At 32.8% G+C, this 552,502-nt stretch overlaps 14 protein-coding genes, 6 long non-coding RNA genes and 1 pseudogene across 52 annotated transcripts; 13 read left to right on the top strand and 8 right to left on the bottom strand.

Moving 5' to 3' along the window:
* Positions 1-9,682: 9,682 nt before the first annotated feature.
* Positions 9,683-22,939, top strand: LOC127737371 (uncharacterized). Its single transcript, XR_007999446.1, has 3 exons — positions 9,683-9,803; positions 19,694-19,780; positions 22,040-22,939. It is a non-coding gene; the product is annotated as an uncharacterized LOC127737371 (long non-coding RNA).
* Positions 22,940-30,427: 7,488 nt separating this feature from the next.
* On the bottom strand, positions 30,428-63,269 carry LOC127699079 (thrombospondin type-1 domain-containing protein 7A-like). Its single transcript, XM_052202817.1, has 20 exons — positions 63,092-63,269; positions 58,618-58,758; positions 56,915-57,055; positions 54,757-54,918; positions 53,353-53,493; positions 50,683-50,823; positions 49,875-50,036; positions 47,577-47,717; positions 46,502-46,642; positions 45,049-45,189; positions 44,144-44,284; positions 43,542-43,682; positions 43,053-43,193; positions 41,102-41,242; positions 40,051-40,191; positions 36,542-36,682; positions 36,047-36,187; positions 33,863-34,006; positions 32,180-32,563; positions 30,428-30,852 (listed from the first exon to the last, which is right to left on the bottom strand). The coding sequence occupies exons 1-20, from the start codon at positions 63,267-63,269 to the stop codon at positions 30,536-30,538; spliced, it is 3,321 nt and encodes a 1,106-aa protein (XP_052058777.1). The 3' UTR covers positions 30,428-30,535.
* An 11,762-nt stretch (positions 63,270-75,031) lies between these two features.
* Positions 75,032-107,877, top strand: LOC127737368 (sortilin-related receptor-like). Its single transcript, XM_052247981.1, has 11 exons — positions 75,032-75,121; positions 79,247-79,384; positions 80,833-80,955; positions 82,507-82,620; positions 87,410-87,523; positions 88,572-88,685; positions 100,166-100,279; positions 100,812-100,925; positions 103,663-103,773; positions 105,047-105,289; positions 105,508-107,877. The coding sequence occupies exons 1-11, from the start codon at positions 75,052-75,054 to the stop codon at positions 106,167-106,169; spliced, it is 1,917 nt and encodes a 638-aa protein (XP_052103941.1). The 5' UTR covers positions 75,032-75,051; the 3' UTR covers positions 106,170-107,877.
* A 92-nt stretch (positions 107,878-107,969) lies between these two features.
* Positions 107,970-111,880, bottom strand: LOC127737369 (calmodulin-A-like). Its single transcript, XM_052247982.1, has 5 exons — positions 111,770-111,880; positions 110,642-110,672; positions 110,317-110,460; positions 108,989-109,234; positions 107,970-108,162 (listed from the first exon to the last, which is right to left on the bottom strand). Exons 1-5 carry the CDS (start codon positions 111,770-111,772, stop codon positions 108,134-108,136), a joined length of 453 nt encoding a protein of 150 aa, XP_052103942.1. The 5' UTR covers positions 111,773-111,880; the 3' UTR covers positions 107,970-108,133.
* A 2,928-nt stretch (positions 111,881-114,808) lies between these two features.
* On the top strand, positions 114,809-120,964 carry LOC127737357 (calmodulin-alpha-like). The gene is made up of 5 exons (XM_052247978.1): positions 114,809-114,932; positions 116,473-116,503; positions 118,917-119,060; positions 119,428-119,670; positions 120,794-120,964. Exons 1-5 carry the CDS (start codon positions 114,930-114,932, stop codon positions 120,817-120,819), a joined length of 447 nt encoding a protein of 148 aa, XP_052103938.1. The 5' UTR covers positions 114,809-114,929; the 3' UTR covers positions 120,820-120,964.
* A 4,464-nt stretch (positions 120,965-125,428) lies between these two features.
* On the top strand, positions 125,429-156,048 carry LOC127699078 (calmodulin-like). Its single transcript, XM_052202816.1, has 9 exons — positions 125,429-125,544; positions 130,718-130,748; positions 132,214-132,357; positions 133,691-133,933; positions 134,592-134,611; positions 152,735-152,765; positions 153,853-153,996; positions 155,076-155,318; positions 155,872-156,048. Exons 1-9 carry the CDS (start codon positions 125,542-125,544, stop codon positions 155,898-155,900), a joined length of 888 nt encoding a protein of 295 aa, XP_052058776.1. The 5' UTR covers positions 125,429-125,541; the 3' UTR covers positions 155,901-156,048.
* Positions 156,049-159,743: 3,695 nt separating this feature from the next.
* On the top strand, positions 159,744-198,990 carry LOC127699077 (uncharacterized). Its single transcript, XM_052202815.1, has 10 exons — positions 159,744-159,853; positions 168,355-168,385; positions 173,579-173,722; positions 175,832-176,074; positions 179,800-179,817; positions 180,217-180,281; positions 191,147-191,174; positions 193,049-193,192; positions 197,970-198,212; positions 198,720-198,990. The coding sequence occupies exons 1-10, from the start codon at positions 159,833-159,835 to the stop codon at positions 198,746-198,748; spliced, it is 966 nt and encodes a 321-aa protein (XP_052058775.1). The 5' UTR covers positions 159,744-159,832; the 3' UTR covers positions 198,749-198,990.
* Positions 198,991-203,733: 4,743 nt separating this feature from the next.
* Positions 203,734-208,153, top strand: LOC127737355 (uncharacterized). The gene is made up of 5 exons (XM_052247976.1): positions 203,734-203,860; positions 204,400-204,430; positions 205,125-205,268; positions 206,090-206,347; positions 207,862-208,153. The coding sequence occupies exons 1-5, from the start codon at positions 203,858-203,860 to the stop codon at positions 207,888-207,890; spliced, it is 465 nt and encodes a 154-aa protein (XP_052103936.1). The 5' UTR covers positions 203,734-203,857; the 3' UTR covers positions 207,891-208,153.
* Positions 208,154-213,329: 5,176 nt separating this feature from the next.
* Positions 213,330-225,089, top strand: LOC127737352 (calmodulin-A-like). Of its 2 annotated transcripts, XM_052247973.1 has the most exons (5): positions 213,330-213,526; positions 221,293-221,326; positions 221,786-221,929; positions 223,458-223,700; positions 223,957-225,089. In XM_052247973.1, the coding sequence occupies exons 1-5, from the start codon at positions 213,524-213,526 to the stop codon at positions 224,007-224,009; spliced, it is 477 nt and encodes a 158-aa protein (XP_052103933.1). In that variant the 5' UTR covers positions 213,330-213,523; the 3' UTR covers positions 224,010-225,089. The 2 variants fall into 2 exon arrangements, with proteins under 2 accessions (XP_052103933.1, XP_052103932.1); XM_052247972.1 differs by lacking the exon at positions 213,330-213,526 and having other exon boundaries at positions 221,245-221,326.
* Positions 225,090-232,096: 7,007 nt separating this feature from the next.
* On the top strand, positions 232,097-256,691 carry LOC127737356 (calmodulin-A-like). Its single transcript, XM_052247977.1, has 5 exons — positions 232,097-232,307; positions 234,485-234,515; positions 250,707-250,850; positions 252,881-253,123; positions 256,531-256,691. Exons 1-5 carry the CDS (start codon positions 232,305-232,307, stop codon positions 256,563-256,565), a joined length of 456 nt encoding a protein of 151 aa, XP_052103937.1. The 5' UTR covers positions 232,097-232,304; the 3' UTR covers positions 256,566-256,691.
* Positions 256,692-258,005: 1,314 nt separating this feature from the next.
* On the bottom strand, positions 258,006-272,012 carry LOC127737367 (uncharacterized). Its single transcript, XR_007999445.1, has 4 exons — positions 271,916-272,012; positions 261,378-261,527; positions 260,870-260,938; positions 258,006-258,623 (listed from the first exon to the last, which is right to left on the bottom strand). It is a non-coding gene; the product is annotated as an uncharacterized LOC127737367 (long non-coding RNA).
* Positions 270,513-285,873, top strand: LOC127737338 (UNC5C-like protein). 2 transcript variants are annotated; one of them, XM_052247946.1, is made up of 5 exons: positions 270,513-270,654; positions 273,235-274,398; positions 279,893-280,030; positions 280,905-281,078; positions 284,180-285,873. In XM_052247946.1, exons 2-5 carry the CDS (start codon positions 273,718-273,720, stop codon positions 284,483-284,485), a joined length of 1,299 nt encoding a protein of 432 aa, XP_052103906.1. In that variant the 5' UTR covers positions 270,513-270,654; positions 273,235-273,717; the 3' UTR covers positions 284,486-285,873. The 2 variants fall into 2 exon arrangements, with proteins under 2 accessions (XP_052103906.1, XP_052103905.1); XM_052247945.1 differs by lacking the exon at positions 270,513-270,654 and adding an exon at positions 270,787-270,948.
* A 4,538-nt stretch (positions 285,874-290,411) lies between these two features.
* LOC127737339 (netrin receptor UNC5B-a-like) lies at positions 290,412-302,310 on the top strand. Its single transcript, XM_052247947.1, has 5 exons — positions 290,412-290,558; positions 293,538-294,713; positions 297,396-297,539; positions 299,856-300,017; positions 301,794-302,310. The coding sequence occupies exons 1-5, from the start codon at positions 290,550-290,552 to the stop codon at positions 302,085-302,087; spliced, it is 1,785 nt and encodes a 594-aa protein (XP_052103907.1). The 5' UTR covers positions 290,412-290,549; the 3' UTR covers positions 302,088-302,310.
* An 8,405-nt stretch (positions 302,311-310,715) lies between these two features.
* LOC127737340 (netrin receptor UNC5C-like) lies at positions 310,716-322,415 on the top strand. The gene is made up of 5 exons (XM_052247948.1): positions 310,716-310,843; positions 315,546-316,697; positions 317,920-318,063; positions 319,220-319,378; positions 321,866-322,415. Exons 1-5 carry the CDS (start codon positions 310,835-310,837, stop codon positions 322,163-322,165), a joined length of 1,764 nt encoding a protein of 587 aa, XP_052103908.1. The 5' UTR covers positions 310,716-310,834; the 3' UTR covers positions 322,166-322,415.
* Positions 322,416-341,608: 19,193 nt separating this feature from the next.
* On the bottom strand, positions 341,609-346,700 carry LOC127737363 (uncharacterized). The gene is made up of 2 exons (XR_007999441.1): positions 346,100-346,700; positions 341,609-342,721 (listed from the first exon to the last, which is right to left on the bottom strand). It is a non-coding gene; the product is annotated as an uncharacterized LOC127737363 (long non-coding RNA).
* A 6,544-nt stretch (positions 346,701-353,244) lies between these two features.
* On the bottom strand, positions 353,245-355,839 carry LOC127737358 (uncharacterized). 30 transcript variants are annotated; one of them, XR_007999410.1, is made up of 7 exons: positions 355,425-355,839; positions 355,167-355,381; positions 354,909-355,037; positions 354,737-354,822; positions 354,565-354,693; positions 354,246-354,521; positions 353,245-354,159 (listed from the first exon to the last, which is right to left on the bottom strand). It is a non-coding gene; the product is annotated as an uncharacterized LOC127737358 (long non-coding RNA). The 30 variants fall into 30 exon arrangements; XR_007999419.1 differs by having other exon boundaries at positions 355,468-355,839; XR_007999417.1 differs by having other exon boundaries at positions 355,167-355,338; positions 355,468-355,839.
* Positions 355,840-397,850: 42,011 nt separating this feature from the next.
* LOC127699076 (sodium- and chloride-dependent neutral and basic amino acid transporter B(0+)-like) lies at positions 397,851-413,961 on the bottom strand (annotated as a pseudogene).
* A 45,452-nt stretch (positions 413,962-459,413) lies between these two features.
* On the top strand, positions 459,414-462,459 carry LOC127737364 (uncharacterized). The gene is made up of 3 exons (XR_007999442.1): positions 459,414-460,162; positions 461,357-461,448; positions 462,156-462,459. It is a non-coding gene; the product is annotated as an uncharacterized LOC127737364 (long non-coding RNA).
* Positions 462,460-493,000: 30,541 nt separating this feature from the next.
* On the bottom strand, positions 493,001-538,217 carry LOC127737334 (symplekin-like). Its single transcript, XM_052247936.1, has 31 exons — positions 538,024-538,217; positions 531,625-531,693; positions 529,151-529,204; positions 528,127-528,200; positions 527,485-527,721; positions 526,606-526,669; positions 525,134-525,291; positions 524,437-524,534; positions 523,077-523,231; positions 522,470-522,556; positions 521,397-521,726; positions 520,723-520,807; positions 520,245-520,309; positions 519,033-519,150; positions 517,901-517,987; positions 517,237-517,435; positions 516,607-516,688; positions 515,880-515,993; positions 514,603-514,671; positions 513,652-513,730; positions 513,248-513,341; positions 512,103-512,172; positions 506,356-506,464; positions 503,392-503,492; positions 502,636-502,720; positions 499,811-499,909; positions 498,839-499,026; positions 497,532-497,708; positions 495,851-496,231; positions 494,816-494,908; positions 493,001-493,182 (listed from the first exon to the last, which is right to left on the bottom strand). Exons 1-31 carry the CDS (start codon positions 538,111-538,113, stop codon positions 493,141-493,143), a joined length of 3,753 nt encoding a protein of 1,250 aa, XP_052103896.1. The 5' UTR covers positions 538,114-538,217; the 3' UTR covers positions 493,001-493,140.
* LOC127737366 (uncharacterized) lies at positions 523,477-524,385 on the bottom strand. Its single transcript, XR_007999444.1, has 3 exons — positions 524,344-524,385; positions 524,158-524,250; positions 523,477-524,126 (listed from the first exon to the last, which is right to left on the bottom strand). It is a non-coding gene; the product is annotated as an uncharacterized LOC127737366 (long non-coding RNA).
* Positions 538,218-545,593: 7,376 nt separating the features above from the next.
* Positions 545,594-550,154, top strand: LOC127737354 (neo-calmodulin-like). Of its 2 annotated transcripts, none has more exons than XM_052247974.1 (5): positions 545,594-545,825; positions 546,862-546,898; positions 547,326-547,469; positions 547,805-548,047; positions 549,978-550,154. In XM_052247974.1, the coding sequence occupies exons 1-5, from the start codon at positions 545,796-545,798 to the stop codon at positions 550,004-550,006; spliced, it is 483 nt and encodes a 160-aa protein (XP_052103934.1). In that variant the 5' UTR covers positions 545,594-545,795; the 3' UTR covers positions 550,007-550,154. The 2 variants fall into 2 exon arrangements, with proteins under 2 accessions (XP_052103934.1, XP_052103935.1); XM_052247975.1 differs by lacking the exon at positions 545,594-545,825 and adding an exon at positions 545,923-546,069.
* Positions 550,155-552,502: the final 2,348 nt, after the last annotated feature.

Raw genomic sequence — 552,502 nt, 5'->3', positions numbered from 1 at the left:
GTGACTTACCGAATTAGACTATTTACAGGATTTGTAATAACATAAGCAACACGACGGGTGCCACATGTGGAGCAGGATCTGCTTACCCTTCCGGAGCACCTGAGATCACCCCCAGTTTTTGGTGGGGTTCGTGTTGCTTAGTCTTTAGTTTTCTATGTTGTGTCATCTGTACTATTATTTGTCTGTTTGTCTTTTTAGTTTTAGCCATGGCGTTGTCAGTTTGTTTTCGATCTATGAGTTTGACTGTCCCTCTGGTATCTTTCGTCCCTCTTTTATAGGATATTAAAAAATAATCATTTATATCAACGTGTTGCTTTTAACTCTATGTTTAAATTCGGATGACATATGGCTTTTCTTGACAATTGCATTCGTAATATTAAGCGGTGAACAGTTATACAAATTACTTAAATAATTGCATCAAATAAAACATACACCATTTCTCCACACTGGTTCTTGAAACAAAATATTTGAAAGCATAAGTTGAATCTTTTTTTTTGAAATTCAAATACAATTTTTTTCTAATATCCTGTTACAATTACCTTAGTAGCCCAGGAGAGCATAATTATGGTCCCTTTGTTACATTCTCGCTCCTGTCTAGAGGAAAAAGGCGAGACAAATGTCCACTTTTGTTTTTATAAAATTACATATTGTTGTAATCTTATATCAAATTAACACAATCAGTGTATGTGCTTTGCTCTTTTTTCATTAACATACAATGCAAAAGTAATAATCACCATTTTGTCTAATTGAATGTATCGATACGTTAACTTAAAAATGTAAAAGTACACAATTGGATCTAGTTATTACATATCTGATCTAATAAGTGTACCAGGTCATTATTGATATCTGGTTCTTTATTTTGTAAATGATTTAGACGTAAAACGATATTTTCTTTTAGTTCACAATAAAATTGTATAATAATTCTATTATTATTGCAAGCTATGTTTTCGAACTTTCCATGTTGTCCATTTGGCTATGCATATGATGATTTTGCCAATATGATTTCCTTTAAAGGCCTGTCATAAATACCTAGGATCATATTTCTCTCTTGTAGAATTAATTCATGTGTCAAGCGTACTTATGTGAATATGGTCTTTAATTCTAATATTAATGGCTAGATAAAGGCAACAGTAGTATATCGCTGTTCAATAGTCATAATTCGATTAAGCAGAAATAAATTCGGGTAACAAACTAAAACCGAGGGAAACACATCAACTATAAGAGGAAAACAAAGGAACAACACAGAAACACTGAACTACAACAAAAGCAAACACAAACATACATTTACATGTAAACGGATTAGCTGCCATATTCCTGACTGTGTACAGGCCATTTTGAGAAAAAAATGGTGGGTTGAACCTGGTTTTATTGCTAGCCAAACCTCCCGTTAATATGGCAATGTTAAAAATACCGCTAAAATAACAACACTGCGTGACAGGAACACAGTACAAACAAACGCAAGAACACTCAGCACAGATAAATACATAAATAAATAATATAATAGTACATTAAAACATGTAAACTGCAGAATAACAACGAACACCTCCCATGAATTTACGACAGCACACCAGAACACCACAAACGAAATATAAACTGCACATCACATGAATGGATCAACGTCACACAAAGTGACATATTTCATGTACATCTTTTCACAGTTATAAAAAAGATGATTTTGTGTTTAAAAGTGATTTTTGCAAAAATGGCAGTTACCTTGAACCAAAGAAAGCTCAAATCGATGTAGTCTAGATTCGGTGTAAGTAATTATGTGAATAGACTTCCAACGGAATTCACAGATTGTTAATTTTATACAGAGATTTCTTAAATTATCCCAAACCGAGTTCCAGTCAATACTTATAGCAGACTCAGTTTCCCATTGTAATTGTACCTTAGGTATGGTATTTTGATTAAGTACGTGTTGAATATATTTCGGTTTTAAATTTATGAGAGTTATTTTAATACATGAAATTGTATACAGGTCTAAGTTGTCTAATTTAATTAACAAATTGACCTGCTGACTCGGTAAACTGTTTATACCCCTTAGTATATCTATGTTCATTTTAGGAATAGCATTTCTCATTTTTGAATATTCGGCTATGCATTTTTTTTTATCAATAAGTCGGTTATAGATAGAATTAAAGTTTTTGGAAAGTATTCGTTTCAAGATTCCTTATGTTAATAATAGTTGTTATTTTACTCTTGATGAACGATTTAAAATATAGATATTTTCTTTTAAATTTAATATCATAGTTACAAAAAAGTCGAGTTTTCAGTATTTCTTCCTTCATATTAGAAGTATATATTTTTCTTAGTTCTGATAAAGAGTTCAGGGCATTTATATAGAACGGTGAAATTGATGATAGACTAAAATTAGATAGATCTGTGTATCTACATAATAAATACTCTTCATCAATTATTACATCAAATTTTTTTACCAGTTTTTATCCAAACTATCCCAAGTTTCTTCATCTGAGTGAATGATCTTATTTGTCTACTCTTTACAAAAAAAAAAAAAAATGTTAATCATACCAATCCCTACCTTTTTAGTGTCTAAGCAACAAACATCCCTATCTATTTGGTTAACTTTATTTTTCCAAATAAACGACCAAATTAGTTTGTTTATTTCGTTTAAATATTGGTTTGGAATTCCACGACTGTCAATTTCAAACCCTATTAAGGACAAAATCGTACTTTTTACAATGAGAGTTTTGCCGGTGAAGGGTCAGATTTCTGGTTTGCCAGACCTCCAGACAACTTTTCATTTTATTAATTTTATCACTCCAAATCATATTATCGTCTATTTTATATCCATGATGGACCCCTAGAGTTTTAACATTTTTTTCACCCATTTAATTTTAGTACACCTAGGTTGTTTGCATTTTAACCTCCCTATAAACAGACCTTTCGTTTTATCGTAGTTAATTCCAGCCCAGAAGCAAATTCGTATATTATTAAAATTTCAAATGACTTTTCAACTGATTTTTCGTTTTTATTCAATAATTGAGTGTCTTCAACAAAGAGACTGATTTTTGTATCATGAGTATATGTATTAGCAGGTAACTTAATGCCTTCAATGTCTTTATTAGCCCTAGTTGCACAAGCCATTGGCTCAGCTTGAATAACTTAAAGCAGAGGTGCTATTGGACAGCCTTACCGTGCTGATCGTGAAATTGGAACATATTTAGAAACAAATCCGTTTGTTTTAATGCATGTTTTTGATTCTTTTTAATAACATGTTTATCCACATACAAAATATCGGTTCAAAATTCAATTTTTGCAAACAAGCTAGGACCCATCCACATTCTATTCGATCGAAATCTATTTGCTGATCTAACAAAACAATAACCGCTCTTCGTCTTCTACATCAATGTAGTGTATTATATCTTGGATCAAACTGTTTGCTTCACTGATATTTCTACCCTTTACGAAACCTTTTTGGTCTGGATGTATTAAATTGTGTAAGACATCTTTTAATCTGAATGATAAGGTTTTAGCTATTATTTTATAGTCACAATTAAATACAGTTAATGGTCTCCAATTTTTTAAAGTTCTCTCGTTTGCCCCCTTTAAAAAATGGGGATATCATCCCTCTACTTTGTGATTGATAAAGCGAACCACGTTTAAATAATTTTCGTAAAATTTGAGCTGTTCATCTAAAATAGAATCGATATCAGATATAAAGGTACCATCTTCACATTTTATCCTATTCCATAATTTACTTTGCCCGTTGGAGTTTTCTAATTGAAAGAAATATCTCGAAGATTTTTTCCCTTTTTCAAACCATTTACATTTAGATCTTATCTTAACAGCTTCAGCTTTCTATTCGTAAATTTCTTTAATGTTTTTTTTTTCAAGTTCAATAGTCTTTGATAATTTTTTATTAACAGTGTCAGACTTGAGATGCTCAAGTTCGTTTTCCATTTGTTTTAGTTTTTATCATTTACATTTAATTTGTCCAATACTTCCATACATTACGCCCGTATATAGTGCTTGGTAACGTCTAACCAATTTCTTATATTTTTGTAATGACTAATTTTTTATTTACGATCTTCCCACATTGTGAGAAAGGCGTTTTTGAATTCTTTGGTCTTGTTAGTATTTTTATTCACAAATAAAGGCAACAGTAGTATACCGGTGTTCAAAAGTCATAAATCGATTGAGAGAAAACACAACCGAGGGAAACACGTTAACTATAAGAGGAAAACAAAGGAACAACAGGAACACCGAAGCGAAACAAAAACGAACGCCAACACATAACCCGTAATTCTGGTCCCCTGTCTATCTCATTCAAACTTATAGGTTGAATCTTATATTTTGAAGATTATAAATTCAAAAAGGTGCCAAATCAGTTTACATCAGAAATCGAGAGGATGATACTATAATTTTTTACTAAAGTATAGCCGGACACTTTCATCTTTTTATGTTAATACAATACCCACTACCGTATATCGGGAGTTTTTGCGTCGATTTGTTTCGCATTTTGATGGGCAGGATAAATTTTCACTGTGTATAATTTTCGCTGAATGGGAAAATACCCACAAAACAATCCCAGCCAAACCCCTTAAACTTTGAGGAATGAAAATACTTTTCACCCCTACTTGCTAGTACTAGCTCTTACCTAAATAGTTTCATTCCATCCACTATAAGACTTTGGAATAGTTAATTTAATTTTAGTACCAGAATCTATGACAAACGAGACGATATTAATTTTGAAATTATCAATTTCCCCCACCTTAGTAGCAATATACCAACTTCACCTGCATATGGGATATCCATTTCCCAAATCATTTGGTATTCAAGAGCTTGTAGCTGCTACTCAGATTTTGTAAAACGTCACCAGTGTCTGAGCAGAAAGTTGATGAACCAAGGGTTATGTCAAAGAACGTCTCGTCCTTTTTCTAAAAAAGTTCATCGGAAGATACCAAGACCTTGTTGATAAATATTCCGTATCAACTTCATAAATAATACACATCTTAATTATGTGTTATAGTGTTTTCTTTTATTTGTCTTTGTAAATTATTACATTTACTGTTTAGTCTATTTTTTGTAATATTCATTTGACGTGGCTAGGTACTTATACATCCCGTCATTGTCTTATGTGTTATGGTAATTTTTTGTATTCTTGTCTTTCGTTTTTGCTTGTGTGCTTTGTCTATATGCCTTTTTGATTTTCTTTGTTGACATATTTGTTTACTTTTATAATTATTATTAAGATAATAACACAATGTTGACTGCTGTACCCCTATTTTTGACATTTCCCCCTATTATGTCTGTTTGTTTTGTTCACACATTGTTGTCAATATAATGGAATTTAATGCGAATGTCATACAAGTGAAATGTTTAGCGAGCTATAAAACCAGGTTTAATCCACCATTTTCTACATTTCAAGAAAATGCCTGTACCAAGTCAGGAATATGGCAGTTGTTATCCATTCGTTTGATGTGTTTGAGCTTTTGATTTTGCCATTTGATTAGGGACTTTCCGTTTTGAATTTTCCTCGAGTTCGGTATTTTTTTGTTATTACACTTTTTTTCCTCTAAGTATACAAAAATCCTCAAATTTATGTATATTTAAAGGTAGACTGGACATATTATATAGAACTGATGAAATATATAAATATTTCAATTATGGGATAAGGAAACATAATATTAGTCATTGTCAACTCAGAAATAATGTTAGCAACCTAAAATCTAATTTATTTAATCAGTTCTTATTAGAGAACACTATTTGTGCAAACTGTAATCACCCTGTTGAGGATAGCCAGCATTTCTTTTTTATTTGCCCATAGTACAATGATGTATGACAGATCTTACTTGATTTCATTTACTCAATTGTTGATAATGTTGACATAGATATTGACTTATTACTTTTTGGAAACAGATTATTATCGTATGATATGAATGTTGCAATTTTTAAATCTGTTCAGAAATATATCAGTGACACTCACCGTTTTGTTTGAAATTTTCTTAATTTTTGTTTTCTTAATTGTTGCTTTGTATTGTTTTTCATTTCATTTCAATCCTTTTTTTTATTCCACTAAGTAAGGTTAGTGTATCATCCAAACCTTATATATATATATTTTATTACTTATTAATGATATTTACATGTCTTAAGGTACTTCAATAAATGATGATTTATTGCCTATTTACTTAAATATAGTATACATTTAGTAATTAACACTGAAAATATATATTTGCTTGTGTGTGCTCATAAGTAGCATGCATTTTACACTATATTATATTATTTTAAATACAGTTGTTAATATTTGATTTATATCTTGTACATGTAATATGGAGAGAGCTTTTATAGGCTGTGCCTGTTGCTAAATCCTATTCTTATCTTAATGAATAAAATATGTTTAAAATCAAGACCAGATCAATGACGTTGAAGTTCAAACAATTGACGAATTTGATCAGACTGACATATACATTGCAAAACAGCTAGAATTACAAAGGCTGAGACAATTTAACACTTTTACAAGGAGAGAAATTAGATCGTAATGTCCATATGAAACCTTAGGTTGACAGTCATACATCAAAAGGATTCATTTGGAAACTAAAACACGGATTGTATGGACTAAAGGATGGAGCTAGGCAGTTTTATATAACTATTAAATTTAGGATGTAGAAAATCAAAACTCAATCCTGCTTTGTTTATCCTGACAGTTAAGGGATCTCTCCAAGGTTTTTTTTTTTGTAGTCATGTAGATGAATTTCTCCATGCAGGAAATGAAGAATTTGAGAAACTGATAGAAAAATTACGGAGGAGGTTTATAACAGGAAACATTGAAGAATAGGATTTTTGTTGTATTGGTTTCATCATAAAGCAAAACAATGAAGGTATATAACTCGATCATTCAATATACATGGAAAAAAGCAATCACCAACACATAGAGCTATAGTATGTATTTCAAAAATTGAAACAGCTTACCCAAGAAGAGTAGGACGAATATCGCAGAATGGTTGGGCAATTGAACTGGGCAGTGCAAGGATCAAGACCAGATTTAGCCTTTGAACTTGTTGATTTAAGAACTAAAATGAAAAGTGCATAAGTATGTGATCTTCTACGTGATATTAAAACATTGGAATGTCAAAGTACATACGGCCTATTCGGCTTTTCCCATCATTAAAAGGAAATGTAACAGAAGACTTGTAAATTTTTGTTTTTAGTGATACAGCATTAGGATGTATTAATATAAATAATGGTAAAGGGAGTACAGGAGCTCCCATTGTTTGGATAAAAGATCGAATGGGAAATTGTTGTCCAATTTCATGGCAAGCCAACAAGATTAAAAAGGTAGTTCGTATAAATATAGCGACGGAAGATTTACGTTTACAAGATGGATTGGTAACGGCTTTATATTTTCGAAAAATCACTGAAGACATTTGTGGAGTTGGGCAACGAACTATCTCTATTACAGCTTTTATTAACTACAGAAGTGTTACTGACGCACTAAAATCAGCCAAATTGGTATAGACAAAAGGTTAAGAATAGATATTGCAGCTATATGTGAATGAAAAAAACTGTGTTGAGGAAAATGGTATATAGAGAAAGTTCAGCTTGCAAATTCTACGACCAAAAGATAAGCCTCTGGAATTGAACTTTTGAATCTGCTGCTGAAAGGACAAATGTCTAAAGAATTTGTGTGAAACAATAATACAATTGTATTTTTACATTTTTACTTCTTTGTTTTCGGAAAAAGGGGCAGAATAATCCCTGTGATCTGAGAACTTTCTAATCCAATGACGGTCACTTCAAAATTATTTTATTATTCTATCTTGTTCATTCAGCCTGAGAACTGTGTAATTTAATTTCATTATGACTGATTCCTGTTACAAAAGAAGACAATTTGATTAATGATGATGACCAAATCAATGTATCAAGAAAGATAACTCTAGTTACTTTGTAAATAACTGTTTTGTTTTAAAGATATCTTTTTGGATAAATAAAATAGTGTGATTAACATTTGTTTAACAATAACCCGATATAAACATAAATATAAATATAAATAGATAGCGAGCACCTATAATTCGATTTTTCTAGGTCTATTTGATTTCATGTTAAAGGTTAAAAAAATATGTTTTTACCTGTGTATGAATGATTTTTTGTGGATCAAATCAGTCAAAAAAATGGTTTACCCTTGTTTCACTTTCAATGTTGACATTCTTTCCTTTTAATAGCTGAGCACGACTAGTACATGGGTAATATATCCCCAGATAGGTTAAATTGAAGGTCACATGAAAACGGATGCAATTGAGGTTAAATTATTGACTTGCAAGTCAATAATACATCAGGAACGTTTTTGAGCTTATGTAGACATTTTTGAAAGAAAAAGACAGCTTATAACGAATACTATTTCAAAATGTCGCTTTATTAATACTTGAAGCAAAAAGAATCGAATTTTATTTTTTGGTCTAAATCGTAGCTAATGACCCTTTAAACAACTGTTATAGAATAACCAATGGTTTACAAAGTTTTCAGCTTAAAATTTGAAAAACGTACAGATTACACACATTTTAAACAGGTAAATTTACTCTTTCCTCTTGCTCTTCATATCAATGAAAATGTATGTCCGTCCTAAGGGAAACAACTTATGCAAATGTATCTCTAATTATAGGATCAGTTATGGAATATTAGTATATAGACAATGTTTTATAAGAAAATTTTGACGGAGATACTCGTTACTTCTTTGTAACAAATGACAATGAGGGTCGGTTGAAAACAAAACTTTACAACAAAAGAGATAATTTCAACTTCCCAATTGTGAACTTTCCATTTCTATGTAGCAACATTCCAGCAGCGCCTTCATACGGAGTATATATATATCTCCCAGTTGATACGATATTCCAGGGCTTGTATTTCCTTGATAGAGGGTTGCTGCTCACAAGGAAGCTATTAAACCAAATCACCTTCCGTAAATTTTACGGACGCCATCACGAGTTGGTTGACCGTTATGGAATATCCGTTTCACAAATGATAGCGGATATCTTCCAAATGCCGTAATTACAATCCCGTCCCCTTTTCCCCGAATGTGACCTACCGATTTAGACTTATTACCGGGTTTGTAATAACATGAGCAACACGACGGATGCCACATGTGGAGCAGGATCTGCCTACCCTTTCGGAGCACCTGAGATCACCCCCAGTTTTTGGTTGGGTTCGTGTTGCTCAGTGTTTAGTTTTCTGTACTAGTACTGTTATTTGTTGGTATTTTTTTCTTTTTTGGTCATAGGGTTGTCAGTTTATTTTCGACTTATGAGTCTGAATGTCCCTAAGGTATCTTTCGCCTCTCTTTTATGATGCTTTGTGATTTCAACCATCTTAACCGGACATTATGGGCTACTGCCCATGCAAAGCATGCTTAGTTGAATGTCATATATAGGAGTTGTAACAAAATTTTATTGAATAATAACCATGGGTTCACAAACTTTTCAATTTTAAAGATTTATTCAGTGTGACTGAATGAAAAAAAAACCAACTAAAAAAGACAATTTTAAAATCACATTAAGAATGATTTACTTATATGATATCAACGATAGATAACGTCTTCAAACAAGGTATTTTTCAACTATGCTATTTATTATCAGTAATACTCCTATAAAACGACATCAATAATGTTGACATAAATATTTAAGGCATTTTCAGAAAATGCTTGGTCCAGATACACACCAAGGGAGATAATTGAAAAAATACAATATAAAAGATATTATGACAAAGTAATATTAAATCGAGCATGCGTACAGCGCCTTTCCAAAGTAAAGTCGGTTTATAATATATTTTGGCTTATTTCGTCTTAATATTACGTAAGTTTGATTTGTTATATTAAAAGTATTCACATGGGAAACATTACGTTGGGACTCACCTAGGAATTTTATAGGGCTATCTGCATGACTCACGAATATTAGGACATAAAATAGTGTTTCTAAATGCTTACGTGGCATTGAATTAAAGTTCCTTTGTAATATGAGTAGTTTAAACATATTTTATTGTCGAAATAATACAATAAAAAAGGATTGCACACGCCAACCAATTGAAGTCTACAATTATACACAAATCTAATTACTTTTTACATACAATTAATAAAGATTTTTTTATATATACAAACAAAGAAGTAAAACCCTGACATGAAGCTTAAGTGTATATGATCGCACTGCCCCCACTACACTAAAAACCAGGAAAAGTATGAAATGAGCAGTATTTGTACTCGACTGTATTGATTCTTGCTCGACTATTCTAAACAAGTCTGAATTTTCGCCAGAAACAACCCGATAAAAGGTCTGAACCATACTCGACCAGGTCATTTCTATTTGATCAATCTTGAGTGTGCACGTCTTACTATTAAGTTAACATAAGATTTGATAAGAATACAGCAGGCAAATTTTGAATAACGCCTAGTTTAAAAGGAACCATTCAGACTGTAATAAACGATGACACTGAAATAAAATTAAAGAATTTTAAACAGGTAATTATATATAAAATTTCCTAACCTTTAATCACTATAAAAAGAAGCTATTTTCTATTTCTGTGATAACTCAAAATTAATCTTAAAATTTATTTGACATGCATCTTTATATGGGACTCCGGAACTTTTATATTTTATATTCAAGCTTAATAGTCACATGTTATATGTCGATTCGTTTCATTTAACAAAACTAACTTATTGTTTACTTTATTGCTTTAATTTTGTTTTTATTATTATTATTTGGTTTTTCCACGTATCAGTGGAAAGACCTTTAGGATTTGTTCTGATTATTTTTTGTTTTCTTCTTCCGCCACATTATTTTCTTGCAGTGTTTTTTTTTGTTTCGCTACATGTCGATTAGATATTTTGCATATGATATCGAACAGTTATTGCACTTTTTATTTTCACACTGTTTGAGGGAACACTTTTCTTTATAAGGGTTTTTCAATTCAATTCAAATTTTTATTTACAGTCGATATTCAATAAACTACATAGTGAGCTTTTCAAATCTCCCCGAACACTGTTTTTCTTGTTATTACTACCCCTTCGCAACCGTAAAAGAAACCGACAAATTTATTTTTCCAAATTGCGCGTTATATCCTCAAGATGTTCTGTTATCATTTGTCCCAAGCGATACGGAGACTCCTTATGAGACTCATTTCCCCTTCTGTATTTGATATAAGTGAAATGTATTTGTTACTGGCAAACCATAAGTGATAGAGACCTAGGATCTTTTGATTTGAGGTCCTTGGTCAACCAAAAAGAAAATAAGGTCAAGGTCAAAGGTCAATGTCATTTTCTTAATTTTGATTTTGGCTTACTATTGATTCTCCTCAGAAACTGTATAAGATACCGACACAATATTTTTACTAAATTGTTAGTTGCGACATGTTGTAACACATATATTTTTTTAAAAGGGTACTTTGACATGTAATAGTTTTCTCCCTTCTTACATTTTAAATTAGCTGTATGGTGATATAACGCATTAACCTTATGTTGTAGAGACCTAGGGTCTTTTGATTTGAGATCCTTGCTGTATTACCTTGAAATTGAGGTCAAGGTCAAAGTTAAATTTAATGTTCTGGATTTTGACCTTTGCTGTTACTTCTTATTACCGTCTCCTCGGAGACGGTCTTAAGAGTTGAATGATGCACAGTCTGCGGGATGAAAGCTTCTTACTATCTGATTGGAAGATAATTAATGACTCTATAATAATGAAGTTCGTTGATTGGTTGGGACAATCATAACCTAGTAAATTTAATCCCGTAGAGTGTCGGATTTGAACTCTTTATTTTAGCAATTAGATTTTGCCTGGTTACAAATCATGCATATAGGTACACAGGTAACACTTATCTATAAATAGCGGAGACTCCTAAAAATTTTGTTAACACACGCGTGATTATTTCACATTCAATCCAGTCGCTCACTGCCAAGTTACGTACATTTTATACATGAAAACATAGGAAAACACCGCGGATGCTTTTTTCTTAAGTTATAGATATTAATTCTTAGTAAGGTAATCAAAAGGCAAAAAAAAAACATTGAAAACGGAGATATCCAAATCATTTATTTTCAATTAATATTAATTTACAATAGAATCTTTATCTCATATCAGGGGGCGGCGGCACTTCGACCTTTTTATGCGGGTAGGGGTGACTAGCTGAGACACCCAATATCCTACCCTTTTCATATATCTTGAATAACAAAAGAATATACCCTAGCTATCATAATTTTTTACAATAATTATATCTACATATAGCTATCATTGTTACGCTTAGTCCGAGATTACTCTGACGTCCAACGGCTGTTTTGCCAGACAAGCTGGGGCCGTAGGACGTCAGAGCTCATCCCATATCAAAAAGTGGATATTTGCCCGTCCAAAATAGATGCGCTGCTTCGTCGCTTCTGGTGCCAACGGACGGCCTTGGAATTATATAAATCGGGTATCAATTTGTTCATTTTTCATTTTTCTCTTCATTTATGTAAGTTTCACCTACATGCCACCTTTTATTTTCTCATATTTTGACAGTTTTCACAGTGACCCACCGATTCTGGCATTTTAACTTTCATTTTGAAAGATTGTCATGTGATCACGAGAAAAAAGTAAGGCACAATGGACTATGGGAAATGATGTATGCATATGACCCTAGGTCAATATAATATATAATCTAACACCTCGCTCATTCACGATGCAAGCAATGTAAATATCCGAGAGCTTCCGAATGTTATCGTGGTTGGCACTAAATGCTTAATACCGATCACCTGTAAAGGAGGTGAAAAATCGTGGTTGGCTACTATATGTTAAATATCGATCTCCTATAAAGGAGGTGTAAAAAGTATAAATATTTGCATATTTGAGTCTCGAGGTCGCGAAATCTCTCGTAACTTGACGTCTATTTGAAAATAAAAGTAAAAATGTCTGAATCGATGGGTCACTGTGAAAACTGTCTAAATATGAGAAAATAAAGGGTGGCAGGTAGGTGAAACTTACATAAATGAAGAGAAAAATAAAAAAAATGAACAAATTGATACCCGATTTATATAATTCCAAGGCCGTCCGTTGGCACCAGAAGCGACGAAGCAGCGCATCTATTTTGGACGGGCAAATATCCACTTTTTGATATGGGACGAACTCTGACGTCCCACGGCCCCAGCTTGTCTGGCAAAACAGCCGTTGGACGTCAGAGTAATCTCGGACTATGTTACGCTATTTCAACGGGAGATGCATAGTTTTGGCAAATGTCTTAAGCATTTACGACATTTAATTGCATGTGTAAAAAAATATCGACATCTGATTGGTTTCAGATTCACAATCATCCACCTTGTAATATATTTCACCTAAATTTCTCGACCAGTGGCTCATCCCTTCCACTCATTATAATAAGTGCCCCCCCCCCTTTCCACACACCCAAGATCTTTAGGGGATCCGGGTGTGGGCTTAATTGGAAGTTGTCTAGCTCTCCCCAGCTCTTCCTATCAACATAGCAGACGTTGAAGAACAGAAGACTAAACAAAAAGTCCAAAGGGGAATATAAGAAGAATAAAACAAAACTACTCTCAGACAATAAAAGCAATTATACATGTATGCTAGCATATTCTAAGCAATATTTGATATTTATGCATGATTTAAAAAGGACATATGAAGTATACATAATGTATTTCGAAAGCATCCCAATTAAACAACAAACACAACAATTTACGTCTAAAGTTCAACATACGGTCTTTTACAATGGACATGTCATTGCAATATTTTAAGATCTTTATCCTTCCAAGTCTAGCTATAATATGTAGCATAGTTGTGAATACATGCAAAACAATATCTTAATAGAAAAAAAATTCGTAAGGGTTCCACGAAACCCTGTGTCTCGTCTGCGATTGCTGCTATCAGTGTAAAGTGTAATGTTGACTTAAAAAGTAAGTCCATTTATCAGTATAAAGATTTAAAAAAAAAATTCAAACTTTTTCTTTAGATGCTTTTTCCTGGTCTTGAAAATTAGCTTGTCCAAGTTTCATAACAATCCATGAAGGTTTAAAAATGTCAAAAAAAGTTTAATACCAGACTGTCTGTAAATGTTAACTGTAAAAAACTAAGTCTATCTATCAGAAAAAAAAATGAAAATGAAAAAATAATTTTTTTTCAAAAGTTTACTACAAACGCAGATGATTAAGACATTATCCCTCCGTTTATAGTGTTATTTCTTACCCCCCAAAAAGATATTGGTAGATCTAAAAAATTGTATAAGCCTTTTATAAGTTGTGGAATCCACTACAATTTATATATACAAGGCTATTCTGAATGAATTAAACTACAAAGCGAAAACATTTTCCACTTTCATCAGCTAAAGACGGCTAGCTTTTTAGAAAAGATATTACTTGTTGGTACATGATAAAGTCAATGGGTCTTTTACATTGGGTTGCAGACATATGACCTTGAAGAAGGTAAACCGGAAGTGACCTTTTGTCAATCGGAAGAAGCCATGTTTGCATTATATTCATTTAAAAAGTACTAGAACTTGATTTTTTTTTAATCAGTGTTAAGTCAGGTTCAAATGAAACCCGAAGTGAAATTTTATAAACCGGAAGTACCTAATTATCTACCTTATTTTTACCAAAAGTAAATAGAAATCGTTTTTTTTTTTGGATTCAGCGTAAATAATTCTATTATCTGAATCAAGAACTGACATTCTAAACCTGAAGTGAATATTTTCATATCAAAACATGTGTATTTCGGGTGGAAAGACTTTCAGTTTTATCTTTATATCTTTTTGATACATCCATTCCAACTAAATAATATATAGATATCATTTAATAATGTTGATACTAAAAACAGTTATGAGATTTATAAAGTGTACATTAATATTATTTTCAAAAAAGTATTTTTTATTTCCTGTATCATTGATTTATCATATTCAAAGGTCACCTGTGTAACAGAAATTTATCCTAAATATGAAACATCAATAAGTTTTTGACGTAACCACAATAACATCCTCTTTTCTCAAATATGATATCATTAAATGAGACTTATCACCGAATGTGTATTTATTTTACATGAGCAACACGACTTATGCCGCATGTGGAGCAGTCTCTGCATACCCTTCAGGAGAAATTGAGATCACTCCCGGTATTTCTTGCGGTTCGTGTTGCGCAGTCTTGAATTTTCCTTGTAGTATTTTGTGGACTCTTCTTTATCTTTTTCTTCGTTTTTGTCTCGCCATGACGGAGTCAAAAAGCGAGACATAGGTATGCTGTTTCTGGCGGCGGCGGCGTCAACAGTGTAATTGTTTGTCATTAGGTCAGTTTAAGGGGAACCACTTGTGGAAGGTTAATGATATTAGGCATGTAGTTGCATTAGCATTGGCACATTTCATTTCCATGGAGATTATTTGGCCTTTAACCTTTTGTTATGGTTCATTGACTTTGAATATTTTGACTAACTTACATGTTAAAGTATTGCTATTAAAATTTCAACATTTGCATTTTACTATCAAATAGGAAAAAGGCGAGACATATCTCTGTTTTAACAGTTTATTATTTTTTTTGTTGGCTTGTTTTTAATTTGGCAAATTGGATTTATAACTTTAAGAATTCATGCACGTTTTAGCGCCTTGGAAAGGACTTTTGGTGAATTTCCGTTTTAATTATATAAGATATATAAAGTTAAAACGGAGTCAAAGGATTATTTAATTATTTTTTTTTCAGTAAAAATCTTTTAATGTGTATTAGTTAAGGGGAAAGGTGTTGATAAAAAAACACATTCACATACTTTTGGCACATTTTCAAACTTTCATACATATAAATTAATTTAGACATTAACATGCAAGTCATTGCGAGCTTTAATGACTGAGGTCAGATATTTTTTGTCCATTTCATCAACTTTTTTTTCGATATCATCACCGAACAAAAAGGCTATGTCGCCGATGATTAATTGAAGTTTATTAAAGTGAGGCAACTCTGAGAGAAACACGCCGGTTCCTGCATTGAGAAGAAAATCGTGCAAATCAGAAAAGAAACGTTCTCGAATATCATTATACGTCTGGCATTCCAACAATACATGCAAAACAGATTCTTTAATACAATATGTTTGACATGTATCACTATCTTTCAATTTCATACGGAATAATTAGTTATCAAAGGTACCAGGATTATAATTTAATACGTCAGACGCGCGTTTCGTCTACATAAGACTCATCAGTGACGCTCAGATCAAACAAGTACAAAGTTGAAGTGCATTGAGTACCCAAAATTCCAAAAGGTTGTGCCAAATACGGCCAAGGTAATCTATTTCTGGGATAAGAAAATCCTTAGTTTTTCGAAAAATTCAAAGTTTTGTAACAGGAAATTTATAAAAATGACCAAAAAATTGATATTCATGTCAACACCGAAGTGCTGACTACTGGGCTGGTGATACCCTCGGGGACGAAACGTCCACCAGCAGTGGCATCGACCCAGTGGTGTAATAACACAGCATTCAATGGAAGACAGTTTGTTCTAGCCAGAAACTTAAGACGAGGGACCCAAAAATCATCTACTTTTGTTAAGCAGGATCGTGCTTATGTAACAAAAAATGAACGGTAATCATCGAGGCTTCTCTTTTCAAGGATTTCGGATTTAAGCTTATTACAAGCTTCTATACCAAAAAACGTATTAAACGTCTTTATATTAATGTTTCCATGTATATAATGGTCTAGTCCAGTGGACTGGAGAATGCCGTTAATATGATTAAAATATTTTTTTTTTGATAATTTAAATTCGTTAAAAATCATTTTGCAATATCTTGTACCAGGTAAAGAATCTAACCTAGCAAAATATGTTATCCTTTGACGGTCCATATAATTTGTTAAAGATTCCCATCCTAACTTCGATAAAACAGAGCATTTTGGACAGTTCATTTTAGAGTTAATTATAACTTTTGCGACTTTGCACTACCAGCTATCTAGCATTTCGTTTCCGGATTTTGACGTGGGGTACCATACGCCACAAGCATGAGCAATGGATGGACGTATAACCAAAATCCACAAAGCACAGCCAAATTTAAACCGATTAGAATCACCGTATTCTAATAATATAGTAAAGTTTTCCCTTATGTATTTCTCGATATGATTAAATTTTAACGTTCTTGAGAAATAAACTCCCAGAAACATGTAGAACCATTTTATTCTTTACATGTGCAGATCATTATTAAAAAAAACTCTGGTTGACAAAACCCAAAGAAAAGGAACAGAAAACTGCTGTTCTTCATCTCAAAGTCACAGTGAGGCCTTTAATACTCTCACTGCAATGCAAGTTTAAGACGGAATTTTTCCTGGATGTCGATAACGAGACTCTGTTATGGGTTTTTGATTACATGATTACCAGGGAAGTTTGAGGCTAATTATTTGATCACAATGTCTAATTTTTAATGATTAATTGGTTACATTATTTCATTCATTTTTATATTCGTTTACTTCATCATTTAAAATATCACCTAGAAACCAGTTATTATTTGCGTTAAGTCTTTTTCCTACCACTAGAACTTTTGATTTTTTGTCATTAAACTTTAGGTTCCATTTTGAAACAAATTCACTGGCAACAATCAACAGGGTTCGTAACTCTTCTTTGGTTTTCCCTAGTAAAACGATATCGTTTGCGAAGAGTAGACTACTTATAACATATGTCGCTACATTAATACCGAGATTCTTTTCTTTTATCACTGAGACCAGATCAGACATTAGAATAGAAAATAGAAAATTAGAGATAAAATACATCATTGTTTTAGACCAAATCATTGATCAAACCAGTCTGATTCGTAATATCCAAAATTGACCTTGTTACTTACGTTTTTATAAAGAGAACGTAGTAGTTTATGGCATTTTCCTTAAATACCATTTTGCCAAAGAAGATAAAAAAGACCATATCTCCAGACTTTATCAAAAGCAGAGGATAGATCTAAGAAAGCTAGAAAAGTTTTTTCCTTTTATGTTTTTCTTAACGAGTCCATGAAGGGTCAAAACATGATCTTCAACTCTTCTGTCTTTTCTCGAGGCGCCTTGCGTTTCACCTTATAAGTTCTTATCTTCAATATATATAAACCTTATATACATTGGAATTCAAAGTTATGCCCATGTAATTAGCCAAATCGTGAACCGAGCCTCCTTTATGAATTAACTATATTATACCTTTGTGCCATTCAACTGGAACACATTCTAAGTCGGTTATCTTAGTGAACGTTTTATTTTGTGCGAAGGTGCGTAAAACATATTTCAGTAGTTTTCTTCAAAATATTACGGATTTTAAGGGCTGTTAATCATTCTTATATAAAACAATAACAAATAAATCCTTTCTTCAACATCTATGTTTTCGAAACTTCATATTTCGCAAGGCTGTTACAGTATTGTTTCAATCAATGAATCAAACAATTTGTAAACGGACTTAAGTAGTAAAATGCAAAATGGATACTTAAATTTCAAAATTTTCTGTAAGGGGACGACCATTTGATATTCGGGCGGCGGGGTACGAATTGATTATTTATTTTCATCTGTTTGCTGCGCAAGCTTATTTTCTTCCAGCGCGAAAACTTTTTTTAACTTTTGAACACATTTGTATCTCCAAATTTTCTAAATCCTTCTGACGCCCCCCCATCCCCCCGAAAATCAAATGGTTGTCCCACAAGAGAGCACACACTGCCTTTTTTGTCTTGGTATCTGTAAATTTACCGTTACAATAAAACAGTTACCACAGATGAAAATAAGAATCTACAATTTCTTAATCTGGACCATATAATTTGATATCATGTAAATGGTTTCTTCTGCTTTTTCATTTTGAGAAAATCATAACCTAGGTGTTCACAGTTAGTACCATTGTGTACAATACCAATGAAACATATCTAATGTATTCTGCATATCATCGGCATAAAACAGAACGAAAATTTGTAAATAAATTCCATTATGTTCTAGACAATGCGTTGATACTAGTTCATGGCCGTTAATGTTGTTTGACATAAAAACTCTTTCAGATCCTAGAGACAAATAGAATGAAAATCATAAATTTTTTCCTTGACCTACCCCGAATTCGCATGAGAAAAAGTCAGAATTATCATTTTCCTTTTAGACACAAGATTTGATATTAGTAAACATGTCAAATATCTCTCTCAAAATCTTTCCAGTAATTTGAATTATTAACCAATTCTTGCTATACCTTCAAACGGTATTGACAAACGTACAATACTTTAACTTTAGTAACCACTCCAATAATTCGGCATATTTTTGAAGACTACCATTCAAAACGGCAGTGATTAATTTCCCTATGGAAGACACAAATGTAATTGCTCTATATGAGTCAGAATTTAGAGGATCCCCCTTTTTGATTTTTATTTCCCTAAGAACAAACTCAAAAGAGTTTAAATTAATTTTAGAAACTGTTTGAAACGATGTTTATAATGAATGCAACGCCTCTAGATTCCCGTTCAATGGGTCTTTACAGATGTGTAATGCCGACGTTTGTGACTCAATACAGGAAGTTCATGAACACATACATGTAATGCGCTATATGTAAGTGCTGATAGAATGAAGCCAAAAATAATTGAGAAGTTTATCTTTTATGATTTAAATGATCAATATAAAATCGCACAAGTAGGTTTAACGAACGGTGTGATTTGATATGTGGCGCAACATTCCTTTTATGCATCATCTCTAACATTTTGCTGCTTAAGATTAGAAATTCCAGCTTACAAGCATAAATTTTTTCTATTTTCAGTTTTAACGGACATAGTTGTATACTGTCATGGAAAATACAATCTGATAGCTATGATACTCATTGGTCTCATGGTAGTAAAAACTGAAGGTATAACATTTTATTTCATTGGTCTCATGGTAATAAAAACTGAAAGTATAACATTTTATTACATTGGTCTCATGGTAGTAAAAACTGAAAGTATAACATTTTATTACATTGGTCTCATGGTAATAAAAACTGAAAGTATAACATTTTATTACATTGGTCTCATGGTAGTAAAACTGAAGGTATAACATTTTATTACATTGGTCTCATGGTAATAAAAACTGAAAGTATAACATTTTATTACATTGGTCTCATGGTAGTAAAAACTGAAGGTATAACATTTTATTACATTGGTCTCATGGTAGTAAAAACTGAAGGTATAACATTTTATTACATTGGTCTCATGGTAGTAAAAACTGAAAGTATAAAATTTTATTACATTGGTCTCATGGTAATAAAAACTGAAAGTATAACATTTTATTACATTGGTCTCATGGTAATAAAAACTGAAAGTATAACGTTTTATTACAATGGTCTCATGGTAATAAAAACTGAAAGTATAACATTTTATTACATTGGTCTCATGGTAGTAAAAACTGAAGGTATAACATTTTATTACATTGGTCTCATGGCAGTAAAAAATGAAAGTATAACATTTTATTATATAAATTGTACAGAAGAGTATTTTCGTTTGATGTTATTGAAAATCTGGATGTATGTAGTTCCTTATTATTTGTTTGAATGTCGATTCACTTAGATTTCGGCAACTTTCAGCTTTATCATAAGGTAGAGTCCATTGGGGAACTGTTGAAGCTTTAAACGTTTTCACATATGGGTGAAAATCAGGTATACTTCTTTAATTATTCAACATAGTAGGTGTGGTGTTACAAAATTTAAATTGTAGATTATTATATATCGGAATATAGAGTTGTTAACAAATTATTACGAATGACTAATGCATTTTCTAGTATCGGACGATAACACAATTTCAGGTATACTTGTTACAACTGGCTTTATTATTATCAGCGAATATCATGTTAAATTTATTGCAGTAATGAGATATCAGTTGCTTATTTAGTACAAGTTGTAAATAAGTAAAATACTAAACGAAATTATAATTATCATAACGACATCGTTATACACTCGCGCACCAGGTCACACTCAAAATTTGATAATAAATGTAATACTGAAGTTTTCTCTAACTCGTTCTTTACACATAACCCTAATTATTTTTTCTTCTTCGTTTATTCAAAACAATCTACTATCATTGATACATACATTTTTTATTACAAAACCAGTATTGTGCAGATTTATCTTAGCTTTTTTCTTTCTTAAGCCTAATTCCATTTCGTAGCTGGACCCATTTCATTTTAATGAACATTATGTGATTTCTAATGTCAGTTACCTTTCAGATGACAACATGATAATTTTCATATTTTATAAGTTTATATTTTAGCCAATTTTGGATTCTCTTTTCAAAATAAAATCGGGCAAGACTAAAACAACCTAATTTTATCCGCATATTATATTAGTATGAAAATGATTGTTCAGGTGAAATTGAAATTAGTCAATTATACTGCAACTATCATGTTGTTCCCTTTTTGGTCCGTTTTGCAAAAATTAGTGTTGCAAGCATCAACCAAAACCGACTTTATTTCAATTTATCCATACGAACTTTGTTTCGAATTATGAAAAGGATCGACAATGAGAAACTTAAAAGTTAACAGGCAAACTTGCAACGTCAGACGATGACGCAGACGACAGACTCAGACAACAGTGTGAAAACTGACTTACGTGCAGTGGTAAACAAATGTGCTGTATGTTTCACTGATTTTTAAGACATGGTTGTGGCTAATCCTTTGGGAGGGGGCACTTGCTATGTGATGTGTGATAGGAATGAGCCGCTGCAAAAGGTCACCTTTTCGAGCCTCATGATATATACGGTAGAGAAATTGGGATGAAATATATGACAAGGTTGCTGACTGAGTCATAAGTATCTGAAACTAATCAGATGTTTTTTTTTTGACAGATGCGATTAAAACATGAAACAACGTAAGCATGATAGCTATAGATATATTTTTGTCCACAAATATATGATAGAATATGTATTCTTGTTATTCAAATATATGAAAAGGGTGGAGTACTCAATGTCTCGGCTGTTCATCACTACCACAAAAAGGTAGAAGTGCCCCCCACCGATGATTAATCCTTTTGTTGATCACGCCATACTAATGTTGCCTGGATTTTTTCCCTTATTTTATGTTATTCATTAAAACTGTTCAAGTGTTTGATAAAGGTTTATATACTCAATGTACGTTTTAGGTAGCATCGTGTGTTACGCATCATGTTTTGCTGCATTTGCTACGGCAGGTCATTATGGTGGACCAGTGGGACTTGCTGTGCTCGGATTTACCACCACTGGTATAGCACCTGGATCATGGGCGGCTTGGTGGATGTCCTTATATGGAGGAAAGGTTGCGAAAGGAAGGTTGTTAAGCACGTTACAAAGCATTGCTGCCAAGGGAGGAATGAAAGGGAAGGGAATATTTTTCATTAATGATGTATGCATCTACCTATGCTATGACTAATAATCGACAGTTTCTACAGTGTAACGTCAAAAGCGTTCCACCTATCCCAAATTCCCAAATTTTTATATTGTTATTAATCAATATTTTTATGACATGTCATTACAGAGAAACAATTATTAATTGAAATTAAGTGTCAATTTTTTCCTATATAGCCATATGATTTTTATTAAAAATATGTTTTTATATGAAATAATAAGGGAATATCCGATAGACGAAACAAAGTTGACATAAGCATGTATGTTTATAAGTTACCAAGCACTATTTTAGTCATCTATATATTACTGTTATGTTTGCAATTGATTTGACAAATTATTCCTTAGATAATTATAACATTGTCTGAGAAATTTAATTGGTAAGTGATGTTTCTGTCTCATTTACATACTATACATTTTTTCATGCTGAAATTTTATAGTTAAATATTTTATAATCAAAATTGAGTTTGACTGTTAATTTTTGTTCTATTTGCTCTATTTTATATGTTTGGTCTTATTTATTATTTTCATGTTTTTCCTGCCGCTTGCTTGAACTTTCCCAAATAATCCTCATCGTCCTGGTGGAACTTGTTTAAATCGAATGTTGCCATTATCAATTTTGTGTCATAATTTTCAATCATGTTTTTAGATCTTCACAACAATAGTCTTTGTCATAAGGATTGATAATTTCCAAAAATACAAATGCTCAATAAGAGCTGAATTATAATTTAAAAACAGGTTGCTTTCTTAAAAAAGTCTATAATATATGAGAACATACGATATTATTTTTATACCGCTTCCACAGTTATTGTTTTACTAAAAGGTTTATCAAATGATACATAAGCAGTTGTACATATTCTGTCTATATGTGATCTGTTTTGTGATTCCCGGCGATATAGTGCGTATGCCAAAAAATATGTTTGATGACGAGACACATAAAACATTTTTTGCAAATACAGTAGAAAAGAACATCAATGTAAGCTATCACTACAAACCAGTAAAAGTCTGAAATGGCCTATATTTGTACTCGACTGAACTGATTTTTACTCGACCAGTCTGAATTGGTCTGAAATTTACTTGATATTACTCGACTGTAGTCTGAACCATACTAAACAGTCTGAACTTGTACTTGACCAGTACTTAACCATTTTATACGAGTCTGAACCATACTCGACATAGTCTTAACCATTCTCGACCAAGTCTGAACCATGCTCGACCTAGTCTGAACCATACTCGACCTAGTCTGAACCATACTCGACCAAGTCTTAACCAACCTAGACCTATTTTTTGTATCTATCTATATTATTTTTTCATTAATTTAGGAACTGTTATTCATATATATATATATATATAAAATGTATATCACATTTAAAATTAAAATAAAACAAGGTGATCAAATTTCTGGTTGGATTAAAAAAATATCATGTAATAAATTAAGTTCGTTAAATGAATTTTCATATACATGATATCATGTTCACATTGATTTATGCATCAAAAATACTATAACTTTCAACCATTATTCAAATATCTTAAATGTTATTCAATTTTTTTTTTATCAAAATATATATAAAATAGTATATAAAGCAACTTAATAAATGTTAGAATTGACACCTTTGTTTTGTAAAATCAAAAATTTAATATAATAATAATAATAAAACTTTCATCTTTTTATCCTTGATAACCTTTTAAAAAAGGAAATGTATTCCAAAGTTGCAGTAGAAATTTATTTTAATTAAATTTAAATACGTTTTGTCAAAATTAAAGACATGGCATACAAGAAGCAGTTTAATAAGGTTTAATGGTTTAATTACCTCAGTACAGGTGTTTTACAGGTAAAAAGAAAACCATATTTTTCTTAAACTCGTGTATTACTTATCTAGTGAATTCAAAGGCCTTGTTATTTAAGTTTTACAGGATGTTGTAATTTTCAATGGATGTTATTTAAAATTTATTACTCTCTGACCAGGTGTGATCTTTTTAATCAGTGTGTGTCAAGCAGGATATATTACTTTATAGTTTACCCCTAATCAGAAGAAAAATTTTATTCATTTCTTGAATTTTTTATCCCTTTTAAAATATATATATATCCCAAATTATGAATAGGAATAGATATATTTCTGATATAAGGTTAAACAATGTCAGTGATTTTGTTGGCTGTTGTTACCTCATGAAAAAGATAGTTATATAACTATTGTATATAACCATGAAACCTAAGTACAGAAAGTCACAGGACAAAAAGTCACAGGACAGAAAGTCACAAATTTGATAGGACAAAAAGTCACAAATAATTTGTATACAATTGATTGAATATTTATGAGAAAGATCTTGAAATGTTTACTTTTTATGACACATATTCATTTTACAGTTTAGGAAATTGTTCATAAGACTTAATTTGATAAATAAAGATTTATAAAATATTAATCATGCAAAGGATATATTTCTTGGCACCATGAAGCCATTTAAGTACCAAGACATTGTAACATTTTGTTTTCTTAACAATTATTTGATCATTATTGATATTGTTTCAAGAAAAATACAAAAATGTTTTTTTAAAAATAAGTGTTCTATTGTTCAAAGAAAAATAACCTCAAAACTGAATTGTGACTTTTTGTCCTGTGACTTTCTGTCCTACATTCGTTTTTATTTAGGAATTTAGGAAAATCAAGTTTTGTTTAAAAAAAAAACACATGCCAAACAAAAAGCACCTTATTTTTAATAAGGTTTCATTACCCTCAGTATAGGTGTGGTTTTCAGGTAAAAAAAGTCTTTTATTTAACAAGACTCAGACTTTAAAATAAGATAATTTAACTATCTTGATTTGCCAAATCTAAGAGAATCATGTATTATTAAAGAATGTAAAAAATGTTTTTATATATATCTTTATTTAATTGTGGCTGTTGTCATATAAGTTAAAGAGAAAGTTATTTAAACAATCAAAATTATAAAGAAGAGGTTATTTGGTCAAGTATGGTTCAGACTGGTCGAGTAATGTTCAGACCTTTGGTCGAGTATGGTTCAGACTGAAAAAATAGGTCGAGAGCTGGTCGAGTACTGGTCCAGACTGGGTTAAGACTGTTTCAGACTGGTCGAGTAATAGTTTAGACTATTTTCAATAGCAAAGATAAGGGTCAAGTACTAATCAGTACAGTCGAGTATGGTTAAGACTGGGTCGAGTAATATTAAGTAAAATTCAGACCAATTCAGACTGGTCGAGTAAAAATCAGTACAGTCGAGTACAGATATAGGCCATTTCAGACTTTTACTGGTTTGTAGTGTATAGCTATGTCTCATTTCTTTAATACTAAATGAGAAGACTTGTCTTTATGTGTCGCTTCATCGTCTTCATGATCAAATCAAGCTACATGGCTATCTGCCCTAACAATATATTATACACATGTAGCATTTCTCTCAATTTGAATTTCGTCGTATACTTTCCGAAGTTTTAGAGCCTTTTTATTCGTTAATTATAAACAAATATTGTACTTGGTTCGTTTTATCCAGTTAATTTGATGTTTTAAAATTTTATCTTCCCCTAATGCAAATAAAATTCCCGTAACGAATTTCTGCTAACCAGCGTATATACAGCACTTATACTACATGTGTACATGTATAGACAATTTTCATACAATTAACCAAACAGAGAGAAGAAAGAATCATTAAATTATTTAAAGTTGAATAGTGTTTTTCAAATTACATTTTTTGCCAAGGATGAAAGGGATGTTTAAAACATAGATTTTGTAAGTAAAAAAGGAAGCAAGTACTTATAGAGAACATTCTATGTTATTTGTGATCTAACAGGGCACTGGCAGGCAATATGAGCCCATATAACCCGTGAAGCCCGAATAACAATTATTTGATATACTGAGATATTTCACTCCAGTATAACATTAAAATATATCAAACTCTAGTGAAATATCAATTTCTTTAATTAGGGGAATAATTTGTAACTTCCAGTTTATAGAAGGTAATTTGTGGTCATATGGTAGGTTAATGTATGCCAATTTAAAAATATATATATATGGTTCTATGCACTTTCTAATTCCTTGAAATATGTACAAAAAATGGATGTTAACAGTTTACATAAAGTCTCTTCAGGTTGGCCTGTCCCAAGGTTATCTACTTCCAAATAACCGAAATATTTTTAACTATTTCTGTTTTATTCGTCTTTTATAGTTTCAGTGAAATAAAATAACAAAAATACTGAACTCCAAGGAAAATTCAAAAAAGGAATGTTCCTTAACAAACGGCAAAAACAAAAGCTCAAACACATGAAGATGCACTCACAGGCAAAGGTTAGAATTGAGGACATGACATTGACCTCAGTTTTTAAGTTGGAAGGTTTTTAGGGTCTAAGAGTGCAATAAACAGTTTTTTCTATGACATCATATTTTGAGGGACCGTGCACAAGTGACCCTTAGTGGGTGTATTGTTAATAAAAATACTTGTATAAAACTAGATATCACTGGAATCAGAATTTCTAGTTTAAAATGAAGTAAAAATGAAGTGTAATTTTAACATTATAAAAAAGTTCTATCCAGAGAAGAAGAGAAAATGAAACAAAAAATGCCCAATTTCAACATGAACAACCTGAAATCAGGTCATGTGCACTACCATGTAGGAATAATGCAGGCACATTTCAGATAAACAAAACTGTATGAATTTCATAGATTTTTACCTGGTCTTTTAAAAAATTCTCACTTCAGGGTACGTTCGCAAGCTTCGGAAAGAGCTACAGTAGCTACAAATAAGTTTTCAATTTTCACTACCATAACACAGGAAGTTTACAGTATTGTCTCGCATTAAAACATGTATATTTAATCTAATTTCAAAAATATAATTTGATCATTCAACCTGTTTTAATTGAAAGCTATCTAACATTCTTTACCATCAAATACAAAAAAGATGATACTTTTTGACCAACTATGTAAATAAAAAGGGATTTCCCTCCATGGTTATTTTTAGTCAGGGAATAACCCCTAGTTTTTTTTATACGAAACTGTTTATAGCACCCTAAATATCTCATTCTAAAGACTAGATTATAAGGCTTACTGTTTATGAGATACACCAACATCCTGCCTAGTACACTAGTGAAGGGAAGATAAATGATATAAGATACCACCAGGTCCAATTTGGCCGTAGCTTACTGAGGTTAAAACAATCAATAATTTAGAGATATCTTTTATTGTTATGGAGGAATTGGGCTCACAAGGAAAAAAGTGTTCGAAAAAAAACAGTGGAAGAAGAAAGAAATACAAACCAATTGTTCAGATTCCTACACCGATTCCAAAAATACATACATTAGGTACTTTTTCAGCTAAAAAAATTAACACATTATTCGTAGGATTAGCCAGCAATACTGAAAAACAATTTTTTTTTAAATCTTTAACGGCTGTAGAAGAAAAGTAATCACAAGAAAACAGTGTTTTGGGAGATAACTCTTATAAAAACAAGTTGGTGCCAGTTCTATAACATATACCAAATATATAAGAAATAATTTGCGAAACAACAAACAAAATTATATTTCTAAGCGGCATCAATCATTTCAAAATATTTGATCGGCACTGATTTTCAAACTCATCCGAGACATTGCTGACATAAACCTACAATACAAATTTCATAAAAAATCTGGCAAGAATTGTACACATGGAAGCGCTAACGATGCAATTTTCTATATAATTAATTTTCATAGGGGCATAATTCTTTTAGAAATAGTTGATCGGCATTGATTTTCAAACTCGTCCGAGACATTGCTGATATAAACCTACAATATAAGTTTCATAAAAATCTGGCAAGAATTGTACACATGAGAGCACTAACAATGCAATTTTCCATATAATTAATGTTTCCAAGGGCCATAACTCTTTTAAAAATAGTTGATCGGCACTGCTTTTCGAACTTGTCCGAGACATTGCTGATATAAACCTATGATATCAGTATTATAAAAATCTTGCAATAATTGTACGGGGACAATAAAAGTGGAATTTGGAAATGATATTTCGTTATAAGCAGTCAGTTTGGCCTACATTATCAAACATAAACCCCAAAACATCGCTGATGTATTATAGACTTGCAAGTCAATAATTTAACCTCATTGAATATGAATTCATGTGACCTACAATTTAACCCCATACCTGGAGATAAGTTTCGATTGTGTTCAGTTATTAAAAGAAAAAAAATTGTCACCATTGAAAGTGAAACAAGATGAACCATTCTTATACAGGTGAAAACGATGATAGACATACTCTTTTAACCTATAGTATGAAATCAAACAGAAATAGAAAAATCCAATTGCACGTGGTCGTTATCTATTCATATTCATATCGGGTGGCATGACCGTCGGCCGTCTTCGGCAATTTTTGTGGCGTTAATCCATTCATGTGACGCGCAGTTTGTGGTGTCATGTGCTGTCGTTAATGGGAGATGTCCTTGTTATTCTTCGGTTTACATGTTGTAATGTACTATTATATTTTTTTTATGTATTTCTCTGTGCTGAGTGTTCTTGCGTCTGGTTTGAACTGTATTCCTGTCACGTAGTGTTGTCATTTTAGCGGTATTTTTTAACATTGCAATATAAGCGTGAGGTTTGGCTAGCCATAAAACCAGGTTCAACCCACCATTTTTTCTTGAAATGTCCTGTAGCAAGTCAGGAATATGGCAGTTGTTATCAAATAGTCTGTTTCTATGTATGATGGCGTTTGTTTTTGTTGCAGTTCAGTGTTTCTGTTGTTCCGTTATTTTCCTCTTGTAGTTAATGTGTTTCCCTCGGTTATAGTTTGTAACCCGGCTTTGTTTACTCTTAATAGATTTATGACTTTTGAACAGCGGTATACTACTGTTGCCTTTATTTTTCTAGGTATATATTAAAATCAAGCAATCAGAGACCTATCTATTGGTGAAGTCTGCATGTTAATATTTAATTTTCTTTCCGTTATTCATATGTACATATTTCTTGGTTACTTCCTCATCAGCAGATGAACCACATCTCTTTCTATTTATCTATTAATATGTTAGACTTACTTCAAAATATAAATACTAACACTTGACAGTGACGGAATAATGTCTTGTGAACATCTGAAGTTATTGGATTGAATAATACAACTGACATTGTTGTCAATATAATGGAATTGTATGCGACTGTCATACAAGTGAGGGGTTTAGCTAGCTATAAAACCAGGTTGAATTCACCATTTTCTACATAAGAAAATACCAAGTCAGGAATATGACAGTTGTTTTCCATTCGTTTGATGTGTTTGAGATTTTCATTTTGCCATTTGATAAGGGACCTTCTGTTTTGAATTTTCCTTGGAGTTCGGTATTTTTGTTATTTTATTTTTTTCTAAACCGTCTCCTTTGAAATAAAACTGTGAAACCGGTTGATGTTTTAAGATCTTTGTCTATATACTTGATGCACACCGACAAAGGCAATTACTACTGATTCGTCATTTGGATGTTTATCGGATGTAACTATATGAAAAATGTGATAAAACTTGATTTATAATGTTTCATATGATGAAAAAATGGCACGAGCAAAACTTTCAGTTTTTGTTTCGTTTTGTAGTCAGAAAATCATGGAACAGCAAGTTAATATCCTGAAATGAAATATTTAGCCTGACACTTTCTTGTGTAATTCACTTTTTTTACAAGGATGACTTTGAGGGAATCCAATGTAATGCTATTGGACAAAGGTTTCGAATGTTTTGGGTTATCAATCGATCTTCTGAATTGTACTTTTAAAATACTGTATTGCGTAAATGATCTGACGTTATCGAGTGAAAGTACCATTTTCATCTCTTCATATATATTCATATTATCAATGAAATATCATGAAAAACTTTTTAAAGACTATTTCTTTGTAATATCAACATGTTTTGTCGTGATAAAGGTACATCAGTAAAAATCATGAATATCTGTGTGCGCGGAGAATCTCTGATTTATACCAGTCAAAGGTTAACTTGGGGGCTGAGAAACATGGGTACCTACATAACCCGAAAACAGTCGAAACAACCTCTAGTTTCATTGCTCATCTTCGTGTGACTAATGTGTACTGAAATTCCAAAATATATATAATTTTCAGTATGAACACCTTTATTAGTGTCAGTTTATTTAAACTATGAAACTGTCGACTCTATGGATATAAAAAAGTCGGGCTTTTTCTTCAAATAATATCATAATAAAATATGTCTCGTTATTACTCCAGTATATTTTTATTTCTAAAAAGCTGTTATGATAGTCAGTAAATGCATTTTTACGCTAAAACTTTAGTTGGGTAATGGACCTTTAAAAGGAACGCAATTTAATTTTCCATCGCGTATGAGGTCTTTTAAGTGCTTGATTAACTTAGAAAACTGTCCCAAATCATCAACTGCAAACAAATGATCCCTTTGCGGTTCTGATACAAGTCTAGATAACTTTTTTCGCCCATCATCTGTTGATATACCAATCATCATTCCATAAACATCCGCCACATTCTTTAACGACTGCGCTGCAGATAGTACTACATTATCGCCGTCACAATTGTACAAACCGTCTGTTAGTAATAAAACTTCCTTTTTCACAGATTTGCTCTGTCTCATTCCTGTAGAAATATACAAAACAATTAATGCCATTTAGCTTGTATGTCTTACCAAAATAACTAAAAATCGACTAGAGTTGAGATATTATGAATGCCAATAGAATTTCTATCGAACTTTCAGGACTTTTAAAGTGCATAGGTGATTAAGTCACACGTCTCATATTCCTTATTGCAAGAAATTCTGTTTTGGTAGCAGTTTTTATTGGTCTTTTCGTGTGTTGCTTTGTTACCATGTTTTGTTGTTATATAGCAAAGTATAATGTTTCCAGTTGGTGTATTATCTTCTGTATTTTGATCTAATGGTTCCTGTTTTACCCTAGATGAACCACTACCTTCACTTGAATGTTATTTGTTTTTACCTTTGATGGTGAAGTACCACAGCCTGTTATTCAAAGATCAGGTAAACTTCAATATGAATTCAGAGGCGGATTTAAGGCCCCCTTTTTGTGGGAAAAAATTGGTTGAATATATAGGGAATCACTGAAGCATGACTGGAGCGGGCCCCCTCTTAGGCAATCAGTAAGCCCCCACTCATAAATATTTCTGGATCTGCCACAGGAATTCCACCGAATAATAAAAGGCACCAAGATGTCAAGTAAACAAGCTAAATACACATAACAAAGGTGTATGCAAAAGAAACAAAATCAATACTACGTAAATACTACTACTACAAAAAAACCAAGCTAAAAACGTCGAAATTTTCAATTTTTATACAGATATTCTCTATTCTATCTTCAGATTTAAGAATGCATAATCGGTGGGTGCCTGATGAGGAGCAGGATCTGCTTACCCTTCCGGAGCACCTGAGATCGCCCTCAGATTTTGGTGGGATTCGTGTTGCTCAGTCTTTAGTTTTCTTTATTGTGTTTGTGTACTGTTGTTTGTGTGTTGGTCGTATTCTGTTTTACCCATGGCGTTGGCATGTTATTTTTGACTTATTTGTTCGAATGTCCCTTAGGTATCTTCGCCTCTCTCTTAACAATTCTAATCTATAAAAAGCATGCGAATATTTCATATGATATTACTCAGTCACAATGGTTAAGTGGTTTGATTTGTAGTCACTATATAGAGGTAATATCAAATCAATTATGTATCACACACAGAATTTTCTTTGCACTGTTTGCTCTTCCTGTTTGTCCTTTTGTACTTTTAGGCCATTGTGGTTTTACTCAATTTGGTAGACATGAATATGCCATTTAAATTCCCTTAAAATTGATTCATTTTTTTTATTAACTTATTATGTATGAAAGATCTTACTATTTTACTGACACTATAGTATTTTTAATTTAGAAACGAATTATAGTAACACCTAAAACCATAGTGTACATACCATTTGAAACGGTAAACATTGTTTCTCCTAACATTAATGCCTTTTCTGTACATGTAGTACCAGGATTATAATGAATTGCCTTGATTGCATTCTGTGCCTGTTTTACGCTATGATATTTATTGAATTTAAAAACAAGTTCTGAGTCAGTTGAAAACAAGATAGCAGATAGTTGAATATAATTCCCGGGGTTCTTTTTAGGGTCCAATGGATCACTTAGCGGACAGAACATTCCAATTAATTCTGAGAGATCTTCCAACGTTTTTGCAAAAGGCTCATCACCTATGCTTCCAGAGCCATCAATTAGAAGAACTAAGTCACGTGGTTGTATAAGTGGGCGAACAAACTTCACTCCAAAATTTTCTGATGTTGTGGTCGTTGTGATAGCTATATAAAATATTTTGTAAGTTGTAAAAAAATATAAATACCATTAGTCACAAATTTTCAACATAAATTGCCTTCAATTCAACATATTCCATAACATGTTTCTTAAATTTATAATCGTGTGTTAAGATCAAAACAAACAATGTATCACCCATTGCACATATCCTTTCGCTTCAAAAACGAAAAAAATTCTAAATTATCAAAATTGTCGCATCGGAAGATCTTTTATGGATGAGTTGGTGTTTGAAAGTAACTTATGTATTGCAACATAAACTTAGATGGAGAATGATGGCCAATGAGACATAGATCCACACAAAAAAACAAATACAAGAGTGTAAACAACTACAGGAGACCGTTTGCAATGAGCAAAAACCCTATACCGTGAAGTTGGAAGCCATAAAGATGACAATTATAAAAAAGGACCAATTTAATCTAATAATATTAAACGAAAAACAATTGATGAAAAACAACAAACAACGACAGCAACCGGACTACAGGCTTAGAACAGTCATACAAAAAATAAGTTGGGTAATAGTATTTTGACATGTATTAACTATTATTGAATTCAAGAAATATAGATTTAATTGTCTATAACAACGTTATTTATTTATTTATTACTCTTTCTGCACTTTTTATCTGTAAAACTCTTCATATTCCTTACAATAGACAGTAAACTACTAACGATATTTATATTTAGATTATCAATGTCTCCGAATTTATGAATTCTATCACTAGTTTTATCTTTGTTTTAAATTAGAGGTTTTGACATATCTGCTCGAGTTTCTTGAGGTACATGTAATTCTTATTTTTAGCTATAATCTTAAACAGAAAGATACTAAATTGAAATAACAATTGATATAGGTAGATGATTACTACGTATTGATGTGATGCCGTTAAAACTAAGAACAGTAAACCTGCCAAAAATTGTGTTAATTGAACTCAATATTCGAAGGTACGGACATTTTACTTTTCAATTTGAATCAAGATAGCATAAAAGTCATATAAAAATCATAAAACCTGTTATCACAACTTGTAATACACACATTAATAAAAACTAAACCGAAATAGACACTAGTAACATATGACATCGTTTGTTTGAATTTTTTCACAGCATCTTCACCAACTTTTAAGTACCATACAATTTCCCCGTCTTTGGAATAAATTTGACCATTAATTAAAGTTTGAGTCATAGAAACAATTGCAAACATTGCGCCATTTTTATTAGCTCCCTTTAGTACGTAAACTATTTTAGCATTATGCCAAATTAAACCAGAGCAAATTTTCGGAGTTAGATATACATACGTGCATTTTTTGTTTCTCTTTCAACTGGACAAGGTGCTCCTCCTCCAAATGCTTCTTTTTTAATCTGTTTAATTCTTTCAATAGTTCCAAATCCAAAAGGTTTAGTCCATTGACCCCATTCACCAAGTACACAATCTCTTTTCACTATTACAAAAACATCAATATGTTGATGATCTATTTTCAGATTTATTTTGAAAAAAAATACAGAGCACTGTATTATTGGATTTCCTTGCACCTTTATTAACAACTAGGCAATTTCTATTGGTCATCTAACGGCTTTGTCAAACAGACGATGTAATGTTGACCCGAGAATTATAAGTTTGACCTTGTTATTGTTATAGTCGAATTAAGTAAATTTAATTTAACCAACGAATACTGAAAGCTATACATATAAAATCTGATAAATTGACTACTTTCCTATTTTTCTTTTACAGATACATGTATTGCAAAATATTAACTGCCAAATAAAGGCAACAGTAGTATACCGCTGTTCGAAACTCATAAATCGATAGAGATAAAAATAAATCCGGGTTACAAACTAAAACTGAGGGAAACGCATCAAATATAAGAGGAGAACAACGACACAACAAAAACACAACATTAAAATGTAACACACACAGAAACGAACTATAATATAACAAAGGCCATTTTCCTGACTTGGTACAGGACATTTTAAGAAAAATATGGTGGGTTGAACCTGGTTTCGTGGCATGCCAAACCTCCCGCTTTTATGGCAACGTCAAACACAACACCAAAACGACAACATCACATGACAGGACCACAATACAAATAAATGGGAGAACACATAGGACAAAGAAACACACGAATAATAGCTAACAAAAGGTATACGTACTAGGCTTGAAATTCAATACGCCAGACGTGCAGACAACTTATATTTACTACACTTTGTTTACGTGATATAGCTGAAATACTGCTCATTTGACGTTAAACACCATATACACACATAAACCCGCAAATATACGTATTGAAGATCTTCCACATTGGCAAACTCATGGATTGATTGATTGTTGGTTGCTTACCGTCCAGTGGCAAATATTTCATGCATATTCAGGACGAGAACAAATAAACAATAAATACAATAGGTAGGTTCTGTAATAGGGGCGTCCGGGATTAAGGTCGGAGAAATCTAGACTGCCACGGGAAATGAGGGTATATTGGATAGGGACAGACATTTAGCCTTGTAACAGGTCACCTACGGACCCCTCATAGAGTTGTTGCAAGGGTTCTTAACGTGCAAAGAGCGTGGCACTTTCTTTACACGAGGCACTCTCTTTACGCAAACTGTCAATATATGACTTACAAGTACAACTGTAAATTTAAAATATAACAGTTTAAAACATGATTTTTAGTGCTTTCGAGCCATGGAATTGATAAAACATAAAAAGCAGCAGATAACGCAACATAAAAAGCAATGCAATACCGGAAGTAATATTTAAGAGCAAAAAAACAAAAAGTTATCGCATCACAGTCACTTAAAAGTGATGACGCCATGACGCAAAAATGTCTTTGTAATAGCAATCTAAGCTAAGCGAAGAAATTCTGTTAGGTATACCTCCTAATATTACAAGTATTAGTTGCATTAGTCTCTTACAGGACAAAAAGTCTGAACATCAGTTTTAAAAGACAAATGTTCTCCTGAAATCGACACTACATACGGTGTACGGTCACCATCACGAATTGGTTGACTGGTACGATGCGTTGGTGTCTCAAATCACTAGCGACATGTTTTCCAGGCTTATTCCTCAATATACCAATATAAATCTGTAACTCTATCGATTGCGTCATATTCCAGTTTGTGACATTTTTTACCGAGTGTGGATTCGCATTGATATATGCATACCATGGGACGCTTACCCTGTTGACGATTCCGGTCTCACCCCCTTTAGGATTCGTGCGATACCCTCATGTTTTGTTTGTTACCTTGATCTGTCTCTTTCTAATCAATTTACGGCATTAGCACATCGGTAAACTATTGATGTCTTACTTTACTAAAAAAAGGGAGCGGTGTAATCGTTAATGAAACAAGTAATCCAAGAGACCACAAAAACAAAAACAAATATCTTTAAAAAAAATCTTACTAAATTATCGTACGCTAAAATTTGTAATGAACATAATAAACATTATCTTATTAAGAAGTTTGTATTTTTAGAATAGAAAAATTACCTGATTTAGTCTCTGTTGTTGGAGGACAAGGTTTACCAGTACTAACAGGTTTAACAAGAATTTTTCTTGTTCTGGTACATGTACCCTGGTCATCTGGATGACTCCATTCAGCCCAGGCATCAACCATGCATGGAATTGAAACTATAAACATGTGTTATTAAAATAAACGTAGAAAATTGTATCATTTGTACTTTTATATCGAAGCATTATTTATATGCATGTGTAACGTAATTGATAAATATGTAACAAGATATATACATGGATCAACTGGGGGAAAAATCATATTGATATTTAATATATTTTCGACATTTTTATCATATTCATTTTTCAATTTTAAAGTTTTTTTAGTCCATCCTATTGTAATCAAGGCCAATAAATTATTCTTTTTCTTCAATTATAATCGTTAAAGAATCAGGTTATCAAAAAGACGACAAAAAGAATATAAATATGCCTGAATCATCAATATTAAATTTGTAAGAGTATCTAAAATTTTACCACGTTTAGTTTCTGTAGTGTAAGGACACGGTGTACCACTGTTTACTGAGTGTCTAAGAATTTTTCTAGTTCTGGTACATAAACCATGGGCATCTGGGTGATTCCATGTTGTCCAGTCACTAACAATGCATGATAATGCAACTACAAATGAACAACATGTATTATATTATATAAACATCTTGAATTATACAAATGATACGTATATGTATAGGCTATGTGTAACGTATATACTATAGCGGTATACTACTGTTGCCTTTATTTATATTGATGAAAACTCTCGTAAATGAAAATAACACTTAATTCATTTGGTTGTTCTGAGGCGTTTTTTTTTCCGGATTTACCGACATCTTCAATGCGCAAATAAAAAAATGAGAAGGTTATTGTTAAACAATTGAATTGTGTAATTGATCAGCTATATGTTTTACCTTGACTTCAATTAGTAAAAGTGTAATAACATTTATAGAGAAGATAAATTTCCACCAAACGGCAGAATCGTTGAATTCCTCACCTGGAAAACTATACTTGTATTTTCATTTTCGTAAATTAAATTGTATTTTATTCTTCTTCAGATTTAGAAAAAAATAGACACCTTTTAGTCCTTCCATGTTATATCATGGCCAATATATGACTTTTTATTCATTAGGTCGATAGTTCCTTTAGTAAAAATACCATATATCTACAAATGTTTTAAAGGCCACCTCGCCAAATAAAGTGTCTGTCCAAACTGTCATCACGATTCAACCGACACTTGTTTTTGTTTTGCTATTTACATTTTAAATATTCATTTATCTAATTATTCTTTGACACAGACGTGTGATCCATTTTATGGATACACGTCTGGTGGATTCCATCAATAGAAAAAAAGTTATCTTATCATTGTTAATATGCAAAGCTATATAGTAATTCATCAAATATTACTGGCTTATATCATAGTATTCCGGACGTTTAATTTGTCTGCATAAACTGCATAGATATGTCTCACCTGTCGCCAGAAAATTAAAAAAAAACCCAATCTGATGGATAGCATCATTGCTAATTAATTCAAAGTCGCTAGACCATGACCTAGGGGACAGGGCCTCAAAATAGAAATCATTCTGATATGTGCTGGTGTTAACGCAACTTTATACAAAGTATCATTGATCTATCACAAGTAGTTCCTATCAAATTAACTTAAGCAGAACCTTGACATTGAAAAATGCTAATAAATTTAAAGTCACTGGATCATGACCTAGAGGACAGGGCCTCGCAACAGTCGTCAAACTGAAGTGTACTGATAGTTATGCAACTTTATAGAAAATATCATAACATGATATTGACAAAGTTATCGGTTCTAAAAAGGCATCAACGACATAAGACTTATTATTTAAGGTCTTTTTACATCTTTGGCTTTCAAATAATCGGCTTTGAGTGTTCCTGATGAAGTTAAATCCAGAAAAGCGCTTCGGACGCATGAAATTTATTACGTGTTGTTTTCATTTTTAAGTAAGCAAGAAGCGTGCTTCGTATACACAAGACTCATCAATCATGTCAATAGCACTCGAAAGAAAGCAATAAAAGATCAAATGAATAACGTAATGATTCGAAAGGAAAATTGAAAATTCGAAAAACTCCTCCCAAATCTTGATCGTCCTGGTCTTAAAAATCTTAATGTTTCGATAGACTTAAGTATTTGTATAAACAGTAAATAAACAGAAGAAGACCGAATCAATGATATCTTATTTCAGCAAACGAGTGCTAACCACTGGGTTCTTTATTTGTTTATTGGTAACTTTAAGCATTTTACGACATAAAGATGTAGAATTTGTTCAATTACTACGCGATGGTATAGAAATGGAACCAGAATATTATCTCAAATTTAGGCAACGATAATTTACCGATGTTCAAATCTCATCAAGCAAATCAAGGTATCAAACAAACATTGTGGAAATCGCATGAACTCTTAAAGGAGGGTAAAGTAAGTTATGATTTCACATACAGACAAAACAGTTATATTGGCAGATTCACATACAACTTACTAAAACAGTTTGATTCTTTTTATGTCTATTGTTAAATTTAGAAACTAAAGGTTTACAAAACAATTTAGTCATTTTTTATGTGATACAATTATCCATAAAGACAATTTAATTTTTCCTAGTTTGTCCATTTAAGCTATCGATATCTTTTTCATGATTTGTTACGCTATTCATATCACTTCATCTAGTTTAGTTAATGTCCTCAATTAAACTGTGAAATTAAGGAATGTAAAAATAAGGATATATTGTACGATTTCCAATGATACACTTAACATTTTTATCAACTGATTTGTTCTTTCAATGAGTTTAGATATATGTTCATCTGATACAATTGGCGATATCGACGACGTCGAGTTGAAATCGGCAAATTATTCTCCAGATGTTCATATGCTACAAATGTCCATATAGACAACTTAGTTTCTCCTTGTTATTCTGCTTAAGATGCCAATATCGACGAAAAATGTTCTTCTTGATGTTTACTCTACTAATTTTATTTAGTTTAGTTTATATTTCTTGATTAAATTGTATGAAATTTAATAATGTTAAAATAAGAAAAGGTTCTACGATGAGCCAACTAACCGCAACACACAAAAAAGACGAGGATGTAAACAAATATGGTTCACCGTACAGTCGCCACAATGAGCAACACTTATATCGACATGACAAGATGTCAAATTTTCAAATAGGAAAACGAACATCCTGAGTAACACGATAGATGAAAAACAAATATGGCAGACATCAATTGATGACAACCTCTGAATTAAAGAACTCAAGATTAGGAACATACATATTGAGGATATGGCAAGGATGAACATATTTATGACCGCTAAACCCTTCCTTTATATATGTGACAGTGGCGTAGCATCAAACCAACGATACAAAATGTAAGACTTATTTGGAAAGAGGTTGACTCATCATATCGGCACGAAGCACAACAACACAACGTACCTATCTAAAAACACAAAATACCTATCTAAACCACAAAGTATCTATCTAAAAACAACACAACGTACCTATCTAAACACAAAGTACCTATCTAAAAACACAAAGTACCTATCTAAAAACAACACAACGTACCTATCTAAAAACACAAAGTACCGATCTAAAAACACAGAGTACCTATATAAAGTACTCGCAACTATTAAAATCAAGTTAAAATATATTTTCAACCAATAGTTAAATCATATTTTTCCAGTTTCAAATATGCACAGTTCACATTCCATTTATTAAAACATTGCATTGTTACCATGTTTCAGTTGTTTTCATATTCATTACCTCAAGTACCATGTCAACGTGATACAACCAAATGAGTTTTTAAGCATACAGTAATTTTGGAAAGTGACCACACGACCGCCGATCTTTATTGTTTACATCTTTGTTCTTTTGGTATTTCCAGGATAATTGTTTCTATGGCACGCATTCATTATCTCCATATTTACATACATCATTATCAGTTCCTTTTAAAATAAAGCTATTTCATTGAAATCACATATTTACCTTTATCCTTATCAGTCAAAGTAGGACAACTGTTACCACCATTTAGAGGAGGCTGTGATATATGTCTACTTCTAAGTCTGTTTCCTCCTTCATCTGGAGTTGTCCATTGGGTCCACTGTGTAACCTCACAATTCACGGAAACTGAAATGTCATCTTATTTCAAAATATGTGTGGCATTTTTTTTTATTTTTTTATTTTTTTTTTATTTTTTAGTATAAATGTACACAAATTGTGCTATTCTTTTACTCTTAATTTAGTCCGTGTTCATAATTGAATATTTACATTGTTGTCTTTCAAGGCGGTCTCGAGCGTAACTGGTGATTCCAGACAAGTTCGAGCGTATTTGGTAATTATAGACAAGACCCGGGCGTACCTGGTGATTCCTGACCAGTCCCGAACGTACCTGGTGATCCCAGACAACCCTCGAGCGTACCTGGTGAATCCAGACCAGTCTCGAGCGTAACTGGTGATCCCAGACAACGCTCGAGCGTACCTGGTGATCCCAGACCAGTCTCAAGCGTACCCGGTAATACCAGACAACTCTCGAGCGTACCTGGTGATTCCAGACAACTTTTGAGCGTACCTGGTGATTCCAGACCAGTCTCGAGCGTACCTGGTGATCCCAGACAACTCTCGAGCGTACCTGGTGATTCCAGATCAGTCCCGAGCGTTCCTGGTGATCCCAGACAACTCTCGAGCGTATCTGGTGAACCCAGACCAGTCTCGAGCGTACCTCGTGATCCCAGACAACTCTCGAGCATACCTGGTGATTCCAGACCAGTCCCGAGTGTACCTGGTGATTCCAAACAACTCTCGAGCGTACCTTGGTCATCCCAGACCAGTCTCGAGCGTATCTGGTGATTCCAAACCAGTCCCGAGCGTACCACGTGATCCGAGACAACTCTCGAGCGTATCTGGGGATTCCAGAAACTAGTGTCTTGCGCACTGAAATCATTATTATTTTTTTCTTTTGTTTATCATTTTCTTTCCTGTCTAACATATTCGGTAAAACATCTGCAATCCCATCTTAATAGCACTTTTAAATACTTACTCAGCTGTGTTTGTTCAAGTTGTGGACATTTTTTCCCGCCATTCAAAGCATGTCTTTTAACATCACGTGTCCTTGTTATTTTTCCATCTTTGTCCTGTTTACTCCATTTTGTCCATTCACCAACCAAGCAATCCATTTGTACTAGTACATTAAAAGATATCACATTATCAAATCATAAAATGAATACTACACAATTAAATAATCAAGTCAGTTGGACAAGATGCTAAGAAAATTTAATATATACATTTTTCTTTTCAGATTCCTTTATTCTTATTTAGATTGTAAAGATTCAAGAAGAGGGAAGTGCATATAAACTGACAACATCAAAAGTTAGACTTTATCAACCAACGGGACGAATGGAAAACAACTGTCATATTCCTGACTTAGTACAGGCATTTTCCGAAGAAAATGGTTGGAAAACCTGGTTTTATAGCGAGCACTTGTATGACAGTTGTTTATAGTTCTCTTATAGTGACAAAGTTGGGTGAGCAACCCAGACAGACATAATACTAGTAGGTTATGTGACAATAATTGGGATCCAGCAGCCAAAATGTGTAAAAATATATTATAGCTTACTAACAAATTCAAACAAAAATACAAATAACTCTGACAATGACGCCAACAAAACAGTTTTTGTAGTTGATAGTACATACAGTATATAGTATACATTTTCTCTCTAAAAATTACAAATTAAGTAAAATATAAAGACAAGGGGTAAACAAAATTTAAACACTGTAAATGCACCTCTCGACCCACCTGCACCAAGATATACAAATTTTAAATAAACATGAGCAAAATTGTCAGTCGACTCCTTATAGGAATCATCGCCCTTAAAACCCCATACTTACCAATCTTTTCGTTTTAGGCAAAACCAGCAATAGATAGGGAGAAAATAGTTAGAACAAAAATTGGTTTGCAAAATAAAATCTAAACAAATAGATCAACGTAACTGAAAAGAAATACTTCACCCAATTCTGTGTTTTTGGCTACTTTTGTGAAAACTATAATAGCTGAAGATATACTGTTTACAACAAAAATTATTAGCACAGCATGATTTACAAACAAGTCAAGACTAGCTGAAGTGCTAATCAAACTCCTGACAGGAGTTATTGCAATTAAATGACGATTCATCCATATCAGCTTCAAATCAAAAATTTTATACGTTTTTTGCATATATGATTTTGCAATATAATTCAAACGGCAAAAATGTATTAACATGTCTTCCATTTCTTTTCTGTTTAACCTTTTTTCGGGTTTTTTCAATTATCTCGAGGTTAAATAGATAGTGGGAAATAAAAACAGCGAAAATTTATAGTTTATAAAAAAGGCCAAGATCTACAAATATGTCAATATTTCCGAAATTGTTAATCGACTTATTATAGAAATTATTGCTTAAAATGATTTTTTTTTCAGTTTTGAATGTTTGTGGTTATTATCTTGAGAATTTTTATTGAAAATTGAAAAAAAACTATATCAGTTCAATTTTCTAGCAAGAGGAGATCTACAAATAGGTAAACTTAACTGAATTTGAGGATATGCATCTTATAGGACTTACTGCCCCTAAACGATATCTTTTTGAATTTTTCTAAGTTATAAATCTTACAAACCTGTAATCAAAAGAAATATACTGTTAACAACAAACATGTTCTATTGAGATACATGTATTACTCACGTTTACCTTCATTCCTATCAAGTTGATACTTTAAATTTTACCGTACATTTTGTAACAAATAGATTTATTGACAACTTGATGTTTCAACACCGATCGATACTTATAACATAGTGCCAAAGGATAGTGGCAGACCGAAATAAATTTCTTAACATTAAATAATAGATATAAGAAGATGTGGTATGAGTGCCAATTAGACAACTCTCCATCCAAGTCACAATTTGTGAAAGTATTTTCATTTAGAACATAAACCAACAGTTCTATTGAAATAGTTTATTTTACCTTTATCGTTATCCGTCAAAGGAGGACATCTTTTCCCACCATTTAGAGGAGGATCTAATATAACTCTACTTCTTCGTCTGTTCCCTCCCTCATCAGGTACTGTCCACTGCGTCCACTCTGTAACCTCACAATTCACAGAAACTGAAAAGTGATCCAATTAAGTTAACAATTTACAATTTGTTTTATTTCAATAAAATGTTACTCAACTGTTGCCTTGATATTTTCATTTCATTTCGCCACTGATTGACTGTTTTGAATGTTTTAAGCCGTAGTATGTTATCTTGCTTTCTTTCAAACATACTATTTTTGTTTACTCTCCAAAGTTTAATCTCAAGCCTGTAGAATAGGGTGATTAAAGAAACATGCATCGTTCTTTGTTCGTATTGTTTTCTCCCCTTTCATACATATTTGGTCAAACAGCTGCAGTAAAATGATTATTTAGCAGAAATTGATTCAATGATACATTATTTTTAACAACAAAATGCATACCCAGCTGTGTTTGTTCTAGTGTTGGACACTTTTTCCCGCCATTCAGGTTATATCTTGTAACATCACGTGTCCTTGTTATTTTTCCATATTTGTCCTTTTTACCCCATTTTGTCCATTCACCAACCAAGCAATCCAAAGGTACTAGTAATTCAAAATATATTTTGCATTGGTTTATCATAAAATGAATCTAACAAATTCAAATATATCTACATTAAGGATATTTTTAAGAAACTTAAAAAAAAAAAAAACATTTTACTTCCTGGATTTACTTTCTAAGGTCTATGGTTTTGTTTGGTTATGATATATTCACTGATTTTAATTAGCCTTTAGGATACTCCAACAACATGTACTATCTCGTAAAAATTCTTTCGTTAAACTTTCAGATGTCCTAATACCAGTAATATATTTTTTTAATGAAAATGACAAAAATGTAATTAATGTACAGTAAAGTAGTTATGTATTCCATAAGATCAAATGAAAACAACTTTATATTTTAGAGAAAAAAAATTGTACAATATAAGGCAATATATATTAATGAAACATGAAATGGAAATTTGAATAAAAACTAGCATTTTTATTGAAAGTCGATTAACTTATTTTACCTTTATCGTTATCAGTCAAAGGTGGACAACTGTTACCACCATTCAGAGGAGGCTGTGATATAACTCTACTTCTTAGTCTGTTTCCTCCTTCATCTGGAGTTGTCCATTGGGTCCACTGTGTAACCTCACAATTCACGGAAACTGAAATGTTCTCCTATTCAAAACTTGTATGCCGGTTTTTAATTTATATTTCTTTCAATGTTAAAATTATGGCTGAATGCATTGAGGCTGTTTCATCGTCTGCCTCTGCAGATTAACATTTTGGCAACTGTTACCTTAGATGGTTTTGAGTGTACTGTGTAAGCCGTTTTCGTTTTTTATGCTTTAAACGTAAACATTTCTTGCCGCAAACAATGTTGGTCTTGATTGTATCCGATGAAAGCTTTTTGATGAATATGTGTCATTCACATTGAAATCGTATCATATATTCATTTTGTTATGTCACCCAGAAAAGGGGGTGACATATTGTTATTGGAATCGTCGTTTATTATTATTTTTTAACGCTTCAGGTCCGGCTTATTTCGTGGAGATTACTTGGCAAATATTGATCGATCTTTACCGTAATCTTTAATCGTAAAGTATTTCAAACCTTCCAGAAATTTAAACCCGCCATTTGCAGATGTGCAATCTGCTTCGGAATATTCAAAATAGATACTGTTGTCATGGATATAGCAAAAAAGGGAACAATTCTTGTTTTAATGAACTTTTTCAGCTCTGCGTATGTGTGTGGTGTGTGATAGTGTGTGATAGTGTTTGAAATGTTCAAATGACATGGAAACCAAGTTTTGAGTGATCCGCTATTGCTTGCAATTAGAATTATAGTACTCCTATTTTGTCAAACAACAGCATAATTGTGTTGTATAAAGTGATTGAATGATACTTATTGAGACTATTAGAATGCATACTCAGCTGTGTTTGTTCTAGTGTAGGACACTTTTTCCCGCCATTCAGGTTATATCTTAGAACATCACGTCTCCTGGTAATTTTACCGTCTTTGTCTCTCTCACTCCATTTTGTCCATTCACCGACCAAACAATCCAAAGGCACTAGTACATGAAAAATAATGTAACAATATTAAAAGTACGAATTTTCCTAAACCAGATATGTCGACAATATATGTATCTCCAGTGATGCTCGAGGCCAAATTATTTGAAAATCCCAAACTAATTACAAACGCTGATGAGCTGATAAAACCAATAGGACTGAAAGTAAAATCAAACCATTACAAACGCTGAGGAGCTGATAAAACCAATAGGACTAAAAGTAAAGTCAAACCATTACAAACGCTGAGGAGCTGATAAAACCAATAGGACTGAAAGTAAAGTCAAACCATTACAAACGCTGAGGAGCTGATAAAACCAATAGGACTGAAAGTAAAGTCAAACCAATACAAGGAATCAGAACTTTGCTGGCAGAGGGAGATACAGTCCTGAATTTAAAATGATTTCGAAATTTATTACGGCAAATTTGAATAAAACCATATCCGTATATTCTTTTTACTTTAAAGTAAATTCAAATAAGAAATTAAATACCAATTACAAAATTATATCAATATTTATTCAATTATCTATAAATACACGCTAGCACATAAGTATCTAAAGAACAGTACAAAATCCAGTTAACCTGATTGTTGTACATGTGCACCCGAACTAGTTAAGTCGTCTTTACGTTTGTTTTTTCTATTCATTGCTGTAACGTTGGCGTGTCCGTACCCCCGTTTGAAGCCCAAGAATATTTTTCTGCATGTCAATCACATTCAATAAACCTGCTTCTCAAGATTATTGGTGTTGGTTGTTTACAAAATTTACTCCATCCCACTTACATTATTTCACATCTTTAGACTCTGACAATTTAGATTTTGAAATATAGACATTAATCTGTTGTTGAAGATAACAATTCGACCTGTACCATTTTGACTAGAGCGTTACGGATGAGTCATGTAGACGACACACGAGTCTCGCGTACAAAATTAAGAGCCTGATATCTTTAATGGGTTTTTACCATACGTTTCTTTGTTACTTGATTCAACAGATGAACCCCTCGTTATCTTGACGCGAATGTACATGTAAATGTAAATTCTTACACATGTAAAAAAAACAACATCGAGATTATAAACCGCAAAGAGTGCAATAAATAAACTTTACGCGTGTTGAAATATACAATTTAAAAACAATAAAAAGGTAAACTTCTGTGAATACGTATAACTTTAACTTTAACAAAACTGTAAATTTCAATTTCATTACTCGAGTCTCATTTATTGATTTGTGATGGAATTTTTTCCTATAAATGTATCGTACACACTTCTGGTCATATTCATAACCATGATGACTGAATAAAAGTAAAATAAACCAAAATCACCTTTCTTCTTTTGCCACAAATCTGGGCACTTCATTCCATTATTCAATGGTTTTACGCGGATTGTACGGAATGATTCAACATTACCACCTTCATCTGGTTGAGTCCAGGCACTCCATTCACTCACTACACAATCTATTGGTACTGAAACAATAAATAACTATTTAATATGGATAAACATAGGCACCCGACCTACTCACTATCAATATTATTGGTACTAAAATATTGAATAAAATGTAAACTGGCAGCTATATGGCATTCAATTAACATTATTACATATGAAATGATTTTATGTAAATATGGATTCGATATGTATATAGATGTTCCAAGCAACTGTAAGTCTCTAACGAATCTGATGACGGTAGTTCTAGAATCACTGAAACTTTGGTATCATGCGTTTATATTGAAATATGAATGACGAAGGTCAAGCAAACGAAGGAGAAATTGGACTAGAAGGCGGGGAGGGGACAATTCAAATCATTATTAAAAGAAAAACAGATGACAACGGTACCATGCATAAAAAAACGACGAATAGACAAATAAACAAACTACAATACACTAGACACAAAAGCCAAGACTGAGCAAAATAAATCATACTAAAATTCAGAGGTAGGTGATAGTGAGTGCGGTGGAAGAGTAAACTAATCCAGTTCCACTAGGGACATCTGTCCTGCTGCTCATGGCAAGTAACAATTTGGTGTTAAGTTCAATGTTACGATCAAGGAAAACAAGGAAAGGAGGACAGGAGTGTGGCTTCAACAATTTGATCATATCCGCTGTCATCTGCATGTGATACATATCTTCTATAACGATCAACCAAATCATGGTGGCGTCTGTAAAATAAGAAGCCTTTGTCCAATAGATCACTTGTAAATATGTAGAGAAAAGATGATGCAATCCCTTTAAAAAGGTTAAAAACATAGAACATCATATCTGTTCATACCATTTTAGGGAATTCAAGTAACAAGCGAAAAGAGAATAAATAATGAGCAAACGCAGAGTATGATAAAATAAAATAGTATACTGGACAGGTAGCTGATCCTAGTCTTTTTGTTCCATTATAACAAATGTCTCTTACCATATTTAGTATCTCTGAGCTTAGGACATTCTTTCCCACCATTCAGATTTTCCTGAATAACATAACGCTCTCTGTATGTGAATCCTGTATTGTCGTGTGGTTTCCATGTACTCCACAGACTGACTATACAATCAACTGGTACTGTTTGAAATATAATTCATCAATTAATTTAGAAGCTTAAGTGGATTAATAACACATCTACTATTACAGTGTTATATCAACTTCATCAATTCATGTGGATGTACCAAAGAATGAAGAACCAATAAACAGGTAGTACGAAACACCATTTAATAGATACAATGTAGTCTGAAAAATTATCATGTCAAACTTTTGAGCAAACTAATCCACTTTCTGGTTTGAAAGAAGATCAATAATTTTTATTCAAAACACAAAAAGGTTTCCATCAAAACTAAAACAAAAACAAAAATTACGGAAAACACTAACAAGGGTAGAGATGCGTTTTGTGAACATTGCATTTATCTTAACTGGTTGATTGATTGATGCTTGCAAACGTCCAGTGGAAAAAAAACACATGTATTTTCAGGACGAGAATTATCAATTAGCAATTACAATAGCTAGTATCTGCATGATAAGGATGAATGGCTTGAAATTTGAACTGCCAAGTTAAAAATAAGATAATGTTGGTTTGGGGCAGAAATTGTGCATACACAAGGTCATCTATATGGACACCAAAATGGTTGTTACGATGTTCTTTAACGTACAGAGAGAGATAGAACCTTGTATTCTCCCTACACGAGGCAACGCATTTCACATCCCCATTCCGATCAGCTTATCTATACATCACGCAAAGCCTAGCATACATACTCACTGGTTTAGTGAGGGGTTTTAATGGACGTTAAAAGTTTCGTGGTGACCATTTTTTTATACCTAAATCAAACCTTGGGGTTGTGGGATTTATATATCAAATGATATTTTGGATACAGCCTGTGTAAATACGTGTTAAAATACATGTATTGGAAATTTACAAATAATGACCATACAGGTTTCTGTTTTCTTTGTTAGGGTAAGACATTATCAGACCAATATATTTCACGTATCAAGAAAAATAGAAGGAAAAAGGCACACAATTATTATTTGTCTAATGTCTGAAATTCCTAGATTTTATATAACTACTAACTTGTACAATATAAACTGATGGCAAAAAATGCTTTGCGTTATTTTTAAAAAATCGTCTTTTCATTTTCTTTGATTGAAACAATGGTTTAGTTACAAATATATAGATAGTGTTTTTTTTCTGCATGTTGTTCTTACTATACTCGTCTGAGATGCTTTTTTGTGTGTGATTATCTTAATGTGGTCGTACTTTTAAAGAAGACTACATTTAGTTACAAAAATATCGCAGTACAGACTCGTGTTTTTCATTTCATCAAAAGTAGATATCATATTCAAAACTGTGTACTAGCTGTTGTTTTTATTTCAGGATCATTTCGTTATGATATTTCATCAGTTTTTTTTATGTATATAACAATCACTTAAACTATTTATAAAGTTTCTTTAGAGTCAGATGTAACGAGTTGCGTGAAATTATAATGTTTAGACAATTATTGAAATTATAATATTAAGACAATTATTGAGTCAACGCATGTAAATTTACTAAACTGTATGTTTGATATTTTAAATTAATTACGAATCCATAATAAATAATCCACAAAAAAAATATGTCATTCAGTGAAAAGTTTACCTACTAATTAACTTTCGTGATTAATTGCGGAAGTTTACCAAACGTGACCTTAAAAAACAATCAACATAGAATCATGGAGCACGTGGAAAGTAAGTGATATACATGCAATAGAGCGATGTATATATTTTTTTATATTGTTCATACTTTTCTATTTTTTTTTATTAAACCTTGTCATACCAGTTGTTAAATGGTTTGCTGTTTTATTTGGGTTTTTTTCACAATCAATTAGCACTATCTACTTTCCACATTTGTTTAACCTTTTCTTTCATCACACTTTTTCCCTCGCACTTGTACTGTGTGGTTGCCGATGTATTGATGAGAGGTTCGTCGTTAAGGACACTTCAAACGGAAAAACTATCGGTGCATTTGAGTACACGAAAAAAATAATTTAATAACAGTACGATTCTGAAGATTTTGATAAGATAAAGGACTTCCTTTGAAAAAAAGTCCATGTACACGTGTTTAATAGTAAAAATTAAGCATACAAGTAAATAAAACATATTTAACGTTTTTATTAAATTTGAAGTATCATATGACTTTAGAATAAATTTTAGATAATAATGAATGACTGTTGACAGACTTTGATTCACTGTTACTTCCTATGAGAAAATACATGCCGTTTTTCGAATCTTTTAATACAGGACATATCTTTCCACCATTTAAAGGCTTCACAATAATTGTTCTTTCTCTTCTGCTAATACCACTATCATCCAATGGACCCCATTCACTCCATACCGTTACTTTACAGTTAATGGGTACTGAAAAAAAAAAGGTTATCAAAGAATATTTCATAGAAATTTGCACATTTATCAAACAATCTAAAATAATTGTCGTATGTATTAATTGGCTAAGAGCTTATAGAAATATAATGGATGCATTGTACTTTTTAATATGTCTAATAAGTTCGACAAAGGTTTATGCGATTTTTTTAAATATCACGAGTATTTATTGTATAGTAATGATTTGATACTACTAATCAGCTGCCATTTAAAAATTTATCAACTCAATTTTCAAACAGTGACAGCCTTCCGTAGAGATTTTTTCAACACGAAATAGTTTAACAGATGTATTTATATTCATTTGCATAAGGTTGATTTCTATCCGACGCAGCTCAATTATATTTACATAAGTTTCACATTTTTTTATTATGTTGTATTGTAACTTAAATGCGTGGTGAGTTTGTTAAAAAAAACTTATAAGACTATTATTTCAGTTCACCAAAAGTCACAAGAAAGCAACAAATCGTATCCGATTGACAGTATCAAATTGCTCAACAGGAAATGTTTTAACTTTATTTATTTTATTACAAACCAAATACATAAAATACTGGATATAATGCCTAAGTACACCAAATGTTTTTTAGTTCCATTTCAGATGTATGTACTTTTAAGAAATAAAACGTACCTGCTTTTGTTTCCTCTAAAGGTGGACATGGATCACCTTTATTCAAGGGAGCTGTGACAATAGTTCTAAAGCGTCTAGCAATGCCTTTGGAATTGATTGGACCCCATGTATTCCAAGCACTGACTTGACAATTTATATTCACTAAAACATAATAAACACAAACATGGAACGTGAGTGGTGTAATAAGGTTGTGGTTGCTTCAAATGACAGTTATTGATACTGTGCATCTCATATTGCTGTAAACTCTGACATGTTGTGCTAAATAAAAAGAAGTTTTACTTGTGATGGTATTTTTTGTCATTTAGGATAAATTTACAGGCATATGAAATGGAAAACGTAGAGTTGATACCAAGGTGTAATCAATACTCATAAGTCGAAAATAAACATACATGCGTATGGCCACAAACAACAAAAGAAAACTTCACAAAAAATTAGGGAACGACCATTTAACTTCAAGGGGGGTATGGGTTTTTCCTGAAAAAAAATATTCTGATCCCCAATTTGATGTAAACAAATATTGTGGTCAAGCAGATGACAAAAATATAATCCTTTGTAGTTAAACGTTTAAAGATATGAGATATGTAGTGAAGTGAAGAAATCAGCAAAAGAATATCTGTCATTTTCAGACCTCCATTTAGAAAATCCTTACTTAGGTTTGATCGTTTCGCTTTTTTTGTTTAATATTCCATGTAATAATGTACATAAGTGTTTTTAAAGTCTTTAATATAGTTCTATGGTAGGCAAACAACTGATGTTAAGGATGATAGATTGTGTAAAATAAGAGACTATAAAACTATGATAAGTAACAACTGTAATTCGACCTCCCATTGTGAAATTCCCTTTTCCTTTCTTTTCAAATATGTACTGTGTCCCATCTGTCTCTATTGAACTTAAAAAAGAAACCAAACCTTTTATCGGTTTTCTATTTTTTCTTAAAAACCATGGAGTCTAACTAACCAAATACCATCAGTTCAACATGTATTGCGTTTTAAAGTCGAAAGTGTTCCAAATATTTCTATTGGATTTAATGCCAAACTAATTTAGTGTTTTTAAATTTTAGAAAAAGAGATGTGTCGTCGAACAATATGTAAATTGAAACTGTGAGTTTTATCTTTGTGTTTAAATCGAAAACCTTTGAATCTAGATCTTGTCTGACTCTGCAGGCCAGGGTTTCGACAACTTAAACAACAATTCTTTAAGGTTTCTGTGGAACCTAGAAAGTATCATTTTTGCCGTTGGTGTAAAAGTGTATAATTCCATACAGGTTTGACAAAGTTATTGGTGTCTAAAAAAATTTTAACCTCAGGCCTGAGTCTAAGAGTTAACTCCGCCGAAGACGGCAAAGATGCCGGAATGTAGGATTGCTATGTATCGCTTTCGTGATAATTTGCAGGCTCGATAAAAATGAGAGTACTTAAAGGGCATTTCTGTGTTATCGAAATACCGACATAGCTAGATAATACAATTAATTATCTAATTACTAACACAATTTTATATTAATTAGTATTGTAATTTTCATTGTTATTAAATACATGTGATATCAGTATTACAAACCTAATCTTGAACTCTATCCTATTTTTTGGAGTTTTTTAGAAATTTACCTGTGACGTCACTTTTGTGCGTCGATCTATTCGGCTGACATACAATGCGTTGTTCGGCTGTGCTGTTTTATGTGCTGATCTAGGTTGTTTTGCGTATTCGTTTTTATTCTGTAGTTAGTCACCACTTCGGTGTTAACATGAATATCAATTATATGGTCGTTTTTATATTTTATAAATTTACTGTTTGCAAAAATATGAATTATTCTAAATACTAAATATTTTCTTATCCCAGGCAGATAACCTAACCGTATTTGGCACAACTTTTTGGAATTTTGGGCCATCAATGCTATTCATCTTTAGGCCTTGCACCTTTAATAACTGTAAGCTTGTCGTAATGTTCTATTGTATTGTTCATTTGTGTGTTTTTCTGTCCTGTATGTTCTTCCATTTATTTGTATTGTAGTTCTGTCATGTAATGTTGTCATTTTAGTGTTATATTTAAACATTGCCATTAAAGCGGGAGGTTTGCCTAGCCACAAAACCAGGTTCAACCCACCATTTTTTCTTAAAATGTCCTGTACCAAGTCAGGAAAACTGTTATTGTTATCTTATAGTTCGTTTCTGTGTGTGTTGCATTTTAGTGTTTCTGTTGTGTCTTTGTTCTCCTCTTATATTTGATGTGTTTCCCACAGTTTTATTTTGTAACCCGGATTTGTTTTTATCTCAATCGATTTATGAATTTCGAACAGCTGTATACTACTGTTGCCTTTGTTTATCCAACGGTGGCGGCTGTAGGTTTCAGATATCTAGCTGTTGTTTCAAATGCAGCCTTTGGTATCATTTTGAATTATAAATATCATAAACTGTTTACCAATTTTGTGAAAGAGTGCTTTATTTCAAATTTTAGTGAAGATTCATACAGAAAAGGCAATTCCAAAGAATTAAAGGCTTTAGAAAATCAATATACAGTTAATCTTCATGTATATCGAATCTTTCTGAGTAATCATATATATATATATATTGTCTCAAATTTATGATTGTTAAGACCTATGTTAACTATGATAGGGACACCTTTGTCATAGACCTGAATCTGCATGTTTAGGCAACTATCTGGACATTTTGTACGTACCTAATCTCGTTTCGATAAGATGTTCACACTTTTTCCCTCCATTTAAAGGTCGCTGTGTTACAAATCTCTCTCTTCGCGAAACCCCTTGGCTATCATGTGGACTCCAAACACTCCAAACAGTGACAAGACAGTTAACTGGCACTACAATAACAGACACAATTAGCCGTGGTAATGTAATCAATTACAAAAAAAAAACAGAAGGAAAAAGGCACACACTTATTATTTGTTTAATGTCTGAAATTCCTAGATTATATATATAGCTACTAACTTGTACAATATAAACTGATGGCAAAAAAGGCTTTGCGTTATTTTAAAAAATCGTCATTTCATTTTCTTTGATTGAAACAATGGTTTAGTTACAAATATATAGATAGTGTTTTTTCTGAATGTTGTTCTAATCATACTCTTCTGACATACTAGCTTTTTTTGTGTGGTTATCTTAATAAGGTCGTACTTTTAAAGAAGACTAAATTAAGTTACAAAAAAATCGAAATACAGACTCGTGTTTTTCATTTCATCAAAAGTAGATATCATATTCAAACCTGTGTACTAACTGTTGTTTTCTTTTCAGGATCATTTTGTTTTGATATTTCATAAGTTTTTTTTTATGTAATTAACAATCACTCAAAACGATTTATAAAGTTTCTTTAGAGTCAGATGTAACGAGTTTCTTGAAATAATAATGTTAAGACAATTATTGAAATTATAATATTAAGATAACTATTGAGCCAACGCATGTAAATATACTAAACTAAATTCTCTATGCACGATATTTTAGAATTTATTACGAATCTAAAACATATAATCCACAAAAAAAAAATGTCATTCAGTGAAAAGTTTACCTGCTAATTAACTTTTGTGATTTATTGCGGAGGTTTACCAAACGTGACTTTAATAAACAATCAACATAGAATCATGGAGCACGTGAAAAGTAAGTGATATACATGCTTTTCTATTTTTTTTTTATTAAATCTTGTCATACCAGTTGTCAAATGATTTGCTGTATTATTTTTGATTTCTCTCAGAATCAATTAACACTATCTACCTTCCACGTTTGTTTAACCTTTTCTTTCATCACGCTTTTCCCCTCGCACTTGTACTGTATGGTTGCCGAAGTACTGATGAAAGGTTTGTTGTTAAGGGCACTTCAAACGGAAAAGCTATCGGTGAATTTGAGTGCACGAACAAAATAATTCAATAACAGTACATTTCTGAAGATGTTGATATGAGAAAGGACTTCCTTTTAAAAAAGTCCATGTACACGTGTTTAATAGTAAAAATTAGGCATCCAAGTATATAAAACTATTCAATGTTTTTTTTTATTAAATTTGAAGTATCATATGACTTTAGAATACATTTTAGATAATGATGAATGACTGTTGACAGACTTTGATTCACTGTTACTGCCTATGATAAAATACATGCCGTTTTTCGAATCTTTTAATACAGGACATATCTTTCCACCATTTAAAGGCTTCACAATAATTGTTCTTTCTCTTCTGCTAATACCACTATCATCCAATGGACCCCATTCACTCCAAACCGTTACTTTACAGTTAATTGGTACTGAAAAAAAATTATTAAAGAATATTTCATAGACATTTGTCACATTTTTCTAACAATCTAAAATAATTGTCGTAAGTATTAATTGGCTACTAATTCATCGAAATATAATGGATGCATGGTACTTTTTATACAAAAGATTGCAAAACAAATTTCTTGTTAGAGAGGTCTAAATACAGCACAAACAACATTTTCCAAAAGACCAAAAAAGGGAAAAAGTATATTTTAACAAAACGCATTTGACTAACAGGTCGAACAACAAATGTTCTTAAACCCTGTTGACTGCCATTGGCGATTGCCAAATAAACGGATCACCGATGTAAAAATGGATCTTAATTATAAATTTAATACTAAACAGAAAACAAAAAACTTGTGGAAAAAGTGGTATACTGCAAACAAAAGGTGCAAAGTTTTTTTATACACCATATCCGGATTTCGACAATTATTGTCTCTTCAGTGATGTTAGGAATCGAAATGGTATTTGGAAAGCCATATAAACCCGAAGGCAAATACAATACAAGCCCAAACAAAAAAATATAAACAAGTCTAAATTGAAAACAACGTTCAAACCTATGATTGCGTTGTATAAAACCGCAATTTTTATACGTGTGCATGCAAAACAAATTTCTTGTTAGAGGGGTCTAAATACAGCACATTTTCCAAAAGACCAAAAAAGGTGGAAAAGTATATTTAAAAAAAACTTAGTTGACTATATATATATATATATATATATGTCTGCCTATGTGTAGTGACTGCATATTATACTTTGTCCATCGGATTTCTTATGATTAAGAAATACCAGGCGTTAGAATATGTAAAAGTGCCTTGAAATCAACCTAGAGTAGATCTGTTTCTTTACTTCCTCCCCGAGCGGGGCTGAAACCTGTACTAACAGCACATGCAATGAATATGTACAGACAAGTATCAACAGTAGTTAGAGGAGGGGATAAGGTGTCTGCGCAATGCTATATATATATTAAAAAACTACCCCTTGGCAACGGGGGCGCTTGCAGACAAATCAACAAATGCGTCTAACAGCATATGCAATGAATATATACAGACAAGTAAAATATTCATAAAATAAGATGGCTCACATAAAAGAAATAACACATTATGTACAACATCAAAAATAGAAATTAAGCCAAGAGCATTAAATGTATGCAAACATTATTTCTAAGATGAGAGGTAAATAAAAAGATGATCGCCACCAAAGACATAATTGAGCTGCGTCGGATAGAAATCGACCTTATGCAAGTGCACGTATTCATGTACATGTATAAGACTTTGATTGATTTTGGAACATTCAAATATGTAATATAAGAGCAATTTTGGTCTGTTTTGTAGGGTTCTTATACGAGGGTCTAAATGGGATGTACAGAATAGAGAATAATTGCAAAAAAAAAGCAGAATAAAGGACAAAGAAAATACAGATTACAGAAAAATAGGCCAAGAAAATAAAGAAAAGAGAATAACATGGTGCTGAAATATGAAGAATAGGGTATAATGGTCCAAAAAATAAAGAATAGAGAAAAATTGCCTAAACATTTAAAGAATATACAGAAATAAAAGACCCCCATCCAGACCTTCTTATACCAACTCAATTTTCAAACAGTTACAGACCTTCCGTAGAGATTTTTTTCAACACGAAATAGGTTAACAGATGTATTGATATTCATTTGCATAAGGTTGATTTCTATCCGACGCAGCTCAATTATATTAACATAAGTTTTACATTTTTATTATATTGTATCGTAACTAAAATGCATGGTGGGTTTATCAAAAAAAAACTTATTCAACTATTATTTCAGTTCACCAAAAGTCACAAGAAAGCAACAAATCGTATCCGATTGACAGTATCAAATTGTTCAATAGGAAATATTTTAACTTTATTTATTTTATTACAAACCTAATACATGAAAAACTGGATATAATGGCTTAGTACACCAATTGGTTTTAAGTTCCATTTGAGATATATGTACTTTTTAGAAATAAAACGTACCTGCTTTTGTTTCCTCTAAAGGCGGACATGGATCACCTTTATTCAAGGGAGCTGTGACAATAGTTCTAAAGCGTCTAGCAATGCCTTTGGAATTGATTGGACCCCATGTATTCCAAGCACTGACTTGACAATTTATATTCACTGAAACAAAGTAAACACAAACATGGAACATCATTTAGCATACATTTTATGAATTGGAAAACGTAGAGTTGATACCAAGGGGTAATCAATACCCATAAGTCGAAAATAAACATACATGCGTATGGCCACAAACAACAAAAGAAAACAGTTCACAAAACATTAAGAAACGATCATTTAACTTCAAAGGGGGAGGGGGGGGTATGGTTTTTTCCTAAAAAAAATATTCTGATCCCCAATTTGATGAAAAAAAATATTGTGGTCAAGCAGATGACAAAAAAAATATTCTGAATCCAGATTTTCCCCATACGTTATGTTGTTAAATTTTGAAAAAAATAATTTGATTGATATCGTCGAAAAAACATTTCTGACCAGACATAAAACCATGTGTCGTCAGCAAATATGTAAATTTTGATACAGTGAGTTTTATCTTTGTTTTTAAATCGAAAACCTTTGAATTTAGGTCTTGTTTTGCTCTGCAGGCCAGAGCTTCAACTAAAACAACAATCCTTTAGGGGTTCTGTGGAACCTAGAAAGTATCGGGTTTTTTTTTGCTGTCAGTGTTAAAGTGGAATGTTGAAAAGCTAATTCCATGTATCAGTAAAATATGAAAAAAAAACACATAAAATAGGTTTAACGAACTTCTTTCTTCAGATGCTATTTCGTGATCTTGAATAAGCTTCTGTCCAAATTTAGTAATATTTTATGAAAGTTGGACAAAGCAATTGTAGTAAAAAAACTTTAAACCTAGACTGAATCTTAATGTTTACTGTAATAATAATAAATCCTTTCATCAGTAAAATACAAAAAAATGAAAAAAAAATACAAAATTTCGCTCTGGATACTGTATTTTGATCATAAAAAAGCTGTCAAAGTTTTGTAAAGGTTTGATTAAGTTATTTGTGTCTAAAAAACTTTAACCTCAGAATTGAACCTAAGAGTTAACTCGGCCAACGCAGAGTAGGATTGCTATGTATCGTTTTTGCGACATTTTTCAGTCTCGACAAAAATGGGAGTACTTAACAGACATCTCTGTTTTATCCAACGTTGACGGCTGTAGGTTTCGGATATCTAGCTGTTGTTTCAAATGCAGACTTTGGTATCATTTTGAGTTATTAATGTTATAAACTTTTTCGGATTTTATGAAAAAGTGCTGTATTTCAGTGGAGCACCATACAATAAAGGCCATTCCAAAGAATTAAACGCTTTAGAAAAATCAAAAAACAATAAAGCTTCATATATATATATCGATTTTTTTCTGAATAATCGTATATAATGTCTCAAACTTACGATTATTAAAACCTATGTAAACTATGCCCTTTTATAGCTTGCTGTTCAGTGTGAGCCAAGGCTCCGTGTTGAAGGCCGTACTTTGACCTATAATGGTTTACTTTTACAAATTGTGACTTGGATGGAGAGTTGTCTCATTTGCACTCATACCACATCTTCTTATATCTATGAAAGGGACACTTTTGTCATATACCTGATATTGTTTGGATAAGAAATGAAATGTTTTCCTATTAAATCTGCATGTTTAGGAGACAAACTGGACATATAGTACGTACCTAATCTTGTTTCGATAAGATGTTCACATTTTTCCCCTCCATTTAATGGTCGCTGTGTTACAAATCGCTCTCTTCGCGAAACCCCTTGGCTATCATGAGGACTCCAAACACTCCAAACCGTGACAAGACAGTTAACTGGCACTACAATTACAGATACAATTAGCCATGGTAATGTAAGCAATTGCAAGAGGAAATAGTGTTTTCTCTCTCTCAACAAAACGCTCACTTATTGGCATATCATACCTTATTTAGTTTGTTCTCATGGTGAAATACCATACCTGCTTTAGTTTGTTGTAATGATGGAATGTCATACCTGGTCTAGTTTGTTCTTATGGTGGAATATCACACCTGCTCTAGTTTGTTCTTCTGGTGGATTGTCAAGCTTCCTTTAATTTGTTCTCATGGAGGAATTTCATATCTGTTCTAGTTTGTTCACATGATGGAATATCATACCTGCTTTAGTTTGTTCTCATGGTGGAATATCATACCAGCTCTAGTTTGTTCTTATGGTGGAACGTCCCACCTGGTGTAGTTTACTCTTATGGTGGAATATCATACCTGCTTTAGTTTGTTTTTATGGTGGAATGTCATATCTGCTTTAGTTTGTTTTCGTGGTGGAACGTCACACCTGGTTTAGTTTACTCTTATGGTGGAATATCATACCTGCTTTAGTTTGTTTTCATGGTGGAATGTCATACCTGCTCTAGTTTGTTCGTATGGTGGAATGTCATGCCTGCTTTAGTTTGTTTTCATGGTGGCATGTTATACCTGCTCTAGTTTGTTCTTATGTTGGAATGTCGTACCTGCTCTAGTTTTTCTTATGGTTGAATGTCATGCCTGTTTTAATTTGTTTTCATAGTGGAGTATCATACCAGCTCTAGTTTGTTCGTATGGTGGAATGTGACACCTGGTCTAGTTTACTCTTATGGTGGAATATCGTACCTGCTCTAGTTTGTTCACATGGTGGAATTTCATATCTGTTCTAGTTTGTTCACATGATGGAATATCATACCTGCTTTAGTTTGTTCTTATAGTCGAATATCATACCAGCTCTTGTTTGTTCTTATGGTGGAATGTCATACCTGGTCTAGTTTGTTCTTATGGTGGAATGTCATACCTGGTCTAGTTTGTTTTCATGGTGGAATGTCATACCTGCTTTAGTTTGTTCTTATGGTGGAATTTCATGCCTGCTTTAGTTTGTTTTCGTGGTGGAATGTCATACCTGCTCTAGTTTGTTCTTATGGTGGAATGTCATACCTGCTCTAGTTTATTCTTATGGTGAATGTCATGTCTGCCTTAGTTTGTTTTCATGGTGGAATGTCATACCTGCTCTAGTTTGTTCTTATGGTGGAATATCATACCTGTTCTAGTTTGTTCTTATGGTGGAATGTCATACCTGCTCTAGTTTGTTCTCATGGTGGAGTGTCATACCTGCTCTAGATTGTTTACATGATGGATTATCATACCTGGTTTAGTTTGTTTTCATGGTGGAATGTAATGCCTCCTCTAGTTTATTCTTATGGTGGAATAGCATACCTTCCCTAGTTTGTTCTTCTGATGGAATGTCATGCCCGCTTTAGTTTGTTCTCATGGTGGAATATCGTACCTGCTCTAGTTTGTTCACATGGTGGAATATCGTACCTGCTCTAGTTTGTTCACATGGTGGAATTTCATATCTGCTCTAGTTTGTTCACATGATGGAATATCATACCTGCTTTAGTTTGTTCTTATAGTCGAATATCATACCAGCTCTTGTTTGTTCTTATGGTGGAATATCATACCTGGTCTAGTTTGTTCTTATGGTGGAATGTCATACTTGCTCTAGTTTGTTCTTATCATGGAATGTCATACCTGGTTTAGTTTGTTCTTATGGTGGAATTTCATACCTGCTTTAGTTTGTTGTAATGGTTGAATGTCATACCTGCTTTAGCTTGTTCTCATGGTGGAATGGCATACCTGCTTTAGTTTGTTGTAATGGTGGACATGGATCACCGTTGTTTAGAGGAGTTGTAACAATTGTTCTGAATCTTGTAGATATACCTTCGGCATTCAATGGACCCCATTCGTTCCAAGCACTTACTTGACAGTCTATGTGTACTAAAATATAATTAAACATGACTCATAGAAAACAAACCTTTAATACAGTATAGTGTGTTTGGTGTTAAATTATATATAAGTGATTGTAAGATTCAGACAAATTCAATAGTTCCTAACAAAGCCAACAAACTTTTCATCGCTATGTCTTCACCTCGTGTAATCACACACTATAAGGTATAAAACGGACAACAACAGGAGAGGAAAAAAAAACCTTGATTACTGCGAGTATGCGTAAGACAGTATGTAAATAACACATAGCTGAGAGGGTGATAGAACAGATTGTTACCCCGAGAAAACACTGTCAACTGAGGCGAAGCAATCTGCTCTATCACCCTTTCAGATATGTGTTATTTAATTTATTATACTGAATTTTCTGTTATTACTGTCTAATAATTACATTACATGTATGTTTCATTATAATACGTTATTTTGATTGGCTAACATCAATCTCGCGTTATTTTGAAATTAAATTTCATTTCAAAATGAAATGTAACATTCATGATGACACGAGCTTCCACAATAAAGTGCACAGGTAAATAAAAGAAAAACTTGATAGAAATTGTGTTTTCATGATCTAGCAAAAAAATGTAATTATAAGTATTGAATGCTTCTTTTAGTAATTTTATAGGGTTGTAAACGCGTTTCATACAAAATGTACTTCGGTCAAAGCTTTTACAACCCAATAAATTTAATTAAATTTCAAATTCAAAGTAATAAACTATGTCGTCTTATACATAACAATCATCCGTATTTATCAAAGCGCACACTTGAGCAAGCGTCTCCGTGAAGGGTAATAGAGTATTAGCCATTGGATAGCGTCAATTTTCTCCGTCGTATTAACCAATCAAAATCTGGCATTTTGACATGAAGTACAACAAGTAACAGCTTTTCGAAAAAAAGCTAGCCGTCTCTTAGCTGATGAAAGTGGAAAATGTTCTCGCTTTGTAGATTAATTCATTCAGAAAAGCCTTTAATGTCAATCAACAAATTTTACCACAAACGTTATGAAGCAGTATATATCGTTTAATGTTATGTATCAAATAAGGTCCAACGGAATAATCCTTCAAATCATGGTTGTAAATGCTTTACATATTTGCCAAAATATTTTTCTCTCGTCATTAAATATTATAACCATTTTCGTGTATAAAATGTGCGTAACAGTGAGCGACTGGATTGAATGTGAAACAATCATATGTGTGTTGATGATGATGAAAGTGTTTAACGACCTTGACTGGCCTTTGTGTGTGTTTACAGGAGATTCGGCTATTTATAGATAAAAGTTACTGAGAGGGTGAGAGGGCAGATTGTTACCCCGAGAAACATTGTCAACTGAGGCGAAGTCAAGGTTGACAATGTTTTTTCGAGGGGTACCAATCTGCTCTATCACCCTGTCAGCTATGTGTTATTTTATTTATCATACTGATGTCCCATCATTATTGACTTATACTGTTGAATATAAAATTTAAAGTATTTTACTATGACGTCACGTACATAAAAACGTTACAGGTATTAGAAAAATCAACAAAAGTGAAGCAAGATTTTTTTATTTTATTATTTTGGCAGTCTATGAAAAGGTTCTGAGCCAAAACGTACAAATTGAGTATTGTCCTTAATTATTTGATGTAAATTCGATTCATTGTCCTTTACATGATCGATTTTTGATTGGTCTGCACGAGAGGGTGACATTCAAAAAATTGTCTCCCGCTCAGCCATGGGATAGAGTAAATCATCTCCCTGGTATTAGCCAATCATAATCTGAAGTATAATAAAACAATATAACAGAACTTTGATTTTCATATTGATTGTTCTACCGAAATGAAGACCGACTTTTGTCCTCTGTATAATAAATAACAAAAGTACAGGTCAAACAAGACAATAATAAACAAAACCATACCAGATAATACTCGAAGTTACTATAAGCTAGTTAATGTATTTGATTTGTTAGACTGGTACCCGGCCGTTATTGAAATTCTTGACAATACCGAAGGCATACTGAATATTTTACGGAGGGAACCAACCTATTGATTTGTTGACATCTTCGCATGCAGTCTTACATTCAAATATCGGTGGTTATACGTCAGAGTACATTTGTTAAGGTAACGTCGTAAACGGTACAAGAAGACACGATCATGTGCAATGTCAATAACAAACAGAATTTCAATGTTGAAAAAATCGGAATAAGTGAATTTATGTTCATCCAAAAAATACCAGACGCAATGATTGAACAACAACAGTATTATTATTACATTTGTCAACTAGTCCATTAGCCAAAAAATACCAGACGCAATGATTGAACAACAACAGTTTTATTATTACATTTGTCAACTAGTCCATTAGCCAACAAATATTACGGGTCATATCTTTTAATAAAAAATACCTAATTTAGTCTGATACGTAACTGGACATTCTGCTCCTCCATTCAAAGCCGGTTGGGTTACATATCGTTCTCTGTGTGAGTTTCCGTTGTTGTCATGGGGACTCCAATCGCTCCACTTTGTAACCACACAATCGATTGGAACTTGTAAATGTAAGAAAATCATAAGATTATCTGTCATTCAAAATAAATGTTCATGGTCATCCATATGCTCATAAATTGAAGAGATTGTTTGAAAGTCTTTGTCTTCTTATGTATTACATTACTCTTATGATTTACAAACTAGTGTTATTTAAAAAAAAAAGTTTATTAAACTTTATGCATTGGTCATTAAAATATGCCTATTTTAATTTTAAACAATTGTAAAAAAGCAACCATGATCCAGAATTAATAAATATTTAAAAAGCGTTATGTTTCTGTGTCTATGTGGTCAGATATTATTAGTTACATAGTGTGCTAGTGACCTAATACGGTATATATGGGGTCAGTAAATTCCATATGGGGTGAGAGCGAAGCTCGAATCCCCATATGGAATTTACTGACCCCATATATACCGTATTACGTCACTAGCACACTATGTAACGAATTTATCTTACCGACTATCTTAACGTGTGATATTTAGACTAGTAACCTATCAAAATGAGCAAGTCTTCAATACCGTTAGCATTACGAAACTACTTCCATTGATCATACAAAAACAGATGTCAACAATAACAAATTGTTAGCTTTAAATGTGTTTTATGAATTTATTTCAATCTTAATCATCAATTTCTTCGTTTGTTGAAACCTTTAAGATGTTTTCTCAGTACCGTTTTGTTTTTATAAAGGGACGTAACACCACTACTAACCGTGTATTGAAATAAGCCCCGCCTCCCTACTAACCTAATATGGAATATACACGGTCTCCACGCGGACGCTTTTAACCAATCATATTCCTAGAAATGTATAGGAGGTAAGATAATTAAATTTATCCTACAATCGACCTTTCTACTATACAAATACAGGTTGACAGATAAAATGAAGCGATAGACGTATAGTAGAAGTTTATAGTCTACTGGTATACTGCTTCTGTTGTGAGCAAACGGTTACATGTATATTCAAATTACTGTTTACCTCACAGTTCAATTTGGGCTCCTCATTGCGGTACGCGTTTAAGTGGTGTTGATTTCATTCAAAAACAAATGCAGCTGTTGGGAAGTAAAATACTATACTTTTAAACGTAAATGTTAAATTGCAGGATGTCATTTGTACGAGCTTAAGAAACAGAGAGAAAAACGAGGCTCGCAGAGCTTTTCTCCTGTTTCGTAGCGAGTAGAAATACATTTTATACTTTCCTACAATGTACGGATATTGTCTATCACCATGATTTTAGTTAGATAACAGTCAGACCTGGAGTAGAACATCAAAGAAATTCAACGATTATATCTAAATACCACAAAATAAATAATATGTTTCAAAATTACAAAGAATATTAAAGATATAAAATGATTGGACATTTGAACCTGCTTTGGATTCGTCTGTCGCTCCACATTCTTTCCCGCCGTTTTTCTGTTCTCTGACTATTTCTCGTTCCCTGAAACTAATTCCTTTCTTATTAGGTACTGTCCATTCTGACCAAACAGTCATAATGCAATCAAGTGGAACTGAAACAAAATATCAGTATCTATTCATTTTTTAAAATAAATTTTGAAATAAACAAGTTAAAAATTGATATATCACACAGAAAAAATCTTCTACTACCTTCAACACTATCCATCAAAGTTTCGGATACATTTATTTTTTTTAAATCTTGTGGCGCAACTACAAACATGGTATGTATATTCGTTAGTCCATATTTACCTTTTAACTCTTCTATAAGAGGTGGACATTGCTGTCCTCCATTTAAAGGTTTCTGTTTTCTAACTCGTGCTCGTGTTTTTATTCCCTCGTTGTCGACTGGTCCCCATGGACCCCAATCTCCAACAATGCAATCAACTGGAACTACAAGTACAGCGTTGTAAATCAATAAATATCTTGATCCGTATATTGAAAGGAAGCAATTCTTGCTAGCGGTTATATATGGCATATTGAAATGTCATGAAATAGAAGTTGTTTCATAATATTAGTTCCAAATGGAATAATTATCTGGAATTTTATTTCCATTGGAACAAACATTGCAGTATGTTTTCCAAACGGAATAAAGGGTAATGCACATTTGTTTCAACAAGAACAGATATTACGGCATTGTTTATGACACAGTTTCCAGAAAAACAAATTCAAGTGTTTGCCGTGTTATTTCTGGCTACCTTCCCTTACACAGTTTTAAGCTTGCTTGACGTAAGAAAGCTTGATAACGTCTACTTCCGGGGGAAATGTTATCGGAAGTATATGTACAGTGGATAATTACAATAATTACTCTCGCTCTTTATGTGCATGAAATGTTTGCCACTGAACGTGGTGACAACAAATATCAATCAATAAAGTTTACCTTCAAAGTGGTTCATTTCAAAACATTTTTGAGTACAGTTTTTTTAATCATTTAAAAAAAATTCTTACATTAACGACAATAAATTCAAGACTGGTATATGTTCCTTTTGGTGAAAGGATCGGGTGAATCTGAAGGCCAAGTGCAATGTCTGTACATTTGATAATTTCATAGCTCTTAATTCAAAAGCTGTGTAAAAACTTGAGAATTAGATAAACTTGCAGGAAAATCTGAAAAGAATTATTACTTAATGTGGACTGTGTAAAGAAAATATCTGGGTTAATCCAGATATTAACACCGACTCCAATTTTTTGCTTCCGTACAGTTCAGCAAATATGTAATAACATGGTCATGATATGTCTGCAGTACTTAACAGGTATTTTCTAATTGTATTCTTCATTATGAAAATCTAAGAAAAAGGAAGCCATGTAAAACACACACCGACACACACTGGTATGTTGATATACAAGTAAACCAATACGGCATAGTTTTAGTATAAACAACAAAATAATAAAACGCGCGTTTGAACTACATTTGTTTTAACCGTAATATATGTTTGAATGAGGTAATTTCATACATTCAGTATTGTAAATCAACACTTCCATTCAAAGTTCACAAAAGCAAGCTACAGTTGAACGGATTAAAGAGTACCTGGACTTTGGTCAGAAAAAAGAAAAAAATCTGTATCCGTATGAGTAATTTATTAACATATCAAATGAGCAGCATAATCCGTTTAACTCATCTACGAGTATATAAATATACATAACCAGAATAATTACCTGCTTTAGTTTCGATCGTATGTGGACATTCTTTACCCCCATGCATCGGTGTAACTACGACAAATCTCTGTCTATGAACTATTCCGTCTTTATCGTGCTTACTCCACTCGCTCCAAGCTGATACAACACAGTCAACAGATACTGTAGATAAGAAAAATACCGTGCCAAAAAGATGTTTGAATATTTGAAAATTATAATTTTTTGAAATTTAAACTATACAATGTATTGGAATAAAATATCATAATACAAAAGTATATATAAATAGATATAGAAAGAAAGAAAGAAAATTATATCAAGAAAAAAACAAACAAAAAAATACCAGGGAAGCAATATGAATTTTTTTTTAAATTCAACAACGCAATTGCAATAAAATCACTACACAGAAAGTTAAGCCAAAAAAGGAAAAATGACACTTTATAAATTAATTCCTCTGAAAGGCTTTTCTGAATTAACGTTTACCAGGAACGCTCAAAGCCAAAACAAATTAATTCCTCTGACAGGCTTTTCTGAATTAACGTTTACCAGGAACTCTCAAAGCCAAAACAAATTAATTCCTCTGACAGGCTTTTCTGAATTAACGTTTACCAGGAACGCTCAAAGCCAAAACAAATTAATTCCTCTGAAAGGCTTTTCTGAATTAACGTTTACCAGGAACGCTCAAAGCCAAAACAAATTAATTCCTCTGAAAGGCTTTTCTGAAATAACGTTTACCAGGAACGCTCAAAGCCAAAACAAATTAATTCCTCTGAAAGGCTTTTCTGAATTAACGTTTACCAGGAACGCTCAAAGCCAAAACAAATTAATTCCTCTGAAAGGCTTTTCTGAAATAACGTTTACCAGGAACGCTCAAAGCCAAAACAAATTAATTCCTCTGACAGGCTTTTCTCAATTAACGTTTACCAGGAACGCTCAAAGCCAAAACAAATTAATTCCTCTGAAAGGCTTTTCTGAATTAACGTTTACCAGGAACTCTCAAAGCCAAAACAAATTAATTCCTCTGAAAGGCTTTTCTGAATTAACGTTTATCAGGAACTCTCAATACCAAAACAAATTAATTCCTCTGAAAGGTTTTTCTGAATTAACGTTCACCAGGAACTCTCAAAGCCAAAACAAATTAATTCCTCTGAAAGGCTTTTCTGAATTAACGTTTACCAGAAACGCTAAAAGCCAAAACAAATTAATTCCTCTGAAAGGCTTTTCTGAATTAACGTTTACCAGGAACGCTCAAAGCCAAAACAAATTAATTCCTCTGAAAGGCTTTTCTGAATTAACGTTTACCAGGAACGCTCAAAGCCAAAACAAATTAATTCCTCTGACAGGCTTTTCTGAATTAACGTTTACCAGGAACGCTCAAAACCAAAACAAATGAATTCCTCTGAAAGGCTTGTCTGAATTAACGTTTACCAGGAACGCTCAAAGCCAAAACAAATTAATTCCTCTGAAAGGCTTGTCTGAATTAACGTTTACCAGGAACTCTCAAAGCCAAAGCAAATTAATTCCTCTGAAAGGCTTTTCTGAATTAACGTTTACCAGGAACTCTCAAAGCCAAAACAAATTAATTCCTCTGAATTAACGTTTACCAGGAACTCTCAAAGCCAAAACAAATTAATTCCTCTGAATTAACGTTTACCAGGAACTCTCAAAGCCAAAACAAATTAATTCCTCTGAAAGGCTTTTCTGAAGTAACGTTTACCAGGAACTCTCAAAGCCAAAACAAATTAATTCCTCTGAAAGGCTTTTCTGAATTAACGTTTACCAGGAACTCTCAAAGCCAAAGCAAATTAATTCCTCTGAAAGGCTTTTCTGGATTAACGTTCACCAGGAACGCTCAAAGCCAAAACAAATTAATTCCTCTGAAAGGCTTTTCTGAATTAACGTTTTCCAGGAACTCTCAAAGCCAAAGCAAATTAATTCCTCTGAAAGGCTTTTCTGAATTAACGTTTACCAGGAACTCTCAAAGCCAAAACAAATTAATTCCTCTGAAAGGCTTTTCTGAATTAACGTTTACCAGGAACTCTCAAAGCCAAAACAAATTAATTCCTCTGAAAGGCTTTTCTGAAATAACGTTTACCAGGAACTCTCAAAGCCAAAACAAATTAATTCCTCTGAAAGGCTTTTCTGAATTAACGTTTACCAGGAACTCTCAAAGCCAAAGCAAATTATTTCCTCTGAAAGGCTTTTCTGAATTAACGTTTACCAGGAACTCTCAAAGCCAAAACAAATTAATTCCTCTGAAAGGCTTTTCTGAATTAACGTTTACCAGGAACTCTCAAAGCCAAAACAAATTAATTCCTCTGAAAGGCTTTTCTGAATTAACGTTTACCAGGAACGCTCAAAGCCAAAACAAATTAATTCCTATGCTATATAAGTACCGAAACACGTGACGACATATGCCCAAAGGGGCCTAAAACAAAAGCCAAATCCATCTAATATCATCTTTGTCTGATAGAGTTGGAACCTGAGCATTTTGCAACGCGAACCCGACCTATGTCACTGGATACCGCAGATGCTACAGAAGGGTAAGCCGTTACCTATACACCAGTGACAGTAGTCTTGTTATTCGTATTAAAACTTAAAATAGATAGTGCATGAAAATCATAATCAGTTTTGTGTTCAAATATCACAGCAGATTTGTGAATTATTGTCGTCTAACTTTCCAACATTATTTGATTTATAAATCATCGGTACAGCAGCGTACATGCAATTTTGACCGCCCTGTTGTAGATTGATAAGCAAATTCAAACATATATTAATATAATTTTTTGCAAGGCCATAACCAATCGAAACAGACAAAATTAAACTCTAATAGCAACATTGTCTAAAAAAAAAAAAAAAATAAAACCGGTGGAAATCGAGTATCTTGTATAGAAAAGTAATTGCTTCTCCACTAGGTCACCCATCTAGCTAAGTTGCTGATGATATGTAAATATGTTGATCGTGATTTTTGAGGATACGTGATGTGGAGATGAATGGAGGGCGGATAGGTGACTACGATACATTAGACATGTACGGGGTATCTGTAACAAACTTCTTCAGTAACAAACTTGATGGCAGGTGTAAAATGTTCAAAATGATATTAACTTCAACTTTACAAAGTTTTGGAACAGTAACTTTCGCATCAAATGATAGGAATATGTTGATACTCCCTCTGATGTGCTGATTGAACTATGTTACATAAAATTGTAAAATTCAAAGAACTGCAAGAATGCGTTTAAAACCAATCATACCTGTATCTTTGGTATACTTTCATTTTCATTTGGATACATTCCATGAACAAAGTCACCAAATATTGAAGAATAAGATAAACATACATCCTTCATATAGCGGACTTGGACTGTGCGGTATGGGTTTTGCTCATTGTTGAAGGCCGTACGGTGACCCATAGTTGTTAATTTCTGTGTCATTTGGTCTCTTGTGGAGAGTTGTCTCATTTGGCAATCATACCACATCTTCTTTTTTTATATTGGAGTAAAGGAATGATGCAACCGACCTTTTAATATTCTAGGAAGACTAGACTTGTGAATGGCAATAGATGCAGAGGTTGATAATCATACTAAATATGTTACAAACTATATCAATATACATAAAGCTGTGATAATGAATTACTATATATTTACAGTTTCATCAGTTTTACTTTTTTAAAGTTATTTTGTTATTTTTATAAGAGTTTATGATGTTTGACACTGAAAGGTTTTAAAAAATCAATCCGAACCCTTGCTTGGCGACAATATGAATGCAGTGCTCGTGTCGACACGAACTGATAGCTAATACCCATTCAACGGTTTTCATTTGAAAAGATAGTTCATAATTTAAATAATATCTACATTAAAATAGCAGTTACCTCTCATTGTTTCAACCAATGGTGGACATGGTCTGCCGCCAGCACATGGTCGCTGTAAAATAATTCTGGTCCGTTGCCGAAACCCCTGTGAATCCACTTGACTCCATAATGACCACAGACTTACCACACAGTTTTTTGCAACTAAAAGAATTAACAAGAAACTTATGAATCAATAATCGAAGTTTAACGTCGAACGGTAACTCTTTATCGGTAAATTTAACTTTGCAGCAGCCTAAAAACAAATACAGTAAAACGTAAAACGATATTTTCTATAATTTTCATATGATTTGCATATTTATTATTTATTGAATGAGATTGGTACGTTAGATTATTTTCCCTTGGTTTACACTTTGAAAGACCAAATTGCCAAAACAGTGTTTGAAACCTATTTAAACACTATATATATATATGTCAATGTTACTGTACTCTATTAATGCTTGATACACCGATACACACACATTGTAACAGATATGTACTTGTATCAATAAAAACAAAATACCTTTTTTAGTCTGGTACACTATTGGACATGGCCTTCCTCCATATGATGGTCGTTTTAATACGTTTCTCTTCCTAAAACTAACACCCGACAGATTCGGAACACTCCATGACGTCCAATGTCCAACCTCACAATTACAAGGCGCTGTTTATGGTATATATGAAATATATTAAAACGTGTTTTCATCATAAGAAATACGAATGACGAGAAATTTGGATCGTAGACGATTACACATTCAGAAAATTTGATAAAAAACATGAACTAATACAGCTTATTTAAAAATTAACTGTTTTTCTCTGACTGTTAATGACGTCTTATAATAAATCCATTGGATGTTGGATGTGAACTGATCGATATTTTAGTCTAAGATACATGATACATGATTTTTTTTGGGGTTATTTTTTTTATGTTTTTGGCTTTGAACTTACAGTAACTGGAGAGTACTCTCAGATCTGTACTTAGTGTCCTTTTTGTTGTTAGAGATGAGGGATGGATAAATACCCTGTCACGTCCGGTCTGTGTTTATGTTGATGTTTTTATGCTTTGAATCGATCTGATGAGTTAAGCCTTTTTCCACTGATTTTTATAGTTTGTTCTTATGTTGTGTTGTTACACCACTGTCCCAGGGAGGGTTGAGCGCTCACAAACATATTTAACCCCGCCACATTCTTTATGTGCCTGTCCCCAGTCAGGAGCCTGTAGTTCAGTGGTTGTTGTCATATTTGTTTTTCGTAAATTGTTTTGTTATAAGTTAGACCGTTAGTTTTCTCACTTGAATTGTTTCATATTTTTCATGTCGGGGCCTTTTATAGCCGACTATACGATATGGTTTTTTCTCATTGTTGAAGGCCGTACAGTTACTTATAATTGCTTACATCGGCTACTTCATCTGCAAATTGGTGGATAGTTGTCTCATTGGCAATCACACTACATCTCCTTATTTTTATATGAATCAATTTGTATCGTAAAGGAAACTGCATATAGGTTTTACTCCGGACAGAATTTTGGGTTTTATTTAAAATGTCAATCCTTGTTATTTGAGGTGAAGAATGCTCCAAATTAGTCATTGCCTACTAGTATAAAATTACATTTTTGAATACTTTATAAATGTGTTTCATTTGAAAAAAGCCAAGAAAAATGGCTTAATGTTTTCAGTGCCTTCAGCCACATACGTGAAGTTATAAGCCTTTCTCTAAAACAAATCAAACCATGATTTCTTAAATGACACGGTTTTTTATATAAAGATTGCAATATGAAGTACAAATTTAAGAATATCAAAGGTTGAGGAAGATGATGAAGAGGATGATGAGAGGGATATTTTTACCTGTTCTTGTTTCGGTCAAATAAGGACAAATTCCCCCGCTATGTGTAGGATGTCTTATTATCCATCTGTATCTTCTTTGGATTCCAAAATAGTCCGTCTGTCCCCATGTGGCCCATTGCGAGACTATACACGGAGCCGGTGGTCTGTAACCACCATATCCACTATTCCTTGGATAGTAACTATTACACCGTGCAATGTAGATCAAACATGTAAAGATTATAACACGAATCAACATTTTATCATTACGATGTTAGGATTCCTCGTGTATCACTGAGTACTGTATATCAGTAGAAATTGTTTTGAGGGAATGAATTATTTCTACTCTTACAAAAGAATGATAAATCAGATTACTACAATAAACTATATTTTATGGTTGGTCACAGGTCATAATTATAAGCTGTTTAACGTGATCATTGGTTAAATTGTTTATTTTTGTAATATATGTCAATCAAGAATTATCTTAACTTTTAATGTTTTATTACTTAAATTCACCTAATGTTCTTTTTATTCCTAATTTATATTATATTTAGTGGTATTCAAGGAATTTGTTTTCCTACGTCAGTTTAAAAAGTACAAATGTTACAACCAACAAACTGAAATACTACCATGAAATTGGATAATGGCGATTGGAAACACATTTACTTCTTATTTAATCATATTTGTACTTAATTCAATCAGAAGTACTGCACACCATATTACCTTTATATAGGCCAAAAGCAACATGTTGAAGATTCTATAATGAGTCCGTGTCGCATGAACCAACGTGGAAAATGTTCAACTCAAGAACTGTAATAAATTATTAGATAGGGCTTTGCTAAAATAAAACAGCTAATCTCAAACCAGTGCCAAGTCAAATGCAATGGAAAAGGATAAAAGAAAAACACTGATTTTTCCATTCTCTCAAAAGATATAACCAAATAATCTAATATTCACAATATCCGCATAACATGAGATAGGACAATGAATACTGTAAAATCAAAGACACCATTGAAAAAAATAAATGACAAATAAACAAATAATTATCTTTCACGTTTACTATTCTATCTAACAGTAGGCTCCTTTTGTTGTGTTTTTATTTTTCTGAACTTCTGACCTTCAGTATACCCTTTTTAGTTTACAAAGAAACAGGTCGTACAGAACAAAATTGTCGTCGTTTATTTATTTCAATTAAATACACAAATACAACATTGATGTGGCACAAAAGTTCCATTGATGTTCCAAACATCTGTGACGACTTACAATATACTAGCTGCAATAATCTCTAGTTTTTTTTCCAAATATTGTAAATCATTTTTATCTCAGTGAAGCTTAAAACAAAAATGTTAAATACTATAGTGTCAATCTCATTTTACTGCAAGCAGGTGATGCAGTTAAAATTATATACATTTCAAAAATACTGATATCTATCATAATAATTGTTTGACTTGATGTTTAGATATATTGGAATACATTGGATTGCTAACTTTTGTCGAAATACTGGCAACGCTGTTATTTTTGTGTTGTTGTTTTTGTTTTTGACTTCAATCGAGCCGTTGCCATTCATATTTGTTTACCCGGGGATATACGTAATTGATGTTTGCCCATTGTTGAAGGATGTTTTGTGACCTGCGGTGTTTACACTTTTGTCCTTTGGTCTGTGTCGTTTGGAATGATATCACATCTTTTTATTTTAGTATTTACCTTTATACAGGAAAAGACTTCCTCTGAACACCCTCTGTTGACCGAACAAGTATAAACATACATGACACGGGGTTTAAAAGGAAGTCTTGCCCATCAAATTCTAGGAAGTAAAACTCGTATTAAGGTTTTTTCGTGATATGGGTTTTATACACTGTAACTTTTACAATTTCCGCAAAGTAAATGGTTGCGCACTTGTTAATATCTCTATTACACTCAAAATAATAAATATCCTCTAAAAAAACAAAAGAAAGGTACATTTAGATGTTTCGAATGTCTTTAATGACCGACAATCATGTACTTTTAAATTGAGTGATTAACAAAAAAGAACTTAAATTGTATGCCGTTGTTGTGTATAAAAAAAAGAGATGTGCCATATGCGTGAATGACGTAGCAACCTAAAACAGAAAAGCAAAAACACATCTAGAAACACATACGGTTGACAACAACAGGCTTCTATACAAATTGTCAAGCTCTTAATCGGCCAGAGTTTATAAACATTTTAAAAACAGAGACTATCAACTCGTTTCTTTTACTGTTTTAACTGCACTAAGTATGTCGCAGTAGAAATATATTACGCTTTATTTTGATTTAACCTTTCGTTTATATATACCCAATGTTTTAAGTTTTAAATGAATTCGAATATTTGTCATCTTTATAGTTATATGAGAACTGGTCAACCGATGAAACAAACATATATAAACGTATGCAATATGTTAGTGACTCAGCGGTTACAAAACAAGGTAAGGTGTTGCAATGTTTCTTGAGCTTATACAGGTCTCTTTCTTAGGTGTTTACTATTATTTAAACTATCAACATGCACGTTGAATATGCAAGATTAATTTACTAGTATGCAACTTACAGATGCATGCCAATCTGAATGTTCTAATTGTGTATACGACTGAAGCAAAACCGCTTTCCATAGAATTGAAGGAATTATGTCGCCCTTTGTTTGGACGGTTTTGTTTTGATAAACTTGAGAAAGAATGGATATATGTAATTAGTATGCAATGGACTACATCCCAAACCTATAATAAGTGATAAAGTAATTACTTTCTACGGATTTACAAAGTAAATAATTCATGCAGGATATATTACATAATTAGTATTAAGCAAAAATTGTTCTAAACGTTTTAAAATTAGCCAAGAAATGTTAGAGTGACGAGTTCACCCAATTGTTATTTTTTTATAGCTACACGTAGTGTTCATGATTCTAGTAGCAGAGCTTGCAAAATAATGCCCAAACAATACAAAATGGACATATATCAAGCTGTAGGGAAAATCAACTCTAAATAAGATGAATCTTGTTAACTACTTAATCTGTCGGGCTTTTAGTTAGCAAACTTCTTTTTTTCCAGGACTAGCTTCTTAAACTGTGCGATATGTGTTTGAAGAATGTGTCGCTTCTGTTGTTTGTGTGTCTTGTTTTCAGAATTTCTGGCATCATAGCAGGTACTATTTAATCATATTTTATTCAGTGGAGTTAATAATAATAAAGAATTACTGTGGTTATAAGGTTTTGAAATACAATTGAATCTTTCCAAATTATCTTGTTAAATGCATCTAAATTTTGTTTCCATAATTGAAAATGTAATAATATTTAGTTGCATGCAAACAATACCCTCTTCCATTGTGATTATATTAATTTATACACAATAATAACAAAATTGTATCAGTTAAAGGATAAAATTAGTTTTTACATAAGTATATATGACGACTGCCATAAGTTTTAATCTCTACAAAGTTCCTTCCATAATCCAACTAGTATAAAATTTATTCATAAAAGAAAGAAACAAATATGATATTTTTGTGAAAGGTATTTCACAACAGACACATATTCACGGCTGTCATTCGGTATATCGAGAAAATTGATCGTGAAAGAATACCTAACGGTGGTCAAGCATTGCGATCGGATCGTGAAAGATATGGTATCGGATCGTGAGTGTTATTAATTGTAATTCTACTTCAAAATCTGTGAAAAATCTGCTGTATTTTCAAAACGCGGAACAAATTCGAAAAAAAATTATGTCTGTCAAAATGCTTCAACTTTATAATAACAATAAGATAAAGAAAATATGCAGTACTTTATGAGAAAACAGAAAAGGCGCAACACTAGTCTATGGGATTCATTTAAAAAACAACACGTTTTGTACCTGTAATGGTCACATTGTAATATATATTGATATATTTGAAACTGAATCTTTGGTGTGTCAGATTGTACAGTAAAATAAAAGGGGTTTTCTTTTAAAATCGTTCGTTTTGTTTTTGAAAACATTGAATTTTGTTTATTTTTCATCATAATTGATCGTGAAAGATCGGACAACGCATTATCTTGGTAGTGAAAGACAAGGCGTGACCAGACGGACGCAGGACGTTTGTGCTTTTTAACCTGTAACACTAAAGGACATTGGCGCTTCAAAGACTACGGACATTTGCGCTTTTAACTTTGATACACCTGAACATTTGCGCTTTTTACCTACAATAGTTATATAGATATAAGAAGATGTGGTATGAGTGCCAATAAGACAACTCTCCATCCAAGTCAAAATTTATAAAAGTTAACCATTATAGGTCAAAGTACGGTCTTCAACACGGAGCCTTGGCTCACACCGAACAGCAAGCTATAAAGGGCCCCAAAAATTACTAGTGTAAAACCATTCAAACGGGAAATCCAACAGTCTAATCTATATAAAAAACGAGAAACGAGAAACACTTATGAACCACATCAACAAACGACAACTACTGAACATCAGATTCCTGACTTACGACAGGTGCAAACAATTGCAGCGGGTTTAAACGTTTTAATGGTACCAAACCTTCACCCTTATCTGAAAGAATAGTGTAACATCACAACATAGAAAAACACACACATACCTGTTATCTTTAGAAAATTTACCAAAGTCATGGAAAAATGTTGACATATTCTTTGAAAGGAATAAATTATTCGGGTAAACCAGACATATTATAAAAAATATAGCATACGTTTCTGGGTAAACGATAGAGAAAACGAAACTTTTATGGATGGAACATTTAAATTTTGACCGAAATTCTTCAATTAGCTTTCTTATTAATTAGTGGATTAAAATTGGAAACGGTTATTCTTTTGTATGAATAGTCCGAAGAACTGCATTATCATAGTTTATCTAAGATTGTTTCAGTTTGTGAAGACCGAAATTTTATTTTTAAACCACCTGCTGTACCTGTTGACTTTTAGAAAGAGTCATGGTTGTTATAAGGAATTTACTCCAATCCACCCTCTTGGATCTTGTCGTTTTCATCTGACACAAGCATAATGGGCAAAGGTTGATGCTTTTAGATGTATATAAATGTATGAATGTTTTGTGTTTTTTATATTAAATGATTTTTTATGTTCTGTTGAAAAAATCGCAAATGTCCTAAAAAGTTAAGCGCAAATGTTCATTAAAAAAAGTACAAAATGGAAGAAACAGTACAATGAAATCATGGAAATGCTTGCAAAGCCATTATTAGGTTGTTTAATCCTACGTTCTATAATAATGATAGGCCGCTTTGACATTTCTTCATGTGTTTTTCCCAAAATACCACGGCAATACAATTCCTCTAGAAAAACATAAACTTAGAAATTTCCCTCAACATTCTCTATTACCTTAGTTACCAGTCTTTCAAACCTCCAATGGTAAAAATTGTCATACCACTTTAAATTGTAATAGTCTATAGTTGCCTTATTTTCTGATTTTGAAAGTTTAATCTTGCCAAATGATCATTGTACTTTTGCCTTGGGTACATGATCTTTGTTTTCCCTGATATTCCGCTAACAATCCAGATTAAGAAGTGAAAAGACAAGAAGGGTATTTAGGAAAATTTACATATCCAATAAAACAGATGAAACGATGATGTGACTGGCAAAATTTTATATTTTTGACCAGCTTAAAGCGGCTCGACCATTGAAGAGCAATAACACCAAAAATACGAGTAAGTTCTGTTTTGAATACGAAAAAAATGCTAAAAATTAAAGATCTTTTAAATCAGTTTATATTATTTTTTGGACTATAATTTTCTAAATATTATTAATGAAAAATATTTCACCTAATTAACATGTATATGGACGATAAACAAAAATCCCAAAATTATCTTATTGCCTGAAATGATGTTTGGCAATAGGTTGAATAATCATCATCAGATTTCAAGAAATAAGCTTAATGCCTGGAAATTTCAGGCAATAACTTGATGCCTAGGCGTTAGCTTATTGCCTAGTATTTAAGCTCGATGCCCAATTTCACTTATTGCCGCTAACATATGCATGTGTACGCATTTTCTTGTGTTTGTAAGTGTTGTTACCTTTGGTTGTGAGGAGTGTCGTTAGTGCTAACATCGTATGACAAATTTAGCAAATTTATTGTTTATTTCGTGGCTGCGCTGACATAAACTAAAATAACGTTATTTTCACTCGATTGTTTGATCAGTCTGTTCACAATACATGTAGCTAGCTATACCGTCATTATACCAGCTTAGTGGAGAAATTACCAATCAACGTACCTCGAGATCGATTGTGCATGATGCCCAGCTTGAACTGTAGTCGATTAGGTTCTATTCTCAATCTTAAAAATTTGTATAAGAAATCAAAACTTATGAAGGATGGACAAAAAGACTGATATTGCTATAAAGCACATAGTTGGTGTGGTATTATAAGATGATCATATCCAATGGCATTGGACGATTATAGCCCAATTTACCAACAAAAGAGAACCGGAATGAGTCGTGCAAATCCAATATTTGCTATACCAATTAAAAATATAAATTATCATATAATTGAATAATGATTTGAACGTTTTCGTAGCATCAATTCTTTCACGATCCTTTTCACGATATTCAAAAAGCGGTACGCTATCTTTCACGATCCAAAAAATCAATTTTTTGTAAATATTTCAATTTTTGCAAAATTTCTGACGATGCTAACACAAAATAACTTTAAGAACCATTTGAATCATTAAGTGGAATGAATATTTTCAAAGAAAAGTTATTTATTCATACGAATTATGAAAAAAATCTTGTTTGTTTACATATTTAATGTCATTGAAATGTCGAAGAGCAATCTGCCTTTTGTAGTTTTGTAAAAACGGACTACTTTTAAACCTTGATTTTTCTCAGATACTGATCATAATGTTGAACCATTTTGACAGACAGATATATGTTTTTTTGTAAATTTGTCCGTATAATTCATTTAATTAAATCAGTAATTGACCTTGCATATGTCTTCTCCATAAGATTTTCTTCACGATCCTATACCAGAGCTTTCACGATCCAATCGCAATACTTGACCACCGTTATGTATTCTTTCATGATCTTTTTACTCGATATACCGAATGACATTACTTTATCTGAGATGTACACAAATGCATATGTGTTAGTCCAAAAGTTCCTCCTCGAATATACTTAGACTAACCATAATGATTACCACCAGTCCAAAAAATCAAATGTCTCAAAATTTCTTGACGCTAGAGGAGTAAAAATACAGGACTTATTTCAAAATTCGAAATATGATTTTTTTATTTGACTTTATTACAAAAGATTTACTTGTACATCATTATACCGTTGTAGATGTAGATGCCGATGATTGTTATGATAACGAGAGATTCTGTTCGGCTGACGGCAAGTGTATACCGGCGACATGGTGGTGTGATGCTTATTCATCAGGTCCAGACTGTTCTGACGGTGCTGACGAAACACAGTGTTCAGGTAAGATACCAGAACAATATTCTAAATTATTCCGCTCTTTTTGCCCTTATTTTGTAACGATGGTGTGGAGCTTATTATTTATGTATGTATGGTGTTGCACCTATTGTGTATGTATGGTGTTGCGCCTATTGTTTATGTATGGTGTTGCGCCTATTGTGTATGTATGGTGTTGCACCTATTGTGTATGTATAGTGTTGCACATATTGTGTATGTATGGTGTGGCAATTATTGTGAATGTATTTGTGTTATTATATACATGTATATATATATATATTGTGACACTTATTGTGTTAGTATGGTGTGGCACTTATTAAGTATATAAAATAGTGTTGCATTGTAATTTCGGGGCCTTTTATAGCTGACTGTGTGGTATGGGCTTTGCTCATTGTTGAAGGCCGTACGGCGACCTATAGTTGTTAATTTTTGTGTCATTTGGTCTCTTGTGGAGAGTTGTCTCATTGGCAACATCTTCTTTTTTATATTGCACTTTATATTGTGAATGTATGGCGTGTCACTTATCGTGTATGTATGGTTTAAAACTTACAAACATGTTAAACCCCGACACAATCTTATGTGTCCATGCCAGGAGTCTGAAGTTCAGTGGTTGTCGTTGGTTCATGTCTGTCATATTTGTTCCGGTTTTGTAAATTGTTTTGTTATAAATTAGCGTTTTCTTAATTGAGTTGTTTCACATGTTTCATGTTGGGGCCTTTTATAGACAACTATAAAGTATGAGTTTTTCTCATTGTTGAAGACCGTACGGTTGCCTACAAATGCTTACATCCACTTCATTTGAACTTTGGTTGATAGATATCTGATTAACAGTCATACCACATCTCCTTATTTTATTAATGTAATGAGGGGGGGGGGCTGGGAGGGGGGTATTTATCGTGTACGTATAGTATGGAACTTATTGTGTAATTATGGTGTGGCACTTATAATGTACATATATGTATTTGTGCGACATTTTTGTGTATGTATTGTGTGTCAGTTACTGTGTAAGTATGATGTGACACTTTTTGTGTATATATGGTTGGCGCCCATTGTGAATGTATGGTGTGACACATATTGTATAAGTATGGTGTGTAAATTCTTGTGTATATATGTTGTGCCACTTATTATGAATGAAAAGAAGAATTGACAGTGTCATAGTTAAAAGGACAAACGACAAAAATACAAACAACTGTAACAGTCTACAAAGCATTACGATGACACTAAAGACTGAGTAGTCAGATGCCCCGGAAGGGTAAGCAGATTCTACTGCAACAGTGGTACACATCATGTTGCTCGTGGCTAGCTTGTATTTGTCTATTCGTGGTTAGTTTTCTTTTGGCCATGGTGACTACCTTTCGTATAATTTTGGTTTTTTATTCTCTTGTTGGAGTAGTCTTAGTTTTTTTGACATTTCAAGAATTCTGATTATTCAACCAAGCTTATTCATTTTTCAGCTTCTGACTGTGCTGCAACTTATACGTTCCATTGTGGTAAAAGTATGACGTGTACACCTCTTCACAGCAGATGTGATGGCGTGAGTAATTGCCCAGATAATGAAGACGAGGCAAATTGCAAAGGTAACAAATTGAATACTTCATAAAGTTAGTAACACAAGTTAACTGTGTATATTTTGTGTTTTTTAAAGGCCAGGACTAAAACAAATTATCATACTTCCTGTAAGAATGTCCTTCTATAGTAAAATTGCTCTATTTTTGCATAGTTTTTGAAAGAAATATATAGCGTTAACTGCACTATGCGAATATAGTATGCCTTGCTGTTGCAACAGACTATTGATTTTCACGTCAATCATTTTCAATTTCACGTGCAAAGGCGGAGCTTAGTTGCTTTGACAGACAAGTGGGTTGGATTTATTAGCCTGACAGTTAATTAACTATTACAATTGAACAATAAGGGGAAAAAAGTAGTTATCATTTAAATTTTTCTTACATTTTAAGAGACTTTAATACACTGAAGTTTCTGTTAGAACGTTTTTGTTCTTTGTTTACTTCTGCTTACTGCCGTTGAAGCCAAAATTGTTTCAATACTTTATAAGTCATTTGTTAGAGATAAATAGTTATTATCACATCACTGGTTTTTTTTGTAAGTTATTAAGTACTATGGAAAATGTTAATGAGAATGAAATGGAAGGGGTATGGAGTAAACCTTGTTTAGACAATATCCAAAATATTACCGGGCAATCAAAGCAATGACACGATGTCTTTTTGGTACTTTTTCATCTTGAAGTCAACATGAGTTCATGCCTTCAAAATTGAGCAAAATATAGGTACCTCATAACAAGTTTAAGACGACCTCTAGCACCAGCTTAAGCAGAATTCTACTTGTTTAACTACTCAATAATGATTTATATTCAGAAAGAGTTAAAATCAATCATTTCACCTCAAAACACATACTTTTGAATCTATTTATTTGTAACTCTTTCTAACAGTCAAGTAGACAAAATCAACTTTCTTTAAGACAGCATATCTATATATGCAGAGTTACATAAAGGGCTTCTTTTCATACTATAAAGATTTTTTTTTTACATAGAAATACACAATTAGCACTATTTGAAATAATAAACAGTCTGTATAATAATGATATTAATGTTGTGTTTAACATTGACTATGGAAAATAGTAGCCAGGGTGAGACACAATAGTGCACTACCCTTCCTTCGGGTCGTGCACTATTGTGTCTCACCCTGGCTACTATTTTCCATAGTCAATGTTAAACACAACATTATTATATAAATATGAATGGTACTCACGCATGATAATGAATCTATAGTATCCTTTATACCTATTTTTAGAATTTGTTATGATGGAAGTAACGAATTTTCTTCTATAGGCGATACGAAAATATGAAATATGTGTTCATGATTATAAAATTTGCAGATACGGATCTTAAAATCCTTATTTCGAATTCAAATTCCCGATAACTGATTGATAAAATTTATGACACCGAATTTAGATTGGTTATGCATTCAGTTTTATTATTGCATCAAAGCTAATTAAAAAGTGTATGATTTATAATCTTAAAAAGGTATTAAAAAATTGGATTAGATGCTTGACTTCAGAAATAGTTTTAAAATATAATTTCAATTATTATAGATATTGAAAAATATTTACAGAATATAAATGTTTGGACGGAACTGTTAAATGTAAAGACGACACATGCGCACAGGGAGATATATGTGATGGAACAGAAAACTGTTCGGATGGAGAGGATGAAGAAAACTGTGAAGGTACAACACCATAAATGTCCACTTTAACTATTTCAACTCTTAAGCATTGAGCAGTTCAATTTTAATGTTAAACCATAAATATCCACTTTAACTATTTCAACTCATAAGCATTGAGCAGTTCGATTTTAATGTTAATCTTTATACTAATATCTTTTTTACGCAGCTGTGTGTCCCTCATGCATGTTTCCATGTTTTGATATTGTTAATCTGCTGAAAAAAAAATAGGCTAAATCATCAACCGAGGAGCCAACTATTAAATGTTGTATTTTCAAGCAAATATACTAATTGAAGTTAACAATCATTTTACTTAAGAAGGCTTTTCATATATTCATAGTTTTGCTTTTATTTTATTTACCTTCTTGATCGTCTTTGTATTTATTTGATATACAAAATTCAATTGCCTTAAGAAGTATATGATATCACCATTTCAATTGATAGTATAAAAATCTTTTGGCTAAATGTACAAATGTTAAATGTCCTTTAGGTGTAATTGTGTTAATGTTTAATAGAGAATCTTTAACGCCCTGTCTTTATCTTCATCTGAACGTATCAGTTCAAAGAATATGTCAAATACACACAAACAAACTGCATATCTTTATCTTTTTGATATGAATAAATAATACATAAATAATATAACAAAAATATTTCATAGACCGTACTAACCATCAACATCCGACTCTTCCTAGAAAAAAGACAACGATATAATAACGCATGCTCCTAAAAAACTTGATTGGAACTGACACACTATATGATGAGGTTCCTAAACAATTTATATCAAGCGCACCCCACCTCCTATTCCCTTTTCGACTATCTTGGCCATATGTCGTACAAGTAGACACACAATGAAGAAAAATCGGATGGCAAACATGAGATGAGTTATTCTGTGTATACCTCATATACAGTTTATTATGTAATACATCTAAGTTTTCCATGTGATCACACTATTTCTTTTAGTAAACTAATTTTTGAAAGTTATCAATTTAACATTGTAATACGATCTTTGAGTGTTGTCGTTATCAATTCTAACATTGTAATACGATCTTTGAGTGTTGTCGTTATCAATTCTTACATTGTAATACGATCTTTGAGTGTTGTCGTTATCAATTCTTACATTGTAATACGATCTTTGAGTGTTGTCGTTATCATTTTAACATTGTAATACGATTTTTGAGTGTTGTCGTTATCAATTTAACATTGTAATACGATCTTTGAGTGTTGTCGTTATCAATTCTTACATTGTAATACGATTTTTGAGTGTTGTCGTTATCAATTTAACATTGTAATACGATTTTTGAGTGTTGTCGTTATCAATTTAACATTGTAATACGATCTTTGAGTGTTGTCGTTATCAGTTCTTACATTGTAATACGATTTTTGAGTGTTGTCGTTATCAATTTAACATTGTAATACGATTTTTGAGTGTTGTCTTTATCAATTCTAACATTGTAATACGATCTTTGAGTGTTGTCGTTATCAATTTAACATTGTAAATCAGTTTAACATTGTAATATGATCTTTCAGTGTTGTCGTTATCAATTTAACATTGTAATACGATCTTTGAGTGTTGTCGTTTTCAATTCTAAGATTGTCTTTTTATCTTTTTGTGCTTTGTACCGATTTGATTAGTCAACCTTTTCAAAAAATGTTTACAGTATGTTCTTAAGTTGTGTAACACCATTGTCCTAGGTTAGGGGAGGGTTGAGCGCTCAAAAACAGGTAAATGACTATACTGTTATTATGAATCACATTTTATAGCCAAACTCGGTAAAAAAACTTTTAAATTCCATTTAATTGATGAATTGAACAACACTTACTGTTATCTTGATGATACTTTTTCGTTAAATAATCAAAAATTCTCTAAATATACTGCTGAAATTTACCCAAAGGAACTCACTTTAAATAAATCTAATATGAACAGCAATAACTGTCCTTTCCTAGATTTAGATATTTCAGTTTTACACCAGAAACTCTACACAAAAATTTACGACAATAGGGGTGATTTTTCTCTCCCTATTGTCAATTTTCCTTTTTTGGATGGTGATTTTCCTTTGGCATCGTCTTAAGGTGTTAATGTATCCCAACTCGTTCGCTATGCCCGTATCTGTAGTGACGTTAAAATGGATTTTAATGAGCGTAATCTATGTATTACTAGTAAATTATGAAGTCAGGGATTTCGTTACCACAAATTACCTAAAACCTTTACTAATTTTTTCCATAGATACCGAGATTTGATTTTCAAGTTTGGCTGTACATGTAGACAACTTATTTCAAACGGAAAAGCACATCCTAAATTTTAAGGTGATGTTGTTTACCGAGCCCGTGAATTTAAATACGATCCGGGTAAACTTATCAATCTTTTAAATGAACTTATTCTAAAATGATACACATTTAACACAGTAATTAAATCTTTGAATATTATTTTTATTGGTATAAATATTGATTTTGTTATCAGTAAATTAAAACCATACTAAATATTATTGTTATATACAAATGCACTTTCACGGTACTACAATCTGTCGATACCTGTTTTTTGGCATTGCATAAGGTCATGTTTTTCTCTGACTGTTAATGACGTCTTTACAGCTAAATCCATTGGATGTTGGATGTGTACTGATTGATAGTTTAGTCTAAGATACATGATTTTTTTATAAGTTGTTATTGACTTTGAACTAGCTGTCAGTAACTGCGAGTACTCTCAGATCTGTACTTAGTCTCTTTTTTGTTGTTATGGATTCTTTTTTCTGCTTTGTATCGATCTGATGAGTTAAGCCTTTTTCAACTGATATTTATAGTTTGTTCTTATGTTGTCCTGTTACACTACTGTCCCAGTTTAGGGGGATGATTGAGCACTCACAAATATATTTAACCCCGCCACATTCTTTATGTGCCTGTCCCAATTCAGGAGCCTGTAGTTTTCTCAATCGAATTGTTTTATATTTTTTATGTCGGGGCCTTTTATATCCGACTGTACGGCATGGGTTTTTAAAGCAATTGCTTTCATGCTATGGCGTATAGACATCTTTGTGACCCAGATCAGACTCTGCCCAGATCAAGCCAAAGGTTTTTCTAGCAGATTCCTGGTCTGTCATTCTAAAACATCTATGTATGTTTTCTAATCAGTCTAATGGAGCTGTTTTTTCTTGGTCGTGAAATGACGATTTAATTTCATGTTTGTGCGTGATACCCCCTTTTTCGAAATTATATGACGATGGCACGTACATATTGTATGCTTAAAAAATAATGTTTGGACTTATATTTAAGAAATGTTGACAAAGTAGCATTACAAAATTATTGTTAGTAAGTTGAAATTTATATTTATTTTTTTTATTTTTTTTTCCCCGACCGACCGACCAGACTTTTTCATGTGGAAAATCCGTAAACCAACAAATTAAAAAAAACCTCTGGCCTTAGTGATGAAAGGGGTAACGCGTAAGCCAGTTCACAGGTTAATTGACAGTTAACATGCATTTCATGAAAATTTCAGAAGCTGGTTTTATCTTCAAAATCTTTAATCGGTATGTATGAATGAATGATTCTTAATATGAAACAAAAACTGTAGTTCGGTAGAATATTTGTGTCACGAAAGTTGAAATCATCAACTGAATGGTTAGATTTAAACCAACTATGATATATTTAAAATTAAAGCAATAAAAATAATGAAGCATGGAAGGTGCATGGATTGTCATGTAAATTATTGGCCAGATATAAACACTCTACCAGGGGATAGTCTATTATGATTTCTTCGTAAGTTATATGTTTCCGCACATGTATTTGCCTCAACCGTTAACCTAGTAAATGTGTCGTCCTCCTGGGAAATGTAAAGCATTGTAAAAATGACTTTCTGCTGGATAAGTCTTTTATTGATATAAAGATAAAATACCCTTACTTCCCACTAGACAAGAATCCTGTCAGGTTTTATTCTTTTACATGTGGATGAAAAATAAAAGTCACAAAAACATTAACTTGGCAGCAATTGCTTTAACAGCCTTTAAGGCTTTGATTCTCATTGTTGAAGGCCGTATGATTGCTTTTAATGCTTACATCCACTTCATTTGAACTTTTGTGGTAGTTGTCTCATTGGCAATCATACCACATCTTCTTATTTTTATATAAACTCTTCCGCATTTGTTAATCATTATGTTCCAAGCCACTAACCTGTAATCCTATTGTTGTCATTTGTTGCTGTCTGTCATACTTGTTGTTCGTTCGTTGTAAAACGTGCCGTTGTTTTTTCTTTCTTTTGAATTGTTATAAATTTCATCGTCTCGTGGCCTTTTATAGTTTACAATGCGTTTTGGGTTTGTTCATTGTTGGAAGCCGATCATTGACATCTATTTGGTCACAGCTTTTTCCATTTGTCTTTATAGACAGTTGTCTCATTGTAATAGGGGGATTCATGGAATATTCTATGTTTTTAGTTTTGTTTTATTTAAGTAAATACAATTTTCAAGATTGGTGTCGAGATGAAATGTATGAACACTTTTACCTGTAGATATCTTGTGTTAGAGAGATATGGAAGATACCAAAGAGACATACAAACTCATTAGTCGAAGTTAAACTGACAAAAGGAAAACGCCATGGCATAAAATCAAAAAGCAACTAAAAGATAAACAACATTATGCGAAACACAACATAGAAAACTAAAGATCGAGCAACACGAGCCCGACCAGAAACTGGAGGGGATCTCATGTGCTCATGAAGGGTAAGCAGACCTTGTGTGTGATGCAATGAATGAATAATTTATACATTGATTTGTGTGTTTTACTTTTTTTCTGTATATATCTTTAAGAATATAAGTGTCCATCGGGAAAAATTAAATGCGAGGACCATTCTTGTGTTTGGGGCGAACAATGCAATGGATGGGCAGAGTGCGATGATGGATCAGATGAAAACAATTGTCAAGGTAAGATCACTTGTTTCAGAATACTTAGATCTACGGTAGGCCGATGGTGTGTCAACGTTAGACCAGTGGTGACAGTCAACGTTAGACCGATGGTGACTATCTACGTAAGACCGATGGTGACAAGGCTATTGTTAATATTATGCTCTTTGAAATTGACACTTAACACTTCAAACTAAATATTTTACACTTCAACTTTAACATGCATCAGTTCCAAGTTGACATTTCTGACAACCAAAGAAATTTCAAATTCGAACTGGGATATTTTGACTTGGAAATAAAAAAAAATGTTAACTCAAAATGTCAAGTTTGAAATGGAAATGGAAATGTGATTTTTATTAAACTAGTTAGAACTTAGAAATGTCAAGGTAGAAAACAAACTCATTATAGATATCAGGATTAAAACTGTGTACGCTAGACGCGTTTAGTCTACAAAAGACGTCATCAGTGACGCTTGAATGAAAAATATAAAAGGCCAAATAAAGTACGAAGTTGAAGACCATTGAGGACCCCAAATTCTAAAAGGTTGTGAAGTGATGATGGAACTAAGAAATACGAACAAAAAATAATAATAAGATGTGGCATGATTGCAATGAGACAAATTTTCACCAGAGACCAAATGATATTTTAAACATGAAATCTCAAATTAGAACTGAGAAATGTTAACATGGAGATGAGAAGTTTTAACTTTTCCATGTCTCCACTCCGTCTTTCGTTTTGATTGTATCACGTATATAGGTTGCACATTGTTTTTTGAAGTAAAGTTTTATAGACTATTATAATGTTGCTTTGATAAATAGTTGGCCCTAAAAATGCAATTCAAAGTTACTTTCCGATCGACAGTTTGTCTTTAATCTGGTTTATTGTTGCATCAGTTTTGTTTATAATCTTTAATTATTTTCAAACACCTTTTGATTGTTATAATGAACTGATATTATATATGAAGTTATAAATTGATGCCGTATGCATGTTTATTTTGAGAGAAATATAATTATTATAGTCATGAAATATAGACTGAACTGTTACAATTCTCCCTCATTCATTCTTTTAGAATATGAATGTCCTACGCAAAAAATAAAATGCAATGATCATATATGTTTCTGGGGTGAACAATGTAACGGATGGTTGGATTGTAAAGACGGATCAGATGAAGACAATTGTGAAGGTAAGTATCACATGATCATAGATATGCCTTGGGTAAACGATTCAACGGTTGGATGGATTGTAAAGACGGATCAGATGAAGAAAATTGTGAAGGTAAGCATCATATGATTATAGATATGCCCGGATGAACGATGTAACGGTTGGATGGATTTTTAATACTGATCAGATAAAGACATAAAGACAATTATGAAGGTAAGAATCGCGTGATTATACATGTTTCAGGGTGAACGATTCAACGGTTGGGTGGATTGTAAAGACGGATCAGATGAAGACATTTGTTCAGATAAGAATCACGTGTCTGGGTGAACAATATAACGGTTGGATGGATTGTTAAGACGGACCAGATGAAGAAAATTGTGAAGGTAAGAATTACGTGATTATAGATGTGTCTGGAGTGAACGATGTAACGGTTGGATGGATTGCACAGACGGTCCAGATGAAGAAAATTATGAAGGTTTTAAGTCACAGGTGTGTCTGGAGTGAACGATGCAACGGTTGGACAGATTGTAAAGAGGTAAAAATCACGAGATCAAACATGCGTCCGGAGGGAACGATTCGAAGGTTGAAAGGATTGTAAGTACAGATCAGATGAAGAAAATTGTGAAGATAAGAATCGCGTGATCATATATGTTTCTAGGGTGAACGATTCAAGGTTGGGTTGATTGTAAAGACGGATCAGATGAAGACAATTGTAAAGGTAAGAATCACGTTATCATACATTTGTCTTGAATGAATGATGCAACGGTTGGGTTGATTGTAAAGAGGAATCAAATGAAGATGTGATAGGGTCTTATAAGGGCTTTTAATTATAGACTCCAACTGGTTCAAATACTTTATTATATACCAGGAAAATGTAACTCTGCAAAATAATAGCAAATATCATAAGCAATTTTACAAATGTTACATAGCATTATTAAACACAAGCAATATTAAACACTAGTATGATTAAACACAATCATGATTAACTTGTGTCACAATTACAAATAGCTAATTTAAAAGTACATATCAAAGTTTCGGATTGCATTGCAATCTACACAACCGTGCTTCATTTTAGAAAGCGCCAATACGCTTTACAGTTTCAATGTAGAATTATTAAAATGTGCCGAAAGAGAAATAGAATAAAATACAATTTCGTTGCCAATTTGGCTGTGAAAGCAACTATTACAAAATGAACAATCTATAAAGAATAAGGAATTAATCCTTACCAATATGTGGGATTGAGTTATCAAAATCCACTGCCATAAACACTAATACAATTATTCCAGGACACTATATGGTATGTTCTGAAAATAATATACGATTATAAATACCCATGTTCAAAATGAACATTCAAAATACTGTGACAAAGTCTATTCAATTTCAGGCCAATTAAAAATATATAAATTAAGTGTTATGTCATCTTGACAAGACAATAAATTAAATTCAACGATTTCAAAAGATACAATAGAATAGCTATATTTACAATAGATGAAATCGTAATAATTCTAAGCTTGTAAATTATGAGATGTACTCTTAAACACTTAGTTACAAAAATGTGAGAATTATTCTAATCAAAATATAGTTCAAAATATATGATCGGAAAGAGCACTACTTTACAAAATGTATAAAACTTACTGTCAAAAATGTCCAAAAAGGTCCAGAATAATAGTCAGGTACAAATAACATCTAACTTCAAAGAAAGTTCCAAATAATATAAACCTCACAATGAAAACCGTGAGTGAAATAGCAAGACAGAGCCAATAGAAAATAATGTACAAATTACCCAATGAATACCATCGAAAAGTCCAATGCGGCAGAACTTAAATGTACTCACTGTACTAACCAATAGTACATGAAAACGTCATACCTGCACTGCAGTACTAACTGTATGGGGTTCAATACAGGATAATCATATGCTTCAATGGTCAATTATTCATTACACCATAGCAGGGACTAAATTTGGAAAACGGAAAGCTATAGCGTAATGAGTTCAGAAAATGTCTTCAAAATATTTTAACAACTTTAGATCAAATTAAATATTTTTATAGTTTATTGAAATAATTCGCTGAAATGGAAAATTGGTTAAGTTATAAAATACAAAGTAAAATATAAAAAGAATACTATAAATCGCTGCCACATTCTCCCCCGCATTGGAGAATGCGTCCTCGCAGTCTCAACAGTCAAAAACATCGCCATGTCCTCCCCTCCATGAAAGGGTGACGTCTCTGTCAGTAAAGCATCGTACGTTACTACTGGTCTGTAACAATCTTCAAGATGGCATTGGTTACAACTTGCTCCATTCCTTGAAAAAGACCTGACGATACAGCTTGAGACAGGAAGTTGGCTCTTTCTAACCAATCTGATGGCTTGGAATTGGTTGACTGTTGCATCATAAAACCATCGTATTTCTTTGGAAGTTTCCCTCTAGTTGTCCTTGCTGGCAGTGAACGTCTACCAGGTCTTGGCGTTGGTTCATCACTGCTATCTGATTCCTCATCGATGTTTTGGTTTACCGGAATTTCATCTGAAGTATCATCTTCAAGTTCTACTGCATTTGCATCATCATCAAGACGAACAGGATCATCTATATCTTCATCTACAGACAGAGAAGCGTCCTCCTCAGTTCCTGTGTCTTGTAATCCCTCAACTGGTTGTCGATCGTCATCGGTCCGGCCGGGGATTAAACTGTCATCTACAGGCTGGTCCACAGTGAGATCAACAGGTGCTAAATTGTTGCTATCTGTGACTTCTGTAGGTATGAAATACTCATAATCATCATCATGGTCGTCGCTGTCCTTATGGTCAATAACTGTTGGGTTATTTCCTGGTTCAGAACGCTCATGTTTTGTTGGTGTATCCGGAGTAGATCTGTGTTGGTCATTTCCTAAATATTTATCCAAAAATCCAATTGGCAGTAGTAAATTCCGGTGTAAAGTTCTTGTCCGGCCTTGCCCACTTTCTTTCTGTACTACAAATACTGGTGTTTCTGTGTTGGGTTGCTCTTTAACGATGTATGGTTCTGTTTCCCACTTATCTGAGATCTTATGCTTACCATCAAATGCTACGATGCGAACAAGTACACGGTCTCCTACTTCAAGAACTGCTCCTCTTATCTTTTTATCATAGTTGTCTTTTTGTCTACCTTGTGCTGTTTCAACTGATTTCCTTGCTTGCTCATATGCAATTTTTAGTCGTTCTTTCAGTGTTTTTGCATATTTCGTTGTTGGTTCTTTGCATGTATTTGTCTCCAGTCCAAATGCGACATCTATCGGTAGCCGTGGGTTTCTGCCGAACATTAAGTAATACGGCGCAAATCCTGTACTAGCTTGTCTGGTGCAGTTAAACGCATGTACTAATCCGGTGATATGGGATTTCCAGTCATGTTTTTTATTCGGATCCAATGTTCCTAGCATGTTTAGTAGTGTACGGTTGAATCTTTCTGTTAAACCGTTGCCCATTGGATGATAGCTAGTAGTTCGTGATTTCTCCATTCCTGTAATTGTGCATAATTCCTTGATGATTTTACTTTCGAAATTTGGCCCTTGATCTGCATGAATTCGTTTTGGTAGACCATAATGCAAGATGAAATGATTCAGGAATGCTTCAGCTGTTGTTCGAGCAGTTTGATTTTTCGTTGGTATGGCTACAGCATAACGAGTGAAATGATCAGTGATAACAAGGATGTTTTCAAAACCACCTTTCGATTTTTCCAGGGTTAAGAAGTCCATACATACAAGTTCCATCGGTTGCTTGGTTTCGATGCTGATGAGTGGTGCACGGTGGTTAAGTGGCTGTTTTCGTCTGATGCATCTCCCGCAGTTGCTTACCCAGTCTTCAACATCTTTACTCATCCCTTGCCATATAAAACGATCTTTGACTAACGACAAAGTTCTGTCTCTGCCTTGATGTCCCATATCGTTGTGTAATTGGGTAAGTACGGTTTCGACACAGGATTTAGGTAGTACAAGTTGTGTCAACGGTTTACCATCGCTAATTATCTCTCTGTATAAAATTCCTTGTATGAATTTTAGTTTGTCGAAATTGTTGAAGATGAAGAGATGTTGAGGTGATTTTACTACTTCGGCTCTTCTTGGACGTCGTCTTTGTTGAATGCTGGTAAACCAAGATTTCAATACTGGGTCGCTGCGTTGTTCTTTTCGTATGTCAATATTACAGTAAGAGTTCAGTTCTGTGGCTTCTGGTTCTTTCTCAGGTGTTCCAGATAAGCAGTTGATGTATGGTACAGGTTGAATAGCATCGCAAATGGCTTTAATTGATTCGCTTTTTATTGACATTTTTTGTTGTGTTGATTCTGGTAGTCGTGAAAGTGCATCTGCATCAGTGTTTTGTTTACCACTTCTGTAAATTATGTCGAAATCAAATGTAGCTATAGCTGCAACCCATCTATGCCCTGTAGCGTCTAGTTTTGCTGTTGATAGTACATAAGTTAGTGGGTTATTATCGGTGACGACTGTAAAACGGCTTCCATACAAGTAATCCTTAAACTTTTCAGTAACTGCCCATTTGAGTGCCAAAAATTCAAGTTTGTGTGCTGGATAATTTCGTTCAGATTTTGATAGTCCTCTGCTGGCATATGATATAACGTGTTTCTTTCCATTCTGTTCTTGGTAAAGTATGGCTCCTAGTCCTGTGCCACACGCGTCGGTATGTATTTCAAACGGTTTTGAATAATCAGGATATCCTAGAACTGGTGGTGTAGATAGTCGTTGTTTCAATTCTTGGAAAGCATGTTCCTCTTTGTCACCCCAGTGCCATGATGATGGTGCTCCTTGACGCTTAGTTTTCCTTTTTGACATTTGTGGTGCTGGCATAATGTCCGTTAACGGTCTTGCAATCTTGGAAAAATCATGTATGAATTTGCGATAGTACCCGGCAAAACCAAGGAATTTGCGAACGTCTTCCGGTGTTGTGGGGCGTGGCCAATTTTCTATCTTTTCAATCTTGTCAGGATCGGGTTCTATACCGTCTTCAGAAATAATGTGTCCGACGTATTTGACTCTGGTTCGGAAAAGTTGACATTTCTTCGGAGACAATTTCAATCCTGATTCCCGTAGTCTTTGAAAAATAAGTTCTAATCTTTCTAAATGTTCCTCATACGACTTTGCAAAGATAATAAGATCATCCAGATATATGAAACATATTTTCAGATGCAAATCTCCTAGTATTTCTTCCATTAAGCGCTGGTATGTTGCAGGACTATTAGCTAGTCCAAAAGGCATTCTGATGTATTCATAAAACCCCAATGGGCCAACGGTAAATGCAGTCCTCTCTTTGTGTGATTCCTCAATCTCGATTTGGTGATACCCTGATTTCATATCTAAACATGTATAATACTTATTTCCGCCCAGTGCGTCTAAGATTTCCTCTATTCTCGGAAGTGCGTATGCGTCTTTAATTGTCTTTTCATTTAAAGTACGATAGTCCACGCACATGCGCAGTGAGCCTTCTTTCTTCCGGACTAGAACAACGTTTGATGAAAATGGAGAGTGGGACTTTCGAATAACTCCAGCTGCAAGTAACTGTTGTAGATGGTCTTTCACTTCATCGAACATAGATGGCGGTATGCGGCGGTGACGCTGTTTAAAAGATGTATCGTCGACTAAATCAATGCGATGTCGTACTATCGATGTGTAGCCTATATCGGTATCGCCCTTTGAAAAAATATCTTCGTATGCAGTAATAAGTTGTTTGACTTTATTCAGTTCAACTTCTGATAACTCAGTTGGCATTTCTAATTTGTCATAAAGGTCTGCACTGCTATCAGTTACATCCACTTCCGGTTTAACGTCAGCTATGGTTACTGGTTGCAGTTCGCATACGATTGCCCTGGGTTGTATATTAACAGTTCTGGTCGTAACATTAGTTATGTGTACTGGTATGGTATCTCTGTATTCATGTCTGTAATTGACTAAGCCTGGTGTGATATCTAAATCTGCAGGTAAATCAGACCCCTTCGTGTGTTGCAATAGAGCACAAGTCGGTTTGTACGGTATCTGCTTGTCCATGTACCCCTGTAATACGACTGATCCGTTAGGTTGTATCATAACAGTTGTATGCTCTGCTGATTTAACGATGCATAAACGATTGCCATTCTTCTGAAGTTCTCTCTCTCGAAGTGTCATTGTCCTAAATGTCATATACCATTCAGTATGAAGATTAGCTGTCTGCAGAAATCTATCTCCGTGAGTATGACGGATATCCTCTAATACAATTGACAAAACGTTGGTTCCAATTAAAACGGGTACTTTATAGTTGTATGTACTATCAGGAACGACAAGAAATAGTCCTTGATATTGGTTTCCGTTGACATCTTTAATTTTAATGGTTGCTTCAATAAATCCTAAGTACGGAAGTGATTGTCCATCGGCGCACTCTATATGTAGAAAGCTTGTCAATGGTTCCAGTGGAACTGACTGTAGATTTAAACGGTAAAATGATTCAGAGATCGTCGAGACTGTTGAACCGGTATCCAAAAGTGTTTGTGATTCAATGCCGTTAATAAAAATTGTTGTTTCGTTTGAGGATCCTACCAATTCAATATTCTGTTGCCTTTTGGGACATTGTTGTTCCGAGCCTAATGTCCGTCCCTTGACATAGACCTGTTGTCGTTTAAAGAACGTAAATGATCGGTCCTAACTGCGCATCCATACGCAAAGTGTCCTTCTTGTCCACATTTATAGCAAATAATGGGGTCGGTGTTTCTACGTCGTGTTTGTTGTTGGGTTTCTGCCGCTTGTAATGGTGTGTTTTGTGTATTGTCCCAGTACGGTCTGTAGTTTCTATTTCCTTGTCCACGTCCACGGTGTCCCCGACCTCGGTACTGTGTATTCCAGTTGTTATGTGTACTTTGCTGATATTGGCCTTCGGTACGAGTTTCATCTTGTCGTTGTGATTGTTCTTGGGTGTGTCTCTTCAACTCACCAATATCTTTATTCATTTGTTGCATCATAGACTTTAGCTCTGTATATTCGCCTTCAGATTGTGCCATCTTAATGTGTGCGGTCTTTTTATTGTTCGGTAGCTGGTCTTGCTCTATTTCCCTCATCACTACTCTAAGCTGATCAAAATCGGTTATATTATCAAACTTATATCCACTTATGTCTTTAAGTTCCTTGCGAAGCCCGTACCAGAAACGGGTGCGAAGTTTTTCTTCTGATTCTTGCGGTGTTATTCCTTTCTTATGTACTACCTTACTCAACATATCTTCGAGTCTACATCCCCAAGCGGAAACATCTTCGCCCTCCTCTTGACGTGCACTGTGAAATTTAGCCAAAAGTTGTTCTCCGTGATCTACTGTGCCAAATATACTTTCCATCTTTTCCATGATATCTTTTACAGATGCTTTGGATCCTAGGCGCATCGCAACTTTTCCTGCCTCGCCTTTAAACGATCTTCGCATGCTTTGTAGTATAACATCTTCGTCGTATTTTTCCTGTTGCAAACATTCTATTTCATACTTCCATAGGTCGTAAGATTCATCTTTGTCACTGCCTGAGAACGGAACTATTCGTGGAATGTATCGGCTCTGGTACCCTTTTGATTGGGTTTCAATTGATGCTGCTGCTTTAGGTGGGAATGGTTCGGTCTTAATTGGTTGTTTGAGAGTTCCTTGGAACCAATGCTTGAAATCGGAAGCGCTGTCCGCTTTTGGTTTGACTCCCATCTCCTTAAAAGCTGCAGCGATGTGTTCTAGTTCTTCGACGGATAATTCTATATCAGATTCCTTGCCTTCCGTGGCCATGATACAAATAAGCTGGAAAAAAAACTAACTAGGCCAAATAATTGGCTAATATACTATATACTAATCAGCGATTAGTTAATCAAATAAAGATTAATCGATAATTAAAATCGATAGAACTCTATATGCAGTCCGTTAATTCATTGCAAGTTGCAAGCGCATCTTTGCATAAAAAAAAACGGTCCGCTGTATAAAATTCGAATCGCAAAAATCGGCAAAATCTCGATGTACGGTTCACGGATATAAAGTCAAATCTATATAGTACAAATATAAACTACATGTAAATAAATCTTTTACCTGATATATCAATAGTATAGCTATCTACTATCTATATAAAGGAGCAATATGTATCTAATATAATGTATGCACCTGCTATATAAAGCTCACTCTGTATAGTTTTTAGTATCTGTATACTCTTTCCGGGCACCTTTTATGTATAAACGAACGAGTACTAGGTGTAGTTACTCTACGTCTATGATCTATAATATGCTATCCTACCCTATAATGTATATGTGAATCAAATAACGAGATCCTATATGCACTATGAACTATCCGTCAAGTCAAACGCACCTGAACTAGCAATACGTAATACTCCAAACTAGATACCTTGAAATCAACACCTGATCAAAGATAAATCAATAAACCAATACACTACGCCTACGCACTGACCTATATAACGACAATACCTATAGCTAGTCAACCGTAAACGATATGGTCTAAAAAAATCAAATCAGGTCGATGAAATGCTCTGAACAAATGTGAAAAAAATAATTATATACAATGTCTTATATATGTACAACTATTACGCTTCGTAAATCATGCGTAATTATTTCCAAATATTCAAGTAAAAAAATATTTTCTTTATACACCGCTATTCCCTGTGACAGTTCTCAAGTATCAATATAATCAATGTAATTAATGTCTATATATAACCTTAGGTTTCATAAAATTGTATATATCTGTTTCTATACACAAATTCTACCTTAAATGTATACGTAAGTATATCAAAATAGGGGAAAAAATCCCTATACTATTACTATCAACTGTAGATAACAGCAAGAAAACTTTGACTTTTTGACGAACTTACTATGTATTGGATACTAAATTACTCCATAATATAGGGTACCGGAAGATGAAGAACAGCTCAGCTGTATGACGCTCAGAAAGTGTATGTAACTACATGAATTGAAATGCAAAGATTTTGGTTAGCGTCTCAAAAGCAAACAGTTGTTTTTTCTAAATATGTTAAAGACATCGATACCCCTTGATGTAGTAAGCCAAAGCTGGGTCAGTTTTCATTGTGTATAAACAGGTAAGCTAATTAAATACAGTTGATAATAAAGAAATGGCCTACCTTAAATCTTCGTGTACTGCACATTTTCCAGAGAATTATTTCACACACATTAAATAAATTCACACAAAAGTTCATTCAATACAATTATAATAAGATTCACTGCATAAAGTTTGTTCTTCATCTGTACGAGATCCAACGGATAAACGATATAATTGAGTGCACTCGGTTACGGAAAGTGTAGATGAATGGTTTCCGGAATCTTCCAATTCACTATGGTAAGTGTTAGATGGATCGATCTGCCATTTGCTGAATTCGTAAGTTGTCGCTTCTGTCGCCAAGCCTGGTCCCTACGTGGGCGCCATTTGTGATAGGGTCTTATAAGGGCTTTTAATTATAGACTCCAACTGGTTCAGATACTTTATTATATACCAGGAAAATGTAACTCTGCAAAATAATAGCAAATATCATAAGCAATTTTACAAATGTTACATAGCATTATTAAACACAAGCAATATTAAACACTAGTATGATTAAACACAATCATGATTAACTTGTGTCACAATTACAAATAGCTAATTTAAAAGTACATATCAAAGTTTCGGATTGCATTGCAATCTACACAACCGTGCTTCATTTTAGAAAGCGCCAATACGCTTTACAGTTTCAATGTAGAATTATTAAAATGTGCCGAAAGAGAAATAGAATAAAATACAATTTCGTTGCCAATTTGGCTGTGAAAGCAACTATTACAAAATGAACAATCTATAAAGAATAAGGAATTAATCCTTACCAATATGTGGGATTGAGTTATCAAAATCCACTGCCATAAACACTAATACAATTATTCCAGGACACTATATGGTATGTTCTGAAAATAATATACGATTATAAATACCCATGTTCAAAATGAACATTCAAAATACTGTGACAAAGTCTATTCAATTTCAGGCCAATTAAAAATATATAAATTAAGTGTTATGTCATCTTGACAAGACAATAAATTAAATTCAACGATTTCAAAAGATACAATAGAATAGCTATATTTACAATAGATGAAATCGTAATAATTCTAAGCTTGTAAATTATGAGATGTACTCTTAAACACTTAGTTACAAAAATGTGAGAATTATTCTAACCAAAATATAGTTCAAAATATATGATCGGAAAGAGCACTACTTTACAAAATGTATAAAACTTACTGTCAAAAATGTCCAAAAAGGTCCAGAATAATAGTCAGGTACAAATAACATCTAACTTCAAAGAAAGTTCCAAATAATATAAACCTCACAATGAAAACCGTGAGTGAAATAGCAAGACAGAGCCAATAGAAAATAATGTACAAATTACCCAATGAATACCATCGAAAAGTCCAATGCGGCAGAACTTAAATGTACTCACTGTACTAACCAATAGTACATGAAAACGTCATACCTGCACTGCAGTACTAACTGTATGGGGTTCAATACAGGATAATCATATGCTTCAATGGTCAATTATTCATTACACCATAGCAGGGACTAAATTTGGAAAACGGAAAGCTATAGCGTAATGAGTTCAGAAAATGTCTTCAAAATATTTTAACAACTTTAGATCAAATTAAATATTTTTATAGTTTATTGAAATAATTCGCTGAAATGGAAAATTGGTTAAGTTATAAAAATACAAAGTAAAATATAAAAAGAATACTATAAATCGCTGCCACAAAGACAATTGTGAAGGTAAGAATCACGTGAACATACGTACGTCTAAAGTGAACACAGCAAATTATAGAAAGTATTTTATATTAAATAAGCTCAACTGAATCGTTTATCAAACATATTTTGGAATTAAGCTATGTAACTGTTGAAATAGCAATGCAAAAAATATTTAAAATTTTGTTTTGCGTTTTCCACAAAATGCTGTTAATTTTACAAACAAAAAGTGGGATATTTTTATGTAGTACCTTTAAGGGGTTATTCAAGAGAATATGGGTTGATGAACTACGTGGTGTTCGTCGAGGCGCCCTATGATGCCTAACCAATCTAATTTGTTTTCATTGACCCAAAGTATTACGCTCAACTCGCTGGAAGTTAATGACTTCATTTCCGGAATATCTGAGGTTTTTTTTTATGGAATTGTTTATGTCTGTCTTTTGTTTCTGTGTAGAGGTTAGACATGAAATTATCTTTCGTCGCTTTTTTTAATTGGTCCTTGACATCTTTTCCTTTTAGTAAATAGTATATTGCGTATTCATATCGTAAAGAAACGTAATTTCATGATTCGACGTAAATACGACCATAAGCCAACAACAAACAACCGTTTTATTTTTGCTGAGTAGCTAACAATAATAATCTGAAAAATCAAGAACTGAAGACTTCACAGCAATATTCAATATTCAGTACATTTGGCAATGGTTTTTAGAGCATGAAATCAGTAAACTTGGAGTTTATTACTGGTTTATTTGCTTTAGATTATGAGTGCCCAACTGGTACCATTAAATGTGCCGACCATACCTGTACAAACGGAGCAGTATGTGATGGATGGGATGACTGTAAAGATAAATCAGACGAAAAAGACTGCATTGGTAAGAAATGGTTGTTATGACAAAATGAATACAGTATTTTAGTTATTAGATAAATGTGAACTGTTGATTTTGCATGGAAATTTGGTGTTCAATGAAATAATGATTAAGTTAATTAAAAAAACACCATGCATGGAGAAAACAATAAGACGAAAGGCAGTCTACAAACATTACACATACACTGGAGATTGACAAACATGAACCAAACCACATTCGGGATCGAACTCACTTATTATTGAAGAGGAAGCTTTTAAAAGACATTTTTGACCATTTATTCGCTACTTTTAATGTCTCGGGATAAGCGAGTCAGGGGTTGACATATTGAACAAACACTTGTCTACTGTAGAAAACTGTAAGTCGTCCTCTTAATGACATCTGAATGTGTTGCTTACTTTTGTCGTTGATCTGTTGTCTCACATCTCTTTTTTTTTTTTTTTTTGGAAAACGCAAATTATATCGTTTTTTTTTCTTTTTGTCGATTCTTGTAGTCACATTAAATTTTCTTAAATGTCTGCTTGCTTTTATTATTTTGCAGACTTTGAATGTGCAGAGGGTCAGATAACATGTGCAGATAGTCGCTGTGCCTGGGGTGATCGATGTGATGGCAATGAAAATTGCCGAGACAAATCAGACGAAGAAAACTGCAACGGTACATTTGAATAGCACGCTAAAATAACGCCATCTACAAAACCAAGGTCCCCTCAAAGAAAGCATTATTTTCTCAACGAATACTTTGCTTTGGCCTCATGTGCGGAACTATTTATTCGTTTTAGTAGAATAATAGCAAAAAGTGGCATTTAAACTCTAGAAATTTAATGTCACCTGCTTACCATTCCAAGGCACATGGGGTCGCCCCTTATTTTCATGTTGCTCTTGATTTAGCTTTCAGTGTTGTACATTGTGGTTTTTAATTTTTTTTATGTTGGTTTGTTTCAATAACAATCTGGTAAATCCTTTGTCCTAAAAATATGTGTTTCAATATCAAAATTTTGAATTCGGTTAAGTCTTAGAATTACAAAATTCGTTTGCACCTGTCCTAAGTCAGGAACCTGATGTTCAGTGGTTGTCGTTTGTTGATGTGGTTCATAAGTATTTCTCGTTTCTCGTTTTTAATATAGATTAGACCGTTGGTTTTCCTGTTTGAATGGTTTTACACTAGTCATTTTTGGGGCCCTTTATAGCTTGCTATTCGGTGTGAGCCAAGGCTCCGTGTTGAAGGCCGTACTTTGACCTATAATGGTTTACTTTTACATATTGTGACTTGGATGGAGAGTTGTCTCATTGGCACTCATACCACATCTTCTTATATATAATGACAGATGGTTTACGAATTTGACAATGACTTGGGGTTAGATAAGAGCTACCAATCCGCTTTTGCGTGATGCCTAGCCTAACTTGTATGAATACTAATAATGCACTTAAAAAGCAAGTCTTGGCTTATATTAAAACGTTATCATTCATTTAATGATGATGACGATGACGATGACGACTCGACGATTGATTTTACTTAATGAACTGCAAAGTCCAAACTATTTGTATTTACACCAAGATGTCGTTAAATGAAATCGGATACCCTGTATTAATCATGCTTTTCTGTTGAACTAACTTTAAATCAAGCTAATACTAACAATGAACACTACCCTTACCTGGATCTTGATATCTATATCATTAACGGGAAGCTTAATACCAAAATTTATGATAAAAGAGATGATTTTTCATTTCCTATTGTTAATTATCCATTCCTTGTCACCATATTATGGTGTTTATATATCTCAACGTGTACGATTTGCTCGTGTATGTAACAACGTATTAGATTTTAGCGAAAGAAATCTATGTATTACTGAAAAATTATTACACCAGGGTTTTCGATATCACAAACTAGTCAAAACATTTACTAAATATTATCATCGGTACAAGGACATCATTCGTAAATATAAATCAACATGCAGACATCTTATACGTTCAGGTATTTCACATCCAATCTTTTATGGTAATATTCTTTACAAAGCACAAAAATGTCGGCACTCACCTCTAAAGCTAACAAAACCTTTAAACAGACTTATTAAGAAGGGATGTAGTTACGATACTGTTGTCAGGTCATTAAAGATGGCATATTTTGGCTTTAATATTGATTCACTTAAAGGGTCTTTGCATCGGAAATAAACACATTTATTCTAAAACCAGTTGTTGGCATGATACGGGTTATGTTCTTCTCATATATTTTATATATAATGGTATGATACTAAACCCCTAACGGGAGGGATTGTGTTTGATATTCATATGATGAAGACATAATCATTCAATCAGTTTAATTGAGGTTTGGAGCTGGCATGTCAGTAACTGCTAGTAGTCCTTTGTTAATTTATGTATCATTGTCATTTTGTTCAGTTTCTTTTGTTACGTTTCTGACATCGGACTCGGGCTTCTTTTAAACTGAGTTTTACTGTGCGTATTGCTGTGTGTTTGTTTTTTTTTTCTACATTTGCTAGAGGTATAGGGGGAGAGTTGAGATCTCAAAAAACATGTTTAACCACGCCGCATTTTGCGCCTGTTCCCAGTCAGGAGCCTCTGGCCTTTGTTAGTCTTGTATGATTTTTAATTTTAGTTTCTTTTATATATTTCGGAGTTTAGTATGACGTCCATTATTACTGAACTAGTACATATTTTTGTTTAGGGGGCAGCTAAAGCACGCCTCCGGGTGCGGGATTTTCTCGCTGTATTGAAGACACATGGAAGGCCTTCGGCTGTTTTCTGCTCTTTGATCGGGTTGTTGTCTCTTTGACACATTCCCCATTTCCATTCTCGATTTTATTTTCAATAATAAAATTATATGGTCAAATTGCTGAGGACCCCCTTTCTAAATTAATGAAAACTAACATTCTGCATTGACATCAATATCTTGGTGTAAATTAGATACATCCATTCGGGTTAAAACCAATAAACAATCAACTTTAATATCTTTGTAAACTTAAGGACACCAGAAAGTTGAATTAAAAGACAAATGGAGGCTACCTAGAAGAATATATATTTTCATTACAAGAGTAACGTATAGGCAGTTGGAAAGTAATGAAAAAAATAGCATCCTAAAATTAAGACGTCTAAAAGATAAATCTTTCTGTCTACCTGCTATGAAACAACATTCTATAATATTCAGCTGGAAGATCAATACTGCAAACATATGCTTTATCTTCCCTGCACCCAGGTAATGATCTTTGCCAGCGCCAAGATCGATCTCATAGCATTGCAAATCACCTCGATGATATGTTTTATGCTTTGAAATGTCCCTCGGTATAAGTTGCTGTTTGTAAATCCTATCGTAACTTATTAGGATTAAATCGTTCATTTCAATACTGACCTGTGATTGCTAAATGTTGGTTTATTTTCAGAATGTAAGAGTGGTTCTTTCCTATGTATAAAGGATGAGAAGTGCATTCCAGATTCCTATAAATGTGATTCTTGGCCGGATTGTAGTGATGCTTCCGATGACGTCGGCTGTGGTACGTAAGAAAAAACGTTTCATAATTGTTATCGATGTCTATAATATGAAGATTAATAGATATAAATAGATACCGATGACATTCTTTAAACAATATAGTTGTATAGTAGTTAACAACATTACTTCTACTGGTACATTTTCTTCGGATAAATGGATGACAAAATATTTCTTTCTGGCTTTTGGTTACATGTGTTTTAATTCGTAGAAATATGAATATGTAACGTTGTGATAAATAGAATTTTTATCAAATTCGAATAGAAGTGTGTCAGCATCTAATACTAGGGTTGTGGTTACATGCAAGTTTAAAAGGTAGGCAATATATATACAATATATCTGCCAACGAAATTGAATGATAGTTGATAGTATGAATATAAATAGAACAAATGTGAAACGTACCTGAATGCCATCCAAAAAAAGTGACTGGAAACCAGCAGTTGTACATTTACCCATCAGGGGATAATATCAAAACATATTATTTCAGTTTGCGTGCTTTTTGTGTACGTTCAAGACGAAAAGTTTTGAATATTTAATATAAAACAAGCAGCTTAATACATTCAACGGATCTTCTTAAAAACATTAAGAAAAGACATCAAAGGGTAATAAAAATCATCAGTCTAATAATAACAAACACCATCATAATAAAAGATAAACGACGAAAAGACAAACAACGATCACAATATATTACACAGGCAACCAAAGATTGAAGAACAAGAACTGAGGGAAATATCGCGTAATAATAATGATGATAATAGTAATAATAATATATTTATTCAAAGAGAGTAACTCATTTGGATTATTTCAATTAAAGGTATTCCGGAAGGGTTAGCAGTTCCTGCTCTACATCTGGCACCGTCGTATTGCTGGTGAAAGTAAAACATTTTTATGCCATGATAGTTTTTACACCAAATACATTTTGATACATAAAGAGGATAACAGGAATTACTACATGTATTTAACATTAAAACCAAACACCCGACTTCCCCAGATTTAAACATAGAAGAACGTAGATTTCTATACATGTCTTCTGTTGGTTTTGTTAGGTTAATTTAATTTGATACGAAAGAGAAATAAGCCTTTGTTATATGCAAATGTGAACTACGCGAAAAGAGTACATCGATAGCATACACAGATTTTAGCTCGGTTCTTTAGATAAACTACATAATATATTCAACGCAGTTCACTGTGATAATCCTTGTAGCACTATATTTAACTAGAAATAGTCAATGCCAAAAACAACCTAGTAGGAAACATGAAGTTTTAGTGTCTTTTTCTAGGCGGTTGTGACGATGATCGATTTAGATGTGGAAACTCACATTGTGTTGATGTTGATAAATTGTGTGATGGACAGGATGATTGCGGCGATTTGTCAGATGAGAGATGCAACGCTTCATCAGTTATACCTATACCTATAGATCTGCCAGGACTGCCAGATACAGGGCCACATGTGGGACCTCCTTTAATATTACCAACAGCACCATCTGAAGATCATATACAATTGCCTGGTATGCCATTGGAAGGTAAAAAAAGAACAATTCCTTTCTGTGAAAAAAAACGAACAGTTTTTCAAATATGATATTTTTTATTTTATAAAATACGCTTTTTAAAAAAATTAATAGTTATAGCCAAGTTGTTCATAATTTCTTAGTTGAAACACCCCATTATCTTTGCATTCTGTAGAATTTGTTCCATTTATAGATATCAGCAGATTACTATGTCTAAGAATCTTATTTTACAGATTGGTTAGGGCCTTCCATACCTTGGGAAATAAGCAGTAAAAGAGTGTCAAACATTGGATACAACAAACAGCTTATGAGACAACGGCTTTCTAGCAGTAACACACGACGACATGATTACAGACAGCTTGTGGGAGAACATGTTCATAGTCGAACAGGACATGATTACAGACAGCTTGTGGGAGAACCTGTTCATAGTAGAACAGGATATGATTACAGACAGAAATCATTATCTCTACATGAAGATCTTCGTCGAACAAAGGTCCACGATAATAGATTATCAAAGGGAACGGCAAGATTGAATGCTTATCGAAGACTTCAAATGGCAAAATCAAATGCTCGGTCTCTAGCTGTAAAAAGGAATAGATTTGCTGCACAGATGGAGAGGAAAGAATCAATTCGTCACTCATTAGCCGGACAAAAGATTAAGCACACTTTAGCCGGACACAAGATAAAACACACTGCACAGGTGGAAGAGGTTGTTCGTCAGCTAAAAGAACTGACAGCTTTAAAAGACAGTAATGAAAATGAAAAAGTCCAAGGCCGTGGCGAAATAAACTCAAATGATATCAGACGCCATATGTTAACTCATGGCCTGATCAAAGAACATTTTACTGCACGCCAATTGTATGATGCAATGAAGTACCTTAGACAGAACGAATAAGTCGAATATATTTAATTACATTACCAATACTCCTGCGAATCCAGTTTTATAGTATTTGTCATTAATTTACTGATTTGTATCTGAATAACTTTTTAGTCCATGAAAAGTTTTAGTGATTTATCTTTAAGAAAATTTTGTAAATATCTAAGATTTAGAATTAGAATTAGTCAAATTCATATTACTGTATTACTGAAGACAACGCTAATAAATTTAAATTTCACTTTTTTATTGTTACGCTTTCCTTTTTAAGTCAGTGAATGTCTTTAACGATATCTTAATGTTTATGGTTTTCAAATGAATTTGCTCTTTCTCTTTAAATTAATACACAACAGATACTTTTCTTTACTTAGAACTTGAAAATGAAAATAACACATTATATACGTATATACGTTTTCTGAATTAACCTTCATCAGGACTTCTCAAACTTTAACGCTTGAAATCAAAAGGTGTGTAAAATGTAGAAATGCTAGAAGCTATATAGTCAAAAGGGACATAATTTTTTATAGTTTGTTCTTATGTTGTACTGTTACACCACTGTCACGGGTTAGGGGAGGGTTGGCGCCTTCAAACTAGTTTAACCTCGCCTCATTATGTATGTGCCTGTCCAAAGTCAGGAGCCTGTAATTTAGTGGTTGTCGTTTGTTGCTGTATATCATATTTGTTTTTCGTTCATTATTTTGTACATAAATCAGGCCGTTAAATTTCCCGTTTGAATTGTTTAACATTTGTCATTTCGGGGCCTTTTATAGCTGACTATGCGGTATGGGTTTTGCTCATGGTTGAAGACCGTACGGTGACCTATAGTTGTTAACTTCTATGTCATTTGGTCTGGTGGAGAGATGTCTCATTGGCAATTATACCACATCTTATTATTTTTATAAAAGAAATTGCTAAATTTATCTAAGGTAATTTAAAACTTTGCCTGGGGGTTTGAACCATATTTTCCAAATAATTGTTATACTTATCAACGGTATATTTAAGAACAATGTGTTATAAAACATATTAGTTTAGAATGTCTGACCCCTGAGCTGAAGATCGAGGACTAACAGTCCACCAGCAGAGGTATCGATCCAGTGCTACGAAATGAAAAATAAAACTTTATAAATATCGTGTGTCCTTTTCTGGATTTACCTTCATCAGGAATGCTCGAACTTAAACATCTAAAATGTTCTATAAAATAATTTTAACCGGCACAAATTTGACTTCACATGATGCGCATTTTGACATGTTTTTTCGGTGAAGTACGAGGAAAAAAATATTTGTAAATCTAAAACAAAATATAAACACCGAAGAGCTGATAAAACCGAAACAGACCAACATTATAGCCAAACCCGGACCCAATCATGTAGGAGATACGGCAATTAGTTTCGAGTGATACTTTCTTATGTTTCAACCCTACAATTTCACAAAAAGAATCATACATTGTGTTGAATATTTGTTTTAGTTGTCCTTTTTGTCATCTGCAGCTGTTTACACCACATGTTCGCATTATCCTTTTACTTACAAAAAATGTATATTCACAAAATCAAATTCTTAACAAACGTACATTATTTTAAATTCTGAATCAATAAAATTGGAACTTATATAGAATGGAGATACATATCTCTCTCTCTCTCTCTCTCTCTCTCTCTCTCTCTCTCTCTCTCTCTCTCGTATATATGTAAACTCTCGTTTATATTCTCTATATATTCTCATATATATATAAACTCTCTCTCATATATATGTAAACTCTCGTTTATATTCTCTATATATTCTCATATATATATAATGATTATTCTGGCAATCAGCAACAAAAAGAGATTTCTGAAGTCGATACTTTAATCTCGTTTTTTCGGTTTTTGCAATTCATACAAAACGGAAAGTAGCTCAAACATGTAGTATTTGTTTGTGAACATGTTCCATCTTTTTATCGATAGATCTCAATTTTACTCTTCAGTTTTTTGAGTTTATATATCAATCTGCTTCTACTTTGAAATCATCATTGTGACAAATTCTACAATATAAAAATATAAATCATTAGATTGTACACACTGGTACCATTTGCAGGCAATCCAATTCCCTTGTCAAATTTAATCATCAATTTTAAACTATATTATATAAGTGATCAGATATAGACATGTTTTCCTTTCGCCTTGATTCACATTTATATTTCTTAAGAATGGAATGAACCGCCGATTTTTATTCAGTTTTATTTGACTTTTATAAAATAAAAATTATTGGTATAATTAAATTTTGTATTGGCCCAGGGGAAGTTTTCGATGTTCGATTCTATCTGACTGGTTTTTGTTCTTTCTTATTCTTGCTTTGTCTCAGTTGTATCCTTTATTTCAACTTATTGCAGCTCGTTAGAATTTTAGTTGATATTAACTCATCAATATTTCCACTTGGTCTCTTTGTATCTAATAATTTACTCGATGTTACATTCGTAGTACAGTATTAACAGTTATGTGTTGATGTTACATTCGTAGTACAGTATTAACAGTTATGCGTTGATGTTACATTCGTAGTACAGTATTAACAGTTATGTGTTGATGTTACATTCGTAGTACAGTATTAACAGTTATGTGTTGATGTTACATTCGTAGTACAGTATTAACAGTTATGTGTTGATGTTACATTCGTAGTACAGTATTAACAGTTATGTGTTGATGTTACATTCGTAGTACAGTATTAACAGTTATGTGTTGATTTTACATTCGTAGTACAGTATTAACAGTTATGTGTTCTTATAAGCGTTGTTTCCTGTCATTGACTGTAAATTTTTGAACATATTTTGTCAACCATTCACTTTGCTGCTCTTTTAAATTGTGGTGACTTACCTTCATAATTTACCTGACCATCTCCATCAATATCGGCTTCTCGTATCATCTCGTCAACTTCCTCGTCAGTTAGCTTTTCTCCGAGATTTGTCATCACGTGACGTAATTCAGCTGCACTTATAAATCCATTACCGTCTTTATCAAAAACTCTAAAAGCCTCTCTGAGTTCTTCTTCAGATTCACCGCCATCTTTGATTTTTTTTGCCATCATTGTTAAAAATTCTGGAAATTCTATTGACCCATTGCCTGATAATATAAGATTTTTTCAAATAAGTCGGTTTTGTATGGAATTTTGTAATTCCATTATGGTGTTGGCAATAATTTTTAATGTTTTCTACTTTGTATCTTTTTCTAATTTTTATCTTTCGTTTGAAATTAAAGTACAAATTAATTCTATCAAAACGCGTTTAATAATTAACAAGATCTAAAACAATAGTAAACATTACCATCTCAAAATAGCCAGCTCAGAGTACTTTACAGCCTTCTATGAAATCAAGCGTCCTACACTCAAATATTGGGGACTAAACTTCAGAAAAGAGTTCAACTGTGCAGAAAGACACTATCGTCTTCATGCCAGAAAACATTTGTTCAGAATTTCGATGCAGAAGAAGATTGATTGATTTATTATTTTTTATGTTAATTCCACTTTCAGCACTCTTGGTTATATCAAGGGTGGGTCAGTTATTTTTCATCGACGGAGGAAGCCGGGTGACCGGAGAGAACCACCGATCACAGAAGAAGAAGTGTTTTAGTCTTGCTTCAAAATATAACTTTGGAATTGTTAGTTCTCCCCAAAATAATAAATACAATGGTTGAAAAACAACAGTATGATTGCAACTTTTATCAATAAGTCTATCAAGCTTAAAGACAGATTCAAAGGACAATTTGTAAACCTGTAAGCTTTTATAAATGATATTACCGTCCGACACTGGGTTTAAAATAAATTCCTGAAATTAGAAGAATACTTTCACAATAAAATTATTTGTTCGTGATAAAATGTATCAAAAGTTTTGATAAATTCATGACGACATCAATAGCTCTGTCAAAATAAAGTAAAGTAATGAAAATATTATCTGTGACGTCACTGTAAACACGTGCTAATATAGAAAGATTACAATGAATTGGTTTTTAAATCAAGATCTGAAAAGGGGCAATGGTGACCATTTTCGTTGAATTTCACATATAAGTACAGTAAATACACAAGTGCAAACAAATATTTGTCTATGAAATAAAATGGTAACCACGTGCACAATTTTACACGTACACGTTTTATTCCGTACGGTTTTTTTTTCAATTGAAGAGTTGATAAAGCTTAAAGTGTGTCCTACCGTCTGTATCCACATCATTGATCATATCCTGTAATTCTGCCTCTGTCGGATTCTGACCGAGTGATCTCATTACTGTTCCTAGCTCCCTACAGGAAATTGTACCATCTCCATCTTTGTCAAACAAACTAAACGCTTCTTTAAATTCTGTGTGATAGACAATTTTAAAATATTTATTCATTTGTTACTTTTACTATATACAGTCATGCTTATATGAGAAATACATATTATGAAAGTTTACAAAACAGAGCAAAATGTGCTTTCTATTCTTTATATAGTAATCCTAAATATATGTTAAAAGCTTTAGGGTGATTTGTTTCAACTTTACCTGCTATTTGTTCCTCTGTCAATGATTCTGCCTGTAAAAAACAAAAATTATAAAAGTAATAACTTTCATCAATATACAATAAAACACATCTAATTTGGTTTGGTGTTGATCGCACACCTTAAAGTTTGATCATTTCTGTTTAATTTATTTACATTTTTAGACTCGGTCGCTGAAGACTAAACACATGTCTGTTGCTGATAATTGTATGTTGACCACTAAATATATTCAAGTTGTTTGTGTCGTTGGGTTACTGCCTCATATGATTTATTTCAGCTATGTGTTGGTCTTTTTGAATTCAGAATAGATTTTGTTTATATTATATATGTTGATGACTTCGTCTTAGCATAAAGATTAGTTATAATCAAAAGCCTTAAGAACTGTACCATTGCTGGTGGACTTTGTTTGCCCAGTGGAGTGGAATTTGTTTATCCAGTGGAATCAGCTCATCTACCTGTTAGGAAGTGTTTCGGTACTGAATCATTAGACGGTGTTGTATGAGTTTTTCACGTCCTTTTTGTTTTCATGATTTAATAGGATTTCTATTTTTGACTTTTCAACTTTTTGGTCTTCCTGACCTCTGTAAACCTGATGCAGGTAAATCAACCATGGACACGGAACTGGTTATAATACTTATTATTATCAATTTGTTCATGCCAAGTTATAGTTAAAAGGAAATTTAAATGAAAATATGAGCAATCATGTATTACCAACAAAAAGACATTTGATTTTCATTTAAACATTAGAATATACTAGTAGATCTGGTCATTCATCGTCTTTCGTCAAGTAATTAATATTCTTTTCGCTTTCGATCTTTTGGCATCACCAGCTTGGCATACGAAGCTATTTTGCTCAAAAGTCAATGAAAAAAGACAGAAATCTTGATATATATTGTAAGTAAGTAACAACTCCCTCGCTGGTATATTGGTATGATAAGTCACTAGTAACGATAGACATGATGGCAACATATATCCTTTTAAAGTGAAGGGTAATATAAGGAGTCAATGAATGCATTTCTTAGGCTTTACATTACGTTCAAAATAAAAATGAAAATAATAAAAGAGTAATTTGACTACCTGTGAAATTTACATATAATTTAATTATTCATAGTAAATAAGCTGAGATACTCACCATTCTGAAGTGTGTGCTGTATTTAATTTATATACAATATTAGCTATATGAACCTAATAAGATCAGAATAAATATTTACTTGTAAAGAGTTACTGAATGTATCTGATGATAATAATCTCTGGTGTAATATTTCACAAAATAACAATCTTTACCGCAATGGGACAAGCACACAATTTAAATATACTGAATATCTTAAAAAAAACTACACCATGTGTTTCTCTCAAGCAAATGTGACTTTAAAATGATATTTGGTAGGCTATGTTTTGATTAAAAGCATATCAGAACAATAACAACATTATGTGTGCGGAAAGCCTTCCTCTTTTTTTCATTTTCATTTTCATACGTTACTCTCAATTAACTTATTTGTTAGATAGAAACATAAACGTTTTGAAGATTAGCTGATACACAAATTCTTACATAGGCGAGTGAAAGGTGATAGGTCAACGCGGGGAATGGGACCTACTCTTAAATTTGGGATGAAAAACTACGTCCCCCTTTTTAAGCCGAAATTTTCTAAAATATTGGTGAAATGACTAAAGGCATTAAAACCTAGTAAGTTAACACTATTGATATTGTTTTGAACCTTCTTTTAAGTATTGGTTACATTTCATCGGAACATATTTTCAAATATGGGATTTTTTTTTTATATTCTTGTTCTTGACGTTCTTTAACATTAAATTTCAAACGACGTTGGCTTTTTTAATATGTTTGTGTTGGAAAGATAATTACGCTTTGTATATTTAATTATAAATCTATTTATACTACATGGTCTATTGTTTAAGATGAATGTGAGTAATCAGATTTAATTAACTATGCCTTTGCCTTTAACAGATTATGAACTAACTGCCGCAATGCGACAGAAATTGGCCAATTGGAATACTGCACCCTCACAAAAGTATAGCATGACTTGTTTATCAATCGTTTCAAATGAAGGAGTGTATATTTCGTGTCGTTGATTTAATATGTTGTTCCAACGATTGCGTTTCTATCATTTTACTTCAAAGTCATTTTATTTCATTAATATTTTAAACTTTACCCAATTTTTGCTTTAATTCAATCTTAAGCTCAAGTGTGCTTATCTTATCTAAAAATTATATTTGCTAGCATTTGTATGCTCATGTGTAGTTACTTGTCTTAGTTGAAGAAACCGTGTTGTATTGTGATGTTTTGTATTTATGCTATAGTCGTTTGAAAGGGCTTTCTTTGCTTTTTCACTTTTTGATTCGAGCGTCGCTGATGATTCTTTTGTAGACGAAATGCGCGTCTGACGTACAAAATTTTAATCCTTGTATCTATGATTAGTTTATTGTTGATTGTACATATGTGCCGACTCTAAATAAAATTTACTTATTTACTTACCATGTAACGAATTTGTTACATCTTTATTGTTTCATAATTGTTTGCTTTTATTATAAATCCCTGCTTAGTACAGACATTTCCTTATTTTTACAAGCTTCAAGTTCCAACAGTTGTCTTTCTTTTTATTAGGAGACTTTATATTTGTATAATTCGGAAGGAAATTCATATATTTTCTATTCTAATGATTGATACATGTTTGGCTTTTTGTTGCTTTGATTTTTCAATACGCTTTATGACGTTTTTGCATTCTTGTTTGAATTGAAAATCCGGTAACTTATATGCTTTGCTGGCTTAAATACGGTTGGCTTAACCAGAGACATATACTTAGACATATTACTTTTTTCCCCTTTAGATGTGCCTTCAATATTATCATTGTACTGCAAGTATTGATTGTTTTCTGTGATTACTGGTCCTTCACTCTGGAACGATTTGCCTGAAAACCAACATAATAATAATAATATGTATCTTTAAAGGCGTTAATTGATGTGCATAAACTCTTACTCACAATCTGAAATTAAACTCGACCGACTCACCAAGAAACTGAATAAAGTCCGAAGGTAGCTAGTCTCTATGGTACCTAACATTGTATGAGAATTTAGTTTCAATTGGTTGAAGTATTTCTTTAGTTATCACGAGACGTCCTCAAATGGACGGACAGACTGATAATACGTCTGAATTTGAATTGGGATATAAAACTATAGTTCAGAAACATTCAATGACAATCAATCGTGAACTGGAAGCTCCAAGAAGCCTGTCGCTTATCTTGTAAATCTATACATAATAGAAAGCTTCAAGAAACTTGTTGCTTATCTGGCATACCTGCACACAATAGGAAGCTCAAAGAAGCCTGTCGCTTATCTGGTATATCTGTTCATAACATAAAGTTCCAAGAAGCCTGTCTCTTACCTGGAATACCTGTTCATAACATAAAGTTCCAAGAAGCCTGTCTCTTACCTGGAATATCTGTTCATAACATAAAGTTCCAATAAGCCTGTCTCTTACCTGGTATACCTGTACATAATAGAGAGATCCATGAAGCCTGTCGCTTATCTGGAATATCTGTACATAGTAGGAAGCTCAAAGAAGCCTGTCGTTTATATGGTATATCTGTTCATAATAGGACGCTCCTTGACTAGCTGCTTACATATACGTAGAATTGTCGTGTTCCTAAGAAGTATACAGCCAGTAAAAAAAAGAATCGGAGTTGGTACGTGAGAAATTTATTCCCATAGCAACATTCCCAAATAATTGTTAACATAATGCCTATAGTCTGCTGTCCTTATCGTTTATCTTATAATAAATGAGGAATAATAATATCATAAAACGATTCTGTTGTTTTTTTTATTTTCAAGAACATTTTCTGTTGAACTTAATATAATCAGCAGCTTTCTCACGAAGAACGCGCAAAGTGTTGATGAGTTCTCAAGTGGTTGTCACGGAGGTTATTTTTTTGTCATTACCTTCCCCAATAACCACTTCACCCAAATAAAAGTATCAATCTTTCATTTTTTTATGTATGGTCAGAAAAGTGGCATAAAAGAGTAGAGAAGGTATTATTCTGAATTACCGGAAGGCCAAGCTATTTTCCGACCGGGAAAATAACAATTTTTTGCTATTTTCTGTATTGACCAGAAGAATAGCCACTGCCATAAAAATAGCATGAATAAACATAAACAAATATGAGACATAAAACAATATCTTCGTCATATTATATCACCAGTTAAAAGATAGAATTGATTTAAAATGGTTTAAATCTTGAACAAGAGATTAATTGCCATACAGACAAAATATTTATACAGACATGGTAAGTAAACTTTATAAGGTCTTTAAAAGTAAACGTGAGTAAACTGATTCTAAGATGTTTCGTATTACGGTACACATTGTATTAACATAGAAATCATTTTTCTTGTATAATTGTAGCAATGTATTTACAGTCAAATTGTTTTGTTTTGTTTTGTTTTTTTCTTTTTTTGGATGATTGTAGCAATATCATGATTCATAAAACTTTAAGTGCTGTTCTATTATAGTCATTTTGGTTTATTTCAATGCTATCTTTTATTTCATTCGTACACTTAGTCTAGTTGACAAATGGAACCAACGTTAGTAGGGGCGTTTTTAACAAACATTTCATACTAAATTCTTTAACACGGTTGTGAAGGTTAAAGTCCGATTTAAAATTAGTAAATTATTATTACAATCAAATATTTATTTAGTTATGGCATTGGATTTACACAATAAATATCATTTAAGATTTGTATTTAGCTGCTGTTGAAATTATGGTAGGTGTAATTAGCGTTATCGCTCAAGGTAAACAGATATATTGTGTACTATTCAGAATGAAGACCATAACAATATTAATATACATATATATATACAATGTATTTCAAATTAAGAGAAGTTCGGGTTTCAGTTTGGAAACCCTCGTTCATTTTGTCTGTAATGGAAAATGTAACCCCATGTTCTAAAATCGATATGCGATCAGTCAAATAGTATGAGCAACAATTATTCATTTCAATTAAATGCCTAAATAAAGATTAAATCTCCTTTAACATTTGCATAAGATAATCCTAATTAACATCTTTATTAAAGTTGACCCTGGTTTACGGTTCACATGTACACTGATCAAGAGATGTATAAATAATAAATAGTATCGACATTTTAAAATCTTGTCTTCGCTATTTTAATTCAAGTAACGTGGAAAAAACGATAGTACACACACTGTCATAATTCTAAAGAGAAGTTTTTTTTTGTTTTCAGCGTTTGAAAAAAACTTCTTGGTTGTTCGGGCATTGTCCTTTGGAATCATTGTCTTTTGGAAATTTATTTCAGTTAGAATATTTGTTTTTTCTTGATTATCTTTTCGTTTTTGTAGTCTCTTCAGTATCATGTTTCTCTGTATTTAAATCAAAGAACCACCCTGTAATTGCATAAATACGTAAAAATGGACACAAAAGAAAATGGAAAAGTTAGGGAGCAACTATTTAACTTTAAGTGTGTGTGGGGGGGGGGGGGGTATGTTTTTTTTTCTGAGTCAGAACATTTTTATTTACTTTTTCGACGCTATCAATCAAATTATTTTTTTTCCAAATTTAACACTATAAGGTATGGGGAAAATCTGGATTCAGAATATTTTTTTTTATCATCTGCTTGACCAGAATATTTTTATTTTTTTCATCAAATTGGGGATCAGAATATTTTATTTTTTTTAGGAAAAACAATAACCCCCCCCCCCCCCCCCCTCCTTCCCCCCTTGAAGTTAAATGGTCGTTCCCTTAGAGTTTTAAATAAAGAATTTAATTCAAATTGGAAAAGTAAGGTTTTAATGCACTGCTCCTTCGTTCCAGGCTGATCAGCTTACAGAAGAACAGATACACGGTAATGGTGTTTGACCTATTGTCATTTGGATCAAGCATCTAACGTATATTAACATTTATTTAAGTATTCTTTATCAAATGATGGAAACTATTACTGTACAATTCATGTATGTTTTTATAAAACAATTAAAAAAATATGGGAATCAAAGCTAACCTGAAGACGTGATAATAAAATAATTACTCCCATAAATTTTATACAAATACTTTTTTTGTGTCTTCTTGCAAGGATTTGTATAGTAAGATTCAGAAATTCAATTATATTGCAGTAATCGATCATCAACAAACAGTTTGGTTTTTTTTAAATAATTTGAAGTAATATTTTTATATATCATTTAAAGTAATGAATTGTTCTATTGTTTTAGTCTCTTGTGGTCATATAGATCTCATACATCCTTGGCTTTCAAATGATTAGGTTTGAGCGTTTCTGATGGAGGTTAATCCAGAAAAGCGCTTCAGACGCTCACAATTGATAACGTGTTATCTTCATTAGCTTAAAGGGTTAGACCTTACCAGAGTTAGATGAGAGACACACGCATGCATACGTTTAAGAACCCTGAAATTGCCAAATAAACCAAAGAGAAGACTAATAGAGTAATAAAAGTGTTAGAGTACACACATACATGTTATGAGATACCTGAAGCGTTACTTTATAATATTGAAAAAAGAATACTGATAAATAAATATAAGAAGATGTGGTATGAGTGCCAATGAGACAACTCTTCATCCAAGTCACAATTTGTAAAAGTAAACCATTATAGGTCAAAGTACGGCCTTTAACACGGAGCCTTGGCTCACACCGAACAGAAAGCTATAAAGGGCCCCAAAAATGACTAGTGTAAAACCATTCAAACAGGAAAACCAACGGTCTAATCTATATAAAAAACGAGAAACGAGAAACGAGAAACACTTATGAACCACATCAACAAACCACAACCACTGAACATCAGGTTTCTGACTTGGGACAGGTGAAAACAAATGCAGCGGGTTTAAACGTTTTAATAGGCGCCAACATTCACCCTACCTGAAACAATAGTGTAACATCAAAACATAGAAAGACACACTATAAAATATCAATTGAAATGGCTTAACTCAATTTAGAAAGACAACCATAACCTTGAACAAAATGCCGCCAAATTAAATAACGTACACAAGTAAATAAAAATATTTTTGTTGTGAGGTATACATGAAGTACGGAAATAATTTTTACAAAAATAAATAATTTTGTTGTTCCTAGTCCGAAAACAAAAGTGAAAATTTATCGTCATACTAAACACTTATCAAAGGTGGTATATATTAAAAATAGTGAGACTAGATATAACACTGAATAAGTAAACATTAAATAACAAAAATACATTACAAATTGTATCAATAGGTCAAATTAACACGAAAGTACGATTTGAGAGTACTCGCAGTTACTGAAAGCTAGTTAAAAGCCAAAAACAATTAATAATAAAAAAATCATGCATCAGAGACTAAAATCAACTAAAACCACATCCCAGGGATTTAGTGTTTTAACGTCATGGACAGTCAAAGAAGACATGACTTGTGCAATGCCAAAATAAAAGTATCGACAGGCAGTAGGATAGTTAGGAGTTAACCTGTTAATAAATATAATGTAATATATAGATAGAGTAATCTCTATATAGAAAATGAACGTGGATGTGTATTTATACATCCCAAAAAACGTTTAAAAGAATATAAAATCTGCTGATGACAAAATCGATATTTGTGCCAATGTAAACTATATTCAAAGATCTAATTACAACATTGGTAAGATAACCTTTACTATAATAAGTGTGTTTAAAAGTTCGATGAGTTTATAGGATTACATAGTGATTTCAACGATTTTAGTACAATATTACCGTAAAATTTAGGATGTGAAATACCGTTTTTTATAAGTTTTCTACAGGTACAGCCAAATTTATTAAATCCCTGAATTAATAATTTACCAGTGATGCATTGATTACGTTCCACTACACACCCTATTATCAGTAAGGCAGATACCATAGGTAAGACAGTTCCTTATATGCTGTACACGATCCCAAAATCCATTGCGTTGCAATGACAATCGAAAACGCAGACAAAATTCTATTTATACAAACACGATGGATGCAGTTCGAGGCTTCATTCAAGTCAATCTAATTGAAATAAAGATCTCTGATTTCGTTATTCTGATATATACGCCCATCGAGTTAGATCTAAATTTTAATCAGATTGCTTTCAAGTTAGAATTAAACCAACTTCTCGAATATTTTATTATGTTATCTATTCAACTCCTGGAGGATTTGGACCTATTTTGGGCATATCTACATTGATACCCTCTTTCCACTGATTAAGACAAGACTTTTCTTCCTTGGTTTGTTCTGTTTATCAGTTATTCCTTTGACCTGTTTTCTCAATCAATAAAATTTCAGAATTTAAAGAGGCTTTCAGTTTATTTGACCAAGATGGAAGTGGAACAATCACATCTAAAGAATTGGGAACAGCAATGAGATCACTAGGCATGAACCCAACCGAAGCAGATCTAGCAGACATGATAAATGAAATTGATGCTGATGGTAAGGCATTCTATAATTATGAAGAATAAACCATTGCATTTTTTGTTATTATTTACATTATTTTCAATAAACATTTGTGTGAGCTTTCCGTTCATACCCGGCACCTGCGTGTGGTAAACTTCGGATTTCTGTTGACGCCTAAGCATGTAACATTACATGTAAAAACAAAGTTTTTTGCTGTCTTGTAAAACAATTACACTAAGCATTAAATTGAAAAAATGTCTGACTTTAGTTAGAATAGATCCAAGGATGCTAAAATACTAATGCTTAACTGCTATTAATTCAAAGAGTCGTCTGCACTTTCCCTGAATTCCATAAGTTTACTTGTCTACAAAATTTATATTATCGTCATATGATTTACAATCAGGAAACGGCCAGGTTGACTTCCCAGAATTCCTAACGCTTATGGCAAAGAAAATGAAAGATGGTGACGCTGAGGAGGAAATAAAAGAGGCCTTCCGATTATTCGACAAAGAAGGCAATGGCTTTATTAGTGGGGCAGAGCTTCGACACATCATGACAGCAATTGGTGAAAAATTGACAGATCTGGAAGTTGACGATATGTTACACGAGGCAGACCTCGATGGAGACGGAATGATAAATTATCAAGGTAAAACGAAATGATTTCAGTGAAACGTTTATTTAGTTGCATTTCTACATTAAAAAAAGTAACTAATCAAAAGTAAAACAAAAATAGAGATCGTAAAATATGTCTGTTGCGTTAATTGCTGAAGACCTAACCAAAAACTGTAAAGATAAAAGGATGATACAATCAATTGATCTGGTTATTTCTAATTAGGTATGAGATATTCTTGTCTCATATGAACCGACCATATGTCCCTCTTTTCTTGTTTAGAATAATAGGTTTCCGTACCAACGATAGTTTATAACGAAAGTCGGTTAAACAAATCTAAGGTAAACAATAGACTGGAAAAAAAATCAGTCGCAGATACAATTAAAAGACTCTGAGAATGTCGAGATAGAACAAAGGGTCTGTAAATAAAGTAGATATTTGGTGTAATTTATAATAAAATATATCCACCATAGACTAAAGGAAAAGAATGTACATAGCTATAGATGACAATTTTATTAAAACTCATACACAATGCTAAGAACCGAAACTGGCAGACAGGGTTCGAATTTGGGCAGTGAGTTACTTGCTGTCCTAGAGTTATGTCTCTTTATAACTTGGAAAATTGCAAGTTTTTTCGTTTCCTCGGTCTTAATTAAGTTTGCTTCATGCAAATTTTATGAAACTCATACACAATGCTTAAATTCAAAACTGTCAGACAGAGATCGAATTTGGGCAGTGAGTCACTTACCGTTCTAGAATTATGCCCTTTTATAACTTGCCAAATATTGCAATTTTTTTCGTTCCGCACTCTAACGCAAGTTTGCTTCATGCAAATTTTATGAAACTCATACACAATCATAAGAACAAAACCAGCAAGCTTGAGTGGGAGCATTCGTGTCCTCAGACACATTCTTCTTTTATTTATTATGGTTATTCAAATTTTTTCCACTTTTCTATTTTGCAAAACTTGAGATAAACACCACAGATAAATTATCCTTCATAATGGAATAAATCATAACCTATACATTGCATTAGCATCAAATTTGTCGTTTGTGTAACATCACTGTTTATCAAATCTAATGCTTGCTACATTATACACAAGCTATGTCGGGGCACCTTTGTACAGTTTAATAAAATAACATTTATTTTTTTATTTCAGAGTTTGTTGCCCTGATGTTGAAATAGTAAATTCAGAAGACAAAGCGTACACTCTTTTACATTACAACATACTTTTTGTCATTTACTTATCCAATGTATTTGTTTTAAATGTCCATATCACATTTAAATGTGGATTATCATCAATGTATATAATAAATTAAAACCAAGCTCCTGTTATGCTTATAAAAGTTGAAAAGGCAGGCATTAGATTTAATTTCCGCGGTACTACAGATGCATGGTGGCTCATCACGTTTTGTTTTGTATAACTACAGTATTTCGATTTAGAAATAAGGCAACCGTAAGAATTTTATCTAAAGTTTGGTCAATGAGTGAAGATATTTCACTTGAATATACATATGTTGAGCCAATCTTATTGAATTGTTGGGTCATGGGCTTTCATTGTGTAAACGAGAACATGAACGCTTGTATGATTCTAAGTCCAAGTGAATAAATGAACAATTTAACATGAAATTTAAACTACTTCATGTAATTCGAAGCGGATTCAGTGCATTGCATCTAAGTGTTGTAATATTACAATTACATCTATTTGATTAGTACCAGAATCTGCATTTGCATGTGTGTGTGTATGTGTTTATATATATGTGTCGCTACTCTAGATTTGACCTCTCAACGAAAAGGTCATCACGCGGTATCAACTGTTGTCCAGTTATCACGTTTCGATCACACTGCACATGCATACATGTAGGTCATATTTAACATCACTTCCAACTGGTAACGAAATATATTACTGTAAGGTTTCTGCGTGTTTTCAAAGGCTTTAAATGGATTGTTCAATGCAGACACAGCTAGGGATGTTATTAGATGACTTGACAGCTTATTTAACAGTGGTATAGTGTAAACCAGCATAATGTATTATATCATGCCAGTACCACAGCTAAACAGTCGAAATTAATATTATGCTTTATCTACACAACGTAGAGCTGTATATCACTTGTAATCAAACATTCTTAATCCGGATACATTATAAGGGTAATACAACCAGGAAGATCAAAAGCAATTTCTGTGAATGACAGTCTTTTGTAATACACATTGGTCTTGTCGAAGGCTAATTATAATCTTTCGTCTAAGAAATCGACTGTACATATAATTAACCCTCAGTACCTATTTTAAGTAAATTGCTGTCAATATGTTATGCAAATAAATGTAAATGTAATATCAACTCTAATCCTGTAAGTTTCGAGTAATACATTTCTTCCGTAGCCTATATCTCCGAGTTGTTAAGGTTTGGACAAATGAATGTATACTGGTATTTTATTTCATTTGTAATGAAAATAACACATTATTAATCAGACTGACTTGTTAATTACAAATGTAATATATGAGCTGCGTCGGATAGAAATCGACTTTATGCAAATGAATATCAATACATCTGTTAACCTTTTTCAGGTTGAAAAAATCTCTACGGAAAGTCTGTAACTGTTTGAAAATTGATTTGTTATAAGAACCCTACAAAACAGACCAAAATTCATCTTTTATTTCGTATTTGAATGTTCCAAAATAAAAAAAAGTCTTATACATGAACATATATATGTGTACTTGCACAAGGTCGATTTCTATCCGACTCAGCTCATATGATGTGGGTCTACCTATAAGAGTTGGTCACAGAAATACAGAAAATTAAAGAGTTGTTCCAAGAGTTCTTTAACGTGCAAAGGAGTAACCCTCTCACTAATAAAGGCATAGGATTCACGTCTCTATTCCAACCAGACGTAGAGCTCTGCGCATTTATTAAACATTCTGCACAGCAGACGGATCCCTACTCAGCATGGGTCTGACCTAGTCCAGTTGGATCCAGGTCAAACTTTTAGGTTTTGATGTTTGGTTTGAGTTTAACATAAATGAAAACAGACACAATCTTCACAAAAAACAAAAAACCGGGAGGGGGGATATCGGGTGTTATGTTACGTAGCGTTTGCATGTTTTATTGATCTCTGCACGGCGATTTCAAGTTGTCGTAACCGGTGACGATACAAAGCTCCGTGGTATTACACTTGTCAATCATTGATGATTGGGGTTCTGACCTTGAGACGTCTTTCAGATATTTTATATTGGTGTCTCATTACTTGTAATTTAAATCTTCTCTTATATATAAATATGAACTATAGATAGACTGACTCTAATTTGTATTGTTCTTCATACATATAGACCCACATGCATGCAGCAGATTGAAATCATTGTAATCAAAGCTCTACACCAATCACTATGTAACTTAAAAAACATGTGTTAATTAAAAAGCTTTCGTGACATGCACATTTAAGATAACACAACACTAGAGAAACATCCTCTTATGAGGATCGGATCTGTTTTATTGGTTAGCACCTCTACCTTTCCTTGTTTGTTGATAGAATTTTACTGCTTACAAGGAAGTTATTGTAACAAGGGTTCCGTCAAACGTTTTATGGACGCCATCATGATTTGGTTCAACGTTTTGTAACACTTTGTCCCAGATGATCATAGATTTGTTACTCTTGTCATATCCACAATGTTATATCTACTTTACATCGAATTTGTACCACGTGATTTGTACGTATCATTAATAACGGGTGTCAGTAATTGAGTATGAACTGATAACCCATTCGGAGTATCTGAGTTAACCACGGTTTTTAGTGGGTACGTGTTGCTCAATCTTTGGTTTTCTGTGTATTGTTTTGAGGACTATTGTTTGTCTTTTCGATGTTGTTTTTCTTAGTCATGGTATTGTCTCACTCTGGTTTTTTATTGTCCTTTTTAATATTTTCCCTTTCTATAAAAAAGAGGTAATATTGATATAGACCAACGCTGTAATCAATCTTTTGTTTTATTTCTTGCATGCTCTGTTTAATCGTGAGTCCGAAAATTAAATGAAACCAAACAAGCATTATATATTTGTACGAAAATCGTTATAAAAATTCTACTTGTATTGTGGACTTGTTTGTCTTTTAGTGGTTTTTCGTGTTATTTTTCTACGGCTTTGTCAATTTCTCATCAACTTATGAGTTTTAAATGTCTCCTTAGTTTCTACCGCCCCTTTTTTGTGACGTCGATGAGGAAACTACCATTTGTTTCATTAATGAAATTCTATAATTTTAAGGTAAAATGTTAGTTGAAGGTTAGCCAAAACAAGTCTCATTTCATCATATCCCTACTTTTTCATCTAGGATAGCCATCTGCTGGTGGCAACGATTTGTAATTTGTTGTTTACCCAACCATGTGTAGTCTATTTTATCTATAGCTGTTGCTTGATCAAATGGTCAGGATAAGTTATTTTTGAATGTTGGTACCGTATGCTGATTATAACTAGTTCGGGACAAAATTTTCCCGTTTATTTGTTGTAGTTTAACTTCCATAAAGAGGATGACCAATTGATGTCAAAAACTTACATTGGCTTTTTTCGATGTGTTTTGGGGGATTTGATATATTAATAGATTGTTTTAATCTTTTAACCTTTGAACTTTTTTCTAATCTTATTTTTTCTCCATTCATAAACTAAGTAGATTAAGAACTAATTAAAACATCAACCATGCATCGTACAACGTTATATTCAACTGTAAATCTCAATATATATAATTTGATATTTTCTATACTCAATTTTAAAACATTTTCCACTATTTCATTTGTATGTTCATGTTTGCTTTTATACTTAAGATTTCTAAAACGGGTAAATATTTTACGGGATGTAAATATAAACAAACATTTCAAAATAATCTATTTGAGAGTTTAAATATTGACATGAAAACTTTCCTTTTTTATGAAATCCTCGTATAATTATACCAAGAGAGTATCTAAAAATACATTGTATGCACCTGATTTTAGAGAATACTTCAATTAATGTTTGCAAGTGATTCATTTTCACGACTTTGTCGAGGAAAAAAATAACGCGAATCTGTCTTAATTTGACAATCCAGATATTAAAACGTGAAAAAAAACGTTAGCAAAATTGCGAAAAATGAATTTCCGAAGTCTTCTAGAAAGAGCAAAACGATTGCTGTGTTTGTCATTGTGTCAAATAAAACACTTGGTTTTAAGCAACATTTGAAAAATATTCCGATTCAATCATGAATGTTGATGTTCAACGTCTTATTATTACTGTATTATATTATTATTTTCATCAGTATATTTATTTGTTTTTCAATAATTAGATTTATGTACTTTTTTGTTTGTTGTTTCATGTTTCTATGGAACGTTTTCCATTGTGCATGTTAATTGTTTTAATAGCATAAACAATTCTTGGTAGCGATAACAATTTAATCTTTTCTATACACGTATTCCATCAACAGTTATATGATATGACTCAAGTTTCTTAACAAACGACCGAACTAATATCTGCAAGCAGCAACTTTTATCAGTACATGTAGATGGCACATATTTTGGTTTATACCAGTATGTTCGACTTCCCAGAATTCAAACCTATATGAATAAAAGCTAAAATAAATAGTTTCTAATCAATTCTGAAACATATTTGAATTACACAACACTAATTTCAAAATAGATTAGTATCTTATTATATTTTAATCAGTTTATACTGGGAACAATTATTTTCTGATCTTTTTTTTCGCAGATTGCTTTATGCAGATATAGATTAATTGTTTTTGACCAATGAAGATTCATATGAAATACCTGAGATTTTATTGATATAACTTTAAATTATTTATTTAAATATCCAATGTTACAATACGTTTTTAAGTGTAACGGTAAATTTTAGATATATTTCATGTAAATAGACTCTGTTAAGGATTTCTCTCATTGAAAATGGTAAGTTTGCATAAATTGAATGTCATTTTAAATTTGACTAATTCCTAGGTATCGCCAATGAAGTTATTTAGAGAGTATAAAATCTGAATCATTTTACACTTTTTGTTTTTAGTTTAAATTATGAATTAAAACAACCATGTTTTTATAAAGATCTACTCTTATAAATCATATACTGTAATGTAACACTTCTTGAATTTCACAGCCCTTCTGAAACAATAGAGTCTACTGCATTAATATGCTCTTTTCAAGGGTTCAATCTGCAACCAGAGGGAAATCAGTTTTAATGAAACAGTTCTTGTACATACCGGAACAATATGATAATATAAGTCAATACAACAATTTTTAAATGTTTTGCATTGCTATGATGGTCAGGATGTTTGCATTGCTATGATGGTCAGGATGCTTTGCATTGCTATGATGGTCAGGATGTTTTGCATTGCTATGATGGTCAGGATGTTTTGCATTGCTATGATGGTCAGAATGTTTTGCATTGCTATGATGGTCAGAATGTTTGCATTTCTATGATGGTCAGGATGTCTTGCATTGCTATGATGGTCAGGATGTTTTGCATTGCTATGATGGTCAGGATGTTTTGCATTGCTATGATGGTCAGAATGTTTTGCATTGCTATGATGGTCAGAATGTTTGCATTTCTATGATGGTCAGGATGTCGTGCATTGCTATGATGGTCAGGATGTTTTGCATTGCTATTATGGTCAGGATGTTTTGCATTGCTATGATGGTCAGAATGTTTTGCATTGCTATGATGGTCAGAATGTTTGCATTTCTATGATGGTCAGGATGTCTTGCATTGCTATGATGGTCAGGATGTTTTGCATTGCTATGATGGTCAGGATGTTTGCATTGCTATAATGGTCAGGATGTTTTGCATTGCTATGATGGTCAGGATGTTTTGCATTGCTATGATGGTCAGGATGTTTTGCATTGCTATGATGGTCAGGATGTTTTGCATTGCTATGATGGTCAGGATGTTTTGCATTGCTATGATGGTCAGGATGTCTTGCATTGCTATGATGGTCAGGATGTTTTGCATTGCTATTATGGTCAGGATGCTCAGAATATAAAGATGAGGAGGTATGATAGCTAATGAGACGACAATCCACTAGAGACTTGAGGAATAGGACGTAAACAACTATAGGGCACAGTACGGCCTTCAACAATGATCAAACCTAATACCGTGCAATAAGCTACAAAAGCCCCGGCATGGCAAAAACAAAACAATTAAAAAAAAAATTTTACAGCTTACATACTAAATGTACCCTTTTCACACTCTGTTTACTGGGGTGAATCTCCAACAAATATTAAGGCATACAAACTTGATGTACGTTTACACACTCTGTTCACTGGGGACTGAATCTTCAACAAATATTACAGCATACAAACTCAATGAACGTTTACACACTCTGTTCACTGGGGACCGAATCTTCAACAAATATTACAGCATACAAACTCAATGAACGTTTTCACACTCTATTCACTGGGGATGAATCTTCAACAAATATTACAGCATACAAACTCAATGAACGTTTTCACATTCTGTTCACTAGGGACTGAATCTTCAACAAATATTACAGCATACAAACTCAATGAACGTTTTCACATTCTGTTCACTGGGGGATGAATCTTCAACAAATATTACAGCATACAAACTTAATGAACGTTTTCACTTTCTGTTCACTGGGGGCTGAATCTTCAACAAATATTACAGCATACAAACTCAATGAACGTTTTCACATTCTGTTCACTGGGGGATGAATCTTCAACAAATATTACAGCATACAAACTCAATGAACGTTTTCACATTCTGTTCACTGGGGACTGAATCTTCAACAAATATTACAGCATTCAAAATCAATGAACGTTTTCACATTCTGCTTACTGGGGGCTGAATCTTCAACAAATATTACAGCATACAAACTCAATGAACGTTTTCACATTCTGTTCACTGGGGGGTGAATCTTCAACAAATATTACAGCATACAAACTCAATGAACGTTTTCATATTCTGTTCACTGGGGGCTGAATCTTCAACAAACATTACAGTATACAAACTCAATGAACGTTTTCACATTCTGTTCACAAGGGGATGAATCTTCAACAAATATTACAGCATACAAACTCAATGAACGTTTTCACATTCTATTCACTGGCGGATGATTTTCCAACAAATATTACAGCATACAAACTCAATGAACGTTTTCACATTCTGTTCACTGGGGGCTGATTTTCCAACAAATATTACAGCATACAAACTTAATATACGCTTTCACACTCTGGTCACTGGGGGCTGATACTCTACCAAATATTACAGTTTACAAGCTTAATGCATGATTTCACACTCTGTTCACTGGGGGGGCTGATTCTCCATCAGTATTACAGTATACAATCTTAATATACCTTTTCATACTTTTTTCACTGGGGGCTGATTCTCGGCAAAAAAAACCTTCTTATTTAGGGTTTAGAGTACAGACAGGTGTCACTAAAAAAAGATGCATTTTAAATTTATTTATCTAGTTCAAAATTTATATACACGAAACTTCAATTTTTCTCAGTTGCCTTTACAACATAACTTTAAAAAAAAAAATCAGTTAATTGAACACATAAAAATAAATATGAATATGAACAATTTTTGTTGACATTCTGCATTAAAGATGGTTAAAAATTCGATCAACCATACCAGGCTTAGGCTTGTAATTGTGTACGTCAGCCGCGCGTTTCGTCTACATAAGACTCTTCAGTGGCGCTCGAATCAAAATAGTAATACATGTACCAAATTCAATTGAAAGTCGATAGCGAAAGATAAATTTTAAACGTACATATGATTAAAAATAAGAATGGTTTACAAAAGAAGTTATAAATAAAGTATAGAAGATATTGTATATATCATTTACTCAATATGTTTTTGTCGGTAAAATAATGGTTGCGATTATTGAATAGATAATCTAGAATTTGTGGGTTTAATTACAAATGTCAAACATCATTAAAATTGGACGATTGTTTATTAACACGTGACCTATATCTAAGGTAGTCTTTTATTATACTGTGAACCTTTTATTATGTTAAATCCCTATGATTAATTAGAAACTTCAAAAGAATATCTAGACAAAAGTAAAGAAAAGAAAATAGTTTGACTAATTAAAGGGAACGTGTATTATTGTTCTGTTCTACATTGTTATATTGTACCTTTTTACTCTGAGATAAAGATTTGTAAGACTGTTATCTTTTGAAATAAATTGTTTTTAATTTAAACATTTCTTTTAAAAAAAAAGCAGATTATTCTTTAATATTATTTATATCATTCATTGTAAACCCGTACACATATGTATATAGATATGATATGTAATGAACTACTTTAGTTTGTATATATTACGTGAGGAATCTCAGGAAAATAAGTTATGAAGTATGAGTTCAACCTCTTATGGACAATTTGTAAAAAAAACGTATATGGTGCGTTTGACACGTGTGTCTGAAAGTACCGTCAATCTTTAAACGTTTTCATGTATGTATTTTCTTTAGAATGAGTCAGAACAACCGAAACCGTCTAACGTCACTGTTGCTTCGGAAATTCGCAACACTTATTTTTTTATACAATTACATATTTTATGAACTGGAATTTAGAAAATGTATTATTCAAGCTATATAAAAGAGAGGCGAAAGATACCAAAGGGACATTCAAACTCATAAGTCGAAAATAAACTGACAACGCCATTGCTAAAAAAGAAAAAAACCAACAGACAAACAATAGTACACAAAACACAACATAGAAAACCAAAGACTGGGCAACACGAACCCCACCAACAACTGGGGGTGATCTCAGGTGCTCCGGAAGGGTAAGCAGATCCTGCTCCACATGTGGCACCCGCCGTGTTGCTCATGTTAGTACAAACCCGGTAATAAGTCTAATTCGGTAGGTCACATTCGGGGAAAAGGGGAAGAGATTGTAGTTACGACAATTGGAACATATCCGCTATCATCTGTGAAACGGATATTCCATAACGGTCAACCAACTTGTGATGGCGTCCGTAAAATTTACGAAGGGATGATTTCAACTTCACCACTTGGAACTCTTGGTTTAATAGCTTCCTTGTGAGCAGCAACCCTCTATCAAGGAAATCATTATAGGAAATATAAACCCTGGAATATCGTATCAACTGGGAGATATATACTCCGTATGCAGGTGCTGCTGGAATGTTGCTACATAGAAATGGAAAGTTCACAATTGGGAGTCTGAAATCATCTCTTTTGTCGTAAAGTTTTGTTTTCAACCGACCCTCATTGTCAATTTCTAGATGTAAGTCAAGATATCTATATCAGTAGTGAAGTTAGCGATTATCAGATCTATATTTTTTAATGATTGGTGTCACTAGTAGAGGAAGAGGTATGGACCTTTCTGGGGCATCTGATCATGAGTTGATTAACACTTCGTGTTGCTCAATCTTCAATGTTTAGACTAGTGCTTTGTGAACTGTTCTCAGTGTGTTCGTCTTTTTCCTTGAGCAATGACACGGTCTGTTTTTCTTTTATTTTTGTGTTTTGATTGTCCTAGTAATGATTTACGTGCGCACAATACATGTTTCTGAAATTACCGTCCTTCCATTCGCTAGACGGACAAGATGTTTGGAGGCCAAAACAATAAAACGTATATTATATCATGCCTTTGAGATAAATGTATCAATGAATACATTTCTTATAAATTTATGATAACATCATTTTGCATATGAGACCTGATATTTATATCAGAAACCTCTGGATGATACTGAAAAGAAAATAATTATGTGTAAAAATTTATAAAATTTATTTTGTTATAATTGATACATACCATTTAAAAATTCGACAAACAATAAAATAAGTGGGACAATAAAGCGTGTGTCAGAGGGTTATTGGGGTCAAATTAATGCTTTATATTGTGTATTGAGAAGTAAAAAAAATGATCGATATTTAAATGTAATTTGTTGGCGTTTATTCTCGTGTCTGCAGAATTCATTACAAGTTTGTCTAGACTCAGGGGCAAATTGTTTTGAGCTTTTGTTAATTATCAAAATCCAATGTTTATTTTTGGTCCTCTTGTGGTGATTGTTCCTTATAACTGTTTACTTTTTACATCTCCATTACTTATATGTTAAAAACACAATAAAGGTACTTTGTTTTACAGGCAACTGAACTAGCAGAAGATCAGGTCGCAGGTAGGCGTAGTAATTTTTACTTCTTATTCTACCTGCAGAGCATTAAAAAAAGTTCGAGAATATTATCGTGGTCTTGTATCGTGAAATTCCTCATTTTAGTTTAGTTTTTTTTTAATTTTATTTATAAAGCTATCAAATTATGAATTTGAGAAGATACATTGTGACACAAACTCGTCTTTAAGAGTTTTGAAATTTCTCCAACCAAAAAAAAGAGAAGAATTGAAATAGACATCCATTGGTTGCATGTCTTTTTTAATAGTTGCTTTTTGCTTTGAACTAGCTTTCAGTAACTGCGAGTACTTTTAGGTCGGTACCTTAGTGTTTTTGTTTGTTGTTTTTGTGCTTTGTATCGATCTGATGATTCAAGCGTTTCAACTGATTTTTATAATTTGTTCTTATGTTGTACTGTTACACCACTGTCCCAGGTTAGAGGAGGATTGAGCGCCTACAAACATGTTTAACCCCGCCACTTTATTTATGTGCCTGTTCAAAGTCAGGAGCCTGTAATTTAGTGGTTGTCGTTTTTTCATTTGTTCATAAATCAGGCTGTTGGTTTTCTCATTGGAATTGATTTACATTTTGTCACGTCGAGTCCTTTTATAGCTTGTTATGCGGTATGGGTTTTGCTCATTGTTGAGAGACTTACGGTGACCTATAGTTGCTAAAATCTACGTCATTTGGACTGTAGTGGAGTTGTCTCATTGGCAACACTGAAACTAAGCAGATGGAAGTGAGAAGGGGAATGGGGTGTTTGAGTAGGGTGACATTTGGAACCTCTAAACCATACCATCACGCATCAATTTTTTACAGTACACCTTGAAATAATGAATCCAAATAAAACAGGAAGCAAAACAAGAAAAATCAATAAGTTATATAACAATCATTTTTCCCAAAATCATTTATTTGGTAAGAACTTTTGTGTTTTCACTCCCCTGAATTTAAAAAGCTTTGCTACATTTGACGTTAATAAGAACATTGTTTATACGGGCCAGGCCAAGTAAGGTTTAACTTTTTTAAGTTGAACGTCATGTCTCAAAAGTACAAGAATACATCGCCGGGATTCTAATTTTAAATTAAACATTCCCCATGTTTAACAGGATTTTGTACTAAATGCTTTTTCGCTGTGTAATATTGTATATTTAACACTGCTTTGTTTTATATGTATGCATAGAAATGAAGGTACATATTTATTTGTTTTAATAGGTAAACAACACCCAAAATCAGATAATATTTTGTTACGTCGTTATATTGAAGATAGATAATAGTACTATGGTATAAGGGAGCAACCATTTAACTTCAAGGGGGGGGGGGGAATATTTTTTTGTCATCTGCTTGACCACAATATTTTTTTTCATCAAATTGGGGATCAGAATATTTTTTTAGGAAAAAGCCATAACCCCACCCCTCCCTGAAGTTAAATGGTGACAGGTCGTTCCCTAAATAAAACTTATTGACAATGTTGTAGAGTTCAAAGAAGCGTTTAACTTGTTTGACAAGGATGGAGATGGAACAATATCATGTACTGAGTTAGGAACTGTAATGAGATCGTTGGGTTGTAACCCTACAGAAGAGGAACTTAGAGATATGATAAAAGAAGTTGATGCTGATGGTAAGTTGTAACGAGTTTTGCCTAAATTTTTCATATCATTCTAGCGAACCTCCTTTAATAAGTTGAGAAAGAAGATGAAATCAGAATTTAAAAATGAATACAAACTGTGGATATCGTGAATAATATACATGAACATGTTATAGGCATATATTGTCGATTTTTTATTCACGGTTTGACAATGATACTTATCTGATCTAAAATCTCGAAACAGAAAATCAAGTTTGTTAAGACTACATGTAACAGTCAATTACATGTAAATGACAAACGTTTTCTTGAGATAACAAACTATTAGACTTTTCCTTTATACATGCATCTATTTCTGTACAATTCAGTCACAAAGTTTGTATTGATGTCTATGTGGACTGCAAGCGTAGCGCTAAGATAGTATAAACAACTAAATTTATCATCACCCTATAGGTTTTATAACGGCTTCTCGTTATAGTCTGTTATTAATTGATATTACCCAGACTTCACATGTGTAGCTTTATCGACATTTAGCAGCAAAACATACCTCGGGGACGCCATGAACTTTCATCCTTAGTGTGTTTATCAACCACGTGCAGGGAATTTGTGTCATGAATTATTATACCCTACCTTTTTTCCTATTCAATAAATAAGCTCATCATACCGGCCTTAACATTTTGTACGCCAGTCGACGTGCGTTTCAGAACAGTTTACAACTTAGTTGAGGTTATATATAAAGATTGCAAGTTCAATCAATTAGAAATAAGCTACTTTGAGTCTCAGTCCTTAATCCGTGTAAAATAATGCAAAGAAAATACATGAAGTTAAAAATATTGCATTTTGATCAATTTTATACTAAAACATATTCGATTGCTTCCTTTAAGCTTTCTTCTTGGAAAAGTGTTGAAAATGATTTTTATCTTTCTTGTAAACCTTCAACATTTTAACCTGAAATTAACTTCAAATTAAAAGAGGAAAAAGTATCAAGGGAGAAATGAAAAACCACAAGTCAAATAGAAACAGGCGACACAAATGCAAAAAATGCAAACGACGATAACAACAGTCCAAAAAGCACCTTAAGGTTGAGGTTGAGTAACAAGAACCCAATAAAAAATCAGGGTTGATCTCAGGTGCTCCAGAAGTGCCAGTAGTTCCTTCTCCACATATCACACCCACCGTGGTACTCTTGTTGAAATACCTTGATGAGCCATACTCAGTGAATATGTTTAAGCTCTTCTCTAACAAATTAAACAACCCCATCGGTGCATGTAAATTCTCTAACCCTCAAGTTTACCGTATGTGAAAGTAAGAAATGAAGGGTTTTACAAGGACAATTCATTTATTAATTCATGAATTATTATTTGCATAGGAAGTGGTTGTATTGACTTTCCCGAATTTTTGGAAATGATGGCTAAACGTTTACAAGACGTAGATGAAGAAGCGGAACTGCGGGAAGCTTTTAAAGTTTTTGATAAAGATGGCAGTGGAAGCATAAGTAAGGCAGAATTAAAACTTGTAATGGAAAATCTTGGAGAAAAGTTAACTGGGGAGGAAATTGACGAAATGATGGATGAAGCAGATAAGGATGGCAATGGAGAGATCGATTATGAAGGTAATTAGATTTATGCCTTTACCTAAATGGAAAAAAAATCGTAGTCCGAAATTAAATTATACAAGATTTGTAGAAGTTTAATAAAATGCGATTATTATGGTTTTGTTAAATTATAAACTGAAAACTCAAGAAAACATAAATATCTTGCTGACCTTTACTGTTGTTTGTTTTATTATTTTTTTTTTTTTTTTGCCATAGCGTTGTCAGTTTTTCTTCGATTTACGAATATCCCTTTGGTATCTTTCGTCTTTTATACCTTTTCCTCTTTTCTTTGTCGAATGTTAATCTTGCTTGCATAATTATGTACGTGTGATTGTCACACTTATATGCTTAATGTCGAAAAAAATTTTTATTATTAAGCAAGATAATAATACTATTGTCGTAGATTGATTTTCAACTAAAGAAAACAAAATCAAAACAATTTTTGGAACAAATCAAACAAAAACAAAAAACGAAACAAAACAAACAAAACTATAGATGTATAATAACAAAAACACAAAACAAAACAAAAAAAAAAGGCCTAAACAGATCAAGCAAATCAGACTCGGGTATATATTTAATCTGTTGGTTTTTTTTTTATATAATCTGTTTAGGCGTCACTGTATGCAAAAAATATAAAGTAAGCTTATTGGTACAATATTCCTTCTTTATTTTTCAGAATTTGTTGAAATGATGATGGCAAAATAAGGACTTTATTACCTTTCAATGTGATCTGCAATAATCAAACGACATTGTTAACGTTAAACATGATTGTACATATTTAAATAGTCGTTAATTAAAATACGACTTTAATATTTTCATCCATCGTTTTAATTATGTTTGTTAAATACTTGTGCTACTATACAACCAGAATTAGTTCGAACAGAGTTCATTTTGAATTGAATGGTTTTTGTAAATAAAATGACAGTGAAGTAGTACCTATATATGTATTTAATATTAATGTAACAAATAATGCCACTCTTCAGATGAACCAATTTGATTGCTCATTATACCATTCGATGACACCATTCATATTTACAAATATGAAAGAAGCTTTAAGTTTACAAATAAACATTATTTGTTTGGCATGTATCTAGAGGTAACTTCTTGGCATGTATGGGCAATTATTAACAATTGCAACAAAGAAACATCCATGAATGTCTAAAGGAAAACACATACTTGACTTCAAATCTTAATATGATTCACTGTAATACATTTCATTGGTTTTGTCTTTAACGGTAGATGACTATATAGTGAGTCCTCTCAGAGCGTTTAAACATTTAATTTATGTCATTTTGGTAACGGGTTATTTTATTCATCGTATAGAAAATGGAAACGGAAAATGTGTCAAAGAGCAGAAAACAGCACAAGACCACCAATGGGTCTTCAACACAGGCCCCTAAACAATAATGTATACTCTATCAGCGAAATGGACTCCACACTTAAGGGCATACAATACAGTTATAGGGGAGGTACATTTTGTAATGACGTTGCTAACGTAAATTATTATACTTCACGTAAAAATGCCATATTTTGATTGGCTCATACGAGGGTGTTAATTTACTCTATCACATGGCTGAGCGGGTGACAATTTTTTTGAATGTCACCCTCTCGTCCAGACCAATCAAAAATTGACAATTTAAAGGACAATGAATTGAAATTACATCAATTTATTAAAGAATGCTTAAGTTCTACGTTTTGGCTCAGATTCTATTATTTGACTGTCAAAATAAAAAAATTAAACATCTTGCTTCACTTCTAATCCCCGTAACGTTGTTATGTATGTGACGTCATAGAAAATACTTATGAATAAAATTCATCTGTAAAAGACAATAATGATAGGACATTCAGTATAATAAATTAAATAACACATAGCTGAGAGGGTGATAGAGCAGATTGTTACCCCTCGAAAAGACATTGTCAACCTTGGCTTCGCCGCGGTTGACAATGTTTTCTCGGGTACCAATCTGCTCTATTACCCTCTCAGCTATGTGTTATTTATATAATGTTATTTTTCGCGTCTTCAAACTGACAGATGCCCTTTTCTTGTGATTTTAATCATTAGCTTGAAAACGAGTACATGGACACCTCTTTTTTAAAATGGCGTTTGGCTTTATTATGTATGAAGATTATTTGTTCCAATTTTTATGAAGGAATCACCGATGATTTTTTTTTTTGATTAGAAAAATGCCGGTATTTTATAAAATTATGACATTATGAATTATTTCCATAGAATTTTAATACAAATTTAAAGCATACTTTTGTAAAGAAGATATTCCAAATATTTTACAAAAATCCGCATGTGTTTATCTTATGAAACAAAAAAGGTTCAGTATGTCTGTCCAAAGGAAAGAAATGTCCAGGAAACCGAAATTTTGAGTAAATGTCTAAAATTAGACCCCATTTATCTCGAAATGTAGCACATGACGGTATATATGTTATTACATATTTGAATTGACTAGGTGAAAAATAGCTTGTATGTAAAGTTTTGTTAAAAAATCACCGTGGGATCGAAACTGTATCGTACGCACTTAATTCTAAAACATACAAATGAACCAAAATGTAATAAAAACACACAAGACTTACAAAGGCTAAGGATTCCTGACTTGGAACAGGCGCAAAAATGTGGCGGGGTTAGATATGTTTTGTGAGATATCAACCCTCCCCCTATACCTCTAGACAATGTGGAATAAAAAAACACACAGCAATACGCATAATATATGATACATTGCATAATATATGGGAACGATATAAAATAAGGAGATGTGGTATGGTATGATCAACAATGAGACAACCATCCACTAGAGTTCAAATGAATCCAACACAAACTCATTAAAATTAATTGTTTTTGACACAAACCCATTTCTCCAATTTTGGGGTGGGTAAGAAATTGACTCTATATTTTGCTACAGAAAATCCCAAAACATAATCAATACCATGGAGAGAGAATATTTTAAAAATATTAAAACAATCAATATCTATGAAAATAAAATAATTTCTCGTACCAAATGCAATCACAACCGATCTTTTCACTTACAATAATCAATCAAACGTGAAAGTAGGAAGTAAATGTATGTTTAAATTATTAATGGGAAGCTATGTAAATACATTTAACTGGAATGTGGTTAAAATTGAGCCCTGTGTTCGAAGAAATGTCTACTATGGAAAATCCATGGAGATCTACCATGTTAGTATAGTGATTGCGAAACAGAAACTTAAAGGAATTGACAGAAGGGCACCACCAGAAGTGGAACTTGGCATGCGGCTTAATCAACAGTAACCTACTCCTCCGAGAATAAAAGTCATACAAGGACAGTAACAACGAACAATAAATTTTCAAGATAACCTGAATTTGTACATGTGTATAGTTACGAAATGTGGTTGGTTTAAACCCTCCGTTTTGCCTATACAAAAAAACTCCCTGATGACGTAACGTAAAATACACAATAAAATACCTGTCATGTCAAGTAACAGGATGTCATGTCAAGTAACAGGATGACATACATGTATAACTTGCATATCAATTCTGTTTTCGTTACTTATCGTTTGAAATACAATGAACTTGTATAAATTGTCACATTCTAGGCTAGCTCAGTTATATTAAAGTGAAAATTAATCTTAATGGCTTGGCTTGCTTCACCCTTCCAAACCATTCAAATATTTCTTTTTATACCAATCTTTTATTTCTTAGGCAAGAGCAAAACTTGGATTTTCAACAATTTGTACAAAAATAGGGGTGTGGCAGCAGCAAAATTGTATTGACAATTCTGCAAAGGGACTTTGAAAAGCTTTTACGAAATTGAGAGAAAAAAAATTCAATAGGGTGGGGCTGTAAAAGAAATCTTTAAAAGTAAAGTATAGCCCTGCTATGTTTCTTATATACCTTCCGTGTGTAGAGACTATATGACAACGCTTTTTTGACTATAATTGAAGTTATTAAAACATGTTTATAAAGATCCGTTGCACTGTCACGACGTTTTGTTTTAAAATCTTTAGAATATCAACCATCTTTTCTGCACGTATATATTTCTTTTTTTGGAACACCAAGTTATCTTTTAAAGCAATAAAATTATATACACTTTTTAAAGTATGAAAATATGGAGATGTGGTATGACTGCCAATAAGGTAACTATCCGCCAGAGTTCCAATGACGTGGATATAAGCACCTATTGATCTGATAAAACAGGTTCTCTGTCACAAAATACATAAATATTGAGAATAAATATGTTTTAAAGTAATTGATGCTACAAATTGGACGCTATTGTCATCTTAGTAACTCTTCATTTTTTACTAAGTCCGTCTTACAGTTTAGTCTTGGCACATATATCTTATGACATTAAGTAGATAGTTTTGTATTAATCGTCAGTTGTTCGTTAACCCAGATGCTTATGAACACCAAACAACATATTTGCAGTATTTGGCCACAGCCTTTAATATTATTATTCTCGAAATTTATACATACTGTATATACTGAGTATGTTGTTACCGCAGATTGCTGGCAACCGAACTGTCAGTGATATCTAATTAAACACAACACCATAAATGATGCGTTAACTGAAAAATGAAGTTATACCAGCAGATCGCTGATTATGGCAACCGTACTGTCACATATATATATATATAAATTACTACCACAGATAATGGTAACTGAAGATAGGATTAAAACAATTTGGAAATCACCGTGGAAACACAGGTGATGGATCGAAACCCTTACATTGTTCATCTGTAGTAAATGATCCTATTCATAAAACAAAATGTTTTTTGATGCAGCGAATTCTGCCAGATTAACAGTGAATCGGAACATAGGTTTCACTGTCAACCGCATGTTGAAAAAAGCCTCAAATCTAAAAATAATTGTCGCCAATTATAGAAAGTTAACAAAAATTAAACTTTGAAAGAGAAAAAAAAATTTTGATTTCAACCATGTGGCAGCCATGCATGTGCTATTGTAGTTCAGTCACGTACAAGTGTACATGTATCCTTGTTTTTTTAAATTAACATCACTTTTTTTCTTTTTTTTTTTTTGCACGACGCGTCACTTAATGTAAGTAAAACTATAATATATCCATTCAAAAGGAAAAACAATACTAAATATTGAAAATTGACAATTTCTTCTGAATTAAAATTTCTTCTGAATATATGCAGCCTCTCCTGTTGAATCCGAATTAAAAAAAAGGATCGTGACATCAGATTGTATGGTTCACCAACCACCAATGAAACTTTTCCCACTCTTAATAGAAGACTCAAACCATTTTGCTGACACAATTCCTATTTTCTACGTATCATTGACAGTCAAATAAATTTAAGCTATTTAAGTCTAACTTATTCTTCCAAATTATAGTCCTTATTAGATCTGATTGATTTATCTACAACTTATATCTCACCAACTTTTAAAAATTAGATTTATTAAAATATTGAAACAATACAAATATGTAATAAAGATTTACAGTCGATTCAGAAATAAAACAGAGAATTTGTTACACTCGTTTGAACTAAACTTGCAACATTCAAAGAATTCTCACGGGATTTCATGTTATTGTCTTACGTGATACATACAACGCGGAGGTATACTGCGGAGATACGGTGAATGTTTTTATAGATAATTATGTCTGTTCAGAGGCATTGCTTGCTGATTAATACGTGACGTTATCAAGACCATAAAAGACATGAATCATGTTATGATCTAAAATAAGACTCAATCTGACCGTATTGAGAAATGAGGAATACCATTGGCAATATTCTTATTATTAGCCAAAGTAATGCTTAGAAATGACGACACCCCAAATGTCACGTGTCCTTTTCTACTCTACTGATTACTCTGATGATATATTACATCTTTGACACGTTTCAACATTCATTTATTAATTGGAATTTTGTCATTGAAGCATCATTCTACGAAAGCATTTTACGAATGATGTAATTATGAATTTGGTGTGAAATTTATGGATTGGATATAAAATACCAAAGACCAAAACATTGCAATTAGATTGATGAAAAGTTTGGGGTACCCCGCCTAATGTGGTTTAAAAATTCAGAAACAAAAGATGAATCAAACAAAAACTCATACATTTTCTTTAATTCTCAGAAAAAACTATCGAGTCAAAAATGTTTTTATCCCTATAACTAATCTTAATCTTCTTCAGATTATAGTGTTTACTGTCAGAAACATCCACTTGATGATAACTTATCATTAATAAAGAGCATAGCGAATGGTACAATCTTCTCAATCAGACTTGTTTATGATGGCCAGGTTCTAAGATAAAAGGGAAGGTGTAAAAGACAACACAGAGATACGAGATACAGCAATACAAGATACGAGATACAAGATACAAGATACGAGATACGAGATACTTAAAATAAAATATCTGTGAAATATACTAAATTTTATCTCATAAATAATTTTAAACATCGAAGTCTCAATTAAGCATGGCAGCAAACGTCATTTAAAGTAGTCATGTACTGAAGGCTTGAGTGGAGTGGAGTTGTGGGTTTACATTTTATAATTTAATAATTTAATAAGTAAACCAATTTTCAATGTACATTTTTATACAGTCTAAAAATATGGAATCACCTTATATACATTTATATAATTCTGTTGTTACAAATATCCTCCAAGTAACATAAACTTTGTATTAAATTTATACATTAAACACAATATTTAAATAATAATGATCTTCTATATTTTATTTACATCTACAAACTTTTATCAGTCATAATAAGAGTCGACAGAGGCTTCAAATTACAAATTTACTCTTGTCCTTCCATGCATATATACATGTATGTCTACCCATATACGTACTGAATTCCAATGACAAATACAACACAATTTTGCATTGATGGATTCTCAATTTTATACACATTGTTTGGATGAATCAAAACTCCCTTTCATTTTTATGATTTTTATTTTTCTCGTGGCAGAGTTATGGGAATTTATTATCATGTTATAAAGGCATACTAGTACTTTTAATCCTAATCTGATAGTTTTCAAGATAATATACAAAACTGAGAGAACTACTGAATATCTATATTGCAGGGCAATAACTCAAAATTGGGGTTGCCAGATTTTTCTGAAATTTTCAGGCTAGATAAATCTTGGTCTGCAATGTTATTATTTAAGGGCAAAAATGCTCCTACAAGAAGTATTCAACTGGTTCGGACCAATGAAATGATTGGTAGATCTTCACATGATCGTTTTGACATAATTGATTAAACTTTTTGAGACATTAGCCAAAAAAATATGTAGAGTTCTGTTTATACCCTTGTCAGTTAATTTTATGCCCCCACCGTAACGGAGGGGGCATTAAGTTTTAACCTTGTTCGTCCGTACGTCCGAAAGTTCCAAAATTGGTTTCCATTCTCTAACTTTAGTTTTTCTCAACAAAATGTTATGAATCTTATACACAAAGCTTACTACTACAAAGCACAGATCAAATTTGAATTTTGGTGGCATCACTTTAACCGTTCTAGAGTTATGCCCCTTTACAAATGGAAAAATTGCTGCATTTTTAGTTTCTGTTCTCTAACTTAAGTTTGCCTCAACCAAATGTTATGAAACTTATACTCAATGCTTATTACTACAAATCTCTGATCAAAGGTAGCGTCACTTTTATGGTTCTTGAGTTATGTCCCTTTATAACATCATATGCAAGAAGGGGCATCATCTGTGTCCAATGGACACATTCCCCATTTATTTTTCATGCGGATACAGTTTTCAAACTAACTACCCTAAGAATTATAATGGGTAAGTTGTTCACAATCGGTTTAATGAAATTTTCATGATCATGGAAAGCAGCTATCGGACGACATACAACAGAGAGTATAGCTCTCATGGCCCTTTAAAAATTGATATTGAGCTACATGTATATTACCTTTTCTGAGAATGAAAAGGCTGCCACTAAAGTGCAATGGTAAGAATATTTCACAAAAACAATAAGATGAAATTCCACAGCAGTTTTACATGTATGTGTCATGTTAACTCCAGCAGATGACATATATATTGGCTTTCAGTTAGAACAATAAGATAAAAGTGAACAGCTCACATTTTGCAGGATAAAATATTTAGTGTGTGTCCTGTGATTAATTGGTTTAAACTAAATTAAATCAAAGTTGAGAAAAATGATACATTAATCTATGTTAAATGGTCTATATTTAACAAACTGGTATCTGTTTTTAATAAATATCAAACTATATAAAACATTAGTTGGTATGACCATGGAAATAATTTCACAGGCCAATAACCTGAAGTAAAAGTGAAAGTATTATCTGCAGCTGTTATTTTACAGTGATTCTAATGCCTGTGTTAAAAATTGGTGTTGACAAATTTATCTGAAGTTTGCGGAGTTAATATTTGATACACTAATTAAAATTCGAACTTTTTATCATGTTTATCTGTCTATATTATAGGCCTACACAATTGATTTCATTTCATATTACATTTTATTGTATCTCATATCTCGTATCTTGTATTGCTGTATCTCGTATCTCTGTATTGCCTTTTACACCTTCCCAAGATAAAACTACAATTCATTAATTTCTAAAAGCTGAAGCGCAGCGAGTTTAAGATTTACAAAATCAGATCATCTTCTTAAGATTGAAAGAAGGATATTTTAGAAAACAATCGTTCGATTCCCTTTTTATCCTCGTTTTTTTTCAGAGACTTGGATTGCTAGATAAACAAAATGTACCGTTAGTAACCCATGCCACCTGGTTTCTTTGATGAGTTTTTACTGTTATTGTGAACTATTTTAACACATTTATCATTGAAGTCTTACTACAGTTACCATGAAAACTTGCCAGGAATCAATAATTTATGAAAATGAGACCAAGGTCGAATGCACCCTGCCAGAGGTATATGCATGTACCCTTTATAATCACTTCATACACCATATATCATAGTTGACCTATTTATTACAGTAACTCATAAAATAAATAAATTAACCAACCAGATAAGACCAGTCTCCTAGTCAACTGTCAGACAGACATGTAAACTTTACAGATTCAAAATACCAAATATAATTTTAATTATTTTATGATTAATAAGAATCTAGCTTATCTTAAATAAATTCATCCAAATAACAAATATGGTCGACCCATTTTTGAAGTGTCGGTGAAACTGATCTATTGAAGGAAATTTATTGTAAAGTAAACCTTTTCAACTGATTTTAATAGTTTGTTCTTATATTGTGCTGTTACACCACTGTTCCAGGTTAGGACAGGGTTTGGCGCCAGCACATATGTTTAACTTCGCACATTCTGTATATGGCTGTCCCACGTTTGTTGCTGTATAACATGTTTGTTTTTCGTTTATTGTTTTGTACACAAATCAGACCGTAATTTTTCTTGTTTGAATTGTTTTACATTTGTCATTTCAGTACCTTTTATAGCTTGTTGTGCGGTATAGGTTTTGCTCATTGTTCAAGGCCATACGTTGATCTTTGGTCTCTGGTGTACACCAGATGCGCGTTTCGTCTACAAAAGGCTCATCATTGACGCTCGAATAAAAAAGTAAAAAAAGGCCAAATAAAGTACGAAGTTGAAAAACATTGAGGACAAAACAAAAATTCCGGTAATCTTTTCCTGGGGTAGAAAATCCTTAGTATAATTTTGAAAAATTCAAAGTTTTGTAAACAGTTAATCTATAAATATGACCGTATTTTACGAACATATAACAGACGGAAACTTCTGTTCCGACCTTTAACGACATTTATTCAGGGTATAGACTATCTAGATTTCTACCTTCTGATATACGACACTTTGTACAGATAATATATGTACACATTCGCAGCAGCGGGATTTGCATCAATAGGTGTCGCATTCTGAGCCAATCGAGACAAAAAATACTGGTAGTAGATATATATTCAAATTTGTGGTTTCGGTTTTCATAACTAATACAAAAAATGCATTTATTTACTAAGAACAATAGATATTTGGTTATTAAATGTTCAATGGCAATCATACCCCATCTACTTATTTGTATAAGGGGAGTTATTCTAAGTTCATTCTAACTACAGTTGGAAAGTACTGAACGATAGCAACTAATTTTGGACGTAGCTATTATATCTTCCTTATTGGTATATAAAAGTGTTAAATTATTCATACACACTGTTCGATCTGTTTGTCATGTATTATTTCGACGATAAATATGTTTCAACTACTGTTCACTAAATTAATGTCAGAAGTTCAACAGCAATGAGTAGCATAGAATGTCTGACCACCTTATTGATGTGAGTATTCTATTTAATCTATCTTTTTTTAATATATAACAATGTTTAATTGTAGATACTAAAAGTAAAAGATAAAATTCATGAAACATTACAAACACTTGAAAGAGATATATAAGTCTTTTTTTTGGCAAATGAACTATTAGTTTTCTCGTTTGAATTATTTTACATTTGTCATTTCGGGGCCTTTTATAGATGACTTTGCGGTATGGGCTTTGCTCATTGTTGAAGGCCGTACGGTGACCTATAGTGTTAATTTCTTTGTCATTTGGTCTCTTGTGGAGAGTTGTCTCATTGGCAATCATACCACATCTTGTTATTTTTATACATAATTGCATACTAGTACTTTGGGAAGAGTAAAAAGTATATCTTCAGTGCATTCTTTATTTGTTTTTTTTGTCGATAATCGATTTGGGGGGGGGGGGGGGGGGGGCATACCGTAACTTGTACAAAAGGGGTATGTCATTGAAAACACATTTATTTGGAATATAAGCATTATTTGATTCGCATCTGTAGCAATAAAGTTCTAAAAAACGTTCAGTCATGCTTGCGTTTAACGATCATTTATAAGATGGCTACCTCTTCAAGTACAAAGTCATGCATCTTTTGGTCACATTTCCACATTACCCGCTTGTCGTGAATTTTTTACATTAAAATAGTTGACGTAACTTCCAGACATAATATCAATGACTTTGTCTACATGATGCCTCGGAATGACACAAATCGGCTTTCCGAAAATAATTAGTAAATACCACCGATCTTTTATTTTTTTTAAATACTTTTGAGTGTAATAAAGTAAGATAGATACATCTTTCCCTGTGTGTATTTATAAAACTAACATATACGTTATTCAAACAAATAAGTGAATTTTTTAGCACCAATATGCACTTCTATTTTTATCATTTCTTTTTTTTCTTCAAAGTTGTTGTGTTTTATTTATTCATTACATTTTCTTTTTAATATGTTTAAAGTCCGCAATAATGTTAATTAATTGATTTTGTAATTTTGTAAAAAAACAGTAATTTGATGTATTATTTAAAAACTTCTTTAAATGATATTTCTGTTATAATCTTTCCGTTTTTCTAGAGAATATAAAACAACATTAAACAATTCTTATGTGTCTCTGCATTCCATCAGCGTGTGGTAGAAAATATAATGTATATTATGTATGTTACATGTACTTGAGATGTAAGTGTTGCTGCAATCTTGGATCACTAATGATCATTATAAATATTGACTAAAATAAACAGCCTTTGATATATATAGAAACCTATTTTGCATGGTTGTCATTTGAATTAATACATTTATATTATTTTTATATCTAAAATATATTCACAACCTATGGCTTGAAAACTCGCTGATATATACTTTTCAGGCGCGGATCTATCCATTTTTAAAAGGGGGAGGAGGATTCCAACACATGCAAGTCATATAAAGAGGGGGGGGGGGGTTCCAACCATATGTCCCCATACAAAAGCATTAGTTGTCAAACAAAAAGGGGGTTCCAACCCCCGGACCCCCACCCCCTTTTTCCCTTTGGTTCCGCAACTGCTTTTACTTAGAAATTTGGAAATAGCATGTCATTAACTATACATGTTAGGAAAGTATAACGGAATCATCATACACTGCCTATAAAGGAATAACATTATGACTGTGTAGAAGTCAGTCTTGTGTACATGTTTGTGTGGTTATATCTATTCTTCTAAATATTCGAATAAAGTTTTGTTGAATTTGCTTCACTGACTTAAATTCAGAAGAGTTAAAACCCCAAGTGGTGGCCTCCCTCCTGGCAACATAACACATGCTAAGGAAGGGCCTCCGATTTGCTTTGCAGAAAGTTTAAAAACTTTTAAAAAATGTAGCCATGTCCAGTTATATTGGGAACGTTAAATACGATGCATCGTGTAGGTGAAGTGCCTCACTAAAGAACTTTCTCAAAACTGTCTGATGTGTAGCTAGTTGCGCGCCAAAGTTCCTGTCCCTACATTCTTCATATCCTCTTTCTTCTGTGGTAAAATAAATTCGCCGCTCTCCATCCCAGTCGAATCAATGTGCAAAACCTGCCTATTGAATTTAATTTCAATTTTTTATTGTCCTGAATATCCATGGGATTTTTGCAACTGGTCGTTTAAAAATAAGATTCTTTAATCAAGTAATTATTCAAAAGATTTAATTTTTGCTGCATATCATTCGACTTCTCTTTTCAAGCACCGTACATAGCAAAATTTTAAACTATTTTATACATAACTTTAGTTTGCTGTTCTCTTTGTTTGTAATATTTACTAGAAAATGATAATTATTCAAATGAACATGATTTAATGGTTATTTTTTTTACCCAACACCACGAACTTGCGGAAGGTATAAGCTTTTGATTCGTCCGTCCGTCATCACTTTGCTGACTCAAATTGTTTATCCGAAGCACTTCAAGTTTTAATGGAAGTTCAATTTATCAAAATCTGAAATGAGGGAAGGGGAAGGTAAGATATCCCTAATTAATTCTTGTAAGTGGGATAGCGCCTTCGTATGTTTTTATCAAATATGATTTTTAGATGTGTATGATTGAAGGTTTCCATTCATCAAAATCTCGAATTTGTTTGTTTTAATCAGGTAACAAATGCTAACTTTGGGGATATTTTATTCGAAAATGGGCTTGTTAAAATATCTCATATCAATTTTTATCTCCAGGATACTGCATAATCCTCCTGAAATGTGTATAACTGATAATGTAAAGTAGAAAATATCTAAAATAAGAACAATTTGTTTCGGAGGGGATTGTAAAAAAAAAATCCATTTTTGTTATTGATGTGTGATGTATCTGAACTTGCTTGCTTTAAAAGGTCCTGTCATTATTATTATTATTTATCAGAATATTTCTGTCAACTTATTAAACGTAGCATCCTCGTGTCCAAACATTGAAATCTGTCATTTTCAAGGGCGATATGTTTTGTCATTAGTTTCCCACTGGATATGCTGTGTTTTAACATATTGGGTAGTTTTTATTGGCGGAGGAAGGAAAGAGCTGCCGACCTTCGACAGAAAAACTGGTAATACTAACGTGTTGCTGAGTAGAAATACCGCAGTCCTACAGAAAATATCACACCAGTAAGTTATAATTAAAAGTGTGCCTTTGGGAGTGTCACATTTTCCTTTGTTTCTTGACTTTATAATCGAACACGAAACAAAAAGTGTTATGTTCGATTTTTTGGGAGGTCTGACGAACTTTGATGTTCGTACCACATTTGCATGTTCTGGTCTAAATGTGTCTTTTTGTCAGAAAGTATGAAAATTTAAAATATTTTATAATTTTAAACTATGAATAGTTATATACACAGGAGGTTACCAGGAATAACCATTACAAACCAATTAAGGGGTAAAACAGACCACATCAACTACCATCACCCGATTCTTCCGAGATAATCATAGATGTACAAACCAATTAAGGGGTACAACAGACCACATCAACTACCATCACCCGATTCTTCCGAGATAATCATAGTCGAACAAACCAATTAAGGGGTACAACAGACCACATCAACTACCATCACCCGATTCTTCCGAGATAATCATAGATGTACAAACCAATTAAGGGGTAAAACAGACCACATCAACTACCATCACCCGATTCTTCCAAGATAATCATAGATGTACAAACCAATTAAGGGGCACAACATCAACTACCATCACCGGTTCTTCCGAGATAACCATAGATGTACATACCAATTAAGGGGTACAACAGACCACATCAACTACCATCACCCAATTCTTCCGAGATAATCATAGATGTACAAACCAATTAAGGGGTACAACAGACAACATCAACTACCATCACCCGATTCTTCCGAGATAATCATAGATGTACAAACCAATTAAGGGGTACAACAGACCACATCAACTACCATCACCCGATTCTTCCGAGATAATCATAGATGTACAAACCAAGTAAGGGGCACAACAGACAACATCAACTACCATCACCCGATTCTTCCGAGATAATCATAGATATACAAACCAATTAAGGGGCACAACAGACCACATCAACTACCATCACCCGATTCTTCCGAGATAACCATAGATGTACAAACCAATTAAGGGGCACAACATCAACTGCCATCACCCGATTCTTCCGAGATAATCATAGATGTACAAACCAATTAAGGGGCACAACAGACCACATCAACTACCATCATCCGATTCTTCCGAGATAATCATAGATGTACAAACCAATTAAGGGGTACAACAGACCACATCAACTACCATCACCCGATTCTTCCGAGATAACCATAGATGTACAAACCAATTAAGGGGTACAACAGACCACATCAACTACCATCACCCGATTCTTCCGAGATAATCATAGATGTACAAACCAATTAAGGGGTAAAACAGACCACATCAACTACCATCACCCGATTCTTCCGAGATAATCATAGATGTACAAACCAATTAAGGGGCACAACATCAACTACCATCACCGGTTCTTCCGAGATAACCATAGATGTACATACCAATTAAGGGGTACAACAGACCACATCAACTACCATCACCCGATTCTTCCGAGATAATCATAGATGTACAAACCAATTAAGGGGTACAACAGACAACATCAACTACCATCACCCGATTCTTCCGAGATAATCATAGATGTACAAACCAATTAAGGGGTACAACAGACCACATCAACTACCATCACCCGATTCTTCCGAGATAATCATAGATGTACAAACCAATTAAGGGGCACAACAGACAACATCAACTACCATCACCCGATTCTTCCGAGATAATCATAGATGTACAAACCAATTAAGGGGCACAACAGACCACATCAACTACCATCACCCGATTCTTCCGAGATAACCATAGATGTACAAACCAATTAAGGGGCACAACATCAACTACCATCACCCGATTCTTCCGAGATAATCATAGATGTACAAACCAATTAAGGGGCACAACAGACCACATCAACTACCATCATCCGATTCTTCCGAGATAATCATAGATGTACAAACCAATTAAGGGGTACAACAGACCACATCAACTACCATCACCCGATTCTTCCGAGATAACCATAGATGTACAAACCAATTAAGTGGTACAACAGACCACATCAACTACCATCACCCGATTCTTCAGAGATGATCATAGATGTACAAACCAATTAAGGGGCACAACAGACCACATCAACTACCATCACCCGATTCTTCCGAGATAATCATAGATGTACAAACCAATTAAGGGGTACAACAGACCACATCAACTACCATCACCCGATTCTTCCGAGATAATCATAGATGTACAAACCAATTAAGGGGTACAACAGACCACATCAACTACCATCACCGGTTCTTCCGAGATAACCATAGATGTACATACCAATTAAGGGGTACAACAGACCACATCAACTACCATCACCCGATTCTTCCGAGATAATCATAGATGTACAAACCAATTAAGGGGCACAACAGACAACATCAACTACCATCACCCGATTCTTCCGAGATAACCATAGATGTACAAACCAATTAAGGAGCACAACAGACCACATCAACTACCATCACCCGATTCTTCCGAGATAACCATAGATGTACAAACCAATTAAGGGGCACAACATCAACTACCATTACCGGTTCTTCCGAGATAATCATAGATGTACAAACCATTTAAGGGCCACAACAGACCACATCAACTACCATCACCCGATTCTTCCGAGATAATCATAGATGTACAAACCAATTAAGGGGTACAACAGACCACATCAACTACCATCACCCGATTCTTCCGAGATAATCATAGATGTACAAACCAATTAAGGGGCACAACAGACCACATCAACTACCATCACCCGATTCTTCCGAGATAACCATAGATGTACAAACCAATTAAGGGGTAAAACAGACCACATCAACTACCATCACCCGATTCTTCCGAGATAATCATAGATGTACAAACCAATTAAGGGGCACAACAGACAACATCAACTACCATCACCCGATTCTTCCGAGATAATCATAGATGTACAAACCAATTAAGGGGCACAACAGACCACATCAACTACCATCACCCGATTCTTCCGAGATAACCATAGATGTACAAACCAATTAAGGGGCACAACATCAACTACCATCACCCGATTCTTCCGAGATAATCATAGATGTACAAACCAATTAAGGGGCACAACAGACCACATCAACTACCATCATCCGATTCTTCCGAGATAATCATAGATGTACAAACCAATTAAGGGGTACAACAGACCACATCAACTACCATCACCCGATTCTTCCGAGATAACCATAGATGTACAAACCAATTAAGTGGTACAACAGACCACATCAACTACCATCACCCGATTCTTCCGAGATGATCATAGATGTACAAACCAATTAAGGGGCACAACAGACCACATCAACTACCATCACCCGATTCTTCCGAGATAATCATAGATGTACAAACCAATTAAGGGGTACAACAGACCACATCAACTACCATCACCCGATTCTTCCGAGATAATCATAGATGTACAAACCAATTAAGGGGTACAACAGACCACATCAACTACCATCACCGGTTCTTCCGAGATAACCATAGATGTACATACCAATTAAGGGGTACAACAGACCACATCAACTACCATCACCCGATTCTTCCGAGATAATCATAGATGTACAAACCAATTAAGGGGCACAACAGACAACATCAACTACCATCACCCGATTCTTCCGAGATAACCATAGATGTACAAACCAATTAAGGAGCACAACAGACCACATCAACTACCATCACCCGATTCTTCCGAGATAACCATAGATGTACAAACCAATTAAGGGGCACAACATCAACTACCATTACCGGTTCTTCCGAGATAATCATAGATGTACAAACCATTTAAGGGCCACAACAGACCACATCAACTACCATCACCCGATTCTTCCGAGATAATCATAGATGTACAAACCAATTAAGGGGTACAACAGACCACATCAACTACCATCACCCGATTCTTCCGAGATAATCATAGATGTACAAACCAATTAAGGGGCACAACAGACCACATCAACTACCATCACCCGATTCTTCCGAGATAACCATAGATGTACAAACCAATTAAGGGGTAAAACAGACCACATCAACTACCATCACCCGATTCTTCCGAGATAATCATAGATGTACAAACCAATTAAGGGGTACAACAGACCACATCAACTACCATCACCCGATTCTTCCGAGATAATCATAAATGTACAAACCAATTAAGGGGTACAACAGACCACATCAACTACCATCACCCGATTCTTCCGAGATAACCATAGATGTACAAACCAATTAAGGGGCACAACAGACCACATCAACTACCATCACCGGTTCTTCCGAGATAATCATAGCTGTACAAACCAATTAAGGGGTACAACAGACCACATCAACTACCATCACCGGTTCTTCCGAGATAATCATAGATGTACAAACCAATTAAGGGATACAACAGACCACATCAACTACCATCACCGGTTCTTCCGAGATAATCATAGATGTACAAACCAATTAAGGGGTACAACAGACCACATCAACTACCATCACCCGATTCTTCCGAGATAATCATAGATGTACAAACCAAACCCAGACTTTGGGGTTTTAATAGTATGAGTTCAACTGAATTTAGGGGACATTAGCTGTCAAATTCATGTTCACTGATTTGAACCAAATTCTCATATTTAATTTATAACAAACTTAAAAGGTCCCCTGTTTCACTTTTCAATGTTGACATTCTTTTCTTTTTAATGAATGAGACACACGAAGAACACATGCGCAACCATTTCTTCTGAAGGTCAAATTAAAAGGTTGCATGAATACGGATTCAAATGAAGTGAATTATTGACTTGTAAGTCAATAATACACCAGTGATGTTTTTTTTAGCGTGTTTTGACGAAATTGAACCAAACTGACTGATAATAGCTAAATGTTATTTCTTTACTCCTCTTTTATAAATGTTTGAAACAAAAACAAAAACATTTTTTGTCGAATTCGTAGTTAATGCCCATTTAAGATAACGGGTAAGCAGGAGCTTTTATCCCTACAGTTTACAATACGGATTGACGTTGCTGAAAAAGAATTGCGGTAGCGTCAGAATATGTTATATACAAATTAATTTTTATTTAACAAGTCAGTAGCATGGGATAGCATTATAAATAAAGGGTTTGTAAGTAGATATGAATATTTCAAATGTAGTCAACATTTCAATGAATACGATGAACAACCTTCAGCAGATACTTATAACACTTTTAACAACGAGAAATGAGATTTTCATCAACAATACAATCCTTGAGATGAAATGTATACACGTTGGTGTTCAATCATACACAATATATACAATATAATCAAATATATCCCTATCTAATTAAATTTATTCCATTTCTTACTAATCACTGTATATGGCAAATGTTCCTTCTAGTTCATGGAATAATTATAACTATTAGAGTGCTGTTTAGGAAAACCATATGTATCAAGCAATATGGACGCTATTGTGAGTATTAATTATTATTATGGCTTCTTTGCTGTGCAGATTAACATGAGCGACACTATTTAATCAATATTTTTTTTTTTCCAGATAAATGAGATTTCTGAAGAACAGTTGAGAGGTAAGTAAACGGCTATTTTGATTGTATTTACTATGTATACTTGCTTTATCTTACTGTGACAAAATTAACTTCATTTTTGTAGTTGTCAAATACTTTTGAAGTATGTTTGTTGTTCGGAGGTTAATTCCATGCATCCCGTAATACCGTGTTATTTTATACTTGTTTTAGAAAAGAAAGAAAATAAATGTAGATATTAGGACAAATAAGACAGCAAACTTACAAAACCATCAATACGGTTTTTCGATCTACAGCAATATACAATAAAAATCATTATATATATAGCCCCTAAAATGACTCAAATCTTTACCTATAGTAGTTACAGAGGAATAATACTTCTTTAAAGTTTCTTGTTATATGCCTTCCTGTATAACAAATTTTAATTTTCATTTTTATTCTCTAGTTCATCGCAAAACAGAGTTGTTCCCATATATCATTTACATGAATCATATATTATACGATAAATAAAGTTGCTACCCTATATTGGTAACATGTGACACTCTAGTCTAGCCGATGATTTTGAATATTTTTGTAGTAGTGTTTACCCGTTTGAACCAAAACTTCTTGTGTCTCTTTATTTACTTAAATGGACATATTCCGCGTGTAGTATTTGGATATCAGCTTGACAGTGATGTATTGTAACGTGTGAGAATTTTCGGATCTGCTAGACGCCTACTTCCTGTTTCCCTACATGCTTTTATTTTTAAATGTTGAATTAGCTAAATTATTCGGCTTTCTCTGGTATGACTTAACAGATTGACTTCATATTTGCTCAGCAGCTTGACCATGATTAGTTGTAAAGTATAAGTGCTTTTCAGATCAATCAGACACCAATAGTTCTTCCAGTTTGCCGATTCTCAGAAGTACAAGTGAGGTTCATTCATGAGATCATCACGATAACGAGTTCAACTTCTCGTTGAACATTTAATTGCCAGAATTTTGCAGCTATAGCGGCTACATTTACCCCCTACGACACTAGAGTATAAATTTAAAACTTTGTGTTTTATTGTCATGGCTCTAACAATAGCATGATATATACAGTCATGTAATCTCAATCCAAAATGTATTTTTATGTTCTCTCCTAAATTAGAATTTAAGGAAGCATTCAGCCTGTTTGACAAAGATGGTGACGGTACGATATCAGCCATTGAACTGGGTGTTATAATGAGGTCATTAGGTCAAAATCCAAGTGACCAAGAATTACAAAACATTATCAGTGAAGTTGATGTTGACGGTAAGACGTTATGCAATCAAGCTATTACGTTCATTTCGTTTACATTTTAAAGATAACCTCAAACATTGAATTGCTCACATACAAACAAATGTAGGTAAGTAAAAAGAAATACTCACTCACATCTTTAAGATGGACAGACATTTGTGTTCTCCTGTCCTACTCATTGCTATTACACTTTTAACATTAATTAAGTAAACCATACATTCATCTCAAAGAAGTTTAGAGATTTCTGATGATTTCGTATGTGTGAATTAACCGGATATTAAGGCTTATTACTGCTGTGAAAATTACGAAATAATTCTCACGCGGCAAGCTCTATGCTCACTTTAAACGGTTACGCAGTATACTGTCAAACTTTTGTTCTTTGCTTAACGTCCAATGGCAAATATATCATGCATATTAATTCACAATAAATACAATGTATAGTTTCTGTACGATGGGTCCACCGAATGAGGAGCGCGTCATTGGATAACCACTGTAAAATGTAAAAATGATGTTTCGTTGGAAAGAAACTTTGCCTTTTAGCCATCTAAGGACTTATCAGAGAGTTGCTGCAAGAGTTCTTTAACGTGAACTTGCGTGAAACTCTCCATACAGTATGCATTAAGTTTAATAACCCTATTCTGACCGGATGTGTCTGCATACCGCATGGCTAAACGACAACCACTTTAGAAAGGGTTTTACCACCGGACGGTAGAGTTCCATGGATAATCATATTTCTATACCGTAGTCAAATTTTGACAATTTTTGTTTTCAGTACTACTCGATTCGTAATTGATTTGACCTTTGAACTGTTTTGATTCGAGCGCCACTGACGAATCTTTATGTTGACGAAATGCGCGGTTGGCGTACTTAATAAGATCTAATAAGCCTGGTATTTTCAATGACTGTTTACATAAAATATAATACAGAATAACGTCTATCATTGTTTTATAAGTATGGATTACAGTATAGTCGACTGCAAATATGACAAAATGAAAAAAATTGCTTACACTCACTTCATTTGAAATCTGGTGGATAGTTGTCCCATTGGCAATTATAGCATTTTATATAAGTACTGAATATTGTCTTTTCAACAGGAAATGGAATAATAGATTTTCAAGAATTTCTTACTATGATGGCTAAGAAAACAAAAGATACTGATTCAGAGGAAGAAATTAGAGAAGCATTTAAAGTCTTCGATAATGACGGTAATGGAACAATTTCATCAAACGATCTGAGACAGATTATGACGACATTTGGTGACAAGCTACCAGACGATGAAATAGATGCCATGATAAGAGAAGCAGACTCAAATGGGGACGGTCAAATCAACTATATTGGTCCGTATATCTTCTTTCTTGTTTAAGATGTAAAATTACTCCACCGCATCTCTAAGCTTGCTTATAAGATACTGGATTAAAACAGATAATTAACATGAAATTGTTGGAAGAAAGATTTTAAAAGCACAAAATCTATTTTCAAGTTTTGATAGAAATCTTGATCAATACAATACAATTAAAAAATGTAGACTCCGAAATGCTTTCCAAATAAAATAACAATATTTTATGATCCAGATAAATACGAATAATGCGACAGAAATCAAATGACGAAAAATCCAGAAAACATAGACAAGTGTATGTTCAACATGCCCAGCTCTAAATCGTCCATATTCTAGAAAAGTTGTGAAAAATTTAACAAATTATACCGAAGAACTGCCATTGATACTTGTTACGATATAACAAATGACAACCTGTTGGAAGGTACGACAGTCACGTGATCAAGTTATCTTATTAAAAAATTATGTTAACTTACAGTTATACTGTCTGATCTCTTTTGAAATATGACGACATCGGCCATTCAGTTGAAATCAATTTACTTTTAATTTGATTTCAGAATTCGTGAGGAAAATGTGTAGATATTGAAGAAAGGATGGTCTTAAGAAGAGATTTTTATTTAGGCATTCATACGCACCAAGACATTTAATGAAGCCTTGGTATTTTGATGTTTTTCATTATTAAATATTTAAAACGTATCAACCTGCACGGTCAATGCAAGCTGGTAACTGTAGAAGTTACAAATTTATACTTTTTTCTCTCGATAAAAGTAGCTTTAGCATTAAAATTATAAATCAGCCATTGCAATTTGTTTATTTTCCATCGAGTTCTATATTCATATTAAGTAAAGACAATCTGATTTCTGGATTTTGTTCTGTAAGGACTACTCAACCAAGTTCCAGAATGTATTCAGAACTGATAGCAAATCTTTCATATATGTAGGACTCGGAGGTGCGATGGGGACGCTGAAGTGCGATGATCACGCTGAAGTGCGATGGTCTTCGCCGAAGTGCGATGGTCTGTTCGCTGAAGTGCGATGGTCTATATATGTCCTTAGTTATAGTTTCATACTAAATGAGAACTCGTTCTCTTTAAGTTTGCTGCATGAGGACATTATTCTGCGTTAACAGTTTATCTTTACTTTGTTCCCTTCATCTGAGATTACTATATGTGTTATAGTAATCTCAGCTCTCAGCTCTCATGAGTTCTATGTTTACCGTAATATCCTAAGACGGAGAGTCTGTCTGCGGACCCGTATGTAGTTAGAGATTTCCAAGCACCATCGTACGTAAAAAACAAAACTTCTGTAAATTTCGAAAAAGGGTCTGCTACAGAGAGGCTAAATTTCCCCTGTTTAATAATTATTTCACTTTACCAGTAATATTAAGAATGTATTTACTTGTATTCATGTTGGATATACAAAAACATTCCATATTTTCTCTAGTTGCTGTAAAAAACACATACGGTGATAAGTTCATTAGGCACTTCTTATAATGCGTTTTAAACTGCTATCACATTTTCAGTCATTGAAATAAGCACTGGTTTTAATGGAAACAAAATCTTTGCATGTAGCGGCTGGAAATATTGTATGAATGTTGACCTCTTTTCGTCAAAAGTAAACTACAACGTTACAATTATGACTGGAAATATTCTCGATGGTTTACTTATTAAACAAGAAAGCTGCTTCTAGCAAACATATTTACTTCTTCATCGACATGTGAACATGAAAAACACTAAAAATATAGTTTATGTAACCCATCGCACTTCAGCGAAACCACCATCGTACTTCGGCGTAGCTATCAACAAGATAGCGTAACAATGCCACCATCGCACTTCAGCGTCTAACCATCGCACATCAGCGTGACCATCGCGGTTCGGAGTGCCATCACGGTTCAGAGTCTTACATATGTAAAACCGTTAACAATATATTTGTATTATGGTAGCAAATTTAAAAGCCATTTATGTGGGAAAAAAGAAGTCTTTGGTTGTTTTAAACCCATTTAAAAAGGTGAGGAAATGAATGAAAAACGTTATTATGTAGAATGATTAACCGCAGTTTCTCTGAGACAAATATGCCGTAATCAACAATGGGGTATCGTGTTTTAAAAATGTGTCCGATGATCCCACCTGCCAACCAACATGGCCGATATGGTAAAAAAGAACATAGGGGTAAAATGCATGTTTTGTCTATTGTCTTGAAAACCGTTAAAGAAAGAGATAATCTGACGTAAGCAGAAATGTTCAGACCTACTGTCTATTTTGTCAAAGTTATCAGAGGACTCCTTATGGAGTTCTTGTCCTTAATAGACGATTTTTTACCATTTGTTTCTCATTTTTTCCTGTCATCGGGAAAATTATCATAGATAAAGAAAAACTTAAAATGACAAGAAAGATTAGCAAGACAAGATCTACAAATCAATCAACATCACCGAAATCATCAGTCAACTCCGTATAAGAGTTATTGTCCTTAAATGAAGATGTTTACCATTTTTTTGCGCTTTTGCCTCTTATCTTGAAAACTATAACAGATAGAGAAACTTTAGATGGCAAAAGTTATTATAGGATAAGATCTACAAATAAACCAAGCATGACCGAAATTGTCAGTGTTCTAAGTACTGCCCTTTATTGAGGAGTTTAATACATCTTAGCATTTTTGGCAAAAACTGGAGTAGGTAAGAAAATGCACAGCTTACACGATCAGCAGGACAAGGTCTGCATATAGGTCAAAATAGAACCGAAACTGCCAATCAAATTCTTAAAGGAATTATTGTCTTTATACAACGAAATTTACCCATTTTACATTTAGTGCAAAACCTATAGTAGATAGAGAGAAATTGTAAGAAGCAAAATTGATCAGCTAGACAATATCTACACATAGAGTAAGAAGACAGAAATCCACTTTTTCTATGAGTTATTGTCCTTAAATGTTCCTTTAACTATGTGATATTGATATAAGGGGGTTTACAACACAATGGTTATCGTATCGATTGATAAAGTTACTTAATGTAAGATCAAAGAACTCTGCTGATTTAGAATTCAATAATACCGCTTTCAAAGCTCTGGGAGACATCTCTCAAATAAATAAGGAACATGCAAATCTCAAAAAATATTATTCCATCATAATAATAATAATCTCATATTTTTTTTCTAGCATATTGTTTTATTTAGTTAGTTGATGCTATGTTGTTCTATATTAAAATAAATTAGTACCTAGTTCTTACTTTGGAAAAACATAGTTTTGGGATTTTCAATTAAACATTGTAACATGAATCAAAATGTATAAAACAAACTATTTCGAACAAAAGAGGCTCAGATGAATTGCAGATAAATTATTTTGACTTTTAAAATGGAACGAATGATATGATATGATACAGTACTGATATTGAAATAACTATATATTAATCAAAGTACTGAAGTACTGAACATCGGATGACCACAAGTTCTTGAGGATGGTCAAAAGCACTTGTCTCAGAAAAAAACAACATATCTCTTTACCTGAAACTGAGGTTAATGTACAGAGATATATTTTTTTCTGAGACAAGTTCGTGCGTGGATGATGAATAAATGACAGGAAATTCAACTTCACCATAATAACTATTATATTGTAGTGATACAAATCAGTACACATGGTGGACACTTTTCTGTAAAAATTCGATTTTTCTAAGATTGGATACGAGTAGGCATTCATATTTTCCCGCAAAAACAATTACAGAGTTACCGGTCCTCGCAAAAAGTTCTCTGAGATATTCTTCCGCATGCTTTTAACACAATTTTTCGGTACGTCTGCATTGATATTATCAATGATTTTTTACTTATATATATATATCGAACTACAAAACATTTTCATATTATTAATTTATGTTGTAAACAAAAATATTTTTATCGGTATTCATTGAAGAGATGTATTTATATCAAACGATAAGGAATGTTATTTTGCATTCGTTTATGTGCGCATATTTATCATGTTTATAGATCGGTTACAAACCCAAAACTAATTTACATAATGGAAATCTAGGCGATAGCAATACATCTGAATGACCCCAAGGTCATCGCGATGTAAAAATGACGGTATTCCTAATTATCCAGATTTCCTAATTTAGAAAATTATTTAGCAACGAAAGGTACTAAATGGGTCTCTTTAAAGAAAATGTCATGCAACATCTCTGACCTGTCCATTATCAGTAAACATATTTTTAGAACAACAGTACTATAAATTAAGTAACATGACAAAGTCAAAAAGAAGCTTATCAAAGCTTAGAGTTTGAATAAAAATATATACAAATAATAAATACTTTTAAATAATTGATTATAAATTAGTAAATTGTTCACGGATCAACCGAAACTTTGTACATAACAGTAACTTAATCCCAAATGTACCGAGATATAGTCAGTATTAAACAATAAAGGTTAATACAGTTAGTTTGAATGATACCATCATTGCCCCCATAACACAATAACATTTATTAAATCACGCAGATATACCATAATCCATATAGTAATGAACACTATAGGAAACTAAAATGTCGAGTGAACTGGTAGATGTGAGTATTTTTGTCATGTTTTATGTGATTTGTTCAACGTTTTTGTAAACATTTTGAAACGACTTTTGTTTTTTTACAACTTACAATTTTACTTAAGATTCGTTGCGATATTCGTTGCGGAAAAACTATTCTCTTAGACTATATATCTAATATATCCAAATCGATCAATATTGTTTAGTCGATGTCATTGTAAATGAACATTTTTTTAATCATATTTGATTGTTCCGATAGCTAAAATCAAGAAGAAAGAAAGAAAAGCAAATTATTCTACTGTTCTGTAATATAATGGTCGTGAATGAGTTCTCAATTGAGTTTGAAAAGCTTATTTGGGTCCCAGAAGTTAATCGTGCGCTTATCTGCATCAACAGTAGAACAGCAACTGGTGAATAGTTGGTTGACTGATTATGCATTCCTTAAACTTTTAATATTGTTTTTATGATTTTAAAATTGTATTGGTTTGTTGTTTTTTAGGCTCTATTTTGTTTTTCTTGTCTTTTCCTTCTTTAATTTGTTAGACTTTAAATACTAATTTTAAAATGTATATTAGTATACAACGAAAAGATATAACTACATTTTGACAGACTTTCTGCTTCTGCTATTTATAAAAACTGAGAAGTAAAAACTGCATTAGACTGATAAATAGTTACATCATTAGCGAAATGGAGGTAATAAATATGCAATAATTCTCTACGAATGTTCTTGACACAATTACTCTCAATGGATCCATATACCTTGTAACCTTATTTGTTTCACTTAGTAAATCGAATGCCGAGTTTCAGTTTTCCCCAATCAGGGAATATATCTGTTCGTTGTATTAATGTAGAAAGAAGTTAGTTGTGTTATCTTTCGATAATGAATGAGGTGCGTACTTCCGTAGCTATTTTCTGGATTAACACCTTCATTAGGTACGGTCAAACCAAAACATTTGAAACTTTTTTTTCAATGGCTTGAATTCTAAATGTCTTATGTTTATTTACATTGATATAATATAAATTTATAAAATGTTCCGATTTGCAAGTTTACATGAAATAATCCCCAGCTCTTCATTTTTATACGCTCGTTTACGGGACGTATTATGTATGGTATACCGTTGTCCGTCCGTCCGTCGTCAACATGTAAGCTCCCATTCGATTTTTATAAATTTTAGATTTTACTTTTCCGAGTAATGGGATTTTATTCAGAAAAAAGGGGGGATTTTCCAGTTTTCGGACAATAACTCAAAAGTGCTTTGAGCAGTTTTCATGAAACTTTATATCTTATATCTATAGTTTTTTTATATAATTTTCTGATATGACATTGAGGAGTTATCGAACTTTATTCTTGAAAAAGTGAGGGGCGTATCATGCGCTCATGTCGCAGCTGTTTATTTTTTTATGAAATCTCTCTTTTTATCTCTTTATTTTGCTCATTTGACCAGTAAAAACTACTGCCATTACTAGCTATAGGCGTCTGGTTCATTACTTTTCAAATTTTTGCTAATTCCTTCAATTCAACACGACTATTCGAACCATGCTTATGCTTATTATGCACAATTTCTGTCCAATTTAACGAAGAACTTGGGCAAGAGACAAAATTTTAATCTTAATGCTCTTTTTCATTTCTGTTATCTTTAAAATTAAAAGGCCAAATATTTTGAGAGAGAATGACATGGAGATTCATAAACCAAGGAAACCTAATTCCGTGTTGATTTGATGTCAGTGGTACCTCAAAGGTTCCATTAAATCAAGGAAACCTAATTCCGTGTTGATTTGATGTCAGTGGTACCTCAAAGGTTCCATTAAATCATGTTGTAGACCATTTTTTTTTCTTTTTTTTCTCTGAAACTACATACATGTGTACACTAGTTAATGTGAATCAATACTTTCCTTTAGAAAAACATACGTATATGGAAGGCTGTTTTGCAACATTTCATTTCATCGTAATCAATTAAAAATTCCTTTATGTTACGGTACAGTAAATGGGGTATGTCACAAATATTGATAAAAATATGCAATGACAGTCTTTTTTACTTTGTAAACGTATATAAAATAAGAGAATGGCGACTGTCTATGTCATATACAAATAAGAAGATATGATTGCCAATGAGACAACACTCCACCAGAGACCAAATCTCATAGAAGTCAACAACTATAGGTCACCATACGGCCTTCAACAATGATCAAAACCCATACCGCATAGTCAGCTAAAAAAGGCCCCGAAATGACGAATGTAAAACAATTCAAACGAGAATATATATGTTCCTGAGTTGGACGGTTTTCATAAAAATAAACAATGATTGTCCTTATCACTTTTCAGCTTTATATAAAAAAATATGAGACTGATAGTATCTGTCACTTTTTGTCAATAAATATCGACATTATGCTTGTCTATATTCTGTAAATGATCACATATTCTTATGGTTCATGTCACTTTAAACAAAATATTTGTTTCCTAGCTGTATCTGGATGTCTACGTGTTTCTGCTTACAAGGGTGCCACTGAATCAATGGATCTAGAAAGTTTTATTTACGGACGTAATTATAACCTTGACCTTGTTGATCGTAATGGAGTACAGTTTTACCTGATGACCACGAATAATTAATTTGTCTAAGCAGCAGTCACCTTTCTGTCCTCTAAATATTACCAACCACGTCTTGTACCTGGATTATTTGTTACAGTGCTCAATACTGCATCCCCTGTTCTGTGCTAAGTTCATTTAGCTTAGTTTTCTGGGTAATATAATGGTAAAGATTTAGTATGTTTTTCTTCGACTTGTGTGTTTAACTGACCCTTTGGTGTCTCCTTTTTCATCTGAATGGGAACCTAGGTGGGATTAATGATATCTTGTATGTGACCTGAACACCATGCATTAATTTCAACGTTTAGGTTTAAAGGACTTTCTCATATTCATTATACTCGAGAGCTTGACTGATGTATAGAAATATTGTCATTAGGACTGTAAAACCCTGTTAAATGTTCAATGTAGAATTTACGCTATTCATCTAAGTTCCCTTTTGGTCATATTGAGGCTACCGTTTCTACGTTTTTTTATACAATAATGGATTACAAATGTTCAGGTGATGAAGGTAAATCAAGAAAGCTCTTCGGACGCACTAAATATACAAAGAATTATTTCCATTTAAACTAAACATGTCCATAATTGGTCTGTTCGATATGTATGAATATGAAGAAACGCCTGTCGGAATTGGGGCGTTCAATCCGATGCCTTTTGTAGGTAACCAATATAATGACTTTTTGAGGGGTTAAATTGTACGCCCCTATCAACATACCCTCTTTTTCGACTCACTCAGTGACAGGGGATCACTGATATATTATACATACACCGATACATTGACAAGGACGATCACTGACATACTATACATACACTGACACATTGACATAGACGACTACTGACATACTGTATATTATACACTGTGACACATTGACATGGACGATAACTGACATATTATATATACACTAATTCAGAATGAGAGACATAGACAATCCCTGTCATAATATATATAAACTGACACATGGATCTAGACGATCCTTGACATAGTATATATACACTGACATATTGACATAGATGATTACTGACATATCGACATACTAGTAGATGATTACTGACATATTATATATACACTGATAAATTGACAACGACGATCACTGACATACAATATATACACTGACACCGTGACATAGCCTATCACCGAAGTATTATATATACATGACACAGTGACAAAGGCTATTACTGTCTTACATATTATATACACACTTACACAGTGACACAAAGGCTATTACTGACATATTATATATACACTGACACAGTGACATAGAGAATCTATAACATACTTAATATACACTGATACAGTGACATAGACAATCCATAATATATACACACTTACACAGTGACACAAAGGCTATTACTGATATATTATATATACACTGACACAGTGACATAGAGAATCTATGACATACTTAATATACACTGTCACAGTGACATAGACAATCCATAACTTACTATATATACACTGACACATTAAAATAGACGATAACTGATAAAGTGACAAAGACGATCACTGACATACTATATATACACTGACAGAGTCACATTGCCTATCACCGACATATTATATATACATGACACAGTGATATAGGCGATTTTTGTCATACATATTATATATACACTTACACAGTGACACAAAGGCGATTAATGAGATATTATATATACACTTACACAGTGACACAACGTCGATTACTGACATATTATACATACACTGTCACAGTGACATAGATAATCTATAACATACTATATATACAGTGACACAGTGGCATAGTATATCACTTTTATATTGTATATCCACTGACATACTATATATACACTGATACAGTGACAAAGACAATTACTGATAAAATATAACATTGACACAGTGACACAGTGACACAGTGACACAGTTACACAGTGACACAGTGACACAGTATATATACATGACACATTAACATGTGGCATTTAGACTAGTGGCCTATTAAAGTGATCAAGTCTTCAATATTAAGAACCTACTTCCATTGGTCTATACAAAAACAAATGCCAACAATAACAACTTGTTAGCTTTTGATGTGTTTTCTGCATTTATTTTAATCGTTCATCATCAATTTTTTCGTCTCTTGAAACCCTTTAGATTTTTCATCAGCACCGTGTTGATTTTACAAAGGGACGTAACACCACTACTAACCGTGTATTGACCTATAATGGTTTACTTTTATAAATTTTGACTTACACGGATGGAGAGTTGTCTCATTGGCACTCATACCACATCTTCTTATATCTATTGAAATAAACTACGCCTACTTACCCCATATGAATATACACGGTCTCCACGCGGTTGCTTTTAACCAATCATATTCATAGAAATATATAGGAGGTAAGATAAATACACGTACACAGTGACATCGACAATCTATGACATTCTATATACACACTGGCATAGTGACATAAACATCTACTGACATATTGTATATACAGTGACATAGACTATCACTGACATACTATATACACTGACATATTACATAGACGATCACTGACATATCATATACACTGACACAGAGACTATGACAATCACTGACATACTATATATACACTGACATATTGACCTAGACGATCACTAATATATTACATAAATACAATGACACATTGACCATTATTGGCAATATAACAATCTATAACATACAGTATTGCGAAGCTGTCTTATCCCTTCACTGTCCAGGAAGTAAGATGAATTATAACACATTGCCAGACTGATTTATATCAACCAATAAGTAATAATTCAGATTCTTTGTCATAGGACAAGTCATCCTCTGGGCACGATATAATCTTCAATTGTCACATTGACAGATCTAAATTTTAGATTTTTTTTTACATAGACACTTTGATCTATCATATATTACAGAAAGCTGTATCATGTAGTCAGTATGAACCTTTTAAAAAGTGAAATATATAGAAATATTGTTTTGTCATCATTTTAACATTATGCTAAATTACTTGTCTTGTCTTATTAGTATACGTGGTCTTCTTGTTCTTATTTCAGATATTGGATAATAGAATTATTTAAATAACATAACTATAAGTCAGAGTAAAACGAGTATAATTAGTTTTAACAGAACATGCATGCATCAGTACTGTATTACAAATAATCAAAATTCCTTGTATTTTATTAGCAAATATTTGCACCATCTAGATAACAAGTTTATGCTTTGAATAAACAATACTACAATTATTATATTATCTGCTTTTACTATCAATTATCTCCAAATACAGCACGCATACTAAGTAACAATAAAGGTTCTAAAACTAATGTATTACTAAGTAATGTAAGAGGACTAAAATAAGGAAGTGACTCTCATGCAAAGGTCCCCTCAGACGGTTTTAGCTGTTCTGTTTATGTCTTTATGTTTCATATACTCTCAGGCGTTTTATATATTTGGGCATTCAGGGCACGTCTGGTGTATGTTAGTCCAGAAATATGTGTTTAGTACGCATGGGAATCAATATTTAAATACATTGTATTTCCACATATGAACTAGAACTTGAAATGCAGAGTAATTTGACACTTAGATCAACTTATCATAAAAAAACGAAGGCTTACATCAAGAAGTAAGGTTGATTTATCCTTTTAATTCGCACTTGCCCCGGTTTTAAAAAACCCCTTCAATCTTGAATAAAATTTAGAGTGCACAGCTACGTGTATGTTATTTGGTCGTAACAACATAATCAAAGTTATTGTATAGCATTGAAAAGCATTATGATTGTATGAACATATGAAAAATTGATGCAAATTTCTTTTGATATATCATACAGACTCTTCAATATTCGAATTCCACAAATGTTTCATCAATTTGCACATTTGGACTTCTTTAGAATAAAAATCGTGCCGAATCTTATTCAGTTTGAAGCAGTTTTCATTAACATGTATCGAAAACTTCCCTGACCAAAAACTTTGAAGCCCTAAAAATGTTGGGACAATAATATCCCCCAAAAAGGCATAATAGATCGATAATTGAATGGACCAATCATATTAATTATCTTCATATTCAAAATTATCGCATTTCTTGACACTTTTACACCCAAAGAACAGTTACCAATTCGACAAGGGAAGAAGGGAAGCCACAGAAAACAAGGCGGTCCGGAAAGAAAGGAGAGACGCGGGTAAGCAGCTGGCCGTGAAAAACTTAGAGGGGTGTTTTTTGGATAACAACAAGAGGCGGCGAGTGATATTGCTTTTTTTCTAAAATATGTAATATTAGTATGATTGAATGATTGATTAATTGGTGTTTAACGCCACTCTCAGCACTGTTGGACATTTCGTGACAGACATTTTTTATTAGTGGACGAAGCCAAAGTGCCAAAAGAGAACAACCGACCTTCGGTGGAAAAACTTACAATTCCAGTCTAATTAAGATTGGAGTCCAACGCACCTGTCACGTGCGGAACTCGAACTCACAACCTCCGTGTTAATAGGCTGGTGATACAGTAGTTGGACTACTTAGACCACTCGGCTACCGATGCCCCTATAATAATAGGAAGTCATGGTTCTGAAACATTACATTATAGAAATGTTCTCTGTTTTTTGGGGTTTTTTTTCTAAATTTATCAAACTATGTTCGAAGTAAAATATTCTTTTTTTTAAATCTTATTGTATTGTTATGGTCTACTGGACTATTCTACTTCCGCCGAGTTTATTTCGTGATCTGCATTCCCATCAGAAGTTATTGCCCTTTCATTAATAATACATAATATTAGTAGCTTAACAAGCATTCAATAATAGATCAACAATACGGAGACCTTGAACATTAAAATCATTAACACTTAAATCATTGATATACTAATGTCCAAATGAATGTTTGTATTAAGAGAGTGGGTTGTATTCTTGTTTAATGTTGCATGACACATAAAAGTATTTACCTTTTAAATTTATATATTAAAGAGACAACAATATATTCCAATAAATCTATAGTTTATCTATTATACTCTTTTCTTACTTATTTCACATAAAAATTGTTGCTGGAATATAATAATACATTCAATTGAACTTTTATAAATATTTAATTTGTCAAAGAGGATTAAATAAATTGAAACTACCATTAATATGTTTAACTTCCAATGTAAATATCTATAACCTGATTGTGCAATATGGAAATCAATGTAAGTAATTTTTCTTTTACTTTTTATCCTTTTTTTCTATTATTTCGGTTATCTAAGTGTTGAAAATATGATATTTCTGGTATTGAATTTAATGTTGTTCATCCTACTTAATCGCTTTCCGTTTTCTTTGTCATTTGAACGTTTTTATTTTTGATAACTTTAAATATTATTGTTCTTTTATCAAGCAGACCTAATTTGATTTGTAGTTTTGGATTTCTTTCTGCTTAATGTAAAGACGATATTTTGTATTCAATTTTGTTCTTGTTAAACAATTGATTTGCATGAAAAACACTTACAAAATGTGTTCTGCACTGTAATGTAAATTTTCGGATCCAGCGATGCTTAATGATTCATAAGCATCTGGTTTTCAAAATTTAAAATAGAATGAAAATAGAAATTCTGTATACCAAAACTTGTGATAAGTGGGTGTTTTCCTCTCATATTATTTTTTCTTTCCTTTTTATAAAAATTCCATTTATTCCCACTTATGGATTGATTGATTGCCGATTTTTGTTTCTTGAACGTCCAGTGGCAAATTTCCTTCTGATATTGTTGTGTAGTTCTCAGATAGATGCGTCTGTTTGCAGTGGCACCTGTATAACTCTATATATGGGTTTACTTGAGGTGGCTGTCTCATTTTTATGTTTCATTACTCATCTAATTTCATCCCTACGAGGAGGTATATAAAATATATAAGAAATCGCTAAAAAACTGTAAATCAGCAAGCGACATCCAAAAACTAGAAATCAGATTAGTGATTGCCACGTGTTCTTAATTTTGTGAAGCATGTGTAGTTTATCTTTTATTTTTTAAATTCATTTTAGGAAACTCAGATTCCTGAAGAACAATTGAGAGGTAAGGTGAACGTTAAGAAAAAAATTATGGAAGGTGTTCGTACAATCTCATCACTAAAAGAACGTAGTAACCTTCTAGTTGGGAGGTGATAACAATACAGGTCTTCAAGCATTTACTACAAATAACAGTGATAGCCTCTCTGGGTGGGAGGCGATTACAATCCAGGTCTTCATACTTGTAATACAAATAGCAATGGTAGCACTTTTTGGGAGGACCAGATTACAATACAGTTCTTCATACTTGTAATACAAATAGCAGTGGTAGGCTTCTTTGGGAAGACCAGATTACAATACTGTAACAGTTCTTCATACTTGTAATACACATAAAAGTGGTAGCCTTTCTCTGGGAATACATATTTGATTAGAATCATGTTCCATTTATGTCAACTTCAAACATTGAAACGGTTAACAGTAATTTAAAAGACAAATAGCTTTTGGACATCAGAACAGATTTTAAACCGTTTAATATCATTAAGGACTTGTTATGTGTTTACAATGATTTAGACCAGCGCAAAGTATTAACTTGGTAGAAAATACACAGAATATATGGTCACTTTTGGTAAAAAAGCTACCCAAGTAGTTTTACTTCATTGACGCATATACCCAATCTTGGAATATAGCGTTCCTGTATAAGGTACGCCAAGAAAAGCACTTTGGATGCATCAACTTTATAAAGTGTTATTTTTATGAACGTGTTGGTAGCGTTAACTATTTAAAAAATCCCTCTCGATGATATTTTCCCCTTTGTATGGTAATTTATACTCAAGTAGAAGTAGTATGTTTTAATATATTAGTATACAGGTGTTAAAGTATATTTCAAAATCTTAATGCTTTAAGTATAATTCATTACCAATCTTTTTTCAAACGTGTACCTTTAAAGGGTTTGTTCAGTAAACGCGATTTACTAAATAGTTACGTATCTCTGCACTTTGTAATCAAAAGTGGATATACTTTGAAAACAAAAGCATGATATGAATATAACTTCGAGCTTGTTAGGCGTTGTTTTTTGTAATGTCTTAATGGGATTAAGGGTTTTATGGTTTGGTTTTTTTGTGTGGAGAATATGGTATTGATGGCAGATTTTTAAGTCTCTGCTATAATTCGTAACTGTCTTAGATTCACACCAACTTAGAGCTTGGAATATAATATAGACAACTGTTTATTATTAAAGACTGTATGATTATAGTGTATGCTGACCTCTTCTGTGTTGTCTCATTGGCGTATTCTCTTCGTCTCCTTTTATTTATTGTAGATTTCTTGTCTTACTAATGCATATTAATCATATTCCTTTGTTTGTCGTCGAGGTCTTCTCTCATTGACGAATACTCTTCATCTTCTTTTGTTTGTCGTAGAGTTCTTGACTAATTGCCGTATACTCTTCATCTCGTTTTGTTTGTCGTAGAGTTCTTGACTAATTGCCGTATACTCTTCATCTCCTTTTGTTTGTCGTAGAGTATTTGTCCCATTGACGTATTCTCTTCATCTCCTTTTGTTTGTCGTAGAGTTCTTTCTCATTGACGTATTCTCTTCATCTGCTTTTGTTTGTCGTAGAGCTCTTTCTCATTGACGAATACTCTTCACCTCCTAATGTTTGTCTTAGAGTTCTCGACTAATTGCCGTATACTCTTCATCTACTTTTGTTTCTCGTAGAGTTCTTGTCTTATTGACGTATTCTCTTCATCTCCTTTTGTTTGTTGTAGAGTTCTTGTCTCATTGACGAATACTCTTCACCTCCTAATGTTTGTCTTAGAGTTCTCGACTAATTGCCGTATACTCTTCATCTACTTTTGTTTTTCGTAGAGTTCTTGGCTTATTGACGTATTCTCTTCATCTCTTAAGTTTGTTGTAGAGTTGTTGTCTTACTGATGCATATTATTTATATCCCTTTGTTGTCGTCTTCTCTCGTTAACGTATTCTCTTCATCTCATTTTGTTTCTTGAAGAGTTCTTGTCTCATTAAAATATTGTCTTTATCTCCTTATGTTTGTCGTAGACTTCTTGCCTCATTGACGTATTCTCGTTACCTCCTTTTGTTTGTCGTAGAGTTCTTCTCTCGTTGACGTGTTCTCTTTGGATCTTTTTTTTTTTGTCATATAGTTTTTCTCTCGTTGACGTATTCTCCTCGTCTCATTTTGTTTGTCGTAGAGTTCTTCTCTCACTGACGTATTCTCTTTACCTCCTTTTGTCTGTCATAGAGTTCTTGTCGCACTGACGTATTCTCTTTACCTCCTTTTGTCTGTCATAGAGTTCTTGCCTCACTGACGTTTTCTCTTTACCTCCTTTTGTCTGTCATGGAGTTCTTGCCTCACTGACGTATTCTCTTTACCTCCTTTTGTCTGTCATAGAGTTCTTGCCTCACTGACGTATTCTCTTTACCTCCTTTTGTCTGTCATAGAGTTCTTGTCGCACTGACGTATTCTCTTTACCTCCTTTTGTCTGTCATAGAGTTCTTGCCTCACTGACGTATTCTCTTTACCTCCTTTTGTCTGTCATAGAGTTCTTGCCTCACTGACGTATTCTCTTTACCTCCTTTTGTCTGTCATAGAGTTCTTGCCTCGCTGACGTATTCTCTTTACCTCCTTTTGTCTGTCATAGAGTTTTTGTCTCATTGACGTATACTCTTCATCTCCTTTTGTTTGTTGTAGAGTTCTTGTCTCATTGACGTATACTCTTCATCTCCTTTTGTTTGTCGTAGAGTTCTTGTCTCATTGAGGTATACTCTTCATCTCCTTTTGTTTGTCGTAGAGTTCTTGTCTCATTGAGGTATACTCTTCATCTCCATTTGTTTGTTTTAGAGTTCTTGTCTCATTGACGTATACTCTTCATCTCCTTTTGTTTGTTGTAGAGTTCTTGTCTCATTGACGTATACTCTTCATCTCCTTTTGTTTGTCGTAGAGTTCTTGTCTCATTGAGGTATACTCTTCATCTCCATTTGTTTGTTTTAGAGTTCTTGTCTCATTGACGTATACTCTTCATCTCCTTTTGTTTGTTGTAGAGTTCTTGTCTCATTGACGTATACTCTTCATCTCCTTTTGTTTGTTGCAGAGTTCTTGTCTCATTGACGTATACTCTTCATCTCCTTTTGTTTGTTGAAGAGTACTTGTCTCATTGACGTATTCTCTTCTCCTTGTCTTTATTGAATTGTTCTTGTTTCATTGACGTATACTCTTCGTCTCATTTTGTTTGTCGTAGAGTTCTTGTCTCATTGACGTATTCTCTTCTCCTTGTCTTTATTGAATTGTTCTTGTTTCATTGACGTATACTCTTCGTCTCATTTTGTTTGTCGTAGAGTTCTTGTCTCATTGACGTATTCTCTTCTCCTTGTCTTTATGGAATTGTTCTTGTTTCATTGACGTATACTCTTCGTCTCATTTTGTTTGTCGTAGAGTTCTTGTCTCATTGACGTATTCTCTTCTCCTTGTCTTTATTGAATTGTTCTTGTTTCATTGACGTATACTCTTCGTCTCATTTTAATTGTCGTACAGTTCTTGTCTGCATGATGTTTACTCTAAATCTCCTTATGTTCTTGTCTTATTGGCGTAAGATCTTTTTTCCTTTTGTTTGTCGTAGAGTTTTTCACTCTACTCATCGTCTCCTTTTGTTTGTCGTAAAGTTCTTCTCTCATTGACGTATTCTCTTCATCCTCTTTTGTTTGTCGTAAAGTTCTTGTCTCATTGACGTATATTCTTCGTATCCTTTTGTTTGTCGTAGAGTTAGTGTCTCATTGACGTTTTCTCTTCATTTCCTTTCATTCATAAATCTTTAAAAAAAAATAGGCAGTTAGAACAGACTAAGAAAATAAAACTTTTTTAAGAGTTTGAATGATTATTTTCTTCACCTTGGTTCAACGATTTTACAATGCGCTAGTTTACCGTTTGATTATTCTAAAATCTTTATTGTCCAGAAAGAAGTTTGATTTTATAGGTAACATAGTGGTGATCAATTATGTATATTTGTTTATGACTCCAATGGAAAGGAAAGTTTTAATATCGAATTTCCATAAAACATATTTAGCGATCCAGAGAAGGTTAAAATCACATAAATGTCGTTACCTTGTGCCGTGTTAAAACTAGCTATATCGATTAAAATTAAATGAGAAATATATTTATATTGTTTTTGAAAAAAATACTTTTTGTTAAAAAAAAATAAATTATGCCATACACACTTTTCTATTACAAGTATTCATAGAACAGGGTTTTGAGGTAAGGGAATTTATAGTTAAAGTATTCAACGTTTTTTGCAATATTCACCTGCATCCTATACATGTCGTCATTTCCGTTAAAATGTATGCAAGGTAAAAGAGGACATTCTTAAACTTTTGAAAAGATTACATTGTTCATCATTTTCAATATAATAGTAAAAGCATTTCTTTTAAACTCCATTCTTTGACAATAAACATTGCTAAAAATGAATAGAAGAAACCGTTAAAGTACAGTGCGATATCAGGAATATTATTAAAAGATTACACATATATTTTGACTTTTTCTTAAAATACACATTCACATAAATTTGACACACTTTCAAACTTTCATGCATATAAATTAATTTAGACATTAACATGTAACAACTCATTGGCAGATTTGATGATTACGGTCAAATATTTTTGCCCATTTTATCAACCTTTTTCCCGATATCATAACTGAACAAAAAGACTATGTCACCGATGATGAAATGAAGCTTATTAAAGCGAGGCAACTATGAGAAAAACAAGCCAGTTCCTGCATTGAGAAGGAAATCGTGCAAATCAGAAAAGAAACGTTCTCGAATATCATTATATTCCTGGCATTCTAACAATACATGCAAAACAGATTCTTCAATACAACATGCTTGACATGTATCACTATCTTTCAATTGCATGCGGAATAAGATAGCATTCAATGGAAGACAGTTTGTTCTAGCCAGAACCTTCAGACGAGAGGCCCAGAAATCTTCTACTTTTGTTAAATAGGGATGTCGTTCTTGTGTAATGTAAAATGAACGGTAATCAATGAGGCTTTACTTTTCAAGGATTTCGGACTTAAGCTTATCACAAGAACTTATACAAAAAACTTATTAAACATTTTGATGTATATATATATATAATAGTCTATTCCAGTGGACTTGAATATGCCGTTGATATAATTAAAATATTAATTTTTTGATAATTTAAGTTCGTTAAAAATCATTTTGCAAAATATATGTTATTTTTTTTCTAGAATTTAAAGAGGCCTTTAGTCTGTTTGACAAGGATGGTGATGGAACAATTTCGTCCGCAGAACTCGGTGTTGTAATGAGATCATTAGGTCAAAATCCGAGTGACCAGGAATTACAAGACCTAATCAATGAGGTAGATATTGATGGTAAGCTTGAAATCCAAGTTCATTTTTATACACAATCTAAAACAAAATCAAATGTATAAAAAGACAAATATTCGGTTGAGGGAGGGTTTAATTCATTTGTCTAATGTCTATCTATTTTCGTGCGTCTTTTTCTAATATGTTCATCGATTAATAAGATAAATCGGACACTACTCGAGTGCATCTCACACAAAAGTAGGAAGAAGTAGAAGAATTAAGAATAGACATTACGAGAATTGTTAAAATGTTCATATGTCTTAACTTTGACAGACATACACTATTGGTTGGCTGACTGTAAGGAACTATGTCGGTAATCAGAACACACGAATACTAATGGCTTTAGAATAATTAAAACACACAAAGACTCATTGCTTTGGGATAATTAAAAAACACAAAGATTCATTGTTTTTGAATAATTAGACCACATGAATATGCATGGCTGTGTAATAATCAGAACACACGAATACTCATGGCTTTTGAATAATCAGAACACATAAAGACTCATTGTTTTTGAATACTCAGACCACATGAATATGCATTGCTTTGTAATAATCAGAACACACAAATACTCATGGCTTTGGAATAATCAGAACACACAAATACTCATGGCTTTGGAATAATCAGAACACATAAAGACTCATTGCTTTTAAATAATCAGACCACATGAATATGCATGGCTTTGTTATTATCAGAACACACGAATACTCATGGCTTTGGAATATTCAGAACACACAAAGACTCATTGTTTTGGGATAATAAAAAAACACAAAGACTCATTGTTTTTGAATAATCAGACCACATGAATATGCATGGCTTTGTAATAATCAGAACACAAGAATACTCATGGCTTTGGAATAATCAGAACACACGAAAACTCGTTGTTTTGAAATAATCAGACATGGATACTCATGGCTTTGTAATAATCAGAACACACAAATACTCATGGCTTTTCAATAATTAGAACACACGAATACACATTGCTTTGTAATGATCAGAACACACAAAAATTCATTGCTTTTGAATAATTATAACACACAAAGACTCATTGCTTTCGAATAATAAGAAAAAACAAAGACTCGTTGCTTTCGAATAATCAGAACACACGAATACTCATTGCTTTGGTATAAGCAAAACACATGTAGACTCATTGCAATAATCAGAACACACGAAGACACTTTGTTTTGAAATAAGCAAAACACATGTAGACTCGTTGATTTGGAATAATCCAAACACGCGAAAACTCGTTGTTTTGGAATAAGCAAAAGACATGAAGATTCATTGCGTAGGAATAATCAAAACACACGAATACTCATTGCTTTGGAATGTTCAGAACACACAAAGACTCATTGCTTTGGAATAATCAGAACGCATGAAGACACGCTGTTCTGGAATACACAGAACACACGAAGACTCGTTGAATTGAAATAATCATACCAAGACTCATTGTTTTGGAATAATCAAAACACATGAAGATTTGTTGTTTTTTTAACAATCATAACACATGTAGACTCGTTGATTTAGAATAATCATAAAACATGAATACATATTGCTTTGGAATAATCAAAACACACAAAGGCTCATTGCTTTGAAATAGTGAGATGTGAGCTTGCACTACGTGTTGAAGGCCTCGAAGAACAATTTCCTCACCAGAACTCAGAAAGCTCCTTTCTTTTACATTGTTTTTTTTTCTTTGCGTGTAGGGATTTTGTATCATGAATTTCAAGAAAATAACAATAATGATCAAACTTAAGATAAAAATAAATCGCTTGAATTTTCGGTTTCTTCGACAGTGTTTATTTTCTCTTGTTATTAAAGACGTCATCAACAAATCAGTGTTTTGACGTACGTTTTTTAAAACATTTTACACCGAATGCTTAGTTCTTGAAATAATCAATCTCCAGGTCAAATTTTAGATATGATGCAAAACATTCAGTTACCTCGCAAACTTGTAATTTGAACTAAAATTAAGATTTGAAATTTACTTGTATTTCTATGCATTACTCTTATCTTTGAAGAGTTTTTTTAATAAATTCTTTCTTTATATGATACCAAACAAAAACAGTAGATTTTCTTTTATGTTAATTTATTTTAATTGTAACGCGATGTTTACAGGCAATGGAATTATAGATTTTCAAGAGTTTTTGACCATGATGGCTAAAAAAATGAAGGATACCGACACAGAAGAAGAAATTCGGGAAGCTTTCAGAGTTTTCGATAAAGATGGAAGTGGTTCAATATCAGCAAATGACCTTCGACATATTATGACTAATCTTGGCGACAAACTCCCTGATGAGGAAGTGGATGAGATGATACAAGAAGCTGACTTAGACGGTGATGGTCAAATTGATTATATTGGTAGGTATTTTTTTCACTACATCATGACGGGAAAGCCAAATCAAGTAAGATCAAGGTTCTTGATATGACAACTCGTCACAAAATTTTAAAATCACATGAACAAAGGAGAACTCTTAAAAAAAAATTTATTGACTTAAAATAGTCGCTGCTTAACGTTTTTGAATAAAATTTATATAATAATTATTGAAGAACTGGTCATCTACGGGCAGTCCATGTATCACGATAATGACAAGTTCTTCAATAACTATTATGTTTATTTCATTGAGGGACCATATTTTTAAAAATTCTCATAAATTCAAATTGTTCAAAGCAAACTCGAGTTATTGTACGATTTCTATAGGAAAGAGTGAAGACCAGTCATAGTGATAACTATAAGTCACTGCCATTCATTTAAGTGCAATTTTAGTATATGAATATAAAATAAAGTTTTCTATAATTCTTGTTGCTGAGTAGTTTGTCTCTATCAGCATATCGGAAAATATGACAAAACGATCATTTGAGTTGTCTGTAGCAGACGTGGCTTCCAGTTCAGCCATGTTCCAAACGTCTGAATCGCGATTGCGTTTTATTAAAGGGACATCACTCTAAACAGAGAAACTACGCCCCACTGGTCATTAACATGTCAAAATCCGTTAACGACCGGTTTTCTGGTCCGTTTTTTTCTGTTAAAGACCGATGGATTTTTTTACTAAAGAATAAAGAATGTCATGTGGCCCCTTGTTATCCAATACGAGAAACTAATTCTTAACCGATATGAAATAAACAATAATAAAAGTACAAAGGTTAGAAATATAACTTCTCAAGGTAAATCAACTAAAACAAAAGCAATCAAATTAATATAAAATTTGGCTAAGATCTACAACTGTGTGTATGTGTGTGTGTCTGTGTGTTTGTGTGTGATAAGAGGGGAGGCGGTTCAATATCAACAAATGATAGCATTCATAGCATAACAAGTCTATGCAACAAACATATCTAAGTTATGTTTAATGTACTAAACAATAAAACTTGTTAGAGAAGATACGGTATCAATGAAACAGCAATCCAACGACACAAATAACAATAAAAAACAAACACCTATAGGTCAACATACAGACTTCTGTAATGGACAGGGCTGATGTCTATTCAATATGACGGTTATTATCAAAGTATGACTCATGATCATATCTAAACATGCTGTCGTCGTGAATATACGCGAACTGTTTGGCACTGAACTCGGGTTTTTTTTTTGTATTTTTGCATGCACCCATGAACTAGTCATCAATTGATTTAAAACCTTTTGGTATTTACATATGTATACGCATGGTACGAAGAGCTTAATGTTTTATCTGTATGTTACGAGATCTTAGATGTATGAAATTTAACAACTAGAGTATAAAACTATTAATCTTCTGAATCAGTTTACTTCTTTGCCCGTTATTTTGACATATTTTGTTATATCATCATTGCATATATTCTAACTAATTTGATTCGTTTAGAAAGAGTCACATGTTTAACTATAGTTTCAAGGGTAGACTGAAAAAAGCAGATAGACAGTCATATTGCACAGTTGTTTTTAGACACATCGTAACAAATAATCAAATGAATTTGTGCTCTACATCTGGCTTATTGACAATAATAATATAACAATTGTATCCTTTTTATGAGGTCGATACGAGGATATATCGACCTAAAGAAGTATATCGACCTCGGACTTCGTCATCAGTCTATAAATTTCTTTCAGGTCGATATATCCTCGTATGGACCTCATACAAAGGCTACAATTATATCATAACCATGAAGCTATAACAGATTGTAAACAACAACAATGATCAGCTCGACGAGAACTACATATAAGTCAATATAACAGAAATAATCCTTCAACACCTTGTAGAAGTAGTTGAACTTCGATGTCGGATTTTACCTAATTTTGCGTTTTTGACTATAATCTTGAAAACTTAAATAAGTAGAAAGAAATTTTAACACAAAAATTGACCAGCAAGACAATGTCTACAACATGACCGACATCGTCGTTCGTTAATATGACTAGGAGTTATTACTCATAATTGACAATTTTACAATTTTTTTTTTTTTTTTTGCTATTTTCTTGAGAACTCTAATATAAAGTTCTAAAAAAAATAGCAGAAAAAAAACAAAACATCGGTTAAAAGTGTCATATGAAACTCCATTAATCAAATATAGAGACTGTATACAGCAAATATGATAAGCAAGGTATACTATACAGACACGCAAACACAACTGAAATTGTCGATCAACATTTTTATTGCCTTTAAATGATTTTAATCCTTTTTTTGTAAGGTAGGGACAAACTGTAATCAGAAAAAAATATCAGGAATATGAGATCTACAAATAAGTCAAATACCGGAAATTGACGATCGTTTTCTTGTAGAATTTATTGCCCTTAAATAACGTTGTATGTCAAATATTTCACCTAACTGGCAATCGTCTAGAAAACTATAATAGATAGAGTGTCTGTAACAAGCAAAAATGATCTGCAAACCAAAAACAACAAATAACTATATTGCCCTTAAACGATGGTGGTAAAAGGATATTTTCGTGCAACGTTTTCGGTCTTTTTATTTCACGTGTTTTCGTTTTTTGACGTTTTATTTCTTGTTTTCTCGTGTTTGGTTCGATGTGCGTGCTTCGTGTTTCCCCTTATTTATTTTCCGTGTTTCGTGTCGGTACTCTTAATTTCTCGTGCTTCTCTCGCATTTGAATAAAAAGTAAACCGGGAATAATTCAAAGTCAGCCCGGATATTGTTTTACTATGAATAATATTTTTTTGAAATCAGATGCAACCAGCGGACGCTCAAAGGTGACCGCAGGGTTTTCATGTCCATTAATAATGACTGCATGATCTCCAAGAACGGCTGAGTAATTACTTCTAGTACGTTTTTCCTTAATATTTACGATTTTATTTCTCGTGCTTCGTTTTTCCCGATTTTTATTTTCCGTGCAACGTTTTTGCGATTATTATTTCACGTGCCCCCCCCCCCCCTCCCCCCCCCTCCCCCCCCCCCCCTCCCCCCTTTACCACCCTCTTAAACGAGGAAGTGTTACTCCTTTTTTTCCTATTTGGCTATTATCTAAACACTATAAAAGATAGCGAGAAACATTTAAAATAGTCAAAATCATTAGCAAGATGAGACAAAAAAAAAATCAAAATGATCAGAAAAATAAGATCTACAGATAAGTGAAATAACCGAAATCGTCGATCGATTCCCATAAGGAGTTATTGCCCTTAAAAGATGATTTATTTTTACCCTTGAGAAACTAAAAACAGCAAATTTGATCAGAAAGAAATGATCTTCATATAAGTCAAATGATCGGAATTGTCAACATCTGTGTAGGAGTTATTTCATGAAATGATGATTTGTTATCCAGTTTTGCCTTTAACAATTATCTTGAAAACATCTACAAGAAAGTCCCATGATCGAAAGAGTTATTGTCCTTTAAAAATGACTACTAAACATTTTAAAACTGATCTTCGTGTGGATCTGGATCAAATCTGGTCATAACCTGACTGAGTGTTAGAAAGATGGCTACCTCCATGTGTTGCTAAAGGATTTAATGATAAATAACTTTGCCAGCTGCTGTGAGCCGCAAATTTATTTTATACATAGAAATACTTATATACATTACATACAATTACGTTGTTTCGTGCGATTAGAAAGGATTTAAAACTTGATATGTAATTAGTGAAAACATTGCTTTTCTTTTTTTAGAGTTCGTGAAGATGATGTGTGGAAAATAGAATCTAAGGAGGATTAAACATATCTAAGATATTATTTTGATACTATGCACAGACAATACATGTGGAAAAACACCAAATACCACCATTCATTTCAATTGATTTATTTGTTACTTATGTTGTATAAAGTTGTGTTATTGTTAGAAATAAACTGATCATAGAACGGATTGTTATTCCATTGCGATATGAAAGTCAAAACATATAGATCAAATAGTATTGATGAATCCCTGATGTCGAAATCTGATTATATAACAAAAAAATATTAAAGAAATATGAAAGTTCCCTGATTTCCATATTCGTTGCTGTATGAAATATAATCTTCAGTACTTGATACATTTTTTAGTATTGTTCCTGCTTGTTCTTGTTTTTGTTATCTATTATACCGTCATAGATTTAAGTGCTTTGTATCAAGATATTAGAGTGAAGGTAGGCTTGATTGCTATCCCAGTAGAAGAGGTATTCCGAACTTGCCCTTAGTTATTGCAAGCGTGGTTTTATACGCCAGCTGGTATCATTTAGTGTTGCTTGACTTGAACCTGTGTTTTGACATTCGTAAGACCGGTATCATTTAGTATTGCTTAACTTGAACCTGTGTTTTGACATTTGTAATATACCGGTATCATTTAGTATTGTTAAACTTGAACCTGTGTTTTAACATGTGTTATACCGGTATCATATACTTTGCATATTTTATAGACACGTGTTTACTGTTACAAACCGTGTGTTGATCTATATAAGTATTTTCTGAGGTTTGGTGAGATTTGCTGTCTCATCGACGATTTCTCCACATTTACGTATAATATAATTTTACAAGTAATGTCATGAATCCTGAAAACTAATTTGAGTTATCTACCTTACATTGGTCACATGGAAATAAACTCATCATAGATACCAGGATTAAAATGTTGTACGCCAGAAGCGCGTTTCGTCTACAAAAGACTCATCAGTGACGCTCGAATAAAACAAGTTAAAAGGCCAAATAAAGTACTAAGTTGAAGAACATTGAGGACCAAAAATTCCGAAAAGTTTAGCCAAATAAAGCTAGGATAATCTAAACCTGGGGTAGAAAATCCAAGGTATTTCGATAAATTCAAAATTTTACGAACAGTTAATTTACAATTAATGACCATATCATTGATAATTCATGTCAACACATAAATGCTGGCAACAAATGGAATTTTTAGATGGATATGGTGGTGGTTGTCTAGAAATTTCAACTGTACCCCTGCCCCCCTTTTCCCCCAAAAAATGGACGGGGAAGTGTATACATGGTACTGAACAATGCATGGGAGGACAAAAGATCAAACAAAAATTTGAAAAATGGTAATACGGGAACTGGGATTGTAAAAGTATACAATATACCAACTTTGATTTGAAAGTTTGGCTAACATGAAGTAATATTTATAAAAACGGGGTATCAAATTTTGGAAAAAAATGTTTAAAGACTTTAAAACTCCACTGAATAAACTTGTTTTTATAAAGGTGGTCCATAGTTATCGATTTCTGGAGAAAATTCATATTAAACACAAATACTGTCCTGTTGTCACACTATATTGTCCTACATACCTAACATTTTAACATTTCTCATTTCAATCACCCATTTCTCATTTTACAAATACAATGTGAAAAAAGAGCTGTAAATGAAAGAAGATTCAATGTAAAACAAAAATGGCTCAATGTCTCTTTCTCTTTTGTGATGTAAGGATCTTTCATTTTCCTTTTGATGATGATCATTGTGCCATAGGCTGGCTTCCTTTTGATGATGAACATTGTGTCATAGGCTGGCACAACTTTTGATGACGACCATTGTGTCATAGGCTGGCACAACTTTTGATGATGATCATTGTATCATAGGCTGGCACAACTTTTTTTCACATTGTATTTGTGTTTAATATGAATTTTCTCCAGAAATCGATAACTATGGACCACCTTTATAAAAACAAGTTTATTCAGTGGAGTTTTAAAGTCTTTAAACATTTTTTTCCAAAATTTGGCACAACTTTTGATGATGATCATTGTGTCATAGGCTGGTACAAGTTTTGATGATGATCATTGTGTCATAGGCTGGCACAACTTTTGATGATGATCATTGTGTCATAGGCTGGCACAATTTTTGATGATGATCATTGTGTCATAGGCTGGCTTCCTTTTGATGATCATCATTGTGTCATTGGCTGGCTTCCTTTTGATGATCATCATTGTGTCATAGGCTGGTACAACTTTTGATGATGAACATTGTGTCATAGGCTGGCTTCCTTTTGATAATGATCATTGTGTCATAGGCTAGCACAACTTTTGATGATGATCATTGTGTCATAGGCTGGCACAACTTTTGATGATGATCATTGTGTCATAGGCTGGCACAATTTTTGATGATGATCATTGTGTCATAGGCTAGCTTCCTTTTGATGATCATCATTGTGTCATAGGCTGGCACAACTTTTGATGATCATCATTGTGTCATAGGCTGGCTTCCTTTTGATGATCATCATTGTGTCATAGGCTGGCACAGTTTTTGATGATCATCATTGTGTCATAGGCTGCTGGCACAACTTTTGATGACCATCATTGTGTCATAGGCTGGCACAACTTTTCGAAATTGTTTGGTTTTTAATGTTCTTCAACTTCGTGTTTAATTTGGCCTCTCTACTTTTCGATTTGAGCGCAACTGGTGAGCCTTATGTAGACGAAACGCGCAGCTGGCGTTCCAAATTATATGCCTGGTATCTTTTATGACTTTACAACCATTGAGTCGAAGCCACTGCTGGGTGGACGTTTCGCCCTGAGGGTATCACCAACCCAGTGGTCAGCACTTTGGGTTGACATGAATGATCATTGATATGTTCATTTTCTGTAAATTTACTGTTCGTAAAATGATAAAATATTCGAAACACTTCGGTTTTTCTATCCAAGGCATAGATTGCCCTAGCCGTATTTGGCACAACTTTCTGATTTTTTTTAATTTTTAATGCTCTTCAACTTCATGTCTGATTTAGCCTTTCGATTGTTTTGATTCGAGCGCTACTGATGAGTATCATATAGACGAAACCCGCGCCTGGCGTTCAAATTATAAGCCTGGATAATTTTGATGAGTTTTTCTTCATATGGGTATCTAAATAACCCATGTTGGGACCGAGAACCAGTCCAATTGAGTCATAATCGCTACGGTGCTCATCTGATAGCTAAATCTAAATCGCGTGATAGTTTGAATGTCCTCTACAACCCTCTGTAATTTGACCATTATATAACATGCACAAGTGAATTATAATTGTAAAGATTCTTTTTTAATATTTTACTGAATAGTTTTTAAAGTGTCAGTTTATTATATTCTAGATTTCTTAATTCAATATTTTACCGACAACAGTAGTATCATTAATGAGGGTGTAAATAAAAACTATAACATTATAGTTTTAAAACATACTATATTCATAAAATACAAGCAAAAAATACAAGACACAAGTTACTACAACTGAGAACGTATGCTCCTTATATATATATTTCCATTCTCAATTTCCATTTATATATAAAATTATCTAAAAGCATGCAAATATTTACTTACATTTTTAATGATATTAAGGCATATGAAAATTAGAAAACAGAGATGAAAAGAAGTGACGTGTATATGTGCGTGCCTTTAAATCATCTGTTAATATTTCATAAACAGACCAATCTCATTATATTAGAAACATTTTTTTTCAAATTCGATTTTGAATATTTCTAAATATTTCTTGGTTTTTGTTCATAAGTTCAACAAAACCAGGATCAAAAGAAGGCCGTCAGGATAAACAGTAACACATCACAAGTTTACTTTTATATTTGTAATAGGAATATTTTATTAGTCTAAAGCATTATTTATTCTCGCCAATGTAGCCAAATTTATGTCCTCTTCGTCTCTTTTTCAAATCTTTTTCTTTATGTTATAACATATCGAAATGATAAAACGAATTTGTTTCAGCCATATCACTGGGTTTTTACTTCCCTTTTAGATAACTTCGTTTCTTCATTGACCATTTTCCCTACTGTCCGTCTATAATGATAACTTACACAGTTTTTTGTCTTTTTCTCACTCATCAAACATATATGTTGGATGATTTTCTGGACTTGGTCACCTCATCTTGCCGACTTATAAGATTAGATCTAAAATATTATATTTTCAAATTAATATAACATTGTAATAATTAAAGACAGGAAAAGAATTCCACGAGTAGACGTGGTCATGGTCGATAACCCCATTCTTTAGATAGGTATATAATTGCACTATTCAAACAATTTAGGAATGAATTAGTTTTTCAAATAATATATATAAAACTTTAATACACATGTTAACAGTTATATTTGAAAGTCATGTTAGATTATAAGGATCTAATTGGATTGAAATGGCGAAGATTTTGCTAAAGGAGGTAATTTCATATTCTTCTAAATGTAGTTACTTTCACGCTTTTCTCGTCGGCTTTATGAAGGCTTGAAAGACAGTGCATGATGTGCAAAAATGTATGGTATCATATAGTAGATGGAATAACTTACAGATCAGCTATTTTTGTCGATTGTAAAGGATTCTTTTATCAATCTGACGACTATCATCTAGTTTCGACTGCCAAAAATCGCTGATCTGTAAGATATTACATCTACATGCCACCATTCACCATATACTGTGTGATAAACCTAAAAGAAGCGGACGAGGAAAGACATAAGTCGACTAACGAAAGCTTTTCTTTATATAGCACAATTGGTCTGGACACAGTGCAGCCAGAGTTGCAACGACGCCACAGAAGTAATTTAGATGCTAACATATATACGACGTGGTTTTTTTTTCGTATCATATTATCTCCTCCTCGTGAAAGTTTCTAATCCTTAGTTGCCTATCACAAACCATGAACTAAATGTTCAATAGGTATACATGCCCGTTATTTGATAGTACATGTATATTCAATAGACTATGAAAATGTATCTGACAAAGCATCACATTGTCTTCAACATAAAGCATATTTTATTCCAATGGGTACTAATTATGCACCCCTTCTGGCCAACTTCTTTTTGTACTCGTATGAAGCAGAATTCATTCAAAACCTTCTTAAAGACAAAAAGAAAAAGCACCTTGCAAAGTTCTTTAATTTTACTTTCAGATATATAGATGATGTCCTATCACTGAATAACCCATATTACAGTCAGTACTTGCATCTCATATATCCCAGTGATTTGAAATTAAGGATACTACTGATACAAGAAGGACTGCTTCATACCTTGATCTTTTCCTCAAAATTGACACAGATGGACGACTTAACACTAAAATCTATGACAAATGGGATGATTTCAACTTCCCAATTATCAATTTTCCATTTCTCAGCAGTAACATACCCTCTGCTCCGTCGTATGTTGTGTGCATATCTCAATTGATTCGTTAAGCTCGTGCATGTTCACACTATACGAACTTCATATACAGGAGTGTGTTCCTTACGCAGAAACTGCTCCAACAGAGTTATGAGGAGGAAAGATTAAAAATGACACTCCGTAAATTTTATGGACACCATCACGAATTGGTTGATCTACACGATGTGTTTCTCTGTCTAAACTAACTAATAACATTGTTACCACGTCTTAGATTGTGGTTGAACATTTATGTCGTCTGTCTGCTAAGTACCGAACGTGACCTAATCCCGAATATGACTGTTATACCGAGAGTGAATTTACATTGCTATACGACGTGTCTCGGTATTTTGTACATCCAACATTCATGTTTTTATTTTTTATGTTTTTGTTATGGTTTACATTTACATTGCTGTGCGGCGTGTTTCGGTGTTTTGTACATCCAACATTAAAGGATTTATTTTGTTGTTTCTGTTATGGTTTAGGTTGAATAATATTACATCTACATGCCACCATTATTCCAATGGGTACTCATTGTGCACCCCTTATCGTTTGTAGTCAAAATAATTATAAAATTGCCTTTCAATACTATTATTGTCATGAAAATTGTTTGGACCAATATTGTGAAAATAATTGTATAAAGTTCCAAATTGCATGTTAGTTACGTAAGCGCGTCACTGTTTTTGATATCCTGTGGTGTTTTTCGTTGATGGAGAATATGTTCGTTGTTGTTCTGTGGTTTGTATGTTGTGTCGCCTATTATATTTTTTTTGTGCGTTTCTCTGTTATGAATGTTCTTGCGTGTGTTTGTGCTGTATTTCTGTCACGTAGTGTTTTAGCGATATTTTTTAAGATTTTCATAAAGCGGGAGGTTTGGCATGCCATGAAACTAGGTTCAATCCACCATTTTTTTCTTAAAATAGCCTGTACCAAGTCAGGAATATGGCAGTTGTTATCAAATAGTTCGTTTCTATGTGTGTTGCACTTCGGTGTTCCTGTTGTTCCTTTGTTTTCCTCTTATAGTTGATGTGTTTCCCTCGATTTTGGTTTGTAACCCGGATTTGTTTTCTCTAAATCGATTTATGACTTTTGAACACCGGTATACTACGGTTGCCCTTATTAATAGACTATAAAGCATGACATTGTCTTCAACCTAAAGCATATTGTAATAGACTATGAAATGTATCTGACAAAGCATGACATTGTCTTCAACTTAAAGCATATTGTAATAGACTATGAAATGTATCTGACAAAGCATTACATTGTCTCCAACCTAAAGCATATTGTAATAGACTATGAAAATGTATCTGAAAAAACATCACATTGCCTTCAACCTAAAGCATATTGTAATAGACTATGAAAATGCATCTGACCAAGCATCATATTGCCTTCAACTTAAAGCATATTGTAATAGACTATGAAATGTATCTGACCAAGCATCCCATTGCCTTCAACCTAAAGCATATTGTAATAGACCATGAAAATGTATCTGACCAAGCATCCCATTGCCTTCAACCTAAAGCATATTGTTATAGACCATGAAAATGTATCTGACCAAGCATCACATTGCTTTCAACCTTAATCATATTGTAATAGATTGATTCAAACAAACTTTCATTTGTCATAGTTTGAACGCTTGTACAAAATGGTTTTTCAAGATGGTTGCCTTCAAAAGTCTCTTTCGGTCACATGACATATAGTGCAACATGCACAGTTCCTTCTAGTCGGTATCATAACTTCCAGTCAGAAAAGCACATTTATTTCAGGTTACTTGAACAGTAAGTTATTGAAGAACGTATGTTAACCTGCGGATAATTTTATATTCTTTTGGATTTTGTTCGACATTTATAAAGTTGTTCTTTTCATTTACAATTATTGACGTCATCAGTGACTTCAATTCCGGTGATGTCTTAATGATATGACGTAAATATGGCTCCACTAATATAAAAGGTTTATCGTATATATATGCACAATACATATATTGTTTCACTAGCTTGTGTTACAAGAAAGCAGGGGTTTATCTAGTTTCTGTTGTACTCTTTCCAATGGATCTTAGTTAAACTTTTGGGGAATGTCACTAAATCATCTTTCTAATAGAAAACAAAGGGTATGGGGTATCCATCCCTGACACAAAAATCAGTACATGCACAGCAAAAAACACACAAATTATGTCTTTCTGCACGTTGTACTAATCTTCAAAGTGATTCCAGTCTACTATTGTCCTGGCAAAGAACGAGTGTTTCTTTATTACGATGTAACACTGAATACTTTGGTATAATTTCTAATTTTTTGTTTCTTGTCGTTCTTCAATGTTTATGCTAATATAATCACTAAAATTCTCTAACTCGTTTGGTGAAGTAGCCCGGGGATATAGCTGGAACCAGTCTTTCAACAACTTCATGAAACATGACTAGGCGTTGTTGTTTCCTACGTTCTTGAAAGGGTTCTAACTTTAATCATTTAAACAATTTTAGCATGGTCGTGACGCAATCTGCTAGTCTCTAGATATGTGGTCACATTTGATAAACGTGGTAGCTTTTGAGTGATTTTTTTAAATATCTTTGGATGTGTATTGATCCTAGATTTCATTTTCGTACCCCAAGACTGATCTGACCATGGTTATGTTAGCAAGTTTATTACACTCTTGTGGGCATATGCGCAAGATTTTTTCCCAATGAAACTTAAAGTACAACTAGCTTTTCTGGTTATTTGTTGGTGTTGCTCCTCCATTTAAGGTCATCCAAAAGTTTTGTTCTAAGTACGGTCTTTTACTTGCTCAAAAATATAATTGTCTAGAGTCAATGTCTGTAGATTGTGATGACTTAGACAATAATAATGGCAAATGTCATCAAAATTTTGGTCTTAAAATTGATACTATGTTACAGCTTTTGCCAGTGAAGCGTGGATACACTTACACTGAATGTACGTATAACGTACACGCTTTGAGTATTAGACAACTAAACATTATTTACATTTTATCGTGAAAAACCTATACTGACTGTATTGAATGGTTTTTGTCTCCAACAGTCCTAGTACATATGGTTTGTAATTTTTCTCAGCCAGATACTTTATCGTCGGGGTGAAGTCTGAAGCTTTACTGTTATTATTTCTTCCATTTATTTAAAGAGATGAATACGAATACAAATACGATATACATTATTGTAAAGTGGCCAGCTGAATCCCACCTCCAGATGCTAAATTTTCTCGCTGCGTTGAAGACCCATTGGTGCCCTTGGGCAGTTTTCTGCTCTGCTGGTCGGGTTGTTGTCTCTTTGACACCTTCCCCGTTTCCATTTTCAATTCTATTCATTAAAGCAATTATCGGTCCATAAAGAGCATGTTACATATAATTATTACAAATAGACGTAAGCAAAGTAACAATAATGTAAAATTGAGAATGGAAATGAGGAATATGTCAAAGAGACAACAACCCGACCAAAGAGCAGACAACAGCCGAAGGCCACCAATGGCTCTTCAACGCAGCGAGAAAATCCCGCACCCGGAGGTGGTCCTCAGCTGGCCCCTAAATAAAAGTGTGTACTAGTTCAGTGAAAATGGACGTCACACTAAACTCCAAAACATATAAATGAACTAAAGTTGTGAACGCTTATGATAATATGGTTTAAAACAATAGCAGTGGTTTTCCTATTGTAAAACATTTATAACAAAGCCGCAGTGCTGCAGATTTCTTCATGTTCACAAGAAAGAAGCCAAATAAATCGGTTTTCTGTATTTACATTTTAGAAATTATTACATTTTTTAAAGCACAATCTAACATAACTTGTCGTTGTTGTTCGAAGTGAACATTCCATCAGAAAATGAATTTCATCTTCAATTGAGTTTAAGAAGAAAATTTACAAATTATTTCATCTTTGTCAATCTTTCTATAACAACCCTGCTTAATAGCTAATCTATGAGCACTTATTCTCATTTGTGTGAGGTGCTTTCTCATTTCAAAATTCTTTGTCATATTTAGATAAGTCTCTCTATTGAAAATATCCTTAAATTTGAAATAAGTTTGTAATTTACCCTTTTTAACTGTAGCATTCTGTAAAAGATTATCTTTCCAAAATAGCATATATCTTTTAATTAAAACATCTTTAATCTCATTGACATTGAGATTGTTAATATCCATATTCAGCTGTTTTAGAATAAAAACAATAGAAGAATACCTTGTTTGTATAATATTCTGGTACATATAAATGCTATCTGTAAGAGTTTGGCTTAACAAAAGATACGCATTAATGTCTTTAATTCTACAGAAATATTTAACAACTGAACAAATAATATCAATATGTAGTGGAGTACGACCATGTTCCCCGTAAACTACTAAAGTAGTTGATCTACTATGAACGCAGAGTATATACTTATTAAATTTCAGACATAAATTTTAACAAGGAAATTTAGAATGGAGAAAACAGCCCAAGGCTACCAATGGGTCTTCAAAGCAGAGAGAAAATCCCGCAAATGGAGGCGGTCTATTGCTGGCCCCTAAACAAAAATGCAGACTAGTTTAGCGAAACGGACACCACGCCAAACTCCAAAATACATGTATACAAATGAACCAAAATTAGAAAAACACACAAGACTCTATACTTTTGCTTTTGTTCAAAATCGATATTTTGTGTCTTAAAATTAAAAGTTACCAACATTCCAAAACCACAAAGTAAAATAGGCTTTATTGTGTGAACAAAAATATGAAGATTTGTATCAGTGTGTGGCATGATACTACCAAAAACACCTTTTAGTTTATAAAATGCTTTAATTGCTTTTTGGCATAAATCATTTTGGGCAGTCTTAAGCATACCAGATGCTGAAAAACAACACCACGAAAAACTGTACTATCATGAACTTTTTCGGCCAGTGTAGTTCAAGCTTTGAATCAGCTGACCTCTTTCACGGTCTTAGTTGGATTACATGAATGTTGCTCAATCACATACATATTTTTTCTTTTTATATTTTTTTTCGAGCATGATAATAAACTGATGAGTTTTGATTTATATGCTTTGTTATACTTTCTCAGACTATTTTTGAAATTACATGTGTACAGTATGAACGTACTTTTCAGTACATTAGTTAAACCATATCTATAGGTTGATAATATATTATATTTTTGTTTAACATACAGTAGATTTACCTAAAACAAATATTTAGATACCTACATTTAAAAACAACTGACCATGCGTTAATATCGGCAGATAAGTTCTTTTGAAAATATATTTATCAATGGTCAGATAGTCAGCATATGAAATAAAATGCATGTCGCAGCCAAAAAACGGATTTACGTATTGTTTCATAGTTTTAAATTTCAAAGCTCGATTTAAGTTGAACAGCTACTAATGAAGACATAAATACAAATATTTGTTAATATTTAGTTCTATATATCGATAAGTGAATTGGAAATTCGAAACGAAATAGGAAAAACAGTTTAGGTTTATTTGTTATCCCTGCATTTTAAACAAATGTACATGTAAACGTTATAAGGATTAATTAACTACATGTCAACATGGTAAGTTATTATTAGGTTACAATTTGAAATATTTAAAACAAAAAACTAACTAAACGTTTGTGTCACAGAAAACACCACTATAACATATACCCTCAAATAAGATTACTTTAAGTCTTGTACTCATACAATGTTCATGTTACTGGTCATATGTTGCTGTCCTTTTGATTTAGGTCTAGTATAATAGATAACTTATCTACCGCTGGTTTTTTTTTTTTTTTTGCTGTCCTTTTGCTTTTAATCTTATATAAATAATTTATATACAAACGCCATGCATTTCATTTTACCTCAAACAAGTTCCATTTAATTTTGTATTCTTTTGTATTTCACCTATACACCTAAAAGTTCCTTACATGTGAAATAAACATGTATCGATTTGTATTATCATCGGTATTTTTTTAATCTTTTAATTGCTATAATAATGATTCTTATTCTTTGGTTCTAATTGTAGGAGGATCTCTCAGAGGATCAAATTGCAGGTAATGTATATTAAAATTAACTAGTCTTTCTGTACATATAAGTCTAGGGTAAAGACGTTCAAGTGGGTGGAGGATAAGCCGCCGAAAACTGTTTAAGATATACATCCCATGTAAGAAGCTTATCACTTAAGCTGTTAAATGCACTTGCTTTCATAGTGTCACAAGTGACCTTGCATTCTGTGTAAGGAGATTAAAGTTCTGTTGATATGCTTTAACAGATACACATATTGGTGCATTATTTAATACTATAAAAAAACTTAATGTAATACTTTTCCTTTGAACAGGAGAGAGAGAGAGAGAGAGAGAGAGAGAGAGAGAGAGAGAGAGAGAGAGAGAGAGAGAGGGCTCAAAGCAGAATATTTGAAAGAGAGTAACAGAATGCCATTTGACCCCTACATTTTATCATCCGTTAACTTTATCCTTGCAAGTTAACGTTTACATAATGAAAAGATCGATTAATATTTGTATCAAGTATATATCTTAATATTTGATAAATTGTGTTCTTAAAAGGAGAAAAAGCAACATATATAGAATGTTGATCCTCAATATGTATATCTATATGTGATCGGGTTACACGTACTTGGCTAAATATTGTTCGTGCTACTTTGATATATCATACATTTTGGAAAATTGAAGTCTTGTGTGCATCCATTTATATATATATATAATGTTTTTGACATTTCTAAAGATTTATTCAAACTACACTGACTACCTAAAGTTCTTGTTTGGAAACAGTTCTTTGTTTACATGTACTAAACATCAACATTGATGATCCTTGATAACAACATTACAATAATTTAGTGGGAAATCTTTTAAATTTGCTATTTCTATTTGCTTATTTGACATGTTTTAAAGGTTAATGACAATGTAAACTAGTGAGGTTAATGTGACACGATTTATCAAAAGAGAAGCGAACAAAAGGGACATTCAAACTCATAAATAGAAAACAAACTTACAACGTCATGGCAAAAAAACGGAAAACGACGGAACTTACAAATAATATGTGCATCTTACTAATATTTTAAAGAAAGTAGTTTAAACTGTTGAACCATTTTATGAATAACCTTAAATACCCTTCTATTTTACAAGGTATAGCATACTAGTATATCTCACTGCATAATTGATAATTGTTAATATCGTTTCCAAAATGAGTGTATAAAACCAAGAAAGAAAGAGGTATGATGAAAGCCATTGTTTGGAAACTGAAATTTCAAAAAAAAAACTTATTCTAGCCTACCAGCATTATGTTAATTTGATTGATAAATGAACAGAAATTATAATCTGGACACTGTTGTGCAGCAAGGTCACTTTTGATATCAATATGACGTCATAAACATGTCGAAATTTACGTATCTGACCTGAATTTTTTTACTCAAAAAGATATTTTACACACATGTACATTGTTGTAAATACAATTTTTAAGCACATAATCTTTTCCCAATTCCACTAAATGTAAGAAGTTTGAAGTCCGTATGCCAATATGTAAGACAAATAAAAAAAGACAGGAGTACTGATGTCCGACAGACAAATGGTTTATGAATATTTGAAGAATGCTAATTGGGAGATTTATAATACTTTTTGATTTTCGAATTCAAGGATCTAAAGTGGCCTTATCATACCTTCTCCGTTAATTATTCTTTACAGTTAAAATACTTGAATTATAACGCATTATGCATGTATAAAAATTGAAAATGAGTTTAAAGGAAATCGTTCATTATGAAAAATGTATGTTAAAAAATTGATTGATTTTTTGCTTAATGTAAGGATCCAGCAGTACTCATCTAATTGACATGTAATGTGTAGTATTGAATCCTTAGGTAAAATGTATAGCTGAAATATGTGTAAACATAAAGTCCTTTTAACTATCTTCATAGAATTTAAAGAAGCATTTAGTTTGTTCGACAAAGACGGAGATGGAACGATTACTACAAAGGAGTTAGGAACAGTTATGCGATCTCTAGGACAAAACCCAACAGAATCTGAATTACAAGATATGATAAATGAGGTTGATATAGATGGTAAGATATCTATAATAAACATAGTTAAAATCTAATATAAAGCTGTCTGTTAACCGTGCAAGTGAAACTATTAGGCATCGATTTCTGTTAACTTTCGTGTAATTCAATACAACTATCACATTGTGCACCACAAATCATCATTACGTTAGACCTGTTACTACACATAAAAACTCCGCATACAACAGATATATCACTTATTCATTACTGATATATACAATTAATATAACAGAAGTTATGAAGTAGCTAACAATGGTAAATTGGAAGATATGGGGTCCATAGAAGAAATATTTAGTGAGGCGCCGACAAAACCCAATACAATTTTTTCAGGTAGCCATTAAATTCTGTATAGTTTATGACAAGTACATGCTGCTGATGATTCTTTGGTGCTGGTGATATGTTGCAAACCTTTGCTTCTCAGCTCGTTTTTCTGAATAACACGTTTGTAAGCACTAAATCATTACCTTGCTCAGGACGGTGGTGTAACATCACAACATTATAACAAACTATAAAAACCAGTTTGAAAGGGTTTGACTCGTCAAATCGATACTTTCTACAGTAAACAATTAACAAAAAGACCAAAGACTCAAATTACCTATCTAAGAGTACTTGCAGATACTGAGTACTAGTTTAAAGCACAATTTCAACAAATGAATAAACCACGTTTTTCAAGACTAAAATATCAATCGTTACACCTCAAAAGGATTCAGTGTAAAACCGTCATACCGGTAAACAGTCATGACCTTGTAAAATACTAGGATGTTAGTATCGGCGGATGTAGGACCGTTAGTGTTGATGACTGACAAGCAATACATCTTTTGCTTTGTATTTAATCATAAACAACAGTAGTTTATAGATGGTCATGTCCATGGATCCATTGAAAAGATAAAAAATAAAGTAAAACAAAATTTAGGAATTAACAAAGAGCGAGGACGGGAGAGTCAACAATGTAATCATCTGCTGCTATGCATGCATCAGCCACCAGGAGAATCCACACTCAGTCAAACTGTCACAATCGAGATAAGAAAACAATCCGTAAATTTACAGATTAGACTACATTGAAGTTTCTTGTATATAAATATTAAAACCCGCGAAAACATGTTGCTATTGAGTTGAAGCATAGACGCATGAAAGATTTAGTAAATGTTCAAAATATTGTGTGGTAGCGGAATATCTTACTATATTAGTTTCAAGGTTTACACAAATTGCGTTCATTTAAATCTAACACCTAACTACAGATCAAATCCTGGTCAACATGTGACACCCGTCGTGTTGCTCATAGCAACACAATAACAACTACATGTGGAATATATCTCTCCATCTTGAAAATACCTACCAGAGCTTTTACTTACTTTGCTTAAAGAATTTGTTTGATGAATGTTAACTTCTCACAAGGAAGCAGCTTAATCAATGGTATAAATGGTAAAATTTAATTCATTACTTTAAAAGTTTTACGGGCGCCATCATGACCTAATAGACACAAAGAGATATCTGTTAATCGATGACAACGGGTATGTTCCATTTGTCGCTTCAACGAATACTCTCGACTCCTTTATTTCGTTTAAGAACATCACCGGATGGGACCAATTATTAAGGTTTCACTTGAGGTGAGCAACACGACAGGTGACATCAATGGAGCAGAAACTGCACATGATTTCACTATAGTGGGGTTTGTGTTGCATATGCTTTTGTTTTCTGTGTTGTGCTTTGTGATATTTTACTTTTTTAATCTCCATGTTGTTTCTCAAGCAGATGGTCTTTTATATCATTTGTCAGTCGATTTTTCTGTTTCTAACTTTCACATTCCATCAGGTTTTTTAGTTAGATAATTTAAATATACTGATAGTTTATGAATTTGATTATTTCCTAGTGTCAAGAGACATTTATAAATCCGTTATGAAATAACCGAAACGACAGCATAAAAAGGGAGGGGGAGAAAATGCAAAGGGGCCAATCAGTCAAAAACTCGAAGAAAAACAGACAACACACGGACAAAAAGAAAACAACAAAAATACTAGCAACAGTTCACAAAACACAGCCAAGCTTCAGCCACACGAACCCCGCCAAACACCGGATGACATCAGATTCTAAAATGAATAACACATCGGGTGTCACTAGTGGAGTAGAAACTGCTAAGCCATCCGGAGCACCGGATTTCAATCCAGATTTTTTGTGGGAACTGTGATGTTCCATATTAAGTTTTATTTTGTTGTTGTAGACTAATGTTTGTCTTATTATCTTTTAGGTTAGGTCATGATTCTTATTGCCTTCAATATATGCTTTTTTTATCGTCTCCATGGCATCTGTTTACTTTCTTTCCTTTTTCTACTCACAATAAAAATATTTTGCATTTACAAAAAATGAAAATTTAAAATTTGTGTGCTTTTCTGGATTAACCTTCATCATGAACGCTTAAAGCCAAATATCTGAATGCCGAAGATGTACAAGACCTGAAATCTGTGAAGAGCTATATGACTAAAGGTTACCTAAAAATAATAGCTAAATCTATATAAGGTTAACTTTGCCAAAAAGAGTTGAAACCTGCGTTTCTTAGTGATTTCATGATTTAGAATTGACAATTTAAGAAAGGTTTTCTTATAAATCATGTCAGTGCCGAATGACTACAAAGTGCTATAAGTAAAATAACACGTATAGATTGGTCACTTAAGTTCAAAGTATGTTGAATACACACCTGTTTATTAAGCTTGTTTATATATATTGTAGCGTTTAATTCATGATGATTATGTAGCGAAGGTTTTGATCAAAGACATAAACTTATCCCGTTTACAACAGAATATCAAATATTAACCTCATATTTCCCGAACATTAATGATTCGCAAGTAAAGTAAATATTTTGTAAAATTTTGTTTAAGTTTTCTGTCACTTTGACAGATACTATTGTTTAAACTATTTGGGTGAAAACAGTATTCTGTATAATTATAATTTTTAATTGAATGATGTTTGTAAAAGCATTAGATTTTGTTTTCCCTCCTTAATGGTACAATAAAATGATCTTTTGTCCTGACATCCTTATAAACCAAGAACATTCAATATATATTACAGGGTTTGTTTATATTATTTGTTCAACAACAAACATATTTGTATTCAGATTCATACTTTAAATATCAAGACAAAGGATGACGAGTATTTTTCCTTTTAACATTTCACAATTGAATACTTTTGAAGGATTAATTCAATTATTATGGAAAACCTAAAGAGAGTTTCTCCTTAAAATCCAAACACTTAAACAATACTTGGCAAAGCAGGAGAGTCATTCAAATAATATTCTTCATTCAGACTATTTCAACACAAAACATGAATAATCCCGTTGCTATCATTTGCTTCAGAATGTTTAAAGAGAACTTTTGAGTTTCCAGGTCGGAATTAAATTTTTTATACATAAAATTGTCAGGCATGATCCTGTCAAGAAGATAAAAAGAAAAGGATAAATAACAATACACGATAAAAGAATTTAAATAATAGCTACAAATACAGCATTTAAACATGGTGCTTTCTTTTTCTTGCAACATCAGATGAACTGCTTATGAATCGATGAAATCTAGTAAAAATTAAAATAAGAATGTTTTTTAATTGAGATACCGCTTCGATAAAAGGATTATAAAAATTGCAACAATTAATTTCGTCTAGTAGACATAGTTATTTTACTAAATGTCGACTGCTGGTATCGTTTACATTTGAAACTGTGTCATGAAAGCCCAAAACTAAACGAAGGAAAGCAATTAACCAACAGAAGTTAACAGTTGTTCAAGTCTCATTTATCGATTAAGAAGACAAATCATGGTAACAAACAAAAACTGGGGAATCACAAGATCTCAAGGAGGAGCAAGACCGGGTGCGTCGACCAGCCTTTCAAACTCACTCAAAATGTCCCAACAATATCTCATGGAAGAGCAAGACCGGGTGCGTCGACCAGCCATCCAAACTCACTCAAAATGTCCCAACAAGATCTCAAGCAGGAGCAAGACCGGGTGCGTCGACCAGCCATTCAAACTCACTCAAAATGTCCCAACAAGATCTCAAGGAGGAACAAGACCGGGTGCGTCGACCAGCCATTCAAACTCAATCAAAATGTCCCAACAAGATCTCAAGAAGGAGCAAGACCGGGTGCGTCGACCAGCCATTCAAACTCACTCAAAATGTCCAAATCGGTGAAATATCGGATAAGGCGACTGTTCTAGTATCTAACGATATATATCTCTACGACTTGAAAACTTGTCGCTAGTGAGTTGAACACATATATATCTTATTGGTCAACCAATTTGTGATGGTGACCGCAAAGTGTCGATACAGTCGTTCTTCCTCGATGACAAAGACATATAAAGTTGAATTGTGGGCCAGATTTATCTGCTATTGTAATTTATCTTTCCTTCTTAAAACCAGGTTCAACCCACCGTTTTTTTCTTAAAATGTCCTGTGCCAAGTCAGGAATATGGCAGTTGTTATCAAACAGTCCGTGTAATTGAATGTTGGCGTTTGTTTTTGTTGCAGTACAGTGTTTCTGTTGTTCTGTTGTTTTCCTCGGATAGTTGATGTGTTTCCCTCGGTTTTAGTTTGTAACCTGGATTTGTTTTCTGACTTTTGAACAGGGTATACTACTATTGCCTTTATTCTTCATCGTTCATATATAAAATATATGCAGATAATTATAGCCATCTGTTTTGAGTAAGTATTTGTAAAAAGTTTTACAATGCTTCTTTACTTACAACAAACATAAAATTGTTGTTATATACATCTTAGTTTTATGACTGGTATCTTTAAGGAAATGGACAAATTGATTTCGAAGAATTTTTACAAATGATGGCGAAGAAAATGAAAGATACGGACACAGAGGAGGAAATGAAAGAGGCGTTCAAAGTATTTGACAGAGACAATATTGGGTTTATAAGTGCACAAGAACTAAGACTGGTAATGGCAAACTTAGGAGAAAAATTGACGGATGAGGAAGTAGAAGAAATGATAAAAGAGGCCGACATGAATGGAGATGGACAAGTAGATTATTCAGGTTTGTATTTATTTCCTTTGGCGTGATTCCTTGACGTGAAAACAAATTGAATTTTACATGTATGTTATGAGCCTACTATACTAAGTGTCATCACCATTGATACATTATTATAGTCATATATACCATGTAAGCTTTTTCTTTCTCATTAAATTATACTCTCGCATAACTCATAATTTCATAATTGATTATAGCTTGATCCATTGCTTTTACCAAACTTATATGGTTAATGTGGAAATCTATCAATATAACGAACAATAGTCCTGTGTTTATAATGTTACTGATCGTTTTTCGTGTTTCTTCGTTTTAAGTCATCTGACAGTCACGACTTTTAATTCATCAGTATAAACGGTTTTCCTATTAGAAAAAAAAATATACAAGAGAGATAAAGTATAATCATTAAGTACGTGTATATAAATAATTAACTATTTAGTGTTAATATGTATTTGTTCCTTTAACAGGGAAATTTGTCCTTGGTACCATAATAATAAACTTACCTTTTCATTGTAGAATTTGTAGTTATGATGACTAAGCGGTAGTATTGACCAATCAACTGGAATTCAACGCAAAAAAGAAACTGATCATCAAATTAATGTGGCAATGTTTGTCTATAGATTGCTTTTTATCAACTACTCAATTGTTTCATTGTTAAAAGGTTTATGAATAGTTTATTGGGACTGTACTTGTATAGATATGCAAAATCTTACAATATTGATTAATGAAAATGTTTATGATTTTCATGACATTTTCATTGATAACAATAAATGTAGTGTACTGCTGACAGGTTAAATATTGTATGTCCAGTTAAATCAAGTGACAAAAACAGAGTATCATGAACTCTAAATGGGATGTAGATCAGGTGCACATCGACAGGGTTTGAATAACCTGTTATCTATCGAGAAACCGTCATGCGATTTCTAGGAACGTATCAAATCCAGAAATACTTTCAGATGAAATATAATGTTCCTGTTGAATCTATGGCAGTCAATATGCTTTAGTAAGTTGATGGATCTATGACAAAATGAAATACTCCTATAATGTCGACAGATAAATGACAAAGTAAATATATTCGTAGTAATATAAAACTTGAATTTGTCGAAATACGAAGGATTTTCTACCCTAGGAATAGAATACCTTGGCTTTAATTGGCTAAACCTTTCGGAATATTGTGTATCCAATTCCTTTCAACTTCGTATTTTGCTTGGTTTTTTTTTATTAGAGCGACACTAATGAGTCTTTTGTAGACAAATGTGCGTCTGACGTACAAAATTTTAATCCTGGTACGTATGATGAGTTTAATTAATAGATCTATGACAAAGTAAATATTTTCCTTATAAATTGTTGGATCTATGACAATAAAACAATAGTTGCAAACAAGACTTTTTTTAAACTCGAAAAATTCATATCTCAATAATATTTCTCGGGAAGTGACAAAAGTTGTAAAAACTCCTTTGAATGTTTTTGTACAACATTGACAAAAAAGTATAACTTAAACCGTATTCAGTTCCTGGTGTTCGTGTAGCTGGTCTTGTCGGATACCCATTCTCGAATAAACAACGTGTAAAGTCAACTTGATCTCTTAACTGTTTTAAATACAGAATTCATGCAACAATCCACGAACTGCTTCCTAATAAGTGTACACCTATATTGTTTGGTAAAATATAAAAATCCGTATATTAGTATTTCTCATAAATGACAAAACTAATTTGGAAGGTGGCGAAAAGAATACTTGGTGATGACATGTATTCTATTCTCACATCTCATTTAATTCAGCATTTTATTTTTAGGGAAACTAAAAAAGTGATTGGACCCTTCAGTAAGGTTCAATAGCTGACAACTCAAAATTTATTTGTGGGTACAGGAGGGTTGTCAGTTTTTTTCGTTTTACAAATGCAGCACAGGGTGTCAGAACTAAATATTTCCATGTTATCACTATAGTACTCGTTAAAGCTTACGATGGTACATATATGAACAATGAAAAACAACATTCTACCTGAACAGGTATATTATGTAAACTCAGTACATGTCAAATAGACCTTATCTCTATTTGGGAATCTGTGACACTTGACTGGAGAACATTTCCTTTTGTGAGGTCAAAAATTGGAACGTCAGACATCCAGTTATAGATCTTATTGGGTAACTGTGACACTTGACTTGAGAATATATTTCCCGAACTCTGCATTTGTCAATATTCTTTTCTCCTTTTCCTATACCTATTACAATTCTTACCAAGATAATAGAAGTTTTGCCCTTTTTCTCCAATATCCATCTCCCCAAATTGTAGCCCCAAGAAATTCATTTGAAAATATTTTATACAAGAATCACAATCCAACATACAATATAAGAAAAAATCTAGTCTTCTTCTTTCTTTTTATCATGTATTATGTGATTTAAACAAAAATCTAAATCGTCAGTATCGTACAATACCACATATCATTAGCTGACCTTTATAAATTGTTAGACAATTATTGTAGTGTATTATAATTTAAATGTATGTTAATAATATGTCTGTTTTATTTTTAACATGGCGTAAATTGCATAAATTGACTAAGAATGCAAATGAAGGTAATACACAAAAACTGAGGGAACTGAACTCCAAAATGAGCAGGATCGACTGCGTCGACAGGGTAAACGTCTTATGCTTTGCATGCATCAACCACCATGCAAGTCCACACTCCATCAGAATTTCACAATCGGTAAAATTACAGATTAGACGACAATTCTTGTATTTAAAGATTTAAGACAGCGAACAAAAGTTGCTAGTGAGGTGAGACACAGACATATCGCATCAGTCAACCAATTCGTGATGGTGACCGTAAAATTTATGTTGTGACGATTTCCGTCGTTCTTCCTCATACCTTTGTTGGAGTAGTTTTGGTGAATTGAGCACATTCCTGCTAATGAAGTCCGTATAGCTCGAAAATGTTCCAGAGTATCGTGTGTTTTGGAATATGCAAACGCCATACGATGGTGATTTGATTGACACTGCTGGTTGTTTATATCTCATCACAATATTTCTGAAGGCCATCTTTTGAAGAAAGAATGGTGAAAAACTATTGAAAGATGTATAGTCGGAAATCTCGACTACCCGACTATATATCCTTCTGTATTAGGTTTTTGTGAAGATTAAGTATCTAGTAAAAAGACGGGAAATTTGCAATGTCCTTTTTTATGTACATATCAAAGGCGAGAAGCACGTATATGTTTTTTTCTTAATTCTCCTCTTTCGTGAATGATGTAGTGGTTCATGTTGGATTTCCATTTTTGCTTTGACTTCCGAATTATTCATCTTAATGTTCCAAATAATGATTTTTGCTGATAAATTAAGCTTGTTTTAGTCTTTGTCTGCTGGAACATCAACACATTGTCATGGAAAGCGGATAAAGCATCCACATTCATATTCAGGATGTGAACAAAATAAACAATAACACATTGACGATATTGGTAGGTTCTACACAGAGTGTCGATGGGGATAAAGGATAGGAAACTTTGAATACCACTCGAAAAGGGTTTGTTGGATTGCAACAAAAATATAACCTTGCAGCAGCCATTTTGGATCCCCAAACGGTTGTTGTAATAATATTTTAAGTGCAAAGAATATGGCACTCTCTTCTTACACGAGGAATCAGATTTAACTTTCCTATTCCGACCGGAAGTGGCTGCGTATTTTTATACTGAAGGGCCAAACGAACGCCGCTTTCGCATGGATTTTACTGACGGATGAGAGAGGTCCAGGTGATCATATTTCGGTACCCAAGTCAACTCTTTAGGTTGGTTCGAACTGACAATAGGATAACACTATAAAACTGATCTAACTTTTCCCTTTGTTTTGATTGCCATATTCAGTTTATTTCTGAAAGTTATTATTCAGTAATATAAGTTGCATCACACATCACACTTGTGTTTTTCGGTTAGATTGTTTCAAAAACAGTTAGCAAAGCTATTTGTTAGACAAAAACCAGCTTTGATATGTTTTGATATGTTTAATCAATCAAAAAAAACAAACAAATACAGTATTACTTTTATCAAATTCCACAATAGTAAAAACAGTGTAAACACATGTATGGTAAAATAAATCTGATAATTTCAATAAAAACGACAAATCAAAGCCTAAATGTTTTTTTTCTGGTAATAATGGTTGCTTGATGAAAAGTAAAGATCAGCATTTATATTTATATTATATAAAGGCATACGAGATGAAGAACAGCAATAAAAGCGCTGTTACTTTGCTTTTTGTGTGTTGTTTGTTGTGCATGTACTGATTTTGTGTCATGGATGGATACCCCATATCCTTTATTTTTCTATTATACATAAAAAATATAAAAATTGTTCAAATATTTATGTAAAAGAAAGAAAAACTTTGAAACAGCAAGCAAGATAAGATCAACTACTATGACTATGATATAAATGAAGATGTGGTATGATTTCCGGTGAGACAACTATCAACAAAATACCAAGGGACGAGAATGTAAACAACTATAGGTCACCGTATGACCTTCAACAATGAGGAAAAAACATACTGTATAGTGAGCTATAACAGGCCCGGTAGGATAAAATGTGAAACAATTCAAAGAGAAAACCTACGGCCTGATTTGTGTTTAATACAATAAATGAAAAACAAATATGGTGGACAGACAACAAAGACAAACAATGAATTTCCGGGTCCCGACCTTGGACAGGTTCATACAGAATGAAGCGGGGTTCAACATGATTGCGTGCGCTCAAGTTTCCTAACCTGGGATGGTGGCGTAACAACACAACATAAGTAAAAACTGTAAAAATTAGTTTGAAAAGGGTTGACTCATCAAAAGGCACTTATCAAAACAAAATCACAAAATACCGATTTTAGAGTCCCCGCAGTTACAGTTAGAAATAGTTTGATTCATCAGATTGGTACCCACCAAACAAAAACACAAAGACCCGATTTTAGAGTACTTACATTTACAGAAAACTAGTTCAAATCCAATTTTAGATAATGAATAAACCATGTTTTTTTATGTACAAACTTTGCCTTATGAGAAAAAATAAAGATGACTGTTTTGAAATGATCGAATGACAACATCACAGGAATCTTTTTCTCTCAAGATAGCATGAATATGAGACTCAGTAAATTGAAAGGTGGTCTGCATCATTTTCATGTATTCTATTCAGAGGAACAAGGTTATATGTGTAATATTGTTTTACATAGAGATTTAAAATAACAAAGTTATTCTATTGTTTCGACGTTTGTTTTAAAGTTGCCATGAAGATGTGTAAAGGACTCTAGTTTTGATCTGCAAGGACCTTTAGACGCTGATGCATTTGTGATGTTTGTTCAAGGGGCGATACCAGCTACTTAATAATTAAATTAAAGTATTTGGTTTATAAGTTTTATAAGTCAGCATTATCTTAAAATATCTACCTACGGACGGAAGAACAAAGTTGTAAAAAGAATAATTGATCAGACTAATGACAAAGACAATTTGGTTTTACTTCAATGCACCAGTGGACTAATTGTGTATTCCATAGGTTTAACCATTTAAAAATACCATAAAGGTATATACTAATTACATTATTGTCCTTGTGCATATTGTTTTGAACATGTTTGTCCTTAGTTTTAGCACACGAAAATACACATATTTCGAAACATGACATTGTAATTAACTACTATGGTACGTATACAAATGTTTGAATTACTTATTTGAAGTTTATATTTTTAAAAAGTTCGTTGATTGTAAAAGAATCTGTGAGTATCGACAATAAATTTTTTATCAATATATATTATGTATTTTTTGTTTAGCCCATGACTGTAGGACATGAAAATATTTTTCTTTATTTCAATAGGTTTTGTATATCAATTATGTCATACAATTTTAGTGTTTATTTTTTATTCCTTAGTTATATAATGTTAAGGGTTTTCCCTTTCATAAAACATTGTTGGCTTATACATGTTTGGATGAAAAAGTGTTTAAAACATATTCAAAAATGTTTGAAAGCTTTAGGGTGCCAGAATGTGCTTACAATTTAAAGTCTACAATATCTACCATTGATATGAATAAAATGAAAAATGGGTATATATCAATGAGACAGCAACCAAATGTAAACTTTCTGAGGATCTAAAATGACTTCACCTACCCTCAAACGCTCCAGTATACCAATGCAAAGCAGCTTTGAACGTACAAAGTCAAAAATTCTACCACTCTCTTTGCAGGCTGAGAATTTTACAGAAGAACAAATTGCAGGTACTTCTTATTTTTTTCTATATTTCTTTAATATGCGAAACAGCTTTTTGACAGAGTCCATTTGGAGTTTGTGCATTTCTATGAGTTTCTACTTAAAATTAGGAAATGGTTGATTTGTATTAATTATGATTACTAAGAGTTCTAAAGCTTAAACTCTTAGACAGCTGGGAACGCTTACGTATCTTGCAATTGAATAAGACGACTTTTTCTGCATTAGGTTTTTCATTCTTTGATTTGTTTGTTGAACATCATATATATATATAGATGTCTGCTTAAGACTTTCATGCATTTGACCGACATAAACTAATTTTAATAAAGACTCATGACATAAACGTTGTTTCATTCTTAACTTTTTTCTCTCGCATTAGGAGTGAACATATCTGATTATGCACAATTTGATCTACAATTGATATTGGAAATAATGTCATACATTTAGATCGGAATGGTAAAAATATTCTTTTTTAACTCAAAAATTTTGAGATCGCTATTTATGATTGTATAGAAATTAAATACTAGTGTGAGTAAATTAAATGTATCAAATTGTTGTGTTAGTTTCTAAGAAATTGTAAATATGCTGGAATGTTTGTTTAATTATCAATGTAGATGTGGAGAATTTTATATTTTAGTTTTGTGATAAAAGTCCAAAACAAATCATATATAAGCGAATGCAGGATTTTGAATTTTTGTCTTTTAGAAATTCGAGAAATATTTAGTTTGTTTGACAAGGATTGCGACGGCTGTATATCTACAAGTGAATTAGGTCCCGTATTACGGTCAGTAGGATTAAACCCAACTGATGAAGAAATCTCTGAGCTAGTACATCACTATGATAAAAACCGTAAGTACAATGTAATGCAGTAACAGAATGATCGCTTCCTTCAAATACAATGTAACGTTAACCACTACAAATGTCAATGTCAGTGTTTACTTTGTGTACAATGTTAGAATCTCCAAAAAGTGTTTTATTTCGTATACAATGTCAGAATCCAAAAATGTCAATGTCAGAGTTTTACTACTTATACAATATAACCATCTAAAATGTCAACGTCAGTGTTTTATTTCATATACAATGTCAGAATCGAAAATGTCAATGTAAGTGTTTTACTATGTATACAATTTTACCAGCCAAAATGTCAATGTCAGTGATTTACTTCATATATAATTTAACCATAAAACATGTCAATGTCAGTGATTTACTTCATATACAATTTAACCATTAAACATGTCAATGTCAGTGTTTTACTTCACAATACAATATAACAATCCAAAATGTCAATGTCAGTGTTTTGGGAGGTTTTTATGTTTATTTTTACTTAGTTTTCCTTTTGAGAGTGTTTATGTCTACCTTTTACGAAGTTTTCCTCTTCTTCAAACCCGTTTCTTTTGGTCAAACTGTTGTATTTGGTTTTGGCTTTCAAATCTTGAATGTTTCATAGATTTAGCTTGCAAAACTATTTGTTTTTACTGTACCCGGTAATTGTACATGGGAGCGTCATTAAAGAACCTTTGCATCAAAATTGATACTATTAATTTATAAAAACTTGGTTGATATCTCTGGTGCTGTCACAATATTCACACAAGCATATTAAATCCTAAAAGTGAATAGAAGTTGTAGGAATTTATAACCAACATTGTTTTGTATAATTGGTTTAATTTCAGAGGATATGAAAGTAGAGTTTGCTGAACTTTTGATGGAAGTAGCTAAGAAACAAAAGGAAAACGCACCAGAAACAGATGACTATCTTTTAGAAGCATTCAGAACTTTTGATATAGAAAGAAGTGGTAAAATTAGTATAAGTACATTGAAAGAAGCTATGATAAATCATGGAGAGAGATTAAGAGAGGAAGAGATAAATGAAATGGTTGCAGTTGCTAGTGATGCAAGGACAGATGATGAAAATATAATCGATTATGAAAGTAAGTCATAACTGAACAACACATGTTGCGACATTATTATGGACTATACTTCAGTGATATTGTATAGAAACAGCCTACCATGGGTATAGTGCGAGTTAACACCAATCATGTACACATATTGCAGTAGGGTGAACTTGCTTACTTTATCTACAATTATCTGGCAGTTATGCCAGAAGATTATTTTACAGCAAGCATTCTGTTTTCCTTAGTTATAGCTCGGATAGCTAGTTGAGTTTGTTTATGTTAGCACTCTGTTTTCCTTGTTCAAAGCCCGGAAAGCTAGTTGAGTTTGTATATGTAAGCACTCTGTTTTCCTTAGTTAAAGCCCGGAAAGCTAGTTGAGTTTGTTTATGTTATCACTCTGTTTTCCTTGGTGAAAGCCCAAAAAGCTAGTTGAGTTTGTATAGGTAAGTACTATGTTTTCCTTAGTTAAAGCCCGGAAAGCTAGTTGAGTTTGTATATGTAAGCACTCTGTTTTCCTTAGTTAAAGCCCGGAAAGCTGGTTGAGTTTGTATATGTATAAGCACTCTGTTTTCCTTAGTTAAGGCCCGGAAAGCTAGTTGATTTTGATTACAATCGATACTCTATTTATCGTAGTGCATGCCTGGAAAGCTAGTTAAATTTGTTCACAGTAAGCACCTTGTTCAGTTTATCACAAGAAGCTCATTTTAGTCTGTGATCAGAGAACACTCTGGATACTGCAGACTATACCAACTGTAATAAAAATATATTTGAAGTATAAGCAGAGAAACAAATTTTAAGACCTGAGAAATTGTTCTTTTTATCTTTATCATTTACATTTTCATAGTCTGTCATTCAAGATAATAGCATGATTATAATTCGATGGCTTGTGGATTTGGTATTGTCTTAGTGCGCAGTGGTATGAATCCTGATCATGGCTTCTTAGTTCGCAGTAGTATGAATCCTGATCATGGATTATCACTAATCTTATTTCAATATGGGACGGTTTTCCCTAGTATATCGTGTTGCTAATTCTTAATTGATCTGCATACTAATTGTATGCACTATTGTTGGTTGTCATTATGACTTTTATATTTGTTTGCAGTGGTGCTGTCTGTCTTTCTTCGAGTTTTCATTGATCCTTGGTGTGTTCTTACTTTTTGAATCCATATGGTACATGTAGTTTGCTTCCCACTAACAGCTCAAATCAAACCTTGTTTGACAATGATCCTAGACGATTTACCAATCATTGCAAATGAAAATTATAGTGCCTGCAATTATCGTAAAATTCAAATTGTGAATCACACATTATTTTGAATCACCCTCAGACAAGGCTGTTCCGGATAAGTACATATGCAATATTTTGTTTTTATGGTCTTATATGTTTCATGTATTCTGCTTCCCAAACTTGTCCTGGAGTGTACCCGATGAAATGTATGAACATGCATCGTGTGTACTGTTAGCGATCCAGTACAACACACTTTAACATTGTTTCATCATTATGGTGGACAAAGTTTATTATTTTCTAATTATCTATTTATTTTTCATTTCAGAGTTCGTAAAGATTATACTTGGGAAGTAGTGAGTACCGACCTAATAAATCAAAAGGAGAAAGCAGAAAGATAGATTTATCATATGGTTATACAGACTTTTACCAGTAGCCGGATATACAAAGATTGCAGTATTTAATATAAATTGTTTAAAATGAGACTACCATCTCCACATTGAAATCATTTATCACACATTAAACTTTTGCGATTAATTAATCAGTATTGACTAATTGCCTTATTCTTTTCCAATGTTCATTCTATAAGTTACAATAGAACTCGGTAGTGGATTGTCGAATTTGTAGCCTTGTCTTTTCTTTAAACACAAGCTCTCTCTGTAACCAAATAGTAGTGAATTGTTATAGTGTCTTTTGACAAAATTGAGAACCCGGATGTCACATATACATTGCATTGAACATATACATAACGTGGAATTTTTATTCAAGCAAAAGGAGTTTTTCTGAATGTTCAAGGAAGATTACAATCATGTTCTCGTTGAGTATTCATCGATCAAATATAAACGATATCGTACATGTCTAAACCATATGTAATGATATATGAACATATTTATTATTCATGACTAAAATATCCAACATAATCATGCAACTATGTCAGAATATTCTAAATGCATGTATAATGTTTATGATTAACATTTCGCTTCATTAAAAATTCATTTCAAAGAAATGTCATTGTATGACACATAGACAACTTTTACTACATGTATCAAAAATACGGAAATATGTTTTAAATAACACATGAGAGTTTGAACACAATAAGGCTTTTTGAATTAGTGTCCCAGTTGGTTAAGTGATCTTAATGGTACACTGCCGCAATGTTATTATTTGTATCGATTTGAGATCGTGTTAATCAGTTTCAATTGTTTTACATTTTAATGTTGCTGGCTATCCATTCATTATCCTAGACAGGAAATCGATCTGGTACCTTTTGAGTAATGTTTTATTGCTTAAAGCAGAAACAAATAAACTGAAAAAATACCAGTATCAAACTGTGTCATCTTGTGAAAAACGCTGCACATTAAGTCAAAACATTTACAAACACGTTAATCTTTACATGCCTCAAATAGATTTGTGTTATTTTCAAAGTTTGCATAGTCAACCGATAAAAAATATATAGTCATTATCAATTATGAAAGAAGGCGGTGAAATATTTTTTTTACTGAATTTGATTTATTCCATTGTCGTAAAATAACAATTCAATTATCATTTAAGAGCGTTGCTGTGCGTTATCGATGAAATTTTTGATTCAATATTGTTCCGATGGTATTCATATATGTACGTTGTGGTTAGTTGTTATTTAGAAGCGTTGTCAGTTATTTATTAGAGACATATCTTTTGTCCAGGAGTTGTCCGGAATGCCATTCATCAATAACATTTACAACTGAATATCATACTGAATACCATATTGATAACAAAACATCACCTTGTTTATTACGTATTTTTTTTTTTTTTTTGGTTTTTGGTTTTTGCTTTTTTTATTGGGGTTGGGGGAGGGGGGGGCATTGGCTTCGTTTTTTTTCTGTCTATAAACAAAATTTAATACTTTTATATTTGATTAAATGGATTTTTCAATTGTGTTATAACGATTCCGAGGCAAGTGTGTGAGTGCAGTATGCACTTTGATTAAAAAAGAGACACACAATAGATGCTGCTTTTTTGTAATGTATTTCCTAATACGGCCTTAAGGGTAGACAATGAGGTGGTCGATCTCGTTTATATGATTCCCACCAAATCGGTTACATAACTTATTGGTAGAAATTATTACTGAGTAAAAATACATTCAAACTCAAGCATTTAAACTCAAACATGCAAATTTTAAGTATTATATTTACTTTCAAAGTTTGCATTATCAACCGATAAAAAAAACCCCAAATAGTCATATTTCATGATGAAAGAAGTGGGATTAATATTTTTTTACTGAATTTGCTTGAATTATTCCATTGTCATAGAAGATCAATTCAATTATCATATAACAGCGTTATCGTTCGCTGTCGATGAAATTTTTTATTCAATATTGGTCCGACGGAGTTTCATGTATTACGTTGTGGTTAGTTGTTGTTTAGATGCGTTGTCAATTAAAGACCAATCTTTCGTCCTAGGTGTTAACTAGCTACTTGTTACTATCCTTTACACAAATATACTTTTCACTAGTGATGCAAATAAACTTTGAAGTCCCTCAATCGCTATTTCCATTTTTGAAACAACCAATAATTCTTACATGTATATGAAGGCATTGTATAATTCTCATCAAATTTGTCGCTAATATGAATTGTTTCCTGAACATATATTTGTTCCGCATAATACTTGTTCCACCTGGAACAAAACTATGGATAATAAAAGTTCTTGGGAACAAACATTACATAATACTATTTCCACCTTCATAAGATATTTTCCTGGAACTAAAACATCATATGGTTTCATAATATTTGTTCCTTTAAAGGGGCACTAGCTGTCAAATTCATGTTCACCGATTTGACTCAAATTCTCATATTTGATTTATAACAATGTAAAACATTTATCCAAATTATAAAAAGTCTAAAATAAACAATATTCCGGGCATGAGCTCGATAATATGTAGCTTCGTTTTGTGTGTATTTTAGTCTAGACACCATCTAATTAACTGTCGAGTTGACCCCCGAAGACCTCCGATTGCCATATAAGCGATATAAACATAAATAAAGATATAAATAGATAGCAGACTCGTGCATTTGGATTTTTCTAGGTCTGTTTAATTTCATATTATAGATTAAAAATATATCCATTGGGAACTTTCCTTATGTAATATTTTATCCTTTGTGAAGGAAATTTTCTTATAGCATTGGATAAAATATTATATAAGGAAAGTTCCCAATGGAACTTTAGTTATATGCTCAAAGTTCTTTGGAACAAATATTATAGGGGAACTTCTATTCTGTCACATATTGTCATACCGGGGCTTTAAAGGCTGAATATACGGTATGTTTTTGGTCATTATTGAAGGTCGTACGGTTGTTTATATCACAGTCCTTTTGTCTATTTTTACAAAAAATTTTAATCTGACAATTTGATAAACTAATGTGGTCGTCATAAAAATTGTCGATTAAGTCAAACTCACTCTTACAGGAGTTACATGTTAAACACTCTAGAAATAATTAAATAACGCTATTTGACAAAAGATTTTTCACAAACATGATGAATTCCTTCGTGCTTTTCGGAACACTAGTCAGTTGAACTGAAATAGTTGTAGGTGAATATTTACAGATACAAAACCAAACCCACTTTTTGCACATTATAAGAAACAGATACATCGTGATGTTCAGTTGCAGCTTAAAAACAAACCTTTTTGAAACGTGTTTATTTTCGATAGAAAAGTAGGAATTGAAGCATTAGATTTTGTTGATGATGATGGGGGTTATTAACGACATTGACTGGCTATACAGCCCTCGCACGGTCGGTAGATTTTGTTATCTCTGTTTTCAGTAAATCAATATATTGCTCAGGTCAAACAGTGGCAACACTGTTAGTCGCTTTGTCATCTTGTTCTTACATTAAACGCTTCCCGAGAGTCGTTTTAGTTGAACCGTTTTTGTTAAAGGTTGGTAAAGAATATTAAGTCATTCAAAATTAGATAAGCCCATTTATTTGGACATAACAAAGTTCGTACAGATTATATAATACTTCAATCGAACATTCCTATATTTTTTGTAAAACAATTAAAGTTATGACCTTATCCTGATTTAATTGTTTAAGTAATCAGAAAGATTAAATTTAGATACATATTTCAACCAGTATACCCTAAAGCATTATAGAACGTATCTAGTGTTTTGGTTGGTTGTTATAAAGTTTATACATGAGCTAAAATTCAAATAAGTAAAGAAAGAAATATTTTATGATACAGATCACATTTTTATAGGATACACATACAACTTCAAAGAAATAGAGCAGTCAAAACTTATCTCGAATATATATATTCTATAAATATGCAAAAGGAAATACCATTACAATCGAGGGTGAGTATAAGAAAAGAGGGGTGTTATTATCCAAAATGGTAACAATTCTGGCGAGCGTAGAGAGTTAATCTTTTTTTTTGGAATATTTCATAAAACAAAATTATATTTATTCAGGCCAAAAGGAGGGGGACGGGACGTTCACTGCGTATGCCTTTAAATATAAACAACCACTGACAATACTTTTTTCTGGATTTTCTGCTAATATTTGATACCTTTGTAAATGATTACAAAAATGTAGTTGGGACCAGAATATATATTTTCATGTGTGATAAGGCAAGATTATTTATTTTCACCTAATATTTATTTCTAAAATCTGCCAGGCCCCCACCTCAGAATAAATGGTTGTCCACTTACATATGAATCTGATTTTGTTAAAATATATGATAAACAGATCAATACATGGTAAAATCCGTATCGCATGCTGTATCAACACTCGACCAATATCAGCCATCGGGACCTTCGGCCCACGGGACTGATATTGGTTTCCCGTGGTGATACAGCATGTGATACGGATTTTGCCATGTATTATTCTATTTATAACGTCAATTTCTAACCAAGTCGCCGGGTATAATGGCAGACAGATTCACGCCAAAAATGTGTTCCATATACTGAAATTCCACAGAATCCACTGCAGAAAATCATTTAAAGTTTACAGGTTAAACCGCAAAACAGACTGAAAGGGCGACACAGGGGAAAAAATCAGCGGGGACAAAACTGAACTGAAAACATCCTCCACAGGACTGGTCGACCAAACGTGTCGTAATCAATTCAACGTTGAATTGCAAACCTTTTTTTGAAGTAATAAATCTGTGTATTTCACAAATATTGCACGTTTGAAATGAAAATAAAAAAATAATTTAGTGTTGTGTTTTCTAAAAGTCCGTTTCTGTATATACAAAAGTAGAGAACTGACCACGATAATGCAACTCATCTATAAATATCTGTATGGTTTGAAATATTGTTGGGTTGCGGTCTCGTTGACTTTAAACGAGCAAATTCTTAAATCCGAAGGTTAAAACTTTAGCGATCATATATTCATTTATTTCTTTGTAATTATGTTTGATTCTGAGATATTGTGAACATCAATAACGTCTGTATTTGCTTTTCGATAAAATCTAGTTTGATAAATTTCCGGCTAATTGATCAATTTCAGTCAATTATCAGAAATAAAGTCTACATGATAAATCATCTATTTTCCTATCCTGCTTGGTCTATCGACTAGTCACAAGCTTCAAAACAAATAGAGCAGTTGATACAACAGAAAAAACACAAACGAAATTTTTTTCCCAATACTAAAGTATTGTTTATCAAAGTCTCAAGTGACAAAAATCCTTTACAAAATATTGAATTGTATAATTATCTCAAAACTCGTGTTTATGATAATAAGAACTGCAAAATACGCATTGCGACATGGTCGTTTCCAATGAAAACTGTTGTAAATTTAGATTACTTTTTAATATTTGATGAAACATCGGGTGTATTAATGGAAAATTATATTTGCGTGAACTGTTTGTGTAAGAGAGCGGAGAGTGGTCTTTGAAACTGTCCCTAAGCGCCATCTATAATTAATGTTGGTAAACGTGTCGCATTAATATATAACTGTCGATCCTGAATTAACTCGTCCCATTATTGTTAATCCGGATAGGAACTTGATCTGTTAAAATGGTAAGTTCAAACTTATCCATACTTTTTATCAACTTATTAACACATTTTATCTCTATTTACATGTGTATAGTATGATCATGGTCAAATGTTACAATAAGAAGCGCGGGAAACAATATAATTCATAAATGGTTTTTACTTGGATGTTTTGTCGATGCCTCTGCAGAGTACAGGCAGGAAATTTTTATTTTCAAGTATCTGATAAAACATGTCATTTTATTATTCAATATGCGTTTTATGTTTACATTATCCATATATATTTGGATAAACAAATCTGTAATTTAACGAATTAGATTAGCGTTAATTGAAATCCAATTTCCTTACTTGTTTCCATGATTATCTATTATGAAGTTTTCTCGAAATTAGACTTGTTTGTATCATTATAGTAAAATGTTTGTGTAAATGGTGATATCAAGTCACGTAAATTGCTTGAACGATTTGTATACAAAGTATTGTACCTTATTCCATGTTGCTTATTGTGCATGCAGCGCTATACATGAACGCAACGTCTTCATATTTTCAATGGTATGAAGACATATGTTTAGTCCTGTTCCGTCGCTTGTGCGTCCGCTTGTCCGTCATGAACGTTTGTCAAAACAAAGTGTGTTGAAAAACATAGAATTGGGAAACACCTTTTCATACTATTGAACCCACCATTTTATTTTATATATTTAATATATATATATAGGTTTCTGATAATAAAACAATAACTTTAATTTTTTCTGCACTCGGGAGAGTTTATCAACACAAAATCTAGCGTAGTTTTGAATTGAAAAGAACGAAACTTGTAGGAATTTCTATTAACCCCATGTCATATTTTGTGATTTTCTTATTTCATTTATTATCAGATTGAAAACTAAAATTGCAAAAAAACATTAACTTTGACATTTTTACAAATATTTTGTCCTGTCTGTCCGTTTGTGTCTACATGTCAGTCATGAAATTTTTTCAACATCACGTCGCTTTAAGGTACCTATTTTGTACATAGAATGTTATGAAATCTGAGAAAACCGCTCCATATAATTGCATCCAATACTTTATCTTACAAGGTTGATTTGACGGGTTGCTGATAATTAAACAGTGAATTTACTATTTCTGCAGTTAAAAGAATTTGTAGTTTAGATAGGAAAGAAAGAAATTTGACGGCATTGCTATTAAACCATAAAAAATAGTATTTTTATTCTTCTTATTAACAATTACAATAGCAAAAAATCAACCATTTCTACATATGGGTAAATTCGTCAACCTTAGATTATTCATAACTTGTTATGGAATCAACTAATAAAAAAAAAAGGCAGGATCGAATAGAGTGAAAAATAAAAAGGCAGGACAGAGATTACAACAAAAAGAAAATGCAAGACAAAATTTTTCATCCTAGACACCCCCCCCTAAAAAATCAAATGGTAGCTCCCTATGTGAAACTAAACAAAACAACAAGTGAAACTAAAAATCAAATTATATATATATATACATTTAAACCCGCTGCATTTGTTTGCACCTGTCCTACGTCAGGAACCTGTTTCAGCGGTTGTCGTTTGTTAATGTGGTTCTTAAGTGTGTTTGATCTCAGTTCTTTATTGGCCAAAATTCTATAATGAGGTCAAGTTTTCTTGCTTTTCTCTGAAATTCCTACTGTGATGTCATGAAAAAGGCGATCATGCCTGATGATGTCGCATATAAAGAACACATATTTTTGCAGATCATTCGAAACGAAGGATTAAATTTGTCTGCATATCGTCTAAAAATCATTAGAGAAACTGATTCCACCACCATATCTCGTGCAATCCGATATCTATCCTCTCTCAACAGATAAATTTTAAATATTTAAAACGCTCGGCGAGCCTCGCGTTTTAAATTTTAAAATTTAACTGTCTCGAGTGGATAAATATCGTATCACACTCGATACAGTGGTAGAATATATATATATATATATATATACAGCATTTTCTCAGACAGCAAATATGATGTATATATTAATAATTCTGACTTTTTCATATTTCCATATGGGTGGGATAGTCGAGTTTGTCCCATGGCAGAACAGATGTTTTCATTAATAATGAAATTGTATTCGGTAATATTAATTTTAGTGTCAGTTTCATTGTAATTAACGTATGTTACACTTAGAAAGTACTCACTCGAGAGGATTGGGGATCAATAAAAGCCTGACAATACGGGAAAAACAAGTTACCTCATCAATAAAACACAATATATAAATATACAAATGTATTTTACTCTCTATCAAACGGCTACTTTGACGTTGATTGGGATGGCTCTTTTTCAAATAACTATTGATTGCGGTGTTAATATAAAAATGCAACAGTAACAAACATTGAAGAAAATATGTAAATCATATAATCACGTGACATCTCAGCAGATATAGAAAGGTAAATACTAAAAACAAAGGCAAACAAACAAAATTGTTTTACAAAAAATATTTGGAAAATTCCTAATACTATAGGACAATATCTTGCTAAAATAAAGAAATAACAAAGTAATCACAAGGACGTATGCAGATAAGCTTGGACAAACCAAACTTGAAAGACGCAGGTAATAATTAAGGTAAGTATGTAAACTGCTCCTCATCCGTCGTAATAGAGCAACCGCTTGACATTTGCAGGAGCCTGAAGAGAATTTTGGGGAAAATCCGAGCACCTTAAATGTTTACGTATTTTGGCGGTCATTTGGAAATGAAGACAAACGGATTTTATTTGTAAACCAGGAGTCAACTATAAATAACACAACAGACCTATATATATTTTTGTTGATTACCAAGCACAAAAATAAAATTCTCTTAATTTAGAATTTTTTAAGGAAATGTATGTGTGGCCGTAAACTTTCCCGATTTACAACAAAAAACAACAACAAAAAACCGCATCTACATAAAGCACAATAGCTTTTCAAAATTGTGATCCAGTCCTTATCATACTTTTGGAACCTATAATTCCGTGTTTATTGGAGATTGCCATCTGTCATACATGAACGTGTTGTTCATTTATTGTTTTAGTTGGTTTTTCTCTTGAAAGGACACCTGAAAACGACATGGGACAAAACATCACGGTATACATTTCAATTAGGTAAAACATCAATTCATTAACACAATGATGATAATATTTAGTCTTACTTATCAATATTAATTAGGGATAACGTCATGCCTATATGGTTCAAGAAAATTACAAACGTGATGCTCGAATTACTTCAGAAATTGATCATTCAACGTTTTCCATTGGGACAACATTAAACCAAGCGTAATAAAGTATGATCGTTGTATGCTTATCATTACAATAAAATTGATTAGTGTAAACATTGATCTTTTCAATTTATTACTTTCAGATGCATCGTTCTAGTTAATGATTAATCGTAACTGTTTTGATGAAATGGGACTGAAAAAGACACAATAACGGTTATTTTGACTACGAAACATGACATATCCATGTTCTAAAGCAAACATTGAACATTGTATTACTATTCTTCATTCTGGTCTCGATTCTATGTTTAGATTTTATCAGCCATACCAGTCCATAAAACTATAATTTAGTCAATACGATGGATTTAATTCTGGCACTTAAGGGCAAATATATCTTATAAAAACCTTATGCTGTACAAAACATTAGATATAATTAACCTTATGCTGTGCAAAACATTAAATATTATTAACCTTCTGCTGTAAAAAGTAGAGCAATGATGATAATACTATGAATTACTGGCATGAGATGAAAGGCAAGAGTATACCGTGACAATATAACTAAAAGAATAAAGATATAAGAGTATTCGATGTTACTGAAAGATAGTTCAACATCCAATTGCAGCTAATATCCAAATAAACCATGATGTTTTCCAAAACTGAAATAACAAAATATACTATAATTGGTACGGTTTATGCCATGTTACTATGAAATCATATTGTGTCACGGGGAATATATATAGAAAGAACAACTATTTTATTGTGTCAACATATAAAATTATTTGTACAATGCTTAGAAAGGGTCACTTGGTTCCTTCGATTTTGTCCGTGATGTTTATGACATCTAAGCAACAGCAAACCACAGATATAGGTCTGCTGCATATCTTTACTTGCATAAAAAAATTGACAATAGGTGTTCTTTAAAAATGCTTAAATATTCTTCTACATAAAAAAGTGTTTTTCTTTTATAGACTGTAAATTACGGTTTTCTATATGTATATGAAATATGACTGTTTTCGATGTGCATTGAAATATTCGATGAATGGCAAAAATTATGTATCTGATAGAATATGATTGCTGTATATAAGTGGTCTCATTAGTAAAGCAGTCCATTATATATTTATACATTAGAAGCAAGTGATGCAATAATAAAGAACTAATAACCTTATAATACCCATTGATGATTTCCCTATCAATTACACAGAGGAATGTTTAACGTTTTGTCCAAACGTCTATGAGACAGTAATCCCATCGCACAGGTTAGCTAAAAACAGACATCTAAGAGTCACTTTCAAGTGCCTACGCTGTATGACATGCTATTAACTGGCTCGAAGCTAGACAAATTGTGAATGGACTATATAAATGTATATAAATTTTCATAAAGATAGATCCAATTTTGTTCCGTATACCTGCTTTGAGCACGGACTGGCTTCTAACCTATTTTTTCCTAAATGTATTGAAGTACAGCGTATATACGATTGTGACTACTTTACCTGGATACGATATGATCATTTTACACATTATTACATCGCGATGACCGTGAGGGCATTCCGATGTATTGCTATCGCCTAGATTTCCATTACGTAACTTTTGTTTTGGGTTTGTAACCGATCTATAAACATGATAAATACGCGGATATTAACGAGTGCAAACTAACATTCCTTATCGTTTGTTATAAATACATCTCTTCAATGAATACTGATAAAAATATTTTTGTTTAGAACATAAATTAATAATATGAAAATGTTTTGTCGTTAGATATATATTATATAAGTAAAAAATCATTGATAATATCTATGCACACGTACCGAAAAATTGTGTTAAAGCATGCGGAAGAATATCTCAAGAACGTTTTGCGACAATCCCAGCAAGGACCGGTAACTCTGTAATTGTTTTTGCGGGAAAATATGAATGCCTACTCATATCCAATCTTTTAGAAAAATCGAATTTTTACAGAAGAGTGTCCACCATGCACTTGCACTGCACTATTATTAGAATAGTATAATAGAATGATATACAAATGGATGAAAATTATATATATAAGTAACTGTTATATTAATATAATATATAACAACAAACCAGTGTATACTGATTTGTATCACTACAATATAATAGTTATTACGGTGAGGTTGAATTTCCTGTCATTTATTCATCATCTACGCACGAACTTGTCTCAGAAAAAAATATATCTCTGTACATCAACCTCAGTTTCAGGTATAGAGATGTGATTTTTTTCTGGGACAAGTGCTTTTGACCATCCACAAGAACTTGCGGTCATCCGATGTTCAGTACTTCAGTACTTTGATTATATATTATGCACTCATCATACTTCCCGCACTTTCGAAAAACTAACTCTTCAAAGATACCAGGCTTATTATTTGGTATAATTTGGTAGATAGCCATGATATTAAAAAGTCATGCAACTTTTTAACTGATTCTGGGTTCTTATGGCGGGCAGTGCTTGTATGGCAGGAGAAGCTCACCTTGTCAACACACCTTGTTTCCATCCGTTTAGATTTCATAGCATTCCCTCACGGTTTTTTCTACTCTTGACCTGTATATTCAAACGGATTTAATAGTTTTAAACATTGGTTAACTACTGTCGCCTCTTATTTTGTATTTCATTTTTTTTAAATGCATGATTTTCTCTTATAAAAATATGTCCTAGACTGGATTACACGTCTCGGGCTTATTTGTAGAATGATAACCATTTTGCTAAAATAGATTGTCTGTACACAACAATACATCATGTCTACAAACATGGTTTCTGTCAATGTCTTAATGAATATGAATTCTCTCGATTAGCTATCTTTTTAATCGTTATTGATAATGCGAGACTCATATATGACAGATGAGACGCCAGATGCATAACTTATACATACCCAAACCTATTGGTCTTTGATCTTATATAGATTATTATACACTAGTAAATGGGACAAATTGATTTTATATTCCTGGTAATATCTCCTACTAGTCTAGAGGGAAATTAGCATAATTGTTAAAGTGTGAAAGATATGGAATAATGACATCAAACGAACCACATATTAATCAAGAACCAAAGAGAATTTCTAAAGTCTGCATTTCGATATTCAAGCACACCTTTTAAGTAAGATCGTCTTTCGATGATGGTGCTTCATAAAACAATTAAAATAAATGTCATTTTTTATTTTTTTTTTAGATAAAGTATTGTTTAAAAATATTACTCAGTATTGTATATTCATAAATGATAAATTAATATATAAGATCGAAGGCTCCCATATGTATTTTTCTTTTTGAAATGTTATATCATGAGTTGGTTATACGTATGCCGCGAATACTGTTAACGAATAACTACAAAATGTTGCTTCTCGTAGTATATTTGATAACACAATTATATCTAATTTGATTTTTTTGGGGTAGAAAGGTATAAAAGTTATTCGAGATTTAACTAGTTTTACTATGGTTTTGTCAACACATGAATGTATACTCCTGATATTGAGAACACAGAGTTTTTGACATGAATTCAGCATCATGAACATAACATTTAAATCAATGTGGTCCAACGCAGAACATCGTTAAGGATGTTCGCTACTCTGTTTTAAAATAACAAGCTTTTTAAAAGACTGTTATAAATTGATAGTATATGAATAAAGAAGAAAAAAAAGAAGAAAAAAATGAAGGGTCCGTGTGCTTGTTTTCGAGATATAAGCCATTGAAAATTTGGCGGGAAATAATTCTCTCTAGATTTTTCATACATTTAACATTGGCACCTTTTTTCTTTCAAAAACGATGAAAAAATAACAAGGATTTTTTAAGATTTTCAAAGATGACATTTTAAACTATATGTAATCAAATTATGGAAAGAAAAGTAGGTGTTAGTTGGCAATTTTTTTTAATGTCACTACATGGATAATAACAGAGGATTCCGAATATCTGGCAATAATTCAAAAACAAAAGGAGCGAATATCCTTAACCCCTAATCTTATATGTTCGTACGGTGTTCATACAAAACAACCGACATAAACTTTCTTTCCTTGATATTAATGTGAATGTTAATGTTCAGTTTGATCCATCTTATATCGTACATTTCTCAGTTGAATTGATTCGATGTGGACCTTTTGACAGTACCGGGTAACGTCTCAAATATCAATGAAGTTGATATTTTCATGACTGAAAAGCATTCAAAACTAGGATATAAATTGGTCAGCAATTAAACTTTATAGGCACAATCACAATTTATGGATATATTATGGAACCCGAAAATTGTCCCTCAAACATTTCGCCTAGGTCCGAATAAATTAACCTATTGATAAATGTTAAGATAAAATACTGTTGTTGATCGATAATTTCATATGGCATTTATTCAGATACATTTTATAGTTTGAATTAAGACTAAATGTTTATTTTATTCTTATATTTCACAATAAGTTGGTTTCTTTAGAGTTTTGCTGCGGATATCATTATTTAATTTTTGTTTGTGTTTGTGTTTTGTCGTCTTTTTTATTTATACCCAAAGCGATTCAGAGCAAACATATTGTATAGGATCTCGTCAATTGCCGCATATATCATACACTATATGCTATCTCACTTTATATGTTTTATTTTTCAGTCTGAATTACAACTCTCAGAAGAACAGGTTGCAGGTAGCTATCATATCTATAGGTTTGAAATGTCCGTTGAAATTTGTCTATCATTGACTTATAATGGCATAAGCACCAGCCTTACACAGTTTCAAAACATGACAATTATATCTTTGATGTGTTTTCACACCTAAGATGGACACAGTTGATTCAAATCGATATGTAGATGAAGCATAGACGAAAGTCGGTTAGATACGAAAATGTACTACATTAAAGTGTTAAATGTTTACTGATCCCAACAGTGAGGCTAGATTAGTTCGACACATATGTATTTTACCATTCAACAAGAAGAAGTAGATTTTAATGCATAGAATGTTTCCGGCATAGTTTTTAAATGATAATACTATCTGTCGTAGTAGTGCTCTTTTATAGTTGAATTTAAGCTTTCTACATTACGGTGAAGTTATTTTTTGTTTTTCTCAACAGTAACATGTTCATTTAAAACTATTTTCCTTTATCTAGAATTTAAGGAAGCGTTTAGCTTGTTTGATAAAGACGGTGATGGGTGTATTACAACGAAGGAACTAGGAACTGTAATGAGGTCACTAGGTCAAAACCCTACAGAAACAGAACTACAAGACATGATTAATGAGGTGGATGCAGACGGTAGGTTTGATTTATCCGGAAACAGAATAAATTATATTGTTTCTATAGAGATGTTTTATCCATGACACAATCATCATTGACATTTGATAAACTATTGTAAAATTAAAATCATGTCACAGGAACCTAATCAACAAAATAGAAACTTAATCAAAGTGGTCTATTATGAAAGTGTTTTAACTAAATTAAATGTTTTATTCAGTAGATAAGATTTATTTTTTAGCTTTACATTTGTGTAGGCATTTGTTTATGATTGAAGACTGTGTGATCTGTAGATATATTTGAGTTATTGTTTCGTCGGATTGCTGTTACACTGAACTTGAGATATATTTTGGGTTTTGTGGTATGTGGTTACTGTTTGAAGACATTATAATCTTTATATATCTTTGAATGTTTGTGTCTTTGAGTTGCTGTCTTACTGATGTTTACCCAACATTTCCAATATGTTCATATTTATGCTCTCCAAATAAGTGAGTACAGCCAAAACGAACACGAGGCGTTGATTTATACATATAAAAATAAAGAGATATGGTATGATGTGGTACTAGTATCTGCGTGTTAAAAGGACAAAGCTTAACAATAGTAACACATTAATCATATCAAGAGAACTCTCTAAAAATTCAAGAATACAAATGTCCGTGTGCATCGAACCAATACATTAACCAATCGACGCGAGCACTCTCAAGAGATAGATAATATTGATATTTAAGGAAAATACATTATTTAGAAAGTGGGTATGGCAAATTAATACAAGACTGATAATTAATCGAAAATTTTATTTAATTTTTTTTGAATAGTTGGAGAAAATATGGCATTAAAGGTAATTGAGGTTGCATTATTTGAAATGAATATTGTTTTATCTACTGTCCGGTTTTCCGCTCAATGCCACATTTAGTCGGATCAAACTTTTCAGCATTTGGGATGAAATCGGGAGGAAAAAATGCATCTTATCTAGGGGGACATTTCTGTGAACTGTTACCTTAAGAGGTTGAAAGTCCAATATCCGTTTAGTACAACGCAGGGTATATTTAATAATTTAACTTTTATGACACATAGGATAGGCAAATGGGGGAGGGGTATGTGTGTGTGCACACGTAAAACTTGTTTAACACCAGGCCTCGGATCAGAATTATATTTACCATTAGTTTAACCATTATCAATGTATTCCAAAGGTTTTACTTACTTTAATATATATCTAACTTATATGACCACTTATATAATTAACTTTTCAAAACAAACAGTAGCAAGAAAAATCCTGAATCAATACCCTATTTCCTTTGGACCTAAATTTGTCAACCACACACACATAGGATTAAACCATCACCATATTTCGGGGTATTGGTGGTACATGTAATTAAATTGTGGTCTGTTGCTAATATTTTAGGTAATAAATGTTATCCTTTATATTTAGATCTTATCTTTTGTTCGTTTTGAAAAAAAGTAACTGTAGTGGATAGTAATGGTCATGAAATTCTATATCTTTTCTACATTTTGCATTTTCAAACACATGATTTTGGCGTGAATATTGTAGGAAATGGGACAATAGATTTTTCTGAATTTTTAACAATGATGGCTCGAAAAATGAAGGAGACTGATTCTGAAGATGAACTTAGGGAAGCTTTTAAAGTGTTTGATAAGGATGGCAATGGATATATAAGTGCCTCTGAGTTACGTCACGTTATGCGCAATCTTGGTGAAAAACTGACTGATCAAGAGGTTGACGAAATGATTGAAGAAGCTGACATCGATGGAGACGGCCAGGTTAATTACGAAGGTAAAATACATAAATTAAGCTCTATCTCTTATAACACTTCAGTTAAGGTAGATCAGTGGTCTGAATTAGTTATTTTATTACAAATGGTAGGTCTCGATTTTTTTTATAGAAATTAGTAAATTTGTTTTAGAAATGCAATTTATTTAAATCAAGAAAAAACAATGATTACTTTTCTCATGATAATACTTTTTTTTAAATTGAATAAAAACAACCTGTCTTCAAATGATGTTAAATATAATTTCTTACTTAATTACAGAGTTTGTTTCAATGATGATGGGAGAAAAACATCAACAACAGAGTAATAAATGAAAGCGGAAACGGAAGACGTCATTTTTCTACTGCTGATAGTTATAGTTTTGAAATCGAATTGCACACTGAATAGGAAACAGTTTTAGTTAGATTTACAACACAATTGAGACGAGTTTCTATATTAATTACATTGATTCATGCAAAATACGTGCCAGACTATTCTGTTAGATATATTCTAAGTCAACTAGTTTTAGTTAACATGCAGGGCACTAATGTAAAAGGAAATTCATTGTATATTTTTAAATGAAAGCCAGGATGTACATGGCTACAAATATGTCATGTGAAATTGAATTGAAAAGGCATTCATTTGTATAACTTATTTTAAATTGTATGACACGATAATTCCATTTCTAATGATCATTCTAGCAAAAAAAAAATTATTTGGCAAAGACGTCCGTGATTCTCATATTTTTTAAACTTGATAACATCAACATTAACTGTTTTTCCTTTTTTGTATTGACTTATATTTCGGAAGCGGTTCTTGAGTAGCCATCAAAATTTAAAGTTATGTTGTAAAAGTGGTGTTCTGTTAAGTGAAAATGGCTGTTATCTGTTTTGTATTCTATTTTCTATTGCGCGCTAGTATGGTCTAGTCAGTTAAAGTTCTATAAATTTGTAAAATAAATTATTAAAATTCTTGATTTGGTTATTTTGCAGTGTTTCATGATATTTATCTATGCGTTATACGTGACAATTAGTTTCATAATGTTTCGCTCTTGCTTTAATTTTTTTTTTTTTTTTTTTGATTTAGGGTCTTTTTTTGTATATAAATCAATAGTACTTTATTTGGCAATTAGATAGCTGTTCTGATCAGGAAACAATACATTCCAATGTACAGAATAGTTTGTGCAATACTACTATAGAGACCCAATGGTCAACTATTAAGAAAAAGATGAGATGTTCAATCATCTGCCAAATAATGAAAATCTAGAATTCGAATAAATTATCTTTGAAGATTTATAGAATTGAAATGAACTTACGTAGATACATGTATTTGAACACATATTTTACATATAATATCATCTTCATTTTGTATAATCCATTCAATAACATTGAATAAAGAAAAGATTTTAAACCCTAGTTTTGGCAAGTTTTTCGTATTCCTGCAAGAAAAGATGAATACCAAGGGTGAAATAAAATAAAAAACACAAGACGAAGAAAAAAGAGTCAACACTTTTAATGATAAGCGTGACCAGGAGAGCTTGCGATGGGACTGTAATATTGAATATTGAAGGGAAAGCTAAAGTTTAGGACAACTTGAATACACTTTGATATTTGAGTCCCCGGAGTTTTTTGTTTATGGATATAGAAGAGACTCCTGATTCAGAGCCCTGGTGATCCGCCTCAATTTTAGATGATTTCTGGAATAGGAATTTGTTGGAGGGTACACAGTTTCCAATAGCTGTAATTTATGTCAAATATGGGATATTTCTAAGCATGACGAAATTTCTGTGGAACTTTTTCTACAAGTCTTCAATCAGCTATCAAACATTTTTTTCAGCTACGACTGACTCGTCCTATACTTACTCGAAAATTCTACAAGACCTGCAGAGTCAGTTCCAGTTATGAGTGGTTTAACAGTTAGCCAGGTAAGTTAAGTTCTTAATGGTAGTAGCACTCCAGGTATAAGGAGTGGTATGTTTGCTAGGTCTAGGTGACTTTGCAACTTTTCCTATCCGCAAATGTCAGATATCCCAACCTTTGACCCTTAAAGTTTACCTACTATCTTGTCTTATTCTGGCAAAGGTTACTAGTGAAGGTTCTTATGTTCCTCAGCGTCGACCTAAAGTGAGGACATGAAAAAGATAAATGGGAATACTTTCCAAACGTAAAACGTCTGCTAGTGCAAAAATATTGGCGTCTCGCTGGCTTGGACATTTGACATTATTGTTGTGCACGGGTGCTGCTTATGGTAAATCTGACCAAGAGGACACTTTATCCTTGGCTCATATGTGTCTGGAGGACATTTTTTTGTCAGAAAATGAACTGAGTTCTACTTCTCTTGTCAAGAGCTGAAGGTCACATCCTTCAGTTGCCATAGTTTATTCAACTGCTTCAGTAGGTGGATCATCTCTGTACACAGGATAACCATCTTGTAGTTGGTCATAGGGAAGCTTTGAAAAGTCGTGTGTTTTACATACGTCGCGAATATTTATGTGTTCCGATGTTTTCTCCATCTCGTTGAATACTGGCTTCATCAGACTTCATGTTTGCGTAGGTGAAGTTAAGGATGATCCGAAGGGCTACAAATCTCTTCCTGAATCAAGTTATGTTTATATTCTGCTCTTGCTTACATGCCAGACTCTATTGCAGATAATAATTCAAACAAGAACTCATGTAACTTTGGTCCTCTTTTTATTTCTAAGACTTTAGTATATGATTTAATTCCACACGAGGAAACTTCAGGAAAAAGTAGGAAAGCATCCCAGATTGTGAAGGGTTGATGTACATGTTACTGATGATGTGAGGAAGGTTACCACCTCATATTCTCTGTCTTATGCTTACCATAAAAAGACTCCTGGTCGATCTTCTGATTAACGCAACAGGACAGCTGACCGCGAACCTTCTGCTTCATCAAGTGGCAAATAAACCCAAGTGGTAAATGGGAAGAAATAGACTAAGGGATGGTCCTGCTCCTTTAACGTACTGCCTCTAGAGGCAGGGGAGCTTTTCAAAACTCCTTTTCATCACATTCAAGGAGGAGGCAAGTTTTCTAAAACAATGGTTAGAAATAACTTATGATAAGTGGGTTCTTTCAGTACTTTGAAGAGGCTTGAATTCCAGTTCCAAGAATTGACTATTTTATCACAATTTCCTTTGCATCTGTCTATGACAAGAGATCCGGAAAGATTTCTTTTAAGAGTAGGTTCAAAAGATGGCCGAATATGGAGTGAATTATCAAATTTTACCAATATTTTATTCCCGTAGTATTCTTTTTCCAAAGAAAAACGAGAAAATGAGACCTGTAATATACATACAAAATTGAATCCGTATTTGGTAGTCCTCATTACAAGATTTATCAGAGAGTCACTTCACACAGAAATGTGGACTACGTCTCTTCGTAATGGGAATTGCATCCATCTGATTGTCAAGCTCTTTCTCTGAAGTAAAATAGCCTTCACATAGATCTATTTGTCACAAATCTAAATCACACGCTACAGACGTACATTTCGACAATCCCTAATTAGTTCGAAGGGATTGGGAGTAATTGTTATTTTCTTTCATGGAAGGGAATGTTCGGCTTCATGTTTTCTATTTTTTGTCTTCTTTACACAGAATATTAGCCAAGATTCGCAAAGATTGCTGCAATATTGTTCTCATAGATCAGTTGTCTTGGACACGGCCGCATTTACTTCCCTTCTGTCTCGACACAAGGGAAAGAAGCTGCATCAGGAAATGTAGAAACTATATCTGTGCTTCAGTCAGACAACCTAATGGTGCTGTCTATGACAATTGTCTGTTTCTTGGTGTTTGCGTAGGACAATTTATCTCTATAGAGTTACTGCTTATAATTAGCAGTTAGAAAAAATGTTTCAGTATTTATTTGATGATAAGATCGTGCACCTTCTATCATCAAAGGTTATGGTCAGCTATATTTTGAAACACCCATTTATCAGGAGGTCCATATTTTTGTGAATACGAATTCTTGTCTTTATGGATTGACAGTCTTTGCGTTGTAAGAACTAGACAAAAGCGTGTCATTTCCCTTGTGATTTAGGTGTAGCTCTAAAAGCACTTAAGATTTTTTTTTTCATTATGTGTCCATGTAAACACTTATCATATATGAAAATAGCATTTTATAAATTTCGTGCGTCTGAAGCACTTTTCTGGGTTTATCTTCATCAGGAAAGCCAGGGAATCTAGTTAAAGCTTGGAGATTAGAGCGAAAGCTTCTTTTATTTTCAATTTTTCTTATATGTTTGAAATTTTATGCAGCTGGTTTTAAAAGGTCTGACACTGTCTGGTATTTTAGCAGCTGGTTATAAGAGGTCTGACAGTGTCCACTATTTTTTTCAGCTGGTTATATGAGATCTGACAAAACATTTTATTCTGATTATCTCCTATCAATGCCACATCATTCTGATAGCCTCTTGGTGTGTTGGATCAGCGCAGAAATTACATTGTCCTCCTTGTTCTGAGAAGATTCAAAACTAAGCTTAATTCGGTTATCTAAATGTTTTATGGTAACGTATGTATTGTAATATAAACTTTATGTTCAGTATTAAAATGTAGTTTTGTTTTATCCGATTCAACCCCTTTTGATAAAGTGCGCACATGCATCGCTTTTGGGTTGAAGCTGCATATGGGGTCTTTTGGTTTGTTTGCTCTTCCGGGTCAATTGAGCTTCGAGTGGATATTATCAAATTTATGATGGTAAATATTTATTTTAAGTTTTAGTAGGATTTTATTTCTGAACAGTTATTCAGTCACAGCATTTTTATATATGCCTTTCGCTTGTGGTCCAAATATAAATTTAACTCAAAGTATATATATTTTGCTAACTTATGTAATTATGTGAGAAAAATTCTTATATTTTGCTCACCTGCCCAAAGGACCATGCTAGTTTTTCTCATCACTTGGCGTTCATCATCTATCGTCCGTCTTTTGTTAGCTTTTAGGAAAACTGTTTCAGCCTCTGAAACTGCTCTATCAAATACAGTCAAACTTGACCACAATTATCTTTGGGTATGTAGTTTTGAAAATGTGTCGGATGAATCTGCGTATCAATCGACACAGCCGTCAAGGCTAAGTTACATAGGGGTAAAATGCAAGTATTATATATTATCGGTACCAATTTTTCTGCACCACTGTCAAAGATCAGGAAAATCTGACGGGACAGAAATGTTCACAATGTCTGTCTACCTGCTGTCTATTTTGACCAAACTGTCAAACGACTGATTAAAGGAGTTATTGTCCTTAATTGAGGATTTTTAGCCGTTTTTGGTGATTTCGGCATATCTGGAAAGCCTGAATAGGTTGATAAAAACTGTAAATAGCAAAAATGATAAGCAACACAATTATGTCTACTAATAAGTCAACATGGCTAAAATTGTCAGACGACTTTCAAATTGAGTTATTTCACTTGAATGACAATTTTAACAATTTTCGTAAGGGTTTTGTTCGGAAACTCTAGTAGACAGAAAGATACTGTAAATATCAAGTAAGTATTTGTGTTTTAAAGAAAGCTAAAGGAGATAGGGGAAACTATATAAGTAACTAATGATCAGCAAGACAATATCTACTAAATAGTGAACTTGGTCGAAATCGTCAATCGACGTCTTATATGGGTTTTTACCTATAATAATAATATAGTTTTAGTATATAAGTTTTACCTATATTTAGTTTTTTACACAACTGTCGTAGATACAAACTAAAATTAGCAAAAAAGATCAGCAGGACAATTTCTACAAATAAGTCAACACCGCTTAAATCGTAAGTTGGCTCCTTATAGGAGTTATTGCACTTGAAAGACGATGTTTCCCATGTTTCTGTTTTTCCTGACCATATAACAGAAAAAGAGAAACACCAAAAATGATCTAATGACAAAAAGCATCAGGAGTGGTTACTCTTGAATGATGATTTTTAGCATTTTTGTCAGAAACTAATGGAAATATTCATCTTGCATTTTATCAATTTTATGCAAAAATACTAGGTAAGTGATACAGGCTCCTTCAAGTCTCTAGTATAGACTGTTATTTCTAACAAAAATGGAAAAAAATCGTTCAACTTTAAGCTCATTTTCGAAAAATGCAGAATTTTTTATTTCATTTCAAAATTTTATTAGATTAAAAGTTCGCTTTCATTGTGCATTTTGAAATAACCATTTAAAAAAATATGATTTGAATAGTTGATAACAAATAATTAGATAAATAGGATAACGTTTCCTTTTCTAGATTTAGACATTTCAATTTCTAAAGGGAAACTCCATACTAAAATTTACGACAAAAGAGACGATTTTTCATTCCCTATTGTTAATTTTCCTTTTTTAGACGGCGATGTGCCTTTATCTCCATCATACGGTGTTTATATATCCCAACTCGTTCGGTATGCCCGTGTGTGAAGTGATGTCAGATTTTAACGAACGTAATCAATGCATCACTGGTAAATTATTAAGTCAGGGATTTCGTTACCATAAATTACTTAAAACTTACTAAATTCTTTCATAGATACAAAGATTTGATTAGTAAATTTGGCTGCACCTGTAGAAAACTGATTAAAAAGTGGTATTTCACATTCCAAATTTTATGGTAATATTGTACTTAAAGCGCGGAAATCATTATGTGATCCGCGTAAACTCATCGAATCTTTAAACAAACTTATTAGTAAGGGTTATCGTACCAATGTTGTAATTAGATCTCTGAATATAGTTTACATTGGCACTAATATCGATTTTGTCATTAGCAAATTAAAACATAACTAAATTTGTATTTTCTTTTCAAACGGGATGTATAGAGACACACACACGTTCATTGTATCTATAAAGAAGTCACTCCTAACTATCCTACTACCTGTCGATACATTTATTTTTGGCATTGCACAAGTCATGTCTTCTTTGACTGTTCATGACGTTAAAATACTAAATCCCTGGGATGTATTTTAGTTGATTTTAGTCTCTGATGCATGATTTTTTATTATTAATTGTTTTGGCTTTTAACTAGCTGTCAGTAACTGCGAGTACTCTCAAATCGTACTTTCTTTTTAATTTGACCTGTTGATACTATTTGTAATGCGTTTTTGTTATTTAATGTTAACATGGATCTTGTCTATATGCCAGCTTTGATTATTTGGTATTTTGGTATTTAATTACTACAAATTTTCACTTCTTCGTACTATGAACATCAAAATTATTTCATTTTTCCTTAGATGCTGTTCTTGGACCTGTACAGGAAGTTTTATCTAGCACTAATTGTATATTTTTATTGTTGATATTCACCCCATCTGTACCAAGTGTTAGATTAGTTTTAATGATATTAAAGAAATTTCTTGGTATTCCTAAACGGAAGATTTTATACACACAGAAGAAGAAGTATACTTAACAACAAAATTATTTTCATTCACCTGTGTATAATATGACGCAGGTTTCTTCAAAAGTGATGATCTTCTATAAATTGTTTGAAATTTCACAGTGATATCATACTTTAACTTTGTTTAAACCTATTTATTTACTTTTGACTTTAATTATTAATCCCTTGTAATTTTTTATTAACTGTGTATTTGCATTCAGGTGTCACAGGTCAAATTTATTCGTTCATTGTGTGTTAATTTACCTTTTTTGATTGAGTTAAGCCTTCCAATTGATATTTTATAGTGTGTTTTTCTATGTTGTGATGTTATACTATTGGTTCAGAAAAGGGAGAAGGTTTGGTACCATTAAAACGTTTAATCCCGCTGCAAATATTTGCACCTGTCCTAAGTAAGGAATCTGATTACAGTAGTTGTCGTCTGTTTATGTAGTTCATACGTGTTTCTCGTTTCTCGTTTTTATATAGATTAGACCGTTGGTTTTTCCGTTTGAATGGTTTTACACTAGTAATTTTTTGGGGCTCTTTATAGCTTGCTGTTCGGTGTGAGCCAATGCTCCGTGTTGAAGGCCGTACCTTGACCTATAATGGTTTACTTTTATAAATTGTAACTTGGATGGAGAGTTGTCTCATTGGCACTCATACCACATCTTCCTATATCTATTAACAACTAGATATATCTTATTAAAAGGTATGTTCCATCCAGCAATGTGGCCACACACTAAATACTTATATTTTACATGTGTTTTCTGTTTAGAAAAATATAATTGTATAAGTATGGGTTATTCTTTATATTATTTATATTTTCGTATGAGATTATCATTTGAACATCCAAGTGTGACCCATTCTTCCGTTTAATATTTTGAATACACAGTAAGTAATTACGTCAATTCCCATTGTTGTCGTTTTATAAACATGCAAAGTGAAAAAAATCAAACAAAACTACCCCATTCAGAGTATGACAACAACTAAGTGAAACGTGAAACCTTTAAATTTTAACGCCTAATTTGTTCACTTAGAAAATATTTTTTTTAAATCAAATACAACCCAAATAAATTTTATTGAGTATGGATTGAATTTTAATTCAAAATTTCAGTTCGGTATGCATTAGATGTATTATGTCCATTTAAATTAGATTTTTAAAGTGTTAAATTTCAGCACTGAACAGAAACTGTATGTATACTACAACTTATATTAATTATCCTTGTGACATGCGTGGAAACAGTGAATACACTTTCTTCAGGCGGGATCTTGTGACAGTTGTAGTTAAACAATGGCAAGTATTATGATTTTGTATTAATACAGTTTTCCATTCTTGATTCAATTTACATTAAAGTAGATTGAATTTGTTATTGTTTCAGGAATTTGAAAAAGAACCTCATTTCGAATGGGTTCTTTTGCCAGAAATATAAGATTCTACTTTGAAATCCTGCTAACCGAATATTTTATTTTCTAAATTTGTAGCAACTTTGGTCAAAAGAGGTAATTGTGCTTATGCGGGAACTTAGTTCCTAGGGAATGTTAAATTTGTTATCTGTGTTTAATTATGTTTTACTGTTACTAATTGCAGGGAACTGCTCTTTATGTGTTACAGATTTAGATTCAGATTCAATATTTTATTCAATAAAATATTGAGGTTAATCTGTGTTACATGTTATTCCTATTTATCCTCTGTTAATTGACTAATTAGCTGTCTTACATGATTACAAATGTATATATCGGGTGGCATTGGACTTTCCAAAACGACATTAATCGTATCATTTGGGTTTTGGCCACTGCTGCTGTTGGCCAAGTAGCCAGTGTCCCGGAAGTGGCATAATTAAAATGGTATTTTTTTGTCGCTTAATTTCAAGTTCGTAAATTAAGGTTACAACTACCTCAGGCAAAATTGACCAGAAGTCTTTAAATGAACTATTAAGGTTCTAACTTGTTTTATATTGTGGCTTTCCAATCTTTGGTCTCAAGGGATTCTTTTAGTTTCCATGCTCTCAATTGTTTTATATTGTGGCTTTGCCATCTTTGGTCTCAAGGGAATTTGATAAAAGTTATTCCAGACACACATGTCTGCGGTCGGATATCCGATCATACCATCTGTTTTACAAGCTTGAAATAATCTAGCTATAATACCAGTTTCATAGATATTAACGAAACACACCACCGAAAAAGAGTATACCAGAGAGCAAGAGATACCAAAATTACAGCAAAACCGAAATATATGTTTTCGCCTCGAAACAGACAGATTTGCATGTAACTTTAATGAAATTATCAAGTGAAACAGGTACTATATAGTCTCAACTGTAGGGAAAATAACATAGGTTAAATGTATGCAGTTACTAGTTACTTTGATATTCATCTATATATTTGATTGATAGTCAAATTCATATGAGATATATACGTATGCATAAAGTTGCAATTTAAAGTTGAAACAAAACTATAAAAATCATAAGGGCACGAAATGAAAATTTTCTAAAGAAAATTCATAAAATCTTACAACGCTGTATGTACAAAGACATAAACTAAATTATATATGGATTGTCTTACAGTATGTTTTTTGTAAAAAAAAAATTATCGCAGTCTGGCAAACGCTGTATTTACTATAAATTAAAGTAGGTCGGTCAAAAAAGTGAAAATTATATCAGTAGCTGATGATAAGTATCAAAGTAAAAAAGTGTAATTATTGTTCTGATTGCTGCATATTTCTGGATTTATAGTCATTAAGAACCTAAAGGACAAAAAGGTGAGTAAGGCAAAATATATAAATAGGATAAGGGTGGTTATATAGCCAAAGGACGATTTATAGTGATTTGGAAAACATAGGACCAAAAGCCGAGTAAGGCACAATGAATACGAAGGGTAATGGTGGTTACATGTATTTAGTCAAGGGACTTAGAAATAACTGCCAAATACACAAAATCAATTTTAAATTTTAACAAAACTGCTTAAAATATTATTTATATCATGACGAACTAATACATTATATAAATGTTGAAAGTTTTCAGTTTATTTAATGGAGAAGTAGAACATAAGTATATGTATCACTTATTGAAAGTCTTTAAATGTTTATACCATACTCCACTGTTTAATTTAACTTTCATCTGAACATAGACTTATTCATACGGGCATTTAAATTATATACGTTTACTATTTCTAAATTGACACCGTCACTGTGGTGATATGTATGGTATATCTCATGCAATCATCGGATAGGCTGCAATGTTGCTGTAGCTTGGTCTCATAAGAAAATCTGAACATACAGATTTTTTGAATGACTAATTTAAAAATTCGAATGTCGAAAATATACAACGAGTGACCGAAAAACACCCTTTTACCTTTTTAATTTTTGTTCTCGATATTCGAATACCTGAATTGGTAACTATTCTTTACGACTTAACATTATATTACATTTTTTTTATTTTATTGTATAGTATGTATATCAATTAGTATAATTTACAGGCTGAGGGCTTAACAGAAGAACAAATAGGAGGTATGTTTTCTTTATAGAAGAACGAAAAAAATATTTCAATAATAAAATGATCAGCAACTGAAACTGCTTTCACTCGAACCGATGTTATTTTCAATGTAAAGTGTAATTGAGTGTATGTTTAACCCCGCCACATTCTGTATGCATGTGCCTGTCCCAAGTCAGGAGCCTGTAATTCAGTGGTTGTCGTTTGTTTATGTGTTACATATTTGTTTTTCGTTCATTTTTTGTACATAAATTAGGCCGTTAGTTTTCTCGTTTGAATTGTTTTACATTGTCATTTCGGGGCCTTTTATAGCTGACTGTGCGGTATGGGCTTTGCTCATTGTTGAAGGCCGTACGGTGACCTATAGTTGTTAATTTCTATGTCATTTGGTCTCTTGTGGAGAGTTGTCTCATTGGCAATCATACCACATCTTTTTTTATTTTTAGAGCTATCAAACTAAATAAAGTTTTCCTTAGAATATTCTCGGAAACTCCTTGTCCTTTCACTGCATATGGAAACAATGAATTAGAAAATTCAAAGGCTATTTTTATTTTTTATTTGTAAGGCTCCATACATAGAAAAAAAAACATTTTGAATGAAAACTTACATGTGTGGTGATGAAAACTTATAATGATACAACACAGATGTTAATTAGGACGATGCCACATACTAAACTTATTCTTTACCTTTCCTGTACCTTTTCTCGTCTTTTTCATTGATACCATCAGATTCTATAGTATAAGGCTGGTGGATCCAAAAGTTTTCCCTTCTCCTTCTCGTCGTGGTGTACCACTCAATGTTCACTTCTATAATTTGAAAAGTAACATTATGAAAAGGGTGTTTGTTTGAGCGAAGATGTCTTTTGAGGGGACAGTTATTGTTGGTTTTGTATCATAATCGATGGTTATACCGCCAAATTTTAAATTTGTCCATTGTTTCTCCCACTTACTTAATGCCACAGGTGTTACATGTTATTCTAACATGACGTTCTTCAAACGCTTTGAGTACACACCCGTGGTAAAATATGAATATATTGTTTGGGCTGTTCCAATCGTACTTCCGCGTCATATGCTTTTTTATGAATGAGCTACCCGACGTCATAGAACGATGACGTAAGCATATAGGCATTTTACGAGAAAATACACGCTTGTGAAACCGAAAATCATCACAACAAGGAAACGTAAACAAACGATGCTATAATGTGTTATATAAGCCATTTTTTGTTTACATATAAGACATATAAATACAATTATCATTTAGATTCATCCAAACCTATCTAAATATGTCATTGTAGATAGTTTAAGCATGTCATTTATTCAGTTTGCTCCGTTCTTTTACGTCAATTTAATAGTGCGTTTATTTATGGGAACGGCAAATAATGCCTTCACCTAGAGCGCTTCGATCCAAAACAATTGCCGTATTTGTCCTATTAGAATCGAAATAATTCATGGGGGCTTGAATATATCGTGATTTTACCATGGGTTGGCCCTTTATGACAAATATTTTACCCGTCCCTTTATGCCGATATTTTACCCCTCGCTATCGCTCAGGGTAAAATATTTGTCATAAAGGGCCAACCCGTGGTAAAATCACGATATATTCAAGCCCCCATGAATTATTTCTTAATTCTAACATGACGTTCTTCAAACGCTTTGAGTACACACCCGTGGTAAAATATGAATATATTGTTTGGGCTGTTCCAATCGTACTCCCGCGTCATATGCTTTTTTATGAATGAGCTACCCGACGTCATAGAACGATGACGTAAGAATATAAGCATTTTACGGGGAAATACACGCTTGTGAAACCGAAAATCATCACAACAAGGAAACGTAAACAAACGATGCAAAAATGTGTTATATAAGCCATTTTTTGTATACATATAAGACATATAAATTTATAAATTTTGACTTGGATGGAGAGTTGTCTCATTGGCACTCATACCACATCTTCTTATATCTATATAATTATAGAATAACTAATCGAAGAATTCAAATAGAGAAAAATATTCAACGAGTGACCGAACAACACAGTAATTCACGAATGCGCGTAGCGCATGAGTTAATTATCAGTGTTGTTCGGTCACGAGTTGAATATTTTTCGATATTTGAATTCTTTGATTAGTTATTCTTTTTATTACATTGGCAAATGGCTTTTTTTAATGAAATTAATGTAGAAAATGTAAGGAACTATATCTTTTTTCTACGCATTCACAATTTGTTTTGATCCGACGTTATCGACGTCTTGACAACGCCTATTGTTGTATGACGTCAGAGAGTGAAATAACCACGTTTATTTCACATGTGAAATTATCGGTTTTTATTTGACTGGGAAATCAATGTAATTCAATGCTACCAATGTAATAAGTACAATTATCCTTTAGATTCATCCAAACCTATCTAAATATGTTATTGTAAATAGGTTATGCATGTCATTTATTCAGTTTGCTCCGGTCTTTTACGTCAATTTAATAGTGCGTTTATTTATGGGAACGGCAAATAATGCCTTTATCTAGAGAGCTTCGATCCAAAACAATTGCCGTATTTGTCCTATTAGAATCGAAATAATTCATGGGGGCTTGAATATATCGTGATTTTACCACGGGTTGTCTCTTTATGCCGATATTTTACCCCTCGCTATCGCTCAGGGTAAAATATTTGTCATAAAGGGCCAACCCGTGGTAAAATCACGATATATTCAAGCACCCATGAATTATTTCTTAAATACATAAATTGAGTTCTCCGTATTACAGTTGGAATTTACGTAGATGGTGTTACTGATGAAGAAAGGGGCTGTTTAACCCTCTTAGTGCGGGCCGATTTTACAAAACACTGTCCAGAAACGGCACAATTTCAGTACCAAATAACATGTTCAGTGAATTGTTGTAAAATCTTGTATTCTAAAATGAATAATTAGGGACATAACTAGATATACAGTAAGCACGTTATTATTTTGAAAAGTAACGTTCCTAATATGACATCATATAACGTCACAAGGTAAAAACGTCACGTCTTCAGCAAGTTTGGCGCTTTTCAATTAAATAACGTCAAGCACTTTGCAGTGCTAAGAAGAAAACGTAATGCAACCACAAGATTATTATTCCAGTTATTCTGTTCACTTACGAAAGCGTTAAATAAATTATTTGAGACCTATACAACTGATCTTTCTTATGTCATGATTTTGAGAAGGGTGCGTGTAGCTGTCTTTTTTCGTATCAAATTACAGTAAATGTGTATACGTGTATCTTTATTTGGTCAACAGAAAAAAATCATACATTTTTCCAATTTTTAATTTGGTTCAATGACATGCAGTTCACTTCACAAATCGTAACCCATCGTTACGTAAACATCTAGTAATACTGCAAACTAAACACTGTTAAAAGAATTCCACAAGTTTATTTTACTCTTCGTGTTCACGTTGCTTGTGTTTGTGATAATCTTTGAAACACTTTCCAAGACAGAGACCTTCTCTGCACTGTTTGCACCAAGTTCGAACCTTCCTATTGTGACAGGAAACACATTTCCTCCTCTTTCCTCGAGGGATTTCATACATGAAATGCTCTGATGTTGCTCTATGACCCATTTCTTGTCCATTCCTACCAAAAACTCGACTCTGAATTTTATATTCCCCAACTAAGCCGGTCACAATGTCCTGTTGGAACTGGAGATGGGTTGACTTTTTCCCCAAGAGGAATGATCTCTTGTGGCAAATATATGCATTCACTGTAAGCAGGAATAAAATAAAATAGTTAAATAATATAGTTTTTGAATCAAAAATTATTTGGAAATATTAATTGCATAATTTAGAGTTAATTGTGAAATCACGTCCAAATTCGTTTCAGCGATTACGTTATTGTGTGACTGCCGTGCAGTGATATTTAGTCTTTATACGCAAAAAATAATTTTGTACTTCGTACATTATATGTATTTTAGTTGTCAAATTTTTATGCGTAAAAATCTTATACATCAGTGTACGTTATATTTTTGACATCCTAAATTCAGCTTAAGATACTACTTTAATGATAATGATAACGGATATAATAGCATATGTATGTTGAAATGTTTGCTAATACGACGGACGTTGGTTTTCTACCGGAAGGATCATTCGGAATTTCGGACAGACGCAGTAGGTAGACGTACATTCATTGAATATTGATTATCTGAATCACTTTGTATACGTATATATATGAACGACAAATAATTCCCATTCCTTTTTTTCTTGTTAGATGGTACCTTTGATTATCAAAAAATAGTATTCTAATTACTAAAATACTAACCACATGCAGTCAATAAAAGATTAACAAGAATCTTTTTCCATAGTTTCACTGAACGTATGTCTGGATCATAAACTGATATAGTTGATCTCCTAAATCTACTCCCCCCCATGTTTTCATTGTAAGTGTGCACAACTCCCGGAGCGACCTATTCCTTTCCCTTAGAATTTAAAGCAGTTTCCAACCTTGCAATAAAAATAATCATGATAGAATATAACTTTACTTTCAAATTACAAAGTTAAACTATATTTGCTACAACAGAAAATCATCATCATCATCATCATCATCATCATCATCATCATCATCATTTTTATTGTTATTGTTATTGTTGTTGTTGTTTTTATCACTATTATCATCATCATTACTATGATCTGAAAACTCTTTACATCAAATTACAAAAATTAAAAAAATCTTAAATCATATATTTAAAGGTCCTTAGGCAGCTTATCTGAACATAGCTTATATGAAAATAACAAACCTGCAATGATCAGACGATGTAAGAAATCGCACCTGTCGACGATCAGACCAATGAATTGCTAGTATATTTCCCTGTTTCTTAGCCTTGACAGTTCCTTTAGGGGTTTTTAAGGTTTTGAAACTCAACGGCATTCCCTTTCTGCCGGCAATGACTGTTCCGGTGGAGTAAGTGCCATTGCCAAGTAGGTCGTGAGTGAGTTTTGGACTGGTAAAGAGACTGTCTGTTGTTACGTGATGAAATTTATTATAGTGTGGCTCTTTTAACTCTGTTACAACTGAATAGCCAACTCCATGAGGATATGGCTGCAGACGGTTACGTCTTCCATAGTACAACTGTACGTGCTCGGTATATCCAGAATCAGACTCACTAAGAACCCATACCTTGGCTCCCCACTGATGAGATTTTTTCTTTGAAATGTATTGGACGATATTATGTCTACCTTTAAATCCTACTATTCGTTCATCTACACAAATATCTCTTCCTAACCTGACGGAGAAAATATTTCTAATGAAAATTACTATTTTTTTTAATTGAGTTTTTTTTTAATATTTACAATTACACAGTTCAATAAAGTTACATGTCATGGTCGAATTAATTGAAAACTTTATAAAACAACAAAGAAAAGAGAATAATATCTTAACATATTTGTAAAAATATAGATTTATTTGACGTGCTTGGAAAAGCGATACAAAAAGGAACTGTTGTCTGACTGCGAATAGAGAGAATGGATCGACCTCAATGCCATTGCATATGTCATTTAGTAAAGTACACTTCGGATGAAAATAACCTTTTTGTATCCAAATTAACTCTTCCGTTTGGAAGTACATCTATCTTGGAAACACGGATTAATAACAATTACAAGTAGCTAATGTGTATCTATTTGTTTGTGTATTTATTTACATGTTTATTTACTTTTTTTTGTTTATGTTAATCTTTAGCAATCGACTTTTGTCCGGATATGCATGCAATATTTGCCACTGGAAGTTTTAAAGCGTATTTTTTCATCGGATGAAATACAAGGGGGGGGGGGGGGGGGGGGTTACTTCGATTTTTTTAGTAGGGGTGTGCCATTTTTGCCTCAAAAAACGTACCCATTTTAATATAACATTCACTAAAATTCAGTACCTATAGTTATATTAATATTTAAGAAAGAATGACCTATACTTATATACAATATTTAAAATATGACCGATGATTATATAAGCACTAAATCTATACATCACTCATAATTCCTAAATATACAGATACCCTTAAGTTTTTTAATATATGAATTTACATCCAGGTTTCATTTGGGAACTTATTTGAAAGGTGAACTTTCAAATGCATTGATTTAATCTAATATAATAATTGACCATTATAAATGTAAGATTTTCAATCGTGGCATATTTATATACGATATGTAGATCATACTTCAAATCAATATACAGTTAGCAAACGTAAATGCATTTTAATATAGGATGTCATTAAAAAAGAGGGTCATTTTAATATAAAATCTCGCAAAATTATGACCTTTATTTTTGGCACATCCCCGTATACCCATAAATAGGAAGTAACACCCCCCCCCCCCCCCCCCCCCCCCACTTCGTGGAATGAAAATGAGATCATGTTAAAGAAACATAAATGTTGTACCTGTAACTCTTCCTAAATGCTGTGTTGCAAACATCAATAACTGGTCTAATTTTGTGCATTGGATCATATTGTGGATGATCCCTTGGTAGTGCTGTCTGGTTATTTCTTGCATGTAGATTAGATAGAATTGCCAAAAATCTGTCCCTTGCCATAACAGAACGGAAGGAAGGAGTTCTTCTCAAACACAACTTATCCTGAGTTTCCCAATACGAAGCTATTGTTGGCTTCTGGATTATGCCCATTAACAGCAAGAGCCCGATGAAAGCTTTCATCTCTTCATTGCATACTGGGCGCCACATTTGAAGCCTTGATCGTGGTTTCAAATTTCCCATTGATATCCGATGTTCAGCATATCGGTTTGTTTCTTGTACAAGAACATCCACCACATTGTTCTCTACATTTTCTGGGTCAGTCACCATGGATAAGAATATTTCATGTGGTTTGTCATCTGGCCGAATATCAACTGGTCCTAAACGATTTCCCCGAAATTGCTGCATGTCTGGCATATAAAACTCTTCAGTGTTTAATACCGGAAACCATGGACCATGATTAAACGTTTCATTCTCTAAATTGCTATCTGAATCTGTACCAATTTCGGACATTTCTGATTCATATTCCATGGATTCTTCGGATTCCAAATCGCTCATTGCTAAATTTTTTAGCTCTATTTTGCCGTCAACTCGATTGCGACGTCTTATGACGTCATATAATTTATGACGTAATAATGACGTTTTAAGTAAAAGAAGAGTAAAAAAAACCCAAATATATCTTTCCAATTTTTATATTCTATGGAATAAAGGATGGAGGGGGTATAGTTTTAGCACATGCCATGAAATCTTGAAAAACAACCGTATTTCGCATACACAAGGACATATATGTCCTTCCCGCAGTAAGCCAGGAGAGGACACATATGTCCTTCCCGCAGTAAGAGGGTTAAATTACATTTTTAGGCAATTCACATAATTTTATTTGTGTTATTGTATTAATCTTTGTGCTGATTAATCCATACTCAAATATATATATGTACCAGGAAATGCAATTACCATATACAACGAAATTACGCCGTACCAAGCTTTTAATTTACCAATTTACAGAGTTTTGTCATCATTTTTCGTGAAATATGTTTCATCCCTTTCATCAACAAAATGTTGTGTTTCTTTTTTAATTTTCCGACTTGGTAAAAAATTCCTAATCAAATGCAGTAGTTTTACAAATGAATGTTTTCCATTGGATAATGTAACCATTTTTCCGACATTTGTATTTGTTATATTTAAGATTAAAAAGTTCTCTGTATGGTTTCAGAGGAGTTGCGGCTCAATGAAATCGTTCTCTTCCTTTAGTAGTATAGATTCTGAGTTGTGCCTGGTACAATACACAGGAACGCTTGTTGTAAAGTGATTAAATGTAGCTTCGTGTATTCCCTGGATATAGTTCTTATTCTTTCATGGTTTTGATAGTGTTGTAGGAAGATATAACAACAATTTAGACACATGATTCTGATCGTCGCGCTTTAGAAGAGAAGTAGAAAACTTCATTTTTTAGAAGAATCTATTTGACCAAGCTGAGGTCGAACCCATTACTTCCTGCGCTAGAGGCGAACATGCGACCACCGAGAAACTGTTTTATAAACCTTTGTCAAGGACAAGTGTATATCATTCATAAGACACAAATGTATTGCCTTTCAACACTACCTACTTAAATGTTGTTCTCTATCTGATAATTTGCTCTAATGGACTTTTCCTAGAACAGTTCTAAAGCTGTTGAAGTTAAGTTAGTTTGTTTTTATTGACAATCGTTATGTGTATTCAAATGATATCACACATCTACTGTAAGCATGTATACAGTTGTAACAAACATAAACAGTCCGTTTATTGATTTATATTTATTCTTACGTGTTCTATACTTGAATATGTTTTTTACGACATTCTTTACACAAAATAAATACAAGGACGTATATAGATATCAAACAAATTAAAACTTGCTAGAAATGCAAAAGCTCCGTATCGTCACTTTAATTGACCATGATTACCATACATTTATTTATTATGCCATGAACATTTATTATGTCATGAACATTTTTTATGTAATGAACATTTATTATGTCATTAACATATATTTCGTGTGATACTTTCAAAACTATTGTATTATTTATCCATACTTGTGAAATAACTGGTACGTACTGAATGGTTCTTAAGGGCATACGATACAGTAGCAGGGGCAGATAATAACGTTTTCAAAACTTTTCGTGTTGTTTTCGCGACGTTGTTAATCAGAACGTTGTAATTTCGCGATGTTTCTAATAAGAACGATTACATTTCGCGACGTCGCTTTAGATGTAGTCACATTTGCGGAAATCCACTGACGTCATAATCCCGATTGCGCGAATTTGAAAGAAGTACCTGCAATGAAAATCGGCCAAATCACGAGAATTGTTCTATTTATTCATTAATAAGGAAGTCAACAATATTTACTTCGAATGGGAAAAAAAATCAAATCCACATTCTTAATTTTGTATGTCTGTTATTTCATATAGGAAATGAATAAGAGATATGAAAAACATACGACGTCGTTGAGAGAGAAACCCAACTACACAAAACAAAACAAAAATATAAGTAATTTATATAGTAACTTCACCATTTGGCTAACTCTAAATCGTAATGAGAATTGTACGGATAAATTTAACAGAGACTATCAAAAAAATGACAAAAAAACGTAATAAATAATGACAGCGCATCTTACTGTTCCAGACTTTGAAAAGGTACATTAAAGAGTTTAACCGCATTTTTAGAATTTAATACGTGGAATATATAAGTGTATGAAGAAGAATTGTCATTTAAAATGACTCAGTTTTAAGCCCCGTATTATAGACCAAAAACAAAAACGCACCCGTTAATGTGCTAAGCATATCCTCTATGTACATATTGAGAGAGAAAAATCGGCACACAGGAATTAGGTATTTAACAGACCAGAGTTGCAACTCATTGATGTTAAGTTACTGACCAAATACGAAGTCTTTTTGTAAAGTAATTTCTCAGATAAAAAACAAAATATTTGTTGGACCGGACAAACAATGTGGTTGCACTCACTCCCAGATTGAAGGTATAATACAGACAAGTAATTCAATGATTATATGTACCGTAATAAAAAAAAATACCCTAAAGACAAGCTTAGGTAACTTATCTATTGATACAGAATCATTAAATTTCATGCTCTAATATCGACTGCTGTATGAAATGTTATACTAAACTGTAATGGACTAAGCTGACCCGATTTAATGTGGGTATGATTTTGTGATCATGTAATGCCTATAGAGTAGGTCGTTAGTTTTCTTGTTTGAATTATTTCACATTTTCCTGTCGGGGCTTTTTAAAGCTGACTATACGGTGTGGCTTTTTCTTTTTCTTTTTTTTTTTTTTGTGTTGAAGGCCGTAGGGTGACCTTTAGTAGCATTTATCTTCGTCATTTGAACTTTGGTTGATAGTTGTCTCTTTTGTAATCATACCAAATGTCCTTATTTTTATACCATCCCCTTACTTTATAATTGTTGCACATTTTGTCATGTCGGGGCCTTTTGAATAATTAAAACTATGTTCAAGCTGTGTTGTCTACATGAATTGTATGACTAATGTCAGACAGAGATGCAAATTAATTTTTTTATCCTATATATCTGTTTTGTTTCCGAACATTTCTTTTCTAAAAATAATTTACTAGAATACTTTTCTATCCAAGTTTGAATTCGTAACAATTCATAAAGGTTTGGGAAATATGATGCTATTTTACGAGGAGCCAGCTTTATTAATTTTCATGATTAATATCATTGGTTTAAAAAAAACACCTTGGCTCTACCACTGAAATTGACAACGTCACGTGAGTAGTGAACGGCGGGAAAGATTTCAAGACGTTGTTGCGAATAAAACTTATTCCAATTTAGTTTGGCGCCTAATTGGCAAACGTCCCGTTTGCCAATAAAAATTAAGGTTTATTGCTTTTATTGAAAAAACAAGCACATGGACCCCCAGTTTTTACTTTTGCAATCGATCAAACTCTGTTTCAAGAACGCTCTGCCAAAATTTTAAGAAAAAATCAACGATAGATTTTTTTTCTGCACTTCTGTGTAGACGCAAAAATATTTTCAACTTCTTTATTTCACTTGTATTAAAAGAATTTAGGATATAATTATTTATTTCAACCGTTAACTTGTTACAGCATGCTGATGCTATGGATCAAGGGAACATTTTACAAAAAATCCGGTTAAATTATGACTGTTCGTTCAAAAGTATTGGTAGTTTCCTTAAAAGTCCTTATTTATGAAATTTCAGGGTTTTTCCTTCAAATATGCAAATTTCGAACCAAATTATCTCAAAAAGTAAGTCATGAAGGTATATTTTTCTTTGCATATTTCAAAAGTACACATCGAAATTGACCTTCTACCAAAATTTCAAGAAAAAATCAACGAGGGATCTCTACTGTATCATATGCCCTTTTTTTAGTCTTAGCGATGACGAATTATTTAACTTTGTACTAGCCTTTGTAACCGCGAGTACTCTTAGATAGGTACTTTGCGTGTTTGGATTTTGATAGATATTTTTTTGGTGCTTTGTACCAAACTGTTCAGTTAAGCCATCTCAAACTGATTATTTACAGTTTGTTCTTATGTTGTGCTGTTACACTACTGTACTAAGTTATGGGAGGGGGTCAAGCACTCACAAACATGTTTAACCCCGCCACATTCTTTATGTGCCTGACCAAAGTAAGGATTTCTGTAATTCAGTGGTTATTGGTGCTTGCTCTTAGGCTGTCTGTCAGTAATATTTGTTTTTGCAAATTGTTTTGTCCTATATAAGGGCGTTGGGTTTCTCCTTTGGTATTTTTAACATCTTTTCATGTCGAGGCATTTTGGTCAAGGCAAACTGTCGAGGCATACTGACTATATGGTATGTCTTTTCCTGATTATTGAAAGCCGGATGGTGACCTATAGTTACTTGCATGCACGTCTTTTTTTACTCTGGTGGAAAGTTGTCTCATTAGCAATTCTACCATATCTCCTTATATTTTCATGATCAACAAACATTCTTGATGATTTATTATTTTCGTGATAGAGGTAAAAAAAACAAACGTTAAAGTGGTCTTCTATTTTCATAACTTTTAACTAAGAGTTAATAGAAATTTTAAATTAGAAGATTTTGAAGTTGAATCCAATATATTTATGAAACCTATCACTAAAGAAAAGATAATCGAGATGTGTTTAATATCTAAAATTCATGTCAATAGAAGGGGTTATAAGTTTAGCAATTAACACAAAGTCTGTAAAAACATAATTTAACAGACTTTTTTTTTAAGAAGGTGTTGTTAATGACGAATGCTATAAAAACATTTAACTTTGATGAAACATCAAAGATAATGAAGCAAAGAATTTTTCGACTTTCCAGGAAAATGTGTAGTCAAACTTAAAGCGATACATTTTAATGATACAGGTTTTTGACGCATTTGTTTGCATAAACTTGCTTCGCGTTTATTTGAAAATACAGTTTCTGTGCACTAGTGAGTGCCAAATTATCCAACAGTAGAACATTATGGAATTCTGTGACCCGACCAAAGAGCAGAAAACAGCCGAAGGACACCAATGGGTCCTCAACACAGCGAGAAAATCCCGCACCCGGAGTCGGGCTTCAGCTGGCCCCTAAAAAAATGTGTACTAGTTCAATGAAAATGGACGTCACACCAAACTCCAAAACATATAAATGAACTAAAATTAAAAAACAATGCTAAGACATATCCAATTTTGTGTTACCGTTGTGTAGTCTCCAAATTTCGCTCAATCCCGTCTCAAAATAATAAACAGCTGTTTAAAGTGTACTTCATAACCGCGCTTGCGCGGATTACTTTCTCATTGTGTGGGAAAGGAACTGTATGATTTTATATTTGTATGTCATTCGGTAGACTGTCAAGTGCTGTCTCATTTGCGTATATTCGATATCTCCTCTTATTCGAATATGAGTTTAGTGTAAAATCAGTTGCTATGGGTTTGATTGGTACACAAAAACTGAACACTGATGTGGATGGGCTCTTAAGTGGGGAGGGTGCTATAAGAGGTACTCAAATGGTTTCAAATAAAATAATTGTTCCATGCTTAGTCCTTGCGCTCCACAGAGAGTCATATATTAAACAATCATATCATAACCACATCACAGCTTAAGGCCTCTTCTGAACATTTGAAGGTCCTTACTATGTATGAGTTACCTAAACTACACAAAAAACCTGTAAAATATCGTTTCATCTCGGTCTGTAGTAAGTGTTCTACAACTAATAGTTCAGTGCTTTTAACTAGTTCTTTAACTACTATCAAAGAACTTATCATTATTTTTTGTAATAAAATATATGAAAATAGTGTAATTAACTATTTTTGGGGTGTAAAACATTCTTTGGATGTTTTAGATAAATTACATACTTTTGGTGGTCCTTTTGATTCTGTTGACAGTTTTGACTTTTCAACTCTTAACACTACACTTCCACACAATCTTATCACACAAACGTTTTCCTATTTAATTAAATGGTTGTTTGGTAAATCTGAATGCAAATATATTTGCTGCAACTCATTTAAAGCCTTCTTCTCTGATGAGAAAGGTAAGTATGCTAGATATACTTACTTGAGTTGTGATGAGATGATTGAAGCTATTAATTTTCCTCTGATAATATGTATGTACGTTTCGGCAATAAAGTTGACAGTCGACAGGTTGTAGATATTCCTATAGGCACCAATTGTGCCCCTTTAATAGCAGAATTGTTCTTGTACTGTTGTGAATCACAGTTTATGACCAAACTCAGTAAAGACCCGTCTAAATTGCATTTAACTGATAAATTTAACAACATTTACCGTTATCTTGATGATATTTTTTCGTTAAATAACCAAGAATTTTCTAAATATACTGCCGAAATTTACCCAAATGAACTTACTTTAAATAAATCCAATATAAATGGTAATAACTGTCCTTTCCTAGATTTAGATATTTCAGTTTCACACGGGAAACTCTGCATTAAAATTTACGACAAAAAGGACGATTTTTCGTTCCCTATTGTTAGTTTTCCTTTTTTGGACGGTGATATTCCTTTGGCACCATCTTACGGTGTTTATATATCCCAACTCGTTTGCTATGCCCTTAACTGTTGTGACGTTTTGGATTTCAATGAACGTAATTTATGTATTACTGGTAAATTATTAAGTCAGGTATTTCGTTACCACAAATTACTTAAAGCCTTTACTAAATTCTTCCATAGATATGAAGATTTGGTTTTGAAGTTTGGTTGTACCTGTAGAAAACTTATTTCAAACGGGAAAGCACATCCTAAATTTTACGGAGAAGTTGTTTACCGAGCCCGGAAATTTAGAAACGATCCGGGTAAACTTATCGATCCTTTAAATAGGTTACCAAGTCAATATTGTTTTTATTGGTATTAATATTGATTTTGTTATCAGTAAATTAAAATCAAACTAAATGTTATTTTTTACTTATCTGCAACTTGTACATTTTCCCTTTGATCTTACTGCCTAATAAATAAATTTGGTGTATTTACTGTCTTCTGATTGGTTAAAAGTATTACCTTTATTTTCAATGTTGTCAATTTTTATGGCGATACGCCCACTCTGACGTTGTGTATTCATACGCCAACATTTGTGTACGTTGTTATTGTTAATAAAAATAATAATATAAAAAGCTCTTTGAGCCTAATGTTTGATAGAAATTTATTTATAATGAATGACAATAATTTATTTTGAATTTATTGAACCATAAAATTAATTTTTGACTCTTCACATTTTACATAATCCGCTTCGCGGATTATTCAATGTGAAGAGTCAAAATTTAATTTTATGGCTCAATAAATTCAAAATAAATAATAGCCATTCATTAAATATTTTTAAGATCATAGACAGGACTTGATACTCGAAAATATTAGGAAATGACGTCATGAATCAGTGCAGCAACGTCACGTGCTCAAGTCCATCCGCGTCAATTTATCAATGAAATGCACGCGACTTCATTCATACAACCGAACAACTATCCCAACGTTTTGTACGCGTAAAAAGTAGTTTTTCTTCATACTCTCAACCAAAAAAAATATTCAGTTAAGACAAATTGCCGATAAAAGGATAATGGCATTTTATTTTTTGATGCTGACTTCATCAGCTCGAATATCAGCTTGCCCTACTGGGCTCGCTTGAAATTCTTGCTGACAAAGTCAGTATCAAAAACAAAAATGCCATTATATTCTATATATACTTATACACATTCCTGGCTCTACAATCTGCCGATACCTGTATCTTGGCATTGCACAATGTCATGTTTTTCTCTGACTGTTAATGGCGCCTTTACACTAAATCAATTGGATAATGCATGTGTACTGATTGATATTTCAGTCTTAGATGCGTGATTTTTTTTATTAGTTGTTATTGGCTTTGAACTAGCTATCAGTAACTGCGAGTACTCTCAGATCTGTACTAAGTGCCTTTTTGTTGTGGGGATGTTTAAGTACCCTGCCACGTCCACTCTGTTTTTGTTTGATGTATTTCTAGTTGTATCCATCTGATGAGTTAAGCCTTTTTCAACTGATTTTTATAGTTTGTTCTTATGTTGTACTGTTACACCAATGTCCCAGGTTAGGGGGAGGGTTGGCACCTTCAAACTAATTTAACCGCGCCGCATTTATATGTTCCTGTTCCAAGCCAGGAGCCTGTAATTGAGTGGTTGTTGTTTGTTGCTGTTTATAACATTTGTTTTTCGTTTATTGTTTTGTAGAGTGTGTTCTTGTTGTTTGATGTTACACCACTGTCCCATGTAAGGGGATGGTTTGGCGCCATCTAACTAGTTTAACCCCGCCACATTCTGTATGTGCCTGTCCCAAGTCAGGAGCCTGTAATTCAGTGGTTGTCGTTTGTTGCTGTGTAACATATTTGTTTTTCGTTCATTATTTTGTACATAAATTAGGCCGTTATTTTTCTCGTTTGAATTGTTTTACATTTGTCATTTCGGGGCCATTTATAGCTGAATATGCGGTATGGGCTTTGCTCATTGTTAAAGGGCGTGTACGGTGACCTATAGTTGTTAATTTCTGTGTCATTTGGTCTCTTGTGGAGAGTTATCTCTTTGGCAATCATACCACATCTTCTTATTTTTATATTTACAGCTATGTTTTCAGCAATGTCATTAGGCAAATACTATCAAGTTCTTTCAGAAAGGGAATCATCAGTCCACATATTTTCTTCATACAGTAGTTATTAAAAAAACTGCATTTATTCAAATAAACATACTTTCATTAGCATTGTCCTCTTTAAAAGAAATGTTCAGTAGTTGTCGTTTGTTGATGTGGTTCATAAGTGTTTCTCGTTTCTCGTTTTTTTATATAGATTAGACCGTTGGTTTTCCCGTTTTAATGGTTTTACACTAGTAATTTTTGGGGTCCTTTATAGCTTGATGTTCGGTATGAGCCAAGGCTCCGTGCTGAAGACCGTACTTTGACCTATAATGGTTTACTTTTATAAATTTTGATTTGGATGGAGAGTTGTCTCATTGGCACTCATACCACATCTTCTTATATCTATATAGGTATAACACGTGGGAACCACTGTGTTTTAAATCTAGACATACAATTTCCGATGTAGCTGTTCTTCTACCTGTTTGAATTTTACATATAATTCATAAATCTGATTTTAGTACTAGATCAAATATCCTTAGGATTTCCACCTAATCAGTAAGAATCTTTTTTGGGTAAAGACACCTGTTATAAATAATTAATTTCCTTTTAAATCAATTGAAAATATTTTTTTATCGTCAGAATTCAAGGAAGCTTTTAGTCTGTTTGACAAGGACGGTGATGGTACGATAACAACAAAAGAACTTGGAACAGTTATGAGGTCGTTAGGACAAAATCCAACAGATGCTGAACTACAAGATATGATAAATGAAGTGGATGCTGATGGTATTGATATGTGATCATTTCCTCAATATATTTTTCATATCCGTAAATTTCTTTATTAATCCTAATTTTCACTGTTTAAAATTGCTATTTTTAAGACAATCTTTCGATCTTTTCCAACCAATAAAAGCTTTGTACAGGATTTTATATTTAACTCCTTAAGTAATCGTCTCTTGAAAAGAATCAAATCAGTTAATTTCGACCCGACTAATTACACATCCAATTTCAAATCGAAGCTTTTATTGTCCTTGTACCTTTATTTCTTCACAGTTTTTGGTTATATAATGTTGAACGAAAATTCTTTAAAGATTTAAAGATTTAAAGAAAAAAAAGCATTCCTCGCATGACCCTATTTCTATAAAAAAAAATATTCAGGAACAAAAACATTTGCTGTTTAATCAGTTATTTTTAGGTCTTTATTTTTCAAATATAATATGCAGAATTTATAAATACACCAATTAACGTGAACAAGTGAAAATACATTGCCTAATATCACAAAGCTTCGTTTCATGCACATTGCACAACTTAAATGGAATTTTTATTCTTAAAGCATTTGAAAATGTGTTGTTTAAAGAAATAACAATGCATTTAGATTTGTTCATGTTAAAATTAACTTAGGCAAGAGTTTTTGACTGTTACGTTAACAAGCCACTGATAATACATCATTATAGCAAAGCATGCCAAATTCACACTAGTATTAGTTAAACTGTCATGTAGGACAAAGTTTAAAGCGGGGCGATTTCAGTACTGTATTTTTTTACTTTATTATATCAACCTTTAGCCTTAATATATGAAAAAAAATAGAATCTGAACCGAGATGATGTATCAAATATTTTACTTTTAAACGTTTTCAAGACGAAATAGTCAACTCAAACACGCCTGAACATAAAAAGATGTACTCGACTTTATCTTTTCGATGAAATTTTTTTCCAAACAAATGTCGCCGGGGGCAGAGATGCAATTTTTTTTTTTTTATTCAACAACAAATTGCACTTCTGCTGTTAACAATGTTCTTCACTAGTCCAGCATTCCGGTGAAGAGTCCCTGTTTGTTAATACCAGAAATCCAGGGTTGTTTTCTGGTAAGCAGCATTATACTAAATTAACATTAGTTTTAATTACAGCTAAATTATAACATTATCAGCAATGAAATAAACAAGTATATATCAGTGAGACTTATTTATTTAACAATTTACTATCGATATATATATATCATCTAGCAATTATTTTTGAGTATTGTTTCCGGAAAATTTTCATATTTTTTCCGTGAACGTGTTAATTGTTTTTTTTTTCTATCAAGAGAGATGCAAATTAATGCTTTAAAACGATCAATCTATTATCTTTCTTTGGAATTTTTTTCGGCGGAATTTATGATAAAAATATGCACACATAAAATCCACATGTATTTGCACCTACTACAATCGACTGTTTTGTGAAAATTTGTCTATAGTTTAAAAGTTTAAAAAGAGTTTAAAAGAGATTAAATATCTCGAAGCTCCATACCACAATTGAAGTAAAAACACATATACAAGATGCATACAATCCTAAATCATGCACATTCATTAAACTTTTAAAGCCCATAGAAACAGATGTAAACAATTCAAATTTACTAACTTGGCCTTTTTTACCTTCTCTTACAAAGAGTTCCATTTCTTTTGTTTAATTTCAATTGGGTTTCCGCTTGTGTTGTAACCGCCGAGATGAAATTGAGTGTACATCCTAATATTAATATTTGGATGGTATATGTATTCAGTGGATATATAAATAAATAAACTTCAGTTCTCAATAACGTTTTTGGGTATATAAGTGTAAATTGGCATGAAGTAGAACATGAATAAAAGAAAAAATCCCGAAGAGTCTCGTGCTACCGAGACCGGATATGTATATTCTGTACTTATACAAGTATCAAAAAGGTAGAAATAATAATGCCTTTTGTATGAAATATTCAATTAATCAGTGCCGCTGGATGTTAAGCAACCAAAAATCAATCAATCAATTAATCAATCAATTATATACCATTAATTCATGTTATAGGAAACGGAACAATAGATTTCCCAGAGTTTTTAACCATGATGGCAAAGAAAATGCAGGATACTGATTCAGAGGAAGAAATAAGAGAGGCTTTTAAAGTATTTGACAAAGATGGTAATGGATCGATAACTGCAGCAGAACTCCGCCATGTTATGACAAATTTGGGAGAAAAATTGTCAGACGAGGAAGTGGACGAGATGATACGAGAGGCTGATTTGGATGGGGATGGGGAAATCAATTACGAAGGTATTTAACTAATCCATATGAATGTGTTTTCTACACTGAACATCAATACGTTATATCATTATCTTTACTGTTCTAGAATATTATCAAGAAAGATCATTAACAGGGTAATGTAAAAAATATCTCAAAAAATATTGGCGCCATAGTAACCTGAATAATTGCCTGTGAATTTTATTAGTTCGACATGTATTGAACTGAACGATATAGTTTATTTTAAAATTATAAAAAAAAATTTAACGTTTGTTGCAATGAAAAGAAAGTTAAAGTCATTCCGCATTTTACCCGAGACAAGTATCAAGGGTATATAGAAGTTTATTTAATTTTCGTAGCTGTGCTGGAACATTCACGATCCAATCCGATACCCGATCAATGAATAATTTTGCCCATACTGGTTTACCTTGCTTATGCAACGTCGAGTCAAGTTCATATTGATAAATAGGAGGAAGGGCAAAGATGAACAATTTTGTGAGTGATCATCTAATACAACAACACTTATCAATAATCATTACTGCAAATGATCTTCAAGAATTTTGTCAGAATGCATGCATTCCATGTTATAAAACCAAAATGATATTTGAAAAAACCAGTTACGCTAACAGTACATGATATCCCCGAATTGTGCATTAGAATTGTCGTGAGAATTATCTGGAATACTTAAGAAGCATATAATAACAATTTAGTAAAATGGCTGTGTAGGAAAATGTATATGAAATGTATCCATATGAAAATAAATATTTCGTAAAAAAATGAATGTTAAAAGTCCCACAACTCGAACGATTAACCATTAAATTTAGAATTCCAAAGCGAGTCTAGATTCACCAATACCAAAAAATAAGTAAAATATGTTAAACTGATCCAATTATACTAGATCTTGTGCATGGCATCCGTAAAATTTCCCATAACTGTGGAATGACAAATCATAAACGCCACCAAAGAATTTTACAATCAAGAGGAAACTTCCTTCTATCAATCCTGATGTTCCGTTTATTTTTTTATTTTTTATTTTGTGGGAATTGGTTTATTGTATGAAGTGTTCGTGGACAAACTAAAGTTCCAATCTATGACGGGTTTATAATATCACATTTATGAGTATATGCACGAAGTTTTCTATACTTAAACAATCACATAGACTACATCTCACTTTAAAGTATGATACAGCGAAGCACTCCAAAGCTTTTATATGTACAGTTATGATAATTAGTTATCCTACATCTTATCGATCCTGTTTACTTATATTTTGGCATTGCACTAGGTCATGCGTTTCCCAGACTGTTAATGACGTTTAACACTAAATCCGTTGGATGTGTAACTACTGATACTTAGTCTGGAAGAACATGATTTATTTATTAGTTGTAATTGACTTTGAACTAGCTTTCAGTAACTGCGAGTACTCTTTTTTCGGTGCTTTGTGTCTATTGTTTTAATGTTAGACATGTGTGTGCCTCATATCGATCTTTTGAATTAAGCCCATTGCAACTGATTTTTAGTTTATTCTAATGTTGTGTTGTAACACCACTGTCCCAGGTTATAGGAGGGTTGAGCGCTTACAAACATGTTTACTCCGCCACATTATGTATGTGCCTATCCAAAGTCAGGAGCCTGTAGCTCAGTGGTTGTGGTTGATTCGTAGATTGTTTTGTTATAAATAAGGCCGTTAGTTTTCTCAGTTGAATTGTTTCACATTTTTTATTTCGGGGCATTTTATAGCCGACTATACGATATGAGTTTTTTTCATTCTTGAAGCCTGTACGATAGCCTATAATTGCCAACTTCAAATTCATATGAACATTGGTAGATGGTTGTTCCATTGGAAAGCATACCACATCTCATTATTTTTAAACTATTCAGTCCGTGAACGATACCACTCGACAACGAATGCCACATGTAAGGAATGAATTTTTGCGAATGTTTCCTTCAATAATAATTATTCAGTCCGTGCATAATACCACTAGACCACGAAAGTCACTTGTAAGGATTGAACTTGCGAATATTTCCTTCAATTTTTATCATACTATTCAGTCCGTGAAGGATACCACTCGACAACGAATGTCACATGTAAGGATTGAACTTGCGAGTGTTTCCTGCACTAACAATTATTCAGTCCGTGCACGATACCACTCGACAACGAATGCAGATATATAAAAGATAAAAATGAATACCCATAAAACGCTTTATGCACCCACAATGTAGTTTAGTTGAACCTTTTTAATTAATATTCAATGTATATAATGTTTTTACCTTTGTCTTGGTTTATATGTATTTTTTTAATATTTCTTCATGAATATAACGTTTTTTGACATTTCTAAAAAAAAATAGCAATATTCTAATTATTACACAATATCTAAATAAAGATCATTGTGTAACATACATCTATAAAGATCATTGTGTAACATATATCTATAAAGATCATTGTGTAACATATATATATAAAGATCATTGTGTAACATATAATTATAAAGATCATTGTGTAACATATATCTATAAAGATCATTGTGTAACATATAATTATAAAGATCATTGTGTAACATATATCTATAAAGATCATTGTGTAACATGTATCTATAACGATCATTGTGTAACATATATCTATAAAGATCATTGTGTAACATGTATCTATAAAGATCATTGTGTAACATGTATCTATAAAGATCATTGTGTAACATATATCTATAAAGATCATTGTGTAACATGTATCTATAAAGATCAAGGTTTTTTCAATATCACATACCGTATCAACCCTCAACCAATAATATGATTAAATTGTGGTTTCAGGTTGGGTACGAATGTACGAAAGCCCAGAAGGATCATACGAATCTCGAAATAAAGATATTGAATCTCGAATCTCGAATTCCGAATTTCGAACTTCAGATATTGAATCTCGAATTTTAAATATCGGATCTCGCATGATCCTTCTGGGCTTTCGTACGAATGTGATATTGAAAAAGCTATATGATATTCTCTATGTATATCTCACCATCTGCTGAAAACTGTGTACAGGGTGTCATTATTCTCATTTACATAGAAGTGTTATCATTTATCAGCAAAAAGTTCAGCTTTTGGCAAATAATCCAGAAAAAGACAAGATAGTACAGAAATTCATATTACCATACAAAAGCAGTGATAAGGTATTAATTTGATGACAGCAAAATAGACGCAATTAAGATTCATTTTAAATCCATGACTACAAAACATATTCAGAAGGTGTTACTGCATCTGGATAATTTGAGATAATGACACAAACATGGCCGTTCGCTAAATTATAAAGGCAGGATAATATATGATACAAGTAAAGTATGCGAATATCCCATAGCTATATCTGTATACTTTATGTGTAATAAACTGGTGAAGTGCAGGATGAAACACAATCTTTACCAAATTTTATTAATCAATTATTATTTCCTATTTTTCAGAATTTGTTAAGATGATGGCAGGCAATAAAACATGATATGTGTCTCAAGAACAGAAGAAAAGCTCATTCATTAACTGTATTTTATTTAATTGACTAAAATAAAAATCATTTTGTGAAAATATTATGCATGAATATTACAGAGATAAAATAATATGGAATGCTCTTTTCATTTATGTAGTGATTTACACATAAGTCATATAACTTCATTTGCTTGCATATAAGATTTGGTATTTTAAACTATTGTAACGTGTAACGGGCGATCAAAGGATCCGTACCTGAACAAATCAAGATTTCAAGTGCTAACCTCAAAATTGTACCACAACAAGTAGTCCTATTTAAATCAATTAACACACCCTTAAATGAATACAAAATGCAAAATATATACACAACACAATGCACATAAATCAAAATGCAAGGTGAAGTACCTAATTCACAATGTATAAACACAATGTATCATGACAGAATATATATACACAATGTCACTATGCAACATGTATCAGGTCTAATTATTCACCATGTCACCAACCAACAGATTACTATGCAACATGCATCGGGTAATTATCACACAAAACTATTGAACACAATAAACACATATGTACAACATCTATTTACAATGTTCACCAATTTGTAGTATCACCTTGTGAATGTGCAATTAACCACAAGAACACAATAACACTTGCACAAATCCTTCAATGCACAATGAATATATATAAACATAGCTAAACTAACACACTAATTATCACTATGAGTCAAAACAAAATGAATATTCTCCAAACTTGTAAGGTTAACACAGTGCACTTTCACTAATACCCCTATGTTCTATTTTAAGTCATGGTGGCCATGTTGGTTGGCAGGCAGGCTCATCTGACACTTTTTTGCAGGGTTTATCCTTAATTAATTTTTCAACTCCAAAAATATTAGGTTAATTAACCAACAAAGGAATAATGATCTTTATTAACAGTTGTTTTTGCCAGGAAATGCAGTGAAAATGGACACAAGCTGATATGCACTTAAGAAGGGAGCCATGAATAAAAATGTTGCATAAGAACTGATAAATCTTTATTAAGGTACGAAATGGCATACATTTAAATCTTCCATGAGGTACGAAATGGCATACATATAAATCTTCCATGAGGTACGAAATGGCATACATATAAATATTCCATAATATAGTTGGGTGCCTATTATCAAATGTACAAGTCTCTACTTAAATTGGTTGGTTTTCACAGTGTCGTAATATTTTAATTACTTTAAAACTACTGTTCATGGGTAGTGTAGAGTTCAGAACTAATAAAGCAGAAATTTATAAGCTAGTGGTTCAATAATCAATTTCTTTCTCGTTTTTAATTTCAGTTCAAAAAACTTAGTTTCCATTGTTTTGAATTGTCTAGTTAAGCATTCCAGAAAGCGTGTGTTTATAGATTGATACTGTAGTTTTCTGTGTATTGTTTTGTAGACTGTTGTTTGTCTTTTTGGGCGTTTTTCGTTTTTTGCCATGGCGTTGTCAGTTTGTCTTCTGCCTCTCTTTGAGGGTATGTCTACATTCTGCATTCTTGGTCATTTTTTCAATTACAATTCGATTACTTCCCCAGCTGGATGTTAAAGGACTTAGTTTAAAATTTTCATTTCTTTATTGAGAACAAAGAACACATGTTATCGGCTTCCCGTTGATGTATGGTGGACATTTCAAACTACCACAATGGGATCGTACACCATATAGCAGATAACCATTTTTGCTTTCTGTTCCTCCATCGAGAAATTCCACGTTTTCGTCGACGCAAATATAATGTGAGGTGTGGGGATGTGACACGAGATTTGCCGACAAATATCCATGGTACTCTTCCGTCCAGCCGGGAAGGCATTTGTTTCTTCCAGGAATCATAAGAACTGTTGAATGACCATGAGGCTTGCAAACAGCGCATGGCACGTCTTTATCGCCAGTATTAGGGCCCCAGAATGAATCCTGATATTCTCCACCATGAATTTCTGCCATATTGCCTTCACTTTGATGGTTGCCCCAAATGACGTCATGAACCATACACAGAGGATTTGCAGCACCACCTGTCGATTCATGAGATGTGCCTGCAAGTTGACCTACATAAGGAAATGTTAGATATCACTGGTTTCATCAAAAGATTTTATTTTCTTATTACGCTCTCGTAACTTAGAGGGGTATAATTCTTGTCCGTCTTTCTGTCTTGCCAGTATAAGGTACTATGATATGGTTTTTTCGGCTTCAATTTGATTATTTACTACAGTTTACAAACTAGAACTTTTGTATCAGTAGGGTTAGTAAACATACTAATGTTGTGATTATTATCAGTATTTTGATTGTCTTTAATTTTCTACAATGGACCAAATGTTGAACTCTGTCATTTTGTGATGAAATCATGTACATGTACATGTTTTCTCCAACAGATTTCAAGCTAGACCATTTATATCAAACGTATTGTTGTAACATATAATAAGGGTGTGCATATTATTATGAATTGATTTTTTTAAATATACCACATTAATGACGGGCTGTTGAATTAATGCATGCAGAGTTAATCCGGCTAACTCATCCTACATATTTTAAGCTGGATCTTTTTTCCGATTGTATACTATTCCTGATTTTGACTAAATGTGAATTGGCATAATGGGGGATGCATGCATAGCAGGAGACGCTTACCTTTTGGAGTTCATGCAATTAACACAGTTTTTGCTTGTTACCTTGATTCGCTCTTCCTAATCAATTTCAGAGATGTGAAAAGAAAAATAAGAAAAATACCGAACTCCAAGGAAAGTTCAAAACGGAAAGTCCCTTATCAAATGGCAAACTCAAAAGTTCAAACACATCAAACGAATGGAAAACAACTGTCATATTCCTGACATCGTTAAACTGCTGTAGTTTTATCTTGTGGGGATTGTTTGTAGATATTCTAAGATTGTGCATATTGTCAGGAACTTGGTTTTCTTCCAATCTTCTCGAATGAAATCTAGTATGACGTGTTCATGGTTTGTCTAGCTAAATTCTCCAACATTTTTCTAGTACTTTTAATCAGTCATTGTAGATATACAAGGTTTTCTTAAAATTTTCCACTAAGAATCGATAGTCCAGAAGTTTAACTTTGTCATTACATAATAAAGTAAAAATACATTTATAATGAGTTTTCATGTGATAAATAGAATTTTCAGTTAGTGTTTTTACATCGGTCCAATATACACTAAAACAGTTGTTAACTAATATGGCACTTACAATATACACCTTTGAACATTAGCAGCATTCATATTTGTTTCCTCTTGTAATCAAATTAACGGTTATGCAACCTCAGCGCATTTCGACAATTTTAAAATATCTCTTCAGGAATGACCGAGACCAAAATATTTGAAAAGAAACGCTGTAGAGCTGATTAAACAAAATAAACCCGAACAAAAATTTTATAGTACTGGGAACATTCATTGCTTACTATACGGTATGGGTTTTTCTCACTATCGAAGGCCCTACAGTTACATGTAACTGTTCACCTATTAGTCTCGTCTGCAATCATGTCGCATCTTTTTATGTATATATTGAATGTTACTTAAGGTTTTGGTTTGTAACCCGGATTTGTTTTCTCTCAATCGATTTATGACTTTAAAACACCGGTATACTACTGTTGCCTTTATTTAAACTAAAGTTTGCTGCACTATATTCAAGCTTACTACGGGGGTATCGTCTTTTTCTACTTTTTGTTTTAATTGCATTTATAAGTTGAAAATATTATTCTTGGTAACTGCATATATAACGATGAGTAACTTATAATCGCACGTATGAATGCCTAATTGTGGAATGCTGTGAACTAGAAATTGTTGCTACAATTATCAAATCACTATTTAATTAAGGTGAGATTTTTGCAAGGGTAGGGGGTTGGCTTAATGTGATATAGAGTTTCAAAATTATTCGAGTCATAAAATTGAGAGAAGAAAAATATTATCAAGTGTAAAACTATTAATATCATGCAAAACTCAGCCCTTAATTTATAATAAGCGAACATTACTTTTTTGTACTTTCACCATGAATATTTTCCAAAATCTGTACACTATAGAATATCAATCCTCTGTTATTTGTAGCAACCTTCAAATATTAATTTTACTAAAATATGGAATAGATTCATTTCAATGTATGTTGTAATAGTACTTTAAGGTTACCAATTTATAAAAACATCGAACTCTTTAGTTCTTATCTTTATGTATCAGCTATATAAAATTTTATGACAGTTGGTGATCTAAATTAAGGTGGTTAATTTTGATTTAATTTAAAGTAGCTAACACTTAAACCGTTTTCAAATCATATAATGCACAAAGATCTTTTAATATACCTGAATAAATGAGTGTGGCATTAGTATTACAAGAATGCTTTCCCCATCTGATGTAGGTTGATCTTCCATCTGAAATAAGATAAGCAAGCAGTGTTCATTAGTATGTCTTATTGTACTCAATATAATGATTTTTTTCTGATATTTAAAACATTTCAATATGATCTGTAGTTAAGCCTTGGTTATATTTTGGAGGGAAAGATGATACTAGTAGATATGTATAACTTTCCGCGGTGATTTGTCGAATTTACATAAGCATTTAATTCGAAAATGTCATTTAAAATATATGAAGAAACTAACGGAACAATCAAACATCAGAATTTAAAAGATACGGACAATAAACATACCTTGGCCAGATAAGAAAGCGAAAAAAAAAATGCATGCATTGTAAGAAAACTAAAGATTTAGTAACATGATCCCCTCGACAAACCAACGTTAAAGCTATGTTCTCCGGAAAGGTTAGCAATTAATACTATCAAAACGACATGTGAAAGTTAAGTATCTACTCCACCTGATATCAAAGCTGATTGTTGGTTTAACAATATTTCTAATTTCTGTAGTTTTAAGTCCATTTGGTTAAGTCTGTTCTGGATAACATCTCCGTCATTCAGGAGAAGCCGTTTCTTGTCGTTTAATCCTAACACTACTGTTAATATACCAGCTGAAATGAGCAATACTTCTACAGTTGACAGTACCATATTCTACTAAATTCCAATGCTATGTGTATCTATCAAAGGAATCATTCGTACTTAAATGGGTCAGACTGATAAGGACAACCTGATATATTATCAATTGTAAGATGATAGTCTATTTTTTCCCCGAAAATGGCACAATTTAAACCAAATATCTGGAGTGTTTTCATGAGAAAAAAATCCTCACTTCGTATTAAAAAATGCAGGTATACAAAAGTAAAAGATCGATATGTATAACATACTAAAGAGCTCGTTTAAACATATATCTTGTAGTGTCGTTTATACATAAATGAAATAGTTAAAAATTAACAGTAACTGGTATAAACATACGATAATAAATAATGAAATGTATGCCTTTGCTAATACAAATAAAGGCAACAGTAGTATACCGCTGTTCGAAACTCATAAATCGATAGAGATAAAAACAAATCCGGGTTACAAACTAAAACTGAGGGAAACGCATCAAATATAAGAGGAGAACAACGACACAACAAAAACACAACATTAAAATGTAACACACACAGAAACGAACTATAATATAATAATGGCCATTTTCCTGACTTAGTACAAAACCCTACAAAAAAATCTAAAAATTGAAATGGGTAAATGTTGAGGTGTACTAATATTCTTCATGCCGTTCATTGCGTACCGCCAAACCATATATATAACATTTCATAGCCAAGGATTACCATATATGCCATCCTTACAGTATTTTTATCATTAATATTACTAATAGAGTGTTTGTTCGTTTGCTTGTATCTTTTCTTTTAAATTATTTGTATTTTGAAAACAAAATAACCTTTCAATTTTCAAATTATTTACATATATTTGCAATGCAAAGAAAATCCTGCATAAATAACGTTGAAATTTTCAAGCAATTCTTCCTCCTAATACTATTTAGATACATTACATATTACATTGACTTAGTGTAATACGTCTTGGCGTGCTGAAACCTAGATCTTTTACGATGACACTCAGATTAGAGCAAAGTGTTCAAAGAAGCAGTTTAAGTGTAGGATCACGCATGAAATATGTTGCTATAAATATGAACATATTCTATGTACACTACCAAGAATGTACTCACACTTTATTTGTACTTTCTGCAATCCTGTTAATCAGTACTGAACGACTACATGATAAAATTGTGATGTTTTACTTCCTGTCAAATCAGTACTGCTGATTCTTATAGTTACTTATTTTATGAATTCAGTATCATGAACTTTTTCTGTACTTTTTCATTAATGTCTAGTACTGTTTATTCAATACCGTTTCAGTACTTTTTCAGTGGTATTTCAGTACAGATTTTTTACTGTCTGTTTCGATATTGCTTTTTTTTATTACTGTGCTTATCCTGAAGGCTTTTGCCTGTCACAATACCAATGGCTCAAATAGTTTACTAAATTGCAGTATGAATTCACCTCCACTTATATTGACTATCTCATCAACTGTTAAAGTATTTTAACTAAATGCTTCAGCGAATGATTGTTAGGTTGAAGTGGGTGCAGTGAAGTATTATTAAAGCATACCGGCCATTATCAGTTGTTGTCTGTGTAATGAAATTGAAATAAAATAATCAGCTACTATAAAATAAGGCGCTGGTTTAAAAAGGTCTGACGTTGACATGAAAACTTCTATCCTAATGACATTTTATAAATAATTAGTTCTTACTATTGTTTGGTTAGTCAATAATTTAATGCTTTATTTTCTAACAGGAAGTTATTGTGTAATTTTATTTTTTTTTACTTTTTCTATAACAATTCCTGATCTGCTGGCATTAAAGGGAAATAATCTTTATTCAGTTATTGTAAAAAATTAAAAAAAATAATCAAAGATACCAGGCTGATGATTTTAACACCAGATGCAGGTTTTGTCTACAAAAGAGAGGCTCCAATAAAAAAATTTGAAATGCCAAATTAAGTACGAAGTTGAAGAGCATTGAGGAAACAAAGTTCCGAAAGGTTTTGCCAAATACTGCTTATAAGTATTCTAAACCACGGGTGTAGAAAATCCTTAGTATTTTGAACACTATAAATTTTTGTAAAACAGTTAATTTATAATTTTAACCATATGAATGATAATTCATGTCAAAACAGAATTGCTCGCTGTTGATACCTCTTAATTTACAGAGGAATCTGTATGATTTATACACTATGAATGTGTCCCATAATATGTTTTCAACAGTATTTTTTCCAAAATTTTAATCATCTTAAAAATAGATTTCAGTGTTCTTTTAACAGAGGATAATAGTTTAATAATCATGGAAATAATGTTAGAACACATTTCTTATGAAATGTCAATATGCAGGAAGTTGATAGTTTTACTGATTATAATGTAAATTATTTCCCTTATCATTAGCAGATTATAATTACTATAGAAAAAATATCAATTACATTTACGCAATAACTTCCTGTTGGAAAACAAAATTTATAAAATTTATTTAGGATAGAAGTTTTCATGTCAAAGTTAGACATTTTTAAACCAGTGCCTCATATTATATTGAGTCACTATTTTACTTGTATTTCATGACATAGCCAATAATTAACTGAAGCTGAATGGTAAGTATAATTTTCTTCACTGCACTCACTTCATACTAACAGCCTATCACTGAAGCAATTACTTGAAATATTTTAACAGTTGATCAGTTTGTGGAAATGATTTCAAACTACAATTTGGTAAACTATTCTAGCAATAGGTATATTAAAGACCAAAGCCTACTGAATAAGCACAGTATTATTTCAGAAGTGTTTCTTTGCTGATTTGTTACGGTACTGTTTTAGTACTGCATTTCTATTATTATTTCATAGTGTTTCTTGGTGGATTTTTTACGTACTGTTTCCTCGTAGTGATTTCCATACTTACATTTCATTGCTGATTTTTATCTATAGTAGTGATTTCCATACTTATATTTCATTGCTGATCTTTATCTATAGTAGTGATTTCCATACTTACATTTCATTGCTGATCTTTATCTATAGTAAAGATTTCCATACTTATATTTCATTGCTGATCTTTATCTATAGTAGTGATTTCCATACTTACATTTCATTGCTGATCTTTATCTATAGTAGTGATTTCCATACTTACATTTCATTGCTGATCTTTATCTATAGTAAAGATTTCCATACTTATATTTCATTGCTGATCTTTATCTATAGTAGTGATTTCCATACTTACATTTCATTGCTGATCTTTATCTATAGTAGTGATTTCCATACTTACATTTCATTGCTGGTTTTTATCTATAGTAGTGATTTCAATACTTACATTTCATTGCTGATCTTTATCTATAGTAGTGATTTCCATACTTACATTTCATTGCTGGTCTTTATCTATAGTAGTGATTTCAATACTTACATTTCATTGCTGATCTTTATCTATAGTAGTGATTTCCATACTTACATTTCATTGCTGGTCTTTATCTATAGTAGTGATTTCCATACTTACATTTCATTGCTGATCTTTATCTATAGTAGTGATTTCCATACTTACATTTCATTGCTGATCTTTATCTATAGTAAAGATTTCCATACTTACATTTCGTTGCTGGTCTTTATCTATAGTAGTGATTTCCATACTTACATTTCATTGCTGATCTTTATCTATAGTAGTGATTTCCATACTTATATTTCATTGCTGGTCTTTATCTATAGTAGTGATTTCCATACTTACATTTCATTGCTGATCTTTATCTATAGTAGTGATTTCCATACTTACATTTCATTGCTGGTCTTTATCTATAGTAGTGATTTCCATACTTACATTTCGTTGCTGATCTTTATCTATAGTAGTGATTTCCATACTTACATTTCGTTGCTGATCTTTATCTATAGTAGTGATTTCCATACTTACATTTCATTGCTGGTTTTTATCTATAGTAGTGATTTCAATACTTACATTTCATTGCTGATCTTTATCTATAGTAGTGATTTCCATACTTACATTTCGTTGCTGATCTTTATCTATAGTAGTGATTTCCATACTTACATTTCATTGCTGGTCTTTATCTATAGTAGTGATTTCCATACTTACATTTCATTGCTGATCTTTATCTATAGTAAAGATTTCCATACTTATATTTCATTGCTGATCTTTATCTATAGTAGTGATTTCCATACTTACATTTCATTGCTGATCTTTATCTATAGTAGTGATTTCCATACTTGCATTTCATTGCTGGTCTTTATCTATAGTAGTGATTTCCATACTTACATTTCATTGCTGATCTTTATCTATAGTAGTGATTTTCATACTTACATTTCATTGCTGGTTTTTATCTATAGTAGTGATTTCAATACTAACATTTCATTGCTGGTCTTTATCTATAGTAGTGATTTCCATACTTACATTTCATTGCTGATCTTTATCTATAGTAGTGATTTCCATACTTACATTTCATTGCTGATCTTTATCTATAGTAGTGATTTCCATACTTACATTTCATTGCTGATCTTTATCTATAGTAGTGATTTCCATACTTACATTTCATTGCTGATCTTTATCTATAGTAGCGATTTCCATACTTACATTTCATTGCTGATCTTGATCTATAGTAGTGATTTCCATACTTACTTTTCATTGCTGATCTTTATCTATATTTCATTCTAGTTGAACTTATTCTTTCTGTGAAATCTTTTTACGGTTTGTTAGATCAATTTCAACAATTCGTTTTATAATTATATAATAATTATACTGTTGTTTTTTAATTTGATGGTGTTTAAATGTTCTATTTAAATGCATTATCTGATACAAAACTAACGTTGCATGTTTCATCGTATTTCAGATAATGAAAGCCAATACAGTATTTGAGGTAATACTCTTCGATGTTACAAAATAAAATATCATATGTAGGGTTATTGAAATTATACCTCACATTGAAGTTATGATATTTGCATTGAGATCTACCAAAGTCAATCGTTTTGGACATTGTCCGAATGAGGTTTGTCTATAAAGGGTTATGTTTGCCTTTATTTATGCAGTAACGCACTTATTTTACCCAAACGTAACATTTTTTTAACGTTTGTTTTCTCGTTTGAACTGTTTTACATTTTGTCATGTCTGGACCTTTTATAACTTACAATACGGTAAGAGTTTTGCTCATTGTTGATGGTCGTAATGTGACATATAGTTGTGTACATCTTTGTTATTTAGTCTCTGATGGATAGTCGTATCATTGGCAATCATAATACATCTTCTCATTTTTGTAATGATAGATATTTTGTTCCAGTTTTCAATTCACAGCTGCAGCAATGTGGGAATTTGGCTATAAATTCCACTAAGGCCGTTGCTGTGGTGTCTTGAACTTGCAGTGAGGTTTCAACTTTTACTCTGTTATAAAGGCCTCACTGTGACTTTGTTAAGAAGAACAGCAATAAAAGACCTGTTCCTTTGCTTTGGTTTTGTAATTTATGTGTAGGGATTTTATTTTATGACATGAATTAGTTTAGCATATCAAATCTTTGGTATTTCAGATAAACTTGAATTATCTCTGTAAAAACATTAACGGTACCAATTATTCTGCACCAGATGCGCATTCGATAATTAATGCCTCTTCAGTGATGCTCGAGGTCAAAATATTTGAAAATCCAAAGCTTTTTAAAAAAAAAAGAAAAGAAGAGCTTTTAAACCAAAAAGGATATAAAAAAAGTATAACCAAAGTAGGTAATATTTTAAAAAAATAAAATCCAAATCTCACATGCAAAGTTGATCTTAAATGAATTTTTAGATTGCTTAAGTTATATAAAGCTCCTTAATTTTCTACGTAACTATTTATACATCCCTGGCTTTAAACTGTTTAGATTTTGGCGTTCCTGAAAAGCGCTTCGGACGCACGGAATTTATAAAGTGTTTACATTGTATTTTGATTTATTTTTTTATTTTTAATACGGTATCTGCATTGATTGTTCTTTAGGTGTCCAAAATTTATCTGGTTATCTGCAATGTGTCCTATAGACCTTAACTACAGAACAGATTCGACTAAAAATAAAGTTATTTTCTATGTGACTTTCTGCTACATCTTTTTGTTGTATGCATTTGTAAGTGTATATCATTTTTATTATATTGAAATTGCAAATCAAATATTCACGAATTTTGCGCAATCTTTAAATGAAAGATTTGTTTTCATACTTTGCCAAAATGTAGATTATATCATTCATTTTTTTTTAAATATACTATAAAACAATTATAGGTCACAAAGTCCTTTAAACTGTTCTGGCAATATGTGTCATATGAGCTATTACCATTACTTGGCATCTACGAATGTATATAAAGTATAAGTCACCAAGCTTTGTTTGTCCTCAAGGCCCTATTAGTCATGTGAGCTATTACCATCACTTGGTATCTACAAATGTATATAAAGTAAAGTCACCAAGCTTTGTTTGACATCAAGGTCCTATGTGTCATGTGAGCTATAATTACCATCACTTGGTATCTACAAATGTATATAAAGTAAAGTCACCAAGCTTTGTTTGTCCTCAAGGCCCTATTGGTCATGTGAGCTATAATAACCATCACTTGGTATCTACAAATGTATATAAAGTATAAGTCACCAAGCTTTGTTTGTCCTCAAGGCCCTATGTGTCATGTGAGCTATTACCATCACTTGGTATCTACAAATGTTTATAAAGTAAAGTCACCAAGCTTTGTTTGACATCAAGGCCCTATGTGTCATGTGAGCTATTACCATCACTTGGTATCTACAAATTTATATAAAGTATAAGTCACCAAGCTTTGTTTGACCTCAAGGCCCTATGTGTCATGTGAGCTATAATTACCATCATTTGGTTTCTACAAATGTATATAAAGTAAAGTCACCAAGCTTTGTTTGACCTCAAGGCCCTATATGTCATGTGAGCTATTACCATCACTTGGTATCTACAAATGTATATAAAGTAAAGTCACCAAGCTTTGTTTGACCTCAAGGCCCTTTGTGTCATGTGAGCTATAATTACCATCACTTGGTATCTACAAATGTATATAAAGTAAAGTCACCAAGCTTTGTTTGTCCTCAATGTCCTATTGGTCATGTGAGCTTTTACTATCACTTGGTATCTACATATGTATATAAAGTATAAGTCAACAAGCCGGCTTTTTTGGCCTCAAGGCCCTGTGTTATGCGAGTATTTGCCTTCATATTTTGTTCGTAATACACATCTTTAAAAATGTTCTCTTCTGAAACCAACAAGCCAATTTCAACAAAATCAAAATCTGTCTTACGGTATCAAGTGTAAAGTTTGTATTTTTTTTTGTTTTTTCCAAAAAACCAATATGACGACCATGGCTTAAAACAGAACATATAGGGGAAATGCATTAAATGAAAAGAACACTTTATTAATTGTGTGCGTCTGAGGAGCCTTTCTTTACTAACTTCCATCAGGAACGCTCGATCAAAACACTGATTATAAAGCCAGGGATAACACAGCCGTAGCGCCCCCCCCCCCCCCCCCCCCCCTTGATGGAATTGAGGCTAAAGGGGTCTGGAGGATGTGCCCCAGCGGGACGAAAAATTTTCAGTATATTGAACTGTAGACTCGCGATTTCCGCACAAGATACTAAGGGAATGTTTGGTGTATTTATAACAAAAAACCAACATGCTTGAAATGCAGAAATTTTGTGTTTATTACTAAACTATTAGTTACAACAAATAGTTATAACAAGTGTCAATCTGAAAGTTAATCTCTAATCATCCAAAACCTCCCGAATCTACGATGATCACATTTAGAGAATAAAATGCCCTGTGATTTTTTTTTGTGTGAAGGATGTATAATTATTCTGCCACGTCCCGTCTGTGTTTTTGTTTGATGTTTTTCTGCTTTGTATCGATCTGATCAGATCAGCTGTTTTTTTATACTTTGTTCATATGTTGTAATGATACACCACTGTCTCAGGTTAGGGGGACGGTTGGCGCTTTTAAACATGTTTAACCCCGTCCCAAGTCAGGAGCCTGTAGTTCAGTATTTGTCGTTGGTTCATGTCTCATATTTGTTTTTTCTAAATTGTATTTGTTATAAACTAGACTGTTATTTTTCTCAATTGAATTGTTTTATATTTTTCATGTCGGGGCCTTTTATAGCCGACTGTATGGTTTTTTTCTCATTGTCGAAGACCGTACGGTTGCCTATAATTGCTTATATCCACTTTATTTGATCTTTAATAGAAAGTTGTCTCATTGGCAATAATACCACATCTCCTTATTTTCATATAGATAGTGATATAAATGATGACATTTACAAAAAAATGAGTTTTCGTCTTTCTTCAGGTTCCGTTTTTAGAGTCGATTTGTTTTAATTAACATGTTTATTGATATAATTGGTTTATCTATATAGGCTAAGTTTACTAAAAGCATTAGTTCGAAGTGTCTTATTTATATAAAAGCTGATTCAATGAAGATTTAATATTTTCATCTTTTTATTAAAAGAGCTAAAATGGACCGTTCATGTCGGGGCCTTTTATAGCTGACTATACTGTATGGGGTTTTCTCATTGCCGAAAGCCATACGGCTGCCTATAATTGATTACAACCACTGTATTTTAACTTTGGTGGATAGTTGTCTTATTGGCAATCGTACCTCATCTTCTCATTTTTATATTAACCTTAACATTCTTTATTTACTAGACGCTTTTCGTCTGCAAAAGACGCTCAAGCTTACTTTGTTTTTCTCCTTGTTGAGTGCTGTACGGGGACCTGTAGATTGTTCAAGATCGCGTTCTTTTTGGTATTTTAGTTAATAGCTCTCTTATTGGCAAGCATAACCGCTTCGATGGTCTCGGATAGCTTTTTAACATCGTGAGTACAATCCCTTGTCGGGTCAAACCAAAGACTTGAAAATTGGTATTTGCTACTTTACCGCCAAACACACGGCATTTAGGAGTAAAAGCAAATCCGGTTCAACGTGTCACTTTAGAACACAGAAGGGTACATTTGCATGTTCTCGCCCTGAATATATATTTGATTTGTCACGTGACGTCAAACAGCCATCCAACATCGCCATCATTGGTAATCATTCCACGATTCTTAACTTTTGTATTAAACATTTGAGGGTATCAATGTGAAAGGACTGAAATGATGTAATGGCGATTGCTAGTTGCAACTTCAGTACAGGTACATAATTTATAATATAATATCTTATTTAATTCATATGACAATACATAAATACACTATGTATACGTAAAACATATGTCATGTGCTCTTCAGTTGTGATTTAAATGATTTATATAACTTTTCTTTAATTAAAAGTCATAGCTTCCTGGTTAGGCACGCGGGAATCTGTTAAATACCTTCCAAAATAAACACTTCCTCATCTCTTACACCTACGATGATGAAAAATCAAAATGAGTGACGTGGAAGATAACAAGTATAGTGTACTTTAGATGTTTAAAGACAGAGAAGAAGATGGTAAGTGACATGTTATTTTTTGCTTCTTTCATTTCGTCTTACCATGTGATGACCATACACAATTTAACGTTAAATAACTCAATAAACATATTCTGACCTTTTTATTAATGAATATCAACAATATTTTCTTTTTATAAATGAACTTTTTCATTATTCTTTTTTTTTGGGGGGGTGGGGATGAGGGGGGAGACACGCCATTGACACCCCTACCGCCAAACCCCAAACCCCTATCCCAACCCCCTCCTAAGAACTACCAAAATATTGCAAACTGTTATACTGTTTTTAGACCAGAAAACCAAGTCGTTTTTTGTTTCTGTGATCACTTTATTTCTTTCATTAATTTTCGAGGGACCATTAAAAAAACCCAACAAAAACCAAAATCTATTATGCGAACTGTTTACATCGGATCACTGACTGATGGGATGCCCATTCATGCGTCAAATAGCATAATGAATATGCACAATCATGTTCAATGCACATCAGACCATATAAGAGTTACAAAACTGTTACGAATACGAATACGAAAGTTTTATTTTGATTCGGTTCACATATAACAATACAAACATAAGCTCTTAAGAGCTTTTTACCGAATATAAGGTAACACAAACACAACATTAAAACACACAACATGCAGACAGGATATATAACAGCACAGTCATATCGAAATACATGCAAAGCACTTTTAAAATACATATCTAAAGCCAAAGCTGAAGCACAACTAAAAATTAAGCACAACTAAAATTAAGCACAAATAAAATATAGCACACATGCAAAAATTTAAGGCATAATAACATGTTAGAGCAACTTCTAAAATATGATAAAGCTTATCTACAAGCAGAACAACAACATTTTGAACCATTCCAAGACTGTATAAGGCTCTTAAATTGAGAAAAACTGTTTTCAGTCCTGAAATGGTCAGGTAGGCTGTTCCACAGAGTAGCAGCTGCAAATTTAAAACTTTTCTTACCAAACTGTGTAGTTTTTACATGTGGTATATCCAGTATATTACTATATCTGAAAGAATATTTACAATCTTTTATATTTAATAAATCATGTAAACAGACAGGTGCTTATTTTTACCCTTTAAAATAAGTCATCTTTCATGAAAAACATAATTAGCATTTTATAAATTTTTAAAAAATGAAATGTTTAGTTCAAATCTTTAAATTATTCAAAATTCCCGAATGCACTGGGTTTAAATGGAGCAAAAAACAAATGTGTGAATAGAAATAAAATACCTGTCGATAAAGCGTTAACATTAACTATTGCGTGACTTTAAAAAGAAATATTTGGCACTTTTGTTGTTTTCATTCTATAGATTCAGAATATTTCACAATATTTCACCGTCCAGCAAAGGGTCCCCAGGGGGCATTGAACATAGTCTACAGTCATAACTTGTAGTATATATACACTCAAATAAAGTAAACAGGGTCCCTAGGGGAGTAGAACATAGCCGACAGTCAGAACTAGTATACACAACTACAGTAAACGATACAAATGATGATAGTAAATAGAACGTATATGAAATTCTTGTATAGCAGTCCCAACAGTCATCATAAGACAAGAGAGATTCTAAAGAGTAGCAGAAACCAAGGATAGCTACTAAAACCTCAGCGACCATATGTCCATATCAAATTATTTGTAAAAATCATAATAAATTGAATAAGCCGTAAATTAAGACCTGCTCGTGTTTAAATTACAATGACAAGACAAGAGTGACTGATAGGTGCTCCAACCAGGGCCCGGTAAAGAAGAGAGGACAACCACGGTAAATACTACAAAGCCAAAGTTAACATGTACTTAGATATATATCTCTACAGATTATATCTTAAATGTATTTAGTACCTAAAGAGCCAATGAAAAATGCATCATTACATCATCTCTTAGACCTAAAGTGTGAAGTCAAGATATATAGTTCAAATTTAGACCAAAATGTAGTAAGGCACGTTATCAATTGACCACAGATTGTCTGGTAGTAAATCAGTTCAAAACAAAGTAAGAAACAAGCTTGTTGTAATAAAAAAATAAATGTTTTGATCTGATGTTCACTGGTAGCGTATTTAAATCTATGTTTTAATTGTCTCGGATGTCATTGAAGAGTGTTGTTCTCAATTGTTCATAGCGTTTATAATACATCATAAATTGAGATTCGTCCTAAATGGATTGAGACTTCCACATTTTACAATTCATATTCATCTCGCAAAACTATTTTCATTTGTTATCATTTCTATAACTGGTGTCGAAGTTGTGCACAGTGTACTAATTTTTATTTTTTTTCCGTTTCAGTCCCCTGAACTCGTGTCTGCTATTGTGATTGCGGTTCTAGCGGTTCTGCTATGTATAGGTGTTATTATTTTTCTGATATTTCTCTGCTCTAAGATTTATCAGAACCATCAAAGGTTAAATGATCTTGAAGAACAAGTAGAAAAATTAAAACAATCACAAGGTAATACCACACAAGATGCATTAACTATTGAGAATGAATCTAAATTGAGACATAAGGAGCAGGAACACGACAGTGCAATAGAAATCCGAGGTGGTTCTGTTGACAGTTCAGACAATGCTCAGGCTACTAGCGGCCATTCAAGTTTTTCTAGTTTCACAGGCCCACGGTATACAATCAAAATAAGGAAAGAAACTGCAAAATTTGTTCGGAAAGAAATCACAAATGTATATGGCAATGTTCTTCCTGATTCGCAAGTTGTTGCAATTGCTCAGCGTTATTACCAAGAGAAAACAAACTCGTCAGACCTTGTTGGAATTGATGATATGGATATTACTAATCAGAAAGAACAGAAAGAAATTATAAATACTAGACAGAGTGCTATATTTGAAGGCCGGCCTACTTCAATGATGATAGATCTTGATGACCTTCCAGATAGCAATAAGTTAAATGAGCAGGGAGTGTTTGTGCATAAGATGGTGAATAAATCTGGTGGTGATCTTCAACTTCTGGGAATTAAACTCGAAATTCCTGATGGAGCATTGAAAAATAATACTCAAATTACTCTAGGTATTACATGGGATATTTCTGTGTACCCTAAACTCACAAAATCACAATCCTTGCTGAGCCCTGTTGTTGTCTGTCAGCCATCAGTAAAATTTGCTAAGCCAGTACGTTTATCTTTTCCTCATTGTGCTATTAACCATGAGTTGCATTGGAAGTTAACAGTTCTTTGTAATGAAAGTAATCTGCATGACAATGACAGTGCATGGAATGAAATACAACAAAATGGCGTCCATAAAATTGAAATTACGGAGCATCACGTGGTTCTTTTTCTAAAACATTTTACTTTGTACACACTTGCTGGAGAGAGCGTCGAAGGCAAAACTGCAGTCAAGGCAGTAAAATTGCTAGCATTTACATCTCGTTTTCAAATGGACCAAATGTTTACAGTTAGAATCTATTGCATCAATAATTATATTGACGAGTCTTCTCCTGAAATGATGGTAAATATGTAATTTACATCCCATATCTACGCGAATATCACTGAATGAAACGTCAGCATCAGTCAGCGCATCTTTTTTTTTCAAATGAAGTTTGCCTATAGGCATAAAGCAATTACGTTTATTAAATCAAAAATAAATGCCGATCAAAATTATATTTCAATGTTGGCGTCCATGTTGAAAAAAACTAAAATGTGTAAAGCCTTATAATACATGCTGCCAAGTCTTGATTAGATTTATTCGGAGGGTTCAAAATAAAAAGGGGTTAAACACTCTGGACATGTATCAAACGAGTTTGAGTATTGAATCTTTGTAAAGCATTTAAAGGAATTATTCCTACCCTGTATGATTCCAGGGAAGAAAGTGTTTCATGAATCATGACAAATAAGTTGAAACGAATTGTAATAGATATGCATTATTAATGGCCCTCTAATGATTTTATTTGGCATTTTGACAATACATGCACGCTGGCGACATTTTGTACTCATGTAATTTTCCTTAGATGTGATAACTCATTTACTTTTGCGTGTGTGTTCTCTTCATTATTTCACTGATCCGAGACCAAAAAGCAGAAGGTTTAGATCTTAACACCTATTTAATTCTCACCTCGTATTCATGTGCATGCCAATGGTCAACAGTGGTTGTCTATAAATATATCTTAATATTATCATTGTGTATATTCATATGTTCAACTATATTTTCAAAGGTAGACTGAAAACAGCAGATAGAAAAGTGATATTGCACGGTCATTTTTTAAAAAGTAATATTTACACGGTTAATTTTAAAAAAGTGATATTGCACGTTTTTTTTAGACTATCTGACACAATCGAAACAACCAATCAAATGAATAAGTACTCTACTTCTGGCTTATTGGCAATAATAAAGAAGCATATGGACCTCGGACTTCGTTCTCAGTCTACATACTTCTTTCAAGTCGATATTTATCAATTATGGACTTTTGACGAGGTCAATACGTTATATATGGACCTGTTTAGATTATATTGACCGAGGACGAAGTACGAGTGTCAGTATAATTTCACAGGTCCATATATAACGTATTGACTGAGTGAAAGTCCTTAATTTATGTATTACATATCTAAACAGTTTATTATGGAAATCGACTTCAATGTTCTTTCTGTGCATTTTACATTGTATTTTTCATGATTTTTTATATTGACCGTCAATATATAATATAATTAGAAACATAGCGTATTTTACGTTGTGTTTTGCAAGATTTTTAATATTGACCGCCAATATAAAATAATAGAAATAGAAACATAGCGCATTTTACGTTGCATTTGCAAGGTTTTTAATATTGACCGTCAACATATATATATATATATATATATATATATAGATAGAAACATAGCATCCATAAATACTCTTTGAATCACGTGGTCGTAATAACCAATGAAAAAAAGAAGAATGCTACACCATATGTAATATATCCTCGTATCGATCTCATAAAAAGGCTATAATAGTAGAATGATTTTTTTGTAATTTACACCAAGATACAATTAAATGTATTTATCATGCTTTTCAATAACATATGGTTAATCACTGAAAGACCCCTCCCACTCCCCCCACCCCTTCCTTACTTATTGAGAACTATCATTCTGCATTGACAATACTATCTTGGTGCAAATTAGATACACCAAATCGGGCTAACACCCTCATAGGTGTATCTAATACATATTTAGCATTTTTGATATTCTGATAAATTTTTTCACAACTTTGTAGACTCTGGAGATTTTTTAGCTTGACACTTATCTTTTTATTGAAAGCCGCATGTTTACCTCTAGATATATTTTGGTTTTTGCGTCGTTGCGATTCTTCTATCTCATTAACATATGATTCACTTCAAATTTTGTTACATAAGTTTGACTTCTTCATTTTACCCTTTTTTCTGATAGTATTGTCGTCAGATTAGAAATGATAAAGAAAACATCCTTGTTATATTTATGTCTAATGCTATCTCTTCGAATTATTATATCATTCCAACTAGATCATTATAATTACATTGAAAATTATACAAAAGTAGCATGAATCATAAAAAAGTCAAAATAATGTAGATTCACAATCGAAATTTTTAGTATTGATTAAGAATTCAGTACGTGTGTTCAGTCAGGAATCTACTTCGTCAAAATTATCTCCCCATTACGCCACCTAATTTTTACAATCGTATAAGGGAGCTACCATTTGATTTTTATGGGGGGGCTAGGATGAAATTTGAAAAAAATAGGCAGGACAGGAGTTTTGAGTAATAAAAAAAAGGCAGGATGAGACACTTGCAAAAAAAAAAGTCAGGATGACAATTTAGGTAAAAAAAAGTCAGGATAAACTTTAAAAAAAAGGCAGGACCGAATAGAGTGAAAAATAAAAAGGCAGGACAGAGATAACTAATAAAAATGCAGGACAAAATTGTTCATCCTAGCCCCCCCCCCCCCCCATAAAAATCAAATGGTAGCTCCCAAAATGCAAGCCATTGCTGTCAATTTAGCTGTTGAAAACCGATAAATTTATCAAGATAGCACCATTACGATCCTTTTGTACCAGTTGTATTTTAAATGACAAATGTATCTACTAGCTATTGACATTAGTTAGTGCACTTTTATGCCTTTAGTTAACTCAAAACTATTGTCTAAGACATAAGACATAATAAGACATAAAGCTTTATTTAGAGTCGGTATGTGCAAATACAAGTATAAACATAAGCTCTGAAGAGCTTTTAAAACCGACAGAGCAACAAATAAAACAAAACATACATATCAAATCATGCACACATAAATTAAACATATAAAGCAGGAGTTCATATCAGTATATAAACATGCAGCACAAAAGTTCTTAAAAGCATCTTACAAGTTAAACACACACTGAAACATGCACTTGTGAGATAACAGCACAAAAGCAAAAATAAAATGGTTTGCACATTAAAAGCACATATAGATTAGTTAGTTACTAAAATTAGCACAAAGCAGCAGAGAAGGTTGTAAGGGAGAATTTTCGAAAGTTCAAAAACTTTTTAAATAATTCTAATATTTCGTGGCAGGGCAGACTCAAAATGTTCAGAGGTTGAAGACTAATAACCCTAGATAACACAAGTTTTGCATTTTTAAGATCCACTTGTTCAGTCTGACGTCAAGTACTTTTAGTAAAAATTTGTTATTCAATCACACCTATTCTGTTATGACTCATTAGAAAGGTATTTCACTTGACCCATATATTTCATTTTTTAGTACGTTATTATATCAACCTGTAGCCTGAATATATAAAAATAACAGAATCTGAAACGAGATGATGTATCAAATATTTTTGATTTATTCGTTTTCAAGACAAAATAGTCAACTCCAGCACACCTTAACATAAAAAGGTGTACTCGACTTTCTCTTTTCGATAAAATTATTGCCAATTTTTTGAATTTTTTTCCAAAAACCTGTCGCCGGGGGCAGAGATGCAAAGATCAATCTTTTATCTTTCTGTGGATTTTTTTCGGCGGAATTTATGCACAAAGATCCACATGTATTGTGTATCTACCACAATCGACTGTTTCGTGAAATTTTGTATTTAATTTAAAAGTTTACAAATATCTCGAAGCTCCATACTATAATTTAAGTAAACACAGGTATATAATATGAACAAAATCCTAAATCATGCACCTTCATTAAACTTTTAAAGCCCACAGAAACAGATGTAAACAATTCAAATGTACAAGCATGGCCTTTTTTACCTTCTCTAAAAATGAGTTTCATTTCTTCTGTTTAATTTCAACTGGGTATCCGCCTGTGTTTTTAGATTTTGCTTTAAATGTTAAGATTGATAATGTTTGTTTTATCTGATACGTTTTTTTAACAGTGTCATAAAAATAAGAAGATGTGGTATGATTGCCAATGAGACAACTCTCCACAAGATACCAAATGACACAGAAATTAACAACTATAGGTCACCGTACGACCTTCAACAATGAGCAAAGCCTATACCGCATAGTCAGCTATAAAAGGCCCCGAAATGACAAACGTAAAACAATTCAAACGCAAAAACCAACGGCATGATTTATGTACAAAATAATGGACGAAAAACATATATGATATACAGCAACAAACGACAACCACTGAATTACAGGCTCCTGACTTGGGACAGGCACATACAGAATGTGGCGGGGTTAAACATGTTAGAGAGCGCCCAACCCTTCCCTAACCTGGCACAGTGGTGTAACAGTACAACATATGAACAAACTATGAAAATCAGTCGAAAAGGGCTTAATTCATCATATAGATACAAAGCATAAAAACAAGTAACAAAAAACACAGAGTTGACGTGGCAGGGTACTTATACATCCACACAACAAAAAGACACTAAGTACAGATCTGAGAGTACTCGCAGTTACTGACAGCTAGTTCAATCCAATAGCAACTAATAAAAAAATCATGCATCTAAGACTAAAATATCAATCAGTACACATCCAACATCCAATGGATTTAGTGTAAAGACGTTAGAAACAGTCAGAGAAAAACATGACCTTGTGCAATGCCAAGATACAGGTATCGACATATTGTAGAACCATGAATATGTTTATGTAAATAAAAAATAATATTTAGTTTGATTTTAATTTACAGTTACTGATAACAAAATCAATATTAATACCAATAAAAGCAATATTCAAAGATATAATTACAGTTTTGAATTGGTAACCTTTTAGAATAAGTTTATTTAAAGGATCGATAAGTTTACCCGGATCGCTTCTAAATTTCCGGGCTGGGTAAACAACATCTCAGTCTTTTTTCAAAATGTGATCAAACATTATGAGTTCTTTGTATGTTGAAATAGCTCACTCAAGACATAATTAATCCTGCACTTAATCAATAAACAAAATTCTATTCTAAGTAGGCGTGAATGCGCATGTTTATACTCCTATACTTAAGCACAGGGATGGACACCTTCTGGCCCAAGAATCGCCCTGTGCATTGTACATGGAGCATGTGGAAGATGTATAAGGGAAATTAATGCACTGTCCACACTGGGAGCTACATGTATAGATATGAGGTATAAAAATAACCAAAATATATCTAGAAGTCAACTTACAGCAATCACGTTTCCAATTACGACCAAACATGGATTCGTGTTTATACATCTTGCACAACCAAAATGACGCTCAATTTAAGCAAGGGTTTTACTACCGGACAGGGAAAGTCCATGGTTTTACTACCGGACAGGGAAAGTCCAGGGATGACCATATTTCTTCACCCAGTCATTTCCCATAGATTTAACTAATATACTATTTTAACGGTATCTATATCTATATATCGAGTTAAATAATAAACATAACGCAAAACATTGCATACAAAGCAAATTAGCGAGATGATATATTCATTTCAAGGAGCAAACTATAATTTTTCTTTAATTGTTGCTGTAGGGTCGCTCTCGTTTAAACGTATATACCGCTTTTGTTTTTCTAATCATAAATACCATGTCTTGATACAAGTATGTTTTTCATTGACAGAATATAATCAAAGCTACAAAAGATATGAAAGAAGCCGATGCACCACAACCCTTGTTCTTACATGACAATGGTGAAGATGTCGTTGTCGAACTGGCAAAACTGTCCAACGGCTGGGAAAATGACGGACTTACCCGTCAGGTACGTTTTTGGCGATGTTTTTACTGCAGTAGCGTATAATTGGTGAAAGTATACTGAAATCTCAATTGATATTGCACCTATAGTTCAGGTTCATAATTTATCTTATATTTATTACTTAACTTGTTTTCCGGAAACTAAAACTGCTCAAAAAGACTTTTGAGGAAGAACGACTGAAATCGACAGTACATAAATTTCTTGTCAAAATCACAAATTGGTCAACTGTGACCGATACGATGTATGTGTCTCACTAGCGAAATGTTTTCGCGGTCTTGGATGAGCCTCCTCATGGGGTTTTTGATTATGTGATTACTTGGCCGTTTTTATAGTGATTATTTGATTACCAGACCAAATATTTTATGATTATTTGATTATTTGATAATCTAGGACTGAATTTTGGATTATTTGATTATCTTGTTTAAAAAAAAAATTAATGATTATGTGATTATATTGGCAAACAATTTGTGATTATGTGATTACTTGGACACCCCCATGAGGGGCCTCTTGGATCTTTAGTTGGTAAAAACAATATTTATTTTGAAACGATTCATCACATTTGTGAATACTAATCTGTTTCCTAAGAGATCGTGTCCTATTCCTGATAATGACATTTTGACTGAGTGTGAATTCGCGTGACATGTCGACACAACTGGTCTTTATCCTTTGGGAGTTCGTATGATTACCTCAAGTATTGTTATTAACCTTGGTTTGTTTCTTCTTTGATCATCGTTGAAATACTGTTGCCTCAAAGTTATACTTTATGTTATATCATTGTCTTGAATTATAAATCCAAAAGGTCAAGAGTAAGTAGCCATTCATTGTCCATAGTAAAATCACTTCAAGCATTATGTATAACGCTTTATTCTTTTACTTACAGACAATAGATTTTGAGAGTATTTGGCACTGTTTAGCTCCAAACTGCAAATATCTGTTTCATCCAAAAGAAATGTCAGCTTCGAAAATAGTGTGTGATTTTACTTATTATCAGCCTAATAATCAAGGACCTCCACCAAAGAAAAGAACGTTAAAAATAGCCGATCAATACACCGATGTAAGTTTTGTATTGTATTCATTCCCAAATAGTAATTAAATATTGTTATAAGAAATATACATAATGAATTAAATATAAAAAATAATAAATACATGACAATGGTTAGCAACAACAAAATTATTCCGCGGTAACTAAATATTGATAAATGTAGCTAGACAAATATCTATTTGGTTGGGGTTGAGACTATCCCAGGCGACATTGAACAAAACATCAAATTCCCCTCTGAACATCGTGTTTACCTCGGGTGACTTAATGCGCGGTTTATAAAATCTCTTCAAAGCTTCTTGCACAGCAAAATTATTGTTTGAAATTGGTGCAAGTGTCTAAATACTCTATTCGACATACGTAACAAATGTTTTATATAATATGTCTGTCTTGTAGTTTAAAAAAAATCAAGGGGATATGGGAAATTGCATGTATATGAAAATTCTATGGCCTTGGGTCAAAGAAAGTGGTGGAATGAAAAATTCATTTCCCTATAGAGAAATAAATAAACGTATATAAATATTAAGCGTGCAAAGTATTGAATACAGATTTCATATTGGACTTATTTAAGAATTGAAAAAAAACATTCAAAGAGTTAGAACTAAGCATTACATACAATGTATACCTTGTCAAGCACAAGTAATTGTGGCTTTTATAACTCGTTTTCTAAAATTTGACAACTACACTTCATTCTGCAGAATATGTACCTGATACTTCTTTAAGTCATTTTCAGACTCATCTTTACATGCTAGAATACTGTGAGCTTACAAAACAATGGACTGTACAAACTTTCAGGAATGGAGTTTCTAAATGATATCCAAAGAATTTATTTCCAAATTAAATAAATAGATAGGTGCACAATTGCATTATATCATGAAGATTAGGAGGAGAAGCCATAAAATGATGTGTTCTGAATGGTGCGGATATGACAAATTCCTTGTCATGTCAAAGTAAACCCAAAACATCATTCGAAAGAAGAAGTGAAATAAGGTTCAAACGTTCATAACATAAGTAGGATTCTGTAAAAGTTCACAAAAATCTTTCATGCAATTCAGAAGCAGATGCGAATACAAACGTGGGAAAGATGAACGACAGAACGAACAAACGAATGAATGAACTTTGTAGACGGACTCCCCCATCACTATTACCTCCCACTTCTGAAAGCAAGCTTTATAATAAACGATATAAAACACACTTGATCCTTGTAATGACAATTTTTCATAATATATCGTCTTGTTACTGATATTAAACATATATTCGCAAATGTCACCGTTACATATCATCAAATATAAAAAAAAATAATCAATTCAATATCCTGAAAAATTCTGTAAAGGGTTAAAATACATGATTAGCCCCTCCCCCCTTTCCCCCCAAAGGGCATGGTCAGCTCATAACACTTACTATATTTCATAAGTCCGAAGCGCTGTTCTTAATTTACCTCAAAGTATGTTATAAATATTGAAAAATCAATTTTGATCCTGGTATCTTTGATAAGTTTACTCAATAGTTAGTGCTTCGGTACTGGCATTTTGTATTATTATACTTCACGTAACAATGCAATATTTTGATTGGCTTAATCGAGGGTGTTAATTTACTCTATTTTATGGTAAATACTCTATTACCCTTCACGGAGACTCTTGATCAAGTGAGCGCTTTATTAAATACGACTCTATACATTTATTTCCCATGCCTGAGGGAGATATGAAGATTTGTTCACCCAAGAATATTCATATTTCACGAGGGCTCTGCCCGAGGGAAATATGATTTTTCGAGGGTGAGCAAATCTTCATATCTCCCGAGGCAAAGGGAAATGAATGTTTTATTCCACTGCCTATGCTTTGTTTGCTATCAATACATTAAAAATTATTTTGCATACATTTTGTTTTCTTATCCGCTTGTTTTTATAAGTTAAACTAAACACGACATACCCATTGATAAACAGTACGGAGCAAAATTTAATTACGAGTCTTTTTGTTTTATCGTCTGAAATAAATTTGAACATGATAATGATTTTTGCCATCGCTATTTTAAAAAGAATAAGAATTTCAAAACGTTATGTACATTAGCCGCGCGTAACGTCGCACAATGTAATCCCGACATTTCAGAGGGGAATATGATCCTCAGAATGGAATATGAAGATTTGTTCAATGACACGTGGGATAGTCTCAACCAATCAAATATTGATTAAACTATCAATAGGTATAATCAATGGAATAATATCATATGGCAAATACTCTATTACCCTTCACGGAGACGCTTGATCAAGTGTGCGCTTTATTAAATACGGATGGTTGTTATGTACAAGACGTCATAGTTTATTACTTTGAATTTGAAATTTAGTCGACAGTAATAACAGAACATTCAGTATAATAAATTAAATAACACATATCTGAGAGGGTGATAGAGCAGATTGTTACCCCTCGAAAAGACATTGTCAACCTTGGCTTCGCCTCAGTTGACAATGTTTTCTCGGGGTAGCAATCTGCTCTATCACCCTCTCAGCTATGTGTTATTTATATAATGACATACCTTTTTGAATTTTCCGTTGATAGATTTAGAAATTATTATAAAGCTACCAAGGATTCCAACAAAATCAGGATTGATTTGGCTATCATATTGGGTTCCTTTTGATCATATAACTCTTAACGTGTTTTGGTATAATTATACATCCTTGGCTTTCAACTGTTTGGCTTTGAGCGTTTGAGTTAAATCAAGAAATGCGCTTCGGACTCATGAAATATATTAAGTGGTATTAGCCGACCATGCACTAGGGGGCTTATAGTCACCAGAAGCGATTTCGACCCAGTGTCAGAAAATGAAAATAAGTGTTATTTCCATGTAAAATTTTGCTGACGACAATGATGCCATATAGGTGCGCAATGATCAATATGGAAATTCCTTTAAGCAGGAATTTGTTTTTCCTTAGTTATTAATTAAGCACAACATAATGTCTATATGTTGTTGTCCGACCACACACATAATAACCTTTCTCTCATTATTCTTGTACACATTGTCAATAAGTGTCGTGGCAGAGTGGCAGTAGTGTTTAATTGCTATCTTTGTATCAATTTGTTAAGGCTTTTTTGCAAATACTTATTTAGATTTATATGTTGTAGCGATCATCCTTAGCCCTGAAAAGAAATCTAACTAAGGATAGAAAACAGATGAAAAGCTTGATTTTAAAACTAGATCCCAAATCAGATAAGGATTATACAATGTTAGCAGAGAAAATTGGCTATCAACCGGAGGAAATAAGATGGCTAGAAGAACAAAAAGGTCACAAGAGTCCTACTGAAATATTGCTGCAAAAGTGGATAGACGATGGGCATCAACTGATAGACTTGGAACATTATTTGTCAGAGATGGAACGAGAAGATTGTGTTTCTGTTCTATCAGGTGATGGAGCACAACATAAACAATAAATTACAAAAAAACAACGTTGTTTTGGGCTTTAAACCAATGTTTCCAATTCATTGATTTAGCGGTAGGTATTTCCCATTATGGGTTACCAAGATTCTTCCTCTTACGGGACATATCATTGGCTACGCTTGGTGATAAAATTCAATGACTCGTGTTGCGAAAGTGCTGCGCTCTCTACACGTAAACAAAAACCCCATGAAACAAATTTTTGACAATTGAACATACCGTCATTGGTCAAGTGGAAGTCCAAATTCCCGTGCTTCATCCTAGTAGGCTCACTTAGCCTATCTCTTATGTTTATGTTATGATTAAGAATGAATTTATTATCGACCATGATATATTTGCCACTGGACCCCAGAGAACAATAATCTATTAAGTTCACTGCATGTCCGTCGCCGACTCGCAGATTAAATTGAGAAGTGTTTCTGACAGTATCATGATTATAACCTACACACCGTCTCCAGTCACCAACAAATGTGTGATTATTTTTATTACATATATATTTGTTTTGTTACATTTTGTAACATTCTCATTAAGATGTTTGTACTTTTTTTTTCAAAGTTACAAAGCGTCAACAAAAGATGTATGAATATATGATATACTTCAATAATATGAATGTTTGTTAACTTTTAATTTTGTATATAGTCAAAATATTGTTTTGTATGTCATTTATGTCTTGATAACCATCCAATGTTTGGATTTTACGCCAATATATAATTTGATTTGATTTGACTTTGATTCCAGTCAGATTATAATATGAAAATTTTGGAACACAAAAAGTAGTAAATTAGATACTCATTTCAAACTAAAAACTTGTTTTCTAAAGAAATTTATCTACTTTAAACAATTTTCGATTAAGAAGTGCCATATGTAAAATCAGAATCAGTGCTCATGATCTCCAAATATAAGGGACCGGTATAAAACTCTATACACAGTAAGAGATCAGGGGCTTTGGAAGAAATGTACCCCTAATTTGGTTGAATATGAACATTTTTTACTAGTTGTTCAGCATACAATGACGATAGGGAGATATATTTCAAGGAAATAAACATTATTTGTCATAATTTTTTCAGATCTCTCAAATGAGGCAAAATTTGTTTGGTTATGTACTAATGAAAATTTTTCTGTCCTAGGGAATTATGTTATGATTAAATTTTTAGATGTTAGACGAAACGTGAATTAATATATGATATAACGATGATTATTGTAATGATATTATGAGTCTGGTCCTGCTTGGAATAAACTGTACATGATTTATACAAGTTGCAGAAATATATGTTGCTCTTTAACTAAAAAAGTTTTTTGTTACATATATCATCCTTTTATGTGTATAAATGTCATACTGTCCATCAAGGGCCCTTAAATGTAACAATAAATATTCTTATTCTTATTCTTCTTATGAATTTGCACAGGTGCAATCAGGATAGTTATAATTGAAGGGGTCATAATTGGGATCACACAGCATGCGTTGGAGTCGAAAGGCACTGCTGCAATAGGTTTCACTGTTTGGTACATTTAAAGATATAATTGAAACAGATGAACTTTTAAAATTGGGGGAATTCTAGAGTTTACTGTTATATGAAGAAGGTTATTGTTTTAATATATGGCATCAAGTTCTTTGTTTGCAAATGATAGTTTTTGCAGTATTTGTACACTGTATAAGATAAAAATTTACCATGGTATAAAGCAACTTGCAAATGAAAGTTTTTGCAGTATTTGTATAAACTATCTTCAGTTGAAAATTTACCATGGTATAAAGCATCTTTTAATAAAGATGGTAAAAGCATCCAAACGAATTCATTAATTATTCAAAGTAGATAAAAAATAAGGTTCATTTAACTTTGATTTTGCTGTAGAACTACTGAGTACTGAGATAAATAAAGAACACATGGATTGTTTCCCCTTTTTATTCATTGTTGTGTTTATAAGAATTTAATGTTTATATGTATTTTGATAATGAGACGGAAAACTAAACTGATGGAAAATCGTATAAGTTTAAATTCATTTGTATTGCGTTGATATTTTATTCAATTTCAAACGTATGTTACTGTTTTTCCCAGGGGAGATAATCACGATGTTTTCGGTCTATTTTATCTCCCTTTGATAAAAAGAGAAAACTATTAAATCAACATCAAATCACCTTTCATATGAATTAGACACATCAAACTAATGCCTTTAGTATCCTTAGAATTATTTTAAAAACACCGAAAATGATTTACTAGTAAACACACATATTAATTTTTTTGTGATGTAATGTAGAATAGGGACGATATTTTTACAAGCAGCAACCAATTTACAGTATAGCGTATTTTATATTTCTTTAAAAGACAGAAACTTCACATATATGTGTTCATAGGACAAAATGCCCAACTTGAACTATCACATTTCCTTGTTCGGCAAATAGCGAAATCTGGACACAAAATCTTAATTGGCACATTTTTAAAAAGATCACTTCATAAAGAACATGTGTACAAAATTTCAAGTAGATGTGACCACTTTTATCTTGCTTAAGTCTGAGAGAATATGATTTATTTACTACTATAAGTTGTAATTGGCTTTAAAGTAAGTAAAGCTTAGATCGGAGTTTTGCTTAAAAAATAATTTATCGAAGCCATAGATTTGTTGGAAATTTACACATGGCCTGGGCCATGATATTCGAATTCTATCCTGAGCGTTAGCGAGGGATAAAGTGAACGAATATCACGGCTCAGGCCATGTGTAAATTTACAACAAATCTATGGCTTCCATGAATTATTTCGATTCTAATAGGACAAATACGGTCTTTTAAAAAATGAGACAAGGGTGGGTTTGCCGTGTGTGTGGCTGTTCAATTTTACCCCCTGTTAGATAAATCTAAAAAAATCTGATAAATCTGTAGCTTGCATGACTTATTTCTTAAATGATCGCTAGAAAAAATTGTTTTTAATTCTTTTATTTCTCAAATCTAACATTTGCCATTTTAAATTTACCTTTTTGTCTCGTAAGCTACCATTAAATTCACTGTTGACATTATGTAACTAAGGAGCCGCCATATTGACTTGCTGAAATCAGTGAATGTGCGAATAATGCAACAAAATAGAAAAAAAAACCAACAACTACCTCAAAATTACATTTTAATGCAATATTATCCGAATTTGGAGAGTTAACGCAATAGAAAAACCTTCAGCTCCGACGTTTTCATTCGTATGACGTCATGTTTTGAAACGACGTTAATGCGCCAAAAACATTAATGGAATTTCGCGGAATTTTATTTTATTTCGATTTTGTACATTTTTCCGAGCTCTAATGCATTAATTCTTTTTGTTATGTCTCAGAATAAGAATCATGTTTCTGTAGGGTTTTTTCAATTGCAATTTTTAACACAATGAAATCGACATAGCGTTTGCACATAGGTTACGATACATGTGGATTTACGTGGAAGGTATATTTTAACAGCCATTATATTGTACATCTCGGAGTCTGCACTAAGTATAGATATATCTTTTCAAATGATTTCTGTTACACCTCTGTCCCAGCTGGTTGAGCACTCACAAACATGTTTAATTCCGCTACAATTTTTATGTCCCTGTCCCAAGTCAGGAATCTGTAAAGTAGCGGTTATCGTTGGTTGCTGTTGGTCATATTTGTTTTTCGTTCATTGTTTTGTCATAAATCAGAAACAAGGTCATGATATGTCCAGTCTATTAATGACGTTCTTAACCTAAAACCGTTGGATGTGTTCCGATTATACTATAGTTCAGGAAGACATGATTTATTTATTAGTTGTAATTGTTTGATGAGGTGTTTTTTCAGTAATTGGTAGTGTTCTTAGATCAGGACTTTTGTTTTGCTTTTATGTTAGTTAGGTTTTTTTTGTGTGCTTCGCACCAATCTGTTAAGTTAATTCATTGACAACTTATTTTTACAGTTTGTTCTTGTGTTGTGCTGTTACGCCACTATTTCATGTTAAGGGAGAGTTTAGCGCCCACAAACATGTTTAACCCGCCATATTCTTTATAAGCCTGTAATTGAGTGGTTGTCGTTGGTTCATATCTGTTATTTTTGTTTTTTGTTTTGTAATGAATCAGGCCGTAGGTATTTTAGTTTAAATTGATTCATTTATTGTCATTTCAGGGCATTTTATAGATGACTATCATAATAAGTGATGCTCATTGTTGAAGGTCATATGCTGAGCTATATAGTTGCTTACATCCACCTCTTTTGGACTTTGGTGGGTCGTTGTCTCAATGGCAATCATACCACATCTCCCTATTTTTATATCAAACCAAAACTTTACACGAACGGACAGACGCACGGACCGGAAAATATTCTGCGTATACATGATTGTGCATTCAAGAAAAATAGTGATATCTCCATGTAGTGAAATCAGTCCAAATCTTAAACAATTAATCATTGTGACACTCTTCAAGTGCCGAATAATGGTTCCTGAAATCAAAAAATATTATTATATTAACAAAAATTAATTGAACCGGAAGTACACACTTAATCACTCCCTTCCTGAATATGTCATTGGTGATCGTGTAAAATGAATAAACTGTGTCCTTTATATCATGTTCTTGCAAAGATCATGGAAATTATATCTTTTAGTAGGTTTTTAAAGAATCAGTCCATACAAAAATAATGTAATCATCATAAAAGAGGGATGACCATAAATAGAGCATATTCATTTCAATTTTTGCATAACTAGCTGTTGGGTTCACATTATGAGCCGTTCTACAAAAAAATTAACATTTAGTATGACACTGATACACTTATACAAGCCTAGCAACATCCTTGTCCATTGTTACAATTATAAAAGATGCAGCACGAAGTGCAAATCGAGAAAATATTGATTCCATAATGTTTGCTGTTCGTAAGGGGTTATCATCGGGGTAATAACTGACAAAAAATTTTTTGAATATAAGATGAATTGTTTTTTATCATCATCTGACAAGAGAATAAATAGTCCAAATTCAGGGATATCGTCAGTTGTTGTCTATAGTGACCATAAATGTATTCAAATAAACCATTCAATCTTCTATAAAATAGAACTATATTTCTAATATTTAGTTTCAATTTGGATGACAGTCTGCTTGATCAGAGCTACATTTCAGGTATTGATGGACGACCAGTACGTCCGCCAGAAAAAAAAACTTATTTCGGCTTAACACCTGTAAAAATCGTCCTAGCGTCTTCGAAAACGCATAAAAAACAGAAACCAAACATCAGGGTGAATCGATCTATTTTTTCCTGCGTATAAAGGTAGTATACATATCTTTTTTATACATACCGAGACTACATATTACGTACATTGTGTAATCCGTTCCGAGTATTGTTCCTTAGAGTATGCTACACATGTGCACACAGAGGCTTAGATAGTGCATAACGATAAGTACAGCGCGCTTGCTTTTTATATATAAAGCAGATAATATTTTTGGAATCTAGCGTTTGTAACTTAAGGTTCCTCAAATGTCAAAGTATTCCAAAAATAATGAAAATGAATAGTCGCCATGAAACAAGAATCAATTCTCGGATTGCACTTTGTAAGGACAGCATAATTTATTCATGCTTAACTTGACATGAAAAATTCCAACCTTGACACTGATATCTCTTTAATATAAAAAAAAAAATAAATGTATAAATTTGGGAGAAATCCATTGCACCTAAAATGCACCCTCATTTGCGCTCAAAGTTTAGTATACTATTCTGTCAATTCTTAGAAAAAAATTTTGTTCTAATTTTACATGATGCAATTGAATGAGAGGGGAAAAACGTGAATTTAATACGTATGTATTATTGTTAAATATAAAAATAGCTTTACAAACTAGTAAATGTACTAAAAAAACCCAAAAAATATTTTTTTTGAAAGGAAAGGAATAGAAATGAAATTCAACCAGAATGTTCATTGACCCGAAGATTTATTATTGTCGAAATTTTGATGATACACTTCCTGCCTTATGTTCAGGAAAAACGATGGAATTCATGTGATAGCAAATATTGCTTTGTGATTAATAATAATATCCGGAGTATTTTGGTTAAAAATATAAATCAGGAAAGATAAATATCACATTTAGTTAATAATTCACCATGGGTAATGTAAGTACGATTTAAAGATTTCTTTCATAATGTAAATAAACGTTTCTGCAGCATCTAAATAAAAATTGTATATTTGGCAAGAAACAAAAGACTAGTATTTTTAAAACAGTAAAAGTATAAAATGTTCTTAGACAAGTATCATATATGGATAATTTCAGTAGATTCCGCCTTTAAATGGTTTGGTGATAGTTGCTTCTTCTTAGTTTTTTAAAAGTTTTCATGATTTAGATGAAGTAGAAGTAATATCAAATATACTATCATATGTCAAACTTTAAGGTGTCCCTCTTAAGGAGGCAACGATTACTTAATACGGTATTTGGTTATTCTACAGTTCTGTCGCGTCTTTTTGACTTTTTCAAAAAATTCTTTCAATAGAATAAGGACTTTCAAAAATTCATTATAATCTTCATTAGATCAGATTTTCCCATCTACAATTATATGTTTTAATATCTTGAATTAATGTAACCTATATATATATATATATATATATATGAATAATATACATTGAATAAGCTTCTTTGGTGTATTATATAATTGAATTAGATGTGGTGGGTGCATTTACATTTTCCCGGTCGTAAAATACACCTAGTACTAAATCTTTTATGATGGTTTTTATCAGCAGTGTAAATATTTTCAAATATTTCGAATTGCTCATAAATCATCGTCATTGTGTTCAAGGACTTAGTGGATACTTATAAAAAAATATTTTAAAGATATGGCGATACGGCGATTTCTAAGTTCTGTATATTTGCCCTGAGTTTGTTATATGTTTGTTCTGACTGACTCACGTTTTAACGTCTGACACTTTATGAGTTCACCCCAATTTTTTTGATGGCGTTCTTTTTGCTCACTCTTTGGTTTCCTATGTTGTGTTTTGTTTTTGTTGTGTGTCTGTTCGTCACTTGATATTGATTTATTATATTGATTCTTTTCTGTTGAAAATATCTGGTATAGATCTTATTATATTTTTATTTTTGATTTATATAGTTTTCCTTTGTTGTTTCATGAATAAATTTGAGTGTTATGTTATAGTTTAAGGAACATAAAAAAAAAATTCTGATTTTTTTCGCGTTTTAGCTTCGATTTCATTGGTTTAATCAAACAGTTAATGAAATCGTCAACAAACTAATATTTTCTTACATATAATTAATCAATTTCTTTTAAGATTTATTACTCAACACTAAATAGGGTTGGTAAACAGTGTGTATAAATAATAGATCCAGATAAAACAAATAGTTTCAGATAAAACACATAGTATTCTCGTGTCAAAATATTTCTTGTACGAACAAGGAAAAGGTTTCAATTGCTATACTGGTTATCATCGTTATAATATTACATTCTTTAATTATCCAGGTAAAATAAATGGATCATTGCCCTACTTCCTGTGTAGCTAAAAAAATCTTTTAAATAATTTTGTTCCTATATTACTTGGTTTTCCACACTTGCAATAATACTCTTTTAAAATTCCCCTAAAGTTGTTCATTTTCTAATTTTGCAAAACAACGTAAAGCATGTATCAGACATCATGAAGCCTACGCAAAGTATTACCATTGGAATATTTATTTATTGTAATCAGTCCGACCTTATTTAATGTCCTCAGTCGTCCGATAGGATTTAATGTCGCCGGTCCATCGTCACTCCGATAGGAATTGATGTCTTTTAAAGTCTGATCTGATTTTATGTTGTCGGTCCGATAGCTTATACATCCCATGCGGCTATGCATACACCTATTCAACGTGGACCATGCAGTCGGGCTGTGATTATTATTGTTAACAATATGTTTGAAATATGAGTCTAGAGTTAAACAGTATACAATAAGAATTGTACTAATAAGTAGGCATGATAGAAAAGCTTCTAAATGAACGTACATTATTTTCATTTTTGTATCATAATAGCCCGATTTTATTATATTGTGTTTCTTAATTAATGAATTAATATGCAAATGGTTTAATTTTGTAGAACTTGGTCATTTGTTAGGAGTGTGACATCTGTTATCATTGACATTTCTATTACTTCTTAATTTATACTTGTTCACAGCCTTGAGTGTGGAAGATCCTTGGTTCAAAAATGAACTAATAAATGACATTTGCTGCCTTTCTACTAAGCGGTTAGAGTAAAAACCGGTTAACTAGGAGTCAGAATAATGTATCCGGGTAGTTTCCATGCATACTGGCACCTTGTGAACTAGCAGGGGAAAAAATCTTTCCCTTCCCTTCGTCTATATCACCCTGCACAGTAGCTACGCAATTATTGTATCACGGCTTTGAGACGTGAGCAAGCATTATCAACGACGTCACAACGTGTGAGAAGACGTTATCAAGCTTACTTTCGTCAAGCGTAAAACTGTCTAACGGAGGGGGGAGAACAGTAATTGAATGATAAACAGATTATCTAGTTTTCTACGTATTGATATCATAAAATATCAGACTTTCGGCACTACATGAAGCTTTTTTGCTCGTTCGCTACGTTAACTCGCCGAAAAGGTTCGCATTGTGGTTCGCGGCTGATATTTTACGATATCAATGGTAGAATACTCGATAATCTATACGTCTCAGTGTGTTGGTTTAGTACACATCATATAAATATCACATCCATATGTTATCGTCCTGATTTGCATGTAATATTTGTTACTGGGAGTCCAACATCATCATCATATCCGTGTTCCCGTTATTTTTGTCTCTTTTTGTCACTGTGGCGTCATGGTTATACTGGTTCCCTCTGAAATATTCAGTATGCTTTCGGAATATTGTCAAAATGGTCAAAAACAGAACGGGTACCATATTTCGTCACGGTATACACCGCGGTGTCTTTATGTACTTGTCATTGTGTTGTCACAATATACTTGGAAATCTTTTATGCTATCTAAAAGGTGCTGCAAGGCACTGTCATAGAAGCTCAATAATACATAAGACAATATAACCATATCATAATAAAACAATATCATTTTTCCATCTCATATTCGATTTAATTTTTTTTCAGTCACAGTCACAGTCAAGTGTTTTGATAGCTACTTTAATCATTGCAATAACTGCACTAATACTTTCTGTGGGAGTGGTTGTATTTTTGATATATAGATATCTATGTACAAAGAGTAAGAGATATAAGTCTGAATCAACTGATGGTGAATCAATTCAAATTGAAAACAATAATAGAACAGATGATCGTATCACACAAGATGAACATGACATTCCTCAACGAAGGAAAGACAATGATAGTGCCATTGACATGCGGAATACTTCTTCTGGAAGTTCGGAACAATATGATGAAAATGATCATGTCGCACATCACTTTCGACTTGGGGTGCGCTCTATTGGTCCACAGTTCACAATCAGCATAAGGAAGAAAGCGAATACAAGTATATCAAGCAATGAGACGGCAAATGTGTACGGTCATGTTCAGCCTGATTCGCAAGTTGTTGCAATTGCTCAAAGTTATTACAAAGAAAAAACAAATTCAGTTGACATCGTAGGTATTGACGACATGGATATTATTAATCACAGACAGAAGAAAAAGTGCATTCTAGAAAGACAGAATGCTATTGATAGACCTACTTCGTTACTCTTTATAAACCCTCAAACATCATGTGATGATAATAACTTACCCCAGCAAGGGGCGTTTGTTCATAGATTGGTAACAAAAGCAGGTGGCGAATTAACTGTTTTAGGTGTGAGACTAGAGATACCTTATGGAGCACTGGAGGAAAATACACAAGTCACTTTGGGTATCACGTGGGACTCTTCGCTCTACCCACAACTGACAAAATCATGCACAATGTTAAGTCCTGTGGTTGTTTGTCAACCATCAATTCATTTTCTCAAACCGGTGAAATTATCTTTTCCTCACAGTGCAGTCAGTCACGAAAAAGACTGGAAACTGTTTGTTTATTATAGAGAAAATGATATTCAGGAAACAAATACGGAATGGAAGAAATTAGATTCAGATGAAACGTGTAAAACAGAGATTTCAACATATCAAGTAGTACTGTATCTGAACCATTTCACATTATATACTCTCATTGGAGAAAGTTTGGAAGGAAGGACAGCCGTAAAAGCAGTTAAACTTCTAGCGTTTACCACTCCATTCCAGATCAGTAGAATGTTTACAGTTAGAATATATTGCATTAATAATTATGAAGACGATTCTGCTGAAATGAAGGTAAAATAAATATCGTCAAATAAGAAAGACAGCATGACTATGTTTTTAAAGGTATTTATTTTACCAAAAATAACTCTAAAATGTATACTAAAATGTCAATCAAGATATTTCACAATTTTTACCCATCGTCTACAAACAACAAACCGGGATGGCGACTTCAATCCCCTCCACCTCAAGGACAAAACTTGGAGTATACTGGTTGCTGATATCTACGTCATTTGGTCTCTGTTGGATAGTTGTCTCATTGGCAATCATACAACACCCCTTAATTTATATTACATGATATCCAGATTAAAGTCGGTAATTCGAAGATTAAAGTTGATAATTTCGAGATTAAAATCCAAGATTAAAGTTGCCTATTACTATGTCCCTAATCCGCTTCCGTAGAACACCTCAATTATTCGCTTAGGATCATTTTTTACCAGTTTTTGGTGGGATTCGTGTTGCTCAGTCTTTGGTTTTCTATGTTGTTTTGTGTACTGTTGTTTGTCTGTTTGTCTTTTTCTTTTTTAGCCATGGCGTTGTCAGTTTATTTTCGACTTATGAGTTTGAATGTCCCTTTGGTATCCTTCGCCTCTCTTTTATTCATTAAATAACAAATTCAAAATTTGAAAATAAATTCATTTTCTACAAAAAATATAAGAGAGGCCAAGTAAAGATATCAGACCAAAGTTTTCAAGACTATTAACTATAGCAACTAAAACATCAATAGAAATATATATGTTAAATGCATTATTTCGTGTCTCTTGTTTTTTGAATTGGTATTCTAACAATGAACTTATGACTGGAAGAGAAAATTATGAAATTCTACGAAAAATGCTTTGACAAAATGACTTGTTCTTATTTCAATAAGGAACTTATTTTACAATATTGTATATGTTGTAGTAATTAAATAATTTTTAGACGTTTTGACCACTGGCCTTCTTCTATTTCTCTAGTATCCGTCTTATCTACATGGTAGACATTACAAGAGAAACCAACACGAATCATGTAATTGGTGGATTGTGTTGGAATCAGTATCCGTTTATCGATCAAGTTCAGCACGATCATCATACAAAATGATATCTGGTGTTTACGTCAAAGAAGGGGGGGTATATATCGTAATTTTAATCAAAGGAAACTCTGATTTCAACTCAATGTTATAATGTTATTCAAACCAATAAAAAGGTATGGCACGAAGGAATTTTAAATTCGTTCTATAATCAAATCCGACTTAATATTTTTTTCACAAATTACAGTTATGATACATCATTTGTTAAAAAGAGAAAAATAGAATTATGCATATCTTAAAAAGGGCAAATATATATATGTTGAAGGGAACAATTGTATAAATGTAGGCTATTTTCTTCATTAATTGTTCAAACTGAACCCAAAACAGGAAATCACTTTTGTCAAAAAAAAGCTTTCAAACTAAAACATCCTTTTATTTATAGTATACTTATGGTACTGTTAATCACTGGTATAAAACCTTCCTTTTATAGTATACATATGGTACTGTTAATCACTGGTATAAAGACCTTCCCTTTGAAGGTGTACAAATGGTACTGTTAATCACTGGTATAAAGACCTTCCCTTTGAAGGTGTACATATGGTACTGTTAATCACTGGTATAAAGACCTTCCCTTTGAAGGTGTACATATGGTACTGTTAATCACTGGTATTAAAACTTCCTTTTGTTTATGTCTATATCGTATAGGAATATTTCCTGAAATAACTTCTTGTAATCCAGGATCCTTTTGTAAAGTGTTATTGCAGGTATTTACAATTTATTTAGATAATGACACATTGGATAAGAATTCATACTAAAAAGTATAATATTCTACCAAATTTGGATTTGCTGTATAAAGAAGTTATATCTCCTTGAAAAAGTAAACATTACGAAATATAGCCACATGGGAGGATTATATGTGTTACGGATAACCGACATATTGATTACTACACTAACTTGTGAACGCGGGTAGATGACCTTGAATGAGGATTTCCCTGTATATACTTCCTTATACAGTAGTACTTTTACGTGCACACTCAACTTATTCTTGTCCTTATTTGGGCAACACGTCAATGGTCAAAATGTTACGTTTTTGCTTCCCTAAGATGAAACCGGTGTTATATTAAGAACCTTCTGTTTCCAAAACTGGAAAACGTTTTCAACGAATAAAACAGAAATCGAATGATAACATATAATATTCATATATTGCCAATATGGTTTACTACGGCTTTATAATTGCGTGTGTGCATAAGACGCAAGCACCAGCTTTCTGTCGACTCTTTCTTTCGTGTTAAGATTTAGTTTTACGATAATATAAAATTAACCCATTAGATAAGATTAAAGAAGTTTAAAACTGAATTCTTTTGATTTATCAACAAGGTTGGAATTATATTTTCAGCGGGTCTCCAACAGGTCTCTTCTGGGCCTTCACTCCCGCGACAGGACAATCGAAAGCAGCAACTATTTTATTGAACACAGCACTCTAGCACACTTGACCCTCCCATCTGTTTAAGAATAGGGCTCAATGTTCGGGTGTATGCCTTGCGCCATGTAACTAGATGATTGAGGTTTGGTTTACATAAAAATATACATAATCATTACCTACTATCAATCCCCATTCCTTTGGTTAATATCTATATGAATTATAGTTTTTGTTGCTGAAGTTATTGTAATACATACTTGCTTGTTTTCAGAATATCTTGAAGTCATCGAAGGAACTGAATGAAAAACAAGCAGATGTACCTCAGCCATTGTTTATTCAAGACAATGGTGAAGATATATCAGTCAGTCTATCAAAGCTATCAAATGGGTGGGAAAACGACGGTAATATGTGTCAGGTATAGTAAATATTTCATATGGCCTGTATAAATCTCTCTCAAAACAATACAGTGATTAAACTCCAACATAGTGCATTATTGTTCAGATATGTTTTGGCAAATACAGTATTTGAATGCATTCTAACATAGTCTACCTGTTGTGACATTGAAAAAAAGTTTAGTAAGCAAGCTCACATAATTATGCACCCCTTCAAATAAATGATGTCAAAGTTTGTATCTGCTTTATTTTTAGGTATGCTGCTTTTCTGTTTTAATTTCATAGAGTAGCATTATCGTACATTAAATTTTATTCAATTGTTATCCAGAGGTCAGATGTAAAAAGCTGCATATATTTAGGTGCAACTTCTAGCTACGTCTACAGTGATGACCGACGGGTTAAAACATTATAATAGAGTACTTAAAAACTCACTTGGGAGTCGTCATAGTAAATATAAATTAGAAATCAAAGAAAAAGAATCACAAACATTTAAGTGTATACGACAAAAAAAGGAAAGCATATCCTTAAACACACACACACACACACACACATATATATATAGATTCTACCACTGCATCGAGTGTGATACGATATTTATCTACTCGAGACAGTTAAATTTTCAAATTTAAAACGCGAGGCTCGCCGAGCGTTTTAAATATTTAAAATTTTACTGTCGAGAGTGGATAAATATCGTATTACACGAGCTTTGGTGGTAGGATCAGTTTCTCTAATGATTTTTAAACAATATGCAGGCAAACTTATTCCTTATTTTTAAATGATCTGCAAAAAAGATGTGTTCTTTCTATGTGACGTCATCAGACATGGTCGCCTTTTTTCATGCCGTCACAATAGGAAATTCAGAGGAAAGCAAGAAAATTCGACGTCATAATCGGATTTAAACCAATGAAGAACTGAGATCAAACGAACCACACGTTGATTAAATTTTTTTTATACAATGGGTGCAGAAAGGGATAAATTGACGAAGAATTAGAGAACAGAAAGGGATAAATTGACGAAGAATTAGAGAAATATAAATTGACGAAGAATTAGAGAAATATATTTCTCTAATTCTTCGTCAATTTATCCCTTTCTGTTCTCTAATTCTTCGTCAATTTATCCTTTTCTGCACCCATTGTATAAAAAAAATTTAATCAACGTGTGGTTCGTTTGATCTCAGTTCTTCATTGGTTAAAATCCGATTATGACGTCGAATTTACTTGCTTTCCTCTGAATTTCCTATTGTGACGGCATGAAAAAAGGCGACCATGCCTGATGACGTCACATAGAAAGAACACATCTTTTTACAGATCATTCGAAAAGACGGAATAAGTTTGCCTGCATATTGTTTGAAAATCATTAGAGAAACAGATTCCACCACCAAATCTCGTGTAATACGATATTTATCTACTCTCGACAGTAAAATTTTAAATATTTAAAACGCTCGGCGAGCCTTGCGTTTTAAATTTGAAAATTTAACTCTCTCGAGTGGATAAATATCGTATCACACTCGATGCAGTGGTAGAATATATATATATATACTCTAAATAGCAGCACAACAATGTTAAATCTGCAAATTTGCGGAAGCATATATATATATATATATAAGTCTAAATTGAAAACAACATTCAAACCTAAGATTGCGTTGGATAAAAACCGCAATTTTTATACGTGCGCATGCAAGACAAATTTCTTGGTAGAGGGGTCTAAATACAGCACAAACAACATTTTCCAAAAGACCAAAAAAGTGAAAAAGTATATTTTAACAAAACGCATTTTACTAGCAGGTCGAACAACGGATGTTCTTAAACCCTGCTGACTGCCATTGGCGATTGCCAAATAAACGGATCACCAGATGTAACAAAATGGATCTTAACTATTAATTTAATACCAAACAGAAAACAATAAACTTGCGGAAAAGATGGTATACCGCAAACAAAAGGTGCAAAAGTTAGTACACCATATCCGGATTTCGACAATTAATGTCTCTTCAGGGATGTTATGAATCGAAACGGTATTTGGAAGACCATATAATTTACCTCAATTTAGGATAGACTCTTGGATTTTGAAGGGTCGAAATAGGATGAACGGATCATATAAACCCGAAGGCAAAAATAATACAAGCCCAAACGAAAAATATTAACAAGTCTAAATTGAAAACAACGTTCAAACCTATATATAAACCACTTTGAGTGCAATAGTAACATGCATTCATGCAGTTTCAAAATTTATGTATTATAAGAGATCTTTTGTCTGGCATTTAATGCTAGTCATATATTAATAGTATCCTATGTTCACCCAGATAACCAATACTTCTTCACTTTTCAAATTGTATATTGTAGATGATTGATTTTAAAAGTGTATGGAACTCTTTATCACCCTCATGTAAATTTCTGATACATCCGTCTGGACATTCGGAACGGAAAATTGTTTGTGAATTTACATACAGTCAGAATCCATCCGAAAAAGAAAGAACTTTAAAAGTTTCCGATGAATATATAGAGGTAAATATTTTATAATGTATGTACGTTATGTTGCAAAAAGTAAAATAACAAAAATACCGAACTCCAAGGAAAATTCAAAACGGAAAGTCCATTAACAAATGACAAAATCAAAAACTCAAACGAATGGAAAACAACTGTCATATTCCTGACTTGGTACAAGCATTTCCTTATTTAGAAAATTGTGGATTAAACCTGGTTTTATAGCTAGATATTAACCTCGAACGATATCCTAATCTACCCTAGTGATTCCTATTATGCATGAGTTAACAAAGGAGTCAACAAACCACTTTAAAACAGCTTAACTGATAGAAAATTCTGTACAAGAAAAACGCTAAAAGTTCAAGGAGGAATCATTTTAAGATTGTAACACAAACAATAATTCAGTTTTCAAGGATTATGTTTGTTTTCATAAAGGAAGAATATACAAAGGGGTAATACGTATGTCAAAGACAGACACAAAGCACCATGATCAAAAGAAAAAAAACATCAGTCTACAAAGAAAAACAGAAAAACCAATGAACCACACGAGTCCTACCAAAAACCGGGGGTAAAATTAGGGATCCCGGAATGGCAATCATTTCCTGCTATCCCTATACGTCATTTCTGGAATCATGTCTTTCACCGGAAAAGATCGTCAATTTCGCACGCCTTTATGACGTCATTTACCAGATAGAAGGCGCGCCTGTATCCCTGCTCTATTAAAATTTCCAGCACTTTTAGAATCGTCATTCTGTAGGGTAGTATAGACATAATTTTTGTTCCGTAGGTACGTAATCTTGATTCCCGTACGACTGAGGGAGAGTGACCATCTTATTAGATTTTAATTTCCCAAATATTTTGCGCAGTATATAATCAAACTTTTCCACCCGTTTGCTCAACATGTGTTGGAAATGACGATGCCTACATTTTTGTCACGTGGTGATGGAAGTCACATGACAGATTCAACTAAAAACCGTATCCCGGAACTGCCGTATTGATATCCGTCGTGTTTCTAATGGCATCCCGGTGATATGTTAAATTCCGTGATGTCATAAAAGAGGAAAGGAGTACAAATATGTAACTAGAACACACCCGCGAAATCGCGAGTCCGTGATGCAAATAAAGTACTAGTACATACGCCTTAATTATAACCTGGATTTTGAGTATTCTTATTGTCATCTGATAAAGTCATGCGGATTGTAAGGTGCACAGTATTCTCTGATTTCAAAATCTTTCTGTTTGAACCCGTCCTGGTTTTCTTATTACAACCATAAACTACATGTGACATATGTCAGGGATTAAACCGAAATTCGAAATTCTATATATGTATATACATTATGTAAATAATTCACTTGCACTAATAGGTGTTAATAGTATTCAATTACGGTTTTTACATTTCTGTATATCTTTATGACAATAATATTCTATGAAGGAATGTATATATCATTTCTTTTTTAGTATTTTAGTTCTAAATTTTTGATTTTTAAATACATGCAAGTAGTATTAAAATTGAGGGCTTTTAATACCATGTGACACGGGTGCTCCGATAACGGAGGAATTTACTAAGAGAAGAAGAAGACATATACTATTGGTATCGGTATCGGGTTCGACCCGGAACTTGTTGATTATTGGTAATATTAATTATGTAGAAAAACAAAAGGGCCTGGAATAGTAGTATAGATATAAAGCACAAGGCTCAATTGTACTTTCAAAATATCCGTAGCCCATGACAATCAATTTGTTCAACGGAGAAATCCTATATTTCCTGTGTAAGTGGTAGTGTATATTTGTTTTCAGGTATCACCCTTAGCATTGAAAAGACATCCCGGAACACAAAGAAAGGTTATGAAGGATTTAATTCTTAAATTAGATATAAAAGGAGAAAAGGACTATAGACTTTTAGCAGAGAAAATTGGGTACTCGTTTGAACAAATAAGATGGTTGGAACAGCAAAATTGTCCCAAAAGTCCAACAGAGATTATTCTTGAAAAATGGATTGGTGATGGACGTGGACTCCAAGAGTTGAAACCTCATCTTCATCAAATGGGACGATTAGACGCTGTTTCCGCTATAGAAGACAAAGTCTTATGAGTGGAATAATAGATCATACTAATTTTTCAACGTTCCAAAAAATCTGCTTTTTTATGTTTCTTCTTTGGCAAATATCTTATTGTGATTTATTGAACATTTATATGTATAGATATTTGTAGGAACTTAAAAAGAGGCAATAGGAATAGTGCTTTAATTTTGAATATGTTTTATCAAAACTAGTGTAAATATCGGCATGGTGTAAATAAAATAACTTTAAAGCTAATATCACTGTATACCACAGTTTGGGGGCTTAAAGGGGGAGGTATAATGAGAGCCACTATTTGGTCCCTGAAATTGAAAAAAAAATCGAAATTCTTCAATTCTTCTAAAACTTGGTTAATTCTGCTGATAAATGAATATGGTGATATTTACTGAATACTTCAGTTAAGAAAATTCAGGCGTGATGTCACTTTGGTGTCATAAAGCATGTTGATAGCACTAAGAAAGTTTTATGGACGCCATCACGAGATGGTTGACCGTAATTTGATATCTGTGTTACAGATGACCACGGGTATGAGCAACATGACGGATGCTACTAGTGGACAAGATATGCTTACCCTTCCGAGGCGTCCGAGATCACCCGAAGTTATTGGTAGGGTTCGTGTTACCCAGTCTTTAGTTTTCTAGAGATCACCCGTAGTTATTGGTAGGGGTCGTGTTACTCAGTCTTTAGTTTTCTAGTGATCACCCGTAGTTATTGGTAGGGTTCGTGTTACTCGGTCTTTAGTTTTCTAGTGATCACCCGCAGTTATTGGTTGGGTTCGTGTTACTCAGTCTTTAGTTTTCTAGTGATCACCCGCAATTATTGGTTGGGTTCGTGTTACTCAGTCTTTAGTTTTCTAGTGATCACCCGCAATTATTGGTTGGGTTCGTGTTACTCGGTCTTTAGTTTTCTAGTGATCACCCGCAATTATTGGTTGGGTTCGTGTGACTCAGTCTTTAGTTTTCTGGTGATCACCGTAGTTATTGGTAGGGTTCGTGTTACTCAGTCTTTAGTTTTCTAATGAGTGTTTTGTGGATTTTTTTTTTGTCTTTTCTTCGTCATTTCGTTGTTTGCCATGGTGTTGTCAGTTTCTCTGCAACTTATAAGTTTTGAAAGTCCCCTATGTATTATATATTGTCGAATTTGACATAAAAAGTCAATTTTACACATCGTTTCTGGTAGAATAAGTCAGGCATTACCCAAATTGATATTTAACTCACACTGACATCTTTGTATTAGATATCTTGTAGAAAAAAATATCATTTTGAATAAATCTTTTGTTCCTATCAAAATATTAATGGCAATATATCCAAATGATATAGAAATAAGAAGATGTGTTATAATTGCCAATGAGACAACTCTCCACAAGAGACCAAATGACATAGAAGTTAATAACTATAGATCACCATACGGCTTCCAACAATGAGCAAAACCCATACCGCATAGTCAGCTATAAAAGGCCCCGAAATTTAAAATGTAAAACAATTCAAACAAGAAAACTAACGGCTTGATTTATGTGAAAAACAATGAACGAAATACAAACATGATATACAGCAACAAACGACAACCACTGAATTACAGGCTCCTGGCTGACTTGGGACAGGCACATACAGAATGTGGCTGGGTTAAACATGTTAGCGGGCGCCCAACCCTCCCCATAACCTGGGACAGCGGTGTAATAGTACAACATTTTTGGCTATTTTTGTCAGACTTTGCAATTTTGCGTAAACTGCAAGAATTTTAAATTCTTCAAGTAAATACGTTAAACGGAATGCCACAATATTGATACTGATATCTGATAAATTAATGTTTTGTAAACATCTGTATGTTTTTGAAAGATTTATTTTCGAATTCAAAGTGCCAAAATTTGCCTTGATTATTACTATATCTATCACATTGGCCTTTTAAACTTTTTTTGTTTCGAGCGTTACTGATGAATCTTTTGTAGACGAAACGCGTGTCTGGCGTACAAAATTTTAATCCTGGTATCTATGAGATGCGTTTCTTGATACATATGATAGCTCGTCCTTTTACACCCCATTTTCCCTTTTTAAAGTCCTGATAACAAAGAGGCACATCATAAGAGATTAAGTTACAATTTAATTGTCCACCATGTACTCAATGGTTCATAAGATATTTTTTACAAAGAAACGGACAATACTATTTATGGCGAGTGCGCTGTGTTCCTGATGGATTTGAAAAAAATGTTTTTGGTGTAAAGTGGTGATTATTTGATTACACTTATGACTAAAAGGAAAAAGGAAAATGTTTAGGACTTGGGATGTATTTTTATTGTTAAGAGATCTTGTTGTCTTGTCTTTAGAGGTTTGCAGTGAGATACTAGTTTTTCCTTGTTGATTGTCCTTCTACCCTAGGTCTAGACTCTTGGCACTCTGTGGTGAGAAATAGAAATAAGAAGATGTTTTTTGATTCCCAATGAGACAACTCTCCACCGGAGACCAAATGACGTAGAAGTTAGCTACTATAGGTAAGGCCCTCAACAATGAGCAATACCCATAATTGTTTTTCCTGGGTAATTGTCCTCATGCTCTGGACACTTGACTGTCTGTGTTGAGACACTTGGTCATGCGTAATTTTCATCATGCTTTTGACTCTTGGCTGGCTGTGGTGAGGTACTTGTTCCTTGGTAATCGTCCTACTTCCTTTCAATCTTGGCTCTATGTGGTGAGATACTTGTTCCTTGGTAATTGTCCTCATGCTCTGGACACTTGATTGTCTGTGTTGAGATACTTGTCGCTGGGTAATTTTCATCATGCCTTGGACTCTTCTTGGCCGTCTATGGTGAGATACTTGTTCCTTGGTAATTGTCCTCCTTCCCTGCAATCTTGGCTCTAAGTGGTGAGATACTTATTCCTTGGTAATTGTCCTCGTGCTCTGGACACTTGATTGTCTGTGTTGAGATACTTGTCGCTGGGTAATTTTCATCATGCCTTGGACTCTTCTTGGCCGTCTGTGGTGAGATACTTGTTCCTTGGTAATTGTCCTCCTTCCCTGCAATCTTGGCTCTAAGTGGTGAGATACTTATTCCTTGGTAATTGTCCTCATGCTCTGGACACTTGATTGTCTGTGTTGAGATACTTGTCGCTGGGTAATTTTCATCATGCCTTGGACTCTTCTTTGCCGTCTGTGGTGAGATACTTGTTCCTTGGTAATTGTCCTCCTTCCCTGCAATCTTGGCTCTAAGTGGTGAGATACTTGTTCCTTGGTAATTGTCCTCATGCTCAGGCGCTTGACTGTCTGTGTTGTGATACTTGTTCCTTGGTAATTGTCCTCATGCTCAGGCCCTTGACTGTCTGTGTTGTGATACTTGTTCCTGGGTAATTGTCATCATGCTTTGGCCCTTGACTGTCTGTGTTGTGATACTTGTTCCTTGGTAATTGCCCTCATGCTCAGGCCCTTGACTGTCTGTGTTGTGATACTTGTTCCTGGGTAATTGTCATCATGCTTTGGCCCTTGACTGTCTGTGGTGAGATACTTGTTCCTTGGTAATTGCCCTCATGCTCAGGCCCTTGACTGTCTGTGTTGTGATACTTGTTCCTGGGTAATTGCCCTCATGATCTGGCCCTTGACTGTCTGTGTTGTGATACTTGTTCCTGGGTTACTAGTATTGTCCTCATGCTCAGGCCCTTGACTGTCTGTGGTGAGATACTTATTCCTGGGTAATTGTCCTCATGCTCTGGCCCTTGACTGTCTGTGTTGTGATACTTGTTCCTTGGTAATTGCCCTCATGCTCTGGCCCTTGACTGTCTGTGTTGTGATACTTGTTCCTGGGTTATTGTCCTCATGATCAGGCCCTTGACTGTCTGTGTTGTGATACTTGTTCCTGGGTAATTGCCCTCATGCTCTGGCACTTGACTGTATGTGTTGTGATACTTGTTCCTGGGTTATTGCCCTCATGCTCTGGCCCTTGACTGTCTGTGGTGAGATACTTGTTCCTGGGTTATTGTCCTCATGGTGAGGCCCTTGACTGTCTGTGGTGAGATACTTGTTCCTGGGTTATAGCCCTCATGATCTGGCCCTTGGCTGTCTGTGGTGAGATACTTGTTCCTGGGTTATAGCCCTCATGCTCTGGCCATTGGCTGTCTCTGGTGAGATACCTGTTCCTGGGTTATTGCCCTCATGCTCTGGCCTTGACTGTCTGTGTTGTGATACTTGTTCCTGGGTTATTGCCCTCTTGCTCTGGCCCTTGACTGTCTGTGTTGTGATACTTTTTCCTGGGTAATTGTCCTCATGCTCTGGTCCTTGACTGTCTGTGGTGAGATACTTGTTCCGTGGTAATTGCCCTCATGCTCTGGCCCTTGACTGTCTGTGTTGTGATATTTGTTCCTTGGTAATTGCCTTCATGCTCTGGCCCTGGACTGTCTGTGTTGTGATACTTGTTCCTGGGTTATTGCCCTCATGCTCTGGCCCTTGACTGTCTGTGTTGTGATACTTGTTCCTGGGTAATTGTTCTCATGCTCTGGCCCTGGACTGTCTGTGTTGTGATACTTGTTCCTGGGTAATTGCCCTCATGCTCTGGCCCTTGACTGTCTGTGTTGTGATATTTGTTCCTGGGTAATTGTTCTCATGCTCTGGACACTTGACTGTCTGTGTTGAGACACTTGGTCATGCGTTATTTTCATCATGTTTTTGACTCTTGGCTGTCTGTGGTGAGGTACTTGTTCCTTGGTAATCGTCCTACTTCCTTTCAATCTTGACTCTATGTGGTGAGATACTTGTTACTTGGTAATTGTCCTCATGCTCTGGACACTTGATTGTCTGTGTTGAGATACTTGTCGCTGGGTAATTTTCATCATGCCTTGGACTCTTCTTGGCCGTCTGTGGTGAGATACTTGTTCCTTGGTAATTGTCCTCCTTCCCTGCAATCCTGGCTCTAAGTGGTGAGATACTTATTCCTTGGTAATTGTCCTCATGCTCTGGACACTTGATTGTCTGTGTTGTGATACTTGTTCCTGGGTTATAGCCCTCATGCTCTGGCCATTGGCTGTCTGTGGTGAGATACTTGTTCCTGGGTTATTGTCCTCATGATCAGGCCCTTGACTGTCTGTGTTGTGATACTTGTTCCTGGGTAATTGCCCTCATGCTCTGGCACTTGACTGTATGTGTTGTGATACTTGTTCCTGGGTAATTGCCCTCATGCTCTGGCCTTTGACTGTCTGTGGTGAGATACTTGTTCCTGGGTTATTGTCCACATGCTGAGGCCCTTGACACTCTGTGGTGAGATACTTGTTTCTGGGTTATAGCCCTCATGCTCTGGCCCTTGGCTGTCTGTGGTGAGATACTTGTTCCTGGGTTATTGCCCTCATGCTCTGGCCTTGACTGTCTGTGTTGTGATACTTGTTCCTGGGTTATTGCCCTCTTGCTCTGGCCCTTGACTGTCTGTGTTGTGATACTTTTTCCTGGGTAATTGTCCTCATGCTCTGGTCCTTGACTGTCTGTGGTGAGATACTTGTTCCGTTGTAATTGCCCTCATGCTCTGGTCCTTGACTGTCTGTGTTGTGATACTTGTTCCTGGGTAATTGTCCTCATGCTCTGGCCCTTGACTGTCTGTGTTGTGATACTTGTTCCTGGGTTATTGCCCTCATGCTCTGGCCCTTGACTGTCTGTGTTGTGATACTTGTTCCTGGGTAATTGTCCTCGTGCTCTGGCCCTTGACTGTCTGTGTTGTGATATTTGTTCCTTGGTAATTGCCCTCATGCTCTGGCCCTGGACTGTCTGTGTTGTGATACTTGTTCCTGGGTTATTGCCCTCATGCTCTGGCCCTTGACTGTCTGTGTTATGATACTTGTTCCTGGATAATTGTTCTCATGCTCTGGCCCTGGACTGTCTGTGTTGTGATACTTGTTCCTGGGTTATTGCCCTCATGCTCTGGCCCTTGACTGTCTGTGTTGTGATACTTGTTCCTGGGTAATTGTTCTCATGCTCTGGACACTTGACTGTCTGTGTTGAGATACTTGGTCATGCGTAATTTTCATCATGCTTTTGACTCTTGGCTGTCTGTGGTGAGGTACTTGTTCCTTGGTAATCGTCCTACTTCCTTTCAATCTTGATTCTATGTGGTGAGATACTTGTTCCTTGGTAATTGTCCTCATGCTCTGGACACTTGATTGTCTGTGTTGAGATACTTGTCGCTGGGTAATTTTCATCATGCCTTGGACTCTTCTTGGCCGTCTGTGGTGAGATACTTGTTCCTTGGTAATTGTCCTCCTTCCCTGCAATCTTGGCTCTAAGTGGTGAGATACTTATTCCTTGGTAATTGTCCTCATGCTCTGGCCATTGGCTGTCTGTGGTGAGATACTTGTTCCTGGGTTATTGTCCTCATGATCAGGCCCTTGACTGTCTGTGTTGTGATACTTGTTCCTGGGTAATTGCCCTCATGCTCTGGCACTTGACTGTATGTGTTGTGATACTTGTTCCTGGGTAATTGCCCTCATGCTCTGGCCCTTGACTGTCTGTGGTGAGATACTTGTTCCTGGGTTATTGTCCACATGCTGAGGCCCTTGACACTCTGTGGTGAGATACTTGTTCCTGGGTTATAGCCCTCATGCTCTGGCCCTTGGCTGTCTGTGGTGAGATACTTGTTCCTGGGTTATTGCCCTCATGCTCTGGCCTTGACTGTCTGTGTTGTGATACTTGTTCCTGGGTTATTGCCCTCTTGCTCTGGCCCTTGACTGTCTGTGTTGTGATACTTTTGCCTGGGTAATTGTCCTCATGCTCTGGTCCTTGACTGTCTGTGGTGAGATACTTGTTCCGTGGTAATTGCCCTCATGCTCTGGTCCTTGACTGTCTGTGTTGTGATACTTGTTCCTGGGTAATTGTTCTCATGCTCTGGCCCTTGACTGTCTGTGTTGTGATACTTGTTCCTGGGTTATTGCCCTCATGCTCTGGCCCTTGACTGTCTGTGTTGTGATACTTGTTCCTGGGTAATTGTCCACGTGCTCTGGCCCTTGACTGCCTGTGTTGTGATATTTGTTCCTTGGTAATTGCCCTCATGCTCTGGCCCTGGACTGTCTGTGTTGTGATACTTGTTCCTGGGTTATTGCCCTCATGCTCTGGCCCTTGACTGTCTGTGTTGTGATACTTGTTCCTGGGTAATTGTTCTCATGCTCTGGCCCTGGACTGTCTGTGTTGTGATACGTGTTCCTGGGTAATTACCCTCATGCTCTGGCCCTGGACTGCCTGTGTTGTGATATTTGTTCCTTGGTAATTGCCCTCATGCTCTGGCCCTGGACTGTCTGTGTTGTGATACTTGTTCCTGGGTTATTGCCCTCATGCTCTGGCCCTTGACTGTCTGTGTTGTGATACTTGTTCCTGGGTAATTGTTCTCATGCTCTGGCCCTTGACTGTCTGTGTTGTGATACTTGTTCCTTGGTAATTGTCCTCATGCTCTGGCCCTTGACTGTCTGTGTTGTGATACTTGTTCCTGGGTTATTGCCCTCATGCTCTGGCCCTTGACTGTCTGTGTTGTGATACTTGTTCCTGGGTAATTGTCCTCATGCTCTAGCCCTTGACTGTCTGTGTTGTGATATTTGTTCCTTGGTAATTGCCCTCATGCTCTGGCCCTGGACTGTCTGTGTTGTGATACTTGTTCCTGGGTTATTGCCCTCATGCTCTGGCCCTTGACTGTCTGTGTTGTGATACTTGTTCCTGGGTAATTGTTCTCATGCTCTGGCCCTGGACTGTCTGTGTTGTGATACTTGTTCCTGGGTAATTGTTCTCATGCTCTGGCCCTGGACTGTCTGTGTTTTGATACTTGTTCCTTGGTTATTGCCCTCGTGCTTGTAAACTTTTATTCTTGTGTTCAGATGCTATTTTTCCTGGATACTAGTAAATGAACTCGTGTCATATAATCTTCGCTGTCAGTGATGAGATGATGCTTAGTCCAGTGTTATTTTCCTCTTGTCCTGGACTATTGGCTTTCTGTGCCAAGATATTTGCTGCTGGGTTATTGTTCTCTTGCCCGGAATCTTGAATCTCGGTGTTGAGATCTTTTTCTTCTTGCCCTGGACTACTGGCTGCTCGAATGCATTGCTGTTATACTCAACGTTAAAATGTTTTCGCTAATATACTTTTAAAGGATTATCAACCAAATAGTGTGGGACATATTGAGTTGCCTTGTTTGTCCTCAAATCCTTATGGTTGGTCCGTTAAACTGCTCTCACGGTTATTTAGCTATAGCCTTTTCCCTAACCTAATTATAAATGCTTAAACCTCGGTAACAAATCCCTGTTTGTCCGTCGGATGGCGCATGCTTTCGGCTAGTTGTTTCTTTTTTTTTCTTTTTTAGTTTAAAGACTAATATTTATGATGCCTGATTACTTATAATTATTCAACTTCTGACTGAATATTTTTATCCATTTATTAATTTGAAAGTTTCACTGAAACATAAGATGAATGTACCTATTAGTTATTACTTAGTATTTGAACTAGTGACTTTAACTGCTCTACTGATGAAATTTGATCCACTATTCGCGTGACTGCCTTAATAAATTGTAGTTAAATTATTTGGTATCTAACCTACACAGTTAGTAACCTTTACCGATACTCAATGATAGGTGTATTAATATGGATTTTTGCTTTTTTACTAGTATATATCTTTAACACTTCCGATTCATTGAATTTCAATCAATTATATCAATAAACTTAAACTTCCTCCTACATACAACGAATTAAAGGGACGAGTTAATAACAAATCTACAAATGTTCACACTTATTCTGTGTACTTTAAACGATTCGAGAGAAGATGGCAACAGTAAGTCATTTTATTTATACCTTATTAAGTGGGGATTTGAACTTCTTGTAGACGTGAGATAAATTGATATACGCTTTAAGTCTGTTAGGTACTGGACTCTGTCATAGACCAGATGTCCATTTTGACCCTTCTGACATTAATACAGGCTTATTATATACTGGATTTGACACTCACTTTTGAAAAGCAAATTATAAATCGCTTCACGGCCGACACATGCACAATTATATATTATTACCTTAGTCTCTTTTCGATCGAGTTGATGCGATTCTGACTGTTTTTGTCCAATGTTTGTCTGTTTATACCAGGTTTGGTAGTATTATATATGCGTACTAATGTCGAGCTGATTCTGACTGTTTTTGTCCCATTGTTTGTCTGTTTATACCAGGTTTGGTAGTATTATATATGCATACTAATGTCGAGCTGATTCTGACTGTTTTTGTCCAATGTTTGTCTGTTTATACCAGGTTTGGTAGTATTATATATGCGTACTAATGTCGAGCTAATAGTATTATATATGCGTACTAATGTCGAGCTATGCATCCGATGCATTCAAATAGGTGCCATTAAAAATAGGACATGTTTGATATAAACCGCTTTTTTTTTATTGAGACCTTGTTTGATCATCGGTGTACAACCGTTATATATTATCTTAAGTAAAACACGCGCTCTGATTTTAAGTGATTATCCACATAAAACAGAAACAATGTTTGGAGTTTTGCATTGCTCATTTCATTCTATGATCTTTAAAAAAACCATTGCTAAATCATTTTTAGCTCACCTGGCCCAAAAGGGCCAAATGAGCTTTTCTCATCACTTGGCGTTTGTTGTCCGTCGTCGTCCGTTAACTTTTACAAAAATCTTCTCCTCTGAAACTACTGGGCCAATTATAACCAAACTTGGCCTAAATCATCCTTAGGGTATCTAGTTTTAAAAATGTATCCGATGACCCCGCCCATTTACCAAGATTGCCGCTATGGCTAAAAATAGAACATGGGGTAAAAAAAGGTGGGGGGGGGGGGGGGGGGGTAAAATGCAGTTTGGCCTATATCTCTGAAAACTATAGCAATTAGAGCAAATCGGACATGAGGTAAAAATGTTTATCAGGTCAAAATCTATTAGCCCTGAAATTTTCAGACGCATCAGACAATCCGTTGTTGGCCGGGTTGCTGCCCCCGGATTGGTAATTTTAAGGAAATTTTGCAGTTTTTGGTTATTATCTTGAATATTATAATAGATAGTAAGAGATAAACTGTAAACAGCAAAAATGTTCAGCAAAGTAAGCTCTACAAATAAGTCAAATGATCAAAATCAGGAGTTATTGCCCTTTAAAGTCATTTTTTCACACAATTTTTCGTATTTTTTTTTATCTTTTACAAAAATCTTCTCCACTTAATCTACTGGGCCACATAGAATTAAACTAAGCCACAATTTTCAATAGGGTATCTTGATTGAAAAATGTATTCGACGACCCTGTCATCCAACCAACATGGCCACCTTGGCTAAAAATAGAACATAGGGGTTTACTATAGAAGTCTATGGGAAAATTGTTAAAAAACAATTTCAAATGGTCACAACTTGAAAACTAATTTAAATAATGATAAGGGGTCTTCAGTAACTATTGTAAGACTACAATGGGATGACCTGCTTTAAATTTAACTACTGGGCCGAATTAAACCAAACTTGGCCTCAATTATCATTAGGGTACCTAATACTATTTATTATTATTTTAACATTATTTTACATGATTTCCAAATCCACAGTAGATACAGGTGAGCGACACAGGCTCTTGAGACCATCTAGTTCTAACCTCAAACGGAAGGAAAAGTACATGTATTAAACACTTATTAACAACACTGATAAGACAAAATGTCTCTCATCTCTTGGTTTATTGTATAATCGCTTTCCGTGTGATATTTTATTTCTACATATTTATAGTGTGTCTCATCATTGATGGATTCTATTTATGCTTTTGTTTATTTTGTTTGTTTTTTTTTTTTTCATATAAAACCGACTTGTGTTCATTAAATAAAATTCTTTTTTTCAGGTCCACTTTACACATTATCCATACTAGAAGATATCCCGCGAAATCTCGGTACAATTGGGCAAGTGTTGAAACAAGGAGTGTCAAGGGTGCCTGTGTTTATGTAACAGCCACTATGTTCCGTCAGTAACTTTGTTCCGGCGGAACTTTTCAACTAGTTATTTCGTTCCGATGGAACTTTCCAACTAGTTGTTTTATTCCGAGTGCAGTCGAAAAGTTCCGGAAAAAAGTAGCTAGTTGAAAAGTCCCGGAACAATGTAGCTAGTTGAATAGTTCTGGCGGAACAGAACAACTAGTTACATCGTTCCAAATATACCATATTTCGTCCTTTTTGTAGAAAGAGGGGGAAGAATGAGTATCAGTATATATAAGAGCAAATCATTAATTTACAAGAATACCCAAAGCACTGAAACGGGTTTCTTTGGGGACAAATATGCAAAATTTAAGTTGTATTTCATAGCTCACATAAAACGAAATAAGTTGCATTATCATGCAAATTTAGTATTCATAGTACCCTCAAGAGAGGGAAGAATATCCCCCTCCTCATGTGGTTCTTTGCATCAATTCTCCAAATGGAACTTTGTGACTGGTTGATAAGTTCCGTTAGAACTTTTGGGCTAGTTTGTTAGTTCCGGTTTTGACTTATTTGCCAAAGAGGAACTTTGTGGCTAGTTGATAAGTTCCTTTTGACTTTTGTAATCAGTATCTTGGTTTCCATGAAAGGTTCAAATATAATATGTTGCGCTTTTACTTTGCATCAATTCTCCAAATGGAACTTTCTGCCTGGTTGATAAGTTCCGTTGGAACTTTTGGGCTAGTTTGTTTGTTCTGGTTTTGACTTATTTGCCAAAGAGGAACTTTGTGGCTAGTTGATAAGTTCCTTTTGACTTTTGTAATCAGTATCTTGGTTTCCCTGAAAGGTTCAAATATAATATGTTGCGCTTTTACTTTGCATCAATTCTCCAAATGGAACTTTCTGCGTGGTCGATAAGTTCCGTTGTAACTTTTGAGCTAGTTTGTTAGTTCCGGTTTTGACTAATTTGGCAAAAAGGAACTTTCTAACTAGTTGATATGTTCCGTTGGAACTTTTCAACTAGTCACTTTGTTCCGGTGGAACTTTTAAACCAAAGGAAGAACAAAGTAACTAGTTAATAAGTTCCTCCGGAACTTTTCGGCTAGCTAGTTCTTTCCGCCCGGAACTTTCCAACGTCGGAACAAAAGAGCATTTCCATTTACACATAAAAAGGGGGGAGGGTCCGGACGTCGGATGCCTGTGTTTACACAATAAAAGGGGGGAGGGTCAGACGTCGGATGCCTGGGGGAGGATCACTTCGACACGTTCAACGCCAATTTCGTTTTTGGATAGTTCTGCACCTGAGTAAAAAGGGTGGATGTCGTTTAATTTAGCAAAATGATGCACTTACAATACAATACAGGATCCTTATATAGGCCTAACTGTCCTATTTACTATCCCTTCTTCTTACTTCAACTTGGATTTCGCGGGCAGTACGTCGACTGAGCATGCGCGAAAGCGTATAAGACACGGATCGATAACGGTCTCCGAATTTGGATATTTTCTCAAAAATTGGCGTTTTCTGTGGTAAAAAGAGTGTTTCAATGACAAATTTAGGAAGTACAAAACACTACATTTATACGTCATATCACAAATATTTCCGACTTTGTCTACATTCACCTTTAGTTTCCATTTTTCGCAATAACTTTAGAACACATTTAACTGATATTGCTAGTCAGAGGGGGTTTCAGCTATAATAATAGTATCGTCCGCGTATATATATAAAATAGCAAATAATATATAATATATAAATGAATATAGATTTCTAATTTTTCGTTAAATTCTGACCTTATTGATGTTAGGTCGTTAACATTACACCTTTTTATAAAATTATCAAGATCATTTAAGTAAATAGCAAAAAGAAAAGGCGATAGAAAATTTCTAAAATATATTTTGCGGTTTGTAACGATCACATGAGAGAAAAAAAAAAAAATTTGTTTTCTAACTCACGAATTGTGTATATCTTTTTTGCATTTAAATAAACTCATCATAGATACCAGCATTAAAATTCTGAACGCCAGACGCGCGTTTTGTCTACAAAAGATTCATCAGTGACGCTCGAATAAAAAAAAATCAAAAGGCCAAATAAATTACGAAGTTGAAGAGCACTGAGGACCTAACATTCCGAAAGTTTTTGCCAAAAGGAGCTTTCCAAGGGTACTTGCCGTGATTTAAGACACCGACACTTCGTATCGGATAACCAATTCGTGATGGTGACGGTAAAACTGATGTAGTGTCGATTTCAGTTGTTCTGCCTCATAACTCAGTAGAAGCAATTTATGTGTAAGGAGCACACACATTTTAAGGAAATCTGTATAGCATGAATATGCAGGAACGTACCGTATTAACTTGTATGTAAACGTCATACGATGGAGCAGAGGATATGTTCTCCTGAGAAATGGGAAGTTGAGAGTTAGAAAGTCGAAATCATCACGTTTGTCATAGATTCTAGTTTGGAGTCGTCAATCTGTGTCTAAATCAGAGCTGAAATGTTATATATAGTGATGCAAAATCAGATAATTTAGTTAATATTTGTGTAAATTATTCCACTCAATAAGCTATAGTTTTTTATTCTTATTTCTTGATAGGATGCTGGTCTAATTATTGCTGTTCTTGTACTGCTACTAGTTATAGGCCTTGGTTTATTCGGGGCATTCCTGTGTTGGAAACTCCGTGAACATCATTCAAGCATAAGCAATCTGCAGGACCAATTGGAAAAATTGCAAGATTATGATAATCATAGAATAATCGATTTAGAAAAACAAATAAAATTATTAAAAGCGAGCATTCAAGCTGACAAAGGAGAATCTTCAGAAATTGTGGATGAAACAGTTACTTTTAGACAAAAGAACATAAGCAATGACGACATACACGTGGACGTTGAAAATATTTTACCGAACAATCCACAGCATCGGGACCATTTAATCAAACCATCAATGGTCATCAAAATTGGAAAAGATATCACAAATGCCCACGGAAATGTTCAACTGGATTCTCAAGTTGTTGCAATTGCTCAGAATAATTACAAACATAAAACAAAATCAAAACAACTGGTTGGAATCGATGACATGGACATTGTTCTCAAACAGGGAGATAAGTCTTTTATGTCCGAGACAACACGGCGACAAACTATTTATGAAGGGAGGCCAACCTCTGTACTTATAAACGAGTCTATTTTTCACGAGGAACAAGGACATTCTGAAAAAGGTATCTTTGTGCATAAAACTTTAGGTAAATCAGGAGGCGTTCTTCAGGTATTGGGAATAAAGCTCGTGATTCCAAGTGATGCTCTAACAGAAGATACACAACTTACTGTAGGAGTAACTTGGGATGCATCTATTTATCCATCACTTACTAAACAAAGTTCTTTATTGAGTCCAGTAGTCGTTTGCCAACCTGCAGTTAAGTTCCGTAAGCCTGCAATTTTAACATTTCCTCATTGTGCTGTTAATGAAAAGGAAAACTGGATGCTCAAAGTATTGAACAGAGAAAATGATTTCCATTGTAAGAATTGTGAATGGAGAGATCTCCAAGAAGAGAATGCTGGTGACATTGATATAAGCGACAATAAAGCAGTATTAAAATTAGGACATTTTACGCTATATGCAGTTGTTGGAGAAAGCTTGGAAGGAAAAACAGCCGCGAAGGCAGTGAACCTTTTAGCCTTTACGTCTCCTTTACAAAGAGATAAAATGTTCACTGTGCGAATGTATTGCATCAATAACTATGATGAAATGAAGGTGAGTGAATTGTACCAGAGACTCTAATTATGTTTACGAAAATATCTATATAGTGACCTCTATGTCAAGCAAAAAATGTTCTTTCCACCTATAGGACATACATAACTGCTTAATGCCGTGCTTTGAGGTTAATGACTACAAAATAGCTCATTATTTATATTTATTAGAGCAATCACCATATATTAGTATAGTTCCAAATCTTTCAGCAACATTGATGATACTTTCAATTCCTGCTGCTCTGATGCCTCCAGTAAGGACACAATGTCCTTCACCACCATCTTCTTTATCTCTCGTTTGCTTGCGTGCAAATGTCGTTTTTTCTCGAAACCGCTCTAGTGCTTACTTTATGGAGATGGTATTCAATAGACTAAAGGTCAGTATGCAAGTAACATATGCAATCTAGAAATATAAAATAAGTAGATTTGGTATGATTGCAAATGAGACAATCTAGAAAATTTATTTGCAAAAATGCACGATAAATTGGGGTAAACGTAAATTTCTCCTAAAACTCTGCAAGTGAAATTTATACTTTTGAGAGATAAATATTTCTTCTAAATAATACAAAAATTATGTCAACTTATAATGTATATAATGCCTAGAAATGATTAGGTTTGAAAATAAATAACATCAGATAATATGAATATGCCCTGCTGGTATGTATGCCCTAAAACATTTTATAATTTAGCTTACAAATTTTGTTCACTAGTGTAAACATGATGAAGGTAGTTCTAGAAACACGTGTCATATTTTACCACTTAGTGAGACCATGGACATGATATCAATATGATACTTCAATAGTGAGACGTCTGAGCTTTATATATGGACTGTCAAGTTTTTATTTCTAAACATAAAAAGGTGGAAAACTCTCACAACGACGAAGGTTTAATTTTGTACTTCTGGCTAAGCAAATTTTCGTGATTTTAAGATGTTTGTACGTAAGCACATTTTTAGACAGTTCCATTTATTCGAGGAACACAGTAAAAATTAAAAAAATTAGCACAAAATAATAGGACATCATGATTCAAGTATATTCTTTTGGAATGCCTGAATCTTTCGCCAGAGAGTGCCATTGTATTTTGTTCAACGACTCTAAAACTAATAAGGGATATTCAATTTCGAAGGTCTAGTCAGATTTCATTCTCCCACGCCAAAAATACAAAACCTCATACAAATGATATGTAACGTCGTTTTTCTTTTTTTTTTTTTTTGAAATTTATTTTAGGACATTAAAAGGGAGACAGTAAAGCTTAATGAGAAACAAGCTGATGTTCTGCAGCCATTTTTTATTCATGATAATGGTGAGGATGTGACTGTAAGCTTAATAAATGTTTCAAAGGGATGGAAAACTGATGGTGGAAAATCTCAGGTACACAACTGAAACACTTTGAATATAAGAATTGGTCTGGTAAATTACATTTCTGGTATATCAGGTGCACATGACGTGTTCTATTGTAATGGAAAGAGTCGATAATTAGTGCTGAGGTAAAGTTTCTGTACATTTGTTTCATAACAGTGACAAAAACATTCATGAAATTTGAATGTAAGATTTAAAATGGCGTATCTCCCTAAATTTCTACAAATATCTGAATAAAATGAATTCAGTTCCTAACACATTGTTGTCGAATACAGTTTATATCAAATAATGCAGTGCTCATTTTCTTTTAAATATTATAATAAAGGAAATCCTGAACCAAAACGAAATTGTATTGGGAAGACAAACTGCCCTACCTAATTTTTTTATTTTATTTTAATAAATACTCCTACACAAAATCAATTATCCACAGCATGTTTGTATTGATTCTTTCTATAAGCATTTGTAATATGGTTATATACCTATGATATGACTGTGCTCAGGTCCCTTGCAAGAAACTGTTGCATTCGTTTAGTTAAAACAAATTTTATTTCATCAAAAATACAAATGTAGAATACCTCAAACTAATCTACTAACAAATCAAAATTTGGTAACAAGCTGTGATAACTTTTATAAAACCATCTTCTGATGATACAAATTTCAATTTATATAAAGATATATATATATATATATATATAATCTTTGTTGAGTGAATTTATAACACTGTTAAAAGTACCACTGTGTTGTAACGAACAGAATAAAACAAAATACAAAAACGTCTAGACATGCGCACAGTCAAATTCTATATCACGGTATAAAATAAATCTGTGGGGAAATTTCTGCCATCAAAACCGTTAACATTACAAGGCTTCTTCATTATGAATAAAACTTACGGAGTGTTTCATCATTCAAAGGGAACGCAGATTAAACAAAATTATATCTTCTATTTTTTAATAATCATCATATTATTACAAACAAATACAGTTCGACTGTGGTAGACTGATAAATACAGTTCGACTGTGGTAGACTGATAAATACAGTTCGACTGTGGTAGACTGATAAATACAGTTCGACTGTGGTAGACTGATAAATACAGTTCGACTGTGGTAGACTGATAAATTTTCATAAATAGTGTAATTTTATTTGATATATACTTTAATTTATTTACTAGAATATTGATTTCGAATGCATGTGGCATTGTTTGTCACCATCCTGCAAGTTTCTTTTTCATCCTGAGACATCTGTTAGCAAAATAGTCTGCGATTTCAACTACAACCAACATCCATCAACAAAGGTGCGAAGTCTTAAAGTTGCACAGGAACAAATACAGGTATTTTATTTTTTTAAAAGTTTTGGGGAATATTCCACTCATAATGTTGTAGTATATCAACTGTTGATATAAAAAAGCTTATTGATGAAGGGATTGAGAGTAGTACAGTCTATGTAAGGGAAGAAATCTAATCAATCGTTTCATAGGCTGTCTTTCTCAATGCTGTAGCATTTTCATTATTTGTTGCACATACCATGATAAATTCCGATCTGTAAAATAACTGTAAGTTCTTTGCACTAATGTCAATAATCCATGCTTTATAATATGAATTCATCATTCAATGTTATGGCTCCATTGCTTTTCTGGTAAATGGAAATTCTATGAGATCAAACAGTTTGACGATTACTAGATGATAGCACAAAAGGAATCCCTATATTAGAAAGCAAGCAAACAACAAATTACAGATAACAAACATACATATCTGGGATATTACTATCTTCTACAATGTACAGTCGAAAACAAACACCCTTTGTCAAAATTTAAAGCATCACTTGGTCTAGACAAATTTATGACTTTTGACGATCTTGTATAAAAACACCAAATTAAAAATGTAAAGAAAGTGCCCAACCCTTCTCTATAATCTCATAAGTGAAAAACCAGAAGAAACAAATTAAAACAACCAATGAATGATAAATCACAGAAATGTTGCAAGCTAAAAGGCATCTTTCAATCATATAACCAAAATGGAAATAATAAAATAAGAACAATGTACTATTCAAAGAAAAAAATGATTATTTCAGAATATTTATTATTCAAAACAGTTAAAACTGATACTACATTCGCAATTTACAATAGTCTATATAACAGTAACTTACACTATATTCACAATTAACAATAGTCTATATAACAGTAACTTACACTATATTCACAATTAACAATAGTCTATATAACATTAACTTACACTATTTTCACAATTAACAATAGTCTATATAACAGTAACTTTCACTTTATTCACAATTAACAAAAGTCTATATAACAGTAACTTACACTTAATTCAAAATAAACAATAGTCTATATAACAGTAACTTACACTTAATTCAAAATAAACAATAGTCTATATAACAGTAACTTACACTATATTCACAATCAACAATAGTCTATATAACAGTAACTTACATTATATTCACAATCAACAATAGTCTATATAACAGTAACTTACATTATATTCACAATCAACAATAGTCTATATAACAGTAACTTACACTATATTCACAATTAACAATAGTCTATATAACAGTAACTTACACTTAATTCAAAATAAACAATAGTCTATATAACAGTAACTTACACTATATTCACAATCAACAATAGTCTATATAACAGTAACTTACATTATATTCACAATCAACAATAGTCTATATAACAGTAACTTACACTATATTCACAATCAATAATAGTCTATATAACAGTAACTTACACTATATTCACAATCAACAATAGTCTATATAACAGTAACTTACACTATATTCACAATCAACAATAGTCTATATAACAGTAACTTACACTTAATTCAAAATAAACAATAGTCTATATAACAGTAACTTACACTATATTCACAATCAACAATAGTCTATATAACAGTAACTTATATTATATTCACAATCAACAATAGTCTATATAACAGTAACTTACATTATATTCACAATCAACAATAGTCTATATAACAGTAACTTACACTATATTCACAATCAATAATAGTCTATATAACAGTAACTTACACTATATTCACAATCAACAATAGTCTATATAACAGTAACTTACATTATATTCACAATCAACAATAGTCTATATAACAGTAACTTACATTATATTCACAATCAACAATAGTCTATATAACAGTAACTTACACTATATTCACAATCAGCAATAGTCTATATAACAGTAACGTACACAATATTCACAATCAACAATAGTCTATATAACAGTAACTTACACTATATTCACAATCAACAATAGTCTATATAACAGTAACTTACATTATATTCACAATCAACAATAGTCTAAATAACAGTAACTTACACTATATTGACAATCAACAATACTCTATATAACAGTAACTTACACTATATTCACAATCAACAAGAGTCTATATAACAGTAACTTACATTATATTCACAATCAACAATAGTCTATATAACAGTAACTTACACTATATTCACAATCAACAATAGTCTATATAACAGTGACTTACACTATATTCACAATCAACAATAGTCTATATAACAGTAACTTACACTATATTCACAATCCACAATAGTCTATATAACAGTAACTTACACTATATTCACAATTAACAAAAGTCTATAAAGGCAAATGACTCCGACTACTACAGAAAAAACGCATATATATGATGAAGTTTTAAATTTTTGTGTTTACTCAAACCTCGCTTATCATCTTAGTTAATAAATAGAATGAATGAAACAGACTGTACAATAAAAATAATATCATAAAAAAAGTAAATCGCTTATTATCAACGTCTTTTTTCAGTTTTCACCTCTTGCTCTGAAGGAAAACGTAGGACCAGAGCATAAACTGCTTCAAAAAATGATTTTAAAATTAGATCCAAAATCAGACAATGATTACAGAATACTGGCAGAGAAAATTGGTTACACATATGAACAAATAAAATGGTTAGAAACACAAGACAGTCCTACAGAAATACTACTAGACAAATGGATCAGTGGTGGAAAACATGTTTCAGAATTGAAAGATCATTTGTCAGACATTGGACGACTTGATGTTCTTTCAGAGATTGAAGAATATGAAAGCAGTGGTTCTATCGCCTAAATAATAATCATTTCGTGAGATACTAGTGGTTATATCGCCTAAGTAATCATTACGTTAAATAGGTTTCAACTGTTGTATATGAAATCATTATATATAATATCTTTTTTTTTAAATCCTACTAATTTTTAGCATGGAAACTTTAAAAAGAAATCCGGCAAGGCATGTAAACATATTTAAAATCTTTGAATATTGTTTTAATCGGTACTAACATATATTTTGTTATCAATAAATTAAAACATAAATAAATATGTATTGCTTTACAGTTATTAAAACTTCCGGTCCTACATTCTGTCGATACTTATATTTAGCCATTGCACAAGGTAATGTTTTTCTCAGACTGTGAAGTGTTTATACTAAATCCATTGGTTGTGTATAGTCTGATATTTCGTGTTGTAAACATGATTTTTCTAATTAGTTATTATTGGCTTTGAATTAGCATTCAATAAATGCGAGTTCTTTCATATCGGTACTTTGTGTATTTAGTCTTTTTGTTCAATGCTTTTATATGGATATAAGAAGATGTGGTATGAGTGCCAATGAGACAACTCTCCATCCAAGTCACAATTTGTAAAAGTATACCATTATAGGTCAAAGTACGGCCATCAACACGGAGCCTTGGCTCACACCGAACAGCAAGCTATAAAGGGCCCCAAAATGACTAGTGTAAAACTATTCAAACAGGAAAACCAACGGTCTAATCTATATAGAAAACGAGAAACGAAAAACACTTATGAACCACATCAACAAACGACAACCACTGAACATCAGGTTCCTGACTTGAATCGATTTGACGAGTCAAGCCCTTTTCAACGGATTTTGACAATTTGTTAGTATGTTGTGCGGTTACACCACTGTTCTAGGTTAAGGGAGAGTACGGCGCCGGCAATCATGTTTAACCCCGCCACATTATGTATGTGCCTGTCCCAATTCAGGAGCCTGTAATTCAGTGATTGTCGTTAGTTGATGTGTATCGTTTATTGTTTTGTAGATCAGGCCGTTGGGTTTCTGGTTTGAATTGTTTTACATTTTGTCATGGTGTTACTTTTTATATCTTGCTATGCGGTATGAGTTTCGCTCATTGATGAAGGTCGTACGTTGACCAATAGTTGCTAACATCTACGTTATTTGGTCTTTGGTAGACAGTAGTTTCACTTGCAATTGTACCAAATCTTCTTATTTTTATATTATAATTTAGCACGGCATTATATTAAATCCCATCTTTCGCCAACATGCCTATGAAATATTTCCCAGATCATAAAGTCCAAATGGACGAGAGGTGTAGCAAATTTTCCCTTTCGGTCACTATGAAAGCAACAATCGGAAAGTTGATTTAACTTACCAAGACTTGAATTTTAAAAAAGTTAAATGTTGTACACGTTAGATTTTTCTAACTTAATCATGCTCTTTGAGACAGTTGTCCTTAGATGGATTTGGTTATTCTTTATGTAATTTTGATCATATTGCTCTTCATGTGTTCATTTTTGGGATATGAGTGTTCTTGGTAAAGGTTAATCCAGAAAGCACCTTAAAACGCTTAAATCAATTTAATATACAGTGTTATCCTTAAAACGCTTAAACCAATTTAATATATAGTGTTATCCTTAAAACGCTTAAACCAATTTAATATACAGTGTTATCCTTAAAACGCTTAAACCAATTTAAGATACAGTGTTATCCTTAAAACGCTTAAACCAATTTAATATACAGTGTTATTTTCATTTTTCTTGCGTATTATATATCTAAAAGACAAAGATATTTGATGAAGAGAAGTTAAGGCGACAGTAGTTTACCTATGTTCAAATTTTGCAAATCGATTAAGAAGAAAGAAATCAAGGTAATAAAACAAACAGGGAATATCATGAATGCCAAAATAAAAAGTAAAATAACAAAAATACCGAAATGGACAAGACCGAGTGCGTCAACGGGGTATATTCTACTGCTATGCATGCTTCACCCGCCATGTGAATTCACACTCAGTCAAAATGTCATAATCGGGAATCGGACACAATAGGTAAAATAACAAATTAGACGACTACACGGGTTTCTAAAAATTTAAGACCGCAAATACATGTCGCTAGTGAGTTGAGACACCAGCACTTCGTATCAGATAACCAAATCGTGACCGTAAAACATCTATTATAATCGAAAAACAAAGTATATGGGGTATCCATCCATGACACAAAATCAGTACATGCACAGCAACAAAAACACATAAAGCAAAGGAACAACGCTTTTATTGCTGTACTTAATCTCAAAGTCACAGTAAAGCCTTTAACACGGAGCCAAAAAAAAACTCTCACCTCACTGCAATCTTAAGACGGCCCCTTGCACCGGTTTGAGCAGATTTTATGGCGAAATAATTCGGATAGACTTTTTAAGATGTAACACTACCATATTATGTCGATTTCAGTCGTTCTTCCTGTTAACTCTTTTAGTGCAGTTTTTGTGAAAGGAGCACACCCCTAAATTCATTGAGTAACTGTATACATCACTGGAACATGACAAGTGCCCGTATATATTTACAGCTGGATTAGAGAAGTTCTTGAAAAACATACCGACAAAATCGATTGATATGCAGCAAAGATTTATACTTTGAAATTTTAAGTCACTATGCGAATTCAAACAGGAAGATGTGGTATGATTGCCAATGAGACACCACCCCACCAGAGACCAAATAACGCAGAACCAAATGGCCTTCAACAATGAAAAAAAAAATAGACAATAATTTTATTTTGTAAGTTCTCATGACTATGAGATGACCGGCGTGCTCTAAAAATTAGTTTTGGAAAATACGTCTATTTTGGAAATTGTATTATGCTTAGAACTATGCTAGAATTGTCGCTAAATAATGAAAATAAGACAATTTGTATCTGTATATGTATTTCAAATTAAATTATTTAACCGATAAGTTGTTCAAAATGTACGATTTTATTTTAGAAATAGCTTTTCTTTAGTGTGGTTACCAGGGTAAACAACTATTGATTTTGTCGCCTTTATCATACGAAGAGTCACCTTTCTAATGGACTTGGGTTATGGGTTTCCCAACTGTATTATCACATTTTTTCAATATAATTATGCGAATATCTTTATTGTATGAAAATAAAGCTTGCAACAAATACAAAAGGGATACGATTTAAGACAAAATGTAGCACGTCTGTCCTTGAAAAAGTACAGTTTAATCTAACTTTGTTTGGATACAAGATTTTTTAATTACTTGTTATTAGCTTTGAACTAGCTTTCACTAGCTGCGAGTAATCTCAGTTCGGTGCTTTATGTCTTTAGTGTTTTTGTTAGTTAGTTTGTGCTTTGTATCTATCTGATTAGTCAAGCCCTTTTCAAACTGATTTTTATATGCCTGACGTAGAAGGGACGAATTGTGGAATACCATAGTCCATATGTCCGTTATTCCGTCTGTTAGTACGTCCGTCCGTCAACAATTCGTGCGGAAAATCAAATTTGATTAAACCAATTCCCATGAAATTTTAACACAACATTAGGATTGATGGAAGAAAGTCTCATTTCGATTTATCGTTTTTTTTTCGTTGTTCCGGAGTAGAACCATCAGATCTAAGGCATTTTTTTACATATAACACACTAACTCCAGTATACTTGGGTTGATTTCCTTAAAGCTTTACGTTATTGTTGGGACTGATAAAAGAAAACTCCCTTTTGATTCTTAAAATATTCTGGTTTCTCGATCCAAAGTTACGGTACTTTACGATCATTTCGAACTTATTTTTTCACATGTACCATAACTTGAGTATGCTTGAAATTATTTACTTGAAATTTTGCACAAGTGTTGGATTAGTTGAAAGTTTATTATCATTCGATTTTGAAAATTTACCAATTTGTCATTTCAGAGTTATGGTAGTTTGACCGTCTAATTAATAAAGGAAAAAATTTACATGTGTATCTCTAGTATGCCCATATCAGTTTACTACACACTTTACACTATGGTTGAGGTTCTTGAGTGTTGACTAACTTTAGATTTTTTTAACATTTCTTAGTTTGTCGTTCTAGAGTCATGGGACTTTTAACAATCATATTTGACACAATAGTTATGCTCCTAAAGATATTATCATCTATATTTTCTACATTTTACTAACAACTACATTTTTTCATTTTTATCATCGCAACAATTGTAAAATGCACAATGCGGGTGTATTATGCGCTCTTGGCACAGCTGCTTATTATAGTTTGTTCTTATATGTTGTGCTGCTACGCCATTTTCCCAGGTTAAGGGAGGATTGGTCGCCCGCAAATACGTGTAGCCAAGCCACATTGTGTATGTATCTGTCCCAATGCAGGAGTCTGTAATGAAATGGTTGTCGTTTGTTGCTGTACATCATATTTGATTTTCGTTTGTTGTTTTGTACATAAATCAAGACGTTAGTTTTCTCGTTTGAATTATTCTTATTTTGTCATGGGTTTTACCACATTTCCTTATTTTGTTACAATCCAATATATTTCAATTGTATTTCATGTACTCTTTGTTTGCAATACCTGAGTTGTTATGAAGAATAGAATTCACCCTTATAAAAAAAGGTTTCACAATTATATGTAACTAATATTGTAATGTGCATCATTCTTTGTTCAAAATTATTGTTATATCATATACAAATGAATATCATTTTGCACGCAAAGAAGAAAGTTTTCGAAAAATTAATTATAAATGAAAATTTGGACAAAAGTATCAAGCACAAATTGCATGAAAGGGCATTTCAAATTGAAAAGATATTTAATGTAGCTAACAGTGTTTTGTGTAATTTAACGAAGATTCAACTGAATGTGAAAAAAAAACATCCATTCAAAGGTAAATGGATCTTATTTCAGTTTGTGTCGGGTCAAAATGTATACTTTTGTTGGAGAAGAATTTCCTCTCTACCAACTATACACTTTTCCAGTGGTAATCCACTGTGCATAAATAACGTTATTCAATTGTTCCTTTTTTTAAACAAGCCTGAACTTAATATTGGACCAGTGTTTTCCATTCGGCATTTAAGCCGGGTGTACCGACCACCTTCTTTTGAAAGCCGACCACCTTTCCATTTTAGGAGGTGGTCGGCTTTTTTTTCAAATTCAGGATTTTTTTCGGTTCGCACCGTAATATATATATATAATTTAAATTTGTTTGTTATATATATATATATAAAATGACGGATATTCGTCAATCAGACAGCAATCCACCATAAACACGAGTAAGTTACCTGACATCTAGAATAAGAGGTTTAAGCATACCCCGCGCTGGTCAACTTTCTGAGTTGTGGGTAAAATTCAATATACATGTAGGACTGTGAAACGGGAAATATACGAAAGATTTGTTTTTACGTACGATGAAGTGTCATTCCCTCAATACATACGGGTCCACCGTGAAACTATTCTTATGATTATATAACGGTAAATGATGATCTCATTAGAGGAACAAATTAAGTAAAGATACATGTTGAAGCAAGAATAATTTCCACATGCAAAACATCAAATAGGACGATCTCTAAATTAGTACGCGGCAACTTTAACTATTACATTCATAGACCGTCAATAACACTAGTAAATGCTTTATATACTGACATTGAAACAAATATACTGCTCATAATAATTGCACATCTGTAGACTTTAATCTAGGTATCCCGCGTTATATAAACCATCGCAAACCATCGAACAGCTCATCGCACTTCGGCGCAGACCAGCGCACTTCACGCGTGGCCATCAAACTTTATGATCTCCATTGCACCTCCGAGTCATACACACATATATATTCCGATTTTCTAATAATGGTTTTTATTATTTTAATTCCCGTAGGTATTGCCCAAAGAAATAGGGTTTATTTAAGGGTTTACACATCTTCATAGCTAAAATATTTTGATACTTATATCACGAACAGATATCTATGACAAACATTTCTTAAATTGTCAGTATATAAATTTAGATTTTTTTTAAGAAATGTAGGTTTCAGCTTCAGCAGACTAAATTGGCTTTTGATAGATTGAAGGCTTATGTAAAAATAAGAAAATGTGGTATAATTGCTAGTGAGTCAACTATTCAAGAAAGTTCAAATCAAGAGGAATGCTAGCAGTTATATCTATACGACCTTATGAAAAAATACGGGAACTGTAAAATCGGTTATTAAAGGCCCCGCCCCGACATGAAAAAAATATGAAACAATTCAATTGAGCAAACTAACGGCCTTCTTTATTTCAAAGCTACATGTATCTTGCCACAAAAAAAGCCCAAATACATGTATATAACAGAATTGATGTTACGAAAACCACTGAACTACGTGCTTTTGACTTTGGACAGACACATAAATACACAGAATGTGTGAATGTGTATAGGCCCTTTATTGGTCATATAGCTCTACACTCCTATCTATTTTATACATTCTTTGGCTTTCAAATATTTAGCATTGAGCGTTCCTAGTGAAAGTAAATCCAGAAAAGCGTTATAGATGCATGAAATTTATAAAGTGTTGTTTTGTGAGGGGATCAAAACGTAGGGATCGATGTTAATGTCTGTTTTATATGTGCAATAATATCGGTCTTCTAACTTTAGTGAAACTCTGCAGTTGTTCAGTGACGGATCCAGGGGGAGGGTTCAGGGGATTGGAACCCCCCTTTTTTTGGACGATCATTTGAATGGGGACATATAGTTGGAACCCCCCCCCCCCCCTTTTGCCCTGGGTTGGGAACCCCCTTTTTAAAATGGCTGGATCCGCCCCTGTTGTTTCATGTATTTGATATGCAAATTATCACAAAACTAAAAGGATAAGATGGATGAATTAATAGTTGATCGTTTAACGTCCAGTGGCATATATTATAGATTCATTATTAGGGGGAGTACAATAATTATGATATAATGATGAACATTGGCAATCATACCACAACTTCTTTTTTATAAGAACGTACATGTGTAGATTTTCGTCTTTTACTGTAAACGACAGTGTCCCCGGGAGTCAAAGCCGAAATCAAACTTGTGTAAATTTCTGAAACATACATTTCATTATTTAACCCAATGTAAAGCAAAACAAATCATACCTTTTTGAGCTATAAAACCAAGGCAACCCTTTATACTAGTCAAAAGTTGCTGGATCGTGATAGATGCATACGAAACTTCAATTAATTGTTTGTATTTTTCAATCTTTTATATCCGATAAAGATGAACACAAAATCTATCGGATAAAAACTACCGATTTTTCTATAAGATAAAATTTATCCTTATTGGAGTCAAATTTGTCATATGGATTCATAAAGGACAAAAAAATGTCCTCAGTAACGGAACAAAAAATACCCCCATGGTAAAATAATCCGTCATTCTTTAATACAAAGTATTATTGTGAATTATTTTTTCGGATATTAATCTTTTAGACATACATTAAAAACGGTGTCCTTGATATGCAACCATGAACACAATGAAAAGTGAATCTGTGAAAGTGTTCCATGTTTATTCCATTTAAATAAAGACTTGTTATGATAATACAATATATTTAACTATTTTATCAAAAAAAATAAATAAAAAAGAATATCTTAAACTCGTAAACACAATTTCAAGTTTAAAAAGTTCCTCAATTTAAAATCCTTCTTAAGGAATACGGGATATATTTGCGTGATCTTATACTTGTTTAATTAAAAAAATGCCTTCAAATACATATGTTTATTTGTATTCAATTTTCCACAAAACATATTTAGCTTATTTTAAATGAAAATAAAGAATAGAGAATAAAAACAATGTTGAAGAGAAAATACATATTCGTGTTAAATTCGCCTCAGTTTAATTTGTTACGGCGATATTATTTTGCTAGACCGAATGCCAGTAAAGAGATCTGCATTGACATCTACTTTTAAACTCACATAGATTTATAATTACTTCAATCAATAAATAAACTCGGACTTTTTACTTATATTTATCTTCTTTTGATGACTAATGGTTTTTATAAACAATAAAAAAATATTTCACAACAACCCTACAAAAATACAGATGTAAAAAAAACATGGAATTCATACATAATTGATACATCCTTGAAGTATACTGCCATTGAATATATTATTCTTCATGTTTGTCACTACATTATGATTGTAACACGAGCAACACAACGTGTGCCATATGTGGAGCAGGATCTGCTTAAATATTCAGGAGCGCCTAAGATAACCCCCGTTTTTTGTTGGGTTCGTGTTGCTCAGGCTGTAGTTTTCTATGTTGTGTTTTGTGTACTGTTGTTTTTCTGTATATTTTTTTTCTTTTTTAACCATGGCGTTGTCAGTTTATTTTCGACTTACGAGTTGGAATGTCCCTTCTGTATCGTTCGCCTGTATTTGATCCCCTAAAGTCTGTCCGTCCAATCTTATTAGCGCTCTTACATGTACAATTATTTCCAAATATATATAACGTATAGCATAGGTTAATATCAGTTATGTCTTGGACAAGTTCGAAAATCAGTTCCGATTATATTTTTTTCAAAAGAGTTATGCCCCTTGGAAATATTAATGATATGCACAATTGTGTTGTATGCATGTTCAACTCTGGCCAATTTTTTATTAACTTTTTTATAGGTTTATATCAGCCATGTCTTGGATAAGTTCGAAAATCAATGCCGAACAATTATTACTAAAAGAGTTATGCCCTTGGTAATATTGATTATATGGAAAATTGGACTGTAAAAGCTTTCACGTGTACAATTGTTTCCAGAATTCTGTGAAGCTTATATCATAGGTTTTGATTAGTAATGTCTCGGACAAGTTAGAAAAATCAGTATTGATCAATTATTTTTAAAACAGCTATATGCGCCTTGGGAATATTATTAATATCATAATGGAAACTGCATCGCAAATGCTCTCATGTGTACAGTTCTTGCCAGAATGCAATGAAATTAATATCAAAGGTTTACATCAGCAATGTCTCGAATAAGTTGTGAAATCAGTGACGATTAATTTTTAAAAAGAATTATGCCTCTTGGAAATATTTCATTTCAAGTTCATTTAATATTAAGTGATCTCATGTGATAATTTCTTGCAAAATATATATTTTAAAAATGTATATATCCCTAATAATTTTATTAACTATGTATTTGCATTCAGGTATCGCAGATCAAATTTATTCGGTCATAGTGTGTTAATTTACGTTTTTTGATTGAGTTAAGCCTTCCAATTGATATTTTATCGTGTGTTTTTCTATGTTGTTATGTTATACTATTGTTTCAGAAAAAGGGAGAAGGTTTGGTACCATTAAAACGTTTAATCCAACTGCAAATGTTTGCACCTGTCCTAAGTCAGGAATCTGATGTACAGTAGTTGTCGTTTGTTTATGTAATTTACTCGTGTTTCTCGTTTCTCGTTTTTATGGCCCTGCAACGAAGTTGTCGGTGCCATATAGTTTTACCCTTGTCCGTCATTCCGTAATTCCGTCATTCCGTCATTCCGTCATTCCGCAACAAACCATTATACGGAGTTAACCATGATGAGTTACAGATCAAGTTTAAGTTTTGTTCCGCTCCGCTAATTTTTGCCGAAATTACGGGCTTTGGACTTTGATAAATTGTTGATAATCACAGTTATACAGACTTTTTTTCTAAACGCTTTCAGATATTGGAATGATTTTTGGCATGTGAGTTAACCAAGATGAGTTACAGATCAAGTTTAAGTTTTGTTCTGCTCGGCTAATTTTTGCCGAAATTACGGGCTATGGACTTCGATAAATTGTTGAAAATCACAGTTATACTGACTTTTTTTCTAAACGCTTTCAGATATTGGGCTGAATTTTGGTATGTGAGTTACTCATGATGAGTTACAGATCAAATTTAAGTTTCGTTCCGCTCTGCTATTTTTTTGCCTTAATTTCGGTTTTTGGGACTTTGATAAATTTTTGAAAATCACAGTTATACGGACCTTTTTTCTAAATGCTTTCAGATATTAGGCTGATTTTTGGTATGTGAGCTAACCATGATGAGTTACAGATCAAGTTTAAGTTTCGTTCCACTCTGCTAATTTTTGCCAAAATTAAGGGTTTACAATTATGAAAATTGTTGAAAATCACAGTTATATGGAAATTTTTCTATATGCCTTCAGATTTGAGCTGATTTTGATATGTGAGACTACCATCATGTTTGACGGTGTCCACATGTGTTATTGAAATTGCAGATTTTTCAACTTTTTGAGACGGGGCCATTCGTGTCGCTTTGACACATCTAGTTTTATATAGATTAGACAGTTGGTTTTCCCGTTTGAATGGTTTTACACTAGTAATTTAGTGGCCCTTTATAGCTTGTTGTTCGGTGTGAGCCAAGGCTCCGTGTTGAAGGCCGTACCTTGACCTTTAATGGTTTACTTTTATAAATTGTTATTTGGATGGAGAGTTGTCTCATTGGCACTCATACCACATCTTCCTATATCTATATATATGTAAGGTTTATATCAGCAATGACAACTTCGGAAATCAGTGCCCATGAACAATTTTGAAAAGAATTATGTGCCATCGAAATATCATTGTTGTTTATTTTTTCTATCTCCTGTTCTAACATCGGACTCCGATTACTTTTTACTTATTTTTTCTGTGCGTTTTGCTGTATGGGTTTGTTTATTTCACATTGGCTAGAGGTATAGGGGCTGGTTGAGATCTCACAATACTTGTTTATCTCATCCGCATTTCTGCGCATGTCCCAAGTTAGGAACCTCTAGCCTTTTCAAGTGTTATGTGTTGTTTTTTTTTTTTTTTGACTCATTTGTATGTTTCGGAATTAAAGTTGCGTCCATGTCCTCGAACTGGTATACATTAGTGTTTAGGGACCAGCTGAATTCCGCCTCCAGTGCGGTATTTTTTCGCTGCGCTGTAGACCCATTGTGGCCTTTGTCCGTTTTCTGCTATCTGGTTGTTTTGTATTTTTGACACATTCCCCTTTTCCGTTTTGGGGTGCCTTGTATAATTTTGTCTATGGTCCTGATATTACAAGATTATTACATGGCATTTTTTATATCAGTTGTATTATCATTCCAAGGTTCAATTTCAGCCCAAGAGCTTAAGGCTGGAGGGCTGATATTGACTTAGGGCTGAAATCCATCCGATATGAAAAATGAAAAATTACGTATTATGATCTTTTTTATCATATATACTTCAACAATGGAGAAAAATAAAAGTTTAATATATAATTGATCCTTTAAAGTGGTTCTCAAGTAGAAGTTCAAAAAGGGAAAAAGTTTACAACGGACGCCAAACGTAATACATTTGATAGGAAATCTTTAATCATATGCTCAACAGAGGAGAAAAACAACAGTAAAACATATTTTTATATTGACGAATAACCGAGGGGCGATGAAGGTTCTGATATGAAAAAATGACATGTATTTTATAATATACTTCAGCAGAAAAATTAGTACATACAAAATCTATTTTTTGAACTTTGAAAAAAAAATGCATTTTATCGTATCATTTGTTTTGCATTATTCAAAATATATTTTCCTGTTTCCTAATATTTTGTCTTATTTTGTTATAATTTTCAATAAAATTGTGACTCGCAGCTGATATTTTACATTATCAATGTACAGACAACCTAAAAATCGGTACATATCAGCCCACTAAGCACCATTATGGAAAATAATGAATTTACATAAATTTAATGGTTATATCATACTGAAAAATTTATAAGTTATTTGCTCTAAGCATGGAAGTAATATTGAGAGGAATAACAACGACTAATTAGCATGTATTTATGGCCTGCAGAGCTCTGTACTAAAGTCATATGATTTTATCCAATTATAGTCTCAGCGGCAAGACCCCTTTGGTTACTATCTGTGATACCGCGGTTGTAAAATGGCATCTGGTATTTCTTATCAGTCACGTGATTTTATCGAGTACGGTAATTATAAAGCACCTGTGTGATAAATCCTAGTTTATTAATTAACAAGGTGGCGCTGTATCATATAAAACTTTTACCTTCAAAAAGAAATCGAATGATGTAAAAAAAACTTAAAAAACGGACGAGAATTGTTTACACTACAGCAGTTAAACATGGAAAATTGTATTTATTTTTGCATATTTTTGCTTTTTACCGTTCGTTTTAAACTGGTCTAAAAGTATTTTCCGATTGAAAGCGGATCCCGAGTAAAACAGGTAATACCGACGAAGCGATCAGGTTTCACATGATTTTTAACAAAATAAAGAAGACATAGATTTTTTAACTGTTGAAATGTGCAAATTTTATCGAGATTTAAAAAAGGATATTTACTTTCAAGTATTTTAAATTTATGTATATATGTAATAAATGTCATTGATTACATTATTGAAACTGGACAACTAAAATCGGGATAATAAGTTCGTAAATATCTATTTTTAAAAAGTGTTTTTATACAGTTAATATATAACACGCTACAGCTAAAATAAAAACAAACAGACAAAATGAGTTTGACCCTATCTGCCTAATCGCAAATTCATTTATACGAATTAGTTTAAAGAATAGAAACGTTTGTGAATATTTTAATTGACTGGTATACACGCATGACTTGGATTATTCATATTTAATAAAAGGGGGTCCAAACTTATTTTTTGTACAATCATATTCTTAAATTTTTAAGAAATGGCGTCTTAACTATCTGTAAATATTAAAATTGAAAACGATCCACCCATGTTCTCCAGTTTTTAAGATCGAAATAAACAGAAATAGGAAAATTAGACTAAAATCAACATTGAACGAATTACTCTATTCGGCAGCGTACATCAGCGGAATGTAACGAGTGGACTATTCGGGTTACTTCGCACGTATATACGACAACAACTTGTCTGTTCGTAATTTCCGTGAACACGAAAACGACCGAAAAGTGTCAGTGATTTGATCGATCACATGCCGAGAGTCAATTACCATGCCATATATTAAACCAATTAACGAGTTATCGAAAGATGGGCGGTAACGCAGATGAAACCTTTGAACTGGCGTTGTAGTTATTCCTTTCAATATTACTTCCATGCTCTAAGTATTTGATAAATACATATCTTATCTTTCCCCGTATGTGGACATAAGCAACATGACGGGGCCACGTGTGGAGCTGGATCTTGTTTACCCTTCTGGAGCACCTAAGACACACCCCACCCCCAGTTTTTGGTGGGGTTCGTGTTGTTCATTCCTTAGTTTTCTATATCGTGTTTTTGTACTATTGTTTGTCTATATGTCTTTTACCTTTTTAGCCCTGGCGTCTGTTTATTTTCGACTTATGAGTTTGAATTTCCCTTGGTATCTTTCGCCTCTCTTGTCGTGTTCTGTAGATATACAGTTTTGCGTCCTGAAATAAACTGATCAGTTCTATATTTGAATTAAATGTGAATCTTTGTGTGTAACATCTATGCCTACATTATTTATATCAGTTTGTGCTGTCGATTGTAATTTATGAGTTTACAATATGTGAGGTTCAGTAGTTATTTTTCTTCCTCCCTTATACTAAATTTGTTTCATTAATGAAGACTATCTGAAAATTGTGTTATGAAACAACGTTGATTTTTAATGTAAAAGAGCCTAACTGATGGGATTTATGGTTTTACCATATTTTGCAAACATCTATCAAACTTCGATTTTAAAAGGGGCTTGACACAATCTTAAACTTTACATGTTAATGTATAAACTTGCATCGAAGACCTTAATAAACACAGCGAAATAGTTTGTATTTGAAAGAGAATGCAGACCCTATAAACTTCTTAAAGAGTTTTTGTTTTTGTTATGAATGATCATCTTTATATAATTAGGAGGGGTTACACAATTTGTTTTCCTAAATGTTTCAAACTTGCGGTGGCGCCATCTTTAAGCATATAATTATAAGTGGTAATTATATGGTCAGAAATATGACATACTGATGCTGCATACTCAAAGTACCGATACCAAGCTTTAAATGTTAGTGTGGATTGAAAACGTTTTAAAAAATGTGTAAGTTTAACAATAACTTCAAGGGAAATGAGCTTTGCGTGGCTTTCTTATCGTTCCCCTTAAGTTTTACGACATATCTAATGAAGCAGGGACTTTCTATACTAAATAGTTTAGAAAGTTCCTGAATGAAGCGAGCCTTTTTTGCCGTTTATGTTGTACTGTTACACAAATTTCCAAGGTAAGGAGGCGGGTTAGAGGCTCACAAACATGTTAAACCCGTCACATTCTGTATGTGCTCTCCCAAGTCAGGATTCTGTTGTTCGTTGGTGGTCGTTGTTTGTTGTCTGCCGTAATTGTTTTTTTTGTAGTGTATAATTGTTTTGTCACAAATCAGGTCGTTGGTTTTCTCGTTAGAGATAATTCACATGTTCCGGATCTTTATAGATTATGCTGAACACACGTGCACACGTTGAAATGTCTCGCCTTCTTTTTTTATAATCAAAATTGAAGTATAATAATGCGGTTAAGGTCAAAATTAAGGTGAATTAAACAGCTAAGCCATTTTGACAGTTCCTGGAGTTTATGATTTGGTAAAAAAAAAGATCAGAAATTCGCCAATATCAGACCAAAGGTGTCACCACTGGCATCATGATCGGTAACTTATCTTTCTTCCTTTATTTGTATATATATCTGACTGTTAGAAGTATTACCAGTTAAGTCAATTTGTTCTCAGTTGTAGAATAGGTTACCCTTTTGTTTGGAAAAAATACCCAAATTAAAATGGAAGTAACAGCTACATATATTCGTCTGTCGCTATGTAAGCAGTAATCTGTAAAATATATAAAAAAAATATTTACCCAAGCCTTTACTAATAACAATTAGATACATTATATAAATTAATGTGTTCTGTTTATATGCACTGTGGTGTTAAAATGTTTTTAAAAAAATGTTCGAGTTATCCCTCTTTGTACATAACAGGTCAACTGACTTATGATTATATTGGTTTCCTGATGAATCATTCCCAATCAGAATGACAGTTGTGAGAATGGATGGATGAAAGTAGTATATCATATGTCTCTCTTTGTTATGATTTATATGCCTGTTTTAGAATTTGAATTATACTGTTTAAAAGTCTTTTCTCACGCTAAGAACCTTAGTCTGTATACTATTCTTTTCTAGAGTTTTTTTTATCACAGATTCTATTAATGATTCCATTTTGGCCCCAATATTTCGTTCTAATGTAAACACATTTCTTCACCGGAAAAGGTGTGTTATTCTTTAATTTATTCTATTGTTTTTATTTGTTTTAAAAGTTTTAAGGATTATGGTAGATGTTGGCAAACATTGTAACAAGTTATTTTACAAATTCTTCCAACACACAAATGGTGGCAATTAAGAATGCCATTCTGTATATTATGCTATGATACCCAATAAATTAATCGCATAAAACAGTGACTTGTGGGGTGCACATTTGCAGATAGATATAGCAAGGATTTGTATAGTAAAAGAACCTTCTTACTATACAAATCCTTGGATATGGCAAAATCATTGATATGGACAGACTAAGATAATGGTATGTATATCATATCAGTAGTTCATTAGGACTTCCCTTCATCTTGCTTCAAACTTGGTAGACAATAACATTTAAAAGTCCATTTCCCAATTAAAAATCTATTTCTGTGCAAAGAATTTTATCTAGTGGGAGTTAAATTAATATAACAATTCAGTCAGGTCTGCATTCAGCTCAATGTAATTTTCCAGTTAAATAATCATGTCAAAATTTTTTTGGCAAATTTCAGACTACATTAACTTCAAAGTAATGAACTCATAATATGGTTTCTTCATCTCAACAGATAGACAAATGAGTTGATTCACCAAATCATATTTTTTTCAAGAGATTTGCAACCTTTTTAAACCATGTTTTAAGATTTTATATGTGGCACCACCCCTCGCCTATTGAAATTATGGTGAAAACTAAAAAATTTGGTAAATGAGGAATATTCTAACATAAGTATTTGTTAATGTAGGTGGCCACTGTTAATTTTTTTCAAAATGCGGTCATAAATTTTGCAAAATTATGCCAAAAATCAGTTTATAATGAACTTCCCTACATTATCGACATCACAACTACACCACTTATGATGCATTCGATTAAAATCTTCTTTAACAGAAACAATTAGACATTATAACATATGCCTTCATCAAATTATCATCACATTTAAAAATGTTCAGATTTAAGAGCAAAAATAAGGAGTTTTAATAAAAAAAAAAATAATTTAAGACTGATACTGTGTAAATATTCACTGCAAAAAACTAAGTTAATCTATTAGTAAAATACTGAAAAAGCAAAAGATCCCTCCAACATGTTTGACTTTGCCATATTCTGTATGTATGCGCCTGTCCCAAGTCAGGAGCCTGTAATTCAGTGGTTGTCATTTGTTGATGTGTTACATATTTGTCTTTCATTCATTTTTTGTACATAAATTAGGCCATTAGTTTTCTTGTTTGAATTGTTTTACATTTGTCATTTTCAGGGCCTTTTATAGCTGACTATGCTGTATGGGCTTTGCTCATTGTTGAAGGCCGTACAGTGACCTATAACTGTTATTTTCTGTGTCATTTGGTCTCTTGTGGAGAGTTGTCTCATTGGCAATCATACCACATCTTCTTTTTTTTACATGACTGAAGGTGCAGGGCTGAATAACCTCTTTGAAAATTGTAAATGCCAATACAACTGCATACCAAATACCATTGACTTCTCATATGTAAGTTCCCTTTAAACTGACAAACACAAACTTTAACATCTAAACAATGCAAAAGTTTCCAAGTCAATAAACTATGGGTGGCAGGGCCATATGAGAGGGAATGCTATTACAATTGCATACTAAATATCATTGACTTAGTGTTGTTGGTTACTGTAAAGTCAGAAATTATTGCGAGGTTTTTATTATTGCGAAAAAGTTGTAAACCCAATAATTTAATCTTGTATTTTGAAATATTTTATATGAATTAAACAGGATTTTTCTCAAAATCGTAAAAATTGAAATCGTATTTAAGTCTAAACTGACAAAATCTCAATAATAAATGCACACAATAGTTTCTGAATTTACAGTAATCAGAAACTGATCTAATCACATCTTCAAAATGTAAACTATGCAATTTAAAGGACTGAGGGGGCTGGGCCAAAAAAAGCCATGGAAATGAGATGGATCACCTTGCAGACAATCACAAAACATGTAAATTCAGCTCAAGTTTCTAAGTCAATAGACCATGACTGAAGGGGCAGGGCCAAATAATCTCGATGAACTTGATATGTGCCAATGCTAATACAACTGCATATCAAATACCATTGACCTACCAATTGTGGTTCTCCTTGAATTGACTTATTAGCAAACTTATACATGTAATCTAAGCATAGATGTTTCATGTGTTGGCTCTCCAATAATTGGAAATCATTCATGTTTTTTTTTTGACATATGGAATAATTCGGAATAGCATTTTATATAATACGTAAACTATTGTTGAAATCATACCACAAAAATAGTCTCAATTGTTGTGAAATGTTCCAAAGGTACCGTCCTGAAATGATTTACCCTTTATATGTGGACTAACAAATTATTTGGGGTCTTCCATGTATTGATTTACCATATATAAGTTTACTTCCTAGCAAGGTTCTATGTGCGAAAACACTGCTTCTGCACTGCTTTTATGTTGTTTTCGTATATGTGACCTTGAACTTAAGACATCATATTTGATAGGATCTTTCTCATTAAATAACATATATCCAAATTTAGGTGAGGCCTTGGTGGCGTTGTTGTCGGAGTTGTTAAAACTACTGTATCACTAGCCTTTCAACTTTCAACGCAGAGGTTGTAAGTTCGAACCCTGCATGTGGCAAGTGCACTTGACTCATCTTAATGGACTATAATTGTCAGTTTTCCTGTCGAAGGTTGTGGTTCTCTAACGTACTACCCACTAGCCAATGAATCCAAATACAGATTAAATTGCAGCATAATTCCTTGAAGTTCCCCAAAAAACCTTTCACTTCCATTTTTGATCTGTGGCTTTCGACATTTTAACCTCAAACTAGATCAACATACCCTTAATTAATATTCAGACTCCAGCCAACCAGTCTATAAAATAAGATGTGGTATGATTGCTGATGAGACACCTAGTCTATAGGTGCTCCAAAGTTCAAATGAGGCTAATTATAAGCAGCTGAATGTTGCTGTACAGCCTTCAACAATGAGCAAAATCAATACTGTATACCAGGAAGTTTTCTATATAATCCCTAGGACAAAACAAGGGGAGATGATTCAAACAAGAATTAACAGACTAATTTATAACCAAATAATTTATGAAAAACAAATATGACAGACAAGTACTTCTTCTAAATGGATTGTGTCCTTGGCATTGAAGCTGCAAATACCAGTTTTTATGTCTGACCTTGCCTCAAGGACATAGTCGGTCATCAAAATTGATGAATTATGCTAGGGTCAAGATATTTGTAACAAACTCATACCTTTGAAGAGGAACTAAATAAGGACCTTTCAATTTTTCAACAAACAGAAACATTTCTATGTAATTGTTCTTTATTAAAAAGAGAGACAAACATATGGTAACATAGAAAAACATGCACCCTGCATTAAAAAACCCTATAGGGAAAAAGCATGGGTGTGTAATTGTAACAGATATCTCAAGAGTACAATTGTCATGAACAAACAGGGTTGTTAGTGGAAGAACTATTTATTACATCGAGACTACCACATGTAAAATTGTCATGAACAAACAGGGTTGTTATCAACAGTGTGAAAGTTCAATTAAATCAATTTCATGGACAGGGTTTTTCATTTTGTTAGATAAATCTTTGTAAAACAGGCAAAATTTCGTAGCATATAAAATGCAGATATATCTATAGAGGTAAATTTCTATTTTGTATTCGACAGAGCTGATGAAATACTAAACATTTTGAGTTTAATAAAACTTGATCAAAAACACCTTCAAATATTGGAGATTAATCTTGTTACACAGAAATTAGTATCTTAATAATTCTGTGACACTTAATTAAAATCAATCAATTAATCATTAATCCCAACAAGAAACCTTAACCTATAACTACTTATTAAAAGGGTGAGGGTGGGGTGGGGTGGGCGACGAAAGGAGGGGTGAATCAAACTTAAAATAAGGGTGTTGACCAAGCTGTCACCATTATTCTGTAGTCATTATATTTGGGACACGAAATTGGGCTTGGGGCAAATAATATCAGATGCATTTTTGTAGATGATGACTTGTAAATAAAATTTGAAATCCCCATGCCAAACCAAACCCCTTAATGCATTATCTAGACCTCTGTTTACAAGCTTTTTTTTTTACAGAGCTCTAAAGAATACTTTCATCTTACTTTATATACATCTGATATAACTTATCTAACTTACATTGATACATAAAAAAATGATAACTTATATATTCTTAATTGTTGACCTTCCGTGCAGTGACAGAATTTACAAGTATGAAGAGAAAAGCAGGGGTAATCCCTCCCCTTACGCCTCAATCTCAGCCTGCTAGTCTCTCCATTCACCAATGAATGTTAATCAGGAAGGCAACTAAAGCAATTCTGTAAAAAATAACAAAACATTTTATACACAAAAAATATCAGATGCATAAAAATAAAAAAAAATCATTGTAAATATACCGAAAATATTTAACCCACATTTCATACCACCCAGTTATTATCTAGAACTCTGATAAAAATTCTTTTTTTTCTTTCTTTTTTTTTTTACAGAGCTCCAAATAACAACTCTCTTCAAATCGTATACATCTGATATGAACAACATTTGTACAAAACCTTTACCAAAGGAACTAACCAGTATGAAAAGATAAGCAGGGGTATTCCCTCCCCTTATACCCATTTCTCAGCCTGCCAGTCTTCCCATTCATCACAACTGGTGTTCCTGATAATTTACAGAACACTATAAAAAAGAGTGTTGTACATCTAGATTGGACATAGTGTGATGATAAACTATAAAGATAATATACACTTGCAGTGCATCCTTAATTTTGTACTATGCTGAATACTTGTAGTTAATCTTCAACGAATCAATCAAATGTAAATAAATACAATTTGAAATTCATAGAATAGCTTCTGTTTTCCCTGTTTGTCCTTCATTCACACAAAAAGAATTTAATAATTTTAATGAAATAATGCAAAACTCTGTCTCAAATAAATGTTTAAACATTTTCCATCCTCATTCTAATGATAATACTTCTTTATAAATAGTAATCATAAATGTATTCAAGATTGCATAATGAAACTGTACAAAATACCACAAATTATTTTTTTTACATTTTTTTTGTCATTCCTCACAGATTTATTCTAATGTAACCAAAACATCTTCGAAAAAAGAGATTTCAACCAATGGCAGCTGCCTGATTGTTTTCACTGGTCGCACTAAAGTCCTCTACTTTAACTACTTCATGTATTAACTATGACCATTTAAGGGAGAACTGTAGGCCTCTGAAATTCTAATGTAATCGACATGTCTGGTTAAAAAGACATAAATCTTTACAACTGACTCTCTCTTATCCTTCCTCTCTCTCTCTCTATTGATTTTTACAAGAATACTAATACACTATATTGTTTGTCAATAATTGTTTCCAAGTTCATCCACATGGCAAAGTCTCTTCTTCTTTATCAGTTGATTTGTAATTTCTCAAGCTCAGTTAATCTACAAAGAAACAACAAAATGTCAATTAAAACATGGCAATTAAATTGATAAAATAACATTTTTAATTCTTGATATGTCAGAAGTGATTCATACCATATATACATATAGGATTGATTGATTGATTGTTGCATGCTTAATGTCCAGTGATCAATATATCATGCATATTTTGAACATGCTTAAGGTGGTATGGTTGTCTTTCACCATCTTGGATTGTAAAAAACAGAGAATCTAAGGTCCAGATTTTCAATCAAGTTAGCAAAATTAGATGCAGAAATGAAGATAACTTATGTGAATTTGCATTTCAAAGAACAAATTTTTAAGATGATAACTCATAAATATTAATATTTTTACAAGATTATTTCTGCTTGAAATTTAAGTGAAGTAACTCTGAAATAGTGCATTTTCTGAAGGAATCTACTTGGAATTTTGCTATTTTGAATTTTAGCCAGATAAAACGCACTGTGACCCTATCTTTTCTTTTGATATTCTCAAAGCATTTTCTAAAAGCTAACTTTTCGTATTCTATTTTACAATTCTATCATTCAGTTTAGATTCTAATCACATAAAGATGTTTTTTCCTGTGTAATCCATACACAATATGTCATTTTGTAACAACCTGTAGCTTGAACAAATGTGCTGTGACCATACGTTTTTATAATATTTTTGAACATATTTTAATATTTACTACGCTTTGGCAAAGTATGAACAAATTCTATCATTTTTAATTTAGACTCTCCCATACCACCTTAAGGGAATACGATACAGTAGCAGGGGCAGATAATAACGTTTTCAAATCTTTTCGTGTTGTTTTCGCGACGTTGTTAATCAGAACGTTGTAATTTCGCGAAGTTTCTAATAAGAACGATTACATTTCGCGACGTCGAGTTAAATGTAGTCACCGTGATTTGTGGAAAATCCACTGACGTCATAATTCAAGTTGCGCGAATTTGAAACAAAGTACCTGCTAAGAAAATTGGCCATATCACGTCATAATTCCGGTTGCGCGAATTTGAAACAAAGTACCTACTAAGAAAATCGGCCATATCACGAGAAAATTGTTATATTTATTCATTAATAATGAGGTCAACACGACTCAACAGTATTAACTTGAAATGTGAAAAAAATCAAACCACATTCATAATTTTGTATGCGTTTTATTTCATATAGGAAATGAATAAAAGATAGGTAAATAATAATACGTCGATGAGACAGAAATCCAATTACACAAAAAGCCCAATAAGTAATTTAGATATCAACGTACTGTCTTGATCAAAACATAGTATCTACACCATTTTGCAAACTCTAAATCGTATGGAAAATTTTACAGATAAATTTAACAGAGACTATCAACAAAATGACAAATAGCATGATAAATAAAGACAACGCCCAATACTGTTCCTGACTTTGAATAAGTACACTAAAAAGTTAAACGGCATTTTTAGAATTTAACCCAGTGGAATATATATGTGTATGAAAAAGAACTGTCAGTTAAAAAGACACAGTTATAAGCCCCGTATTATAGATGGAATGACAGACAGGAGGACGGACCGACATACAGACAGGGGTAAAACAATATGCCACCCCCCCCCCGGAATTGGGGGGAGGGGTATAGAAATACCCTGAAGACAAGCTTACGCAACTTATCTATTAATACAGAATAATGCAATTTCATGCTCTAATACCGACTGCTGTACTTCCTATGAAATGTTAAACTACACCGTAATGGACTATATTGAGATAATTACGACATGAATTTGCTTGAAACAGCTCTAAATATTCACTTTTTTAACATGTTCAGAGTAGTTCTAAGCTGACCCGAGTTAATGTGGGTATGGTATTGTGTTCATATAATGCCTATATAGTAGGCCGTTAGTTTTCTTGTTTAAATTGATAACATTTTTATGTCGGGCTTTTTAATGCTGACTTTACAGTGTGGCTTTTTTTTGTTGAAGGCCGTACGGTGACCTTTAATTTCGTTTATCTTCGTAATTTGAACTATGGTTGATAGTTGTTCTCATTGGCAATGGTACCAACTGTCCTTATCTTTATACTATCCCACTTACTTTATAATTGTTTCGTATTTTGTCATGTCGGGGCTATTTGAATAATTAAAATTATGCCCAAGCTGTGTTGTCTACATGAGTTGACGGACAAATGTCGGACAGAGATGCAATTTTTTTTTTATCAGATTTATCTTTTTTGTTTCCGCACCTTTCTTTTCTAAAAGTATTTACTTTTTGTATCCGAGTTTCGTAACAATTCATAAAAGTTTGGCAAATATGTTATGCTATTTTACGAGTAACCAGCTTTGAAATTTTGATGATTAATACATTGTATCATTGTTTTCGAAAAAAAACCTTGGCTATACCAATGAACTTGACAGCGTAATCGTGAACGGCGGGAATGATTTCACGGCGTTATTGCGATTAAAACTTATTTCAATGTAGTTTAGCGCCCTATTGGCAACCTATTGGTTTGTCATTACAAAATCAAGGTTTATTGCTTTTATTGAAAAAACAAGCACATGGACCCCCAGTTTTTTCTTTTGCAATCAATCAAATAATGTTTAAAGAACGCTCCGCCAAAATTTTAGGAAAAAATCAACGATCGAACTTTTTCTGCACTTCTGAATAGACGCAAAAATATTGTCAATTTCTTTATTTCACTAATAGTAATATAAATTCTGAAATAATTATTTGGTTTAACTTTAAACTTGTTACAGAATGGTCATGCCATGGACCAAGGGAACATTTTACAAAAAAAACGGTTAAGTTATGACTGTTCGTTCAAAAGTATTGTAACTTTCCTTAAAAGTCCTTTTTTATGAAATTTCAGAGTTTTCGCTTCAAATATGCAATTTTCGGACCAAATTATCTCAAAAATTAAGTCATGAAGGTATATTTTTCTTTGCATATTTCAAAAGTACACATCGAAATTGACCTTGTACCAAAATTTCAAGAAAAAATCAACGAGGGATCTCTACTGTATCGTATGCCCTTAAAGGAAAGTTACCATGCCATTATAATTTTTGCATCACATTTATAAGCATTAAACATAACATATAACTGAGAAACGAGAGTATTTAAACTTGCTAGTATCAATGTTTCTTATCAAAATTTCAAACTTTCAAATATTTTGGTCAAGACTGTGTGGCTCAGGGCTTTGCTCATTGTTGAAAGCTGTACGGTGACCTATAGCTAATTTCTGTGTCATTTGGTCTCTTGTGGAGAGTTGTCTCATTGGCAATCATACCACATCTTCTCTCTTTTTTTATATTAACAGTATTATGGATAAAAAAGGTATGATGATAATCAAGTTTCCATTGTATAATTGCAGGAGCAATATTTCATAACCATTTTGTTTTTACTGTAAACTTACCTTGAAGTTGGTAATATAGTACTTCCAGGTCCTACTGTCCTAAGATCTTTAAATAGATCACATACAATTCTTATTTCCTGGATATCTGAAGAAGAAAAAATCATGTACAGTCATATCCTCAAGGATGTACTTAGGTGAGGTTTTGGAATTTGTGTTAAATGTTCAGACTCCTTGGTGTTTTTCGATACGATACAAGGTAAAATATTTTGCCCCATAACACCCATTTATTTTTTCATATAAGACTTAATAGATCATAAAAGGTCATTTAACAAAATTTAAGCAGATTCTTGATTTTTTTTCTTTTGATTTGAGACCCAAATTATACCAATGCAAATATAAGGTAAAAGTCTGAGCCAGCCTTTTCCTGCCATATTTTATAAATCAAATATCTCGAAAAGGAGCTGCATGACCTATCAATATTTTTAGTTTATTTTGATCCTTAACTAATACTCTTTCAGCTTAAAGTATCAATTTTAAATGCTTGATTTATTAATTTTTACCTTATATCACCTAAGTACATCCTTAAAAATGCCTATATGGAATTTAAATTATAAGTCAAAGTAGGACAATTTTCCACTAAGTACTTTACTGGGCTGTGCAAACTTAAAGTACTGTTTCAGATTTTTATTTCTTTTAAGGTTATGCATGATTTTAATGACTTGTAATGAGTAGTTTTTCACAACAGTCGCTACCAGTGGAGTCAAAGCTGCTTATCCTTTATTTTCTATTCAGAGCAAGTAAGTGTATATATCCTTCATTGTGGTGGGGTTTGTATTGCTAAATCTATTTTCTGGATGAATTTTTTTTTATTGCTCCAATGCAAAAACTACCGGTGCAAAAAAATTTGGTTGTACACTTTATCAGAATATATTAATGAAGACCTTTGGCTTTATGCATTTATCTTGATAGCTTTTCTGAAAACACAGTGAATTAACACACCAAAAATAAAATAAGAGCTATAAGGTTAATTGCAACATGTGATCAGAGTAATGTTGCCATGTTTTTTTTTAGTATAATTACCTTGTCTTTTGTATGTTACAGCTTCAGACTCAGTTGTGATGTGCCTTTCTGTGAGATTTATCAGTTTATAGTCCACTAGTACTGTCCATCCACATGAATACTGGTCACATCAAAATAAATGTCAATAATTCACTTGCTGGTTCCAAGGCCGTTGTAAATAATTCACTTGCTGGTTTCAATTTTGAATTTTAAGTCTATTAACTTCAGTCAGTTCCATGTTTGAATATTTCATTGCCCACTATTCTAACTGGTCGCATATATCATCATACAATAAGTCCATTAAGTCAAGACATTAAAAAACTGGTTATTATTAGAATATTTCATTATCACTATAGTTGTTACCTAGATGATTCCACACATCTTCTATCCTTGTGCCATTACTGGTATATTTTTTTTTAAATAGGTAAAAAATTCAAAAGTGCCTATTCAATGTAATTTTTTCTGAAAATTTAGAAGCTTTTTCAAAGTTTATTTAAAAAAGTTTAATTACCAAATAATTTTATTTAAAGAAAGGATAATTTAAATCATAATTTGATGAAAATGTTAACTATCAGCTGTAGGGGAGCTTACAAAGTATACAAAGTATACACAAAATTCACATGAAAGAAAGATAGTTCTTGCAGCCTTGTGGCTCAATCTCTGGTGGATAGTTCTCATTGGCATTCTTACTAAATCTCATTGGCATTCTAACCATATCTCATTGGAATTCTAACCACATCTCATTGGCATTATTACCACATCTCATTAGTATTCTTAGCGCATCTCATTAGCATTATTACCACATCTCATTAGCTTTATTACCACATCTCATTAGCTTTATTACCACATCTCATTAGCTTTCTTAGCACATATCATTGGCTCTATTACCACATCTAATTTGCATTCTTAGAGCATCTCATTAGCTCCATTACCACATCTCATTTGCATTCTTAGCGCATCTCATCAGCTTTATAACCACATCTCATTTGCATTCTTAGCACATCTCATCAGCTATATAACCACATCTCATTAGCTTTATTACCACATCTCATTAGCATTATTACAACATATCTTTAGCTTTATAACCACATCTCATTAGCATTATTACCACATCTCATTAGCTTTACTACCACATCTCATTAGCTTTATTACCACATCTCATTAGCTTTCTTAGCACATATCATTAGCTCTATTACCACATCTCATTTGCATTCTTAGCGCATCTCATCAGCTTCATAACCAAATCTCATTAGCTTTATAACCACATCTCATTAGCATTATTACCACATATCTTTAGCTTTATAACCACATCTCATTTGCATTCTTAGCGCATCTCATTAGCTCTATTACCACATCTTATTTGCATTCTTAGCACATCTCATCAGCTTTATAGCCACATCTCATTTGCATTCTTAGCGCATCTCATCGGCTTTATTACCACATCTCATTAGCTTTATTACCACATCTCATTAGCATTATTACAACATATCTTTAGCTTTATAACCACATCTCATTGGCATTTTTACCACATTTCATTTGCATTCTTAGCGCATCTCATTAGTTGTATTAACACATCTCATTGGCATTCTAAGCGTATCTCATCAGCTTTATAACCACATCTCATCGGCTTTATTACCACATCTCATTAGATTTATTACCACATCTCATTAGCATTATTACAACATATCTTTAGCTTTATCTCATTGGCATTTTTACCACATTTCATTTGCATTCTTAGCGCATCTCATTAGTTGTATTAACACATCTCATTGGCATTCTAAGCACATCTCATTGGCATTCTAAGCACATCTCATTGGCATTTTTACCACATCTCATTTACATTCTTCATTGATCACTGGACCAATTATTCTATTTATTTAGAGAATAAACCTTTAACAGATTTTTAAATTGCTTTTCTGAAAATCTTGAATAAGATAAAAGAGGATCTGAGGTATATTTCAATTAGACAGCATGCCAACAACACACTTAACAATATAATTAAGATGGCAAAAATTATATTCTGTGATAATAGGTGTCTAAAAAATTATTAAATGTTGTGGCCAAATAATAAGTATCTTTGATAATTTTTTTTCTCGTACCAAAAAAGCTTAAGATTATAAAGGTCACTGTTTTTACTTCATATTTTTTATCCAATAAAAGTGTTTTTGGCATGGAAAATTCTATAACAGAGTTAATTAAGTTTCATTTGGCCAGGAGGAGGCTAATTTTGTATTTACAAACTAACAAATCTGAAAGCTGCATTAAGCATTTACATTATTTTGATGGGTTTAGTATTTTTTTACCATTGGAGAGTTATGTCCCTTATTATTAGAAAAGATTTGTTTTTTTAATTATAAATTTCACAATGTACCACTTTACAAAACTGAAAAGATTTATTTTGGAAGATTCAAAATTTAAAATCTTATATTGTTTCCTTTAAATAAAAAGGGCTTCTGCAACAATTATCTTTAACGTTTGTGCTGAAACTAAATTGGAAATTTGGATATAATTACTTTTTAATCTAAAACATGAAAAAGGATGTTTTTTGTTTATTCAGACATCTACACTTTTAATCAGCAATACCTCAAACCAGTACAAACATTTCAACAGAAACTTTGGACAACATTAAAAGACACTGAAGGTCGGTGTTTTTTCAGGTGCCATTTATATGGCTTCCGCCAATAAAAACTGGCAGCCTTGTAATAGCCAGGAGTACTACAAGTGGCGTTGAAACAGTCATATCTTTCCAGAATAGATAAATAGCTTGTAGTTACTGAATTATGACAGGCTAGACTGGCTGTTGTTATACAAATTATTAAGGGAGTTTTCCAATGCAAACATTTATTATGCCTCATTTATGGGCATTATGTTTTCTGGTCTGTGCCTCCGTTCGTTCGTCCTGCTTCAGGTAAAATTTGTTGGATGAGGTAGTTTTTGATGAAGTCCAATCAACTTGAAACTTTGTACACATTCCCTATGATATCATCTTTCTAATTTTAATGCCAAATTAGAGTTTTTTCCTCCATTTTCAAAGTCCACTGAACATAGAAAATGATAGTGCGGATGGGGCATCCGTGTACTATGGACACAATCTTATATGTCTTTACCAAATAGGAAGGGAGAAAGGGTTCAGGGGCGGAACCAGCAATCTTTAAAAAAAGGGGGATCCAACCCAGGAGAAAGTGCGGGTTTTAAATATGTCCCCATTCAAATGCATTATCATTAAAAAAAAAAGGGGGGGGGTTCCAACCCCAACCCCTGGATCGGCCACTGGGGTCACAAAAATTTTTTACAGACTTGGAAATAATTTTGAAATGTAATAGACCCATTATTTTAAAACAAAGACTTTCAGACTGGATTTGCATACCAAAAATAAAAATTGGTTTGTATTCCTACTCATATTCATATTGTTAACAAGAAGTTCTCTTTCTAAAAGAAGATATTAAAAACCTATCCCTCTACAAGACTAGTACCTTAAACCCTTATCTGAAAACTCACTCCATCAGTCTCTATTCTCTCTCCCCTATCCCCTCCCCTCTCCCATCTCATTTCTCTCCCTCTCTTGTCTTCCATCCTTCCAACCTATTTAATTAAGTACCAATTGTTAGTAATGGTTAGTGTTGATACTTTAAGAATAAGATGTTTTTTATATTAAGATACAACCTGTAGAGGGATGGATAATTTTGCATGGAGACATACTTTTCAATTAAATATTTTTAAACCAAATATAAAAATTTGTGTTTTCTGTTACTACTAGGAATTGAACAACAGAATGAACAAATAAACAAAAATAAAATGAATATGAATATTTTAAAAAGAATACTTTTCACTACCAATTATAACCTCCTCAATGGTCCTATGCTTGCCTGATGTGTTGGAGGTAAAGGGCTCTATCCCATGTATGGACAAACCAAAGACTTTAAAAGGGGTATTTGCTGCTTCTCCCTTAAGCAAGTAGTATTTAAAAGTAAGAGCAAAGTCTAGTTGACTCTGAGTCAGAATAATGTATCCGGAAGGGTTGGAGATCTTTCTCAGACTAACATCCTTTACTTTGGGAAATTCCCAAAATTATACTGATAAACCTTGCATTACGAAATTGGTATCTTAAATGTTCTGTTCTGAAAGTTCCTTTAAAAATCTGTAAAATGGTTTAGGAATAGCTGATACATATATGTTCTACGTCTGATTTTTAAGGGCAATTTGATCTAAAATTTGAAAATTTGAAAAATTATTTCACCATTTTTTAACTTTATCTTTAACATGAGACATGAATTATGGTTTTATTAAAATTTAAAGGGAATATATCATTATTCCTTTTCATTTATAAATTTCCATATCATTTTATCTTGAAATTTCCAAATGAAGGACAAAAGGTATTAACATTATTTATCTTTATTTAAAATGTATTAACTAATCTTTTGACATTTTTTTGTTTGTGTTGTTGGTTGCTGTTCACTTACATATATCAAAACAATCCTCAGAAATAAAAATGTATACTCTTAATTATATTTAATTCCAGTTAAAAGAATGTATCCATTCCGTATCATGATATAATTAAATCCAAAATTCCAGTTAAAAGAATGTATCCATTCCGTATCATGATATAATTAAATCCTCCAAATTCCAGTTAAAAGAATGTATCCATTCCGTATCATGATATAATTAAATCCTCCAAATTCCAGTTAAAAGAATGTATCCATTCCGTATCATGATATAATTAAATCCAAAATTCAAGTTAAAAGAATGTTTCCATTCCGTATCATGATATAATTAAATCCAAAATTCAAGTTAAAAGAATGTATCCATTCCGTATCATGGTAAAACAAGTGAAACTGTGAGCTACTGCCCACTGAGGATACCCCCAACATATACTTCAGTACGCAGGAAGTTGTTGAGTTGCGAATCCAAAAACGCCTCACACAGTATAGCTGACTTTTATCAGCCCTGAAACCAAATTTCAGAAATCCTTGTATTGAAGTTCCTGATAAAAAGGTGACGAAAATTTCCACCTTAGCTATCATGTGTAAATGATACAAGTGTTTGGTTAACAGGAAGTTGTTGAGTGATGAATCTGAAAATGCATCGCACAGTATAGCTGCATTTTATCAACACTGAACCAAATTTCAGAAATCCTTGTATTGTTGATGCTGACAGACTGAATGATGGACAGACAGACAGAGGTAAAACAGTATACCCCCACTTTTTTAAAGGGTTTATTTTAATCCCCCAAATTCCAGTTAAAAGAATGTATCCATTCTGTATCATGATATTATTAAATCCCATATTCAGTTTAAAGAATGTATCCATTCTGTATCATGATATAATTAAATCCCAAATTCAAGTAAAAAGAATGTATCCCTTCTGTTTCATGATATGATAAAATCCCCCAAATTCAAATTAAAAGAATGTATCCATTCTGTATCATGATATAATTAAATCCCAAATTCAAGTTAAAAGAATGTATCCATTCCGTATCATGATATAATTAAATCCCAAATTCAAGTAAAAAGAATGTATCCATTCTGTTTCATGATATAATTAAATCCCAAATTCAAGTTAAAAGAATGTATCCATTCCGTATCATGATATAATTAAATCCCAAATTCAAGTTAAAAGAATGTATCCATTCCGTATCATGATATGATTAAATCCCCCAAATTCAAATTAAAAGAATGTATCCATTCCGTATCATGATATAATTAAATCCCAAATTCAAGTTAAAAGAATGTATCCATTCCGTATCATGATATAATTAAATCCCAAATTCAAGTAAAAAGAATGTATCCATTCTGTTTCATGATATGATTAAATCCCCCAAATTCAAATTAAAAGAATGTATCCATACCGTATCATGATATAATTAAATCCCAAATTCAAGTTAAAAGAATGTATCCATTCTGTATCATGATATTATTTAATCCCCCAAATTCAAGTTAAAAGAATGTATCCATTCCATATCATGATATAATTAAATCCCAAATTCAAGTTAAAAGAATGTATCCATTCCATATCATGATATAATTAAATCCCAAATTCAAGATAAAATAATGGACCCATTTCTGCATCACGATATAATTAAACCCCAAGCATTTTTTTTCTTTTTTTTTCTATTTTTCTTAAAATCATTAAAAACCATCACCCATGCATATTTTTTTTTTTTTTTTTTTTTTCTATTTTTCTTAAAATCATTAAAAACCATCACCCATGCATATTTTTTTTTTCTTCTATTTTTCTTAAAATCATTAAAAACCATCACCCATGCATTTTTTTGTTTTTTTCTATTTTTCTTAAAACTATATACACATTTGACACTATCCACATTTTTATAAATAATTTTTCTGTTTCCTTCTGAAAATCTTTTAACAAAAATATTGAAAAACAGTTTTGAAATGGTCATTCCCCTTTTTACACAAAAATTTGACAACTTAAATATGTTACATTTACAATAAAATTTACAAATTATTTAAAAACAACAAAAGTGTGAAAAGAGATATAGGTACCAAACTTACTTTTCTGAAACATGTGTATCCATTTCTTTGAGTTCAAAGTTCATTGTAAAGCCAATTCTGTCATCAATACAAACTGAACAACTAAATTTGGATTCCAATGGATATCAGATACCAGTAAATTTGGAGCATGCAGTGCATCTATGGATTTGAATTTGATTTTTTGGTGTTTTAACGCCACTTTTAAGCACTACTTTGGCTATTTCATGGCGGCCAGTTTGTATTGGTGGAGGAAGCCAGAGTGCCTGGAGAAAACCACTGACCTTCAATAGGAAAACTGACAACCCTAAGTCAATTAAGATTGGAGTCATGTGCACCCGCACGAGCGGGGTTTGAATTCACAACCTCAGTGTTGACTGGCTAGTGATTACAGTAGTAACTACTTAGACCACTTGGCCACCGAGGCTCCCATGTTCCTATGGATACCTTATTTACATTGGTAAGACACATGGGATGTTACTGTGGATACCTTTATTACTTTGGAGCGGAACATGTGATGTTCCTATGGATACCTTTATTACTTTGGAGAGGAACATGTGATGTTCCTATGGATACCTTCATTACTTTGGAGAGGAACATGTGATGTTCCTATGGATACTTTTATTACTTTGGAGAGGAACATGTGATGTTCCTATTGATACCTTCATTACTTTGGAGAGGAACATGTGATGTTCCTATGGATACCTTTATTACTTTGGAGAGGAACATGTGATGTTCCTATGGATACCTTCATTACTTTGGAGAGGAACATGTGATGTTCCTATGGATATCTTTATTACTTTGGAGAGGAACATGTGATGTTCCAATGGATACCTTCATTACTTTTGAGCGGAACATGTGATGTTCCTATGGATACCTTTATTACTTTGGAGCGGAACATTACTTTGGAGCGGAACATGTGATGTTCCTATGGATACCTTCATTACTTTGGAGGGATACATGTGATGTTCCTATTGATACCTTCATTACTTTGGAGAGGAACATGTGATGTTCCTATGGATACCTTCATTACTTTGGAGAGGAACATGTGATGTTCCAATGGATACCTTCATTACTTTGGAGAGGAACATGTGATGTTCCTATGGATACCTCTATTTCTTTGGAGCGGAACATGTGATGTTCCTATGGATACCTTCATTACTTTGGACAGGAACATGTGATGTTCCAATGGATACCTTTATTACTTTGGACGGGAACATGTGATGTTCCAATGGATACCTTCATTACTTTTGAGCGGAACATGTGATGTTCCTATGGATATCTTTATTACTTTGGAGGGATACATGTGATGTTCCTATTGATACCTTCATTACTTTGGAGAGGAACATGTGATGTTCCTATGGATACCTTCATTACTTTGGAGAGGAACATGTGATGTTCCAATGGATACCTTCATTACTTTGGAGAGGAACATGTGATGTTCCTATGGATACCTCTATTTCTTTGGAGCGGAACATGTGATGTTCCTATGGATACCTTCATTACTTTGGACAGGAACATGTGATGTTCCAATGGATACCTTTATTACTTTGGACGGGAACATGTGATGTTCCTATGGATACCTTCATTACTTTGGAGGGGAACATGTGATGTTCCTATGGATACCTTCATTACTTTGGAGAGGAACATGTGATGTTCCTATGGATACCTTCATTACTTTGGAGAGGAACATGTGATGTTCCAATGGATACCTTCATTACTTTGGAGAGGAACATGTGATGTTCCTATGGATACCTTTATTACTTTGGAGAGGAACATGTGATGTTCCTATGGATACCTTCATTACTTTGGAGCGAATCATGTGATGTTCCAATGGATACCTTCATTACTTTGGAGCGGAACATGTGATGTTCCTATGGATACCTTCATTACTTTGGAGAGGAACATGTGATGTTCCAATGAATACCTTTATTACTTTGGAGAGGAACATGTACCGTAATGTTCCTATGGGTATATTAATTTCTGGTAAAAATGGGACATGTTCCCATGGATACTCTAAATTCAGGGAACATCTAATTTACCAAATTTAAAACTTTAAAAAGAAGTTTAGAAAAGGACGGAGGATCTTTTTATCACTTTATTTTAATTCTGTATCTTTAGGTTTCTGTCCCCCTTTTTTCTGTTAAAATTTGTTCTATATTTTTTTTTAAGAGGGGAGGCTATTTCAATTAATCTAAATTTTAAATATTTGGCTTCCATTCTCTGTTTCACTTTAAAATTTATCTAAACGAAGGAGATGTGTGTAACATATATAAATTTGAAGGAAAATTTAACAGTTATTATAAGTTAATATGAAGGATTTGGTTATTCTGGGTTTTTTATAATTTGTCCTTTGTCTATGATTAATTGAAAATGACTTTAGGGATTATGTTATTGAGACAGCAACTAAACAACACAAAAAACCTGGACCCCAGAGGTCAATATAGTTTCCAACAAAAACAAGTTTCTATACTATAGGTCAAGTACTTAATTGTATGTTTTTGTGTTTTTTTTACAACACAAAATTGTTTAAATAGACTCTTAAGAGTGAGATTTTATTTACTCAATTTTAATGAAAGGAATTCAGAAACATGCATAAATGTTTAAACCAAAGGTTTCTAATTAAATGTTCAATTGATATTTTAAAGTTTAAAAGGTACACTTTGGTTCTTGTTTGACAACTTTAAGAAAGACCACTTTAATGGTTAATTTGAACACTGGAATATCTTTATTAAAAACTGAAAGTTTAAACGGGAATATTTTTTCATTATCATTTTTATCCAAAAGTACTGGGGTATTTGTGCTCCACAAACTTCAAAGCAACAATAAAATCATCACAACAATGTGAATACAACATTAACACATAACTTACTTCATTCAATGGACAGCAACTCTTTCCCCATTCCCTCTTTTATCTCCCCCAGTTCACCAGGCCGTGGATGTAACCTTCTCCCTCTTTTATCTCCCCAAATACACCAGGCCCTGGGTTTCCCCCTCTCCTTTTATCTCCCCACTTCACCAGAGTCCCTGGGTTTCCCCTCCCCTTTCTTTAAGCCCTAAAATCCCAGGCCAAGGTATTTGCCTTATACCTCCCTACCTGACCAAAATCCAAGTCCCAGGTCAATTTTAAATGGATGTTGCTATATTGGGCTAGGGGTTAATTAAATAGAACAATGAAAGAAAACATCAGCAAGCCAGCATAAGCTTTACATGTTAATTTATATATGCAATGCTAATTATCCTATGCAGGTATGCAGGTTTATGCAGATTGTGCAGTGTTAGATACATTGTTATACTTGACTTGCCAGTGTTAACTTTGGATATACTTTATATTTTTGTAAAAAAAGAAATTTTAACCCAGCAAGTTATGTAATAATGTTGTACTCAGACACTATAATAATGCAATATCATTCACATCAAGTTGTTGAAAGCCCAAATCTTTTGCTGAATTAAAAACTTTAAACTTATTTAATTGCAAGAAAAAAGAATTTTTAATTATTTTGCTTTATTATTATTTTTTATAGATATTTAGTTAATTTTGTCTACTCTTTTCTTTATAGATATTTAGTTAATTTAGTCGACTTTTTTCTTTATAGATATTTAGTAAATTTAGTTGACTTTTTCTTTATAGATATTTAGTAAATTTTGTGGACTTTTTTCTTTATAGATATTTAGTAAATTTTGTGGACTTTTTTCTTTAAAGATATTTAGTAAATTTTGTCGTCTTTTTTCTTTATAGATATTTAGTAAATTTTGTGGACTTTTTTCTTTAAAGATATTTAGTAAATTTTGTGGACTTTTTTCTTTATAGACATTTAGTAAATTTTGTGGACTTTTTTCTTTATAGATATTTAGTAAATTTTGTGGACTTTTTTCTTTATAGATATTTAGTAAATTTTGTCGACTTTTTTCTTTATAGATATTTAGTAAAATTTAGTCGACTTTTTTCTTTATAGATATTTAGTAAATTTTGTCGACTTTTTTCTTTAAAGATATTTAGTAAATTTTGTCAACTTTTTTCTTTATAGATATTTAGTAAATTTTGTCGACTTTTTTCTTTATAGATATTTAGTAAATTTTGTCGACTTTTTTCTTTATAGATATTTAGTAAATTTTGTCGACTTTTTTCTTTATAGATATTTAGTAAAATTTAGTTGACTTTTTTCTTTATAGATATTTAGTAAATTTTGTCAACTAATTTTGAACTATAAACACTAAACATATTGTATAGATGCCTATCTTCTTTGTTGAAGACTATGTTGACCTAAAGACGCCTTGTTTTTGTTGTTTGTTAAGTATCCCTCATTGATGTATACCAAATATATTCTTTAATTTATCAGAAGCTGCCAAATTAAGATACAGAAACCTTTTTTAATATTTTTTTAAATTTTAAAAGAGTGGTCAAGGTTAAAATGAACAAATGCGAAATTTTTGGGATGTTTAATAGGAAATTAGTGATATTTTCTTTTTTTGTTTTACTTCTGATCTGCTACTTTTTATAAATGCTCTCAATGAATTATAAAACAGAAGTGGTAATTTTATCCTTTCATCCAGAAGTGAAAATTGCTGAAAAAAATTCCTTTATTTAAACTATGAAATTTATGTAGGGGACTTTAATGTTCATTTTCTTTCTAAAGGGTGGTGACAATTTAATGTTTTAAATGAGTCAAAGGAAATATTTTGTATTTTTCATCAAAATTTCAAAAGCTAAATGGAATGTTGCACTGTTATGCTGGATTTTTATGCCCCATACATGGACATTATGTTTTCTGGTCTTACCCGGTCGTCTGTTTGTTGGTCCGTTCTTTTGTTTGTCTGTTCATTCGTCTGTCACACTTCAGGTTAAAAGTTACTCTGGTATTAATCATGCAACTTTTAAATTTTAAATTTTAACAGGATGTGGCTATGTATTAACTAAACGGTGGCTAATCTTTGGCAAGCGTTTTACTGCCGGTCAGAAGAAGACCAAGGGATGACCATATTTTTATACCCCAGTCAACCCTTGGGGAAGGGAGCTATTTTTGTGAAAATAGGTACACATATATTTAAAGCTGTTTAGCAGGAATATGCTTCTTACATGTGCTTGTTGCTTTTAAGCAATTAATCATATCTGTGATCGTGCTAACAGATATAATCATTCTGTAGAAGTAAACATTGACCTTGACCTGACACTGCATGTCTTTGACCTTACAAATAACCATTCTTACAAATAGTTTGATCTTAAATCTAGTAGACCTCTACCCTTTAAAGGAGTAATGAACATTCTATTCTTGTCAATGTTGACCTGAACTTTTAACCTCTAACCTATGACCAAACTTTAAAAGAAAATGTTGACCTGAAATGATTGGATATCTATACTGATTGACCTTGACCTGACTGATAATTATGGTGATCCATTTTGACAGTTGTCCAGCCTGAAAGTTTAACATGTGTTGGATAAAAAGAACAGTGGTTACAAAAAGACAGACACACTCTTTATAAATTTCCAAGTTAAGTAAATTAAACATTAAAAACTTTTATTTAAATTAAAACAAAATATTTTCATAAAACTTGAATGATTAAATAGCCAAAATTATTAAAACACTCATTTTGAAGTTTTGAAGAAATTGTGTTACTTAGCAAAGAATGAAAATCTTTCAAAAATAAACTGAATGACCATAAATCAAAACAAAAATTTCAAGTTTCAAAAATTAGCTTTTCCAAACATTTTTTTTAAACTAAAACAAAAATTTATACTTTTCCAATTTTTTTTTTTAAACTAAAGCAAAAGTTTATACTTTTCAATTTTTTTTTTTTAAAGAAAATATACAAAATGTATATGTATTTATCAAAAATTAACCAAAAAATTAGACAGCTGAGACAGTTTGGTATGAAGTAACAAGGCAGCCTAGCACTCTAGCCACCTGTCTCCACCCAGCAAACCTCCCAGCTGCCTCAGGGACAGGAGCAACCTCAACCACTGGAGCAGGGATCACCTCCCAGTCCAAAGGAACACCTACATCATTACCTATAACAACATACGGTGTGACTGGAGTGGCTGGAACCTCAACCTCTTCAGGACCATACCAGACAGTCTCTTCAGCGTGGTTGGTTGTTGCATCCTCATCCACTACCTCCTCGAACACAACAGTCTCCTCCTCTGTTGGCAGGAAAGACACAGTCTCCTCCAGGAACCAGTCGGCTGGGTCCTCCACCGTTGTGTCCATACCACACAGCACAGAGGCTTCCACAGACAGCTCCATGACCTCTTCCTCCTCCAGAGTTGACTCCAGAACCGAGAGCTCCTCGCCAGCTAACTCCACCTCGACCATATCATCCTCTACAATGATAACTTCAGCAGCAATTTGAATAGCTGCTTCAGGAACCATGACGGAGAATAATCGTGCACGAGGTACGACTGCTTCGAAATGTTCAGGTTGATCATTTCTTGGCAGCTCAGGAGAGGCAACTGGGACAAGTACTGGTTCAGGCTCCAACCCTAAAAGACGACGAGAGCATCGTGGTGCCTCTACTCGTGGAGCCACATAGCCGTATGGCATACCAACTCGTCGAAGACGCCTGTTCATCTGGTTGTCCACGTAGGTCCTCACACTGAAGTATAATAAATTGAATATAGTACATATTCTGCTTTCCCACTTTTTTTTAACATAACATTCACATGTCAAACTATACAAACTTTGATTATGAATTTAAATCATTGAGATACTGTAAATTCAGAAATTATTACATCAATTTATAATTGTGATTTTTAAAGAAAGTACTAAATTATTCATTTTAAAAAAATATTAACAATTTCTAAATTTACAGTAACAAATAAAATAAATAGAAATAATTCACTGTTTCAGCTATTATAGCCAAATAAGAAGCAAGTTAAGAACAGGCTTTTTTTCAAGTTTATATGCATGTTTTCTTAAGTGTGGACATTTACAAAACAGGCAAAAACAAGAATGTGTCCATAATACACAAGTGCCCCAATCACACTATCATTTTCAATATTCAGTGGACCTTGAAATTGGGGTTAAAACTCTAATTCAGCATTAAAATTAAAAAGATCATATCATAAGGAACATGTGTACAAAGTTTCTGGTTGATAGGACTTCAACTTCATCAAAAACTACCTTGACCAAAAACTTGAACCTGAAGCGGGACAGACAGAGGAACGGATGAACAGATCAGAAAAAATAAATGGGGCATAAAAATAAGTTGAGAAATCGTCCGGGTTTCCACAAAACTAATACAATTGAAAACAGAGCTTAGGGTTCAACATACTTAATATCAAAGTCAGAAAGGTCAATTTGATGTTTAAAGTTCTCTATTGTCAACATACGAGTTGTATTGTCTCCTAATATTGACAAGTTTTCATTCAAGTTTGTTGAAAGTCTGAATTTGTGTTATTTGTGATGTCATGAAAACACTTATACATAAAGTTTTACGAAATTGACATATTTCATTAATCTGGTCATTGATTTAGCTATAATTATAAATCATTGAGTGTGATATGATATTTATCCACTCGAGACAGTTAAAATTTTCAAATTTAAAATGCAAGGCTTGCCCGAGCGTTTTTAATATTCAAAATTTAACTGTCAAGAGTGGATAAATATCGTATTACACCAGATTTGTTGGTGGAATCAGTTTCTCTAGGGATTTTTATGCTAAAATGAAGCAAACTTATTCCTTTTTCTCGATTTATCTGAAAAAGATGTGTTCTTTCTATACAACGTCATCAGACATGGTCCCCTTTTTTTTCTAGATTTATCTGAAAAAGATGTGTTCTTTCTATACAACGTCATCAGACATGGTCCCCTTTTTTAATGAACGTCACAATAAGAGATTCAGAGAAAAGCAAGAAAATGTGACGTCATAATCTAAAATTGACCAATGAATGATCTGAGATCAAATGAACCACACGTTGATTAAATAAAAATAATCAACAGGTTTGGAAAACAATAAATCGGCTTAGAATTAGAGAAATATAAATATATATAATAATTGTGTGCTTCATAGTGACAATATATTGTAGTTTAAAATTTTAGTCGTTTTGAAATCTCATCAAACCTCGTGCTTTCCCCCGTCTGTACCCAAAATGAAAATACCTCATATAAGTGATTTAGTTTTCAATTGTTTTAAGCTTTATAAGTAGTCGTAATAAATTAATTTGGTGTAAGCCTTTGAAAATATTACCATGAATGCTTTAGATTCCAGTTTAGAAGGCATGAAATTTTGTAAGTTTAATGGTAATTATTTGACCATCTAAAACTTGAAATTAAAGGATTAAACTGTCAAAAAATCAAGTGTTGTTTTTCAACAAAAAAATCAAGGGGAGATAATTGTATTAAAAGGAGAAGGGGCAATAAGGCACATATTTGGCCCAAAAATTACTGCAAATTTAAAAGTTGTCATACATATTCTAAACTTACTGAAAACTTGACTACGGTACAAGGAATTCAGAAAAAATAAATAAGTAAGACATTTATTTAACAAGTTTCAATGGCAACAAATCATGACTTAATTTGCATGTTTTGTAAAATTTCGTGATTTTTCTTATTTTTCATCAAATTTCAAGTATATTTTAGATTGAAAAATATGTGCACACCCAAGAAACAACTTTATATTTGGTGAGATTATGTCAATAGTTATAATAAAGCTTCTGTTAATTTTTTTTGTTATTTCTTGGCTGCACACGATTTTTCCACAATGGAAATAAAGATAGAAAACTGCAAAAATTCTGTATCTTTCATTGTTTTTGTGAAAACAGTACATATTATGACGTAATTGTGACGTCATCAGATAAAAATCTTTATGTTTATCATTTATATTTCTTGACCCTATGCATTTCTAAACATTATGTGCCAATTTGAAATAGTTATCTAACATTTTATTTTCTTGGGCCAAAACCAGGCCTTAATGCACCACCCCCACACCTTTACAGGACAAATTGAATTCTTCAAAAAAGTAAGCATGTGACCCCCTTTCGTCTTTTTATTTGATATTTTTCTGTGCAATTTATAAAATAAAATAGTCTCATTACCAATTCTATTGTTTAATGTTTCCTCTTCTTCGCTGACAACAACTAGGTACGCCTGCAGACAGTTGGGGCAAAAATGGAAATAATATTCAAGCCTGATACAGGTCTGAATTTAGATTGTAATTGAATATTTGACATATTATAGGTTTCTGAATAAATGTAGTCAAAGAAGTTGAAATTGGTTATATGAATTGAATTTATATTCAATTAAAGATTCCTTGCTGTTGTGCAATACACTGTTGCTCAATACTTAGTAAATCTGTTGTCCGACTCAACAAATAAAGTTAAATTTATTCTCAATATCATATTAGAAATTTATAACTAGAGGCTCTTTACTAGAGGCTCTAAAGAGCCTGTGTCGCTCACCTTGGTCTATGTGCATATTAAACAAAGGACACAGATGGATTCATGACAAAATTGTGTTTTGGTGATGGTGATGTGTTTGTAGATCTTACTTTACTGAACATTCTTGCTGCTTACAATTACTCTATCTATAATGAACTTGGCCCAGTACCCTTGCAGAAATAAATCCTGACAACTTTTATAATCAGGATATCTCAAGATTATCCTGGGATATCCTGAAAATATCCTGTTAGGCATTAAGCCCTGTTTTAAGGAAAAAACTTAATGGGAGAATTCCAGGAAATGTCAGGACTTTCAAATCAAGCAGCTTAAAACTGGGGGAATTCTCAGGATATCTCAAGACTTTTAAAAATCATATTATATAAACCAGGATATATCAGGACTTTTCCATCAACATTCATCCTACTTTCAGGACTTTTACAAATTCTATCTGAATGAAAAAAAAAAACCAATAAAGTCCTGGATGATTCCTAGTATTGGGACTTAAGAAAAAACATAATCTGTATTACAAATTCAACCAAATAAAAAAAAATCTTTGGGAGTGAAATTAACTATTGTTTGTTAAATATATATATATATATATATATATATATATATATATATATATATATATATATATATATATATTTACATTCACCTGAATATACAGTGTTCTAGTCAGGATTTGAAAAGGGAAGGGTGCTCTAGTCAGAAAAAGGACAATTTTATGTGTAAATGTCATTGAAAAAAGGGCAATTATTTAAGCCTCATGAAATATTAGCATATAACTCAGGCACTAAGGTAAAATCAAGTTTCAGTTAAAGAGGAGTAGTAAAATTCAATACTTATGACACAATTTTTTATGTTTAACTATAAAAATCTCGGGTCCTTAGAAGTAACCAATTACATATAAACACTGCAGCTGATTTCATAACCTTAGTGGCTAGTGAGTTACATGTGAGTTTAACAGTTGGTTCCATCATTTGTTTTAATATTACTATGATATCTAAATTGTGTTAATTTCTTTTAAAATTGAATTATTATTTGAATGCACTTGATAGATCAATTAATGGAGGTAAAGATGAAAAAAAAAAGTTTCAAAATATTTATATTTTAAGTGTTTTCAGGTTTAATTAATATTCTAATATGCATTTTCATTCAATTTGTTATACTATTATTTTTGTTTACGGAAAAAAAAAACATATATTAACGGAATATATTGTGAAAAGGTAATAAAAAGGGGAAGTAACTTATTATTTTTGTCAAACATTTTTATTTAATGACATAAAGCAAAGATTATTGGTGTTAATTAACATTGTGTTTGACACCAAAGCTGTCAGGTGAAGCCATGCACTTAAAGGGAAAATTCACGATTTTTTACTTTTCATCTTATTATGTTCATAATACCATAAAAAACATATTTACCAAGTTTTATCTGGATATTAACACTAATAAAGAAGAAAATTGGGAATTAATAATTTAATTTATTCCAACTTCCTGACTTATGTGACGTAGTTCAAGTCTTTTTGCATGCCGGGAGTGAATAAATCTCATTGTAAGTCTTGTTCGTTAATCATCTAATAACGCGATTTAAAGCGCATCAACGACTTTTGGCGTAGCTATTAACCAACTAATAATTAAGAAAGTAAAGTGATCAGCCGTGCAACTTTCAAAATTAAAATGTACGATTTATATTTAAAGGATTTCTGATATGATTATAGTAATAAAAGTAAATCATACAATAGAATATATTTTTATGATTTTTTTTTCCGACGGATATTTTGAACAAACATATGTAACTGATAATGTTTTACAAATGCATGTTTGTATTCTCACCTGAAGGCTTTTACCTCAGTCTAGCAAACATTTCCCACTAGTACTGTGTAAATACAATGTGTATTGTACTGTGACACTTAGTGGCTACCTGTTGAATGCGTGGTTAAATTCAAGGTAATTAAAAGATTAGCATTCTGTAATTCTATTCTTTTGATCTTCACTCAGTGAATTTTAGCCAACACGGTTCACCGTTACAGGTGTGATCAACATTTCGTATGAATGATAAAAACATTAATTATTTGGGGAGGAAAATGGTGGCAAAATACCTGAATCGCCGTTATATACATGTATATCATTTATATTTTGCATAAGCTTAATTTTAAAATAGATAGGTGAGTATTTTGTTGTAACATCGAAATTCTGAATTACTTTCAATTAAATAATTTTATAAATAAAAATGGCCCACGAAAACGAGTGTATAAACCATACACTGTACTTACTTTTTCAAATTATCATTGGTATTGACCTTCAATATTTCAATGTTTAGAGAGAATTATCACGGTTACATGATTAATATAGCTTGGTTAGTCCACAGCGATCTACATTTAACTAATCGGGAATACCTTATTAAAATATTTAAAATCTCACAACGTATACATACTTTAGCTATTTGACCAACGAACAGAATCAATCTAACGCCAACTTTCCTTTTTTGAATGGAGACAGACCGGCGGAATCAATTTTCGATGTGCTTTATATCTTGTACCTTTGCAAGACTTATCATTCATTCATAAACCCACTATATACCAGAGACATATATGTCAGTCTTAACTGACAAGAATACACCTAAAGCGGACAAGCAGTATATTCTTTAAGTTTCTGTGATTTAATACCAAGAAAGAAAAAAATCCCGAAATTAATTTGATACTTTGATACTCAATATTTCTCTTGGAAAATATTTATATCCTCGTTTGGTCTGAAAATAAGATAAGAATTTGGTATACAGAACATGCAGAAGTGTGAATGTCATAAAACCTTGTTTAATCAGAAACCATTATAAATGTGAACCTGTATACGTAAGATCTCATGGGACGTCACATAACCATATACATGTAATCAAGGAATTGTATATTTAAATATACAATTCCTTGATGTAATATACAAATAGCTCTGTTATACCCGGAAATGTCAAGGTAAATCACTACCGATACAGAATGTACCAATGCAAAGAAAATTCTGATGATTGTGAAGCATGACCATTCATGATTTTAGAGGAGTCTTGGGTGGAAATTGCCGGTACGATTTAAATTCTGACAGATTTTTTTCTCTCAATTTAAATCACTGAACTTTAAAAAAAAAAGAAATCTACGCCCAAGATCAGAATTCTTCATGTAAATTCATAAATACAACGTTCTTATTTTGAAACTTTCGATATACTTCACCTCCAACCACCGCCTCCTCCCAACCTGGGAACAGTATATCTAACATTACAATGTTTGTGTACCTGCCCAAATCAAAAAAAAAAAAGAAGGAAAAAAAAGAAAGAGATGAACGGTAAGTCACATCAGATTCAAATATTTATATGGTTGATTGTCCGGTTAACTAGAGATGTATAGTTACATGTCTCTGCGTTAACTTATAAGAATAACAGGAAAGTATATACTTGAAATAGATTTATGATGAGTAATATGCAACTGCAGCACCCCTTTTTATCAAAGTGTACATGCATGTATTTTAATGACAGTCCGTTATTTCGATTAAGAATGACAATTGTACGTGAAATTCTATAGTTGCCAGTGAGACTTTTGTTTTACCAGATATGCGACTTTTCGTATTTATATTTTCTCTTATATTACTCTCATTTAATATTTTATGCATAAGTGCAATATTAGGAATGGTTTATCCCCCCCCCCCCCCCCTCCCTTTTAAGCTAACTAAATAAATCAACCCTCTAGCTGACCAGACGTTAATGCATCTACTATCAGTCTATTCGGAGTGAAGTTTCTTTATTTCTTCAAATAAGCTTTTTGGGGATCATTAGTGTACGTCCAGTGGCATATATATTACATGCAAGTCGGAACAGGAAAATTGACATGAGGTACTACCGGTATAATAGAACCATGTTCACATTATTACATTATTAAACATAATACACAACCATTGAGATGATGACGACTTTCTTAAACTGTTCAAAATAATTTAATTGAAATAAAAATCTGTGATTTTACTATGTGCATAACTTCGATGAACCAAAGCAAGTTAGATATCGACCTGTATTTAAATCAGATTGGTTTTTGATGTTTCTCTCGTATATTCAATATACATGTATATATTCTAAATTGGGGCTATCTATAATAGTTCCGTAACCTTCTATCAAGGCGTATAATCCAATGATCGACAAGTGCGAACATTTTGTTTAATCAATATTTGTACGTTTCAAAATGTCCATAATTATTGACAACAAGTAATTACTTACATTTTCCCCAATTTACGTTTGAAAATATGTAAATATATTTTTATTTTATCAAATCTTTTTTTGGAATTATTTAGATTTTCATAAATATTATTTACACCATAAATTTTATTTATAAACAAGCGTATGAGTTTAGTCATATATATAATGGCTATTATATCTATGGTTTTTTAAAGACTAGCATATCACTATCGGACACGCAAGACAAAGATGTATATTCACCTGATAGTTTCAAAATGGAAAGTTACAAGTTATCGGCCGTGTACACTTCTCAATACCCTCAGAGGTGAAATGATGCACGAACTTGCTTTATGTAATTGTGTAATAAGAGTTTTAAAGCCCAACAGGAAATCGCTTGAATACCTGGACGTGTCAACTCACAATACCTCTGGGAACAATTCATTTAGCATGCTGGTGATCAGATAAGGGAAGGTCCGAATTTATTTAAATAAGATTATTACATAAATGAATTATGAACACACTAGATTTTCGAAATTTTTTTTACACGGAACACTTAATGTATCACTTTGAACTTTTTAACTAATTTCCATTAAAATTTCTTGTTTCAAAAACTTAGTAAAAAAAACAGTTTTAAAACAAATGACCATCATACTAGTTATTCAAAAAAAATTATATATAATTACATTTTCCGTATCAAGTTAGTTAGGAAAGGTTGCATGCACAGCCATGTCTATTATAATCTTTTTTTGTGACCCGGGAAACTGTTTAGGCTTTCCTTGTCGAGTAAAACAACCGTACGCTTGACAAGATATCGACACTCAATTACGGCTACATTAGGTTACTGCTTGTTTTGGTCCTTTGTGGTTTATAGATATATCGTGGTTTCTATTCAGGGATGATGTCAAAATGGCGGCACGCGGAGAAGTGATACTCTAAATTTAAAATCGATGGTGATCTCTTATCTAGCAGAATTAAACTTTAATATTTATGAATTTGTGGTTTTTTATACATAATCAACATAATATAAATTTTTCATTTTTTTGCGAAGTATCCCTTTAATGGGTCACTTAATTTGACATTTTACACAGCTAGCTGAACTTCCTTTTCATGGAAGATTTACGAATTTCAGTTTGACAGTATTTCAAAGTCAGAAAAATGCCGAGATTTTCACGATATAAACGGCAGGGAACCAGAGAAACGCCAACGGCTGTTTTGCCAGACAAGCTGGTCCGTTTCTGATTTTCTGCAAGATCACATAAGAGCGTCTATCACGGCACTTAGAAAATTATCAGATCAATTATAGGCCATTGATCGACATTGCAAAACGTTGGTTTCTCAACTTATGTAAAATGTAAACCAGTCATGACCACGTGTTTTTTTTGGTAATTGTACTGAACAGTCCGACCTTAGAAAATACCGTCCTAGATAATGCGGCCACTAGTTCATCCGCATGCACCCTGTGCCGATTAAATTAAAAGTTGTTCTTTCTTGTATTTAAAAACTGGCCAGTAATAAATATTTTCATGCGACACCCTTGATCTATTTTTGTAATACCGTTACGGGGACGGATCAACTTCTGGCCGATATAATATGGGCAGAGATTGTCACTTCGACGTTAGCGCACTTGAGAAATACGTCATCAAAATGTGATTACACTGACATGGAGGATCAAACTAGAAAATCCAATGCAGATGTTTTCAGATAAGTGCATTAAAAATTTAATTTAACATGTGAATATTATGATAAAATATAATTTATTGAGGAACTATGATTTTTTTATGGTTTTTATTTGAGCAAATCAACATCAGAAAGTCTGAAATCATAAACTGAAAATATATTTATTTTTAAGACTTTTAACTTAACAATGAATAATCTTCTTGTCGCATAACAGGCATAACTGGTAGATATGTAAAAAATTATTGAGTTGTGTGAATGGTTTATATTTGGTGAAAATAATAAGTCGCTGGGTTTTTATCTTCAGGGGATAAAAAAGGGGGAGGGTAATTGATTTGATTCTAAATGGCTTTCAATGTACTGTATAAACATGCAATAATATTTCTATAGAATTTATAATTTTATTGCTCAAAATGTCTTGAACAATTGATTCTTTGTGGACTTTTTTTTATACTTTTAGGGAATTTAATGATTAAATGGAGCTGCCAATTTTGATAGTAAACAGATAACATGCAGATTCCAGTTACCTTTACTCAGCATTCAGCAATACAAGTTTGAAGTACAGAGACAGCCATTTTAATTACAGAAAGGAGGAGAACATGTATCTGACACACAATTTTAATATTATACTGAATATTATAATATTTGAAACTGAACAGCAAGCATCATAAGCCATTGTGAACAATGCGTATCTAAATACAATTAAGACAATGAATTGCTTTACAGCTTAAAGGTATTAGTGAACATGGGGAGGAGGGGGTGGGGTGGGAACCATTTTAATTGCTAATTTAACAATATAATCAGCCATTAAAAATGGCCAACAAGTTTGCTAGTACATGTAGTACATTGTGTACTAGTATCTAATTTTGATGGAAGTTTAACATTGTTTAAGGATCTGACATTAAAATAAATACGAGTCATTTTTTTTTTAATGGGAACTTGACAGCCATTGGCATTGAAATAAGCTATTTAACATGGCCAATACAAATACTCATTACTTATTAGAGGGTGGTAAAGTGTTATTTTCATGCTACATGTTTTGCCATTTTTATTTCATGTGCAGCTGTGAAAAAGTTTATTCACAGTGTTTCGTGAAATTGGTAAAAAGATCAACGTGCAAGAAATTTTTAATTGTTCTTTCATCGTGAAATGGCAATTTTATTTCGCGTTCTTCCCTGCAGATACCCCCCCTTTTACGCCCCTCTTATTACAATACATCTTGCTGTAATAAAATAATTAGTCTATGTAATTCATACCGCAATGTTTATATATACGTCACAGATTTGATACAAAGGCAATCATCTACCTTATGAGGAATATGGATTTAAACTAATAAAAGAAAATATTTGCAAAAGAACAAATTTGTGCATTAAAAATAGATTTTACTCAAATTTTGTAATTCCTTATAAAATACATGCAAGGCAGTATTGGTCCTGAACTAAGGACATTCTCATGATATTCACAGGATATACCAGGATTATCCCAGGGCCAACTTAATGCAAGCAAATCTGTAAATCCTGACATCTGGATAATTTCCCGAGACCAGGACCTGATGAATCCTGAGCACAGGATTATCACAGGATTCTTTACTTTGGTATTTATGGTCTGGATGTCTCTGGATATCCCTGGAATATCCTTGTTCCAATACCGTCCCATGTTTAACCCTAACTCAGGATAAGGATATCTCAAGATTGCCCTGGGATTTTTCGCAAGATTATCCTGAGATGGGATATCTTGTGATATCCTGACCCATTTTCGCAAGGGGAGTTACAGTGGAAAATATTTTGTAAAAATTTACAAAAATTTACAAAATTTATGAAAATTGTAAAAAATTGACTATAAAGGGCAATAACTCCTTAAGAGGTCAATTGACAATTTTGGTCATGTTGACTTATTTGTAGATCTTACTTTGCTGTACATTATTGCTGTTTACAGTTTATCTCTATCTATAATAATATTCAAGATAATAACCAAAAGCTGCAAAATTTTCTTAAAATTACCAATTCAGGGGCAGCAACCCAACAACGTGTTGCCTGATTGGTCTGAAAATTTCAGGGCAGATAGATCTTGACCTAATGAACAATTTTATTCCGTCAGATTTGCTCTAAATGCTTTGGTTTCAGAGATATGAGCCAAAAACTGCATTTTACCCTATGTACTATTTTTTAGCCATGTCGGCCATCTTGGTTCACAGGTGGGGTCATGGGACACATTTTTTAAACTAGATACCATAATGATGATTGTGGACACGTCTGGTTAAATTTGTCTTAGTAGTTTCAGAGGAGAAGATTTTTGTAAAAGATTACAAAAATTTACGAAAAATGGTTAAAAATTGACTATAAATGGGCAAAAACTCCTTAAGGGGTCAACTGACCATTTTGGTCAAGTTGATTTATTTGTAGATCTTACTTTGCTGAACATTATTGCTGATTACAGTTTATCTCTATCTATAATAATATTCAAGATAATAACCAAAAACGGCAAAATTTCCTTAAAATTACAAATTCAGGGGCAGCAACCCAAAAACGGATTGTCCCATTCATCTGAAAATTTCAGGGCAGATAGGTCTTGACCTGATAAACAATTTTACCCCATGTCAGATTTGCTCTAAATGCTTTGGTTTCAGAGATATAAGCCAAAATCTACATTTTACCCCTATGTTCTATTTTTAGCCATGGCGGTCATCTTGGTTGGTTGGCTGGGTCACCGGACACATTTTTCAAACTAGATACCCCAATAATGATTGTGGCCAAGTTTGGTCAAATTTGGCTCAGTAGTTTCAGAGGAGAATGTGTTTGTAAAAGTTAACGACGATGGAAGACGACTGACGCCAAGTGATGAGAAAAGCCCACTTGGCCCTTTGGGCCAGGTGAGCTAAAAATCAAAAGAGAGCTTACATGAATAGATGTAAATAATTCACTTAAGTTTCATAAGAATTGCTGAAAGCATTTTTGAGTTTTTGTGCGAAAACTGAAAAATACCCCTTTTTTATGAATAAAACCCTGTAATCAGAAACTTAAAAACTAAAATTTATAAAAATCGAAAGGGAGCTCACGTCAATAGATATAAACAATTCACCACAATTTCTTGCAAGTTGGTGAAAGCATTCTTGAGTTATTGTATGAAAACTGGAAAATCCCCCTTTTTTTAATTTATAAAACCCCATAACTCTTAAACATATAATCTAAAATTTATAAAAATATATTATATCATGTCAATAGAAATTAACAATTCACCAAAGTTTTATGCAAATTGGTTCAAGCTTATTTGAGTTAATGTCCAGCATGTTGATGAATGACGGACAGACTGATGGACAATGGTATACCATAATACGTCCTGTAAACCAGAGTTCGCAAAAACTTATTTTGACCCGTCGGTCATGGGACCGACAAAGCATGATTATTTGTCAGTCCTACAAAATTTTAGCCAGTCCTACAAAATCTGTCAATTTTATCCTGAAATAAAATTAATAACATATTTTATCGAAAAATAACTTTATTAATATTAGTTTTATTCTTCGCACCCACAGGCAAATTAACAATGAAGGACCAGGTCAGGTCTTCTGATTGTTCTTATTTAAAGTCATCTTCACTATCCATTTCATCATCTGAATCACTTTCTCGGCTGTTACAGTATTTGTTTGCTCCATTGTAGGGTTCAATCGCCGATTGTTTGCCAGGGATGGCTCTATGAACAAATTTAGTAGGCCACGTGTAGATCGCTGCTTTGGTTTGTTTATAATAAATCCGTAAACCAGTACCGGAAATTGGCAGCGGGTACATCTGATAACCCATGTAAACACTTATTGGAAACAGTTGCGGTACATCTAATAACCGATGTAAAAAAGTGCCAAAATAAGCACTACAACAGCCGTTTTTACATCGGTCATCGGGACCGGCACTAGCCTTCAAAATACTGGTCCGAGCCTCATTTTGACCGACAGGACCGACCATTTTCGCGAACTCTGCTGTAAACGTGCATATAAAAATTAAGTTTCCCCTATATAAATAAAATAATTGATTTCGTTAATTTCAATGTATCTTGGGGAACACTGGTCTATCTTCAGCATATCAATAACAAAAATTCAAAGGGTGAACAACAATGAAACTGCAGCAACCCAACAAAACAAATAACTAAAGGACATCTAGAGGTCAACAGTTGTTGATTTCAAAACAGATAAGTGTCTTTACTTTACTTGTTATTTTTGACATTCTGTTGATCCCCATGTCTGCTTATACAAGATATTTGAACACAAAAATTCTACATTAGAATGCCTAAGTAAAGTCACCTTAAGCTTGTACCCAAGACCTTGACTAAAATTAATTTGGCTCGTTTAATTTTTATAAAATTTTGACACAATATTTGATTTGATCCTTTGAAAGAAATATAAAAATTTCAAAAATCTTCAACAAATCACTTTATCAGAAAATTTCATTGGATACATAGCAGTTTGGCAAACTAATTTTGATCATTGAGAAGCTTAATATTTTCTTTAAAACAATACAATGCGATTAACGGTTTAGCTGATTTTACAAGAGTTATCTCCCTGTAGTGTTGGGTATCACCTTAATGTCAGATATTTATTCAGTCTCTCTACAGGTCCCAAGTTTATCATCTTATCATAGAATGATAAAGAGGCAAATTGTTGCTGTGCTTTTTTTATTCAATTATTTTATGGGAAGGTTAGTGCATTCATAAGACTACTTGTAAATCTTAAACTTGATGAATGCTAGAATTATTGGGCATACATTTTCTGATAGGTAAATTAAAATAAACAAAACATTTCGTCTGTATCCTGAACATGATGAAAAAGTCTTTTTGGTTACTCATTATATTGCATTTAGAAAGAAAACAAATTTATAATAATGATATCTATATATGAATACATAAATGTTTAAGACTTTTCTCTGCCCTTCGGGAATATATCTATTTGCAACTTTGAAAACATCTAGTCTGGTTATTTGGAGACAAAATTTATTCATTTGCATCAATCCATCTCATCTTAGTTGGTTGACAGTCAGAAACAATGCAAAAAAAACTTTATAAAATATTTTAAAGGGTTCCATGAACCCTGTGTTTTGCCTGTTATGTTTCTCTTGCTTCTTGTTAAGATTTAAAGATAATTCTTAAAAGCAAATTTGAGTTTTCCTACAATTTGTGATGACAGACAGATGCACAAACCATGCTGAACAGGTTATTTTTGTTATTTTTCTTTTTAACATAGAAAAGCTTCTAAGCTGGGCTGTTCAAAATTTGTATATATAATAATTGCACAAGTTTTGACAAAGTTATTGATGTCTTAATGAACTATTACCACAGACCGAGTCTTAAAGTTATAATATAGGGATACAGATGGATAATGTAGGATTTCTACATCTATCTTCCACAACAAAATGTTAAAGACTCAACAAAAATTACAGAAAAAATAATTTCCTTATAAATGTTCTCCAAATCATGCATGAAGTATGAAAGCTTCTGTCAACATTTTATAAAATTCTATGATGGTTATTGATGTCTAATCAATTTTAATCCAAGACTTTACCTAAATGTGAACTACAAATAAATGAAGAATGTGTCCATGAGACATAGATGATGTAACGTTATAAAGGGACATAACTCAAGAATGATAAAAGTGATAAATTTGATCAGAGTTTTGTGGTTATAAGCATTGTGTATAAGTTTTATACAATTGGTTGAGGCAAACTTAAGAGAACGGCAACCAATTTCAGGAAGTACGAACAGACTTGCAAGGATAACACTTAATGCCTACTCCGTTGCAGTATTTTTATTTAAAAGCTATTATATTCCTCTAGATACACACACACAAAATTCATAATGGGTTTGGCAACTGTAAGTGTAATGCTGATCACACAAGCAAATCCATTTACCACTAAAATACTAAAAAAAAAAATTCTTAATGTTTTCTTTGACAAATTGGATGCTTATAGATCTTGAATAACAGACTTGTTATCTCTTAATCATAAAAAAGCTGCCAAAGTTTTATAAATTTCTATGAAGGTTTGACAAAGTAATTAATGTGCAACAAACTTTAACTCCAGACTGTATCTACTTGTAAAGTGTAAAAAAAAAACAAGTCCATTTATCATGATTTATCAGTTAAATAAGGAAAAATATATTTAGAAAAGTTTGCTCTGATTACTGTATTTTGGTCATAACTAAGCTTCTGTCCTTATTTCCATGAAGATTTGACAAAATTATTGATGATTGAAAATCTTAACCTCAGACTGTATCTACATGTTAGTTTTTAAACTAAGTCCATTTATCAGTAAATTACGGGAAAATAAAAATTATTATTTTCAAAATTTTAATTGCTCTGGATTACTTTTTTTTGGTCATAAACAAACTTCTGTCCAAATATCCTAAAATTCGATGAAGTTTTACATAGTTATTGATGAACGAAAAACTTTAACCTCAAAACTAAATCTGAATGTTAACTGTAAAAATAACTAGTCAATTTATCAGTAAAATACGAAAAAAAATCGTAAGGGTTCCACGGAACCCAGTGTCTCGCCTACTTTTGCTGTTAATCGCACACTCAACAAAAATGAGGAAAATAATCAATAAAAATATTCATCTCGATACTATCTTTTGATTGTAAAAAGCTTCTGTCCAAGTTTGGTAAAAATCCAGATTAGTTTATGAATCTTATAAATGTTTTAAAAACTTTAACTGCATACTGTATGTAATGTTTCCTGGCAGAAAAACTAAGTCCATTTATAAGTAAAATACGGAAAAAATGGAATTTTATTTTTACAAAATTTACTTCTGGATACTATCTTATGATCATAAACAAGCTTCTGTCCAAGTTTGGTAGAAATCCAGGATAGTTTAAGAAAGTTGTTAAAATTTCAAATGCTTTAACCACAGAGTGAATATTTGTGGACGCCACCGCTAACAGAATGTAGGATCGCTATGTCTCGCTTTTTCGACTAAAGTCGAAGGCTCAACAAAAATGAACTAGAGTCTCTCAAGAGCATGTGTCGCTCACCTGACTCTAATTGGGTTTTTGAAATCATATAAAAAAAGATAAAAATCATAACAGATACTTAAACAATGATTGAGGCCAAATTTGGTTCAATATTGCATTCCATTCAGTGGTTCTCTAGAAGAAGACTTTTGTATACATTTCCAATAGGGTCTTATGTTAAACTAAGTCCCACGCTGGCGGCCATCTTTGAAGATGGATTGGCTACAAAGTTACAACACTTGGAGAACACCTCATAAGGAACATGCATGCTATGTTTGGTTTCATTCCATTCAGTGGTTCTCTAGAAGAAGACTTTTGTATGCATTTCCCACAGACCTATGTTAAACTAAGTCCCCTGCTGGTGGCCATCTTGGATGATGGATCGTCTACCAAGTAACATCACTTGCTCAACACCTCATAAGGAACATTCATAATATGTTTGGTTTTATTCCATTCTGTGGTTCTCTAAAAGAAGACATTTGTATGTATTTGCCATAGGGTCCTATGTTAAACTAAGTCCCCTGCTGGCGGCCATCTTGGATGATGGATCGGCTACAAAGTAACAACACTTGGTCAGCACCTCATAAGGAACATTCATGCCATGTTTGGTTCCATTCCATTCAGAGGTTCTCTTGAAGAAGTTCAGAATGTAAAAAGCGAACGACGACGACGACGGACAAAGTAAGTCAAGTGATGAGAATAGCTCACTTTGCCCTTCGGGCCAGGTGAGCTAAAAATAAATCTTTTTTAAATTTTGTTCTAGATACTTTATTTTTGGTCAATAATAAGCATCTGTCCATATTTCTAAAATTTCATGAAGCAATGAGTTATTGATGTTGAAAAAAACTTTCAAGCACAGGCTGATCGAAACCTAAGTGTTGACCCTTCTCACAAAAGAATCTATGGATGCTCTCATGACATAAAAGTTGCAGGCTTGACAAAAAGTGTCAAGTTAAAGATTTGTTGTAAAGTCAATTCATGTTTCAATAAAAGAGGCTAATGTACATCACTTATGATAACAAAAAAATCTTCGAATAAACAAGGACCTGAACAATTTGAAATTAAAATATGATGAACATTTTTTTTTCTCACCATTAAGTTTTTATCATTGTGAGTGTTTATAAATTGTTGCATTAGAAAGTGAATGAAAATTGTCTCCACAGGCAGATACCCAGTTGAAATTAAACAAGAACGAGTCGATAGTAAACAGATGCCCCACTTGCACGATCATTAAATTCTATGTTCAGAGGACTGTGAAATTTGGGTAAAAACTCCAATTTGGCATTACAATAAGAAAGATCATATTTTAGAGAACATGTGTACTACGTTTCAAGTTGATTGGACTTCAACTTCATCAAAAACTACCTTGACCAAAAACATTAAGCGAGACAGACAGATGGGTGAAGAGAGGAATGAACGGACAGTCACAAACAAATGGACACACAGACCAGAAAACATAATGCTCCTAAATAGGGCAAAAAATAGAAATGGAACTCTTTGTAAGAGAGATTAATAAACAGCTGCGCCACGAGTGCATGATACGCCCGGTGTCTTGTGTGTAAAGTTTTATTCAATAATCATAAATAATTTCTGAGATACTGCAAGACATGTGAAAACCCCCCTTTTTTTTTTACAAAAAACTCAATAACTCTAAAATAAAATTTTGAATCATCACAAAAAAGTATACAAATCTTAAGAATAATATAACTAAGAAGTGTGTAAAGTTTTAAGCAATAATCATGAATCGTTTTTGAGATACGGCGCGACATGTGAACCCCCCCCTTCCCCCACCCTTTTATAACAAAACACTCAATAACTCTAAAATAAAATTTTGAATCATCATAAGAAACAACAATGTTTCATGAAATTTGGATAAGTGGTTATCAAGTTAGGGTGCTGCCACATGTCCACCCTGGACAGACTGACGCCAGACATTTATTTATATACCATAATACATCCTGTCAAAATTTTGACGGGTGTATAAAAAAAAAAAATTGGTATATTTGAATTGTTTACATCTGTTTCTATGGGCTTTAAAAGTTTAATAAGGGTGCATAATTTAGGAGGTTAGGATGTTCTGAATTGCATATACATGTTTTTACTTAAATCATAGTATGGAGCTTCCAGATATATTGTAACCTTTTATATTATATAAAATTTTCATAAAACAGTCAATTGTTGTGGGTGCAAATACAAATCTTTTTTTGTGCAGAAACATAAATTCCACCAAAAACAATTTCACAGATGACAAACATTACAATTGGATCTTAAAAATACATAACATCAAAAACACTTCTATTTCTTGTGTGTTATCTAGGGATATTAGTGTTCAACCTCTGAAATTATACAGTCTGCCTTTTTACCAAATATTTTTAAAAAAAAATTAATGATTTTGAACTTTCTAAAATTCCACCTAACAACCGATAAGACAAGTCTTTATTGACTAATTGCAGAAGAGTACATTAAATGATGCACAGTATTGCGCAATAGCAAGAAACCTTCAATTGCACAGTATTGCGCAATAGCAAGAAATATCCAATAGCACAATATTGCGCAATAGCAAGAAATTGTCAATTGTACAGTATTGCGCAATAGCAAGAAATATTCAATTGCACAGTATTGTGCAAAAGAAGATACTTCGTATAAATTGCTTATTTCTTGATCTATTTCAATGGGGTTTTATTCTTGAATTCTTGGGGTTCTTTAATATGCTGAATCTAACCGTGTATTAAGTTTTTGGATTTTGGGCCCCGTTTTTAAATTGGTCCACATTGAGGTCCAAAGGGTCCAAAATTTAACTTTGTTTGATTTCATCAAAAATTGAATTATTGGGGTTCTTTGATATGCCGAATCTAACCGTGTATTTAGATTCTTAATTTTTGGTTCCGTTTTCAAATTGGTCTACATTAAGGTCCAAAGGGTCCAAAATTAAACTTAGTTTGATTTTAACAAAAATGGATTTTTAGGGTTCTTTGATATGCTGAATCTAAACATGTATTTAGATTTTTGATTATGGGCCCAGTTTTCAAGTTGGTCCAAATCGGGATCCAAAATTAAACTTTGTTTGATTTCAACAAAAATTGAATATATGGGGTTCTTTGATATGCTGAATCTAACCATGTATTTAGATTTTTGATTTATGGGCCCCGTTATCAACTTTGTCCACATTGAGGTCAAAAGGGTCCAAAATTAAACTTTGTTTGATTTCATCAAAAATTGAATTCTTGGGGTTCTTTGATATGCTGAATCTAACCATGTATTTAGATTTTGGATATTTGACCATAATAGGTGAATGTCCAATTTAAAATTTTTAAGTTCTTAGACCACATTCATTCTGTGTCAGAAACCTATGCTGTGTCAAATATTTAATCACAATCCAAATTCAGAGCTGTATCAAGCTTGAATGTTGTGTCCATACTTGCCCCAACTGTTCAGTGTTTTCGACCTCTGCGGTCGTATCAAGCTGCGCCCTGCGGAGCATTTTATTTTGTGTTATTTTAAAAGGTGCTCTTTTCTAAGTTTAGTTTAAACATATTTAATTAGAGTGGATTGGGAAACAAGTTGTTGCAACTTATATTAATCCCTTTTCACTTTGCGGATGCGAGTGCTGCCATGTAGTGGCATTTCTTTTTGTAAAAAGGGGGCAGAATTAAGGACAGTAGCTTTTTTGAATTTGAAGCAAAATAGAAGGTCAAATAAAAAGTGTGGGCACTGCCAAGACATATAACACTGTATTACAAAGTTCACATGATTTATTTTTTTTTCATCTCAGTTTTACCAATATATTAATAAGGAGAAGTGGTATGAGTGCTCATCAGATAACTATTCACCAGAGTTTAAATGAAGTGGATATGTAAATCAATTATAGGCCATCATATGCTTTCCACAGCTACGCTCACACCACAAATATTGATTATTCTTTTGTTTATCAAATTATGACAAAGTTGACAATTTGAAATAGCTTCAATTCACTTTTTGGACCTCAGGCCCCACTGACTTAGGTTGGGGCCACATAGAGTTATCCTCATCTGTCATACTGTTATTCCCCAAATGAACAATTAGACATTTTTTTTATTCTAAATGCTTTCACATATTGATCTGATTTTTAGTATGCGAGTCTACTATGACAAGTTACAGATCATGAATTTGCTATAGAAATTACTGATGTCACATTACACATGACAACATTTTTTGGACGATCCAAGTTTGAGACTGTTACATGTATATATGGATAACTTTTAATCCAGGAACATGTGAAGCTATTTTTTTTCTTGCAAAATACAACAATAAACGAAATACAAAGGTCTCCTTTTCTTGTAGAACTTAACCTGAGAATGACCATGGTCCAAACTTCCAGTACAGGGTAACCTGTGTTTATCTGACAAACTGGGGGACCAGAAAAAAATGTCAGATTAAGTAGTGTGTTGGAATACTCCATTTTTTTCTGCTAGGATCGGCATGATTTGGACCAAGACAATATGTCAGTTAAAGGCAGGATGTAGTAATACTCAGGTGTGGGATGTCTGGTTACACTGTATATATCTTGTGTGTTCCTCTAGGGAGGTTATTTTGCACCCTTGAACTATGTATCAAGAGACCTTACATACAATGTAGCACTCATTTCAGCTTGTCATAATAAATGTGCAATAATCTATTGGTCAGTACCACTTTTTACTTGTTTACTAATTCATTGAGACATTTTTCTATGTTTCTATGAAAAGAGATTGTAAAATAATATAACTTACCGTGGAGCAACTGGAGGTAGGCGGTTTCCCTGAACTACTGCTACTACGTCTAATGCGTTGATTGCCATGTCTTTATGTTATTTGCTTTGTATTCTCTATGTGGGCTGAAAACAAAAATTGAAACCAATGGTGAAAATTTGTTTACGAAAAAATACAATCTTAAAAAAAATATGAAACAATCCTTAAATGTAACCACTTATTGTTAAGTTTTTACTTTTTTATAACCAATTTATTGACTGTTCATCCCAACTAAAAAATAATTTTCCCACCATTCACCATGCACGCACCCTTAAAAATTGATAAAAATACTAATTTTCTCAAACCCAAAAAGATAATTAATTAATCTTCCCAACCAAAATAAAATATTAGATATTAAAAAAATGAATGTGACAAGAGCAAAACTGAAAAGAAACAAAAAATGATTTAAATTCAAGGATTGTTTCTTAAGATTTGACCATCTGACCACTGCATTCAACCAATCATATGGCAGTCCATCCTGTTTTGTTACCCAAAACCGTAGTAACTGAAGAATTAAGGAGGAGAGGAATTCTGTTTACACCAAAAAAAAAAACATTTCCTCAAAAAAAAGATACCAATAAAAATATGTCTTCCAATAATTCTATTGACCAAAGTCTACATATTTACTGAAACAATTGTTAAATAAAATTTAGAAACTATTTTATTACCAATTCAATGACCACAAAATTAGAAAATTAAGGATTCATTGTTTCTGAAAACAATTGCAGATTGTTATAAATATCAAAATTATCAATTTTCCTATAGATTTAATTTTTACAATTTCTGTTTTTATTTTCAAGCATAAAATAAAGGATTTAAATGATACCAAATTATTTATAAAAGAAGTTTTTAAATGAGATATTCCTCCTCCTAAAACTGATGAATATGTAGGCCATGGACAGCAGCTACCATTCACATAGCTTGTCAGTGGCCTCCAAACTTTCTACAACAGCTGGAAACATCTCCAGCCAGTTGTAGTTGTACATGTACATGTTATTCTGCTAATATGCATTATACAAAAAATTATAAAGACAGCGAAAAATAAATATATTAAACACAGTAAAATAGAATTATTTTGCTTGTGTGTATATTTTATTTAACTGTGTGTTTTAAAGACTGAGGTTTCTTTTGCATAGATTTAAGTTTGTTATGTATTGATTTAATATTTCTGTGAATTTGCCATTATTTTGTCTGCCCATCTTCGACTTGTGGTCAGTGATTTTGCATATAATTTGTCAAGTCTCTCTTTGGCTAGTGGTTGGTGATTTTGACATTATTTTGTCCGTTCCTCTTTGACTTGTTGAGTTTTAATTCTCCCTTTATCTTCAACCTTTTTTGTTTTACGATAACAGTTATCTCATATATATCTCTCAACAACATTACACATGTATATTTCATTTTTTTTATGAATTTTGTGTACAAAATCTGAATATGCTCAATATTTGATCAGTCTTAAAGAAAAACTTATCAAATAATATATTTTTAATCATTGTTGAGGGTTGTGAAGCCAGAAATAAAAGAAAAATATTTATGTCCAAATTGCACAAAACAAATTAAAAGTAAACTAACTGTTCATTAAAATTTGAAAATTAATAATAAAAAATTGCATAAAAATAAGTTTCACAACTCTCAATGAAATTTTAAATACCACAGAGAAGGGAAACAAAAAGACGGGTCTTAAAGAGTAAAATAATTTCCGTTATTACTGACAAAGAACTGTTCTGTGTTTATAATTAAAATATTTCTTTAATTAAGCAACATTAATATGAAAAAGTGTTGCTTGAGATCAAATTTTAGCAAATTTGTGCCAAAGTATTATTAAGCATCAGAAATATTAAAACTGCATAATTTGATTTTCCATGTCACCCCCCCCCCCCCCCCCAAAAAAAAAATATATACACATCCCCAATTAAATTATTTTTTATATACAATGTACTTTCAAATAAATGTGTATACTAAAATATATTAATTTACAGATACAGAAATAAGGAGATTACAGTGGTAAAAATATGATTGCCAATGAGACAACTATCCACCAAAGTTAATATAAAAAAGAAGATGTGGTATGATTGCCAATGAGACAACTCCCCACATAAGACCAAATAAGATAGATTTGATATTTTTTTTATTTTCATGTGTATTATATTTTTCCATTTATTTTAATTTTAACACACAAAAAAACCCTCCTCTGTATGGCATTTAAAACAATATAGAGCTATACTCATGAAATGGATCAAGTAGTCAGCAGTCTAAAATCATGAAGATGTCCACATCTCTGTAGTTTCATCTCTTTACAACACATGTACACATCAACCATATTAATGTTCATTTTTGCATCTACATCAGTTTTACGAAATCGCAAGCATAAAATCAACAACAAAAAAATGAACATCTGACCACTTCAACTAACCTATTTTAATTTGCAATGATTTCCGGGCGCGAAATCTCTTTTATACCACGAGATCACATGACCAAAACATTCAGTTTTGGACCGTAAAGTGTATACTTAACAATATACGCAATTAACAGAGTTCAAATTCCACTAAAAAAATCAACAAACAATCATGATAAATAGAAATACTAATCAAAATGTTAATTTCAACCTGTTTGCAAACAACTTAAAAGAAATGGGTTGCCTCAATCGCAATTGACCTTGAACTTTGTTTGATAACTCAGAAACTGCATATACTCCGATTTTCTAGTTCCCTGCTTTAAAAGGATCGGTGTAACCATAAGAAATTGACTGACTCTTATTTCTTTTTTCTTTTTTTAAATGCTTGAAAGATGCAAGAACGGTAACTATAATCTAATCAGTATAGTAAAGAGCAGAACATCAGGAAGACCCCCCCCCCCCAAAAAAAAAAAACAACAACAAAACTACTTTAGTTTTGACAGGAAAGAGAATACCAGTAAGGTCTGTCTATAGAACTCATTTTTCAAGTTAGCGGTTTCGTTTGTTATAATGGTGCACATTTCAAGTTGTTTTGTTTGGAATTTCTTTTGGTGTTTTGAGGGGGGCTTGGTAATGTTGCTGTCTCTTTCCATTTTGTAAGTTAAGTATGTCTGGCATTTTGTGCGCGGAGGTATCCATCTTGCAACAAGAGCATCGAAGTTTCAAACAAAAGATGAAATCGACATTGCAAATAGGAAAAACGACCAAAAGTCAAACAACAGCCCACAAAAAACAAGACACTGAGCAACATGAACCATACAAAAACACTCGAGGAGATCTCAGATGATACTTAATTTGAATTATATGAACACAAACTGCAAGTACAATTGGACTATGTTATCTAGTCGGTTGATGCAGAGACATACAAATTGTATTATATATCTCTGGTTGATGTAACCGGCAGTAGTGTCCTTATCAAAAAGCCTTAATTATCATCTAGTTATATTAAAAATATTTGAACTTCAACATCATCGTCATGTTAGGTCAAAGTGTATTGTTATTTTTAATGGACTTTCTCAGGCACACACAGTGACAAATAACACTTTCAAGAATTACTCTTGTGCTTCGTTTAACGATTCCACTTGTTTTACATCAGTATCATACAAATTAAAATCAAGCAATTAAGATCAGAATCATGTTTTGTCTTTACTCTTGGCTAAAACCGCTGGATTTGATTTTCCCCTTAATTTTATAGACGTGTATTTAAACAGATGAGATTGAAGTGGTACTGATTGCTTCGGTATATACAGATATGGCTCAGTATTGTTTGTTATAGTTTAATCTGTCTTTTGCGAAGGCATTTCAGGAGATTATTATCTAATTTTGTCTTTTCAATGATCTGTTATCCCTAATCGTTGGGAACCTTTTGCATACAGTTAGCAATCCTGGAATGCGCGTAAAGTATAAAGGATTTCTTAAGGTATGGGCATCACTAAGGTTGCGAGTTCGAAATCAGCAGTGCCAGGTGCGCTCGACTCTAATAATCAGTGGCGTAAAGGGCGTACACCCCCTCTTCGATCACCGAAAAGTTATTTCATAATGTTTTTTTACGATTTATATGATGTTTTAGCTTAAATCGTCCAATATTTTTCGTATCGATTCGATCGGCGGTAAATAATCTGTTTTATGGAATTACGAACTCTTTCAAAAATCCTTGATTCGCCCCTGATGTCTGTTGTAGGCTATTCTAGGAATATGTCGTTATCACGAACATCCGTATCAGACGTTTTTATCGTTGAGTCGGAATATACTCTCCTCCACCAGACACAACCTCGGAGTAGAAGCTCTCTATTTGGGTTTAACCAGCAACTGAATTTTAAAGGTGAAACCAGTCCTTTTTTTTATCGTTATCTATCTATCTATCTATCTATCTATCTATACTTCTGCGTCAGTATCAAATAAATTGTTAATATAATAAAATCAATTCCATCGCAGTGGAGTGATACTTGTTTACACCATAAGAATAAAAGCATGTTGACCATAGATTTAAATGATTGGCGATATCAAACGATTCCATGTCACCACAAAAGGATCAGTTCGGTGAAACCGAAGGACGTTACTCCTACAGAGGCATACATGAAGACTAAAAGGTGTGTGGAGTAGGAGGCAAAATTCTGAAAGTGTCAAGCAAAACTAATGTTTCCCAAAGTCTTGTAGTGACATTTTAGATTTTGAATACTAGTTTAACAGATACAAGTAAGGGATTTGTCTTGTCCCAAATCACTTAAATAGTTACAAAGATGTAGGAAGTGTGGCTGTACTTGTGGAAATCTGATAAAAGATAGAATAACATATAATTTTGGATTATGTCGGTAAACACTAAAAAGCAGTGTTGAATTATATAGCACTGGTCAGGAGAGTTTATTTTCTCTATACTATCTTTTTTGTGAAAGTCATCTTCGCTGGCCAAGGATTATGAGGAAGGGACTGTTGGCTAGCGAATATGCTGAAAGTTAAAGATCTTTGTTTTTTTCTTCATCAGTTTTAGGGTTTTTATAGTTAAAACTACACAATGTAATTATGTTTTGTATCTAGTCATACGTCTTGTTTATACATAGCTTTGGCATTGCACAAGCTAATGGCTTTCCTGTCATTTTAAGTTAAATATATCCGATTGGTTTGTACCAAATTTACGAATAGACTTTTTAGTCTGGGTGAACATGTTGATTGCAGAGTCTGTTGTTCGTGCTGTATGAATGCTGTAGAACGTGTCCTCATGCTTATAGTGTATGGACTTATATTTAACATATGAGTTTTATACGGTGTGGGTTTTTCTCATTGTTGAAGGCTTTACGGTTGCTTGTAATTACTTACATCCCCTTCATTTGAACTGAGATGGATAGTTGTCTCATTGACAACCATATCACATCTTCTTATTCTTACAATCTAATTAAAATTAAATCTCCTCACTCTCGGCGCTTATTTTTTATGCTTGGTCGCTCCCACGCAGCGACCAAGGATAACAAATGAGCGAGTGAGGAGATTTAATTTTAATTAGATTGTTATTCTTATATATATGGTGTATCTATTACTAGTAGTTGAAATTTGGCTTTGAACTACTTCTTAGTAACCAAGTACCGTGACAGTTGGCCAAAGCTTTGAATCTTGTATTTTTGTGATCTGCTTGTTAGCTTAGTAAGTTAGCACAAATCTAATGAAAAAGCAAGCTCTGTCAAACAGATATTTACAGTTTGTACTTGTGTTGATACACCATTGCCCTAGTAGGCTAAGGGAGGGTTGAGTGCTCATCAACATGAACCCCGTAACATTCTATACGTGCCTGTCCCAACTCAGAAACCTGCAATCCAGTGGTTGTGTTTCGTGGCTATCAGACGTATTTGTTTGGTGTACATTGTTGTAATATATTCAGGCAGGTGGTTTAGTTTTGGAACAATTGATATTTTGCATACCTGAGCCTTTTATAACTCGCATACGGTGTGGTTTTGGTGGAGATGGTAAATTGACCTGTATTTGTTCACATCTCTCTTCTTTGACCATTTTGGATAGTTGTCTCATTGGTAATCATCTCTCTTCTTTGACCATTTTGGATAGTTGTCTCATTGGTAATCATCTCTCTTCTTTGACTTTTTTGGATAGTTGTCTCATTGGTAATCACGCCTCATCTCCTTATTTTCATACTTAATATTTACTAGTGGATCAAGGTCAGATGAACCCTATAAGACGGACTAGTATACCGTATCATAATTCTATAAACAAAATATAGATGATCAATTATCTACAGTTTTTGAAAAACTGGCCTCATAAAAAGATTAAGCCATGAAACTGAAGTCAAGGTAAGATCCTAGTTAAAAATGTACAGTGTACAAGGAAAAATGAACCCAGTATATAGGAAGTGAGCCCTGTTTGGCAGAGATATATCAGGCATCATTTTGCTAACAGAAAAAAGTGCGGACTTAGTCAAACCAAAAGTCAAATTACTAAAACAAAATACAGTATGAAGTATTAATTAAGTCTAGATTTATTCATCCGCTATTGTTGAAAAGTACAAACGAGATCATGCCTACCTGGAGAAAAATGGAAATAAAACCTCTAATTACTGTGTAACACATATTACATGTACTTATCTTTTGCTGTTCACACTCAACCTAGTTCCTTAAGTTTACGAGATAACCACAAAAAAACTGTTAAAATTTACATTTCAGGGGCTGCAACTCCAAAACAGTATTCAGCTTTTTACTTGTTTAAATGAGCCCTAATCCTTTCTAGAAAAAAAGCACACAAAATTGGAAAATTGGTATTTCAGGGATAATAATTTCAACAGGTTAACTGATTTTTCTGAAACTCTCAAACCAAATCCTTAAGTTTACGAGATAACCACAAAAAAACTGTTAAAATTTACATCTTAGGGGCAGCAACTCCAAAACAGTTGGACAAATTTATGCAATTTTTAAAGAAGATAAATTCAGTTTTTTACTCGTTTAAATGAGCCCTTAGTTTAAATGAGCCCCTATCCTGAGCACACAAAAAAATGAAAATTAGAAAATTGGTATTTCAGGGACAATAACTTCAACAGGTTAACTGATTTTTCTGAAACTCTCAAATTAGATACATATTGTTTTCCTAAAACAAACTTTTACTATTAAGTCCTACAACATTGATTCATGAAAACTTTCAAAACTGGGGTGTGTCGATCAAAATAGATTTTTCAGAGGCAATAACTCCAAAACAAGTTGATTATTTGTTTCCCTGTTTCTGAGTAGATATATCTGGTCATGTGGATCATTAATGCAATCTTCACTTTTAATCTATGTTGCTTTGGTTTTAAATAAAGATAAGTTAATAAATTGTTGCTTTAACAAGGAAACTATGCAAACCAGTCAAGGCTCATGTACTATAACTAAAGTTGTAGGGCAAAATTACTTCGGGAAATAACACATGGCAATGTTACCTTTAAATATACCTGAACACAAACTATGTGAAAGTTTAAATGAACAATAACGTGGAGGCTGAACCATATACCTGTAATCGCCATGGAAGTGGGATGTGCATATTGGAATTTGATGCGACTGTCGTACAAGTGAGAGCTTTAGCTAGCTATAAAATCAGGTTCAATCCACTATTTTCTACATAAGAAAATGCCTGTACTAAGTCAGGAATATGACAGTTGTTGTCCATTCGTTTGATGTGATTGAGCTTTTGATTTTGCCATTTGATAGGGGACTTTCCGTTTTGAATTTTCCTCGGAGTTCAGTATTTTTGTGATTTTTACCTTTTACTACTGTAAATTCAGAAATTATTGCGATGTTTTTATTATTGCGAAAAATGTGACAGGGTTATAACAAGGATTTGTATAGTAAGAAATCAGATGATCCCGTTCTTATACAATTACATATTAACAAGCATTCTGTGAGTATTGCCCGCCCTGAAAACACATAGTCCCTTACCCGTTAAAAAATCATTGTACAAGAGCAAAGTGCTATACCTTGTCATGGTGTAAACTATATAACAAATATCCATTCAATATCTTCAAGCATGATGATTAAAAATGTCGAAAATTGATTAATGGAGTAAATTTTTTAAGTCATAGGAGCATAACTATGCACTAAATCATTATACTGGACCAAAATTCGAACTTGATTTGTAACTTGTCCTAACAAGAGTGCACACGCTGAAATGTCTCGCCTTCTTTACTTACCATTGATATTATGTTGATAGTCCTAAATAGAAAGCTTTACTACAACTATTACATAGACTTAAAGGGGCACTAGCTACGAGATATATTAAAAATCTAATATATTATTGTGTTTGCTCAATCATTAATGAAATGCAAATTGTGAAATAATATTTCGCTTTTACTTTTAGCAGCCAGTATGGTTCAATTTTGTCAAAATAAGCTAAAATACATTGATTATGAATTATTCACTTGCAAATGAATTATTCGACCTCATTGAATCCGTATTCATGTGAACTTCAATTTAACCCCTTAGCTTGAGATGGGTAACACGTGAATTGTATGTGTAAAGTTATTTAAAGGAAAAGAATGTCAACATTGAAAGTTAAACAAAGGTAAATCATTAAGATTTGATTGACTGATTCAATCCACAGAAAATCATTCTTAAATGTACACAGGTAAAAACGATGATAAACACTTATTTTTCATCTATAATATGAAATTAAATAGACCTAGAATAATCCAAGAGCACGAGTTTGCTTAATCTATTTATATCTATATTTATGTTTACATCGCTTATATGGTCATCGGATGACTTTAGAGGTCAACTCGATAATTAATAAGATGGCGGTCTAGACTAAAACACATGAAACGAAGCTACGTATTTTCATACCCGTGCCCTGTTAATCGTTTATTTTAGACTTTTAATAGTTTGGATAAATGTTTTACATTGTTATAAATCAAATATTAGAATTTGATTAAAATCGGTGAACATGAATTTGACAGCTAGTACCCCTTTAATATGATCCAAGAAAATGAGGTCAAGGTCATATATACCAAGGATGAAATACATTTACAACTTACAATCATTCAATACACTAAATATAGCTAACTTATTGCTTAAAGTTTTTTAGAAACAAACTTAACCAGGAAAACTAAAAATTGACTAATGAACCATGAAAATGAGGTCAAGGTCAGATGATATATGCCAGACAGACACATACATGTTAAAATCCTTCCATCTAACAAATATAGGTGATCTATTGCTTATAGTTAAAGAAAAACAGACCAAAACACAAAAAACTCAACACTGAGAAATGAACCGTGAAAATGAGGTCAAGGTTAAATAAAACATTTGAGACTGACATGTACATCATAAAATATTTCTTTACAACAAATATAGTTGACCAAACTCAAAAACTGAACTTTGACCACTGAACCATGAAAATGAGTTCAAGGTCGGATGACCCTTACCAGTTAGTCGTGTACACCTTACAATCATTCCATATACCAAATATAGTAAAGGTGTAATACCACCATTGATTTTCCCCTATTAGTCTTTGTTAAATTTGCACTTTTCAAAAAATTGTGCAGAATTTATCTTTGTTTCAAATAAAGAAATACTTGGCATGAGTAAAGTTTTATCCTGTCCAGTACTATAGAAAAAATTTCACATAACATTTCATTGCATATAAGAAAATAACCATCACTGGAAGTTAACCAATCAAATTTTCCCCCTTTTTTAACCTGTGTACAAGCTTTAGTAACCATGTAACCTCAAGTTTCCAAAATATTCTATTGAAACCCCAAATAAAGAAATAATGGTGCTTTGAAATACCCAAGATATATGTTTATGACTCAGAAATGTTTTACTGCAATGAAATGTAGGATCAATTACCTACAACTGTCAAATTCAAGGGAATATTTTTTTTCGACCTATTTTCGTATGCAACCGGATGTGACGTACTATGATTTGGTGGTATTACACCTAAAGAAGACTGTTTTGTTGAATAAACTGAATGTGACTTTTTTCCTTTGTAATACTGGTTATTTCAAGCATTCCTGTCAAGTTTTGTCATAATCAGTTCAATAGTTTGAGAAAAATCTAGTATAATGTAAGACGACATCTACAGCGATTCGAGCAAAATTTCTTCGAAAAATTCAAACCAAGCCGCATCATGATAGAATATAGTGTGGACCAATAAATGATCAAATATTTATCTCATCTGCCTACAAACAGTTGAATATGATACAAAAGATGACTTTAGGATGATAAATACTACTAATGGACCTCTTATTCTTCCTTATAAAGTCTCTTTTGGTCCATTTATACCTCTCATTTCCTCAAAATTTCTACTTTTTAAGCCAATAAATAAAAATTTTGGGGTAACTTTCACTCATTTATGATAGGAATGTTATTATAAATGATTAATTGAAGTATTCAAGCTGCTTGAACTATCCGTATAAAAGTTTACTGTCTCCAAGGAGGTTTCAATAAGTCCTTGCGTAAAACTTAAATTTACGCCGCGTTCCAGAGAGGGACATAAAAAACTTCTCTTTTGGTGAATAATTTGTTGTTACTGCTTTAAAAATAATTTCATTTACTTAAAACTATATATTTATTAAAGTATTTCTTAGGAAAAATTTTCTAGTATAGCAGAATATAAGAAATAAGGAGAAAAAGCTCCCCAAGACTCTAAGTATGGCTTGTTCTGTCAACTAATATTCATGGTAAAGTCCTATTTCAAGGAAATTTTCTCATAAAATGTATTTTGGAGACTCAATCCACTCAGAATATTTCATTATTTGTAATATTTCACTTAAATAGCAAGAAATTTTAACACATGAGAGTACTCACAAGGTCAAAGGTGCATGTACAGCTTCCCATATTAGGTGTAATACCACCATTGATTTTCCCCTATTAGTCTTTGTTAAATTTGCACTTTTCAAAAAATTGTGCAGAATTTATCTTTGTTTCAAATAAAGAAATACTTGGCATGAGTAAAGTTTTATCCTGTCCAGTACTATAGAAAAAATTTCACATAACATTTCATTGCATATAAGAAAATAACCATCACTGGAAGTTAACCAATCAAATTTTCCCCCTTTTTTAACCTGTGTACAAGCTTTAGTAACCATGTAACCTCAAGTTTCCAAAATATTCTATTGAAACCCCAAATAAAGAAATAATGGTGCTTTGAAATACCCAAGATATATGTTTATGACTCAGAAATGTTTTACTGCAATGAAATGTAGGATCAATTACCTACAACTGTCAAATTCAAGGGAATATTTTTTTTCGACCTATTTTCGTATGCAACCGGATGTGACGTACTATGATTTGGTGGTATTACACCTAAAGAAGACTTTTTTGTTGAATAAACTGAATGTGACTTTTTTCCTTTGTAATACTGGTTATTTCAAGCATTCCTGTCAAGTTTTGTCATAATCAGTTCAATAGTTTGAGAAAAATCTAGTATAATGTAAGACGACATCTACAGCGATTCGAGCAAAATTTCTTCGAAAAATTCAAACCAAGCCGCATCATGATAGAATATAGTGTGGACCAATAAATGATCAAATATTTATCTCATCTGCCTACAAACAGTTGAATATGATACAAAAGATGACTTTAGGATGATAAATACTACTAATGGACCTCTTATTCTTCCTTATAAAGTCTCTTTTGGTCCATTTATACCTCTCATGTCCTCAAAATTTCTACTTTTTAAGCCAATAAATAAAAATTTTGGGGTAACTTTCACTCATTTATGATAGGAATGTTATTATAAATGATTAATTGAAGTATTCAAGCTGCTTGAACTATCCGTATAAAAGTTTACTGTCTCCAAGGAGGTTTCAATAAGTCCTTGCGTAAAACTTAAATTTACGCCGCGTTCCAGAGAGGGACATAAAAAACTTCTCTTTTGGTGAATAATTTGTTGTTACTGCTTTAAAAATAATTTCATTTACTTAAAACTATATATTTATTAAAGTATTTCTTAGGAAAAATTTTCTAGTATAGCAGAATATAAGAAATAAGGAGAAAAAGCTCCCCAAGACTCTAAGTATGGCTTGTTCTGTCAACTAATATTCATGGTAAAGTCCTATTTCAAGGAAATTTTCTCATAAAATGTATTTTGGAGACTCAATCCACTCAGAATATTTCATTATTTGTAATATTTCACTTAAATAGCAAGAAATTTTAACACATGAGAGTACTCACAAGGTCAAAGGTGCATGTACAGCTTCCCATATTAGGTGTAATACCACCATTGATTTTCCCCTATTAGTCTTTGTTAAATTTGCACTTTTCAAAAAATTGTGCAGAATTTATCTTTGTTTCAAATAAAGAAATACTTGGCATGAGTAAAGTTTTATCCTGTCCAGTACTATAGAAAAAATTTCACATAACATTTCATTGCATATAAGAAAATAACCATCACTGGAAGTTAACCAATCAAATTTTCCCCCTTTTTTAACCTGTGTACAAGCTTTAGTAACCATGTAACCTCAAGTTTCCAAAATATTCTATTGAAACCCCAAATAAAGAAATAATGGTGCTTTGAAATACCCAAGATATATGTTTATGACTCAGAAATGTTTTACTGCAATGAAATGTAGGATCAATTACCTACAACTGTCAAATTCAAGGGAATATTTTTTTTCGACCTATTTTCGTATGCAACCGGATGTGACGTACTATGATTTGGTGGTATTACACCTAAACCTACTGCTTATAGTATCTGATATATGGACTTGACCAATATCTTCAAGCACAAAGAAAAAAAAAGTGTGGGAAATTGATTTGTGGACTGACAGATGGACAGACAGACTGAGAGCAAACCTAAAGACTCACTGAAGGGAATGTGGCCAAAGAACCTCCATGGAAATGAGATGTGCCATAGTTCATACCTATAACGCAGGTTCTTCATCAAGTAAGCTAATCACAAAAATAACATTGTTGATGCCACTGCTCCCGCCAACTCTGGAAACAGCAAGCCCTTGTCTTGTTTCCACCCCCCCACCCCCCAAGTTAATTTCAGGGGCAATAATTCCAAACAAATCAACATGTTTTTCTAATATATCCAGGTTTGAACAGTTTGTGTAATGAACAGTTTTACCTTGTTAATTTTTTCTCTCCTTGCTCTAGTTATCTATATTTCATTTTCACCGTTATATTCTATTTTAAGCCATATTGGCCATGTTTGTTGATGAGTCTAAAAACTTCAGACATCCTATAAATGAAGCAGAAAACTTTACTTCAATCCACATACTAGTGTCAGGCATTAGGTTTTAAACAAAATTTCAAAGACAACAAACAACAAGAAATGATTGTAACAGGATGCTGTTACGAAGTCTCCCAAACGAAGCTCCCATAATTCGTAATTCCCAGGGTCGCCTGACATTGGGCAAAGTCCAGTGAAAATTGGTTTGGTCCAGCAAAGTTATATGCATTAGTGATGCCTGGGGACTAACCCTGTATATCATTCAAATCATCTTGGCATGACAAACCAGAATATATATGGTTTAGGGGTGGGGATCTCGACCACTTACAAGATACTAGAACATTGGGGGTGGGGGGAACCCCTGGGGACTGACCCTATACGTCATTCAAATGTTAGAGACATGACAAACAGGAATATATATGGTTTAGGGGTGGGGATCTCGACCATGTCCAAGATATTAGAATTTTCTCAAATGGCAAGGGGTCGGGATGACCCCTGGGGACTAACCCTGTATATCATTCAAACCATCTTGGCATGACAAACCAGAATATATATGGTTTAGGGGTGGGGATCTTGACCACTTACAAGATATTAGAACTTTCTTAAATGGCAGGGGGTGGGGGTGACCCCTGGGGACTAACCCTGTATTTCATTTGATGTGCTTTATCATGACAAACCAGAATACATATGGTTTAGGGGTGGGGATCTCGACCATTTACAAGATATTAGAATTTTCTCAAATGGCAGGGGGTCGGGATGACCCCTGGGGACTAACCCTGTATATCATTCAAACAATCTTAGCATGACAAACCAGAATATATATGGTTTAGGGGTGGGGATCTTGACCACTTACAAGATATTAGAACTTTTTTAAATGGCATGGGGTGGGGGTGGCCCCTGGGGACTAACCCTGTATTTCATTTAATGTGCTCTATCATGACAAACCAGAATATATATGGTTTAGGGGTGGGGATCTCGACCATTTACAAGATATTAGAACTTTCTCAGATGGCAGGGGGTCGGGATGACCCCTGGGGACTAACCCTGTATATCATTCAAACCATCTTAGCATGACAAACCAGAATATATATGGTTTAGGGGTGGGGATCTTGACCACTTACAAGATATTAGAACTTTCTTAAATGGCATGGGGTGGGGGTGACCCCTGGGGACTAACCCTGTATTTCATTTAATGGGCTTTATCATTTAGAACATTTTCAATTAAAAAGATTGTGTCTATCACAAACGGTTTTCAATTTCTAATCATTTGAAAATTTTAAAATATAAAATCCCATAGGGTTCTATAGTAAAAACCCCTTTTTTTTTGCCCCTCAAAGTACCCCTTTATAAACCCCATTGCACAAACAAAACCCTGATTGCACCACTAGACATGTTAGTCTAACATATTGTGAAACCCTAAGTTAATCTGACAAGTGGTTTTGGAGAACGGGTGCGGACAAGTTCAAATTTAAAAGCGGCGGAAGAAGAAGAAGAAGAAGAAGAATAATAATAATAATAAGAACTGAGCAAAAACAATAAGTCTTCCCAAACTTCTTAATAACCTGTTGGTCAGACAATGGAGGCAAAGTGGTAGCATTGAAGGCTCACAAGGCCTTTTGGCCAGGCGATGTTAAAATCATGTCCAACTTATACATTGCAATGATTCTATACTCCAAATAAAGTTAATATGTTCTAATAATTTGAAAAATTACAAAATTAAAAAAATTGTCATTTTTATGCAGGTATTGTTTTATGATAATGATGTAAAACTATCTATGCCACATGGAAATTTCAAACCTTTAAGCATCTTATGTCCGACATTCTACCAAATCAGATGCAGGCGATACTTAAAGGACAATAATTACGTCTAGTTTGTATACAATTGAAAAGAGATAATGGGTGTATATATCTATGAAACAGCAAACTCAAACAAAAAATGTACAAATGTTTGTATCTTTTTATTTTTAATGAGATAACTGTACAAACAATCGATTCATGGATTTCAACAATATCAATAACAATAAAATATCACCAACAAATCACATGTCGATGATAATAAAAATACGGAAACTATCTTAAAAATATTTCTGTTTAAAAAATACAACAATTTCTGTCTCAAGTAAAAAATAAAATACTTTATCAATTAAATTCTGCTTTGTTACATCTTTTTTAAGTTACTTGTTTAGTGTAATTACTATGGACAGTTATGTTTTCAGTAAAAGAATGATTTTGTAACATGTAAAGTCATACCAAACAAAGTTAAATATTTAGACTAATAGGGAATTTTAGTTTCAATCTACTTTTAATAGTTAATGTAATATTTGGAAACACGGATACAAGAAAATTACCACACGAATCCATTGCCCAATCTATATAATAAAACTAGACAGATTCAGACCTAATATGTATTAATCAGCAAAACATAGATCTTTCCTCGTTATGAAATGATATACATGATATGTACAAATGTAGATATATATAATTTGTAAAAAAATCTTGTTTGATATGTTTAACAACTATAAAATTGTAGAAGGGAAATTATATACATATAAAAAGGTCATAATTTAAAGGAATGTCATGAAAGTGTGAACATCTTTATATCAAACTAATGCAGACATGATTATTAAATACTCACTTGTTTCTGGTATAAATCTCATTGATTTTGTAAAAAAATCTTTTTGATGATTCAAACTAAAAAAGAAAATATTGTTTCATTGCTTCCAAAATTTAAAATTTCTCAATTAAGGTAAATCTGGATGATTGATAATTTGTGTAACTAAAGTTTGAGATGCAAAGTTAACCTGCATTGAAAACACAGTTTATTCTGTATTGAAAATGCAGTACAATCAAGAGAAGACAAAACTTTAATTACAACATTTCAATGAATTGGTTCCTAAAAATAAATAACACAAATGAGGTATCTATTGTATGATTAGCAAAATCATTATTTTACTTTATAACTTCATTCTACTTTCAGAAAGGCAGATTTTTGTATTTAGTTTTATAACAATTCTATCTTTAATATTCATCTTTAAAAAAAAGCAGTCTTTAACCAAAACAAAATTTAAAATCATAAAATTTCTCAATTCATCCCTTTTAAAAAAATCACTTATAAAAAATGAAGGAGTTTTAAGTTAAAAAATAATGTCATATAGAATTAAAGAAATGTAATTTTTCAAACTGAATCCATAAATTCAATTTAAAACATTTTATAAATCTTGCATTTATATAGTAAAAAGATGTAAAACTATGTACATTTCAAAATTCAGCACTAAAATTATGTTGGAATTGATTAAAATACTGAAAAAAGTCAGGGAGAAAACCTATTTACAATATATTTGTGATGGTTTTCTGTCATATTCACAAAATTCTCCACTATTGAGTAAAAATTAAAAATAGCTCCGCATTTCTTTGTTATACAAGTACCCTGAAACTATGTGTGATAAATTCATTTTGAAATATACTTCAAAGAGAAACAATCTTTATGATTCTAATATTGCTATAGTTTATAATTGTGAAGCTGGATTGTCAAAACGTAAGCTGCTTTTCCAATGTCTGTTAAGGTAGATAGGGTGTCTTCCTCCATCTTGGATTTTGAAATACCAGAAAATAATCGGTCTAGACCTTTAAAAAATGTGCAAATTTTGAGAGTAGTGGGCAATTGATGTGTAAGAATTTTCATTTTAATATAGAAAAATGACATGTTTTATTTTATTTATGGTTGTATTTTACAAAAAACAGAATACTTTTGTTTGATTCAATTTTTTCCAACTTTGCCACATAAGGGGAGGCAACTCAAATGTAAGGGCAGATAATTCAGATAGAGTTACTTTTACAATAGAATGTGTTAGGAATTTATCTATTTTATTATGTAGCAAGAAAACGGGCTCGGTGACCCCATTTTTTCTTTTTCTTATCTGAAAGTATAATATTAGAGCTATCTTCTCATATTTTATCTCAAAATTCTATGGTGTAGTTTTCGTTTTATGGCAGAAAATTGCGTTTTCCATGCATAATCTATACAAAACCTGTCAATTTTGCACAACCCGTAGCGTGAAAAAAAGCCCCGTGACCCATTCTTTTTATTATTTTTTTCAAAAAAGCATGATATAAACTACATTTTGGCAAATTATTAAAAAATTCTATGGATTATAATTTAGACACCCCATCTACCTTAACTGTGAGTCAGCATTGTATAATTTTTCCTTGGTATTAGGTCCCCAGTCAGCTGTTGGCGTTGTTACTGTTCTAAGTCTCTGTAAATATAAATAATATGTGATTAAGTTGATGCTTGATGCAATAATATGTGGTTAAGTTGACGTTTGGTGCAATAATATGTGGTTAAGTTGACGTTTGGTGCAATATGTGGTTAAGTTGATGTTTGGTGCAATAATATGTGGTTAAGTTGCCGTTTGGTGCAATAATATGTGGTTAAGTTGACGTTTGGTGTAATAATATGTGGTTAAGTTGACGTTTGGTGCAATATGTGGTCCAGTTGACGTTTGGTGCAATATTATGTGGTCCAGTTGACGTTTGGTGCAATAATATGTGGTCCAGTTGACGTTTGGTGCAATAATATGTGGTCCAGTTGACGTTTGGTGCAACATTATGTGTTTAAGTTGATGTTTGGGGTGCAATAATATGTGGTTAAGTTGATGTTTGCTGCAATAATATGTGGTCCAGTTGACTTTGGTGCAATAATATGTGGTCAAGTTGACGTTTGGTGCAATATGTGGTCAATTTGAAGTTTGGGGTGCAATAATATGTGATTAAGTTGATGTTTGGTGCAATAATATGTGGTCCAGTTAATGTTTGGTGCAATGTTATCTACAGTGGTTATCAAAAATGTAGATTACTGTGAATCAATTATAATTCATGGAGTACTAATTTTCATGAGTTTTGTATGGATAGTTGAACCAAAATTCTTTGAAAACAATAATGCATTCCACAGTGAGCAACTCTCACAAAGAAGACCTTTTTGGTCTCTGTCTCTGTCCTGTTTCAAAATACAACTTAGTTACCTTGCAAATTCAATTGCAATCTTTAGCACATGTACCCAATGTTTCATTGAATAAAATTCTTAATTTTTAAATCCAACATTGTGCTATTTATGAAGCAACACTGCCAAAAAACAATTAATTAAATAATTGAATATTTCAGTGTATACTCACTTCAGTCACTTTCCCAGGAGTGATGATGAATTTATAAACAAAGTACAAAGGTATAGGACATAACACTACAGCAGTCACACACCATCCAATAATCTGGGCGAATTCTGGGAAAAATACTCCATCTTTTACTTTAGGTGGTACATACTCGATTAGACGGTATGCAAACAGACCCTGTAATGTAAAGTCAACATGATACATAAGCAATGGTTAAAATATTACTTTAATTTAGGTACATAGTCAATCTCATAGTATACAAACAGACCATGTAGCTTTTCCCAACAACATAAATTGTCAAAAATCTGTAAAATTTATTCAGTATGAGCAGTGAAAACAAGTAATGAATGAAATATAGAATAGTCTTAAAATATTATTTTACACTATATAAGACCTCCTCTTTTCTTTTATTCCTAGATTCATGGTGTTTAATTTAGTAATAGTTAACTATACGTTTTTGTTTACTTTTTGCTTGAACCTTTCTTTTTTTCCAGAGAAGTAGGATGTTGTTGGTTGTTGTGGTATTTTGTACTGTTCACAGAATTTTGTGCTGATTTTTATCACAATATAGGCCCTTAGACAATTGAGCATTTTGATCTCTGTTGTGCACTACCTATAGCTATGCACAATACAATTAAATAGGAAGTATAAAAATGTTAAGAAGAGTATATTTGAAAAGATTTCAAATACTCATAAAAACATTTTTGAATTGTTTTACATTGTTTTTTTCGGGGCTTTTCATAGCTGACTATGCGGTATGGGCTTTGCTCATTGTTGAAGGTCGTACAGTGACTTACAGTTGTTAATTTCTGTGTCATTTTTGTCTCTTGTGAAGAGTTGTCTCATTGGCAATCATACCACATCTTTTTTATATTTCCTGATATACAGATTATTTTAAAAATATCTAAAAGTTTTATACATAGAGTAAAGATGATTAAACCTGAAATTCTGTATATTCATAAATTTTTGCATGCATTTATTATTGCGATTTTTTAAAAGTGGATAAAATTTGAAATTTATTGTTTTTAAGTCTAATCTGCATAAATATATATGCATCAGGTGTCATAATGCATGTAATTATTGCAATCGCATCCAGTCCTCGCAATAATTTCTGAACAGTATATTACTTACCCCAATAAGAAGTGGTGAAGCTAACACCCAACAAAACAACCAATATGTTGTTGGTGCTGGGGTTTTACCCAACATAAATTCAATATCTTTTATAAATCTTGTCACTCCTGTGAAAAAAAGTAAAAAGAACATTTTTTTTTGGTATGAATAATAATTAATTTAAAGTATCTGATGAAAAAGTTGGTTGATAAGAATAAAGGGCAGATAACTCAAACTGAAATTTTAAAACAAATAATATACGTTAGGGAAGAATTTTTGAGTTAGAACCGGATAGCTTTGTACACATCAAGTGTGTTGTCGTGTAACAGCATGGCATTCTCTAAATTGTGCCATGGACTGAACATTCCTACTTCGACTAGACATTCATGTCTGAATGGTTTTGCACTGCTCATTTATAGCTTGCTGTTCGGTGTGAGCCAAGACTCTGTGCTGAAGGCTGTACTTTGGCCTATAATGGTTTACAAATTGTGACTTGGATGGAGAGTTGTCTCATTGGCACTCATACCAAATCTTATTTCTTGATCTTCATGTTTAGCTGCTTGATTTATGATAAATCATGAAAATTGTTATAAAAAAAAATCATCTTAAATTCATTTGGCCATGAATATTTTTGTTGATTTAAAGTTGATGGTTCATTCATATGTTCATAAAGAAACATGATGTTCATCTTCATTTAAAACCCTTTTAACTTCCTTGTTCAAAGAAAATACGACTGACTTACCATAAACCCATAGTACAGATACACATTCACATGTGGCTACACACAATACAGAGAAATCACTCACCATAAACCCATAGTACAGATGCACTTTCACAAGAAGCTACACACAATACAGAGAAATCACTCACCATAAACCCATAGTACGGATACACATTCACATGTGGCTACACACAATACAGAGAAATCACTCACCATAAACCCATAGTACGGATACACTTTCACAAGTGGCTACACACAATACAGAGAAATCACTCACCATAAACCCATAGTACGGATACACTTTCACAAGTGGCTACACACAATACAGAGAAATCACTCACCATAAACCCATAGTACGGATACACATTCACATGTGGATACACACAATACAGAGAAATCACTCACCATAAACCCATAGTACGGATACATATTCACAAGTGGCTACACACAATACAGAGAAATCACTCACCATAAACCCATAGTACGGATACACATTCACATGTGGATACACACAATACAGAGAAATCACTCACCATAAACCCATAGTACGGATACATATTCACAAGTGGCTACACACAATACAGAGAAATCACTCACCATAAACCCATAGTACCGATACACTTTCACAAGTGGCTACACACAATACAGAGAAATCACTCACCATAAACCCATAGTACGGATACTCATTCACATGTGGCTACACACAATACAGAGAAATCAGCGCCATAACTGTCCATCAATCCTACTATATAATCTCCTGTCTGTAAAAATAATAAAACATCATTTACAAACAAGACGGAGTTCAATGCATGCAAACCCCTTCATCTAATTAGACTACGGTAATTTCTTTAGAGATAATCTCAAGTCAATTTACATCAGTCTCCAATTTTGGAACTAAACAATATCTTAATATCTAAAACTCTGCAAAAATACTTCAATATATTTTAACAACTATATAAAAATATTATAAAGACTTTATACTTTGTCAAATTCTTTGTTATTTTACCTCATACTATGCACTCTTAGCCATTTAAGTATTCTTATTAAACTAAAATAGTGATTGTCATTTTGGTGTTCTCTGTATCTTTTTAAATTTTATCAAGAAACATTTTGTACTCCTCTACCCTTTGCCACAGTAAAAAACATCTTGCATTGTCCTTCAAAACCATATCAATTTCGTTACAATTTGTTTAAATCTTCTTTACATTATTTTATTCACAATTGCTTATAAAAGTAGAGTCTGTTTTGTATAGTATAAATAAAAAAGTACCAGAGTTATTTCCCTTATATTGTAACTATTTTTTTTAGAATTTTCAATGATACATTTAATATCAATTTAGATAAAATAGACATTTTGTTAAAGAGCAGAAAATAAAATAATTACTGTTCAAGAAGAATAAAATACACATGAGACTTTAAAGCTACTGGTGTAACATGTCAAGGCCAAGAAGAAACCCACCATGTGCACCAAAACATACATATGAGCACGAATATAATACTCACTTGCATAACACACCTCAAAGCCAAGAAACACACAATTCAACAATACACATATGACTTTTATACTTACTGGTGTTATACATGGTAAAGCCATAAAGAAACATATCACTCCCAATCCAATACACATGTGACTCTTATATTTTCTAAGTTTTGGGAACTCATTCTGTATACATGTCAAAACTGTCTCAAATAAAGCAAACTGCAAAATAAAAATAGGCATTACATATCACAAAACTCAAAGAATTACAGCCGATTTCAATGAGTGTGTAAGCAAAGGTAATAGTATTGGTTAGCTTGCTTGCTAGCTGAACCGTAAAGACTAGGTTAGGTAAACTATCCTCCTTTTAAGAGTAGACTAGTCCGATAGATTATCTGTTTGTAGGACTAAGCTACTTTGAAAGGAGGGTAGTATACCTTACCTTATAATGACTTCATGGTTCAACTAGCAAGCAAGCTAACCAAAGATATTACCTTTGCCTACACACTCAATTGAATCGGCTGTAACAGTTGATTCTGTTTCATACTAATCTATGACTATCTTACAAACTGGACTTGTTGGTATTTCATAGGGAACCAATGCTTTATAAAATAAAACTTGCCTATAGGTTTGCATAGAAATAGTCCACAACAATATAATTATTCCTAAATCCATAAAAAATAAAAGAATCCACAGTATTATTATCATTGCACAAATTAAAAAAAAAATGTGGGGAATAATATTCAAGTTTTGTTAAGAGTATAAGACGAAACTATCATACTAATGTAATAGATGGGTTATTTCCAGTCAAAAATTAGAAAAAAGTCCTGGTCTTTTACAAAATTTATTAGAAAAGAACTCCTGTAGTTTATATTACCATTAAACACGATTTATAGGTGCAAAGGGGAGATAATCCTTTTCCTTTAAATAAAATGTACAACTATCTGTCTTACCTCACTGTCAAGTCCAAGTGTAAACAACATGAAGAAAAACAAAACAGACCATAATTGAGGTAGAGGTAGGTTAGACAATGCCTCAGGGTAGGCTACAAAGGCTAATCCATAACCTGTAACAGAAAAAAATATAATTAATGAATTGTATTTTCTACTAGAGATTTTTTTGTTTGTTTTAACAGATTCTGAACAGAGGATCATTTCTGAATTGTTGTGATAGTCTCAGTGGTATCAAATTCAATATCAAATATCATCTTTGATTAAAATCTTAAGGGAAAATATGAATTAAGAAATAATTCATGGCAGCTGTAGATTTGTGGCTGCCATGAATTATTTGGATGCTAATGGGACAAATTCAGTAATTTTGTTAACTGTGATAGCCCTATACGCAAGATACTGTTTTGGCTGTTCCATTTTACCCCCATATGATAATATTATATAATTTAATAAAACAAAAAAATTTAAATCGTATTTTTCACCTACATATGTTCTTCTAATGTAATTTTATTGCATTCTGAGATGTATAGAAGCTTTAAAACACTGAGTGTTTACATTTGATTTTTTGATTACGAAAAACATACATATGATGTCACCTTGTTTCATTTCCATGCAAAGACGATAATATTTCATGAAATTTTCCTTTGATGAAATTTCAGCACGAAAAAAATAAATTGAAATGGACTGATATGTTTATTTTGCTTTAGAATAGATATAACTAAATGGTATCTGAATCTTGGACTACATTCTGTGGGTTTTAATGTCAAAATTTGAGAATACCTGGTAGTATAATTAAGTTGGGCGTAACACAGAACAGCTAGTTTTATGTAGTTATGTGCTTGCGCTAAAAGTAGATATACTATGATTATGCTGGTTGACGATAACAGGTTGTCATATTAGAATTTAAATTTTAAAATAGCTTTACAAATAAAGACCTAAGGCATGCTACAAGAAAATTACAAAGTAATTTATGGCAAACTATTTCTTCATCTAAATCTATTCCATAATCTCTACAATGTATTGAAAAGTAACGTTTGATTAAAAATGGAAAACATCCTTGCTTACCTCCCCTGGCAACTTCTGAGACTTGAAGTCCTGTTTTCTTAGCTAATCCTCCAAATGTTGTAAAGATGACAAAACCTGCTATTATACTGGTAACCAGATCCATTACAGCGATTAACAAGGCATCACTATAAATATAAACCAGTGTTTAAATAATAAAACATGACTATTAAAACATACTATAAAGGCCCTACAGATGAAGCTAGAAATAAAAGAATTTGTCACACAAATGCCATGCTCAAGCTTTGCAATTTTCGAGTTAAAAGGGATCTATTTCTAGAACGGTAAATAAGTCACTACCCAAATTCAAACTGTCTGTAAGCATTGCGTATGAATTTCATTAGTTTGTAGCACTGTGTATGAGTTTCATTAAAATTGGATGAGGCAAGCTTTAGAGTTAAGAGTGCAGAAACAAAATTGGACAGACAGAAGGTAATAGTTAACTATAATAAAAATAATTACCAAAAAATAACTGACCATGTTAATTACATTACATCCCATCATATTTGATCATATAAATATAAATAAAGACTTAAATTTTCTGTCAAGGAAAATTAATCTTACCCAAATACATTGTTGCTGAATTTGTTGTAACTTCCAAACATTATAATTCCACCAAACGATACACTGAGAGAGAAAAACATCTGTCCTGCTGCAGCAACCCATACCTATAATAAATAAATTATATATATGTTAGACTCAGATCGACGTCCGGTCTCTAATCAACGTCCTTTCCTCAAATCGACGTCCAATTCGGACGTCACATTCTCAAATCGACGTCCAATTGTTTGATCCTCTAATCGACGTCTAATGTGCCGTCATGTATTGCCAAAACGATGTCCGATTTATTGTAGTCTTCTCTTATCAATGTTCAATATCAATGAATTATAAAAAAAGAAATTGCTGCACTTACACTTATACATGTACATGCATATTAATAAATGGCATATGCGTATACTTAAATAAGAACCCAACGACAAAGAAAACAAAACGACATATATATAGGGCAACACTCAGTCTTCAACAATGGACATAAAATAAAGAAGTAAATGCCAACTGTTAGAGTATTATAATTTGGACTCTGTAAGAATTTTTTCAACAAATTCATTTGTTTTACACCTGGAGTGAAAAATATACAAAATAAATTGGCATTATGTTTTTATGTTGTGCTGTTACACCACTGTTTCAGGTTAGGGGAGGCTTAAGCGCTCACAAACATGTTAAACCCTGCCAAATATTTTATGTGCCTGTAGTCTAGTGGTTGTCCTTGGTTTATGTCTTGCATATTTGTTGTTCAGAATTTTTTTGGTTATAGGTTAGTTTTTAGTTCTATAATAATTGTTTTATATGTTTCATGTCGTGACCTTTAATTGCCGACTTTATCATTCCATGATTCATTGTTGAAGGATGTACGGTAAAGATATAAGAAGATGTGGTATGAGTGCCAAAAAGACAACTCTCCATCCAAGTCCAAGTTTATAAAAGAAAAACATTATAGGTCAAAATACAGTCTTAAACACGGAGCCTTGGCTCACACCAAACAGCAAGCTATAAAGGTAAAGGGCTATATAATTGCTTACATTCACTTCATTTGAACTCTGGTGTATAGTTGTCCAATTAGCAATCTCATCACATCTCATTGTTTTTAATAAGCTCTTAAATTACATAAAAATTGATATCACAACCTGTAAACATTGGTAATACATTTAAAAAAAAAGATTTTTAAATATATTTTATTTGTCACATAACCTATGTTTTGGTTGTAAAAATATTGACCTAGAACTGTCTTTACTACTTTTTTTATATTTATTCTTCTCGGACAATCCACGTTTCAGTTCTGTTATAAACTTTGCTTGTCCCCATTTCCGCAGTTTTGTTCATTTGTTTTAGATATATTTCCGTATAATACGGCATGTTGGCCAAAAATGTCTCGGCGTTTGCATCTTTCCATAGGTCCATTAAAACGGACAGCGATTAGAGAAGCTTAAATTTGGAAATCGATTAGAGGAGCCAAACATTGGACCTCGGTTAGAGGGGGATATAATTTGCCGCTGATTTGGAATCTTATTTTATTGTGACGTCAGCTTTGGACATCGATTTGAGGAACGGACGTCGATCTGAGTCTTACATATATATGTTGTAATACATAATTTTAAAGATAAAATAAATATGTCCTTCAAATTAAAGTAAAACTTTTTCCTTTATAATTTTTTCAGGGCTATTAAAGCAATGGACGGCCCTAAAACATTTTGTGGTACTAGACAGACATGGGTAAAGGAACTTTTAACAATATATCTCATAGTAAATAGTCTGCAGTCAGGAATATCAACCTCCTTAGTTTCCCCTCATAAGGTATCTTTGAAACTCACAAGCTGAAATACAAATTGCCCCCAGCATAGAAGTGAATTTTAATTTAAAAATATTTACAAATTAATCTTAAGGTGGTACCAAACACCTTGATTAAAAAATTTCATTGGATATATAGCAGTTAGACAAACACTAATTCTGATCATTGAGAACCTAATATTTCCTTAACATAATACAACATTATTAAAACACTCAGCTGATTTTTAGAGTTATCTCCCTGTAGTGTTAGGTACCAACTTGAAAGAGTTACAAATCAAAGACTTCTCAAATTTTAGGTACCCATGGTATAAAAAAAACACTATAATTAATTGACAAACACAGGGAATTGAATTTAAAACAAAATTCATTCTATGATGATAATGACCACTATTTCTGTAAGTATATCTTACAATCATGACTCATATATATACCTTTAGATCTGCTAGTATGGACCATTCAGGTATCAAAAAATATTTTACTCCATCAATAGCACCATCAAGTGTAGCTCCTCGGATCAACAAAATCAACAAGATAACATACGGGAATGTGGCTGTGAAATATACAACCTGAAAAGATAAAAAGTAAAAGTTCCAGTCCAGCAAAAAATAAAAAAAGATTTATGGGTTGAAAACCTACAAATAAATTCATATATTAAAATGCTAAGTTATATCAAAAGCCACCTAAGTTCATCGAAAACAATCCCCCTTTACGGAATGCATCCAAATTGAATATTTGTAAAATGGACTTAATGGCATCCTGCACAAACTTTGAAAATGCGTCAATAGCTTCTAACAGAACTTTTATCTCCAAATGTTACAACTTCAAAGGCTATATTGACAGTATCAATGGTAATAACAGAACAATTACTCAATCTGTCTTGGTAAAGTAAAACATAGTTTGTCTGGCAAAAATAAACAAATCTTGTTAGCTTACGAATGAGCAAATCACTGTCGATTAAAAATCTATTCATATCAAAACATATGATGTATAAATTTGCAAGGCAAACTATGGTTAATCAAACAAATATAAATAAGATCACACACACTTCCATTTCAAAGGTGCTTTATCAAATTATATTGTCTTAAACACACAAAATATAAATGAATGTGCTCTATATTATTAGACATTGACTTGCATACATATATATCATAAAACTTACTTTTCCAGATGACTTAATTCCCCTTACTAAACAGAGAACAACAACAATCCATGACAACAGCAGACAGAGTGCTAACTTCCATTGTGGATTTCCTGTGTCTGGGTAGAAATCATCAGCCTTGTTCATTACAGTTTTACTGAAAAAGAAATTGTTCTTAGAATAGGGGTGGTATTAATCTTACAGATAACATCCATTCCATATTTAAACTATTTGGATTGTTGTAGTTGTACAAAAGACACCTGTTACTGTAGATTCCTTTTTATTTGTTAGATATTAATTTTCTGGGTTTTGTTGGAATAGGTGAACCAGAATATAAATGCTTAACGATTACATGTACAAATGTTCTATTGCCTTGAACACAGACATTGGTAAAATCATGAAATAAAATACCCACGTAAATAGGCTACTTGCCAATTCCCGTAATTGACCCTGTAATTAAAGATCCCTTTTTTAGTTGTCTCCCTTATCAGGGACATTAATTTTTATTTACAATGGAGAGCCAGCAGAAAGAGCAAATTTACCTGTGCGTAATGTGAGTAATCTTTAAGGTTTTTAAATCTTATGATTACATTAATTTGTTGTTCAGCTAAATACTTTTGACATCAGAAATTTTTTTTAATGAAAAATTAGTTAAACCGACGATACATCACTTTCAATTCATCATGCTTTGCATTGGTAAATGCCAATTTTGTTCGGTATGGAACCAGTCGACGATTGACAAAGGGAAGTAATTTGTTTGAAAAGTGTGTAATAACAGAATCAAATCGGTAATTGGCAAATGGACTATTGGTACCCACGAAAATTAAAGAATCCAAAGTATATAATTATATCTTTCTTTACAAAAATAAAGTTTCAGGCCGAAAGACGTGTCAATTTTTTAACCTGATTTCATTTTTAAAAAGCAGATTTTATATATACTACTGTAAAATTTATAAACTTAACAAACATCCTTCCATAAAATTTATGACCTTGAATACTATGACCTACTCAAAATACAGCTGTGCTACAGGTACTGGGACATCTCCTTGGTATGTGACATTAGTACCGTTAAATCCCTGGTCAGACAATATAGAATCTGTACCGTTCAAAAAACATCTACACGCTTTGTTATCAGTCAATAATTGTGTAATGCTCATAGAGCAATAGTCTAATCTCTGTGTCGACTGCTCCACACATCCTAATGGTAACCATTCCTACAATACAAACATTGGAAGGTTAACTACATCTAGGTCTTGTTACAAGAATGGCTATATATTAAAAGACAATTGTGATAATAATTAAACATCCAGTGGCAAATATTACATGAATAACTTTTATTTAGAAGAAGACACCAATGTATATGAATTGTTATCTATAAACCCGGTTTTAGTTCTCATTTTATTGTTTTATAAAATGTTTCATGGTGATTTCATAGTCGACTATAAAGTATTTTTTTCTCATTTTTTAAGACTGTCGGGTGACCTTTAATTGCATATATCCACATTATACTTATTTATATGGTGGATAGTTGTCTCATTGGCAATCATACTTCATCTACTTATTTTTATATGAGTACTTGGCTGAAACTCTTTGAGCCAAGTGGTTTAACAATCCCTGTCAAAATTTATGGTGGACTTATCATGGCAGTTTAGAACATATATGGTTCTGGCAATGGGATCTGAACAGTTTTTTTAAATATATCTTAGAAAAAATAACTAAATAAGGTTTTGACATTTTAGCGCAAAACATGCCTGCTATATACAGTTACACAATATTGCAAATTCACATGTTGTAATATTTTTCATACCATCAATAATCAAAATGAATTGATTTATATGTCCCTAGTAAGCAGTGTTTTGTATAAATGCTCAAAATGGCAGCTTTAGGTCAGCTTCAGGCATTCATTTTAGTCAAATGTTCAGAAGGCCATTATGTTTTATGAGACTCGAGTGCATATACTTGAAACTAACTGAATTTTAGTCAAGTTTAGTTACTTCTCGAAAATTCCCATAATGAGAAAAAAGCTTTTATGTCTTTTTGGCAATCATCATACCACAATTCATTTCAATCTGTGGATTCATTTATTTTCTTGGGTATCAATTAGGGTGGATTGAGGAAAACTTGCATTTTTGTTGATATTTGATTTCGTGATTTTGCAAACCTCTGCTTACAAAGCCTATAGAAAATGTGTAATTCGTTGTACATTTATATTCGTGGTTCACCTGTACCCACAAAACCGACGAAAATTGGTATCCAACAAATAATAATGAATCCACAGTATATGGAAAATTGAGCAAAATTTTGAATAATAACTGTTTCCTCATTTTTATAATGTCCATCTTGAAACTGTTCCAAATCCCTAGTCTAGACCATACTTACATCTTCACAAACAGTCCAGGGTAGAGTTTTCTGCATGGAGGAGAAGAAGTAGATCAGTGTATAGGCCATGATCACATTATAGTAGATTGCAACTACTAAGGATATTAGAGCCATAGATATACCAATACCTGCAAAGTTAATACATTTGTATAAGATTTATATTCAGTGTATACATGTAGGCCATGATCACGTTATAGTAGATTGCGACTACTAACGATATTAGAGCCATAGATATACCAATACCTGCAAAGTTAATACATTTGTGTTATTTATATTTAATACGAAATAAATTATTTTATAACATGAAGAAATTGAAAATATTTTGTATTATGTAATAAATCTTTGTACAAAATTCATCATTTACAATACATTAAACCTGCATATAATTATTTTGTATAAAATTCTACACCTATAGTTTTCTCACATTTACAAATGAAAATTGTAAATGTATTTCAGATATACTTCAATATTACATGTACCAGCAAACTTTTCTCATCAGATGTGGAAAAACAATATAAGTGTTTAATACCATTAGGCAAAATAAGATCAAAATAAAAAAAAATAATTCTAGGTTGCCAAATTCCACAATGAAACGTTTTTTGTAGGTGAATAAAAACCCTATTTTTATTTCTTTCAAACATCACATATCTTAAAAATGTCTCTCCACCATCATCTCAAACTTCAAAGATTGAAACACTAATTATAAATTAAACAAATAATAAATAATAAACCAATGATTTTTTTCTTCAAACCATGAAATATCAATTAACAAATACTACTACAAAAACACTATTACCTTTAGCACTTGGGTTCATTTTCCAAACCCCTGTTGGTCCTAAACTAGAGAATTGACCCATTACTAACTCCATGAAGTACATGGGCTTTTCTATCAGGAACTGTAGGACTAAATAAGCAATCAGGAAGGCAGCTGAAATTAAGAAAAAAATGTGAATAAAATTCTCAAATATTAAGATATATGATTGTTTGTTGGTTTATTGGACTGAAAATTTGTATGCAAGTAACCCATCTTGCTGCCACAGTTGTGGACCCTGCTGCCACAGTTGTGGACCTTTGTACACAGATCAAATATTGAAAAGATTGTCATCTGCAACAGTTAAAGCAGTTGGAAGATTTTTTCATTGACTGATTGAGTTCTTCCACCAAAATCTTTTTACTTATAAAACAATAAAACAATTTACAATATAGTTTTATCTATGATATGAAATCCAAAACTAGAACTTGTCTCTATTTATATTTGTGTCACATTCTCATTAGAAATATTTAGGTGTGATGCGACTTGTGATGATGGTTAATTAGACATTTAATATGTGAATTGCATACAATACCATGATAAACAGGAGATGCTGATCCTTTATAATGATTCCATGCATTATGCATTGTTGCCTATAGAAAAAACTTAAAATACTCAATAAATAAAAATTTTAGAGTATAAATCTCTATTTTTTTAGCATGAATCTGGCAGCTAATGACACTTTAATCATTTAACATGTTTAGTTTCCTTACAGACTAACAGACTTGGGGTAATTGTAATTGTAATCGTTAATCGGCTGTAATTGATTACAATTTTTCAAGTAATCATTGTAATCATTAATCAGCCAAAAATCTGATTACATGTAATTTAATTTAATCAATTACTTTTCAAAATACCCTGTTATCCTGATTACTTTTTGATTACATTCTGATTACAATGAAAAAAATCTTAAACTGTGTTTATGGTCAATAAATGAACCTTTTAGTTATTCTTATTTTTAAATAAATATTAAATATGTTTAAATAGTTTGGTTTACTTTATAAATCATGTTAATTGATTATTATACTTCAGTAAAAAATAAACTGTTACAGTATTGAAAAGTCATCATAAGCCTAAGAACAGATTTATATGTCTCTGGCCTTAGTAAAAGATATTGTACATATATTCACAATTTAAAGATGTACATATATATATTTGATAATAACTGTTATATTTAAGTATACTTTTCTTTAACCCTGAATTATAATCTTTTGTTAATATTGTGATTTTTGTCAACTTTGAATTGATAGGTAGGAAACCAATTAAGGTTTGTTTTTATTGCAATTACCAATTGAGTATAGCTATAGGACAATATATATGATAAGAGATTAATCAGACATGTGGACATGGTGGAAATTTATCTAATTAGCACAAACTAAATTAAAAGTTGGACAAATATTTTGTTTAAAATAAGCAAATTTTTGTATGTATTTGGACTGGACATGTAAAATTCAATGATTTTAGTACTTGTTTATGTTTACAATTTGATTTAACAATTCTATTAACATTTTACATATTCAAAATTTTTTTTTTTAAATTCATTGTAATCAGATGTAATCATGATTACTTTGCCAATGTAATCATTAATTTAATCAGACACTTTCAGAAATGATGTAATCATTAATTTAATTTAATCGTACAAATGACAAAGTAATTTAATCAATTACATTGAAAACAATAGGACCCATCTCTGCAGACTAACAGTAAATCTTTTCTTCTATAAATTTTGGCTTTGTATCTATTACAAGCTAGAAATTTAATGAAAAACCTGCAGTGTGAAGGTGTTAACCATAATTTACATACATGTATCTAGTCTACATGTTCTTACTGTTTTCTTGTCAAATCATTTAATATTATGCTAAATTTCAGACTAAAATTAATCTTTACATTATAACATATGAAATAATTTTAATACATGTTTAAATTCAATCAGTTTTCATATTGGTAACACATGTACTTGAAAGACATGTCATTAAGTTGTCTACATTTCAATTTACAAATCATTTCCAAAGATTCCTTTCAGTGAGTCATAACTATACAATGTACAAATATACACCCAGTTAAGAAGCAGTAAAGATCGATCAGATTTTAAATATTTGGGTAAAACATGATTGTCTTTTAAAAAACAACGCCATAAAAACCAATCAACTTAAATGATTTAGTCAAACAAAACCTGTTATACCAGTTATTGTCAGTACATTTATTCTTTAAAATATTAACTCCTTTAATTTGTCCTTACATGTATATGAGATACATGCAGTGATAAACTATTATTGCATTCATTAATTTTTCCCATACATTTCAGCTGTTAAAATGATTGTAATTATTAGGTAAGAGTAGATTCTTCAAATTGACAATGACAATTTACCCTGATTGACCTTCAGTCATCTGTGGTAACTTGTTCGTAAAAATGAACATTGGGCTAGTCAGCCTAGTGGCCATGCAATATCTTACTATCTAGATCATTGATTATCAACTAGTATTGTAAAATAAGCGCTCAGATATATTTCACTTAACTATGTTAATTTAAATCACGCATTAATGTGTCATTCAATGGTATAGTTCTATTTATCATTTAATTAACGTAAGCTTTAACAGCTATAAACATGAATAACAGTAATACCTCCTCCATTTTCATAGGCCAGGTAAGGGAAACGCCATACATTTCCTAATCCTACAGAAAGTCTAATGCATGACAGAATAAACTCCCATTTGGAGCCCCATTGTCCTCTATCTTCAGTATCTTCGTCAACATTTACATCAACATCTCCATTCCGTTCTTTTGAGCCATTATTTACATTGTAGCTATCTTTTGTGTCTATCTGCAATTAAAAATGTAGAAAATAGCTTTAATAAATAAATCAGATTCATCTAGTCTTGAGTTATTACAAGTCATAGAAGATATACATTTTGCATTTCTGGTTAAAATCCTGATAAGGCCTGAACAAAATATAGTTATATTATCTGCCTCGCTATCCCTTCCCTTAATTTTTATGCTGACCCTAACAGATATTATGAACATTCTATTGTTTGAGTACAATTTACAATGATTAAGTCCCAAAATTCTCCATGAATTGTACATGTTATATAGTGTTAAAAAATAAAACGATTTTACCTGCATTACCTCTTTTTTCTGCCAGGAGATAGGAACCATTAAAATCATGTGTGTATGTTTGTTTATTGGTAGCAATTTTATTTTCTTTCATTGATCATTTACAGTAGATTCATTTATTTTCGTGAATATCAATTTTTTCGTGAATTAAGCTAAAATTGCATTTTTGTGGATATTTGTTTTCATGGTTTTGACAAAGTCTGTATAAATGCCAATTTAAAATTTCTTCTTCATTGATCAGTTAATTTCGTGGTTTACCTGCAGTATATACCAACGAAATTGTTGTCCAATGAATAATAATGAATCCAGTTTTTATAAAAAAATCAGTGATTTTCCTAGTATTTAGGGGAAGGGGCCCATATCCCGGCCAGGGCCCATGCAATTGGGAATAAAAGTTCGTGAAATGTTGGATTTGGGGAAAATATATTAGTTCATTTATACCGATGGCTCAAGGGGACATTTTAATTATTGACTGGCAATAAAATGAGACAATTTAAATCATGTTACAATAGTTAGGCCAAGTGAAAATATATGTGTGGTTCCAGTTACATACTTTTAAGAAAAAGGGTCGGTAGGGCGGCAATTTTTTTTTTTTTTTTTTTAATTTTTATTTTGGATTTCCAAATTTCAGAAAAAATATTGTGTGTTTACCGAAATTGATTGATGTATTATACACACACCTACTGGAAGTTCGCCATTTTTACATGTGTTTGGTTGTAAAATAAACAGTCATGTCATGTTTTAGTTGATTTTGTTGCATTCTGGATGACAGAAATCTATGAATTTAATTATATAAATTCACAATCCTCAAAATTTGATCGTTTTGAAAATTTATTTTTTAGAAATGAAAAAAAAGGTTCTAGGGTCGGGGGTTTAGACTAGGGTCGGTCGGGTAACTGGAACCACACATATATTTTTATTTGGCCTTATCAAAGGTACAAGGATTATAATTTAATACGCCAGATGCGCGTTTCGTCTACATACATGTAAGACTCATCAGTGACGCTCAGATCAAAATAGTTATAAAGCCAAACAATTACAAAGTTGAAGAGCATGGAGGACCCAAATTCCAAAAAGTTGTGCCAAATACGGCTTAGGTAATCTATTACTGGGATAAGAAAATGACTCTTTTGTGATGACAAGAATTTTTTTTTCTTTCTAGAAACAGACCAACTTTATAAACCAATATCATCTGGATAGAAGATGAAATTATTTACACTCTTAATTTTGATACCAAGTTCATTTGCCATGATTTGGGGGATTTTGGGTCTGCACTCTGCAGTATCAGATCAATGTATGCCAAAATCTAGTCCAAATAATTATGACGTCTGGCAAGGCTATTTTAATTTTTTTCCGGGATGCCTTCCTAGTGACAAGCCTTGCCAGACGTCATAATTATTTGTACTAGCCAAAATCAGCAAATTGCTTCATGCAGACTCTGCCTCCTTCACCATTAAAATGAATTACCGAAATCCTTTTCTGCTATAGAAGATTCTCATGCATGCACTTGAATACAATCCCCGACTCTTTCGTAAGAACAATACTTATTTGTTTTATATAAATGTCTCCTTGAGTTAATTGTTTTGCAAAATTTCTATTTTGAAAAACAATAGTGCACTAAACTATTATTACCGGAAGTTAATTTTCTAAAAATGAAACTGAAACGAGCAATGTGTAAAAATTTCCGGAAATGTAAAAATCTAACCTTTGTTGATCTTTGTTATCCTTCATGACTTACTTCGCTTTATAAATATAAACATATATATCGCTCATGTAAAATCATATATAAAATATCATATACAACTGTAGCCAGTGATTGAGTTGGGGGAGGGAGATCAGGGGGTTCTATCGAGGTTCTATCAATCTAATTAAAATTAAATCTCTCACTCGCTCATTTTTTTTATGCTTGGTCGCTGCGTGGCACGCAGCAACCAAGCATAAAAAAATGAGGATGTGAGAGATTTAATTTTAATTAGATTGAAGTCAGGATGACAATTTGGGTAATAAAGTCAGGATAAGCAATTAAAAAAAGGCAGGACCGAGATTACAATTAAAAAAAAAAGCAGGACAAAATATGTCATCCTAGCTAACCTCCCTACAAAATCAAATGATAGCTGACCTAACTATATAGTTGACCAATTGCTTATAGTATTGGTAAAGCACTAGCCCAACCATGCAAAATACTCGACATTGGCCAATAAACCTTGAAAATGATGTCAAGGTTAGATTAACCCTTCCAGACAGATATGAAGTAAAAATATTACTTACAGTAAAAAAGAAAAAAAAAAACTTTTCACACACTTGAATGTTTATTGTTACACATGAATTGTAAATAAAACTGTATGGAAAGATTTAATGTTAACAATATGTACACATGAAAGGAAATTTTAAATCTACATGTTTGAAGTGTAAAACAAGAGCGTACAGGCTGACAACTTTTACCTGCTTAACTGACCATGGTTGTTTTTATGTTAAAAGTTGAAAGATAAAGGTTTTACTACAATAATCACATACACTAAACATTAGCAATGACTCAATGTAAATGAGGTCAAGGTCAAAAGCAATGTTACAGACGGACATGTACATCCGACAATCATTCCATACAATAAAATTGAAGGATGAATTTTGAAAAATAAAAGGCAGAACAGGAGTTTGAGTTAAAAAAAAGCAGGATGAGCAACTTGGTAAAAAAAAAGTCAAGATGACAATTTGTGTAAAAAAAGTAAGGATAAACAAGTAAAAAAGGCAGGACCGAATAGAGTAAAAAATAAAAAGGCAGAACAGAGATAACAACTAAAAAAAGCAGGACCAAATTTGTCATCCTAGCTAGCCCCCCCCCTAAAAATCAAATGGTAGCTCCCTAACTATGTAGTTTACCAATTGCTTATAGTATTGGTAAAGCACTAGCCCAACCATTCAAACTTATATATATTTTGCCAATTAAGAGACCATTTATGAACATTACACCCTGGCCGTATTGGTCACAACTTTTTGGAACTTTTGGTCCTCGGTGGTCTTCAGCTTTGTACTTGTTTTGGCTTTCAAACTTTTTTCATCTGAGCGTCGCTGGTAAGTCGTGTGTGGACGTGGCGCGCGTCTGGCATATTAAATTTTTAACCTGGTACCTTTTGTTGGCTATTATTCGTTTGTTTCTCTGTCCTATATTTTCTCCCATTTATTTGTATTGTAGTCCTGTCATGTAATGTTGTCATTTTAATGTTATGATTAACATTGCCATTAAAGCGGGAGGTTTGGCATGCCACAAAACCAGGTTCAACCCACCATTTTTTTCTTAAAATGCACTGTACCAAGTCAGGAAAATGGCCTTTGTTATATTATAGTTCGTTTCTGTGTGTGTTACATTTTAATGTTGTGTTTCTGTTGTGTCGTAGTTTTCTTATATTTGATACGTTTCCCTCGGTTTTGGTTTGTGGCCCGAACTTGTTTTTTCTCTATCGATTTATGAATTTCGAACAGCGGTATACTACTACTGTTGCCTTTATTAACAGTCGTTACAAATATCAAAAGTAGTTGACCTATTGATAATAGTATTGGGAAAATTACTAGCCCAACCATTCAAACTTAACTTTGGCCAAAGATACATGCATGAACATTGGAACGAGGTCAGAAAATACCTGCTAGACATAAATGTACATCTTACAGTAATTCCATATATCAAAAGTAGTTGACCTATAGATAATTTAATTGAGAAACCACTAGTCCAACCATTTAAACTTAACTTTGGCCAAAGAACCATGCATGGACATTAGATCGAGGTCAGAAAATACCTGCTTGACATAAATGTACACCTTACAGTCATCCCATAGATGAAAAGTGGTCGACCTATATTTAATAGTATTGGGAAACCACTAGCCCAACCATTTAAACTTAACTTTGGCCAAAGAACCTTGCATGAACATTTGATCGAGGTCAGAAATACCTGCTTGACATAAATGTACATCTTACAGTCGTTCCAAATATCAAAAGCAGTTTACCTATTGAAAAAAGTATTGGGAAATCACTAGCCTAAACATTCAAACTTAACTTTGGCCAAAGAACCATGCATGAACATTAGATCGAGGCTAGAAAATAACTGCTTGACATAAATGTACAACTTACAGTCATTCCATATATGAAAAGTGGTTGACCTATATATATAATTTAATTGGGAAACCACTAGCCCAACCATTCAAACTTATCTTTGACCAAGGTACCATGCATGAACATTAGATCGAGGTCTGACAATACCCGCTTGACATAAATGTACATCTTATAGTCATTCCATATATCAAAAGAAGTTGACCTATTGATAATAGTATTGGGAAATCACTAGCCCAATTTTCAAACTATACTTTGGTTAAAGAACCATGCATGAACATGAGTTCGAAGTCAGAAAATACCTGCTTGACATAAATGTACAGTCATTTCCATATATCAAAAGTAGTTGATTTATTGATAATAGTATTTGGAAATCATTACCCCTACCATTCAAACTTAACTTTGGCCAAAGAACTATGCATAAACATTAGATCGTGGTCAGAAAATACCTGCTAGACATAATGTACATCTTACAGTCATTCCATATATCAAAAATAGTTGACCTATAGATAATGTAATTTGGAAACCACTAGCCCAACCATTTAAACTTAACTTTGGCCAAAGAACCATGCATGGACATTAGATCGATGTCAGAAAATACCTGCTAGACATAAATGTACATCTTATAGTCATTCCATATATCAAAAGTAGTTGACCTATTGATAATAGTATCGGAAATTCACTAGCCCAACCATTCAAACTTAACTTTGGCTAAGAACCATGCATGAACATTAGATGATCTTAGATCGAGGTCAGAAAATACCTGCTTGACATAAATGTACATCTTACAGTCATTCCATATACCAAAAGTAGCCAACATATTGCTTACAATAACTGCGAAACAGACTTAACCAGGAATACTCGACATTGAGCATTAAACCTTGAAAATGAGGTCAAGGTTAGATTAACCCTCCCAGACAGATATGTAGTAAAAATATTGCTTACAGTAAAAAAAACTTTTCACACACTTGAATGTTTATTGTTACACATGAATTGTAAATAAAGCTGTATGGAAAGATTTAATGTTAACAATATATATGAAAGGAATTTTAAATCTACATGTATGAAGTGTAAAACAAGAGTGCACAGGCTGACAATTTTTACCTAGTTAACTGACCATGGTTGTTTTTATGTTCGAAGTTGAAAGATAAATGCTTACCTAAAATAATCACATACACTAAACATTAGCAATGACCTAATGTAAATGAGATCATGGTCAAAAGCAATGTTACAGACGGACATATCCATCCGACAATCATTCCATACAATAAAATTGGAGTATGAATTTTGAAAAAATATGCAGAACAGGAGTTTGAGTAAAAAAAAAAGCAGGATGGGCAACTTGTTAAAAAAAGTCACGATGACAATTTGTGTAAAAAAAGTCAGGATAAACAAGTTAAAAATGGCAGGACCGAATACAGTAAAAAATAAAAAGGCAGAACAGAGATAACAACTAAAAAAAAGGCAGGACAAAATTTGTCATCCTAGCTAGCCCCTCTACAAATCAAATTGTAGCTCCCTAACGATATAGTTGACCAACTGCTTATAGTATTGGGAAACCACTAGCCCAACCATTCAAACTTATCTTTGGCCAAGGTACAATGCATGAACATTAGATCGAGGTCAGAAAAAAACCCGCTTGACATAAATGTACATATTATAGTCATTCCATATATCAAAAGTAGTTGACCTATTGATAATAGTATTGGGAAATCACTAGCCCATTTTTCAAACTATACTTTGGTTAAAGAACCATGCATGAACATTAGATCGTGGTCAGAAAATACCTGCTAGACATAATGTACATCTTACAGTCATTCCATATATCACAAATAGTTGACCTATAGATAATTTAATTTGGAAACCACTAGTCCAACCATTTAAACTTAACTTTGGCCAAAGAACCATGCATGAACATTAGATCGAGGTCAGAAAATACCTGCTAGACATAAATGTACATCTTATAGTCATTCCATATATCAAAAGTAGTTGACCTATTGATAATAGTATCGGGAAATCACTAGCCCAACCATTCAAACTTAACTTTGGCCAAAGAACCATGCATGAACATTAGATCAAGGTCACAAAATACCTGCTTGACATAAATGTACATCTTACAGTCATTGCATATACCAAAAGTAGTTAACATATTGCTTTCAGTATCTGAGAAAAAGACTTAACAATGGAATACTCGACATCGACCAATAAACCTTGAAAATGAGGTCAAGGTTAGATTAACCCTCCCAGACATATATGAAGTAAAAATATTGCTTTCAGTAAAAAAAAACTTTTCACACACTTGAATGTTTGTTGTTACATATAAAATGTAAATAAAGCTGTATGGAAAGATTTAATGTAAATAATATATATGAAAGGAAATTTTAAATCTACATGTTTGAAGTGTAAAACAAGAGCGCACAGGCTGACAATTTTTACCTGGTTAATTGACCATGGTTGTTTTTATGTTGGAAGTATAAAGATTAATGTTAACCTACAATAATCACATACACTAAACATTAGCAATGACCCAATGTAAATGAGGTCAAGGTCATAAGCAATGTTACAGACGGATATGTCCATCCGACAATCATTCCATACAATAAAATTGAAGTATGAATTTTGAAAAATAAAGAAGAACAGGAGTTTGAGTTAAATCAAAAGCAGGATGAGCAACTTATTAAAAAAAAGTCAGGATGACAATTTGGGTAAAAAAATCAGGATAAACAAGTAAAAAAAGGCAGGACCGAAGAGAGTAAAAAATAAAAAGGCAGAACAGAGATTACAACTAAAAATAAAAGCAGGACAAAATATGTCATCCTAGCTAACCTCCCTACAAAATCAAATGATAGCTACCTAACTATATAGTTGACCAATTGCTTATAGTATTGAGAAACCACAAGCCCAACCATTAAAACTTATCTTTGGCCAAGGTACCATGCATGAACCTTAGATCGAAGTCAGCAAATACTTTCTGGTCATAAATGAACATCTTGCAGTCATTCCATATTTCAAAAGTAGTTGATTTATTGATAATAGTATTTGGAAATCATTACCCCAACCATTCAAACTTAACTTTGGCCAAAGAACTATGCATTAACATTAGCTCGTGGTCAGAAAATACCTGCTAGACATAATGTACATCTTACAGTCATTCCATATATCGAAAATAGTTGACCTATAGATAATTTAATTTGGAAACCACTAGTCCAACCATTTAAACTTAACTTTGGCCAAAGAACCTTGCATGAACATTTGATCAAGGTCATAAAATACCTGCTTGACATAAATTTACATCTTACAGTCATTCCATATATCAAAAGTAGTTGACCTATTGATAATAGTATTGGGAAATCACTAGCCCAACCATTGACACTTAACTTTGGCCAAAGAACCATGCATGAACATTAGATCGAGGTCAGAAAATACCTGCTAGACATAGATGTACATCTTATAGTCATTCCATATATCAAAAGAAGTTGACCTATTGATAATAGTATCGGAAAAGCACTAGCCCAACCATTCAAACTTAACTTTGGCCAAAGAACCATGCATGAACATTAGATCGAGGTCACAAAATACCTGCTTGAAATAAAAGTACATCTTACAGTCATTGCATATACCAAAAGTAGTTAACATATTGCTTACAGTATCTGAGAAACAGACTTAACAATGGAATACTCGACATCGACCAATAAACCTTGAAAATGAGGTCAAGGTTAGATTAACCCTCCCAGACAGATATGTAGTAAAAATATTGCTTTCAGTAAAATAAAACTTTTCACACACTTGAATGTTTGTTGTTACACATAAAATGTAAATAAAGCTGTATGGAAAGATTTAATGTAAATAATATATATGAAAGGAAATTTTAAATCTACATGTTTGAAGTGTAAAACAAGAGAGCACAGGCTGACAATTTTTACCTGGTTAATTGACCATGGTTGTTTTTATGTTGGAAGTTGAAAGATAAATGCTTACCTTAAATAATCACATACACTAAACATTAGCAATGACCCAATGTAAATGAGGTCAAGGTCAAAAGCAATGTTACAGACGGATATGTCCATCCGACAATCATTCCATACAATAAAATTGAAGGATGAATTTTGAAAAATTAAGAAGAACAGGAGTTTGAGTTAAAAAATAAGCAGGATGAGCAACTTGGTAAAAAAAAAGTCAAGATGACAATTTGTGTAAAAAAAAGTAAGGATAAACAAGTAAAAAAGGCAGGACCGAATAGAGTAAAAAATAAAAAGGCAGAACAGAGATAACAACTAAAAAAAGCAGGACCAAATTTGTCATCCTAGCTACCCCCCCTAAAAATCAAATGGTAGCTCCCTAACTATGTAGTTTACCAATTGCTTATAGTAGTGGTAAAGCACTAGCCCAACCATTCAAACTTATATTTGACCAAGGGACCATTTATGAACATTACACCCTGGCCGTATTAGTCACAACCTTTTGGAATTTTTGGTCCTCGGTGGTCTTCAGCTTTGTACTTGTTTTGGCTTTCAAACTTTTTTCATCTGAGCGTCGCTGGTAAGTCGTGTGTGGACGTGGCGCGCGTCTGGCATATTAAATTTTTAACCTGGTACCTTTTGTTGGCTATTATTCGTTTGTTTCTCTGTCCTATATTTTCTCCCATTTATTTGTATTGTAGTCCTGTCATGTAATGTTGTCATTTTAATGTTATGATTAACATTGCCATTAAAGCGGGAGGTTTGGCATGCCACAAAACCAGGTTCAACCCACCATTTTTTTCTTAAAATGCACTGTACCAAGTCAGGAAAATGGCCAATGTTTTTATTATAGTTCGTTTCTGTGTGTGTTACATTTTAATGTTGTGTTTCTAGATCTGTTGTGTCGTAGTTGTTTTATATTTGATACGTTTCCCTCGGTTTTGGTTTGTGGCCCGGATTTGTTTTTTCTCTATCGATTTATGAATTTCGAACAGCTGTATACTACTACTGTTGCCTTTATTTACAGTCGTTCCAAATATCAAAAGTAGTTGACCTATTGATAATAGTATTGGGAAAATTACTAGCCCAACCATTCAAACTTAACTTTGGCCAAAGATACATGCATGAACATTGGAACGAGGTCAGACAATACCTGCTTGACATAAATGTACACCTTACAGTTATTCCATATATCAAAAGTAGTTGACCTATATATAATTTAATTGAGAATCCACTAGTTCAACCATTTAAACTTAACTTTGGCCAAAGAACCATGCATGGACATTAGATCGAGGTCAGAAAATACCTGACATAAATGTACATCTTACAGTCGTTCCATTATATATCAATAGTAGTTAACCTATAGATACTAGTATTGGGAAATCACTAGCCCAACCATTCAAACTTAACTTTGGCCAAAGAACCATGCATGAACATTAGATCGAGGTCAGCAAATACCTGTTTGACATAAATGTACACCTTACAGCCATTCCAAAGATGAAAAGTGGTTGACCTATATATAATTTAATTGGGAAACCACTAGCCCAACCATTTAAAGTTAACTTTGGCCAAAGAACCTTGCATGAACATTTGATCGAGGTCAGAAAATACCTGCTTGACATAAATGTACATCTTACAGTCGTTCCAAATATCAAAAGTAGTTTACCTATTGAAAATAGTATTGGGAAATCACTAGCCCAAACATTCAAACTTAACTTTGGCCAAAGAACCACCATGAACATTAGATCGAGGCCAGAAAATACCTGTTTGACATAAATGTACACCTTAGAGTCATTCCATATATGAAAAGTGGTTGACCTATATATAATTTAATTTGGAAACCACTAGCCCAACCATTTAAACTTAACTTTGGCCAAAGAACCATGCATGAACATTAGATCGAGGTCAGAAAATAACTGCAAGACATAAATGTACATCTTATAGTCATTCCATATATCAAAAGTAGTTGACCTATTGATAATAGTATCGGGAAATCACTAGCCCAACCATTCAAACTTAACTTTGGCTAAGAACCACGCATGAACTATAGATGATCTTAGATCGAGGTCAGAAAATACCTGCTTGACATAAATGTACATCTTACAGTAATTCCATATACCAAAAGTAGCTAACATATTGCTTACAATATCTGCGAAACAGGCTTAACCAGGAATACTCGACATTGAGCATTAAACATTGAAAATGAGGTCAAGGTTAGATTAACCCTCCCAGACAGATATGTAGTAAAAATATTGCTTACAGTAAAAAAAACTTTTCACACACTTGAATGTTTATTGTTACACATGAATTGTAAATAAAGCTGTATGGAAAGATTTAATGTAAATAATATATATGAAAAGAATTTTAAATCTACATGTATGAAGTGTAAAACAAGAGTGCACAGGCTGACAATTTTTACCTAGTTATCTGACCATGGTTGTTTTTATGTTCGAAGTTGAAAGTTAAATGCTTACCTAAAATAATCACATACACTAAACATTAACATTGACCCAATGTAAATGAGGTCAAGGTCAATAGCAATGTTACAGACGGACATATCCTTCCGGCAATCATTCCATACAATAAAATTGAAGAATGAATTTTGGAAAAAATAGGCAGAACAGGAGTTTGAGTAAAAAAAAAGCAGGATGGGCAACTTGTTAAAAAAAGTCACGATGACAATTTGTGTAAAAAAGTCAGGATAATCAAGTAAAAAATGGCAAGACCGAATACAGTAAAAAAAATAAAAAGGCAGAACAGAGATAACAACTGAACAAAAAAAGCAGGACAAAATTTGTCATCCTAGCTAGCGCTAGCCCCCTACAAATCAAATGGTAGCTCCCTAACTATATAGTTGACCAACTGCTTTTAGTATTGGGAAACCACTAGCCTAACCATTCAAACTTATTTTTGGCCAAGGTATCATGCATGAACATTAGATCGAGGTCAGAAAATACCCGCTTGACATTAATGTACATCTTAAAGTCATTCCATATATCAAAAGTAGTTGACCTATTGATAATAGTATTGGGAAATCACTAGCCCAATTTTTAAACTATACTTTGGCTAAAGAACCATGCATGAACATGAGTTCGAAGTCAGAAAATACCTGCTTGACATAAATGTACAGTCATTCCATATATCAAAAGTAGTTGATTTATTGATAATAGTATTTGGAAATCATTACCCCAACCATTCAAACTTAACTTTGGCCAAAGAACTATGCCAAGGCTCCGTGTTGAAGGCCATACATTGACCTATAATGGTTTACTTTTATAAATTGTTATTTGGATGGAGAGTTGTCTCATTGGCACTCACACCACATCTTCCTATATCTATAAACATTAGATCGTGGTCAGAAAATACCTGCTAGACATAATGTACATCTTTCAGTCATTCCATATATCAAAAATAGTTGACCTATAGATAATTTAATTTGGAAACCACTAGCCCAACCATTTAAACTTAACTTTGGCCAAAGAACCTTGCATGAACATTTGATCGAGGTCATAAAATACCTGCCTGACATAAATGTACATCTTACAGTCATTCCATATATCAAAAGAAGTTGATCTATTGATAATAGTATTGGGAAATCACTAGCCCAACCATTGACACTTAACTTTGGCCAAAGAACCAGGCATGAACATTAGATCGAGGTCAGAAAATACCTGCTAGACATAAATGTACATCTTATAGTCATTCCATATATCAAAAGTAGTTGACCTATTGATAATAGTATCGGGAAATCACTAGCCCAACCATTCAAACTTAACTTTGGCCAAAGAACCATGCATGAACATTAGATCGAGGTCACAAAATACCTGCTTGACATAAATGTACATCTTACAGTCATTGCATATACTAAAAGTAGTTAACATATTGCTTTCAGTATCTGAGAAAAAGACTTAACAATGGAATACTCGACATCGACCAATAAACCTTGAAAATGAGGTCAAGGTTAGATTAACCCTCCCAGACATATATGTAGTAAAAATATTGCTTTCAGTAAAAAAAAACTTTTCACACACTTGAATGTTTGTTGTTACACATAAAATGTAGATAAAGCTGTATGGAAAGATTTAATGTAAATAATATATATGAAAGGAAATTTTAAATCTACATGTTTGAAGTGTAAAACAAGAGCGCACAGGCTGACAATTTTTACCTGGTTAATTGACCATGGTTGTTTTTATGTTGGAAGTTGAAAGATAAATGCTTACCTAAAATAATCACATACACTAAACATTAGCAATGACCCAATGTAAATGAGGTCAAGGTCAAAAGCAATGTTACAGACGGATATGTCCATCCGACAATCATTCCATACAATAAAATTGAAGTATGAATTTTGAAAAATAAAGAAGAACAGGAGTTTGAGTTTAATCAAAAGCAGGATGAGCAACTTAGTAAAAAAAAAGTCAGGATGATAACTTTTGCCAAAGAACAATGCATGAACATTAGATCGAGGTCACAAAATACCTGCTTGACATAAATGTACATCTTACAGTCATTCCATATACCAAAAGTAGTTAACATATTGCTTACAATATCTGAGAAACAGACTTAACCAGGAATACTGACAATACTCGACATTGACCAATAAACTTTGAAAATAAGGTCACGATCAGATTAACCCTCCCAGACAGATATGTAGTTTACATATAGCTAACAGTTAAAAAAAAAATGCACACACTTGAATGTTTATTATGACAAATGAATTGTAAATAAGCTGTTTTTAAAGATTGAATGTAAACAATATATATGAATGGACATTTTAAATCTACATGTATGAAGTGTAAAACAAGTGCGCACAGGCTGACAACTTTTACCTGCTTAACTGGTCGTGGTTGTTTTTATGTTACAAGTTGAAAGATTTTACTACAATAATCATATGCGCTAAACATTTGCAATGACCCATGTAAATGAGGTCAAGGTCAAATGATATCTCAGACGTACACGTCTATGATTAGTTTATGTACACCCAAAAAAATAATGTGTATGTCAGTGATTTTATAGGTTACAATCATTCCATACAATAAATATAGTTGTGGACCTATCCACGAAAACTTAACCGATTGACCAATGAACCACGAAATGGATACCTCCCGGACAGACATCACGCTTTACAGTCGTTCTATAGACTAACTTTAGTTTTCTTATTGCTTATAGTATTGGGGGAAAACTAACCAGACCATGCAAACTTAACTTCGGCCCAAGAACCATGCATGAAGATGGGATCGGGGTAAAAAAATATCTGCTTGACATAAATGTACATCTTACAGTCATTCCATCTATCAAAAGTAGTTAACATATTGCTTACAATATCTGAGAAACAAAATTAACCAGGAATACTCGACATTGACCAATCAACCTTAAAAATGAGATTAACCCTCCCAGACAGATATGTATATATAGTAAAGTTGACATGTTGCTTAAAGTATCTTGGAAAATGACTAAACTACGGAAACTTGACACTGACATTTGAACATTGTACATGAAGCCAAGATCATATGCTGGCTGCCAGAAAGACATATATACATGCAGCTTACAATCATTCCATTTACAAAAAAGAAGACGTGGTACGATTGACAATTTGACAACTCTTCTGTATTGATAAGAGATCAATTAATGTCTCAGTCAGTGATTTTTACAGCGGATGACCGCGAGGGCATTCCAGTGTATTGCTGTCGCCTAGATTTCCATTACGTAACTTTCGTGTTGAGTTTTTAACCGATCTATAAACATGATAAATACGCAGAAATCATAAAACCTGAGTATACTGATTTGTATCACTACAATATAATAGTTATTATGGTGAGGTTGAATTCCCTGTCATTAATTTATCATACACACGTATACTTGTCTGAGAAAATAATTATATCTGTACATTAACCTCACATTCTGGTATAGAGATGTGATATTTTTTTCTGAGACAAGTGCTTGTCAGACCATACACAAGAACTTGCGGTCATCCGATGTTCAGTACTTCATTGCTTTGATTATAGGTTACAATCATTCCATACAATAAATATAGTTGTACTCCTGCTAAAAGATCTATCAACGAGTTAAGCAGGTATTTATATTGTGAAGAGTTGTCGAAATCCGGATATGGTGTACAAATTTTAGCCCCTCATGTTTGTGATTTACCATCTTTGCCGCTAGTTTATTGTTTTCCATTTTGTATTAAATTAATTACTAGTATATAAAGATCCACTTATGTCTTTGTTACATCTTGTAATCCATTTATTTGGCAATCGTCAATGGCAGTCAGCAGGGTTTAAGAACATAGGTTGTTCGACCTGTTAGGGGACGACCATTTGATATTCAACTATATTTATGATATTCGAAAACATACAATTTTTAAATTATTTGTTTATTATAAATAATACATGTATAGTCAAGTGATTATGTACCATTTAATCAGAATTAATCATCATCCTCTGCAGAAATAAATCTTCTATATTCCCAACTGCATATACATGTCATGCATCATGTATTGCATACATACATAGTATTAAAGTTTGGTTGTAACTAGCCTCTCTTAAAAGTATTTTAAATATTGAAACTGATATAACTTGAAAAACAAACAGTATTATTTATTTACTCACATGAAGCAAACCGGGATGCGGTATTCAGTACGTAGGTGAAACTGGACGATATTTATCAAAACGTACTCAAGAACACCTGTATCGTTTTAAAAGACCCAATAAATCCAAAAAGTATCATTTATCAACACCTTAAGAAGCACAATCATCCTATTAAATATTTAGCAGGTCAACCTTTAGAAGTAGTAAATAAGCAGCCTGGTGAATTTCATTCAAAGTTTGTACGATCACGGAAAATAATTTAATTAAATTGGATTAAAAAATTACAGACAGTCAACCCTCTCGATCTTAATGATAATATCATGGGAATTGGTAATATATCAAGCCTGAACCGATTCTGTTAACATTTTGGATATAGTTTCTAAAACTGTTCGTAAAAACCGTTCTCATGGTCGTAGAAAAAATAGCAATCAAAGAAAATTTCGGACCAATCATACCAATATTTCGGACCAATTTCTATTTCAAAAAACAACGGCAGACATTATCTGTTAACAAAGCTGTGTTCATTACCGGTTAACAAAGCTGTGTTCATTACCGGTTAATAAGTTAAATAAAGTTTTAGAGGATTGCAACACAATTTCATATAGCAGTCCTAAGTATGAAATCGTTCAAATTATAGTGGCATATTGTTATTCTAAACTGTTTCCCAAAATTGATCGCCCTGAAGATCATAAAAAACATTTCATTAAAATAAATTATGTAAATAAAGGTTTTGATTTTGTAAATATTGCCGGTATTTTTAACGACCATTTTGTTAAAGAACAAATTCCTGGATATTTTGATAATACTGAGCTCCCTCTTATTTAGTTATATTTACAAGAAATCTACCCGGAAATTTGTGTTTAATTATAGCCAATTGTGTAAAGATGTTAATATCAGTGAAAATACACCTACTTCATGTAATTACAGTAATTCCGAATACATTTATGGACCCATTTCCCATGTTATAACAGGAGATCTTAACATCGTTCAAGACCGAGAGTTAAAATCATTCCTCAGTAAAGGACCTAAATATCGCCCTCCGTCAATTATCAATTGGAATGAGTGTCGTAATATCATCCACGACTCGCTCCGTACTTACTGTTCGAAATGGATAAAACGGGAAAAAGTTGACAAAAAATCTTTGGACTCTTTTTTTTAATTCAGTAATGAACATAGTTGATATAGTATATATATACGTATTCAACATTTTAAAGAACATTTTACTCTTAACAATAACCATAATAAACCTATTTCTCGTATCAAACATAAACTAAAAGAATTAGCCAAGGAATTTGTTTTTGTCCCGACCGATAAAGCTGCTAATAATATTAGTATTGTTTGACGTAAATTTTACATTGAGATTATGCAAAAAGAAATCACCAATTCACCAACATTCCAACTGACTCCATTTTCAGAGAACGACATCTGTAACAAACATAAACTTTTAGCTACCGCTTTACAAGCAGAACCAAATACAATGAAAGTCACAACTATGTATTGGCTTCCGAAGCTACACAAAACACCTTACAAATATAGATTTATTTCGTCTTCAAGCCATTGTTCAACTACTAAATTGTCTATTTTTCTTACCAGTACACTTGGTACAATCAAAAACCTGATAATAAATTGTTCAAATAAGGCCTTCGAAAATAGTGGAATTAATTACTTTTGGAGCGTCAAGAACTCGTTGGAAGTACTTGACAAATTGCATGCTTATATTGGTGATTTTGAATCTGTTCAAAGTTTTGATTTTTCTACCCTATATACCACATTGCCTCACATTCTCATTAAGAAAAAATTTACACACCAAATTAAATGGGCATTTAAAAAGTCAGAATGTGAATATATATGTTCAAACTCTTTTAGGTCATTTTTTAGTAGCAATAAACAAAAAAACTATGTCAATTGGACATGCTTTGATACTATATCTGCCCTTGAATTTTTACTAGTTATTAACTAGATAACATTTTTGTTCGCTTTGGAGATTCCGTATATCGTCAGGTTATCGGGATTCCAATGGGGACTAACTGTGCACCACTTATTGCGGACCTGTTTTTGTATTGCTATGAGTTACAATTTATGACAAAAATCAGCAAAGACCAATCGAAACAACATCTGATACATCTGATACACAAATTTAATAATACTTTTAGATATTTGGATGATATTTTGGCTCTCAATAATGACGACTTCAGTATGTATACTAAAGAAATTTATCCTGTTGAACTGACTTTAAATAAAGCTAATATTAACAATGACCACTGCCCTTTCCTCGATCTTGATATCTATATCATTAACGGAAAGCTTAATACTAAAATTTATGATAAAAGAGATGATTTTTCATTTCCTATCGTTAATTATCCATTTTTAGATGGTGACGTTCCCTTGTCACCATCTTACGGTGTTTATATATCTCAACTTGTACGATTCGCTCGTGTATGTAACAATGTTTTAGATTTTAACGAGAGAAATTTATGTATTACTGAAAAATTATTACACCAGGATTTTCGATATCACAAACTAGTCAAAACATTTACTAAATTTTATCATCGGTATAAGGACATCATTCGTAAATATAGCTCAACATGCAGACTTCTTATACGTTCAGGTATTTCACATCCAATTTTTTATGGAAATATTCTTTATAAAGCACAAAAATGTCAGTATTCACCTCAGATACTAACAAAACCTTTAAATAGACTTATTAAGAAGGGATATAGTTACGATACTGTTGTCAGGTCATTAAAGATTGCATATTTTGGCGTTAATATTGATTCACTTATAGGGTCTTTGCATCGGAACTAAACACATTTATTTAAAAACCAGTTGTGTGCATGACACGGGTTATGTTCTTCTCATATATGTTATGATGGTATGATACTAAACCCCTAACGGGAAGGATTGTGCCTGATATTCATATGATGAAGACATAATCTTTCAATCAGTTTAATTGAAGTCTGGAGCTGGCATGTCAGTTAACTGCTAGTAGTCTGTTGTTATTTATGTATTATTGTCATTTTGTTTATTTTCTTTAGTTATATCTTCTGACATTAGACTCGGACTTCTCTTGAACTGAATTTTAATGTGCGTATTGTTATGCGTTTACTTTTCTACATTGGCTAGAGGTATAGGGGGAGGGTTGAGATCTCATAAACATGTTTAACCCCGCCGCATTTTTGCGCCTGTCCCAAGTCAGGAGCCTCTGGCCTTTGTTAGTCTTGTCTTATTTTTAATTTTAATTTCTTGTGTACAATTTGGAGTTTAGTATGGCGTTCATTATCACTGAACTAGTATATATATTTGTTTAGGGGCCAGCTGAAGGACGCCTCCGGGTGCTGGAATTTCTCGCTGCATTGAAGACCTGTTGGTGACCTCTGCTGTTGTCTGTTCTGTGGTTGGGTTGTTGTCTCTTTGACACATTCCCCATTTCCATTCTCAATTTTATTGTCAAACTTATTTGGCCGAGCGGAGCGAGGGAAAAATTTTTTTGAAGGGTTTGGGAGCCGCCGAAGGCCCAAGAAGATATAGAACAAATGATGCAAAATCATGCTTTCTGGGTGTGCCCCAGACCCTTTCTTAATCTGAAAATGCAAGTTTTGTTTTAATAATTTTTTGTCTGTGTTGCTGTTTTTTTTTTTTAAACTCATGATCAAGTTCATAACAAAATTACTAGATTACAAAAGGAATGCAACACTAACAGAATACAGAGGGGTAATCAATGAACAAAAGACAAATAAATAAGAAACATCGATCACGAAAAATCAGGGCTACGTCTGAGGGAGAACAGAACTTGCTTCTTGCAAGGCACTCGCTGTGAACACAATTTGCTATGGAGACAAGCGTTTGGTTTTGAAATTTCCTATGCCTCATTGTAGTTACGGCCCTGTAAATAAAAGTGAGGTAAGTGTTCCTGAGACAATATTCCTCAAGTTAAATGAAACCAATTTTCAGACATTTCAAGTATATTTAAATAATATTTATACTTTTATTATTAGAAGATTTGGTAAGTGTTTCTCGATTTTTTTGGGGAAAAAAGATGAATTTATGAAGAATCTGGGGCCATCTCATACTTTCGATTAGACCTGCTGAGTTATTTATTTTTAATACATTGCAAGTCAGGTAATTTATTTTCAAACTACCACAGAACAAACCATTTATTTTTGTGATTATCAAGGCTGAGTTATTTATTTTCAAAATCCTCCTCCCCCCCCCCCCACCCCCCCCCCCCCCCCCCCCCCCCAGAATATCAAATGGTCGTCCCCTTAGTCAAATGCGTTTTGTTAAAATATACTTTTTCACTTTTTTGGTCTTTTGTAAATTTGTTGTATGTGCTGTATTTAGACCATTCTACAACGAAATTTGTTTTACATGCACACGTATAAAAATTTCTGGTTTTTATCCAACGCTTTAAAAAATATAACCCAACTGTAAAGCACTGCGAGAATTCGAACTACCTCTTTTCATTTATCCCATTCGGTGCCAAAGTTTTTAATGTTCTTATCCAAAATCTTTCCCGAGTGAGTCTTTCCTCCCTATACCAAGCAGTGTTGTGGTCAATGATTGTACTGGTCAGTCGATTGCAATCTGCCTTAGTGTGGCCAGGGGATCTCAAATGTCGACTGAGAGGGAGGTCTGGCTTGCATTGGTAGTCGCTACGATGACCGTTCATTCGTTTGTGAAACGGCTGTTCTGACTCGCCAACATACTGTTTACCACATTTACACTGTAAGAGATACACAACATTTGAAGTCTTGCAATTAACATTGCAAAATATGGTGTATTCTGTACCAGTGGAGTGACTGTTAAAAGTCTGGGTATCCAGTATTTGTTTGCAAGTCAGACATCGTTTGTTTCCGCATCCCTTGCAAGAGCCCACAGATGAAGAGCCTACTTGAGAGGATAAATCAGCTCTCACAAGCAAGTCTTTAAGGCTTTTTGGCCTACGGAAAGCCAGTACAGGTGGCTCGGGATATATATAAGACTCAAATCTATGGTGGGTTCCAGATCTATGGCAAATTCCTAATCTATGGTTCATTTGATCACAAACGTCAAACAAATCATAAATCTATGGCAGTTTTGTTTTTGTTTTCTCCAAATCTATGGCAGATTTCGATAATACGTAATTTTAAGTAACGTCATGTTACGTCCAAGCCATCGCTAACAGTGACGGTTTCGTTATATCGAAGGATAAGAAAAGGACAGTTTTCAAGGACTCTAATTCATAAATTAAATAATTTTTCAGAATTCGAAATTACGTTTACGGAAATCACTGCAGATGAGAGAATACGTAGCAGCAAAATCGCGGGTGCAGGCAATTTCACAACAAATGAATATGTTTTTGGTGTTTTCGCTATTTTTGTTTCGTGTTTGTAAATTGATTCTTGTTTCCGCTCCTTGTTTTCTTGTTCTCGTGTTTCCTGTGGTATCCTCATCATTAAATGTACAATTTTTCACTGTGCATTTTTAAAATCTGGAATTTTATAAAAAAAATAAAATCACTAATTAGTTCATTGTTTTTTAAAACTCCTTAAGTTTCGGGGATACTCAACCGTAAAGAAATACACCCGGGGCATATTTACGTTGCTTAGATTCGCTAATTTGATTGGTTAATGAAATGATTTTGTCACGCATGTCAAATTTAACTCTTTCCCTTAATTCGAGAAATATTGAGTAAGTTAGACGTGATTTAAGTTTGAAGTAAAAAAAATAGAATTTAAATGATGGCAAATACAAACATTGAATTGACAATGAAATAGTTACAACACAGTTTATAAAAAGATCCATCATTTAAATTTAGTACAATTATGAGTGGGTAAAAATATCATAATCTTGAGTACAAATCCCTGAGATTAAAGAGTATGATTATGTATTTCAACTTTTCCTGTGAATTTTATACTGCTGTCGATGTCAATCTCTGTATATGCTATAAGAAATCACCCCTAGACATGAATACATACTTGATGAGTGATAAATGATCCAATAAACGTAAACATCCTAATGTCAGAAAATATAAAATGTCCGACTCTATTACAAAGATCTTATATTTAATTGTTGATACGAATTAAACGTGCTTAAGTTACCAAAGGTGGCATTTTACTGCTATAAAGCCATTGATTCACAGCTAATTTCAATGTATGTGAAGATCAGTCAAATAAAATAAACTACCATGAAAGATGATTTGGGTGTGCTTGAGTCTTTTTCTTTATGCAGGGTACCCAACAATTTTGACTAAAATGGATTTGGCTCATTTAATTTCCATAAAGTTTTGACAAACATGTTTATTTTGACCTGTTGACAAATATAAGAATTATTCAAGAATATTCATTATTGATCCACACAATTATTTCTCTTTACTATTAGTATGCAATAAAAACTTTCAGCTGATATTTCAAGAGTCAACTCCCCTAGGCAGAGGTGGATTATGGGTAAAGCCCGGGGGTCCCGGCCCTGCCAAACTTTTGAGGGGGAAAATTTGGTTGAATATAAAATGAAGCAACCCTCTTAAGTAGTCAGTGCCCCCCCCCCCCCTTTATGAAAATTCATGGATCAGCCACTGCTAGGTCTAACCCCTTGGAAGTCCAGTGGCAAATATTTTGTGTATATTCAGAACATAATATTGAATTAAGGGGCAATGGTATTACTTGTTAAGTTGAGTTAAATCTGATATGGACACATCAGGTTTTTAATTTATGTATTGTATTTTATTGTTTGATATTGACAGTGTGTCTTGTGATTCTTTTATCATAAGGCTAAGTTTAAATAAATGTCAAGTTTGCTAAATATCCATTATATGCCATCTATTTTAACCCCCAAAAAACAAGTTTACTTTGAATTTAATGTTTTTGACTCATCAATCCTCTTCCTGTCATCACAACTTCTCCCAAACTACTAACAGAATTTCAGGCAACTTTGATTCAACTTTTTTCTTGGAGTTATGTCCCTTGGAACTAAGAATTTTTGCATAAATTTACTTAATACTACTGCAGCTGTTTGTCATTGTAACTCTTTTGAATCTGAACTACAAAACTTCATGAAACTTTGCAGATAATTAGGATATACTACATGTACATGATCAGTACATGTGTATGTGTATATATACAGGAATTTATGATTCATTTTTTTTTAGGAGTTGAGCAACTTAAAACTTAGAATTTTGACCTTGATATACTACGGCAATAGTTTGTCATCAAAACTCTTCTGAAACAACACTACAGAGTTTCATGAAACTTTGTAGATAAGGACATAAAAATGTAGATTTTAATATCCACAAAAAATTGATCCAACGACTTTATAATATTTATACCTGACTGTGGTATGGGCTTTGCTCATTGATGAATGCGGTGGCCTCGGTGGCCGAGTGGTCTAAGTAGTTACTACTGTAATCACTAGCCAGTCAACACTGAGGTTGTGAGTTCCAACCCAGCTCATGCGGGTGCACTGGACTCCAATCTTAATTGGCTAGGATTGTCAGTTTTCCTATCGAAGGTCGGGTGGTGTTCTCCGGGCACTCCGGGTTCCTCCACCAATAAAAACTGACCGCCACAACATAGCCTAATTGCGGAGCTCAAAAGTGGCGTTAAAACACCAAAAATCAAAAAAATCAAATCATTGATGAATGCTGTACAGTCCTATAGTTTGTCATTTGGTCTCTTGTGAAGATTTGTCTCATTGGCAATCATACCACATCTTTTTTTTAGCTCTCCTACATTTTTGTATCTTGAAAGGTCAAGTGAGCCTTTCTTGTCACTTGTCGTCAGTTGTCCTTTTACAAAAATCTTCTTCCTTTAAAACAACTGTGCCAAATTTGACAACACTTGGCTGCAATCATTATTTGAATGTAAAGTTTAAAAATGTGTCTTTGACACCCTGCCTGCTAACCAACATGGTTGCCATGACTAAAAATAGAACAATTCTGTTGTCAGTCTCCATATTGATTGGTAACTTTGCTGTGACAACCAATTAAAAACTAATAATAAACATGGCAAAATCAATTAAAGTTTACTTGATGATCTTTTACCAGTAACTTTTTACAAAAAAAATTATAAAATGTATGTTCATGAAACACCAGCACACTCTAGCTCGTACTTGTTTTAACCTTGAAAACTTAAAATGATAAATGGGTTGAAAGCGGTTAAAATGAAAGGAAAGAATAGAATTTGATCCAGACATATTACTTTAAAAAATATTATTGTTGCATTGTTTCATGCATCAATTGTGAACAAAAATATCAGGTGAGCGACACAGCTCTTGGAGCCTCTAGTTATATTATGTAGGAAGTCTGTGAACTTATGAATCTGGTGACTGGTGAGATTGTGCTTGCTCGGTGACAATGTGGGGGGGGGGGGGGGTTGAGTATGTGAGAATGCTGACATAGGTTCTTTAATTGTAAACAAAATAAAAATATTTGAAACAACATGCATCATGTACATTGTAAAATAATTTGAAATTTCTGACATAATGAAAAATTAAATTCAAATACCCTCTTTAATCAGTACAAATTATGGCTTTGTAAGTATCAATGTTGTTACTTCTAAATTACATGTATTTATCATCACTTTAACAAACATGTTAAGTTAAATTATGTTTTTGAATTCACCTTTTACATGATATGGCAAAGCATTCCGGATTTTAATACCACTTATAAAGAAAAGAGATTCTACACATTTGACATTTACAAAATATCTTAGAGTTGCTCTTTAAGTATATCTTTTCGTGGAAGTTATTGAAAAAAACATTTTTAATGGTAATTTTTGGTATATATTAACTCAGATAGAATTTTCTGATACATTGCCAGAAGATAGATTTGCTGATGTTTTTTTTTTGAAAAAATATTTAATAAAAAGTATCGGTCGAAACTGCCTAAATTTGCGTAGATTGTTAAAGAAACACTTTTTTGTGAATAAAATAAAATTTTTGAGATAGAATTTTGAAATAAAATATTAGAAGGTACTAAGGTAATGGCTGAATGCACTGCCCCCGATTTCACATCATGCGTGAACAGCATTTTTATAACATCAATATCAAACATTTCTTGTCGGAAGAAATTTTGCTACACGGTTCAACGGATTTCAGCTACGAACAAAACATTGAAATATTCTTGGCAGTTCAAACATTCATTATCAGTAGCAAAAGATTTGTCATATGATTACAATCATCTTGTTCAACAAGTAATACTTATATCTTAAATAATTGTGTCCGTTCAGAAACATACACTTTATTATTGTATATCTGATGTAAAAAAAAATTTTTTTTTTTCTATTTTGTGTTCACAACCTTATTACATGTATATGTTTTGTTTGTTTTCCATCTAGTGTAACATTGTTAATTTTTTTACACTATACTCCTTGAGTATTACAATATGAAATGTTCTTATTTGAATTAGGAAACGGATTAATATAAGCTAACTGCTTGTTTTTGGATCCTATTAATTATTCACTTGTATAAATATGTAAATGCCAATTTGTGTACATTACTTAACCTGAATTTAATTAATAAAATATGTTTACACTAATGGCTGAATGTTGTTTTCTGCTCTATGGTCAAGTTGTCACTTTGATAAATTCCATGTTTCTATTTTTATTTTATTTCAAATTTGCTTTAAGAAAATAAAAATAAAAAATGGTGAATAACTGACCTTGTTTTCTTGCTACAAAAAAAAAAATGACAATTTCTCTATCATTTCTTTTTAATAAAAATTACCTTTTGAGTTATCTACCCTTCAATTACTAAGTTGACAATTTGAATTTGAACGAACTCATTTATTTGTTTTTTTCATAAATCAGAATAAATCACTTGTTTTACTTTATTCAGATAAACAGCTGAACCCATAAATTGCCAATCTGTCTAAAAATTTACAGATTTAAGCAAAGAACTAGACCTATAGTGAACTCGTGAAGATCCAGCCATTTTCAAAAGCGGAGGGGAGGGGGTTCCAACCATATGTCCCCATTCTAATGCATTGATAGTTTTAAAAAAAGGGGGTTCCAACCCCTGGACCCCCTCTGGATCTGCCACTGGTGAACTGCTATTTTACAATCCAAAATGGTAGTATACTGGTATCTATACTAAGTATTCTGAACATTTTAGTCATGAAAAACATCAAAGATTAAAATTTTATTTCATTTTTTCTGTATTTTACTTATAAATGGACTTAGTTTTTCTTCCAGTTAACATTACATACAGTCTGCAGTTTAAGTTTTTAAAACATTTATTAGATTCATAAACTATCCTGGATTTTTACCAAACTTGGACAGAAGCTACTTACAATCAAAAGATAGTATAGAGAGGAATATTTTTATTAATTTTTTTGTTGAGCCTGCGATAAACAGCAAAAGTAGGCGAGACACTGGGTTCCGCGGAACCCTTACGAATTTTATTTTAAAACACGATCACTTACATACACTTTGTAACTATTAAAAAAAGTGAAACAAAAAATTAAATCCGTAACAAAATAAAATATATATAAAATGGGCCTGGGAGAATAAAGGATACAATAAACTCTACTAATTAAAAATGTTTAATTAATATAAATTCAAAAATTACCATTAGAAAGAAATATTTTAAGAATTATGAAAAAGCATGTTTGAACAAATTAGTTTTCAGTTTTATTCTTAAAACCTTTAACAGAATGAATGTTTTGTAGATCATATTCATGAACTATGTAGTTCTCACTTACCAAATGCCTTCTTTCAATTGAAAAAACTTGACCATTCATGTTTAACATGGTTTGTGAGTATCTTACCTGGCCGTAGACCCCTGATTAGTTGTATCAGTGGCCAAATAATAGGAACAGTAAAGAATGCACTTTAAAAATCAGTGCTTATAAAAAGCAACTAATTCGATAGAGCTAATGGCTTTAGTAGAATTGGCTGATCCAAAAATATTCATGAGGGGCACCCACTGACTGCCAAAGAGGGGGCTTACTCATCATGCTTTAAGGATTCCCTAAATAATCAACTAAATTATTTCCCACAAAAGACAATTAGTTACTTTGACTAAGTGACTTTTAGATTAAAAGTTATTCCTTTTTAAGCTCACCTGGCCCACAGGGCAAAGTGAGCTATTCTCATCACTTGGCCTCCGGCGTTGTTGTTGACCGTCATTATCGGCGTCCGTCATTAACTTTTTACATTTTGAACTTCTTCTTGAGAACCACTGAATGGAATGGAACCAAACATGATATGAATGTACCTTATGAGGTGATGACCAAGTGTTGTTACTTTGTAGCCTATCAAACATCCAAGAGTGCCACCAGCTGAGGACTTAGTTTAACATAGGACTCTACTAGGAAATACATACAAATGTCTACTTTAAGAGAACCACTGAATGGAATAGAACCAAACATGGCATGAATCTCCCTTATGAGGTGATGACCAAGTGCTGTTACTTTGTAGCCGATCCAGCATCCAAGATGGCTGTCAGCGGAGGACTTAGTTTAACATAGGACTCTACTAGGAAATACATACAAATGTCTACTTTAAGAGAACCACTGAATAGAATAGAATCAAACATGGCATGAATGTTCCTTATGAGGTGATGACCAAGTGTTGTTACTTTGTAGCCTATCAAACATCCAAGAGTGCCACCAGCGGAGGACTTAGTTTAACATAGGACTCTACTAGGAAATACATACAAATGTCTACTTTAAGAGAACCACTGAATGGAATAGAACCAAACATGGCATGAATCTCCCTTATGAGGTGATGACCAAGTGCTGTTACTTTGTAGCCGATCCAGCATCCAAGATGGCTGTCAGCGGAGGACTTAGTTTAACATAGGACTCTACTAGGAAATACATACAAATGTCTACTTTAAGAGAACCACTGAATAGAATAGAATCAAACATGGCATGAATGTTCCTTATGAGGTGATGACCAAGTGCTGTTACTTTGTAGCCGATCCAACATCCAAGATGGCTGCCAGCGGAGGACTTAGTTTAACATAGGACTCTACTAGGATCGAAATACATACAAAGTCTACTTTTAGAGAACCACTGAATGGAATGAAACCAAACATAGCATGAATGTTTCTTATGAGGTGCTGACCATGTGTTGTTACTTTGTAGCCGATCCATTATCCAAGATGGCAATTAGGAGGGACTTAGTTTAACATAGGACCCTATTCAGGAAATGCATACAAAAGTCTTCTTTTAGAGAACCACTGAATGGAATGAAACCAAACAAAATTAACATAAATATTTCTTATGAGGTGCTTACCAAGTGTTGTTACCTTGTAGCTGATCCATTATCCAAGATGGCCGCAAGTGGGGGACTTAGTTTAAGATAGGACCCTATGGGAAATCGTACAAATGTCTTCTTTTAGAGAACCACTAATGGAATGAAACCAAACATAGCATGAATGTTCTTATGAGGTGCTGACCAAGTGTTGTTACTTTGTAGCCGATCCAACATCCAAGATGGCTTCCAGGGGGGACTTAGTTTAACATAGGACCCTATTGGAAATACATACAAATGTCTACTTTTAGAGAACCACTGAATGGAATGAAACCAAACATAGCATAAATATTTCTTATGAGGTGCTTACCAAGTGTTGTTACCTTGTAGCTGATCCATTATCCAAGATGGCCGCAAGTGGGGGACTTAGTTTAAGATAGGACCCTATGGGAAATGCATACAAATGTCTTCTTTTAGAGAACCACTAATGGAATGAAACCAAACATAGCATGAATGTTCTTATGAGGTGCTGACCAGGTGTTGTTTCTTTGTAGCTGATCCATCATCCAAGATGGCTGCCAGCAGGGGACTTAGTTTAACAATTAGGACCCTACGGGAAATACATATAAATTTCTTCTTTTAGAGAACCACTACTTGGAATGAAACTAAACATGTTATAAATGTTCCTTATAAGATGCTGATGAAGTGTTGTTACTTTGTTTCTGATTTACAATTTATTGTGTATCTGCTATGTTTCATGCCCCTGTCACTCGGCAAAGGGGGCGTTGCATGTTACCTAATTTGACAGTCCTGTCGGTCTCACATTGGTTTCCTTTCTCTAACTGGAGGATGTACTTCGGTGAGGTTTTGGAATAAGTGTCAAATGTTCGGACTCCTTGGTTTTTTTCCATACAATACAAGGTGAAATATTTTGCCCCATAACACCTATTTATTTTTCAACACAAGACTTAATAGCTCATAAAAGGTTATTTGACAAAATTTAAGCAGATTCTTGATTTTCTTTCTTTTGATTTGAGACCCAAATAATACCAATGGAAATATAAGGTAAAAGTCCGAGTCAGCCTTTTCCCGCCATATTTTATAAATCAAATATCTCGAAAAGGAGCTCCATGACCTATCAACATTTTTAGCTTATTTTGATTCTTAACTACATGTAATACTCTTCCAGCTTAAAGTATCAATTTTGAATTCTTGATTTATTTGATTTTACCTTAGATCACCTAAGTACATCCTTAAGTTTGCCTAACATGTGTTTTGGTTGAGAATATAAAATAAAATTAAATAGTTAGTAAAACTATGCTTAGAATATTTTGTGATAATAGCTCTGTTGTATCCTTGAAATCTGGTGCAAATATTGCAAGTTGCTACCTGTTACACAATGAGTACACTGTAATACTGTATTGATAAGTAAAAATGACAAATGTTATAAAAAAGAAAACAGAAAGTTTGAGATGATCATAATGTTAAGAAGAAAATGCCAATAATAAATAAAAACAAATTATTATTGTGATTAAGAGAAACATATCTAGAGCTCCTAATCAGCTGTGTTTGTTGCATTATTATGCAATTAAAACAGTTACTAAGAAAACCCAATTCAATTTTCCTCAGTGTTTAAAAACCCAATTCATTCGAAGGAGAACCCAATTATTTATTAAAACTATGCCTTACCAACCCTATTAGCCGCTGTCAAGTGCGTTATTTACCCTAAATAATGAATTATTTTTGCGTAATTTATTAATTTATTGTTATATTTGTAATTTTAAGAAAGATACTTTTGTCATTAAAAGTGAGCACCAATCAAAAAGCAATAGTAACTACTGGGACATTCTTGGTCACTTACATTAACGTTAATGTAACCGAAACAATATGGGTCAAGAAATTACAAATGGCAGAACTGAGTCCTAATATGTATCTTTAAATCATTTGTAACAATAAAAAATCGGCAACAGTTCATAAAATTTCTTATAATTTACGCGGAATAGAAAATCACCTCTTGTGCCAAAGAGATAGTTATATAAATTATCTCAAAACTGACACTTATTCTGAGGAATATAGAAATGTCACCCATATTATTGATTCACTCATGGAGAAAGGAATAACTCTGTGTGCAATGGCACTCAGGTCATTGAATAACCATCCATCATTATGATCATATATTTATAGGGACTGTTTTGTTTACATGGACAATATTTTGGTTTATGTCACTAAAATTGGGTGATTAAAATAACTTTCCATGAATGATGTTAAATTGTTTTAACACATTCACAGAACTATAATACTGCGACATCATACACATGACAATGAATCAACTTTACCCAAACAGAGTAAATGTCTCAATTTGAAAACCATGAGAAAAAAAAAATACATTCAGGAATAATTGGAGTGAAAAAGCCAATTCAACCTTTGCCTGAAAGGTGAACTTGAACAGATAATGCAAAAGGAAGAAATATTTCACTCAATTACATTAAAAATGATGAGTAAAAACTCTTAATTGTTAAATTTTTAACTGGAGCTCTGCATGTAATCCACTTAGCCAGTGTTCATGCAGAAATACAATAAGATAACTCTATCTAATTGAAATGATATTAAAATTGTCTCCCTTGTATATTGTCTATATCAAATTATATAACCAATAATATCTATCAACTGCTTTGGATATTTAATCAAAAACCAATTGCTTCAGTTTAATATAAAGATATTAAACTTTTTCGAGTTTTTGCTTAAATTTAATTCAAAGGAGTCAAACCAAAGATTAATGTACTGGATTGATTTTGATGAAATGGGTGTATATATTTAGTTTTTTCTTTATACAGTCAAATGTATGTGTTTCATTCTTTCTCATCTTTTATTGCCTTTAAATGATGATTTTTACCCTTTTTGCATGGGGGAAACTTGTATAAAATTGATAGTCGGAATATTTTGATTGTAAAATTTTCAACAATATTTGATTTTCTTTTACAAATTTTTTAACACTTTTCCAATTACTGCAACAACCACAAGAACAATACTTTATTTTAAGAGGGTTACACAGTTAGCTATATAACTAATATAAAAATTCAAACAAAATGCAAACATATACATTTCATACATTTATGGTATAAAAGTCAAGTATGATAATAATGTTCAATACAACTTGATAAAATGTGATGAAAAAATAAACATGACAATAAGCTCTCAATATATTTTCAACAGGTTGATTTCAATAAATGATCTGTTATTTTGTATTTGAAAGAATTAACATTTGTAATATTTCTAAACCGTATTGGCAAATTGTTTCACAAGAATGGTCCAGAATATACAAAAGATTTTTAAAACAATTCTATTTTTGGTTTAGGGAGTTTGAGGTTTCCTTGAACAACAACTCTCCAAGGGGTATGATTTTCTGTCTGAAACATGATGAATTTGTTAATAATAAGACTTGATGGGGCATTATTTTTGATTCATTTAAATGTCATCAAAAACTTGTGATATTTTATTCTCTGTTCAACTGTCATCTAGTGCTTGAATAAGGGCTCGGAAGGAGCAAAAGGGTCTGTTTCTGGTATTAATCTAGCAGCTCTCTTTTGTAATTTTAATATCCTATTTAAACCCTCACAGCTGCAACTACAAACTATACAACAAAATCAATTAGTGGCAAGATATAAGGGACGACATCAAAAGTTCAATGATGGAAACCCTCTTAACTTAATTTGGGAAAAATTGATTGACCAATATGGATATATGTAAAAATCAATGTCTGATAACCAAAACTTGCAGCAGTTCAACCCCCACCCCAAAACTATTTGATTTCAGTTTGTTATCCTACATTGATCTTTTGATGTCGTCCCTAAGTATTATAGAATAATTTTCTGCAGTCTAGATTTAGAAATTTCTTAATCTTTAATAGTAGATATAGCCTTGATGAAATTTTTGAGCATTATTAAGGTATTTAGTTTTAAAATTTGTCTGATGATCCTGCCCGCAAACAAAGATGGCAGACATGCCTAAAAAATGAACATAGGGGAAAATGCAGGTTTTGGCTTGTATCTCTGAAACTAAAGCATTTAGAGCAAATCTGACAAGGATAAAAATGTTGATTAAGTTGAGATTTATCCAACCTGAAATTTACAGCTTAATCAGACACTCTGTGTTGGGTTGCTGACCCTGGATTGGTAATTTTAAAGAAATTTTGCAGTTTTTGGTTATCTTGAATATTATTAAAAATAGAAATATACTGTAAACAGCAAGAATGTTTTTCAAAGAAAGATCTACAAAAAAGTCAAATCATCCAAATTGCCAATTGACTCCTAAGGGATGCCTATTTACTGATAATATAAATATTATTCATCACTTTTAAAAGACAATGGTGCTTAAGTTGAAACATTTTTGCAATTGCTTACTAGAATTTCATTGTCAATAATAAATTAATCTGAAAAAACTGAGTTATTTCCCTTTGAAAAAGTATTGTGAAGTCTTGCGTTTGGTTTTAGCTTCCATCTTAATAAAACAACTGTCAACAACACATTTAGACGTCTTATTTCAAAGGTTGGAAACAACTTCAGGAAAAATTCTGTTGAACATAATACCATATAGCGGGTTATTTTTCGCGGCGTGTTAATTTTTGCTTATTTTCGCAGATAGAACAAAATTGCCAAAATAAATTCCGCCAATTTAAAAGTGTACATGCATTATAAGTATTGATACAAGTTTTGAATCCGCCAAAATATTTCGTATACCTTATTCAATAATTATCACGCAATTTTACACTCGCGAAAATAACCTGTTATACGGTATACCTTATTACCAATAACTCTCAAAATCACCAAATACAGCTGAGTGAGTTTCACTTGTTTAATTGAATAATGTGCATGCTCAATTTTGGAATTGAAAGTTGTCATCCTCATTATTTAATGCAGGGGAGTTGGCTGATATAAATGAGATAAAATTTGTCAGGAGTATTAAGATTATTTGCCATTTCATGTTATTTGTTGTAGCTATAAATTTTGTTGGTTTCAAACATTTAAAAAAGGGAAAATTGATTAATAATAATTACAAGTTACCAGTTACAAATGTTGTTTCAATTTAAAAAAAGATGGCTCAAAATATTATTGTCTTGAAAGCCAAAAATTCCACCTCATTTTGGTCCATATTCATGCAACCTTTGATCAGTTAGTTGCCTATTTTATGTCAAGTGCTTGGTCAAGTGCATGAAATGTATGTCATCTAAAAGAGTAGGGAAGACCGGAAGCAATATGAAGATTTTTACATCAAGATGACCATGAGGTCATTCCGATGTATTGCCATTGCCCAAATTTCAATTATGCAAATTAGTTTTGGGTTTTCAACCGATCTATAAAAATTATAGATCGGCGGACATTATCTTGTGCAAAATAACATTACTTATCGCTTGTTTTAAATTCATTTTTTCAGTGGATACTCTTAAAAAATTTTTTTTTTAAACACAATTAATAATATGAAAATGTTTTGTCTTTACACACATAAATATATATATATATATATATATATAAGTAAAAAATATTGATAATATCTATGCACACCTTGCGGAAGAATATCTCAAGCCGTTTACGATAACGTTTTGCGACACTCCCGACAAGGACCGATAACTCTGTAATTGTTTTTGTGGGAAAATATGAATGGCTTCTCATATCCAATCTTTTAGAAAAATCGATTTTTTTACAGAAGAGTCACAGTCCACCATGCACTTGCACTGCACTATTATTAGAATAGTAGAATAGAATGATATACAAATGGATGAAAATTATTTATACATGCAACTGTTATATTAATATAATATATCACTGTGTATCATCAGTACAGCGGATATAGGTACTAACCAAGTGGGCATGATCGATTTTGACCTTACACGGTAACGAAAATCTTTGTTTTGCTTTATCAATATTAAATGTACATTTCTCAACATTTGAAATTCCTGCTCCCAAGTAATTTTTGCATCGATTTTCCTATTTATAAAACAACTTTGATATTCTAATAAGAACAATTAACTTGTTCATGTGCAAATAGTTGTGAATTTCAACACCAACTTTCAATTTCGATACAGTTGTTAAAAAGTAATAGTTACAAATCATAAACCTACCTGTGATTACTCATTCCTTGAACTTTTTGGGTAATAAACGAGTATGAAAATAAAGTTTTTGTGTACGGTGTACAGCAACTTAACTATGCACCGTACAGAAGAATTTGTGTGGTCAGCTAAACACCATACACAACTCTCTTTTCGGAATAAAATATCGAAAAATAACGTACGAAAGATTTCAATATCAATTATTGAAACAGCTATACTTATTACACACACACAGTGGCCTTCTATCAGAAAAAGAGTTGCAATGAATATAGAATTATATTGGATAAGACGAGCGCCAACTTCTTCGACAAGTATTTGCACAAGTTTTTAGTAATCGTTCTTGTTTTGGGAAAATAATGAGACATCTCTTATCAACCTACGACCAAATCATTTCTTAAAACAACAATTATGTTTAGATTGAAGTACACATTGATCTTTTGTGAACAAAACAAAGATTTTCATTTCCGTGTAAGGTCACTCTGCTTGGTTAGTACCGATATCCGCTGTACGATGATACACAGTGTATATTACAACAAACCGCAGTGTATACTCTGGGACTATTATTATTATTTTAGTATAATAATCCCAGGTATACTGATTTGTATCACTACAATATAATAGTTATTACGGTGCGGTTGTATTTCCTGTCATTTATTCATCATCCACGCACGAACTTGTCTCAGAAAAAAATATATCTCTGTACATTAACCTCAGTTTCAGGTATAGAGATGTGATCTTTTTCTGTGACATGTGCTTTTGACCAACCACAAGAACTTGTGGTCATTCGATGTCAGTACTTCAGTACTTTGATTAACTTGCTGTGTTATTTGAATCAAATTGAAAAAAATGTTGACCTTACAGATTAGTCAGTTTAGAGACTTTAATATTGCCATTTAAAAAAATACAATTCCAAATGACACTGTATACTATTTTTTTTTTATATTGGTATCACGTTGTCTCTCTCGTCTGCGTTGTCTGAAGACACTTGGTTTCTGGACAATAACTTTAGTTTAAGTGAATGGATCTCTATTGAATTTAAACACAAGGCTTGAAACCACAAAAGGAAGATTGGGATTGATTTTGGGGGTTATAGTCCTAACAGTTCAGGAATTAGGGGCCAAAAAGGGGCAAAAAACAAGTAATTTTATAGTTTCCAGACAATTACTTGTGTTTTGGTGTATGGATCTTTCTGAAATGGTATTGCAAGTTATCACAATACAAAGGGAAGGCTGGGATTAAATTTGGGGGTAATTGCCTCAAACGTTCAGGAATTAGGGGTCAAAAAGGTGCCAAAAACAAACGTTTTTCTAATTTCCAAACAATTACTTGAGGTCATTATAAGTGTATGGATCTCTCTGAAATTGTACAGCAAGGTATCATACCACAAAGGGAAAGCTGGGATTGTGTTTGTGGGTAATTACTGAAAGGCAGGAGATTATACACACCAAATATGATGTGTAAATTATTATATAAAGTATTGTAACATGAATGGTAAATTTTCCTTTGATCTTCTGGTGAGTTAACTCGGTTATTTTTAGTAGAGTGCGTTAACTGAATGATTTTTTAGTTATTTCACTCTCCAATCCCGCCATAGAGAACTTCTCGTTTGAAAAGCAAAGAAGTGGAGGAGCTTAAACCAGTGCATTAACTTCCATCTCAAAAGTTGTTAATGCACAGTCTAGCTCCGCCTCCTTGGGGTAGTAATTAGGGAGCAACCATTTGAACTTCAAGGGAGCTATGTTTTTTTTTGTCTCAGTCGGAAATTTGTTTTCGCACAAAGCGCGATCAATCTTATTTAGTTTTTCAACGCTATCAATCAAATTATTTTTTAGCTCACCTGGCCCAAAGGGCCAAGTGAGCTTTTCTGATCACTTGGCGTCTGTCGTCCGGCATCCTGCGTCCGTAAACTTTTACAAAAATCTTCTCCTCTGAAACTACTGGGCCAAATTTAACCAAACTTGGCCACAATCATCATTGGGGTATCTAGTTTAAAAAATGTGACCAATGACCTGGCTAACCAACCAAGATGGCCGTCATGGCTAAAAATAGAACATAGGGGGTAAAATGTAGATTTTGGCTTATATCTCTGAAACCAAAGCATTTAGAGCAAATCTGACACGTGGGAAAATTGTTAATTAGGTCAAAATCTATCCACCCTGAAATTTTCAGACAAATCGGACAACCTGTTGTTGGGTTGCTGCCCCTGAATAAATAATTTTAAGGAAATTTTGCCGTTTTTGGTTATTATTTTGAATAATATTATAGATAGAGATAAACTGTAAAACAGCAATATTATGTTCAGCAAAGTTAGATCTACAAACAAGTCAACATGGCCAAAATTGTCGGTTGACCCTTTAAGGAGTTATTGCCCTTTATAGTCAATTTTTAACCCTTTTTCTAAAATTTTAGTATTCTTTTACAAAAATCTTCTCCTCCGAAACTACTGGGCCAAATTTAACAAAACTTGGTCACAATCATCATTGGGGTTTAAATAGTTTAAAAAATGTGTCCAATGACCCTGCCAACCATCCAAGATGGCTGCCACGGCTAAAATAGAACATAGGGATAAAATGTAGATTTTGGCTTATATCTCTGAAACCAAAGCATTTAGAGCAAATCTGATAAGGGGTCAAATTGTTTGTCAGATCAAGATCTATCTGCCCTGAAATTTTTCAGACAAATCGAACAACCCGTTTTAATAATTTTAACCAAATTTTGCAGTTTTTATGCCCCACCTACGATATTATTAGTAGAGGGGCATTATGTTTTCTGGTCTGTGGGTCCGTTCTTCCGTTCGATTGTTCGTCCGTCCGTCTGTCCGTTCATCCCACTTCAGGTTAAAGTTTTTGGTCAAGGTAGATTTTTATGAAGTTGAAGTCCAATCAACTTGAAACTTAGTACACATGTTCCCTATGATATGATCTTTCTAATTTTAATGCCAAATTAGAGTTTTTACCCCAATTTCTCGGTCCACTGAACATAGAAAATGATAGTGCGAGTGGGGCATCCGTGTACTTGGGACACATTCATGTTGGTAATTATTTTGAATAATTTTATTGTTGAGCCTGCGACTTTTGTCGCAGAAAGCTCGACATAGGGATAGTGATCCGGTGGCGGCGGCGGCGGCGGCGGTGGCGTTAGCTAACTTCTTAAAAGCTTTATAATTTAGAAGGTGGAAGGTCTGGATGCTTCATACTTTGTATATGGATGCCTCATGTTACGAAGTTTCCGTCAGTCACATGTCCAATGTCCTTGACCTCATTTTCATGGTTCAGTGACTACTTGAAAAAAAAGTTCAGATTTTTTGTAATGTTAGATTCTCTCTTATTATAAGTAATAGGATAACTATATTTGGTATGTGCGTACCTTGCAAGGTCCTCATGCCCGTCAGACAGTTTTCACTTGACCTCAACCTCATTTCATGGATCAGTGAACAAGGTTAAGTTTTGGTGGTCAAGTCCATATCTCAGATACTATAAGCAATAGGTCTTGTATATTCGGTGTATGGAAGGACTGTAAGGTGTACATGTCCAACTGGCAGGTGTCATCTGACCTTGACCTCATTTTCATGGTTCAGTAGTTATAGTTAAGTTTTTGTGTTTTGGTCTGTTTTTCTTATACTGTATGCCATAGGTCTACTTTATTTGGTGTATGGAATGATTGTAAGGTGTACATGTCTAGCGGGCAGGTGTCATCTGACCTTGACCTCATTTTCATGGTCCAGTGGTCAAAGTTAAGTTTTTGAGTTTTGGTCTTTTTTTCTAATACTATATGCAATAGTTCAACTATATTTGGTATGTGCGTACCTTGCAAGGTCCTCATGCCCGTCAGACAGTTTTCACTTGACCTCGACCTCATTTTATGGATCAGTGAACAAGGTTAAGTTTTGGTGGTCAAGTCCATATCTCAGATACTATAAGCAATAGGTCTTGTATATTCGGTGTATGGAAGGACTGTAAGGTGTACATGTCCAACTGGCAGGTGTCATCTGACCTTGACCTCATTTTCATGGTTCATTGGTCAATGTTTAGTTTACTTGGTTAATGTTAAGTTTATGTGACAGTTGTAATAAAGCTTTATATTTAGGACTATCAACATAATATCAATGATTAGTAAAGAAGGCGAGACATTTCAGCATGTGCACTCTTGTATTTATAAGAGATAAACTGTTAACAGCAATAATGTTCAGCAAAGTAAGATCTACAAATAAGTCAACATGACCAAAATTGTCAGTTGACCCCTTAAGGAGTTAGTGCCCTTTATTGTCAATTTTTAACCATTTTTCTAAAATTTTAGTAATCTTTTAAAAAAATCTTCTCTAAAACTAGTTAGACAAATTTAACCAAACTTGGTCACAATCATCATTGGGGTATCTAGTTTAAAAAATGTGTCTGATGACCCCGCCCACCAACCAAGATGGCCAACATTGCTAAAAATAGAACATAGGGGTAAAATGCAGTTTTTGGCTAATATATCTGAATCCAAAGCATTTAGAGCAAATCTGACATTAGTAAAACTGTTCATTGAGTCAAGATCTAACTGCCCTGAAATTTTTAGACAAATCAGGCAACCCGTTGTTGGGTTGCTGCCCCTGAATTGGTAATTTTAAGAAAATTTTGCAGTTTTTGGTTAATATCTTCAATATTATCTTAGATAGAGATAAACTGTAAACAGCATTTATGTATAGCAAAGTAAGATCTACAAATAAGTCAACTTGACCAAAATGGTCAATTGACCCCTGAAGGAGTTATTGCTCTTTATAGTAAATTTTAAACAATTTCGTAAATTATGTAAATTTTGGTAAACTTTCACAAAATGTTTTCCTATGAAACTTCTGAGCAAAGTTCATTATAGATAAAGAAAATTGTAAACAGCAAGAATGTTCAGTAAAGTGAGATTGACAAACACATCATCATGACCAAAACACAATTTTATCATGAATTCTACTCTCGTTTATAATTTGTGTCCTTTGTTTAATATGCTGCTTGCGTATAGACCAAGGTGAGCGACACAGGCTCTTTAGAGCCTCTAGTTTCAATATTTAACACTATAAGTTATGGGGAAAATCTGGATTCAGAATTTATTTTTTTTGTCATCTGCTTGACCAGAATAAATAAAATTTTTCATCAAATTGAGGATCAGAATATTATTTAGAAGAATAGAAAACATACCCCCCACATAAAATTCTATTTTTGTATATTGAACAAGCTTCAAACATTTGTCCCTGGACCTTACGTGAATTCAACACACAATCAATTAACTGATCTTCCCCAGTTTTGGGGAATGAAAGAACATTTTGATTTACCTTCATAATTGGTATAAGGGGTATGTTTCCTTTTTATCACAATGTCCTTTGAAACTACAATTCTTTTTTATGTTTTGATGGCAAATAATCATAGAATAAATTTTTGCATTACCCTGCCCCCCCCCCCCCCCCCCCCCTTTCTTTCCCAACCACAACCCCTTTTACAAGAATTTTTGGGAAGAAAAAATAAATGACTTATCGAGTATGAATCAAAAGGCAACAATTCTTTGAATTTTAAACGTACCTTTATCGGACAAACAAATCCAACTGACATTAATTTTCTGAAATTATATATAGTATCACGCCACTATTTTATTGATGTATGATATCTAAAAGTGCAGAAAAGTTTTATTGTTTAGGGTTTAACCTTTAACATGTGTCATAGCCCATTAATGTTACAAATCATATATAGACACGCCTTACTCATTAACATATTTAATCCCCTCAAAGCTACGCTTTTCGTGAATTAAATAAGTTAATTCGTAAAAGGCGTGCTTTATATATATAACTTATGCAATAGCAGGAAATCTTCAATTGCATAGTATTGTGCTATAGCACAGTATTGAGCATTAGCAGGAAATCTTAAATTGCACAGTATTGCGCAATAGCAAGAAATCTTCTATTTCACACTATTGTGCAATAGCACAATATTGCACCAAAGCAATAAATCTTCAATTGCACAGTATTGCACAATAGCAAGAAATCTTCAATTGAAAATAAATACAAATATTTCTACCCATTCAAATTTTTAAAGATCGATCTTTCACCACATTTATTTTTTGTTAGAAACCTATATTATTTCAAAAATTTGATCACAATCCAAATTCAGACAGTATCAAGCTTTAATGTTGTGTCCAAACTTGCACCAACTGTTCAGGGTTTGACTACTGGGGTCGTATCAGGCTGTGCTCAGCGAAGCATTTTATTGTAACGTATTGTTGTCTATTAATTAACAAGCATGACTAAGATCATTTTACTTTTCTGTATTTTCAGACAAAACGACAAAAAAAGCAAGAAAAATGATTGGTATACTATGTATGGTGAGAGAGCTCGTCGACTTAGTAGGTCTGTGTCCGTATGGTCCCTCGGTTAGACCATGTGTTGAGCCAGAGAGTAGTTCACCCCAGGTTCAAGGTTTGTGTCATGATGAGCATGTTCCTTCCCCTGTGGTAGAGTCTCCTGAGCTACCAAGGGCTGCTGACCCCGAGCAGTGTTTGGTGGAAGCACCCCGTGTTGCATTGTTTTCAGCAATGCCATTTGAAGTCATTTCTACTTTGGATGACACTGTTGAAAATGATACAGCGGTGTTTGAGGAGGTAAAGGAACATGAGTTGGTCTTCGACATAGATGATGCTGACCTTTTCTCAACCTGGGAACAGGAGCAGCAGCAGGCTGATGAGTTTTGGGAGGATTTGGAGAGTTCTTGAGGTTTCAGAGGAGGTGGAGGCCCTATCCGAGGATTGTGGTGAGGTAAGACACAGGTTGGAGAGTGATGATGAGACTCTGCAGATGTTTGGCGCAAACTTGGAAAGTGAGGGTCGAAATCTGCAGATGCAGTATGTAATCTCCAGGGTTTTACCTTGCTGTGGTCCTTTGGATTTAGAAGAAGGTGTAAGTGATGTGGAGGAGCTGTCTCTAGAGGATGACGAGGTCTTTACTAGTGAGCAGGATAGAGTTGTGATTTGGGACGAGGAAGGCAGAGCAGCTATGAGGAGAGTTTGGTTCAGGAGGCATTTCATGGAGAGTCATGGTCTGAATGGTTTTTGGAGGACTTTTAGAGGGTACAATTTGAGGTGTCGGATGTTTCAGCTTAGTATTGTGTGTCGTTGAGAAGAGTAGGTTCAAATTTGTATTTTTGTTAGTTTTGTCACTTTTGGCCAGTATGCCCCCAAATAACCTGACAAGTAATAAATGAATGACTGATGGTATTGATTGATCCGTTGGTTGATGTTTTAGTGATGATTGTATCTTGAACACTTCATTGACGGTTTGGTCTTTTAATAGGTCATAACAGGTTAGGAAATCTCTGGCAAAAATGAAAACTATAAAAAGATAGAAGTAAACCTGCCCTTAGTCTTACTCCCTGAGTCCCCCCCCCCCCTCTACCCATGTACTCTATACCCTTACTTTCTTTGTATATATATGTATATATGTGTAAATAAAAGCATGAATGTTTTATTATACAATTTTAAGTTAAGTCAGACATTGTATGTTACCAAAAGTAGATGTATAATGTTGTTGTAGTATGTTATCATCATTAGGATATCAGAGACCTTCATATGTACAGTAATCATAGAAATAGAGTATTAATTTTGTACAGCAAAAACATTTGGAATCACTAGTCATTTCGGTGCGAATTCTGGATTTCACTATACCCAAGGTAAAACTTGTAATTATCACATGACAACATCATTGAACTCAACACACCTGACTTTATCAGTAATGCACACCTTCAAATTTGATATGGATCAGACTTTGAAAAAAAAAACAGCAGAAATTTGGTACCGATCATCAATCTTTGTCAGTCAACATTTTTTGGTGTTGTTTCCCTTTTAATGACCTTTTTTTTTACCATATTTTGGACATATACTATTTATAGATACAAAAAACTATGAATTATAAATAGATAGAATAAACTTTAAATTATAAATAGATAGAATAAAAACTATATTATAGAGAGATAGAATAAAAACTATATTATAGAGATATAGAATAAAAACTATATTACAGAGAGATAGAATAAAAACTATATTACAGAGAGATAGAATAAAAACTATATTATAGAGAGATAGAATAAAAACTATATTATAGAGAGGTGAATAAAAACTATATTATAGAGAGAGAAAAATTTTAAAAGAATTTACAAATTATCAGCAAGACGAGATCTGTTTTGTGGAAAAAAAACTATATAGAAGATGTAGTGACAATGTACAACTGAAATGAATCAGTAAATGATTGAGATCAGAAAAGTCTCAAATTCCCAAGGTCTTAGAGATAAGAAAAGTCTCAAATTCCCAAGGTCTTAGAGATAAGAAAAGTCTCAAATTCCCAAGGTCTTAGAGATAAGAAAAGTCTCAAATTCCCAAGGTCTTAGAGATAAGAAAAGTCTCAAATTGCCAAGGTCTTAGAGATAAGGTTTCGAAAGGTCACATGTTTATGTTCTCCCAGTTATCGTTGCCATCTTACAATATCTTTTTCTTTTTGATAAACATGACTTATTTTTATTTGGATTTTTTCTAAACTATTTTGTAAAATGTAAAATAAAATAACACCTTTCTTAATTAGCTCTTAATGCACCTTACACCTGGAAACCTGGTAAATGAAACTTCTTGTTTAATCATCCCTCCATGTCTAGTACATCAATATAAAACCATTTTATTCACAAAGTATCAAGAACTAACCTGGGTGGGATAACTAACATGATACTTCCTAAATAGGTTGTCTGGAAGATGTGTGAATGAATGAATGAATGAATGAATGAATGAGATAATAATAGAGAGCAGAGAGACAGATATCTTAAGGGTATTGTGTACTGTTCTGTGGAGGGAAGTTATTTAGGAATGTTTATAATTCTAGTAATTTTCAGAACAGCTTGGTATTTCTGAGCTAGGAAAAATTTACTATTCAAAGAAAAATTGGTTAATGTCAAATTTAGAGTCAGATTAAATGTATAACTGTTCCAGTAGATTTTAAAGTCAATATTAATGAATTTATTCAATTTTTGTTTTGTGTTTAGCTTTCATAATTTTTTTTATTTTCATAACTTTTTCTTCAGACCAGTTATTTATAGGTTTTTATTTTAGTATAGATACTGTATTATGAACATCGTTCTGAAGGGCATGACTCTGACCTTGACATCCTTGATCAACCTTGAGGGTCTCCTCTTTGAATATGACCTTAAAAATCATCCCATAGTGCCATATCTATTTACATAGACTTCATGGTAAATTCTATAAAACCTGGTTAAGTCAAATGGTCCACTCCATGATGACAACCTGAACAAATTAAAAACCAGTGGCATTTGCCTTACTTGTTTCTTTTTATTGACATAATTGGTTAACGATTACAATAATTACGACGGAGGAGCCAAAATTGTGTAAACATACAACACAACTGACTTAAAAATTCACACACTAAAAATTCACACACTAAAAATTCACACACAAAAAATTCACACACTAAAAATTCACACACAACGAATTCACACACAAAAAATTCACACACAAAAAAAATCACACAAGCAAAGAAATATGACAGTCACCAACAAAAAAAGTTCTTGGAGTTGACAGTACAGTAAAGTAAAACATAATGACATATACACTGGTAAAAAATCATTTTTCCCTACAGTTGGCGCAGTAGATACCTCTGCTTTATCTGACTGCATGACGTCCATACTTGTTTTATTTTAGAACTTACAATTGTCCAGTGAAGGTTATAGTTGTAGAGGTGTTTAGATCTCTTGTAAGTACAAGTTTCAGTACTTCTCTGTCACTAGTAATACTGAGAATAAAAGTCACTACAACTGAGCTTTTCCTGCATACGATTGGTTTCCTCACATTACTTGGTATTTTATGCAAAAGTCTATACTTTTTTAATATTTTGGTCAGTAGTTTTTTCCCTGAAAGCTGAAAGTAACATTTCATTGAGATATTTTATTGGGACTGATTCAAACACAAAACATTGCAGATTTGTGATAAAAAATAACATAAAATTCGTTTTTATTATTTCATGTTTGTTAATTAATATCAAAAGTAACCTGCAATATATTTAATTTTAATTTGAAGTATGTGTTGGAAAGATGGTCTCTGATAATTTGGTGGTGACAAACATTCTACTTTTATATAAAAAAAAAAAAAAATACACTAATAAATATGTATAATAATTAATAGTTTTTTTTCAGGTATTTTAATCCTTTCTTCAGTTTAATTTCAGAATGTTTCTGATAGACTGGATAGTGGTTGAGAAACACAGAACATCATCAGGATTTTGATGAAATCGTGATGAAGTAATGGATACATTATTTTCATGGGAAGGCGGAATTGAAATATATCGTGATGAAGTAATGGATACATTATTTTCATGGGAAGGCGGAATTGAATTATGTCGTGATGAAGTAATGGATACATTATTTTCATGGGACGGCGGAATTGAATTATGTCGTGATGGAAGTAATGGATACATTATTTTCACGGGAACTTTCCTTTTAAATATTTTGAATAAAAACATCAAAATTTATTAAATTGTAAACAAAATCACCAAAATTTTATTAATTTTAACAATAAAAACAAAATTTGTTAGATTTCAAACAAAATTTGGCAATTTTTAATTTTTTTTTTATTAAATTTCAAACAAATCACTGAAATTTATTAAAGAAGCATTAAAATATATCCATGTAATTGTTGATAAAGAGTAAAAATGCTTTTTTAAAGACATAACTAAGTAATTATCTTTTTCTGAATTAAAATAAATAACTGTTCATTTTTTCCAAATTTGAATAAATAACCATTCCATTTCCTAAATTTAGATATCAAAATTTAGCTCACAATAACTAAATTAGTTTGAAAATTTTAATTTTCAGTGTTTCACTGAGATTTGGACTTCCAACAACTTGAATTTAACAATACTGCATTATTAAAGGGTATGATTGCAACATGAATACATTACTTACTTTTTTTTAAAATGTTTAAAAATTGAACACTAGCAAGTCAGTAGAACATTACCTATAAACTAGACATGAAACCCAATCACCATACCCAATCACCATACCCAATCACTATACCCCATCACGATACCTAATCACAATACCCAATCACGATACCCAATCACGATACCCAATCACAATACCCAAGCACGTTCACTTAGCATGACACCCACAACCATTAACACTGTATGGATAGAATAAAAGGTAAAGTTTATACTGGCTTGCTGATGTTTTCTTCTTCGTTTTCTTTAGTTATCCCCTCGCCCCACATAGCAACAGCTTTATATATAGTTGACCTGGGACTGAGCTTTGGAGCAGGTTGGGTGGAATGAGGCAACGTCCAGGAACTGGAATTTAAGAGCTCAGAGGTCTTGGAGGAGAAGCCTAGGGGTCTGATGAAAGGGAGAGTGAGACTCCAGGCACTTGTATTTAAGGGCAAGGGGGTAGGGGATAGTTAACCCAAAACAAGTCCAGGGACTTATTTTTAAGGGCATGGGGGTCGGGGAGGGTTATCTCATGGGGGTCCAGGGACTTGTTTTTAAGAGCTTGGGGGTCAGGGAGGGTTACCCCATGGGAGTCCAGGGACTTGTTTTTATGGGATTGGGGAACAGGGAGGATTACCCCATGGGAGTCCAGGATCTTGTTTTTAAGGGATGGGGGTCGGGGAGGGTTACCCCATGGGAGTCCAGGGACTTGTTTTTAAGGGATTGGGGGTCAGGGAGGGTTACCCCATGGGAGTCCAGGACTTGTTTTTAAGGGATGGGGGTCGGGAAGGGTTACCCCATGGGAGTCCAGGGACTTGTTTTAAGGGATTGGGGGTCGGGGAGGGTTACCCCATGGGAGTCCAGGGACTTTTTTTAAGGGTTTGGGGTCGGAGAGGGTTACCCCATGGGAGTCCAGGGACTTGTTTTTAAGGGTTTTGGGGTCAGGGAGGGTTACCCCATGTGAATCCAGGGACTTATTTTTAAGGGCTTTGGGTCGGGGAGGGTTAACCCATGAAAGTCCAGTGTATTTAAGGGCTTGGAGGTCGGGGAGGGCTACCCCATGGCCTAGTGTAATAGAGATGAAGAAGTTGCTGGGTAAGGAGGGGAAGTAAGTAATGTGTTGGTGTTGTAATTTCACACTGTTCTGATACTGTTTAGTTGCTTTAAAGTTTGTGAAGTACAAATAACCCTGTACTTTTGGATGAAATGCATTATAAATTTCAAAATAATGAACACTTCCCTTTTCTGAATTTAAATAAATAACACTTTCTGTTCAGGATTTTAAATAAATAACACTTTCTGTTCAGGATTTTAAATAAATAACACTTTCTTTTCTGGATTAAAATAAATAACACTTTCTTTTCTGGATTAAAATAAATAACACTTTCTTTTCTGAATTTAAATATAAATATCACTTTCTTTTCTGGATTTTAAATAAATAATTCCTTTTATAGTTTTTAGATAAATAACCATTCCTTTTTCTAAATTTAAATAAATAAACCTTCCTTTTTCAAAATTTAAATAAGTAATCCTTCCTTTTTTAAAATTATAAATAAATAAACCTTCGTTTTTATTAAATTTGAATAAATAACCATTTCTTTTTTTAAATTTGAATAAATAACCATTTCTTTTTCTAAATTTAAATAAATAACCTTCTTTTTTCTAAATTTGAAATAATGACCCCTTTTTTTTTGTGTGCTGGTGGTGTTACCACAGGTTTGTGTATGCGTCTAGTGTGGTTGGGAGTCATAGACTCTTACACTGCCGCTGGATAGCTTATATTCATAGGTGAAAAGAAAGCTGAGTGCGTAAGTCTTTCCTTCCAGTACATAGCCTCTACACTAACAAGACTTCTACAGTGCCTCCCCGTGACAGCACATGGTAACTAGGATCTAGTGTCCCAGGCTTAACTGTAGAGGATCTCGGAGTAGCAAGGACCCTAGAGATGAAGTGTGTAGGCCGATCGACGTGCGGACATCCCTAGCACTCATCAACCTTGCCCCAGTTATGGGTTAAATAGCCGGCTGAATGATGGTCATCAGCCTTGAAAGGATGTCTAGGAGAAGAAAACTCTGATATGAAATTTTTGGTAGATTTGACTCGTCAGCCTTGGTCTGCAATTGATCTAAAGGAAAAAAAGCTTGAGTAAAGATTCTCTGGTTCTCCAGGTTTGGGATTGAGAGATATGCCAACAACCTATCCTTGTAAAAAGGAAGAATGATTATATACCAATTAATCTCCCAGATGAGGAACATCACAACCGGGTCTGCATGAAGCTTTAACATTCAAAAGACAAGGTAAATATGCATAAGGTACATATAGTAGATGTCTAGTTATTTCATTTGAGTAGTTATGATTTTGATGTATAAATTCACGTCTGGATATAGTATTACATAAGTCCACAAGATAATTAACATGGAGCACCAAAAATATTCATTGATATTCTGTTTTAGTGTAGAAAAGGGATAAATTTCTAAGGGAGCAATCTGACACTAACCAGAAAACCAGATTGAGTAAAAGGTCATCCATAATTGTCAACCATTTTCCAAAGTGTACAAAACATACACTTGGGGGGAGGGGTTAAAAAATCAACATTTTTAAAGTACGCTTTTTTTTATTTATCAAATAAAACAGTCAGATATGTTTCAGTTATTTTCAATGCAAATTTCTATATTAAACTAAACTATAATAGACAGGATCTTAATTTTTTTAAGAATGATTGAATCTTGTCTTGAAATCTGAAAATGGTTGATGTACACTTTTTAAGGGAGGGTAGGGGGTCTGAAAAAGTGTATGTTTTGTACACTTTGGAAAATGGTTGACAATTATGGATGACCCCTAATATCAACCCAACAAAATGGAGAATTTTAACAATGGTGCTCCTGAAAGAATAGGAAGGGTACACAGTTCCTGCTCCACAGGTCACAATTAACAGTTATGACCAAAATATGTATTACAAATAAGAATTCATAGGTTGAAAAAAAATTATGTATAAACTAAAAATAAAAAACTATAAAAATTCACGAGAATTAGCCTAGTAAATTAAGAAGTATTATTATGCCATGTTAATTGGCACTCATACCACATCTTCTTATATCTATGTATATTTATTAGATAAAATGTTATGTATTAGTAAGTTATAAGTTATTATTTATTATAGTGACATGTGTATCATAACATACATCTAAACAATTACATGTATATACATAGCAATTTGATATTTACACCTGGCCCATTGGACCTATATGTCTTTTTAGCAATATTGTATCTAATTTATCTGTATTAACTGCTATGATCAGATGTTGATTAATTGACTAAATTCCATATACATGTATAGATATCGAAATAAGATGTGGTATAATTGCCAATGAGACAACTGACTCCACCAGAGACTAAAAGATATATAAGTTAACAACTATATATTGGTCAACATACAGGCCTTCAATAAGTGTTTAAAACTATCACAGTTGATGGATTCAATTTTTTTTCAGTTATCCTGGATATTTTGAAAACACGTAAATGATTTACTGAAGGAAAATCGAAGGAAAGTAGGACCTGGATGTAAAATAATACCAACTTTAAGGTATGTATGTTGACGGTAACATTAAAGATAATGAACGGTTCTAGTTTATTGCTTCTATAATAATACAATACCCAATTACAGATATAAAAATATGAAGATGTGGTATGATTGCAATTTTGAAAACTCTCCACAAGAAACCAAATGACATATAAATTAACAGCTATAGGTCACAATTCTGCCTTCAAAAATGATTAAAAACCATACCACATAGTTTGCTATAAATGGGCCAAAAAATGAAAATTCTAAAAAAATTCAATCGAGAAAACAAACTGCCTAATTGATGTCCAAAATAATGAACAAAAATATGTAACACAGCAACAAACATTACCATAGCAACAAACATTAACCACTGAATTGCAGGCACATACAGAGTGTGGCAGGGTTAAACTAGTTTGAAGGCATATTGTCCTTATCCATCAAATCTTTGGTTAAATGAAAATTTTTAATCCATGGTGCCTGAAAAAATTGACATGTTTATTTTAAACAAATCTGAAGTAAAATGTAAGTACAATGGTGGCATTTCATACTTAAGATGCCATAAGATTTAATACAGTTCTGAACTGCTTTATATGAAGAATTTCTTTGGCCTCTGTCTCCTGGTTACCCCATATATGGATAAAATGTAAATATCTTCTGACATCAACATTATATATATTATTTTGTGAATTTTAGATTATTTTGAATGAAATTTTATTTTCTATTTGTAGACAAAGCGTGCTTGTTAATTTAGAAATCAACTGAAGCAGAAGAATGGATTCTGTTGATCTGAGGAACTTGGAAACACTTATTGAAAAAAAAAAATATGTAGTAATACAATTATGTTTAAAGAGAGAGATAGAAAGAGGGGGGAGAGCCAGTTGTAAAGATTTATTCTTTTAAACCAGATATGTTGATTACATTCGAATTTCATAGGCCTACAGTTCCCCCCTAAATGGTCTTAGTTAATACATGTACTAGGTGTTTAATGTAAGACTTTGATGTGACTTGTGAGAACAATCAGCTGCCATTGGTTTAAATTTATTTTTATGCCCTTTCAGTTGGGAGGGGGGGGGGGGGGGGCATATTGTTTTACTCCTGCCCTTACGCTCTACCATCCTATTATAGGTATATAGATATAAGAAGATGTGAAATTGGTGACAATGAGACAACTCTCCATCCAATTCACAGCTATTCCAGATAACTACTCCTAGAGTTTAATGAGTTATCTCCCATATTTGTAGGTACTTTTTGTCTCGCCTTGACGGAGTCAAAAAGTAAGACATAGGTATGCTGTTTCCGGCGTCGGCGGCGATGGCGTCAACAATGTATTAGTTTGTGATTAGGTCTAGTTTATGGTGAACCACAAGTGGTATGTCAATCATATTTGGTATGCAGTTGTATAAGCATTGGCACATCTAATTTCCATCGAGATTATTTGGCCCTGCCCCCTCAGTCATGGTCTATTGACTTCGAAACTTTTGCTTATTTTACATGTATTAGTTTGTGATTAGGTCAGTTTATGGGGAACAACAAGTGGTAGGTCAATGATATTTGGTATGCAGTTGTTTAAGCATTGCCATATCTCATTTCCATGGAGATAATTTGGCTCCGCCCCCTTAGTCATGGTCTATTGACTTTGAAAATTTTTCTTAGTTATCATGTATTAGTTTGTGATTAGGTCAGTTCAAGGGGAACGATTAGTGGTAGGCCAATGTTAATTGGTAATCAGTTGTATAAGCATTGGCACATCTCATTTCCATGGAGAATTTTTTGGCCTTGTCCCTCAGTCACAGTCTAATGACTTTGAAACTTATCTTAGTTTACATGTATTAGTTTGTGATTAGATCAGTTTAAGATGAACTGCTAATGTTAAGTCAATGATATTTGGTATGCAAATTTATTGGCATTTGCAAGTATTGTTTCCATGGAGATTATATAGCCCCAACCCCTCTTCATGGTTCATTGACTTTGAAACTTTTACATAGTTTACAAGTTAATTTCTATTTAGGTTTGGGAACGACTTATAATAAGTCAATGGTATTTGGTATGCAGTTGTATTAGCATTGGCACATCTCATTTACATGGAGATTGTTTAGCCATGTAGCTCAGTCATGGTTCATTGACTTTGAATATTTGCATAGCTTGTGTAAGATGTTAAAGTATTGCTATTTTGATTTCAACATTTGCATAATCAAAATTACAAAAAGGCGAGACATATCTCTGTGATAACAGTTTATGATATTTTGATATTTCCTGATAAGGCTAATGCAAATAGAAGATTTAACTTGTTTTTAAATTTAACAAACTTAGCATAAGTTGTGAGGAATGGAAACTAGCAGGCTGAGTTTTAGGGTTAAGGGGAGGGATTTTCCGAGGGAATACACTTGTTTATCTCTTCATATGAGCTAGTTTTGTTCAGTGCATGGAAGGCCTGCAATAAATTAGAATGTATTAGTTTTATATATAATTATTATATATTTTTTGTTAGATATGCTATATAAGATGTAAATAAAGTAAGATGACAGTATTATTTAGAGCTCTGTAAATAAAATCGGCTTGTAAACAGGTCTAGATAATGCATTAAGTGGATTGGTCTGACATTGGGATTTCAAATTATATTTACGTCGTCATCATCTACGAAAGTGCTTCCATTCTCAATATTATCTGATATTAAACGCCCCTTCCTCCAAAATTATGACTTCATTTTAAGTTTAATGAGTTATCTCCCATATTTGTAGGTACTTTTGGTAGCAGTATTTCATGATAAGGCTAATGCAAATAGGAGACAACTCTTGTTTTTTGTAGAAAAGAAGATTTAACTTGTTTTTAAATTTAATGGTAAATCCTGTGACTTCGTAAATTTTTTCTTAGCTTTGAAATAATATTTAAAACCCTGTCCATGAAATTGAACATTGCTCCTCTTGGTTTTAGTAAGTGAATTCTTTTGCAATAGTTTGAAAGAATGTCAAATAGTATTTCATAATGCATTAGAAGGAATGGTATATTTTATAGAATGCTAGTATTGTTTTACTTGTATGTTTAGTGGTCACTAAAAATGTAATATATTATTATTTGTTTTCCTACTTACTATTATCAAGTGGAATAAAATGACCTAATTTCCCTGTTTGCTAGTTCATAACGATTGTAAGGTTGAAATTTCTGTAACAATTAAACACCTATGATTCTTCCCTACAATGTATGAGTTTTTTTTAAAGCAGGGTGTATTTTTTTTCAATATTGCCATATTCTTATGTCTTAAGTAGCAGTATTATATAAGGTGATTGCTACATAAATCATTTCTCATTTTAATAAATAACATTTATTTGAATTTTTTTATGTTTCTTTAAAATATTATTAAAATAATATTTTGTTCCGCTTTTTAGAAATAATCTTGTTTCAGTTATTTTGTGAGGAAGAGTTTTGAGTTTAAATCCCTGGCTAGGTCAGACCACACAAGACTAAAAGCTGGTATTTGCTTGTAATAATATTTCAGGTTATATTTATCCCTTCAGAATAATATTTTAGGGTATAGTGATTCTATAGATATAAGAAGATGTGGTATGAGTGCCAATGAGACAACTCTCCATCTTCTGAATTATGTTTTGGGGTATGGCGATTCCTGTCGATTTTGAGGTTCACTTTTAATTCAATGGTAATCATTTCGAATTGGTTTTTTTCGCTTGTTTTTTTTACATAGATCAGGCCATAATGGTTTCTGCATTTGAAATTGTATCATGTTTTGTTATATTGGCACCTCTTACAACTTGCTTACAGTGACCTATAGTTTTTAACACCTACATCATGAAATAAGTACCTACTAATTTGTACTACTAGTATATAGTAATAACACTGTCTGTCATCTGACATTTGTGTAACCTCGGATCAAGAATATCAGGACCTGTTATGTTTTATGCACAGTATACCTTTAAAATGAAGGTACATTGTCATTAGACAATAATCAACATTTGATAGTTATTTCAAAGCTATGTGGAGGTAATCTGACTAGCATTTGTATGACATAAATGTGACATTTTTCATGCAAAGACTTGCAAGGCAAAAAGAATAAGATACCATTAGTTATTATCGTTTATTGGGAAAAACTGTACTTTGACATTTTCATAGCTTTTTTTTTTGGTTTTACTCTATTGTTGAGTTACTGTCACATTGTATTTACCCAAAACGTGACATCTTCTTGGAGCCTTTTGAAAACCTTCAAGGAAACCAACTAAAACTGGACTACTTAGTACATTTGAACTTGTATAAAAAAAATATTTCACTTCTTGCCACAGGAAACTTGGATGCAATGTTTTTATCTTATTATTGTGGTAGGTTTTTCATTAGTTATTTTATAAACATAATATAACTTTTCATTCTTGATTACATGTATGGGAAGTTAAGTCGCCATCTGTGTTTAGGGTTCACAGATACTATACCTCCCATTTAGGTATAGTAACGTCCCCGCCATACATATCAAGTATCTGCTAGAACTGGTATGAACTGAGGGAGATAGATCACTCAGTTGGACCCTGACCGTCAGACCAAGGGTGACTTGGTCAGACTGCGACCAAGTCGTGGTCTAAACCTTTTCCATAGTACCATGCATGAACTGAGTGAGATCGATCACTCAGTTGGACCATGACCAAGGGTGACTTGGTCAGACTGCTTTTATCTTTTATTCAAATTTTAATTGGGGATGTTTTTAATTTTTTATCCAAATTTTAATTGGGGATGTTTTTATCTTTTATTCAAATTTTAATTGGGGATGTTTTAAATTTTTATCCAAATTTTAATTGGGGATGTTTTTAACTTTTAATCAAATTTTTATTGGGGATGTTTTTATCTTTTATTCAAATTTTAATTGGGGATGTTTTTATCTTTTAATCCAAATTTTAATTGGGGATGTTTTTATCTTTTATTCAAATTTTAATTGGGGATGTTTTAAATTTTTATCCATATTTTAATTGGGGGTGTTTTTAACTTTTTATCCAAATTTTAATTGGGGATGTTTTTAACTTTTTATCCAAATTTTAATTGGGGATGTTTTTATCTTTTATTCAAATTCAAATTGGGGATGTTTTTATCTTTTATTCAAATTTTAATTGGGGATGTTTTTAACTTTTTATCCAAATTTTAATTGGGGATGTTTTTATCTTTTATTCAAATTTTAATTGGGGATGTTTTAAATTTTTATCCATATTTTAATTGGGGATGTTTTAAATTTTTATCCATATTTTAATTGGGGGTGTTTTTAACTTTTTATCCAAATTTTAATTTGGGATGTTTTTAACTTTTTATCCAAATTTTGATTGGGGATGTTTTTATCTTTTATTCAAATTTTAATTGGGGATGTTTTTATCTTTTATTCAAATTTTAATTGGGGATGTTTTTAACTTTTTATCCAAATTTTAATTGGGGATGTTTTTATCTTTTATTCAAATTTTAATTGGGGATGTTTTAAATTTTTATCCATATTTTAATTGGGGGATGTTTTTATCTTTTATTCAAATTTTAATTGGGGATGTTTTTATCTTTTATTCAAATTTTAATTGGGGATGTTTTTAACTTTTTATCCAAATTTTAATTGGGGATGTTTTTATCTTTTATTCAAATTTTAATTGGGGATGTTTTAATCTTTTATTCAAATTTTAATTGGGGATGTTTTAAATTTTTATCCATATTTTAATTGGGGGTGTTTTTAACTTTTTATCTAAATTTTAATTGGGGATGGTTTTTTTAATTTGTTAAATGGGTCAGGTTTTTTCATATTGGCTGTATAAGTCATGCTTTAGTCAAATCAGAGACTCTAAAATTGGTACTCCGAAAGGAAGAGACTGGTGGTCACTGCGGCCATTTGTTTCGGTGAACTAGCACCTTAAAGTCCAGATAACCCTCAGGCCAGCTGGCTAGTACATTAGCAGACAGGTACTTTTATACCATTTGGCATTTTTAAAACTTTTGGCAATTTTTACTTTAGACTATTTTTTTTGCATTTTTTTTTAAATATTTTTTAAATATTTTTTACACCTTTCAATTAAATATATATTTTGGCTGCAAAATGGTTATCCAAGGATAATTTCTTCAAATAAAATTTACATCACACATTTTGGCTTATTGTAACTTTGGCTGTTACCTTAATTTTAAAAATAATGATAACCATTAAATATTGAAATAAAAACTACAACTCCAAATTAGCTCAATATTAAAAAAAAAAACATGAAAAGTTTAGATCTTCTTTTCAGTATTGAAATTTTTCATTCTTCCATGCCTGGTACTTCATGATTAAAATCTTTTCATCAACTAACACTTTCATGGGGATATTTAACACACAGAGTAGGCTAATATAGGTGGTTAAGGTTGATATGGATAAGAGAGAAATGGAGGGAGGATGAGGGTAAATAATGAGAGTGGTATGTATGGATATATGTTCTATAGGGAGAAAAAGGAAAAATTGAGTAGATGAGGGTAATATTGAGAGTTGTATGTAAAGTAGTTAGGGAGAGAATGTTAATTTCTTTATAAGGGCTTGATGTACTGGTCTAATGGAAGTGCAGTTTTCTTTTTTCTCTTGTGTAGTTCTTATTTTCTTCAAAAATCTGGAGTAAACATTTTAACTTCTAAAAGTACTGCTGTCAAAAATTAACAAGTTAACAGCCTTTTTTGTTACTGATTATGTGCTGCTTATATATAAACATTGTAGCACTTCTCAGTGACTTGATAGGGTTGCAGCTTTTCATCAATTTTAACAGCATTATCTTAAAGTTATAGATGCAGTGATCAGCACACTTACACTATATTAATGTTTCTTTTATTCTGAGAAAATTTGCTTTCCAGTCTTATATAAATTTCTTGGTCTAATGTTTCTTCTGTATCTTTGCTGTCATGTTTGTAGTTCATTATCATCATATGCGTTTTATCAGTCTTAGAATGCTGAAATTGTGTGTAGGGTGTACTTCACAAGCAACATACAAAATGGGTCACTAAGCCATTCTATAATGGCATACATCATTTTATATCCAAGCCTCTTTTAAACTTTTAAAAAAATAGCTTTGGTACTCCTGTCAGTGTTTTTAGCACAGCAAAGTGGAACTAGACTCTAAAATTGGTATATACTGGTTCTTACGCTAAGCATGCTGGTGTTTGCAGTCGAAATATTGAGTCTGGGATAGGGTGACACATTTCCATTAGGACTTTCTTGTGAACTTGCATGTTAAAAAAATTCACATCATCTTTTTAGTTGGGCGAGGTGAGCTTTTCTCATCACTTGGCGTCCTTCCTTTAATTTTACTAAAATCATCTCTGTAACAACTGAGCAAAAGTTAACCAAATTTGGTCATTATTGGGGCATCTTGTTTAAAAAATATGTCTGATGACCCAGCCTACCAAGATGGCTGTCATGGCTAAAAATAGAGCATTGGGATAAACTGAAGATTTTGGCATATATCTCTGTAACCAAAACATTTAGAGCAAATCTGACAATGGGGTAAAAATGTTTATCAGGTCAAGATTTATCTGCCCTAAAATTCAGACAAATCTAAATTGGTAATTTTAATTTTTTTTTTTCCATTTTTGGTTATAAGCTTGAATATTATTATAGATAGAGATAAATTGTAAACAGCAATAATGTTCAGCAAAGTAAGATCTACAAATAAGTCAACATTACAAAAATTTTCAATTGTCCCTTTATGGAATTTGTGCCCTTTAATGTCAATTTTTAACTTTTTTTTGTAAAATTTTGTAATCTTTTTCTCATGAAACAGATATGACAAATTCGACCAAACTTATCCACAATCATCATTAGGGTATCTGGTTGAAAAAATGTGACCTATGACCTCACCTTCCAACCAAGATGACTGCCATGGCTAAAAATAGTATGTAGGGGTAAAATGCAGTTTTTGACTTATATCTATGAAACTAAAGCAAAATATAACAGTTGCATTATTTCATGCATCAATTTTAAACATAAATCAGGTGAGCGTCACAGGCTCCTCTAGTTTACATATGTAACACTTAGAAATGTGAACTCCAACCCCACCCCAACTTTTCCGATTCCCCCAAATGTGTCAACATGACATCACTGAACTGTAAAACATGTCTTAATGTAAAAGGGCATCATCATGTTTAGTGATGCCTGTAACCTTAAATTGAAAACTTGATCAACAGTTTATCATTTAAAGAGCTTTTAAAAGAGGGACGAAAGATACCAGAGGGACAGTCAAACGCATAGATCAAAATTAAACTGACAACGCCATGCCTAAAAATGAAAAAGACAAACAGACAAATAATAGTACACATGACACAACATAGAAAACTAACAAGAGTGCACACACTGAAATGTCTCGCCTTCTTTACTAATCATTGATATTATGTTGATAGTCCTAAATATAAAGCTTTATTACAACTGTCACATAAACTTAACATTAACCAAGAAAACTAAACATTGACCAATGAACCATGAAAATGAGGTCAAGGTCAGATGAAACATGCCAAGCAGGCATGTACAGCTAACAATTCTTCAATACAACAAATATAATAGACCTTTTGCTTATTGTTTAAGAAAAACAGACCAAAACACAAAAACTTAATACTGAGCAATGAACTGGGAAAATGGGTCAAAGTCAAATAAAACCTTCGCGACGACATATAGATCATAAAAAATTTCCATACACCAAATACAGTTGACCTATTACATATAGTATTAGAAAAAAAGACCAAAACTCAAAAACTTAACTTTGACCACTGATACATGAAAACGAGGTCAAGGTCAGATGACACGTGACCTGCCAGCTAGACATGTACACCTTAACATCATTCCATACACCAAATATAGTAGACCTATTGCATACAGTATAAGAAAAACAGACCAAAACACAAAACCTAACTATAACCACTGAACCATGAAAATGAGGTCAAGGTCAGATGACACCTGCCAGTTGGACATGTACACCTTACAGTCCTTCCATACACCGAATATACTTTACCTATTGCTTATAGAATCTGAGATATGGACTTGACCACCAAAACTTAACCTTGTTCACTGATCCATGAAATGAGGTTGAGGTCAAGTGAAAACTGTTTGACGGGGCATGAGGACCTTGCAAGGTACGCACATACCAGATATAGTTATCCTATTACTTATAATAAGAGAGAATTTAACATTACAAAAAATCTTAGTCACTGAACCATGAAAATGAGGTCAAGGACATTGAACATGTGACTGACGGAAACTTCGTAACATGAGGCATCCATAAATAAAGTATGAAGCATCCAGGTCTTCTACCTTCTAAAATATAAAGCTGTTAAGAAGTTAGCTACTGCCGCCGCCGCTGGATCACTATCCATATGTCGAGCTTTCTGCGACAAAAGTACTCAACATGTGGCACCCGTCGTGTTGCTTATGTTATTTCAAACCCGGTAAATAGTCTAATTAGGTAGGTCACATTCATGAAAAGGGAAGAGGATTTTAGTAACGACGTATGGAACATATCCGATATCATCTGTGAAACGGTTATTCCATAACGGTCAACCAACGCGTGATGGTGTCTGTAAAATTTACAAAGAGATGATTTCAACTTCACCATTTGGAATTCTTGGTTTAAAAGCTTCCTCAAAATGTGATGTTTATGACTTTGAGTATGAATGTCCTACAAGTACTGTATTATATATGACATATAAATATATTATAATTCGGCTCAATAACCATCGTTCATGGTACAAAACCAACAAAAACTGTCCTCTCACAAGACATCTTCGTTCAACGAAACATTCTTTTGATAATGTTACTTTCCAAATCATAGAAGTCAACACCGAGTGGGACACCACGGCGAGAAGGAGAAGAGAAATTTTTTGGATCCACCAACTCCACACTTTAGAACCTGATGGTCTTAACGAAAAAGATGAGAAAAGATACAGGAAAGATAAAGAATAATTTAGTACACAGCATCGTCCTTTTTATCATGTAATATTGGCCAATGGACGTTGCTAACTTCAACTACCAATTTTGTAAAAATCTTGAACTTCATCCAAATTATGTATTATTTTCAAGGCAGCTAAATTCAAGTGCAACATATACATTGAGCTGCAAAAGTTTCTTATCATCTACATCCGAGTTCACCTGGATAGATGCACGCTTGATAAAGCTAGTTAGTCTAGCGAAATATTGCGTTTATTTTCATCATTTTGTAAATATTTTAAACATTCTTATATTTACATACTAAATAGTGTGTTAAAATTACATTGTTAGGCAATCTATAATTTTATTTGTGTAATTGAATTAATCTCTGTACTGATTAATCCACACTCCCATAGATTTGTATGTCATGTGCTGCTATTTATAGGCACTTACATATAAATATATTAATATATTAATTGTCATACAATGTAATTTTTACACACTATTTCAATATTTAGATGTTAAATTGTTTATAATGCGATAAAAAAATAAACGCAATGTGCTTGCATCTACCAATATCAGTTGGATCCTATCCCAAATAAGTTTGTATGGACCCCTGAAGCAATCCATCTCTACACATTAAATAGTAACAGTATAGAGAGTAAATACAAATTTGAACAGTTTTTGAAATCCACTTTTAAATACTCTGAATCAGCAGTAAATTCATTTAATACTATACTATATGAAAATGATTTCAAGTCTGCTAAACTAGTTAAGAAAGTCCCAGTCAGAAATAAAAATCAAAATAGGTCAAACAGACGACCTTGGTTTTCTGAATCTTGCCGTGAACTTGGTGTTACAGTAAAAAATTATGAAAAGTTAGTTAATAAACATCCCTATAATTCTGAATACAGACATACATTTTATTCTTTCAGATCTAGACTTAGACGTCTATGTAAATATGAAGAAAATAAAAACAAAAATGATATATTTTCAGAACTTTATGCATGTGAGAAAGACCCAAAGATGTTTTGAATAAATTAAGTAGACAAAAAAGTAATAACCAACAAAACGAATCTTTACCACAAGAAGATTTCATTCAGTTTTATAAAAAAAAATGAATAGCTGTGACATAAACCACAATAGTTTTCACTCTAAAATTATTAAAGATTTTGACTCTCTAAAAGAAAAGTTTAATTTATCACATGTTACAGATGACTTGACTCACTTGAGTTCAGAGATAACAATTGAAGAGATAGTAACAGCTATTCGTTTAATTAAAAATGGCAAAAGCACATCAGCCGACATGATTTCAAATGAAATGTTGAAAAATGCAATCCCTGTTTTAATAAAACCACTTCATAAACTCTTTAATAGCATATTCGAATCTGGTCAATTTCCGAGAATATGGAATGAAAGCTTACTTGTTCTCTTGCATAAGAAAGGGCACAAATTTGATCCAGGGAACTATAGAGGTTTATCTATTAGTTCCAACCTGGGTAAACTTTTCAATAAAGTTTTATATAAACGTTTAGTAAAATTTATGGATATCAAAAATTTAATAAGTAAAAATCAAATTGGTTTTAAAGAGAAAAGTCGTACAGCTGACCACATATTCACTCTTAAGACCATAACTGATCAATATAGACAAAAAAAGAAAAAAGTTTTTGCTGCCTTCATAGACTAAAAAAGGCATTTGATATCTGTATGACGTCATGTCAAACCTATAATCTGTATAACGTCATTTCAAACCTCCTTATCACTATGACGTCTTGTCACATAAAAAAACATCTACGTGAGGTATATGTAACTATATAATAAAGTGTATATGATATGGCTTTTTCAATATCACACACCGTATCAACCCTCAACCAATATAATCCCTCGAGCAGAGCTCTTGGGATTATATTGGTGTCTCGGGTTGATACGGATGTGATATTGAAAAAGCCATATGATATTCTCTATGTATTGCTGATATGCACTAACCTTTGTACAACATTTTTCGTTATATCATTTTGAAACGTAATATGACATCGCATGTGAAGAAGACAATCTCCGAATAATATATAAATAATAAAATTTAAAAAATAAAAAAATACCCTTTCTGCTTCTCCTTTTATCTAAACATTTCCGCACAGTCAGTTATTGTGGTCAATTTTGTTGTCGGGCCGAAAATGCATTAAAAATTTGAAAATGGATATATAACGGTTTGTTTAAAACAATATATAAACTGTACTTAAATGTACTTAAATGTACGATATTGTACTCAAATGTTGTTCTTTAACAAATAGTCTGTACTGAACTAAAATAATGTTCGTTTCTTAATAATCTAGACTGAACTAAAATCAGTGTAAATTTTATTTGAAACAGTCTCAACATTCTGTTACTTGATCAAAACTGTGCTCGACCGAATCTGAACCTTACTACACTTGACGGTATATTTTTATAGTATTTGTGAAAGAACCGTTCTAGATTTCGTTTGCACATTTACTTCATGTTTGCAATGCTTGACAAACAAGTTTTACGATTAAATTTAACAAATATTGCTGATATGCACTACCCTTTGTACAACATTTTTCATTATATCACTTTCAAACGAAATAGGACATCGGATGTGAAGAAGACAATCTCCGAATAATATAAAGATACTAATACTTATTTCTTAAAAAGTCTTTTTCTTTTTACCTAAAAATGTCCGCACAGTCAACTACCGTAGGAGAAAGTTGTTGCTTTACGAAATCTTATTACTAGTATTTCACATTGAAGGTATATGTGATGAAACTGTCAGTTTGTTTTGTATTTTGACGAAGAATATAATGAACGTTTTAATTAGATCATATTAAGTACAATAATCCTTTTCAGTGTTTGGGAAGTCCAAATGTGAACTTTTGCAGGAGAGATTTTTTCCCCTAATAAACAAGCCACTATCACCAGTAGATATTAATCAAAATCATTCCTTTTAGTCCGATAGACTATCTTTGCAATTCCAATTTAATTCAATATTTTATTTACGTCTCACCTTATGCATACAATTATACAACACAATCATAGAAGATATATTTTTGTATACATAAGCCAATCTGTACGGATTTATGATAGACGATAACAACTAAAACAACATGTATATACATTACAAATTAAACATGAATGATAAAATGAAAGCATAATTGTGATATTATTTACAATATAAAACTTCTCTCTGTCCATTTGGTAGTTTTATCGATTGTGACACTTTGACTGGGTGTGGATCTGCATGGCGGGTGCTGATTGTGACACTTTGACTGGGTGTGGATCTGCATGGCGGATGATGATTGTGACACTTTGACTGGGTGTGGATCTTCATGGCGGATGATGATTGTGACACTTTGGCTGGGTGTGGATCTGCATGGCGGATGATGATTGTGACACTTTGACTGGGTGTGGATCTGCATGGCGGATGATGATTGTGACACTTTGACTGGGTGCGGATCTGCATGGCGGATGATGCATGTTCAGTAGTTTTATCGATTGTGACACTTTGACTGGGTGTGGATCTGCATGGCGGATGATACATGTTCAGTAGTTTTATCGATTGTGACACTTTGACTGGGTGTGGATCTGCATGGCGGATGATACATGTTCAGTAGTTTTATCGATTGTGACACTTTGACTGGGTGTGGATCTACATGGCGGATGATACATGTTCAGTAGTTTTATCGATTGTGACACTTTGACTGGGTGTGGATCTGCATGGCGGATGATGCTTGTGACACTTTGACTGGGTATGGATCTGCATGGCGGATGATGATTGTGACACTTTGACTGGGTGTGGATCTGCATGGCGGATGATGATTGTGACACTTTGACTGGGTGTGGATCTGCATGGCGGATGATGATTGTGACACTTTGACTGGGTATGGATCTGCATGGCGGATGATGATTGTGACACTTTGACTGGGTATGGATCTTTATGGCGGATGATACATGCATAGCAGAAGAATATACCCTGTCGACGCATCCGGTTTCTTAGGCAAAGTTGAAAGTGGATGGATTTGGTTATTATTTTCTTGGCTTTCAAATACTCGGCTTTGAGAGTTCCTGATGAAGGTAAATCCAGAAAACGCTTCGGACGCATGAAAGGAAGTTCGGTATGGGTCATATTTGGCCCCGATTATTAAGTTCAATGTTTCAAGATAAAAAAAATGTTTTAGGTTGATGAAAAGACACGTAAGAAAAGTTAAATAGAACTATTTTTGTCAAAGTTTTATTTTAAAGCGTTGATTTTACATCAAAAATAGGTCAAAAATAAAGATTGTTGAGACATTTAACTAAATTGTCCGAATTTCAACTAAATATAGGACTCGGAAACATAGAGCGCAGGCTTAGACAAACTAAATGTTCAAGTCAGATATGTTATAACAAACATTCTGTTAAAAGATTTTTTTTGTTGACACATGTGCTCTATGTTTCTTGTCCAAGAAATTAATTTAAACTTACCCGTTTTCATTGAATTTTCGTGGAAAAACAAAATGAGTGCTACTTGTGACGCCATACAAAGAACGCATGTACGTAATTTTTCAACAAAAAAGACATAACATACGCAATTATGTTGTAAGAACCTCAAAGATGTAATATTGTGGATTTTAGTAACGTTTAGAAGACGTTTTGATAATGGCTCTGGTGTGAAATAAATACACGGGAAATTAGCATTACCTCTTCTAAGTATAGACTGTATTGGTATATCAGTAAAGGTATTCGTATCAATTTATCAAATTTAAAATTTAGAAAGAAAGGCGAAAGATACCAAAGGAATATATTCTCATAAGTCGAAAACAAGCTGACAATGCCATGGCAAAAAACGAAAAACGACCGAAAACAAACAACAGTAAACGAATCACAACATAGAAAACTAATAAAGACTGAGCAACACAAACCCCATCAAAAACAGGGGTGATATCAGGTGCTCCGGAAGGGTAAGCAGATCCTGCTACACATATGGAACCCGTCGTGTTGCTCATGTACGTAAGTCTAATTCGGTAGGTCACATTCCAGAAAAGAATTAATGAAAAAAAAATTATGATATCAGTGAAAGAGAGGCGAAAGATATCAAAGGGACATTCAAACTCATAAGTCGAAAATAAACTGACAACGCCATGGCTAAAAAAGAAAAAGACCAACAGACAATCAAAAGTACACAAAACACAACATAGGTGACTGAGCAACACGAACCTCACCAAAAAATGGGAGTGATCTCAGGTGCTCAGGAAGGGTAAGCAGATCCTGCTCCACATGTGGCACCCGTCGTGTTGCTCATGTTAGTACAAACCCGGTAATAAGTCTACTTCGGGCGGTCACATTCGGGGAAAAGGGAACGGGAGTGTAGTTACGACATTAGGAACATATCCGCTATCATCTGTGAAACGGATATTCCAGCCCTCGAATATCGTATCAACTGGGAGATATATATTCCGTATGCAGGCACTGCTGGAATGTTACTACATAGAAATGGAAAGTTCATTATTGGGAAGCTGAAATCATCTCTTTTGTCGTAAAGTTTTATTTTCATTCGACCCTCATTGTCAATTTCTAGATGTAAGTCAAGATATGAGGCAGACTTAACTGTATCTGTTGTATCCTTTATCTGTAGTTCGATGGGAAAGATGAGTTCAACATAGTCATCAAATTTTGAATTATTTAGTGAGAGAACATCATATATATACATGTAGCGGAAAGTAAAGTTAAAGGATACTGCTAACTTCTTTACTTACTTCCTAAGATGTTCCTGTATGAAGTCAGCTGCATATGAATAAAGGAACAAGTCGGCAAGAAGAGGTGCACAGTTGGTTCCCATGGGAATGCCGATTGTTTGTTGAAAAACACGTCATCCAAACGTAACACAAGGATGTTGTCAATCAAGAAATTTATCCGATAGAATATTGTGGTGCTACACAAATTCCATTTCACAATTCTGTTTGTTGATTTTATCAAATATCTATGTCTATTCGATGCATAATCTTTGAAAATTAACGATTTTCATTGGTCTAGACCGTTTGTAAAATAAAAAAACATGTGTAGGGTCATACATTTTGAATTGTAGTTTAGAATAAAAGATATGATATTATAATTATTATGGCAAAGAGTTGATACTCGTAAGAGTACTTTTGAACTTATCACACGACACATAACAAAATGTATTTATTTTTTTAAAATCAATAGATAATATTTAAAAAACCAAATTCTTTCGTCTTTGTTTAGTATCCACCCTGAAAGTATAAATACAATAAATGACATTGTCTTACATTAAAACGACTTTAAGTTTTTTTTTATTTCAAAGGCTATGTCTTGGAATTTTTTTTTCTATTTTTGTTTTTTTTTTTGCATATGAATTATTAATACTCTTGGTGTTAGTTTGACCTGATATGTGGTTCGACTTCAAACAATAGTATAAATTTCTTACGTAAAAGGCTATTAGAAATCTCTATAGTGATGTTCAACATGTTGTGTTTATACGCACTCACTTAAGATATTCTGTTTTAATTCACAAGAATTTTTGATTTTAAAGAGAAATAAAAACATATTTAAAGATCTATCTACTAGTATAAGAAATTGAGAACAGCCTTAAAAGTCTCTTTGAAGTTCAAAAGGGTAAACACCAGGGAACGGTGCTTAAGAATCATATGCACCAGCAAAGCCAACAAGAAGAAATACATAAATAGATAAATAGTGGCCATTTATATGATTGCTTAACTGGAGGAGACACCAGGGGGCAGTGCTTAAGAACCGTTTGAATATGATTCTTCCCGTGCCAAAACCAACCAGCTAGGCAAGCAGTAAGAAAAGAAAATGAAATATCAGTTTAACAATTTTTTTTAAATGATTGAGATTAAAGCATTAAAATATTTTCAGTGAATATGAATAAAGTTACTCAAATGTTTAATTACTGGTGTGTCCTCACAGGCCATTAACAGATTAACAAATATATAATTGACTTATCACTCCCTAAATTACTTTGATGTTTGACAATATGATAAGATTTAAAGACACGCTATTATCAATATCTATGATTTCTGTACAGTTTTAACCATTCGTTCTGATAATGTTATGTGTAAAGAAATGTACTTTTTTAATATCATTTAGCATTTTTAATTCCATTTATATCAATGGAGAACAATCCGTCGATATCTATATTTTGTGTTGGATGTATACTGATTGAGTTTTTTGTCTTATAAACATGATTTTTTATTAGTTGTTATTGGCTTTGAACAAGCTTTCAGTAACTGCGAGTACTCTCAGATCTAAACTTAGTGTCTTTTGTGTTTTCTTTTTTTGTGCTTACTATCAGTCTGATGAGTTAAGCCCTTTTCAACTGATGTTTATAGTTTGTTCTAAAAGCTATTAAAGCAGGTTTAATCAACCATTTCTACACAAGGAAATGCATGTACCAAGTCAGGAATATGACAGTTGTTTTCCATTCGTTTAATATGTTTTAGCTTTTGATTTTGCAATTTGATAAGAGACTTTCCGTTTTGAAATTTCCTTACAGTTCTGTATTTTTTTTATTTTACACTGTACTGTAACACCACTGTCCAAGGTTAGGGGGAGGGATTGGCGATTGTTTTACATTTGTCATTTCGGGGCCTATTATTGCTTACTATGCAATATGTGTTTTTCTCATTTTTGAAGGACGAACGGTGACCTATTAAGGTTAACTTCGACGTCATGTGATCTCTGATGGAAAGTTGTCTCATTGGCAATCATACCACATCTTCCATCACGAGTTGGTTGATGTCTGGCGTACAAAACTTTAATCCTGGTATCTATGATAAGTTTATTTGTCCAAGACAGGATGAAAATGCATATTCTATCCCACAAAATTCATAAAAAAGTTGTGTATAAAAATCTAGAAAAATATATAGAGCGGACTTGCAGCACAATAAAATAAAACATGCCTAGCAACAGGTGAAAAATAAATATTAGGTAAATATTCCGTCTGTAAAGAAAAGTCCTTCTGCTTCCACTCACTCCACCAGAAATTCAAAGTTTCCCCCTTATGTTATGAAACAGGTTTCGAGGAGGTTGCTAGACCATAGAGTATAATATCGATTTAATATAATATATAATATGATATGATATAATATGATCTTACTTTCGGTTTTCCATACATACTAAAACGTCTGGAGTTAGAATTATTTTTTGTCATTCCTAAACTGCTTTCACTGCCACCGGCAAACATGTTTGTTGAGTTTGTTTGACCTTGCCCTACTAATCTGCCATTTGATCTAACTCCACCACCCACTCTACCATTAGATACTAAATTTCTGATACCAATGTTTCTCGATACTGGCAATCCGTTTACGCCAGTTGATGGAACCGCATTGTCAACGTTAGACAATCCTGTTTCTGTTCCTTCATGTCCTGGCAAGTGAACAATAAGTACCATTGGTACAGCAGTGTTATGAGATGGTGTTCTGTGATTGTTAGACGTTCATGTCCTTGCAAGTGAACAATAAGTACCATTGGTACAACAGTGTTATGAGATGGTGTTCTGTGATTGTTAGACGTTCATGTCCTTGCAAGTGAACAATAAGTACCATTGGTACAGCAGTGTTATGAGATGGTGTTCTGTGATTGTTAGACGTTCATGTCCTTGCAAGTGAACAATAAGTACCATTGGTACAACAGTGTTATGAGATGTTGTTCTGTGATTGTTAGACGTTCATGTCCTTGCAAGTGAACAATAAGTACCATTGGTACAACAGTGTTATGAGATGTTGTTCTGTGATTGTTAGACGTTCATGTCCTTGCAAGTGAACAATAAGTACCATTGGTACAACAGTGTTATGAGATGTTGTTCTGTGATTGTTAGACGTTCATGTCCTTGCAAGTGAACAATAAGTACCATTGGTACAGCAGTGTTATGAGATGGTGTTCTGTGATTGTTAGACGTTCATGTCCTGGCAAGTGAACAATAAGTACCATTGGTACAGCAGTGTTATGAGATGTTGTTCTGTGATTGTTAGACGTTCATGTCCTTGCAAGTGAACAATAAGTACCATTGGTACAGCAGTGTTATGAGATGTTGTTCTGTGATTGTTAGACGTTCATGTCCTTGCAAGTGAACAATAAGTACCATTGGTACAGCAGTGTTATGAGATGTTGTTCTGTGATTGTTAGACGGGTTTATCTTAAATGTTTGTCCTTCTAGTGGCTGAACCCAGTTTTGACGTTGTTGTACATCTGTAAGGAAAAAATATGAATGTCACATTATTGAGCACAAGATCTTCATGTATATGTAAAAAAAAATGTTTCTTTTTGTGGATTTGTCCCGTAAGGGCTGATGAATCAAAAAAAGAATCACCATAAGATCAGAAATGATTTAATTTTTTCTCCATTATTCATATAGGAAACAAAACAAAATTCAAAGTTTGACCATTGCGCGCACAAATTTCGAGGTTCTAACACCATTATGGCATATTTTTGAAAAAAGTAACAACGTTATGTCGTATTTCTGAATGAGTAACACCACTATGGCTTATTTCTGAATAAGTTGAAATCTGAATAAGAAACAACACTATATCGAGTTTCTGAATAAGTAGCAACATAATGGCGTAATTCTGAGTAAGTAACAACATAATGTCGTATTTTTGAATAAGTAACACAACTATGACGTATTTTTGAATAAGTAACAACATTATTGCGATTTTCTGAATAAGTAGCAACACTATGGCGTATTTCTGAATAAGTCACAACAGTATTGCGTATTTCTGAATAACTAACAACGCTATGGAATATTTCTGAATAAGTAACAAAGCTATGGCGTATTTCTGAATTAATAACAAAACTATGGCGTATTTTTGAATTAGTAACAAAACTATGGCGTATTTCTGAATAAGTAACTACAGTATGCCGTATTTCTGATTAAGTAAAAAAACTATGGCGTATTTTTGAATAAGTTACAACACTATGGTATATTTCTGAATAAGATCCAACACTGTGGAGTATTTCTAACAAAATTTTAAATGCCTACAGAAAACTCAAAATTGCCATTTGGGAAATTGTAAGTAAATATTCAAAAGGACATGCTCAAAAAACAAAATACTACTAGAAATGTAACAATGTTTTTGTCTTTTAAATCAATTCATCATCGTTAAAGATGTCGTTCGATGCGAAGTTTTTACCAAAAAACTGTATTATGTTTAAAGTTATATATATAGCTCGCCTTTTACGAATTAACGTATTTAATTCACGAAAAGCGTAGCTTTGAGTGGATTAAATATGTTAATGAGTAAGACGTGGCTATATATGATTTGTAACATTAATGGGCGATGACACATAGCAAAGGTTAAACTTAACTGTACTTTTCATGTGAATTAAATATGTCAATCAAATAATGGCGCTTTCTATGACATTTTATTTTTATTTTCAGAAAATGAACTCATGGAGTTAAAAATCCAGTGACAATTTTTTGGAATATTTATTTTGACATGATAAAAACAAGTATCCACAAATTTATCAATATCGCCCCTTCGTTTATAGACCACGTTATTTCTTTTTGTAGCTCTCCTCAAGTATAGGGAACCATATTCAATTTAGGGTTTACAAGTTTGGCTAGTGTTATGGTAACCCCCCCCCCCCCCTCCCTTTTCTCGATTTTTTTTATATATTGTTGTGTATGCATTTTGTTAAAACTGATAAGGACATTTTATGGTCATTGATTTCATTGTTTACTTGGCCAAGGAGGCGGAGCTAGACAGTGAAATAACAACTTCTGAGATGGAAATTAGAGCACTGGTCTAAGCTTCTCACATTCTTTGCTTTTCCTATGACAAGCGACACACGGCGGTACTGGAGAGTGTAATAACTAAAAAATCTTTCAATGTCCTCTAAAAAGAACAGAAGTTAACGCACTCGAAAATCAATGGAAAAATTACCATTCATGTTACAAATTGTCTTTAACAACAAATATGTCGAATGCTAAAAATCAAATCACTATTAAATATTCAAATGATATTGGGTTTGAACATCAGTAAGCTACTGTCTTATTTTCAATTTGAAGTTTAAAAAGGGTGTCTCAGGTTTCGCAGTCTTCTAATTGAGGGTACTATTTGCACTTTGAAAAAAGAGCGAAAAAAATACTTGGTCAACTCATTCTGAACAGCAACAAGGTTCATATAATTTTAAGTTATTGAATACCTAATTTTATTTTTGGTGGAAGGTCTCAACTACTAGTAAATAAAACTATGTGAGCTATCAGGGGTGCAAAACGCATTATTCGATCCTCGATCATAAAATCGAATAGATTGTTCTTACTGGGCAAAGCTGTAACGTGTTTTATTGTTAACGATATTTTTTTCATACTTAACATTTATTAAACTATTTTTCATTAAGAATAACAATTAAAATGTTCTATAATCGCCGTAAGAATTGAAGCGTATTATTTTATATAATATCATTTCAAAGATAACTTTCTTCAGTGCGTGCGCATATAACATTTACAAATATTTTCTTACCTGCAAAGTTTGGTCTACCAATAACCGGATGTCCAACTGTATCCATGGCAGTAAGACTGGTTGGTTGGGCATTTCCAAATGTCTCTATGTTTGGTCCAACATCTACAAAAAATTGTTCTCCACCATTAAAACCGAGAGAAGAATCTCTCATTCCAATTGTTTCAGTAGCCGTGCCTTTCCCATTAGGGGAAACATGCTTCCAGCCAACAACAATTTCATTTTGCAATCCTTCAGGGCCAACTCTATCAAACAACCATCTATCACCAGCCATATCTATCCATCCTGCATTTCTGTTACCATGTTCACCTAACCATTCTCCATTTTGATTTGAAGATGATTGCAAGGATTGCCCATTGGATTTAGCAGTTCCGCCTTCCCATTCGGTATTTCTGGCTGTAACTGTCACATCCGTTAAACCATCACTAATTACGCTTGGCAGTAACTCAGTTGCTCTGCCATGCTGACTTCCTTGTCTGTTAGTCCATTCAGCTCTAGCATTACCCATGCCGCCACCGTTTTGTAAGTGATGATCTGGCCTGTTAGTCCAGTCTGATCCAGCGTTAGGCATGTCACCACTATTTTGTAAGTCAATAGTTATCCCACCAATAGGTATTTGATCCCCATTCTGCAAGTGACGTTCTGGTCTGTTAGTCCACTCAGCTCCAGCATTACCCATGCCGCCACCATTTTGCAATTGACCTCCTGGTCTGTTAGTCGAGGCAGCTCCAACATTACCAATGCCACTTACCTTTTGTAAGTGAACTACTGGCCTGTTAGTCCAGTCAGCTGCGGTATTAGCCATGCCTCCGCTATTTTGTAATTCGACATTTACCCCATCGAAAGGCATCTTACCCCCATTTGAAATCACAAGTTCGTATGGGTACAAATCTGTGTACTGTTCATACTGTAACAAATTTCGGTTTGGTTTTGCCGCAAAAGCTACTGAACAAACTGATAGCAGTAGAAAGATATTCATTTTCTGAAATGATGAGTATGATAAACTGTATAGAAAATGCGTTATGTTTAATATAGTATACGGACTCAGATTTAAATATCTTAATAATTCGATAGAAATGACAGAATCTTCGGTATTCTTTGTTAACTTTCTAGACTTCGGCGATTTACGGACATATGGTATAGATATATACAGCAATACAAAACAATAGAAGAGTTTGATTACTCTTGAAAATTTTAAATTATATTTCCACTGTCGTTATTTTGTATTGATGATTTTTACAATGGGTCCTTACCTTCACCAATGAATGCAAACCAAAGAGTGTTTCACTGCTTTAAACTTTCACAAACAACATAGCTTCTATTTATATTTCATAAAGTCATTTATCAAAATACCACCAAAATATTCATAACTTCTTTTAATACCACCTTAATAGAGGATTTGTCAATAACTTTATAATTTAATGCTAATGATGTTTACCTCGATTCGATTGCAATAGGTAATGAAATTAAACCTGTCTAAACTTCAAGGAGTACACATGGTTTTACCATAGCAAACATGTCGTTAAATATGCTAAAGCGCGCTAAAAATGGGTGGAAACTATTTAGGTTATAACATACTTTATACAATACAACAATAATCGTTTGTTTTTATACTAGGTGAATAAACTGTTAACACAGAGATATGTCTCGCCTATTTGCTATTTTTATAATGCAAATGTTGAAATTAAAATAGCAATACTTTAACATGTAAGTTATTCAAATGTTCAAAATCAATGAACCATGACTGAAGGTACAGGGCTTAACAATCTCCATGGAAATGAGATGTGCAACTGCTAATACAACTGCAAACCAAATACCATTGACTTTTCATAAGTCTTTCCCTTAGCTTTAAACAAACCTAAACACAAACATAATCTTGTAAACTATGTAAAAGTTTCAAAGTCAATGAACCATAATTAGGGGGTGGGGTTATATAATCTCCATGGAATTGAAACTTGCAAATGCCAATACATTTGCATACCGAATATCATTGACTTAACATTAGTGGTTCATCTTAAACTGACCTAATCACAAACTTATACATGTAAACTAAGCAAAAGTTTCAAAGTCAATAGACAATGACTGAGGGGTAGGGATATTCTCCATGGAAATGAGATGTGTTAATGCTTATACAACTGCATACCAATTATCATTTACCTATCACTAACGGTTCCCCTTAAACTGACCTATTCACAAACTAATACATGAAAACTAAGCAAACGTTTCAAAGTCAATAGACCATGAACGAGGACGCGGGGCCAAATAATCTCCATGGAAATGAGATATGCCAATACTTATACAACTGCATACCAAATATCATTGACCTACCACTAGTGGTTCCCCATAAACTGACCTAATCCCATACTAATACATGTAAACTAAGCAAAGTTTCAAAGTCAATAGACCTTGACTGAGGGAGCGGGGCCAAATAATCTCCATGGTAATGAGATGTGCCAATGCTAATACAACTGCATAACAAATATCATTGACCTACCACTAGTGGTTCACCATGAACTAGACCTAATCACAAACTAATACATTGTTGACGCCGCCACCGCCGCCGTCGTCGTCGTCGTCGTCGCCGACGCCGGAAACAGCATACCTATGTCTCGCTTTTTGACTCCGTCAAGGCGAGACAATAAAAACCGCGAGCTTCTTATCACACTACTTAAACTTGAACTCATCAACTATATATTGTTTGACAAATTTCAGGTGGCTGGTGAAACATACATTTAGGTACTGTTTTTGGTGTTTTGTACTTTTGAACTGACTTTCAAGAACAACTGATCATGTTAAGGAATAGATTTTAAATTATTTTGCAGTATTGTGTTTATGTTAAAAGACTAATCGTCCTTCTCTTCGTCAGTATTATCCTTCTCAGTCGCTCCGTAATTCTCTTATCACGGCTTTGAGAGGTGAGCTGAAATTTTTAGTGACGTCACAGTGTGTGAGAAGACGATATCGTCATTCTTTCTAAAGTCAAACTGGCATAGCAAGTAATAGCACGATAAATAGATTATCGGTTTTCTTCGTATAGATATCGCAAAATTTCAACCGCTCGAAACAATGTGAATGCGAGGCTTTTTAGATCGTTCTCAGCGCTCACTCTCCGAAATATTTGGCAACTAAAATGGAGGGAATTACCAAACCAATGCTAGTTGAAGGAGTTGGAATCTGTAAAAATCGTATAAATTATCAAATGAGAATTGATCAAAATGGCTGCAATGAATCACTACCAATACCGAAACAATATGATGGGCAGATTAACTAAACCCGGACAGTGGCCTCGACCTAGTGTAGTAAATAAAAGCCTTAAGGAAAACATACCGAATTCGCTTTTCTAAATTAACCTTCGTCGAAAACATCCTAACCTAGGGTCAAATGCATGTGCGAAATGCACAAAAAACAATATTTCAAGACCAGAATACAAAGCATAACCAATACTGTCTACAACACCTTTTTCTAGGGGAGTTTAAAAGATTCCTTTGTAATAATTTGTACTTTATTCCTGTCAAGTAATGTTGTCATTTTAGCATATTTTTTAACATTGCTATATAAGCGGGAGGTTTGGCTAGCCATAAAACCAGGTTCAACCCACCATTTTTTCTTAAAATGTCCTGTACCAAGTCAGGAATATGGCAATTGTTATCACATAGTCCGTTTCTATGTATGTTGGCGTTTGTTTTTGTAGCAGTTCAGTGTTTCTGTTGTTCCGTTTTGTTTCCTCTTATAGTTGATGTGTTTCCCTCAGTTTTGGTTTGTGACTCGGATTTGTTTCAGTTAAATCGATTTATGACTATTGAACAGCGGTACACTACTATTGCCTTTATTTATTGCTATTCGACATTCTATTAAACTCAAAATCATTTTAGGACATTTTCATTTTGTTCCTGAGTAAGTAGCCAACAATCAAGGTTGATAGTTCTATATTTAATGGACAGTCATTTGGGAGCATGTTAAGATTTTCTAATAATTTGATTTTTATTAGGAATACAATACGCATTTAAAAAATAAGAACAATATGGTTCTGAAACGATATTGACTTTAGAGATCACAATCTAAGATAAAAACAGAACATAGAACAATATTTAGTTTGCGATTTCCAAACTCATATTGTTTCGGTACATTTCTTTTATAATAACAGTTCTCTAGCAGTAATAGTTGGCAAAATAATGATTTTGTCAAAAGTACTATACTGGAAGACATTGCAGATGCTGCGAAAACATATGCCCGGTTTTTAAATATTCTACTTTTGTACTTTGAAGTGAAATAGTATACAGCAGTCTGTGGTGATCTTAGATCGGTACAATATATGACTAATGATATACGACAAAAATAGAACAATGGGAAATATGTGAGAAAACAATTTCTTTACCGCTCTACAATGAGAACATAGGTATTTGTTTTGGTTTTTATTTTTCTATTAAATTAAATAGATGTATTTGATTACTGCAATATGTTTCTTATTACGTTATATTGTTTCCTTGTTGTTGTTACGCTTAGTTGAATGGATTCGACAATATGTTTTGAAGTTCTATATGATAAACATCTGCACGACATACTGGGATTAGGGTTCAATGTCCAAACAATTTAAAGTAGATGTGTGTATTAGTTGCTTTGTTCATCACAAACGCGTAAGGCAGCTGTTTTTGACTGATAAAGTTTTATCTGGAAACTCTTTTTGCTTTGCGTAATAGCTCCTACCATATATATGCATGCAATTGATTTCACATAATTGGTTTTGAGCGCACCCGGTGAAGGTAAACCCAGGAAAGCGCTTCGAACGCAGAAAAAATATAAAGTGATGTTTTCATATTTGATATATGCATGCTACTGGGACTAATAAAATCAAGTAAACAGCACAAATACTTTCTGCTTATAGACAAAAAGGGTATAGCTATTCATTCTCATTTTCTTTTTCTAATGAAAGGTTTTATGTAAGAATTCATCACTTGGTGTTCAGTACAGAAGCCCACTTATAACTTTTGAATTTGAATTTGAATTTGAATTTGAATTCAAGATCACGAATTACATAAATCGTAATCACCAGTTACAATTCGTTATCATAGATTGAATTCGTGATAACAAATCGATGGAATTAGTTATTACATTCTTTTGTAATTCGTGTTCATGGATTACAGGGGCGGATTTAGGGGGCAGGGGACCCGGACCCACCGTAATGAAGCTTCATATATGATGATTACATAGACTTTTAACAAGTATCACTCTAAACGTTGGCTCGCCAGCCCCCTCCCTCTTTTCAAAATCATGGATCCGCATCTAGACTTCATTCTTTTCAAATCAGACCTGAAGTAAAATGGTCAAAATTTTGAAAGTTGACCCCTTTGTGTCTTCATTGGTAGGAAGTCGACATGTTTCATTTGATAGTTTTTTAATTAAAAAAAGTATAATTTATAAGAAATCTATAACAAAAAGGGGGAAAGGTGTGTCCTCATAAGCCTTTTAAATATTGGAGGTAAGGGAATGTTATAAGTCGAAATTTGCGACCATGTCATCAAAGCACATTCCACTGAACTTAAATTTCGAGACTATCATTCCGGTCCACATATATTACTGCTTAGAACTTCATTAGTTTATTGTATAATTGGTTTTTGTCTTGTATACTTGTGAAATATTTGACATTGAATGTTTAAGCAACAACAATCGTTTCAATAATTTCTTGTAATTATGAAAAAGTTATATATTCAAGCAATCTTAAACAAATGTTGTTATTTTAAATATCTTTTTAAAACTACATTTTAATCAAACAATTTTATTAGCTACGTCGATTGATGACAATAACAATTATATTGAGAACAGAAGGAATTTAATACATTTAATATTGATATTAAATGATTGACAGATATTGATATATCATAAACAGATTTTTTTTTTATGTGAGACAAGATATAATGTTAAATTAGTTGTAAACAATTTTAAAATGTCATTAGGATCACTACTGTGTTGAAAACAGCATAACAAACTCCACATTGTAAAGAAGCAAGTATATAACTATGATATGATGTTAGTTATCCACCTCCAAGATATAAGAATAAGAAAAGAAAAAATACTTCAGAAATATTTTAATTACACACTTCTCTTTGATTGATTGATTGATTGTTGGTTGCTTAACGTCCAGTGGCAAATATTTCATGCATATTCAGGACGAGAACAAGTTCACAATAAATACAATAGGTAGGTTCTGTAATAGATTAAGGGATTAAGGTCGGAGAAATTTAGACTGCCACGGGAAATGAGGGTATATTGGATAGGGACAGAAATTTAGCCTTGCAACAGGTCACCTACGGACCCCTCAAAGAGTTGTTGCAAGGGTTCTTAACGTGCAAAGAACGTGGCACTTTCTTTACACGAGGCATCGGATTTAACGTCCCCATTCTGACCGGACGTGGCTGCAAATTTGTACATCCCGCACAGCCAAACGGACGCCCCACTTTAGCACGGGTTTTACTGCCGGTCGGAGGAAGACCAATGGTGACCATACTTCTATTCCCCAGTCACCCTTGGGGGGCACTTCTCTTTGATAATTTGATTGTCATCATTTGCCTGTTAAAAGTTCCAAACGGAAAAACAATTTAATTTTTAAAATGTTGACCTCTTTTAATTAATTAAGGTAAAGGTAGAGTTTATGGGCTATGCAATATATACATAAAACTTGGACTCGTTGAACTTTAACTGAAAAAATAATGCACTTATCTCTTATTTTCAGAAAGATAACTGAATGGATTCTTGCAAAATAGGTGAACACTTGTATAGAAAGCACATGCGATCGGTGAAAAACCATTTAAATTGTCTTAAAATCATCAAATCTCCAATTACAAACTCGTGGATATTTCTTAAAAATTTATATGTTGTTGATACATAAATTTCCGTTTGAATGATGTTAAATAATAATAGGGCAATCAGCTTCGTTTTTACGGTAATAAGGCGGTATACATAATTCAAAGTGGTGATTAATGTGAAAAATTAAAACAAAACGTCGAAATTAGCGTAGCGCCATCGCTAAATAATTTAATTTTGGATGTAACGCGTCTTCTGATTGGCTGACGTTGTTTTGTTTATCAGCTCATAGACATAATTTTGTCATGTGACCGTGACGTCATCAACGTTTTTTCATGGTTTACTACTGTTTAAAATGGAAATTAAAATTAAATTATAAGAAATGACTATAATATTTTTTCTGTCTATTCGAAATAACATAAAAAATGTGGTGCACACTTTAAAATAACCCGCTACGCGGGTTATTCAGTGTGCACCACATTTTTGATGTTATTTCTTCATAGACAGAAAAAATATTACAGTCATTCCTTAAATATAAGTCGTAAAACGTGGAATTTTGACGTTTTTTACTACCAACTAGGTAACAGATTCGTTAATACACCAAAAAAAGAAGTCAGTAACACTAATATTATTATTTTACATCATTAAAATGTAAATGTATGTATCAATATAGTATTGTTAAAGAAAAGTCAATGGACTTGCAATTTTCGTCCATTTGTTATAATTAATAAGTTTACACATTAGAGGCGGAGTGAATCAGATGTGGATACTAAATAATTCCAAAGATCGTTTAGAGTACATACAATCTAAGACTCTTTCATCTTGCAATAGTATTAAAACATTAGACGTTTCTACACTTTACACAAGTATTCCCCATTCAAAACTAAAAGACAAATTGAAAGAGTTGGTCCTGCCTTGTTTCATAAAAAAGAATGGCCAATGTAGATACAAGTATCTTGTCTTTGGGAGTGATAAATCGTAATGTGTAAAAAATCACGGATTCAAACAAAAAAATTCTCTGAAACTGATAATATCAAGATGCTTGATTGACAACATATTTGTTATGTTTGGAGGACGTATTTTTCAACAAACAATCGGCATTCCCATGGGAACCAACTGTGCTCCTCTTCTTGCCAACTTCTTCCTTTATTCATGAGGCTGACTTCATACAGGAACTTCTAAGAAGAAAGAAAAGAAGTTAGCAGTATCTTTTAACTTCACTTTCCGCTATATAGATGATGTTCTCTCACTAAATAATTCAAAATTTGATGACTATGTTGAACGCATTTATTCCAACGAACTTGAGATAAAGGATACAACAGATAGTTAAGTCTGCCTCATATCTTGACTTACATCTAGAAATTGACAGTTGAAAACAAAATTGTACGACAAGAGATGATTTATGCTTCCCAATTGTGAAATTACCATTTCTATTTAGCAACATATCAGCAGTGCCTGCATACGGAGTATATATCTCCCAGTTGAAACGACATTCAAGGGCTTGTATTTCCTATCATGATTTCCTCGTGTACTAACATGAGAAACACGACGGGTACAACATGTAGAGCAATATCTGCTTACTCTTCCGGAGCACCTGAGATCACCCCCAGTATTTGGTGGGGTTCGTGTTGCTCAGTCTTTAGTTTTCTATGTTGTGTTTTATGTACTGTTGTTTGTCTGTTGGTCTTTTTTTTTTTGCCATGGCATTGTCAGTTTATTTTCGACTTATGAGTTTGAATGTCCTTTTAGTATCTTTCGCCTCTCTTTTACACAGTGATCTTCAAAAATAGATTTTTTACCACTTCACATTTTCACGTTTTTATACATATATGATGGTAAATATTATTTGTGTCTCCCTATTATCAAAAACTCATTGCCATCAATTACTTTGCTCATCATGGGCCGTTTCATTGAATATATCATCTGTACACCTTACAAACTGGCCCCAACCAAATATAGTATTATATATAGGTAATTTGAAGGATCGAAAAGAAAATCAGAGATATGGTATAGATTAATTTAGTCCATATGAGAAAATGACAATGATGCACATCATGAGGTTTCAATGGGGTGGTCGGAGGGAGGGACAAGCTTCTACGGTAGATAGACAGTTTGGTTGAAGTCCTGCGGCTGGAAGCCATCTACAAGTGTGGTGAGCGATCCAAATTGTCACCCCCTGTTGTTGGCGGGGTTGGTTTTGCCGACTTTTTGGTTTTCTATGTTGTGTTTTGTATGCTGTTGTTTGTCTTTTGATTGTATTATTTTTTTTGCCATGGCATTGTCAATTTGTTTTCAACTATTGAGATTGAATATCTCTTTGATATCTTTCGCCTCTCTTTTAATAAGTGAGAAATTCACATGATAAAATTAATCTGAACCATGAAAATGAGGTCAAGGACATATGACAGATGGAAAGTTCTTAACATATGGCATCTATATACAAGATCTTCTACATTCGGAAATATAAAGCTTTAAACAAATAGATTAGCATACTTATGTCTCACATTTCATGACTTTGGTAGTTGCAGGCAAAACAAAACGAAGATATTCTGGTGTGATCTATTGCTCACTAATGACACCAAACTATAAGTATTTTATAAACAGAAAGTTGATGAGGAAAGGAGATGAAAACACATCATACAGCACATAAAGCTTCATACCAAATTTCAGGAATCTTTGATTTATAGTTCCTGAATAATTTGCGATGAATATTTCATACATGGCTATAGTGTATAGGATAAACAAGTAATAGGTAAAAAGAGAGTTGAACAGAGATGAATGTTGAAAGCATCACATGGTATAGCATGATCATAGGAAGCTTGCTTCCAAATTTCAGGAAGCTCTAATTTGTAGTTCCTGAGACAAATGTGACAGACTTTTAATGTGATGAACAGAAGGATGAAAGGAAACGAAAGGAAACGGAAACAAGGATGAAAAATAGATAAAGGTAAACATTTATATCCTCTCCTTTTAAGCAGAACTATAAAAATATATTAATCCATCAATAACTCAAATGGGTTCTGAAAAGTCTGAAGAGGTATAAAAAGATCAACAAAATTATAAAACTAAAACAATATCAATAGATACTGGGTCAGGTAAAACATCCTTACACTTCTTTTGAGTCTATCTGACATCTTAGATTGCAAAATAACAAAGCTTCCTAAGCTTTGGCATATTAACATATGAAAATATCTTAGTGAATAAGTCTCACTGACATGGGTATTGATCAGAAACAATTCTGACACAAGACCATCCTATAACAAGCACTTGTAAACATCATGGGAATACACACAGGTGTACCAGACACTTAATGAGATCATTTAGGATTATTCCTAATAAAATTTGGTTTTCTGGTTCACTAACCTAGGTGAAAAATAAGGTATAACAATTTCAACAAGAATATTTTATACAGCACTACTTTAATTACAAATATGGACATGTATAGCACAAACAACAATCTTAACAAAAACATATAAAGGATGATAGTGATGAAATATTCATTTTAGGGAACATTTGTTTATAAAGACAATGTAGTGGTCCTCAATGTCTGGGTCTATCTCTCCTAGATTCTCTTCTTGATAACTGAAAAAAAAATGTTACAATTTAACAGGATTTAATATTTTCCTTTTGTAACAGCTATCATGGAATATAATTTCCTTTATTCTATTAGTTCCAAATTTCAACAGGAACAGATATTATAGCATTGTTACCGGGTAATAACAAAGTTTCCAGAGAAATTTCTGTTAGGAGAAACAAATATACCTTGACACAGCAACATGTCCACTGCTAGAAACTGTAAACTCAGAGTAACAAGGGTGTAATATCTATAACAATGGTAAAATATCTATAACAATGGTGTGATATCTATAACAATGGTATAATATCTATAACAATGGTGTAATATCTATAATAAATAACTGGTTATTGATGAAGAAGACATTTGATGTTATTGGTGAAATAATGTTATAAATCTACATCTTAAGTTTAAGTAACTGTACCAAGTCAGACTTGTTTTATGTTTGTCAATAGTGTTAGTGGATGATGTGGTGAACACTTTTAATGAGAGTTATGGTCATTGTTTAACTTTTCCTTTGTGCATTTCAACAAAACATTATGTACAACTAATTTTCAATTCTAAATCTTGAAAACTAATTTTTCCATTTCCTTTCACAAGAAAAGTATTCCAACAACATATATCAATGCATCACTCAGTATAGCATTCTCACATGAAGCTTGTTACAGACGGAATCTTAAAATCTTGTTTCTGGTTGATTCTAATTCCATGTGTAAGGAGAGTGACATACCCTCTGCTCATTAAAGTACTCCTGAAACAAGTCTTTGGGGTTCCATAGATGGACTGCAAGTTAGGCAAAACTTTTGTCTCTATGAAAAATACACTTATTTTGCAGTTGGCAGTAAACATTTCCTCACTTTATTCTAGTTGACCAATTTTTCAGGCATAACCTATTGAATTTATTGTTTATTTGTTCTGTCCTAATTATTCATGACATTTGCCACTGGACATTAAGCAAGCAGCAATCAATCTGTAGATTATGATTACATTAAATTGTGGAATTTTTGTCATAGGCAACACAAAAAAGCAGTAGGGTAATTCTGACACAATTTCAGTCTTAATTTAAAATTTCATAGAACATTAACCATATAGAAATGTAGCAGGTGTTGTGTTTAGCCAGTTTGTTTTTGTGGGATTTATAAATAAGCATTATAAATTATTTATTTGCTCTATACATACGTTATTTCCTGCCAAGTTATCTAACATATATCTCGATGTGCCCATGATTGTCTAAATGTTTGTACTGTTTTTTCGAAACCTCAGAGTGAATGTCGGGCTAAATTATGACAGTACATGTTTGATTTCTTATAGATTTATTTTATTGATATTACTGCATGGCATTGTTCTTCCAATCACAGTTGTGGTTTGATCGTCAGTTTGCAAAGAGTTCCACTCAAACCTGTGCTAGGGACTAACGAAAACTTGCAATGAGGTGAGAGGTATTTTTGGCTCTGTGTAGAATGCCTCACTGTGACTTTGAGATGAAGAACATCAATAAAATCGCTGTTCCTTTGCTTTTTGTGTTTCTTGCTGTGCACATACTGATTTTGTGTCGTGAATGGATACCCTACATCCTTTCTGTTCTATGCTTAACACAACAGATGCTGCATTTCTAATGAGTAAACTATGACAGTAACTTACAGAATCAGTAGTATCCATTGGTTCCTCAGCAATAGCTAATGTATTCTCTGGAGATACATCTCTCATCATTACATCTCTGTCAGACTTTACTCTCTACAAACATGCATTCTAAGTATATTTGTTTTTAATGTGGAATATTGTAGAAAAAGTTCAATCTATTATGTTATTGGGATTTTTTCTTGGCCACTTGGAATGTTGCATTTTGAACCAATCAAACAATTTAAGCTATATAAGGTCACACCAAATTAATGTCTTCTTCTTTGAAATCAATGCTCCAATTTTTCAGTTTACTTTTTTTTTATGGCATGTTTCCAGTTGTTAGTTTTATATCAATGTTTCCTGTGTAAATCAAATATGAACTTATGAGTTGACAGCATACAAATTTGACTCAAAATCATGAGTTTTATCAACAATGTCCTTTACGTTCAGCAAAATTGAAAAGTGCTGAGACCAAACACTATACTTTGTATGCAGACTACAGATACAATTTGTGTGTTGTTTTTGAAAAAGACTGCGGACACTACGAAGCACTCTTAAAAATGGAGGTTCATTGTACATTGTCAAACAGGAAGTGGGAAAACAGAGTTGTTGTTGGCATGACGAGAAATTGATTGATGTAATAAAAGAAGTTGTTTTATTTTGAACATGTTCCATGAATTTTTTAATGGATTCGACATCTTCTCTTTTAAATCATAGGCTCAAAACACAAAGTTAGAAGTGATATCAATTGTATTTAATAAAAATATTGAAGCTGCTCTTTATAACATGAGTACTATTTTAACATCACAGGTGTCACACATTCCTCTATTGAATGATATGCAATTCCTTAAACTTGCTTAAACCAGAAAGGACTTCACATTCACTGCAACGTACATATAAAAACATGTGATATGTGTATAAATAACTTACAAGGTTACCACCTTTGAATCTTAGTTATACTGCTTGAAAAAAAAAATTTGGCTCGCCACTCCTATTTTCATCTAAAAAATAAGTCTTTTATTTGGTTTAGCCTTAGCAAAATCATTTATTACTAACCCTTGGATCTGTTGATCTCTTTTCATCTCTTTTTCTTCGTTCATCTTCTTTACGCCTATCATCCTCTCTCTTTCTTCGATCATCATCCTGTTGAATTTCTTCTGACGACCGTTGTTTCTCTGCCTCCTGTCTTTGACGATCACCATCCATGTTACGGTCACTCAGCACCTGTACTGTTCTGATTTCCGTAACATCTTTTGGTGGAGGCATAATTTGTGATGCTGCTTCAAAGTTGTCTGTTTTTTCTAGTTTGATCTGATGAGGTTGTAACATAATAAAGTTCTGTCCTTCCTCAATATTTCTCTTTTCCTCCTGTTTCCTCTTCTCTTCTTCAGGGTCTTTCTCAAGGACATTCATGATGGTTCTAGGAATACAAGCTTTCTGTAAAACACACACAAAATTATAATCAAAATGTGGAAATTTTCAATTATTCAAGTGTCACAAGTAAAACTGTAACAAACAGGGCTCACACTACTTCAGAATCATATTTTGAATCTGACAATGAGAAGTGGTGTTACTGCTTGCTTGCAACATTATTGCTTTGCCATTTGTTACAAACTGTTTTGTTTGCTACAAAGTTTTAAATAAATTAAAGCAAACAAGGAATCTATTTGATTTATTGATCTCCATTGCTCCTTACCAAAGAAGTTATAAAACAAACTAAATAAAAAATAAATTAAAAATGTGACTAGCTATAATGAAAAGGTATCACAAATAAAGCTAAACTACAAGGTACTTAGACTTTGTTGAAACCATAAATACATCATATTGTTTAAAGAATAACAAAATGAGATCAAGGTCAAATAAACTCTGTCAGACAGACATATTCATTTTACAATCAATCAATAAAAAATATATTTGACCTATTACTTAAAATATCAGAGAACCTGACCTGATAATGTAAATGTGAAGTAACTAGGAATCCTGATTTGTTTTAGACAGACACGCTGAACTGGATTGTAAACAAGGAAATAGTCTTTTACCCTACCCAGACACATTGTAACAAGGTAACAGTCTGTTACTTTACCCAGACACATTATTCTAACTCTGCACTGACCAGTCTTTGCTTACTCCTAAATGCTATATGCTTATTATGCTAAATACTAATTTTTAAGTCTTTGGTTTGACACACAAGGGATCAAACCCATGACCTCCAGCCCTCGAGGCAAGGACGCTACCACTGAAGTGGTTGTCAGATGGAAATGTACAATGAACATCTTGTAATCATTCAATACTCAAAATATAATTTTAGGACAGACACCTACATCCTCAAATTCTACAGAGATAACAGTACTAAATTTTAAATTATTGGCAACGTTAAGACAAAGTTAAGCTCAGAATATATCTAGTGTGCTGTAAAATTATTGGCAAAGTTAAGACAAAGTTAAGCTCAGAATTTACCTGGTGTGCTGTAAAATTATTGGCAAAGTTTAGAGAAAGTTGAGCTCAGAATTTACCTAGTGTGCTGTAAAATTATTGGCAAAGTTTAGAAAAAGTTAAGCTCAGAATTTACCTGGTGTGCTGTAAAATTATTGGCAAAGTTAAGAGAAAGTTAAGCTCAGAATTTACCTGGTGTGCTGTTAAATTATTGGCAAAGTTTAGAGAAAGTTAAGCTCAGAATTTACCTGGTGTGCTGTAAAATTATTGTCAAAGTTAAGAGAATATAAAGCTCAGGATTTACCTGGTGTGCTGTAAAGGTATTGACATGATCTAACAATGGCTCCCTCAGTTCTGGACAAGTATCAAACACACTTTTTAACTGTGGAGCTGGTAGTTGTAACATGACAGCAAAAGACTGAGGTTTGGTGCGCTGACAACATCGTATAAATCCTTCCCATACTTTTTTTTGTTTCCATACCTGGAAAATCAAATGCAGAAGAATTTTCATTTTACATAAGTTATAGTTTGAAGAAAGTATGTAACTTTGAACAAGTTTTCTTTAGAAAGCCATTGAGACCAGGCTAAATCTCAGGTGTATAACTTGAAAAAGAAAAATGGTATCTCATCAAAATAAAATGCTTCGCTGAGCGCAGCCTGATACGACCGCAGAGGTCGATCCTTGAACAGTTGGGGAAAGTTTGGACACAATATTCAAGCTTGATACTGTCTGAATTTCGATTGTGATCAAATTTTTTACAAAATTTAGGTTTCTGACACAAAATAAATGTGGTCAAAGATCTTAAAAATCTATTGCGCAAAACTGTGCTATTGTGCAATACTTTCAATTGAAGATTTCTTCTTGAAACTTTTCAAAAAATTTTGAAAAAAAATCCCTCCACCCCCCCCCCCCCCCCCCCCCCCCCCCCAATCTTTTTGAACCCCCTTGGAGTAATCACCCCCAAAATCAATCCAAGCCTTTTTTTGAGGTATGGAACCTTGTAGTACAATTTTAGAGAGATCCATACACTTAAACACAAGTTATTGTCTGGAAACTAGAACAATGCTTGTTTTTGGCCCCTTTTTTGCCCCTCATTTCTGCATGTTTGGGGCAATTACCCCCAACCTCAATCCCAGCCTTCCCTTTGTGATATGGAACCTTATGGTATAACTTCAGTGAGATCCATACACTTACACACAAGTTATTGTCCGGAAACAACAAAAATGCTTGTTTTTGGCCCCTAATTCCTTAACTGTTGGTACCATAACCCCTAAAATTAATCCCAACCTTCCTTTTGTGTTATTGAACCTTCTTGTAAAATTTCTTAGAGATCCATTCACTTAAACTAAAGTTATTGTCCAGAAACCAAATGTGCCTTCGGATGATGACGACGACGATGCAGACGATGACGCTGACAACAACATCATAGCATTATACAAACCCAAAATATTTTTTTGCGGTCGTATAAAAATACTGCTGATTCTTATTTACATTTGTTTTGTCTAATTTTATCTTTGAATAAATAAGACTACATAATATTAATCTTTAAAACAATAAAACCTATTAAAATCAATTCCTATTTTAACAGGTTTCACTCAATTAAGATGTACCTGTTTAGTGATTAGTCTCTGTAAGATATTCAGGACAAAGCCTATTATTCTAGGGTACATTGACAATGACTGTAAAACAGTCCTCATGAACAAAGTAGGAATGGGAGTCTGTTCCATCAAGGTCTTCATGACAACAGCCAATACTTCCTGTGTGTAAATATTCTTCTCACTAAAACATAGGTTAGTAGCTGAAAATAAACAAACACAATGTTAATATTCTTCTCACTAAAACATAGGTAAGTAGCTGAAAATAAACAAGCACAATGGTCTGAAAACATATGTAATGCCACATTCATAATAAAATGTGGAATTCATACAGCTAAAAGTCTCAAGCAAGCCAGTAATCATTAATACCTAGAGGATTTTAAAGAAATTTGTTTTCGCTAAAGTCTAGCAAAATGTCAACTGAGCTGTCATAGATTTTGAATGAATATTCCTAAGAAAGATTCCATTTCAAAAGAAAAGTTATGCAGTGGGTGAACAAGATACACAAATTTCATTTAATGCTGATATATACCAAAATACCTGCCTTTTTTTACAAAATCTGCATAAGAGATTTTAAGCACAAGAGGACCTAATGCATCATTCACACATGTCATATGCATAAGTGTTTTAATCTATTATACTGTGTTTTGAATAAGCATCTATGTTTTTAAATGCAATTCCTTTGAATTTCTGTTTTAAGGTATATAGATTATAAAGTTGAGGATGTCAAGAGTCAGGTCAACACCTCTCATGGGGGATATTTGATATTGCTGTTCTTCAACATAACAGTTGTTAAGCCAAGTTATATATAAAGTTTCTGAGAATGTGTAACAGATGGTACTGTAAGGTTTTTCTCTTATCCTTAACCTGATGCACATCAAATTATAGCATAAAACATGTGGTTCAAATTGTAATAGTACATGTTAAATGACTAAAAATAAAACATTTCAATTTCCAATTCCAAATAAAACAAATTAAGAACAGTACCTTTGATGATAGTTTTCATGTCACATTTTGTAGGATCAATATTATGTAAGGCAATTAACAGCTCCACAGGTGACAATGGGGAATTGTAAGCAGCATCTCCTGAAAAATAAAGCAAACAAATATAAAACTAGGTGATTTACAGCTCCACAGGTGACAATGGAGAATTGTAAGCAGCATCTCCTGAAAAAAAGGCAAACAAATATAAAACTAGGCAATTAATAGCTCCACAGATGACCATGGAGAATTGTAATAAGCAGCACCTCCTGGAAAATAAAAAAATAAATGGCAAAAACAAGGCAATAAGTATCAAGGATAACTACACCATATCTTTTCATTTCCATTGAATTAACTATTTAATATGAAATAATAGTAAATTGTAAGTAACCTCCCCTTGAATATAAACAACATCAACAATCCTCAGATTTTTATAATTATATTTTATATGTTAATTGCAGTTCTAAGTGTATATGTTGCTCACTCACACAAAGATCATCTTTGAGCATAGAATCTGATATTGTGTAATGTATCTCACACTGAGATAAATAACTATAATTAATAATTACATAGTATTAAATACTAGATCTAGAGGCTACAAGGCAATTCTCACTAATTTCAATTCATTTATAATTAGTACAGAAAAATGTTTACAAGAATAAATAGTTGGGGTTCCATTCCAGAAACGTAAGAGCAATTCTTTTTATGGCTGATAGAATAATAAACCATACTTCTTGAAGGGAATCATTTATGTATCATTTGTATTAAGTTCTTTACAATAGTTTTACATTGAATTTTCATAATTTTTTCCAATTATTTGTATCACTAGCAGCCATGTTTGATTACAGTACAATATATCAACCAATACATCCTGTCAAATATATTGGCACCAATCACTGACAGTCCTTTAAAAGATTGTTCAGAAACCTAACAAACAGAAAATTGAGAGGAAAATTCTAATAGGTTGCATGTAAAGGATGTATTTTTTCATAACATACAAGAGCTGATGAGCATTGAGTAAGTGATTGGAAATCAGAATAAAAATATCTGAAAGCATTTATTTGTAGTTATTGTGAAAATTTACACATAAATTCAATACATTTAGTTGGCAATCATTAAAGAAGATAAGCAGTGGGTCTGAAAACATATTTTGTGTTATATATTATTCAAAAAATAAATGGGGAATGTGTCCATGGGACACAGATGATGCCCCCGCTTGCATATAATGTTATAAAGGGACATAACTCAAGGACTGTAAAAGTGACGCTAACCAAATTTGAACTTGATCTGAGTTTTGTGGTAATAAGCATTGTGTATACGTTTCATAACATTTAGTAGAGGCAAACTTAAGTTAGAGAAAGGAAACGAAAAATCCAGCAATTTTTCCATTTGTAAAGGGACACAACTCTAGAACGGTAAAAGTGACGCCACCAAAATTCGAACTTGATCTGGGTTTTGTGGTAATAAGCATTGTGTATAAGTTTCATAACATTTGGTTGAAGGAAACTAAAGCTAGAGAACGGAAACCAATTTTGGGACGTACTGACGGACATTCAAGGGTAAAACTTAATGCCCCCTGCGCTACTGCGGGGGCATAATGAAGATAGGTAGCAAAAATTAAGACGCTACAGCATATAATTGAAGATGAATATGCAACAGGAATGTGTTATAAACAGAATTTATATAGAATAACTATACAATGTCTAGAAATATAAAATTAATTTGTACAAGGATTAGAAACAGGTAGAATATGAGGCTATGCCAAGCATTTCTATCCTGTTTCGGGCCAAGTACAAATAAAATTCATATTTCAAGACAACTTATAGTTATTCGTTTATACTGCAACTCTTACAACTGTCCCCAATAAAATATTTTGGGTAAAAAACATTAATTTGGAATTTGAAGCGGACGATGTAAAAATTCAACGAACCTGTATTCATTTCTGGCGTCATAAATAAAACTCTACGGAACCGCATTTTCAACGTCATAATTAAGGCGATATACGATCAGTGACTGCATATCACAATTTAATGTACCATCAACACAATTCGACTGCAGAAATAGTACATTTGCAGAATACAGTGGTAGACATGAACATGTCCTTTTATGACAGGGTTGTATAAATGATGCTATACACTTACCATGTCCAAGTAATCTGTTGTGTTATAAACAGATAAACACAAACACACAGAATATAGAGGTAGACACGAACAAGTCCTGGTTTTGCCAGGGTTGTATAAATGATGCTATACACTTACCATGTCCAAGTAATCTATTGTGTTATAATCAGTCAGACACACATACAGAATACAGCAGTAGACATGAACATGTCCTGGTTTTGCCAGGGTTGTATAAATGATGCTATACACTTACCATGTCCAAGTAATCTGTTGTGTTATAATCAGTCAGACACACATACAGAATACAGCGGTAGACATGAACATGTCCTGGTTTTGACAGGGTTGTATAAATGATGCTATACACTTACCATGTCCAAGTAATCTATTGTGTTATAATCAGTCAGACACACATACAGAATACAGCAGTAGACATGAACATGTCCTGGTTTTGCCAGGGTTGTATAAATGATGCTATACACTTACCATGTCCAAGTAATCTGTTGTGTTATAAACAGTCAGACACACACAGAATACAGATGTAGACATGAACATGTCCTGGTTTTGACAGGGTTGTATAAATGATGCTATACACTTACCATGTCCAAGTAATCTATTGTGTTATAATCAGTCAGACACACATACAGAATACAGCAGTAGACATGAACATGTCCTGGTTTTGCCAGGGTTGTATAAATGATGCTATACACTTACCATGTCCAAGTAATCTGTTGAACACTTCTTTAACAACAATGGGATTCAGTTTAATCAGCTTGGACAGTGCAGCAATTACTTCACTCTGATAACAAAAGTTATAAATGGATATTAATCAAACAAGGTGAAAATTTTCAGCATTATCTATTAACAAAAATTCTAAAGACAGGAAGTTCATCTTGAAATTGAAGAATAACTCACTAATAAAGGTTCTACCATGATTTATAAGAGAATAGACCAATTAAGAGTCTCCAATCCTTTGAACAAGTTTTCCTTGTTATTTTCACCAATAACATATTGTGTGTATGTGCTGGCTTAGCAGATCCTCTGTCAGTCAAAATATCCCCCCATATTTACCTACAGTGTACCTTCATTTAATTGACATGATTATCAGCAGCTTTCATTGATATTGGTAAACCATAAATTTGAGTGTTCAATAAAATTTCCTTTAAGCTTATATGCAGAATTTGTTAGAACCAGAAAATTAGATACACAGGAAATACATTTTTTCATCAATCCACGAAAATTGGTATGTACAAAAAAAATGTAACAGTTAAAGAAAACTCATAGTTATGGTTTTCAAGCCAATCAGTCTTTGCTCTTACTCCTTAATGCCAATTGACAAGTGCTTAACATAACTCATTGGTTTGACCTAGAAGGGGATGAACTCATGAACGTCTCTCCTCAGAACAAGCACACTACAACACAACGATCCATTCTGTCAATTTAATGCATAAATGTGTAACACATACATACCTTTGTTAATCCATTCAATACAGGAATTAGGAAGCGGACATCTGGTACCCTCTTGTGATATAGATCTCTTACTCTTTCAACCAGTTCTGGTGATGGTGTTGCTGAATATAAAAAAACAACCAATACAAATTTTATATCAAATGTTTTCATCAGAATTTTTATTACATCCCTTGTGACATGTCAGTAAATACATCCCTTGTGACATGTCAGTAAATACATCCCTTGTGACATGTCAGTAAATACATCCACTGTGACATGTCAGTAAATACATCCCTTGTGACATGTCAGTAAATACATCCACTTTGATTCTTTTATTTTCATGGGTACCAATTTTCATGGATTAAGGAAAAATTGTATTTTCATGGATATTTAATTTCATGGTTTTACCAAAGTCTGCATACAAACCTATAGAAAATTCATAATTTGTTGAACATTTAAATTCGTGGTTCACCTCTACCCAGGAAATCCATGAAAATTGATATCCCATGAATTATAATTAACTCACAGAATAGGAAACTAAAACTATAAGCATACCATACAATGTTTTTCAATGCAAACAAGTATATACTTTATATAAATATAGTTCATTGTTACAAAAGGCATTTTTTAAAGAATTATGTTTTTTTGTGAGAAATTTTGTTAAAACAATTTCATTTATCCATTGAAATCTAAAATAAGTTTAGTGATGCTCGGAGGAGAGGACTGAAAAACATTAATTTTGTAACAACAATAAGTCAACCAATGATATACTATTAGAATAAAGCTGATTCAAATAACTAAATTTCTGAAATCAAATCTTTACTAATAAAATAATCAATTGAAATATATGAATATTCAATTATGCCTTGAGTTATTACAAATTGATGAAAATGCAATTTGATGACATAGTAAAAGTTCTAAAATATGACTTAAATGTCCAACTCTTTCCACTGTTTAATCTTTTCATATAGTGTATAAATATCAAAAGAATTTAACCAAGATTTATTTAGAATTCAATATTATCAGTCTTTTAAGTTATTAGTTCTATTTATAAAATAACAATTATTTTCAACTAACAAAACAGCTATTTTGGTTCACATTTGAATTTTTGTATACTTACTATTAATTATAAAAGAACTTCAAATGTGCAGAGTAAGATTAGTTGAAAACATTGGTAAATTAGTTGCAGTTTTTACTTATACAAATAAAATGTTTTCAAAAACAAATTATATTTAATATTTAGAATTTGACATTACCTGTCAATTACATACAGCCTTAGTAAGACTTTTATGTCAATTTATATTTCAAAACTTGTCAATTTCAATAACTGTTCACTGTTCCTTTTTGACAATAGTTCAATATAGAGAGAAAAGTATCAAATAAATATAACCTACAAACCTGAAAGCAAAGCTAAAACAATCCTTAACCCTCTTGTCCATTACAATAACTATGGCAAAATTCATGTTTTATAGTGTGAAACAAATATAGGAGTAGATCAATTACATTGTGTTAAAAAGATTCTGTGAAAAGTTTCATTTCTTAATGTTATTGGTTTATGAAGCATTGTAGATATAAGATGCCCATCCCCATTTGTAGATATGGCAAAGTCAATTTTTGGATATGAATAACTTAAAAAATCATAGCTTCAAATGTAAAATATATAACCCCAAATTTTATTAGGTACATAATATTCTTATAATCATTTTATAAGTGTAACCGGAGAGGATGATTCTCATTACAAAATCACATTGTCATCTGGGACTCGAACTCTGGACATTTGTGTTACAATGCAGTGCTCTAACCAGCTGAGCTAAAGAATTACTTCCCTAGCTCAACCACTTACAGCTGTCTAAGTATCTACTATTCAAGGATGTTTAGGAGAGGTTGCAAATATTAAGTGGAGATACACAAAAGAATGATGGACACAAAAATCCCTAACTTCTGGTAGCAATTGTATAAAATTATACTACAGATGTTCTTTATCTAAAATTTAAAACCCTTAAGTCTATCTAATTTCTCCTTTAATGTTTTCCTTTTTAAAGAGAAAATATTCAATATCATTCACCAATATGACAATACCACATGCAAACCATGGAGGACGTATTTCCTCTACCATAATGATTCATTACGTCATAGATGATTATATATATATGACTAGCACATGAGGCATAATGGAAATCAACCAGATTACCATAGTGTTTGACTGGACCAGTGGAATATTCTGAAATGGTACTGATTAATTACTGATTTATTACTGTATAGGAGGTAGTATAGACATGCACCATTAGTCGTCATTCTAAATACACATTTTCTAACTTAATAAGTAGATAATATCAATAATTATTGGAAATAAAATATTCCATATTTCTGAGATGTGACCATAGTTCATATTAAAGATAAACACTATAATAAAAAACAACAATGCCTCCCTGTACAATTATATGTGTAGAATTCATGAGCTGGTAAGGCTGCTGACAAAATACTAAATTGTTTGTTCAGTTGTATTGGAGAAATATGTGACAAAAAGTTTAAGTTCATTCAAGATATTTAAAATTTCAAAGTATTGGCAAATAGGAAGTCGTAACTGACAGATCAAAAATAGTGCTTTAATACTTAGAATGTGGTCAAATATTTAAAGTGATAATCTAATAAACTTACTCCATTTGCTTACTTTTGTCTGTGAGAAAGACCACAGGCAGATGCTTATTCCAATTGCTTGACAGACAAAACAGTTATGATACTGTGAATATACACAATGGTAGGACTATGGTCTTTATAAACTACAATAAACTCAAGCTATTCTGATCTAAACTATTTAACAACTAGGATGCTGACTAAAAACTGGCAAGAAATGTTAGATTTTATTTTAATTATGACTTCAATGTCAAAATATAGGCAACAGAAGTTAGAAATACTGATGTCCTATAAACTAGAGTCATCTGTATAAATCACAGCTTTGAAGCTGTTATTGAATTAAGATTTTACCTTTATCTGTTAGTATATGTATAACCCTGGTAACCAGTGTTTCTGCTCCTTTAGGACAGCTCTCTACCAAGGTCAGTAACTCTGGAGACTGCATTCCCATACCTTTTACCTACAAATCATTTACCAGTTAATATAGTATCCATATGTTCAATTATTGGTCCAGTCATAAAGTGATAGATGCACTATGATTAAAGCTTTTAACGTTCCACTATAAGATAATAGAATTGTTTATTGGTACACATGTAACAAACTTTTCAACTATGATTCACATTTAACAAACCTTTACATATTATTCCATAGTAATTGGTATTGGAAACTGATTGAGCTAACAACATGGAGCTTGTGTTGTATATTTGACTTATGCCGAATCAAAATGATTTTTTCTTATAACAACACTGATACTCCTGTCATACAAATATCAATTACTGTGAAATTACCAGGTCTAACAATATCAATATGCCTTACTGTGAAACTTCTAGAGCTTTGATACAAATAACAATTACTATTTAATTACTGGAGCTTTGATACAAATACCAATTACTGTGAATTATCAGGTCTAACAATACCAATACCCTTTCTGTGAAATTACTGGAGCTTAGATACAAATAATAATAACTGTGAATTTACCTGGCTATCATTTTCAGAACTCCTAACTATGTAATAACCAGGGGCAATATTACTTACACCCTTTACCGTGAACTACCAGGCCTTGATACAAATATAAATTGCTGTGAAATAAATGGTGCTATCAATACAATTAACATTTACTGTGAATTACCAGAGTTTCTATACCAATAATATTCAATATGAAAATACTGGAGCTTTGATACAAGAGTGCACATGCTGAAATGTCTTGCCTGCTTTACTTACCATGATTGAATTTATGTTGAAAGTGTGTGATATGAAGGTAATACTATATTTTTCAGATAAAATTAACATTATAAATGATTAATGAAAATGAAGTCTAGGTCAAATGAACCCTGTCAAACAGACACATAAACCTTACAATCCTACAATACACCAAATAGAGTTAACCTATTGCTTATGGTATCAAAGAAACAGACCTTATTACGAATTGAACATTGACCAATGAACCATGAAAATGAGGTCAAGGTCACATGAACCATGCCAGACAACATGTGCATCATGCAATCATTCCATTCACCAAATTTAGTTGACATTTGCTTACAGTATCTGAAAAACAAACAACCATGAAAACTTTGCATTGACTTATAAACCATGAAAATGAATTCAAGGTCAGATGAACCCTACCAGACAGACATGTACACCTTACAATCATTCTATACACCAAATATAGTTAACTTATTGCTTATAATATTTGATAAAAAGACAAAACCATGAAAACTTAACATTGACCAACCAACCATGAAAATGAGGTCAAGGACAGATGAATCCTGCAAGACGGACATATACACCTCATATAGTTGACCATTTGCTTATAGTATCTGACAAATGGACCAAATCAGAAAAAATTATATTGATCAATGAACCATGAAAATAAGGCCAAGGTCAGATGAGACCTGCCAGTTGGACATGTACATGTTACAATCACTCCATACAACAATTTAAAATTTAATTGCTTATAGTATCTGAGATAGACTTGACCACCTAAGATTAACATTGATCACTGGTCCATGAAATAAGGTCAACGTCAGGTGAACCCTGTCTGACGGACATGTAGACCTTGCAAGGAACCCATATACCAAAAATAGCTATCCTATTAAAGGCCAGGGCTGACCTAGATAGAAATCCGGTTGGAGAGCAATTAAGCCAATAAGGAAATGGGAGGGGCCTAACTATCTTATCAATTATTTATAGAAGTCAGCATGGTAAACAGAAAACAAACACATGTGGAATTTACCTTTGTGTAGATATTTATAATCCAGTCTAAAATAAATAACTATGAAATAACAAGATTATGTTGATCAGAAATATAAGCATGTTGATAATAGTTAACACTTGTAAATCTAATGCATTGGTGTAATTATTCTGTTTTTAAAAGAAACTAGAAATGTAGTGGTTCCAAATGTTTATCCTGTAATTATATGTTAGTTTTTTGTAAACTTTCTTTCCTTTTTGTGAAGCTGGTGCATTAGGATTCCTTGATTTCCACACTGATGTATAGCCTCTGTCCACATTCTCATTCCAATGACATACTGCCAAATTTGATCTTAATTTATATTGATCATCACCAAAGCAAATTCTTTTGTCTTGAAATATGTTCACAACATTGTTAAAACTTTCAACATAAAATGTGTCTTTAGCAAGAATGTAATCTTGAGGATATTTATAAATGGTTGAACTTTTTATAGCAGACTCTAACATTTTTCTGACTTTTCCATTTGTAATTACAATCCTAGATGGCTCATAGTTTGAATCAACTTTGCACCTTGATGAATGATGACAATTTACATGGTTATTACAATAATGTTCAACAATGTTATCCAAACTTTCCTTAAGTTTTAGAGAATTTTGCTCACAGTTACGGACGGCCCAGTTAATGTGTGTTGCTATGGGTTCAACTTTATCTCCCAGCTGTACACTCCAACTTATACCCTCTGAACGTTTTGTACCTTTTGAAATCTTGGTGACAGCTTTTTTTACAGCCTTGACAGCATGCCATAAGTCATTCTGATTGACAGTAAATTGAGTGTCCCTCACAAATTTATTTACAGCCAAATTTCTATCATGTGCATGAATTTTAATGGACACATTTTTATTCTCCAAATTTTCATAAATTATTTGTGTTCCCAGTCTTTCATGTCGTTGGGCAACTTTATCCTGTGACTTTGTAACATGTTCGCAGTCCATCACTTTGTGAGTTTTTTCTCCTAATGCAACAACTGTAGTATCTTTCGCATTTTTCCTCCAACCATGTCTAGCATCTGTCATGATGTTGATGCCATCTAGGTCATCATACGAAGAAATTTCATCATTTATGGCATTGTCATCTGATTGAACACTTTCATTTTCAGCATGTTCTTTATATTTTCTAAAGAACTTTGATCTTCTCTCTTTAGTGATGCAGCCAATTCCTGCCCCATTTACAAATCTAGTGTAATGTACTGGCAAAAGTCCACTACTATAAAACGCATGACAAATCCTGTGATTGACCAAGAACTCATCATTTGGAAGGTACGATGATGACGACCATAAATAGGAATGTGATTTTTCCTTGGTACACATCAGTCTTACAGATGCTACATGTCCTTTCACAGTTCTTTTCAATACTTTTAGCTTTCCATTACAAATACTGGTATGTGCTTCAAAAAGTTCTCCATATGTATCCAAAGATTTTTCTGCAGTAACGAACAGTCCTTGGTCTACATCCTGGCGTCTTGTTTGGGAATAGGTGGATGGGAAAGGATGAAGTTCTTTCGAATTGTCACTTCCAAGTTGTTGTTTAATCCAAAAGTCTAAAAGTTCCTCTATAATTAAACTATTGTTAACTGGCTTATTCAAAGTTGAAGTCAAATAACTCTTAACTCTTTGAAGTTTTTCCAAAATTCTACTTTTGACAGTCTCATCACCAGGAATTTCTATTCTAAAATTGGGAGGACGTTTTCGTGAAGAATCTTGTTTTTCAGTAGCCATGATCATGAAAGAAATTGAAGGAATGAGCAGAAATGAGATATGAAATAATCAGGAGATTATGTTTCATGATATTCAGTTACAGCTGGTGCCAACTTAGAAAAATGTATCTAAAGGGTTCATGATCATTGATTTTTATATAAATAAAAGTGATCAATGCAAATGTCTTTGATCATTACATGGCTTTTTCAATAAATTAATTTTGGATTTTTTTTTTTTTTTTTTTTTTTTTTGTGATTTGTTGTCAAAAAATAGTATTTCATTTCTTGCTAAATGAATAACTACATGTAATCCCCTAATTGCCTCTGGACTTGACATGCAATCCCCTAATTGCCTCTGGACTTGTTTACATCTAATGTACAAATTTTATCAGGTCACCTGCAGAGTCAGCAACTTTCTGTACACATAACCTTGGTGATAAAATCCAGACCAGATTATCTTTGAAGTTGTATAAATATTTTGTTTGTGTGCATTCTACATTATCCTAAAAATGAGTGATAAGAAAGTTACTATGGAATTAAGTGATATTCAATTAGAAACTATAAAAAATTTATTTGGGCATAATGATTGGGAAATTAAAATTCTTGATGACTCTGCTGTTACTAATGAAAAAGGCGGGAATGCACAAAATCCACAGATGACAACAGAACAGAGTACTCAAACAGACAATAATGAGGAAGATGAAGATGATGATCAGCCTGGATTTTTCATACATCAAGACCCGTCCCAAGAAGAATGCAGATATTGCTTTTGTAAGCCATGCATTACGGATGAACAAAACAGACAAATGTGGTGGCATGGTCAGTCAGAAGTACCCCATCAAAGAAACTCAAGTTTGAGAAAGGAACACTACAAAAGATTTTGGACTATGCTTCTCCATCGTGGTGCGTGGAATGATGATAGATATTTAGTTATGAAAGCAGATGCCATGACCAGGGACCACAGAACCCAAAGATTTGACTGGCACAAGAGAGACATTATGCCAAAATGTGTTGTGACACTTGTTCGTTATTGGTTTCCCAATCCTGGTGGGTTTCCGTACATGGGACACATGTGGGAATAATTTTCTTTATTCTGCTGCTGGATTTTTATTAATTTAATTGAAAGTCCTTTGTTCTGTATATAACACAATTTTGGAGGGAAAATTATTGTGACCGGATAACATTGAATTTTATGACTGTAGTTACATTTTTTGGCAAATTAGCTGCATATTTATTTGGTTCTTTGAATTATGAAAGAAATATAGAATGGATATAAGGATTATGTAGGAATGAAATAATTTTAACACAACAGGTAAGGTGTTTGTTGATTTTTTGCATGGAAGCATGGCTGCATGGCAACATTTACTTCCTGTGTAAACAAAAACAATGTTTATATCCGCCCAGCTGTCAATCAAAGTATATTGCAAATGAAAAGTACCTCTGCTTCATGATTTGTTTTAGGAATATAAAGAAATAAAATTAGTTAATAATTTTTATTTATCCTGCAACATATTATATAGTTCAGTTCTAGGTTCTGTGACAATTTTTTTTCTAAAAATCACTCTTTGAACAAGGTAATTCTAAAAAATATGTCCCTGAAATGAATGTGGCTAAGAAATTTGAATTTACCACTATTTCATTCATTGGCTGCTATTTATACTCTTTCCCTGGCCTTTAAGCTTTAAAACAAATAGCTTATGGCGTCAGATGGTAATCCCTATGTCTCGCATTCTGCGACTTTCATTGTAGGCAAGACAAAAACTACTTACTGTCAATTGACTGGGGCTTTCAATCAAGTCAATGCAAGACAAAAACTACTTACTGTAAATGTGGGGATTTATTTTTCTTTATTTCATTGTACATTAATATATCGCACAAATTGTGTATTTCAAAATTGCAATTTTTATGTGCTAAGTCTGAAACTGCATATTATTACCTACAGGAAGTAGGCATAGACCAATGATACTTCCACGACATAGGCATAGACCAATGATACTTCCACCACGTAGGCATAGACCAATGATACTTCCATGAAGTAGTTATGGACCAATGATACTCATTTAGGTAGTCATTTACAAAACCCATAAGTAAATGATACTTCCACAAAGAAGGTACCAATTAATACAAGTACTCAAAAAAAAAGAGTTGACTTACTGGTGTTTCCAATGTTCTCAGTATAGTACGTTTTATATCTGCAATGGCACCTGTATAAATTACTGCTAATCTGTTGGAATCAAAAAATGTTTATGTCAACAGGATCTATTATATAAGTTGTCAAATGAAGGGAGTACTATATAATAACTTTCTCCTGACTCAGTGTGTATGTACTCTTTTAATAACTTACTTATGAATCATTTTTATGAAACTATTTAATGACTTAGTCATGAATATGTGTGTATATATTCTTTTATGTGTGTATATATTCTTTAATAACCTTCTTATGAATCACTTTTTATGTACTATTTAATAACTTACTAATGAATCACTTTATTTTTACTAATCAATACCATACTCATGAATCAATGTGTATGTACTATTTAATAACTTACTCATGAATCAGTGTGCATGTACTATTTAATACCATACTCATGAATCAGTGTGCATGTACTATTTAATAACTTACTCATGAATCAGTGTGTATGTTACATTTATTAACTTACTTGTGAATCAGTTTGTATGTACTATTTTATAACTTACTCATGAATTATTGTATATATTCTATTTGATAACTTATGCATGAATCAGTGTACATATACTATTCATTAACTTACTCCTGAATTAGTTTGTATGTATTATAGTTTACTCATGTATCAGTGTATATGTACTATTCAATAACTTACTCATGAATCAGTGTGTATGTATAATTTAATAATTGATTCATGAATCAGTTTGGGTGTACTATTTCTGAAATAACTTTCTTGTGAATCAGTTTGGGTATACTATTTTTTAAATAACTTTCTTGTGAATCAGTTTGTGTGTTCTATTTAATATCTTTCTTATGAATCAGTGTGTATGTACTTTTTAATAACTTACTCATGAATCAGTGTGTATGTATAATTTAATAATTGATTCATGAATCAGTTTGGATGTACTATTTTTAAATAACTTTATTGTGAATCAGTTTGGATGTACTATATTTTAAATAACTTTATTGTGAATCAGTTTCTGTGTACTATTTAATAACTTTCTTGTGAATCAGTGTTTATGTACTATTTAATAACTTAATCATGAATCAGTGTTTATGTACTACTTAATAACTTAATCATGAATCAGTGTGTATGTACTATTTAATAACTTACTCGTGAATGAGTTTGTGGTTACACGGCAGAAGCCCTAGATACAAGTATAAACACATTTTAATGACATCTTCTGTCCAAACATCTGGTATAAATTCTGAAAAATTAATAATTTAATATAAATCTAACTTTCATATACATGTAATATATATTTTGCTAAAAAAATGAGCAAATTACTTGATTGAATTCTTTTATAAATCAGGCATATGTCTAAAAATCCAAGTTAGAAGAATTCAATGTGTAGTAAGTTAAATCTCCATTAATCTTACTTTTCTACAAAAAAAATGACTATTTAAATTTACACATTTAATGCAAAAATGTAAAAATAAATAAAGGTTCATACCATTCCAACCAATTGGTTTTAAATAATTCATTTCCTTTATTGGTAATGTGAACTAATCATTTACCTTTGTTTCTCAAATTACCGAACATTTCTGGAGGTGGTTTTGGATCTAACAATAATTTCAGTGTTCTCTGAGCATATTTCTGTAACAAATAATGAAAAATTTAGTAGCATGAAGTTTTATCATACAAATCCCAATATATCTTTTAGTAGGTGTGGTAGTAGCATTTATGTGTATTCTTATATCTCCAAAAAAAATAATTTATCAAATCTAAGTTAATTTTATTATCAGTGAACAGTGATACTATCTGGCATCTTTGGATTAAAATGTCAACATTATACAGTAATATTCTTCTTAATATACAATGTTTTTCTTGAACCCTATTGGTAGCACAGCCTCTGGAGGTGGGTATCTATAATATCAATCCAAAATGTCAAACAATTTTTTTCCAGATAGGGGACCCACAAACCAGAAAATATAATGCCCCTCCTCTACTTTTGTAGGTAGGCATCCATAATATTTGTGAAGATATGGAAAAATAAGCATTAAACTAGCGTAATCAGAATTCAAACTTATAAAATCATGTATCATATCTATATTTAGTGAAGAACAAATATGTATACCAATTAAAGACTTTGCCTCAGAAAAGCCATGTCATCAATTTAACATATTTGGTCCAAAATTGGTCCTTAAGCAAACTTCATAATTGAACTATACCTCTACATATGATAAGGAACTATAACGTATACAAAAATACATGCAACAAAAGCTAAAGGATTTCTGAAGACAAGAAAAGAATTTCCTATTTTCCACAACTTCACTCTGGGTGCAAGGATTATTGTATATGTTAGAAGATAAAGAGTTGTTCCCAACTATTACATGGATAGATGGACAATCAGACAAAGGTAACCTGGTGTACTCCACTGCAGGTTGGGATATGAAAAAAATGGAAATATATACATAGATATGACAGGATGATCTATTTTGTCATATAATAAGTTCTTTTTAACTCACCTCAATAGGACCTCGAAGATTCTCATTTTCATATAATTTCTTTGTGACTCTAATGGCAACACCTCTGACCTGTAATTAACAATTCCTAAAGTCAACACATTTGGAACTTTTTTAACTTTATTAAAATTATTGGACATGAAGTGGTATTCAAAGAATACCTGTTACATTAACTGTCAGTTTAGAAATTATTACATGAAATTTTATTTATGGTAGTTGAAGTCTCCTCAATGAACTTCCAGTGGACTAAACATCTACATTCATTTACATGTACAGGTGCAGAGCTCATAACAGAGCATAATCTCGCCGGCAAAATTATAATTTAAGTTGTCAAAAAAATTGAAAATTGCTAAAACTCAGAGTCATGTCACAATATAAATTGGTATAAGGGAGACAACTTGTGATTAACAAGTCCCACAGGTAAACAAAAATGGTGAATGACAAACAAAATCAAGATTTTCAAAGTGACAAGAGACGTATACTGTTGATAATAAAATGAAATAAATAGAACAGGGACTTTGTTATTACTTGAGTTTAACATTCAAAACAATTTTAACAGGAAACTGAACAACTGTTTGCTTTATCATTTTACGATGATTTGCGTCTTGAGGATATTATGCAATCACCAAGCGGTAGGTTTAGGTGAGGGAATTTACTGCAGATGTCTTGCTATTCTTTTAATCAAAATTGAAATATGAAAAGTAAAAAACAACTGATAATCTGATACTTTTGATTGCAAGTACATTTCTATATAATTAATATTTCCAAGGGGCATAACTCTTTTAAAAACAATTGATCAGCACTGATTTTCAAACTTGTCGTGAGACATTGCTGATATAAACCTATGATATAAGTTTCATAAAAATCTGGCAAGAATTGTACACATAAGAGAGCTAACAATGCAATTTTCCATATAATCAATATTTTCAAAGGGCATAACTCTTTTAAAAATAATTTATCTCCACTGATTTTCAAACTCATTCGAGACATTGCTGATATAAACCTAAAAATCTGGCAAGAATTGTACATGAGATCTCTAACAAGACCGGATGGACAGATGCACAGACTGACGGATGCCTGTATTTCTATGTCCCCAGCAACTTGTCATGCAGGTTCCAAAAAGGAAACATAATCTAAACAGTCAAGACAAATACTTTTTAAATATTGAATAAAAATATTTATTACTATGTGCTTAAAAGATGAAGAATGTGGTTGCTAAAATAGTTCTTATATTCAGATGAATATATTTATGTCCAATAATAATACAGCCTGTAACATACCTCAGGCTTTTCATGTGAACATGATTCTAACAATATGCCTAAAAATCTCAGTCTGTGTTCTGGTCGAGTTAGAATCAGATCCTTTAAAGTGTTCATACCTCCAACAACCTTTGACTGAAAAAAAAATACCAATATAACATTAAATTAAGATGGTACATAAAGCTACAATGAGAAAACTCTGTAAAAATCAGCTGAACGTTTTAATCACATTCTATTGTTAAGGAAATATTAAGCTTCTCAATGATCAAAATTAGTGTTTGTCAAACTGCTATATATCCAATGAATTTTTTTTAGATTTTTGTCATGGGGTCAAAGTAAATATTTTGTAAAAAATTTTATGAAAATTAAACAAGCCAAATTAATTTTAGTCATGGTGTTTGGTACCACCTTAATATGCCATAATCAAATGTTCAATGAAATAAGGAAATAAAATAAGCCTATTAATAACCCAAAGTTACTCTGGTAGACTGTTCCCTTTTAACAAGGGTTTGTAAATGAGGAATACAATTTTGAAATGCATTTGACACCATCTTTAATTGGGAGTATTAGATTTTGTCCTTTAGACATTTATTTTCATATTAGCACATTCTAACAATTCAAACCCTTGCTTTTTTTTGATCATTCAAATCAATGGAATTTTATTTATTGTGCAATGATTACATGTGTTTATCCAAATGTTGAAGCTTTTCAGGTAGCTTCATGCGAGCATTCTACCTGGAGAACATACCTCATCAACAAAGAACCTCCTCAGTATCTCTAAAGCATTGTCTGTAATTGCTGGAGCCTCTAGTAGTAACCTGTGGAACAATCTGTTGGGGAAAAAAAGTAAGTAAGCCTTTTTTTCTGCAACTATTTAAAAAGTTTTAAGTGACATGTACCTGACTGATATATCAAAATTGATTTATTACTACAGAAATTGTTCATTTACACAAATAAAGGATTCTGCTATACAAATTTTCAACATGATTTGACCATATGAAAATTGTAAACATGGCTTATTTGAAGACAAACTTAAATAGTGTTATATATTTCCTTGCAAATAGTCTTCTACAGTTTTTCAGGCAAGTTTGGTAATAATTTTTTTTTCTCCATGTAAATCTAATGTTTTAGAATATTATGTTTTGGCTGTTAGTAAAGTTATTAAATAGTGTTGTCACATTTCCACAATGTAAGGCCTGTTCCAATAAAACATGAATACTAACAAGAGGGTATATTTATACTGCAGCTGAAGGTTTTTCTACCTAAATTAATCTTTTGGTTCAAATACAATCAAAGCCTTAGATTGCTTCTTACAATTGTCCCCTATACTATCTTAAGTGAGTCCAATATTTCCATAGAAGAACTTAGTATTATTTACCCTTGAGTAGGATGTTCTGGTCTTTCCATTAACCCAGACAACAATCTGGTCAAACATTCATCATAGCTTGCCATAGATAATCTCTCATTGCCTAGACTACTGGCGCAAAATCCCTGACAATTAGCATATTCTTGGTATAACCAGGCAAACGCTAGGTCTGAATGTGTCCTTAAGTCTTCAAATATATATTCCTGAAGTACTAGAAAAATGTTGAGATTTATTAGAATAATAAATTTCTTTTCCCACAGACATAAATTACTTCATTTGTACAAAAAAAACATTTAAAAAGCAACAAGAAAATGTCTGCAACATTTAACATTATCTTCTGTACATAGATCTGTAATTCAGTAACTTTGCGATTTTTTATTATTGTTAAAATTGCGATGGATTACATGTGTTCAAAAAATTGCAATGATTAATGCCAGCAAGCAGTATCATTTAGTAAAATACATTGGTATTTTGGTAATTACAATTCTATGAAGCCATTAACACACTTTATTTTGTACAATAATTGTGGCAGTTCGCCAATCATGGATACAACAAAAAGTGCAATAAATATTTCCTACTTTACTATTCTTTTATTTGGTAAGTTCAAAACTCTATTTAATAAATAAAAACTTTGTATTTCTTTTTCTTATTCTATCAAACATTAGTAAGAACTTACAGTTTTTGAGTTCTCCACCAAATTGAGATGTCAAACTAGCCAACAGTTTAGTCCTAGCTTGTAAAGCATTTCCTTTGGCAGCATTTTCTGCAAGATAAAATATTAGTTTGCAATATTAATATTTTTTTTGTATTTATTATGCAATATTTGAATTATTATAACTAACACTTTATTCAAGACAACACTTTCTTTTAATTATTTATTGTGAACACAATGATACTTTTCCACAGATTCACCTGCAAGTTACCTGTCGATTTAAACTTTTGTAAGTTCTTTTGTCCCATCTAATAAATACAATAGCTATTGTTCTCTGTGTAGTTTATTTGATGGGACCTTTAAATTTCTTCCAAGAGAAATCTATCACTCACTGATTAATTTACCTGAACAAAAAATTGAACTGTCAAAAATAAAAATACATGTACAAATACTTAAGGACTAAAAAAAACTGCATGTGGTGTTGTATTTATTCAATATCAATAAATCATTTTTAATAGTTTCAATATAAACACTGATTCAAAAATTAAAAGTTGATTTCTGATCAAATTTTTTATATTTTCCCTATTAAAATTTGCTTTTTTTTTGTGTGTTTGACAAATAAAAACTTGAAAATTATTGTGTTTAAATTAAGGTCTTGATAAATGTATTCTATAACTGAACAACAACAAAAACATGCAAATTCATTGGAACAATACTAAACATTTTGTCAGAAATAAACTTTTTATAATTAAATCAGTGTTTATATTGAACAGATTGAAAATATATTATTAATATTGATTAAATACAATATTGTATACAACTATTTCCCCCAAAAAAGAAGATAATTTTTTGGTCAGGTAAATTAATCAATGAGTGATAGATTTCTCCTAGAAGAAATTCAAAGGTCCCAGTGAAAAAAACTACACAGAGAACAATAGCTATTGTATTTATTCAATAGGACAAGAGAATAGACAAAAGTTTAAATACCCTGGTCAAGAACAGACAACTCTTTGGAAGACTTTCATTTGGTTCGCAATAAAAACATCTTCTTTGAAATAAAAAGTAAAAATGTCTAAAGGCTCTTATAATATACAGAACACATAAAATCACCATGTTCAATATAAATTTCACTGATTTTCATTCTTAATAAACTCACTCTCAGCTTTAAGTATTCTTTTAAAGGCACTAGCAGTCATGTTATCTAACCGATCTCTATCTAGTGGCTGTGTAATGGCTCCAAGTTTGAATATCTTTATTCCTCTTTTCACAGGAAGCTGTAAAGTAGTAATTAACAATATCGTCAACTGAAAAAATCAACTCATGAACAATTATAATGTTTGCATATATGTCATTTATATCGCACCTGCAATAAAATACATTTCACTCAGTTCAATTGAATTGTACATTCGTGTCATAAAACACTCTTGGTTACCTAATTTTAACAGCCTCTCTGATAGTAACATGAATTTTTTTCTCAACGTTCTGTCTTATTAATGAAAGTATACATTTCAGGCAAAACTAATTCAGAAAACACACATTTACGGAATGAAACCTAATCTACCTTTAGAACAGTTAATTAGAAACTTCACATCCCTAAATAATTGTGATAATGTTTCATTAGACAAGCATCATTTCTATACCTTAGTGTTAATGTTGCATTACACAGCAAACACTATGCATTTGAATAAATTTGATTTTCTTGCTTTTTTACTCACTGTAGGAGCTGGCATTGATGGTATAGATATAATATGATTATTTTACTCACCGTAGGACCTGGCATTGATGGTCAAGATATAATATGATTATTTTACTCACCGTAGGAGCTGGCATTGATGGTATAGATATATTATGATAATTTTACTCACCAGAGGAGCTGGCATGGAGGGTCTAAATATAATGTGTGATTATTTTACTCACCATAGGAGCTGGCATTGATGGTCTAGATATAATATGATTATTTTAATCACCTTAGGAGCTGGCATTGATGGTCTAGATATATTATGATTATTTTACTCACTGTAGGAGCTGGCATTGATGGTCCAGATATAATATGATTATTTTACTCGCCATAGGACCTGGCATTGATGGTCTAGACATAATGTGATTATTTTTACTCACTGTAATTGCTGGCATTGATAGTCTAGATATAATATGATTATTTTACTCAATGTAGGAGCTGGCATTAATGGTCTAGATATAATGTGATTATTTTACTCACCGTATAAGCTTGCATTGATGGTCTAGATATAATACAATTATTTTACTCACCGTAAGAGCTGGCATTGATAGTCTAGATATAATACGATTATTTTATTCACCGTAGGAGCTGGCATTGATGGTCCAGATATAATACGATTATTTTACTCACCGTAGGAGCTGGCATGGATGGTCTAGATATAATATGATCTTCTATCTCCTGTGCTGTTAAACCACCTGTAAGTCATAGTATATATATATACTTAGTATGATATTATATTACAAACCAAGATATAGCACTAGTTATGTATTTACAACTGAAATCTTTTATCAAAGCCTGACCTGAAAGGTCTGAACATAAACATGTTATGTGTCTTTTTAAATCTTTTCAATCTTTTTCAGGCAATTTGGGTATTTTTTTAGTTTTGTGTGGCACTTTTATATCTTTTTATGTCTGAAAATAGGATGAAAAATTGAATGTGAAACAATAATTTCTTGCCAAAACTTTACAGATCAGGGCAAATTTGTCAATTCACAAATTATTTTCTATTGTTGATATATTAGAGAGATGGCAATTCAAATTACAGGTTTTACAATACCCTCTTTTCATTATAATGTGCATTATAGTATTTGAGTAAACTTATACTCACCAACAACTGTCTGTATAGTCTGTTTTGGTGATGTTGGTTGATATTCTGGTGAGGCACTACCATCCTCTTTAATGGTATCCGATTGCTATAAAATAATCACACAATGTTTATAATGAGGTAAAAATATTCACAACAAGCTTTCTCTTTAACAAGTTGTTAAAAACAACCATCATGAATAAAATAAGATACGAAGTGTAAATAAACTAAACAGTTACACAAAAAAACCAGATAACATCTAGAGGCCAATATGAGACAAAATTTATACCAGTCAAGCTCTAAATCACAATGAACATTGACAAGTTGTGAAGTAAACTTAGTTGAGTTTTTCAAGGAAGATGTGTGTTCCTATTCTCTCCAAATAATATAAGCAGAAATAATTTAACTGTGTTACCTGTAAAAGGATCTGTGCAAGTTTAGTTGAATTCTGTCAAACTATTTTTAATTAGTTGGGTAATTAAGAAAATGTGACACAGACAACTATGAAGCTAGACAACAGAAATGATCTCTATGAGTTTCATAAGCTGGATGCTGTCAGACAAAACAACAAAGACTACTAACAATCTGCCATCAACATCAAATCCTATACTGGCATATTCTCTCAAGCAATATTAACCAATCTAAAAGAAAAACTTTTATCATAAATCTAAATACATATATCAAAAGTGAATACCAACCTGTTTCTGTACTTCCCGAATTCCTTTTCCCATGCCTGCAGTAGTCAGCTGTGTGGCTAATAGCCTAGCCATATGTTTCTTCTGTGCCTCTGTTCCTGCAGCTGCTATAGGTGTATACGTAGACTGGAAATGTGCCGGCATTGTTTCTGGTAACATAACCATACTAATCAGAACCAAATCAGCAACATTGTGTGGTGTCAATCTCTCATATAAATCATTGGAGGTAATATCAATAGCTGTATGTTGTAAATCTGCTGGTTTCTGTTTAAGAACAGAGGTGGTACCCCTCTCTACAAATGGAGTTGTCAAGTAATCCTCTTCTTGCTCAATCTACAATAAACATATTTGGACAATTGAACAACACTTTTACTCAATGTAAAGTGGACAAACAATTGAACAATGTTTGTACTCAACGTAAAGTGGACGGAAAATTGAACAACATTTGTACTCAACGTAAAATGGACGGACAAGTGAACAACGTTTGAACTCAACGTAAAGTGGACGGACAATTGATCAACACTTGTACTCAATGTAAAATGGACGGACAATTGAACAATGTTTGCACTCAACGTAAAGTGGACTAACACAAGTATTTTTAAAAATATTAAGAGTTACAGTTTGGAGACAAAATACAATTTTCTGCATAAGATTTGAATGTTTTAGAGTCATTAATTGAATTATGAAAAAGTGATTGCAAGATATAAATATCAAGTTTCTATTTTGTTTATACTAACAGGCATTCCAGTTTCCAATATAATTAATATTATGATAAGATGCTGACATCCTGGATACATTTAATCAGCTACACAGACCACTTGTTATATCTAAAGGTTAATTTCACTAACATTTGACACTTTGAAGTTACAACTGAAATCTCACCAGGAGGCACACTAATCTTTTCTTAATCAGATACATGAAAAATTCCTTGCCATATTTGATCAAAAGAATACCTCTACTTTAGCCTTTTTACCTCTACTTAGCCTTTTTACCTTGCCACTTTTTATCAATAGACTACCTCTAGTTTAGCCTTTTTACCTTCAATAAGCCTTTTAACCTCTACTAAGCCTTTTTACCTCTACTTTAGCTTTTTTAGCAGGTGCTGATGCCTCTTCAGCTTTCCTTTTTCTACTTTCATCTATCTTTGGCATACTTTTCATCACCTGTGAAAATAAATAAAGAATTTTAATTTCATTAAACAACTTTAGGTATCAGCAACTCATTGAATATGTGTTAGAACATACAATGATAGCACTGAAAAGTTTTGCACGTTAACTTCGACCCGAGAGTTTGTAGTACTAAATTTTATTAGCAAAGTTATAATAATCTGTCACATAGGATTTATTTTTATGCTGAAATTTCAAATGAAAAAATAGCCTTTTCGCTATAAAATGTACAAACTTGTCAAACCAAAAAATACGTCAATGTTACAGAAAAGACAAATAACTTCTGATATTGTTGATATAGGTACAGATAGTATTGCACAGATTCAGTAAATTTTGAGACAAAAGAATTTTTGAAAGTTTTTATTTACAACTCATACAAGTTAAACAGGAAATATAATGCTTAATTACTTGCTCAGACTTAGTGGCGGTGTTGTAATCTGTGTGATGTAGTCCTGTGAAGCTACATGCCCTAGTAAAGACAACATCAAAGAGGATAGGTAAAGCTTACACAACTTACCTCAGAGTTTGTTGCACCTAGATCAGTCAGCAATGTTGTTATCTGTGGAATATAGTCCTGAGAAGCTGGATGTCTTAATAAAGACAACATATGCATCTTTAAATTCTTTCTCACACTACTAACTTGAGATTTGGCAAGTGTGGGAGGTAAATTTACTACAAATATAAATACACATATGTAATTACCAAACAGTTGTATAGGTCTTCATTGTTGTAAGTTTTATGATATCATTAGTCGTCTATTGGATAATATAACTTTAATTGAATGATTAATTGTCAAGTAATATTAAAAATATATGACTTTGAGATGAAGAACAGCAATAAAATTGATGCATTAATACACCATATCCTTTCTTTTTGTTACACTTAAGCCTATATTAACTATCAGAATAAGAGTCAATACCAGTGCCATTGTATTTTGAACATTTGTTCAAAAAGTGCAGGATAATTTTATTATTTTTTTCTCAAGCACATTTAGATCAATTTGTGACATTTAACATCAAAATTCAATCAATCAAATGAGTTTAATCCACTGAATACTGGCCGTGAGATAGAATGGCATTTCTCTGCAACTGTTCACATTCTTTACTGAAAGAACTTTTTTATACATATGTTCATGTAATTTATTGAAAATTTGTCAATTTGAATTTTAATCAAGATGACTGTTTGTTTTACTTTGAAGTGTTCAGAATGAGAGCACTATATGAATAAAGAGCTGTTTACAGTCAAATAGACAGCACAAGCAGATGAGATAAACCTAGCCTAATAAACTGACCACATGCAATTCAAAATAGATTTCAGTTAAGTGGTTTGGTTTTGCTGGGTTTAAATTTCATGATTGCGAATGAAAAACCGTTTCCTGAGGTTTTATTTCGCTTTTTTCTTGTCCTTAACTATGACCTTTCATGAAGATCAAATTTATGTGAAAGGAAATTTTCACATTTTTATGTTAATTGTGAAATTTACAAATATGACCCCTTTGAGAAAATTTCCTACTTCATATTAACAACTGATCACATCAGATATCATCTAGGATAATATCAAACCATACCTTGTAATGCTTCAAAGTTATCAAACCTTACCTTGTAATGCTTCAAAGATATCAAACCATACCTTGTAATGCTTCAAAGATATCAAACCATACCTTGTAATGCTTCAAAGATATCAAACCATACCTTGTAATGCTTCAAAGTTATCAAACCTTACCTTGTAATGCTTCAAAGATATTAAACCATACCTTGTAATGCTTCAAAGATATCAAACCTTACCTTGTAATGCTTCAAAGATATCAAACCATACCTTGTAATGCTTCAAAGTTATCAAACCTTACCTTGTAATGCTTCAAAGATATTAAACCATACCTTGTAATGCTTCAAAAGCTTGTACTACTTTACTAAAATAATCAGGTCGTTGTTTGGCAATCGTTGTAATACTTCCCATTACAGTCATTAAATTTATACTGAAAAATAATAAACAGTTAATGAACCAATATTCTTACAGTTAAAGTCATAGATTTTTATGAGTGTTTACAACTTTAGAATGTTCGAAGTTTCAAATCAAAGATTTGAATTAATGAATATTTCAAATTTGAAAATATAATGCACTAATCCCTCTTATTACTTAACATATCATATGTGAAAAAAAAAAAAAATTTGATAAATTCACTGTACCTTGATCTTAACATGATCAACAATATAAAGATTAGGAATATTTAAAAATCATAAAATAACTAATTTTGTGTACACTAACATGACATTTTAACCAAAGGCCTGTAACAAATACAGCAAGTTTCATTGCAGTTTCCTATACACATATTTCAATTTCAGCTGATGGCTGGCTACTAGTAGGATATAGTTAAGTTTTATGACAGGCTACTAATTGATTTAAAGTAAGTTTATAATTTTGAGTCTTTGAACATTTTCTACCAATTACTCTGTTCACAGCTAATTGAAGAACCTTTGAAATATGAAACATAAGAATATTCCTGAGTACTCTTCTAAATGTACCGTGGTCTTTTACTCTATTAAATCAAAGGTGACATTTTTTATATACAATTACCTAGAGATATGAGGAGAAGCCTGGAACCTCAACATGATATCAAATCCTTTAGCTCCTTCCTCTTCTAAACGTTTTAACTTCAGAAACTTATGCTCATTAGGTATATCATCTAAAGTGAGGGCTTTCTCAGGCTTCATACCTTTAGGTACTTCAGATTCCTATGAAATAAACAAGGCATGAATTAAATAGTTGGAGGATGTGTCCAATGGGACACAGAGGATGCCCACGCTTGCATATAACGTTATAAAGGGACATAACTCAAGAACAGTAAAAGTGATGCCACCCAAATTTTGAACTTGATCTGAGTTTTGTGGTAATAAGCATTATGTATAAGTTGCATAACTTTTGGTTGAGGCAAACTAAAGTTAGAGAACAGAAACCCATTTGTAAAGGGGCATAACTCTAGAACGTTAAAAGTGACGCCACCCACATTCGACATTTGATCTGTGTTTTGTGGTAATAAGCAATGTGTATAAGTTATATAACATGTGGTTGCAGCCAACTTAAGTAAAAGAACGGAAACCAATTTTGGGATCTATGTACTTATGGACATACGGGTGGACGACAATGGTAGCACTTAATGCCCCCTCCGGTGAGGGTGCGGCATAAAAATGAGGTTAAGCTTAAATTTTTAGTTGAAGGGGACTCACTTGCCTGATGTCTATGTTACTAGATGATTCATGTACATTCACTGTTCTGTCAATAACAAATTTGAAGATTCTAACTTCTAAGGGATTCTATAAATAACTTAAATTAGATACTGTAAACTGACAAATTTTTGCTCCTTCTTTCGTTAAGAGATTTGTCGACAGGATTTAAATTTGCACAGCTTTGAATTCGCGATTTCCTGCTGGTATTTATATATTTACAGTCTTAGTCAATGAAGGCTCTACCCTATTTACAGTACCTGTTATATCTTCTCAGAAAAAAACATGGCATACATATATTTGATGTCTAAGAATTTATATATGGTATGGGCTATTACTGTTATTTAAGATTGTACTCGACGTCAAAACCTAGAGATTTTGGGGTACTACTTAAGCATCCTGGTAGAAATTTACACCATATTTATCATAACATTTCAGATTAAAAGTCTTTGATGAATTTAATTTATTAAAAGAAGTTTTGCACACTGACTTCTTCAAGGTAGTTGTTCAAACTTTTCTTTTTTTCAACCTTTATTGCACATATGTTGTTCTAACAACATACTATGATTAAAGCTTTAGTCCTAGTATCCCTGTTATTAGTTACTGAACTTCCAGATTTTCATTGTGCTACATGTAGTTTACAAGGTAACAGTTGTCAGGAAGACATATCACTATAGCCAGAAACATTGCACAGACTCTTAACCACCAGTCTATGCTCTTTATCCTAAATGCTGCATGCTTGGCGGAGAAGAGATTAAATCAAAAACAAAAATGAGTATATAATACCAAGAAGAAAATGTAACAGGAGAAATAAAATTGACTTACAGATGTTTTCCTTGATAAAGCTAAAACATAACCTTCAAAGAACTTCACAACATGTGTTCTTATTCTGAAATAAAAGCAATAAAGTTAGAAATTGTCTACTGTTCAAAATATAAGTTCCACATTTTGCAAGTTCTACCATTTCATGCTCTGTACTTTTTACTTGAATTTGTTAATTTAACAGCAGAAAAATATCTTATATAGCAAAATCTTTGAAAACCACAGTAAATGGGTCAAGTATATGACAAAAAAATGTTTGTTGCCATACATGTAGTATGAGGACCTTAATACAATCTAAAAGATTATCTTGTCTGGTTTGAGGTTCTTTACATAAGCCAATATTGCATTTTGAATCAAAACTTCTGTCTGATGAAAGTAAATAAAATAAATTGCTTTGTTGGCACTAAAACGTTTCTATTTGATTTTGTGTTTAAATTAAAATGACGTTATTTAACATCATTCAGTTTCATTCATCATTCTCAGGAAATAATCAGTCGGAAAGCAAGCCCATGGAAATGTCCGTTGTTGCTATATTCTTAAGGCAACAATGGGTCAGATAGATAATCCCACCATTGTGAAGTTGCAACAGTAAAACTAAGTTTTTTGTAGGCCAAGCTTAAAATACAGTATGGTTATTTCTATTCTAGTGCAAAATTATCAAACATTCTGTTTTATCTAGTATTTTTGTGTAAAAATCCAAAATTTCTAGATGTATCATTTTTTTTTTCTATTATGTATGATGAGAAAAAAATTCCAATGTATGTTGAATAAGAAATAAAATCCCTACTTGTTTCTATAGGTATTAGCGGTACTGAAAATAAGTTTTCTTTGGTAAATATTGCAATATACACTTTTATCTGAAGGAAAAATATGATAGCTTACCCATCATTTTCTGAATCTATTAGTTCATACATCTTATTTTTCATTGCCTTCATAGACTCCCATACAAAGGACTTCTCTTCATCATTCCCTGGCTTAGATTTGATGAGCCACCATACAATAGTCCTATAAATGTTAGGTAGTACCAGGATGGTCTTCTTCTGAACATTCACATTCTCATCCTGCAGTAACACTTGTAGACACGGCATACATTTCCCTAATAAATCTGGTTCCTTTTTACTACATAAAAAATAATTCTGTTGACTTATATTACATATTTCTATTTCATAGACAAAAACAAATTAAGTTTCTGATGAATGATAATGCATGTTAAATCTAATAACAATATAATTGATCAATTGATCAATTGCTGAGTTTATCAACAGTACTGATCAAATTATATTTTGCCTTATATGTAGTTAAAGTATAGTAAGACCAGTTTATGAATAGAATAATGTTCAGCTTATTCATATCACACTACATAATCATGTCAAATCTTATACTCTTTGGTGCATTCAAGTTATGTGGTTAAATAAATTTTGCCAAAAAGTAGCAAATTTTTCTTACTAAAATTTTACTCCAAAAAAAAAAGAGTAAAGTACAACAAATTTTAAATCAAATTTTAATTTTTGAAATGGTACAAACCATGCTTCTTCAATAAAGCTGACAATAAACTTCCTGACTTCATTTCCTTTATCACTCTGGAATGCTAGCATTTCCTGTCAACCACAAGAGGGAAACATGTATATCATTTTTGTTTTCGTTAAATGTTGTAAACATAAATCAGGTAGTTAGTTTTCTCATTTGTATTGTTTTACAATTGTCATTTGGGGGCCCCTTATAAATTACTATGTGGTGTGGGTTTGCTCATTGTTGAAGGCTGTATGATGAACTATAGTTAACTTCTAAGTCATTTGGTCTCTGGTGGAGAGTTGTCTCATTGGCAATCATACATTTTATATGTAGAAATCAAATATTAAGTCATAATTAAAGTAGATTATAAAATATTTTTTTTTAAAGTTTCAGAAAACACTGTAATTTCATACATTAAAACCTTATTCATTATAATCAAACAGTTTCTTTAGCTGAAACTAATAAAAACTGTAGGACTGAGCTAACAATCTTGTATCCCCACTCCCTCTTTTGAAGACATGACAAATTTCATGTTTTCCTAGGGAAACCGCTAAAACAATTTGAATCCACAAATAAAATGAAGAGTTGCATAAAGACATAAAGATTTTGTAAAAGTTTCGATAAAATCCTGTCTCTGGTTACGGAGAAGTTACAGATATAAAGTGTAGTTGGACAAAGAAATGCAATCATTACATTTAGCTTCAGTAAGCAGAGGTATAAAGTAAAAATCAATGTAAGCTCATTGTTCTTAGTAAAAGTGCAGTATCCTATTGTTTTATGTTTCCTACATTATTTTTAAAATTCAATTTAAACTACCGGTAAATGCAAACTCGATAAGGCACACTGGATATTATTTTTTCGGCTGGCTGACTTTGAAATTCAATTTTATGACAGGAGATTTAAATGAAGTCAATACTGCTTCTATTGATGCTTCTAGTTTCTTTCCTTTACAGAAGTTGTTGAAATAGTATATATGTAAACTTCCAGATTTAATTACTGTAACATGTAGGTGTCATTATATAATGTACAATCTTACCTCAAGAAAGTTATCCAATAATCCTGGTTCTTTATGTACAATTAATTCTTGTACCTACAGCAAAAACAAATCAGTTGTAAAACTTATGTTCAATGTAAACTATGTTATTATGTAAAATCTTATTGAATCTTGACATCTTAAAACCCAAGTGGAGAACAATTTTGATATTGTATTTACCTTTTGTTTTAATAAGTTATAATTCTATGTTTGATATCATAATTATATAGACAAAATATTGTGTGGCTTTTTTCAATATCATACTTGTATCAATCTGAGACCTCCATATAATTCTGAATCACTGCTTAAGTTATTGTATTGCTAGATGGTTGATATGTGGCGTAATTGTGAAAAAAGCCACATCATACGGACTTTATTATATACTTTGAAAAAGATGGGTTTTTTTTCTGTTAAGGTGTGATAAAGAAAAAGTAATCAAGACTGATATCGATATCATCATTAGATGGCTGATATAGAATGATTGCATCACTGATATCGATATCATCATTAGATGGCTGATATAGAATGATTGCATCACTGATATCGATATCATCATTAGATGGCTGATATAGAATGATTGCATCACTGACATCGATATCATCATTAGATGGCTGATATAGAATGATTGCATCACTGATATCGATATCATCATTAGATAAAATTGAGAATGGAAATGGGGAATGTGTCAAAGAGACAACAACCCGACCATAGAGCAGACAACAGCCGAAGGCCACCAATGGGTCTTCAATGCAGCGAGAAACTCCCGCACCCGGAGGCATCCTTCAGCTGGCCCCTAAACAAATATGACTGATATAGAATGATTGCCATTGATTCTATCATACATAAAATTTAATTGTATTCACTCATAAGCATATACAAATGTAAATAATTTTCACTCATTTAAAGGAAATATACATTACAATTTTGATATTTTGGACAACAATCAAAGTAAAAGTCATAGAATGACTCAGAGGTCAACCCTTTTTTATATAATCAACTGATGATTGATGCTTACATGATGTTTTTGCAAAGTTTGTTGCAATTTGACAAGTAATTTCAGAGAATAAGTTTAAAATATGATTTTTCATAGGGTTTGAATTGTAACTTTTTGTCACCATGCTAATAATTAACATTTATAGGGGCTGACAGTTACTGAAAAGTAATACCTATGTTGCCTTTCTCAACATTTGTCTCAGGTGAGACAATAAAATTATTACAATATAAAAATAGGGAGATGTGGTATGATTGCCAATGAGACAACTACCCACCAAATTTCAAATGAAGTGGATGTAAACAATTTTTATTTACTTTATAATCCCTGAAAAAAAACATTCTCAAGTGAAAGTTCATATGAAAGCTAAAAATATTCCAATTGTTTTAATGCTTAGTTCTGGTTGTGTTTGCTTTTTCAAGTGCACAGTTTTAGATTTTTTCAGTATGATTTGACCTTGAAGTATGTATATAAGTCTATGAAAGTGTTGTAAAAAATAAAGCCTTAATTAGTTCATGCATTTTTTACAGAGTTAGGAAGATTTCAGTTACATTGTAGAAATAATAAAGTGCTGTTCCATTAACAATAAATATTTCTTTCTCCTAGTATTTAAATCATGTGCATCCACCCAATATTCATTCTTTTTCTAGGAATGAAGAATTATTTTGAATTATGAATTTGGCCTGTCGTCACTGTTATCCAAATCAATAAAAAATCCTACAATCTGCATAGGACTACTAGTAGACACCAAAGAAATCATGGGTAGATGAATTATGTTATAAGAGTTGATTTCTATTTTCTTCAATATTTGCATTGTTAAAATACTTTATTACTAAATTCTTTTGGTCATATGCTAAGTAGAATTTCATTATTATTAAGGTACATTTACACTGTGAAATGTTTTTGTTTGGAACAATAATAGTCTAGTTTTATTTCCTTTTAAGAATGTTGTGGTGCAAAAGTTATCTGGTACAAATGTACTATTGTTAGTTATAGTCATATCTTCAACAACTGCAGGAGTAATTTAACCTTGGGGAACAAAAGTATGATTCTTGAATTTTTACACACCCTTGTAAAACAAACAAATATTATATTATTGCTTCTTAATTCAAACAAAGTTATGCAAGTAGAAAATATCTTATAAAACCAAATCACATAGCTTTGTTCCCTTTGTAGTTTTATAGATCTGGATCACAAAATCCAGCTAAATGACATAAAATACCAACAATACTGAATAGATTTTGTCAAACTTGCCTACTCATGGAACTTTAAATGGTTAAAAAAACTAATTGTATGTACATTGTATTGCTTAACTGAACTCTTTATGCCTTACTACTGGTATGCATGCCTGTTTAAAATTCCCAATCTCTCTACTCTCTGGTAAACATTACCAAACAATCTACAATCAGCACTGGTCTATGTATCTACATACATATACCCTGCTCAAATTTACAATTGTATCTACACTAAACAATGGTTTACATACCTGTCTTAAATTCCCAATCTTTTGAACATCTTTCTGCATCAAAGTAGCCTGGTTGACCAGTTCAACAACCTGAAATAATTATCTTGATAATAGTGACATAAGAAAGATTGAGATTGTTGTCAACTTGACACTGGTTGAAGTGGTGACAACTTTTTCAAATTTATATTTCAATACTTTGTTTTAGAATTGCCTTTAACTAATGACTGTTCCATAATTTAATTTAGTAAATTTGGGTCAGTTTTCACTTTCCCAACCACTCATCATTATATTACCTATAAAATTCTATATAATTTTTTACCATTTCTCTGGAGAAAATACAATCCCTCACAAATTGTATCTCAGGGTTTGAACTTAAGACTTTGGCAATGGTAGCCCACAGCTTAAATTTTGTAGCCCACATATATAGTCCTATACAAGAAAGGCAGAAATTTAAGTAGCCCACACCATATTCTAGGGGCCATTGGCGAGTGGGCCCCTGCTAATTTCAAACCCTGTATCTTGCAATTCTAAACATTTAGATAAGTTTATTGAACATATTCACAGACATGATTCTGCCACCATCTGATTGGCGCTACGAGCATCAACTACTGGTACACACAAGTGTATGTAAGTGCCTGGCAGTTAGATATGGTCATAAGGTTTGACCAGGTCATTGAATGACCGTGACATGTCTGGGTGACATTTCAGGGAACTGGCCAGAGGGTTTTCTGGTGAGACTCGGGGTTGAACAGTGGTGCACCTGTGAGCTGCTCAGATTGATGGTACACAGCCCGAAAAAAGAAAAGGGGGAAGAGTGTTCTAGACCTGGAGTTATAAAGGTAGTCTAACTGGTTGAGTAAGGGAAGATCTTCTTTGGCTCAATTGGTTAGAGCGCTGCCTTTAGATCCCAAGGGTGAGGGTTTAAATCCCGCTGGTACCATCCATGGATTTTAACAAACATGCTTATTTGGCGGCAGTTTCCTTTGATCTATTGCTTTTTCTCTTTGATCAAATCTCACGCATTTGCTTCATGAAAACTTGACAGCCCTGCATGTGTACATAATTTTTTTTCAATAAGGTTGTGGCGTCATCCAAAATGTGACCTTTCAAAAGCAGATGTACAGGTGTTAAACATATATATACAGCATGGACAGGTGGAAGTGCAGATAAAATCATTATTCATGCACTAATTGCTAATCTCATTATATCAGAATGCAAATGTGAACGGAAAAACAACTCTCTTTATCTGGCTACTGTAGATGTCCAATCTGCCTTTGATGTAGTCCAGCATCTGATACTCCACGATAAAATGCTAGACAGGAACATACATCCAGATCTGCGGCTTGTCATCAAAGATCTATACTCTGGTCTTACATCTAAAGTCAAATGGCAAGGGGAACTTAGCGACAGCTTCAATATTCTCCAAGGAGTCAGGCAGGGTGGAATACTGTCAACCCATCTTTATAAGATATTTGTAGAGGATCTCCTAGTAGAATTAGAGAAAAATGTAATAGGATTTAGTCTTGGAAACATATACTGTGGGACGCCTACCTGTGCTGATGACAATTCCCTGATAAGCTCCAACCCAGCAGAACTACAAATAATGCTAAATACCATTGGAAGATATGCAAATCAACATCATTGCAATATCCATCCAACAAAAATGAAAGACATCTGTTACGGATCTGGAAAGAATCACAGCACAAATACCTGGAATTTATCAGATAATATAATTCAACTCTCGAATGAAACTACTCATTTAGTCCTAAAAAGATCAAGCAAAAAAGAAAATGAAGTAAATATAGAAGACCGTGTAAAATCTGCTCGAAGAACAAAATATGCCCTTATAAATTCAGGACTTCATGGTACAAATGGACTAAGCCCTAAAGTCTCCTACTCCGTATATAGAACATATGTGCTACCAAGACTACTATATGGTCTTTAAATCCTTTCCCTAACAAAAACTCAGATTCAGATTCTGGAGAGGTTCCATATTGGTACACTGCGTGCAATACAAGCTCTTGCCACGAGGACAGCAAAACCGGCGGTATACTTACTACTTGGAGTTCTCCCTGTAGAAGCAGAAATTCACAAGAGGAAATTAACATTTCTACACTCCCTTACAACCTGTTCCAACAAGAAAATTCAAGAAATCATTAACAGACAAATCGCAGTGAACTATGACAACAACAATAGCTTCTTCTTTCAAACTGCCTTATTACTATCAAAATACAATCTACCAGACATCTTAGACAAAAACACTGCCATTCCATCAAAACTATCATGGAAGAAATTAGTAAAAACAGAAATCTCCACCTTCTGGACTCTTAAACTCAAAGAGGAAGCTCATCAAATGTCATCTTTAAAATTTCTGAACCTCAACTTTGGCATTGCAGAAACAACACATCCCATGTGGGACTCAGTAGGGCAAAACATGATAGAAATACGAAAAGCCACAACTAAAGTAAGGATGCTTACTGGGACATACATGGTGCAAGCCGACAAACACAAGTTCAGTCAATATACAATTGACCCCACATGCTTGCTATGCCACAGGGAAATAGTGGATATCTTACATGTCCTAAAAACATGCCCAGCTCTAGGCAATGAGAGAAAAGAATACTTCACTCCTATTAAACAATTTGTGACAGAAAACTCTCCTCCCGGAACATGGAAACTACTGTTTAACAACAAGCTAGCAGTTACGCAACTTGTACTGGACTGTACAAAGTATACTAAACAACTAGGATTTAAAGAAGAGTCAATGAGAAACATTGGTCAATTATTCCCCTTTAATGATAACACAGGTGGCAGTGCTGTAGTTCAGGTCCAACACACACAGCATCTCTTATCTATAACCTATATAAAATTAGTGTGGTGATATTTATTTACAAATTATAATAAGTTTTTTTACTAAATGCCTTTAACCTGTTGTGTACCTGGATTTTCTAATAGAGGTGAACATATGTTTCTAAGGGATGGGAATTTAAAAAAAGAAATGGACAATTGCAATAAAAAGGAAACAAAACAAAAAAGAAAATCACATAGTCTAGAATGAATAATCCTATAACATTTAACCTGGGGAAATTATTTTTTATTTCTGTTTATCTCTGATATTTTCTTTTCACTTATCTTGCTAATTATTATTTATTATATCTACTTTCAATGTGCCACCTGAGCTTCGCATTAAAAAAATGAAAATTTCAGCAAAAAAATGTTAAATAACAACAATATACATGATACAATGCAAATGCATATATGAATGGACTAAATATTGGACAGCTAGCTATGGTCTTTATTTTGTTATGAGTGATCATCAATCAATTTCAAGTTTTGACAATTAAAAATTGAAGTGATATATTCAATAACTCGTATTTATTTTATAAATAATAATTAAATAAACAATCTTAGATTTTATGATATTTGTCAAGAACTACCTGTTTAAAATATTTTCAGTAAAAAGAAGTTAAAACTTCTTTCATTTCGGCAATAAATTTTTAATTTCTTCGAATTACATGTATTACAGTAATAATTTGTGATCTTAAAATGTGTAAACAAAGAAGTCATGTGTTTGTTTTCCAGTGCAAAACATTTGTCATTATACTTTAAAGTAATAATCATATTTTTGGCTAAACACTAACTCCCCATTTACCTCAGACAAGTAAAGAACAAATTTAGGTGTAAATAGTTCATTTCGGGATGTTACATATATGGGCATTTGATTGCTAAAATGTTTTCCATTAATCCACCTAGCTGATGAAGCAGCAAGAAAAGGAAGTGACTTTGACACAAATATTCCACATTTAATGGTTTCTTGCTTTCTTACTGACTCAACTCCTTTAAACAGGAAAACTGTGTCATGTCAAAAAGAACTGCACAAACATGCTATATATCTCAACTTGTACGATTCGCTCGTGTATGTAACAACGTATTAGATTTTAGCGAGAGAAATTTATATATTACTGAAAAATTATTACACCAGGGTTTTCGATATCATAAACTAGTCAAAACATTTACTAAATTTTATCATCGTTATAAGGACATTATTCGTAAATATAACTCAACATGCAGACATCTTATACCTTTGGGTATTTCACATCCAATCTTTTATGGTAATATTCTTTACAAAGCACAAAAATGCCAGTATTTACCTCAAAAGCTAACAAAACCTTTTAACAGACTTATTAAGAAGGGATATAGTTACGATACTGTTGTCAGGTCATTAAAGATTGCATATTTTGGCTTTAATATTGATTCACTTATAGGGTCTTTGCATCGGAATTAAACATATTTATTCTAAAACCAGTTGTTGGCATGACATGGGTTGTGTTCTTCTCATATATTTTATGACGGTATAATACTAAACCCCTAACAGGAGGGATTGTGCCTGATATTCATAAGATGAAGACATAATCTTTCAATCAGTTTAATTGAGGTCTGGAGCTGGCATGTCAGTAACTGCTAGTAGTCTGTTGTTATTTATGTATTATTGTCATTTTGTTTATTTTCTTTTGTTTCCTATTCTGACATCGGACTCGGACTTCTCTTAAACTGAGTTTTACTGTGCGTACTGTTGTACGTTTGTTTTTTCTACATTGGCTAGAGGTATAGGGGGAGGGTTGAGATCTCAAAAAACATGTTTAACCCCGCCACATTTTTGCGCCTGTCCCAAGTCAGGAGCCTCTGGCCTTTGTTAGTCTTGTATCATTTTTAATTTTAGTTTCTTGTGTATAATTTGGAGTTTAGTATGACGTCCATTATCACTGAACTAGTATACATATTTGTTTAGGGGCCAGCTGAAGGACGCCTCCGGGTGCGGGAGTTTCTCGCTGCACTGAAGACCCATTGGTGGCCTTCGGCTGTTGTCTGCTCTATGGTTGGGTTGTTGTCTCTTTGACACATTCCCCATTTCCATTCTCAATTTTAAATTGTTTACAATGAGCTGTTGGGCCAATATACCTGCAACACAGTTACACTGGGACTCTTATAATAACAAGATCTTTATTTATGTATTTCTCTTTTCATTTCAGTTAGCTGCGGAACCATAGCATTTAGGTCCTTCTGATATTTTTTGATAATTTGCTGACCGAAGAGGTCTGCAAACTCAAAAAGATATACATTTAATAAGGACCATGAGAGTTACGGTTCCGCAGCTTCATTTCGGTATGACTCTTTAATTTGACCAAGAAATGATTCAATTTCTGTCCCCAGTCGCAAGTATTTCAGAAATCTATTGTACAATTGCTTAGCTGTATATTGCCCAGTATTTACCCCCATTGATTCCAGATATACCTCTATTGATTTTGATGTAAAATGTGCAAAGTCATTTATTAAATTCTTATTTCTGTCATATTATTTTTATTTAAGAATAATAAATTTGAAAAAGTACCTTGTTGAAAAACCCATCAAATTTTGCATTTAAAGATAGATTTTGCTGGTTTTTAATTTGTCATTTATATAATGTATGCTTTTTTTTTCTGTTTTACATTTTGTGAAGTTTATTTAAGGAATAACACAAATAAAAAACTCATAATATATTTGAATATTTTTGTAAATAAATTTTATTATTATTTATTCATAAATATATATACATGTATCTAAAAACTCTTCCATATTTCATTTTTTTAACGAAGAAAGACACATGCATTAATATTTATAATTGTAAATATGTTAAAAAACTATCTCAATTTCCAAAATTTGACACATTTGTATCACTTATATTTTAAATAGTGAATAAGATAAAAACAAAACAAAAGAATTTATTATAATTAAGGCTTAAGTATCAGCATACACATATTTGTGTATCATGTGCCAATGAAAGCATGCTGGCTTCCTTATCATGCAAACAGATGTTGTTGGACCTGATCTACCACAGCGCCACCTGTTATTAAGTGGGGATAATCTTTACCAATGTCTCTCATTCTTAAACTGGAAACCCTTACAAGACACTTCTGCTTCAAATTACATTACCATAGATTATCTCTTTTAAACAAGTGTCATTAAGAATCTGATGATGAAACATAGACAATGGAAAAGTGAAATATCAGATAACTTTTGAAACCTAATTATTGTTACTATATATATTGTTCCAACTATTCTGTAACAAGTACTTTATATCTAAATAATTTTAAGAATGCTATTTACTGGTAAAATGAATGACTAATTATTGGGGTTATAGGACCTTTTTAAGATTGGTTTCATTCTTTTTATGTATATCATTGTATATTCTATCTGTTATGTCTTATGATTTTTACATTCCACTGTCAATGTATAGCGCACCACCATTGGATTTTACCCTGATGTAATATATTTTACCCTTGTTTTTGTTTTTTTATTCCACCCCTATTGAACTTTTTAAGAGTACCCGTTAAGAGGTGTTCCTTCTAATAGGAAGCTGATACGAAGAAAAGAAAGAATTACCCTATCGTAAGTGGACGTGCTGCCCTCTTCTTCGTCCATAAAGAACTGTGCAGCAGTCGACAAAGGGTTTGACTGACTTTCTGCAGACATCTCAATCAATCAAAATCTATTTGAATTGGGGAATTAGTATTTAATTATTTTTGTTGACTTTTTCCTCAGCTGCATTTCCCCCATGCCGATAACCGGAAGTTGGGAAAGAGCTAGACACACCAGGAATGGAGACGATGATTTCCGCGTAGTTTAAAAAAATATAAATATTAAAGGCGAGAGCAATAAAACTACCAACATTGATTTCTATATATAAATATATATATACAATGTGTATAAATGTAGGACTCGGAACCGCGATGGTCACGCTGAAGTGCGATGGTCCACGCTGAAGTGCGTTGGTTAGCACGCTGAAGCCCACGGTGCGTTGGTTAGCACGCTGAAGTGCGATGGTGACATTGTGACGTTATAACTTGTTCAGTGATAGCTACGCTGAAGTGCGATGGTGGTTACGCTGAAGTGCGATGGTCTTCCTGTGACATTGAGTAAAAAGCAAAATGTACATGGGCTGCATGAAATAACGTCATTAAGATTTGACCAAAGTACTGAGCTGCTAGCCTCTCATTTGGAAGCTCGTTTAATTTCTGTTCAGGTCAAACCAAAGATTTTTTAAAATCTAATTTTACAGTTGCCAATTCTCCGATTAGCACGTAGCAGTATGGAGACAGAAAATAGATTGGATGGTTCAGATAAGCATAATGGGTTTGAGTGGAAGAAAATGTCTTTTTATGGGGTGTTCATGGGCGATAAAAAAAAGGTCCAGCGTATGTGTCTATATATAGTACTGAGCAGGGTCCATCTCATTTTATAAAATATAATTTGTTCACGTCATGACTAACTTAGAAATTTATCCCAACAATCATTCATCCATTTATCTGATGTCGGAACAGTGTCAAAGAAGTAAAAAATAGCCAATTATATTCATGCTTGACTTATAGCGTGACGTGTCACGTATTCCACAAAAACTTTAAAATTAGCTGCATCTCGCTGAGGTGGAGAAATTTGGAAGTACACGTAGAGATCAGGTTTCAATGATTTCGGCCAAACTTGTTGTAGAAGATTAACACTGTAACCACAATAAAATTATGGTAGAGTGCCAGTGTTCTTACAAAGCAGGATTTATCTCGGGAATAAAACAACATTATATCAACTTAATATAGCAAAAACTTTGCTAATGATTAATTTTATCATTTGTCTACACAAAATCACGTGACGCATACTTGAAAAGAAGTCAAAATTTATATCTAAATCAATATATTTTATCTATTGTTCAAAAAGTTTGTGGCATTCTTCCGGACACTGGTTAGCACATTTGCTGACCAAGTTCATCTTTCAGCTGCTTTGCTCCCCACGATTTGCCGTCTGAAATGGTTTAACATAGTTTTGTAACCTCCACCTGTACTGCTCAAAACTGTTCTGGACTTGAATCGTTCGTTACATTTTATTTTTTCATTCCTTTCTTTCCTTGCCTGCGAATCCATGTTGTATTTTTAAAAGTAACATTGTATTTGAAAACGTCACAATATTCAAGCGGCATGCCAAACCATCGCACTTCAGCGAAAGGACCATCGCACTTCGGCGTGGACCATCGCACTTCAGCGTGACCATCGCACTTCAGCGTCCCCATCGCACCTCCGAGTCCTACATATATATATCAAAGAATAATATGTCTAAACGGGATATAATGTTTAAAAATTTACAGTACAATCAGATACATATGTGTATATTATATGTCTCTGCTTGTACTGTAATTTTTTAAACATGATTTGTCTTAAATCTATATATAATGGGCAGAATAAAAAGACATGAAGTTCATCTTCAACAGTAGAGCTACAATTTAAACATATCATCGCGTGGACTTCTTTTCTTTCATACCTTCCAGTTTCTATTTTTAGTGAAGCTACCCCACATCTAAATCTTGCAAAAGCACTTCTGTTTTTAATTGACAGAATATTTTTCAAATAATTTTCAGTACAATAATTATTTTTAAACAATTTGTAAGTTCTAAATTCACTTCCCTCTGCATATGCAACTCTTATACACCAGTTTGACTTAAATTTATTATAAAATACATCTTCCTCAAATTGTTTAATACCGTATTTTTGTTCAATCATTGACATTTAATTCAAAATTACAATATTGCTCATAATTATACAATTTTAACATCTCTATAACTCTAAAGCTCCAATTCTTAATTTTAGTATTGCACTTTCGTATGGACCATTTAAAAATTTTAAAATTTATCCCGTGTGGTCCATTATGGAACACCTAGCCCAATGTCTCAAGACACTTGACCATTGTTTAACGCATGGTGGTTTCCAGCCCATATCACTAGCTATGGCATCATTTGGTGTGAATTTGCCAACTCGATCCCATGAAAAATCTCATGGCCCTGTTTTGGACTGCATTTATGCAGGAAAATTCCCTGGTTCCCCAAATACCTGCACCGTAACTAATAACCGACCATACCATATGCATTGTATCGTACAGTTTTGAAAAAAAATTGTGCTGGAAACCCCCATGTGTTTTACTCTTCACAATTAACAATCTTTATGCTAGCTCCTAAAGCTCAGTCACACTGTCACTTTGATCTTTGCATTGTATACAAGGACGCCATTAATGCCATTATGGATTTTTCGACATATAAACACAAGTCGATTTCTCAGTTTTGTAGAATTTATGTTTTGGAGGTGTTTTTTTAATTTTATTATGTTGTTTGGCATTTTTGTTTGCATGACAATTTTTAGCCCATTGATAACTTGTCCGCGGCATCTCGCTCTGTTGAATAGAAATTCCAATTTTAACTGTTCTGTCGTAGAAATGTCATCATGTAATTGTTTGTACGTAGAACATGTATCGTTATATTAAAATGTGTCAGTCCCAGCCAAGACTCACTGAATAAACACGAAATATTTACAGACGATAAATAAATTTTACACAATAAGTCTTGAATCTGAATGAACGTTATGTACGATGAAGTTAATTAAGAGTCCACAAGAAAGTAAGTAGGAATGTAAATTTTATTTAAAGTCGGAACATATAAATACACCATAGATGTATAAACCCATATATACATCTATGAACACACTAACAGATAACATATGAGCTTCTATGAGCTCTATAACCGACTATCATATAAAAAAACCACAATGAATGAACGATACACGATTAGGGATGACCGATTGACGAATGCACGTTGCACGGTTATAATCCTGAATTATTGATGAACGCACGATACACGGTTGAGAATGAATGATTGATGAGAGCACGTTACACGGTTAAGAATGAATGATTGATGAGCGCACCTTACACGGTTAAGAATGAATGAACGATGAACGCACGTTGAACGGAAAATACACGGAATGATGAATGATGAGCACACGATTGGTGAATGGACGATACACGCACGATACACACACACAACACGCACGATACACGCACACAACACGCACGATACACGATGAACGCACGGAAAAATGGTCAGTTTGAATTATAGAAGGTCTGTATATATATAATATGTGAATATTATATGTCTCTGCTTGTACTGTAAATTTTTAAACATTATATCCCGTTTAGACAGATTATTCTTTGATATGTATATATCACATATACTTTTGGTAGTTTTATTTGATCTCGCCTTATTTATATTTTTTTTAAATGTTTCAGAAAGGGAATATAATGTGACATTCCCGGCTAAGGGTTTACATACCCTTCGCCTTCGGCTCAGGGAATATAAACTCTAAGCCGGGAATGTCACATTATATACCCTGTCTGAGACCTGAAAAACATATAATATCATATATCTCTGGTACAAGTAAGTAAGTTAATTTCTTTACTGAGTCGGCACATATTTAGTGTCATGTATATATACATATATGGACCTTTTGAGTCTGAAATAAAGTTGGTCTAATCTTATCTTATATGTACAATCAACAATTAGCATGAGTTTAAGAAAGCTCTTACAATCGTCAGTAGAATCAATTCTATTCAAGTATTGTAGTAACGCTGGGGAGGTCATCGCATGTCCAAATATTTGTTCAAGTTTCCAACCGTTGCCCATGATCTTTGGTAGTTTTTACATAAATAAATCTAGATAGTGGATAGATAGATAAGACAGCAACACAATGACACAGAGATCCAGAAGACAACTTGACGTCAATTTTAGATTTTAGTCAGCAGTATAGACAACTGTCTTAACACTCATGAAGATAATTGGAAATACAATGTAGATTCCTAAATAATTCTGTATATGTCTGTGATAAGAACATCAGTGTAGTGTTCAATGAGAACCTATATATTAAGCTGTTTTGTAAGTTAGTATGAATAAAAACTGAAACTTTTAGGAATACTGAATCTGTCATTATCTAATTTATTTTCCATATACATATTGTGGTGAGTGATCTTGGCTAAGCTATTTTCGAAATATTTCATCCAATAATTTTAAAATTTTGCGGTGCATTTATTAAAAAAAGTTTTTTTTTCATCGTACGACCTTCAACAATGAGGGAAACCCTTACCACATAGCATGAAATAAAATAAAATGACAAAATGTAAAACTATTCAAACGAGAAAACATTGGCCTGATTTATGCACAAAACAACAAATGAAAAACAAATATGATATACAGCAACAAAGACAACACCTGATTTACAGGCTCCTGATGACTTGGGTTAGGCACGTGCAGAATGTGGCGGGGTTAAACATGTTTGCGGACGCCCAATCCTTCCCCTAACCGCGGATATTGGTGTAACTGCACAACATAAAAAAAACCCATAAAAATCAGTTAAAAGGGCTTAACACATCAGATCGATATAAAGCACAAAACCGACCAACAAAAACACTTACCCGAAGGGCATTAGCTGTCAAATTCATGTTCTCCGATTTGACTCATATTCTCATATTTGATTTATAACATACTAAAACGTATATCCAAATTACAAAAAGTCTAAAATACACAAATAACAATGCGTGACTGAAAGTAAGTTCAATGCTTAAAACGAGAAATAAAAAAAAATAAAATATGATTTTTTTATTTGTTTAGTGAAATAGTGATATACTAACTCGCTTTTAACAGTCAATTTGTTTCAAATATGTCAAAACAAGCTAATGAAACATCACAGATGAACTATTCACTTGCAAGTGAGTAATTTGACCTCAGTGAATCCGTATTCATGTGATCTTCTATTTAACCCCTTAGCTAGAGATGGTTTACGCCTAAACTACGCATGTTCAGCTATTAAAAGGAAAAGAATGTCAACATTGAAAGTGAAATAAGGGTCAACAATTTAGTTGACTTATTTGATCCATAAAAACTAATTCTTATACAGGTAAAACGATGATTAACTATTTATTTAACCTATAATATGAAATCAAACAGACCTAGCAAAATCCAGTTGTACGTGTTCGCTATCTATTTATATCTATATTTATGTTTATCTCGGGTGATATGACCGTCGGCATTTCTTCGGTGGTCTCGAATTTTAATTTGGTGGCGTCTTGACTAAAATACACACGAAATGCTGATACATACTATCGAGTCCATGCAATGTACCTTGACCTATAATGATTTACTTTTATAAATTGTAACTTGGATGGAGAGTTGTCTCATTGGCACTCATACCACATCTTCCTATATCTATCGTAATCTTTTTTATTTCAGACTTTTTAGAATCTGGATATATGTTTTAGTGTGTTATAAATCATTTGAGTCAAATCGGAGAACATGAATTTGACAGCTAATGCCCCTTTCATAACAATTAATAAAACAAATCAGATACTAGTATCCAAGACAAAATATCAACCACTTCACATCCAATGGGTTATATGTAAAGACGTTACGAACAGTCTAACAACACATGACCACGTACAATGCAAAATATAAGTATAAGACAGACTGTAGAACCTAAAATGTTCACTTTTTACAAAACTTGTTTTCAGTTGTTTTCGAAAGCTTTCATAACTCACCTTTCTCGTTCGGTCTCGGTGTGTTTAAAGAAGTCTCCGAAGGTCGACGAGTCTTTCCTTACCAACAAGACTAGTCTGGAAAAGTTACACCTTTGTCTCGCCACCTGTGACGTCGCACGGGTATTGAACTTGCAGTTAAGCGAGAGATGTTGAAAATTCTACTGTAATGTAGCTTTGAGATAAATACAGCAATAAAATCGATGGCCCTTTCCTATTAGTGTTTTTTTTTTTTTTTGTTTCGTGTAGTGATTTTGTGTGATGAATTGGTTCGCCATACCTTTTCTTTTCCATTATGTAGTGAATTGACTAAATTGTGTATACAATTGATTATAACGAACCTGCTGTTTGATACGGACTACCCCCCTTTTTTTACGTTTTGGCTCCTTAGCTCAACTGACGACGTTCTAATGTTACACGATGATCTCAGGTATCTAATAAAAAGATATACACAACAACAAAGGATATCGAGATTTTTTTCCTCATAGAAAACAGAAAAAAAAGAACTGTTGTAGATAGAACGATGTGGATTTTAGCTCTTTGCAAGCTTTATAGCATAATTGGAAGTTTGAAAACATGTCTAACCTCGCCACATTCTATATGTGGATGTCCCGCGTCAAGAGCCTGTAATTCAGTGGTTGTCGTTTGTTCATGTCTGTCATATTTGTATTTCGTAAATGTTTTGTCCTAAATCGGGCTGTTGTTTTTTTGTTTTTTGTTTTCGTTTGAATGTTTCAAATTTTGTCATGTTGAGGCCTTTTATAGCGGACAACATACGATATGAGTTTGCTCATTGTTAAAGGCCGTACGTTGACCTATAGTTGCTTAAATACACGTCATTTAGACTCTATTGGATAGGTGTCTCATTTGCAAGCATACCACATATCCTTATTTTAAATAGCCTTTGCTATTGAAACCTTCAAGTACTGTTCTTGTTTTCCTTAATGGTTCTAAAATTAAATACCGATATATCTCAAACGAAAATGTTCGAAATGTATTAAAGGTAAATCTTTCATCTAAAACAGTCATTTTTGGGGCCCTTTATAGTTTGATGTTCGGTGTGAGCCAAGGCTCCGTGTTGAAGGCCGTACTTTGACCTATAATGGTTTACTTTTACAAATTGTGACTTGGATGGGGAGTTGTCTCATTGGCACTCATACCACATCTTCTTATATCTATTAAATGTATTTAATGAGATGTAAGAGTAGTCAGTATTTGCTTCCATTTAAGTGATCAGCCATTTGGGAATAAACAAAGTATTGCCTGAGAACATTTCATTTTAAACTGGGATTAGAAAGCATTGTCTTGTGCAAGTCCATGTTACCAATTTATCATTAAATTAACATTTCGTGCGCTTAAACCATAAGAAGTATAAAATATTGGGCTAATTTACCGTATTATGAAAGAATTGTTATCTTTTAATTACATATCGTTTTAAATCTACATTGTACTTAATTGACCCACTTCCTAGCCCTGTACATGGCTTCAAATTTCATCATATATTTACTTTGATTGAAAGGTTGACAAACTAAATACATTTAAAAAAAGTAAGAAACCGTTTATGATTTAAACTTCCGACCGCACAGATTTGTGTACAAAAAGTGAACAGACTTGCATGATTGTGAGCATAAACACGTATCTTTTTTTCAAATAAGAAGTCTAACAGTCGAGTCAATAAGAATTCGGACAATTTGTTTATAACAATATTTATATATCCATATACAGTTTATGTGTGTGTGAAGGCCAGTGACGACTGGTTTTAAATGGGTAGTTTTCATTCTTTGTTTGAAAGCGTACGTATACTATCTTATTTTGTCGTTAAAAGACTCTTAATTATACATATCAATATATATATACTGTATTTGAAAAGGATTTAAAACTTAAAAATTGACAAAAGGTGTATTTATGTGTGAATATAAATAAAAGGGAAACTTGGATATACGTCAGTGTATATATGTGTAACCTTTATGTGTATGCTTTTTATAATTGTCAACAGCTTTCATATACACATGTATGTCACACGAAGAAAATGAAATGGTAAGTCAGTAAAAATTCTCTGTGTAATGCCGGCTAATTTTCAAACATTTCTCTTTTTTCCAAATTGGTTCGATATATATATATTTATAATATGCAAGTCTAAATTGAAAACAACGTTCAAACCTATGATTGCGTTGGATAAAAACCGCAATTTTTAAACGTGTGCATGCAAAACAAATTTCTTGGTAGAGGGGTCTAAATACAGAACAAACAACATTTTCCAAAAGACCAAAAAAAGTGAAAAAGTATATTTTAACAAAACGCGTTTGACTAGCAGGTCGTACAACGGATGTTCTTAAACCCTGCTGATTGCCATGGCGATTGCCAAATAAACGGATCACCAGATGTAACAAAATGGATATAAATTATTAATTTAATACCAAACAGAAAACAATAAACTTGCGGAAAAGATGGTAAACCGCAAACATGAGGTGCAAAAATTTGTACACCATATCCGGATTTCGACAATTAATGTCTCTTCAGTGATGTTATGAATCGAAACGGTATTTGGAAGGCCATATAATTTACCTCAATTTAGGATTGACTCCTGAATTTTGAAGAGTCGAAATAGGATGAACGGATTATATAAACCTGAAGGCAAATATAATACAAGCCCAAACGAAAAAATATAAACAAGTCTAAATTGAAAACAACGTTCAAACCTATGATTGTGTTGGATAAAAACCGCAATTTTTATACGTGTGCATGCAAAACCAATTTCTTGGTAGAAGGGTCTTAATATCTATTATATGCAACACATTGTTTAATTGATTATGAAATTTATACTTTCAGACAACTAATTCAGAAAGATCTGCTAAAGTTGTATCAGGTGAGATGTATACAAATATTAACCTATCTGCTGTACAAATCTGACTAAACAGATATGTAAAAAAAAAAAAAAACATTACTCGTTTAATCTTCTCGCAAAGAACGCGGCAGTCAGTTGTTTTATCGGTTTGACAAAGCAATTTCAATTTTTCGATGCGATCATGATATCAATTTTTGTACTTTTCAGTTTTATGGAAACATGGAAAATTTTAGAAGGGAAGTAAAAAAAATAGTTTGTTTCCATTGAAAATAAGAAATAAAATAGATACAGCATTGAGTTTCACAAACAATGTCTTGTTCCTGTATTGTTAGTGATAAAAATTAGTTTCTTGTTTATTAAAGTAAAAAACAAGGGTTTGTCCCGAGTATCCCCCCCCCCCCCCCCCCCATTTTTTAATAATATCAATGTATTTTTTATTTTTATTTAGATTTTAAAGAGGTTTTTGAACTTTTTGACAAAGATGGTGATGGCACCATAACAATCAAAGAACTAGACACTGTAATGAGATCACTGGGACAAAATCCAACTGAAAATGAAGTCAAAGAAATGGTACAGAAAGTTGACAAAGATGGTATTTATTATTTCAGTTGGGAGTTTTGGATACAGAATTGTGTTGGTATTCGTGTCATTCCGTGTGTGTATCTTATACGTACTATTATTTGTCTGTTTGTCTTTTTATTTTTGCCCATGGCGTTGTCAGTTTGTTTTCGATCTATAAGTTTGACTGTCCCTCTGATATCTTTCGTCCCTCTTTTAGGTATTTCACACCCCATTTTTTATGGTAATGTTCTATACAAAGCACAAAAATGTCGTCATTCACCTCAAAAGCAGGATCTGTATTTTAATCAGATCGATTTTTAACCGGAGTAAAGGTCAAATTACCATTTTATATCTTTTCTATCAAAGGTAACGGAACAATAGAATTCCCTGAATTTCTCCAAATGGCAACAGATATGATGAAGTCAGTAGACTTAGCAGATGAGGTGCGCGATGCCTTCAGACTGTTTGATAAAAACGGAGACGGTTATGTAACTGCACCAGAACTTAAAACAATCCTGTCCAACAATGGAGAGAAGATTTCTGATGAAGAATTAGATGCTATGGTTAAAGATGCTGATGTGGATGGTGATGGGAAAATCAACTATGAAGGTAACAAAGTCAAGTTCTGTTGTTTAAATAGAGTATAATATCGTTTAGAGTTATGTTTACAGCGGCAAGGTTCAGCCAAATTTTATCAGCTTTAGATATATGCTTTTAAACTCACCTTGTCCAAAGGGCCAGGGCTAACTATTGTTATATTATATACTTATTGACTGGGTATGAGTGGAATAGTAAGTTTATTGTCCCCCGAGGTGCAACTTTTTCCCTGAGGCGTAGCCGAGGGCAATAGTTGTATCCGAGGGGACAATAAACTTACTATTCCACGAATATCCAGTCAGTAAGTGTTTTATAATACCGAAAGAGACAACAGACAATAAATGTCGGGGATAAATTAACTATCGTAAAATAAAAAGCAGAAACACAACCATACTGTTTAACGTTTACTTCATATATATTCAGGAGTCGGTTTCACAAAAAAACTTACGACTAAGATTGATCGTAAGTCATGAACAATGCAGTATACTTACGATCAATCTTAGTCGTAAGTTTTTTTGTGAAACCGACTCCTGAATGCTAATGGCGTCTATTATTGATCATTATTGTCTATCATCCGTCGTCAATTTGAACAAAACATCTCCGAAATATCTGGATCATTTGAAACCAACCCGATTGAAATCATCGCCACAGGCACTTGTTTCTGAATTTTTTTTCCCTATTAATGTATTAAGGTATGTCTACACAATTTTTCACTCTTTTAATCGGCTGAATTTGCTCTCAGTGTAGAAAAGTTGTGATTATTTTAACAGACTATGACAGATCTCACCACCAACACAAATTTCGCTTTATGCCAAATATCCAATGTCCATGCAGGGACTTTCTATAGCATAGAAAGTCCCTGGTCCATGGTAAAAATTGAGAAATAAAACTGCAGTCCACGAAAATGAAAATGATAAAAAATGAAAACCCACCAAAATCTAACGTAAACTTACTTGCTCCTGTTTCGAATATTAAAAAAAAAACAACTATGTAATACTTATCTACAAAAACATTTAGTGTTTGACATCCTTAAGTTTCAATAGTTATTGATTGAAAGATTGGCTGCTGCTTAACGCCAATTGGCATTATTACATAATTAAAAATGTCCAGGTATTTATATATCATAATCATACAAATTATTAACTGTAATATAAAAATAAGGAGATATGGAATGATTGCCAATGAGATCAATTCCACCAGAGTCCAAATTACGTGGATTTAAGCAATTATAGGTCACCGTAGAGCAGAAAAAAACACCAATTACAATAAATTAAAACAAATATGATAGAAAGCAACACATGACAACAACTGAAATACAAGCTTTTAACTTGGAACAGACACATAAAATAAATGGGGTTAAACATGTATGAGAGCGCTCAACCCTCTCATAACCTGTTACAGTGATGTAACAGCACAACATATTAAAACAAACTTTTAAAATTCAGTTGGAAATGGTTGGACTCCAGCCTACTAGCCAATGCTCTTACAGTTAAAGTCCTTGGATTGAACTGGTTGGGGATTGAACCTGAAAACTCCCAAACCGAAGATTACTAAGCAGAAAACTCGTAAAAAGGAACTAGTATTCTATTAGTCATGGAATGGCTGTAAATAAGACATTGTCTTAAGCCCCAGGGGATAGAGCTGACCAGACATATCTAAATTCTGTACAATAGCTTGCTGTACATAGTATCTACAGTTAGTGTACAGAATAAAAAAAAAATGATGCTAAAAATAATGACTTGTTTTTGTGTTTTTTTGTGTGTGTTTTGTTCCTTGACCACTTGTAGGTTTGGAAAATTTTTCTTCGTGCAAATCAAATAAAAAAGCACACATTTCTCTAGAGATTTAAAAAATACTATGCGCAAGTTAAGTGCAAATTCCTTGACCCAAGTTCTTTCTCATATTTTTTTTTATATTTATTTTTTTTTCTTCTTTTTTGCAGAATTTGTGTCTATGCTGGAAGGAAATTGATTTCAATATGTGCAAATAATCAGGGAAGGACCTAAAGCTTATTAATTGCTGAACATTTTAATATCTCTGTAAATATGTATTTTTTTATATATTTATTTCATACTGACATGTGCATTCTCATTAAAATAGTAAAATTACAGATTATAAATTGTATCTTTCTAGAAAATTGTGCCACAATTACGCGTGAATTACCCAGTGAACTACAACTGTAGACAATTGAATTCAAATGGTGTCCATTGCCATTACTTTATGCTGGAACATTTTTTTTTAATGTTTGCCTGTACACCTGTGTTGATACTATTTTTGGTTCATTTGATTGGTAAACTTCAAGTGATGGTTATTATCTTATATGCAAAGAAACGTTATGTGAAATTTTCACTGTAGTACTGGACAGGAAAAACTTTATTCATGCCAAGTATTTCTTTATTTCGAATAAAGATAATTTCTGCACATGTTTTTGAAAAATGCCAATTTAACAAAGACTTATAGGGGAAACTCAATGGTGCCAGGTAATTACTCTTTGATGTTGATAAATAGGTATAATCCGTTTTAACAGTGCTGTCTTACAGACTAATTATTTATAAGAGTAAAACTCCTTTGCCTGTTTTAATCCCTAATCTTGTGGTAGTTATAATATGAAACCTATTGGTTAACCACACATTTTGTATTGGATAAAATATATACAACATACTGTATATGTACCTTTTTTTTAATAAAAAACAAACCTGTAAAATGTTGCACAATCCATGATGTAAAATATATACAAGTTATAGCTGCTGAAAAGTATGAAATTTAATTGAAAAACTGCTTTTGTCAAATATGAACATCTAATTTCCATTGTCACACAATGTTGTATAAAAATTGGAAGAAAAGAAGATTACTTTGATAAGTGTTTAGTATGACGATAAATTTTCACTTTTGTTCTCATACTAGTAACAACAAAATTATTTCCGTACTCCATGTAGACCTTACAACAAAATTATTTACCTGTGTACATTATTTTATTTGGCAGTATTTTGTCCAAGGTTATGGTTGTCTTTCTGGTATTGTTTTTCATCTTACCCCCTTGTTTTATTAGTTTTGTATTTACATTGTGTCATAGATCAAATTTATTCGTTCAGTGTATGTTCACTTGTTTTTGTAAATATGTCTTTTGATTGAGTTAAGCCATTTCAATTGATATATTTTATAGTGTGTCTTTCTATGTTATGATGTTACACTATTGTTTCATGTAGGGTGAAGGTTGGCACCTATTAAAACGTTTAAACCCGCTGCATTTGTATGCACCTGTCCTAAGTCAGGAACCTGATGTTCAGTGGTTGTCGTTTGTTGATGTGGTTCATAAGTGTTTCTCGTTTCTCGTTTTTTATATAGATTAGACCGTTGGTTTTCCTGTTTGAATGGTTTTACACTAGTCATTTTTGGGGCCCTTTTTAGCTTGCTGTTCGGTGTGAGCTCCGTGTTGAAGGCCGTACTTTGACCTATAATGGTTTACTTTTACAAATTGTGACTTGGATGGAGAGTTGATACCACATCTTCTTATATCAATGTATATTTGTATCAATTGAAAGATAAGGTAATCCAATTGTTGTTTTATTAATTAAAAAAAAATAGCATCCATTAATCATTAAAAGATAGGCACTGGCTACGGTTACATTGAAATGTAACAATAACAAAAAAGTTATTGTTACATTAGAGACTAATTGCCTGAATGCAGGGTTGGGAAAGGAACCGATTAATTACGAAAGTAACAATAATATTTGTGTCTACGGTTACGTAGTGTTATTGTTACGTTAATGCACTTCCATGTAATCCAATTGTTGTTTTATTAATTAAAAAAAAATGGCATCCATTAATCATTAAAAGATAGGCACTGGCTACGGTTACATTGAAATGTAACAATAACAAAAAAGTTATTGTTACATTAGAGACTAATTGCCTGAATGCAGGGTTGGGAAAGGAACCGATTAATTACGAATGTAACAATAATATTTGTGTCTACGGTTACGTTGTGTTATTGTTACGTTAATGCACTTCAATGTATGCTGGGACTAGTAATATGTATAAAAAATAAAACTTGAAAACTTTTATTTGAATTTTACAACATTGCATACAATTTTTTAATTTTTATTTGCAATGGCAGTTTCTACACATCCAGTATTTTGTTTTGGGAGCATGTTTCAGTCTGAAGCATTTTTGCTAAAACCACTCTAGAACTGCATTTGTATAACTGTATAAAATTTGAGTCTTGATATTGTTTTAGTTTCGATTCAAACGCATCCCAAGTTTTAAATGTTTCACCCAAAACAAATTTGGTAATAGGAATCACTTCATCCATTGTTCAACGTATAATGACAGTAAACAGGGTAGGTGTGCAGTTAAATACATAGGTGTGAACACTTTTCTTCTTAATACCGAACCATTGAACTATATTTTTCGCCGTTGGCACTACTAAACTGTAGAAGTATCTTTTAGAACATTAAAACAATTAATAAT

The sequence above is a fragment of the Mytilus californianus genome, unplaced genomic scaffold (assembly GCF_021869535.1).
Source record: "Mytilus californianus isolate M0D057914Y unplaced genomic scaffold, xbMytCali1.0.p SCAF_4, whole genome shotgun sequence".
NCBI lineage: Eukaryota > Metazoa > Mollusca > Bivalvia > Mytilida > Mytilidae > Mytilus > Mytilus californianus.
The sequence above is the reverse complement of the archived record's forward strand: the minus strand, read 5'-3'. Positions and strand labels throughout refer to the sequence as shown.

What these genes read in the sequence shown, in the direction of transcription:
- LOC127699079 (XM_052202817.1), bottom strand. Translation starts at nt 63,269, where the DNA reads ATGACAGATAATCTTATGATTTTCTTACATTTACAAGTTCCAATCGAT. An exon ending in TTTGACTGATAACGATAAAG is followed by an intron (nt 43,683 to 44,143) that starts GTAAAATAAGTT and finishes TTGAATTACTAG; the next exon opens with TACCTTTGGATTGCTTGGTT. An exon ending in ACTAGAACAAACACAGCTGG is followed by an intron (nt 43,194 to 43,541) that starts GTATGCATTTTG and finishes ATCACTTTTCAG; the next exon opens with TTTCTGTGAATTGTGAGGTT.
- LOC127737368 (XM_052247981.1), top strand. Translation starts at nt 75,052, where the DNA reads ATGTGTTTGAAGAATGTGTCGCTTCTGTTGTTTGTGTGTCTTGTTTTC. An exon ending in AGACGAGGCAAATTGCAAAG is followed by an intron (nt 80,956 to 82,506) that starts GTAACAAATTGA and finishes AAATATTTACAG; the next exon opens with AATATAAATGTTTGGACGGA. An exon ending in GGATGAAGAAAACTGTGAAG is followed by an intron (nt 82,621 to 87,409) that starts GTACAACACCAT and finishes TATATCTTTAAG; the next exon opens with AATATAAGTGTCCATCGGGA.
- LOC127737369 (XM_052247982.1), bottom strand. An exon ending in GACAGAGGAACAAATAGCAG is followed by an intron (nt 110,461 to 110,641) that starts GTAAAGTTGAAA and finishes TCTATCACACAG; the next exon opens with AATTTAAAGAAGCGTTTAGT. An exon ending in TGGTCAGGTAAATTATGAAG is followed by an intron (nt 108,163 to 108,988) that starts GTAAGTCACCAC and finishes TTTATATTGTAG; the next exon opens with AATTTGTCACAATGATGATT.
- LOC127737357 (XM_052247978.1), top strand. An exon ending in TACAGAAGAACAGATACACG is followed by an intron (nt 116,504 to 118,916) that starts GTAATGGTGTTT and finishes ATAAAATTTCAG; the next exon opens with AATTTAAAGAGGCTTTCAGT. An exon ending in AAATGAAATTGATGCTGATG is followed by an intron (nt 119,061 to 119,427) that starts GTAAGGCATTCT and finishes ATTTACAATCAG; the next exon opens with GAAACGGCCAGGTTGACTTC.
- LOC127699078 (XM_052202816.1), top strand. An exon ending in AGCAGAAGATCAGGTCGCAG is followed by an intron (nt 130,749 to 132,213) that starts GTAGGCGTAGTA and finishes ACAATGTTGTAG; the next exon opens with AGTTCAAAGAAGCGTTTAAC. An exon ending in AATTTGTTGAAATGATGATG is followed by an intron (nt 134,612 to 152,734) that starts GCAAAATAAGGA and finishes TTTTTTTTCCAG; the next exon opens with ATAAATGAGATTTCTGAAGA.
- LOC127699077 (XM_052202815.1), top strand. Translation starts at nt 159,833, where the DNA reads ATGTCGAGTGAACTGGTAGAT. An exon ending in TGTCGAGTGAACTGGTAGAT is followed by an intron (nt 159,854 to 168,354) that starts GTGAGTATTTTT and finishes AATTCATTTTAG; the next exon opens with GAAACTCAGATTCCTGAAGA. An exon ending in TTGCTATCCCAGTAGAAGAG is followed by an intron (nt 180,282 to 191,146) that starts GTATTCCGAACT and finishes TTCTAATTGTAG; the next exon opens with GAGGATCTCTCAGAGGATCA.
- LOC127737355 (XM_052247976.1), top strand. An exon ending in TACAGAAGAACAAATTGCAG is followed by an intron (nt 204,431 to 205,124) that starts GTACTTCTTATT and finishes TTTGTCTTTTAG; the next exon opens with AAATTCGAGAAATATTTAGT. An exon ending in AAATATAATCGATTATGAAA is followed by an intron (nt 206,348 to 207,861) that starts GTAAGTCATAAC and finishes TTTTCATTTCAG; the next exon opens with AGTTCGTAAAGATTATACTT.
- LOC127737352 (XM_052247972.1), top strand. Translation starts at nt 221,260, where the DNA reads ATGCTATCTCACTTTATATGTTTTATTTTTCAGTCTGAATTACAACTC. An exon ending in CTCAGAAGAACAGGTTGCAG is followed by an intron (nt 221,327 to 221,785) that starts GTAGCTATCATA and finishes TCCTTTATCTAG; the next exon opens with AATTTAAGGAAGCGTTTAGC. An exon ending in TAATGAGGTGGATGCAGACG is followed by an intron (nt 221,930 to 223,457) that starts GTAGGTTTGATT and finishes TGAATATTGTAG; the next exon opens with GAAATGGGACAATAGATTTT.
- LOC127737356 (XM_052247977.1), top strand. An exon ending in AAATGAAGTGGATGCTGATG is followed by an intron (nt 250,851 to 252,880) that starts GTATTGATATGT and finishes TTCATGTTATAG; the next exon opens with GAAACGGAACAATAGATTTC. An exon ending in TGGGGAAATCAATTACGAAG is followed by an intron (nt 253,124 to 256,530) that starts GTATTTAACTAA and finishes CCTATTTTTCAG; the next exon opens with AATTTGTTAAGATGATGGCA.
- LOC127737338 (XM_052247945.1), top strand. An exon ending in AGTCTTCTCCTGAAATGATG is followed by an intron (nt 274,399 to 279,892) that starts GTAAATATGTAA and finishes TTTCATTGACAG; the next exon opens with AATATAATCAAAGCTACAAA. An exon ending in ATGACGGACTTACCCGTCAG is followed by an intron (nt 280,031 to 280,904) that starts GTACGTTTTTGG and finishes TTTTACTTACAG; the next exon opens with ACAATAGATTTTGAGAGTAT.
- LOC127737339 (XM_052247947.1), top strand. An exon ending in ACGACGGTAATATGTGTCAG is followed by an intron (nt 297,540 to 299,855) that starts GTATAGTAAATA and finishes TGTATATTGTAG; the next exon opens with ATGATTGATTTTAAAAGTGT. An exon ending in TTTCCGATGAATATATAGAG is followed by an intron (nt 300,018 to 301,793) that starts GTAAATATTTTA and finishes ATTTGTTTTCAG; the next exon opens with GTATCACCCTTAGCATTGAA.
- LOC127737340 (XM_052247948.1), top strand. An exon ending in ATAACTATGATGAAATGAAG is followed by an intron (nt 316,698 to 317,919) that starts GTGAGTGAATTG and finishes AATTTATTTTAG; the next exon opens with GACATTAAAAGGGAGACAGT. An exon ending in TTGCACAGGAACAAATACAG is followed by an intron (nt 319,379 to 321,865) that starts GTATTTTATTTT and finishes GTCTTTTTTCAG; the next exon opens with TTTTCACCTCTTGCTCTGAA.
- LOC127737334 (XM_052247936.1), bottom strand. Translation starts at nt 538,113, where the DNA reads ATGTCTGCAGAAAGTCAGTCAAACCCTTTGTCGACTGCTGCACAGTTC. An exon ending in CTTTATCAAGGAAAACATCT is followed by an intron (nt 525,292 to 526,605) that starts GTAAGTCAATTT and finishes TTTATTTCATAG; the next exon opens with GAATCTGAAGTACCTAAAGG. An exon ending in CAATGGATACTACTGATTCT is followed by an intron (nt 493,183 to 494,815) that starts GTAAGTTACTGT and finishes TTTTTTTTTCAG; the next exon opens with TTATCAAGAAGAGAATCTAG.
- LOC127737354 (XM_052247974.1), top strand. Translation starts at nt 545,796, where the DNA reads ATGGGTAGTTTTCATTCTTTGTTTGAAAGC. An exon ending in TTCATTCTTTGTTTGAAAGC is followed by an intron (nt 545,826 to 546,861) that starts GTACGTATACTA and finishes TTATACTTTCAG; the next exon opens with ACAACTAATTCAGAAAGATC. An exon ending in ACAGAAAGTTGACAAAGATG is followed by an intron (nt 547,470 to 547,804) that starts GTATTTATTATT and finishes TTTCTATCAAAG; the next exon opens with GTAACGGAACAATAGAATTC.